This window comes from Carettochelys insculpta, chromosome 19 (assembly GCF_033958435.1).
Source record: "Carettochelys insculpta isolate YL-2023 chromosome 19, ASM3395843v1, whole genome shotgun sequence".
NCBI classification, from domain to species: Eukaryota; Metazoa; Chordata; order Testudines; family Carettochelyidae; genus Carettochelys; species Carettochelys insculpta.
Genome location: NC_134155.1, coordinates 13,799,895 through 14,376,610, shown reverse-complemented (window position 1 = coordinate 14,376,610; position 576,716 = coordinate 13,799,895). Strand labels below are relative to the sequence as shown.

The window sequence follows — 576,716 nt, the reverse complement described above, 5'->3', positions numbered from 1 at the left end:
GTTCCCGCTCTCTCTCACACACACACACACACATGCAAATACCCCTATTGGGTGATCACACCCATAACACTGTAGGCTTCAGGCCAGCCCACATGTACTTCATAGCATGTTACATATATTTCAACAGAAGAGAAGTTGCCTGAGAACAGACTAACCAGCAGCACTGAGCTCTGTTGCCACTTAACACCCAAGGAACATCACTCTTGCCTTTTTCTGATATTTCTATTAAGAAGTTGGATGCCGTCACGTGGGAACATATTTTAGATTTTCCTCTCTGAGGGGTTATTGGCCAATGTTCAGTTTGCTCCAGAACATGTGTTTATCACTCAGCTAGGAGCCTTGCCATGCAGCATGTGGCCTGCCAAAATGCTTTGTGAACAAAGAAGAGGTGTTGTTCTGAGTTTGTGGTGAATGGGGTCAAAGCCAGACAATCATGTCAAAGTCTAAGCCTGCTGCCAGATGGAGGAGAGTTGCAGCTGTCACAGGGAAAATGGATAAGAGGTTCAGAAAGATAAATTCACAAAGATGACAACTGTTGGTCAGGGAAAACATCTCAATACATGGCAGCATTTTACTGCTCAATTGTTGGCCTGCAGTTTGATTAATATTGATCTAATGCACCGACTTTTAACATTTGAATTCCTCTTGGTGTCAAAGTCAAACAAGCCCCAGGCCTTAGCAATAGGGCTTTTGGAGCATTGACTGATCAGCATCACTAATTACAAGTAAAAAGTATCTTGCCAGTTACCAAAGAAGCCTGGAGCTAAAGAGTCACTCAGCTCATATACTCTCTCTCTTTAGCTCCTTAGATACTTCCCCTGCTTCTAGAAAGTGGTGAAGCGCCTAGAGCCAGTGTGTGTGTATAGTGCAGTTGTGATAGATTTTAATTAAGAAACACCTCCAACAAGACAAAACAATCTCTGACAATGTCTTCCAGAGCTTGGGTCCTGCCAAGTTGTGCATAGGCTTGGATCAGCTATAATCCACTAATAGGGTGCTGATATTCCTCTCTTTTACACCATGTTACACCAGTGTGCCTCCACGGAGCACAGTGCACTTATTCTTGCATCACAAAAAAAAAACAAAAAAAAAAAACAAAAAAACAAGCAGTCCTGTAGCACCCTAAAGACTAACCCTTTCATCTATTAGGTTATGAGCTTTCATAGTAAGACCCACTTCATCAGTACATCTGTACACACATTGGCAGTTTGGCCACAATGTGTTGACAGAAGTCTTGTTGGAAGATATCTTCTGATAAAAGCTTCTGTCAACAAATCCCTGTAATCTAGATAAAGGAAACCCTCGAAATGCACAATTTCAAGCTGCACCTAACTTGCATTAATGTGAGTTAAGCACAACTCAAAATCCTTCTCCCGACTCCCAGTCCCAGCTCTGCCCCCTGTAGCCCTGCTCACCATCCACACAGGGCTCCTGCTCACCTCCCACCAGGGAGGCAGCTCCTCCTGTCTGCACCAAGCCCTGGGGGACTGGCAGCTGCAGCTGCTCCCCACCCAGAGCCCTGAGGAAGCGGCAGCCGTGGGCATTCCTGGCCCTGGTTCAAACCCTCCACGTAAGGCTCCGGTTCCACAGCCCTAGCCCACCCTTAGCTTAACCCCTCTGCCCCCCTCCTATGGCTGCAGCTCAACACCAGGCTTAACCATCCCCAATTGTCCCCCCCACCAAACCCAGGACTTACCTTTCAAAAGGAGCTCCAGGTGCTCCTGCTGCTTCCCCAGCTGCAGAATGTGCGTTCTGCCAGGGGAAGAAAGCCACCCATTACTTATGCAAAATTCGACTTAGATGAGGATGCATGGGAATGGAACCCTCACATAAATCAAGGGTCTACTGTATAGCCTGTGGCACTGGAATCACGGAGGCTGATTGCACAGCTTTTTTAATGGACATAAATGGGGGCTTCTCTCAGTCCCCTTGCAGGTTGTGTTTCTGTAGCCCACACACCTACCTGTCTCATATTGTGGCATCTAGACCACTTACACGGAGAAAAAATGAGTCTCCTCTACAGCCTTAGAGGAGACACAGCTGGCTTTTAGCTCCACTGTAGAGGCTCAGACTGTAGACACTCAGAGACTAAGCTCTAGAGGTCCCAGGTTGGAGTCCACCTGTGGGCAGTTACTTTAAATCCAGACAAAGGATGGTGTCTGCCCATGAATGCCCTTTTTGTCTGGACCATTGTTTCTATAACATCAGGTACATCTAGCTCAGTCTTCTGTAAGTCTGCTTCAGTCTCCCTAGCACTGTTGTCCCTTTCACTATGGAGAAGTAGCAGGAAGTCCCTACCTCTCTGAAGAGAAAGGATGGGTTTGTGGTTAGGGTATTGCACTGGGACCCAAGAAATCAAGTTTGTCTTGTAGCTTTGCCCCAGATATCCTATGTGATTTTGACCAGCTCATCTTACTCGCTCTGTGCTTCCATTTCCCATCTGTAGACAGGGATACAATATTTCCTGTCTCCCACTCGGTCTTGTCTCTTTTGGGCAGGGATCAGCTCTTACATCTGAGCCTCACATAGCACAGTGGGACTCTGATATTGGTCAGGGCCCCTGGGTGTGATCATAAAACAAATATAATTCATCTGTAGAGGCATTTGTGATTGATTTGCAGGATAATCTAATTGTTGTACCTGTGTCCAGCTACAGTCTTCTCCTGACTCCTCAGCCTAGTGTTGTCTCTGTAATAGCTTCAGGGTGGTATTTCAGTTTGCCTTTGAACAGAAAAGCAATCACATGAATTAGATACAATTCCAATACAATATTTAATGTGTACCCATTTCTCCTTTGGGTTTCCTCTGATGTACAAGACCCTTTCCTCTTCTAGAATATAAAATGCACCCTTCTAACATGTTCCTCATCTGGCCAGGTCCAGATAGGTTTCTTATATTGACTGTCTCCTGGCACAAATCCATAGTTTGGAGCTCTCTTCTTGCAATAAATTTTCCATGTAGTGGATGTTCATCATAACAATTTCATAGGCTCTCTTCAGCTGTTCTCACAATGAGCTGGCTATACTGGCATGGGTATTATCCTCTTTGTTCTATACCAACTTAGAAAAAGCTGTGGATAGACTTGGAGACCACCCAGAGAGCAGCAAAAATGAGAATGACCAGCTTTCATGCACAGAGCAGTGATAACCATGCAGTATTTGGATTAAAGACTCCTTTCAACTTGATTTAAGTTCCTCAGACAAAGTCTGTAATTTGCTAATGTGAATTTCTCAAGCAGGTTTCCTTGTGGATTGTTGAATGTGGAACTGGAGCATTGTAACCAGCCATATTCACAAAGTCATTTTGAACAGTTAATTCTTACATCCTCTATCTTGGTCAAGGCGGACAATTTCAGGAAACCCAAATGGCAGGACAATGTCTCTGAATCAGCTGCTGTTTTGCCCAATTCATTGTTTGCTGGATATATGTCTGTAAAAACTGTTGGTGATTTGTTATCACTCTTTTGTGCCTTGGAACAAAAACAAAAAAATTCCTTCCCATTACTAATGTTTAAATCGAGGTCAGCTGGAAACAAGTGGCAATTGTGCGTGTGAGTGGGAAGAGGTTGTTTAATATTAGGTCATCTCAATGTAAAAACATGAAAGGGCCTGCAACTGAGATGCTGTGCAACTTTGGGCACATCACTTCCCATGTTTCAGTTTCTTTTCCACCCTATGTTTACAGCCCTGAGTGGATAGAAACATCTGCCCACAGCCACAGAGCTGTACCAGCCTCAGGCTTGCTGACAGTGGGGCGGTTGACCTCAGACAGGAGATACCATTGCTGTGGGGGTGGGACTGAGGTGGTACAGCTGCACCGCTAGTGCAGGTGGCTGGCTGCCAGGCACACTCCTCTGCATTGGCTGCAGTGGCTCTTTGGAGCAGAGCCCTGAAGAACTGCGGATCCCAATGCCTATGTACAGATATCTGCATCTGCGGGTAGACATTTGTATCTATGCAGGACTCTACCTATATTTGTCCTATCCAATTAGATTGTAAATACTCTGCTCTTTATCTGCAGTGTTGTGTTTGCATAGTGCCTCCTACAGTGGGATTGGGGCTTTTTGATAAAAGTCCTGATGGTGATATCCATTACAGGTAATGGCAGAGGGATGGGCTACATTGGTATTAGATGCTGTCACCACCTTCTGCTCAGAAGAAGCCATAAGCGCCACTCATCCATCTATCTCCGGAGTCAGCAATCTCCACAAGGCGGAGTGTCAAAATTTGACCTTTTGACCTCTATGTATGGTCCAAGTGCTGATGATGCTAATAGTCCTACTTACAACAGCTTCATTAATAAAAAAATGAAGATGCAGAGCTTTACTGTTTAGGTGGCAGTTGGTTGCATTAGCTGGTCTTTTGTTAATCCACAGGCAGCCTGGCTTTGAGCAAGCTTCTGGCTGCATGGGGGAGGAGGGGCAGGGCTGAGCTCCCGCCTCGCATGCCAGCTGAAAATTGACTTGAGTGCCACTCTTGGCACTTGTGCCGGGAGTTGCTGACCCCTGCCCTAGCTCAAACTCTAGGCTGTGTCTACATCCAGTGACACATCCAGTGACACAGATGATGGTCATATTTCAGTAAACTCACTACAGTGCTAGGAGGAAGTCTCCCACAACTGTAGTTAATCCACCTCCCTGAGTGGTGGGAACTAGGCTGATGGAAGAATTTTTTCCTGACCTAGCACTGCCTACACTAGCAGTTAGGGCAGTATAACTATCATGCTCAGTGGGTATGTTTCACATGCTTGAACAACACAGCTCATTCAATTTATTGTTTCAGTTCAGACCAGCCCTGGGAGGCCTTAAAAAACATCTGAAAGTCAGTGTCATAAAAGTGCTTCCACCTTTTAAAAGATATTTTCCCTATTACCATATTTTATTAATAATAATAGTAACAGCAACATGTAGCTCTTAGTGCATTTCATCCACCTCATCGAGCTACACAAATATCAGGATTTTTTTTTTTTTTTTTTTTTTTTTTTTTACAGATTGGGAAACCAAGGCACAGAAAGGGAAGAAGCTTGTCCAAGCTTACCCAGCAGGCCAGTAGCAGAAATCCAAATAGTACTCGGATGTCCTGAGTCCTAGCCAGGTACCTCTATGTACTATATAGCCCTGCCTTGAGCTATTATATGTTTCTAATGGTAATAAAGCCTTCTACAGATTTTGTCTCTCCAGTAAGAACTGATTCATAAAGAATTCTTCAGGACTGATAGCTAAAGATCCTTCAGAATGGATCTATGGGTTATAATTCTATACTCTCTTTCTACAGATCTGTTTCTTGTGGTTTTGGCTCACATATTTAAGAGGTTAATTTTGAGGTTGGTGCAAAGCAGAAGGATTAGAAACCAAGGAAGCTCAAAGTGTTCAATAGGCAGTTAAGAAAACCTCCTCTAAATAAAGATTATTTTCAGAGCTGCACTCATTGCAAGTTACAACTGAATGCACTAGTTAAATGAAGAAAGGCCTTTTTGCAGTACTCTGCCAAGAACAGCAGCTCCTTAACCTCTCTGAAATGAGAAGATCTGTGATTTGGAAGGATGTGAGTAGCCTCATTGACTTCCTCGGTAGTCAGTCTTTTGCAGAATTAAGCCCTTAATCTGTTGATCAGATATCTAAGGTACAATCTATATCTAAGCTAAGGGCTTTCTATCACACCCCCTGGTACACTAAGGGCTCTCCGACTATGCTATTTTTATTTTTATTACTTTATTTAAGCAGTCACCTTTAGCTGTGAAACAGCTCTTTAAGAGGTGCAACTCTGGGGTGCATTGCAAAAATTGGTCACCTGCCAGTTTAGCGGCTATGTGATTTTGTCACTTAGCTCATAATTTCATATCTTTCCATTCCTAGCGTCTGAGATAATCTGACAGGGATAGGACAAGACAGATGCCTTCATACAACTAGAATCAGGTGGTCTTTTTGCTACAGTAACTAACCTGCCTTCTGGAGAACTGGTTTCTCCATCATTTCAGCTTGACCCTTTTTGCAAAGTTATTGTTGGATATCAGAGTAATGGAGGGTTCCTTCTATTTTTAATTATTGAAAGTAATGAGCTGCAATGCAAGTGAAGATGGTGTAGTCAAAAGCAAACGGCATAAAGTCAGACCTTTGCAGTATATACAGTTTATGATAAATAGGCAAATACTTAAATACAATGCAGGCAGCATGCAGAACCCCACAGGAGGTGTGGTGTGGTGTGGTGTGGTGCAGAGATACAGAAGACCCCCACAGCCAGCCAGTTTGAGCAGCATGCAGGACCTCAGTAGCCAGGGAGCCTGCCTGAGGGTCCCTCTGGGCTGCTGTCTGGGACCCCCTGAAGGTAAACACTCTTGGCCACAGCCTGCATCTGGCACCCCTTCCCTGCCCACACTCCAACTCCCTGCCCCAGGCCATAGGCCAAACCCTCTGTACCCATACCTCTCCCAGTCCCTATCTTCTCTCCCAGAGCCCAGTCCCCTATTCCACATCACACCTGCCTCCTTCACCCAAACTTCCTCCCAGACCCCACACCCCCTCCTGCACCCCAATCACCCTCTCTGCACTCAACCTCCATCTCAAACCTGTACGTCCTCCACTAGTATCATAGAAGCATACAGCCCTTGACCACTTACCAAATTCTTGGAGTGCCCCCACATCAAAAAGTATAACCCACCCTTTGCCTTGAAACACTGAGGCTATGTCTACACTAGCACATAAAGTCAATTTTAAGGCACTTGGCTCAGTTTTACAATGTGACTGTCTTCACTAAAAATACCATTAGGTTGATTTTAAGGGGTGTGAAGGTCGACTTTCTTGCCCAAGCCCCCTGAAGCAGTGTAATGCCAAGCTCAATTTTAAAAGGTCAAATTAATGCTAGTATGGAAGCAGCATTACTTTAAATTGATTTTATTGGCCTCCAAAGGTATCCCACAGGCATCCCACAATACCTCACAGGTGTCTGTTCTGGCCGCTTTCATCTCTGCTGCTCTCCAGGGCTACGTCTACACTAGCCAAAAACTTCGAAATGGCCATTTGCATGGCCATTTCGAAGTTTACTAATGAAGCGCTCAAATATATATTCAGCACCTTATTAGCATGCGGGCGGCCGTGGCACTTCGAAATTGATGCGGCTCGCCGCTGTATGGCTCATCCAGACGGGGATCCTTTTCAAAAGGACCCTGGCTACTTCGAAGTCCCATTCTTCCTGTCTGCTCATAGGAATAAGGGGACTTCGGAGTAGCCAGGGTCCTTTAGAAAATGAGCTCGTCTGGATGAGCCACGCGGCAGCAAGCCGCATCAATTTCGAAGTGCCATGGCCACCCGTATGCTAATAAGGCGCTGAATATGTATTTCAGCGCTTCATTAGTAAACTTCGAAATGGCCATTTGCATGGCCATTTCGAAGTTTTTGGCTAGTGTAGACACGGCCCAGGTGTGCAGGAAGTAGGTAACAGAAAGCCCAGAAATTTTAATTCATTTTCTTTCTCACCAGTGCGAATAGCACATCTCAGGAGCCATCACATCTAGCCAGCATGAATTCTCAGGGTTCTAGTTCAGATCTGAGTTCTCAGGGTTGCAAAAGAGCCCCAGCATGGAGCCCTCAGGAGATGTAGGATCTCATTTCTTCATAGGGTGATGAATCTGTACTGAACAAACTGCAAACCAGCAAAAGAAATGTAGACATTTATGGGAAAATTTTCCAGGGCCTGATGGAGAAAGCATACACCAGGGACACTCAGCAATGCTGTGTCAAAGTCAAGGAGCTCAAGCAGAATTATCGGAAGGCGAGAGAAGTCAACGGACTATCTGGGACAACTCCCAAAACATGCCACTATTACGAGCAGCCTGACGCCATTCTTGTGAGGCACCCAGCCATGTTCCCCAAGGATAGCATAAATTCCTTAGGAGACTGTCCTCAGATCTCTGGTGAGAGCCAAGAAGGTAAGGAGTCAAAGGCCGATGAAGAGGAGAACACTACCAGTCAGCAGATGCCTGAGGAAACTGATCCTGCCAGCCCAGAGCTCTTCATCACCCTGCAGCCAGTCCCCTCATTGACACCTGATGCTCAAGGGTAATGCTGGAGAGGGCTCTTCTGGTGAGTATATTTTTCAAACTGCTACAAGTGGGTTGTGGCTGGCTTGGGGCATAGGTTTACTGCTGCTGAGCATATTTTTTTAAACTGCTACAAGTGGGTTGCAGGTGGGGTGAGGTGGATTTATGAACCAGATTCATGTGGCTGTCTGCTCATTCATAAAGCCTCCTTGATTTCCCTTCCTTCTGCATGTACATTGCTGAATGCCTTTGTGTCCAGGCATCTGCCTCTGCCACCCAGGCTGGTATGATATTTTCCCCCTTTGATTTGCAAATGCTAGGGAGAACACAGTGCATTGCAACTACGGCGGGGATGTTGGCTGTGCAAAGGTCCAAATGGGTCAAAAGGCACCTGCATCTGGGTTTTAAAAGGCCAAAGGCACATTCCTCCACCATTCTGCACTTGCTCAGCCTGTAGTTGAAGCATTCCTTACTGCGGTCCAGGGTACCTGTGTATGGCTTCATGGGCCAAGGGAGAAGAGGGTAAGCAGGGCTGCCCAGTATCACTGTGGGCATCTCCACATTGCCATTCTTGATTTTTGTCAACAAAAACCCTACAGTCTAGACACAGCCTAAGAGAAGCATAAAAGATGCAAACATTACCCTTCCCTTTCAAACAATTAACATTTAATAGTGCAAAGTTACAGGCTGTCTCTGCCTTTTGTGTCTTATGATTCTAGGCAGAGGGGCTGTGTTTTTGTGTGTCTCTCAAATAATTTTTACTGGTGATTAATGCTTGTAAGATTACTCCTGAGAGGCTCCTGGTTATCCCCTGGTTATAAGGCCATACAACTCTTGATTGCAATAAAGAACAAACACAAAAGTAGAAGACAAAAAGAAAATGAATCAGATTAATAAATTACAGTTGTTAGTGAGTGCTAACGTATCAGAAATGGCAATCCTCTGGAGGATAGCTGAGCGACTCTTATTCAGGTCAATGACTCCTTTTGTGGTTCCCTTCTCCAAAAAGAGCATTTTTCAATTATTTATGTATTGTAATCTCTACATCAGCATATCTTGTTTATCACTATTTGTTAGCAGAACATGTACCAAGAATCTTGTACCAAAGCCATTAGCAATGGAAAAAACATGGGAGATAATTGCATAAATTTTTTATATGATAAATATCAGTGTAACCACTGAATGTAGACAGAGAATTCATGATGATGTGGTAGAAAGGCTTTACTGGTATGAGTTGGTCAGGTCTGTTTAAAAGTACTGTGAGGTCCGTTTAAAAATTTTTTGAATGAAACTTTTTTTTTCACTATCAGAAAATAGGGTTTAATCAAATAGTAAAGTTTCTGTGGGAAAAGACTTGGGTGGAATTCTCCACTGGGAAAATCTAAACAAAATATTTTCTTTAAGGCCGGTGCTCATCATAGCATTCCCCCGAGCCAACATTATGCATCACTGGAGTTGCAGTGCTGGCTCCCTTATGCTCCACCCATCCCCAATCACCGATCAGACAATGCCACCCATAGTTTCTCCTTGTGGCTGAACAACCACAGTGCATCATGGGAAACTCATGATGGCTCAGTCACATGGAAAAACTGCAGTGCATCATGGCAGGTACAGTCCTGCTGAGGCACTCGAACAATTTATTGATTTGAAAAGATGATCTGCTTAAAACCAAATGTTTTAAACAGGCAGACTAGACCAGCTGTTCAAAAGAGCTCAGAGCCAGAATTAAAGCGCTCAGAACCCAACTGGGGCCAGACTTTCAAAATGGCTCAGCTCCCTCCTAGGCACCTCCATCCAGCCCCATTGTAACACTTACAGGCAGGTTTTGAAAGGAACTCAACACCCAGGCTATGAAAATCTGTCCCTGTTCTGGAATTCCTCTTTCTTCTGAAGGTTTCTATAATCCAATCAGGGAGCAGAACAACATCATAGGACAAAGGGGACCATTCATGCACCCCATGTAGCAAATCCTAAGACTGAAATTTGACCAGGCATAGTGCACAAGGGCTGAATGTCTTAGGCTGTGTCTACACTAGGCAAAGTCAGTCAAGTGCAGATATGCAATTCTAGCAAGTGCAATTACATAGCTAGAATCAACGTATCTGCACTCAGCTTACTTGGCCGTCCCTACTGAAGAATGTCGACGGGAAGAGTTTCGCCCATCAACCTCCCTTACTTCTCCTGTCTCATGAGGACTACGGGGTCGACTGCAACCCCTGAGAGGTCAATTTCACGTGTCCCTACCAGATGCACAAAATCGAACTCCAGAAGATTGAACCTGCGAAAGTCAATCTTCTGGGCTAGTGTAGAAATAGCCTTAAATCCCACTTCAACTCGAGTGAGGTATCTGCTTGGTTCTGGACTTTGACACTGGGGCTAATTTCACCCTGAGTGAACAGCCACAACACCTCAAAGCTTATGTGCTTAAAGAAAACATTCTGATAACTTTGATTACATGCTCATCAGTGGAAAATTCCAAATCAGAGATAAATGTAGTGAATAAATTACTTGCTACATATAGTTTCTTCTTCTCATTAGCCAGCAAGCAGAAAGGACACGGACTGAATAGACCATGTAGAATAACTTTCCCCTCCCTACTCCCTCCTGGAGACTGTTCATTTGGTTTAGGTCAAATGTAGAGCAAACCTGCCCTACAGCTGCTGCCTGTGCGGTACCAGTACTATGCAACTACATAGAATTTCAGTCTCCTACCAGTCTGTACAACCTCATTCACCAGCACAAAATCCATTTTAAATACCTTGAAAATCAATGGATAAAATTGTAGCTTGCCTGCACCTCTCAGAGAACAGGTCTGCACCTCTGAACCTCTAATCAATGGTTTGAAGGCAACCTTGCCTCATTCCTAGAGCCCTGGTCTTGAAATTGACAGGGTAGTAAGCAACCACTCAATTAAATAAATATTTCAGAAGGAAAAAGAATGTAGTTTCCCAAGCACTGACTGGCCACATGTATTATTTATATTAAACCAAAACATAAGTTGAAAGAGTACTGAATGCTTGGAGGATTCACTATTTCCCAGGCTTCCAGAATTAAACCGAAATGCAATAAGCTCTACACCGACAGATGGGCTACAAAGGTAGAATACAAAATCCCACTGGCTTTACCAAGAGGTAGAAAATATCACCAGGCATCCCAGTGCATAGCACAGTATGTGCCTACAGTGACAGACAGTCCCAACCTCAGCACTTCAGCATGCAATGAATAACAGAACAAAGGTGGAAGAAAGTATAGTATCATTACCCCATTTAACACCTGAGAAACTGAGACACAGCGTGATTAGAAGCTGGACTTTTCCATTGCCCTGCCCATTATACAGTGATTAATGGCTGTACAGAATGGTAGTATTTTACACTGCAATAAATAACTACCCAAGGTGAAGGGTAATAGAGGACTTGGCTGAATGTGTCTTGCAGGGAGCCTGTTGCAGAGATAGGAACTGAACTGAGATCCCTTGAGCTCCATCTTAGTGCATCAACCACAAAATCATGCTTCCTCTAATTGCATGTGTCTATTTAGGAATGATCCAGACAAACTTATGGGCTTTGCCATTCACTTTTGTCCAAACAAACATGTTAAAGGAGCATGTTTCAGCCTGAGGGGGTGACACACTGGCATTCTTTGCCCAGGACACTCCACAGAACTAAGATGGTGCTGTGCTTCTGGGAAAGAACTACAGGTTGGCCGCATATATAGCTTAGGTTGACATAGGTACATCATTCAGGCATTACCAACATAGGTCTGCCAGCCTAACCCGCAGCATAGAGCCAGGTATGTTGCCAGACAAATAGAAAAATGCCTCCTTTGGCAAAGTTACTGTTGTTTTCAGGGGAAAAAAACAAAACAAAACACCTTCCATCAGCATCAGCTGCATCTTGTCCATGAGTTTTGTGGCCTACCTTCAGTGACATAGGGTATGTATACACTATGGTGCTAACACATTACCACAGCTGGATGGTAGGGTGGTAAGAAGGATTTCCTGGGAGAGAGAGGGTGTCTAGAACATAGGCAATAACACCACCATATTATGCATTTATGACAGATCAGGAAAGTGTTTAAGTTAAGGATAAAAGTGATAAAAAGTACAGTTTAAAAAGCCAGCTGTGCTAACAAAACTTCTGCCAGTACTGGCATTTCCTTCCCTTTTCCCAGGGACACATTTACTGTTCAAAGTTCAACAGCAACCGCTCCTGACCCCTAGCCTCTCCCAAAGCCCCTCTGCCTCCAGGGGCTTTGGCTGCTGCCTACATAGCAGCTAGCACAGCCAGGTCACATGTTTCCTTACCAGGATTTTCTTCCACCAGCCACCTGTCTGCAGCGCCACTCAGCTGCCCTCACTCACTGAGCTGTTCAATTGCTTTTTTATCTCAGAAGCTGGAAGCAGCTGATAGCCAACAGGTGGGTACTACAGCAGGTAGAAAAACTGGATTTCCTTCCATGGGGAAATGCTGAGATTTGAACATTAGTTTTCACTTTGAGCCAGAATAATTTTTTCTTAGGTTCCCACAAAAAAGAGCGGCGGAGGAAGGGGTGGTGACTGAAGCATTTTGTTCTGATTCTGACTTTTTAAAGTCCTGTGGCACCTTATAGACTAACGGATATTTTGGAGCATAAGCTTTTGTGGGCAAAGATGAAAGCTTATGCTCACGAAAGCTTATGCTCCAAAATATGTTAGTCTATAAGGTGCCACAGGACTTCTTGTTGTTTTTGAGGATACAGACTAACTCAGTGACCCCTGAAACTTGACTTTTTAAAGCGGACTATTATATATTTTCATAACAGAACATAAATTTCAAAGCAAAAAGTCACTTCCAAACAAAACAACTCAACATCACAATGCTCCATTCCAGTAACGTCAAAACGCTGCATGGTGAGGGTTCAACATTTTTTCCGCAATAAAATTGTCAAATTCAACATGCTCCAGGCAGAAAGCTTGAATTTCTACAAACCAGGATTTTCAAACTGAAAAACATTCCACTGGAAAATTTCTACTCACGTTAGCAGCAGCTAACCCCAACTCTCTCAAAGAGACAGCCCCACATGTATCACATGGTAATCTATCCCTGCTGTCACTTCACTGACTTCCAGCAATTACTTTTGTCCTGAGCTCCTAGAGTGTTTCTGTCTCATACGGTCTGACAGTAACACTGTGGTTACTTTGCTGTAAAACTTATTTAGGCAATAGTGATGTTGTGTCAATTTGTTAGGTGCGTGTTTGTATAAGATAAACTTGTTAATGGGATTTTGGTGATGCATAGCCACTCACTAGTCCTCTACGCAGGCATTCACCTCACTCTGAGCATGAAAGAACACCGGCTCATGTCCCACGCTGGTCCTCTCTGCACTGACTTGAGCAGAAGTGAATTGACATGGGAAGTTTATGGAGGCCTGGGAAAGGAAGTCCTGACACAGCAGTATGCAATCACATGCAGTTCTGTCACTCCAAAGCCTCACACTATAAAACCTTCACTGCTCAGCTCCATGAGGCAAAATGACAAATGACTCCAGTCTAAAGCTTGCAGTCAGGTTCTAAATCTTCCCCCGCTCCCTCCCCATCCAATCCCCTCCTTCTGTCTGAATTGGTTTTAGGTGCTCTGTGAGATAAACTGAACTTTGCATTCTTCCAATCAAGGGAATAGGTGGATCTACTTTTAAAAGGAAAAGGGAAAATAGCAACATAATTCAAAGCCAAAGTGCTCTACAAAGAATCAATACCAGAAGGGTGCTAAAGCATAGAATAATAGAATTCTAGGGCTGGAAGGGACCTCAAGAGGTCATCTAGTCCAGCCCCCTGCCTAAAGCAGGATCAACCCTATTTGCAAACTTGCAAGATATTTATTGACGGAGCACCATGGAAAAAAAACCGCAACCCCCTGAGTTTTTAAAGTCCTTTTTGGAAGGACTTTTAAGGTTCAAATAAAAAGCAACCATGATATGTACAATTAAACTTCAAGGTGCCAGCTGATAGACTTTAGTGGGACTAGAAACAGTTCTGCTTTTTCTTTTCTTTGGTCAGCAAGTGCTTTGGTGTAGATTGGATATTTTGCCCATTCGAGTAACTTCCTGTAAGCAGGCACCTCACATCTTTCCTTGTGCACTGAACAGCAGCAAGTGCCTTGTTGAGACTCGGTGCTGATATCCAGAGCTAGGATCAAACTCCCCCTAAGGATGGGGAGGTATCAATGTCCCAACCATTCCTCTTTTGAGTGGCTGCTGTTCTCTCCTGTGTAGAGGAGCAACACAGCACCTATGGGCTTGGAGAGCTTATATGCTGCAAACATCTTCTTGGTGTCTACCCATGCTAACAACCCCAAAACTTTTGGGGATGTGAGACTTCTCTGACAATTGTCTGTGCCCCTCACATAATATCTGTCTAGCTAAGATACTCCTCTAGGGCAGCACCATAGTATCTGAGCACCTCACTGTCTTTAATGGATTTGTACTCAGAATCCTAGCCCCTGTCAGCAAGGTTCCCTCTAATTTTTCCATGCATGAGCAGAATAAATTTTATGTGCACCAAGGTATGTGTGGAAGTGCACCACCAGTAGAAACACATGCTGCTGGCTGTATGCACTCTGCTAATCTGCTGGGCAACATTTGATTCTCTCCCGGGCAGCTGCCCAAACGCACAGCTTATAGGGAACACTTTTACACCACATTGTTATAGAAGAGAAAAGAAAAGGCACAGAGAAATTAAGTGTTTTATCCAAGATCACACATAGTCCAACTAACATCCTAAGCAGTAGACCATCTTTCCTCTCCTATTGAAGAAGAGGGCTGAACTGGGCCCCCTGCAGTGAGAGGACGGGAGAGAGGGAGTGAAAAAAGGCAATTAAGTGGCTAGTGTTGCCAAGCCCTACCCTGTCTGTTGTTCTCAAAGCCTCAGCTCCTAGAGTCACAGGATCGTGTGAGAATTTCAGCTTTCATTTCAAAAAGGAAAGTGTCTAGCCTTCAGGGCTGCAAAGAAAAGTAGAAACACTAAAGGCTCAGATCTCAGACACAGATAAAAAGGACACATCTTTGAAAATGTCCTGGTTTCTCAGGCAAGGTCATGATGACTTTCAAATACTTGAACTAGGTGCAAAGGATCCTTTCAAGGGTTCTGTTAGCAGATGGCCACGTGCTCGGCCCTTCCCAACCTGGATTACCATTTGTTTCTCAGCAAAGGAAACACTCAGCCTTACCTAAAAACAGTAAGAGTTAATTTGCCACAATGTATCCGACTGTAGTAACTGATTACGTTTTTCCCTGAAGGAAACTTCAGTTAATTTGGTTAGTGACTCATATGCCAGACTGCCAATTACAACACAGATGATTACACACATAAATTCACATCAGAGTGGGTCAACAAGCGGGGGGGGAGGGGGGCAGAACAGACTCCTCTTTTCCTTCCTTGTGGGAGGGTGTGTTCCAATGCTGCAGGGTGCTGGGTGCTCAGAACTCCCATGAAGGTCTATGAGAGGAGAGGTCTTTTCTATGTAAGACCTAGCACCTTGCAGCAGGACTTGGCCCCAGTATCTCCAAAACAGCAGTTCTCTCCAGCTTGCCATGCAGGATTTTTGTTGCATAAGCATGCTGTGCACTCAGTAAGCGATTGCTTGTGGGAATCATTAGAAGAATCCATAGGCAAAGAGTGCAGTGAGGAGATTAAATGAGTGGTGCTTGGCAGTGGATCAGTAGATCATTTAAAGATAACCTGTGCATACAAATATTGTGAAAAAAACAATTAGATTCACTTATTACAAATCTAGTCCTCTTCCTGAAGCACTTTGCCTTTCATAAGGCCAGATGGGAGGGAGGAACAGAACAAGGAAGTCAGAGGCCACCACTAAAATGAAATCAAAGCCCAAACTAGATTGTAGATAATCCTATGCGCCTGGTCAATTGATCAGTGCACTCCATACTATGGCACTTTGAAGAAAGGCAAGATTTTGCCCTTCAGAGCAAAGGGAAACGCTGGCATTTGCTGAAGAACATGGGCAGATGGAGGTGTTAGTCCAGCCCAGTTTAGCTAGGTATACACATTAATCTCTATATATAAATCTACACACATCTCATTTATTTAGGGTCAGTAGGATACTTATTGAAAAACTTGTGTAGTTCCTTGGGGGGGGACAATTGCCTTTCAAATATTATTTATATTTTACAGAACATATGTATTATTATACCAGTATTACAAGGGAATAAAAAGAGGCATGTAGAGATTGAGTGACTCACTCCTGGATCCACATAAATCGGTGGCAAACAAAACTCAAGAACCAATGTCCCAGGCCCAGCTCTTTTGACTAGACAATACTCCTGACTCTATATTAAATAACCATTACAAAATATGTTCATGGCAATTTGGAACCAAGTAAACTGATCCTTTCTTATAAGGCAGCAATGGCCTGTTAAATAAATATCAAGTGATTACTGAAATCCTATTTTGTAGGATGGATCATCAGGTTATTGCTTGTTAAATACACAGGAAAGCTCAAATCCCAATGGAAGTTGAACACATTCAGAAGTCCCTGATTTCAATGGGGATTGAAGCTTTCAGGATTTGGGCTCAAGTGATTATTGCAGCCATACATATCCTGGGATAGGATTACCACCACCAAAACAGAGGCATGTTTATTAATGGAATAACTAGGGGCCAGATATTGCCACCACTACTCAGGCTGAGTGGTACTCTACCCTCCACCAGTGGGACTAAGGTACTCTTCTTAACATAGGTGCTGGAACAAGAGGTATGGGGGTGTTGCAGCACCTCCTGGCTTTAAGTGGTTTCTCTCTTCTAGAGGATTTACAGTTTGGTTCAATGTCTCTCAGCATCCCCACCACACAAACTGTTTTAGCATTCCTGCATCATAATGTAATGGTGTCAGAACTGGAATTATGCTCTTAGTTATCGTGTTAAAAACGGGCATTCCTGTTCCTGCTAAATTAAATGGGAGCCAGGGGAAACTGAATTTGCTCCTGGTTTTATTATAACTGCCCAATAGAGGAATGGTCCAAATACATTGGAGTGGGCACACACCTTCTCTTCCCCTTCCCCCTGCCTACCCCTCTCCAAGAAAACTGTGTCAATCTGCCAATGCTCAGGTTCGACTTGGACTTGTGATTTGTCCCTTGTCTCGCCACAAGCAGTGCATCAAGAGGATCCGTGCATGCCATGAACTGAATTCTCATTCACACATCAACTCTTTTTTCACTATAGTGCTGTAAATTACTCTTCCGTTCACTTTGAGACACCTTACCCTGCCAGACTGGTATAAAGGGGCCTTACCATAAAAGACATCCAGGCCTGACTTTTTTTTTTTTTTTTTGAGTCCATCAGAATGTTTGTTTCACAAAGACCCATCCACACTACAGCTTGGAGTGTGTATCCAGCTCGTGGAGATACAAAGATGCTAACTCTGCTCCGGCTGGTGCACTAAAAATAACAGTTAACCAATGGTCCTGAGCCACTGCATATTCTATTTTTTGCATGCTACCAGGTATCTGTCTACCCACTCCACCACCCAACACCCTGCAGGCCTGCTTCTAGTTGCAGTGTGTATGTGCCCTAATAGTACATGATGCTTTGCAAAAGCTAATATGCCAGTCAGAATTCTAGCCCCAAAGAGCACAATCTTGAATCCTGCCAGTTTGCATATACCATACAACTGCTGCCTTTGTACGACAAACATTTAAAAAGCTGCTTTGCCACCCTTAACTAAATAAAGCCCTTCAGTTGTAGCTCAGATAAAGAAAACAGCAGTTCCAGACATAAGCACTAGGTGGCGAGCCTCTAACAAAGAAACAGCTTTGGCAAACCACTCCTAAACCCAAGCTTTCAGCAGTCACCTGACATAATTTCACACTGTGGAAAAATGTTCTCGATTTAAACACCTAGTGCTTCACATTAAAAGCTAAGGCCCTCCCCGCAGGCCAGCATGGAATTCCAGCTAAGGCATAGAGTACACGTTGTGCTCCAGGCATTATGTAAATGGAATGATTCTTTTGGTTCTTATCTACAGAGCTTTAACACGATGTTTGTTTCCTGTTACTGTTTCGTTAATATTCTGTTACTCTGTTTTTTTGTGCTTAGTCTGCTTTGGTCTTTGCAACTGGAGGAGACTGAAGGTTAAGAGATACCAAAAATAAGATACAGACTCCATCTATGTTTGACCCAGAGGGAGAGAGTGTAACTTGAAAACATCCAAAGTGGATTTCTTATAAATCCAGATCCAAACAACAAGTGGATGCACACATATACTGCAGTTAGAATGCTAGAAATAATTAAGCATCTGACTCCTTAAATGTTCCCACACAGGGAGAATGCTGACGTGCAAGTCAGCTCTTTTCTTTACATCCAGCCAGACACCTCTAATACACAGTGCATCTGCTACAGAAATGGAACAGCCAGAGCCTGGAACAGAGTGATCCCATCTCCAGTCTGATTCAGGGGACCTGCCTAGAAAGGGGATCAGAAAATTTTGCCAAAGGAAAAATGGCTAAGAGTAAAGAGGAGAACTGCTGTTGCAGCTGGGTGGCACCTTTGCCCCAAACTCAAAACACAACAAAGTAATACAGGGTGAAACCTAATGGTTTCAGTTCACATGGCTCCCGTGGAGTCTTTATGTGGTTTTGGTTCACATTCTTCACAGCTGCTTAGCTTCAGGTCTTCTTAAAAAATCCCCAAATTCAAAAAGCTGTCTCCTCGTTTGCATTCAAAGCCGCAACTCAAGAGAGGCTCATTGGAACTTAGCCTGAGCCCACTCAGTGCTCTGTCCAAGCATGTGCCACTCTCACATTAGCTGAAATGTGTTTTCGGTAGAATATCACTCAGCATAACCTGTCACAGAGATGGAGCTGTGTTAGTCTGTATCTTCACAAAACAAAACCAGGAAAAAGCAGTCATGTAGCACTTTAAAGACTAACAAATGTATTAGGTGCTGAGCTTTTGTTGGACATACCAGCCTCTTCAGATCTGGCAATTCTGATGAGAATTTCTCATCTTTAAAGTGCTACATGGCTGCTTTTCCAATGTGTCCTGTGTTTCAGGGTTGTATTAAACACAAAGGCAAAGGTCACTTCCACAGTTGATTTCACTCTGACCATTCAGCCCAGCTCAGACAGAACTCAGTCCACTTTCAAACTTCCTAAAGTTCAACAACCTTTCTTTTAATGAATTGTGCTCTTTTGTCCCAGTGCCTGCTGACAGCAGAAAGGCTGGCAGAGGAGCTTTGGTTTTGGTATTTCCTACATTGCTCATATTAGAAATTATTGCAAATCTCACGAGCAAACGTCTCCTCATGAGGTTCCCTGGCTAGTTTCTAGTTGGAAAAGACTCAAACAAATTTGGATACACTGCAATCAAGCAGAAGCTTTTGGAAGAATCTACAGTCCTTGGCAGTTTTATCATCACTAGCCAATGGGAATGCCTTTGGTGTCTCTAGTATCAGAAAGGGCCGGAATACAGTTAACAAAAACCTTGACTTCCACTGCAGGAAAACAGAGATCTCAGAAACTCCCTTTAGTCCATTGTATGCTTTCTATAAAACTACTACCCACAAATTTATTAAGCAAAGCAAGAGTCATTCAAAACTTCAATAAATTAAAAGGAAAAAAAATCCCATTATCTTTACTCTGCTTCCCATAAGAGAAAAGCATAACAGATTACTTACATAATGTGATGATGATTTGCTCCCTCAAGGGGTTTCTCTCCATCTCTCCAAGCTTTTAAGATTACCACATTCCCCTTTGCCTGCCCCCCCGCCACATTTTACACCTCTCCTGACTCCCAGCTAGAGCTTTTCCATGTGCAATCATAGTGATTCACAGAGGGTTACATAGTTTCTGTTTGTATGATTAGCACCCACTGATCTCTACCTGCTCAGGGACCAAAACCAGAAGAAAAACACCTAACACATGAATTTGATCACACTGGATTAAAACCCAGCTCTGGGTATGCTCAAAACGCAGTCCTGCAACTACTCAAGTCTCAGCCTTTGGGTTGTTGAAAGATTCAAGAACCACAGCAAACCAAAGATTTTATTAATAAAGCTTCTCCCTGCAACTGCAAAGCCCCACATCACTATAAATCTTCCTTGCCGTAATAGATGAAGGTTGAATGAATCTTCCTTTGGAGCTGTCACTGCTTCTCATAAATAACCAAAGGAAGTGACTGTGGAATCAAGTGAACTGCTGAAGAAGGAGTCCTTCAGTAGCTTGCCTCCATTGAATTCCCAGCCCACGAGGAGTGAAGACCTAGACTAGGGATCAAAACTAAAGGCCCAATTCACTCTTGTGTTATGGTTTCTTTATATCATTCTGGGGAAACAACAGGGCCTTTGAACCATTGGCTATTCCTACCCTGTGCCAAGAGCTTCCATGCATGGCGCAGAAATAACATAACAGCTCTCAGAACAAAACCCTTCGCAGTTCCTGACATAGAACCTTTGTCTACACTAGAGAGTTTTGTTGATAAAATTTGTTGAGTGTCCACGCTAAAAATGCACCAACAGAACTGTCAACTTACTGTCAACAGAATGTGGCACTTTTGTCAACAGCCTTCTGCCTCTTCCCCTTGAGGCAGAATACCTTTCTTGACAGAACCTGTCGACAAAATAAGGTGTGGGCACTCCAGGGGCCCTCTGTTAATGGACAGGGCTTACAGGTCACCAGACAGTCCTGTCTGCTGTGCTTCTGGTTAGCCATTCTGTCAAGAGAGTAGCTGGGTAGTCTGGTGTTCTGTGTGTGGCCATGATCAGTCGACAGAAGTTTTGTCAGAAGATCTCTTCTGGCGGTAACTTCTGTAAAACAGATTGCTGTAATATAGACATAGCTATACGCTGTGTCTAGATTGCAGGCTCCTGTCAGGAGCCCAGAGTCTCCTGACAGAAGTCTGCTGCTCCGAGAGCCTTCTGCCAATAATTCTGGTCATCCTCATTCCACGAGGAAGAGGGGGTGTTTCTGCATAGAGGGTTTTCCTGACTTTTGGCCCCATGGAGATGGGCCAAATGTCAGGAAAGTCTCTTCTGACAGAACTGTTGGCAGGAGATACACAAATGCTTTGTGCAATTTGCATATCTTTTGCCTACAGATCTCTTCAATCTGGACATAGCCATAGAGAATGGCTGTGGGGAAGCTGGCTGTGACATATATGTCTTATTACACCTCTGGTGTGGCTGATAATGAAATTCAAACTCTACCAGAACTAACTACTCTCACAGACTGACACACATTTCATAGGCAATGATGCAATTGCCCCAGGGCCTTGAAGTAGCTTCAGGAGCTGCATGATGTTACAAGACTATGCGATGATATAAAGAAGCTATTGGATCTTCTTTGCCGTACAGCTTTCCTGCTTTAGTTTGAAAGTGGTGCCACTTTGAAATGAAGCGTCAAAGAACAAAGCTTTTCCTCCAAGCAACACAGTGCTTCAGCTCAGAGGTCTCTGCTCACACTTCCCCACTGTTTGGAGCAAGAGCTTTGGTTCTGATTAAGGTCTCGTGATCAACCAGCCAACTGTCTTTCCATCCCTGAAACCACTTTGTGGTGGTCCTCTTTTCTCTCAAGTACCCATACGCTCTCACACAGCTTCACTCTTTGCTAACAATTCCATAGCCCCAATTTATCAAACTCACTTGCAGCTTTTGAGAGTCTACATCAGTAGCGGGCAACCTGCAGCCCACTACTGTGGCCCCTGGCCCCCCAGCTACCCTCCTCTCCGACACACTTCCTGAACACCCAGGCACTACAGCCCCACACGTCCAACATCTCCCCCTTCCTCCCAGCACTTTAGGAGAAGCTGCAAATTGCTTGATTTGCACTATATCCCCTGGTCCTTCCCCTCCCTCCCAGAGCTAGAATGCAGCAGAGCAGCTGTTCGTACCATTCCAGGTCTGGGAGGGAGGGGGAGGAATGGGGAAGGAGCGTGAATCAGGTGATTTGCACTCTCTGAAAGCCCTGGGAGGGCAGGGGAGGAGCAGATAAGTGTGGGAAGGGGTGCTGGAACAATTTGTATAATGGGGGATGCTGAGAGCTATTTAACCAAACTGTAAACCCTGTGTATAATGGACACTACCTCAAATCAGGGGTGCTGCAGCACCACCTGCCCCCTAGTTCCAACACCTATGAGCGCAGGGCTCCCATGCCCCAGTGAGTGAGAGGTGTGGGAGGGATGGGGGTACACAGGGATGCTGTGGGGCCACAGGTGGAATGCCAGTGGGCTGCAGGCTGCTGTGAGTCACTGAGGTGAAGGAGGGCCACTCATGCGACCCACCCACTATTTAAGAATGCCCATCCCTGGTGTAGACAATCAGAAGAGGATAAAAACTGGGCCTGTTGCTTCCATTGGAAAGGCCAGAGTGAGCTTAGAGAGGAGGAATTTTCACTTTCACTCTGTCCACCGTGGCCCAGTTTTGCACTGAGCAGTGAGAACCCAGCTCTGTGTGAAGAGGCAAACTAGCACTGCAAGGGGTCTGTACTCGCTTAGGCTGAGTGCATTACCCCACCCAATACCAACAGGAGGGTTGTGGCTGCAGAGGCCACAGTTCTGTATAGCTCTGAAATTATGAACACAGGCGATTTCCACAGCAGTGTGTACCAGGCGCAATGTGTTCAGAAAACGAATCACAGCTACAAGTCATAGAATCATATACAAATAATCTCCCCTCCTGCATGCACAGCATGGAAAGTTTCCCAGTATGCTCCACCTCCAAATCATAATATGGGGCAAGCAAGTTGGGGGTTAGCCATGAAACCAAGCAAATACAGCACTGAGATGGGATGTTCATAGGAAAAAGTACAAGCAGGAAAAGGGGAGCACTCGGTAATCTAGAATTGCATCCTCTTACGCCAGAGGTGAGTATAACCCAAAAGACATAAGAGCATACACCTATACAGCATAGGCACAGCTGTATAAAGTACATAATAGCCTTGGATGCATACATAGCAGGCATACCAACATAGCTACCCACAATTCCTTCTCCTAATCTCATAACCTGGCGTTTTTCTGTTGTACCCTTGGCATAAAGAACCCCTCCAGCCCTCAAAGGGAGCATGGCACAGACATGTAAAGGCATATAAACATGCTAAAATATATTGATTAGGTCCATACATGTGTATTACATAGTTATATAGACAGTATGGTACATAAAACAGACCTGGACACACATATATGCATCTTAGAGTACATAGAACAGGCACATGCCGCTCATACATCTAAACATAGACAGGGCCTCTCTTTGGGAGAAGAATTATTAATTTAATTTTTCAGCTTCTAATTTCAGCAGTTTTTGAGCTTTTGGTAACTCTCCAAAAATGGGGGATTTGAAGCCTCTCTCTTTTGTATGTATTGTAATCTACTATGTATTTAAGAGATTTTGTCTGACTGTGTTTCCATTTGTTCATATGTGATTCCTTTTTTACCCAAGAACTCCTCCTAAATGGTAAGAGCTAAGACTGTCCCCGCCACCCTGGGCTGGCCCCAAGGAGCAGGGCTGGGCGGTGAAGTCCCCACCACTGGGGGCCCACTCTGGGGAGCAATGCTGCCAACCACCCTCAACCCCTTCCTGTTATGGGGGCCACTGGGTTTTTGTAGCATCTTTATTGGGAGTCGGTGGGGGGTCAGAAAGAAAAATGTTGAGAAGCCCTGGTACAGAGAAGTCTGTAAATACAATTCTGGTGCTTATCCAATAAACACTGATTTAAAATGAAAAATAGGGGGTATTATCAGTGTTTATTCATGAGAATATAAAATCAGAGGCCCTATATACAGAATAGCCTCAGGCCCCATACACATAAAGAGATAAGAAAAAGCACAGAGATGGAATTAAAAAGCAATGCAGGAGGGAAGCCTCATCAACTCTAGCACACAGCGGCTGAACTCAGTGCAGCTTGGGAAGGAAGAACTGACTCAGTCACACAGAAATTCTGCATCATGCTGCACTTCTGAGAAAAGGCTGTGAACCACTGTGCAGTGTGACCCCTCTCCTCAACAGAAGCAAAGCAAACACATCTCTCTTGGTCGTTCCCAAGTACCAGCTTCAATCAGACACCATGATGGCATCAGCCTTGCTGTTGCAATTATTTAACCTCTGTCTTTCAGATCAGCAATGAACCAGCAAGGGTGACTAATACACACTCTGGAAAGTTATCAGAATGCTGGATGGGGTGCCGGCAAGGAGCTATTCTTTTGTGAGTTGATTCATTTTGTACTTGGAAAAGAATATATAAAACCAAACACCATTTTGTCCAGACTTGGCTACAGGGAAAGCTCCTTGTCTCATGGAAATGTCAATCCTTTTGTTACAAATCTTCAGGTACAGCAAGTCATCTGCTTGTTCTCACTCCATGTGTTACTTTGAGTCCACACACAGACAGGGGAAAAGGTGGATCCTAAACATCTGCCATAAACATGCCAAATCCTCAAGACGTACACTGAGTCTTTAAAGTGCTACTGGACTGGGCTTTTTTGTTTTGATAGAATATAGACTAACACGGCTATCTCTCTGTTACTACTGAAAGGCTACCATTATAATGGACTCTCTGAGTCAACCCCCCAGACCTTATCAGCATAATTAATGACAGGGAGGCAGAATCCTTGTTAGATCCATAACAGAAAACAACACCCAGAGCAACCTGTGGACAGTTACACATTGTTGAAGAGGTAAATGCTCTGTAAGCTGATATCTTTAGACTTCAGCTGGAGTTAGCAGGCTATTTCAGGCACAGGTGGGTGATGTTCTATGGCCAGCAATGTGCAGATCAGATTAGGTAGTCACGATGATCCTTGCTGACTTTAAAGTCATGAATCTATAGGAACAAATCAGATCATGTGTGAGACAGGTAAATTGTATATAATCTCATAGGCATTCTTAATTCTACAGAGAAATCAGTAACTGCCATTTGGCCATTTCATCCCTGCTTTTAACTAGAGAGGACCTTAAATCACAAATGGGAATTGTAATCAAATCTGAAAAGACTTGCCCAAAGTTCTTCAGTTTTGGATTCAGTGTTCCAGATCAGCTTATTGGAGAGAAAGGAGACAAGCTGCAAAGCATGGATCCAGGCCCCATATATTCCCAGCATTCAGTAGAGAAGTATGGATTCTGGATCCAGTGCTCTGGTTTGGGTCCATATCTGCCTTTAATATAACCCCTAGACTGTGTGAGTCACAGGGCAAAAGGAGAAAACCCCCATGCAGCTCTTATGATAGGCTCTAGGCACTGGCTGTGTAAATCTTTACCTAAGAGAAATTCTGGGCTCTTCAAATTATAAGGCAGTGGGTTAATTCATCAGAAAAAGGTTAGTCTGGGTCAACAAGAGCTTGTCCTTGACAGCCAGACTTAACAAGAAAGGAGAATAACCCAGAAGCATATGAAGAAACTCCTTCCCTTGTGGAGAATCTGAAGATAGAGCTGTCCTCACCTCTCCCACAGTCCCATAAAACCATACACAGCTCTGTGAGCACCTGTGCAATTTAAGCCTTTGCTCACCAGGAACAAGCTGCCACCTAAGTGCCCTGTAATGAAGACTTTATAACTCTCATTTACCTAGCGAATCAGGACCACTTCTTTGCTCCAAACCCAGACACAGATGGAGGTGGGAAATCAGACTAGACAAGGTCAGCCTTACATTTACAGGGTTCCAAGCAAACCTATGGACCCAGGCTGTTACAGGAATGGGTGTGGGAGAAAAAGCAGTGAATTGCCACTGCTGTGGTTGTGCTGCCTACTAGGTCTGTCTTGTGAGCCATGCTTACAGCATGCCAGGTCAATATGGCTCACAGACCTGGGAAATAAACTTTCTAAGTAAGACAGGTCACTGAGGAGATGAGATAGAGTATCTCCCACACTGCCTCTAACAAGGTTAATGTGAGCCTGCCAGAAAATTAGGTTAGATGGCTGCACCTGGCAGGTGGGCCAGATTTAATTAAAGAAGAGTCCCAGCTGGGAGAGGACCTAGGTAGTTAATTTAAAGGCAAGAAATCTGGAGCAGAAAGGGGCTATAGACTGAGTAGATGAGTCTGTATCACCATAAAATAGAATTAAGAAAGAGGAGCTGCAGTAGCAAGAAGAGAAAGAGAGTAGGGAGACTACATTCTCTAGATCCGGGGTTCTCAAACTGTGGGGTGGGTCTAGAAGAAAGGCTGGTGTTGACTTTCAGCCCCAGCAAATCTGGACCCCAAGTCCAAACCCCACCATCTAGGGCTCAAAACCAAGTCCCACTGCTCAGGACTCAGGTTACATGCTCCCCATCCAGGGCAGAAGCCCTTGGGCTTCAGTTTTAGGCCCCCTCCCCAATCTCACCACAGACGTCAGGGCTCAGGCAGGCTCAGTCTTTTGTTCCTCTCCTGGGGTCAAGTACTACTTTTTTCTGGTCAGAAGGCAGGTTACAGTGCAATGAAGTTTGAGAACAACTGCTCTACATTTTTTAATGTATCCAATCACCCACCACCCCCATGTCTAACGTTGACATAAGTGTAGCAAAGATCTGTGGACTCTGGCCAAGTGAATTTTAGGGTCTTCAGGCAGAAAAAAATGCTATGAAAGTTTTCTACCTACTATATTAAAGACATGGTTAAAAATTCACTTAGGCACCTGGATGATTTAGGTACCTTTTTGAAGCTTTCCCCCTATGAATATTTCCCTCATGAGTTACCACTGAAGAGAGTGAGCCAGGTTTTGTCCCTAGAGCAATTCTTCTACAGTCAACTCAGCAGCAGTGAATGTGACCTATTACTAACCATACACTCCTTGCTAGTGCCTTTCACCTGACAAGCACAAAGCCATTTCTGGACTTTAACCTACAGAAGCCTCGCTGCACCACTGTAAGGCAAGGAAATATCACCACCCCTTCCCAACCCCTTTTAAAGATAAAGTATAGGGCACTTAAGGCCCAAAAGAGGGAAGTGAATTCTGCACAGTGTGACAGGGCAGAGTTGAGAATAGAAGCCAAGAATCCTGGATCTGAGTGTTTTTCTCTAATAACTTGATAGGTGTAGACACTGACTTTGAGAGGTCACAAATACTCCTCCAGGGAACATCTTCTTACCTCCTTTGAAGACACAGTTGCAAGATGAGGGTGTCTCTAACTCACAGACAATGATATGGGCAGCACTATTTGCATGTTTGCACCACAACAATACTCCAGGAAATGTGCTATGTCTTGCAGATGTAATCAATTGTTTATCATTATTTGTCCTGCAGTAGAACCTCAAGGCCCCTGCAAGAATGAACCTGGCTGTGTTGAACCCTGACTATGCACATAGAAACAGATAGTCCCTGCCCCCAGACAATTTACAATGTAATAGTAACAAGCCAGATATAGGAAGGGTTACCCAGTGGTATTTTGCTAAACTGATGCATTTTCATAGCTTGAATGGAAGAGATCTGTGTCTTGAGAGCCCAAAGGGCCTGCATTTTGCTCCTCCTCCTGCATTTGTGTGGTCTACATGCCAGCACTGTTGTTGGGTTTTGGACCGAGAGGAGGAAACTTTTGTTCATCTCACCAGAGAGCTCGTCAAAGAGACACAGGCACTGAAAACACAACAGCTGTGCCAACCTCCCTGGGTTTGACTGCTTTTGAAATGGCAAGTTACAATTACAAACCATGTCCAACTTTCTTCTTTCATATGTATGGGAATCTCATATGGGACCAATAGCTCTCCTGAGAGCCAGGAATGGCATGGGCTGCTTCCCTGCCCCATCCCATGCAGCCCTGCCAATGCACCTTAGCAAGGATCTGCAGCACACCTATCATAACATTAACTGCCATGCAGGTCTGCTCAGGTGTCTTATTTCTCCACTGTTTCAGCCATGGGCCAAGCATGAGCATCATGTGGTGGTATGGGGTATCTTGAGCATTAGTAGACAAAGCCTGAGCATGCTTATTCATTGCTGACCCCATGCTTCCAACTTACTGTTGACTAGAATTTCCTAAAGTGAAGCAGAGACCGTTCAGAGGCACAGGATGATGTTAGTACTCTGTTTTCATTTGTGTAGATAGAAACTGCCAATTATGCCAAATTCTCTGGACCAATGGCAACTAAGAGAAAGTTACTGTTCTCACAATTCTTTTCACATGCATAAAGCGACCAGGACTGGAAACCAGCATGCAGCTCTTGAGCTGGTGTAATTTTGCAAATTGCAATATAACTATTCCAGTTTACACCCATTGATGACCTGTCCCCAAAAGCCAAAGGCAATAGGCTAAAATCTGCTCTTCCGTGCCATCCTCCCCAGCTGCACCTTTAATGCTTTTTATATTTTCCAGAAAAGGTTACTTGAGGGAGTTTCCACACAGACTGCTAGGCTCATCTTAAATCTGATTTACACCAGTGTAACTCCATTAATTTTAGTGGAGTAACTCCTGATCTACACAACTGAGAGAGAAGAATTAGACACTTCATGTTAATCTTTTATTTGTTTTCTCTTCAAACCTCCAGACTTGTACAGCTAAGAAGAGTCAGAGCGGGCAGTTGGCATTAATTCCCTTCATGTTGCCATCTTTTGCTGCAGTTGTGGAAGGAAAGCACAGCTCTGGCTATTTCAGTCCATAGAACCATCCCTCAGCCCCAGCTGGTGACCGTATGATCAGTCCCTTTTAGGAGCCAGAGGGATGTTTGACTTCTGCATGTAAAACTGTACTCACCTAAATCTACCTGCACATTGCAGTTCCTAGGTGCATCACACAGTTTCCTTTAGATCTCCAGCACAGCCCCTGCCTGAGCATAAACAATGTGTGAAAAAGAACAAGCCAAACTGATTCGAATTCTCGCTATGAATAGCTCCTTGTCTGAACATAAGGCCCCACTTCCCCTGGAGTTGCTAGTCCTTTACAGAGAGGAGATGCCCCATTCTGATTTTGTGTTCTGAATGGGGTGGAGATGGAGTGTGCTTTGCTGCTGACTCTCGGTGCGGGATTCATGCTGAGCTGGCAGTGAGAGGAGAGCACTTTGGTTTCTTAGTACTACAACTTTGCTCCATGCCCTGCTCTTTCCTTGTAATGGAAAGTGATTAGTTCTGTGAATCAGCTGGTGGAGGTTACCGCATTTCAGTGCCCAAACTGACTGCTCCAATGGCATTTGATCAAAAGCCCAGGGGTGGGCCCACTTAGTATAGAGTAGACCAAAGTGCAGCCACCTTCCCTCTTCGGGAAGAACCCCTTCAGGCCCCCCAGCCTGTGCTCGTCCACCCTGATCCGAGAATACCGTGCATAATAGTTCCCATCCTGCAATGGAACCCATCTTTTATGTGTGCCATAGTCATTAGCTCATAACTGTATTTTGGGCACAACTGCCTTAGCGCTACATGTGCTGCCTTTAGTCGTGGTGAGTGGTACCACTCTGTATATTGATATTCAGAGGGAGTTAATATGGCACCATCTGGCTCTTAGATGGCAATTATGATGAGGTCTGACTAGATCACAGTGGTCTCTTCTGGTCTGATGAGCTATGAATCTATGACACTAACTCCCCCCACCCCCGTCCTACAGAGTTTTCGTATGATCAGGGGGTTATCTCACTTGCAAATGCCTAACCCTTCCCACATGCTGCTGCTTCTGATCTCAAGTGCAAACAAGATTGGACCTATCATAGAGATGCCTGTGGCATTTTACTTGCCAACACCCTCCCACTCAGCCAGTGTCTGCATCCCTCCCTGCTGTTTGACCCCAATTGCTAAGCCCATTTCAGGACCCTGTTGAGAATTTCACTGCAGTTTTCCTGCACTCACTAACAGGATATCCTTGTCCTTTATGTGGATAGCCTTCTCAAAGTCCAAGTAAATTAAATCTGCTGTTCTCCTCCTGTCAGCTCTCATTGTCACATCCTTGAGGGAATTAATTGGATTAGTTAAGCACGATGCTCGCTGCATAAATCCACAATGACTAGCCGTGACCAATCTGTGCCTGTCCAAACATTCTTAACCAGGAACTCTTGAATTGCTTCCTTCACATTGGTATCCCTGAGTCTTTCAGAGGTGCCCCGTTAAGCGAGGGTATCAGGTCATAGCTTTTTTCTCTGATCCCTGGCACTTCAGTTGCCAAGGCTGAGTTGCACTGGTTCTTTTCTTTCCTTTGCCAGGTGTACCAGGATTCTGGGATGCATGCTTCCAGCTGCCTTGGGATTGTCTCTTGTTCTATATGATCCTTTGTTCCAGTACCTTTTAGGTCCAATGCAAACATACAAGAAAAGTCCCTTCCACTTTGGTTTTTTTTTCGCTTTCTGAGCCAAAAAGAAGCTATCAGTTTTCCCAGTAGTAGCCGCCTTTTGTCTCCAAATGTTACCCACATCTTGATACTCCAAATGGTCCTGCAGTCTTCCTCAGAAGCCTCTTGCTCAAATCCTGTTGCTATTATGGGATGGATTACAAGCATCTCCAAATATTCACAACGTCAGCCCCTGTGAAGGAGATACCTGTTATTAAGATAAATGGTCCTCTCCCAACCTAGTGCTTTTCTGCACAGCGCATAGCATGGACAAAGTCCTTTATTTGTCATTGTGTCTTTTGCAGACTTCTGTAGTGGAGATGCCTCGGGTTCAGTTTGGATTAGTATCCACAAGTCTGTATGGCTACCTAAATGCTGCTACAGAGTTATTTCAAAATAACTTTGCTAGCATCTACATTATGCACATGCTTTTTCTAAATAAATTCTAAATACCAGGTGTATTATTTCAAAATTGGTAACCCTCAATTTGGGAGGAATAATGCCTATTTCCAAATTGCTATTTCAAAATAGCTGCTATTAAGAAATGGAATAACACTACTTTGAAATAAGCCATAATGGACTCCAATTGCACTATTTTGAAATAGTGCTAGATAGCTGGAATTGCTATTTTGAAATAGCTCGGTGCTATTTTAAAATGTATGTTGTGTGTGGTTGTGTTATTTCAAAATAAGATATTTCAAAACAGCTGTTTTGAAATATATTGTTTCAAAATAGGGCTGCAGTGCAGACATAGGCATACCCTGTATGTTGGAAATGGCCCTGAACTTTGTGGGGGGTTCAGAATCTGAATATAGGTAGAGCTCCACAGGGTATGAGCATATGATTCCTTTATTAGTAGCACTGATCTGGGGATTTACAGCTTTTGCCTTTCACTCTCTGTCCAATATGACTTTCTTCCCACTCCTAGTACATTTCTATCCAAGTCGGAGGCCACTTTCCTGAGTTCCTGCTTACCTGCCTTTGGAAGGTCCCTATGTCTCGCTCTTTGGCTCTTTTTCATCATACGCAGTTTGTGGTCAGAAACTTCTCCCAAAACAATGCTTCAGGGCAAATAAAGACCATAGGTCAGCTAAGCACTTCAGTACATACTTTGCTTTGGCTGGATCCCCTTGGCTGTGTAGGCCAAGTCCAGTGTTTGTAAATGACAATTTGCTTGGTATGTCAGCCAAGATTCAGACACACATATGCTTCCAGTGGTGGACAGAAATTCTGAAGAAAATCAATCAGTCTTTTCACCAGTGCTCAGAGTGTTTCCTATGCATCTGGCGCTCCTTCTGGACTCCACAATAACTTTCAAATTGGGACAAAAAGCAGTCAAGTAGCACTTTAAAGACTAGCAAAATAGTTTATTAGGTGAGCTTTCGTGGGACAGACCCACTGGCTTCTCATGTCCTCTTGAGCCCTTCCTCAAGGTGTCCAGGGAGCCACCATGTAGAGCCCTCTCAATTCCCCAGTTCTCTTTGAGCAGAGTAGTCAGGCCCCGTCCAGACACAGGACTTCCCGCTTAGTCCTTTCTCTTTCCGCTCTCTATAAATCCCCTTTAAAGAACCATAAAATGAAATGAGTGATCAGCTTCAATCAAACTTCCTAATTACCTCACATAAGCGCCCTGAAGATCATGCTGCAAACCCAATGGTTTAACTGAGGTACTGTGAGGTAAAATAAGCACACACCATTTTACTGTCAGATCTTAGGAAATTCAAAATTATGCCTTTCTGAAAGATTCCTCTTGCAATGGCAGATATGGTAATTGTTCAGTGCTGGGGTCTCTCGTTAGGAGAAAGTCCTGTAAAAAAGGTTAGTATTTCAGCTCCTTTGACTTAATTTTTTTTTCTTTCCTAACGCTGCAAGTGTACGTGCAGATCTGTCTACCATTGAATGTGTAATATTAAGATCACCTCGATCAATGGGTCCTTTAGCCTCATATAGATTGCGCCGATCACAAAACACATTCCCTCCTTTTCATATCCTGGCTTTCCTTCTCCATATTTGGCCACATCTTTTCATGATAGAGGCTGTTCAGAATCTCAAGGGGCCAGAAAAAGGACTGCCTTCTGAGTGTGTACGTAGCACTGCAAGACTCCTGACATATGTTTCAATCAACCATCAAATGGAGGAGAAGCCAAGAACAGTCTGCAGCATCCTTCGACTCTGCAAAACATGATGAAGAAAAGAGAGGAAAGTGTAACATCTGCAATGGCAGATTTCAAAAGGAGATAAGCTGGAACTTAATGGCCGTGTCTACACTGGCACAAATCTTTGAAATAGCCATGCTAATGGCCATTTCGAAGATTACTAATGAGGCACTGAACTGAATATTCAGCACCTCATTAACATTAGCACGCTTCCGGCTGTGGAGCTTCGAAAGCACTACTTTCAAACGCCCGTGGCTTGGTGCAGCTACATGGGGGTCCTTCTGGAAAGGACCCTGCACATTTTGAAATCCCCTTATTCCCCTCAACTGAAGGGAATAAGGGGATTTCGAAATGTGCAGGGTCCTTTCCAAAAGGACCCCCGGGTAGCCGCGCCGAGCCTCGGGCCTTCAAAAGCGGTGCTTTTGAAGCACTGTGGCCGGAAGCGTGCTAATGCTAATGAGGTGCTGAATATTCAATTCAGCACCTCATTAGTAATCTTCAAAGATTTGTGCCAGTGTAGACACAGCCAAGGTGTTTTATCCTTGCCTAGTGCCAAAACCACAAACCACTTTCAAATAAATTGCACTTCTCTGACCATTCCATGGCCCTTCGTCCTGGTCCACTGTGGAGACACTTCTAGCCACCCACCAAGTCCTGATAGAGAAGAACCATTCTGCTTACTACAGGTCTCACTGAGCTCCACTAATGGCATAGCTAGAATTGCATATCTAGAATCAGCTTCATTCCATAGTGTAGCCCAGGCCTTAGGTTGCTCTTTGCAGAGGCAGAGCTGTTCTGCTGACCCATCTTTGAAAGCCAGACCAGACAAATCCTTCTAGCACCATTCAAGAATGTGAAAAGGATGAGCATCTCTGAGCCAAAAGGGAGGGACAGGAGGCCCTGAAGGGAAGAAACCCTAAGAACATCCTACTCAGGAGGAAGCTTTGGGGTGCTAAGGCTGAGGTCTGCGAAGGTATTAAAGTTCCTCATTTCTACTTAAAATTTCATTTAAATTGAAATAAAGAGCCTCAATCCCTTTGAAGATCTGGCCTAACTTTGAGTACAGGTGAGCTTTGCACTAAGAATAAAGGTGAACTTCAAGAAAAGGTGAGAATGGCCAATCGCAGCCCATTGTTATGCTGCTATGTTAGGAGCAGGATGACACATCCCTGTTTGCAGATTCACAGTATGGCATGTTAACCCATCCCCACCTTTTCAACATAATAGTAAGGAAAGGACTTTGTCCTTGACCAGAAAAATGCAGTTTCATTCTATTTGTCCTTATCAAATTAAAAAAAAAAAGTCTGTGAGGATTTTATGCCACATGCCCATGTTTATTACCATATAAAATTCACTGTTTGCTTAAACCCCACCCAGGCACTTGTACACACCTGCATAAGTCTATAATTTTCCCCTATGAATCATCCATACTATCGGATCACGCCCAAGTTAAAAGAACTTAAGGAAATGGCAAGCTCATTATACTAGTTTTCATCTTCCAATTTTCAACTAAAAGGCTTTTTATTGCCTTGCTGAATCACGAGTATTTAAAAAAAAGACAGGCCAAAGAACATGTTATATTAATTAATTAAACACATCGAACAAAAGGGAGTACAAAGAGAATAAGAGCTAGTAAATTGCTCATTAAGGGACTGTTAGGACCTGTTCTGAAGTGTTTACACCCACCTGACCTGTATTATCAATCCCAAGCACTCAGAAATCAAAGGGTGAGCCTAAAAATGATGAGATTTAAAACAGATATTTTGAATTCCATTTATTTGCTTTCTAGTTTTTGAGCCTTGAAGAAAACAGTCAGGTCACATTTTGAAGCATTTCTCTGCAGTCATGAAGGCAGCAACTTACTATTTTCTTTTTAAGGAAAGCTGGGCTCCCCGTGTATTCACATCACTCACAGAAAACCAAGAAATATCATGAGTTGGCAACACTACTCACTGTACTGCATGCTATCCCTTATGATTATGGCTTTGTATTCCAGTTGACAGCTGCAGCAAATACAGAAGCAAGAAACATGCCCCACTTTCCAGATTCACATGATTAGCTGAGACGGAGTTTTAAAAAGTCCATTTCTAGCTCTCATGGTTGTAGTACAAAGCTTGAAAATATGACTAAAAACTGAGGCATCCAACTGCCATGGGAAGGTAGGCACCTAAATAGTAACTGGAGTATAGATGCCTAAATATCTTTGGATCTGGGCTTGAAAAGAAAACAGAATACAAATGAAAACACAGTAGTTTATATTTTTGAATGATGATTTTTAAGCCAATCTCATGATTCGTGATTTCTGAACGCTTAGAGCTGGCGACAGAACGTAAGCAATACATAGGTGTTGTGTCCATCCACCTTGAACTCATGGGAATAAGGGGACTTCGAAGTAGGTGGCGTCCTTTCGAAAAGGAGCCCCGTCTGGACGCGCCGCGCGGCGGCAAGGCGCGTCAATTTTGAAGCACCTCTGCCGCCCGCATGCTAATGAAGCGCTGAATATGCATTTGAGCGCTTCATTAGTAAACTTCGAAATGGCCATTTGCATGGCCATTTCGAAGTTTGGGGCACGTGTAGACACGGCCATTATGACACTAATATACCTGTGTACCTTCGGCTCATTTAGGCTGTAAGACCCATCCTTCCCAGGCCATTTTCAGAAACCCCAATCTAGCTCAAGCAAGAATGTCTGGACAGTTATTTTGAGCTCCACAGAACTAGCCAACGTCTGCAGATCTGGGCTTTGAGGTTTGTAGGTCTGGGGTTTTCCTCTAAATCTAAATGTGTCCTTAGAGTCTCCACAGGTCCTCCAGTGTTTTCTTAGACTTGTTTCTGCTTCTTCATTGAGGTAGCTGGTTCCCAGTTCCTCCAGAGCTTGATGCAGGAACTTCTGGATGAAATATTGTTATGCTGGAAGTTAAACTAGATGGTCATAGTTGTCTTTTCAGGCCTGGAAATCTGTTGTTCTCTGACAGTATGTGTGACAGTTTTGAACACTTTTGTCTAGGACTTTGCCTCACAGGCAGTGTAAGCTAAAGGACAGAGCTTTGGTCGGTAAATTAGGAGACCTAGGTTCTATTTGTGACAGTACCCTGAGACCTTATATAAGTTACTTCTCTTCAGTTTCCCTTTTTGCCCCATGTCAGCAGTGAGCAATGGGTGTAGTTCAGCTTCAGTAGGACAACCAGCCAGTAACCAAGCACAGCAATATGAAGAACTGTAGGAGCTCTGCTTCCATTACAATATCAACTACAGATGGTTTGGGTTGGTTGTTTTCAACCTGAGCATTGTTTTAAAAAGGGGAGGTCTAAATAATTCTATCAAGTGGGGATAACTGTCAAGGTATATCAATGTCTGACAGTTTCTGTTAATTTAGCTGTCACTAGATACTCTGTGTGTGTGAAAGAGAGAGAGAGACACTGCCCCAAATCTTTTCCCTTAATCCGCGGGTTTATCCAAAAGATGAGATGTACAACAAGTTTTGGTACCAATGTGTTTGAGCCACTAATAGACCCAGCATATTCCTGCCCTGCCCCTCTGCTTATTACATATGACAAGCTAATTGCCAAAGGAAAGAGAAACTGTCTTTGAGCTTCCACTCCTTTAGGAGCTCAGTCTCTGCTCATTCTTTCTGGAACTCTCAGCAAAGAATGAGGCTCTTTCTCCTAGACCCTTTTGAGAGGTTTCCTGTAAGTAATTAAAGGTTCCAGATGCATTGCATTAGCACCTTTCATGTCATTTGAGTCCAGCTGCAGCACAAAAACAGAGCATTTGCAGAAACTCCCAGGCCAGCCAGCATTCCAGGAGCAAAGTTTGTTAACGTTTCATGACATGACTTTCTAAAAGCTAAGCAACTAATTGGTCCCTGCTCTTTTTGCAGGGCAGCTTGCAAGAAGGACTCAAAATACTGGTCACAGCTACATCTGGATATATGCAGTATTTCAAGGGATGTTTTCAGAAGGTATTGTGAATATATTGCATCCAGGGTGTCTAAGGTTTAGTCATTGCTGTGCTGCTCCATATGGCCACACACAAATTCACAGTGGCTACGTCTACACTAGGCCAAATCTTCGAAATGGCCATGCAAAAATTACTGATGAGGTGCTGAAATGCATAGATCTTCAGTTTTGACTTATCTTAGGCACTTTTATGGCCCGAGGTAGATCAAAGTACTGTAGTATCTGAGTGGCCATGTCTACACGAGCCCCAGACTTCGAAATGGCCATGCAAATGGCCATTTTGAAGTTTACTAATGAAGCGCTGAAATACATATTCAGCACTTCATTAGCATGCGGGCAGCCGCAGCACTTCAAAATTGACGCGCCTCGCCACCGCGCAGCTCGTCCCGATGGGGCTCCTTTTCGAAAGGACCCCGCCTACTTTGAAGTCCCCTTATTCCCATCTGCTCATAGGAATAAGGAGATTTCGAAGTAGGCGGGGTCCTTTCGAAAAGGAGCCCCGTTGGGATGAGCCGCGCGGCGGCGAGGCGCGTCAATTTCGAAGTGCCATGGCCGCCCGCAGGCTAATGAAGCGCTGAATATGTATTTCAGCGCTTCATTAGTAAACTTCAAAATGGCCATTTGCATGGCCATTTCGAAGTCTGGGGCTCGTGTAGACACGGCCAATACCTCACAATCTTTAATGTACCTGCTGAGGCTATGTCTACATAGCAGCCTTATTCTGAAATCAGCTATTCTGGAATAACTGTTTTGAAATAAAGCTGCTACACACAAAATGCATTTTGAGATAGCATTTGGCTATTTTGGAATACACTGTCTGCACACATAGGTTGTGTCTTCACTTGCATTCCTCTTTTGAAAGAGGTATGCAAATGAGAGAAATTGAAAATGCAAATGAGGTGCAGATTTGCATACCTGGTGTCTCATTTGCATATTCTAATTTTGAAAGAGCTTCTTTCCAAAGAAGAAAACCAGTGTAGACACTGCTCTTTTGAAAGTAAACCCCATCTTTGAAAGAATCCTTCTTCCCTGGAAAAATCATGGATGGGATCCTCAAGGAATCTGTTTTGAAGCACGTGGAAGAGGGGACAGTAATCAGGAGTAGTCAGCACGGGTTCACCAAGGGTAAGTCATGCATGACCAATCTGATTAGCTTCTGTGATTAAGTAAGTGGCTCTATGGATATGGGGAAGTCAATGGGTGTGACACACCTTGATTTTAGAAAGCTTTAGATGCAGGCAAGAATATTGTGAGAGACTGTAAGTTAAGGAAGTATGGATTGGATGAATGAGCTGTAAGGAAGATAGAAAGCTGACTGGATGATCACATCTAACAGGTAGTGATCAACGGCTCGATGTCTGGTTGGTGGTTGGTTTCAAGTGGAGTGCTCCAAGGATCGCTTCTGGGGCTTCTATTATTCAACATCTTTATTAATGACCTGGATGAGGGAATGGATTGCACCCTCAGCAAATTTGCAGATAACACTAAGCTAGGGGGGCAAGTAGATATGTTGTAGGTAAGGAAAGGGTCTGGAGTGACCTAAATAAATTGGAGGATTGGGCCAAAAGAACAAGGACAAGTGTAGAGTCCTGCACTTAGAACAGAAGAATCTCAAGCATTGTTACAAGCTGGGGACCAACTGGCTAAGTAACAGTGTAGCAGAAAATGACCCAGGAATTACAGTGGATGAGAGGCCGGATATGAGTCAAGAGCGTGCCCTTGTAGCCAAGAAGTCTAATGGCATATTGGGGTGCATAAAGAGAAGCATTTCCAGCCGATCTAGAGAAATTATTATTCCCCTCTATTCAGCCCTAGTAAGGCCACACCTAGAGAACTGTGTCCAGTTCTGGGCCCCCCAGGCTACGTCTACACGTGAAGGCTACATCGAAGTAGCCTATTTCGATGTTGCGACATCGAAATAGGCTATTTCGATGAATAACGTCTACACGTCCTCCAGGGCTGGCAACGTCGATGTTCAACTTCGACGTTGCTCAGCCCAACATCGAAATAGGCACAGCGAGGGAACGTCTACACGCCAAAGTAGCACACATCGAAATAAGGGAGCCAGGCACAGCTGCAGACAGGGTCACGGGGCGGACTCAACAGCAAGTCGCTCCCTTAAAGGGCCCCTCCCAGACACACTTTCATTAAACAGTGCAAGATCCACAGAGCCAACAACTAGTTGCAGACCCTGTATATGCAGCACGGACCCTCAGCTGCAGCAGCAGCAGCCAGAAGCCCTGGGCTAAGGGCTGCTGCCCACGGTGACCACAGAGCCCCGCAAGGGCTGGAGAGAGAGTATCTCTCAACCCCCCAGCTGATGGCCGCCATGGAGGACCCCGCTATTTCGATGTTGCAGGACGCGGATCGTCTACACGTCCCTACTTCGATGTTGAACGTCGAAGTAGGGCGCTATTCCCATCCCCTCATGGGGTTAGCGACTTCGACGTCTCACCGCCTAACGTCGATTTCAACTTCGAAATAGCGCCCAACACGTGTAGACGTGACGGGCGCTATTTCGAAGTTACTGCCGCTACTTCGAAGTAGCGTGCACGTGTAGACGCAGCCCCAGTGTAGAAAGGATGTGGATGCATTGGAGAGGGTCCACCAGAAAGCAACAAAAATGATTAGGCAGCTGGAGCACACCACCCACGAGGAGAGGTGGAGGGATATGGGCTTATTTAGTTTGCAGAAGACGAGTGAGCAGCAATTTGACAGCAGCTTTCAACTTCCTAAAGAGGGGCTCTAAAGAGAATGCAGAGAGGCTGTTCTCAGTATTGACGGATGGCAGAACAAAGACCAATGGTCTCAAGTTACAGAGTGGGAGGTGTAGGTCAGATATCAGGAAAAACTATTTCACTAGGAGGATGGTGAAGCACTGGAATTACTTACTGAAATTGGTGGTACAATCTCCATCCCTCGAAGTTTTTAAGTCCTGGCTTGACAAAGTTCTGGCTGGGAGATTTAGTTGGGGTTGATCCTGCTTTAGGCAGGGGGCTGGACTCAATGACCTTCTGAGGTCCCTTCCATCCCTAGGATTCTATGAAATAGAAGTCTGAACCTAAAGTCTGGACTTGCATCTTGTCGGGTAGTCTTCAGTTCATCTATCATTAGACTTACTTGACTTAAACCCTTGTACTCTGGGTGGAGCATAGGTCATCTACAAGTCTCCTATGTTTCATTCTGTCTCGGGACAAAACTTCTAGCTGATCCCAGGAGTACCCCGGTCATTGTCTTTCAGTCTCAGTAGATCTTTTATGCATTGTCCAAAGTCTTCCTCTTTTGTGTTTTCTTTGCAGTACCATTTGAGAGCTTGACAGACTATAATGGTTTTCTGAGACTGTGGCCTAGCCATCCCCACTTTCTTCTCTTGATTTGATGTCACGAGAGCTTAAAGCTAGCTGAGTGAAAGGAAACCGGACTTGTGCCCATTGTTGCTGCTCCAAACTAGGGCAGCATAAATGTGCAGATAAATATAGCATGTGCAGATAAAGACAGGCTTTGCTGGCACACCATGTCCCCTGCCCAGCACACTGTGTACCCTGGAGCTAAAGGCACTAGCTGGCACAGCAGTCTGCAGAACACTAGTTCTTGTGTTGAACATACCGCTTTCTGTCAGTGCAGCCAAGAAAGACAGGGAAGGCTTAGTCATGAGTCCGGACTGAAGATGGGGAAAGCAAGAAACTCTAGGCTGAGAACAAGTGCAATGCCACTGTCTTTTCATTTTCATTCTTGACTCTTTCCCTTTGTCAGGAAGTGTCTTACACTTTTTCAATACATGCTAAGGCCTTTCCTCCAATTCCTGTATGGCCTCACAACATCTGCCCCTCCTAATCCCCCCACTGGTAGCTACTGCCCCAAAGAACACTATCCAGTCTCCTGCAGGACATTAGTCAGCCACAGGGGGGCACTCTTAGGTGACAAGATGAGGAACTCTGTCCTTTCCTGGGTGCTTGTGGCCTGTAGACTGGCACAAATCACAGTTCCTTTATGCTGCCTTCCATCCCTGCAACTTCTCTATCTCTCGCCACAGTTTAGGCAAGGCTGGCAGACTGCCTCAGGAAGCTGAATTTTTCTTCTCTGTCTTGCAGGCAGTTGTGGCTTTCAGCTGCTGCAGAAGACCATGAGCCAGCAACTTTCTCTTTCCGGCTCTGTTAATCTATCAGCCCAGTTGATCTTTCAGAGGAATGGCAGGGCTGAATTCATTAGTGATGGTAAAGCACATTGAGGTCCTGAGATGAAAGGTGCTTCAGAAATGCAGAGTAGACCTATTAAATAGGGAGGAGTAATCCAGATTAGACATAATGAATAATAGTCATTAATGCTCTGATCTTCCGTAATAGCACTCTCAATCCAAATATCTAGGCCCTGATGCAAAGCCCACTTGAATTTATTAGGTATCATTTCCAGGCAATGGGCTCTGACTCTTTCTCCTAAATGGCTTTACAAATATTAATGAGCTAAGTCTTGCAGGATTCCAGCTAGGATACAGATCAGGATCATTAATCCCATTTACAAATAAGGAAACTGAAACAGAGGGAAAATGACTTGCTCAGAAATGCTCTGTACCAGACAGAGGAAGAAAACTCTGATCTCGTGATCCCACCCCATTCTTGAACTTTAATCACTTCTGGAAGATTCTGTCTTTATGGGTATGTCTATACTTATGGGGGGGTCAACATGCTGCAATCAATCTTCCAGAGATCAATTTTGCCACGTCAGTGAAGACACAGCAAAATCAATCTCTCTGGGCTCAGCTGTCAACCCTGGTACTCCACGTTGCCATGAGGAGTAAGGGATATGGTTGTGAGGGACAAAGTCAGTCCTGATACATTGATTCTAGCTACGCTAATGTCATGGCTAAAATTGTGTATCTGGGATCGACTGTGATCCGTCATGTAGACAGGCCTAAACTGCCAAACTTTGGGGGGAGGGTTTGGTACTGAATTGATACTGAAATGCCAAGCTTTTGCAAGTCAGCCACCACTAGTTTCAGTAAATTTGCTTGGATCCTGAGTTTAGAGACAGTCTCGGTAATTGTGAATTATCTTGTTCAGTCAAAGGAATAGTTAATTGTTGTGGAACAATTTCAAAGCATTTGAAGTCTCAGCTTATCTTTAACTGCTTTGTTCTGCTGTGGAAACCATGCTGGAGAAGCTCACAAGAATGTTAGTCTCGTAGTTGCATTGTGCTTGCTCTGTTGAATCAGCTTTTTTTCTCTTGTCCTGTATGCAGACCATAAGCTCTTTGGAGCAGAGAGCACAGTACAGTCTGTACCGCGGGGCTCTGATCCATAGCTGGAATCCCTAGGTACTACTGTAATTAAAATAATAAATAGTAAGATGGACAGGGCATCTTGTGAGATTTCCTGAGTTATCAAGCATGCAAAGATAGCCTTCCTCAAGTCATTCTGGTACTCCGCCCCCCACACCTCTCTCAACCAGGAAGTACAAGAGTGCAGAAACATTATAGCCATAACTTTCAGAGGGGCTCAGCAAACACAGTCAAAGGGAGATTTGCAAAGCAGCTACATTCCCATTTTGGCACCAGAATAAGTAGGCACACTTGAACCTGGGACTTCTGGATCTATGCAGCACTTCATTAGACTAAATCTCCCCCACGGCAGTAAAGGGGTATGGGCACTTCAAAATGCCTGCAGCTGACCTATGGCTACACGCAAGCTGGCACTTTCACATTTCAGAGTTGCCATGGGGGAGATTTAGCCTAATGAAGTGCTGCGTATGCACCACAGAACTTCATTATTAATCTCTCAACAACCTAATTACCATGCCCCCTTTGAAGTTGGGGGCTAGTCTATACGTCTTCTCTACAGCCTAAGCTGAGTGGCAGCTGGCTTTTAGCTCAGACTGTAGAGGATCCTACACTAAAATCCAGAAGTCCCAGGTTTGAGTGTGCCTGACGGTGGTTACACATTCACTGTGTGCAGCACATCTGAAAATATAGCCTACTTATTCTGGTGCCAAAATGGGAATGTAGCTGCTTTGCAAATTTCCCTTTGATTGTGTTTGCTGAGCCCCTTTGAAGTTGGGGGCTAGTCTAGATGCAGCCTAAGTGGTCTAGATGCCACTAGCCAGGACAGTGAACCAAACCCCTAGGTGTGTGGGTTACAAAGGCACCTCATAAAACCTGGCTTCCACTAAGTCTTCTGCACATTTGAAATCCTGGTCCTCATTTTGGTGCCTAAATTGGAGCTATGCTCTTGGGGATGACCTGGTTCCAGCTGTGGGTACCGCCCAATCAAAAATTGGACCCTGAACTCTTTTGAAACTCTGGTCCGCCAAGTGCAATTCTACACAGACAAGAGATTTTGTAAAAGTGACATGTGGAGGATACCAAGTCAGTTGTGCCTTGGTTCCAGAGCAAATCTCCACAGCTTAGTGGAGATGAGTTTTTTGTTTTGTTTTCCCTAAATGCCAGCCCTGCAAACTCTACTACTGGTCTGTTCCACTGCCTAGCATATTGCTGGAGACTGCTGTCAGGTCCCCTACAGGGGATACCCCAAGTGATGGAGTCCCCAGGCTCCTATACTCCTCTCCCTTCGTTCTCTGATGTAGGGGACATATTGAATATTAAGGGCCAGTATCCAATGCTCTCCAGCAGACAAATGGTCCCCTGAGAGATGTAGCCAACTGGGGCTCTTTATAGCATTTCCAGGCTCGTGTAGCCTGTGCCTGTGGTAGGGCAGAGTCAACCAGGGAGCTGTAATTGGCTTGCTGACAACAACCCAACTCTGCTTTGTTCAGCAGCTGAGCACAGCAGAGCATCAGGCCCTCAAAGTCAAGCTAGAGCCCTTCCATCTCACATCCCAATACCAGTCATGAGGTTGTAGAGGTCAGTCTGGGACCTCAGTGATATTTGTGTAGCTCCTCGGCCATCAGTGTATTTACATTGGTGTCATTTAGCAAACAATTCTGGACGGAGCTGATAAACCAGGAGGAAGAGAATCCAGCTCTGAGCTGTGCCAACTCTGTAGAGCTACTAGGAATAGGAAATGCCAAAAAAAATTGCTGTGGGGGCAGGGAAGGGAGAGTTTAAACTTGAAACATTTTTAGATTCTGAGCATTTTTCAATTGTTGTGAGCATTTGCTAAATAAAATTAAGGGACTTTCTAAATGAAAAGTAACTTTGGATGAAAAATCAAAATGTTCCATTTTGAAAATGCCAACACAAACCATTTCAATTTTTTCCCCCATCAGCTAAAATTTCAGTAAAACTGACAAGAATTTGCAAACATTTTGGTGCTGGGCTGAATACTGTTGCCCAGTTCTACCTGCAGTGCATAGAAAAACAACTCCCTAGGCTATCACATCACCACATTTTTCCAACCCTACCACCACGAGCCTTGTGCTCCTTTAGGTTCAGGACGATTTAGTTTTGTTCCTGTTAGTGAGATGTGACCGAGTGGTGTGTGGACACTACGTGCCTCCATTCCCAGCTCTGACACTGACTCCCTTTGTAGCCTTAGGCAAATTACTTTAAGCCTGTTTTACAGCAGCGGAAGAAGACCAGAGTTTATGATCCTTACCCACGTATCTCACTAGCTTGGTTTGAGGATTAATTAGATTGAGTCTGTAAAGGGCTTTGAAGATGAAAAGTCTGACACAATTGATAATTGCTGTTATGCAAACTGGTTCTGCCACCCCTAGTACTTAATCAGTACAGGAAGGTGGCGGAAGTTATTGGCTGGGAAATGTTTCTAATGATGAATCTTGATTTGAAGAGGGAGAGGCTGGATCCCAAAACCTACCTGATCCAACCGCCCTCAAACTCTGGGAAAATGTGGCTCCACATCCAGCCTTTGTAGGCAATCCCTGCTCTAATTGTCAAAGGTTTGCTCATCCTGTTGGGGACGGAGAATGTGGGTGGGCGCAAGCCCACGTCAAAGGTTGGATCGTGCCAATTCAGGGTTCCACTTTTTCTCTCTCCTGAAAAAGGTTTATTTCTATCTCTCTCTATAGTCCTCCCACTCAACTTTTAATAGCAGTCTGTGCCTTTCAAAAGCCTCCATTAATCCATGATACCTTCCCTTCTCCCTGCATGGGGTTCCTTCTTATTACACACTAGTTTGCTCCAGCTTCTGCTTCAAAGAGCCCCAGTTCAAAGGGCCCTAGAAGTGTTGAACGGGTCAGCAGTTTAAGGCCAATTTTAGACAGCAGCAACAGTGCTCCAGTTTTATTCCTCGGGAGATAGACCCTCACTGGTTTGTAGTGTTTCCTTTGGCTTTGAAACAGGCCAGAGAACTGGATGTGTCTTAGGGGCAAAGATCAAGCACCAAGAAATCCTGTGGTGGAGGAGCCCTGAAAATGCATCATTATGAGTCATTTACTTGTTCTTAATGGGAACTGAAGAGTGACAAAGGAAGGGAGGAGAAGCAGAAAGGGGCGGGGGGCATATCACAGGGGACAATTTCATCTAAAATAATTCTAGCCAAGTAGTTATGTCTAAGACGAGCAAAGTAGGGGTGGAATGACTTTCAGTACAGATGAGCAAAGCCAGATCAGGCAAAATACTATCCCAAATCTCAAATTCAACCTGAAGTAAATGTTCTGAAAATGACAAAAACTTGGGGAAGATCATTCATTTCTACACAGCTCTGACCTTCTAGATTCTAGCTGAGCTCAGGAATCCAAAGCCTGTGCAAAAGGCTCTTCTGACCCAAGAGGAAGCAGGAAAAAGCAGAAATCCGTGTGTTTGCATTGGATTTTTAAACTGTTTTCCATGCAGAGGCTGTTCAGATAGTTAAAGGAACCAACATTTAAATACTAAGTATTTATCTAGTCTGAATCCAAATGCCAAACTTTCCTTATCAATAACTTTCTTAGCTCTTACCTCTCAAACCACAAAAGGAGATCAAAAGCGTTAGTGTCATTTCACAAATGGGAGAACTGAGACACAGACCAGAGGCCTCTTTGTCCAAGGTCAGCAGAGCTGACAGCCACCACAGGGCCCTAGGCAAGGTGGGGCAGAGCCAAAGGTGGAAGGGGAGGGGCCTAGGGCAATCAACCCTTATTGCTGCCCAGACCATGGCGCTGCTGCCCCTCCCTCTACTCAGAGCTGTGCAGAATGGTGCTGCCATGGCAGCTCAAAGAGGTGCAGAACTCAGGCCATCACCTCTGCCAAAGCATCAGTAGCGGTGGCTGGAGCTCCTGTGAAATGCTGAGCCCTGGACAACTGCCTCTTTTGTCCATCCATCCCCTCGCCCCTCAGCAGGGCTGTCCAAGGTCAAAAGGCAGGTTAATTGCAAAGCCAGACATAGAACTCAGGAGTCTTGATCCAGTGCACACGCCACTGGCAATATATTTAAGCTCCTTATTGACTATGCTGAACTGCAGTAAACCATTCTTCAGACCAGCTTAACTACACATGTTTATTAAACTGATTACGAGAGTTGCACCAATTTAACTTTACAGTCATAGCCTGAGAAGAGAGGCGGCATTTCACTCCCCCTTTTTACACCAGCTTTACATATGTGCAATGCCATCAGTTTCAGTGCAGTGACTCTCAGTGCAGAGCCATGTAAACGTGCAGAACTTGACTTGTGGTATCTACTTGTCAGATGATGGAATGATTGGGTAATAGATAGCTAGGTGTCTCAGAGAGAAAGGCATTGAGAGATTGCCAGTGGGCATGTTACATGTGGAAAGGCTCATTGTTATGGTACCTGTATGAACTGTGTTGCAAAATACAGAGTATCTCTATCTAAGCTTCTACAGAAGATATATAACAGGGTGAAATTCACCCCTAAGTAGGTAAGCACAAGGCATATGCCTGACTCAACCATTTAAGCCCTATATGGCTTAAATAGTATATAGAACTTGTGCTGCAGAGGTGTGAATTTCACTCCCTCTAAGACACTAGGGTTATGGATTTAGGGTAAATGAGCAGAAGGAGAGGATCAGGCTCCAAAAAATGTTTTGTCCCAGTTTCTTGATGCTGGGTAAACGCAGTGGCTACGTCTACACGTGCACGCTACATCGAAATAGCTTATTTCGATGTAGCAACATCGAAATAGTCTATTTCGATGAATAACGTCTACACATCCTCCAGGGCTGGCAACGTCGACGTTCAACTTCGACGTTGGGCAGCACCATATCGAAATAGGCGCTGCGAGGGAACGTCTACACGCCAAAGTAGCAGACATCGAAATAAGGGTGCCCGGAACAGCTGCAGACAGGGTCACAGGGCGGACTCAACAGCAAGCCGCTCCCTTAAAGGGCCCCTCCCAGACACAGTTGCACTAAACAACACAAGATCCACAGAGCTGACAACTGGTTGCAGACCCTGTGCATGCGGCATGGATCCCCAGCTGCAGCAGCAGCAGCCAGAAGCCCTGGGCTAAGGGCTGCTGCCCACGGTGACCATAGAGCCCCGCAGGGGCTGGAGAGAGAGCGTCTCTCAACCCCTCAGCTGATGGCCGCCATGGTGGACCCCACTATTTCGATGTTGCAGGACGCGGATCGTCTACACGTGCCCTACTTCGACGTTCAACTTCAAAGTAGGGCGCTATTCCCATCCCCTCATGGGGTTAGCGACTTCGACGTCTCGCCGCCTAACGTCGATTTCAACTTCGAAATAGCGCCCAACATGTGTAGCCATGACGGGCGCTATTTCGAAGTTGGCACCACTACTTCGAAGTAGTGTGCACGTGTAGACGCGGCCAGTGAGAGAATCCAGATCATAACTAAAAAGCTCCCTTTTTCTTTTCTTTTACCTTCTCTCATTTCATCTCCTCACCTATAGTTCCTGGGAGATTGGCATTTAATTAGATGCAGAGGTTGACTAATTCCTAAAAGCAACACTTGCTTGATCATCAGACAAGCTACTTTGTTCTCAGCCAGCAGATCCCTGCATTAGGCTTCCTGGAAGGCTGTATTAATCACTATATAACCTTATCCTTATCCGAGCCAAACTTTCAAAACTGGGGCCTTAAATTGTCTGCCAAACAAATGAGGTGTGCCTGTAAAAACCCACGTTGCACAAGCAAACATGTATAGGTGCTTCATTTGAATCAATAAAGATGAGTTAGTGGATGCAACATAAGGTGTGAGTTAGGCAAATCTGGCTCACACTATCCTTGGGCAAACCAATCAGTAAAGTCCCCCTCTCTCACCCCTCCTCTGTAGCTTTTATTCGTCCTAAGCCACCCTTGCACCTACAGTGGAACTCTCAGAAAGAAGTTGCCCTGTTCCTCTTTCCAGGGCCTAAGTGGCATGATCGCTTAATGTATCTGCCTGTTTATGTTAGTTAATGGAAAGCCACTTTGTTTATGGAAAAGATCTATTTTCATTTTATTTCTTTTTCTCAATTAAACTGACATATAAAGGATTGCTCTTTGCTCTAGGAAAAGAGGTGGTCTGCTTCTCCTAGCTTCTGCTTAAAAATCTAGTCAAGAGCAGTAGGGAAGACATTATTTAATTGGCTAGGATGACAATAAAGCCACGGTGTCCAATATGCTGTCTGTTCACCACAAACTGGAGACTGCAGTGTCATGAAGTGGCTCATTAGAGCTGCACACGTGGAGCACCCTCCACGTACACGCCCAACCACTTGGTGGGACAGGCGTGTGGTGACAGCAGTGGAAGCAGCTTCTCCTACAGCTCACTGGGGGCTGCAGGGCAGGGCAGGGTGGGGAGGCTTGTGTGGCTCGGGCTGGCTCGTACGCTGTGGTTCAGGGTGGTAGGGTGGCTTGCGCAGCACAGCTCCTGGTGGTGACTCTGGTGAGTCACCAGCAGTTTGGTGGGGAGGGGTGCCTGGCTTGGAGCAGCACCTGGCTGTGGCAGGGAGTGCCTGGGTGAGGGGGGCTGTGGCAATTGTTAAGTTTTTGGTTTTGGACATCACTGCAATAAAGCTTAGACTCCTCACAAAGCATGATAGTTAATATCTCTCTCCTCTTTGCATCATTTCTTGGAATCATAGAATTGGAAAGAACCTTGAGAGGTCATCAAGTCCAGTCCCCTGCATTCACAAGAGGACCAAGAACCACATAGACCATTCCTGACAGCTGTTTGTCTAATCTGCTCTTAAAAATCTCCAGTGACAGATTTCACAACCTCCCTAGACAATTTATTCCAGTGCTTAACCACCTTGGTAGTTAGGAGTTTTTCCTAATGTCCAGATTAAACTAACCTTGCTGCAGTTTGAGCCTATTTCTTCTTGTCCTGCCCTCAGAGGTTAAGGATGATAATTTTTCTCCCTCCTCCTCGTAACAACCTTTCAGGTATTTAAAAGCTGTTATCATGTCTCCTCCCAGTCTTCTCTTTTGCAGATTGAACAAACCCAGTTCTTTCAATCTTCCCTCATAGATCATGTTTTCTAGACCTTTAATCATTTTTGTTGCTCTTCTCAGCACCTTCCTCAATTTTTCCACAGCTTTCCTAAAATGTGGTGCCCAGAATTGGACACAGTACTCCAGCTGAGGCCTAATCAACACTGAGTAGAATGGAAGGTCCTGCAGGTGCCAGATGAGAGAGGTTCAACCTGTACTTTGCATTTGTCCGTGTTGAATTTCATCATATTTGCCTCAGACCATTTCAACAGTTTATCCAGATAATTTTGAATTAGAGCTCTACCATCCAAAGCACTTGCAACCCCTCCAAGCTAGGTACCATCTGCAAACTTTATAAACATACTCCTTGTGCCATTATCTAAACTGCTGATAAAGATATTAGAGAGAACTGGTCCCAAAACTGATCTCTGTGAAATCCTAGTTGTTATGGCCTTGCGGCATAACTGTGAACCATTGATGACTACACTCTGGAAATGATTATCCAACCAGTTACGCACCTACTTTATAGTAGCGCCATCTAGATTGTATTTGCCTAGTTGAGTAATGAGAAGGTCATGCAAGACTGTATCAAATGCTTTACTAAAATTTAGGTATACCACGTCTATCCCTTCCCTCTCATCCACAAGACTTGTTATCCTGTCTAAGATAGCTATTGGTTTGGTTTGATATGTTTTGTTCTTTACTGTTACTTATCACCTTATTATCATCTAGCAAATGGATAATTTCACTCAATCTGTGTGGACTGCCAACTGCTGCCAAGGCTTTTGCAGTTGTAGGTGTCTTTGGAGATGTTTCTGTTACTTTTGGTTTTTTTTTTCTTATGGATAGGGAGAGATGATCCAAATTTGTCTGGTCTCTACTCTTTGACCTGTCCAATTTGGGTGACCCTTCCAGGAGGTGTTGGTTCCACTGGCATAGCTCTCCAGGTCATAGAGCCACACAAGTCACCTCACCACAACAAGGAATGGACCATGGAGTGGACCATTCAAGATTCTTCATCCCATATGGAGTTCACAAATAATATCTGTGAAGACAAAACTGCAGATGTGAAGAATGGATGCGAGATGTGGTGTACAACTGCAGATGTGAAGAATGGACCCTATGTGGATGCGAGACCTGGTGTGCTAAAAAGTATTCAATTCACAAGCTACAGACATTCATAAACAGATGCCTGAGGTACAACTTTATCATCAAATGGCAAGACTTGATCACAAATGAGTAGCTTTGGAACAGAGCAGGACAAGAACCACTTGAAGTTCAATCAAGAGAAGAAAGTGGGGATGGCTGGGCCACATTCTCAGAAAAGCATCATCTAGCATAGTCCATCAAGCTCTCACATAGAACCTGCAAGGTAAATGAAAAACGGGAAGACCTCGGACACCGTGGAGAAGATCCACTGAGACTGAAGGACAACTCCTGGAGTCAGCTAGAAGTTTTCTTTCGAAAAAGAGAGTGAAGTGAATATCCTAGAATGCATTTCATCAGGCCCTGGTGACTTATAGACATCTAACTTGTCTAAGTAATCTTTAACTTGTTCTTTTTTTATTTTCACTTCAGAACCTATCTCATTTTCACTGACATTCACTATGTCAGGTGTCCAATCATCACCAACCTTCTTAGTGAGAACGAAAACAAGAAAGTCATTAAGCACCTTTGCCATTTCTACATTTTCTGTTGTTTTGCCTTCTTCTTTAAGTAATGCTCCTGCCCTCCTCTTTGCTTCCTGTTGCTTCTAAGATAGTTGTAGAATGTTTTTGTTACCTTCATGAAGCATGAAATTTGTAAATCAGTGCTTCATTTACATCTGTCTAGCTAATTTGAGCTTGTTTTGTGCCTTGGCCTTCCTAACTTTGCCCCTACAAACTTGTGCTATTTGTTTATATTCATCCTTTGTATTTTTACTTGGTTTCCACTTTTTATAGGACTCCTTTTAGATTTTTAGATCATTCATGATCTGGTTAGATCTCTTGTTATATTTCCTATCTTTTCTACGCAAGGGAATAGTATGTTTGCACCCTTAATAACCTCCGTTTGAAAAGCTGCTAGATGTCTTCAGTTGTTTTCCCTCTCAATCTTGCTTCCCATGGGACTTTATCTGCCAGCTCCCTGACTTTGCTAAAGTCTGCCTTCTTGAAATCCATTACCTTTATTTTTCTATTCTTCCTTCTACCATTTCTTAGAATCATGAACTCTGTCATTTCATTATCATTTTCACCAATACTGCCTTCCACTTTCAAATTCTCAACTAATTCCTCCCTATTTGTTAAAATCAAATTTAGAACAACCTCCCCCAGTAACTTTCACCACCTTCTGAAATGGATGTGGAGTCTTCCAATGAAAATCTAAGTGAGACAGAGATATGGATGCTTCAGAGCATGATGCTATTCCCTTAAACTTATTACTAAACCAAGAATCATGAGAATTCTGATGGAAGTGTCACCTTTTGGGTGAGAACTGAAACTGAGGTGCTGACCAGTTGCAGTCATGAATGTCTTTTTGCTTGCAGGAGGACTTGAATCCTTGAGTACAAAGATGTTAGTTTCAGGAGCTAATCATTTGTCTCTGTCAAGATCATCGAATATATATGAAGAGATTAATATGGCCATCTCACTGATATATTCTGATTCCTGGTGTTTTATATAACATCAGATTTGATCCTTTGAAATTATTAGGTTTATCCCTGTCCTAAGTGTCGTTCAGAGAACTCATGCCTGCAACACAGGATTGATTTAAGAGGAAGGCATGAGATATCAGCTAGCTTCTGGAAGGTTTCCCACTGGACACTGAAGATCTGTCCAAGGCCATTTGTTTCAGCCATGGCAAGTCTGGAACCCCTCTAGTGTGTGTGTGTGCATGCGCACATGCACACAAACACAAACCAGCTGCAGGCTCCCTACACTCAGCCATCTGTCACTGTGTGCCCATCAGAGGAAACCACTAATATTACTCAACTGAGGGCTCATTATAGCTTCCTCTTCTGCTACTGGGCTATTGTAATGATCAAAATCTTTATGTATGTTCAGCGAGGAAGACTGGACATTTCAGAGTCTTGGTAAAGGGATGCAGGCTTTCAGTTGGTAGGTCAGCATGTCAAATTCAATCATGTTTAGTGAGCAACCGTTGTTACCATCATTCCTTCTTATTCCTCAGTATTCCTTCTTGTATTCAACATAGCCAATGTCCAACTCTGACTGGCATCCCAAACTCTCTGACTTTCAGGGACACCTTTCACATTCTCCCCCATCTACCTACCTAGTTCATTATAGACCACCTCCCCTACACACACACACAACTCTCTATGTGTAATTGGGTACCATCCCTTTAAGGCCAGAGGAGATAATTACCCTGTTCCATGTGTCCCAGGAAAGTCAAGGAGACCTTGAAACATTCAGAGGGGGAGGGAGGGAGTGTGTGTGTGTGTGTGTGTTGGTCTCAGGGAACAGTCAACATCTGGGAGGGGGGGAGATATAAGAAAACCCTGATCACCGGTATGTTAAGGACTTGGAACCAGAAGCCTTGTAGAACGGGTGGGGTAAGGCTCCCCATTCTCCCAGAATAACGCAGATAGACATTTGGGGTTATTAAACCATCCTGAGAAGAAATGAGACTGATTAAGTGACTCAGCAAAGGAGGCAAAGAAAGACTCCAAGCCAATGATCAAAAAGAGGTGTAACATTGTTTTTAAGACTCTGGAGTTGTGTCTACACTTGCATGCCTCTTTCCAAGGAGGAATGCAAATGAGGGAAATCAAAAATGCAATGAAACACTGATTTACATATCATGTGCTTCATTTGCATAATCTCTTTTCGGAAGAGATTCTTTCAAAAGAAAAAAGACAGTGTAGACAGGCCTCTTTCGAAAATAAAGCCCTTCAAAAGAACCCTTCTTCCTGAAACGAAATAGGAAGGGTTCTTTTGAAGGTGGGGTTTATTTTTGAAAGAGGCCTGTCTACACTGCTTTTTTTGATTATGCAAATAAAACATGAGATTTGTAAATCAGTGCCTAATTTGCATTTTCAAATTCCCTCATTTGTGTTCCTCTTTCAAAAGAGGAATGCAAGTGTACACACAGCCTGGTAGAATGGGAATTATTTTGGGACTCAAAGGAAACTGAGACAAGGTGCCTAAAGGCCACCCCAGGCCACAAAGGGGCCCCTCAGGATGACATCTGTCTATACTATCCATGTCAACTCACCTGCTTCAGCTTGCATTAAGTTCTAGCGAGCCTCCCATGACTCTCTGGAATGTGCTTGTCATACTGAATTTTCCAAAGCCATTTCAGTTTATTGCAGCCTTCCCAGACTTTGCCCCCAGACACTTCCATGTATTTACTCAACTTTCACCTTTATAATGCAGCCTGAAACTCTACAAGGCAACTGAAGGTTGAACCTGGGCAGTAGTCTCTATCGCTTGTTTTGGACTGCAGTGGATTTTGCTTAAGTTAGTTTGGGGGTAGAGAGAGTCTCTCATGACATGTATTTACAGTGCTTAACACAAGGAGACCTGGATCGCAATTGGGCTCCCTAGGTGCTACCATAAATAGCAATCATCCAGCATCCCTAGGGTTAAATAATGTTAGCAAATATCTCAAATATCTTGGGGCTGGGGGAATGAAAAATCCTGCCACAGAAATGGACTGCCACAGAAATGGACTACAACTTCTACCTGAAGCATGTGCTGAGGATACGTTTAATGCAGTGGGTTTTGCTGACTCATACTTTTGTAAACGTCAATGTTTAGGGCTCCTTCTCATAAGCAACTTTCCTTCAAGTAAAGGGGATGTTGCATATCAAAGGCAGCTGCACCAGCCACTTTCATTTATTAATAAATCCATTGAAAAACATTTCCAGGGAAATAAATCTTTGCCTGCTGACTTCCTCCTATTCTTTACTTTATCCTCTTATTGATTTTTGTCTCAGGAAATTTAAACCTCTTGATTTGTTTTATGAGACACTTGTCGAACAAATGACAAGAAAAAAGACAGCACTAGATATTTTCCTTAGCCATTTTAAGGAGAAATAAAGAGTGTTTCTTTGAAATTAGCTGGGCTTTTGTGACACAGAAGGCAGAATATATCTGACAAGTCCTTCAGAAAGCTTTAGCTCAGTGCAGGAGAGAGCTGGCTAGCCAGCCTTTGACACAGCCACATGGTGACTGTGTCCCAGAAGCTCATTGATAAATTTGACATGTCAACGAGCTGCTTCTAAGAATATTTAACTCCAGGGACACTGGATGGTTCAGAAGACTGGTAATGAAATACAGATCCTTTCACCTCTAACCATCAGTTCAAATCTACCCATTGACTAGAACTTATTATTAAGCGATGGCTGCTCAGAGCCTCCTGGGAAGTGAATTGGTGTGTTTCTATTGGGTAAATAACCACATCATTATGCCAGGAATGCTAGGGTCAGCTCTTGATGCTTTAGTGTCTTAGGCTGTTTCTACCCAGCAGGGAAGATGCCCTTAAAGAAGCAGACTCATCAAACTTAGGAAAAGGGAGTGACACCTAGGGCATGGATACACTGGAGCAACAACTTCCTGTCCCATCCGCTGATTCTGCTGCTCCAAAGGACAGAGATAGGAGGGCATTTTTAAAGGAACAGGCTCTCTTCCACCCAAGCTGTCCCAGCTGATGAGTAGGCTGGCCAACCTGGAGTCAGTTCTAAAACTGAGCTGTCTTAGGTAACCATTATGAAGCCTTGCCGTAAATCTAGTCCTACACAGAGGTCAGGGAGTGAAAAGACCCCATATTAAAATGCCTTAGAGGTTATCCTTTCAGAGCAGCATAGCATCAAGTTGATGGGGCAGTATACTGGAAGCTTGTGAGGCCCTCTTTAGATAGTAATGTCTCTGAGTCATTTTTATTGATCTCTACAACACCTAGGACAATGGGTTGCCAGCTTGGTTGTTATCTTTAGATGCTACCCCAGTATAAAAGTTACTGAGCAGTACATATCCTTGGGATAAAGAATTTCACTCTCCCAGACTGGCAGTTGGGCCCCTTTCACCAAGACTAAACTGGAAAAAAATGTCAAATTTTGCAAATAAGGAGCACATACTGTGCATTTTCACCAGGACCTTCACGTGCTTATAGATCTTCAGTATTTGAAATTTACTTGCATTCCCCAATATTTTAAGATGTCTTTATCTCACCTTTTCTAGAAGAGTCTGATTTACAGGAACAGCTGGTTTAGTTAGCTTTAAATAACTTGTCGCAAAACTGGCTGGCATCGGCAATAACAATGACCCTTCCTTTAGTCGCTTCTTTTCCAGTAGATCCTGAATTGCATGTTAGCAATTCAGAGATTCAGCAGCAGGTTAAAATCCGATCACAGCCCTGCACACTGATAAGAACCCTGAAGAGAATAGCCAATGGATACTGACACAGCTACAGACTCTTTCTAGTACGTGTGTTAGGATTATATATTTGGGCAAACGTCAACTTGGGGGTTTCCTGTACAGCTAGCGATGGCCCCCGTCCCACTGATTTCAGCAGAACTCCTCATGTGCATGACCATCAAGCACATGCATGTGTAATGGATAGAAGTGGACCTTTGTCTGTCGCCTTCCTGCATGTTGATAGCAGTGTTTCCATAAGAAAAGCCAATCCCCATTTTCTTTTTTCATATTTAGGAAACTTTCTGCTGCTGACCAATGATGTAATTCCCACGTTCTCCATGTCTCTTACCAGTGAATTTCTTCTACTATGAGTAATTCGTATAGTACAACACTGAGCACCCTAACAATGGAGATTCTTCCTGAAGTGCAGAATTCAAAATGCCTGTCGCAAAAATCAAGCTACTAATCTGGCATCTTGACTAGTTCATTCCTGCATCCTATAACTTTTCAGGTCTGATTTAAGAGCAGGGCTCTCAGAGAGTCAAGTTGCCATGATGCCGCCTCTTGGCAAACCCCAGCTCTATGCCCGATGGAATCTGATGCCGCTGTCCGAGCTTAGTTTTTGTTTAACTTCAGGAAGAGTAGAAAAGGATGGGACGGTCAATGCCACCACATGTAGAGCCCTACCCTCCATCCTGGTTTGCACAAGTTGGGATGCTAATGGGATGTTTGCTACTCATGCTCCTGTGCATATGTTTTAGAGGGAGCACTGTCTTATACCACCCAGAAGCCCTGAAGTGAATTTGAAGCCCCTGGGAATCCAGACACCTCACCACTTGTCTTGGCTCGAGTTACAGGTACACTGCAGGCTCCCTCTCCTTCTGTTTCATATCATCTTTGATTTCCTGTTGCCCTAAGCCCCTGCACAAATGCACACAGCTGTTCTGTACCAATGACATGTACACCTCTCTGCAGGACTGATCACCCCATTGGCCATGGAGCAGGATTGGCAGAGAGAAGGTCACATGTAAGTTATTGGCCACTGCTGCTGAATAGACCATTCATATAGCCCACACTTGCTGGACTCAACCCTGAAAATAATTTCCATTGATGCGTAAGAGGTGATTTTTTCACCCAGTGAATCAGTGTGAATGTTTCACAGAGATGGAGAGGCATATTGTTACAAGGGGACCATTTTTCCTGCCCCCACTGTGATTCCTGGATTTCCTTGGAAGGCCTCTTGAGACGGACTAATGGACATCTGGGACAGTCTCACTTCTGCTAGTAGTTGTGGGTGTAAATTTAAACAGGGCAGAGAGGAATGGAGACCAGGTAATGTGCACATGCTTTGGCATTCTAACTGAGAATGGCCCAACACACATTAAAGTAGTACATCTGTTTTACCTCAGTCCTCCACAAGTGGAGCGTGAGCTGCTTATGCCCTTCAATGGCTCAGACTGTCCTCCTGACTTCATTGGAACCATTCCCTTGTTTCAGACATGTGGACTTTGGGCCCTGCCATGTCTTCTCGAAATTACTTGAAGCAGAGCATTAATATGATCTTTTTCTTGGGGTTATATGAACAGGAAGATCATTTGTTTCCACAGTAAAGTGATACTCATCTCTCCCATTAGATAAAAGAGACACAGTGATCCAGGGTGTGCATCAGACAAAGGATGTTACAAGAGGCTAAAAGATCTTTGGGTAAATATAGCCTGCAAAGATAATTTCTTATACTAATGTTTCTCACTTAGTCACTGGCTAAGGGCCTAGGAAGTTGAGGTGCATGGATATAATTTCAAATCTATTGTGGAATGATAGAAAGCTTTAGGTCAGCGTTTATATGTTCAGTGGTGACATGGAACAAGGAAAGGAACGATTACCTTCCATCCGCTGGCAAACTGAGGCAAGACGGACCAGTGGCAGAGCCTAGTAGAGAATTCAGGGATCTGGATTGCCAGTCCAGTCTTCTGACCCAGTGATTCTCAGCCTATTTATAAGGTGACCATCTGTCCTGTTTTAGTCAGGTCTGTCCCTTTTTTTAGCTCCCTGGAAAGCGTCATGATTTTTTTTAAAAAACAGGCTAATTGTCCTGTATGTTGCAAAGCAAGGACCTGAATTTTAAAGAGGCAGCTCCTTAAGCAGCAGGGGTTGTCTGTTTAAAGAGCCAGCTGGAGAGGTGGGTGGGCTCTTTAAACCGTGTTTAAACATGCTGTTGCCAGCAGCCCCAAGGACAATGGGAGTGGTGGAGGAGGGGCAAGGTTGTCAGAAACCAGAATCAGGCTGTATGGCTGCTGTGTGCTCTTTGCTCACACTGCCTGTGAAACACAGAGGAGGTCGTGTCTTGGATAGTTCCTGCCCCACCCATCCACACATACTTCTGGCAGGTAATAGGATTGGGATAGGGAGGGCAGGCCTTATGGTGGGGAATGGGGGGGCAGCCACTTGGGGGAAGAGAGGGGCAGCTGCTAGGGGCTTGCACTTAGTTTGGTAAGCTCAGACAGCGCAAATAGGCGAGTCTCTGGAGTAAAGGGCAGCTTGACCCAGGCCAGGGGTTAGGTGGGGGATCCTGGGTTTGGAGGAGTCCCATGGAGGGTGGAGGACAGGACTCAGGAGGGAGCAGAGACAGGAAGAAGGGGCCAAGAAAGGTGAATCATGGAAGAGGGCTGGTAGGGCTGGATTCACTCTTCTGGGGACCAGGGCTATTAGATTTTGTGGGACCTGCTAGGACTGGGGTGAGCACAAAAATCATGGGTTCAGATTATGGGAAGGAGGTGATCCAGGCTGGGGCCCAGGGGTTTGAAGTGTGGAAGGGAGCTCAGCCTGGACCACTGACAAATGGGGAAAAAAGCAGGCAAGTGCCCAGTACCTCCGGAAATTTAAATTGGCCTGAGAGCCCCAGACCCTTTTAAATTGCTCTGGCAGGTGGGGAGGCTAACCCCTGGTCCATTCTTTCTGCCTGTGCCTTCCCTCCAAGGTCAGAGCCACAGCCCCCACCCTCCGAGAGGAGGTGGAAAAAGGCGAGGTGATGGAAGTAGGATGTGAGTAGGGGGCTTGGCTGCTCCACTTTGCACAGGTGCTAGCAGGTTAGAAGGAAAATAATTCTTTTTTACAACATAATTCATTAGGAGGTTTGTACCTATTGGAAACTGATCAATATTTTTTTTTTTAAATTATCCTATGCAACTTTACCGATTGGTGCACGGTAAATCAAAAACTGGAAGAACTTTACCATAGATCCTGTTCATTTGACTTTTCATTTAGAATTGGATTTCAAGATAAGTGATTTCCATCAAGTTTTAGCATTTGTTTGGGAAAAGGTATTTGAACCAGTAGGCTGTAGCCCTTATCTTAATATGACCCTGGCCTGGGGCATGGGAGAACTAGCTAGGCCAGGGCTGCAAAGTGAGGGGGGAAGGGGTGGCCCACCGGCGGTAGGCAGGAAACAAGCAGGCACTGTTTGGCCAGGGCATCTCTGAGGTGGGGAGGGGCAGCAGGGGCCAGTGGTTAGATGGGGGATTACAGTGGGAGACTTCAGGAGGCAGTATCAGGCCAAAGGGTGAGGATTTCCAAGCCTTTCAGTGCTGTACCTCTCATGGGGGCTTATAAGTTACAAGCTCTGAGAATCCTGTTTACAGAGTGGAGTATTAGAATGTAAGTCTGTTGTATACAGACTGGTGGCAGGTTGGAAGGTTTGGCAATGGGCTTGGCATGGTGTGTATGGATATTGGAAGGTATACTGTATTGAATCCACTGAGGTAATGAAAGTTATCAGGTATGGAATAATAGATTGCAGTGTTTCCAAAACTTTATATAGTTGGGACCTGTTTTTTTTTCAGTACCTTTTTTGTGGCCCAAAAATATAAATGTGTATAAAAATGAAAAATGAATACATTTTCACTGTTTATTATTTGTTCACAATAATAACAGTACATAGCAATAATTTGTATATTTTCTAAGAATTGGGTTTTTTCCCAAGGATCACTACTAGGCCACAGACGACACTTTGGGACACACTGATATATTGTTTTGCTTTGAAAGCTGGCGTATAATTTGTCTGTTAAAAGCAACAAGAAATCCTGTGGCACCTTATAGGTTAGCAGATATTTTGGAGCATAAGCTTCCATGGGCAAAGACTATCTGTTAGTCTATAAGGTGGCACAGGACTTTTTGTTGTTTTTGAAGATACAGACTAACTCAATTACCCCTCTGAAATGTATCTGTTGTAAATACACTGACTCCAGTGAAATTAGATGGGCTGAGGTGACTGGCCTAGTAGGCTTCATTCTCTTTTTAAACTACTGCAAAAATATCACATGGCTTACATTGTTCCAGAACCCAGCTCCAGGGCTCCTCTCCACTCCTAGCCTCCTGTCCACCCTCCTGCCGCCTTTCCCTGACTCCTATCCTCCTGCACACACAACCAGCCCTGATTTCCAGCAGCTCACTAACTTAGCCTAGCCCTCCCTGACACACCCCCAGCCCCCTGCTCTGGCTTCCGCACCTCTCCCCCACACAACCAGCCCACAATCTGGGGGACAGCACGCTGCCCCAATAGATGGGAGCCTTTTGAAAGGACCCCTGACTTCAAAAGCTCCTTCTTCCTATTTGGTTTCAGGGTCCCCGTCTACACGGGCAGCATGCGTTTTGAAAGCGGCACTTTCGAATCGCATGTGGCCACCGTTATGCTAATGAGGCGCTGCATATTCATGTTAGTGCCTCATTAGCATCTTGCGAACTGCAAGGGGGCATGTGTAGACGCAGCCACAGGGAACAGTTCTTCTTACAAAACAGTTATTTCAAAATAGTTATTTCAAATCAGGCAGTATTCCTTCTGCAATGAGGTTTACTGATTTCAAAATAACACACCTGTTATTTCGAATTTATTTCTATGTAGTGGTTGTGTTGTGTAGACAACAGCAAATTCATTTCAAAATAACAGCTGTTATCTTGAAATAACTTAGCTATGTGGCTGTAGCCTAAATGGCCTGTAGGATGTTACATGGGCTGCAGCTACATGCTGATTTGGCCATGGGTTGAGAACCACTGCCCTAACCACTAGCTCACACTTTCACCCTTGTTTTGTTGGGTGTCCATGAATGATCTCTCTCCCACACACGTATATCCCTTTCAGATAGTTAGAGTAAATACAAAGTCAAAACTAGAAATATGGCGCTTCTTTATTTCTCGGGTGGCAAATTAACCATCAGCTCAGCTTCATTGAAGAATAATCTTGTTGTTTATATTTTCATGCTGCTTCTAATAATTTCAGACTCCAGTTACTCCCTGTCACAATCAAAGATATAGACACTGAAACAAAGCTCCCTATCATTCAAAAAAAAAGTATTTTAATTTATGTCCACACATCTCAAGCTTTTTTCAGCCTAATTGACGTCATAAAATGGATCATGAATATGTTCTTTGAAAAAGATGCCAGTTCTCTATAGCTTATACAGCGTGTATGTGTTACCACTGAGAAAATTGCCACAACTGTATGGAATGTATGTGCTAGAGAAGTTGGAGAGGTTAAGTGAGGGAAAGCATATACTAGAATGTGGTGGTGTAACCAATATCTCTTGAAAGCTGCCCAGATCATAAGGAATGCAACTAAAGGTGAAATATCACATCTCGCCCTCATTGTTCACAGCTACACGTGACTTACCTTACAGCATAAATATTCCATCTGTGCTTTGTGATTATGTTTTTCTTCATCTTAGAAATAAGTTGCATTTGTCACACATCCATAGCTGTGTGAGCAGTTGTGTAATGCCTCTTCCAAGGGGGGGAGAGGTTTACAGAATAATGTTACACATACAATGAAGCTAATTCTTCATGCAAAGACGTTTGCACATTTTCACAATTCAGAAAAGGTCTCTTTAATTTTAAGGACTACTAAGCCTTCTCACTTTGCTCCTGACCTTTATCGGTTTCCATACTATGGTCTTATAGGCAAGAAGGGTGGGGGTGGGGGAAATCCTAGTGTGTCTCCCTTACAGTGTAAGTCCAGAGGTTGAATAAAAGCTCAAGTCTAAAGCCCTTTCTGTCTACAGGCAAATTACTTGGGTCCCAGGATCCTATGGAGGTGGAGGGGCTCAGATTGATTCAATCCAGGACCCTGCGCTCAAGCCCTATTGTTTTGCAGCATAGACCTAGTCCAGCTGCACTTGTGAACTAGGAGTTTACCCAAACTATCCCACATTGACTTTTTTTGTCTTCTGGACACCCAAGTTTGGTGGACAGCCATGTTTCCCATCCTGCGCCGTCAACAAAAGGCTAAAGCAGCCACAGTCAGGGAAGCTGCTAGGAAGTTTGGGATATGATGGTGGACTCGGGCCCATGTAATGCAGTGTAGGCAGTGCACACCCAGGTTAGAATCCAGGATTTGACAAATTCCAAACCTTGGGTTACGGATGAACGAGACACTCAAGCCCTAGGTTACTGAACCCAGAGTCTGGTAATAATCTGAAATCCATCAGGCTCATGAAACATGGTTCAGATGGTGTAACATTAAGCAAGACAACAAATGCACTTTGTTCCCAGAGGTTTTGCTGTCTGTTACAGAAGTGTTGCACACATCCTGGGCTTTTGGAAACTTTACTTTTGCTTCTCTTCTTGGCTTTTTCTTATTTTAAAATAATGTCTTTCTAGAGCAAAAGTATGTTGCTTTTTGTGCAAGGAAAAGAAAACCTATGGGATCAGTTTTCAAGTATTCAGTATCTGCACTTAGGTTGACATCTTTCAAAAAGCTCATCACACAATTATGCACCGATATAAGGGGGAGGTTGTTAAAAGTGCCCGTGCCCAACACCACAGCAGTGATATTCATGGCCAGATTTTGGTGGTGGAATCTCCATCCCTAGAGGTTTTTAAGTCCCAGATTGACAAAGTCCTCGCTGGGATGATTTGTTTGGGTTGATCCTGCTTTAGGCAGGGGGCTGGAATCGATGACGTCCTGGGTCCTATAAGTCTATGATTTTCTGAAGAGCTAAGCACACAATGTGCCAAGCCCTTGAATATCTGGATTCAACAGAGGCTACTGAACTCCCTGGAAAATTCTGGCACTGCTCCCAGGGCCTTCTGTGGGTCAGTTTCTGCACTCATAAAAAGAAGGATAATAACAAACCATTTTAGAAGGCATAATTCATTAATACTTGTGAGGTGTTTTCAGACCCTTGGCTACCAGATACTATATGAATAAAATTGTATGGAGCAAATAGGTAATTTGCAGGACTTCAGTCCTCTCTCGTGAGTTTAAATGAAAATGCACAAATAAAAATAGCTCCAAATCAGGAACACGTAAATGGCACCTAACAAATTCAGCCACGACCCTCCTCCCCCATGCAGCCAGAAGCTTGCTCAAAGTCATGACTGGATTAACAAGTCCAGGTAATGCTACCTACCACCATCTAAACTGTAATGCTCTGCATCTTCATTTATTTGTTAATGAAGTTGTTGTAAGTAGGACTATTAGTGACTTTAAAAAATATCACCGGCATCCCACTTCACTTAATAGACACTTGCAGAGGTGTTTTTGGATCTTCTCTCCTTCAGGACCTCCCCCATCTAGTTGATTCATCAGTGGTTTTTTGTTAATTTTTTTCTTTTTTTTTTAAATTCTTTTTCTCAGTTATCAGTGATTCTCCAGCTCTGAAGTTGGTCTGTCCCACAAAAGCTCATCACCTAATAAATCATAGTGTTAAGGTGCTACAGGACTGCTTGTTTTGTTTTGTCCAGCAAGAATAGTTCATCTTGTTTCCACTTGATTCTTGCTGAGTCTTTTGAGCTGTGGTGAAAAGGTACAATTGTGAACTGTCATTAGCTAAGCAATTATTACAATATGGGCAGGTAGCATGCGAATGAAGAAGAAGCCTGCATGTGAATCCAAAGAGGCCAGATTCTTGTTGCCCTGCAATTTTTGCAGTTGCTAACACCTGTGCGCTGTACCATGAAATACTTAGAGTGGGGGCATTTTACACCACTTGCTTTGCATTGCAGTAATGATGACAAGCACTAAATTAAAACTTCAGATCCAGGTCTAGCTTCCTTTCCCAAATTTGCCCAAACCAATATGATGTGCTGCATCTAAACACCTGTACCAATGTGTCTGCTTGTTGTAGGAGTGAAACCAGATCTGGTAAGTAGCAGCCCTATGGACAAACATTCTGTCTGCTGCTGTGTGGCCTCTATGCACAGGACCTGCATTTAGCCACTGGAAAATTCCTTGAGGCAGTCAGACAGCTCAGTTGCAAACCCTAGAACAGAGGTGCACTGGGAATGGCCATTTAAAGGGAGAGGATTGTGGTGCATAAGGTTTCTGGGATTGTTTTGCACTTCAACCTGCTGCTGGTCAGGGCAGACTGCTGACCCTTAGAGCCCCAGCACAGCCCAGTGCAAACTCACCCACCTTTCTGACTAGAGATCCCTGCAGTGCACATTCCCAACTCTGCAACAAAGGTTTCTTTCCTTCACCAAGTCAGTCTCTGGAGTGAACAGGCATTCCCTTGATTCCAAGGCCAGTAGGGATCACTGTTACTGTATCGTCTGATCTTCCCCCCAAATACTCCTAAAGCAGATATTTTCGGAAAACATCAAGTCTTGATTTAAAACTTTCCAGTGGCACAGAATCCACCATAACTTTGATAAGTTGGTTTTAATGGATAATTACACTCACAGTTCAGAATTTACATGCTGTTTGCAGTAGATACTTATAGATTGTAATCTACTAACCACATCACCTTTTCTTTCCCAAATCTGACAGATGGAGCTCCTTGAGTCTCACCATCAGGCAAGAGTTTTCTTTAATTCTTTAATCATTCTTGTGGATCTTCTCTGAATCCCCTCCAACTTATCAAGTTCCTTCTTAAATTGTGGGCACCAGAACCAGACGCAGCACCCCAGCAGCAGTTGCACCAGTGCCACATATAGAGGTAAAATAACCTCACTGCTTCCACTCGAGTTTCCCCTGTTTATGCGTCTCTGGATTGCATTAGCCCTTTGGCCACAGTCTCACACTGGGGCTTCATGTGTAGCTGATTGTCCACACAACTCCCAAATCATTTTTCAGAGTCAGTGATTTCTAGGATGGAATGTCCCATCTTGTAAGTATATCCTATGTTGTTTGTTCCCCAATTATTTCATTTACATTTAGCAGTATTAAAATGCATATAGTTGGGTTACACCCAGTTTACCAAATGATCCACATCCCTCTAAATCAGGGACCTGCCTTCTTCATTATTTACCACTCCCCCAACTTTTGTGTAATCTGCAAACTTAATTATGATTTTATGTTTTTCTCAAGATCATTGATAGAAACATTAAATAGCTTGGGAAAAACAGTTGATCCTTGTGAACTGAAAACACACCTCTCCAGTGATGATTCCCCATTTACAATTACAGCTTCTAATATTTGCCTTGTTAATTTTATATTACCTTGTTTTTAATCAGAATGTTGTATGGTACCAAGTCAAATGCCTTACAGAAATCTATTGTGTCAACACTGCTACCTTTCTCAACCAAGCTTGTAATCTCGTAAAAGACAAGTTAGTTAACAAGATATATTTTCCATTAACCTATGCCACTTTATATGATGTTACCATTCTTTCATTCTTTATTAAATAAATACTGTACCAGCCACTCCATTATCTTGCCAGGATCCATTGACAGGCCTATAATTACCTGGATCATCTCAGTTAAACCTTCTAAAAACTGGCATAAACTGAGCTTCCTTCCATTTTTCTGGAACTTTCCATGAGCTCAAAGACCTATTAAAAATCAATATTAATTGTCTAGAAAACTTCTCAGCCAGCTCTTTAAAAATTCTTGGATGCAAGTTAGCTGGACCTGCTGATTCAAAAATATCTGACTTTAATATTTTCTTTTAGCATCCTCTAGAGATACAAGTGAAGTGGAAAGAGTGTAATCATTACTTTATGGCTAGGATTAGACTACAGCCCTTTTCTGGGATACCAGAAGTCTCTCAGAAAAGGCCTGCCACGTCCAACAAAACTTCCAGCAAAGCGGACATATTCTGTCACCATTCCTGTAAATCTCAGTTGATGAGAAAAAAGCAATGGCCTGACAGAGGAGGTTTTTCTGAAATTTGGCGCCATGTAGATGGGCCAAATTTCAGAAAAGCCCCCCCTTCCCCCAACAGAAAAGCAGGAAAAGGCACGCAAATTTTGGAGCGCTATTTGCATATCTTTTCCCAACATTTCTCCATAGTGTAACCTAAGTCTATGATGAGACTATAGCATCTGTTCTTTCCGGCAAATCAGAACAGAAATATTTCTTGAACACTTCTGCCTTCTCTGCTTTGTTGTTGATAATTCTACTCTTTCCATCGCAATGAACTGGTAAAACTGACCTAAAAGCAAACATAAACCCAAGAATCTGACACAGCCTAACTAAAACTTACTTCTCCTCTCAGTACAAAAACAGTTTACCTCCAGTGATGTCACCACCTTCTGCCTAGTCTTTCAGGACCTGAATTTTTAATATAAAAAAGCAAGCCAAAAACAACTCATCAAGGAAGAATGCCAAAGACATGAGTCCCATTTTTTCCCACTCTGCACTTCATGTTTTCCCATATGCTGTCCCCACTGTGTATGTTTCTTGCAGTGAAGCACCATAAGGAAGGCCACCATGTATAGCTATCTAAGCAAACAAAGGGAACCCAGCAGGCTCTTATGACGAGGGATAGCAGAAACCTCAAAATACCCACTTATTTCAAACTTCAATGCCATTTGGATGGCACTGAGCTTGAAATAAAGTAACTTGAAATCACTTACGCAATTTGTGTTGTGCAAATTTCATACGTGAGTGAGGTGGTTATCCTGGGTGTAACCCAAAATAGCAGCAGAAGTGTAGCCGTAGTCATAGTTGTAAGGTACCATACAGCTCTTCCTAAGCAAGCATATTTATTTTTAAAGAGTGTGACAGGGTGGACTACACCTGAGGCCCCTTGATGGAGGCATACTGGTTCTGCCACACCACACTCGAGAAAAGGGCACTAGAGAGACCCTGTGAGCTTCGAAGAGTGGGTCGGTGGGAAGCAGCTAATCAGGAGCCAGCTGGGCAATATAAGAAGAGCTGCAGGGCTGGAGCAAGAGCAGTTCTTTGCTAGAGCTGAAGGAGAGTGGATGGTGCTCTGGGCTGGCTACTGGGGCTCTGTTTGGACAAAGCCCTGGGGTAAAGGCAAAGATGGCAGAGGGCTGTGGGGAAGTGGTCAAGGATCCAGAGTAGAAGTGGGACTTAAATGAATGGACTCTGCAGATAGCTGCTATCTATAGGTACCTGGGCTGGGACCCTGAGTAGTAGGTAGGTCTGGGTCTCCTCCAACCCTTCATTAGCTACTGGGGAAAGAGTCCTGGCCTTTGAAGTACTCCAGAAAGGGAACTGAGCTGTAGTAGCCCAGATGGAGACTTGTGGCCAGAAAGGCCATGAGAAGGTAAAGACAAACAGAGATACATTACAGAGAACACTGAGAGAGTCATTGAAGGCCCACCACACAGAGAAAGAGAGTATATACAGGTGCATGCTCCTGACTGGGGCCACTCATGAAAGGTGAGTGCAACTTCATTACACAGTGAAAGCATTACAGAGAAAACATATTTAAAAAACAATAAAGGAGCCTACAGGCTACTGATTACCAGAGATCAAACACCCCGCTCCAACAGAGTTCCCAGACCTTCCAATTCTTTGCTAAGGATTGGGGCCGGGAGTCCCTTTGGACAGAAGGTCCCATCCATTTTCTATATCAAAAGAAGGCCCTTAGTCAGTTAGAACTCAGGTTATTTACCCCAAGACCTTTTTTTCATTTCTTCTTGGTCTCTGGAGAATCCAATCTGAACAAGTATGTGTGAGCATCTCCTAGCTGATGGTACCTCCCTAAACAAACCAACTTGAATTAGTTTATTTAATTACTGTCTGGATGTTCTTAGTTCCAGAGGGGCTGTGCTCACCCTTCCTCGTGGAATTGCATATAATCCCTGGCCTATAAGGGTTCAGCCATGTAATACAGTCAGATCTTACAAAGATGTTAGAGGAAATTGCAATATCTGCCAGAAGTTCAACAAAGATGATCAGCCAGGGTACTAAGCCCTTTTGAAAATCTGGCCGCTTATTTAGGTGCTTAATGGGAACAGAGCACTTGAAAATGCATCCCACATAGAAAAGTAAGAGAGAGCCCCAGAGATGAAAATGAGATGAAGTTACGAAGGGAGCAAAATAGGAAGAACATGAGAGGAGGTGGGAGAAGACCAGAGCTGTCCAGAATGTTTAATAGAATCATAGACCCACAGAGCTGGAAGGGACCTCAGATGGCAGAACAAGGAGCAATGGTCTCAAGTTGCAGTGTGGGTAAGTCTAGGTTGGATATTAGGAAAAACTATTTCACCAGGAGGTTGGTGAAGTACTGCAATGTGTTACGGAGAGAGGTGGTGGAATCTCTATCCCTAGAGGTTTTTAAGTCCCATCTTGACTGGGATGATTTATTTGGGATTGGACCTGCTTTGAGCAGGGAGTTGGACTTGATGACTTCCTGAGGTCTCTTCCAACCCTAGGATTCTATATTATGCTTCCGTGCAGATATCTTAGGCTTATCAGAGAATGGGCTCAACATTGCCACCAAATTCCAGCAGCTCAGGCACCCAGGAAATTCTGATTTAGATCTCACTCTGGGTCCAGACTTCATAACTCAGGCTCATCTGTAGAACAAACCATGAAGGGAAAATGGGTTAAGAACTCTGGCTCCTAAAACATACATGTGCTTGACTTAGTTACTCTGGGTTCTGTCCTTCAAGGTCTATGGCTTTGATTTAATGGAGTTAGGGCATGGGAAGCTAAAGAGGTTGCTCTGATTGATTGAAATTATACCCTGTTAAGTGCAGAGCTGTAGCTGCAATTTGTCATTCTGCAATCTACAATTTGTCTAAAGAAAAAAACAAATAACTTGCTGGGGTAATGAGGAAAAAATTGTTTGTGGCTAGGCCGTCCAAAAGTGGGTACAAGGCTCCGCATCTTGAAAGCCAGGTGTCAGCAGCCCTTAAATTATTTCAATTTCTTTTTCTCGCTCTGAGTCTCACTCGCTCTGCTGGTCGCTGGGGTAGGAGGGGCACGTGTTGTTGGGTGAATGAGGGAGCAAAGATAAAAATCAGCTTTCTCAACCCTCTTTGATGTGGCAGGATACACTAATTTACAGTGGAGCCAATCTAAGCAGATGTGGTCATGACCTCCTAAACTGCCCTATCTCAAGAGCAACTGCCCAGCAAATATCAATGACAGAGGTCAAGTGGCGTTCCCCCTGCACAAAAAGTGAAATCCTGGCAAGGTCATCATTAGGGACCCTCCACTGGAGATGGGTTATTACCACAGAGGAAGAAACACATACAGTACTTGATGTTTGACACATGGGAGCAGCTGCTCCTTGCAGTTGAGCTCAGTCATTTCATTAAATTTGATGGGGTTTGTTCTCCATTGCAAAGAACAGAGTTAGGGGGCCAAAGATTCCTGTTGAACATTGATGCTTGCTCTGCATCCAGGAGAAAAACAAAACAAAAAATATTGATCATACAGCAGAACAGCACCCTCCCAATGGAGCTAAACCTGTGAAGGGTTGAGTCATCCTCCAAATCTAATCCCTGTGATTTTGGAATGAGTTCTAAATTTAGCGAACCAAATTTCTTTCTTTCTGTGTTAGGACTCAGGAGACTGGGTTTCTATTCTTAGCTCTGCCTTTGGCCCACCAGATACCACTGGGCAAGTAACTTCATCTTTCTGTGCCTTAAGTTCCCCACCTGGCTCACAAGGATGATGATGATGATCTTCAGTTGATACTATTAGTGTTAGCTAGTCTTAGATATTTCTAAGGTGCCCTTTCCCATTGTCTTTGAACTCCGTGACACTTTCTCATGTAGTGTCCAGCTATAAGGACTCATCCTGGACAGAGCTGAGCCCCTTGTCCTCACATTGGGAATGTCAACACAGCAGCTGGGAACAATAGCCCAGGAAATAGACGGACAACAGCAGGGCTAGCATGGTAAATACAGCTGTGTAGATGGGGAGCCTGAACTGCAATACTTACACTACTATTTTTAGCACACTAGGCCAGGTCCATCTATCCTAACCCTTTGACCTGAGAAGAAGATGTAGGCATTCAGCACCCACCTTTGTTTGAGTATCTTATAAGACATTCACGGCACTTGAAGACTATATGGCCGATTTCTGAAGCCCTTACTCCTTGACAGGCAGTTAATGTCCCTCATATTTATGTGGCTCCTGTTACTCTAAGTACCTCACCACATTTAATGTACAGTAAACTCTTGGTTAACTGGAATTTGAGTAACCAGCATACTCAAATAACCAGCATAGCTCACAGCTGAGTAGCTCTGGTCAGGGAACACCAGGTGGGAGCATGGAGAGATTTGAAGAGCCTGCTGGCTGCACTTACATGCAGCACAGAGGGGTACAAGGCAGCACCGAGCCCAGCACTAACACCGTTTCCCTGCACTCCTGCACGGTGCCCACCGAGCAGAGGAGAAGCAGTATCTGGGCTGGGGTTTGTGTGCAGAGCACGAGAGCAACGCCCTGCCCCAAGGGGGGCCAGCCCACTCAGCACTGCCCCACGTCCCTCCGTGCTGCGTGTGAATGCAGCTGGCAGGCTCCTCTGCTCTCCCACCCAGCATGAGCTACTCTCTAGTATCCAGAATATTTGATTATCTGGGTCCCATGGATGCCGAATATCAAAGGGTTTACTGTAGTTAGCCTCACCACACACCCTAAGAGGTAGGGGAGACCTATGGCACAGAGAGGCGATGCTATTGGTTCGCAGCCATGTAGGAGGTTTGAGGCTAAGCAAGCATATGAACCCAGGATCTAGGCTAGAGCGCTGGTGACTGGTCCATCCTTGCTCTCACTCCCCTGAGTAGAACTACAGCAATAATCACTAGGTGAGGGTCTGTTTATTTTCACAACAGCAAAGCAATTCAGCAGTTTGTCTTAGCATTCTGAGAGAGTCCAGGAGAGTAAAACAGCTACCAACAGAGGTGCAGTTGTTCCATTTTTGATTACCCATTGGGCCTATTATAAAATTGTAGCCAATTAAAAAAAATAACCTCCAGAAACAAGTAGGTGTTCTCAGCAGGCATCAGTGCTCCATAGCAAGCTTCAACAACCAATGCCTTTTCTATATAAATGCATTGGGAGTCTTTAGGTACAATAACAGTGTATCTGCACCCTGGTGTCCTCAGTCTTCATTGGATCAGAAGCAGTAGGGAATGTGACCATTCATCTCCCAGAATAGGTAACAATAACACAGTGGAATTGGTCATTTTCCTATAGAGCCATATCCTGGCCCCATCCTGTGGAGAAACTGAAGGCCAGAGATGAGAGAAAGCTGTGAGGCTGTTCTAACAATTTGCGCCAAAGCATTCTTATCAGGGTGAGAAGCGTGTGGGGACTATAGAAACAGTAAGAATTTTGGTGTCCCAACCCTTCAAACCCAGGATATCCATGGAGAAGGGAACTTCTTAATTCACAGAGGTAGGAACTATCCTGTATAGATCTCTGTTCCCCTGCATGTTTCTTGTTGACTGAGTCCAAGGGTGACTACAAATCCTGATCCTCCCCCATGGAATCATCTAGGAGATGTTGGGGTTTGCAGGAAGGGAACAAGAAGGCTGATGAAGATCATCAGTGAATGTGCCAGAAAATAGGATTAAAGGAGCCAGTTTGATTCTTCTAGTTTCATGGAGGCAAATTTCCCATGTAAAGCCCCAGTTCTGACTTCGATGGCATTGCCCAGATTTACACCAGCTGAAGGTCTGTACAATTGGGATAAGAACACTGACCCTCTTTTCTAAAGGTCTGTGGGGCCAGCAGATGAAAAGTACTATCTATTAGGTTGCTATAGGGAGCATAGTTAGACCTATTTGGATTACAGATACAGAAATAAGGAAAGATGTTGGCAGGCTGATGCAGGGACTGAAAAGAAAACATTCTGATATGCTGTCATGCAGAAAGAGCCCTGCCTAGAAAGGTCCAGTGAGGGCATTTCTCAGTGCCCACTCTTTGTCTGAACTTCTCCAGATGCCTCAGTCCCAATCCAGTATGGAAGAGGCTCAACAGACTGTGTTAAAATCACATCCACTTACAGGTGGATGTCACTCTGCCACAAAGAGAAAGGAAACCACTTCACTTTCTGTTTCTTTGTCAATTCTCCTCCATAATTGTTCTTGTCAATTTACATTATTCATGAACAGCTGAACTAACTTTAAAATATCTCCTTGGTGGAATATAATGTAAACAATTTTCTGTGTGGGCAGGATAGAACAAAATAATAATTATAATACAAGATAATAGCACTTATAACCAATATTATTTCATATAAAAATCTTAGTGGCAAGAATAAATCTTCCAGCTACAAAACATCAAGAAATAAAAATATTTCTCTTGTATCAGATTCTATCAATGTTGCTGGTGGTTTGCTTATACAAGTAAACTTTGTGTCGCCACTGGCAAAGAGGAAGAAAGCAGAAAATGTAAGACCTGTGAAGTAGAGCCTTAAAGCAAATTGGCTTATGTCTTTGGGCCTTCTGCCTTACACACAACTAACCCCTATGTGAGAGTTTTAACCGCTAGCTTTTGTCCTGATCAACTGCCCAGTTATTTAGGGTTGGCAGCTTATTGTAGTTTCACAAAATTGTATCAATTCATGCTGATATTACATCGCCTTCAGTATCATGGGTTGAAAATTGTCTATGGAAGCAGTTTTGACTTGGATAACTCACACTGATTTTGTATTATAGTATAAAGAACTGTTTACACACACACCCCTCTGTGGATGGAATCAGAACTGCTCAACTGGGTGTCATAGGTTCTATGCTGCCAAGAGTTGAAAGAATCTCCTTTACCACAGATAGGTGATGGTTCATTCAGAGCAAAAAGATCTGAGTTTAGTTCTTGAACTACTCATGCCTTTCCCAGTGGCCTGGCTGTGCAGCATACTGACAGCCATGAAGTTGTAGGTGGTTATGGATTTTTCAGAATGTCATGGATTGATGGAGCAGTCCCTTTCGTAACATCATGCTAGTATGTAATTCCCACAGTGTGAAGATCCCTTAAACAGATTTTGTACTGAAAACTATGGTGATCTATAAACAGCGGTGTGAATCTCCAGAATACATGTGACTTCATAGCTGTAAGTGAATCCAAACAACAGCATGCTCAGAAGCCAGCTGGTAGGAAGATAGGGAAAAATCAGTGCTGCAGACAAGCTTACAGCCTCATTCAGCTTACTGTCCCAGACTCCTTTATAGACCACAAGCCATCCAAATTGATGACAAACACATGAATCAAGCAAAAGAGATCATGCAAGTGAGTGGATATGCTGTCATAAAACGATTACTCACTGAACCCAACTGAAGGATATCCTTGCCACCCTAGAAGGGGTTACACATGCCAAACACAGTTGGCCTGTTGGGTTAACCCAGCTGGGGATAGGTGGCATGCAGGTCAGGGAGACAATCTAAAAGTGGTAGAACCATGTTTTCTACTCCCGGGCAGGGGGGAAGGTAGCAATACCTGTCAACTAAGGATGAACTAGAAAGGGACAAAAACGAGTATATGGCATGACTCACCCAGTATCCAGGACTCATGGAGCAATAAGCACAGAGCTATTGGACAGAACCTGAAAAGATGATGGGAGAGGGGACAAAAAAATGGAAAAGGAATAGTCTTAAGTAAATATTAATCGCCTCTTTGCCCCTCCTATCACTACTGCATTGCAGCTGCCAAGCCACTTCCTCCAGCGCATTTCTTCTTATGACACCGCATCACATTAGTTCCTCTTCTGGTGTCAAGCTAGGTTCTGTGTGTGCCCTCAATGTTGAGAGGGTGAAAGGATAGTTAATATGCAGTCCATGGAAAACATTCTGTGAATGCACAATCACTGGGACAAGCTCTGTTTCCAGGTGCCTTGAGTAACAATGTAGTAGTTATATGATCCATTTTAGCCATAGCTCTCAAGGCAGTTTATAAGGGAGTGTAACTATCAGTATCCCTGTTTTACAGATGGGAAAACAGGAGCACAGAGATGGGAAGTGATTTGTCTGTGGTCACACTGTGCACCTTTGTCAGACTCTCAGGTGAGTTTCTGTCCGTGAGATCAGGCATGCACAAAGTGGGGGGGGGGTGAAATTTCATAAGGGGGCACAGCACAATCAGATGCTGGATCTCAGGCTAATCCAGTTCATTACAAATATTGAAATATGTTACTGTGTTACATATGCGTATTCACATTTATATGCTGATTAGTACAACTTTTACATTCTACATACTTATTTTCTTACACATGCCAAAAGATTATTTTATATGAATATAACTAAAATTTCCATTGTTTTGGATTGCGTTAGATAGGTGGGAGGGCTGCTAATTACAAAAACAAAAAGTGGAGCGTGACATAAAAAGTTTGCTCTCCCGTGCACTAGACCACACTGATTCATAGGCTATGTATATACTACATGATAAAGTCAATTTTAAGGCAGTTAGCTTGATTTTACAGTGTCTTTGCTGTGAATGCCATTAGGTTGATTTTAGGGAGCATGAAAGGCAACATTATTAGAATGACCATGCGAATCAGTGTAGCATCAAAGTTGAATTTAAAAGGTCAGATTAATGCTAGTGAGGAAAAAGCATTTGTTTAAATTGACTTTATTGACCTCCAGAGATGTCCTGCATGTATCCCACAATGCCCCACGGTTGTCTGCTCCAGCTGCTTCCATCTCCACTGCTCACCAGGTGCACAGGAAGTGGGTAACAGGAAGCCCACAAATTTGAATTCAGCACCAGGAAGCTCGGGAAATTTAGGTGGGCATGTTGAAGCCTGAATTCATTTCTTTCTAGCCATCCCATTGCATTGGTAGCCATTGCATCAATAGCCATTGCATTGCACTGCATCACATCTATATCCATAGCATCTATAGCCATCTTCTAACCATCTTGCCATCGTGAGTAGTCAGGCTTCTGATCTGAGATCTCAGGGTTGCAAGAGAGCTTCAGCATGGTCCCATAACAAGATCATGGATCTCCTAGGTGTTTGCTGAGAGGAATCAGTGGCAGGCAGACTGAGTCTGCAAGCAAAATGCGGACATTTATGAAAAGATGTTGCATGGGATGATCACCAAAGATTACTCCCAGAATGCTCAGCAATGCAGGGTGAAAGTGAAAGTGAAAGAACTCCAGCAGAGCTATCATAAAGTCCAGGAAGCCAACAGGTGATCTGGGTCATTTCCCAAGACATGCTGGTATTACAAACAGCTGGACACGATTCTTGGAAGGGACCCAACCATGGTACCCAATCTTAGTTGGGACTCTTCAGGAGGCACTGCTGCAGAGTGCGGGGGTAGCTGCACCTTAGCTCTCTCCCCACAAATAAAAGTACTCTTTCTGTGAAAGCCATGGCATGATTCACATGGTTCACATGTGGTGATGTGTACAAATCCTTGCAGGGAGTGGGGATGGTATCACAACAGTCAAATACAGCAGAATCATGTGGCTACTTGATCATTCATAAAGCTATTTTTCAAAGCCTCCCTAACTGCCGCTGCCTCTGCATGTGCACTGGTGAATGCCTTTGTGGGTGGCTGTGCATAAGCCCTGATTATGGCATCTGTTTCTGCACTCCAGACTGTCATGAAATTCTCCCACCTGGATTCAGAAATTTTCTGCAAACTGCAGCATGCTGCAACCATGGTGGGGACATTAGTTTTGGAAAGGTTCAAACTGGTCAAAAGACACATGAACCTGGCTTTTAAATGCCCAAAGGCACATTCCACTGTCATTCTGCACTTGCTCAGGCTGTAGTTGAAGTACTACTTGCCGTGGTCCAAAGTGTCTGTGTCTGACTTCATAAGGCAAGTGAGCAGGAGGTAAGCAGTGTCACCCAGTATTACTATAGGCATCTCCACATTGCCAGTCTTGATTTTCCAGTCTGGGAAAAGAGTCCCATCCAGGAGTTTTCTGTACAAACCAGAATTTCTGAAGATGCATGCATCATGAACCTTTCCTGACCCTCCCACGTTGATGTTGGTGAAAACAACCTTTGTAGTCCACCACAGCCTGCAACACCATTGACAAGTATCCTTTGCAGTTTATATACTCAGAGGCCAGGTGGTCTGGGGCCATGATGGGGAAGTGCGTGCCATCTATTGCCCCACCTCAGTTAGGAAACCCCATGGCAGCAAAGCCATCTACTATGTGCTGGACATTTCCCAGGGTCATGGTCTTCTACATGAGATAGCAACAGATTGCACTGGCTATCTGCATCACTGCAGCCCCCATTGTAGATCTGCCCAACCCTAATTCGTTTCCCACTGACCGGTAACTGTCTGGTTTTGTGAACTTTCATAGAGTGATTGCCACTCACTTGGGAACCTTTAAAGCAGGTCTTGTTCTTGTATTGCTGCACTTCAGAGTAGAGGACAGCAAATCACAAAGTTCCATGAAAGTGTACTTGTGCATGCAAAAGTTCTGCACTCACTGCTGTTTGTCCCAGACCTGCAAAATTATGTGGTCCCACCAGTGTGTGCTGGTTTCACAAGTCCAAAAACGCAGCTCTACTGTAAACATTGCATCCAGGGCAGCCAGCATTTCCAAGTTCCTGGTCTGCAGTTCTTTGTTTCATCTCCACCCTCTTCCTCCGCAACCATCATCTCAGCTCACTGCTTTTGTCAAAACAAATACTCTGCAACATTCCAGGAAGTGGCCATAATGCACTGTGCAATGGCTTGAAACATATGAGGATTCATGCTAGCACTGTGCCGGAGAAAATGGCATGGTCTGCCATTTGTTTGTTTATTTTTTCACAGTTTGTTGGTGCGCTGAATTCTGGGATAGTGCTTTGCATTCTGGGATAATGACCTCAGACACCACAAGCAACTACAACACATTTTTTGCCCACAACCCAATGGTGCAAAAGCCCCAGAATGCAATGGGGCAATGCATTGCTCAAGCAGTCAAACTTGAATAAGGCAATAGAAACATGGTACGGCAACATGGAGAAATCATAAGTCAGCTTTCCTAAACAATTGTGGACAATTAACTTAGAGTTTATAAAATTGAAATGAAAAAGTCAATTGTATTAAAATTGACTTTTATTTCATAGTGTAGACATAGCCCTACTGATTAGTGTGGGTGTAACTGAGAGCAGAGAGGCGTTTACAATCACCAACTTTAATCTGTCAACCAGTGTTGGCAGGAAAAATGAACACCAAAGGTCTTGCAGATATTACTTGCCTGTTCAGCTGATACTCCCAAGCTATGTCTGCACTAGAGGGTTTTGTCTGGATGCTGTTCAAGGTTGGGATGGCATGGTCCCCCAGGGATGGGCCTTCCCCACCCCGACCGCACCCCTGGCACCCCAGGACCCACTTTCTGAGGAGCTTCCTTTGGTGGGACACACACACACACACACACACACACACACATGCATGGACTGCAGCCCAATGTGCCTTACTTCCATGAGGAGGGCCTCAATGATGGAATTCCCCACACCAAACTGGTTACCCACTGAGCGGTAGCTGTTGGGGGAGATGCGCTTCCAGAAGGGGACTGCAACCCTGTTCTCCACTGAGATGGTGGGACACAGCTGGGTTTCCTATCTCTGGAGGGCAGGAGTGAGCCAGGCACAGAACTCCAGGAACATGGCCTTCCACATGTGGAAGTACTGCAGTCAGTGCTGGTCATTCCACTGACCCATGACCAGCTGGTCCCACCAGTCTAAACTGGTGCAGTGCTTCCACATCTGCCAGTGCATGTAGGTGTCAGGGGTCATGGGTGTGACCATCTGGCAGCCATGGCGAGTTCCTTGGAACTGGTGTCAGGCTCCTCCTCCATGAGGAGGTGAAGCTGATTCTGAAGCACCTCTGCTTGGGGCCAGCGCAAGGCTGGGAGCTGCTCTGGCAGCATAGCTCACTGGAAAGAGCTGTGTCTCCCAGGAAGTGTCGAAGCCCTGCTTTAGCAGCTGTGCTGTCCCTCATGGAGGTAGGCACATTGTCTTGGTGGGGGTCTCCAAGGGCATGTCTTGCCAGGGCTCTTGGAAGGGATTGCTGGCCATGTGACCCTGTCTGAGGGTGTTCTGGGTGGCCATTTTGTCGAGAGATGGCTCTAATCTAGACATAGCTCCGTCACATGTTGGGTGTTACAATGTAAGTCATTTCTTGCTTTCCTCCATTTCCTCTTAAAGTTCTCTAGCAAGTAGTGGGACACAGAGATTTTCTGCTGGAGGTCAACAGTTCAAATCTAATCCTGGTTTGTGATTAATAAAACTTGTTCTTGTTTAATAGCTATTAAGAGGGCTGTGTGAAATGAGGCGATCAGTTTTGGTTCACTTCAGGGTTTTATGTCACCATAACCATCTCTGTTACTAGTTGGCAGCTTTGGTAGAAAGATCAAGGACTGACTGGGCATAGGGCTAAGCTAACCTTTCTGCTCAAGAGAAGATCATTGTGTGTCAGGCTTGAAGGATATTAACAGGGTGCTGTGTGGGAAGCTTGCACTGTTGAAATTCATGCTGTGCCTGTTTGGCAGATAAATAGAGAATTTCAGTCTCCAAGGCTGTCAAGTCAGCACTAAATTCACATTAAGAAAATATCTTTGAGATTTGCTTACAAGACTTCAAGATTCTCTAGGAAGGAATCTGCACTTGTACAGCATCCAGTGTGACTGCGTAGATCCTGTCTGGGAGCTACAATACAAATAAGGAGAATTGCACAATGGATTGTTGGGTTTGCTATGCCAGGTGCAATAAAGACACAATAGCAGGCCACTGCTTGCAAATGATGCTTTGTGTGTGGACTCAGCACTAACCAGTACATGCCACCTTTCCTCTAGAGCAGGGATGGCCAACACATGGCCCACAGGCCAGAATCTGGCCCATAAAACCTTTTTATCTGAACCATGAAGCCTTTTCCTGTGGCAGCAGTGTCATTTTGCCCAAGCTGGCCAAAGTGAGTGTGGGGTGTGGGGTGCAGTCAGGCTGGGGGAGGGGTGAGCAACCTGCGGCTCCAGAGCTGCATGTGTCTCTTTAAAGGAGCGACTTGCAGCTCTCTGCCCCACCACAGATGAAATAATTGAACTAAACTTAATTGGTTTAATGGCTGACATGGTGGCAGGAGGGATCCAGCTGTTAAACCAATTACATTTAGTTCCATTATTTCAGTGTGGCAGGGCAGGGAGCCACCCTTGCTGCCGGGGTAGGGGAAGTGAGCAGGACAGCTGAGGTGGGGGGAGACTGAGTCTGCCCCTGCTGGAGCCGCATAGTCATGCTAAGGAGAGTGGGGGAGGTGGCAGGTACAGAGAAGCAGCAGCAATGTGCAGAGCTCATTGTCTGAGGCAGGTTAATCCTGGGGATGGGGAGGCAGGTTTGGAGTAAAGATGGTTTAAGCCTAGAGATGTGCAGGGAGAAGGTTTGGGGCTCAGAGGGGAAGCCTGGGGAAGGTGGGGGTTGGGTTTTGGGCTATTTTGTGCTCAGCCCCCAGAACAAGTAAAAATTGTCATGTGGCCCCCAGTGCAAAAAGGTTGGCTACTCCTGCTCTAGAAGATTTTACCGGAAACACAGGTGGCAGTCAAAAGGCAGCCATGGATTGCATTTACACCTGACAGCCAGCAATTCCAGAGTCTTGTTCCCTGCTTTGCCACTGGTATATATAGTAACCTCAGGCAAATCGCTAATGGTGAGAGTTTCAAAAGCACCTAGCAGACTAGAAACACAAGTCCCATTGAAAGTCAATACACTCATAAGTCACTTACTGGCTTCTGAAAATAATACCTTTCATCTCTCTGTGTGTTTCAGTTCCCTATTGCAAAACCAACCCTAAAACTTACCTACATCAGAATGGAGTTGTGAGGTTCAATTAGATGATGCTTGTAAAGCATGGAAGTAGTGTTGACTGCTTGCCATCCTTATTGTGCATCTTTTCTTGCGATGAAGCCCCATGGAGCCAGTCTGACTGGTGCAGAATTTATGTCCTGATCCCAGATGCTGTGGAATACAAGGGAGGTCTTGCTAGAGTTTTAATAGCTTTATGGAGTGTGAATTTATCATGGCTCCAGGTGGCCTTGGTTTCATTGCCCCCTTCCTATCATTATTAATGACATCAAAACAGTAATCTATCATCTGAAGTGGCAAAATGCCTAATATTCGATTAGAAAGACCCAAGCCCCAAGCAAACTTAGATCAAGACCATATGAAGGGGGGGACATTGGTCCTGACTGTGAACCCCAAAGAAGCTCAAAGTGATGGAAAGTATAAGAAAAGAAAAAGAGAATCAATCTTCCAGTTAAAACCTCCAGAGATGAGAATTTTGTTGGTGTTAGTCTTAATCAAAGATAAAAAATCAGACAACTCAAGGAAATAGAACACCTGTATTGAGAAGAGGTGGGTGAGGAAGGAGTCCTCAGGACAGGGGTCATTGGGGGAAGGGCATATTAGGGGAAGAAAGGAAACAGTGGCTGGAAATAAAACTATGAGGTTCTCACAGGATATAAAATCTCTTTCTAAGTGCTAGGAATGTTGTAAGGGGAAGATTAGGTTCAGCTTGTTGTCTTGGTCTAAACTGCAGCCTTTTTCCAAAATCCAGATGCCTACATGAGTCTCCTAGAGCTGAAAATAAGGATTTTTTAAGATTGCCCTGGCATATCATTCCTACTGCCCAGCAATCAGCAGAGGTAGCCCAGGTTAGTTCTGCATGATTCATGCTAAGAGTGACCTTGATGTTCTTGAACAAGAGAGAGCACTAGCAGCTACTTGTGAATTTTAAAGCATGATAGAAGCTCTATGGGAGACCCACCCAATGGTCGCTATAGAACCAATGAAAGGTGTCTTCAGAGTGACTAAGCTAGACTAGGCCATCCAACCTGGAGCCACTATCAACCACACTACAAAGACTCAAGTAGTAAAGGTCTAACTTAGGTATCTAAAGTGCAAAGGCTTCAAACTCTGCTGCTGATTGGTGTGGGGAAATGGGATGGGTGCATGTGATTCACACAATGGGAAGATCTCAATACAACAGTTTTGTACTAAACACTTTGGAAAATATGAGGTAGCTTACCTAAATATATGTTATCTCAGCAGAATTCTTCACATGCAAGTTGTGCCAGTCTAGTGGGCTGATCTGTGGAAGGTCATATGAGGTCATTGTTAAATGAAAGGTGTGAAAGGACAAGTCAATTTAATTCAGCTTGTACTCTCGGTGTGTTCAGATGAAGTCCTAAATTTCTAGTTGTGTTCTGCAAAGTTGTCCATATCACCCCCACACTCTCACAGGACCAGATAACAGCCCATGCTGATTTGCCCAAGGCCACAGCAGGTGTCAGTGTCAGAGCCAGGATTAGAATTTCAGGGGTTCTTGGTTGCCAGTCCACTGTTCAAATCATTAGGCCACACTTTTCATTACGAAATAATTGCCTGGTTTTCTCTTTGAAATGAAAGCTGTTTACAATTATATCAGAGAGAGCAAGAGAAGATATAAGACAGGATGATCCTGTTTTAAAGGCATTCACATTTTCATATGTCCAATTTCAGTTTTAAACCATCATGTGTGCTGTCATTAAGGTACCCCATCTATTCTCACAGTTAGGAACACCGTTGTGATCCTTTCAGTGCTTCGATATGAGGCATTCCCCAATAATAATAATAATATGATACTCACCAGCTAGGGGATATTGGGCATAGCTCTTTAGAGCTTGTGAGTGATGTTCCTTTACCAGCAAGAAGGACTGTATCAAGGTGAACCCAGGACTCCTTTTAACCAGCAGAAGACATATTGCTAGCTAGTTTTAAACCATACGTAAATGAAAGAAATACTCACGTAATCCAAACGGTTACTGTTAGAACGAAAACTGTCTTGCAAAATCATCAGCACAGTTTATCAGCTGAGGAACAAAGGGTAACATTTTCAAAAGCAACAAAGTCTTATTTTAAAATAATTACTTAGACACTTGGCAGCATAAGACTCCTTGTCTACATTGCATATCAGGGTTGACTACCGGGGAAGCCCTGAGGGAGAGAGATGGTATGTGAGTTGCAAAGCAACACAAAGTGTTGTGATCCTTCATGGACACTGCTGGCATGAATGTAAAAGTATCTCATTCTTGCTAAGGTATTACATTAAAGCAAATGACTTACTTGACTTAAACCCGTACACTCCAAGTGAAGCAAGGGTCATCTACAAGTCTCCGCCACTTCACTCTGTCTCAAGACAGAACAGAATGCAAGCCACTAAATTAGAGAGAAAGACTTCAGCTTGAGGTCTGCAAGACTTGTGGACTGATACTGAATTTTTTTTTCTGAGCAGAGTTATTTTGAAACTCAAGATGAACCTGCATCATTATAAGGGCAAGCACAATGCCAGAAATAGGCTTTTCTGGGTATTTGATTTTGACAGTATAGATAAGAAAGTGGCTTCAGCGGTGTCGGAGTCATATGGAGTGGATAGCAGACTGATACAGTTTTTGAAGAGGTAGCGGTGAGAACATGCAGAGTTGGGAAGTTGGTTTAGAGCAATTAGAGATATGAGAAAAGGAGATGAGATATCACCATGTGTCATCATCAAGCACCTAGAGAGAGCAATGGACAAGATCAAGGAAGAGGTAGAAGGGATATCTGTGCACAGGATGAGAATCAGCAACTTGAGGTTCACAGATGATATAGTTATTGAAGAAGATGAAGAGAAGCTAGCTAGAACAGTGCAGGTGCTAAATAAGGAAGGGAAGTGCTACGGACTGATTATGAACATTGATAAAATAAAACCAATGGTATCTGAAGATAAGGAAATAGAAAAGAAGATCAGTGTAGACAGGATTGAACTAGAGAATGCAGAGAAGTTCACATATCTGGGGAGCAACATAACATATGATCTGGACTGTAAGAAGGAAATAGTGACTAGAATAGTGAAAGCAAGAGCAAGTTTGAAGGTGATGGATAAGACCTGGAAAAGCAAAGCGATTAGCTTAGGAACGAAGCTGAACATCTTAAAAACACGTGTATTCAGAAGTTTGTTGTATGGACATGAGACCTGGGTGATAACAAAAGATTCAAAGAGAAGGATATTGGCATTCAAGAGGAGTTGTTATAGAAAGATCCTGAGAATAAGATGGATACAGGTGGTCACCAATGAGGAATTATATAGAAAGATACAGCCAAAAGAGAACCTACTGCAGAAGATACTGCCAAAAGAGAAGTTACAGCTATTTGGGCATAACTGCAGAATGAATGACAAATCAAAAATCAAGATCCTGGTATTTGGCATAATGGACAGTTAAAATAAGAGAGGCAGACCCCACAGAAAATGGATAGATGATACAGTAGATTGGTGCGGAGCTAGTCTACAGAAACTAAGCCATTCCGCACTGGACAGGGAAAGATGAAAGGAAATAGTGAGGGAGGAACAGACACCTACAGGCGCTGAGACCATGGTTGTTGAGATGATGATGATGATGATGATGATGGGTATTTGGTCAACTTCTTGTCTCCCATTGATCCTAACTAGGAAGTATCAGTCAGAACAGCTAAGGCCTCACAGCTCACACAGATCATGTAAGGGATTATTCATTTTTAAAGTTAGGTAGCTACTTAAATATTTTGCTGAATTGGGCCTAAATTATTAATAGAATGACTCACTATGTCCAGAGAGGTTTGACAGGATTACATTGTATACGTAGCCTTTAAAACAAATCAAACCAAAGTATAACTCCACTGAAGTTGGCCATGTCACATCACGGACGAGTCAGGCCATTAGGGCTGATCATTTTCCCCCAGAAGTCCGTGGGAGTCTGTTGACTCCTGTGAAAAATGGATCAAACCCTTAATGTTTAAAGTAAAATGCACTCTGCATTATAGTCAGCTTTTGTGTTTAAGTGGTAAAGTGTATTGGTCATGATTAGAGTATTACGAAAATTATTCAAATTACAGATCTTAGGTAGGCTCAGGATCTGTCTTTTAGCTGGAGCATCACAACAAGACCTATCATTAGCATGAGTGGCTGAAGCTGCTGTGACATTTCAGGCTGTATTTTTCCATTGAAAACTGTGCTAATATATTAGTCCTAATATTTTAGAGTTAAAGTCAGCGAAAATCAGGAAATGAAGAACGTAAACTTCCAAGAGCAGCATTAACTCAGCTGCCTTTCACTTCCTGTAAGTTTTATGGTGTATATATATAATAAAAATAAATATGAATATCTTAAGCTATATATTTAACTGAAAAATCAATACCAAAAACTGTGTATTCTCAGTGCTTCTGAATTACTGCTGCTCTTGTAACTCAGAAGGTTAGTTCCCCTCTGGAAATTGACTGCAAAGATAGCATTATATAGTTATATTTCTTTGTCTTTTAATGATTTCATATCCAATTTGCTCACTTGATACAAATATTTATTTTTCTGAGCACCAGCCCTGTGAACTCAACCAGTGATTTGAAAGTCAGCCAGTATTCTCTTCCTCTTTGCCCTCTTCCCAGGATTGAAAAAAGGATTTTCAGTTTCAAATAGGATCTTACTGACACTTGTGTAGCCTTATTGCCTTTTCTGGGGTGGCACATTTGTAAGTTGATTGGAACATGTTAACAACCCTTTTGATGCAGTACGAGATGGGACAGAATCCAGATCACCTTCTCTGAGCTGCACTGGCTGTGTAAAAGCAGCCAAAAACTTACATTTATCTCTGAACTCAGCACATTTTAATGACAAATAAGCTCAAGAGGCAGACCCTCTGTATAGGAATTTCTACATAACACCCTGTTCAGACAAGACTTTCACCTTAATGTTAGCATTTTCTGGCTATTGTTTCAAGACCACTGACTTTGTGATTTTTACAAACAGTGAATACACCTATTTACAGTGGGAAACAGGGGCAAACTGTGTACATCGGGGACAGGGTAAGGGGGAATCTCAACCTGAGGGATAATAGGAGGGCATCAGTCCAGGGCAGGGGGGTGGATAGCTGTAAGCCCTGCTGGCCCTGTGATCCCCTCCCCCCAGGTTCAGAGTCTCCAGCAGGGGTGGGATGCACAGGGATGGAGGGCCATGGGAGGATTCAGCAGGGGGAGGCAGCGAGGGGGTGGCAGGGAGATGCCGGTGGGGCAGCAGGAGGGACCTGCTGGGATAGGTGCTCCCTCAGGACAGCCATCATGTCTCTGAAGTTGCCCACGATCTCCACCCATGCTGCCTGCTGCCAGGCCGTGTTCACCTCCTCCTCCCTCAGCTGGCTGCTGGCCATTGCTGGAAGTCAGTGTTCTGGGGGTAGTTGAGAGGGCATGCTGAATACAGCTCGTGGCTTTGGGCTAGCACACTCTCGGCTTCCTGCCATGGGGTTTCTGGGTCTGTGCGGCTTTAAGAGTGGCCGGATGCAGAGATCATAGAGCCCCGCAGCTGCCAGCCAGGGCATCTCTGCACCACAGCTGGCCAGCACCATGGAGGACTCCTCTTGCAGAAGAGCAGTCTGTGGAGCATCTACACGCATTCTCTTTTGAAAGACTCTTGCAAAAGGGGGCTCTCTTTCTAATATGGAACCAGAGGAGCGCTTTCTAAAGCAGCTCCACATTCTTTCAGTTTCCTTTTGAAAGAGTACGGTTTGTGCGTGGATGCTCTGCGTGCTCTTTCAAAAGACAGACAGGTTTTCCAAATGTACTTGCTAGTGTTGACGTGGCTTTTGTGCTTCGGTTTACTTGTCTGTTAAATGAGATAATTCCTTACCTTTCTAACAGGGCTATTTTGAGGCTAAATTAATCAATATCTGTAAAGCACTTTGGGATTCTCAGATGGAAAGCATAATAGAAGTGCAATATGTTATTGCTAAGTACTGATATTATCTTTTGTACCACCTTAAAAATAAAGGAAAGCAAAAGCTATTTTACAGAACCATAAATACATGGACCCCGATTCAGCAAAGTTCTTAAGCAAGCAATTAATGTTAAGTGTATCAATAGTCCTATCCTACTGACTTCAGGAGGACTGCTAAGCATATGCATAATGCTTTGGTGAATCACGGCCTTTAGCCTCTAGTAACATACTGAATAGTAACAGAGAGATAGCCATGTTAGCCTGTATTCTAACAAAACAAACCAGCAGTCACACTTTAAAGACTAACAAAATAATTTATTAGATAGTGAACTTTCGTGATCTGAAGAAGTGGGTGTGTCCCAAGAAAGCTCATCACCTAACAAATTATTTTGTTGGTCTTTAAAGTGCAACATGACTGCTGGTTTGTTAGTAACATACATGTGCATTTACACAGTATCTTCAGCTGCTTTAAGCCTTTCAGTGCTCAGCCCAACTTGTGCTTAGTGACAGGCCCGGAAAATTGTCCATTTAGAAAGTGCAGCAACAGAAACTCCACGCATACATTGAGAATGTGAATACGCAGACTTTTCTGAATCACTGAAGTCTTCTGATGTATGCAGTAGTCCATTTTCAGTCATTCGAAACTTTGAAGTTATCCAGTCAGGACTTTGTTTTCCCCTATGGACATACCCCTCAGTCAGGACTGTGGGTTGGCCAAATATCAGGTGTCAAAATTCTGCACTATTTAAATTGAGTTATCTATGGGAAAAACATGGTATGCTTTCTAAAAAGACCAAAGGCATAATTATTCCACTCTTCCTATTCTCGGAAATTGCTGAGGGAATTTTATTCCATTTTTATGCGCATACACAGACACAAATATGTGTTTTGATCTAGACCTGAGGTGAACAAAGGTTCAAGAGCCACATGCAGCTCTTAGAGTGCAGCTTCTAGGACCTCCCCCTGGCAACCTCCCACATTCTCTACCTACCAAACTGCAGGTGCTGGAGAGCTTAAGGCCTCTGCCCTGCCATGAGGGGATAGGGATAAGGGAAACTGATGCCTGATGAGGGGAGGAGGGCATAATTTAAAGTTTCACTCCAACAATAGCTAGTCATGTCCCCACTCTCAGACACACATCACTTCTTACCCTAATGAGTCCCTCCCTTCAGCTCCCAGGTGTTAGCTCCCTGTGGAGAGGCAGCAGAAAACTGCTGGGAGCTGCAGAGACAGGCCATGACTTTAGCGCCACAGAGAGAGCAGTGGTAAAAGCAGAAGTTCTCTGCTGCCTCTCCCTTTGGCTGCAGTTCCTAGCTTGCCAGATCCAGCAGCTACTGTACAGTAAAAGGGCCTGGGGGACACCCTGTGTCAGATCAGAGCCAGCAAACCTGGCCAAAATGGGGAGATGTGTGATCCCCCCACCAGGTGTCGCCTCTAAGGGTGGGGGAGGGGGGATTTTGGGGCTTCACCCAGACAAGGTGTGCCTGCTGGGGCTCAAAGCTTCAGGAGGGGCAGGGCTGAAGCTCTGAGCCCAGACAGGCATCCCCTGTGAGGCCAAACTGAAACCCCTCTCCGCATGGGTCTGAAGCCCCAACCACAGACAGGTGCCTCCCGTGGATCTGAAGCCCTGAGCTTTCCCTGTCAGCAGGGTTGAAGCCTTGATCCCCAGCAGGCACATTCTAACACTTGAACTTCTGAAGACTGAAGGGAGAATGAGAACGTTTGAGCCCCACCCCAAACATGGACAACTTCACTGGAAAATGTTTTTGGTTTTTTTTCCAGAAATAGGTAGTTGCAGATACAATGTAAAGTGCTTTGCTGTTTTAATTGCACTAGGTGCTACCATGTACCTACTGTAGTCCAGATTAGAACAGTGATTCTTAACTGTTTCCATACCAAGACTCTTTTTACCATACTGGGACACGCATGTCAGTCCAGCTCCGTCGCACAGGTAAGGTGGCATAACCTTCTGATAAATTTGAGGTTGCCAAGCTAAAAAATGCCTCATCTAACAAAAATAGGTGTTCCTATGTCAGGAGCAGCAAGACGAATTGGTCATGGAACAGATGATCATTTGAAATTCTTGGAGAAGGATTTGTCAGAAAGCCTCAGGCCAAGAACTTGATCTTAGGTGATCAGGTCACAGATTAAACATGACTTTCCCTTAGCCTTCATGCAAAGCTAAAACAAACTCCCAGCCTTCGTTCAAATGTCCACTGAAATTAATCATAACCTTTTATGAGGGGCCATAATGTCGACCCTAATTCAGGAAGGAATCACTTTGCAGGATGTGACTTAAGCATGTGCCTAATTTTAAGCACAAGCTTAAGCACCTTTGAAGTTAAGCGTGTGATCAATTATATTGCTGAACTGGGGCCAGGCAGGCTGATCCTGCAAGGTGCTGAGCATTCCAGCCCTGAACCATCATGTGTATCTTTATGCATGTGAGCAGTCCAGTTGAAATGCATAGAACTGATGACATGCCTAATGTCAAAGATATGCTTAATTGCATTGCTGAATGCTTAGCACCATATACGACTGAGCCTTTATTTAATTGCATAATTTGAGGAGTTTGTGCGAGATTGGAAGTATTGCTTATAATGTACTAGGAAGTTCTTTCTACAGATCACCAGAACTTTTTAAAAACACAAGTGATGCCAGGTGCAATCACCCCATCCCAAATTTTACAGTGGTTTGGTTTGTGGTGGAAAGGACTGTAGTAGATTGATAACATGCAGAATATCTATAGGGTGCTATTCATCCATATGCGGAAGGCCCGTGTAACGCTTAAATCCCCTTTAAGCCTTATTCACTTAACAGCAACAAAAACCCAGCTCTGTATTTTTGCCTTCTGAAAACCAGCTCTGGAGTTTTGTCTCCTGGAATCTCTGCTTTATAAACATAAACACAGTGGAATGTTGCATTCAACAGAGGCAATGTCCCCCATCTATAGTACCAGCAACTGAACACCATCAGACAAGAAGTATGTTTCACATAGACCTTTAAAAAGGGACTGTACGTATCACTACAAAGCAGGCTTTTTTTCTCAATCATGGCTTGGGATTCCTGTGCCAAGACTGACATATTTTCCTCCCTTAAGAAATTAGCATAGTTTCTGCAAGCTTTTTATTGACTGCCAATGCCTTGCTACCAATAATTTACCACTATTGAGAAACGTCTGTGCTTTTACTGTGCTCAGCTACATTGGCTCCCACATGCCTGGATTTGTTCATTTCCGAATTACATGCTTTGGGCTCAATCCTACAAGCTGCTGAGCATTGTCCTCAATCTAGTAAAACATTTACACATCTGAGCGTTCCCCTTGATTTCAAAGTTAAGCAAGAGCTTAAATACTTTGCTGTATCAGGGCCAGAAAGATCAGCAACTTGAAAAGAAAACGGAGCCTTTTGTGAAATTTATAATACAAAAAAAAAAATGAGGGTGGTTTACATTTCATTTTATCTGTAGGGCCTTTGTGAGATATTATTACTGTTATAATGGTTTACTATTTGTATTGTAGCAGTGCCTAAGATCCTCGGACATGGACCAGCCTGCCGATAGTGCTAGGTGTTGTGTAAGCATAGAACAGTCTGTCTTGCAAAAAAGCTTACAGTCTCAGTCAATGTTCCCTCTAACTTTTTCCATCCATGGGTGGAATAAATATTGTTATGTTCACCAAGGGATGTGCAGATGTGCACCACCAATGGAAGCATAGGGCTGCCCAAGGTAGGCATCTGTGGGTGTTCTCTAATCAGTTGGGTGGGATATGAATCTCTCCTGGCTGGATGCCCAAACACTCAGCTTGCAGGGAACACTGGCCTGAGTATAAGCCAAGATATGACAAATACAGAGAGAAGGAGGAGCACAAGGAAACAATGATACTTAAATGGGACTTAAAGTAGTGCATGAGCCTTGTTCTGGGCCTCTGCATGCAGGTGAATTGTACCCACAGCAGAAGTGTGTGATGTAAAGCTCATATTGAGCCTTAGTGCTTAGACTGAAGCTCCCAGTAATGTGGTGTGATACTGGTAGACCAGTGCCAGCTCATACCAAGGCCCCTAAGCCACTGGCAAATGCATAGCTGGAAACCAGTCTGACTCAACTGTGTGCTAGCATGGTTAAGACAGATATTAAGTTTATAAGAATATGTGAGTTGCTGCATATATGACATATGATCTAAACTGTAAGAAGGAAATAGCGACTAGAATAGCAAAAGCAAGAGTGAGTTTGAAGGCAATGGATAAGCTCTGGAAAAGCAAAGCTTGGGAACGAAGCTGAGTGATTTGAAAACGTGTGTATTCAGCAGCATGTTGTACAGATGCGAGACATGGGTGACAAAGAAAAATTTAAAGAGAAGGATATTGGCGTTCAAGAGAAGTTGTTAGAGAAAAATCCTGAGAACAGGATGGATGTAGAAGGTCACCAACAAAGAATTATATAGGAAGATACAGCCGAAAGCCGAAACTACTGCAGAAAGTTATACAATGAAAGTTACAGCTAATTGGGCATATTTGCAGAATGAGCAATGAATTAAGTCAAGATCCTGGTATTTGGCATAATGGACAGTTTGAATAGGAGAGGCAGACCCCACAGAGAACAGGTAGATGATACAGTAGATTGGCACAGAGCTAGTATGCAGAAACTAAGCCACTCCGCTCTGAAAAGGGAAAGATGGAAGGAAATAGTGAGAGAGGCATTAGACACCAACAGGCGCTGAGCCCATAGTTGTTGTTGATGATGATGATGGTGGTGATGATGATGAGCTGCTGCATGTGTTAATTTGAATGATAAGCTCTTCATCCTATTTTATAAGGTAATACTTAAGAGTTTGGTTTGTAACTATAAAACTGTTTGGTATGAAACTGGAAATCTCTACAGTCAGGAGAGCAGCATTACCAAGAGTGAAATTCTGGTTTATCACAAGAGGTATCATCTCCTGTCCAGAAGGCCCAGAGATGTAGACAAACCATTGTGGAACATCAGCAGGTAATAGACTTTGTTGATTGCTATACCCACACTCGTGAAAAGGGGATGTATACAAACCCTTGTCCCATCACAATTTGAATTCAGGAAGAGGTGGTAAAAATCCCTGACTTGAAGAATCTGTATCACTGTGCCGACTGGAATTTGTAGAGGAAATGTCTTCTAAACATAAGCAAGGGATCCTCAAGCTGCTTAGATTGGGTTAGCCATAAAGAATATATGGAGCTAGCATGTTAGAACAGCTTCGATAACTTTTTGAAACTTAAGACTGTAACTCATTTGTTTGTATATATTATCAGCTTTAAGTTTCTTTTTCATAGTTAATAAATCTTTCGTTAAATAGTAACAGAGAGGAAGCTGTGTTAGTCTGTACTCCAACGAAACAGAGCAGCAGAAATGTAGCACTTTAAAGACTAACAAGATGATTTATTTGGTGATGAGCTTTCGTGGGACAGACCCATTTCGTCAGATCCCACGAAAGCTCATCACTGAATAACTCATTTTGTAAATCTTTAGTTAGTTTATTATAGTATTGGCTACAAATGTCATCCTTGGTGAGAGATCTAGCTACTCTCTACCTGACATAAAAACAAAAAGGCAGTCCAGGAGCACTTTAAAGACTAACAAAATAATTTATTAAGTGGTGAGCTTTCGTGGGACAGACCCACTTCTTCAGACCATAGACTGTTCTGGTCTGGCTATGGTCTGAAGAATTGGGTCTGTCCCACACGAGCTCACCACCTAATAAATTATTTTGTTAGTCTTTAAAGTGCTCCTGGACTGCCTTTTTGTTTCGATAGAATATAGATTAACATGGCAATCTCTCTGTTACTATTACCTGACATAAGTGACTGATTCTTTGGGACTGGGAGTAACCTCTGTATTGTTTGGATTTTTACTGTAAAGGATCACAACAAAACGGCAAGCTTGCCTAAGTGGCAAGGTAGACAAGAGTACACAAGGGGACTGTCTTTGGCTCCTTTTTAAGGCTGTAGTAGTGCTTCAGAACTTCACACTTGATACTAGGTTGATGAACTCTAACTCTAGAACACACAAACAATTTATGCCTTGTTTTTTAATATTCTGCCCTGAGGTCAGCACACACAGTCTTGACCCACTCTAGACACCTGGGAAATAAAAGAAATACCTTGAGAAAGTGCTATTCTGGTAATATGCCTGATCTAGCTCAGACTAGTTTTGAAGGTCTTAGGAGGGACTTCATGTAACACATGAGCCGTGTCTACACGTGCACGCTACTTCGAAGTAGCGGCACTAACTTCAAAATAGCGCCCGTCACGGCTACACGCGCTGGGCGCTATTTCGAAGTTAACTTCGACGTTAGGTGGCGAGACATCGAAGTCGCTAACCCCATGAGGGGATAGGAATAGCGCCCTACTTCAACGTTCAACGTCGAAGTAGGGACCGTGTAGTCGTTGCACGTCCCGCAACTTCGAAATAGCAGGGTCCGCCATGGCGGCCATCAGCTGAGGGGTTGAGAGATGATCTCTCTCCAGCCCCTGCGGGGCTCTATGGTCACCGTGGGCAGCAGCCCTTAGCCCAGGGCTTCTGGCTGCTGCTGCGGCAGCTGGGGATCCATGCTGCAGGCACAGGGTCTGCAACCAGTTGTAGGCTCTGTGTATCTTGTGTTGTTTAGTGCAGCTGTGTCTGGGAGGGGCCCTTTAAGGGAGCGGCTTGCTGTTGAGTCCGCCCTGTGACCCTGTCTGCAGCTGTGCCTGGCACCCTTATTTCGATGTGTGCTACTTTGGCGTGTAGACGTTCCCTCGCAGCACCTATTTCGATGTGGTGCTGCGCAACTTCGAAGTTGAACATCAACGTTGCCAGCCCTGGAGGACGTGTAGACGTTGCTACATCGAAATAAGCTATTTCGATGTTGGCTTCACATGTAGACGTAGCCATGGGCTCCTTGGCAAAGGATAGCCTGTTCATTGCAGACAACACTCATACCACACTTGACAAACTCACTACACCAAACACGTCTTATATATTACTCTTTGTGGATAAATACCCTCTAAGCTACCTACAGAAAGCCCATAACTTGTCAATATTGATAATCACTGAAAGATATACATACAGGAAATATTTAAGGGACAATGTATTTGTACTGAAAGTATGCTTTATGCATTTGGAGATTAGTCACGTGGGATAATAGAAAGTCCTGCTAGTCTATATGCTATCAAAACAAAAAAGCAGTTAAGTAGCTCTTTAAAGACTAACAAAGTAATTTATTAGGTGAGCTTTCGTGGGACAGACCCACTTCTTCAGACCATAGCCAGACCAGAACAGACTCAATATTTAAGGTACAGAGAACCAAAAATAGTAAACAAGGTGGACAAATCGGAAAAAAAAATGATCAAGGTAAGCAAAACAGAGAGTAGAGGAGCAGAAGGAGGGGTGGGGGAGTCAAGAATTAGATTAAGCCAAGTATGCAAATGAGCCCCTATAATGACCCAGAAGATTCCCATCCCGGTTCAAACCGCATGTTAATGTGTCGAATTCTAATATAAAAGAGAGTTCAGCAGCCTCTCTTTCAAGAGTGTTGTGAAAATTCCTCTTCAGTAAGACACAAACTCTTAAATCATTAACAGAATGGCCCACTCCGTTAAAATGCTGGCTAACTGGTTTGTGAATCAGGAGTGTTTTATGTCTGTTTTGTGCCCATTAACTCTTTGTCTAAGAGAGTTTGTAGTCTGTCCAATACACAAAGCATCTGGGCATTGTAGGCACATGATGACATATATGATGTTAGTTGAGTAACACAAGAATGTGCCCGTGATTCTGTGTAAAACCTGGTTAGGTCCAGTGATGGTATCTCCAGAATAGATATGTGGACAAAGCTGGCAGCGGGCTTTGTTGCAAGGAAAAATTCCAGGACTGGTGTTCCTGCGGCACAGACAGTGTTTGTGGGTGAGAATCTTCATAAGGTTGGGAGGTTGACTACTTGACTGCTTTTTTGTTTTGATGGGATAATATAACTCAGGGATGGTCCATTCAAGCAAGAGAGACTCATCACCCCTTTCTCGTCAGCTAGCATGGCAGTGTAAGCTTCTGTATTTTACCCTGGCCACACCCCAGAACAGTCAATGGAAAACCATAAAGGAGAATTGTGACAGAGAGGTAGCCGAGTTAGTCTGTATTCTATCAAAACAAAAAAGCAGTCCAGTAGCACTTCATAGGCTAACAAAATAATTTATTAAGTGATGAGCTTTCGTGGGACAGACCCAGTTCATCACAAAAGATCATCACCTAATGAATTATGTTGTTAGTCTTTAAAGTGCTGCTGGACTGCTCTTTTGTTTTCATAAAGGAGAATTGCAGAGAATTGAAACCACTTGGAGGTGAAAAGGACAGGCTGGAAATCACCCTAGCTATGAATAAGGACAAAAGGGTGTTTTGGTATAACAAAGTACCTGGAAAAGCACTTTGTGTCCTTTCATTGAAGAAATTCACCAAATTTTGGGATCCTAGTTCTTGTGAAACCAGACACCACTGCAACAGGCTGTATAAGGTACCTATTGATAAGGGTAGACCTAGGTCCACATTTATTATTTTGGTTTGTATTGTAACCATCTGTTTCTACCACTGTCATTTCTTGTTAAATCTTTATTTTCACTTAAATAAACCTACTTTTGCTGTATTAGAATTGCTTACAAGTGCTGTGAGGCTTACAGGAGTGGTGGTTTAAGTTAAAACTGGGGTACACAGCTCCTTTGAGAGCACAGGAGCTGGAATTTCTGTGAGTAGCCAATATCATGGGCTAGATATCACAGTAGTACAATTTAATGGGGCTTTAGGATTGGGGTGGACCTCTTGTTCATCTGCAAGGCAAAGATTGGGTTGGCATAGCCCTGGTGGGAGTGCTTGAGAGTGCAGCTGAAAGCTGGTGATTCTAGAAAGCTGATATCCAGCCAGTCACAAGCAAGACTACCTTATGCGGAAAGCAGAGGGCAATAAGTTGGCTCATGGTCATAGGTGCCCCCAAGAACTGTCACACCTTGTTCTCAGAGCAGCCCTCAATTTCCAGAGTAAAGCAGCTCAGCCGAGCCCCGACTAGACACACAAACTTTGGAATACAGATGTCAGATATCCTGAACCTCCCAAATGTTTTGAGGTTCACCCATCTCTAAGTATTGCACAATACCCCAATCTGACTGGGAAGGCAAAAACTAGATCAGAAAGAAATAATTACTTTTTTTATTAGCTTATAATATGGCCCCACCTTTCCACATTGCCAGCTAGCTCAGTCATTCATAAATGATGACTGTGAATTATATAATTATCAACCTATAATTAGAGACAATATATACATATTAATCCCCTGGAGGAGATCAGGGCTTGGCACATACATGCCAGCACCCTTAGGACTCTTGGGAATTTGTGCCCATTGTAACTGGAAGATTATTTCCCATATGCCGGAGATGTTTTATGAAAAATGAACCAACAATAAAAAATTCCCTGTGCTTTTTTTAAAAAAAAAAGCTATATAAAGAATGTAACTGAACAAATCCAGGCACGTAAGAGCCAATTCACTGTTTCACAGTAAAAGCAAAAGAAGTTTCTCAATACAGGTATGTTATTGGTATCATAGCATTGGCAGTCAATGAGGAGTTTACCAAAACGATGCTGACTTCTGAAAGCCAGACTTAGCATAAGACCCCCAAGCCAAAACTGAGAGAAAAATTCAGCATTATAGCTATGTATATAATCCGTTTTTAAAGGTTTAAGGGAATACTATTTGTCTGTTTTATTTTATGGGGTTTCAATGCCAGAATCAGAGTGGGCTGAACTGCTTCATCCTTCCACCCCAGAATCTTTTTCTGTTACTGGATTAGTTTCTCAGGTGGATAAATCATCACACTCATGAGAAATGGACTGAGTCTTCTCCAGACATGCACCGTGGGAATATGGCTAATCAAAATTTGTGTCCAGCTCACAGAGTTCAGTAAAGGAGAAACTGACTCCATCTGTGTCCTCTTTCTCAGAAGTGCTGACGTCATCGTGTGGCGATATGCCAGATGGGAACGTATGAGGTGGGGACAAAGTAAAAATCCTAGTTACGCTTGTCCTCTGGCCTCCTTGCCTCTCCATCATTTTACAATGTTGCAGGGTGTTCAGACGATTTGATTCCACCAATCTCAACTTGTTGCAGCAAAGACAGATAAATGCTGAACTATTGACAATCAATATTTGTTTCCCTCAGTGTGACAGATAACACTGCGCTCAGCTAACCTTGATTAAATTAAAACTTACTTAAAACCTCTGGTATATTTGAAAAGAAAGCAAAAATAAGGCTATAAACCCTGATTCCACATCCGAGAAAAAATGCACCAAATGTTTATTGAAACTGAAACATATGTATTAACATATGGCCAAATTTCACTTACTGTATGTTTTAATGCAGAGCTGATGAGGAAGGCATCTGTGCTGAGAGCATCTGAATGAAAGCTCAGATAATGAGCAGAGCTAGAAAAATACATGCTGAAGGATTGGGCTGTATGAAAGTGCTTGTGTCTGACTTGTGTCAGAGCCAGAACAATGCATATGAGTTTCTTTGAAGGTACAGTATTTTATTTTGTTCTCTGCCTTGGGAACCAATCAAGCTTTCATCTGCAATTTTTGGATGTACCAGCGTCTGAAAGTCATGCCCAAGTTCTAAATCCCTGATAAAAGGTTTCACCTTGGAAACGCTGACGCAACATTTATTCAGTGTTAAGCAAGTACAGCTACTTAATTAAGAATTGCCTTAATTAAGGTTATCAGAGACAGCCCTGAGACACAAAGTTCAGGTGTGGATTCACTTCCTGAAAGTGTGGATTGAAATCTGTCTCTGAACTTCTCTGAAGTTTGAAGCTAGGTGCTTATCTCAATATTTCGATCTTTGCCCATCCCTACAATACACGGTGTGATGTGATGTATCAAGAAATTAGACACACAAAAAGATTTTGCAACAGAGGAGACCTCAGACACAAGAATATCTGGTATTTGTTTATGCGTGATGTTATTTGGCTCCTTATTGGAGATAAAGTCAGGAGTGGGGCAGGGAAGAATATTAACTATTTCTATCAACAGAGGATTCAGGTCAACCACTATGTGACAGAATTTCCAGATCTGAAGAAGTGAGTCTGTCCCATGAAAGTGCATCACTTAACAAATTATTTTGTTAGTCTTTAAAGTGCTACATGACTGCTGTATTATTTTGTGATGATACAGAGTACCACAGCTACCTCTCTGTGACTATCTGACAAATGGTAATTATTCAACTCCCTTAAGGGAAGAAGTCTTTCTTTCTGATCTGACCCCAATGGCACAATGGTATCACCTAAAACCATCTTACCTGTCTCTCGGGAGACATTTTCCAGGCCACCATTTCAGAGCAGTGATTTATGATTAACCTAGAAAGAAGAGTCTCACTTACTGACTCATCAACATGACTTCCTGAAGTATTTATGTTTCTCAGTCTTCTTCATAGTGGGTCCCACATTTTGATACAGGGATGTTCAGGGATCTCTTGTTCTTCCATTCACAATAGCATCGATCTCCTCCTCCCTTTTACAATCATGTAATAACCTCATGGAAAATACAGTGAGTGCTTATGGGGAAAAGTAATGTTAGGAAAAGGTTTAATGTATTTTAGTTTCTTTTCATGCAATTTAGCTGCTAGAAATAAAGAAAAGGGTCCTGCATCATATAACCCACCAGCTCTCCATGGACCACCAGCAAATGTGCTGCGAAGTACCAGTAAACTATGCCCCACAGTTTAAGAACATTTGCTTTCATGGTGTCCTATCTGAGTGCTGAGTTAGGCTAAAGGTCTTTTTTATCAGTTCTGACAAAATCTGAGTTCAGCATAATATGATTTCATCACTAAGAAACCAGAAGATGTAGTCAGATGACGTCTCAATACTAGAAGGAGACCTGAGGCAGCCTCTAGGAGTCAGAGTCATTTCCAAAATGAAAAAGCATCCTCAGAATTCATTGCAACAAACACAAACAGCATAATAAACATCACACTACAATCAAAACCAATAGCTATATTAAGATTCTAGGAGAACAGTCATGCTCCATGAAGAACAGCCTAGTTCATAGTTTAGTGGAATGACTGAAAGCATGAAGGATCACCATAATGTAAAACCTATGGCCAAGTCTACAGTACCACTTAGTTGGGTATAACTTACCATAATCTAGGGTGTGAATAAGCTCCCCCACCTGAGTGATGTGAGTTACACCAACCTAAGTGCAGAGGTGGACAGTACTATATCAGCAGGAGATCTCTTCCATCAGCAAAGAGCATCATCACCAGATACACTATACCTGCACTGATGCAGCTGTGTTGATATAGCGCTTATAGTGAAGACTAACAAGAAAACTTCCCTATGATACAACTCGACCTTTCTGCCATCTCTCCTTTATATGGCATAAAAGCTGGTGGGTGAAGACTTATCACAAAATGATCATTCTACATCTGACATCACAGTCCTCATTCTCAAAAACCTTCACAAAATGAGACTGAGAGCTTAAATTCATAACAGTTAAACACTAAATATCAAGGACTAAATATCAAGGAAAGCACAGTTGGAACTGCAACTGGCAAGGGATGTGAAAAGTAACAAGAAGGGTTTCTACAGGCATGTGAACAATAAACAGGTTATCAGAGAAGGTGTGGGGCCATTACTGGATGAGGGAAGTAACCTAGTGACAGATGATGCAGGAAAAGCTGAAGTACTCAATGCCTTTTTTGCCTCAGTCTTCACGGACAAAGTCAACTTCCCCATGAGGGTCCTAGATGATGCAGTATGGGAAGGTGGAGGGCAGCCATCTGTGGGGAAGGAACAAGTTCTGAGCTATCTAGAAAAACTAGATGTGCAACAAGTCCATGGGTCTGGATTTAATACACCCCAGGGTACTGAGGGAATTGGCAGAGGTCATTGCTGAACCTTTGGCCATTATCCTTGAAGACTCTTGGAGATCGGGAGAGATACTGGATGACTGGAAGAAGGCAAACATAGTGCCCATCTTTAAAAAAGGAAAGAAGGACAATCCAGGGAACTATAGACCCGTCAGCCTTACCTCAATCCCTGGGAAAATAATGGAGGGAATCCTCAAGGAATCCATTTTGAAGCACTTGGAAGAGGGGAAAGTGATCAAAAGCAGCCAACATGGATTCACCAGGGGCAAGTCCTGCCTGACCAATCTGATTAGCTTCTATGACGAGGTAACAAGCTCTGTGGACATGGGGAAGTCAGTGGATGTGATATACCTTGACTTCAGCAAGGCTTTTGATACAGTCTCCCACAACATTCTTGTCCATAAGTTAAGGAAATATAGATTGGATCCTTGAACTATAAGATGGATAGAAAGCTGGCTTGATGGTCAGGCCCAACAAGTAGTGGTCAATGGCTCAATATCTGGATGGCGGTCTGTTTCAAGCGGAGTGCCACAAGGCTCGGTTCTGGGGCTGGTGTTATTCAGCATCTTTATTAATGACCTAGATGAGGGACTGGGTTGCACCCTCAGCAAGTTTGCGGATGACACAAAACTAGGGAGGGAGGTAGATACGTTGGAGGGTAGAGAGAGAGAATCCAGAGTGGCCTGGATAAATTGGAGGACTGGGCCAAAAGAAATCTGATGCGGTTCAATAAGGAGAAGTGTAGAGTCCTGCACCTGGGGCGGAAGAATCCCAAACATTGTTACAGGCTGGGGACCGACTGGCTCAGCAGCAGTACGATGGAAAGAGACCTAGGAGTTACGGTGGATGAAAGGCTGGATATGAGTAAACAGTGTGCCCTTGTAGCCAAGAAAGCTAACAGCATACTGGGGTGCATTAGGAGAAGCATTTCGAGCAGATCTAGAGAAGCAGTTATACCTCTTTATTCGGCACTGGTGAGGCCACATCTGGAATATTGTGTCCAGTTTTGGGCCCCCCAATATAAAAAGGATGTAGATTTGCTAGAGCAGGTTCAGCGAAGAGCAACAAAAATGATTAAGGGGCTGGAGCACAAGACCTATGAGGACAGGCTGAGGGATTTGGGTTTGTTTGGTTTACAGAAGAGAAGACTTAGAGGTGATTTAATAGCAGCCTTCAGCTTCCTGAAGGGGAGCTCTAAAAAGAAGGGTGAGAAACTGTTCTCAGTGGTGTCAGATGGCAGAACAAGGAGTAGTGGTCAGAAGTTGAAGAGGGAGAGGTGTAGGTTAGATATTAGGAAAAACTACTTCACCAGGCAGGTGGTGAAGCATTGGAATGCGTTGCCTAGAGAGGTGGTGGATTCTCCATCCCTTGAGGTTTTTAAGTCCCGGCTGGACAGGGTCCTGGCTGGGATGACTTAGCAGGGGTTGATCCTTCTTGAAGCAGGGGGCTGCACTAGATGACCTCCTGAGGTCCCTTCCAGCCCTATGATTCTGTGATTCTGTGATAAAGACACAGAATTTATGGCTCAATACACTCTGAGTATATCTACTCTACAAACTTAAATCAACCTATGATATGTCAACTTACAGCTACCACAGTCATTAATCGTGGTTCATTTCTACACTGCCTACCCCCACCCCCACCATCACTGGTGCATGTCCTCATCAGAAGTGTTTCCACAAACTTAAGAGGGACAGTTTGGGAGGCTGAGAGCCTGGATTGTCAGCTCTTCCCAGCTCCCTGCTGGGAGCCCAGCTGTTCCCCCTCCAATATAACCCCCACCAACTCTCAACTCCCTGTTCCCAGATAGGAGCCTGGGTGCCCCCTCTCAGGCTCTTGGCTCTTTGCTGGGAGCCCAGCAGCTACTCAAGCTCCGGTTGGTGGGAGCTCCAAACCTGGAGCACAGGTGGCTGCCAGGCTCCAAGTAGGGAGCCAGGAGCCAGAACCCCTGGCTGCAGCCCAGGCTGGAGTATGGAGTGGGGAGCATGTGCCGCAGCCCAGCTGGGAGTTGGGAACTGGAGGTGGCTGTGGGATAGCAGGGCTGTCAGTGAGGAGCCCATCTGTCAGTCTAGCTAAGAGCTGGGAGCATGGGAGTAGCCAGGCTTCAACTGGAGCCCATGACCCACCAGCCCAGCACACAGTAACCCACAGCATCTGCACAGATGTGGAGTCCCCTTAACTACACCTATGCCTCTGGTGGAGGGGACGTTATTATATCATTGTAGTACGGTACTTACATCAGCAGGAGCAAGGCTGTAATGTGGACACTGACATAGTTAGGTTAATGTAAGCTGCCTTATGCATCCGAAGTCTTTGTCTACACTACAGTCCTTGTAGCAGCAGAGCTTACTGAAGCAGCTGAGCCACGGTAGTGTCTCCTATGAAACCAGAGGAGCCAACAGACTTGCCAGGTCCGTGGGTAAGGATGGAGAAGGACCTGGCTTCACATTCCTGGAAGGGGTGTGGCCTTGGGAAGAAGAGGAGCAGCCAGCCCTGAGTGCTGCCTGGAGCATGCCACACTATGTCTCCCCTCCCCACACCCCTCAGCGGCCCTCAGAGCTGCCCGGAGCACACTGCGTGGTGCCCCAGCAGCAATTTAAAGAGCCTGGGGGACTCTTGAGTCGCTGGGCCCTGTGGAGCCACTCTATGCCATTGATTGAGAGAGAGCTCTTCTGCCAGCATAATTAAACCACTCCCAATGAGCAACAGTAGCTATGTCGGTAGGAGAGTGTCTCCCACCATCATAGCTCTGTCCACACTGGTGCACTGGTCAGTGAAATTTAGTCAGTCAAGCATACGTATTTTTGGAACCCCGACCCACAGGAGTTTCAGCAACAAATGTGCTAGTTTAGACACATACTAGCTCCGTAGTTTACACCAGCTCTTTATGGGTTCGTCTACACTTGTTTTTAGTGACAAGGATATGTTGACACAGCCTGCCACTAAAAGTCAGCTTGTTTCAATGCTGTTCATCGGCACTTTTGTTTGTTACCCATGGTGGGCTTGGCTGTAGAGTGAAGATGCTCAATGAGTCTTTGTCAGAGCAGGGAGCAGAAGTCAGTTATCCTGATTCCTCATCCTGTGTTTTAACCAGGAAAAACCAAAATGTTCTTCCTCTCCAAAATTTAAAATAATGAGAGAGAACAATAAAATTAATAAAAACTGAGGTTGTCATACTTAAACTAAATAATTCTTTCTCAGAATTCTTATAATTCCTAGCAAAAAATGTCTACAGGGTTTCAGGCATCTCCAAAAATCCAATAGCCTTATGTAAGATTATTTTCTACTTGAAGACTGGTTTGTTTCTGGGGTATTCTTTGAAAAGCATTCAACAAAGAGAACAGGAGACCCTTTAAGAAGTTGACTTGAAAAGAAAAATCCCATTCTGCCTGACATCTACATAAATTCAGGGACTGTCCCTGGCAAACCAAACATCTGATAACGCTGTTTTATCCTGTTTGGCAAAGGAGGGAGTGAAGGAAAGTGATAGACGTGAGGGGCAGATGGAGTTTGCCTAATGTGTCTGTTCTTTTTTATGCTGCCTTTTCAATATAAGAATGTAGCAAAATAGCAGCTGCTCATAATTTCATGAATCAAGAAGTATGTAAATTTCTGCTGCAAGATTTGTTGCATAATTAGACAAAAAATCTTGCTTGCATCTACAACTTTCTTCGTTTCATATGCAAATTTGGGTGTGAAGCTAACTTCTCTTCTTGTTCCAATATGAATCAGGAGTCATACAATTGAGTTCAGCAAACCCACTGCTGGGGAAGGGGTAAGGGAGGCAGATACCCCCAAGTCCAGCATTTCAAAGGGGCCACGGCTACGTTGGCAGAGGCAATGGCTGGAGCTCCAGACCCCTTTGAAATGCTGCAGCAGCACAGCTCTGGGGATGAAGGGCAGCGCTGTGGTCTGAAATGAGAGGGGAGTCTAGGCCCCACCCCTTCTGCCCATGCCCCCACCTTCTGCCCATGGGCCCCCCCTATTCAGGGGTGCAGCACCAGGGCCCACTTCCATCTTGTCCCAGGGCCTGCAGTGGCTTGCAGCTCTTCTGGAGTTCAGTGACATTACACATGCTCTGTAAGTCTGAAAATCCAAAAAGTAGGTTTTACCCCCAAAAACTAATTAATAATAATGATAAATTTGTTAGACTTTAAGGTGCTACAGGACTGCTTGTGCTTTTGTGAAGCTACAGACTAACATGCCCACCCCTGTGAGTCTGTGTAAATGAGCACAGAAACATACCCTAAAAACGTGCCTAATCTGCACTTGCTGCCATATAGCCAGCAGCAGTATAGAGGGAGCCTCGAACAATGTAGGGCTGCCATAGTCCCTTCTATGCCATATCCATCCCCACAGCCTGACCAAGGACTATGGTTAGTTGGAAAGACGATGGAAAAATGCCCTTGTGTCTTGTCTGTAGCTGCTGAAATAACTCCTTGGAACTGTTGGCAAAGTGTTCCTCTCTGATCCATGCTTAATATCTGTGTTGTATATTCAGCACTCATTCCACATGTGGAACTCCAGCTGAACACAATGGAAGAACTCTGCACTGAGTTTGTGTGCAATATGTAACAGAGAACTGTACCGCGAATTGGAGAAAAGAATTTGGCAGCACTGAAGGAAGAACTTGTAATGCAAAACATTGGGAAATGGTTTAACACAATGAGCACAATTAATCCCTGGTGTTGCTCCACTGATGTCAGTGGGCCAAAGCTTCAGCTAGTGTAAAAGGGCATCATTCCACAAATGTCAATGGAGAGCAACCATTTACACCTATTAAGGAACTGGCCTAAAAATTTCATTTTACACAGTTGTGTAACCCCACCAATTTCAAAAGAGTTTGTCTTGGGTTATGCTAGTGTGAACAAAAGAAGAATTGAGATGACAGTCTTCACAAACGAAACTGGTCTCATAATCACAATCATCACTGTCTTGAAGTTGAAGTTTAAATAGAAAAGCCGCAGTAGAAACTGAAAATTGAGAAGCAGAAGAGCAGAGTTTTATAATCAATGTTTTATTGGGTTCCTACAAAAAGGAAAAGTATTTCACATATTTCATAAACATTTTACGTGTAAAATTAATCTGAATATTTTTCTTGTTAAACTCTTGTGTGATCTGCTAGCTATAGTATGTTAAACTCAGTTGAGGACAGCTATGAACAAAGTTTATTTAAACAAGTCTGGCTTCTGTTAGCATCACTAAGTTTAACTCTCAAGATTGCTAGACTTTATCAAAACCGACATATTTCACTATTACCTTTCTTTTCACTCAATCTCTCAAATATTTCATGGACCTACAGGAATTCAGCTCATAGGCAGATCTAAAATATGTTGCCTTGTCTGATTTGGAAATATGACTCCAGTTTCAAGTTTTCAGTCCTCATTCAGACAAAATTTCTATGAACTTCAAAATCCTTAAAGACTGTACCAGCAGCAGTGATCAGTGGAGTGCTGGGCTTTTTCCAAACAGGCTGAGACATAACTTCTGTCTTTTTGAGGCTCACTGAGGCTCCTATAAATCACATATGTTTAAATGATAAGAACAATGTTTAAAATGAAATCTTACTGAAATTATAAGGCAGGAAAATGTTATTCTATCAATCACCTGTAAGCAAAGCTTTCATTTTTGAGTGCACACAAAGCCTGCTAATCAAGCATAAGCAACAAAACAATAAGCTATTAAAAATGAATTAAAGGATAAAATAAGTGTCTAAACTGCAACATGTTCTCCTCACTGAAAAAACCTTGAAAAAGATAAACAAAGGAATTGTATCAGGCCTGCGTGACGGCTAGAGTCTGAAAAATACAAAGTTATTGCCTTCATTTGTGTCCACAAATTGCATTTATAAATACTTCACAGTCAAATTATATTCGTTGCCTATGGTTTATCTACCCTTAAACATCTTTCTTTTCCTTGATATTTTATGGCTTATGACTGAACTGCTGAAGCGGGGCTCAAATGCCAATTTGGCAAAGCATTTAAACTTCATTGTAGGCATGTCTGACTTTCACCATGTGCTTAAACCTTTTAAGATTTAAGTGATCCTGATTACAAAGCTTCTGCAGGCACCTGAGAATAGAGGAAAATTTAAATAAGAATGCTCCACCATGTTTCCTCATCTTTGTCCTATGCCCCAGAATACATCATGGAATATTTATGGATATTCAAGAGTGAGGCTTTCTACACTGGGGTATTGCCAATGGGCCGTTACACCAGCTCTTCCAGCATAAAGTGCAGAGTGCCCATGAATTCTCTTCAATGTGTCTAGTTCCTTCCTTTATATATTCATCTGGAATTGCTGTCTCATCTGCATCAAAACTCAAAAGCTACAAATAATGTAATCTGAACTGGAGTTGTGTTTTGGAAGGAAGGCCCAGGTCTCAAAGATAAATTTGACAGATTATTTACAGATAAATCATTGCAGATATCCTAAATTTCATGTATTACAGCAGGATCAATTATTATGTTATTCTTGTGCTGAGCATCATCAGGTCATGCTAAAGTTATCAGGTCACAAAAGTAATGGTTATAGCATTTTGTAGCATCATGATTGTATCTCCTGTCCTAGTTTGTATATTACACCTTGCAACATCATGACACCCAGGCAAAGGCAGTGTATGACATTCCTTTCTCTTCAGTGTCTTCCTGTCTCCGACTGGCTAATATTTTATTTTGGCCTGGGCTACACTAGGAGCTTAGGTAAAAGTTAGCTGACTTAGGTTCACATTCTAAGCAGTCAGTCCATACTGCTGGGTCCATTCCGCCAGCTTTAAGGGCTGCTAAGGCCAATTTTGATATGTCTGCTTTTGATGAGGAGTAATGCCAAATTCGACTTTACATGGTCAACTGTAGGATAGTACAAACAGGGCATTGTAAAATTCGATATTCTTGGCTTCCTGGAGGTGTCCCACAATGCCCCAATGTAACCACTTTACCCACCACTTTCAGCTCTGCTGCTCTCCAGGGCTACGTCTACACGTGAAGCCAACATCGAAATAGGCTATTTCGATGAATAACGTCTACACATCCTCCAGGGCTGGCAACGTCGATGTTCAACTTCGACGTTGCGCGGCACCACATCAAAATAGGCGCTGCGAGGGTACGTCTACACGCCAAAGTAGCACACATCGAAATAAGGGTGCCAGGCACAGCTGCAGACAGGGTCACAGGGCGGACTCAACAGCAAGCCACTCCCTTAAAGGGCCCCTCCCAGACACAGTTGCACTAAACAACACAAGATACACAGAGCCGACAACTGGTTGCAGACCCTGTGCATGCAGCATGGATCCCCAGCTGCTGCAGCAGCAGCCAGAAACCCTGGGCTAAGGGCTGCTGCCCACGGTGACCATAGAGCCCCGCAGGGGCTGGAGAGAGAGCATCTCTCAACCCCGCAGCTGATGGCCACCATGGAGGACCCGGCAATTTCGACGTTGCGGGACGCGGATCGTCTACACGGTCCCTACTTCGACGTTTAACGTCGAAGTAGGGCGCTATTCTGATCCCCTCATGAGGTTAGCGACTTCGACATCTCACCGCCAAACATCGAAGTTAAGTTCGAAATAGCGCCCGACGCGTGTAGCCGCAACGGGCGCTATGTCAAAGTTAGTGCCGCTACTTCGAAGTAGCGTGCACGTGTAGACACAGCTCAGGTGTGCAGAAAATGGCCTGGGATAGTTTTAATTAAATTTCCTTTTTGGCCAGATTGGCAAGTGGAGCAGGCAGCACACCTCAGCAGCACATCCAACTATGAATTCTCAGGGTCGCAGACAAGTTCCAGCATGGAGCATGCAGAAGATCCAAGACCTTATTGCTGTGGTGGGGAGCAGGGGTGAAGCTGTGCTTGCAAAACTATGAAGCAGCAAAAGAAATGCAGACATCTATCCTAAGGTCTCACAGGGCATATTGGAAAAAGGATATACCAAGGATGCCCAGCAGCGGTGCGTGGAAATAAAGGAGCTCAGGTGTGCATACCAGAAGACAAAGAAGCAAATGAATGCTCTGGGTCATCAACGCAAACATCCCACTTCTATGAGTAGCTGCATAGTATTCTAAGGGGACCCAACCACTGTCACCAAAGAGTCCAGGGATACCTCCCAAGAGATTCCTCAGCAGCCTCTGGCATCAGCAGGAATACATGTTGGATGAGGAAGAGGAGGAGGATGACAATGGTCAGCAGACAAACAGAGCAGCTGATCTAACTGACAGCCAGGAACATTTTTTTCCACTTTGGATTGCATCCCCTCGTCCCAGGACATTTTGCAGCCAGACCCTGATGGCAGGGAGGGTACCTCTGGTAAATTCTCATTTTTAAGCATCTACAAGAGGGTTACGGCAATTGGGTGTGATCTGTTGTGGGCGTTGTACCTACACAACCCGTCCCCACCAAAACAACTTGTTAACATGTCTGGGGATGGACGAGCACATCTCCATAAAGCTCTCGGGCAGATATTCTAATTCTTCTCAGAAGCTTTCTAGGGAGGCCTGCCTTATTCCAACCTCCACAATATGACATCTTTCCATGCCAAGCCAGCAGTAAGTAGTCTGGTGTCATTGCCCCACAGAGCAGCATACCAGCCAGCCTTCTGGCCACATTCACTCAGCACCCATTCCTTATCAATGTATGCTATTCTAAGCAGGCTAATATCTCACATTGCATCGTAGAAGGAGCAGGGGAAGGAGCATTAAACTATGCTAACACAAGCTGCTCCACCGTTCCTAGACAAGCCCTCTCCTTTCCCTTCCCCAGGCTCTTGGGGGAATGGAAATTTTCACTTTTCCAGCCAAGAGGAGGGAAGCAAGTGGCAACTGCAAAAGCCACACACACAGCCCCGAGAAAGGAAGCACAAATCACACTCTCATGCCTTGCCCTACCCCTTCTTGGGCTGCTGGAGGAAGGGAAACTCTCAGTGTCCCAGCTAGGTGGTGGTGGAGAATCATGTGGCAACCATAAAAGCCACACTGATGGTATGGCAAGCTTCATTTGTCCCCTCCTTCACTTCCCTGTACTTTTGGGGAAAAGGGAAACTCTCACCGTCCCAGCAAAGCAGGGAGGGGAAGCATGCAGTGACCATGACTGCCACAGCCCTGAAAGACACCATGCCCCACCCACCCCCACCACTTGCAGTGTGCACAGCTGCAGAAACTGCTTTTGGAATCACAGGCTTGAAAGCATGCCCCAATCTGGGCCTTACCAGACTGGAGTCAAACCAGGTCAAGCAGATCCCTTATGTTCTGTTTGTGGTACCAGCTGCGGGGAGGATGCTTAAAAGCAAAAAATTGTCCTTTTACATAACACATCCCTATTATTTGCCTCAGAGGTTCTTTCGGGAAATTACTTTGTGTGTTGTAAAACTTCTCATCTCCAGTAAATGTATCTCTCTAATGTCTGGCATTTGTTTATGTTTTGTTGCGGTGTGCAATACAGTGGGCTCTTTGACCACCACTACCCACCCTGCTCCAGCTGTGAGAGTGGCACAGATCTGCAGGTGAAAATGAATGTGAGAAGATGTGTTCCTACAGCACATGCAAGCAACCGAGAACCATGCTGGAGGAGAGCAGAGCAGAACAGGAAGACAGGATGGCAGATGGGGAGGAGAAGAAAGCGCTCAGAGATCATGAAGTCCAGACCCAGCAGGATGTGCTGAAGCGGATGGTGCAGCAAACAGATCTCCTGAAGTGCCTAGTGCAGGATCACAGAGCACCACTGGAGCCCTTGGCGGACCACATACTCTCGCCACCTCAAGCACTCCAGAATGTGGAGGTGGGCAAATTCAAGGGCAGCCTTCCATTCCACTCTGAGGGATGCTTCTCAGAGCAGAAGGCTGACATTCCCCCACCCATCATGGAAAAATGCCTCTTGCCATTGCTTGCTCTTACTTGTATTCTATAGCAAGGTGCTCTGGTGCCAAGCTAGGGATATGCATTCCATCTACCACCTGCTGCAGTTAGGGAACCCCCATCATGGCAAAACCATCCACTATGTCCTGCATATTTCCCAGAGTCACTGTCCATCATAGCAGAAGGGTATTGATTATCTTGACTACTGGCCCCGTCTATAGATTTGCCCATTCTGAATTGATTGCCCACTGACCAGTAGCTGTCTGGCATTGCAAGCTTCCATAGAGCTATTGCCACTTTCTTATGAACTGTCAGACCAGATCCCCTTTTGCTATTGCTGCACTTCAGAGAGGGGGAAAGCAATTCCCAAAGTTCCATGAAAGTGGCCTTACACATGTGGAAGTTTTATAGCCACTGCTGATTGTCCCGTACCTGCCGAACAATGTGGACCCACCATTCTGAGCTTGATTCATGGCGCCAGAACTGGTGCTCCACTGTGTGAAAAGCACTGAGTGTGCCCAGCATCTCCCTGTTCCCCTTCTCCAGTGTTTCACATTTGTGTATGTCCATCTCCTCCTCAGAGTCTTCATTGCTCTGAAGGTCACGTGCTGCAGCACAATGTCTGAGGTGTTCACAATATTCACTACCACACTTTGAAGCTGGACGGGTTCCATGCTAGCTTTGCAGTGGCGTCTGTACAGATACCCCATTAAAAAAGGATGCACAAACACTTTGTCTTTGCTTTCCAAAGGGAGGGCGAAGAGATAAGTGCAGTGTGGGAGGGGGATGACACATTCCCAGAAACACCCGCGACTCATTTTTGTCCCGTCAGACACTGGGAGTTTAACTCACAATGTAATTGAGCAGCAGAAACTGTGGGATAGGTACCCACTGTGCATTGTTTACAAAGTTGAAGCTGCCTTCCCTAGTGGGGATGCACTCCATTGACTTCACGTGCCAATGTGGACATGCAGCTTTGACTATACAAAATCGAGTGCTAAAAATTTGACCTTAACAAATTGGACCTAATTTCCTAATGTAGCCAAACCATTAATCTCTACCTGCTGGCTTCTCCTCTTGCACTAATTTTACACCAGTGGAACTCCGTGAATGTCAGTGAAGTTACCATTGTTTTATACCTGTATCAAAGGAGAAGCAGGGTATCTAATTTATGTATTGTTTTACTCCTTCTTGTGTATATCAACTTAGCCCCATGACAACTCACCAGCTTCAGTGCAGTCAATCACCTTTATTTTGTACCAATGTGAGAAGAGAATAAGAACATCGATCTGTCTTTTGTCATCTAAGCATTGAAGGTTCTTTGTAACAAAGACACAGAAGTGAAAATCTTTCCCCTTTGGCTTCTGCTTTTAACAGTGAGCAGAATGATGTAAGTGTCCTTTAACAGGCGAGGGATGGCATGTGATCCAGAGCAGTGGGGAGTCACTGAAAGCTGGAGCTGGGGAAAGGAGGAGGGTTCTCGGGGCAGTGACACCAGAAGGAACACCTGGGGAAAGTGAATGGAGATGGAAGGAAAGAGGTAGGTAATGGCAGAGAAGGGAGGTTAATAGAGCCAAGGAAAGTGTATGAGAAGAACCATGACAGGGAGACAAGGCAAAGAAAGACAAAGGAAGAACATGAAAGGAAAAAGCAGTGGAAACAAGGAGAGGGAGAAAGAGAAAGCTATGGGCCAAGAAAGACATCCTGCTGGAAGTAGTAGGGACTCCTAGTTATAATCTCTCTGTCTGAGGAGGAATGAAGGATTGACCCTAAAGAGCAATTTGTTTTTCTTCCCAAGATAATGGGGATATTTATAATCACTCACTTTTCTGGCCCTGGCCAAAAGTGAATGCAATTAGAAGTTATGAGCGGGAGGAAAAAGTGTTTTAAACTTCTTGCTTACACACCTCTGATTTCCCTTCTCTCCTATAGATGTTCTATTTTGGTTCTTATTTGGCCCACATAGTCACTAATACAGTTTATCTTCACAAAACCTCCAAGAAGGTAGGAAGCATTTTGCCTTTGGGTAACTAAGGCATGAGGGAGATTAAACAATTTGTCCTGCATCACACAGATGTTCTGTGGCTCAGGCAGGAGGTGAACCTAGCTCTCCTGAGAAAAAACCACCAGTTCTGTCCCCTATCCAGCAGGTTATCTTCCCTATGCCAGTAGAGCCTGCTCAAGAAGTGAGAATGTAAACATCACCTGTGCTTTGAATTGGAAGCATCAGTTTGAGCCTCATTGTCCCAAGGGTTCCATGTAATGGTGGGACCCAAAGGTTCTGTGGCCATTACAATTGACAGTTGGAGGGAGCAGAGAGGAGGAGAGGTCTGAAGGGAAGGCCAGGGGCATCAATGAAAGGAGTCTGTGAGTGCGGTGGAAATGAAAGAGGCAGGAACAGGCAAAGAGGGGTATAAACAAGGAAAATGCATGATCAACCTCCAGACCCCTGAGAGAGGAGAACATCAGTATTCAGATTTAAAAATAAATTAAAAAAAACATCTTTAGGGACATACAGGATGGAAAGATTGTGCCACACTGGCCCGAGGGAAAAGTATGGTTGGAAAAAGTTCCATGCTAGAGTATTATCGTTCAGTGTAAAATAGTGCCTCTTAAATGGGAGAGGGATTGAATCTCAGTAAGCTGAGGAATGATGCTGACCAGCTACAAAGGCTCCATCAAACACAGCACACTCCCAATTAACTGAATAGGATGGGGTGGGGAGAAAAGGGTTTTACTGGGCTAATTTGGAGTTCACATACATGAGGGGACAAGTACCATTCAGCCACTGGGTGGCATCCCACTTGGCCAGGGGTTCCTGCTCATAGCTGTTCTGGCTGAGGAGGGGTCTCTGTTCTATTGTCCAAACCTGTGTCTTGTCTGAATCCCTTCCTTGTCTCCAAGTAGAAGATTCATAGGAGATAAGTGTGGTACCCAGATGCACTGAAACCTCATACTAGGGTGAATGAAGTCTCTGCTCTACAGCCTTGCCTGAGAGCCAGCTAGCCTTTAGTTTATGTGGTAGAGCACTGAGCTTTAGACCCTGTGATTGCAGGGTCTATCCCTTGTGCTCGTAACCTGGGTTTGTTGGCCTTACAGAAGGAAGAGATTTGGATTATGCAGAGGTTTGGACAGTGGAATGTTAGGTAAATGGAAGTATGCTGTGATGCTTGCCAGGAGAATGGGAGCTGTAATACCTCTCCACAGTTTAACAGGAAAAGATAAAGTGGGAGGAATTTTTTGTAAAGTAAAATTAGACACAACATGACTCTGATGTGCATTCCTTAGAGAACAATGCCAAAGAGACGGAGTGGATAACTCTACAGGTCTTTCTCATTTCTATTTTCTCTGATTCTCTATGATTACGGTAATAATTGTGTATCATCCAGAACATGCCCATGAATCTGTATAAAATGTGCTGTTCAGTGAAACAGTTATTTGACAGAAATGCCTGAAACTCATAGTTCCTTTGAGAGATTGAGTGCATATTATAATGCACATTAATGTACTCTATTCGGGTCTTTAATAGGCTATATTGTAAATGACAGAGAATGCAACTAGAAGAAATCATATATACTTCCCCCTTTAAGATAAGCTACCGTACAAAAATGCTGTGGGTTATGTGGGTGAGTTACTAATGCTAACACTTGTTATATAAGGACTGGAGTAAACTTACGCAAATAAAAACAGCCAACACAGCTACCCACCCAAGTATGCTTTGCTTGTAAATGGCTGGATTTCTTCTGCTTCTGTAGAATTGTTTTCTCCCTTCTCTTCTGCAAACCAATTTGGACATTTGTGATGAAGACACAAGCTCATCAGGTGTACTGTCTTGTCTATGGTAACAGAGAGGTACCAGTGTTAGTCTGTACTCCAACAAACCAAAGCAGTAGAAATGTAGTACTTTAAAGACTAACAAAATGATTTATTCAGTGTTGAGCTTTCATGGGACACACCTGATGAAGTGGGTCTGTCCCATGAAAGCTCATCTCCGAATAAAATCATTTTGTTAGTCTCTAAAATGCTACATTTCTGCTGCTTTGGTTTGTCTTGTCTATGATCTATGATAAGATGGCACAAAGTTAGCTTCATTGGTCAAATCCTGTGGTGACATACTCAGTGTAATACCACTGACTTCAGAGGAATAACACAGCATATAAATCAGTGCAGAATTTAGTCCTTTGATTTCAGGTTAGGTACAGCTAGGGAAAAATGCTCTGTGGATGCTGAAAGACATATATGGAGGCTTGATCTTTGAATCTTTACTCTCGCAAAATCTGCCTAATGTGATAGAGTGAATGTTTACCCAGTGTATATTGTAACAAAAGCTGGAGGAACAAAATTATTTCCCTCGCTACTCTTATTTAACAGAAAAAAGAATTAAATGCAATTTTGAAATAAAAAATTCCACAGTACTTGGGAATGCAAGTTGGAATTCAGCAGCTGGAGAGAAGAATAAGGGGCCTGGAAAAACTGCAGTGAGAGCAACAGCTAAACTGAGAAGAGAATGGAAGACATAGGGAAACAGAGGTCTAGGAAAAGTGTGTTGGAAGACCTATGACAAGTAGAAAAAGGTAAGGAATGGAAAACAAACAAAAAGCAAACTAACACACAAAAATACCCCACAGACACAGGGGCTGAGAAAGAGATTAATAAATCAACCTAAGAGAAGTAACAGTTCAAGATGCAGTGGCAATTACATAGCAAATGTATGAAGTAAAAATGTATTAATGGTGTGTTACTAACAGGGATAAGATAAATATTAATGGGATTTTTCAGATGCCAGAACTAGTGTACATTTCTAAGTAAAAAAATTAAGTAGAAACCTGTATAATAAATTGGTAAAATACCACATGGACTTAATATAAGTTAAATGTTATTAGTGATCCTTGGTAATATTAAAACTGAACTTCAAATATACATGGGAATGTTGTACTTGACTTGGTCAGTATTATATGTACTATGCTAAGGACAGTCAGTACTTACACAAGGAACAGCTAACCTGGTAAAATATTTTTTATTTGGTTCCTGTTCAAAGGGCCATTTAAGATACAATGCATTATGATGTATTACTACAAGGAAATTTTACTCTGATACTGTATGGAGCCATTCTTTGGAGATTCAAGTATTTTTTCAGTATATAAAGGAATTTTCAAAATCTCTTTTTTAAATAAACCTGTATTCCTATATTTCAGCAAAGTGCTGAGCATCCTCTGCCACTGAGGGCCTAACAGTGCTCAGTACCCCATGGAGCTTGAATGCATATTAAATGCATGCCTACGCTGCAATTAAAAACTTTTGGCTGGCCCATGCCAGCTGACGTGAGTTCACCGGTTAAGTAGTCTGTTAAAAAGTGTAGATGTTCAGGCCTGTGGTGGAGTGAGGGTGTTAGGACCCTGTGAGGTGGGAGGGTTTGAGACAGGAAGCTCCCACTCAAGCCTGACTGTTTACTCAGTTTACCCTTAGTACAAGTCCCTTATGTGAGACTGGGGTTGCCTAACTGCAATATAGTGTGGAAATACCCTAAGAGGGCAGAACTTTCCTGGGTTTTGCTGTTCCATAGAATGACAAATAAGGGGGCTTGATCCTGCAACCTGTTCACAAGAGTAACCCCACTAAAGTGGACAACGTTATGTGGAGGGTAATGAGTATTCTTTTGGTTAAGGAATGTAAGATCACGTCTGTAACAAGTTTAGATTTAATAACACATGATTTCAAATAGCCAACTAAGCTGAAGTTTTATTTATGTAAGACAATAAATCAATGCTTAATGCAGCCCTATACAAAAAGGAAAACCCTATATTACTAATCTGAGACTGGAGGAACGTGGGCAGCTCACTGCACTTCTAACTCCCTAAATCTCCTCCCATATACATTGGTTTAGGATGAAGGAAATCCCTTTAAAATCTTTCTTTCCTAGGGTCGGCCTCACCCATGCTTTGATGTTATTTTAAAAAAATCTCATTGTACCTAATTAATAAGCTACTGACATCTGTAGCTAGTTTATCACTACGGAGACCATCTATGGCCATAATTAGAAGTCAGTAAGTTAGACATTAATCAATACTTGCTCAATGATTTGCTACTACATTGATTATAGAACGCATCTGTTATAACAAATGTACCGTGTCCACTTGATCAATTATTAGTATCTTATCAATTACAGTGACCATTTATGAAAACAAGCTTTCTTTGTTAGTTAGTAGTAGTCCTTTCTGGGCATGTGGACTAGGTCAGGAAGAGCAGGGTAAGAAGGAGAGTGGATAATTAAATACAGACCAATTACCAAAATATAGCTTCCTTTAAAACAAAGCACTATTTAGACATTCTTTGGCTAATACCACAAGAATTCTGTGATTTTTTGGCCAAGGAATCAGGAGCATTTAGTATACAAAAATAATAATAAAAATTAATATTTACTAACAGGCTAAAGATTAGTTTTGGTTATTATAGGCCTGATCCCATGAGATAAAGAGTGCTCCCAGGTCAGGCCCATTCTCTTCTATTAGAGCTGAAGTTCTCAGCACTTCACAGGGTCAAGCTCCAGAGTTATCCCTACTCAAATGATATTACTAGATGCACTGATACCTAGTCACAAAGCTTTCATTTCTAACTGACAGTAATGTGACAAAGTATGACTCTTGCACAAAGATTACAATAAGATTAAACATAGAATAAAATGTTATTTATATCAGGATTCATTTGTTTTACACATGACAATCATTCATAATTCTGGGTAGATATAAATCTCTGCTTAACACTTTAGTATAATAAATATTTCCAAATATAACACGGTAATTTAATTTTTATCAAACATTTCTAAAATGTTGCTCATTTTAAAACCTTGACTTTTAACCAGGTGTGTCTCCAAGTTTCTTTTTCTGAAGTGGAGTATTACTACATACAGTAACGATACTAACACTAAGCTAATCCGTCATCCTTGTTTTTCATATCCCTGCACCTTTTATCTAGTCAGTCCAGGATCAAAACTGGGAATTCCTACTCATCATTGCAGTATAGTTTGACATTTCTCTTTACAGTTGCATGGAATGGGGAACTGACTGGCAGAGACAGAGGCAAAAGGGTGAGGATGAGTGTACCAACCTCTTTCAGCTGAAAATAAGCAAGATAACTTGTGGGGTTTGATGGTGAAGTAAGAGTCTGATAAGGCTCACTAGCGAGGAAGGATTTTTTTCTTCTTCCTCTCCCCCAGTATTCAACTCCCATTTTGGCTCTGTCAGACAGATACAGTGCTCCTTGGACTGCACAGCCTGACCAGTATATCTCACCTTGGCTGTTGTCAGTCAGAGAGGAACCCAAAGTCCATCTGATAAATCAATGGGAATTTTGCATATTCAATCGTTCTCCTAATATAATCACAAAGAGACTATCATACGGAATAGTCTACTTGGGCAACATCACAAACAGTGTCCTAGGGAATGGACTGGCCACTGACATACTTAGTTACTTAGAAGCAAAAGAGGCACTGGAGGTAACTGTGTCTGCAGGAGGAGAGAGTGCAGAAAGGGCCAGCTAGAGCAGGAACACCTGATTTAGCAATTTAAATTTTGGAGGAGACAAAAGCGAACAGTGCACTTCCCAAGTGCTACCACAAGTCACCTACGCTTCTCAAAAAAAGCTTAACTTTTTGCAAATGCATAATCTGATTACCTAACAGAGCTGCTCTGAGTTCTGCAGTCTGGGACATGTTAGGGTATACACTAGTGGAGCTACATACTCAATTCACCAGGTCAAGGCCTGACACTTTCATAACCAAATATTACTCCTATTGCTAGTACAACTCGCAATTTTAGTGTCTATATGTATGAAGTTGTTGATCATCACACATTCATAGCAAGTTAGTGCTCTGTATACATGTATATTTAGCACTGAATTTACTTTTTCCCTCCTGCATGTTGAAACGCTTAGGACAAATAAATTACAATGTAAACACTGAGTGTGTATATTACAAAAGTAGTATACTTTGATTTTTTTAATTATGTGTCTGATTCTGTATGCATTGAAGTCAATAGGAGTTCTGCCATTTTGGAATAGATTCAAGTTCTCTGAGGTGTATATTTGACACTAAAGAAATAAAGAGATAATTCTTATTTGTAGAAAGGAGGAATGTCTCTAAAATAAATTGTTTTGTGAACAGACAGACTTGGTAAAATGGGCTGTGGTTTAAAACAATGACAGGGAAAAAGTTTCCTTGCATACAAGTGTTTAGTGCAAAAAAGTTGTTTTATGGCTCTTCCTCCATGGACATTTCTGTCCACAATTAAGGATGGGAGCAGTAATTCTGATCTTACATCATGGGTCTGTCCCACAAAAGCTCACCAAATAAATTATTTTGTTAGTCTTTAAAGTGCTACTTTACTGCTTTTTTGTTCTGATCTTACAGACATTCATGTGAGTAGTCCCACTGAAGTGAGCTGTCAATAACACAACTCATGTGAGTAAAGACCGTCTGTGCAAGCCCCTGATTCTGCAAAGATTCTTGAGAATGTGAATATAAATGCTTGTTCTCCTTTAGGTAAATCTCCCTTAAAGGCCCACTTTTACCAAGCCAGTTACAGTGAATCAAATTAGATTGTGTATGTTATATACTGCTCTTCCTCTTCCCCTAACCCCTGTCTATGTATCTGGCTTTAGATTGTGTACTCCTTGAAACGGGGAGCATCTTCGTTGCCTATTTCAGAAGCATCTGCTACAAAGTGATAACTGCCATGAATAATTACATACATTGTTAATACATACGTATTTTTACATTTAAAAAAAAACGTTATTATGGGGTCTGATCCAAAGCTTATTGATGTCCTAGGACTCTTTCAATGTACTTCAGTGGGACTACTTACAAGGTAAGCTACTGATATAGCAAACTGTTTTCAGGATAGTAATAGAGAGGTAGACGTGTTAGTCCATACTCCAGCAAAACAAAGCAGCAGAGATGTAGCAATTTAAAGACTAACAAAAGGATTTATTTGGTGATGGGCTTTCGTGGCACAGACCCGGGTCTGTCCCATGAAAGCTCATCACCAAATAAATCCTTTTGTTAGTCTTTAAAGTGCTACATTTCTGCTGGTTTCTTTTCAGGATGGGGCCCAAACTCCTGAAACTGGGTTTCAAATACTACTTGATTATTAATATTGAAATAATTTAAAAAAAACTGAATTATGTGTCATGCTATTTGTTTAGCTTTTGCATTTCTCTGGATTTGGATAATAAAAAATATATTAGTTTTATTTTCAGGCTTTCATCCATACAAATGGTACAATATTTGGTTTGAAAGGGAATAAACATATACAAGCTGATTCTATTGCAACTGAAAACTGCAAGAAGGAAATGTACAGAGCTAATGTTTTACAAACTAAATTTTGGATCAAATTTGACCTAATGCATATATTTATTGTTAATTATTATTATTGCTTTTCACACATTTGTTTACAAACACAAAACAGCACTTTGAAAACAATAAAAAAGTAAGCAAGCAAATCCAAGATGGAAATTATATGTATAAAAGAGTTAATGTTTTCTATATTTCAGTTGGTGTATCCTTGCAAAATAAGAAATTTAATTTTGTTTATGTTCTGGATGTTTGAGGAGTTACTCTAAATTGCATGCTTGCATAATACACAACTTCGTTGTATTGAAATGCCTTGCATGTTCTGGATCTTGTGGACATTTTATAGATTATATCCTTATGTGACATACTTTTTGCATTCTCGACGGTTGTTTTTAACTGGCTCCCTACACTGTAGCTTAGTTTAATACGCATTTTCCCGTCTACTCCTTTGGTTTGTCCTGGATGTTTGGGGGTGCTTTTCCGCTAGCACGCCTCCACTGCTGCAAATACTGCCTGTGCTCCAGAACCTTGGATTTTGGGGGGCTGCTCTTCCACTCTGTCACCAGTCTAGAGTCCGTGTCCGCGGTGCTCCGGAGCCTCCGGCGGTTCGGGATGCTCTGGGTGTTTCAAGTAGACAGTCTCCTTGCCGAATATAAATCCTTCTGGCTCTCAGGAGGCTCCCGGCATTTGCTCCGGCTGGTCGCGGGTCTTCCGCGCCCGATCGCCCTGCCCTGTTCGCTCTCTTCCCCGTGCGGCGGCGGCGGCTGCAGTTGGACGGGGTGGCTGCCTGGCTGGAGGCGAGCGCGTCGGCTGCCGCGCCTGTGCCCCGGCGGGAGGGAAGCAGCTAACTGTATCTCTGCAATGGCAGCGAGTCCGTGTTCCGGGCCGGGCTCGGGCTCCAGGCCGGGATTTGGGCGCTCCCTGCCCGCCTCCCTCCCTCCCTCCCCGCCTCCTCCCCCCCCCCCGCCCGGCTGGCTCCCTCCCTCCCCCTCCCGGCTCCTGAACTCCAGCCCCTCTCTCTCTATCAGCCGCTCACTCTGTCTCAATATGTCTCAAGATGGCGGCCAATGTGGGATCGATGTTTCAATATTGGAAGCGCTTTGATTTACAGCAGCTGCAGGTCAGGCTTCTCCGCTCGCCCCGCCGGCCGGGCCGCGCCGCCGGGCCTCCCCGCCTCTCCCCGGCCCGGCCCCCCGGCCCGCGCCGCCCAGGGGGAGCCCCCCGCGCCGCCCGGCCCCGCTCTCCCCATTGATAACTGGCTTTATCAGAAATTGATCCTCTTTGTTCAATTCATCGATCAGCCCAAGATGGCGCCGGAGCCGCCGCCGCCGGAGCCGCCGCTCGCCCTGTCCCGGGCCGGCCCCCCGGTGGGGCCGTGCGGGGCCGAGGGGGGCCGAGCGCGGGGAGCCCCGGTCCCCTTTATTTCTGGGAGCCGGGGAAAGTTTATTGAGTGCTGGGACTTTGTGTGGGGCGCCGGCGGCCGGCCGGGCGCAGGCTGCAGCCTCTGAGCGGCTGGGGCTGGGGGCGCTGTGGTGCCAGCGCACGGCGCTTTTAAAGCAGCCCGAGCCACTCGCGCTCCCCGCTGCCGCCGCCGCCGCAGCTCAGGCAGCCTCGTTCCCCCGGCCGGCTTCCCCCTCCGCCGGGGACAGGGGTCCCCGCAGGGCGGGGGCGGCCTGACACGGCCCCTCCTGGCCGCTCGTCCTCGCCCTTCCCAGGGCGCGCCCGGCAGGGAGAGTGCGGCGGGCCGTCCCCAGGGTCTCCCAGCCCCCTGCCCGCCGTGGGTTTGTTTACATCTCCGCATCCCTGGCTGGACCTGCCTCCCCCTCCCGCCCCGGGTGGGTTTGAATGTGCCGGCGGGTTCGGGCCGCGGGGATGGGCTCTGCGGGCCGGCCGGGCTTGGCACGGGGGGTGGGCTCCGGCGTGCGCTCCTGCCGGGGGTCCGGGTCGAGCTGGCAGCGGGGTGCCTGAAGGTGGGGAGCTCTGAGGTCTCGCCACCCCCGGCGGCGGGGGGGCGCGCTCAGGGGCTGGGACTTGGTCCGGCTGCTGCGGAGGGGGAAAGGAGGCGGCTGTGAGGGTCAGACCCGGTTGGGCTCGGGCTGGCACGGGGGTGTCTGCGTTGGGGCGGGGGGAGTGCGCCGGCCGGCTCCTGCTGGCGGGCACGGGGAGCGCTGAGCGCGGGCTGGTCCCGAGAACCCGACGGGCCGATTGGTGCCGGGGGGCTCGGCGGGCGCTTGCCGCGGGGCGCATGAGGCGGCGTGTGCGGTGCGTTAGTTTCCCCCGGGCTGGGGTGGAGGGGGGAGCGGAGAGTCTGGTGGAAGTTACTTCCTGGCGGCTTCGGGCGGGTGAACTTCTGGGCACTGGGAAGTGCGTCCGGCAGGCGGCCTCGGTGTGTGTGCGCGGGGCGGGGGTGGGGGGTGGTGGTGAGCTGATCTCCGTTGGGGGCTGGGGCTGCCGGGCATTTCCTCCTGCCGCGGATGTGCCTAAACACGGTGCTTGAACACCGTCGGCCTGGGACCTGCCCGGTGCGCTGGGTGCTGCTGTGCTAACGTGGCTGCTCGTAGCGCTTAGGGACCCTTCCCTTGCAAAGGGGAAGGAAAAAGCCCTGACTGTGCGGCTCTCCCTTGTCTCTTGTCATGCGCCGGGATGGGAGTCAGACCCGCTAGTCAACGGAATCGTTTCTGTAAACGAAGAGGGGGAGGGAGCGATTAATCGGTCATTTCCTGCCCGATTAACAGCACTGCAGCATTTAGTTTCGGCGTAGTTGATTGGTGCAGGAAAATTGGGGCCTGCCTCTTTAAATTCGTTGAAAATAAATGGGCTGGAAAGCTTTTGCTGCCCACCCGTCGTCCCCACTGAGGAATTTGTGTTCTGTAAATGCCCATGTGGGATCTTGGAGCCCAGGCAGGTTGAAGGGAGCCGGAATTATGTTACATTGATGTTTGGCATAGGTGCAGTCCAGTTGAAGGTGAGAGGATGCTCTCAGGATGAGTTTATGTTGGGGGAAGAAATTAAAACTGTAAGGCTATGGGACTAAAACAAGCTCCCTTGGGGATTTGTGCAGGCATAATGATCTGCCTTTTGGAGTTGACCTGAGTGGTAATTAGTTAATCTATGAACAGCACTAGATACTTATGACAGTTTTCATTTTTCAGAGTATTAATTATACTGAAAGTCCGGTGCCCTCTGACTTCCAGGTGGATTAAGAGGTGGCAAGAAAGTACCTTCCTGTTTTAATGCTTTTTGTGTAAAAGATTTTTGGATTAAGGTAGATTTGGCTGAATTTCCCTAATTTGAGAGGATATTTAAGTGACCTAGAATATCTATAGAAATACAGCAAATGAGAGCCAGATGCAGTATTGTATCAAATGAAGTGCTTTAGGTTAATCTGTACTTAAACAAGGTCTGACAATTTATATGAGCAAAAGCAAGCATTTACCATTAAATATTGTATGCAATTGTGCTTTCTTTAAGTTGGAAAATCAGCACTTCTAATGTACTTTTTCTTAGTGTTGTACTTAATATAGTAGAAAGGCATCTAAAATGCATTTCCTAAATAAAATAAAACTTCAATAAATGTTTGTTAGACATATTGCTCTAAAGTAGTTATCATGTAAATTAAATTATAGAATGTAATGAATACAGCCAAGTGGCATTTTGAGAGCTTGGTCTATTCTGGTTTTAGTAAAAATAACTCACTTTTATTATAATTCTTGTGCATACTGTAAAACCTGTTATGGAGCATTAAAATGTAAACTTTAATCTTGTTTATGGTAGAGTGAATGTGACAATCTGAATTTTGCAGTGCTAGATTTCTCTTTGAAGCATCTGTCAATCATGAATTGAAGTTTATATTTAAACTCCAAAGCCTTACTCGCTTGATAACTTATATGGTATTAGTTAATTCATAGGTAAATCTGTATGGTTTGTGCAACTTCTGGCCACAGAATTTGGAGGATCAAAGAGTTGGAGTGTATATTCAGACAAGCCATTCATACACAGTACTGTTGTTTCTTTATTTCAGATAACTATTTCTCCCCTTCTCTCCACTCTGCTTGATGGGGAAGGAATCAATTACTCCATCATGGAGATAAAGCAATACTTCTTTGTGACTCTCATGTTGTGGAGCACTTGTAGTCTTAAAGTATTTTCTGTATAAGGAGTTTTTCTGACATTTGTTGTGTGGGGTGTTCATTCAACTATGGAACTGCAGAAACTAAATGTTCCATGCCAGCCCTTTCATTATCTCGCTCATGTGGGATATTCTGTGCATCTCCTAATAACACATTCTCACCTCTGCTCTGTCAAGTGCAACTTTCCCCACTTTGACTGTAGTCTGAAACTAGCTGCAATGCTACACCAGTCTTAAGCTATAGCTTCACCTTCCTTCTCTCTGGGAAACCTATGAGGAGGTAAAGTGAAAATCTTTTGCTGGAAATAAAGGACAAAAACAGGAAAATACACTAACTACTGGTAACTGACCCTTCTAAATTGTTAGGGAAGCCATGTTAACTGTTATTAAACCTCTACCTGCACTATAATGTAAAGCAGTGGGTGTTTAAATACTGAAGTTAAGATTGTATTGGTACTAATTAAAAGATGCAGCCAGGAACACTATTTGCACTGTCTTTTGTATTATTCAATTCTCCTTTTACTAAATTGTCTTTGTTTCTTGGCGGAGATACTTCAGCTCTTGGTGGCAGGCCGAAAGCATCCAAGACAGCTGGGATTAAATAATAAAGGTTTTACTTACAATTTGAATATGTTGGAAACAGAAACTGTAAGGTGTGACAGGTGTCATGCATGAGCCCTCAATCCACTTGTTGTTGAAATTTGTTTAAAATGGTTCAGCCAGGCACCAAGTTCAACCCTTTATCCTAGAACAGGCCAGTCATGCTTCCTGAATTGGGTGTTGAAAATGGTTTGGCAGCACCTCTCAACCACTTGCCAAACTGTGTGTAACCATGAGTGAGGGAGGAACCATATTTGACAGCTGCTGCCAAATGGTTTGGCATGACCTATACACCACTTGACAAACTGGATTTAACCATGATTGAGGGAAGAACCAGAACTGAAAGCTGCTGCCAAATAAGTTGTCATGTGCTATGCAGACAGATCCTTGGCAGTGCTTGGCTATCATTGTGATGAGCATGGATTAAATACCCAAAAGGATGCTTGATGGAATGCTGTGCTGTTGCTCTGAAGAGTTGCAGCTATATCTTTTGATATGAAAATAGTCGTGATTTTTTTTAGTCATTTTCACTTAGAGCAGGATGAAGGTTATAATGGAAGAATGTAGCCCTCCTTGAAATCTTGTGTTCTTGGTTTCTTAATAATCTTGACAGATTATTGAGCAATTTGTTCATGGGACAATGTTTTATGCTGTTCTGGCTATTACAGAGAATTTTACTTAAGATGCATGGCTAATAGACTTGAATAGATGTAACTAAGGCTATAATTTGTCCTGTAGTAATGATGCATGAGGGTGAGAGTGAACCTGGTTTAACTGTTATATCTTAGGTTGCATTTGCAGGACCAACAGAAAACCTGTGGTTATTTGTAGACTGAATAAAATTGATGTAGAACGTTCAGATAAATATAGGAACTCAATATGATTTAGGTATCCCTTTTCAAAACAGATGTACTTTATTTAAAAAATGCATGCACGAGCGTGCATAACTGCATTTAATAAAATTGCCTGGCTTGTATTAACAAACCAGGTAATTTAAACTTGGAGCTAAATCTTGTCCATATAATTTTGTCGTGTCTTAAGGTTTTGCAGCGTATGGGTAGGTTTAAAGAGAGCATTATCTGTTTGGTGTCATTGTTTAAAGTTAAGCCAATTCACAAAAAAAAAACAACCCAAACCCTGATTTCTACATAGGAATAGAGTCAAGATACTGTAGCATTTCTAGCTTCTGATAGAAAGGAGATGCAATTCTTGGCATGCTGTAGCTGAACCTGATTTGTGTTTTGGTACAGACTGGTTACTTACAGGAAGCTGTCCACTGTGTCTTTGTTAAATCATAAGTTGATCCAGAGATAATTTTCTTTTCCCAAGTCACAGTGGAATTTACAGTTCAGGTTCTGAGAGTGAGTGAGGGAACTGCTCCTTGCTATTTTATCAGTGACAGAAATTAGCCATGTGTCAAAAGAAGATGCTCTGAGATTCAGCACTGGATTACATTCACTTCTGCATTACCATGGAGGTACTTGACTCAGTAAGCATTGTAGTTCTGTCTCAGGGGTAGAGGCAGAGTTTGGGAATGTGATTTAGAGGATCTTTTCTGTTTCTGCTCACAAAATACTGCTTTGTTGAATCTTCCTGCTGGAGTTCACATTGGGGTGTGTGGAGAGAAAAGACATGTCCATACCAGTTGCTGTTGGCCACAGGATCCAAACAGTACAGCCCACAAGCTCTCTCTCTTTGGCAAATACCTCCCCTTTCTTTGTCACGGAAAAAGGCACAACACGCGGTTCAGCCCTGTAGCCTGTCTAATGAACAAATACCGAGCAATTTTGTAGCACCTTAAAGACTAACAAGTTTATTTATTAGGTAATGAGCTTTTGTGGGTAAGACCCATTTCGTCAGAGGACGTGGCTGTAATGGAATAATTATGGAGCTGTAATAGGTGATCTATAGTAAGAGTTATAACTGAACTTCCATTGTAATACTTTTTTTAGGTGGGATATTCCCCTCTCCCTGTGTTCTGAATCCAGAAGCAAAAGAATATCTTCTACAAAATTAATTAGAATTGATTAATGGTTGAGGTAAATTTTTTTTCCGCCAGATTTGAGGTCAGCTCGCCAAGGAGTTCTAAAATCTTGCCACATGCGCAAAATGTTTACTAGAGTACAGAACCAGACAAAGATTTCGTAAGTAGATGTGTGTGTTCTCCTTTGATTATTATAGGCATTTGCTTGGCAAGGGTGGCGCTACTGGCCTTTATATATTACTCTATCAAATAAGTAACAATTTTTCCTACAGTGGGGGTAAAGTACAGATGTAAACTGTGGTAGACAAAGGTAATTAGCTGTTATGTAATGTAAAAGTAGACAGGTTAAGTAATAAACGTATTTTAGGGAAAGGAATGTTGAAAGGGAAAGATTGGGTTTAAAAACAAACAATGTGTAGAAGCCATAAAGGTCCTTTTTTGGTTCTCTGTGCCTTAAATATTGAGTCTGTTCTGGTATGGCTATGATCTGAAGAAGTGGGTCTGTCTCACGAAAGCTCATCACCTTATCAATTATTTTGTTAGTTTTTAAAGTGCTACTGGACTGTTTTTATTAAGAAGAAACTGGATTGCAGTTGCCTTATGGCAAGTGGAAGTGGGATTCTGGGAAGAGTTGGAAACTTTTTCCTTTTGGCTTGCTATTTTTCCCCACATGTACAGTCTGGCTAGATTTCCAGTTTCTTCAGCATGGTGTCTTGTATATCTGCAGATAACTTCCTCGGCATCGATAGTGGAAACTACACCAGGGAAAAGGAACCTCAAGTAGTGGGTGGTCTACAAGAATGGCCCTCCTTCACCTCAGTGGGCTGCAGCAGCCTGCATCCCACTGGGTTTCCACCTGAGACTCCGCAACATCTGTGTGTGCCCACTCCCCCATGAGCCTCTTGTGCCCTAGGACACTGGAGTCCTGCACTTACTTGCTACTTCCTCCTAGAACTTTCGGAGGAGTTGTGAATGGGCAGATTTGCACTTTGTTCTCACTCCTCTCCCCACCTCCCTTCCCAGCATTCCTTCTCTGGGAGCGACAGAAGGAGAGAAGCAGGGACAAAGCATGAATCAGGTAATGTGTGGCTCCTCTGAAAGTGCTGGGAGGGAGGGGAAAGGCATGGGAAGTGCAGGTGTCTGGTGCTCTGCTGCATGAGAGATGCAAGCCACAGGGGGAGCCCCAGTGCACCACATGCAGCCTGTAGGCCACAGGTTGCCCACCACGGAGCTACACCCTACCTAGGAAGACTTGCTAGGAGGACAGGCTTCTATTTTTACTATTTTGGGTATTTTCAGTCAAATCTAAATGTGAAATTTACTTTCCTAAACGTGTTCTGTATCTATTCTGTTTTGTGTGGTCTCCCCCACCCCATGACTTTATTTGGTCCTCTTCAGGAAAAGTTTTCTCTTATGTTTGTCCAGGGGACTGATTCTGATCTGAGCCTTTTGGGCATGAGTGAAACAGAAATAATAAATGAAAACAATAATGATAAATTATAGTCAAAATACATTTCTGTATAAGTGGAAAACTTGCATGAAATATCTCCCCATCCTTCTGAACGGTAAGTGTGGAGGTACTTCATCTGTTAACACTCCTAATAGAGTTCCAGGATGTTTGTGTCCAACATGCAATATTGTTGTAAACTTAGTGTAAATTTGCAAAATCTGCTGATAAATTTGATTCAGATGTTTGTCTTACAGCGTTCCAGGTTCAAGTTGCTAATATATTCCATTTGGCAAAGGAAGGGAGCCTCAGGGAGTTTACCTTTTACTGTGGAAATGGAGGCTGTTGCGTGCAGCTCAGTAATCTTTTTTTCTGCCAGTTGGAGGGGGACGCTGGAAAGTGCCAGGATGCCTTCAACTCTTATCCGAGTACCTTACGTTCAGAACTGCAGTTAGTTCAAAGTTTGGACCCCAAATGCGGATAACTGCATAGGGAACTTTCTTTCACTAGATCACCAGACTGCTTTGTGTTTGGAGATAGATTTGTAAATATTTATTACATGTTAGCTGTGCCTCAATTAAATAACATAACAATGCAAATAATGCAACATCAAAGTAGATTTTATAATTTTCAGTCCTTCAGCCTGGATTTGACATGTAATTAATTGCTGCACAGATAAACAAAATTAGTTACCAGTTGAGGAGCCATTGGAGGGGAAGAATTCTTCTTCATGTCTGCACAAGGTGACTTTTAGATGTGCTTTTGTAATAAAACATCCAGTTAACTATCTGGGAAATAATACAGAGGATGAATGTGCGATTTTTTTGTTAGTACAAATCGAATCTCTCTAGTCCAGCATTCTCTCATCTGGCAACATCCATAATCTACTATGATTTTAGTTCACTGGGCAACCACTTATGGGTGTGGCCCAGTTTCCCGTGGTGGTCCCATAAAGTTTGTTTTCGGCCACCAGTCCTGGGTCTCAGTGTTCCGTGCTGTTGTTTAGCTGTAATTTTCCCAAAGCAGTAGAAGTGTTTGGCAATGCTGCTAGGCGATATTAACCTTCTATGGTCCGGCAGATTCTCTTTGTCTTGTGATTTAGCAGAATATATTTTTCCTGTATATTTTAAAGTAAAAAAGGAAGGTGGTATGAGAAATCTGACCTAATTAAATGCCACTAGTCTTTAGAGAACAACAAGAAGTCCTGTGGCACCTCATACAGTAACAGGTATTTTGGAGCATAAGCTTTCGTGGGCAAAGACCCGCTTCATCAGATGTTGCATCTGATGAAGCGGGTCTTTGCCCACGAAAGCTTATGCTCCAAAATACCTGTTACTGTATGAGGTGCCACAGGATTTGTTGTTTTCGAAGATACAGACTAACACGGCTACCTCTCTGATACTTGTCACTAGTGTTTAGGTTTCCCAAGTTATTGAGGCATCAGAGTTGCAATTCAGACATGTAACTATTGAGGATCTTTAACCTAAAAATAGCCAGAGTTCAAAACTAGACCATCTGTAATAATGTATGTTTAATATGGTATTGTTATAATTGAGGTTTGTTTGTCACATATAGGGGAGGTTGAAATGGAATTTGCCCTGCACTGTGCCAAATTCTAGCTACCTCTTTACTTTTTTTACGTGCTTTTTTAATTAGCTTTTATTTGCATATTTCCCACCTTTTATTAGCTTACTGCTAAAATCATATGGGATCATGAAAAAGAAGTAGCAGTTTGCCACTTCCTAGTCATATCAGTAGACTAAGTCTTGAGTTACTATTTGTCCTAGTGAAATCTTGATGTTTATACCAAATAATTGTAAGAAAAATGTTGCTGGCAATCAATTATAAAATTTTGATCTCAACACAGAAGATGACGCATCATATATGTGTTGAGAAACCTATAAAGTGTGCGACTGTGTTACTTGTCTTATGAAAACAGGATGCCCAGTGTAAAAATTTGTATTTAGGTTTTTTCCACATGAATTGTTGATAGCACACAAAAAAACATAAGAACATATAAGAACATAAGAATGGCCATACTGGGTCAGACCAAAGGTCCATCCAGCCCAGCATCCCATCTGCCGACGGTGGCCAATGCCAGGTGCCCCAGAGAAGGAGAACAGAAGACAATGATCAAGTGATTTATCTCCTGCCATCCATCTCCTGCCCTTGTTCTGAAGGCTAGGGCACCATACTTTATCCCTGGCTAATAGCCATTTATGGGCCTAACCTGCAAAAATTTATCAAGCTCTTTTTTAAACCCTAATAGAGTCCTGGCCTTCACAGCCTCCTCGGGCAAGGAGTTCCACAGGTTGACTGTGCGCTGTGTGAAGAAAAATTTCCTTTTATTAGTTTTGAACCTACTACCCATCAATTTCATTTGGTGTCCCCTAGTTCTTGTATTATGGGAAAAGGTAAATAATTTTTCTATATTCACTTTCTCCACACCATTCATGATTTTATATACCTCTATCATATCGCCCCTCAATCGCCTCTTTTCCAAACTGAAAAGTCCCAGTCTCTCTAGCCTCTCCCCATATGGGACCCGTTCCAAGCCCCTAATCATCTTAGTCGCCCTTTTCTGAACCTTTTCTAATGCCAATATATCTTTTTTGAGGTGAGGAGACCACATCTGCACGCAGTACTCGAGATGTGGGCGTACCATAGTTTTATATAGGGGAAGTATGATATCTTTTGTCTTATTATCGATCCCTTTTTTAATAATTCCTAACATCCTATTTGCCTTACTAACTGCCGCTGTACACTGCGTGGATGTCTTCAGAGAACTATCCACTATAACTCCAAGATCCCTTTCCTGATCTGTCGTAGCTAAATTTGACCCCATCATGTAGTACGTGTAATTTGGGTTATTTTTTCCAACATGCATTACCTTACACTTACCCACATCAAATTTCATTTGCCATTTTGCTGCCCAATCACTCAGTTTGCTGAGATCTTTTTGTAGTTCTTCACAATCTGTTTTGGTTTTGACTGTCCTGAACAACTTGGTGTCATCTGCAAACTTTGCCACCTCACTGCTTACCTCATTTTCTAGATCATTGATGAACAAGTTGAACAGGATCGGTCCCAGGACTGACCCCTGGGGAACATCACTAGTTACCCTCCTCCATTGTGAAAATTTACCGTTTATTCCCACCCTTTGTTTTCTGTCTTTTAACCAATTCCCGATCCATGAAAGGATCTTTCCTCCTATCCCATGACCACCTAATTTACATAAAAGCCTTTGGTGTGGGACTGTGTCAAAGGCTTTCTGGAAATCTAGGTATATTATGTCCACTGGGTGCCCCTTGTCCGAATGTTTATTAACCCCTTCAAAGAATTCTAATAGATTAGACAGACACGACTTCCCTCTGCAGAAACCATGCTGACTTTTGCCCAACAATTTGTGCTCTTCTACGTGCCTTGCAATTTTATTCTTTACTAGTGTTTCTACTAATTTGCCTGGTACTGATGTTAAACTTATCGGTCTATAATTGCCAGGGTCTCCTCTACAGCCTTTTTTAAATATTGGCGTTATATTGGCCGTCTTCCAGTCATTTGGTACCAAAGTGGATTTAAAGGATAGGTTACAAACCACTGTTGTTAACTCTGCAGTTTCACATTTGAGTTCTTTCAGAACCCTTGGGTGAATACCGTCTGGTCCTGGAGACTTGTTACTATTCAGCTTATCAATTAACTCCAAAACCTCCTCTAATGTCGCTTCAATCTGAGTGAGTTCCTCAGATTTGTCACCTAAAAAGGCTGGCTCAGATTTAGGAACCTCTGTAACATCCTCAGCCGTGAAGACTGAAGCAAAGAAATCATTTAATCGCTCCACAATGGCACTGTCTTCCTTGATCACTCCTTTTATATCTTTATCGTCCAAGGGCCCCACTGCTTTTTTAGCGGGCTTCCTGCTTCTAATGTATTTAAAAAAACATTTTACTATCGTTTTTTGAATTTTTGGCTAGCTGTTCCTCATATGACACAAGTTTGCAGTGATCTAAAGTAGAGGTGTGCAAAGTGAGGGTGGGCCTCTTTGGGTGACATGAAATGTTGTAAGGGGATGCAGCATGATCAGCTGCTGGGGGTCAGACTCATGCATCTCATTAAAAATGTTGAAAATGTTCCTGTTTTATCGGTATGTGTATTCATGTTCACATACCGATAAACTTCTTCATTCTACCTGCCTGTTCTCGTACACATGCCGAAATTTCCATCAGTTTGGATTACATTAGATAGGTTGGGGGCGGGGGGGGCTCTACTAATTGCAGAGACAAAAAGTGGGGCCTGACTTAGTTTGCTCACTCCTGATCTAAACAATGAACTTAGTATGCAATGGTTTGTGGTTGCATCATTTGAAAGTGTAGCCTATCTTCCTGTGTAGGTAATGTGACTCAAACAGCTCTATGTTCCAAAAACAGACAAAACATCTACCGGTTTAGCTATCTATAGTTTGTAGGGTTTCTATTGAAGCCAGCTGTTGGTTGGAATGACTGTAGACTGCAACATTCAGGCAGGTCTGATACTTCATCTGTCAGAAGGTAGAGGTGGGCTCACAAGGTCATACGTGGAATGTGTTAGGTTAATGGCTGGAGATTGAAGTTCTTTGTTCACAGAACAAGTTAGATACGGTAGGGTGAAGCTGTTTCACAGCACCTTCATCTGTATTACAAGTGAACACTAAAAAAGGAATATCCATACTCTCTGGCAGGACTACTAAGAGGTTCAGAAGGTGATTTTTTTAGATACTCTAGCTGTTCTGTCAGAAATTGGGGTTGACTCGTCACTCATTTAATTTAGTTCAGTTCTTCTCAAACAGGGATCTGCAGACTCCTGTAAGTCCATGAGGGTATTCCAGGAGTCCGTGAAGCATGTCTGAGGCTGCTGGCTCCACTGATCAACTCCCTCCCTGTACCTCTTGCATGATGCAGAACAACTGTTGAGTGGCATGCAGGAGGTGCTGAGGGGGAGTGGGGAAGAACAGGGCTCTGGGGAGGGGGTGGATAGAGGTGGGGAAGAAGAGGAACAGAGATGGAGTGGGAGCAGGATCTGGGGTTGAGCACCCCTGAGGAAAATTAAAAGTTGGCTTGAGTGCCCATGAAAAACTTCAAATTCAAAATAGGGGGTCACTGGGTTGTTGAAGTTTTTGAGAACTGCTGATCTAGTCCATTGATTGAATAGTTATCAGGTAAATCAATGGACTCACAAATAGGAGGGTGACATGAAGATGTCCTACTCCTTGTTGAATGACCACCAAGAAGATATCAGGTGGTAATGTTTAAACAGTAGGTTGATGTAAGGTGCTATATCCTGTTATCAATTTCCAGAACAGTAATACTTCACGCTTATTGGATATATGACTTTATTCCTGTAGTTTCAGTGGATTTTACAAAAATGAGTGAGTATCCCCATATTACAGAGCAAAGACCCTAATCCAAAAAAGTACTCAGGCATGTGCATAACTTTAAGCACTTGAGAATTTTGAGCACTTTATTGGATTTGTGAAAGAAAAAGTTCCCCCCCCCCCCAAATTCAAGGTGTAGATGTGTCTAGAGTTCACATTTCTGAACTCTGTTAATTCGGTAGCTGTCCCATTACGTTATGTTTAGACTGGACCACATATTACTTTATTTCCTGTTTCTGCTAAACTTAAACTCCTCTCTTTAATTTATCATGAGACTATAAACATCACCAGAGCAGCTCATTAAATTTAAAAATTGAAGTTTGTGTGTGTACAGCTAACTTATTTTTTCATTGTTTAAGTTGACATGCATAAATGTCAAAATAACTTTGGAATCAAGTTACAGTAAAATCTCGTTCATCTGATCTAATGGGGCCAGATCGGATAATGAAAAGAATGGGCAAAGAGCTTTCTATCCACTTTCTATCTCTGGCTGTCAGCCTTGGGTGGTGGGGCTCTGTTGCTTAGTTCAGTTAGTTTGGAGACCTGCATAATGGAGGCTTACATTAAAATGGTTTTACTGTTTTTATATCTGAAAATAAAACATATATACATTTAATGTATATTTGTCATCTGAAAGAGGCTCTTGTTTTAGCTGTTAATTTTATCTGCAAAATATTTAACCATTTTTGTGTTAACATTGAAATAAAAGTTGGGTTTCGCTATTAATCTGTGGCATTGGGATAACGTAAAACATTCTTAAAAACAAGTTGTCAGTTGTTAATTTTTTGCCTAGCTTGCTTAGAGTTGAGTCTGCTGTAATATGGATTCACTTACAAGCTTAGAAATATAATCTCTGGTTTCGTGTCAGCACAAGAATTACACAGTATGCCTTAAAAACAGACAAGTTCTGAATATATTCAGAGAATATATCGGTGTATTAGAAATGTCCTTTAGACCCTGTGTATGCTTGTACTGGAGCTACACTTACGGAAACCTGAGGGATAACGCTGCAAGGTATTATCAAAACAAACAAGCAGTCAAGTAGCACTTTAAAGACTAACAAAATAATTTATTAGGTGAGCTTTCGTGGGACAGACCCACTTCTTCAGACCATAAGCTCGGCTAATAAATTATTTTGATAGTCTTTGAAGTGCTACTTGACTGCTTTTTTGTTTTGATAGTATTGTGTGTTCTCCCTCAATTTCTCAGAACCTAATAGCATAAGGTATTGTTTCCCAATCTATTTTTGATTGGTATATGAACCATGTAAAACATGTGGTGTTGACGCCTATGTATAAAACATTATTTAATTTCTCTCTATGCATGCCAAGGAAAAAGCCTTGCTGTAAGGGTTTGACATAAAACCCCGTCACTTGGTCCTCTGACACATTCTGTCTCCTATGCTTTGAAATTCACTTGTTTCTATTGACCTTTCTAAATCTCTCCCACTTCCCCCGCCCAATGCAGTAAAGCGTCTTGGAACTTTTATTTTTAATTAAAGTATACCGAATGCAACATGAAGGATTAAGCTTCTTAGGAGACTATGCTAAAATCAAATACCAGTTCAGAGATGTTCTGGCATGTCCTCAGAACAGTTGTCCTTCAATATATTATGTCTTACAGCATGTTAAGTAAAACTTTATTAATGTCTCTAGCTGGGATTTTCTGCCCAGTTTGAAATCTAAAATTGAAACTGTGAAAAGCTACATCAAATGGGATTTTAAAAATACCTAGTGGTCAAAAGTGCTGTAGAAATTTTGGAAGTCCATGACAAATACTGAAAAGTAATCCCAAAGCTGTAGAACAATGTTCCCTCTAATGTTTTTCCATGCATGTATGGAATACATTTTTATTGGCACTGAAGCATGTGCAAATGTACACTACCAATAGAGAGACAAAATCTAGCTCTGAATGTTCTGCTAATCAGCTGGATGGCATTTGAATTTCTCCTGGATGGCCGTTCAAGTGCGAAGCTTACCGAGAACACTGCTCTAGAGCTATTTACAGTATTTTTAAGTAAAATTTAATGTTGAGAGTGAGTCTTCAAAATTAATCTTTGTACTGTTCTTAAAGACCAGCAAATCCACTTTGTCATTCAATGTCACTTTTGCCCACTATTGGATAGTGTGCTCTGTGTCATTTGGTTATAGCCTTTGCAATCCAAAAGTTGCTGCCTTTCAGTGGTGATGTGTATGACATCTGTGAAGCTCTTGAGGATTTTTCACACTAAAAGGTGTGGGTACAGGTATTTAAAATGTTATGGTCTTTTTTTTTTTCCTGGAAGTAGCTATTACTTCAGAGGTATTGAAATGCAAAAATAGTTACATTAGTCTCCTTTTTGATTTTACATGTGAACTGTGATTATTGCATGGATACATTAAACTGAAGGTGGTAAGAACCTCTCTTGGAATAAAGTTGCTTTCATTGTCTCTCTCTTTCTTGAAGTATTTCATTTGCTCCTATTTTAGTCATAGGAAAATGTAACCTGATATCTGAGTGCTCTTACACCCAATTTGCTTATTATGAGGCTAAATACAAATGGCAACAGGTTTCAATTCTGCAGCTTGTTTTTAGAATTTTAATGCTTAACAGTAATCCATTTGTAAGGTGTTTGGTTTTTTTTTTTTGCACTGGCAACTAACTTTATTTGTGAATATATTGGTTGAATGGTGGTTTAAGTTTTGACACTACCTAGTTTGTTCACCTGTCAGTCACACTGATTTGGAGATCCAATAAAGACCTTCTGATCTTTTGTTTTGAATTAGGTCATCCTTTACTACCCTGAAGATTTGTTGTGGAAGAGATGTAGAAAATACATTTTCTCTTTTCCTGAAATCAGTCCTGAGACATTCTTAAAATCTTATCCCCAATGGGATGGTATTTTAGTATACCATAATGTTTTAGTTGGATTTTTAAGATGCAAGAGAGAGATTAATTTATAACGACTTTCATCCTGAAGGATCCTGCAGCACTTTTCTTGTGTGTGCAGGAATTGCTTCACCTAATCAGTCATTAAAATATAAAGGCAGGTCTATACTACAGTGGAAGGTCAACTTATTGTATGCAATTCCAGCTACAGCGATGTACCTTATTTCAGGCTTCTACACTGTGTGTCTCCACTTAAGTAGGTTGACAGAAGCGTTCACTCCCATTGAGTTCCCTTACTCCTAACCAAAGGCAGGAGTACTGATTCTGAGAGGGCGCCCTGTAAGTTTAATTTAGTGCATCCTTACCAGATGTGCTAAATCAAATGCTGGCAGATCAACTGTGACAGGATCGAAGGTCTCTGAAGTGAAAACTTACCCTAAGTGAGCTCTACTGTAAAATGTGGACGCTGTTGTACAGAAGATTATGTTGCTACCCAGCAGATCAGCAGAGGAAGGATCTTTTTTCATTTGAAATTATAAGTGGAATTTTCAAGAGGGAGTTTCACAAACTGGTATTTTTCCTAAGACTCAGGGGATTTACCTGTATACTTACAAAAGGTGTTGTGAGCTTTCAAACATAGTTTTTGTTATGTCATATTTGAAGTTTTCAAAGGAGATTCTTGACGATAGACAATTAAGGAAGTATTTCTTAACTGACCTTGTTGCTAATTTGAAATTATTTTGCACCTTGGTTATCGCTGCTTCTAACAGGTGGAAATTAGAAATAGCTATCTGTTAGTCATGAAAATAAAGACAGAAAATAGTAATTTTAGGTGGATTTTTAACTTGGTCTTTGAATTCCTGGTTGATATCTGACCATGGCGGTCACATCTGATTGATCTGTCAGGGAAGATCTATTGTGCTTTCAGGAAGAAGAGATCAAAGTGGGAACATGTCTGAACAGTACAGGTCACCATAGCAGGTTCTTGTGTTTCAGGCAACCTCCTCTTTTTGCATTGCCCTTAGGTATGTAACACAATATCACCTTGGCAGGCAGCCAAGCCTAGGGGAAAGATTTTGTGATCAAGGTTGTCCTTGTGGAAAACACATTTACAGAGTGCTTCCCCTGCAATTACACAAACACAATCCTTCACCTTTTGGATTGGGCAGGATTGCTAGTTTGTCATCATAACAGTACTGCTTTCAGTCGGATGATTTCAGATTATCTGGATGTGTCTGGATCGCAGGTTTCTGTTGGGAGACCTCCTGACAGAAGTCTGCCATGTCAGGAGCCTTATGCTGACATCCCAGCATTCCTCATTCTGCGAGAAGTAGGGGATGTATTGGCAGAAGGGGGTTTTCCCAACATTTGTTCCCATGTGGACAGGCCAAATGTCAAAGCGTCTCCTGACAGAACTGGCGGCAGGAGATAGACAAGTGTGTTCGCACAATTTGTGTATTTTTTTACCCTTGATTCTCGGCAGTCTAGACTGGAGTTTGCACCAGAGTTACACCAGGGAAATCTGCTCTTTCTAATTAGCATGACAGTTAAAAACCTGTGGAAGCTGGTACCTTTTGTCACCATTGGAGTTTTTACCTGTGCTATCATTGCTGCAGCTCTGCCCTCTTTAGCGCTGGGAAGGAGAGGCTTCTCCCCTCCCAAAATGTCCTAGACGTGTTTGTAGGTGATTTGGGGAAAGCGGTTTTTTGAGTCCTCACAGAATGATTGACTTGGGAGTGTCTCTGTGCAATTTAGGTAACTTCCTGATGGGAAAAGGTCTTGAAAGCCCATTAATTTTTCCCTGTAGCACTATAAAATAAACTTTTGTTTCTCAGCTGCATCATTCTGAACCTGTAGGTGGGTTGAAGTGGAAAGCACTGCTGGATAGAAACACAGGTGGGATTTTGGGTGAAGAAAAACAAGTGAGAAGGTGTGTTGTGGGAAAGCTCTTTCCAGAGGTTTTGTTCTTTGTTACACTGCACATATCTCTTTCAAACTGCTTTGCCAGTTGTTGAGCCAGTACTCTGTGCTATATGATGTTAGTAATTAGATCATTCAAATTCTAGTTAAACATAATGAGAGTCCTCTGTAAATTTGAGTAAAGCTGACAGGCTTTATAGGTTGAACATAACAAAAATACCAAATATTGCACTTCAGCATTAATACAAAATTATATAACCTCCCCTCCAATCTCAGTCCTGAATAAATAGATGTTTATACTCCACATTTAGGGTTTCATTCAATACAAAATTTATGGCATTTACTTTTTTCCTGACTTAAAAATCCAAAGCTTTCTAATCGATAACGTACTGCATTTACAATTCAAACAGTAAGTGTTGTGCTTATTCTGCATGTGAAACTGATGCAATAGAGCAATTTAGTTTCATTGTAAATCCATGAAGGTATAAAGGTAACAAAATATATTTTTTTCATTTACCCACAGGGTTGTGTGGATAAAGTCTAGGATAATAACTTTAATTTCTCAAATAACCTGAGGTAGTGCATTTTAAATATAGGAGGGGCAGTGTTGTGAATTGGCTAGGGTGCTGGTCTGGGACCTGAACTGTGGCTCTGACTGATCTGCTGTGTTACCTTGACCAAGACGTTTCACCTTCCTACATCTCGCTTTCCACTCTGTATCTTGATAGCTTTCAGTTAAAACTTTGTATACTCTCAGGGCGGGAATCTCTTTCATTAAAGCTATGTTTATGCTAGAGACTTTACAGTGGCAAAACTGCATCAGTACAGCTGTGCTGCTGTAAGTTTTCCTGTGTAGCTGATCTAAATTGATAGGAGTGTGCTCTTTTGTCTGCATAATCAAACTATTCCCAACAAGGGGAGGTAGCTGTATTGGTGGGAGAGCATCTGCTGCCCACGTAGAGCTGCCAGCTGTGGTACTTCCATTCATGTAATTTTATGGTGCGTGCGTGCACTTCCTATGCCTCCCAACACTGCCCCCTCCCCCCACCCCGGAGTAACGTGGACAAAAGTGCTAATGTAGACATGGTCTGTGTATTTGTACGCCCCCTAGCAGAATAGCATCCCTTCTTTCCCCGATTATCCAACTTCTAGCAACAGACTTAATCTGTTATGGTGTTTTTTTGGATTCCAAATTGCAGTTCTTGCCCCCTTTTAATGGGCCTCATCCATATCACTCTGATCACTCTTCATTAGCAGGAGTAAAAGGGAAAGTATCTTTGTGTTCCTTTAATATCAACATACACAGCTGGTACTGAAGAAGGGCGAAGGCATCATGGAAGAATTCATGAATTCAGAGATTAAACAGTACATCATATCTTATTTATTGTGGGTCATCCCAGGCATTTGATCATTGTTACTTCCTTATTTCATTCTAAACTGCACTTCCACTGTTTTTCCTTGCTTCCTTCTCCTCTTGAGGTTATGTTGCAGCACACTTGATTGTTTTTTTGCTTGTGATCCAGAGCTGCTTCTCTTGTGGAGAATGTAGGTAGCAGTGGATAGTCTTTTTTTTTCCTCTAAATTGGTTTTATTATCGTCTCTGAAGACCAATGGCATATTGACATACACATATGACAAAACAAAACAAAAAAGGAGTCCAGTAGCACTTTAAAGACTAACAAAATAGTTTATTAGGTGATGAACTTTTGTGGGATAGACCCACTTCGTCAGATCATAGCCATACTAGAACAGACTCGATATTTAAGGCACAGGGAACCAAGAATAGTAATCAAGGTTGACAAATCAGAAAAATATTAGCAAGGTGAGCAAATCAGGGAGCAAAGGGGTGGGGGTGGGGGGTGGTTAAGAATTAGATAAAGCCAAGTTCGCAAAAGAGCGCCTATAATGACCTAGAAAATTCCCATCCTGGTTCAAACCACATGTTAATCTGTTACATATTACAAGATTTGCAGTATTTTGGTCTCTGTTGTTCTTGATACAGTACAAGCCCATATTACAATTTCTATTCTGAAGGATTTATAATTGACGTTTTCTGGATGTTATGGGATCCTAAATTGCTGGATTAGAGTCAGTATTTAATATCTTTAATATTAAATGCGTTGTGCACAGTGTTTTCAGATTGGTTAAAGAATTTTGATTTGTAGAAAAAATCAACTGTCAAATTTTTATATTGAAGTTCAGTCAGATTCAGATAGTGAAGGGCATTATGCAGTTAATCAAATTGACTCTCAGAGGTAATGAAATGTAAGCAGACTTGGTAATAATACATTATTAACTCTCTCCCCCTCAACCCCCTTGTGTTTCTCCTAGTTTTAACTAAGTTTCCCTTCCTTAGTACTGAAGGCACTTCCTTAGCATGCATTGCAGAGGTGTGGTGTTCCTTGTTATGGTGTCTCTCTTCTCTCAGGCAAGTTAATTGTCACTTCTGTTTTGCTTCTAGCTTTCCTGTCCTGGCAGGGATCTCCAGACTGTTTCCAAGCTTGTATTTCTCACTTGACAGCACATGATGTGACTGCTGGGCAATCTGCCGTATCCCTTTTTTGTCAAACATCAGAGTTACTGTCTGACACTGACTCTAAAGAACAGTTAAATGATGAGAGGAACTGTAGAAACCTGTTTGGAGTGTGTATGTGTTTTCTGGTGCATTTATCTGTTCAAAATAGAGCTATGTTTCCTACTTTGTTATGCTTCCAAATGATGTGCATTTTTGAGTTGAGAATAGTATTTTTTTCTTCGTATAGTTAAACAAATTAGGAACTGAACATTTTTCAACTAAAGTATTTGTAAAACCTCTTATAATAAAAATAAAACAAGTAAGCAAACTGTTTGGGAACCAGAGTGCCATTAAACCAGAAATGTTTATAAACCTAGTGTGGCACATGTGCTTATGCATGCACACAGGTTTTTTTTGTTTAAACACCTACTGTCATGTGGTTCAGACCGGGCAAATAGAGGGCAAGAGCATTAATTTTTCAGAGGCAGAGAATATATGAACAAACAAGTCAGATAATTGAGATGGGGGAAGAGGGCAGTGAGGAGAGAAGAATACAATAAATTGAGAGTTGTGGGGGAGGTGTAAGAAATCAGGAAATAGAACATGGAAGCTTAGATGAATACATGTTCATGTTCTTCTGGGTTTTAAGTTGTTTACTTGGCAGATGTCCCATAGCTCAAAGGTCTTTGCCTGTGTGTGAGAGAGAACCTGAAGGAGGGGTTGGAAGAAAGCTTTTGCTATATGTGGAGGAGTTGGTATTTTTTTGTACTTCGTCATGTTTGTTGGCATGTAATGCGGATACCATGCAAATGTGTTGCAGAGTTACATACTGCACTGGCAAGCAAATTTCCCTTGGACTTCCACTTCTGATTTCATGAAGTAGATAAATCCTCTAGGACAGTGGTAGGAAACCCCTGGCCCACGGTCCACATCCAGCTTGTGGCAGCTTGCCTGGATCCAGCTCCCAGGCTCAGAACTCCCCTGTGGGTGAAGTGTGCAGTCTTGAGCCTCATGGGCTGGTGTCAGACAAAGGAGGCTGGATCCTGCCTATGCGCTCTGCCTGGTGGGAACAGGAAGCTGCTCCACGCTCTGCTACTGCCACTGTCTCCCTTTATTCCAGCTGTGGGAATGGCAGTGCAGCACTCCTTGGAGAGGCTTCCCCCCACATTGCTCTGATTGGCTGCAATTCCAGCCAATCAGAGCAATGGGGATGGTAATGCCTGGGATGGGATGGGATGGGGAAAAAGCATCTTGAGGGAGTGTTTTCTCCAGGGTGGTGTTCCCTCCAGCCTGGGGAGGAAGTGGTGGCTGCTTGTGGAGATAAGCACTTCCCCCATTGCCCTGACCAAGCATCCCAAGCTCGCTTCTGCACGCACTATCTTACAGAGAGCCCACATCTGCTCCTTGGCAGCCCCTCCCTGCACACTGACCCCCATTTTAGGTCCCAGCCAGGCCTCTGAAAGAGTCAATCTGGTCTGGAAGAAGCCCTGCTGCCTCCATCTTCCCACTTGTGGAGTTGGAGAGTGAGGTAACTCGGTCATGGGCCACATCAGTGAGGGTTATGGGTTTTTTTGTTTTTTTTTTTTGTTTGTTTTACTTTATTTTTGGTTCTCACTTTTCTGTGGTCCCTGACTGAATTTTTTTATTTTTCTGGGAGTCAGTGGCCCCCAACCCAAAAAATATTCTCCATCCCTGTTCTAGAGTATCTTGCATGAGGGATGAATGTGGCATGATCATAGAATGCTAGGCTAGAAGGGGTCTTAGGCAGTTAAATACAATATTTTGTTATTGCTGCCAAAACTTTATAAACTTCTGCCATTCTTCCTTTGATTGTGCTTAGGTTGTGATGGAGAAAGTTGAGAATAACCCTGCAGTAAAAATACTGTTTGAAAACAAACTTAGAAATCCTCAAGGGGCTAAAATCTTCTAAAATTTCAAAGACTTGCATTTGGATCTATAGACTTCTGCCTTAAGGCTTCTTGTAGCCCTTTATGTAAAGGTTCTTGCACCTTGGCTCTCAGTAATAACTCAATATTTGTGAACTGACTTTTGCTAAAGTCCAGTGTAGCGTTGATCGAGTATATGATCTGGTAGTCCTTTTTCATCTCTTGCTTCTGTGAACCTAAACCAGGATTGAGAAATAAGTACTTGGCGTGGCATTTTGAGGCTGATGACTGCACTTTGAGATGTTCTAAAGTCACTCTGGCTTCAACTTCAGTCTCCTGCTTTTGAAACAATTGGGCTATGTCTACATTTGCCCCCTTCTTCGAAGGGGGTGTGGTAATCGGGGTGATGGACATGCAGCACTTCATTAGGCAAATTCTCCCCCACGGCAACTTCCAAGTGTCAAACTTAGAAGTGCTGGCATACGAAGTAGCGCGGGCACTTTTGCCGTGGGAGAGAGTTTGCCTAATGAAGTGCTGCATATTTACTGCAGCACTTCATTAGCAATCTCCATCACCCTGATTACCATGCCCCCTTTGAAGAAGGGGGCAAGTGTAGACATAGCCTTGCTGCAATAGCTTATAAATATACTTCCTTTCAGGCTTTATTGCTGATAACCAGCCTTCTTGGTAATCCCATAAAATGCAAAGTTCTGAAAATGGGATTCTAAAGAGGGTTATTTAGTACATGCGTTAGTATTAAAGTATGAAAATACATTTTGTTAGTGAGGTAGTTATGCTTTTTGTTAGGTCCTGTATCTGAGAGTCTCTAAAAACACTAAGTCTTATAAACAGTGCTTATTAAATAAGAGAATTTCATTATACTCATTTTATAGAAGAAAATATGAGGTACCAGGAAGGTTTTGGTTACACAGGCAGTGGGTGGCAGAGTTGGGAGCAGAACACAGGCTCACTGACTGACTGGTTCTGAACCCTTCTGATGGTGATTTTTCTTTTATTAACCAGCACAGTTTACAAGTGGAAGACTCTGCTTCTCTGAATTTTATGTTAACATTTTAGGAACAGGTTTATGAACTAATAAATCAGCAACATCTGAATATGGCTTTGACTTTCTGATGTCCCATATGTGTTCCAAAACTTTGGGACCAGTCCTGCACACCTATATTGATTGATTGATTACTGCTGTAATCTTGAAAGGAAACCCTGTTATGCAAGGACAGTAGGATTAAGTTCTTGACGTGGTCTTGATAGTATGCATTTAGATTTCATTAGGCTGTAGGTGGAAGAGCTACTGAGCAGCTGGTGTCTGCTCAAGTCAGTGAAGCTGCTGTAGATAGTGCAGCCCCTCAAGCCTGTGGAACCTGATATGCTGTGGCAAGCTTGACCTCTTCAAGGAAGCTGAATGAGTTGCTCATCATTGAGCAAAAGACAGCAAGTTTTAGTAGAGAGTTGGGAACTTTAAATTTTAAAAAATCATAAGAAAAATAAATATGCTGTTAGATATCCTGTATTTATAAATAATGCAAAATTGAGGAAATATTTGAGATGCTTGTACTAGTATCTGATTTGTAAAACAGGAGCATAAGTGGTTTGGGGGTGTCTGTGTCAGGGTGTGTGCTTCTGTTATTCTCTTATAATCATAAACCAAGGAAAAGGTGAGGAATTGTGTATTTTTTGCTCCCTATTTTAAAATGTACACAAAAGTAATAGAGCTCTGGGACCTGTAGCATCAGAACACTTTGATCAGTTTGCATCTCAGCACCTCTTTCCCCGAAGCAAGGTATTGTACAATGGTAGATAAGGATATGATATTCATCACAGATTCCATGACTGCCAGACCTCCATGATTTCCAGCTTCACTGTTAGCCTTCCGCAGTACTAGGGCTGTGGATTCTGTGACTTCATTTGTTGCCTGCATCTTGCCCAAGAATTTTAATAATATTTTGTGCCAAAATCTTGACAATACAAATTAGAGATGTTAAAGATGTAGTACAGGTTGAATCACTGTACTGGCAACATCTGTAATCTAGCCTGATTACACCCACTTAACATGGGTGCAGCCAAGTTTCCTGTGGTCCCGTAAAGTTTTACAGCCATCAGTCCTGGCTCTCAGTCTTGTGTGCTGTTGTTTAGCTGTAACTTACCCCTAAATGTCTAAGAGCCAAGTAAGCAGTGGAAGTGTTGGTAATGCTAGTAAACAATATTAACCTTCTGTGGTCCCCTGAGTTTTCTTTTATGGTACTGGTCAAGTCCCAAGGATGCTGAACTAGAGAGGTTCAACCTGTAGTTTTGATCTGCATGCTATTTAGTACTGTGAGCAAGCTGTCTTATAGGAGAAGCAAGATTAGCCCCAGTTCAAAACGTGGATAGGAGACTTGGAAAAATTATATATACTTCAGAAAGTGGTAGTTATGGCTCAGAAATGGCACAATACCTTCTGCTTATTGGTCTGCATTAGAGAGTCTGGATGCATTTAAACACTTGTGAACTTTCAATTTAGATGACTTGATAGCTTTAAGTTGGTTGACATCCTGTGAAGGTGCAGTCATTTAATCTGATCGTTCATAACCATGTTCAAATAGATAATTCTGATAAAATCCTTTAGCTGTGTAACAGGGATATTGAGATTTTAAGTTAAAGAAATATAATACAAATGTAAAGTCAAATAGATGGGGTTTTCAGCAATGCTTACTCATAAATTTGTTCCTTAATTTCATCCCATTGCTTCTCGTTACCTTACTTGCATCATCCTTTTTATTTATTATGCAGTGTTCAGAGGATAAGACATTTAGAGTGACTTAAATTCTTACCTTTTTATGTGTCATCCACTATCTGCTACTGTCACCACTTCTGGGGAATCATGGAGTGCCAAGTTGGGAGCCTGTCAGCCCCATGGCAGCTGAATTTTCTATGAAGATTAGAAATGCCAGTCTATAGAGCTTTCCACTTGATACAAGGCCATAAAACTCAGCTTTTACTGTATTAAGATACGAAGATAAGTGTTTGAAGATCACTCGCACTATATATGGTGTAATTGATTTTATGGTGTCTACACTTTTAACGTTGGTTAAACCCAAAACGAATGTGGTCGCTGCATCTCAAACCTTAAAGCTATGAGTGATTATATCTAAAACAAATAATACTCTGTCCCAGAGTAAAGGATCTAGTAGCTTCATTAATGGGATCTGGCTCAGTTCTGGGTAGTTTGCGTTCAGCATGTCATGGTCTGTTGATTTGTTGCTGGCAGAAACTTCTAGGTTGAGAATTTTGTTGTTGCATGTGGGCATATGACATCAGTTGCCTGTTAACAGTTCTGGGGGTGAATAGAACTATGATTGCTTAACTTCAGTACTCTGTACAGTATTGCTATAGGAGTACAAGATGTAGGAGTTCACAGTAGCTGATTATGACACAGTTCATTGCATGGCCAACAGTAAAAATTGCTCTCTGTTCTGAAGTGGTTAGCTGTCTCTCTCCTAATCCCATCATGCGCAGTGAGTTGTCTCTCACTCTTGATTCATGATACCTTTGCTTCTTTCTAAGACTCATGTCATCAACATTTTAGTTCTGTGCAAAGAAGTGTTCAGTTCCTAAATAGGTTACTTTTGAGAAATGAGTTATGGCAAAATATATTTTTACAGTATTCTTCATAAGAGCTGTGTCTACACGAGCCCCTTCCTTTCGGAAGGGACATGTTAATGAGCGAGTTTGAAAGATGCTAATGAGGCACTGCCATGAATCTGCAGTGTCTCATTAGCATAATGGCGGCCGCAGCAATTCGAAAGTGTGGCTTTCGAATTGCGTGCCGCCCGTGGAGACGGGGACCTTTCGAAAGGAACCCCCCCGCAGTCTTTGAAAGCCCCTTCTTCCTAACACGAGATAGGAAGAAGGGGCTTTCAAAGGCTGGGGGGGATCCTTTCGAAAGGTCCCCGTCTCCACGGGTGGCGTGTGATTTGAAAGCCACACTTTCGAATCGCCGTGGCCGCCGTTATGCTAATGAGGCGCTGCAGATTCATGGCAGTGCCTCATTAGCATCTTTCAAACTCGCTCATTAACATGTCCCTTCTGAAAGGAAGGGGCTTCTGTAGGCACAGCTTAGGATCTTAGTGCTTCACAGTACAATCAATGTAAATACAGGACTATTTAAAAGTGCTAGTAAATGTGGGATCGTTAATCAGTCTTTTCAATCTACTTTTAAATGTTGGGACAGAGCGAACAATTTAATTAGTACATGGAGCATAAGTAAAATATGCTCTAGTACTCTGTCTTGAGGATGTAGCTATTGTACATCTACAAGAGTAGCTGTGGAGATCTACCATTTTTGTCATGGAAACATTGGAGATCTGGCAAGTGAAGCATGACGAGTGTAGTCAGTACAGTATTTACAGTGAAACCTCAGAGTTACGAACCAACCACACGCCTCATTTGGAACTGGAAGCATGCAACCCAGTAGCATAGATGAGAGAAAATAAAAATGCAATACTGTGTTAAATGTAAACTGCTAAGGAAAGAGAGAATGTTTTCGTTTAGTATAGTATAGTTTCAAAGCTGTATTAAGTCAGTTTTCAAAGTTGCACACTTTTGAAAGAGGTACAGTGTTTTGTTCAGAATTAAGAACATTTCAGAGTTTTGAGCAACCTCCATTCCTGAGGTGTTTGTAACTGAGGCTCTACTGTAGTTGACACATATGTAATAAACAGGAAGTAGGGTTGGTGACTTCAGTAAGCAGCATTGTCTTTTGTATTCCGTTCTGAATCACTGTCCTATGCTAGTGTTAGGTGGTAATGTGCTGTGGGTAATGCCCGTTTCAGATGAGACATGAAATATATGCATCCATTTAAACAGCTTAATTTACATTTCTCAATAGATCTTATCATTTCTCTTAGTCACTCGGCTTTTTTGTGTAAGCAGTTGATTCTTAACAAATACCTTTCTAAACAATTCACTACTGCTTTAGTAAATGTCCCTTATTTCGGGATCTAAACATTTGCTAAATTTTTATTAAACATTTTTCCAGATGTTAAAAACATTTCACAAGAATGTCCTTTAAACAAAATTCACAGCTGGGAGAAACTGCTTTTTGGAAATGGAATAGATGTGGGTATGCTGTTTACATAATATTATGTGCTAGGTGCTATAATGACGTGAGTCAGTAGGAATCAGTGCATGAAAGTGTGCTTCTAGTTTTTATAAAACAACTGAAAATGAAGAGTTTTAAAATCCTGCATGTGCCATACACATTACTGTTGCTTGTCTCTTCTGCATTAAGAACAGTAATGATGTCATGTATTTTAATCTTTTTGCCTGTTTTGAGACATTCATGTTGGCCAATATCACCATTTGAGCTAGATACATGTGGCCTTTTAAGGACTTTTTTGTGGATCCCAATACTATAATTGCAAAGTAAAACAGACAACCCCCGCCCCCCGATTATTTTCAATAAACGATGAACATCTGATAGACGAAAAACAATAACTCATGTCTAAATAGCAAACAATATGTGATCTTGAAACATTGGATAACTCTCTCTACCATCATCCAGGAAGAGAGGTGGCTTGGGAGTGAAAGTTAGGGAAGAGAGTGGTACAAACATAAATGGAAAATGTGAGGAAATAGAATATGTAAAAAGTTTGTGAACATCCTCCAGTAAATATGTACAGTAGGGTCTCAACATTTGTGAGGCATCTGGGTTCAGGACCCTCGCGAATGTTGATTTTCATGAATGGGGGTGGGGGGGGCACTCAGAGCCCTGGGAAGTAGCAGCGTGGGCACTCCCTATCCAGGGCCCTGGGGAAGTGAGGTCACTCATGAATAATTGAATTCACGAATGTGACACTCACAAATGGCGAGACCCTACTGTATTGCATAACAAATAATTGTGTGCACTGTTCTTAAAAGAAGGGTTACAAAAACCATGGCTTGACGTTATTTATTAAGGAATGTCTCATAGTCTCATGCATTGTGGCTCTTGAATTATTGAGTTTTTTACCAAATATGAAAAAAATGGCTCTTGGTATTTTGGTTGGAACCCCTGAACTAGATCCTTTCTCTCTGATATAAGCATTGTTTTTGTGTGAACCAGTGTAATTATTTTACTCATAATATAGGGTGTGGCCTGAAAACTGCAGGGAATTCAATGGGGAGACTAAGGTGCTCATATCAATGAGTTATGGGTGACACTCTAGCTCTTAAGTAACCTTTTTCACCTCAAGTCATGCTCTGATCAGCCTTTCATGTACCTTTGCCTTGCGCTTTTACTCTGTGGTGTTTACATTTAATGGCAAGGTAGAACTGATATTTGGCTCTTCCAGTAGACTCTTGTATTTGTTGAGAAACATGGAAGAGAGGATTGAATCTTGTGGGGCTTTGCAGATGAGAGGCTTAGTGATTTATGTAACTATTGCCCATGGTGACTCTTTAAGTTCAGCATTAAAAGAATCTGAACCGTTGGGTGTATTTTTTTGCCCACTTCTGTAGTTTCTTGGGAGTGGTATGGAGACATCTGTTGATAAAGGGATTTCCTATGTTGCAAAGAGGTTCAGCAATAAAAGTAGGGAAGTACTTTCTATCTAGAAGGGCAAATTGTTCAACAAAGCAACAAATACTGTCTCAGTATTGTTCCATGGCCTGAAGTCTGGTTAGAGGGAATCCATGACAGTGTCTGCCAAATCAGTGTCTGATTTTTCTGGACCAGTAATCGAATCATAAATCTAGGCTGCCTCACCTCTACTGGTAGCTTACAGCACCTTGGGAGGAATTGACCTCATATGTCATAGAGGTTTACTCGTGTCTGGGGTGGTCTTGTAGCCTATCAATAGAAACAAACCTAGAAGAGGGTCAGGAATGTAATAATATTCCAAGAATTTGGTGTTTACACACAAGTTGTCACAAAAGGTCTGAGAGCAATCAAAGCTACCAGGAGTGACTGATACTGCCCCTTCTGGATAGTGTTGATTGATTCTTTCCTGCCACCCAGAACACCTGTTCACACACAGTTGCGGTGAAGCTGCTTCAGTGAATGACTGTAACACCTAAGCTATACGTTCTATATATAATGTCCTACAAATAGTTGGACAGTAGAGAACTGTTTCCTTTAGAAAAAGGAGGTTGGGTACGTAAGACTTTTTCAGTGGTGGTCAAGCTATTAAATGTAATATGATGCATGTCATAGATGGATCTCTATTATCAACTGAGGGCGGTTTGCAGTGTGGTGGTGGCCAAAGTGGTGTATAAAGAAACTTACTGTGCCCATTTATAGTGCTCCTGAAGGTGGTGTTCTCCCCCATCCTATTAATTGGTTATTGCTTGTGGCACTGACAACGTGTGAAAATGTGTATTGCAAATATTACCACTGAAGTAATTTTAAATATATGCTGGGAATCATACAGTCCTATTTATACAGTTGAACAAGATTGGGTTTTAAAATACTGAAGTTTCGTGTATACCATTTTGTCTTGAGTAACATATGATAGAACTTTATTTTTTCACAAGATACTGAAGTTGTTCCGCAACATGTGCTGTGCATTAATGTTTTGGTGTTTGGATGAAGGATAAAAAGTTGTTGAACTGCGAAAGTGGACAGAGTTTAAAATTACAGACACATTACTTTCCTTTGCAGCCATAATATGTTTGTTTTGGCAGCCTATATCTTCACTGAAACACACAACTGTTCATTTTTAGTAATTATTCACTGTTTTCAGTCATACTCAGTTGAAGTATTAGTATATTATTCAGGGTCTTGGAAAAAGTTACTCTCTCCATACCTGAATGCATGGGAAATATTTTAAGCTAGCTAGTTACATAATTGACAAGTATTAACAATGTACTGGCATATATTGATAGTAATTGTATATTTAAAAATGACAGAATGATCTCTTTCGCATTTTATACACAAGAAATTTATGCAGATTTTATGGGAGTGCTCAGATAGCTTAACGGCTGTGCTGTTGCATATTTTTGAGTATACTCTGGGTAGTTGCTATAGATCCTTCACCTGGGCTTGTGCTAAGCTTTTCCCACATAGTGGAGTTTTTAATCCTCAATTTGCCCACAAGGGCTTTTTATCAAGTGGAATGAACCACCTTATAAAGTGAAACTGTGGTCCCCTCTACTCAGATTCACCTAATTCATGGATCAAGTATATAAGAAATCTGATGATTTTTAGACCAACGCATGTATTCAAACCATTATCGCATTAATGTCCAGAGCTGATTTACCTTGATCAGCAGAGTAGTGTTACACACTTGGTGGTGTTTTTTAATATTAAATTTAACACACCATGCATTGCTATACATCCTGAACAAATGCTCTTCAGTTTTCAAGCTGTAGGGCAGGCTCATCAATATGGCTTTATATTTAACAGATACCCGGCAATTTCCCAGAACTTATTTTTGGATTTTTTTGCAGCATTTAAAGCAAACAAAAAAACCCCAAACACCTGTTACCTCAGTGAAGCACCTTTCTGGCAGATCCGCTCTTTCCAAGTTATGAATTGTTTAATTCTGAAAGAAACGTAAATATATTTATTGAATAATAATCTAAATCCTGTGTGGGTGAATAATAGAGGAAAATGCACTGAGCCTGGATTTCAGAGCAATTATGTATGTCCTAAAATTTTACTTTCCCTTTTTAAATACCGTCTAATAAGATTGTTTTACAGTTATGCAGTTTTGTCTTTAATTTGCTTCTTTACTGTACTTATCCAGTGCTCTTCTGTTTTCCAGTAATGCTTGTTGTTAAAACGTGGAGGCCTTTTCTTTTCCAGGAGAAAGGAAAAATGTCACCCATGGCTTCCTCCCACCTTTTAATCAAGGAGAGTAATGGTTCCTCAGCTGGAAACCATAAATGGTGATAGGGTCACTTTAGATTTTTATATTTGTCTATGAAAGTCTCCATTCTTCTCTTCTTTTGAACCCTCCATTCATCTAAAACAACTTCTTTTTAGAACACTGCAGCCCTATTTATTCATACATAGATAATTTATTCTCTTTCCTCGCAGATCTCCACTGTTTCCCCAGAATTCTCTTTATCAGTAGAAAGTAACTTTCTTCATTACTAAATTCCCCATATCTCCATCTGCTTCTGTGATGCTTTATTGACTCCTCTTCATTCTTATTCTTGTTCATTCCATGCTTCCACCTTTTTGTCAAATTGACTGCATGGCAATAAAAGTGGAGCAGATGTTTGGGCTTGCCAAAGGAGGATGGCTCTTCTTTATGGCTCGCGTGGGTGGGGAGAAGAGGTTGAGGCAGAAACCACAGCAAAAAAGGTGGACAGTGGTTTGCGTTGCAGCTCTGACTATCTTGCCCACCTCCTCCTGAATGCGAGCTCTGAAGAGCATAAAGGTGTAAGCCCTGGGCAGGAGAAGCATCTTTGTTTCACATGCCAAGCAAACCAACTCTTTTTGGCTTATGTCCAGTTCAGGTACACTATAGGAAAGTTGTCCAGAGACCAGCTAAATGAACCACTGAAATACTTAAAAGAAGGTGCTGGATAAAGGGCCCAAATGAGGGGAGTAGGGTATGGCAGGGAGCCAACTTCTCTCTCCTTGCAGCCCCTGGTGCTTCTAGTCCACCTTAACCCACCTGGGGGTTGTGGATGGTCAGGGCCAAGCCCATGGGTTGGCTAGGGACCTGGATAGAAATAATCTACCATTAGATTTTATAGAAGCCGTTCCTTTATAAGCCTAGGTGCGTTAAGGTCTGTGTTGTAATACTACAAGATTGTGGCTGATGTAATCTACTTCTGCTGAATAAAATATCATCTTCTAGTCAATGGACAGTGATTTCAAAGTTGCAGCTAGATGCCTCTGCTGTGACTCGCTTGCTAGTTTCAGATAGCTGAAAATGGAACACATTTCTTCCATAACTTAAGTGGGGGTGGGCAGTAATTTTTGATGGGGGATGTGAAGGCTGATCCCCACTCTGGCACTGAGTGCAGAAGGTGGGGGGCCTTCAAGGGACATTAAAGATATCTGGCCTTTATAGGATTGTGCTTAAAAGTTCCCAAGGTCAGAGATTTCCTGACTCTGGGAGGTAGCTGCTTCCACCCAAGTGAGAGAACCCCCCTTTAAAATCCAGAAAGACACACTTAGGATCCCCTCCTGTAGGGTAACCTTAAGCTTTTAACCCTTCCTTAGGAAAGAGCTTGGAAGCAAAGAGGAAGAAACTAAGCTGCGATGTGGTAGCTGACTTTTCAGTCTTAGGCATGCATATGCACAGACCCTTCTCTAGTTTAGGACAAAGGAATCAAATCATTGCCTTTAAACAAAGGTGATTTATTAACAAAACAAAAATTACGTGATTAAAGCATACTTGGTTGCTAGGAGTTAGAGCAACTAAAAAAAAGGTAGGTTAAAGCACAGAGAACTATGTCCTTGGGACTCAGTTTAGACTTTACTGTGTATAGGGGGTTACATCAGCCAGCTGGAGAAATCCTCCCAAAATAAACAGCAATCTGATTGCTTCTGACTAAATATTTCCTTTCTACTTACATATCTGTATGCCCAGATTTTCTTGTGGTCTGGATATTTACTGAATTCCTTAAACCATGCTGGGGCTTAAACATCTGTGTCTCTCCACTGTGGCCAGACAGAAGAGAAGCTCCTCAGCAGGTAACTGCTTCAGTTCAAAAGATTCCTTCCTCTCATCCCATTGGCTCACCTGGCTGCCTGCCAACAGAAAACCCACTCTCTCTGGGTTTGACCCTTTACAGGCATTCCTTAGTGATAGGGGGCCATTCCAAGATTTTAGGAAGTGGTCAAAGACTGCACTTCTCCATGATGGGGGTCTGGGATGGAGGTTGGGTGCAGAAGGGAGCTTGGGATAGAGGATGTGGGGTCTGAGAGGGAGTTTGATTGAAGGAGGGGGTTGTGACCTGAGGTAGGACAGTAGGGTGTAGGGTCTGGGAGGGGATAGAGGTTCAGGAGAGGATTCTGGCCTGGAGGTGAGGTGTAAGCACAGGTGCTGGGTCTGGGAGGGAGTTGGGTTGTGGTGCCCCAAGCAGGCTCTGGCTGGGAGGCGTTTATCTAAGCAGCTCCTGGCTAATAGCACTCTCAGGCAGACTTCCCTTCATTCCAGCAGCTCCAGCCCATTGGCTCTTCCGTATGGCTCTCTGTGCTGGGAGTGAGGGGCTGGGGAGAGTGCTTCCTCCTCCCTAAGCAAAATCTGTCTGCTCCCGTTGGCCGGTTTCACTCAGTGCGTCCACCACAGCAAAATCTCACCTCCTATTGTCTAGAAACCAGCCAATGGGAACTGAGAAATTGTGCTTCACTGCCCTCACTCCCAGCAAAATCTCTCCTTTCTCATTGGCTGGTTTTGCTAGGGTTGGGGTCAGCACCCAAAGCTCTGCACCTTCAGCAGACACAGGGTCAGCCCCAGCCAGATTAAAAGGCTTGGTGGGCCCTATCCAGTCTGTGGATTGTATCTTGCCTGCCCCTGACTTAAGTAGATTTATTTTAGTTTTGGTGACGAAGTAGCTTGCAATGAAAACTCCAGTGATAGAGCCAGAAAAATGATAGGCTCCAGGGTTGTTGAAGCTCTAAATAAAGCTGAATTAACACAAATTTTTACAGTGAGTACAAAGTCAAGAAATTAGTTACTGGATTTCTTTTTCAGAGATTTTTTTTTGAGCACCTGTCGCTCCCTTGAAGTCAGTGGAAGCTAGGGGTACTCAGAAACCCTGAAAGTCAGGTTATTTGTTTTTGGAGTTATGCAGGGAAATAACCAGAAGTCCTGTGGCACCTTATAGACTAACATATTTTGGAGCATAAGCTTATGCCGGCAAAGACTGAGGTCCAAAGTCCAGGACCAACTCGGCTGCCTCTCTGACGCAGGGAAATAAGGATTATTTTGATGAGAGGTTGTTTAGAGGAGACGTCTGCTTTTGATGCCATACAGCACCTTTACCTGTATACCTCCTTTGTATGTGCACTTGTGTTCTAGTGATAGGATAAAATTAGATCATTTGAAATTGTTAGGAAATGAATACTTGAATGGATTGTTTCCTGTTTTCTTTTTAAACTTGAGGTGGCTGAGTGTGGTTAGAATTTCCAGGTTTAAAAGAATTAAATGTGATTTAGTTGGTCAAAGGGAATACTGATGTAGAGTTACAGAGCTAAATGTGGATGCCTATCTAACCAAGGAGTTTGTTTTCAGCTACCACAGTTTTGATTATCTTTGTAAACAAAATCTTGTATGCAGTAGGAGAGCTCAAATTGGAAGGGTATATATGTGTATGCTACATTCCTATTTTTCATTGTGGCTGATTCAAGAAAAGGTGCTAGAGAGCAGAATATGCCTTTGTTTTCCTCTTTTGAGGCCTAGATATGATGTATTATACATGCCAGTCCCTTGATCTTCCCTCTCCTCTTCCTGGGGGAGGAGAGGTGAGGGGAGATCCAATTCCTACATTTTCCTTTTAAAAAAGCCCACCAAAGTGGATGGGGTGAGTGGTGGGAGATTGAGCCGGAGCTGTGCACAGGTGGTGAGTCAGGCTGTGGGGGTTTGAACTGGGCCTTGCACAGACGGGTTTGAACCGGGGCCAAGGGGAGAATGAGCCAGGGCTGGGGGAGAAGGATTTTGAATTGTGCTTAATGCTTTAATGTGAGTTAAGTGCAACTTGAAATCACGCATTTCAAGGGTTTACTGTAGTTAAAACTATAGATTTTTTTTCTACTCTGCTTCAGTAACATTTCTTATTTTCTATCTTTTTTTTTTCCCTTAAATTCTTTAAAATAAACGTGAAATCAAATTAAGACCTCAAGTTAAACTTTTTTCTCTGTACAAAAAATGCATTGCAGGTATCCTGACTTGGATGTGATTGTGCAAACTTTGGAAGATTTTGAAAAAATATTCTGTGTTAGAATTAAATAATGTAGAGTTAAAAATAAAGCTGATTGCACTGACCATATGGAATGTAAAGAAAGTGCCCATTCTTTAATGATTTGCTTTTTCAGCTTCATTTCATAAATGAGTAGTGTACTGGTGAGAAGTCTGCTAACAGGGTGTATATATTTTTTTCTCCTAAATGAGCAGTACATTGGCTGCCCTTAAGTCATTGCCTGAGCAACGCTATCTAATCTGAGTGGCATGCTCTCATTCTTTGCACAAACATTTTAGGAAGAACATGTAAACTGATTTGACTGATTCTTTTGGATTAAATGAACACTAGTGAATTATCTGTAGAAAGAAGGGAATAGGGCAAGTCATGGGTATTCCTAATTATTTTAAGGAATGGATGGAAGATTAAAGAATATACTAAAACTGCGAAGAAGTTTGTGGGTATTCAGTAGCGGGGTGGCAGTACTGCAGACGTGATAAATTTAGAATAATTTTGTACTTAAGTGATGTTTCTGGGTTGTTGATGTTAGGGAGTTTGAAATAACCAGTGTAAGAATGGCAACAAGTGCCATACTGCTCTGGTGTATGAGGAAGGTGATTTTGAGGGGGGACCTTGAAATATTTTGTATACCAAATTCACATTCTGCAAATTTTAAGAGTTGTTAGTGAAGACATCACTAAAAGCTGGTGCTTGGGGTGGAAATCTGGCAGAATGAGAGTTTGAGGAAACTTGGCTTGTTAAGTAAAAACTAATGTGCTTGTTTTTGTTTCCTTGGTAGCAAAACCACCATGTCTATAAAATGTGCTTTAACTTCAATGGCAATGGTGTGTATGTAATCAAAATTCACCATTTGTTTCTTAAGTCGTGTGGAAGAGAGTGGTGATACTGAAAGCATTTTAGTGAATGTACGGTTTTTACTTCTTGGGCCATGGGATAGCTAGGTATGTTGCTAGCATAGCAGTTGGAAAAGAAACATGCAAGTTTAACAACTTTACAAATCTGGCTTCCTGAAAGAACTTATTTATTGAAACTGAAAGGATGCAGGTGCGATCATTCTTTGAAGTTTTCTATTCACTGTTGCAAAAATACCACATCTTTAGACTGTGGTTGTATTTTGTAATAAGAGAAGCTCATCTTTGGTACTGCAGTGTGCTTGGCTCATGAGCGTGGCTTTTAACTGCCTGAGTGCGTGTGTGTGTCATTTTAGCTCTGGAATAAGAAGCAGAAGAATTTGACTCCCTTCCCCCCCCCCCCCGCCAAAAATTTTTTTTTCTGATCCAAAATTACCTATAATAGCTGATTTCTTGGCTTGCTGTTTTCAAGTTGTAGGTTTCTTTAATCACTTAAGGCAGGTTTTTGCTTGAAACTCTGAATCTTAATACATGTTGGGCACTTACTGTAGTACCTCTATGTCAACAAGAGAGAGCACTGTGGCCATAGTCAGTTTATCTCCACAAGAGATGGTATCTTTTTTGGGCCATAGGTGTGACTTTGAGATTATCTTCTTATGAGTATTCAGGTACAATTTTTGTGTAGTTTTAATTGTAGAAAACAGCTTTTCTTTTTGCAGTTTCTTTCTAGTTGTGTATGACTTAAGCTATGTCTTTTTAATGTACGTATTATTCGATGAAAATAAAAGGTTTGGTCTTACAAAAATACTCTGTTTTGTACAAGGGCCTTTGTAGCTCTCAATTATTTCATCGACAGTGGAGAGTGCACATCATCTTTGAGGAAGTTCTTATCCCTTGCAGTCCAGTACAAAATTCAGATACTCATAACAAAACCATTCCAATGGTATTTATACAAAGTGCATAGTATCATTCATACAAAGATAAGCGTAGATGGGGCAGCTGGATTGGAACATCAGATTACAGAAATACATTTTGTTACTATGGGCTACTGAATACACAACAAAATGGCTCCTGTTTCTTGTGGTCTGTCCAGAGCTTGATAAATGTGTTAGTGATATGATTCATTAGGAATATTGGCTATGTTAAGACTTTGGACATTGTATGGGGGGAAAGGAAGCATCAAAGTTTTTAAAATTGTGATTCCGTTTTCTCAATTTAAGATGCCTGAACAAGAAGTAATAGGATATTTGGTAAAGAAGTCGTGCTGGCATGGCTGGTTATCTTTTTTTTAATAGTAGTTTTCTTAATTTAGTTGCCACAACATTATTTAAATGGATGGTTTGGCTGCCCGAGAAGATTCGTTAACCTCATACGCCTGTTCCATGATGACATGACTGGCTTTGTTCTTTTAAATGGCGAGTCCTCAAATCCATTTGAGATATCCAATGATATGAAGTAAGGGGGTGTGCTGGCCCCAGTGTCATTCAACCTCTTTTTCATGTGTCCTCAGCCACGCAGTTAGGGACATGGACCATGGAGTCTACATAAAATACAGACTTGATGGGTCACTTCTCGACCTTCGTTGTCTGAATGTTAAAACCAAGATGCTTGAGGGCCTCATCCTTGAAGCCCTTTTTGCTGACTGCACATACGGCACACAAGGAGTTTGATCTCCAGCTCATCATCAACAAGCTTGCTGATGTCACTCGCCTCTTTGGTTAGACCATCAGCCTAGGAAAGACTGAGGTACTGTTTCAAGTTGCTCGAGGATCTGCTGCTCTCCCCGCTTCAATCTTTATTGAAGGAACAGAGTTAAAAACAGTAGAGGAGTTCAAATACCCTGGCAGTGTTATAGCCAACGATGGCTCCCTTGACAAAGAAATCAATGCCAGAATCTGCCAGGCCAGCTGGGCACTAAGACATCTGAGAGTGCGAGTGTTGAATCAGCATAATATCCGACAGTCCACTAACCAGAAAGCATACAAGGCTATAGTCCTGACCAGTCTCCTGTATGGCTGTGAAACCTGGACCTTGTACAGAAAACGTATAAAACTGCTGGAGCGCTTCCACACATGCAGCTTGAGGTCGATACTGCACATTCTATGGCAGGACAGAGTTACGAAACTGGAAGTCCTGGACAGAGCGGGAACCACGGGCATCGAAGCCATGATTCTGAAAGCCCAGCTTCGCTGGACAGGGCACATCATACGAATGGAGGAGTCGAGAATCCCTAAGCAGCTCCTCTAAGGTCAACTCTCCCAGGGTGAAAGGAATCAAGTAGGTCTCGCAAGAGGTATAAAGACTGCGTGAAGGCCAACATTGCTCATGCTGATTTAAAACCAGATCAGCTAGAGCAGCATGCAAAAGACTGAACAGGCTGGTGTGCTCTCATATGACATGCATATGAGAACTTTGGAGAGCAGCAACACGTATGCGTCATTGATGCTCATAAGAGGAAGAAAGCAAAAGCAGCAGCCACACCAACAGAGCCAGAACAGTTCCCTTGCCCCCACTGTGAACGCCCATGCCATTCAAAGCTTGGACTCCTCAGCCACATGTGAGTCCACAATTGATGAGTCTGTGCAAACTCAAGATGTCATTGTCGGACATGATGGATTACCTACTACTATTTAAATGGTCAATTTTTGGGGTAAATATTGCCTTTTTCAGCAATTATATTGCTACGTTAGTTAATGAAACTCCAGATGCTGATGATGATAGACTACATCTTGTTCATTTGGATTCTGTCAGAGGTGAGCGGTTCCATAATTCTTAATAATATTCCAGAGTTGTTGTCTGGCAAGATTATCCTAAGGCAGTTCAAGAACAATACACTGAAACAAACAAAATGAAAACCCACCAAATTATGAATTCTCACCAGAAAACTGTAAATTTAAGTGTGTAAAATTTGTGACCTTCATGCACTTAATTGACTTCCTAATTTACAGGACAAAGTTTTTATTAAAAGAATGCCGTTCCCTTCAGTTATAGGGAACTGACTTTGGCTAGCTCCTTTTCCTAAAACATTTCATGCTTTTTACTCACATAGATTTTACCCATTAAATAGGGCGTTGGTGATTAATCCTGGTTTTCATGTGACCATTTGTTCCATTCTCTTCTTGCTGCTGCGAAATTTAGTCTCTCTGAAAAGAGAAATCTTCAAGGATCCTCTACTAGGTACTCTCCTGGGACTTGATAAAGAGATCCTTGAACATCATTCATTTAGTAGTGACTTTTTGATGTCTAATAAAATTGATGTGTGTGTTTAAATATTTACTCCATCTGTTGTGAAACATTTTGAAATATGTATTCCTTTTGAAATTACTACTTGTGCATCTGCACAGCAAATGAACAATTAATTACTAAAAACTAATGGTTTCTATCCATTAAAAGAGCTGCAAACAAGGAAGTTTGCCTGGGGGAGAAAGTGAACCCCCACTTAACCAAGTGAGAATTGTTGCATGTGTGTTGTTTTTTTTTTCTTGGGCTGTTTGAATTTGAATTTGAATTTCAGTTACTGACTGAGTTCAGTTACTGTGGCACTTAGTTTGTGTGGGTGAGTGAGTGAGCCCTTCCCCTTGTGACTCACCCGGGGTATGAGGGACCAAAAGTCAGAGGCTAAGCAACCAGCAGGAGTGTGACCAGATGGGAGCAGCAAATGGAGGGCTGCTAACAGAGGAGTTTGCCTGGGAGTTCTCCTTGGGGGATCCCCATATTATTTGGTCTCTTATAGTTCTGTGTCTCTTCTGCCCTTCAAGGTGGCATTAACATCATCTGAGGAAATTCTCTGAAGAAGGGGAAAAATGAATAGTGACAAGTTTACTGACAAGTCATCTGTTGTCACCTGCACGGCATGTGTTGTTTGTCTTCATCCTGGTAGGTGGAAGGGATTTCATAGGTACCAAGTGTAAGCTGGCCGCCATTTTGGAAGAAAGATGAGAGAACTTGAGGTGCAAATATCAACCCTCTGGTCCATCAGAGAAGGTGAAGACTTCCTCAAAAGGAGGTAACATTTAGTCCTGCAGGCACAGCAGGCTGAGCAACCAGTGAGGGCAGTACAAAACAAGGAAGAAAACTGGAAGCATGTAACCTCCAGGAGAAGGGAGCCAATTCAGGTATCTCCAATTCTGGTGGAGATAAGCAACTGGTTTGAGGCTCTCAGCACAGGCGATACGGTGGTGAATGCTGTGGCAGAGAACTCTCAGAGAAGGGATCAGAAAAAGACCCTAGTGATTGGAAGGCATAGGATGTGTAGCCATAGGGATGGGAGTTCTACAACTACCACCTCCAAGAGAAGACAATGGGTGGTGGTGGTTGGAGACTCCCTCCTAAGAGGAATGGAGTCATCCATCTGCTGTCCAGACCTAGTCCAGGAAGTTTGCTGCTTACCAGGAGCTAGAATCCAGTATGTGAGAGAGAGACTTCCAAAAATCATCAGACTTTTGGATTATTATCCCTTTGTACTTCTCCATGTAGGAACTAATGACACAGCAAAGAAAGACTTTGAGCAGATCACTGCGGATTACGTAACTCTGGGAAGGAAGATCAAGGAATATGGAGTGCAAGTGCTATTCTCGTCCATCCTCCCTGTTGAAGGAAGGAGTCCAATTAGCGATCGTTGAATCGCGGAAGTGAATGTGTGGTTGCACAGGTGGCGTCTGAGAGGGAGATTTGGTTTTTTCAACCATGGGATTCTGTTTTGGGAACAAGGATTGCTAGGAAGAGAGAGGATCTACCTAACAAAGAGAGGAAAGAGCATATTTTGTGGGCAGGCTTGCAAACCTACCTAGGAGGGTCTCAGTGTAGGTTCGTTGGGGGATGGTGACACAAGCCATGAGGTAGAGTGGTGAAGGAGGAAGGAAGAACAAAGGAGGACCCTTGTTCAAAAGGAGGAAGTCAGCCAATTTTCGAAGGTGGTGTTTGTGTGCAAATGCAAGAAGCCTAGGAAATGGACAAGAAGAATTAGAGGCCTTCCCACTGTCAAAGAAGTATGAGGTGATTGGAATAACGGAAACTTGCTGGGATGATTCACATAACTGGAGCACTGTCATGGAAGAGTATAAACTGTTGGGGAGGGACAGGCGGGGAGAGGAGTTGTGATGTGAGCGAGCAGTATGATTGCTCAGAGCTCCATTATATGGAGGGCGAAAAGCCAGTTGAGACTTTTTGGGTTAAGCTTAGAGGTGGAAACAACAGAGGTGATGTTGTGGTTTGTCTGCAGTAGACCACCAGAGCAGGTAGATGAGGTGGAGGAGGAGCTCTTCAGAAAACTAAGAGAAGCTTCCAAACCCCAGGCCCTGAGTCTTACGGGAGACTTTAATCCTTGAGACATATGTTGTGAGACCAATGCAGCAGCACATAGACAATCCAGAAGGTTTTTGGAGAATGTTGGGGATAGATTTCTGGTACTAGCGCAGCAGGAACTGACCAGGGGCCATGCACAGCTTGACCTGCTGCTCACAAACAGGGAAGAACTAGTAGGAGAAACAAAAGTGGGTGGCAGCTTGAGCTGCAGTGGTGATGAGATGGTAGATGTCAGAATTCTGACAAAAAAAAGACCCTTGATTTCAGAAGAGCAGACTTTCTCTCCATGAGAGAACTGATGGGCAGGGTCCCCTGGAGAGCTAATATGAAGGGGAAGGAGTTCAGGAGAAGTGGCAGTATTTTAAAGAAGTCTCATTGAAGGCACAGGAGGAAACCCATCCTGATGTGCAATAGGGAACACAAATATGGGAGACAACCAGCTTGGCTTGCCATGGAAATCCTTGGTGAACTTAAACTCAAAAAGGATGGGCATAAGAAGTGGAAACTTGGTCAGATGACTGAGGAGGATAAATATATTGCTGGGGAGTAATCAGGAAAGTGAAAGCACAATGGGAACTGCAGCTAGTAAGGAATGTGAAGAACAAGAGGGGGGGTTTCTACAGACATGTTAATAATAAGAGGTTTTCCAGGCAGGGTGTAGGGCTATTACTGGATGAGGGAGGTAACCTGGTGACAGTCAAGAGAGGTTCAACCTGTGCTCTTTTTTGGGTATGAAGTGACTTACGTTTATACAGTTTTTTTAAAATAACTGTAGTTACTCAGATGTCTGATTTAAAAAAAAAAAAAATAAAGGCCCCAGTGTTTAATCTTTGATTTGGTGAAAGAATGTTCTAGATACCTGTATCTGCATGTAGAAATAACCAGTGTTGCAAAAGACAATAGAAGAGATGAAAGGAGGTAGTTTAGAGTCCTCAGAAAAGGAAGTGGAAAGTTAGAGTTGCAGCAAATGAGATTGCAGGCCTGTTTAGCAAACCATAATTAAAAAATGCCAGAATGATCCTAATAATACATGATTCAGCTGACAAGCACTAATTGCTCTGTATCAGGCCAAAATAAGATGAATGTTGTCAAGAAAACTACAAGTCAGACAAGCTGATTCTCTTTTAGTTTGACACCATGTTCCCATGTACAAACCAGTTTTTGTTTTAAAATACTGGAGTCTTTCCAGCATCAAAAGAGAATCCTTGCCTTCCTATTTTCATTGCTAGCAGGCCTGAGCTGTTTGAGATGAGTCACTTTCATTACTACTTCTTCCTTTCTAGCACAAGATTGTGTAAACAGAAGAATGTGAACGAGTTTCCCAGTTTTCTTTTTGCCCTTTCCTAAAAGAAATCCTGTGTATAGTTCAAATGTAACCCATTTTACACAAGTATATGAGTGACAGAGCGTTAAAGAACTGATTTTTTTCCCTTAGGTACAGACTACATTTGGATTTAATTAGTTGAATGCATTGGATAGGGAGTCAGTGTTGTTTAAGGTCCCCCTCCCCCCACACCCGAAGATGAGGTACAGTGATAATTGATCAAAACTGTAACCTTTTTCTGACATAGGCAGTATAGGTAGATATATGGGTATTAGCTAGTATTTGCTTTTTGATTTTTAATATGTTCTTTAAGGCTTCACTTACACAGATTTCACCTTTGCTATGAAAAGCACTGATCTTCTGTAGCAATTGCTATCTTGCAGGATTTAGTGGAAAGTGCAGGGTATATTATCTTATGCCATGCACACCTCTCAGCTCGCTGTGTTTTTGCACCTTTGACAGCTGCTTCTCCTTATCCCCACTGAAAACCTCTTTCCTGCTGCTTGAGCTTAAACCTCATCTGATCTCACCAGATTAGTATACAAACAGTAGGATATATGTTTTCTCTTCATCTCATTCCCCCAGTCAGGACAGCAGTTGTGGAATGCTTTCTGCCAAAAAATGTAGGAGGAGTATGGCTAAAATATTGTAAAAGAATGGGAGCAGATAAGACACATCCTGCTTTCCCCTGAGCCTCATAAAGTGGCAGCTGCAATGCATTTAGGTAAGTTTTCTTCGCTTTTTAAAATATTAACTTCAATATTACATATGAAAAGGGAAAATACTGTTTTTCTTGTATGAGTGGAGATGATTCTGTAATTAAACAAAAACATTGGATACATCATGTAAGCACATTTTCTCTTTTGATCTGGTATTGAGTAGTCCTCCCTGAAGTTCAATAAGACTAATTCCGTTGCTAATTATTTTTGTGAGGATGTGGAAAACCTGAACTGTTCATGCATAAAATTTGATTTTTAAATTCTAACAACTCTTGATCAGAACTTATGATACCATTGAGCTAAATTTTCAAACATGACTACTAATTAAAAGACTCTTAAACATAAAAAGAACCAAAAAGTACCACAGTGGCAAACAATAAAGTTTGACACTGAGTGTTAGAAAGTGTTGTTTTGAAAGTGGAATTTAAAATCCTAGTGAGGAACATAGAAAGGAGCATAAACATTGGCAAATGAAGTATAAAATGAATTTGAAGAGCAGCTAGGTCAAAGGGTGTTTTAAAAAAAAAAAATAACAAGTTTTTTTTTTTTTTTTAAAAGAAAATATGCTGGAAGCAGGAAGCTTGCTAAACAACCAGCATGGCCATTGGATGATTGAGATGCTACAGGAGCAGTTAAGGCTGATAAGGCTAGTGAAGAGAAGCTTAATTAATTATTTGCATCAATCTTCATGTCTGAGGATGCGAGGAAGATTCCCAAACCCAAGTCATTCTTTAGGTGACATATCTGAGGCATTATCCCAGCTTGAGGTGTCATGAGATGATGTTTTGCAACAAACTGAGAAATCAAACATTAATACCATAACTGATGGTATTCGGCCAAGAATTTTGAAGGAACACGTGAAATTGTGGCGGGGGTGGGGAAGGGGTGTGCTTCCCCCCCAATTTATCTGATTCATCAGCTTTTTTCCCCTATCTTTTTTTTTTTAAAAAAAAATCTTTTTCTCTTATCAGTTATTCTCCAGATCTGAAGAAATGGGCCTGTCCCACAAAAACTCATCGCTTAATAAATATTGTTAGTGTTCAAGCTGCTACAGTACTACTTTGTTTTTCCTGGATTGGTTACTGATTAAAAGATATGAAACTAAGACTTAGATGTAAATGGTCAGTTTTCAGAATGGAAAGAGGTAAACAACGGTTTTTCCCAAAGGTCTGTCCTGGGACCAGTTCTTATCGTATTCATAAATAATCAGGCGAAAGGGATAAACAGTGAGGTGGCAAAGTATGTGGATGATACAAGATGGGTAAGTCCCAGTAAGACTGCAAAAAGCTACAAAAGGATCTCTCAGTACTGGGCAACAAATTGGAAGATACAAGTTAATATTGATAAACGCAAAGTAATTCACATTGAAAAACCATAGTCCCAACAATACATATAAAACAATGGGGTGTAAGTTAACTGTTACCACTCAAGAAAGAGATCTTGGTGTCATTGTGACTAGTTCTCTGAAAACATTGACTCTGGCTATGTCTAAATTAGAGCGATTTGTCAACAGAAGTTTTTGTCGGAAGGTACGTTTCAACAAAACTGTCAACAGGTCATGTCCAGACTGCAGAGTGAATGGCTCTTTGATCTGCTCTGTCTGGACAGAACGGCCACCTGGAACCACAGCAGACAGGGTTGCAGGTCAGCATTTCCTTCTGGGAGCCCCTGTGAGATTTGCCCTTATAGGGACCCCCACCCAGACACCCATTCATGCTGAGGCATACCTATCTCTACGAGGGAAGACACAGCTGCTAGAACAGGACTTCGATGCTTCCTGGGAGAGACAGCTCTTTCCAGCAAGCCATGGCATCAGAGTAGCTCCCATGCATGCAATGGCTCCACACAGAGGTGCTTTAGTACCTGCTGCACCTCCTGACGGTCGTCGTCATTGTCGTCATCTTCCTCACAGAGGGCAACCCTGACACTACCTTTGAGGACCTCACTGTTGCTACTAGATGGTCACACCTGTGTGTGTGCACACCCACACATCCGGTAAGTGCACAGGAAGATCTGGAGGCACTGCACCATTTCTGACTGGTGGGACCAGCTGATCATGGGGTAGTGGGACAACCAGAAGTGGCTCCAGAACTTCCATATGCAGAAGGACACTTTCCTGGAGTTCTGAGCCTGTCTTGCCCTGAACCTCTGGAGACAGGACACTTGGCTGCAGCACCCCATTCTCATGGAGAAGCGGGGTCACAGTCGCCATGTGGAAGCTCATCACCCTGACAGCTACTGCTTGGTGGGAAACCAGTCTGGTGTGGGGAAGCCCATTGTCGGGAGCTGTCCTCGTGGAGGTAAGGCACTCTTGGGCTGCAGTTCTTACCTGGGGTGGGGGGGGGCAGGGTGCCCCTAAAAGGGGACTTTTCAGGAAGTTGGGTTGGCGAGTGTGAGGGGTGGGGGAAGCTCTTTCCCACGGGGACCATGCCATCCCACCCTTGTGCAGCCTTGCTGCTGGGGACAGGGCAGCCTCCCAGGGTGGAGTCGCGAGTTCAGGAGGAAAGGAGGTGGGAGGGGGCCAGGTCCCCTCCAGGGCTCAGGATCTCTCTGTCCCTGATGTGTGTGTTCGGTCTCTTCCCTCTCCAGGTCTTGATGGCCGTTAACACAATCCTGCTGTGAAGGGCCATCTGTATGGAAGATGTGGACACAGTTGTGGCTGGATTCACCACCCTAGGGTTCCTAAACTGCATTGGTGCTATTGATGGCATCCAGATCTCCATCTGTGCTCTGGAGCATACCACGGCCAATTATATCAGCTGTAAGGGATACTTCTCCATGGTGCTGCAGTCACCATGACGGTTGATAGACATTTACGTGGGGTTTTCAGGCTGGGCCTATGAAGCCTGTGTGTTCTGCATCTCCGGCTTGTGTCACAGGATGGAGGCAGGCACATTCGTCCCCTGCTATGAGGTGGCAGTCGGGGATATTCTGATGCCACTGTGAATTGTGGGGGATGTGGCCTACCCTCTCATGCCATAGCTCATGAAGCCTTAAACCTGAACATGTGGATCCCAGTTGGGAACTCTTCAATGCCTGCCTCAATTGGGTCAGGATGCATGTAGAGAATGTTCTTGTGTGCCTCAAGGCACACTTGCAACGCCTGCTCACACATCTGGATATGGGGGAACACAATGTCCCCCAAGTAGTGGGTGCCTGTTGTGCCCTGCATAAAGTGGAGGCGAAGGGGGAGGTCTCCCTCATGAGGTGGCGGAAAGCCTCCAGCTGAGTGTATGAGCAGCCTGGCACAGCTCTGATCTGCCAGGCCCACAAGGATGGGGCTCTGAGGCTTCTCTCATGGCCCCCAAGGTCCCCCCAGCAGGGGCTTCAGTCCCACGGCCCTACCCCTTTCCCACCATGACCTCTCCCTTTACCTTCTCAGCCCCCTCCTTACTCCTGTCCAATAAAGAGGGATATGGGTGTGGTGAAAACTGTTTTACTTAAGCAAAGAAAAACATGTTTCAAAGAGTGATTGTAATTGCAAACTATTTACAATAAAGCAAACTGCAAAATTTTTGAACTATGTACAGTGGGATGGGGGGCATTAGAACTTGGATGGGGGACTTGGATTGAGGTTAGGCATGGCCTCAAATCTTGGAGGGGGTGGGGTGCCATGAACCCAAGGGGGAGGGGGACCTCAAGCAGCCTCAGCCTCAGGATCCCCTCTTACTGTGGGTTCAGGGCCCCCATCAGGGCTGGATTGGAGCCAGGAGCAGGGATAGGTACGGAGGTGGTGGGGCTGCAGAAGGGTCTGGGTGGGCAGGAAGAGCTGGAGCAGTGGGGGGCTGGCATGGCCATCAGTCACTGAAGCAGGTCCAGGATGCCCTGCAGGATGGCTGGTGGGGGCAGGATGGCAGGAGTTTGGCGGCAGCCACCATGTCCCACCAGACACTTGTGGCAGCGTCAAAGTGGGACATGAGCTGGTCCTAGGCCTGTGACAGACGCTTCCTGTCATCCCACACCTGCAGCTCCATGATCTGTCACCTTCCAGAGGGCAGCACTGTGGTCCCTCTGCAAGGCCTCCCGGAGGTGGCGATGGTCCCGCCAGCTGCGGACTCACCCTGGTGCTGAGGTGGATCTGGCCCAGCCCTCGGACAGCGTAGGTCCAGCTGTAAGGAAGATGAGGAGGAACAGTGAGTCATTCATGCAGTGCAGCACCGGGGACCTGGGGCTTGTCTGGTCTCCTGTGAGGCTGGTAGCAGGCTGGTGCCTGTGCCTGGGGACTTCCTGCTGGGTTCGTGTGACACACACTACCTTGCACATGGTTCCACAGGCTGGGATCAGAGTGTGAGGTCCTGCCCCAGTTGGTCATGTGACCCTTGCAGCCTGCCCCATCTGCATCCACCTTCCAACTCTCAGGCATGTGATATGTGGAGTACGTGCCAGCGGGACCCTCGCCCACCACCCACAAAGCCTGTCTACCAGCCTGGCTGGCAGGGACCAACTCCAGCAGAATGAAGAGGCTGCTGCTCTCCCTCTACACCTTGTTTGGCTCTGGCTTCGGCGAGGGGTTGGAACTCAGAGGCCACCTCCTGCTGGTGGTATTTTGGCTACGGTGGTAGGGAAGCTTTGTGTAACAGGGGCACAATGGGCAGCGTACCGGGCCTGGACGTAGCCCTGGTGAAGCTTGTTCACTTTTGCCCAGACCTGCTTCATGGATTGGAGGGGTGGCCCTATTCTGCCAGGGTGGTGGCCATTTAGGTGTAGACAGGGGCATTGCAGCACTTCGCCTTGGGGTCGTCTTCTCCTTGCAAACATCCAAGAGGGCCCTGGGGTGGCTCCTGGGACCCCTCTGGCTGGTCACTCGAAGGCCAAAAGGAGTTGCAGGGTGGCTCCTTCTTGGTCATCTGTGAGGCTCTCTGCTGTGATGCCTCTGTGAGGGTGAGGGAGACTGCAGCCTGTAGCTCTGCTGTTCCCACAATTTCTGCTTCCTGCCACAGGATTTCCCAGGCTCCCTGGGCTTTAAGAGGGATTGGTTGCAGGAGCCATATAATGATGACTGCTGTGGACCGGGCATCCCCCGGGCACCTGTGTGGCACTTGGGCAGCACCCTAGAGGCCCTTTCTGTCGACAGAAGGCCCTTTGGAACATCCAGACCCTCCTTTTTTCAACAGATCTCTGTCAACAAAGAAATTCTTCCTCCTGAGGAGTGGGGTACAACTGGCGACAAAAGTGTTGCATTATGTTGACTTACTGTCATGAGAACGCACTGGATAATCTGGATGCTCCCTGGGTTTTGTCCACAAAATGGCTGTTTTGTCAACAAAGCCCTCTAGTCTAGACATAGCCTTGATGTGCACTGACAGTCAAAAAAAAGTAAAAATGTTGGGAATCAGTAAGAAAGGGATAGGTAAGACCGAAGGTGTCATATTGTCCGTGTATAAATCTGTGATACACCCATTTCTTGAACACCGCGTGCAGATGCGATTGTCCCATTTCAAAAAAAATAAAAATAAAAAAAAAAAAAGGTGAAAGGGTGGGGGAATTGGAGAAGGTTCAGAAAATAAACAAAAATGGAACAGTGTCTGTATGAAAAAAGATTAATAAGACTAGGACTTTTCAGCTTGGAAAAGAAGGGATTGAGGCCTATAAAATCATGAGTGGTATACACAAAGTTAGATAAGGAATCACTATTTACTCCTTATAACAGAAGAGCAAGGGGTCACAAAATATTAATAGGCAGCAGGTGTAACAGAAATAAAAGGAAGTGCACACAATGCACAATCAACCTGTGGAACTCTGCCAGAGTATGTTGTGAGAGCCATGAGTATAATTTGCATAGGGTAAAGAACTGTGTAAATTCATGGAGAATAAGTCCGTCAATGGTTATTAGGCCAGTATGGTGTCCCTAGCTTCTGTTTGCCAGAAGCTAAGAGTGAATGACAGGGAATGGATTGTTGTTTTATTCATTCCCTCGGACACTCGGCACCAGCCACTGTCGGAAGAGAGGATACTAGGGTATAAGAATCCTTGGTCTGACTCAGTATGGTGGTTATATGATTTTATTTTATTTTTTTAGCTGCTCTGTTTGTTGTCTTAGTTAATGTGCTTCAGGTTTGTTCAATAGTAAGAGAGGTGGCTGTGTCACTCTGTGTACTAACAAAACAAAACAGCAGTAATGTAGCACTTTAGCAAAATGATTTATTTGGTGATGAGCTTTCATGGGACAAGTGTCAGAGAGGTAGCTGTGTTAGTCTGTATCTTCAAAAACAACAAGACCACCTGTGGCACCTTATAGAATAATAGATATTTTGGAGCGTAAGCTTTCATGGGTAAATACCCGCTTTGTCAGATGCGTGAGTGGCGGGGGGAGGGGTGGGGACTCAGTAAAGGGGAAGGCCAGAGCTGACAAGCTCTATTGAGTCAGGGTGGAAATGGCCCATTGTCAGATGCTAATGTGGAGGTGTGAACGTCAAGAGCAAAGAAACTGCATTTGTAGTGGACCAACCACTCCCAGTCTCTGTTCAATCCTTGGTTGATGGAGTCAAATTTGCACATTAATTGCAGCTCAAATTCCTTTCCATTTTATTTTTAAAATTTTTTTGTTTGTAAGACTACTACTCTTTAAATCTATTACTGAGTGTACAGGGAGATTGATGTGTTCTACAGGTTTTTGTATGTTACTGTTCCTGATGTCTGATTTATGACCATTTACTCTTTTACGTAGAGACTGTCCAGTTCGGCCAACGTAAATTGCAGAGGGGCATTGCTGGCACATGGTGGCATATGTTATATTAGTGGATGTGCAGGTGAAAGAGCTCCTGATGGTATGGTTGATGTTAGGTCCTGTGATGGTGTCGTTGGTGTAGATAAGTGAGCAGAGTTGGCAGCGAGGTTTGTTGCAGGGATTGGTTCCAGGTTTAGAGTTACTGTGCTGGGGTCTATAGCTGCTGGTGAGAATTTGTTTAAGGTTGGCAGGCTGTCTGTAGGTGAGGACTGGCCTACCTTCCAAGGTCTGTGAGAGTGAAAGATCGTTGCCCAGGATGGGTTGCAGATTGCTGATGATGCACTGGAGAGGCTTTAGCTGGGGGCTGTATGTGATGGCTAGTGGTGTTCTCCTGTTCTCATTGTGAGGCCTGTCATGTAGCAGGTGACTTCTGGGTACACATTTGGCTCTGTCAGTCTGTTTCTTCACTTCTTTAGGTGGGTATTGTAGTTTCAGGAAAGCTTGGTAAGGGTCTTATAGATGTTTGTCTCTGTCTCAGGGATTGGTGCAAATGGGGTTGTACCTTAGTGCCTGGCTGTATACAATGGATTGTGAAGTGCGCCCTGGATGGAAGCTGAAGGTGTGTAGATAAGCATAGCGGTCTGTGAGTTTTCAGTATAGGATGGTATTTGTGACCATCAGTTATTTTCACGGGAGTGTTCAGGTGGATCTCTTGTGTGGACTAAGATTTCTGAGCTGCAATTCATTTACAAATTTGACTTGATCAACGGAAGATTGAACAGAGACTGGGAGTGGTTGGCCCGTTACAAAAGCAGTTTCTCTGCTCTTGTTCGCACCTCCACATTAGCATCTGACAGTGGGCCACATTCCCCCCGCCCACTGTCTTACTGACTTGTTTTCTCCTCTCTTGATGTTTACTACTCCACATCAGTTGCCTATAATGGGCCATTTCCACCCTGACTGAATAGACCTTGTCAGTTCAGGCCCTCCTGTATCTTGAGACTCCCTCTTTAAATCCTCCTCTGACCCCCCCCCCCTCGCCACTCAAGCATCTGACAAAGCAGGTCTTTGCACACGAAAGCTTATGCTCCAAAATATCTGTTATTCTATGAGGTGCCACAGGACTTCTTGTTGTTTTTGAAGATACAGACTAACACAGCTACCTCTCTGATGCTTGTCCCAGGAAAGCTCGTCACCGAATACATCATTTTGTTAAACTGCTATGTTACTGCTGTTTGGGTATGCTTCAGGTATAACAGACCTGATTTTCAGAAAGTGCTGATCATTTCCCTTCTAAACCTTGATACTCTCCCTTTTATGTCTCAAGCTGGACATCCAAATATGGAGAGTACCCACTCTTGGTAGTAATTTTTTAAACTGAGCAATTGAAAATGGAGCTAGAACACACACTGGTCATCAGCCAGTTTCTTTTTTCTCTAATAGGAAAATAAGGTTGGTGGTGGGGCCAGGAAGGGTAAATGGGAGCATGGAAAGATGGCAAATGCAATTTTTCATTAGGAATGATGAGGTATACATTTATAAACACTTATTAAATATGGTAAAAAGTGGCAACTTGAGCAAATGATTTGATACTGGATATCCAAGGCTTTCATTTCCTTCATGTACAACAGACTATAACTTACTCAGCTGTGCTGTTTTAGAACACAGCTTCTATAGTTGTTGCTAATGATTTGATCTTTGGTCTCAGACAAGAAAAGCTGTGATATTTTTATGCCAAAATAATATCGAATGTGTACAAATGTCATAGTAATCACTGACAGTAAACAAACCAAATTGATTGTTTAATGTGAACTGATAAGGTCCAGTTCTCAGTTTGTGTGTGTGTAACCCAACCCACAAATTCCATCTATTCAGGAATGATAGCCTGAGCCATTATTTGTTGCTCTCATATTCTACATCCAAAAAGAGAGTGGGACTTATTACAAGCAAGAAAAGAGAAGACCCATTTGTCAGCCAGAGTTAAAGTTCCTTTGAAGGCAGCAGAGACTGAAGAGGATTTTCATTTATAACTGCTTCAAAATTTTCTTCATGAAATAATGAGAACCCTAGGGCCTGCCTTTAGATCTTGGAATATGTTATTTCTATAGAAGGGGCTTACAACAATAACAAAAAAAAAAAAAAAAGATATTTGAGTCACTTTTTTACTGAAACATAGCAGTTCTTTATTAAGTGTATTTAAATACTCATAATTAACATAAAATAGCAAATCTTTAAGTTTTTACACTTTTTGATAACTGTTTCCTGTGTCTGCTTTTGTGTTCTCTTCTAGATGATGGAGAAATTCATATTTTTGTATAGAATCTTCCCTTTTTATTTTAAGTGTATTCTTATTTCAGTAAAAATGATGTAAAAAAAGCCCAACAACTGGTGTTTTCTATAAATAGTTGAGCTGAAATAATGTAATAAAAACTTCTTAAGTGCAACCGAACAAAAACAAAATTTGTTATCTTTGTCAAGGATTCTAGAGTATTCTGTAGTCGTGACACGAGAATAGATCACTTACAGATAGTTCCCATGAAAGGAATATTTTGTGGGAGTTTAACTCATTGGGTTTTGTAGCAGGAAGGAAGTGTAAATGGTCTCAACCAGTCTAGACTTGCTGTAGGGGTGAAATTAATACTTCAAAGTGGAATCTGTCACTTTGTTGTGTAGGTGAAGTAGGTTGAAGGTGATTATTGCTCTATCGACAAACAGTCGTAAGTTGGGGACATGGTGGGAGAATCCTCTGAAGCTGGAGGGCTCTAGATAAGATGGCAGCCATGAAACAGGGTGCTACTGAGATGAAAATTTTGTGCAGGAAAGAGCAGATAGCAGTTTAGTTTGTCCTTTGTGCACAGAAGACACAGGCATGGTGTACTATATGCAACATCACAGATGTTAGGGCTGTGCTTTTTCAGTAAAGTGGCTTTTGCTTCGGCACAGCATGCAAACAAGTGATAAGAAATGGTACCATCTATGGTTAAAACTCTATCGTAGGATTTTACAGGGCAAAACACTAAACTAGCAGTGGACAATCTGCGGCCTGTGCACTCTGGCTGTCTCCTTCCCCAATGTGCCTCTTGCGCACTGGGGCCCCACACTTCCTGTTTCTCCCTCTCCTTCCAAGCACTTCAGACCACTGTGAATCCACTGAATGCTTCTTGGCTAGAGGGGGAAGAGTGAGGACAGATCATGAATCAGCAGCTTTATGGTGCTCCAAAAGTGGTGGGAGGGAAAGGGAGGAATGAGGAATGTGGGGCTCCAGTGCCCGAGAGGCATTGGGGGAGGTGAGTAGACAAGGGGTTCAGGAGTTGTTGGTGGAACGTGAGCGCGCCAGGGGCTGCGGGTTACCCACCACTGAAATAAAACTGCCCACTGAGATGAAGGGCCAGTCATGTGGCCCACTCACTGATCTTGGTTGCCCATTGCTTATCTATACATTGTGTTACAACCTTATGGTATTGGGTTGTCCACCATTTTCAGTAACTATCATCTGGCTGGGGACCATGTCTTTGTATGTTGTGTACAGCGTGAGGCACTGTTTCTACCTGGGGCTTCTGGTTGGATGCTAGTGTAATATTTATATTACATTTTTTTTTTAGTGGCTGTGATTCAGGCAATATAGGAGACATGTTTAGTTGAAATCTCTTTGACACACATTTTGTACTGTGGTCCAATAAGTGATTCAGTGATCCAATAATGATTTATTCCTAAAATATACAAATCTTCACTTTTCTGTAGAGGAGGTCATTCAATTACATTGAAAAACTCAAATGTTTAGATTTGTTTCTTTCACCAGTAAATCTTGGGAAGATTTATTGCAGTTGGTTGTAAGAGGCAATAAAACAGTTTGCTCCCTATACATGTGGTGAAAGAGTTGATAGACTTGTATTTCAAAGACCTAAATGCTGTCCTGGAATAATTGAGAACCCTGGCTAGATCTTGCTTGAATGAAGTTTCCAGTGGCAGCCACGGTCAAGAACTCAGCTCTTGAAATAGTTGTCTGTGAAAATGCTTGATGTTTTTATATGCCATATCGGTATTGCTGTGTGTTCTTGTTTTTGTAGCCAGAGCAGCCCTGGATTGACTCATATTTAACCCCTAACTCTAAAGCTTACATGTATCTAGAAACAAAGGAATTTGTTTTACAGATGAATGTGAGGCTTCTGATTTATAGTTTTCTGAATTCATTTCAGTGTGACATAAGTGCCAAGGACATGTTAGTATCACTCAGAGAGGCCTTCAGATTTAGGCTTTGGATTACAAACTTTTCCACAAAAAACCTTTGAGTTAGAGTGAACTTCTCTCTTCCGTCCAACACGTGTTCTAGACTAACTTGCTCCTTTTTCAGAACTCGTGGGTGCAGATCTAGCATGGGCGGGGGGTGCATGATTCCACTTACAAATGATTTTTTAATCTTGTTGAATTTTCAGGCCAGCCCCCTTATTGTGTAGCTGTTGACAGGATGCTGTCTGCTTTTGGCTCATTTACCCAGCCTCCCTCCCTGGTTTGGTGCCCTTTCAAGGGGAATGTAACTTTTTTTTTTCCTTAGGTGCTTTTGACAGGATTCATTTGGTGGTAGATCGTACCAAAACCATAATCAATTTCAAGGATAATTTTCTGGGAGATGCCATCCCCACCTCAAAAGAAGCAGGCATTGTTGGCAAAAATTGGATTTTTCCATCTCCTTCTCATTTGAATTCTTCTGCTTGCTGGTTGCATGATTACTCCCCCTCTTTTCCCATTCCTTTTTTATTTTCCTGTTTAGACTTTTCAATGGGAACATCTGCAATCAATTGATAGCTTTCCTGATTGAGTGATTAAAGTTTGGAGTGGATGTCTGTCTATCCTGTGAGGTATATAATCTGCTGCTTCATAGATCAGTGTCTATAAACACTGTGCATAGTTGGACTGCTGTGATTTAAGGGCTTAATATTTTTCAGAGATCTGCTAGTGAAAGATACATCATTTTGACTCTGGCTTTCCTGTTCAGAAAAACTGTCTCCTTCCATTTCTTTCCGTCATATTCATTCTTATGTATCTCTTTTCTTGCTTCGTGAGTTGGGCACAGTAGTTTCTAGTCTTCTTTGAACTAAACCTAGCTTCCAGCAACTATATTTAATCACTGAGGTCTAAAGTTTGATGTTTTCATGTCCTCTTCAAGGGTCTAGCCTGTTAACCATATGTTCAGGCTTCAGACTTCGCAGAAAATGAGCCAAGACTATTGGGAAGCAATGAGGAGCGAGGGCTAAGGGTTTTGGAATCTTCAAAGCCTACGTGAAACTTGTATTTTACAGCTCATTAAATAGAAAAAAAAAAATCACATCCTATTCAAAAACAAGTATTTTGCAAATTACGCAAATTTCTTTTGTTGGCCAGGAGGACTCATCCAAGTTTTTCTTTCTTCAAGACAACCAAACCACACAACTTCACAGGTACCTCTGACACAAACCTTTACATACATGCTAACAGATGACCTCCCGAGGTCCCTTCCAGTTCTAGGAGATGTGTGTATCTCCAATTTGTGTTCACTTTTAAAAATCACAGAATTGCAGTAATTGGGGGCAGGAGAGAGAGGAGGTCATAAAGAAACGGCCTGATAAAACTTGTTTATCTATAAATAAATTTTTAAAACAAGTTACATGGAAACTTAAGAAGCAGATTGATAACTAAGTTCATTTCATAGACTTTTTCCCCCCCCCCCCACCTATGTCTTAGTTTAGTATATGAAAGTTTGATGATGATGCTATATAGGGGAAATATTTTAAGCCTTTGTATTTCTGGCACTTTGCTTGTTGAGCTGTAATTTTTGCTATACTTTCCATAAAGAAGAAATATCTGAGTTACTGACCACCTCCTATAAGGTGATGTTTGAGCATTGTCCATGTAAACCCAGGGTTGTGAGTTCAGTCCTTGAGGAGGTCATTTAGGGATCTGGAGCAAATAGATTAAAAAAAAATCTCATTGCACCTGCTGATAGAGGATCATGACGTACAGTACACAGATGTATCAATAAAGCTTTGTCAGTATTTTTCCATTTTACAGATGATGAAACAAGCCACAGAGCAGCCATGCTGAGAATTGTCAAATGACCACTGATTGCACTGTACTCTATTTGAAATGCCATTGGATCTTAATTCTTGGAAGAGCTGATATTCCCTTCCCCCCCCCCCCCCCCAAAAAAAATAAAACAAAGCAAAACAAAACACAAGACCCTTCACAGTCTGAAGACCAACACGAGCTGAGCGTGTCTAGAACCTCTGTATACCTGGCCTACAGTGTTTGTGTGGCCAACTGCAAATTGAGGCTAAAATCTGAGATATTGAAAACTAGTGGCCATTTCAGAAAATGTGGCTGTAAGTAACTTATTTTCGGTTCCAAATTTGAGAATGTAACTCGAAGAATCCTGACTCTGTTGTGTCTCTGCTAGTTACTCTACTGCCAATTACTTGATCATTGTCCAGTTTAGAAAAGTGGTAGAATATTGGTTATTCTTGCTGAGGGAAGAGGCTTTCAGTGCATTTGTTTCTGTGTGAGGACTGTTTTGACATTTTTTCTTCCTGGCATAAAACAAGCTCTGTATTCTTACTAGAGCTAGTGGTGTAACCTATGTAAGACGAAAATCCAAACGGTGTTTGGTGGGTTTTTTTTTTATTTTATTTTTGGAGGACATATATGTCTGCTGTTGTTTTTATGTGTTAGCTGTGTTACTTCTGCAAAGTGAAATTCAATATTGATGAAGAGTAACATTTGGAAGAATCCATGTCATATAAGGCGGTGGTAGGGGGAATGTTCAGTATTTAGCTTTTTCCAAAATGCAATGCACAGGACTTTCCAGATTAGAATGGATGTTATGATTGAAAACAATGTCAGCACTATGTAAATGAGCAAGGGAAGTGAAAGTGCATTTCATACAGATAATTTCTATGTAGATAATTTGCCATAAAAATTTATATTGCAGTCCTTAAAACCTTCAGAGATTTATTCTGTCTAAGGAAAGGTGATTTATGTGGCATTAAAATACTTTTTATGTTCCAGTCCTTTAGATTTAATGTTTATTGCCTATAAAAATGAAATCTTCCTTTGGATATTTAAAAGTTTTGGTATTGTGTGAAATATATTCAGATTAGAATCTGAAATGCTTTGAAGATGCACTAAATAAGTGGAGGATTTCCTCAGATTCATTAGCTTAGATGTTCAAGACTTATTCTACATAATATACTCAACACTAAATATTACTTTGCTTGTCACAGAGGCAGGGTGGGTGGGAGTATGTATTGGTGAAACTGTGTGTGGAATTTTCAGTTCATTTTGGCTGAGCATTATGAGGATTCCTGATTTATGGTTTCTTAAACTGATCTTGGCTCATTATGTGTAGGCACAGTACAAATATACTTGGTCCATGCTGAAAGAATTTTCAGCCTAAAGGTCAGATTTTACTCCAATGCAAACTTCAGCATAGGCTTTCCTCCTCCTTACGTGTTTCTCATGTGCTTTCTTAACCTTCTCATGTTGTGGCCAACAGGGACAGGCTAAGTAGGCATTCCATGCCTATCATACTCCCCTTGAGCTGGGAGGTAAGATATGGGCTGAGCCATGGCTCTGACTCTTCGTTACTGTTCAGAGCATTTTTAAACTGGTTTGGAGTGGATGGGAAGCTAATACAGGTTGTACCTGCCTGGTCTAGTGCACTCAGGTCCTGAGTGGTCCCAAATGAAGGAATTTTCCAGATGAGGGGAAGTCAGGCGTCCTGCCTCCCATGGGCAGTAAGAGGGCTTCCTGCTGGCTGACCTCACTCCCTGCCCCCAGACTGCCAGGAAGGCTCAGCTCCTGGAGCTTCTCACTTGCTGGCTGATGGAGGGAAGAGGACCTCCACATTTGGCCGGCTAGTGGGGCTCCCTGCTACCAGGATATCTGACTAGGCTCTCTGAGGTGTCCACCAGGTTGCAAGCAGGAGGCTCTCAGCTGGGCTTCCGTTGCTGCTGCAGGTGCTACAGGCTGAGGCTCTCCTTATACAGAGGAAGCTGTACAGACACAATGAGGCCTAAAAATCTTGACAACTAACGAAGTGTGGGAGCAGAGAGAAATCAAAGATGTAAACGCTTTTATATGAATTTTGTAAATTGAACGTCTGGTGCCATTATAAAGTAAACATCCTAGGATGTATAGCACTGAGTCTTTCCTACAATATTTTCTCTACTTAAAATATGCTGCAATACAAATTTTACACAATGGCACAGTAAGACAGCAAATTATAGAAATTGGAGGAAACTTTGGCAAATACTGTTGCAGTTTTCATGCCAAATCTGCAGAATTCTGGATATGCTTTAAATCTTGTACTTTACATTAAAGATGCATTCATGTTTAATCAAGTCTTCACTAATTAGAAATACAGTTGAAAATACTGCTGCTCTGAGATGCATAAACAGAGGAAAATCTGTTATCTGGCACCCCGGGGAAATAGGGTTGCCTGAGATGCTGGCTCTAAGTCATGGAAATAAAATCTCTGCAAAATAAATGTTTTTTTTTATTCAAAATGGACTGTGTGCTCTTGTGTGTATTTGGCACCCATTACATAAGAAACCAGCAAAATTACATTTTTCCCTCCTGGAGAAATGCAATTTTATTAAACCCTTGTCATAGGGTACCTGACAGTCTCTCTTTGGCATTGCACAGGTGGGCAGCTGTGGCATTTTTGTTGGCTTTCCCTGAAGCTTCTTGTCAATGAAAGATGTATGACAGCAGTCCAAGGATATAGTTGCAATGAAACTACGTGAAGAAGCTGGCAAAATTGTATGTAAATAGCAGATGTATAGGGCGTTGCTTGGGACCTTGTTGGGGCTTCGGGAGTCAGGGCAGAGGTGGTGGGGAGGCATGCTGAGGACATGTGTTAGGGTGTCAGTGCAGTCTTTGGCCAGGCAGTATTGGTGGAGGAGTGAGTGCAGAGGCTGGCAAGGGAGGGGGCGCTCAGAGCAGGGTCTGAAGACTGCTGGACGAAAGGCAGGGTATCAGTGACTCAGGCCAGGGGATTGTGTGTGTGTGGTGGGGGCCGGGGGGGAGAACACAAATCAAGGCTGGGGATGGGGGCTGGATGAGTTAGGGCAATGGGTGGTGGGTCCAGGAAGTATGACAGGGAATGGGAGGTGTGGGACTGGAGGTTGAGGGGAGCTCAGGGTTGGGGACGGAAGACTTGGGGCAGGCGGGGAGTGCAGGGCAGAGGGCTGGGAGGTCTTGGGAGGCTTACTGGGGCTGCCCAGCACTGGTGACTCCTTGGGAGTAGGGAGATAGATCTCGGCCTGCTTCCTCACTGGACTCTGGCCAAAGTTTGTTGGTGGGGATTGGGGGTGGGTGGGTCATGGTTCCCAGAATCAGCCTGTCCTCTGGACAGATTGCAGCCCCAGCCTGAACTCAGGTGATGCAGGGGGGAAAGAGACAGCAGAGTTCCTAGCCTTAATGTCTGCAGGGGGAAAGAGGGGTGGGGGGATGAGGTTACTTATCCTGCCTTGCAGCTTGCAGGGTGGTGAACCCCATCCGCGAATGGCCACTGTTTCCCTGCTGTGGCTGTCCCCCAGTGGTCACACTATAGTATAGCTGTTCCTTGCACACTCTACCCCAAATGGTGAGTCTGAAATATGTCATCCCTCCTCTTTGTGCCCCTCCCTTTTGATGTTCTGGAAGACCATCAGACTCCAGGCACTTCCCATTTTCCTGGCACAACCAAACCCTGACTTTGTTTTACGTTAGGTTTAGAGGAAGCTGCATTACAAATTTAGTGGTCATAGCTCTTACGATGTAGGAATTCTTGAACAAATGGACTCAGATGCAGACTTCGACTCCCTCAGAGATCTGATGGGTAAGGGAATTGCTAATACTTTAAAGAAGTCTTATTGAAGGCATAGGAACAAACCACCCCACTGCGCAGTAAGGAAAGCAAATATGGCAGGCAACCAGCTTGGCTTCTCAGGGAAATCCTTGGTGAGCTTAAACTCAAAAAGATGTGTGTAAGAAGTGGAAACTGGGGCAGATGGCTAAAGAGGAGTATTAATGTGGTGTTGGAGAATGCAGGGGAGTGATCAAGAAGGCAAAAGCACAGTTAGAATTGCAGCTAGCAAGGAATGTGAGGACAACAAGAAGGGTTCCTACAGTTATGTTAACAATAAGAGTTATTACGAAACGTGTAGGACCGTTACTGGTTGAGGGAGGTAACCTGGTGACAGATGTGGGAAAAGCTGAAGTACACAATGATTTTTTGCCTCTGCCTTCACGGACAAGATCAGCTTCCAGACTACTACACTGAGCAGTGTGGTATGGGAAGGAGGTGGGCAGCCCTTGGTGGGAAAAGAACAGGTTAAGAGCTATTTAGAAACGCTAGACATGCACAGATTTATGGGTCTAGTTTTAATACATCGAAGGGTATTGAGGGAATTGGCAAATATCATTGGCAAATGGCCATGGGCCATTATCTTTGAAAGCTTATAGAGATTAGGAGAGATCCCAAATGATTGGAAGAAGGCAAATATCGTGCCTGTGTGTTTAAAAAAGAAAGGCGGACAATCCAGGTAACTATAGACCAGTGAGCTTTACCTCAGTCCCCAGAAAAGTCATGGAGGGGATCTTCAAGGCATCCATTTTGAAGCACTTGGAAGAGGGAAGAGCGATTGAGTTGTCAGCTTGGTTTCACCAAGGGCAAATCATGCCTGAACAATCTAATTAGCTTCTGTGAGGAGGTAATTGGCTCTGTGGACGTGGGGAAGTGAATGGATGCAATATACCCTGACTTCAGCAAACCTTTTGGTAGTGTCCCACAACATTCTTGTTCATAAGTTAAGGAAGCATGGATTGAATAAATGTATTGGAAGGTGGCTAGAAAGCCGGCTAGATGGTTGAGCCCAACAGGTAGAGATCAATGGCTCAATCTATGGTTGGTGGTTGATTTCAAGTGGATTGCCCTAAGGATCCTTTCTAGGGCCAGTGCTGTTCAACATCTTTATTAATGACTAGAATACAGAGATGGATTGCACCCTCAGCAAATTAGCGGATGACGCTAAGCTAGGGGGAGAGGTAGGTATGTTGGAGAGTAGGGAAAGGGTCCAGAGTGACCTAGATAAACTGGAAGATTGGGCCAAAAGAACAAGCACAAGTGCAGAGTCCTGCACTTGGGACAGAAAAATTCCAAACATTGTAACAGGCTGGGGACCAAATGGGTAAGAAGCCGTGCCGCACAAAAGGACCTGGGGATTACAGTGGATGAGAAGCTGGGTATGAGTCAACAGCGTGCCCTTGTAGCCAAGAATACTTACGAAATATTGGGGTGCACTGGAGGAGCATTTCAAGCAGATCTAGAGAAGTTGTTGTTCCACTCTATTTAGCATAAGTGAGGCCACATCTGGAGTGTTGTATTCAGTTCTGTCCCTTCCTTCCCTCCGTCCCCTTGCCCAGTATAGAAAGGATGTGGTTGCATTGGAATGGATCCAGGGGAGGGAAAAGAAAATGATTAGGGGGCTGGAGCACATGACCTACGAGGAGAGGCTGAGGGATTTGGGCTTATTTAGTTTGCAGATGAGAAGTGAGGGGTGACTTGATAAGTTTTCAACTTCTTGAAGTGGGGCTCTAAAGAGGATAGATAGAGGCTGTTCTCAGCGTGGCAGAACAAGGAACAGTGGCCTCAAGTTACAGAGGGGGAGGTGTAGTTTGGATATTAGGAAAAACTGTTTCACCAGGAGGTTAGTGAAGCACTGGAATGTGTTCCCTTGAGGGGTGGTGGAATTGCCATCCTTGGGGGTTTTTAAGTCCCAGCTTGACAAAGTCCTAGCTGGGATGATTTAGTTAGGGTTGATCTTGCTTTAGGCAGGGGGCTGGACTTGATACCTCCTGAGGTTCTTTCTAGCCCTGGGTTTCTATGATTTTATTAGATGCACAGACACCATAATCATATATATATATATATATATATATATATATATATATATATATATATATATGTAATATAAAAAATGGCTGGATGGATGCGGTAAGGCCAGAAGATTATCTAGAGAACCTGGGCTTTGGCTTTTCTTCATAATAAAGAACGGTCTTGAGAGTGCTTTGGAGGAGGTTCTTCAGTCAAAGCAGGGAAATCGAAAAAGGACACCAATCTTGTTTTGTAGTCTCTTTTTTTAAATTTTTCATACCTCTCAAGTTTCATCTCCCTTTATCGCCATTTTCTTCCTTAATCAGACATAACCATACAAAAGTATCACAGAACGCTATCACTGAAAAATTGCTTGCTTTCTCATTTTCCCACATAATTATAAAATAAATCAAATAGTAATATAAATATTGTAATTACATTTCACTTTAAAGCAGATAGAGCAATGTAAATACAAGTCACTGTATGAAATTTTGGTTTTGTGCTGACTTCGCTAGCCTGTTGTAAAACTCAGGCCATGTCTACAATGGCAGATGCAAAGCACTGTTAGTTACAGTGCTGCTCACAGAACTCAGCAGTGAAACAGCTGTTGTATGTTACTGCTGCGCTGGACACTCAAAATGGGGTGACCATACTTGTGGCACTTGTAGTGGTATTCAGAGTAGTGCAATCTGGGCATCTATCCCCCAGAGCACCTCTTCCTTTCTGCTGCTGAGGTTTGTGGAAAGGCCAATGGGTGGGGGAGTCTGGGGCATTCTGAGTCCTGTCCCAATGGCCCATAGTGCATTGCTTCACATCCCAGCATTCACTGTGCTGCTGTCCACATTTGATGTCCGCTTTCAGTGTCTCTTGTGCTGTGCGCTCTGCCTCCTCACTCTGTGGGTATGGATTAAGAGCTGTTGAAGAAAATGCTGATAGGTCTCACACATTGCATATGGTAACAGGGTTAATACTTAATGTACAAAGTTATAAGTCAGACAGCTGTGATCACTAGATTTCTTGTGGTATTCACTGCAGTGCTAATCACAGTGGAATGCCACTTTTGGGCTTGGGAAACAAGCACTGATTGATGGGGTCACATCATTTTGCAAGTCTGGGATGAGGGGCATTGGCTGCAGAACTTAAGAAAGTGGCTTTCCTCTTTCAAGGGAATATGTGGTGATTTCTTCCTCATTGTGTGATGCAAGGACATGAGCATGAGAACTGCCCTACTGGTAGAGAAGCTTGTGGTGATCGCACTGTAGAAGCTGACTACTTCAGATGGTTTCCAGTCCGTTGCAAATCAGTTAGGAGTGGGAAAGTCGATGATTGGACTTGTGGTGATGGAAGTGTTCATCCTGCTCTGAAAAAAAAATGACTCTGGAAAGTGTGTATGAAATTGTGGATGGCATTGCACAGATGGGCTTCACTAACTACAGAGAGGCAATAGATAGCACACAGATTCCAGTTCTGGCACCAGGTCACCTTGCCTTTAAGTACATTAATCAGAAGGGGTGTTTCTTCAAGTGCCTGCTTATATCTGTTCACTTTAGGTGTGTGTGTGCTGTGTGCATGAATGTCAGAAAGTTTTACCTTTGGTGCTACCAGTCGAGTCAGTTGCGGAACCCCCCTGGAGTGGTGCGGAGGCCTTATATGACCCTGCCAACCCAACTGTTCCTGAGTTCGTTCTTGCTGGCTTCATTGATGATGGGGAAGGAAGGTGGGTTTTGAATAAACATGAGCGACACATCTTTAAGAATAATGCCAAGTAACAGTTTTTTCTTCAAGTGCCTTGAGGCAGCAATTTGATGCTGAAAGTCAGTAATATTTGATTTACATGAGAGTGCAATTGCTGCGGGGAGGGAGTGGGTTACTGTGATTTGGTCTGTATGATGCACTTAGTGCTAAAGTGACTGTTGTGCTGCTGGGGTATGCTTGCTTGCTTGCTATTATGTGAGGGAATAAAGATTGCTCTGTAATACAAGAATTTTGCTTACTAAAAACAAATGTAGAAAGCACATGCAGCATGACACCTCTGCACTTTGTGGAAGGGGGAAAAGGAAGAGGTGAGACCACGAGACATACAAATCTGTAAACTTTCAGGTTTCACACTCCTGCTATCTGATGTGTGTGCTGTGTGGCATGTGCCAGCTTGGAACAGGGTGGTGGCCAAATGGGACTGGTGGTGATGAGGAGGTGCATGGAAAATAGTTTAGGAATGCTGGCTACAAGTGAGTGAGGGGCAGTTGTGCAGCTGTTCCATCTGAAATGCTAACAGTACCTGGAGTGTGTCTGGTTGGTGCTCCACGATGTATAAGAGCTTCTGTGTGTTCTTCCATTCCCTCCACTCACTGCCCTACTCTCCTTCAGTTTTTTTATTTTCGGCAGCAGCCTGAATCATGTCTTGCAAAAAATCCCCTTGACTTACATGAGACTGAGTCCTTGCCCTGCACAGCCTCTCAGCTGGTGATAGCAAGGCAGGCTGGCTTCCAAAGTTAAATCTGTGAAGACAAACCTTTAACATGTTACAGGTGGACCATTGTTAACAACAGATGGAGCACTGTTCACCTACCTAACACTGGCTTCCCACCTTGGAGTGAATGTACATAAGACACAAAATTCCCAAAAGGGTCAGTAAACCACTGGGGCAGGAGAATGCTTAGGGGTGCAGGGGTGTACTATACTCTGAGCACAAGATCATGGTGAATGCATTACAGGAGGGCCCTGTCATTAGTAATGGTCACTCATTATCTACAGGCTGTGTTCATTCTGAAAGACACTTCCTTGCTTAGGATGATCACAGAAGCAAGGGAGGGTCTTTTAATTCATAGTGGGTTCTATCCAGCCCCATACATGGCTCATCTTTTTGCAGCGATGCCCCCACCCGCATAGCACAGTGGTGAGAGAATGTTACCCTTAATGGGACAGTGAATGCAGCAGACCTTGCAAGAGACCTGTGGAAGTGGATTGGCAGTTTGTTTCCCATGCCCTGTGGTATGCCTTCTGAAGCTCCCCCACTTTCATCCTACACTGCAGCGTGTCCCATTCATGGCCCCTGTCAGTATCTGCCTGTAGGTTTCAAAATTCCTGTGGCTGGAGTGAAGCTGAGGCTGGACAGCCTCCTTTCCCTAAACTCTGAGGTCCAGTACTGTGGGATAGCTCCATATGGGGGTCTCTTGGTGTTTGGAGCGCATGTGGTCACCTGGAAAAATGTGTTTGAGAGCATACCATGCATTGCCAAGCAACTAGTTAGGACACTTAAAATTACAAAGGAATGTAAAGGGTTGGTCATATGAGAGTAGGGCAGTAGAGTTCAGACAGATGATGGGAGAGATGAGATCAAGCATTGTGGAATAGATAACAGAGGCCAGTCACAATGCAGCAAACCATTGAAGTGTCCACACTGGCACCTCAGCACTTTAGGTGGTTTGTACCTGGAGCACAACAACTTTGGAGTTTATGCTCACTAAGTCCCTTTCCAGTATGGATATCTTGAGAATGACAGTGCTGGCAGCTGATTCATTGTGCTGTAACTTGCCACTGTAGACTTGGCCAAAGCCAAAAGCTAGATGGGTTGATGAATCACCGGAAGGATCTTTATATTCCCTGGGGTATGTGTGCTCATGGCTGAGAACCACTGACCTGAGTCACTCAGCCAAAACTCATAAAAGTTTGTCTCCAAAGAGATTAGAATCCAAGTTCCATGTTTGGAAATCACTGTGTGGCACAGTGCCTATCAAGAAATGAAAAACAAAAAGGATCCTTAATAGAGAGGCAGCTGGCACTGCTACCATCTCACCACCAAAGCCAAAATCTTTGTATTGTCAATATAAGTGACTGGCTGCATCTAATAGAATCTTTTTTGCACTGCTTGTGATGGGTAAAGGAGGTGAAGTAGAACTGAACTAATAAACAGTCTGCATAGATTGAGGCAGCTGCATTGTTTAGTGAAATGTTGTATGCATACTGTTTTTTGCAGAATTGTTTTTATTGCGCTAAGTGCAAGATTCTAAAATGGTGTCTTTGATAGCCAAAATTTGGGACTTTTCAGTGGTAGGGTATGTTTACTGCAGGCTTGACAGTGCCACTGGAATGAAATCTGTTTGGATTACAGATCTCCTTTTGGTGGAACTGTATGAGCTGCACTACCATTCAGTGCAGTGATACTTGATGAGCTGTTGAATTAAGGTATTTAAATAGCTGAGTTGAAAGTTGTTTAGCCATATTTTTATGATGTTCCTGTGCTGGAGCTGAACTGCATTATTTACAATTGTTACATCTGGTTTTGTGCTGTACAGTGCTAGTGTGTATAGGGTGAGAGAAATTCTGAAGGCTGTTCTTATTTTAATGGTAAAATAGTTGCACAATGGTTAATGTAGTAATTTGCCAAGTTGCCCTGATTTTGAGAGAACTTCAGGCATTGCCTTAAGAATTCCTTGTGTAATCAGTATTATTGCTAATGTACGTTTAACAAGTGTTCAAGGAATTTGCATGCTAAATTGTCAATATGTATTAAGATTACTACACGGAATTTGCAAACTCTGTCTCTGTTAGCTTTCAAAGCTCCATAATTTTCACTGCATATTATTCTTAATACACTCTGTATGTTGTTAAGTGTCACCATAGGCTTCATGTCACAGAAAATGAGCTCAACAAAATATCCATGTTATGTTTCTGGGAAGACTTAATTATAAACTGTGTTGTGCATCCCAATAAATGTTTTTTCAGTATTAGGCCAATATAAACTGGTGCTTAGTGGAAACTCTACTAATGAAGACAAAATATCAGTGAGTGCAGATACCTCTCATAAAAGGTTTCAAAATCTGTCAATTTGTTTAACATTCAGAGCAGCCACTATTGGTAGTGTAATGATAGGTATATGCTGTTATTGTCGTAAAGAAATATGCCATAGTTTGTATAAAGGAATGTTTTGTTTAGCATGTTCATTCTTAAAGGTTTGGATATAAACAGTAATAGGTCTAAGGGAGGGTTTTTTGTTTTTGTTTTTTGTTTTAAAGAGAGACTTCAAATGGGACAAAACCTGAATAAGGAAAATGATTGCTTGTTTTTATCATACTTATTCCTCTAATTTAACATACAAGCAATCTTACAACAATAAATGGAAACTGGACTGATATCAACAATCACCTCCCTTTGCCAAGACTGGAAAAATGTTTAAGCCTTGAAGCATGGCCCATAAGTCGTTCTGTTCTGTCTCTGTCATTCCAAAGGAGGTAGCAAATTTTAGAGTCAAGGACCCTCTCTGAAAACACTTTGCCAGAAAACCCCTCCAGCTTAAGCTATTTGTGTAAATAGCAATTATGATTTGCTAGTAATTTTCTTCTGCTTTTACTGTTATTGTAGATATTTGTTTGTAAATATAAGGTCCCTCTCTAATTTCCTCTGCAGAATCCTGCAGGGAACTGATCAGACTTTTGATATATCATGAATCCAGCCATATGAATTCTCTTCAGAAAGAAAAGAGAGGCAAAGAGATCGCTAACTAGTATTTAAACATGTATTTGAGTAACATGTAGAAATAGCAATGGAAATTTTCACAGTCATTAGAGAGGGTAAGTAACTTGATCAAATTTTCAAGTAAGACATACTTGCAGGTTTTCCCTAATGTCCAGGTCAGTTTTTAATGTTTTTAAAGTAATAATAAGAAAATTCTAACTTCTTCATCAAGTGTCCCCGTGGGTGCTCCACAATAGGTGTTGGGCTCGCCCGGCGCCACAGATCGGAATTCTTCCAGCAGTTTCTCCTGGATCGCGCATGCGCTGGCGCGCGCCTCTCCCTTGCACATCCCCGGCCACGTGCGCGATCCGATCCCCGCCAGTTCCTTCTCAACCGCCATCGGCTGCAGATGGAATCCGCTCAGGCTATGGCCAGAGTCAGATTAGACAGTGTTTCTACGTGTAAATTGTTTTCTTTTTTTTAAAAAAAAAAAAAAAAAAAAAAAAAAAGAGGACAAAGAGAATATTTAAAAAAAAAAAAAGAAGGAGACTGAGGAGCGGAGGAGAAGAGTGGACGTGAAGGCCAATAGGCCGCCCGCTGCCCTGCAGGACGGCGTCCGCGATTCGGGTAACAGGCATGGATAAGGTGCTAAGTACCCTATTAACAGTAAAGACTCACCGAGATGGCTTCTTCAGGCTTTAAAAAGTGAGAGTCCTGCCGTGAAGCTATGCCGGCCTCCGATGGGCATAGTGAATGCATCCGATGCCTGGGGGAATCACACGTTACCCAGAAGTGTTCCCACTGTGCTAAGCTCACAGCCAGGGCAAGGAAGGACAGAGAAATGGGTCTTAAAATGCTCTTGTTTGATAAGGCCCTCCAGCCAGACGTGCCGGAGAGGCAATCAGAAGGGCCCTCTGGGTTCCACAAAAGGAAGGCAGCTTCTCTGACCCCCTCGGTGCAAATACGGAGGAAGCTCTCCCCAGCTTGATCCCTGCCGGCGGTCTCAGCGAGCGGGACGGGCGGAGCACACAGCCCCCAGCTGCATACTCAGGCAAGTGGCACCGCAGCAGCGCACGTGACAGAGGCTGAGCCTCCGATTACAAAACAGCCAGCACGCGCAGCGCCTAGAGCGGCGGCCAGGCCAGCACAGGAACTGGCGGCACCGACCCCCGCGGCACCAACGGTGCAGGGCCAGTAGGCACGGAGCCCGCAGGCACCAGAGGACGTTATCTGCGCGGCACCGCAGCTCAGCAGACAGAGTGCGGCGCCAACAGTGGGGCCGAGATCCCCGGTGCAGAAGGGGGCGGTGCCAGCCCCGCAGGGGAGGGGAAAGGCAAGAGCAAAAACCCGGCACCGCAGCCCTTCTTCAGACAGGGCTGCGCTGCTGCGAACAACAAGCTCTCCCCCTGTGCTATACACGCCTCCCAGAAGGCCTGGGTCTCCACCGGCCTATCCAGAACCTCCTTCTCCGTTCCTCCAACCAATGTCACCATGGCTGGGGCCACCTTCACCCCTTCTGGGATTGGATCTGCTGGAGTACTATCACAAACCAGTGTCACCGCTATCTCTGTCATCGTGGAGGTCTCGCTCTCCCAGACATCGGGGGTACACACCCCGAGAGTGGTCCAGGTCTCTGTCTCCGGACCCGTGCCCATGCTGCCATGGTCGTTTCTATCATGCTGGACACAGACACCCCAGGCCTACGCCCAGGGGCAGGTCCCCCCCGGCCAGCCAATACCCCTGTGGACACTCCCGGGCGGGGATGGAAACTCAGTTATCTCAAGGGGAGTTAATTTTAGAACCCCGAGACTTTCCTTCGCAATCCTCCAGCGAGCAGGTATACCATCGGCCACAGGAACCTGAGAGTTCAAGGGAGGTTTACCCTAGTGGTTCCTCCTCATCCTCCCCAGAGGAGGCCATGGCCCCCGGGGATGTCGCTCCCCCGGATGACCTTAAACAGTTTCAGGAGCTGTTTAAAAGGGTGGCTTTCAAGCAAGGCATTCAAACGGCAGAAGTGCAGGAGAAACATCACAAACTCCTGAAAAATTTGAGACCCCCAGCTTCATCCAAAATTGCTGTCCCGCTGGACGAAGCCATTATGGAAGCAGCCACTATCATATGGCAGACTCTGGCCTCTGTTCCGCCTATGAACAAAAGAGCGGATAAGAAGTACTTCGTCCCGGCAAAGGGCATGGAGTTCCTCTTCAGTCACCCACAACCGAACTCACTGGTGGTCAAATCGTCCCAGCAGAGGTCAAAGACTTCTCAGTACAAATCGGGGGGATTGGACAAAGATGCCAAGAAGGTAGAGCTGTTTGGCAGGAAGGTATATTCCTCTTCCACCCTGCTATTGAGAATGGCAAATTATGTGGCACACCCAGCGAACCATAACTTCGATAATTACTCCAGGCTTACTTCTCTCATGGATTTACTTCCGGAAGATAAGAAGCTGGTGTTAAAGGCAATTGTGCAAGAGGGCTACGCAGCTTCGAGGATGGGAGTCCAGATCGCCCTGGATGTGGCAGATACGGCGGCACGATCAACAGCTACAGCAGTGGTCATGCGTAGAGAATCCTGGCTCCAGACATCGGGCATCCCGAGGGATCTACAGGCGAAGATCGTGGATCTTCCCTTTGACACGCAAAAGTTGTTTGCAGGCTCAACCGACTTGGTCCCCCACTCCAGTAAGGCCTCGAGAGCTACACTTAGAACCCTGGGTATTTATACCCCTCCATATAGGAAGAAAAAATATTACCCTTAGCAAAGATGCTACCCGTACCAACCACAGCGTGCGCAGTATCAACGGGGCTACGACCAAGGGCGACATCAACAGCAGCAACAGTACAGAACTCCCAGGCGACGTTCCCAACAAAGCCGTACACCCTCGGGACAGGCCCAAAGGCAACAAGTTTGACGGGCATGTCGAGGGCTGCACTATCACTACCATCGCGCAATGCCACTCTCATCTCATGTTCCATCATCGCCTCAGACCGTTTCACTCCCAATGGCAAAAGATCACCACAGACAAATGGGTGCTGGAGATCATAGCCATGGGTTACGTGATTCCCTTCCAGTCGCTCCCACTGACGAAGCCCTCCTCCAGGCCCCACCTCCGGGACGCTGCCCACGAGGCGAGGCTCAAACAGGAGGTGGACCACCTTATGTTCATAGGGGCGGTGGAAAGAGTGCCGGAACAATTCGAGGGGAAAGGGTTTTATTCACGCTACTTCCTCACAGAGAAGAAAACAGGAGGCTGGAGGCCCATCTTAGATCTTCGGGGTCTCAACCGCTACTTGTGCAAGCAACGGTTTCGGATGATTACAGTCGCTTCCATACTCACGGCACTGGACGATGGAGATTGGTTTGCAGCCCTCGACTTACAAGATGCTTACTTTCATATAACGATCCACCCGGCACCCAGGCGCTTCCTCCGCTTCATGGTCGGCAAGGAACACTTCCAGTACAGGGTTCTTCCGTTCGGCCTCTCGTTGGCCCCCAAAGTCTTTACCAAAACCTTGGCAGTGGTGTCAGCCTACCTGCACAGGCAGGGGGTATTCATATTTCCATACCTGGACGACTGCCTACTGAAAGGAGCCTCGAAGGCAGAGGTCCTACGCATGATACGTGTCACAGCAGACACGTTTTCTTCGCTGGGCCTAGTCATCAACCTCGCGAAGTCAAAGACCGACCCCACACAGGACATAGAGTTCATAGGGGCACGCATAAACTCTATCACAGCAAGGGTGTACCTACCCGACGCCCGCTTTCACGCCATCAGTTCGCTGGTGCAAGTCATTACATACAGCCCCACGGTGCCGGTCTTAATGTGCTTACAGCTGCTGGGCCATATGGCGGCAGCAGCATTTGTGGTACAGAATGCCAGATTGCACATGCGAAGCCTGCAGCATTGGCTGGCGAGCGTCTACAAACCGGCATCCCACACTGTTCACAGGGTAGTGTCGTCCACGACAGAGGTGCGCAGATCCCTGGTGTGGTGGGTAGACCCCAAGAACTTGCTAGCAGGGGTGCCCTTTCACCAACCACAAATTTCTATTTTTCTTACTACCGACGCCTCCCACATAGGATGGGGAGTGCACATCGGCGACAAGGTGACGCAAGGGCTATGGTCCCCTTCGGAACAGTCACTGCACATAAACATACTGGAGCTCAAATCAGTGTTCAACGCCTGCAAGCATGTCTGAGACCACATATGTGGCAAAGTAGTCGGGATCAATACAGACAATACCTCCACTATGTTTTACATAAATCGGCAAGGAGGAGCCCGATCCCGTGCCCTATGTGTGGAAGCAGTCCGACTGTGGAACTAGTGCATTGCCGCCAACATTACGTTGAAAGCTTCGTACTTGCCGGGCACCTCACAACGTGAAAGCTGATCAGCTGAGCAGGCGCTTCGCACTCACGCACGAATGGCAGATCCGCGCCGATCTGCTACGACCGATCTTTCATACGTGGGGGTTTCCCCAGATCGATCTGTTTGCCACACAGCACAACAAGAAGTGTCCCCAGTACTGCTCCAGGGCAGGAGTGGGGTGGGGGTCCCTGGGGGATGCATTCATGATTCCATGGAAGGGCCCCCTACTTTACGCGTTCCCCCCCACAGTGCTTATCCACAAGGTCTTGCAGAAAGCCAGAAGGGAGAGAGCTCGCATGATACTAGTAGTCCCAACGTGGGATCGGCAGCAATGGTCTCCCTTGCTTCTGTGCATGTCGGACCGCCCACCGCTCCCCCTACCGGTGGCGCCGGACCTACTCACGCAGGCCCAGGGGTCCATAGTGCACCCGAACCCTCAGAGCCTGCACCTACAAGCATGGCTAATCCATGGCTCAGCTCCTTAGAAAGTACATGCATGGAGGGAGTACAACAAGTCCTGGAAAGTAGCCGAAGGACCTCCACCCGGAAGACTTATAAGCAGAAATGGACTCGATTCACAGCCTGGTGTTCCGCCAAGCTGTTAGCTCCCCTTGACGTTCCTATACCAGTAATACTTGAATACTTACTGGACCTCAAGAGGGGCGGACTTTCCTTATCCTCGCTAAAAGTCCACCTCGCCGCTATATCAGCCTTTCGGCATACAGAGGAGAGGCCCACGGTATTTGCCCATCCTATCGTTACCAGGTTCTTGAAGGGGTTGGTAAACCTGTACCCCCCTCAGAAACCGCTTCCGCCGTCGTGGAACCTGGACCTGGTGCTCAGCACGCTCACGGGTCCACCTTTTGAACCATTAGCCACGGTTCCCCTATGTCTCTTTACGATGAAAACAACCTTCCTCCTTGCAATTACGTCAGCTCGCAGGGTGAGTGAGCTTGCAGCAGTTATGGCAACGCCGCCCTGCACAGTATTCTCAAAGGAGGTGGTAACCTTACGGCTGCACCCAGCCTTTGTCTCAAAAGTTTCTTCAGAATTCCATCTTAACAAACCAATAGTTTTACCCTCGTTTTACCCGAAGCCTCACAGCTCCAGCAAGGAGGCATGCCTGCATCTCCTGGATGTGAGGAGGGCGTTGGCCTTCTACACAGACAGAACTAAGTCCTTCCGGAAAATGGACAGGCTTCTAGTCTCTCTCGCTCCCAGGTCAAAAGGAGAAGGTCTCTCTCTTCACAGAGAATCTCAAAGCACATTGTGTCCTGTATAAAAATATGCTATGAGCATCGAAAGACTCCTTTGCTGGCCCCGCCCAGGGCTCACTCCACCAGGGCGGTGGCGGCGTCAACAGCCTTCTTTAAGGGCATTGCATTGAAGGACATCTGTAGAGCGGCGACCTGGTCATCCTATGACACCTTTGCCAAGCATTATGCCCTACATCGGGTATTCCAAGAGGATACCCGCCTCTCGACAGCAGTCCTTTCGGGGGCAAGCTGCACATAAACCGGTTACCCACCTCCTTACTTGGGTTACTGCTGGGTAGTCACCTATTGTGGAGCACCCACGGGGACACTCGATGAAGAAAGAGAAGTTACTCACCGTAGTAACGATGGTTCTTCGAGATGTGTCCCCGTGGGTGCTCCACTACCCGCCCGTCCTCCCCGCTTCGGATCTCTGTCTAGTGTCTTTCAGGAGCATGCGAGGTGGTTGGTCAAGGAACTGGCGGGGACCGGATCGCACACATGGCCGGGGACATGCAAGGGAGCGGCGCGCGCCAGCGCATGCGCGATCCAGGAGAAACTGCTGGAAGAATTCCGATCTGCAGCGCCAGGTGAGCCCAACACCTATTGTGGAGCACCCAGGGGGACACATCTCGAGGAACCATCGTTACTACGGTGAGTAACTTCTCTGTCCAGCTCCATCCTCCCAAACTATATGTGCTGTGATGCGGGTATAATCTGCTATGAATTTTTTCCATACCTAAACACAGCAGGGGGAATGAAAGACAATGTGATGTGTCAACTCAAATTCAGAATTCAGTAGGTTCCCACCTCTCCCTCGCACCACCCACCGGTTACTTTATTGGAATGTAATTAGGGAGAAAAAATCCTGTGGATTGCTTTTTAAGATACTTATGTAGTAGTTGAGTATACGATATTTTTAGGAAAAGTTGTAATAGGTGGAGTTTTATTACTCGTAATTTGCCCTTTGGATGCCAGAGGACAATGGTAATGATTGTGATGACAACTTTTAAAGACAGGTTAGTAGTTCTTCATGCATAGTCCCATGATAACTGTGTTACCCAGATGAAGTTACCATGCCAAGGTAATTGTGAAATTTGGGTGTTCTGCTTGGGAGTTTCAATAAGATATGGCTTTGCAGTAATGATTTCTTACATACATAAATGTCTGCAAATGAGTTTTGAATTTATAGAAATACATATGGATATTTGTAGAAGCTCTGAGCACTGGAAACTGAGACTGAAACAAGACGCTGTGCCTGTTTGTATTAACTTAATCTGTCGCAACATGCACAATGAGTTATAAATCCTAGTCTGTGTTGTTTTATGGGATTGGCTCAGAGGGTGGTCATACCTCATTTATTAGTAAAGATGAGGCTGGAGAAGAGGAGTAACTCAATACTGTAGCTAAGTTTAAGATTACATTTTACTTTCATTTGAGGCCCTTTGAATTATTTAATGTAACCTACTGAAGCTTAGAATCCACATTTCCAGTTATTAACAGCAAATACAATGCTATCAGGATTTAGTGACAAAATATTATAAAATATCTGTAAACCTTTCTCACCTGAGAGCAATACTGCTCTGCCACCTGCCTGAGATTAAGTTCTGACTACTGACAGCATAACACATCCACTCAGATAAATTGATTGAGTGCTCCAAAGACAAAATCTTATTAAATGCTTATTCAGTGAAATTACGTTCAGATGAGTTGATTTGGATGTTCTATATGCACTGATCAAAAACTTGTAATCAATACAAGTTAAGAGGCATTGGTTTTCTTTACATTTTTGTTTCTGTGATCACTGCACGATGCTAGCAGAATGTGTGATCCTGCTGCTAGCAGTGATTGGTGATGCACTACCCGTTTGACAGTGCTGCTTACCGAAAGATGCCACCTAGTACTATCAGGAATGGGTGGGGGGGAAGCTTTCCGTGTAGAATTGAATATGAAATTTTATTCTCTACTGACACAACCCCGTAGAGGAGCAATTTAATTATTAGAGTAGATGCTGTTGTGATCCTAATTGAGGCTATGATTTAGTAAAAATCATGGACAAGAAACAAAAATTCACAGCCTGTGATCCATCTATGACTTATACTATATACCCCTGACTAAATCTCGGTTGTTGGGGCAGGCGCTGCACTGGGGCAGAAGGGTAGGTGCCCAGTACACTAATTGCCAGGGGCCACTGAGCAGTGGCTGCTCACTGGCCACTGCTTCTGGGACTGCTGCTCAAGCATTTGCTTGGGCAATCACTGGGACCAGCTGCCTGTGGTCGCCTGAGCAGTGGCTAGTGTGGCTGGCCCTGTGGCCACTCCAGCAGTGCTGGTGTGGATGGCTTCTGGGCTGCTAACCAATGTTCCCTTGAATCTTTTCCATCTATGTGCATTTTTTATCCATGTGTGCAATAAACTTGTGTGCCAAGGCATGTGTGAATGCGCATCACCAGTAGAAACAAAAATATAGCTGTGGGCACTCTATTGATCAGCTGATCGGTTAAACCTGAGACTGTAATTATAACAAAGGGACTTTAACAGCAGATTACAAAGGGAAACCTGTGAACTGCAATTTATGCTCAAATTTGATACATTGACACTTGGCCTTAATAGAGAGAGCAATTACCTGACGCGTTACAGAGACATTTTTCCCATCTTTGATATTTGTAGTGATCTCGGGCAGGACGCTTAGTCAGTAATTCTCTCACCTCCTCCCTGTCCTTCACCCCCCCTTTCTGTCTTATGTATGTGATTTGTCAGTTTCTATTTCACTTTTTTGTATCTGTGTTACAAATCCGTCATGCCATTTCCAGAACAGCACTATCTCCATATCTGAAGAAATGGGTCTGCTTCACGAAAGCTCATCACCTAATAATTTTATTTTGTCTGTCTTTAAAGTGCTACATGACTGCTTTTGTGTTTTGTTAAGATAGACTAACATGGCTACCTCTCTGTTACTATTCAGCATCCCTCAATGTAATTGTGTGGTCTGAAAAGAAAGTCCCTTCACATACTCTTCTGTACAGGCCAACGTTCCTGAAGATGTGTACATCATAAACCTTGCCAGACCACACCACATTTACGTCTGAGAAACACCCACAATGATTCCCAAGTGCCGGAAGCTGTGTTGTAAAGCACCTTTTTTGATTGATGTTCTCTGTGGCAAGGGTGGAGAAGCACTGCAGTTGGCCCACCACAGTTTGGAAAGCCTATTTCTGCAAAGCCAGCTACTCCGTGAGTGTCAGTCCTATGAAGCACAGTGTGATTTATTGCCTTGCACACTTGCAGAAGTGCTGCGCCAACAGTAGACTTCCCCACTCCAAACTGATTTGCAGCTGAACTGTAGCAACCTGGAGTCACCAGCTTCCACAAACAATTGCTACATGCTTCTCTACTGAGAGCAGCTCTCATTCGGATGTCCTTGTGCTGCCATTCAGGGGCCAGCTCAGCACACAGCTGCAAGAAGGTTGCTTTAAGCATCCTTAAGTTCTGTAGCTACTGGTATTCATCCCACACCTGTACGATAATACAATCCCACTTCTTAGAACTGATTTCCCTAGCTCAAAAGCAACAGCCTACACTGCACAGATGCTCTGTCACAGCCAAATTCAATGACTGGTTGCTGCTGTCCATGTCTCACACATCAGAGTCTTACGTGGACATTAAGTTCAATAGTAACTGCTGCAATGTGTTGTCCTCAGCCCCCGAAGACAGCATGGGAGAGAGAAGTGTGGAATCCATGATTTCTCACAGCAGATGCTGGAGAGCATAGCAAGCACTGGTAGTGTCAGAGGGCACAAAAGTAAGCCCGAAACCCAGGGAGGACTGCAAAGCAAAGATGTGGCTGATGTGATGTTTTCCAAGTTTAAGATGTCATGTGCTAAGTTCCACTTTCCCACAGTGCTTAGCGACTGAAGGTGATGCCAGGCTGTGGTGGGTAGGCACCCCACAATACTTTGCTCTTCTTTTGACAGGGGACTCTTTTTTAAATACAACAGTGTCCATGATCTGTCAGAAGGTGGAAGAGTAGTTATGATTTGATTACTTTCTTTTTGGTTGCCTTTGCATGTCAGCAATATACTGCAATGTTTTGATGACAAAATTAGTCATACCCTAGGAAGGAAAAGTGAAGATGGAGGGGTGTAATACCTTTTCACAACTTCTTTTCAGAAACACAGGTGGTTATAACCAGTTTCCTATTACCTTCCAGTCTCCCCCAGTGTCAATGTAAAGGGCTATTGAGAATTGTATGTCTCCTTCCCTTATCTTTCTTTTAAATCCCCAAATTAAATTGTTCTTCACACACCCACCCCATCCACCCATTATCTGTTTGCAGCCTCAATCAAATGTAGTATCTATGTGCATTCTCACCATTGAGTCTCCTCTCACTCTTCCCTTTCTCCCCCTTTTCCCTTCACTGCTAGGGGGAGGGGCAGTATGTGTGAGAGAAGGAGATTGGAGATTCTTAGTAATGGACTGTCTTCTCTACTTGAGGTTCTGAGCTTTTTTCGCTTTTTTCTGGAAACCTTAAGCGTGGATGGGGATTCCTCACGCTTCATTCTGAATATACAGTCAGTGTCTCCTTTTTTAAAACTGCTCTCCCAAAGAGCCGTGCAGAAGCCCTCTGAGCCTAGAAGTCTGGTGCTTGCACATAGTGCTTCTGGGCATAAAACCAAAAAGATTGGTTGCAGCTCTTTATTACAAAAAGGTGTTTTGTTTGTGTGCATGTATGTATGATCTTTTCAGTGTTTTAGAGGATCAAAGGGGGCTGCAAGTGACCTGCAAGCTGTATGAGAACCCTGGGAAGATATTGTTTCCTCTGTTTTTAACATGTTAATATTTTTTAAAAAATTTTTATTTAAAGCCTTGTTTGATGGGATTCTCAACTGGAAGTTCTTGTTACATTTAACGCCAAAGAAGTTAATGAATTTGATGAATGTTTCAGCAAACGTCAGATTAACCTTGTGTAGTTTGTGTGATCTATTTGTGATACAACATAAAAGAAATTATTTGTTGATCTTTCAGGCTTACATTTAAATGTATAATGATTTATTTTCCTTGTGTTCTCCCATCTTAAAAATAAATGTAATGTTGCTGAATGGTTATCATGGACAGCTCTATAGGTGCTGGACATTTAGTTAACCACAGAACAAGTGTGGAATCTTCCCTTGCTTGTCTCTGCAATCTGCTGTAACTCGGTGTGATCAGTGATGGGGTGGAATTGGTTAAGCTACATGCCTCTGCTTGATTTCACTTCTCAAATAAGAAATTTTCCTAAGAGTCCAACTCATTTTGCATAGACTGTTGAACACTGAGAAGTTTTGGATACCCCAGCTTAAAATTTGTAGTCAGATATGAATTGGTGAACTTGGAGGCGATGGATTGTGAATCCTCTGGTCCTCCTTTGGTCCCCTGTACATGTTTTTGGTTTGGGTCCTGCTGATTTTTAACCTTGACTGATTTAGGCTTCAAACTTGTAGGATTTGTTAGACATCACAGGAATATTTGATCTGAGAGACTGGCATCCTGTAATTTTAGTGGAATGTCCACTACTTTTCTGTCTTTGTAACCTTAAATCTTCTCTTCTTGGAGCCTAGAACCTATTGTTATGGGTGGTGAGCAATACATTTCTTATACTAAAGCTTGTGATCCCAAAACCTAGCAATGTGGTATCAGTCTCTTACAAGAGTAATTGAATGTATGATATTTTTGCAGTAATGCTAGTCTCTCCTGAGATTCACCAATATATGTCACAAGTGTGGGAAAATCTGTAACTTTTGTATTGTTGCACCCAGTCCACAACTAGTTTTTCTAATAAACGGACTTCACAGCCCTAGTCAATGTTCCCTCTAATCATTTCCATCCATGTGCGGATTTGTTTCCATCTGTATGTAGAATAAACATTTTTGGCCATGTCTACACTAGCCCCAAACTTCGAAATGGCCACGCAAATGGCCATTTCGAAGTTTACTAATGAAGCGCTGAAATGCATATTCAGCGCCTCATTAGCATGCAGGTGGCCGCCGCGCTTCAAAATTGATGCGGCTCGCCGCCACGTGGCTCATCCCGACGGGGCTCATTTTCGAAAAGACCCCACCTACTTCAAAGTCCCCTTATGCCCATGAGCAGATGGGAATAAGGGGACTTCGAAGTAGGCGGGGTCCTTTCGAAAAGGAGCCCCGTTGGGGCGAGCCGCGTCAATTTCGAAGCGCGGTGGCCGCCTGCATGCTAATGAAGCGCTGAATATGCATTTCAGTGCTTCATTAGTAAACTTTGAAATGGCCATTTCGAAGTTTGGGGCTAGTGTAGACACGGCCTTTATGTGCACAGAGGCATGTGCACCACCAGTAGAAATACAATCCTAGCTATGGGAACTCTGCTGATCATCTGGGTGGCATTTGAATTTTTCCCAGTTGTGTGATGGGCACTGAGGCAGGCGCTGACATGCACCACAAGAGAAACACAGACCCAGCGGTGGGCATGCTCCTACTCAGCGGGGCAGCGCTGGCATCTCCTCTGAGCAGCTGCACAAGAGCACAGCATACAGGGAACGCTGCTGTGCAGTGCCCGGTGCAGTGGGGCCCTGATCTCAGGGGCTGTACAAGCACACAACTTACAGGGAACACTGGCTCTGCTATATAACTGATTTATAGCCAAGAAATGAAGAATATATTAAGATGGTTTCAATTTCGGGTTTGCTGATTTTGACAACGTCCAAGATTTCATTAATTTCTGTTTCTTCTACACCTTTAGCTAGAGGACTTGATACTTTGCTTGTTTGTGTGTCTAAACTATCCATAGCTCTTTCTGTTGTTACTCATAGACTTGGAACAGGTTCTAAGCTATGTCTGGGCTGTGTTATTTTATACTTCCTAGCTACTGTGTCAAAGGGTCATTTCAGCAGCTCAAGCGTATTGATACATAGGCTCATCTCAGCCTTTTTTTTTTTTTTTTTTTTTTTTTTTTCTGTACGTGGAAGGCATAGTATTGATATGCTGGTTTCTTACCACCAAGTGATTCCTCTGTACAGAGGAGATTCTCAAGAGGCTTTGGATTGGCTGTCTTAAAATCTCTTTATACCAATAGAAAGGCCCAGAGTAAAGAGGCCATGAGGGAGTGCCTGACCTGCTATCTAACTACTCTTACAGTGCAAAATAAGATCTGTGTCTAAAGCAGTTCCTCATTTTCTTCCTTGTCTCTAAAAATGGAAACAAACTGTTTTGACAAATCTGCTACTTCTCTATTCTTTCTTTCTAATTCATTACCTATACTGCTAAGTAGAGAGCATTTGCTTGATTTTTTTAATCTACTGCAGTTCTCTTCAGTGTCATCAGTTTTTCTTGCTTTTAACTTCTGCTTATTTATAAAATATAGATTTCCAAATCGTTGCCCTTACCAGATTTTGTTTTTTAAAAGCCTTCTGTTTCAACATTATTGCTCTTTATAGTAATGTCTGACTGCATTAGTTTTTGTTGGTCTTTTGTTTTGCATAATATTAACTGGGCAAATTTCAAATGTGGCTTATTCAACTGTTAAGTATTTCCCCACTTCTCTGCAATAGATTTCATATATATTATAGAATTCCAAACCAAAATCTGTTGGGCAAATTGCTCTGAATCTTTCCTGAAAGGCAGAAGAATTGAGGGTTTTTTAAAGTGCTACGTGTGTGTTTGGGTCACTGTCTCCAGCATGGTTTCCAGTTTCAGATGTATAATAGTTTTTGGGATTAAATCAATTTTGGCATATATGTAACAGTCAGAAGCTTAAGAGACCACTTCATGCAGAAGTGAAAATTAAGAAAAAAAATATTGAAATCCTTCTGAGTTGCATACTGCGAAAGAAGAACCCTAGGCTCAGGTTTTACCCCTTCCCCCAGGTTTGACTTAGAGAATCATGTAAAATATATACACTTGAACACTATCTGTGCTTTATACTTGTTTAATTTGGGTCTACAAGTAGAGAAGTGGCAGGACTTACATATGAGAGACCCAGTAAGTTTAATCCAGATTTCTTCTACAAAATGATGAGTGAAAGAGAGAGTCTCAAAAGCTAAAGTCCTGGCCTTCCATTTTTCATCTAGTTGTGTCAGTCTCATTTTTTAAAGTAATATTTGTTTATATCTAAATAATCCTTCAGTTTCTTAGGATTGTCAGTTTCTTTCTTTGAGTATAGCAGAGGTTTTTTTAGATGCGCACAAGATTTTTTCGTGGAGTTATGTGAAGATGATGGCCCAGAACCTCTCTGCATTATGCCTTGCTCTAGCATGTAGTTTTTCCTCACTTTTTGTGAATGTGAGATTGTCAAAATGAAAGAAAAAATCAATTGAAAGTGTTTTTTTTTTAAAGGGACAAATATTCTCCATAAATACATGGATATATAGTGCCTGTTGGCTTAAGTAGAAATGATGCATATATGAGTGCAGAAATTATTGCAGATATAACATTCAAATATGGCAAAAGAAAACAGACTGCAGAATTATTTGAATGTTGACTTATGTGCTGATAAATAACCTTTGTAATATAGCCTGGTTTAATTTTAAGCTTGATACTGAACACAGATGATATACCATGGGGGATAGTTTGTTGAAATCCTTGGGCAAAGCTTGGCAGTAGTATGAAATCTGTTTTGATAGTTCTGTTTACTATAAATTGAAAGAAGTTATTCTGGCTTTTGTAATGGATGACTATATACTAAGCTAGGGGTCAGCAACCTCTGGCACAGGTGGCAAGATTGGCATGTGAGCCAGTTTTCATTGGCACTCAAGGCGGAAGCTCAGCCCTTCCCCTCCTTCTCCCTGCAGCTGGGAGCTTGCCTGTGGATTAGCAAAAGACCGGCGAATGCTACCAACCACAACCTAAACAGCAAAGCTCCTCATCTTTATTTATTAATGAAACTGTTGTAAGTAGGACTGTTAGTGACTGTAAAAAGTATTACCAGCACTCAAACTCTACATAGAGGTCAAATTTTGGCTCTCTGCCTCAGAAAAGTGGTTGACCCCCAGACTAAGCATTAACGTGAGTTAGAATCCCACTGCCTCCAGCACTGGCTCAACCCCCATGGCCCATGCAGGCCCAGTTCAGGTCCCCCATGTGCATGGCTCTGGCTCACCCCAACCACCCTGGGTGCAGCTCTGGCTCACCCTCCCAAATGCCTGGCCCTGGCTCCAGCTCATCACCCCATGTGATCCCTGTTCACCCCCACCCCCTCTGCACCCGGCTCCAACTCAACCCCATAAAGGGCAACGTGTCCCTGGCTCACCAGCCCTCCCCCGCCACCAGCAGCCCTAACCTACCCCAGGCTTAATTCCCCTGTCCCCGTCCCATGTCCCCAACCCCAGGACTTACTTTTCAAAAGGAGCTCCAGGTATTCCTGCTGCTTCGTCAGCTGCAGAATGTGTTCTGCTGGGGAAAAATGCTGCCCCCCCCCCCCCCCCGAACTTTCATGAAATTTGAGTTACCTGAAGGTGCGTGGGAATGCAACCCTCACGTAACTCGAGGGACTACTTTATTGTGTGTTTCTGGTGAAAAATAATTAGCAAAGGTATAACTACGGTTATTGGTAAGGTAAGGGAGACGAGTTCCAATATGAAATAGAAGTAGAGGAAATAATCATTTGGTCTTTAGAGTGGAAGAAAGCCTCTTATTGATTTTTATTATATGTGTGTGTATATAAAAATATATGAGAGAGAACACCACAATGTTCCCAGTGAGCAATTGGTGATCTTCAAAAAAAACTTTGAAGCAAAGCCATAATATTCCGATGTGCAGGAGGAACTTGTACTTCAGTTATTGAGACGTAGCTTTTCACTCAGAATAACTAAACAGAGTGCTTCCAAAGTCAGCAAAAGAAACAGGTGATGTAAGCCATTTAAAATTGGAACTGGCTTGTACTTGAAGCAGAAATATTATGTTAGTTTGATTTGGGGATTAGTATGGAGGTGGATGGTGCATTAGCTGTGCTGTTGACATGTTAATATGTTACCTTACTCTTATATGAACTTAAATGTTTTCAGAAAATCTGTTTAATTTTCCCACATGCAGTCATTTTTGGTTTCAGGGCAGAATTCTAATGCTGCAGCACTTAATGTTTACCAACATTTAGCAGAGGTGATTTGGAGAGGCTGGTTTCTTTTTCTGTACTCCTTATGAACTAGCCTTTGGATGCACCCTTAAATCAAGGTGGTTTAAATCACTGGTTTAAATTGCTCTCTCTGTCTCACATGCAAAGTATTGAGAGTGCACTGAGGGTTTGTCTATACGAAGTGGAGATCAAACCAGTCAGGGTCAATCTTCCAGAGTTTGATTTTTGCATGTCTGTTGAAGATAAGGCAGAATCAATCACTTAAGGCTTCACGGTCAACCCCTGTGCTTCACACTGTCACGTGGCGTAAGGAAGGTCAATGCAAGCATATAGAGGCTAGGTCTTCGTTGGGGAAATAAGTAGATTCTTATACATCAGTTCTAGCTACGTAAATGTCGTAGTTAAAATTGCATATCTGAAATCGACTTATTTCCCTAGTATGGGCATCTGCAAACCAAGCTCTGGAGCTGCATGTCGCTCTTTAAGGACTTCTTTGTGTCTCTATAAATGTAAAGTGTAAAACAAAGCAAAAACCCGATTTATTTTAGATAAATCGTGAATGTCTAAAACCCAACAATGAACAGCTTGTATCTAAATAGCAAAAGATATGTGATCTTGAAACATTGGCTAACTCCCCCTAGCATCCTGCAGTCGGATAGAAGGTTTGGGAGTGAAGGTCAGGGAAACAGTGATACAAACACACACAAGGTGTGAGGAAATAGAATATGTCAAAAGTTTGTGAACGTCCTGCAGTAAACGTGTATCACATTACAAACCATTGTGTGTGCGTTTTTCTTAAAATAGGGGCTACAGAAATATGCTTTGTTATTTAAGGACCATTGCATATTCACATGCATTGTGGCTCTTAAATTATTGAGTTTTTCACTGAATTGGAACAGTGTGGCTCTTTTTGCTATTTCTATTGCTGAACCCTCCCCTTACTCTGAATTTTGTAATAAGCCCCATTGAACTCACTGGTGGGTCTGTTTTTTGAGAAAACAAGTGCGGAATGAGGTTCGCTTGGAAAAAGCTGAGATATGCTGAGGTAGAATAGAGAATACACTTATGGCATCATGGTTTTGGTCTTAGGCCATGCTGTTCCAAAATAAGGAGCATAAATTATGTAATAAAAAATGACTCCCAGTGACAACTGACAACTCTTGATTTTTCTTAATGCAGCTTTTTGTATTGTATGCTTTAGTGATAGATTCCAAAACTAGTTAATTAAGGGCTTCTCCACACTTAGGGGAAGATAGCTGCAGTTGATCTTCTGGAGTTTGATTTTTAGTGCATCTGATAGGGATGCACTAAACTGAATGTTCAAGGATCCCCATCAACCCCGGTACTCCTCGCAGTTGTTGCCAGGAGTAAGGAAAGTCGATAGAGTTTCTGTTGTCGACATTCCACTGTGGGGATGGTAGAGGAAGTCAACTTAAGGTACATAGACTCCAGCTAAGTGATTCTTATAGCTGGCGTTGCGTATCTTAGGTCGACTTACTCCCTTTATGTAGACCTGACCTTATTAAACAAGCCAGAAGGATTAACTAAGTTAAACATTTTTTTTCCCCTACCAACATTCAACACAGCAAACAACTTGGAAATTTACTTGTCAAATCGTACTTCTATTAAAAGGCAGAGAGAGAGAGTGATATCCACATCATCATCTCCCGCTAAACAGCAAGAGAGAGAGAGCCATGTTAGTCTGTATCCTAGCAGTAAGAGAGAGAGCCATGTTAGTCTCTAGTCTAGCAAAAAAAAAAAAAAAAAAAAAAGGCAGCAGTCATGTGGCTCTTTAAAGCTTAACAAAATAATTCATGTAGCACTTTAAAGACTAACAAATTATTTTGTTAGTCTTTAAAGTGCTACGTGACTGCCTTTTTTTTTTTTTTTGTTAGAATACAGGCTAACATGGCTATTTCTCTGTTACTATTTAACATGCAAGGCACTACATTCAGCCATTTGGATTGGAGATCCATAAACTACATGAAAAATCACCTAATAAATTATTTTTTGTTAGTTTTTAAAGTGCTACATGATTGCTTTCCCACTAAACAGTTTTTCTTATGATGTTTCACTCTCGCCACTGAGCCCTGCGTCATCATCTTGCACTGCTTACACTTGACACATTTTCCTTTTTTACCAAGGGAATGGAATTCTTTGAAATATCCTCAGGGTCTCTCTTACATTCAGAAGCCATGACAGTTTACTGGGTACAAGTGTGGGGGAATATAGGAAGCTATTTGCGTATGCTCAGTAATGTCTTCCCCCTTTTTTTCTAGTCCACTCCACTGCTCCCTTCTGTGATGCCTCCATCCTTTTCCTATGTATTATCTCTCAGGCTATGTGTACACCGTGGGTGCTATTTTGGGATACAAAGGTATCCAAAAATTGCAATGCTGTGGCTTTTTGCAATGCCTGAACAGTGCTGCTGTGTGGGCTTCACTCTTCTGGTTCCAGTACCCCCTTATCGTACAAGGGACAATGGAAAGTTCAAAATAGCTCCTTATTTCAAATTTCGTTTGTTTTGGATGGCACCAATTTTGGAATAAGGTATGTTGAAATAATTTATGCAATTTGCATGGTGCAAGTTGTGTAAAGTATTTTGAAACAAACACTCAGTATAAACTTAGCCTCAGTCTTGACAATGTCTTAATTGCCATGCTTAGCCGAGGTGCACCCCCACATAAACACAGAAAAACAAGGCCATCCTGACTTATTTATGTTTGTCTTTGCACATGTTACTTTTTAGTCTGCTGAGAAACAGAAATTGAACGCCTGCAACTTTCAAGAAGCAAGAGCTAGTATTTAGGCTGGACAGACTAGAGCAATTAATTCATTTTCTGAGACTGTTTGCATAGCATGTTTGTGATGGAGTTTAATTGTAAGTGTTATTTTTAACCATGATTTAAAAAAAAATCAAATTTTGTTGTTGTTTTTATAATTTGATTTTATCCACCCTGGTATAAAGTCTTACACTTTTATCTGGGGTAAGTGACCTAGCCTTCAACTAAGAGCAATTCTTTTCTTTTTCTTGACAGAGAGAGCTTGATGCCACAGCAACAGTATTAGCTAACCGACAAGATGAAAGTGAGCAGTCTAGAAAAAAGCTTATTGAGCAAAGTCGTGAGTTCAAGAAAAACACTCCAGAGGTAAGTAAGGTGAAAAGCTACTTAAGTCATTTGACTCTTTTGACATAGTTCTTTTTTGCCAGGGACTTTTGAGTTCATTTTTTATATATTTGACAGCTGTATGTTGCTGAATTCAGCATCTTAATTGTGACTGATGTATGAAGGCTCTTTGTTTATTCTGCTTGAATGATCCATAATTGTTCAGCTATGAATTGATTTCTTGGCAATCTAAATTTGAACACGAGACCTAGCACAAATGGCTTGTTGACTTTTCACAATTATCCAAAAACTCAGAGACATTGCAAAAATCTTTTCTTCTATGGTAATCCAAAAAGCTTCATTGCTTTTAATGTATGTAGAACTTGGCCTTTCATCTCCTTAAGTATAGCTCAAGGGTTAAATTTCAGCTGTGCTCTGAATTGGCCTCTCTGTTTCTGCTGGAGTCAAATGAAGTTTTACCATTGACTTCGGTGGATACAGAGCTAGGCCAATGAATGCTCAGCATAGCACCAGAAGAAAAAACTTGCATCGGTTGTCATAAGGGAAAAAGCTGTGAAGGGAGACACGCGAGTCCTGGAAGGTAGAGGAGCAGGTGTGAGGCAGCAGGGATAAACCATCTTTTGGACGGCTAAATTCTCAAATAAGGAAAGTTCCTGGATTTTTATGGAGGACTTATTAGTGCATTCTGGGAAGGTTGTGTTTTTCTTACCTTCTATGAAGAATAAAACTTCAGATTCCCCAGAATGCAATATGACTTTCTGTGTTTGTCAGTTTGTTGGCTTATTTAGAGAGCTGTTCCTGGCAAATTTCTTCAAATGAAAGCTCACTGAAAAAAGTGCTTTAAAATACATGGTGTGAGGTCTCTCAGTAAGCTTTTATAGATTGTGTGGCTGCACATGCTCAGACGAAAGCTCTGCATTCTTAGAGGCACTGTTTTCACTTCTTAGTAGATAAGCAAGACATAAGGTAAGTGAATGTTTTTTACGATATTATGATATAGTAGTGGAATTGAAGGTATAAAAACACAATACTACAGCCTTTTGTTCACTAATTTAGTATAGGACAGGGGTCTGCAACCAGTGGCTCCGGAGCCACGTGTGTCTGTTTAAGGACTTCTTTGCAGCTTCCAACGCTGTAATTGCAAAGTGTTTTTAAAAAACAAAACAACAAAAAAAACCAAACTTCTGATTAATTTTGATAAACAAAAAAGCCCAAAAATTAACAACTCATATCCAAATAGCAAATGATAAGTGATCTTGAAATGTTGGATAACTCCCTTTAGTGTCCTTCAGAGAGAGAAAGAGAGAAGGTTTGGAAGTGAAAGTCAGGAAGACAGTGGTGCAAACACACATGTAGAGTGAGGAAGTACAGTATGTGAAAAGTTTGTGAATGTCCTGCAGTAAGCATGTATTGCGTTACAAATCACTGTGTGTGCACTGTTTTTAAAATAGGGATTACAGATATATGGGTTAACATTATTTATTAAGGACCATCTCATATTCACATGCATTGCGGCTCTTGAATTATTTTACTGATTTGTTTTACTGAATTTGAACAATACAGCCCAATTTTGGAGCTTTGGTGAGGGTCTGAATGCCCTTTGCCCAGAATCAGCAATATTCTTTACCCTCCTTGATGATATTTTATGCCTGTTGTATCAGTGGGTACTATATAATGTACAACCAGGGTAGTCTGTCCTGTTCCTCTTGTATCCTACCTCCACCCTCCCTGTTCCTCTTCAGGGACCCTTCTCATGAGCACCTCATACTGCTAGAGATGCTCCACCATCTTCAAATAAGTACCGTGAAACCAGTTCCCACTCTGTATCAAGGGAAGTGATTTTAGTCCAACTGCTTCCATGTTCATAAAAAACTGGAGGGTGGACATCTGTCCTAGATCTCTGAACACTCAGCAAATTTGCACACAATCACAGGTCAGTTTGTTTCTCCCTCTGTATCTGTTGGCTTGAGGAGGGTGGTGGTTGACTGGGAATGGGAGAGCTACAGCTGGCCTCCAGAGGGAGAAGGTTATGGGCATTTGGATTGAGGGACCCTGTGGCTGGGCTCTGAGGGTAAGGACATGCACAGGTATCTGGACCAAGGGTGGGCACAGCTTGGCTGCAAAGAAGTTGTTGGTATCTGGGCCCCCAACTGGTCTGTGAGGGGGTGAGTGAAGGGGACAGAGAAAATGGAATGGGTGGTCTGGGAGTTCCTTTAAATCTCTACTCCCTGGGGAATTTTTGTACATGCTGATATAGTGTGACATAAATACCAAAATAATTGAAACTGGTGTGATTATAAAGTGTTATTTTTACAAATAACATTTGCAGAATTTTGTAGCACTTTAAAATACTGCACACAGAATTTTTATTTTTTGGGTGTAGAATTCTTAATTTTTTTGTCTCAGAATGCCTCCAGGAGTAAAGGTTGTGTACCTTGTAAATTATCAGTTCTGATAAAAAGGTAATATATTGGGAATTTCCCTTTTTATGTGATCTCTTCATTATTTTCATAGCTTCCAGAACAAATGTGGAATACAATATTAGAAACTGTTTCTGACTGGTATTATCAGGAGCATATCTTCAGAGAAGCAGTGTGTATTCTGGCGATGTTTGGAATTACAACTAGAGGCTTCAAATAAAGGTTTAGAAATTAAATGTATTTCAAAAAGTGAGATGTCCCCTCTCAGAACTTGTGGAAGGACTAGATATTTTCACTCTATTGTGTCTGCTTTTCATAGATGCAGCTAGGGAGTTTGCAACATCTACTTAGTATTTCATTGTGAGCAACAGCTAAGGAAGCATAGGGTTCAGTGGTTGGGTTATCTAACCATAGATGTGACATATTTACATGTTTGTATGAAATACATGAATTGTCATGCTATCTCAGTAAGTAAGTTTGATTCTAATCCATGTATTGAATAGTGGTCAGTATTTAGGAAAATGTGCAGTGGCTGGGAATGGAGTGTGAAACACTGCAATTACCAGCTAAAGAACAGCCATGCAATAGCAAAAGTTTCAAATGCAAGTCAACCTTTCTTAGAAGCTTATGGGTTAAGAAGAAAGTGTAGAGGTTTTTCTCTTGTGGAAAATATTTTTCCAGTATAATGTAACTAGGAATGCTCTCAAAGTTATGAGGCATTGAGTTGCACAATCACGGAATGTCCTTCATTCAGTATTTATTATTTGTGCTATTGTAGTACATAGAAGCCTCAGTCAAGGATGTGAATATCCTCTTGCTAGGTGCTTTACGAATAAATAACAAAAGACAGTCCATGTTCTAAAGAGTTTATGATTTAGGTATTAATAGAGAAGATGGTTCAGAAGCTATTCTAGTACTCATTATTTTGTCTAGCTTGATCATATACTCTCTTAACCATACCCTTTCTAAATAGTCCCAGTCCTGCTGATTAGTAATCCCTGGCATGAAGCCAGGGGATTTCCTGATGTTGATCATTTAGGCTTGGCTAGTTCCTGTCTGAATTCCTAGTTGGATAATTATATTCTACTTACTTATATTTAACTTGGGAAAACTTATCCAGTGCTCTAGATGCCTCCCAATAAGTTTAAAAATATAGACTAATAGAAGAAATTTCAAAGTGCACTTAGCTATAACTAGCTGAGCCAAGACTCTTTATGTAAGTAAATGTTAGATGCCCAAGAAAAGAGGGTCAGTAAAATTAACACCATTCAACCTATTAGTCTTCATCTCCTCACTTAACCACCTGCCTTTATTAATTCTGTAGAGAAGAGAATATGGTTTGCTTTATTCCCAGAAAACTAGCAAATTCAGACTTTGTTGGTCCAATGCAAGGTGGCATTGCAGAGTAGGGACTTGCATGTTTCCACTGCAGTTTCTGTTGGATGCAATGTTCACCTACTTTAAGCTAGTTTATAGTACTGCTATATATCATTAATAGCTTTTGTTTTGCATTGTAGAGATGGCTGTACTTCAATATTGGGACTGGCTAATCTTATAACTATAGTCCTGTAAACCATTTTAGAATCTTTTGGATGAAAGATTTTTTTTTCTGATTTTTTTATTAGTTGATAGCTGATCCTCTGCATCAGAGGCCTGGCAGTTGGTACAGACATTAATGTAAGATGTAGTAGCTGTTTTTGCATCAGAGCTGGCTGAGATTTCCGACTTGAAAAAGAGACAATTTTTTTTTCCCCCCAGGGAGGATGTTGATCAGAGTTTTATGCAGCTGGACCACAGTCTGGCATTCTATTTATGTATTTTGAGAGGTGTCAGAAATAATTTAATAATTGAAAATCAGAAAAAAATGCAATATCAGTTCAAATTACCATTGTACATGTGTCAAAAACTTCTTAAAATTTATCAAGGTTTTTATTTTGTTTGACAGTGAAAATGAGTTAGTGATTTGGATATGTATATCTGTGAACCAAGAGGCTGCATGAGTTGGTCCGCAACAGAAATTTAATATATAAATCTAGGACTAGGTGTTTTTGTCTTGGCTTGTATTTGAGATTAATGGGTTTTGGTTGCATCTAATCTGTTGTGCTGAGATTATTTATTATTAGCTAATCTGAGTTTCCAATATTTATCAGACAAGGGAAGAAAAGTTCTAAAATTATGGGAAGGTGTGGAGTGGACCAGTTGGTTTCAAGAAATAGTCAGATAGGAGTTTTGTGGTGTGACTTTGTGAGACTTGGCATAAAGGAATTTGCTGTCTAAAGAAGTTCATCCTCTGATTTAGTGCTTTCTGCCTGCTTGTTGCTTTGCTCATTGGTCTCTTCTGAAGATCGGCTGAACCATTGATTATTCATTGTTGCCCCTTCCTGTTACCAGAGTGTATATGTGGTCCATCAATAAGATTTAGGTTAAGATTACCTTTTAATATTCCTGTAAATTGACATCTGTGTTTTATAAAGGTGAGTAAAGATCCAGTCAGCAGGGATATGGAAGTACAGGTGAGGCTTTGAGCACAACTATTACAGTGGCATTCTCGGACTAAAGTAGCTTCAAAATGATTTGGGAAATAGTATAGTAGAAGTTGCCAGGATATCAAATAATGACCATATGAATGGAACATGGCCACCTGCTGACCTCAAATGCTCTTCTAAATAAATGGGAATTCTTTTGTGTGGTAACGTAGCTGCCCTTGGAGAAAATATTCTAGCATTCAGTTAGGATTTTAGGCCTATATAATATATGGTGATGGTTGTTTTTTGTTTTCTGAAGTCTTAAAAGTTCTCTTTCTCAATCTCAAATCTTTTTGTTTTTATGGAAGCTGCTTAATTTGAAAAGCTCTGCACAATCCTGGTTGGTTGGCTACTATCCACGCAAGAAAAATGTGAAATTTCAGTGTAGCATTTGTAAATTGAGCCACAAATGCTGCCTAAATTCTCCTTTGGACCTGTGCATTTATTGTTTTAAACTTTTTCTGATTATGTGCAAAACTCTTGGGACCTAAGGAATGTACTTGTTCTTTTAGGGATATAAGCAACATCTTCATTAATATCTGTAGAAGGGTTTGCATTTTCAACGTATGTCAAATGGAATGGTGAGAAGGTTTTATTGACTTACGGTGGTATACAGTGGAATGTGCTAATAAGCAAGCATGTAAAGGTGAAAGTGAGCATTGAAGGTGTTCATAGATTATTCTTCATCACTGAACAATGAACTTAAATTTAAAAATAAAACTTTTTTCCTTTGAGGATTTCAGAGTCATACTTTTCCTTGGCCCTTCTTTTGATGAACGTTTGCATCATGGATGGGGTGAACAGTTGGGATGGAGATAGGAAAGATTTAAAAGGGGAATACATTTTCACAATTGAATCTTGAAAGTGAATAAAACTCTGATTTTGAAAGCTAGTCAGCACCTTCCTGAAGACCTCTAATAATACCAAGGTTGAGTAAAGATGTAGCTTGTGTGGAGATAAAAGGAATGATGTGATTGACATGTTTGACAAAACGTCTGTCTAAGAGGAAAATTAAATTCCTAAAATCATATTGAGGCCCCTCAAATATTGGCTAGGCTTGCAAAACCCGGCTGCCTCCTTTCTATTCCTGCGCATGCACGCACACACTCAACACAGAAAGCAGGAGGCCAAGTCTTCCCTCCAGTGTGAGTAATTGGAAAATAGATGATTATGCTTCTAATTGTGAGAATTTTTTTTTTCTTTGAGGACAGAGATGTTGTAAATCTTCATTTCATCCAGTGGACCACCTTAAGGTCATACAGATGCACTAGTTTAAAATGTAATTAAAAGAACATGTTTTCATTAAACTTACCAAGTCTGTACTGAACAACTCTTTGCTTCTTCTGAGAACAGATATGTGGCAGTCACATCTACTAAACCAGGAGTAGCTCTGATTGTCATATTAAAGAAAAATATGAACAAACATGAATGATATGCTAAGCATCACAATTTTGCAATTTTCCTTTGTCTCTATTTAAAGTAAAGCAAGTGAATACAGTTTAGAAATTTTTTCTTCATATTTATAATTTTTGGATGAAATGTGAAGGGCTGAATGTTGTGAAAGAAATTTGTATCAGAGCTGTGTGTAAGTATCTTTTCCCACAGATCATCTTTTGTATATATCTTACTTGTAACAAACTAGGCCCTTACTAACCATTTTTAAGTATATTTGATGACACATGAGAAGTAGAGGAGTTCAGAGTAATTTTTATTTTAGAATTCTTTTTGCATTAACACATCTGCAATCTTGATTAATATATGGAAAAATGAAATTGTGTTTCCATTCCGCCGTGTCTCCAATGTGGCAATAAATCAGCTGTTTTTTTCCTTTTAAGATGTCTGGTCTTGTAATTTATGTTTGCATAACCCATTACTAAATTCTTAGTAGTAGATGTTTTAGTTGCCAGGCACAATTCCAGGGATTTCATGGAACTTACTTTATCACTGAGCTTTTGTTACTGTCTGTAATTAAGTGTAAAAACATTATATATTTTCTCCTCAATTATGAAAATTAGCCAATCACCCTATATTAGATTTAAGAAAATGGTAGGCGTACTCTTCATGATCATGGTGTAGTCATACGACTGCAGTTAAAGTTGGGTTTTTATTGCTTTGTTGCATATTCCCTTTTTCAAAAAAATATGCATGCCCTTATCCAGGCAGGGTGCAATGAGAAGTTTAAAGTAATAATCAGAGTCTGGACCCTACTAATATGTGCATGGACTATTTTGAACAAACTCGCACATATAGACTAAAGCAATTGAAAGCAAACCAAAATGCTATGAGAAATTTTTTATGCAGTCCAAAAAATACTTGCAGATAGAATTATTAAATGTATTCAGTAATTAACTAAGTCAAAATACAATTACTGTGTCTTCCATCTTCCTCCTAAACTGAAGGCTCCCATTTGAGGCTCATTTCTACAGCTTGCATGAGTGCAAGCTTTGTCCATACTTAAAACCACAAAATTATGGGGTCAGAAGTTTTGAGGCACTAACACAGTCATATTCCCACTTTTACTACTGAAGACACAGTTCTGTGTTTATACATGTGGAGCAAACATTTACTGACCTTTCAGAGAAGCTATTTTAGCATGTTGTAACACCTTCCGAATCTTCTGGAATAAATCTAGGGTCATGTTTTAGATGTGTGTAATTGCAAGTGTCTTAACTGCTTAAGCAAAGAAATATCCAAGGGTATGTGTAAATCATGTATTCCTGTTTGTATGAACAGTCATGTGGTCATATAAATACCTGACTTAAAGTCCCAGTCCACCTGATTTCAATGTGACTATTAGTATACTTCAAGTTAAGCATGTGCTTAAATGCCATGTTGGATCCACACTTAAGTGACTCACATTAGGTATTTGCATACAGAAATCAAACACTTTTCAGTGTATGCACTTTAATGTTCGGGCCTAACTTGGAGAATTTGGCTCAATATGTCTTGCGATTGATTTTTAGTACACTGTTTATAACACTAAATAGGAGATTTGAGGTGGGTAAGAGCTGTGTTTATAATAAACACATTAGAAAATTAAACTTGTTGAATGATGTTTTCCCTTGGTACTCTGACTTTGATATGTAGTAAACAAAAATTGTGCAAGATACTGCACAATATCATCTAATTGCTTTAATTATTTGTAAATGAAAAAAATCCTAGGTATTAAATTGGCTAGTGCAAATGCACAGTAATTACATTTCACACAGATTTTTACTGTTTGTTTTCTAAATAGTCTGAATAGGTTTCCTACTGGGTAAATAATTGTCTTTAAAAAGTTATAAAGCTTTATTTGGTTAATTTTAAATCAGTTATCAGGAAAAATGGCTTTGTTCCCACTTATAAATACTCATTTAAATAACTTAAATACATACTACTTTCTGAAAAGACTGGAAGCATGCAGTCTCTTGAGTAAATGTATATTAAGGTGGTAGTTTTATATAACCGTCCACAGGAGCTTGTTCTAACTTAACTACCTATTTACTTAGTAAACTGAAATGACTTCTATTGAAGTTGCTGTCGGGTGAATTATCTTTTTATTTTTTAATGCATGTAGCCAGTGATCTAGAATATCCAAAGTTTGTCACTCTTTACTGTCAGATAAATGTATTGTAAAATAATTATCTGGAAGCCTAGAGTTGCTTCAGTAATCTGAAAAAGAATGAAATGCGTATTTTTTCAAAAGAAATTGTAAAAATGAGAGAGACAGGTAATCAAAAACATGGGAGTTTAATATTATCATCTGTTGTTTTTTACCCACGTTGGTGTATATAGGAAAAATAGGCATGGTGCACAATTCAAGAGCAATGGTGTTGAATAAAGATAGACTGAAAACCATCACTTGAATATACTTGCGTTTTTGTTTTTATGGTGTATTTAAAAGTATGTATTCTAATATTCAGTATTTCAGAAGCTGTGTGGAATCTGTTAGTTGAGAACTATTTGGACAAAAGAGTTTCTGTGGCTTAATCATACAATAATATTAATTTGTAAATCTTTTTTACAGACAAACCTCTTAAAATCCTTGTGATGGGGATAAGTAATTTTAACATTTCGGGGATCTGAAACTCCCAGTTGGTGGGCCATCTATGTCCGAAGCAGTTCCACAGTACAGCCCACAGGGGCGGGGCAGGGAGATACTCTTCCCCCAAGCCCAGCCTCTTGCCTGCCTGCCCATGCTCCACTCTTTTGCCTGCCCCTACTGGACCCCTTCCATCAAATCCCTTCTTGTGAGGGATGTGGCTTTGGGAATTATCAGGGCGCCTAGTGCTGGGCGGCAGCACGAGTTGGCCTGCCCCTGCACTCATCCGGGTGGTGGGAGCCGCAAGGAAGTAGAGTGACTGGGCTGGGTTGGGAGACGGTGGGGAAGCAGGCTGCTGTGTCACTCTGCTTCCCTGTGGTGGCTGGTGTGCCTGATCCCTGTGGTGCTGGGGGTGGGGCAGAAATGCAGAGCAGCCCCAAGGGAAACTGACCAATCCGTGTGCAAGCAGGGATAGAGGCCGAGCCAGCAACACCCTATTTACTTGCTGGGAGTGGGGGTGAGGGGAGTTAAAGGGATGTGAGTAACTTAAAGTGCTAACTGATAAGCAGGAGCTTATTGTTCTGTAGCGTAACCAGATACTTATTACATCCCTGTTTGAGACTCCTGATCTAAGTGTTACAGTATCTAAAGCCCTGATCCTACAATGAATTTTTGTCTTGTTTGGCACAGGGATACTCATTGCTGGGCATATTAATGGATGTGACCTAACAGAAAAATAAACATTAAGTTAATGCATCTGGGTTATGTATATTTTCTGGATAGAAAAAAGAAGAACAAAAAAGATAAAATAGCTTTTGATTTTATGGTGAATGAATGTTGGTAAATGATGTTCAGCTTTTTAAGAGGGAAGTAGTTTTTTTTAAAAAGCCAAACTCTTAAGCACAATGTAGGTTTTAAATGTGCTTTTATCAAAGGATGGTAATATGCAAAAACATTCAACAGCTCCTATATGATTTAGACTCCTGACTCCCATTTTCAAAAGTGATTTGAGCACTTAGATGCATGTGTACTGCAGAAGTATGGGTAGGTACAGCTGTGTGAATTTTAATCTTGCTAGCACAAGTAGTAATAGTAATGATGACGTGGAGGTAAAGGCTTGTACTCCAGTTAGTCATCAGGAGCTTGGCTTCTTACGTGGGTTGTTGGCTAGCACTGAGACCCATGTTGGCACTACTGTTGTTACCTGTGCATGTCTACCTATACTACAGTCATGCCTACACATGCCTCAAGACCTTCCGTAAATCCCTAAACTAATTTTGAAAGTGGGACTTAGCATGAGCTGCATAAGCCTCATCAGTGGCTTCATCTTCATGTGTGAGCTTTACAGAATTTTTTGGCTAACTTGTGCTTAGGCTTCAGATGGCTTAAAGCACGTATTTGCTGCTTTTTAAAGAAAAGGTTCAGACTTGGCTAACTTGAATTTCAATAGCAGTGCAGATATATCAGTTTTACTTCAAAAACAACAAGAGGTCCTGTGGCACCTTATAGACAGACAGATATTTTGGAGCATAAACTTTCATGCGCATCTGATGAAGCGGGTCTTTGCCCATAAAAGCCTATGCTCCAAAATATCTGTTTGCCTATAAGGTGCCACAGGACTTCTTGTTGTTTTTGAAGATACTAACTTGGCTTACCCCTCTGATACAGTTTTACTTTTTGATTCTGGTTAGCAGCTTGAGTTAAAAGCCTAAAGAGGAGCTCGGGGTTCAACTCACACACATTAAAAGTAGATTTGATATATCTTTACTGCAAACCTAGGTTCAGAACATTTTTATTCTTGCAATGAAGGGATGAGAGATGACAACAAAATGATGTTTTTCTTTAAATAGAGAAAAGATGAAAGTCAGTGGGAGTATTATGTGGAGCTTACTAGTGAGTAGGCAGAGTTTCTGATGGCTAGAAGGCAATTGAAAGAAGCTGGTTGCGCCTAACCGATTTTACACTTCCTGTAAAACATAGGAGAGAGAACTGAAGTGTACTTATCTTTGTTTTGTGCTAAGACTGTACAGTACAGGGAAGCACAGGAGGTAAATACTAGAGGTATTCTTAAACTCAGCTGTCGACAGACAAAACGATTTCCAGTTAAAAAGAAGGGGTTAAGAACCAAAGGAGTTGAACTCCTATTCTGTTTTGACGAGATGTTCTCCTTCTTCTACCATTCTTCTGTCATAAGATCAGTCTCCTCTGTGGGGATATTTCATACTACAGAACAGCTGGTATACTACATTAGCAAGCTCCATTACCAGATAAACCCAGACAGATGACCTAATCTGGAAAAGGGGGTGGGGTGAAGGAGACCTTATAATGGCAGTGAACTCAGCAACTGTATCAGTCATCTGAAAATTGAAACTCAACCTATTTAAACAGACTTGACAATCTTAGGTGTGCAGTAGCACAGTACAGCCCTTCAGCAAATCCCTTTCTGAATCTAATATACGCTTAAAACACACCACCCTATTGTAAACAATGCATAACTGCCTAAAGCAGACTGAATTCATCCACTAGCTGAAACAGAGTGCAATAGAAGTAAGGGCACCTAGCTAGGAAAGAGAAGTCACTTTGGAACAATAAATTATGTAACTACAGTAAACCCTATTATAGCTGGCAGTCCCAGGCCTGGGAAGTTGCCAGATGTTTAAATATCCTGGATAATAAGGAGGAGCATCTAGCAGTGCATATAACTTAAGAAAAACAAAATTAGATATTAAGAAACAAAGAAATGCAGAATACTTTGTTTAGCAACAACAGTAGTATTGTACACTGTAAACTTACACTATTTGCTGCACTTATCTGTATTTACTTTCACTGTGCTGTACAGATGGAAAATGTGACTAAAATTTACTTATGGTTAAAGTGCTGGTTATTTGAGAGTTCTGGATACCAGAATGCCAGACATGAAAGAGTTTCCTGTAATTGAAATGACTTTTTAAAATTAACTCTTGATAAAGTAGTGAAGTTGTTAAAAGAAGAAGCTTCCATAGCAGCAAATGCTAAAATCCATTCAGCTCACTTGCTTAAAAGATTGCCTGCTAAATAAATATATTTTACGTGTGTTCAACCAAAACAGATGCCTTTTAATTTAATGAAAGTAACACTTACGTAAGATGCAGAGGTTTCCTTCACACCCCATTTTATGGTTTACTTATACACTTTTTCAGGGATTTTTAGGTAGTGAAGAAATGAGGGCGATGCTTCTGCTTGTCTTTGAAATAGATGCTGCTTTGATAAAGCTTCTGATCTCAGTTCTCAGAGTTGTGGCAGCAGATTCAAACACTCAGATTGTAAAATTGGGAGACTGATATGTAGTCGTAACAGCTTCAGTCACTTTGCTGTCTGTCAGATCCAATGCTCAGGATGTTCCCAGGAGTTAAAAAGATTCAAAATTAAAGTAGCCTACTAAATTTACCTGCTATGGAGAATCCACAAAAGATTTTCCACTTCTAATTCTCAAATTTGTTTCAGATTGAATAGTAACAGAGAGGAAGCCATGCTAGTCTATACACTATCAAAACAAAAAGCAGTCAAGAAGCACTTTAAAGACTACCAAAATAGTTTATTAGGTGAGCTTTCGTGGGACAGACCCACTTCTTCAGACCTGAAGTGGGTCTGTCCCACGAAAGCTCACCTAATAAACTATTTTCCTAGACTTTAAAGTGCTATTTGACTGCTTTTTGTTTTGTTTCAGATTATTAGTTTTTTCACGTTGGGCTCCCTGATCTCTTAAGCTCAAGCTGTTACAAAGATTTGGAAACCTCTCTCTTATCACATCACTAGGTAGTTGGAACTGAGAGCCTCATACCCTGCCATAAAAACCCATTATTAGCTGAGTTGGGCTAGCTGGGCTTGGGGTACAAGGCTGTTTAATTGTGGTGTAGATGTTGGGGCTCAGCCCAGGTTTGAGTCAGCTGGCTGGCTAGTTGTTGAAGTCTAGTTGCAGTACAGACTTAGCCATAGACGCACCATTCTCAGTTTCAAGGTGGGAGTTAGAGTGCCTTGAACTGCTGTCAGGGCTCACCTCAGAAGGATATTTGAGTTCTGTAAGTAGCTGTACACTCCCCTAATTGAGGAATGAAAACCAGCTCATCCTGACCTTACAGATTTGGGGAATAGGAGAAGTAATAGAAGGATTCTGTGACTCCCATGAAAATTGTAAAGAATGTAAATGGAAAGAATATGAGAAACTGTTAACTGAAAACAAATGTGCTGCCTTCAGAAGAGAGAGTCTTGAATACACTTACTTTGTTTTAATATGATGGTTTCACTCACTGTGAAGTTAGGTTGTTCCATTGTATGCACTACTGAGGGAGAGAAATTGTAACACATTTGAGAAATGTCTATGATTATCTGAAAAGTATGTTCATGTTACAATTGTAAGTCTCAGTGGCCGTGTCTACACGTGCCCCAAACTTTGAAAGGGTTACGCAAATGGCCATTTCGAAGTTTACTAATGAAGTGCTGAAATGCATATTCAGCGCTTCATTAGCATGCGGGCGGCCGCGGCACTTCGAAATTGGCGCGCCTCGCCACCGCGCGTCTCGTCCAGACGGGGCTCCTTTTCGAAAGGATGCCGCCTACTTCGAAGTCCCCTTATTCCCATCAGCTCATGGGAAGTGCTGGAGCTGAGCCTCCTGCTTGGCCTTGTTGAGTGACATAGGTACCATGAAAATAGACTGGTATGGCACCACTGTCTATGTCAGCTCTGCTGTAGGCAACAATAAACCATCGATGAGAGTCAGATATATATAAGATATGCTTGTGCCCTGTCTTGGAAAGCAGAAGGAAAAGTGGAAGTTCTTGGAAGTGCAAAAGGGGCCCAAGGACAAGAAGAGAAAAAGGCATTTTTTTTCCTGTTCCTCCAATGACGTGCATCACTTTTGGAAACTTATTAGCAATTGTGACACTGCCTCTCGTATGCCTACCTCCTTAGCTTCAGAACAGCAGTATTGATGGTAAGCTTGGGTGCCACACATCTTTTCTTCTACGGTTCAGACTGCATTGGTCATTGTTTTACAAAATTTGGTGTGAAATTACATGAGATTGCTGGGCATTAGACACCATGGAAGAGGTTACCCAGTTTCACTGACTTCTCTTCCCTCACCCTTTGGGAAAAGTCTTCATGGGATGGATGAAAAAGCTTTGGAGGCCAGAATCTGGCCTCCTCGTCCTAAAGGATATTTGCTTCCGTGTGGCCTTAAAACCTAACCACTTGAAGCACCTTTGGGTTTTTTTCTGTGTGAGTAAATGACACAGTATTTATGTATTCCCCTTCTGTGCCCACTGTATGGAGTGTCTTCACAAAATACCTTTTATCATTACAGTACATCTTGGACACAAAGGGATATTTGTTTATACTAATTTATCGGTAATCTTGAAAATAGGGCCATCAAACAGTTTAAAAAAAATCACAGCTAATGAGGCTGTTAAACAATAGAATAATATTTATGTAACTTCGGATGTTTTCTACATTTTCAAATATATTGATTTCAGTTACAACACAATGTAAAGTATACAATGCTCGCTTTATTTTTGTCTGCATATATTTGAACTTTAGGAAAACAATTGGGATTTCAGTTCATCTAATACAAGTTACTGTAGTTCAGTCTCTTTATTTTGAAAGTTGAATTTACGTATGTAGAATTTTATGTACAAAAAGCAACAGGTCCTTGCTGCCACTTACCCTCCTGTGTCTGCTTTTCCTTCTGCCTGCCTCTTCCCTGAATGATACTGACTGCTTGTCTGTGTACCCTGTGACATATACTGGTCATCATCTGAGACTGTGATAGCATGACATATATGGTAGAATGCAGTCAAGCAGAACAGGAAATGGACAATTCTTCAAAGAATCAAATCACAAATTTAACACTTTATTTTGTGATCGGCGTCGTGCATGGAAGCATGTCTTCTGGAGTGGTGGCCCAAGAATGAAGGGGCTTATGAATGCATAGCATAATTGGCAAATAGATACCTTGCAAAGCCTGCTCAAGTAGTGCCATGGGAATTCCTGTTCTCACTTTCACTTGTCCTTGTTAAATAAGGAGAAAGCAGCATTATCTCCAATAAATTGTACGCAAACTTGTTTGTCACAGTGATTGTCTGAGCAATAAGTAGGACTGAATGGATGACCTGTGGACTCAGAACTTTTACACTATTTTGAGTTCATACACTGCTGGCCCTGGGAGGGGCTGCTAGCTGTGTGAGGTTTGGGGATATTATCTGACCCCCAGTTGTCCAGCACCCCATTTTATCTAACACTGCCTGGGGTGGAGAGACGCAAAACGGAATGTTGGATAACCAGGGGTCGAACAATTGGGATTTTACTGTACTTATTCTCTCAAACATGCTGAAAGGGTTCCATTTTCCCTTGACCATAAACCAAATTTCCATTGGTGTGCATTACATTAGATAGGTTGGGGCGGGGAGGCCCTGCTAATTGCAGGGATGAAAAGTGGAGCCCGACGTAAAAAGTTTGCTCTCTGCCCACATGGAACAATTACACTCCTCCACTTATTATTAGAGCCAGAAACTTCATCTCTGCATCTTGGAGTTCAGATCTAAAATATGAACGCCCCAAAGGATCCATCCATATTATCATCACATAGTGTAGGTGCTTCAAAATGCAACCACTGTTTTTTTTAATCATATGAACAAACCGGGAAGCCACTTTGAAGTCCAGTCCATGGAATAAAAAAAACAAACAAACCTGTCACTTTGATTTGTTCACCATCACATTCAGGAGCTAGCAGTATACATAACGTGAGGAAAATATGCAAGAACAACATGTGCATGGATGCATTCACAGCACGTTTTGTAGCTTAATTTCTCAGTGATATCCTCACTCTGGCTTAGGGCAGGTCAGTCACAGATGGACCTGTTTACATTGAGTCAGAAGGTCAAGTGTGGTGCAACAGATGGTGCAACAGGGCTCACAAGGAAAATATTGATTGGACATTCTCCTGCTGGACTGCAATAGTCACTCTACCTTCCCTCTTATTTGCTTGATGGACAGCATCATATGGAATATCAGAGGACAGATCTAAACTGCTACTGATAATACTAATGTACCCAGGTCTTCAGCTAACCTGTAAAGTATCAGGTTGTCTTCGACAATCAGGGAGAATTCTTCCTCTGAGTCCAGAGACATTTTTATCTGTCTCTGTGCCGGTTAGTTTACTAACAACACAAAGATGATTTGACTTGCTGCTTCTAGGTTTTTGTTCTTTCAGTTTTGTGAAAATGGCAGATAAAGCTCTCTGTCAATGTAAGTCCTGGTTTAAGATGAATGCTGAACGTGACAGCATCTACAGTTTTTAGTACCCACCAGATTCCTAATCCGTAATGGTTTTTATATGTTTTAGAGATGTTATCTTTATTATTTTCCCTTTCATGGGCATGACAATTTAAGGAAGAAAATGGCTAACAAGTCCTAACCAGGACTTTTGTCTTAGTTTCCTGCGCAGTTGAAACTTTGGCATCAGTAGAATGAGCCATCCATAAGTGTTTGCTTTCCTTCTTCAGAGGATCTTACAAATAGGAATGAAAATCTAAATAATACAAAATGGTTCCATAGATATTGTTGCCACGTACCTGCTTTTGAGAAGTAAAACATTTGTATAGAACCTAACATAGGTTAATTTTGTCAATGTGCTGATTATCTTGCTACAAAGAATTCAAATGGGCAATTTGTTCTTCTGATAATCCAGTCTTGAGGATAGATTGTCTAATTTATCTATCGTCCATATATGCTATTTATAAACCCTAATGTTTCATGCTTTGATATTTTTTCAGCCTAGTCTTTCATGTTATGCTAGTTGTCGAAATTTTAGTAACTGAATTAGAACCCAGAAAATTCAAAAGCTGTATTTTTGGTTATTTAGGATAATAGACATAGCATAACTAATTAAAAATATTGCCTCTGAAATGATCTGGGTTGTCATTCATTACCTTAAAATTTGGGACTGAGTTGATTTGAAGGATCCATAAGTAAAACTTAAGCATTTACTCTTACATTGGCAGATCTGAAATGTGAAAGGTTAGCTTCAAAATTTGAGTGAATCATGACAGCATCTAAATATTTAATAAAATATATTTTGGACTCTGTTGTTTCTGCTTTTCTTCATTTGAGGCCTTCCAGGGCTTTTACTCAATATTTATGCAATGACAACTCTCATTGAGTTGAATGTGCTAGTTACCTGTGAGAAGAATGACTAAGAAGATCTTGACATAAATTCATCAGCTAAGCTTAACATTTTTCAGTCATAATAAGAGGAAGATACTTAATTCTGTTAAGGAGTTTTATTTCTGGGAATTGTTGTTGTGATTTTTGTTAGATGGAAAGGTTGATATTTTTTTTCTTCCAGAGGGAGGAGTGGGGCGGGGGGGTGGAGGGGGGGAGGTACTTGGCTCATAGTATCATGACACCTTTTCAGAAACGGGGCTTGTAGGATTGTCTCTCTTGTTGGAGATTTTCCAAAGCAGGATGACTAAGGAAGAAGTAACTCCCAAAGCTAACAGGATGGAGTACTTTGATACAGGAAAATTCACAGAAAGGAACACAGCCACTACTTAACTTGAATTCTCAGCTGCAGAGATTATTAGTATTTACTACAAAACATACCTATAATCTCATTTCTCATCCCAGAAGACTTGGTGTTTAATAGAGATATATGTGACTATTTGTTTTAACTAGTCCTATACCATCAAAGCTATGGATTAAATAGGTATGTTTAAACAGATGTGTTTATACTTATTTGTTAAGGGTAGGGAGGTGAATGGGGGAATCAAATAAAAGTTTAAGTATGACTATACTCAGTTTATTAACTGAGGAGTTAACTGTGAAGTGACTTAAAACTTGACACTGTGCCTTTTGAAAAACTTAATGGTAAAAGCAGCGTAACTTTCTAGTATTACGATTGCCTATTATACTGCACATATGCTTTTAAATCTAAGGTATACTTAGAGGGATACTTCATTAATACTGCATTTTTTTATGGATGGAGTGTTTTACATGTATTAGAATTTTCACAATCAGACAAACTGAATATGCAATATATGTAAGAATGCTATCTAAGAAGAAATAACTTTAACTACTTATAATTAAATCCTGTAGGGCCAATTGAAGCAAAATATGTGCCTGTACATTACTAGTAAGTCTTCATATTTGTCAGATTTTATATTTGATATAGATATATTCTTTTCACAGTTGTATGCGACATAGTTATAGCTGTGTTGATCCCAGGATATTAGAAAGAGAAGCTGGGTGCGGTAATATAAAAAGAAGCTTTCTCACCACTAGAACTTGTTCCGATAAAAGATTACCTCATCCATCTGGTTTCCTTGTTTATGTCACTGTTGTTTATGAATGTGCAGATGCTGCAGTCTGCACCAGAAAAGGTATTGTGAGAGTAAGTAGGTGATAGAATTCAGCACACATAAAATAGGTATTTTGCTTCATACACATGTCCAGAGATTAGCAAGCATTTTACAGTTGACGTCTAATTTGAATGATATATTTTACTGCCTGCAGTGAATTTTTTGCACTTTCATAAAGCATGTGTGAGATTTGAAAAGTATTTTAAAATAAATGCTTATAATTAATTCTATAATGTGGGGAGGGACAAGGCACTTAAATTCTCAGCATAGATTATTTTGAAGCCTAGTGGCTTAATCCTGGCATGTTAAGCAAGCTATGCAGGTTGCAGTATTTTACCTATTCTTTTTGGAGTTGGCTCTGATGAACTGTATTAGAAATATGTGACATTTTCATTCCCTCCTTCTGCTTGAACTACTATGATAAGCATTAGTAGGAATAATCTGCCACTCATTAGGTTTCTCAGATTGTACTGTAAATGCTACATATTGAATCACAGATTTGTTTTTCCTCTAAATCAAAATATTACTAACCAAATAAAGATCTGCAAAACTAGAGTGGCTTTGGTTTTGGCTTAGCTTCAATGCCTACCTTACATGAAAGCTTTCAGGAAGGTAGGGAAAGAAGAACCAGTTAAATGGTCTGGGTTTTGGTCCATCCCTGGCAAATGATTTTAACTCAAATATACGTTTGATGATACCGCCAAAAACGTGTAGATGTTAAGAATAATGGTGAAAAGTTTCATGTAATTTTTCTATTTTTCTCTCCCCTTTATACTTACCAGGAAAAAAATTTTGTGTTAAAGCTGCACTCTTGTTCCTTGTGAGTTCCTTAGCTCCTTGTATAAACCTTTTATCATCAGTGGACACAGTACAGTTCCTCTACATTGGTCCATTTGTGGACACCTTGTTCTTTGAAGAGAGTGATCTTTTTGAATCTGGATCAGAGAAGTATAAGTTTGCATGCTCTAGGCAGATTTTTCTCACAGGAATACGTTAACTCTCTTTTTTTGAAGCTGTGTTTTTAGTCTATCCCTTATCTTGGAACTGCTACTGGAAGAACCCAGCACAGAATGTTCAAAAATTCCTTACTGGTAAATTCTTCCTTCTCACCTGAAAAAAGGTTTATAGTTATCAGGGAATTGAAGCTTAGCAGCATGATTCATTAACAGAAAGAAATGAGGCAGACAGGATAATTAATACCCACTGTGCTTCACAGGAATTCACATCCAGGACAAATCTGAGGTACGGGATGGTTTCATGACAGGATAATCAGCCACAAAATCTTTCATTCTATTTTTATTTTTTATTAGATATATGCCTAGAATCATTTAAAATAGGATCTCTTGACTGTAGGCGCGCTGACTGCCATCTTGAAAATAGATTTGCAGCTGCTTAAATGAACATCTTCAGAGGGCCTGTCTCAATTTTTATCAAATCTTGTATTTATTAGATGATAAGTTGCCAGATTTTCTTTTAGGTTTAGCGTGTTTTCTCTCCTTTTCTAGATGCTATAATATGAGCATTATTTTGCTACAGTACTAGTCTTAGTTGTTTTAGCATCTCTTTTGGACAATAATTTAATTGATATGTGCTCTTCACTAAGGTTTACATTTCTTTTGGCTGCCTGTATACACAGCGGAAGAGGTGACTGAGATTTTGTCTACACTGGTGGATGATGGAAAGCTGTCAGTTACAGTGCTGCTCAAAGAGCACAGTAGTGTAACTGCTTTTGTGTCCATGCTGTCAGCAGCCAGCACAGTGGTGTGATCACACATTTGGCACTTTCAGTGGCATTCGGCATGTGACACTGGGAAGTTATCCCACAGAGCACCTCTTCCTGCAGCTGAGGCTTGTGGGAGGTGGGGGGAGGGTCAGAAGGCATTCTGGGTCCTATCCCAATGACCCCTGGTGCGTTGCTTTGTATCCCAGCGTTCCCTATGCTTCCATCTGCATTAGCTATCTTTCAACCATTTTTGTATTGCACAGTCTGCCTCCTTAGTCTGCAAGAATGGATCCCATTGACGAAAATGGCTGGTCTCACTAATATGTCACGAATGGGAGTCAGGTTATTCCTTATACTACAATGTGACATTGAGGAGTTGGGACCAGATCTTGCCATGCACAGCAACTGTGACACAAGATGTCTAGTAGCATTTATGATGTTGCTGACATGTGTTCTCTCATCTTTTTCCATTCAAGTGAAGAATAAATGTTATGTGCACTGAAGCATATGTGGATGTGCACCACCAGTGGAAACCCAGGTTTCTGGCTGTGGGTGCTTTTTTAAACTGATGGGAGGCATTTGAACCTCTCCTGGGTGGCTACACAAGTGCTCAGCTTACAGGAAACACTGGTGCTGATGACAGAGGGATGCCACTTGTGAGCTTGGGAAAAGAGCACTGCATGGTGGGAACACAACATCGTGCAAGTCTGGGGTGACGAACAGTGGCTGCAGCACTTTTGAAAGACAAAAGCCACTGTCATGGGACTGTGTGGTGGGCTCATCCCCACCTTGTGACACAAGCTTGAGAATGAGAGTTGCCCTGCTGGTGGGGAAGCATGTGGCAATTGCACTGTGGAAACTGATTACTCCCAACAGCTGCCAATCAGTTGCCAGTCAGTATAGAGTGGCAAAGTAGACCATTGGACTTGAATTGATGGACGTGTGTAGGGCCATTGACCATATCCTGCTCTGAAATACCATGAGTCTGGGCCACGTGCATGACATTTTGGATGGCTTTGCACAGCTGGGCTTCCCTAACTGTGGAGGGGTGATAGCACACATGCTCCAATTCTGACACCAGACCATCTAGCCTCTGAGTACATTAATCAGAAGATGTATTTTTCCATGGTTCTCCAGGCACTTGTGGCATTCCCACCAAGCATCTTTCAGAACACTGACCTTTTCATGAAGTTGCAAGTGGGGACTTTCTTCCTAGAGTGGAAGATCACCATGGGGGAAGTTGAAATGCCCATTGTGATCCTGCGAGACCGCCCACCTATCCCTTAATGCCCTGTCTCAGAAAGCCATGCATTAGGAGCCTTCACAGCAATAAGGAGTGGGTCCACAACCAAACGAACAGATGCAGGATGATTGTGGCGTGTGCCTTTGGCCATTTTTAAAGCCTGCCAGCAATGTTTGTTTGGAGACCTGGACCTGACTGATAATAGCATCCCTATAGTTATAGCTGTCCATTGTACCCTCCATAACTTTTGCAAAAGTTTCACTCAGGGATGGACCGCTTAGACACAGTGCCGTGGAGGCTGAGTTCAGTCTGCCTGAGTTAGACCAGGGCTATTAGAGGAGCACGGTGGGGAGCCATATTCCTTGATGTAGCAATTGGTTGCCCTGCATGGAAGTACTTTTTCCTGAATCAATTTTTTGGGCGGGTTCTAATATGAATCTTTTATATTTTCTCCAACCCGCCTTATATCGGATTTCATTTTAACACATTTAAATATATCGTTGGCTGGAAGGCAAATATCTTCCAAGGATGCAATAACATTTTGCAGCTATCTTTGGGGAACATTTAGGAGTGATTATATGGTGGTTTTTCCCCACAGAGGCCAACAGTGTGACCTCCACAAAACTACTGGTTGCAGTCCATAACCATATCATGAGGAGCACCAAATCAATAATGTGCATACACAGAATTAACATAACCAGAATAGAGATGAAATTCCAGAACATTTCATTGGTCATGCAAAATTAAATTAACAGTTTTCTGTAAAAGGCTGTAGTTCAAAATTCTGTTTTAAGATAGGCTATATCATATAAGTAATTATAATATTAAAGGGAATGTTCCTTCTAAATGTTTTACATGTAGTAATCAGCTAGTAACTATCTTGTTCTGCATGTGCCTTATGGCCATTTCATAACAAGTTGTGCAGTAGTAACATTACAGTAGAGCTTTGCTGGAGACTCCTGTGATCAGTTTATCTCTGCAACAGTGCTAAATGTCCTCACTCTGTTGAGAGCTATAATTAACTCGCAAGACACTAGTCAGCCAGATGTGGCAAAGTGCCAAGAAATCAACCCCAATTACTATATTCACATTGTCAGTAATGCCCACTTCACAGTTTTTGATAATTTGAAATGGCAAGACCAATTTCCCATAATAAAATTGCCATTTTTGTACTAGTGTTTTATTGTGTGATATTTATTCTATTATTTTGACTACATAAAATTACTATGGTAAAGAAAATTAGTTGAGAACTTTCTAAAATGATTTGTAATTTCAGTGATTCAATGGAAATACAGTAGACCTAAGGTTACACTGTCTGTTTCCCTATAATTTAGAATTGACTAAAAAGGAATCTATTACTACTTCCCACCCCTTTTCAAATCATAAATGACAATAATTAGGATTGGAGCAAAACCCAGTAAATGTCTGCCAAGTACATAGATATAATGAGTCACTTGAATAAAATAGTTGGACAGTGTCACAAACCTGTTTGTTCTCTCTCTCTCTCTCTCTCTCTCTCTCTCTCTTTAAAAGGCTTGTACTGTCATTAGCTCATTTGTGAGTCTAGTGTCCATCCTAATGTTGATACTAGGCCTTCGATTCAAGTGTATTCACCTATTTCTATGATTTCTTCTGAACATACTGCTCTCAGAGACTACAGATATCTGATTCTGATGCATATACAGGATAGGTCAGTGATCTAGTTGTCTTTCTGCTTTTCCCCTCTTTTCAGGTTTTCTAGAGTGTGCTGCATTACAACCTTTAATATTTTTCTCAATCCAGGGAAAAGAGCAAAGCTTGTTAATCTTTTCTGAAAGATATTTTGTTTGGGTAATGAGTTTGATGGGGGTAATTATTTGTGTTGTCAAAGCTAGCTCTGGAGATCCTACCAAGCTCAGCCGATCTGGGTTAGCTATTGCACTACACTATTCAGGAAGCTTACCCAATATTAAATTAGATTTTTTTTTCACTTCTGTATTGAATTCCTGATTGTCACTTACAGAGCTCACACAAATCAGACTATTAGTATTCCATTGTCTCTCTTTTAATAATTAGCTTAAAAGGTTAATCACAGGGTTAGAAGTATTCCTGTTTAGCACTTTGCCTCCCTTGGTAGATATTGGTCTTTAACAACTCAGTTTATAAGGTGGGTGTATGTGGGGGAGGGAGGGGAGGGGAGGAGGACACTGTTATGACCTGTGTCCTTAGATTGCTTGATATATTCCATTATAAAATTTCTTGTGACCATCTTTAATACAAACAATTGAAGCAGAAGATGACAGATGCTCTGAATTGTATTTCTGAGTTTTTAAAACAGTTTAATGTGCCTTTTGGCCAGGAGGCTTTGCCTCTGTTCATATTTTCTAGAAAATATTCCTTCAAGTTCCTGATAGTGGCAGTATTTTTTGAGCTATTGGATAACAGTAGTCTAGGGAATAATATTTTGGTTTAACTTGCATAGCAAAAATGAGGCTCTGGTTTGGCTCTACCCTTGAGGGCATGTCTCTGGTTAGAATTATATCAGAGCTGCTCTTGGCACCTTGCGATCAACAGTGTCAACAGATATTTTTCCAAACTGGCCTTCAGTGCAGTTAGTGGTGAAGGAGCCATTTGTGTGTTTTATTTTAAGTTAAAGTCTAGAATGTCTGTGATTGAATCAAGGTAGTGGAATGTCCCTTCTCCCAAGCCATGCGGTAATCTGTCACCAGCACAAAATGCCTTGCCCTTAGTGAAGTAGCAGCACTTCATACTAACTGGGTGGGTGTGATGGCAATGGTTTGGAATGTCAGTACAGTAACTTCTTATATTTTTCTCACCTGTTTTCACTCTCACTTTTCAGAGGATTAGTCTTTCACTATTTAATTAATGGGAAGAATGTCTGCATTAATATTTCATTGCTTATAAATGCCATGTTGTAATATCATGTAACTTGTGAACACTTTTAGGAAGCTATATGCTGTTTCTATGGAATTAAATTAATTTTATAATAGTTTCCTGGTAATCTAGCTATAGTTCTTTAGTTGAGAACTAACAAAAGCAGAGTTTTATCCCCCTTCTTAATAGTTACAACACTCCTTCCATTTTCCCTTATATTTTTATTATAGAGTACTTAAAACAATCATTTTAAAAGCAAGTGGTAGCATCCAAGTAGTAACCTACACTGATACCTGTTCTGGCTTGATCATGGGATGGATTACGAGCCTTATCCCCTTCTCACTGGATCACAGATAGATCACTGTGTCTATTAACATTTTCAGAGCTTTGATTTTACTGGCTGTACACAGTGCTAGTCTTTGAGTCAATGCAGTGATATTTTTCCCTTTGTCAATATGGAAATGGGCCTCATGTAAGAAATTTCTGTTTTGCCTATAGCTGTCCTTTTAACCATCTAAATATTCTTAGGTTTAAAAAAAATCCTTAAAATAGTAGTAGTTGGAAATAAAAACTAAAATCCACATTTGACTGAGCTAATTAAAAGCAGATGGACTGTTGCATGGATAGTGGAGAAATTTATATGCAAGTGCCACCTGTTTTGGTCTTAAGTTGCAGATGGCTGTCACTGCAAAGATAGCTTCATGAGATGAATAATTGGTATTGGTATTTGTTCCTAAATTTTTTTGGGTAATACCTTCCTTTTTAATTTTGAAATATACTATGAAAGAAACTTGTGACATTACAAAGCTTAGAAAAAGTAGATTTTCCAGTGGTCATTAAAAATTGCTATACATGGGGGAAAAAAAAGCTGAAAAATATTTATATAAGTCTGAAGACGTCAGTAGACAAATGTATTGATTTCTCAATTTTAATCTTTTGTAGCTGCAAATCATCTTGTCTGGAAATAACGGTTTAAGTACAGTAGTGTAAATGTGTATGTGATGGCAAAAATGCACTCAAATACAAAAAGGTCATCAAACAGGTTTCTTTTTACTGACAAATCAGCCTTAATTTATTTTTAAATGTACTAAAAATATTTGCAGTAGTAGAATAAGGGAAGGAACAGACTTGCACTCAAGGTAAGTCGAAACGGAACTTGGGCTTATTGTGTTTTAAAATTATGTAAAATTGATATTTTATTTAATGATCCCATCTTACATTTGGAGAGAATTTTCATCTCTAAACCCTTCAGTATATGCGTATAAGGATAACACCTTTTGAGATTTTATAATACCGCCTTTATTTTAGAATTGGAATGATTTAGAAAAATGATACACCTGACAGTTGTCTTAAGCTCTTCTTTTGAGTAGTGTCCCTCTGGGTGGTGATGATGTGTACTTGAGCAGTATGGGAAATGATAGCTAATCTCTGAGCACCAGCACATGTGCACTAGCAGCCCCTCATGATCACTGGTGCACATGGCGAGGGACCCCTTATTTCCTTCTCTGCCAGCCTCTGCTGTAAACAGAGCTTTGTCCTCTCTCTGCAAAAGAAGAGTTGTGTAGTTCTTCTAGTAGCCTATCCAAGTTGACTTTCCTGTAGCGTTAGACAGTTTTACACTCTCTCCGCCCCCTGCCCCTCTTCTACTTGGGGTCTCTACTGTGCCCAGGATGTTTTCCACAACGCTTGCAGACGTAGTTGCTCACCTGTGCTAACATGGGGGTCATCATCGTCCCCTCTACGGAAAAAATCTGCACATGAATGGAAAAACTTAGAGGGAACGTGGCTCATGAGCTTTCTGAAGTACCTAACTGGAGAAATAAAATTTTGAAATAGCTTATTTCTTTTCCTCCAAAGAGTTGGTAGATGGCATTCATTTTTTTTGGAGGAATCCCCAAACTGAGACTTTGGCATGATCTCAAGGGACTTAGTTTGAGCTCTGTGAGCAGAAATAGGTTGTCAGTGTCTCTCAACTTTAAGATGTTTTTTCCTTTGTGCTGTATATCAGAAATCTGTTGGTCAAAAGACCGCAAATTTGGATTATGAACGGAACCCTGTAACCCCTGAGGCACACTAAATTTCAAGGCAACGTGATTACCCATGTAGATTTTTACAGTTTGTAGAGTTGAGCTTTAAATAGAAAGCTGGCCTTGACTATGCAGAATAGTTGCTCTTCTATAATTTCATGTTTCGTATGCTTCCTGGAACATACTTGAAATCACTACGTACCTTTTTTTACATGATGTCATTTCTTTTTCTTGATGGGTAAAAAAACTGCTGCTTCCAATCTGCTATTGACAGTTGTATTAAATGCAAAAATGATGTTAATGTCATGCTATGGTGAGGCTTTTAAAGGCAATCAGAGAATTGAAAGGTGTCTTTAGTAACCTCAGCACTGCCATATCTGCACCTGACTTTGTATGTGTTTCTGATATATGTAATTTCTCTGTTACTTGCTCTAGTTAATAATGAAATTTGTTTGCATTGTTTCCTTATTCAAGAAGTTGTGTCAAATGCATCTATTTTTCTACCATAAATTACACTTGAATGGAGTGATGTTTAGTTGTTCAAATGGTCATTTCACATTTTCCAGAACATGGATTTCTATGCTACCATTGTGTAGCAAATCTTCCAAATCTCTCTCAGTTTGAAATTGAGAGCCCTTGAAAATCAACAAATTGGCTGCTGGAATGATTCTTGAAGATTGGCAATGGAATTTGGTGATAGCTTGACTAGCTTGGTTCTGTTGAGAATCCTTAGGTTATCCAGTTACACAAATGATCATCCTTGCACATAATTGAAATCTGTGCATGTTTTAATCAGTGAGGAAAGTAAACTTCTGTATTTCTTTACCATTTTTTTCATACTGTCCAAAGAACCCATTACTTCTTGTATCAGAGGGGTAGCCATGTTGGATGCATCTGACAAAGTGGGCCTTTGCCCTTAAAAGCTTATGCTCCAATAAATACGTTAGTCTAAGGTGCCGCAGGACATCTCATTGTTATTACTCCTGGTCAACTTCATAGAAGCTTACAGTTTTAAGTTCAAATAATATTCGAAATAGTTGAGATCAGATTTCCCCACAAATTGCTTACAGATGAAGAAACCAAAATGAAAACAAACCAACCCTCCAAGAAAATCCACAGGTAACTTTTAAAGAGGGGAATGTATTTTAAAAATCTTACAGTGAGAACAAGCATTAGAAATTTCATTTCAAACATAATTTTTGTGAAGTTCTTTGCAAAGGAACATTTGGCAGGAATTATTCTCATTTTACAGGTGAGGTATAATCTTCACTTTACATGTGGAGACCCTGAGGCACAGAAGTTACGTGACTTGCTCATCATAAAGTGAGTAGCTGGCAGTCAAAAACAAAAGCCCTAGCTCCAGACTTCCAGGCCTCTTCATAAACTGCTCAAGTGCCCATGGAAAAAGGGGCCTTAAATTGGAAGAAGTGCTTCTTCCAGTGTAATTAAAACAAAGTTGTTAGGCATTGTGTAAGCAGCACTTATAGAGTTGGGTATTTATCCAATCCAAAAATAATTGGTGAATATTGTCAATGTCAAAAATAGTCAAATCTTTAAAGCATTAATTAGAACACTAACAAGCAGCAAGACTTTATGGCTGAACCCTAGATACTTAAATGTAATTATGAAAAACAAATTACTTACTGTATGATTTCAACTTAGAAAAATGGGAGACACTCTGAAATGAAGTTGACTAAATGGAAGAAAGACACCATGATGTAATCAAAAAGCTAGTATGCCAACTACATCACTGTATTTTTGCTAGAATATTTGACACAATTTGTATATTCAAATGAGTGATATTTGTTTGAGGGAAGTTGGCCATCTTCCCATTTCTAGTACTGCATTTGCATTGGTTAAAACTGTATTTTTAAATAACCATGCATTTACTGGTTAATTAAACAGAAATCCTGATGGTTCATGAAGTATTATTTGATGCCTTCAGCAAAGGATGCAGCCATTGCGTGGCTCGATAAGCAATTACCAGTAGAGGCATTCTAACTTTGTTACGGCATGCAGATTTCTTTTTCTTGCTATAGGCTGTGTCTACACTAGCCCAAAACTTCGAAATGGCCATGAAAATGGCCATTTCGAAGTTTACTAATGAAGTGCTGAAATACATATTCAGCACCTCATTAGCATGCGGGCGGCCGCAGCACTTGGAAATTGATGCAGCTTGCTGCCGTGTGGCTCGTCCAGACCGGGCTTCTTTTTGAAAGGACCCCGCCTACTTTGAAGTCCCCTTATTCCTATGGGCAGATAGGAATAAGGAGACTTTGAAGTAGCTGGGGTCCTTTAGAAAAAGAGCCCTGTCTGGATGAGCCACATCAATTTCAAAGTGCTGTGGCTGCCCGCATGCTAATAAGGCGCTGAATATGTATTTCAGCGCTTCATTAGTAAACTTCAGAATGGCCATTTGCATGGCCATTTCGAAGTTTTGGGCTAGTGTAGACACAGCCCTAATACTGCAAAAGAGAAATACCATTCTACAGCTACAAACATCATTGTGGTTGAGGCACTGACTTGGTAGGGCATTGACTTGGTGCTGACGAGCATATCTTTGGGAAGGTAACTGTCACCTGTCTTTAGCTTCTGTGAGTATGGGAAAGCAACAAAAAAGGGATTCAGAGGAATTAAATTGCTGGCCCCAGGAGGTCCCGGGCCACTCCCACCCCATACAGCCTTCTGCTCCTCCCCTGCCACTTCCTGCCCCTCTACTGTCATCCCTGCTGCTTCCAGCTCTGTTTCTTGCCCCACTGTTGCCAGCTCTGACCCTGGATGGACTGTCGGATGCTGGCCCCTCCAGTGCCAGATCAGGTCCTGCTGCTGACTGCTTTGGTCCGGGTGCTGAATTCTGGGGCTCTCTGGTACAGGGATGTCTAGGGTCCTACCAGACCATGGAGGTTGCTGGACCAGAGTCCCTTTTTAGGGAAGTACAACCTGTACCTGGAATTGGCTTTGAGTGGAAGAGATAGGGAAAAACAAGGAGCAAGATAGGACTGGAGTGCTGAGGTGTGTTGATGAGTGGAACCGTAGCATTTCCAAATTTCTGTCTCCACCCAAAAATATACCTAATAACATCAATTTGGAAGCACTAAAAAGCAGGCAACAAGTTGGAGGCTACTTCCTGTACCAGTTGAAGAAAGCTCAGCTGCCATTTGGTCTACCTCAGAGCAAGTGAATGGGCTGTCTTTTTGTGATGGGGACACATAGGCTGTTTCTGCACAGGCCACTTTCTTTGAAAGTGGCATGGCAATACGTGGCCCAAAATATGCTAATAAGGTGCAGATGCAAATTCCCCACACCTCATTAGCATAGCGTCAAGTGATTTGGAGTCCGGAAGACTGTTCTTCCAGACTCCAAAACGCCGTGTAGAAGTGCGGCCCCCATGGGGGTCTTCTGGAAGGAAGTCCTTCTTCTGGAGGCCCCTTTTTCCCAAAAATTTTCAGGAGGAAGGGGCCTCTGGAAACTCCCCCAGGTGCGCGCTTCTACGCGGCGTTTTGGAGTCCAGAAGAACAGTCTTCTGGACTCCAAATCACGTGATGTTATGCTAATGAGGCAAAGAGAATTTGCGTCCATACCTCATTAGCATATTTTGGGCTGCGTATTACCATGCCACTTTCAAAGAAAGTGGCCTGTGTAGAAATGGCCATAGGGAGGAGTCAATAATGTGGGAAACTACAAAGAAGGATGAGGAGAGAGTAGGTACAAAAAGGGTGTGTGTAAAAAGGAGGGTAGCAGCCAGTAAAAAGGAGATTAAGATAGATGGGGTAACTTAAAGAAGCGTTGAGTAAATGTGTGCCCAGAAGAGAAGAGCTAACAAGGGTGAGGGGAGGGGAAAGCGGGCAGTTTGGTAATGGCACAAATTAGGTGAAAATCTTAAGTGTAGTGTTTTCCTTGACAGTGAGCATGTCACATTGCTTTGTATATGCTAATATTTTAACCCAGCTTTAGTAAAACTTGGTTAGCTAACCTCTTAAAAAACACACTGTGGCTGCATCTACACTTGCATTCCTCTTTCGAAAGAGGCATGCAAATGAGGTGCAGCTTTATGTATCTGGCACCTCATTTGCATATTCTTCCTTCAAAAGAACCCTTCTCTTTTTTTAATGGGTAAAAGGGTTCTTTTGAAGGTGGGGTTTACTTTTGAAAGAGTCACATCTACACTGCTTTTCTTTGGAAAGAAGCTCTTGCAAAAGAATATGCAAACGAGGCACCAGATATGCAAATCTGCACCTCATTTGCATTTTTTATTTTTCTTGTTTGCGTGCCTGTTTCGAAAGAGGAATGCAAGTGTAGAGGCAGACTATTTGTCATAATGTAGACATGACCCTGAACTCCTTACTACTGTTAAAACCAGTGTGAGCTGAGACTAATAAAGAGATTACAGTGTGTAAGACGTTTTGGAGGGTGTACTACATATGACATTGGAAAAGTGTTGTGTAAAACAGATTAGCAGCCTGAGAGTCCACACACTCACTACTTATGCTCACTTAATTGTCCATTACTTCTTCAGAATAGCTCCCCTGCCTGTAAAATTACCAGCATGGGGTCCTTAAGAACACCATTATGGATGGAAGGAAGAGCACAATTGTAATCAAAACAGTGATTACCATCAATTCATTTAAATGCAAAAAGAGAAGTGAATGTGTTCCAAAGGGAATATAGAAAATTTATAAGTAATTCTTGGTTTTTGAGGTTAGGTTTCTGATGCCCAGAGGGGTAAAAATAATCTCTTACCTTTTCCTTCTTAGTGAATATTTTTATATTCATTTCTCTTTCTGCATTTAAATGAATGTGATAGTAATCATTGTTTTGATTACAGTTTTGCTTCCTTCTACCCATGATGGTGCTGCTAAGGGCCCCATGCTGGTACTTTAAAAGGCTGGGGAGTTATTCTTAAGGAGAAGCAATAGATACTTATGTGAGCTTCGATGGAGTATTTATAGACTCTTGGTTGCTTGTTGGATTTATAAAATGCTTCGTTCACTTTCATGTGTGGGGAATCTCCCCAGATAGTATAATTTATTCACGAGGAGACAGTTGTAAACCTCTAATTTGGGCAACTTTCTTATTGACTTCAACAGGAGCTTTGTGTGAGTTAGGTATGCAAGGTAGTGTCCCTATAAAGCAAGAAAGCTTACAAACGAAAATATCTGACATTTTTTTATTTGTCAGTTTTGACCAAGAAAAGATTGGCAGTTTATCTCACAGGTACTCTTTTCTACTCTCAAATCTCTGAATTTGTGCGTAACTCTTAAGCCCTAAAATTCATAAATATTACATAACCATCAGCATAAGGAGACATTTTTATATGTATTAGAGGAACAGTCACAATGATCATTGTTTCTGTTCTTCAGTCCTAGTTTTTCTTTTAGGATGCATCTGAGCTAGAAGCAGGGGATTAAAAGAACAACCCTATTTGGCAACAGTTTAAGCAAACATCAATAGTGGATGCTCTTCTGTTCTTTAGTAACATAAGTATTAGCAGAATACTATCTGGAGGTAGTTGGCTGACACAGGAAACCTTGATATAATGTGAGGTTTTCTTATTGGCTTAATACGCTGTCACTAAAAGGTTAAATTATTTTCAAGCAACTTTAAGGCCATTTTTAAATGTGTTCAAAATGCTTAGTCCTAATTTCATTGTATTTTTCTATGATCGCTTTAATTTTTAAAATAATGTAACTTTCATTGTTTTAAAAACATCTGAAAATTAGTGCTATTTGGGGTGGTTGTCAGTATAAAGGCTAATGCTATTTATTAGGGTCCTGGTTTTATTTAATAGACAGATGAATGGAACAGTTAATAAAAGAAATATTGCTCTATTCCCTGACATTTATGTCCTTGGTTTCCAATAAAGAATTGGAATTATGAATAGTTGATGGTTTAAATTGATGTTTTATGTTGAACGCTAGCTATAATTTGCCCTCTGAGGATTGTAATACTGAGAAACAGATGGTTTTTCACAGAAACAAATTGCTGTGTGTATACAGTATATAGAACTGGCTTTCAGATCCTTTCACCTTCAGTGCTGAGCAGGCAGGCAGTCAGACCAAAGAGAGGTGCAGCCAGCACACAAGAATGCTTTTTGCAAAAGGGCTTCCTGGCTCTTTAGAATACAAAGTAAACACTGTAGGAAACGTGACCTATTTTTTCAGGTGCAACATAGATATGAAAGCTGCAACTAAAATGGTTCTATTGAAACAGTATGAACTAAAAAATAGAACCAGAGAAGCCTTTTAGCTATTGTGTGAACCTAAAATGGGTGCAAAACCATTCGCGGTATCTTTCTTCCATGAGACTGTGCAACTTAAAATCTTACAGAAGAAAATTGGCAGCGGTGGGAAGATGTACCAAGTTAGGTTAAAGAGAACAGCTCTGAAATAATGCCAGCCATTGTGGTAACACAGTCTTGTATTTCTAACTGAATATGTAATGCTACGCTACTAGTTTGTGGTCTCTAGGTATTTACTGAAGTTTCCAGAGCCATAACGAGGGTGAGGTGAGTGAGGTGCTCGCCTCGGGCGTGCAGCTGAGGGAGTGCAATTAAGATGGCAGCGGCACCATTTTTAAAACCCAGCTGGGCAGCTCTGTCCATTTGCGACTCGGATGCTGACACCTCTGCCTGACTCCTCCTCTGTCTGGCTCTGTGCCCTGCCTGGCCACCCTGAAATGGAACTCAATTTAATTAAACCAATTAAATTGAGTTCCATTAGTTCAGAACACCAAGGTAGGGACTGCCTGTGCTGCAGGTGGGGGCGGTGGGGAGCCACTTGGAGGAGGTGGCTGTGGTCTGGCAAAGAGGCAGCAGCGGCAATGCACCAGAGCTCGGCTGCTTGTGGGACCTGGGGGTCGGGGGGAGAGCGATTTGGGGCTGAGTGAGTGGGGTGTAAGCTGTGGGGCAGGAGGGGGACAGTTTTGGGCTCAGTGAGTGGGGTTTGAGCTGGGGTGTGTTGGAAGAAGCAGTTTGGATCTGCGAGGGGGTTTAAGCCTTGGGCGGGGAAGGGTGGATTAGGGCTGTGAGAAATTTAAGCTTTGGGTTTGGGGCTGTTTTGTTTTTGGCCTCTGGAATATGTAAAAAATTGCTGTGTGGCCCCCGATGAGAAAAGGTTGGCCACCCCAATCTAGGGCCCGGGAAACCTAAGCGGAGAGCTTCATAAACTTAACTTTGTCCACGTATTTCCCAAGCAAAGTGTTTAAAGTAAAATAATCCAACTTTTCATTTAGCTGTGGATATAGTGTGCATGGAAAAATAAGAAATATTTCCAATGTTGTTAGCCCAATCAGGAGGGGGAAGTGTGTGTGGTTTTTTCTCCTATTGTAAAATAAATTGAAAACTCTTTCTGTTCCCCTCTTCCCATTCACTCGTTGGTTGGTCTTCTTGCCTTTGGAAAGACTGCTCTATAAAGCAGTTTGATCAAAACAAAAGGAACATATTTCCTCTTTCCATAAAAAGCAGGGTTATATTATAAAGATATATTTCTGGTGTTCTAAGGTCGGTTAACTAATTTATATTATAACTTATGAGAGACACACAGTTTTATCTTCAAAATATGTATGACACTTAACACTCAGCGATAGGTATCAAGTATCAGAGGGGTAGCCGTGTTAGTGTGGATCTGTAGCAGCAACGAAGGGTCCTGTGGCACCTTTATAGACTAACAGAAAAGTTTAGAGCATGAGCTTTCGTGAGTTAACTCACTTCTTCAGATGCATCTGAAGAAGTGAGTTAACTCACGAAAGCTCATGCTCTAAACTTTTCTGTTAGTCTATAAGGTGCCACAGGACCCTTCGTTGCTGCTAGTGATAGGTATGTAGGTCAAAAGACAGGAGCCTTTTTTTCTTTTTTATTTCTCACAATGCCTACTTTTCTGGGAGGCATTTTTAAATATATGACTCCTAGTGTAAAAAATAGTTTTTAAAATAATTATTTATCATGTAATTGTAGAATCATGGAAGATTAGGGGTGGAAGTCGGGATGAAAAGGACCCCAAGTCACATTGGAGCAATTCCCAGGGATCGGAGCAGCTACTGTCCTGTAGTCCAAACCCCTGCTCAAAAACGGGAGCAATCTCAACTAAATTGTTGCAGCCAGGGTTTTGTCAAACCTGGTTTTAAAAAAAACCTCCAAGGATGGAGATTCCACCAGCTCTCTAGGTAACCCATTCCAGTGCTTCACCGCCCTGCTAGTGAAAAAGTTTGTCCTCGTACCAAACCTAGACCTCCCACACTGTAACTTGAGATCATGGCTCCTTGTTCTGTCATCTGCTACCACTGAGAACAGCTTGGTTCCCTCCGTGGAAGCCCCTTTCAGGGAGCTGAAAACTGCTATCAACCCCTCTCCCCTCACTCTTCTCTTCTGTGGACTAAATAAACTAAAATCCCTCAGCCTCTTCTCATAAGCCATGTGCTCCAGTTCCCTCCTAATTTTTGTCACCCTTGGCTGGGCTCTTTCCAGTGCATCCACAATCCTTTCTGTAATATAGACCCCAAAACTGGATGTAATACTCCGTATGTGGCCTCACCAGTGCAGAACAGAGGGGAATAATCACTTCCCTTGGTCTCTTGGTAGTGCTCCTATTAAGGCAGCTCAGTATGCCATTAGCCTCCTTTGCTACAAGGGCACACTTCTGGCTTAATCCACTCTCCCATCCACTCTAATCCCCACGTTCTTTTCTGCAGAACTGCTGCTTAGCCAGTCCCTCCCCAGCCTGTAGCAGTGCTTGGGATTCACCCGTCCTAAGTGCACGTTATTCCAGCATTTCTGTACCTCATCACAAGAGGAATACAGGAATACCTTGACATAGCCTATTTTGAAGTCTACTCAGAATAAATTATGCAATTTGCGTAGTGCAAATTGTGTAGCTTCGTTTGAGTTTAGAGCACTGTGTGTAGATATAGTGATCGCGATGCTTCTACTTCGTATTAATAATCATCAAATAGTATATTTCCCTTTTTGAGTAAATTTCCCGCACCATCTTATTTTACCAGGATCATTTTAGGTTTTATATTTCATCCTAGAAACAGCAAAAAATGCAGCAAGATAAATTGTTTGAAATAAATGGATGTTTTATTTCATATAAATAACTTGCAGTAGATTATGTCCATAAAGACACTATATCACCTCACTTAACAAAACCTTCCTCTGAAATGCTTTGTATGTGCTAGCCTGAAAGGGCATTTCTCACAGAGTCACTTAGCACTGGCAATTTTTGTATTTTCTGTCAACTTTTTATTGAAATCTAGTTTTATATTTTCTACATTGTTTGGTACTTGCATGTGTACTAATAAACACGTTTTATAAAAGTAATGAAGTATTACTGTGATGCCTCATAGCAGCATCTGCTATCAAATCTTTCCTGGCAGATAGGGAAAACACCAATGTTTGTGTAGATTAGAATGGGTGCACTTCAGCAGAGTCTGGATTAGTAAGGTTCTGGCATAGCTGTAAGCAACTAGTTATGCAAGAATGTAACGGGAAAACTCAAAATTCAGTGTCAACAGTTGCATAGGGAAAACGTCAAACTACATCAGGTATTGAGAAGTTTTTTTTTAACAAAAGCAACTTGATTTACTAAATGTTTCTTACCATAATTCTTCTGGTTGCTCTGCTTAATGGCTCTTATTCAAAGCAGTGAGGAAATGCATCAGGAATCCTGGCTCTCACTATTTTTCCCTTTTGGCTTCATATCAGGAAATGGCACATTATGACAAATTGTCTGGCTCTCTCTTATTGCTAATGCAGATAAAGAAACTAACAATGCAGGAACTTAGACACTGTGACTAAGTTTAGCCAATGACAAGGAAAGCAAAGGTCAAAAAAAGCTGAGTATTGTAAAGACATTTTAACATGTATCAACCATGTTGTTTAATATAGGCTGTCTAGGGCCAATTTGCAGCAGATTGTAACAGTGTAAAAAAAAAAAATGAAACTAAACTTAATTTACATTTAACCTGCAGCACGATAGCAGACTTGCAGCATGTAATTTCTGATAATGTTGTGGTGAGAAGAATGCATCACTGTGCGAAAAAATATTTTATTAAAATTAGCACTTATGCAAATAGTTGACAGTTCATGGTTGATGAAAATTGTGAGAATTTGTGATATTGCTAGACTTTCAAGAGCTGTGAATTGGGTTTAATTACTCAATAGTGTAGTGTTAACAATGAGAACTATTTTACTATGTAGGCAAAATGTCTAATAGCAATTGCTTGTATTGATGGTGTCAGCTTGTAGCCAGACTTCTCTTTCCTTTGAGGAGATTTGAAAGCAATATTCCCTAATTTAGTTTGATCTAAATTTATTATCTTGTGAAATGTAACATACAAGTACTGCAAAGTTTCAGAGAGGTAGTCAGGTTAGTCTGTCAGCAAAAAGTTGCAAGGACTCTTGGCACTGTTTCCAGCAAACTTTACTAACCCATGAAAAGCCCTTAGATTTAGATTCAGTGGACTATATGGGGGTCAGCAGAGGCCATTGTCAGCAGAACACATTGCTGTTATAGTACACCAAGGGGGAGCCAGTGGTCCACAGCTTGTATGGCCTTTGTGGATCGGAAGACTAACATTTAAAAAAAGAAAAAAAATTGTACATGACCTATAATGATAACCTAGCAACCCTGGAATTTGTGCAAGCAAAACTATTCTTATTGAGCCCTGTTTTTTGTCTGATACCTGTTTTCTTTAGAGCAAAAATATTAATTCTTGGTTTTATATGTGAATCAGTTGGCTTTAGCTAATGCTTTTTCACTGTTACTTAAACAGCAAGAAATGGGATTTTTTTTTTAGTTGTCTGGATGGAAGTGATTGGCAGTTAGATATGGAGTCTCTTACATCTGGGTCAGTGGTTCAGGTCTAATTCAGATCTTTTTACTCATTTCGTAGTGCAACCATTTTGACAGCTGGTTTTTGGTCTTTAGTGAGTTCAGTCTAGTTCCTGAAAAATATCCTCATGAAATCAGCTTCTACCTCTACTGCTACTCATGGTCAGGTTTGTTAACCATTTTTCCTAAGTAAAAACCAGAACTGGTAATGAGATTGAACAACTCCCTCACACATGGAGGGGTTTGAGGTACAGCTCCCTACAGGCGGGGTTGGAGGCACTCAGTTAAAAGAATTTTAATTGTCTCTTCCTGTGCTAGAGCTGCTTTTGGGGATGGTGGGGGGAGGATGCAAACACTCCAGGGCTGTCATTAGTGAATCTCACCCAAATACAGAATAAACTGAACAAAAAAAAAAAACAGTCTTGTAGCATTTTAAAGACTAATAATATTGTTTATTAGGTGATGAACTTTCATGAGACAGACCCACTTCAGGATCCTTCAGCAAGCTCATCACCTAATAAATAGCATTGTTAGTCTTTAATTTGCTGAAGAGAAGCGGAAATGAGGACAACCCAAGACAACATGGCGCTGGACTGTTGAAGTAGAAATGAAGAGCATGAATCACACTTCAGGCAGTATTGAGAGGCTGGCCAGTGACAGACAGAAGTGGAGGACCTTTGTTGCTGCCCTATACGCCAGTAGGCATGAAGGACGACGACGACGACGATGATGACGACTTTACTACAGGACTGCTTTTTTGTTTTTTGAAAATAGACTAACACAGCTACCTCTCTGAGAATAACTAAAGCAGCCTGCTCTTCATTTGTACGTGATGAGTTATAAGGCTAGTCTCTGAAGTGTGGCTCTCCAGATTATGGGGCTATGAATTGTAGAGCAGTCTGATAGGTTTTCTGACTGTCCCTGTAGACATGGCTAGCGCTAACTGAAAGGTACGTAGTGTTCTGCAGTTCACAGCCTCAGAGTTTGAAGTCTGGTGCCTTGTAGACAAATCTGTAGATACTAGGTAGCCATACCAATCAAAAGAAGAAATAGTCACATTTCCAAAACTACTTGTCTGTCATTACTTTGTTATGCACCTACTTATAGTATCTTTATTAATTTTAAATAAATGGAATAATAGCCATACAGCAGTATATGGCAGATCATCTTGAACGATTGTGTGTGCACAACTCGTGTTAGCGAAGATTAAAGTGAATCTAAAAAAGACACCACTTCATAGTAGGATTTGATTTTTACTCTGTGAAAATGCTTGCTAAATTTTTGGGCTGTCTAAAACGTTGTTTTGGATGCTTTTGCGTCCCAGCAATATTTGTCAATACAAGAGATGAGGGAAGTGTTTTCAAACATCTCACCTATCTTGCCAAATCATTCACTTAGACTAAGCAGAAGGACCCTTAACACTTTTTACATATGGGATGAACATGTGGGGGAAATTAAATACTTCCTCTTTGGTCTTCAGTGCAATGGAGATCTTTGTATAGACTGTATTTCAGATCTGGTGACACTAACAGTGCAATATGCCTCACTAACTTTGCAGAGACGGCTAATAACACAATCTCAGCCTCTCGCAAGAACTGCTGCTCGCTGTTCAGAGCTACTCACTGTTTGCTCATCTGTTTTAGAAACCTTGGCACAAGACCATAAAAACTATCATACTGTGTAAATCTTCATAAGCTATTTATGTTACTAGACATCTTTTGCTCACATTATTTGATTCACAATCCTTTGCTTCTTTAGTTCTTTCACATATTAATGAGTTTGATCACTGCTCCATGTAAATGAAGGGATAATGTGAAGCTGTCTAACTTAAACTGGGTCTCAAACATACACTAAATTAATGTATTCAAATTTCTCTTTAAAGCTAAGAATATTTATAATAAAACTTGTCAAGGCTTCAGTTAACAGTTTATACTGGAAGTATTTTTGGTTGTGAAGTATAAAAACAGTTCCAGAAATGACTTTATGGACTGATACGTTAGAGTTGTTTATGCAAAAATCTTGTTGGGATTTCAAAAAACAAATGAAAAGATTGTTACATTTCCACTAAAATTATATAGGACACAACAAGTTGTGCTGAAAAATAGGTTAAGGTCATATGAAAGCATAAGTAAGATAAAAATTGAAATTATTTTTAAAATCATAATGAAACAAAGAATCCAGTCATTAAAATTTTGGTTATGTCATTTTTCTTTCAGAAGGTGAGATTAGATACACTTTAAAATGAAGTGAGAATAAAGCGATTCTGTATTCTGTGAAAATAACTGATAGATACTATGTAAAAATATCATGAACACTGATACAGACAATATCACTTTTTTTGTTCATGTTTTTTCATCATCCTCCGGCTTCCTCTGCTTCGATTGTCTGCTTAGTCCACTTGTCACCTTCTATCTAATAGCTGCACTGTAAGCTTTCTGGGGCAAAGGTCAGTACAATATGGCTTCATCTGTGTTTGAGATTCTTGTGTTCTTTGAGTACTGTCCAAGTGGGCGCTTTGTGGTAGGTGTTGGGCTCGCTCAGCATCATAGCATGGAGAGTTTTTGTAGCAGTATTGAGTGGAGCTGTGCATGTGCAATCCTAGCACATGCTGTTCATGCCATTAGGGATAGCGTGGGCAGCTCTGCTCTCTCCTCAGTTGCTTCATCGGTGCTCTTGCCTGCAGACGGAGCAAGGCTCCTCTCTCCTCAGAACTGTAAATGGGAAATAGGTTATAGTTAGTTGTTGGTTATTGTACATGGCTTTATTGGTATAACATATTTGAGTTTAAAAAAAAAAAAAAAAAAAAAAGAATGAGAAGGGACTTTTCAGTTTCATTTTGCTTGTATCTAGTTTGCTGATGTGACTGGTCTAAAAAAATAGAAAAGATAGAGAAAAAAAAATGGAAGAACAGTGAAGTACAACAGACCAACTAAAGAAAGCATACAATATGTCACTAGTTGGCTTCAAGAAATGTTTAAAATGCTGGGACCCTGTGCTCACTCTGGATGTGTCTGCTGTCTCAGAGAGGCACATTACCCTCATGAACCATATTACTCCAGATACTGATTACATCCATTGCTCTGCTGCTACAACAGTCCCACTAGGAACACTCACAAGCACCTTCCGCTGTATGACAACACCAGTCATCTCCTGTTTAATCAACTTCTTTGCACAGTGTGGAAGAGAGGGAACTGTATGATGCATAGCCGCTGGACAGTACTGAGTCACAATTGCCCCTGAACTCACCAACAGCAAAATCTGCTGCCTCCCATGGAGAAGCCCTCTTGCCCATTCACCAGACTTCTCCTGATGACCTGAAGCAATTCCAGGGTATGTTTAGGAGAGTGGCAAACAGCGAAGAAATTTCTTTAACGGAAATATTGGAGAAACCAAGCTTTTAAAGAATTTACAACCTCCTACAACTGCAGAAGTAACCATATTCCTGGATGAGGCTATATAGGTGGCAGCAGATGAGGTTTGTGAAAACCCTGCCACAGCCACACCCACCAACAGATGGGCTGAGAGAAAATACTTTGTTCCAGTGAAGAGCGTGGACTTTTTATCTGAAACCTCACAAACTAATTCTATAATAAAAGACACTGCCAATCACTGAGTGAAGTCTTCAATACACAAAAACACCTTTGCTGACAAGGAGCATAAGCACCTAGCTATTTGGTAGGAAGGTTTATTCATCTACCACCATTCAACTATGTGTAGCCAACTACTCAGTGCTGTTAGTCAATCATGATTTTGTTAACTATGCTAAGCTTTCTCAATTAGTACCTCATCGGCCTGAGGACGAACAACCTGTTCTGAAATCTATAGTTCAGGAAGAACAACAAGAAGTCCTTTGGTACCTTACAGACTGACAGATGTTTTGGAGCATAAGCTTTCATGGGCAAACCCTGCTTCATCAGATGCATGAGTGCGGGTGGGGGGGAGCTCGGTGGGTGTTTAAAGAGTGGGGTCCCAGTAAAAGGGAGGGCAAGAGCTGACAAGGTCTATTCAGTCAGGGTGGAAAAGGCCCATTATCAGTAGTACCTATGAAAAGAGGAAAAAACAAGTCAGATAAGACGGGGGGTGGGGGGGTGGGGGAAAGAGATGTGGCCCATTATCAGTCTAATGTGGAGATGTTAACACCTACGGTAGAGAAGCTCCTTTCACAAGGTTCAGAGCACTCCCAGTCTCTGTTTAATCCTTGGTTAATGGAGTCAAATTTGCAAATAAATTGTAGCTCAGAGATTTCTCTCTCCATTTGATTTTTGAAATTTCTTTGTTTTAGGACTGCTACTTTTAAATCTGTTACTGAGTGTCCAGGAAGATTGAAGTGCTCTCCCACAGGTTTCTGTACATTACCGTTCCTGAGGTCTGATTTATGTCCATTTATTCTTTTACGTAGAGCCTGTCCAGTTTGGCCAATGTAAATTGCAGTGGGGCATTGCTGGCACGTGATGGCATATATTGTATTAGTAGATGTGCAGGGAAAGGAGCCCCGATGGTATGGTTGATGTTAGGTCCTGTGATGATATCACTGGTGTAGATATATGAGCAGAGTTGCCAGCGAGGTTTGTTGCAGGGATTGGTTCCAGGCTTAGAGTTGCTGTTTTGTGATCTATAGTGGCTGGTGAGAATTTGTTTAAGGTTGGCAGGCTGTCTGTAGGTGAGGACAGGCCTGCTTCCCAAGGTCTGAGAGAGTGAAAAATCATTGTTCAGGATCTCAGTTCAGGAAGACCACACTGCAGATGGCATTAGATTTGACTGATACAGCATCCAGAGCCAAGGCCACAGCAATTACAGTGGATTGCACCCTCAGCAAATTGGTGGATGATGCCAAGCTGGGGGGGGGGCGGGGAGAGATTCATTGGAGGGTAGGGATAGGGTCCAGAGTGACCCAGATAAATTAGAGGATTGGGTCAAAAGAAATCTGATGAGGTTCAACAAAGACAAGCACTTGACAGAAGAATTCCAAGCAATTGTTACAGGTTAAGTAGCAGTGCAACAGAAAAGGACCCGGGGATTACAGTGGATGAGACGCTGGATATGAGTCAACACTGTGCACTTGTAGCCAAGAAGGCTAATGGCATATGGGGATGCATTAGGAGAACCATTTCCGGAAGATCTAAAGAAGTTATTCCCCTCTATTCAGCACTGGTAAGGCTACATCTGGAGTATTGCGTCCAATTCTGGGTCCCCCAGTATAGAAAGGATGTGGATGCACTGGAGCAGGTTCATCAGAGGGCAAAAAAAATGATTAGGGATCTGGAGCACATGACCTATGAGGAGAGGCTGAGGGATTTGGATTTATTTAATTTGCAGAAGAGAAGAGCAAGGGACGATTTGATAGCAGCCTTTAATTTCCTGAAGAGTGGCTTTAAGGAAGATGAGGCTGTTCTCAGTAGTGATGATTGGCAGAACAAGGCACAATGGTATGAAGTTACAGAGGGGGAGATGTAGTTTGGGTAATAAAAAGTGTTTCACCAGGAGAGTGGTGAAGCACTGGAATGCGTTACCTAGAGAGGTGGTGGAATCCCCATCCCTAGAGGTTTTTAAGTCCTAGCTTGACAAAGTCTGGACTGAGATGATTTAGTTAAGATTGATCCTGTTTAGGCTGAACTAGATGACCTCCTAAGGTCCCTTCCAGCCCTAGGAGTCTGAGTCTATCATTTTCGGCTTCCTTCTTTTAAGTTGTCCAGAGTGCTTCCTGGTGTTAAGTAGGAGTGACATACCCTTCTGCTTTACTAGGATAACAATCCCAATTTCAAACTGAATCATGGGAGCCACAGCATCTGTTGTCACGCAGCCCTGATAGTGCAAAATAATCTGTTTGTTGTGTGAATGAGTGAAATAGGGGGCTTCCTATTGTGTTCATAATGTGCTAATTTATAAGCTACCTGTGCATTGTAACTAAGCATGGTGTTTCATCTTTGTGCTAAGTGTAAATATATTAAAAGAAATCTGTATCACCTGTGGCAGCTTAAGTATCCATACTTAGCACTTCTGAACTTTGCTTATTTTAGAAATTATATATAAATTCTAGTTCTCTGTAGACTTAATGCAGCAGATTTTTCTTTGATTTATGTTTGCTGTACTCAGAAAACAGCTTTTCAGCATGTGGTGCTTCAGAATTACAGCATTTGAGAGAGATGCTTCTGTTTTGCCATAGCGTGCAAATTGTGCAAAGAGGACATTGTGACAGTTTATGATGTGTTCCTCTGGAGCAGGAACACTTGTTGAAGTGATTGCTTGAAAGATTAAACTTTCTTGAAATGTGGCTTTGAATATACTGAGAGGGCCTTTGTAAACTCCAACTATATTGTGTGGTGTTCAAGTTGTAAGTGAAGCCAGGGTTGCAGTGTCTGGAAGGCCACAAAAAGAACTATCTGAATAACTTGTCTGATTTTGTTCTAATTCAAAAACCTAATCCTCTTTTTGTGTAGATGGCAGCACATCAGGCTGTAAAACAAAAATTAGATTGGTTTCTTTTATACAGGCCAGGAGGAGTTAAAAGGTGATGGCAAAAGGTGCGACAGACATTATGTACTCATTTGGAAGACTATTGAAATACGAGTTATGCACTTCCCTGCTGACCAGAAGTCATGTCTGTGCCCGTTACACACATCTGAGGGTAGGAAGTACAGAATGCCATATCCATTTGGATTTGCATGAGGAATTTAGGTATATGGAGCGTAATTGCCAGAACTGGAATTCGGCAGAATGAAAGGCATGCAGAAGGTTATGCTGCTACTTTTGTTGTATCCTGGTAACTGGTGCTCTAAGTAGTAAATTGTCATCTTCTTTAGTATGGTTGGATAGGCAAGTAATATCATTACCAGTGCCACAGTATCTTTGACTGTAAGAGATTTCTGAGCTCGAGTTTTAGGAGATAGTCCAGCTCCAAATAATATGGTAGTTACTATTACCATTCTGAGCAGTTGGTTATTGACATGAGAGAAAGAGTGATACCTATTAAACTCCAAGAACGATTTCCCATGTTTGTATGGTCTTTTTGTCACAGTGTCTTATCCATGTACTGCTCTGGGTTAAAGCTGCTTAGTTTGGTAGATCTTCTGAGGATCTCCGACAAAGGTAGCATGGTTACAAGGTGCATTTTATGTAGGACTTGAGAAATTAGTTGGCTAAACTAAGGAATCCTCCCTTTCTTCCTCCCTTTATCACTCTCAGCTCTGCCCTCCTGTTCTCCCCAAACCCAAACTTCCCCCACCTTAAAACAGTTTTAGAGTAGAATCTGCTCTGATGTATTTCAGGAAAATAATTTTATGTATTGTTTTTTGATTAAATGGGCTACGAGAAAAACTTTAGAAGAGAGCTTGTTTTTCTTTAAAAATACTGGTGGGTGTATAAATGTACTAATTTTCAGGGTTCCTCCTTCTACAGTCCTGAATTCTAAGACTTTAAAAATTCTGATATACTTATTTTGGAACCACAAAACAAAAAAGCAGTCCAGTAGCACTGTTAACAAAAAAAGAAAAAAAAAAAAAGGAAACTACAGGCATGCTTTTCTGCTTTTTTTGTGGTGATACAGAATAATACGGCTACCGCTGTGATTTATTTTGGAATGTGACACCTGTTGAAAACTTACAGCTTTTCTCCTTTTCCCACGTTCCTAACCTCTTAGGTAGCTTGACTTGTCAGTTTTTTTAGTTTACCTATTGGCTTTGGCCTGATATTCAGAAGTGCTGAGCATTCATAATCCCAGTTGAAATTAATGGAAGCTGCACATGCTCTGCAATTTGAAAATCAGGCCCTCAATACATTTGGAGTAATAGTTAACAAGTGCTATCCATTGTAAAATAATTGTTGAAAATATGGTCTGCAAACTATTTATGCAAATGTTAGTTGGTTTTCTGTGTGTGCGTGCGCGCACATAATATGTTCTAGAATGACAAATATTTTGTTTTAAAATTCTTATGACGATCGTGTCTGAGTGGCTTCATGCCTGTGAAAGTGAGTTAGTTCTACACTGTCTAAATAACATGGTTTTCCACCTTCTTAGGTGAGAGAGTAGTTTTGGCCTGCTGTGCATGAGAGAGCTTACCTTCTTGTTCTGGACTAGCAGTTTTCCTCTATCTCCAGTTCCACCCCTTGAAAATACCTACTCATGTGAATGCATTTGTCTCAGGACTGGGAACAGCACGTCTGCATGTATGTAAGGTTACATCCACATTACCCCAGAAGATTGGTCGGCTTAGGGTCAATATTCTGAGGCTTGATTTCATGCATCTAGTATGGACACGTGAAATTGACTTCTGAGGGGGTCACTCCTGAGACTCAAGGAGTAAGGGAAGTCAATGGGAGAAACTCTTCTGTTCATCTTCCCCAATATAGATGGCTGAGTTGGCTGAGCATAGCTACCTCGATTTTAGTATGCAATTACCATAGCTCGAATTGCATTATATGTGGTTGACTTACTTTTGCCTGGTGTAGACATTGGTATTTAGGATTGTCCATCTCCCATCTTATCCTCCCTTGTTAAAACTATGAGACTATGGCACCAGAAGTAGTTCCTTTTAATTTACCCCAAAATGTCTTCTAAGAGCCTAGTAAACAGTAGAAGTGTTGGTAATGCTGCTAGACGATATTGTCCTCACCAAGTTTAGCAAATTTCTCTGGTGCAGCCCCCTTCAGGTTCTGAGGGTGTCTGACTAGAAAGGTTGAACCTGTATATATTTGTATGTGATGGATGCTTGGTTAAGAACTGTTTCTAGGAAGGGGGTGGCGGGGTGGGGGAAGGTAGGTTTTGCCAACCTCAGGACAAAAATTGACGTTCTTTAGAAGCCAAATGATGTGGAAGAGAAGGCATTGATAATTTATAGATTACATTAAAAATTCAAATGCATATTGAAATAATTTTAAAAATGAAATGCTTTTGGTGTTTAAGTGCATTAGGTATATTAAGTTTAAAAAAAAAAAAGTGGACCTCTCAAGAGTATTAAATACTTTAGGAGTGACTTCAACTGATGTGCCTATTCAACTTTGAATGTACACATGAATCTATAGTTTTGTAAGAGTTGTATTGGAAATCTTTCAAACATGCTAGATTTTTACCTCTGATCAGGCTTTAAGTATTATGTTATGATCCTTTGTGCTATTACGGTTTCTGAATTCATTGGTGGAACCTGAAAATGGGAAGGTGCCTGAAAAAATGAAATATTTTTGGGAGATGGGTGAAAAATATTAAGCCATCACATAAACATTTTCACGTATGAAAAAATATAAGTTTGTTGGTAAAAATGCAAAAGTTTTTAATATGTTAGATTTAAGGGTAAGTGTTGATAACTGTTGTCCACCCAAAAGCCAGACTGACTCTTGACTTCGTTATGCTTCTCAGTTTACTATCCTACTCCTGTTGAAGTCAATGGAATCAGGATTTCAACATTTTTCACTGTTCTCATTAGCTTAGTTCATGTAAACCAAGAAGGAATTATTACAGTAGAAATGGAAGAAAAATAACTAGGTAAACACAGAAATCCCTCACATGTACCCCAGAAAGTTAGGGGAGACTAACATACCTTTGCTCTTTTGGATTGCTCCTATGTTGTCATCTCATTGCTGTCAAGTAGGCATTTCTAAGGTGCATCTAAAATAGCTAAGAGAAGGAGAAAGCTGTTCATTAGTCTTGATCTGAAATAGTCTTCATAAACTACCCTGTTAATCCTAGCTTCTCACTGTGATTGTCTCCATCTGTATGAAAAAAGCTAGTCCTCTGTAGTACATATAGACAGATTTATAATGCAATATTAGATTACATGAAAACATGAGCAGTAATTGAGGAAGTTCATTCCTCGTAAGTACTTATTATTACAACATAGAGTATCTGTATTTTAACCAGACATAAAAAGGTACTTAAATGCGTGTGTGAGACAAACAGGGGAGTATCCATTTTTTTAAATGAATGTGGGTAACACATCTCTGTTCGTGATGTGTTACTTGCTGTGGAGTTAGATCAAAAAGGAGTTGTTAAAAGATTCTTTGGTACACTCTAAAAGGACTAAAAGAGACACTCTCTTTGCCAATGTAACTGTGATGTGTTTCCCTTATGCATTACTTTCCCCACATTTTGGACTATTCAAAAATATGCTGGCTATACTGGCTGTAATATTTTCTCTTTTCAGATAGTAGCTGCTACATGTTTATGCTTTTCTTGTTTGATAATGTCATTGAAACATATTTCCACTCTTATAAATGTTACATCTTCAAGAACAGCACCGAAAGTAATGTTGTTTCTGATATTCTAAAACGTTGATCTCTATCTTAAACAACATTGTCTACTGTGATGAATAGCTGCACAGCTGAGTTATTTCAGTCACTCTTGTGTGAGGAGGACTGTTCAAATTGTGGAATAGCTACTGTAGACGTGCAATAGTCTGTTCAGGTACATTCTTTTATCATGATGGTGCCAGGTAGAAAACTTTTGTAGATAACCCATACTGATATTTTTAGGGAGGGGTGAAACTTTGTGAGGATGGAGTCAAATAGCGTGGGTTTTCCAAACATCACAGAGGCCTGAAGTCTGGTCCACTCTTGAATAGTGTACAAGTATAACTGTCTCAGTTAGCAGTGTGCTGGTTTTTTATTATCATTATACTGATACAAGCCCTAGTTTGATGTATTTATACTGACATAAAGGTGCCTTTTGGGAATAGTTATGCTGACATCAGACACCTGTATTCCAATATAACTGCCTATGCTTGGGAGGTTGTGCCACTTTAACTATATCAGCATCCTTAGCATGGTACAATTTGCCATGGTAGGCAGGGATTTGGTGAGGTGGATTCTAACAAGTTTCTTGTATGGTGATCTTACAGGTGTTTTCCAAGCATGTGTATGTAATAAGAAAAAATGAAAAAGCTTTTATTGTGTCAAGATAGAATGTACTCAACACTTTTTATATTTCAAGTGCACAGGTCACATGAGTTAACTAGCTACTTACTACATGGTATCTTAAAAGGAAATCTTTACTACTTCTATAAATTACCTAAATATATAAGATATAAATACAAGAAGGCCTCACCATTTGTGGGCATTACTTTCCAGAGAAACCAGTTAAAAGCGAAAACTGCGAATACTGGAAAATTGGGGTGCAAGGAAGAATGTGTGTGTTCACAACACAAAAAAACACATTGTCGGCAAAGAATGTTTTCTTGCCTGCTGTTTAACAGTCAAAAAGAAAGTTTAACTTAAAAGCATAGACATCCAAACTGTAACACAATGATAATACTATTAACTTCAGCCTTCATTCCCCAAAATAGTTCTTTGAACTCGCTGTTTGGGAACCTTATTGTTCCCCTGGGAGTGGAGGGTTGACAGGTGGGTTTCATAGAATCATAGAATACTAGAACTGGAAGGGACCTTGAGAGGCCATCGAGTCCAGCCCCCTACCCCAATGGCAGGACCAAGTACTGTCAAAACCATCCCTGGTAGACATTTCTCTAACCTGTTCTTAAATATGTCCAGCGATGGAGATTCTACAACCTCTCTTGGCAATTTATTTCACTGTTTGACCACCCTGACAGTTAAGAACTTTTTCCTAATGTCCAATCTAAACCTCCCTTGCTGCAGTTTAAGTCCATTGGCTCTTGTTCTATCCTCAGAGGCCAAAAAGAACAAGTTTTCTCCCTCCTTCTTATGACACCCTTTTAGATACCTGAAAACCGTTATCATGTTGCCTCTCAATCTTCCCTTTTCCAAACTAAACAAGCCCAGTTCTTTCAGTCTTTCTTCATAGGTCACACGTTCTCTAGACCCTTAATCATTCTTGTTGCTCTTTTCTGGATCCTCTCTTATTTCTCCACATCTTTCTTGAACTGCAGTGCCCAGAACTGGACACAATACTCCAGCGGAGGCCTAACCAGCTGTTTGATCTTGTTCTTTAAGACCTTTAAAATTTCTGATATGGCAGCATTGCAGCAACACTGTCCCTTATGTTTTACTACTTTTTTTTAAAACACCTCACAGTAGACTTGTTAATACCCTTAATCTGGCTACTGAGGGTGTAGTGTGACCACTTGCCAGCTTATCCAGTAATTTGGCTTTCTGGCTTAATGTCATCAACTTTTTTCCCTTCTTAGCTTGTTGACCACTGTCTGCATCACCACTTTTTTATTTTTGGTGCCATAATATGTCTACATTACCAGATAAATTTTAATTTTATTAAATATTAAATTTCATTTTGTAATGCTGGGTTTTATAAATTGGATTTTGAGTATCCTCACTTCCCCACAAAGTTCACACAAAGTCAAGTTAGTGCTGCTGCACTGAATGGCCAAACATCAACTGTTGCAGTAGTGCATTGTGGGAACCTATCCCACAGTTCCCTCAGCCCTGCATTCTGCACCATCACGCCATGCGCAGCTGTACCCCTGCCACCGGCAGCGCTAACACTGCTGCACCAGTTGGGGGAGCCAGGAAACTGACCAGTGTTGCTGTGCCTGGGTCGTGGGTGCTGGGGGTAAGGCACAGCAAGGAGCCAGGTGCTGCAGAGTCAGTTAGTTTCCCAGTTCCCTACCATTCACAGAAGCTGGGAAACTGGCCAGCACTGCTGCACTGTTCAGTTTCCTGGCCCCCGTGAGCCAGGAACCAGATGCAGCAACATTAGTCAGCCTCTGAAGGCTAATGAGTTAGATTAATACACATGGCGCTTCCACACCAGCCTTCATTCAAACTTTTAAGTTCAAACTTGACACTACACCCAAAATAGACGCTACTCCCTAAAATCAAGCTAATGGTATTTACCGTGAAGACAGTCAGTTGGTACATTTGTGTAACTGCCTTAAATTCAAATTTATCTGGCAGTGTAAACATAGCCTAAAGTTGGTTGTTCCTTTATTGGCCATAATGTGGTTGTGAGGGAGCTCTGAGAAAGTGTGAGCATGCTGAATCGTGCTGTGGACAGGGCAGGGCATTGTGGTGCAGTGCACCACAGTACAGCAGGGAGCAACAAACTGCAGTGCTGCAAACCATGAGTAAGTGAAACCGCCAATGGGGAGGCCTTGTTGTAACATGGGTAGTGTTAAGAATTGATTTGTGTATGTAGAAGTTATAAGATCCCAGTTCTTCATTGCTTTGTCCCCTGTAGTTATTGACATCTGGGCAAAGTGGATGTCAAGTGCCAGAGTCAGAATTCTCCATTACATTATATTAGTGGTAGTGTTTTATACTACCTCGTATATGCAGGAATTTACACCCCTGCAATTTAAGTGTAAGGTGGGGAGAAACAGGCCTTATTTTACTTCACAGATTCTTAATACTTAACATTTCTTGCATTTTCCCAAACCAACTTTTAGGTGAACTGTAGATAATTTGGAGGCGGGTGAATAAGCTGGACAAATGCCTGATTAGTTTCTGGCGTTCTTATTTTCATAATGGAGTTCAGGTGAGTCTACAGTGTTTGGAATGATAGGGTATCTGTTTGTTTGATTCCTTGAAAGATGGCTGGCAATGTTGTTCCAGATAATATTCTAAACTAGTTGGCTACGGACTAATAAGTAAAAATGCTTTTTGGTCATGTACTTGTCAGCATTCTTCTGACCAAGAAATCTGAAATTTGATGTTACCTAGAACCCCAAATAAGTCCTGAATTGTGCATCATTGTCAAGTTAATACGAAGTAGCATTCCCATGAGTGTTGCAAAAATTATCCTTCCATGGATGTAATTCAAACGTTGATACAGTTTCCTACCTTTTCATGTACAAGTGCTTTACAAAAGTGAACTTAGCCTCTATCTAGAGCCTTGTGTGGGTTACCCAAGATCCATCTGAGATTTTTAGTAGCAGATAATGCTTTCCAGACCAACGAGCAAACTACTGAAGTACATCTTTGTTAGCCAGTTTTAAATATTAAAAAAGGCAATCAACTAAGATCTGGTCAGGGAAGATGAAAGTCCAAACTCTTTATTGTGGTGGTGGTGGTGGTTTTGTTTTTCTTTATGGAACAAAATAGTTCACCTTTCTTCTCTTACAACTTCACTGTTAAAAATACCAGTAAATAGAGCACCCTGAACAGTCAGTGGGAGTATAAATCATAAAGGGGGTTTATCTGCTCTTGATTGTTATGATGAAATACACAATGGAATGCTAGTGTTCAGCCTTGATTATTTGCAGAAGAGAGTACTTAATATCTTTATAATGGATTTTTGTTGCCCAATGGCAGTCATCAGGATTTGTCTGCCATTAGTTAGCTCAGAAAAATTAACCAAGCAGTCCCTCAAGATAGAAGTTCTTAAGAAATTTTAATGCGTAACTTTGGGTCCTAGACATATGGTAACAAATGTAGGGATTCTGCTAGATAACTTTAAAAAAATTGCTTTGATAACCAGTTCAGGTCAGTTATGCTTTATCAGCAGACAGCATAAGTAATATCTGCTCTTAAGTCAGAGAGAGGTAGCTGTGTTAGTCCGTATCTTCACAAAACAAAAAATCAGTCCTGTAGCACTTTAAAGACTAACAAAATATAAAGTTATTAGGTGATGAGTTTTTGTGGGACAAACCTACTTCTTTAGCTCTGTTAACTTTCTTCTTTTGACTTTTGCCTTCTCATCACTTTTTAGAGGAAGAAATTTGGGAGTGTACTGGTATGTCTACTCCTTAGGGAAAGTGTCCTCGCTAACGTATATGCGGGGTTACTGTAAACATCCACTCTACTAAATCTGAGGCACTACACTCTCTCATATACTCTGGGCATTTTAGCACAACACTGGCTGTAACTCGCCGTTTGCTTCCATCCCACCAGAATTTACATATGTTTCTCCACAACCCTGTATGAGGCACAACTTATATGCTCGGTTATGTGGACTTATTGTAAGTGTGGGCCCCCCATGGGGTACATGAAGTAATAAGGCACATGGGCTTGTAATCAGTGCACTGGGCTCAAGGGTCACATTGACTTAATGTAAAGGTGTGTACCCAACCTCGCTCCAATCCAAAAGTCTGCCCCTGGATACCCTGTCAACTCCATTACTGCTAAACCTGTGCTTTAAACTTGTTTGCAACATGCACTTAGTAAACTTGTTAATTTGTTCTTAACTCAACTTTCTCTCTCAATTTTTGCCTTCTCATCGCATTACAGGAAGAAATTTAGGAAAGCACAAATCAAATTTTACATCTCCAATTTATTGTACATCTTTGGCTTTTATATTGGTATTTTATTACTTTGTTAGACTGGAAATTGGGGACAAAGTTAATGAGATATTTAATCAGCCTAGTCACTAAAAACTGTCATATACTGAAGCTGATGCATTATGATAAAATCTGTTTACATGCTACTGTTTTGCTATAAAACTATAAGGCCATAAGGTCACTAAGACAATTATGTGTGTTTGGTATCATCAGTAGGTTGTGTGATAAGTCCCTTGTTGGCCCCATAGGGGTTCTGTGCTTCTTGGCAGATTTTATTGGGTACCTTAGAGACTCTCAGTGGCCCTTCCACTGCCTTGGGTCTTTCCAGAAGCAAGAGTCTCCATTTACTGAGCCATTCTCATCAGTCAAGTCACAAGAGGGGAAGCAAGACCCTTCAGAAGGTTTGAATGTCCCTGTCCTTCCTCTAGAGCAGCTCTCCAGGGTCAGGGTAGGAGGATCCCAGGCCTGTAGTGTGACAGTATCTCCCTGTCCCAAATATGGGGTGCTGGTGGTGCTGCGGCTGCCAAGGGTTGCTGCCCCAAGGGACCTCCCTGGCTACCTCATGCCTTGGGGTGCTAGGAATGGGGCTGCAGCCATGCTGGTGAGCTCCTGGCTCCCTTGAGGCAAAGGGAGCCAGGCAGCAGCTGCACCAGTGTGCTCCCAGCTTTCCCAAGCAATGGGAAGGTGGGGGGCTGCCCCCTGCACCCCAACCTACCTATATGGCAAGGCCCTTGCTGACTCCTTCAGTGTGGATGTGCTCTCTGCTTGGCAGCTGCTTCTGCACTCAGTTAGGGGGCCAGAATATAGGGCAATCAGCCCCTTTGTTAAATAAATCATGACGCTTTTCTGTGCCCAAAATATGGGGCTGTCCCAGCAGACATGGGACAGATGGTCACTTTGAAGGCCTGCTCACTACTGTAGGTGCTGGCCCAGGGACCTAGATGGGAGGCAGCTGATGGGGCTTTTCCCCTGCCCCAAACACAGCAGCTTTTCCCTGGCCCACTTTTCCCACCAATTCCCTCTTAGCACCTTCCCTCTGTACCTGGCTGAGCCACTTCTCTTCCAAAACCTTAGTCCTCTAGCCTCTTTTCCTGGTCCGTTCCTCATCTCCTTCCTTCTCTTTCCCCTCCCCGCCTCGACAGACTTTTATAGTGAACCAGGAAGCCTTAACTGGCAGCAGGTGTCTGATTAGCCTTTTTTTGCTGCAGACTGATTCTTAATGAGCCCAAACTGCATGCCTTGGCAGCTGGGCTGCACTCTGTGAACCTGGGGGGTTGGGGGGAGGCACTGACCTAGCTCCCACTAGGTCTGTGATCTGCCACAGTTGGTTGTGAAGCTTGTTCTATGGTAAGTGTAGGGAAACTTTATTAGGTCAGTGGCTGCTGAGCCATGGAAAAAAATCAGTCAGGGCCTATACAAAAGTGAGAAACAACATCCCCCCACCTTCAAAAAAAAAAATCAATCCTCACTGATGTGGCTTCCAGATGAGATCTCACTCCCCTCATGCTCTAGCCCCATGGTGGAGGAGCGGGAAGGAGGCTGAGGTTGAGAATTTTCCCAGGCCAGATTAACTCCTCTAGGTTCCCGTGGTTTGCACATTTTATTCCCCCCCTCCTCCCCAGGCTCTGAAGTGGGCCAAGAAATGAGGTGTTCACAGTGTAGGAATTTTGTACAAGTTTTCCTTGTGAAAAAGCTTACTGTTAAACTTTTTCTAAATATATTCTTTCTTCTCCATTCTCCTCTGGATATAATACACCTTTGCAGGCAAAGTTTTAGATTTACTTTCAAACTTAGTGTTTCAGGATAACTTTTCCATACTTTGTATGTGGACTTGAAGAGCTCCCTTTTAAGAGTTATGCAGTCTTGAACCTAGCGGTATCTGAGATTCCTTATGTTTGTTTGAAGCATGTCACTCGATGATGTCAGTTTTTTCTCAATTTTGTGTTTGCTCAGATCCCCACAGTAGTTCATATGCAGCTAGATATTCTTCTCTGCATTGTATATCAAAATGCGAATATATGGGAGTGTAACAGTAGGTTTAAAAAAAGCATGAAAAGCAATAGATAACTATTGTCTTTGTTGCAAACAATTACAATACAAAATTTTGTATGGCTTCACCTGAGACCACAGGCATTGTAGAATTTCTTGATAAGTCCATGTGCTGAATGCTGGTCCCCAAACGGTCACAGCTGAGGGCGGGTAGTATGTTGTTCCATTTCAGTTGACTGCTTGTTCCAGTTTCTTGTATTGCTTTGTGTGATGACTTTTTTTTTTTAACAAGCAGAAGGGGCCCTATTACTGTCTTTAATGGTCACAGCATGTTGGAAATGGGATACATATTTTAAAATGCATCTTTTCCACAACCACAGTTTTTGGTTAAATCACAATATAGGTGATTTTTCTCTGACAAACAGAAGGCATTTAAGTAGCTTCATTTCCAGTTAAATATGCCTTTATATAAGTCAAGTAGGCATAATTTTTACAGTAATGGATCTTAAAGAATAGGAGAATACATTTTAGATGTGTGGTTGGCAGCTTTATTTCTGTTTTAGCTGTACTGTGGATCAAGGATGTTTTCATGAAGATAGGAATAAGGTAAGCAGTCTGAAGCTTAGGTTAAAATGATTGTAGATAACTTGATCTGTACTTGCTATATATGGTCATACAAGAAAGTCTGCACAAATCCTCAAGACATTTATGGACTTCTCTGAGTCATCTGTCAGAGCCAACAGCTTCAGCCAAGTGATGGAGATTTGTTAAACTGCATTAAGTTCCTGAGTAGCTGCAACACAGAGGAGCAGCTGCTTATTGTGGGTGTTCACAAGGAAAAGGGGGAAAGGGGAGATACAGTGCATTATGAAGGCCTTATGCTTAGTATCAGTTTCGAAGAAGATGCATGATAATAAAATTCACCAAAAAACACAAGTAATTTACCATTGTCAAAACAATGAGTTTCTAAGTGCTCAATCTCCTATAGAAACTGACAATTTTTGTAACAGTAAAACTACTTCTGTATGTGCAAACTGTCCCCTCTCCCTTACAAGTTAGTAAAAGAACAGCCAGTACTCATTTATTCATAAGCAAGTATGTCTCCTTTTAATGTTATTGGGTACGTTGTGATTCACTGCTGTGTTTTCATGCTTTCAATTATAGGAAAAAAGAAGGTGAGCATAAACAGTAAAATGTTGCATGTCCCCCCCCCCCCTTCCCCTCTTTAATCCAGTTGGTTTCTTTGCTGTCTGTCTGTCTGTCTCTTGTACAAGATACAGGAACAGTTCACAGTTGAGCTTTATAAATTTGGGAATTAGTCCCAGCTGAGATTACATGTTACAGCTGTGAGAAGATACTCTGAGAAGAAACAAATAATCCTCCTTGAATAACACTAGTGTACTGAGTTTGCTATGATTTCTCCTTTACATCTGTTGTACCAGTTTTCCACCAAAGCATATGCACCGTGGCCTGAACCTGCTTCCATTGACTTTGTATGATGACTTTTTTCTTAGTAAGCAGAGGGGGCCCCATTACTGTCTTTAATGGTCACAGCATGTTGGAAATGGGACACATTTTAAAATGCATCTTTTCTACAACCACAGTTTTTTGGTTAAATCACAATATAGCTGATTTTTCTCTGACAAACAGAAGGCATTTAAGTAGCTTCATTTCCAGTTAAGAAGCCGGTGGAAGCAGGGACACACTTCACATTTTTGTGGCAACAATTCTAGGTATATCATAGAAGAATTACATTACAAGCTACCACAATTGCTAAAACAACCTCAGGTGTATATTGTATTTGATGTAAGTCAACAGGAAGCAATGGATACACTAAGGTAACATTGAAGTGCTACTTCTTTGGCTCTGTGTAATGTATTGGATGTCTGAATCTGTTGGTTTGTCTCCTTGAAAATGCTGTCCATACTAGGTTGGTGCATTTATATGGTAATGGAGCTTAAGCATGTTGGAAACTTTAATATGTTGCAATGAAGAGATTTGCTTCACTAAACATATTACAATGAGACACTTCGTAGTAAAATCTGGGTGCCTATGTTAACACTAAAAATGGTGCTTTACTATTGAAGTTCCTATCATTCACCTCAAACCTTGCCAGAGTTCCTTTGACTCTGTTTCTATGTTTTCCTGGTTCCATTAATAATCAACTTCAAAAATTGTGCCTTGGGGGCCATAGACTTTAAACTTCTAAATTTTAAATTAAAAGTGCCTATGCATTAGGGGCCTCCTGTGTAGAACTTAAGATGTCAGGTGAGCACTTTGGAAGATTTGATAAAAGCAGGCACCTTTTTAAGGTTCTGCTGTCTTTGGGACAAGTCCAGCCGATAGGAGAAGTCCACCGTATAAAGCTGTCTCTTCATTGAAATTAGTGAAGCTGTAACGGATCCCCTGAAAAACGTAAGGCACAGTTACTACACACATGCGATACAGTAAGGTCTCTGAGTACACGAACTCAGAGTGCGCGACCCTGCTCTTATGCGTCTGACCCTGACCCCTCCCACCCCTGCCCCATTTAAATCACCTGCAAGTGGCTCTGGTTCAAGCTGTCCCCACTGCCCTGTGGGGCTCTGGCGCAACCCCCTTGCTGGCTCACAAGTGCCGCCCCCTCCCCCCCCCCGGCCGGCTCACAAGCTGCCTGTCCATCCCGCGTGGCTCAGGTGCGATGCTCCTGCTGGCTCATAAGCTACCCGCTCCACGTGTCTCTGGCCTGACCCCCATGCTAGCTCACAAGCCACCCCCCATCGCCCCGTGCAGCTCTGGTGCGTTTCTCCCCCCCACCACCTGCCAGCTCCTCACAAGCTGCCTACCCCACGCTGCTCTGGCGTGACCCCCCTGCTGACTCACAAGCTGCTAGCCTGCCTGCCCTCCCCCTGCCCCACATGGCTCTGGTGCAACTGCCCCGCACTGCTCACAAGCTGCCCGTCCAACCACCCCCCACCCTACGCTACTCCGGTGCGCACCCCCTTCCCCCCTCCAGTTCACCACCCAGGCACAGCTCTGGTTCCAGCTCAACTCCCCACCCCCTGTAGCCCCGCTCACCACCCGCTCTCAACTCCACCCTTCACCCCCCTGCAGCCCTAACCCACCCCAGGCTTCGCTCACCTCCCCCCACCACCTCCCATAGCCCCAACCCACCGCCAGGCTTAACCTTCCCCAACTGCCCCCCCTGCCCTGCCCCAGGACTTACCTTTCTGCTGCTTGCCCAGCTGCAGAGCATGTGTTCTGCTGGGGAAAAAGCCAGACCCCAACTTGCGTGAAATCCAGGCTTATGCAAGGGTGCGTGGAACCGAACCATCGCGTACTCTGAGGGTTACTGTACGTACTTACCTGACAATCCATTTAATTTGTTCTATGAAGTATAATTTAATGACAATTTGTATTATAGCCATACCACACGTTACACATTTTTGTTAAGTTGGAGTTTTTCTCATAGAGGAACCACTCCCCTTAAGCAAATTCCTATAACGAAGGGTGGGAGGAATTGGGTGGAGGCGGGGAGGGTGAGGAGAATGGCTTTGAAGTATCTCTAGATGATGATGATACTTGTAAATTTTTCTCCTTCCTCTGAAGCATCAAGGACGGCCACACCTAGAGATGGAACGTAGGACAGCGAGGTCCTGGACTTTAAGGTGCCCTGAAGCATATTCTGTCTGGTTCTTCCTCCTGCCCAAAGTTTAACTGATCACCATAGACAGGAATGTAAGGAATTTTTCCTAGATGACTTTGACATTTTTTTTCACCTTCCTGTGTAGTGTGTGCATGCAGGTCGCTTTCCAGGCTTATCTGGATATATCTCATTTAATCATTACCCTGCCATTGCAGAGGCTTCGGTTGTGAGTACACCTCAGTCTCTCCTATTTTCTGCATATGGCACAGAATAGTCTAGTCTTCTATGTGCTGCAATATTTAGATCTAATTTTGGTTCTTGGGTTCTTTGTGTGGGTGCTGTTGGTGGCTTGTGCTGTGTAGGGGATCAGACGAGATCAAGTGGTGGCCTCTTTTTAGCCTTAGAATCACAGTCACACAGTTTAAGATTTTTAAAAATATCTTAAGGATTAATAGGAATATATTATCTGGACATGTAAAGTGTTTGGATGCCTGATTCACAACGCTGGCATCATAACCTGTTTGCCCAGTTACATGTTCTTGCAGTACCACATTCTGTTATGAATATTTTATGCAGAAATTCTTTAACTAATGTGTTTAATACAGCTTGTTTTGTCAATTCAATCAATAAAAGCACCTGTTCTGTTAACAGATATATGTAAAACATCCCAGTGCAATAACTTGCACTTGTAAAACAGGTAAAGAGATAAGGGTTGAATTTGCACGGATGATAACCTAATATACATATGAAGTTATGTACGATTTCTGCTATATCTACCTTCTCTTCTTCGAGTGTCCCCGTGAGTGGTCCACGTTAGGTGTCGGGCTTGCCCCGGCGCCGCAGGTCGGATCTTCCAAGCAGTTTCTGCCGGACCACGCATGCGCCGGTGTGCGCCGCTCCCTTGCGCGCTCCCGGCCACGTGCGCGATCCAGTCCCCGCCAGTTCCTCTTTAACCGCCATCGGCTGCAGACGGAATCCGCTCAGGCTACGGCCAGAGTTAGCGTATTTAACGTTTTTAATTGTTTTAAAGTTTCTTCAGTCTTAGATTAAGTTAGTCGGCTGTTATTTTCAAAAAAAAAAAAAAAAAAAAAAAAGAAAGGAAAGGAATTCAAAGCTTCCAATCCTAGTAACAAGTGGAGCACCAGAGTCCAGGAGCCAAGGGCCATTAGCCCTCCTGCCGTGGCAGGTTTTATCTGAGAGGGGAACAAGCACAGAGAAGGTGCTAAGTACCCTATTAACAACTCAAAGGCTCACCACAATGTCCTCTTCAGGATTCAAGTGTGAGTAGTGCCGCGAGGCGATGCCAGCGTCTGATGGGCACAGTCAGTGCATAAGGTGCTTGGGGGAATCCCATGTCACTCAGAAATGTTCCTTCTGCGCCAAGTTAACAGCCAGAGCAAGGAAGGACAGGGAAGTGCGGCTGAAAATGCTGCTGTTCGACAAGGCCCTCCAGCCAGACGTGCCGGAGCGGCCACAGCAGGAGGGACCCTCCGGGGCCCATAAAAGGAAAGCCACGTCCCTAACCCCATCAGCGCAAAAATGGAGGAAAATCTCCCCAACCTGATCCCTGCTGGCAGCAACAGCGAGCGGGACGGGTGGAGCGCACAGCCCCCAGCTCCAGCTGCAGCTACAGCTGATCGGCAGTGGTGTGGAGACGCACGTGGCGGAGGTTCAGCTTCCGATGATCAAACAGCCGACCCACACCGCGGGCAGGGCAGTGGCCAAGCAAGCGCCGGAACCGGTGGCACTGCAAACAGCGGCACCGACCCCCGGGGAACCGCCGGCGCAGAGCGCACAGGCACGCAGCCTGCAGGCACCGGGGGAGACTGCCCGTGCAGCACCGCTGAGGAGCGTGCCAAGCGCGGTGCAGACTACGGGGCCGAGATCCCCGACGCGTCAGGGGGCGGAGCCACCACCACAGGGGAGGGGAAAGGCAGCACAGAAAACACGGCACCGCAGTCCCTCTCCATACAGGGCTGCAGAGCTGCTTTCTCTGAGCCCTCCGCTCGTGCTGCGGACTCCAACAAGAAGGCAGGGGTCACCCCTAGCCTATCCGGAGCCCCCATCTCCATTTCTACAGCCAGCCTCCCCATGGCTTGGACCACCTTCACCCTTCACCCTTCTTGGGCTTCGAGCCACTTGAGTACTATCAGAAATCGGTCTCTCCAGCGTCCCAGGTCTCCAGAAGATCTCGCTCCCCCAGACGTAGGGGGTATGCACCAAGGGAGTGGTCCAGGTCACCATCCCAGGAGCAGTGCCCGTGTTGCCATGGGGCATAGACACCATAGGCATACTACCAGGGACAGATCCCCACAGACGGTTCCGTGTCCCCGAGGGCAATCGCGAACGGGGACAGAGACTCAGATATCTCAGGGGGAGTTGTCCTACCATTATAATAAAAACTGTTCCCTTTGAGGCATCTCAAGACCCTGTACTATTGACTAGTCTTACACTTTGTCTCAATGCAGCTTTGTATTTACAACCCATTACAGCTTCTGTTAGTTATTAAGGTTTCTGAAAGATTGTTGGTTCTTAGATATGTGCAACTCTGACCTTGGATATGTATTAACCTCCCTCATGGACTCGCTTCCAGAGGACAAGAAGCCGGTGCTCAAGGCTATCGTGCAAGAAGGCTACGCGGCCTCGAGGACGGGAGTTCAGATCGCCCTGGATGTTGCGGACACAGCAGCACGTTCCACAGCTACGGCAGTGGTCATGAGCAGGGAGTCCTGGCTCCAGACATCGGGTATCCCGAGGGATATGCAGGCGAAGATCGTTGATCTCCCCTTTGACACGCAGAAGCTGTTTGCAGTATCAACCACAGCGTCCCCAGTACCACAGGGGCTACAAGCAAGGGCGACATCAACAGCACCAACAGTACAGAACTCCCAGGCGACGTTCTCGTCAGAGCCGTGCGTCCTCGGGGCAGGGCCAAAGGCCACAAGTTTGACACACAGATCCAGGGCTGCACTATCGCTACCATCGCGCAATGTCATCCGAAGCTACTGTTCCACCATCGCCTCCGACCATTCTACGACCAGTGGCAAAAGATAACCACAGACAAATGCGTACTGGAGATCATGGCCACGGGTTACGCGATTCCCTTCCAGTCGCTCCCACTGCCACAACCTCCACCCAGACCCCACCTAAAGGACGCCTCCCACGAAGCGAGACTCAAGCAGGAGGTAGGCCATCTTATGCTTATAGGGGCAGTGGAAAGAGTGCGGGAGCAACTCCGAGTGAAAGGGTTCTACTCAAGATACTTCCTCACAGAGAAAAAGACAGGAGGCTGGAGGCCCAGCCTAGATCTTTGAGGCCTCAACTGGTACTTGCGCAAGCAACGCTTTCGGATGATCTCCGTCGCCTCTATACTTACGGCACTGGACGATGGAGATTGGTTCGCAGCCCTCGACTTACAAGACACATATTTCCACATAACTATTCACCCGGCTCACAGGCGTTTTCTCCGGGTTATGGTACGCAAAGAACATTTTCAGTACAAGGTTCTGCCGTTCGGCCTCTCCTCGGCCCCCAGAGTGTTCACCAAGACCTTGGCAGTGGTGTCAGCCTACCTGCACAGACAGGGGGTGTTTATATTCCCATATCTGGGGGGGAAAAAAAAAAAAAAAAAAGTGCCTACTGAAAGGGGCCTCGAAGGAGGAGGTACTTCGCATGATACGCGTCACAGCAGACACGTTCTCTTCGCTGGGCCTGGTCATCAATCTGGCAAAATCAAAGATAGACCCCGCACAGGACATAGAGTTCATTGGGGCACGTATAAATTCCATTGCAGCAAGGGTTTATCTACCAGATGCCCGTTTTCGCACCATTGGTTCCCTTGTGCAAGTCATCACCTTCAGCCCTACGGTGCCAGTTCTGATGTGCTTACAGCTGCTGGGCCACATGGCAGTAGCAACGTTTGTGGTACAGAATGCCCGATTGCATAGGCGCAGCATGCAGTACTGGCTGGCGAGCGTCTACAAACCGGCAGCATACACCGTCCACAGGGTGGTGTCGCCCATGACAGAGGTGCGCAGATCCCTGCAATGGTGGGTGAACCCCAAGAACATGCTAACAGGGGTGCCCTTTCACCAACCACAAATATCTGTTTTTCTCACTATCAACGCCTCCCACATAGGGTGGGGTGCACACATGGGCGAAAATGTGACGCAAAGCCTGTGGTCCTCCACGGAACAGTCACTGCACATAAATATGCTGGAGCTCAGATCAGTGTTCAACGCCTGCAAACACTTTCGAGACCATATACAAGGCAAGTAGTCGGGATCAGTACAGACAATACCTCCACCATGTTTTATATAAATCGGCAAGGAGGAGCTCGGTCCCGTGCCTTATGTGCGGAAGCAGTCCGATTGTGGAACTGGTGCATCGCCAACAATATAACCTTGAAAGCCTCGTATTTACCAGGCGCTCACAATGTGAAGGCAGACCAGCTGAGCAGGCGCTTCACACTCACACACGAGTGGCAGATCCCTTCCGATCTGCTACAACCGATTTTTCATGCATGGGGTTTTCCCCGGATAGACCTGTTTGCCACTCAATACAACAAGAAGTGCCCACAATACTGCTCCAGGGCAGGACTGGGACGGGGGTCCCTGGGGGACGCATTCGCGATCTCGTGGAGGGGCCCCCTGCTCTACGCCTTTACTCCCACAGTGCTGATCCACAAAGTCTTGCAGAAAGCCAGGAGAGAGAGAGCCCGAATGATCCTAGTAGTCCCAATGTGGGATCGACAGCAATGGTTCCCCTTACTCCTGCGCATGTCGGACCATCCACCGATGCCCCTCCCGGTGGCGCCGGATCTGCTTATGCAGCCCAGGGGTCCATAGTGCATCCACACCCCCGGGGCCTGCGACTGCAAGCATGGTTAATCCATGGCTCAGCTCCCTAGAGAGCACGCGCACAGAGAGTGCAACAAGTCCTAGAAAGTAGCAGGAGGACTTCCACCAGGAAGCCCTATAAGCAAAAATGGACTCGATTCACTGCATGGTGTTCTACCAAGCAATTAGCCCCCCTTGCTGCGCATATACCTGTAATACTAGAGTATTTACTGGACCTCAAGAGAGGCGGACTCTCCCTATCCTCGTTGAAGGGTCCACCTTGCCGCTATATCGGCTTTCAGACATGAAGAGGAAGGGCACACAGTGTTTGCCCATCCCATGGTTACCAGGTTCCTCAAAGGGCCGGTAAACCTACACCCCTCTCGGAAACCGCTTCCACCTTCATGGAGCTTGGACCTGGTGCTTAATGCGCTAACGGGACCACCGTTTGAACCCTTAGCCACGGTTTCCCTCCGTTTCCTTACGATAAAGACGACCTTCCTTCTTGCAATCACGTCAGCTTGCAGGGTGAGCGAGCTTGCGGCAGTCATGGCAATGCCACCCTGCACAGTAATTTCCAAGGAGGCGGTAACCTTACGGCTGCATCTAGCCTTTGTTCCCAAAGTTTCTTCAGAGTTTCATATTAACGAACCTATAGTTTTACCCTCGTTATCCAAAGCCTCATAACTCCAACAAAGAGGCGTGCCTACACCTCCTGGACTTGAGGAGGGCGCTGGCTTTCTATATACACGGGACTAAGTCCTTCCAGAAAACGGATAGACTCCTAGTCTCTCTCGCTCCCAAATGAAAAGGAGAAGGTCTCTCTTCGCAGAGAATCTCGAAGCACATCGTATCCTGCATAAAAATGTGCTACAAACTCAAAAAGACTCCTTTACTGGCCACGCCCAGGGCTCACTCCACTAGGGCGGTGGCGGCATCAACAGCCGTTTTCAAGGGCGTTGCGCTAAAAGACATTTGCAGAGCGGCGACCTGGTCATCCTATGACACCTTCGCCAAGCACTACGCCCTTCACAGGGTATTCCAAGAGGATACCCAGCTCTCGACAGCAGTCCTCTCGGGGACAAGCTGCACATGATCCGATTACCCACCTCCTATTTTGGGTTACTGCTGCGTAGTCACCTAACGTGGAGCACCCATGGGGACACTCGAAGAAGAAGGAGAAGTTACTCACCGTAGTAACGGTGGTTCTTCGAGATGTGTCCCCGTGGGTGCTCCACTACCCGCCCATCCTCCCCGCTTTCGGATCCCTGTTTAGTGTTTTGCAGGAGCATCCGAGGTGGTTGGTCAAGGAACTGGAGGGGACCGGATCGCGCACGTGGCTGGGAGCGCGCAAGGGAGCGGCGCGCACCGGCGCATGCGCGGTCCGGCAGAAACTGCTTGGAAGATCCGACCTGTGGCACCGGGGCAAGCCCGACACCTAACGTGGAGCACCCACGGGGACACATCTCGAAGAACCACCGTTACTACGGTGAGTAATTTCTCTTTCCTTTAGTAATGTCTAACACCATTTCCTACATTCACTCTCAACTGCAAACTAACATGTATATCTCTTTTTAATATCTTATAGTTGAAAAGACCTTTGCAATTTTTAGTTGTCTTTTTGTAGATGCATGTATTGCTTGTGAAGAAGAGGTATGCATATCATAGGAGCTTGAGGTTCTCCATCTATACGCAGAATGAATACAGCATTTAGTTAGTAATACTGTCTGACACGGACCACTTCAGATCTAAATTGTGACTGATACTATCTGAGGAAGAAATAATTAGTGAGGACCGGTGTTCCTGGTAAGCCGTGTGCTTGTGTGGCCACTCAGCTGATTAGCAGAGCACCCACAGTTAGATTATTTGTTTCTGTTGGTGGCGCACATGTGCACGTGCCTCAGTGCACATAAAATTATTCTGCCCATGGATGGAAAAAAGTGCATGTATGGATGGAAAGGGTTAGAGGGAACATTACTGAGGGCTCATGAATGTTTCAGCCAATGAAGGGATAATTAGACAGCCTGTTGGGTGCTGGAGGCCCAGAATATAGGTCATCCTATATTCTAAAACCTAATTTGCACGTGGATGGGAGTTGATTCACATATGTATTTATTCACAGTCATTGACTATGACTTTGAAAATTCTATCCGGAATCTGATCCACTTATGGCAAAAGCCAAACAAAAGAATCTGCAACTTCCTCAGCTGTCCTTGTGCCAGTGGGTCAGGTGGGTGGCAGCCCACTGGTCCAGCAGCCTGCAGTATTGGTGGCAGTGGCAGGCCCGTGGCAGTGGAAAGGGAGGAGGCTGGTGTCCCCATTTCTCACCAGAGCCCTGATCTCCCCTAGACAGGACCAGTCATGGCCAACGGTGCTGGACCAGGGAGTTCCAACCTGTATTAAATTAGAACATTAACTTTACAGAAAATGTTCATCCATACCAAATTGACACTCTAACTTAATGATCTTTTAAGGTAATTTTTTTTAAATAGTTTCCTTTGGCCAGCTGTGTGAGTCTTTCATAAGCGAAATGATTGCTTCCCTTGTGGCCAGAGCTGCAGCTTACTGAAGTAAATGGAAAGCCTTCCACTGACTTCAGTGGGTTTTTGAACAGGTCTCAGCATGTCTTCCTTCCACTTGAGCCTCTAAGGAAGTCCAAATCCTGTGTCTTCCTTTCCTGCATTACACATTTTATAGGTTTCTGATTTTAGTGTAGCAGAAAGGTGAATCAGGGTACATTCTGTTTCAAACACGGTACACCACTGCTAGCAGGCAGAATACAGAAAATGCAAGGCAAAATTATTTTGCTGAACTTTGTCTAGGGCAATGTCTACACTTGCCCCGTACTTTGAAGGGGGCATGGTAATCAGGCTGATGGGAGATTACACATGAAGTGCTGCAATGAATACGCAGCACTTCATTAGGCTAATTCTCCCCCGTGGCAACTTCGAAGTGTCACACTCCAAAGTGCCAGCATGCTGTGTAGCTATGGGCACTTCAAAGTTCCCATGCTACTTTGAAGTGCCTTTACTCCCTAAAATTTTGGTTTTTTGGCTACATGCATGTTGGCACTTTGAAGTTTGACACTTCAAAGTCTCTGCAGGGGAGAATTAGCCTAATGAAGTGGTGCATATTCATTGCAGCACTTCATTAGTAATCTCCCATCACTGTGATTACCATGCCCACTTCAGACTACGGGGCAAGTGTAGACATAGCCTAATAGACTTATTTTTTTCCTTTTTAAGTGAAAGTCTGTCTTTAATCCAGAATAGAGATGGCCTGTTAAATATAGAGGCATTTTCTGTAAAATTATGGTCTCAGGATCCAAATAGGCCAATTGTTTGTTCTTTTTTTTTAAATGCCTGGTGATAATTACATTGTAAAACTTGGAAAAACTGCACTGAGCCATGAGTTTTTATTTTAGACAGGTTCTAATTCTGAATAATGAGTGAAGTGTTTTGGACTACTCCTGTAAGTAGGGGGACCAAAGTTTCAAAATGGAAATTTTGAGAACTGTAGCAGGTAGAGAAGGAAATAATTCAGGAGGGCATGATTTTGTTTGGGTGTCACGGAGACACTTGCAGTAGGGCTTTGGCAACCAAGTGGGGAGATCTCAAGGGGATAAAGGAAGCAGAGGTAGCTACATTTGATAGTTTGAGATCTGTTCTTTGACTTCACGTATTTGCACCACATCTGGCTTCAGATTAGCTCCTTTGTGCATCTTCAAATAGTCAGAATATACAGGTGTTTATAAAAATTGGAAAATAAAATGGTGAGTTTAAAAATCCCAAAGGTGTAATAGGACACGATCTGAAAGCCAGGATGTTGCTGGCTTACTGGGAAACATAGTTGTCCTACCATTATAATAAAAACTGTTCCCTTTGAGGCATCTCAAGACCCTGTACTATTGACTAGTCTTACACTTTGTCTCAATGCAGCTTTGTATTTACAACCCATTACAGCTTCTGTTAGTTATTAAGGTTTCTGAAAGATTGTTGGTTCTTAGATATGTGCAACTCTGACCTTGGATATGTATTATTCCCATTGCAGGGTTTCTACCCATGGAGCCATATATTTTAATTTGTTATAATTTAAATTAACTTTATGAGGAAAATAATATATTCATTTTTAACATTAAAGAAAATAAAATTATCAAGCTTAAATTGCCTTAGAATTTTAGCCCCTTGTAAAGATTTTGTCATTTGATATTTTGTGTAATTGTTTCACCTGTGTTTGAATTTTTGTTGGCAACAGCAGTTCGAAGATTTGTAATTTTCTGCTCATGTCATTTTTGTCCAATGTTAACTTTGTTTTGTAAGTGACCTTAAGGATTTTAATGTTTCTAAAATGTGTAGCTTTCTAAATTGATTTCTAAAGTGCTATAAAAATGGCTTGACATAAATGAATACCACTGTGCTTTTGTTGCAATGTTCATGCTGTCACCACCTTTGATTTTAATCAATAAGAGTTTGCACATTGTTGCATTGCTACAGAATAAAAAGTATTTTAAATTGGAAGAAATTATAAGATAATCCAAAGTCTGACTCATGAGTAGTTTAATTGATATCAGTTGGCCTGGTCACAAGTAGCCATGGAGTGGTGGTGGTTGGAAGAAATAATGAAGGTGGCTTGAGCAGGAAATCTTTGCAAATACCTCCTCATGTTTTTTTGCTAGGAGGGGTGCCCATGGGGTCTTCGAGAAATTCTGCAGACTCTGGGCCACACACAGTGTCCTCATGAATTACTTGAGTACTACCGTGCAGTCTCTGATAGAAGTAGGTGTGGTACCAGTAAGGGCAGGTCTACACTACAAAATAAATTTGACCTAAGGTACACAACTTAAGCAATGAAAATTGTGTAGCTGGAGTTGATGTATTTCTGGTGTGGCCCCACTATGGGAGGTCGACAGGAGAAACTCCTTTACTCTTCAGGCAAGGACAGAGGTCTGCAACCTGTGGTTCTGGATCCACATGTGGCTCTTTAACGACTCTTAGTGGCTCTTGAAATGATAATAGAAAAGTAAATACTCAGGAGGGTTTTTTCCCCCAACAAATGGTGAAAGTCTAAAAGCCCAAAAATGAACAACTCGTATCTAAATAACAAATGATACATGATTTTGAAATGTTGGATAACTCCCTCTAGCATTTGCCAGAGCGAGAGAAGGTTTGGGAGTGAAAGTCAGGAAGATGGAGGTGTAAGTGCACATGTAAAGTGTGAGAAAATAGAATATGTAAAAAGCTTGTGAAAGTCCTGCAATAAACATGTATTGCATTACAAATCATTGTGTGCGCGCTGTTCTTAAAAAATGGGGGTCACAAAAAGTATGGATTGACATTACTTATTAAGGACCATGTCATATTCACATGCACTGAGGCTCTTGAATTATTGAGGTTTTTTTACTGAATTGGGAAAAAATGGCTGCTCTTGCTATTTTGGTTGCCGACCCCTGCTCAAGGAGGTCTGTGGTCAGCAGGGGTGCCTTGTGAGTTTGATTTAGCGTATCCCTCCCAGACACAACAAATCAATCTGCAGATAATCGATTTGGGGCAATGGTGAGGTTCCACTTAGTGAAGACGTACTGAAAGACAGCTTGAATCTTCCTTCTAGAGACTTAAATCTTTTCTGCCACCTTCTACTAGGGTTACTCGCATAAGTAAAACTTCATGGAATTAGGACCATATTTTTCTAAGAAATCTTTTTTTGTTTACTATCAGAACATGCAGTGAGAATTCTGCCCACTGCAAAGAAGGTTGTATGTGGCGGGTGGTAAAACATTCTGATTCTTGTTTTGGATGTAGTTCATACTTTTAAATTGGAATCCATGTAAATCTGCCTTTCCACAAATGGAATATTCTTTCATTTCACTGCTTGGTGGGCCCATATGCTGAAAAAAATAGGTCAAGAACCATAATCTAATTTTTCTGCTAATAAATAATTAAAGCTAATGGAATTTTCACAAGCTACGTGAACTGAAATCTTCCTGAAAGAAGTGTGGTGTACATTCTACTACTGTAAATCGAGATTATTTATTTATCAGTCCGATAGGTAGAAACATACCTGTAAAATGTGATTTTTAAAGTGAGTGTTGGGGGATTTGTACAGAGGAGGAGCTGGAACATTAATATGTTTTCATCTGTTAAAATGACCAAAAGTATCATACCTAGTAATTTGATAACAATATGCATCATTCACTAACGATTAGATACCAAGTAGAGCTTTTAGCAGCCTTAAGCAACAAGAAGCTTGACATCTCATTAAAGCATATGATAAATAAAGACGTAATTATTTGATCATGTGATTTTAAACTTTCCTTATTTTAGGCAATAAATACCTTGTCTCAATTCCTCTGCAACATCAGCTTGTGTGTGCAACTTGGGTTTCACTTTGGAGGATGAAACTGATTCCCGTGAAATCACACACAAAAATAGACTTATACATGTTTCCATTGATATTTTTTCATTGTTTACCTGTGAGGGGCAAGCTAAAGTGGCTTTGTATTCATTTAACAGGAGACTCATCTGTCAGCACAACTAGGAACAAATAATAGAACAACATATAGGCAGAGATTGAAGTGTTTATGGTTTATGCATAAAAGTTTAGATGACTACTATTTACTTGTTAATTTTGACTCTAACTGGAGGGAGGGGAGGACATGGGTATATAGGCAAGCCAGATATTTGTATGGTGTCCAATGAAAGTTTAAAAGCAGCAGCATTCAGAATTTAACTTGTCAATTTCCACGTTGTCTGTAAGCTTTGAGATACAGTTTGGGGCCTTAAAACATGTAAGTAGCACACCTCCGAGGTTGATCATGGTTTTCCTTATCAGTTTCTTTGTGTTTGGTTGATGGGGCTTTCTTTAATTATATGTAAATTGAAATACCTTTTCAATCATATATTGAGATAATAAATGTGTGGACCAAAGTGTATGTAATTGTCTCATGGAGGTTATAAATGGGAAGTATTTTCCCATTCTAAAGAAATAAACAGTATGCTGTGTAAAAATAATTTTTGGCTAGACAAAAGATTTGTTATTAGCTGTTACTTTTTAAGTGGCAATGTGGATTGAGCTGACAAACATCTTCCCCCTCCCAAAAGGTATTAGTTTTGCTTTTAAGGGCTTATCAGAAAGCATCAAGAGCCATAATTTTCAACCTTACCAATTTTCAGTGTCATGCCAGTTGTCTGTTCCTTATTACGTGTAGCCGAACAAGGAAGGAAATACAAAAGGATAAGATGGCAGAAAAGCCTTAGCATCTTCTGGTGATGAGCCAGCACCAAAATACAATGTGACAGCTGAACTAATGTCCATGATGCTGATGCAACTGGGCTGCTTCTCATCATGATTTCTCCTCCAGATACTTCTGACACTCACCAGCCAACGTGCATCTAGAACAGACAATCCACAGGATGGATCATAGAAAATGTGGCACCCTTGGTAGCTGAAGGAATACTTGCCCTGCCCTACTGGTTATATCCTCCCTTCTTCACCTTCAGTGGGTACCAGTACTTTTCTGGGTGATAAAGCTGTGCAGGTCACGACATTGTTATAAGGCCACTTTATCAAACTGAGATCACAGGGGTTTTGTTGTGGCATTTTGGAGATAAGGCTTTTGAAGGTAAATGAGGTCAAGTAGTCTGAGAGAGCAAAAGGTGCTGTGAAAATTAAAAGTGCAGTGTTCCAGCCCAGCCCTGCATTGATCTACCTGTATACACCAGTGAGGTACATAAAATGGGAGTACTGATACATAATAAATGATAACATGTCTATATCGGACACATCTAGCATCTAGTTTTATATCTGATTTACTGTTGGTTCATTATCTGAAGGGGTATTTTTAATGCCCTGGAAAAGGAGTTTGAAAAATTATTGGGATTTGGATTTCATTGTTTCTCCGTTATCAAAATGTAAAACTGGTTGTTTCTTATTATTTTAAGAGATCATATTGACCTTCAGTGTTGTACAGATTTGATCTTGATAGCACAAGAATGTACTAATTCATATTCTTGAATTCCTATGTTTCTCTGTGATAGCGCAGCTTTTACAGAAAAAGGCATTGTCCTGATAAATCATCCAGAGAGAGTGCACATTTAGAGAGCAAGGAAAAATATGGTTCTAATTTGATTGTATAGAAGCACTAGAGTAGTTTGACACGTGTGTTGGTAAATTATCATTTGTTCTAATGCTCAGCTGAATGTACTCTTTCTAGTTGCAATGTTGGATCACAGTGATTTGCTACAGAGCTGTGTCTGAGGCTTGGATTTGGTTGTGTTTCCGATTTTGATCACAGTCCAGACAGTAAAGGCCATTATATTTCAAAAGGATAATAAATCATATGGTGTCCTTAATAACAAATGTTACAGATTCCCCTGGGTCTGAATGGAGCATCCTTATTTTTGTCTAATTTAGAGAAAAGAAGGTAAAATTATATTTGACATTAGTATGATATTTGGAACCATAGTCGGATAAGTAATTTCTTAAACTGCCAAAAGTAAATCTAGCGGGAGTGATTTAGGTGTTGGCTTGGGGACATACATAATTCTGACTACCTTTATGGTTATATTTTTACTTTTGTGAGATCTCTGAAGCTTTAATGCTAGTTAGCCTAGTAAGTGCTTGTAAAAATTACTAGACCAAACTAAAACAATGTGCAGAAATTGCTCGTGAGTGAAGATCTTAGAATCATAGAATACTAGGACTGGAAGGGACCTCGAGAGGCCATCGAGTCCAGCCCCCTGCCCCAATGGCAGGACCAAGTACTGTCTAAACCATCCCTGATAGACATCTATCTAACCTGTTCTTAAATATCCCCAGCGATGGAGATTCCACAACCTCCCTTGGCAATTTATTCTACTGTTTGACCACCCTGACAGTTAAGAACTTTTTCCTAATGTCCAACCTACACCTCCCTTGCTGCAGTTTGTCCATTGGCTCTTGTTCTATCCTCAGAGGCCAAAAAGAACAAGTTTTCTCCCTCCTTCTTATGACACCCTTTTAGATACCTGAAAACGGCTATCATGTTGCCCCTCAATCTCCTCTTTTCCAACTAAACAAGCCCAATTCATTCAGCCTTTCTTCATAGGTCACACTCTACAGACCTTTAATCATTCTTGTCATTCTTTTCTGGACCCTCTCTAGTTTCTCCATGTTTCTTGAACTGTGGTGCCCAGAACTGGACACAATACTCCAGCTGAGGCCTAACCAGCGCAGAATAGAGCAGAAGAATGACTTCCCGTGTCTTGTTCACAACACTCTTGTTAATGCATCCCGGAATCATGTTTGCTTTTTTTGCAACAGCATCACACTGTTGACTCATATTTAGCTTGTGGTCCACTATAACCGCTATATCCCTTTCTACTGTAGTCATTCCTAGACACACTCTCCATTCTGTATGTGTGAAACTGATTGTTCCTTCCCAAATGGAACACTTTGCATTTGTCCTTATTAAACTTCATCCTGTTTACCTCAGACCATTTTTCCAATTTATCCAGATCATTTTGAATTATGACCCTATCCTCCAAAGCAGTTGCAACCCCTCCTAGCTTGGTATCATCAGCAAACAAGATGCATAATCATTTATTCTGGTTACACTTATATTCTGCTTCAGTATTTTAAAAATACTCATAATAAGATTTTTGGGGTCTTTCTTAGTGTGTAAGATGAAAGGTGTTGCATACTGTACCTTATTACCCTTACCTGCTCTTCCAAGGTGTCAAAGCCTCCTGTGTGTTTGCCTGTAGTAAATGATCAACCACCACTTGGGCAAGCTCAGAGACTGCCTATAATTGATCCCCAATTTAATACACTCTCTAGTAGAAGATTCACTGAATCCTTTTGAAATTCAGAACCCACAAGGGCATGTTGTAAATACTTAGGGTGCATCTACTCAGGAAATTTTGTAAGCATGAGTTTAGTAATGCGGAAAGCTATAGAATAAATATGGTACAAATATTTTTGGAAAGATATCATGTAATCCTGCTTGTTAGTACTTTGATTACTTGGAGGATGCGTTTGGAAGTCTGAAGTTAGGATGTGGGAGGTTAGTGAATGGAGAGAGATGATTCAAGTTGTAAATATATTTGCAGTTTCGAAGCCTACGGTCAATCTGTTATTTAGCTGGAATGTTAAACAATTACTGAAAATATTTCACAGTTCATTTTTAAAATGATCCAAGGGCCAAATTCAAAATTGGTGTAATAAGCACAGTTTTACATACAATAGGATGGGGGCTAATTTAATTACAGCTTATCAGGAAAGAAATCTTGGAGTCATCATGGATAGTTCTCTGAAAACATCCATGCAGTGTGCAGCTGCAGTCAAAAAAAGTAAACAGAATGTTAGGAATCATTTAAAATGGATATAGAATAAGACAGAGAATATCTTATTGCCCATATATACAACCATGGTACGCCCACATCTTGAATACAGTGCACAAATGTGGTCTGCTCATCTCAAAAAGATATATTGACAATAGAAAAGGTTCAGAAAAGGGTAAGTGAAATAATTAGGTGTTTGGAAAGGGTCCCATATGAAGAGAGACTAGGACTTTTCATCTTAGAAAAGAGGAGACTAAGGGCGGAATCTGATAGAGGTATATAAAATTTGAGTGGTGTGGAAAAAGCGAACACACAAAATTATTTACTTGTTTCCATAACACAAAAACTAGTGGACACCAAATGAAATTAATGGGCAGCAGGTTTAAAACAAATAAAAGGAAGTTCTTCACACAGCTGTGGAACTCCTTGCCAGAGGAGGCTGTGAAGACTAGGACTATAACAGGGTTTAAAAAAGAGCTAGATAAATTCATGGAGGCTAGGTCCATTAATGGCTGTTAGCCAGGATGGGTAAGGAATGGCGTCTCTAGCTGCTGTTTCTCAGAATCTGGAGATGGATGACAGCAGAGAGGTTGCTGTTCAGTTCAGTTCACTCCCTCTGGGGCACCTGGCATTGGCCACTATCGGCAGACAGGATACTGGGCTGGATGGACCTTTGGTCTGACACAGTGATGGCTGTTCTTATGTGCTTAATTTTACTGATGCTGTTTGAACTGCACAAGGGTTTCATTTGGATCATGTACTATACTTTGAGATGCAGCTTTTTTTCTTCTTAAAATAGAAGCTTTGTTAGCCTGAGCTATTCATCACTGTTTTGATACTTTAAATTCTGACCTATTTTAAATGTCTGATGTTTTTATGTTGTAATGTAATAAATCATTCAGACTTTTACTGTTAACTAGTAAGAACCACATAATGCATTGCAAGGAACAGTACCAGATTTTGTAAAAATACAAACCCAGGATATTTTATGATGTTAATCTGGTGCCCAGGAATGAGAGAGACTTGGGATCAAATTTACTGACCTTTTCTTTCCCTTTAAGCCTGGCCATTGGCCTTTCTCTTCCTTAGGATGCTAGCCGCAACCTCCTCCCCGATTTTCTTCTTTCCCTCCCCTCTGGCCCCACAAAAATATCCTCCTTTCTATTAGAGGTTAATATGGAGCAGCAGTGTCTCTGTAGAGTCCCAAAATAGCTAACACAGTCAAATCGGAGGTGCTCCAAATCCCATCTCTGCACAGTGTTTTCTGTGCCACAGTGTAAAATTCAGTAGAAAGCTTTTTTCTGAGGCCCACCGAATGAATTGTCCTGAAGGCATATACGCAGTGTTTCTGAAGTGTTTGATAGTCAGGTGTAGGGTAGTTTTGAAAGGACTTGCTTAGTTGCAGATTGGCTGAGACAAGTCTGGCAAACAGCAACTTTTGGTTATGCTGTCTGTGGTCATGGCCCTGATTTTGTCACTTTAACAACAATATGTTGTTGTTATAAACTAGAGATGCTGGATAACCAAGCTTTTACTGTACATTACTTTATATTTATTAACATCAAATTTAATCTGCCTTTTTTATTGTCTAGTCTCATCCAGTTTCCTTGGTTACTTTTGTAACTCTTCCTGGTCAGCTTTGGACAGAACTATCAGTGTTCTAATCAATGTTGTTTTTGTTAGGTGCCAAAGAGTTTTATATGGGTTTTGTAGTACTCTTATTATATGGATGTAACCTGTAAGAGGATAGCCATATGGTACAGTGCAAAGCCGTGCAATGAAATTGAAAGGCTGTAACTTAAAACATTGGTCTTCAACTAATCGTATATCTTTGGCACCTTTTCCTAGATTCTGGTCACTAATCCAGCCCAGTTGGGCCTTCTGATGTGCGAACCCTCTGAAACAGCTTCAGATAAATGAATTTTTAAATGACTTCAAACAACTGCCATTTAAAAAACATTACAGAACTAAAAACAATCTGCCAAAGGATTATTTCCCTTTCCTCAAAGAAATTACACGTGATGTAAGACTCAAAATGGGCAAGATTCAGTTCTGGACCAGTGACAGATTTCAGATGCTCTATGTTGCAGAGCAGGGGTTAAAAGAAAAATCTTTTTACCACTGGAAAGGCACAATTCCTGACTTTCTGACAGTACCCAGTTTAAACCTTGAAATTGTGACATTTAAATTTATTTTTAAAAGGTAATTTTAGAAGTTTGTGTGCATTTTGATATTCATTATAACTAGGTGACTGGTTTTAAAGATGAAATGATATAAAATGAGTTTGTTTCTAGAAAGGTTGAAAAACATTTTTTGCATTAAAATGTATGACATAAATGTACAGAATAGAATACTTGTTTCGAATGACTTGTGGAGCTCGTGGCTTTGCCATTTTGCAGTCTGTGAGTGATGTCAATTAAAACCTGAATACAGCAACACGTTGTTGTTGTATAGTCACTGTATTATAGGTTTACAACTATACAGATACTGCATATGGTTCCATAGTTGAGTTTTGCGTTTGGAATAGGGATTCAGCCACTTTATTACGCATGAGGAATCTACAAAATAGCCTCCCCACAACTATAGCATTTATTGTTGGTATAGAATGAATTTTCTGAGAACGTATAAGTTAATCTGTTAATTAGCATTAAAACTAGTTTGAAAGAAGGTCTTTTAAGAAATTGAGTTTTAGAGCCTTGTACTGTGTTTTTTTCCTGTAATGATCTTGATGATAATGTAATATATTCCTCAGAATTAACATGTAATAAATGTAGGCTACTTCTGAAGCATTTTAACATTTTTAGGGGCTAATGGTCGTATGTTGTTGTCACACTTTATAACTGAAAAACTCTTCTTTAATGGGCTAATGGATAATGAATTCTCTGTAGAAGTACCATAGATAATTCCCACTTTCAAAATGTCTATTTCCCCTTGTTCTTAATGACACTGGAACCCTAGCAGCCCTATACAAAAAGTGCCATCTTTCAAAATTGCTACAGTCTCCCGTGTTCAGTAGTGGTGTATCCAAACTGCCCTTAGTTAAGGTTGTAGTTCCTGAGGGCTTTTCTTCCTTTTGAGTGTAACTCCCTTTAAGGCAAATCATGCATGTCCAAAGGATACTTTTGACTTAAATCTAGGGCTGTATTTGGAATGCTTTCAGGTGGACACATTTTACTTTGGATCATGGTATTAACATCACTGTTCCAACAGACTTATAAGACTGAAAAACTGCATTTGCAGTGGAGAATTTTGTTGACAAAACTCATGGAGTGTCTACACGTAAAATACATTCTGTAGAGAAACTCTCAACAGAATTCAGTGGGGTTTTTTTTCAGGAGAGTTCATTCACTCCCGTATGAGGCAGAATGCCTCTGTTGACAAAAATATAGAGTAGACACTTGGCAGGGGTGGTGGGAAGTCTGTTGACAGAGAAATCCTCTATGGTGCCAGACAGCTGGAGCGAAGTGACACCCTGTGCACCACAATCAGAGCTCTGTGCTCTGTTCCTCCAGCCAGTCTTAAAGGTAGGAGCCCTGCAAACCCTACACCAGGCAGTAGCCAGCATGCAAGTAGTCCAGCCAGCACGTGTGGCCACCCAAGGATGTCTCTGGCCCCTCCAGGGAGCATGGAGAAGAGCCACAGGGCACGCCCCTGGCCAGGAGGACGGGGGGGTCCTGTCCTGGACTGACTCAGAGATCCGGGACCTGCTTAGCCTCTGGGCAGAAGAGGTGGTGCTCCTTTATGCAGCAGCCAAAACAAGAAATACCCCAGGCTACAGCCAGGTCACCGCTGCCCTGGCAGCCTGAGGACACCCTCCTGAGCTATGGAGCTGCTCTAGGCAAAGATCAAAGAACTCCAACAGAGCTCTGTCTGGGCCTGGGACACTGTTCTGCATAGACACCATCACTGGCATCTGGCAGAACCAGCTGCCACAGCTTACTTGTCCCTGCTGCCCCCGATGCTGCCCTATCTCCCTCCCTCCCCCCGGCTGCCCCTCCTTGCAAAGACTTTCCCCCACTGGAGCTTGCCGGATGGATCATTTCCTCAGCTGCCCTCCCCACTCCTTCTGCCGATCCCTTACCCCAGCCCCCTCCTGCTGAGCCTGACCCCGTCATGGCCCCTCCCTGCTCATGCCTCCTTGTGCCCCTGGCCACAACCCTGTCCCCATAGGGACCCTGAACCTGTGGTGGGAGGTGTGCCTGTGGCCAGGGCTGCTTCGGGTCCCGCTCCCCCACAGGGTCAAAGCCCACCACCCCCTGCCTGGACTGAAGCCTGCCCCCCCATCTCAGGCCCCCACTTCTGAGTTCAGGTGCCCACCCCACCATGTCTCCACATGTATATGGTTTGCTAACCATTCACCCCATACGCCGTTAATATCCCAGTTGAGCTTTCACACATTTTGCTTTGTTCATAGCAGAGGGGAGGGGTCATGGTGGGGATGGGGTGGGACTGTGGGCCTGAGGCTCCCACTGATGGTACCCTGGTGGGGGTTATTGTGGACCCTGGGAGAATCTTCATAGGTGCAGCTGGCAGGCATTTCCCCCCCCCACCTGGTGGGAGCAAGACCCTCCCTCTTCTCCTCCAAAAAGTTGTGGACAGTGCACAACTTGGGGGACATTGTCCTCCCCTGCTTCCAGGCATGCCAGGAGACAGCAAAAATGCACCTTCCCATGGCTGAAGGCATGCTCCACCTCCATATGTGCCCAGTTGAGGTGGGCGTTAACACATTGCTGGGTGGCGTCCAGGTGTCCAGTGAAGCACTTCATCAGCCAGGACATGTAGGGATAGGTGGCATCTCCCACCAGGTACACAGGCAAGTCCACATCCCTGATAGCCAGCTGCCGGCGGGGGATGAAGATGCCGTCCTCTGGAACAGGCTGGAGCTGTGGAACACCTTTGCATGATGTGCCTGGCCTGCCCACCTGATGTACATATCTATGAAGTGTCCGCAGCAGTTCACCAGGGCCTGCATCATGGTGAAGTGGTACCCCTTCCTATTGATGAACCATGCCATACTGTAGCCCAGGGCATGGATGGGGATGTAGGTCTCGCTGATGGGCCCAAAACAGTTGGGGAACCCCAGGGCGTCGAATCTGGCCATGACTGCATCAATGTCAGCCAGCTGAGCCTCAGCAGCAGGCCCTGGGGGGTTCCCCATTCTCCTTCCCCGGAGGTTTTCAGGACCTCTTGCCATGGGAGGCCGCCCCCCTGAACAGCAGGACTGTGTGTGGGTGGAACGTCATGGTCCCCTTGGGGACGGAGCATCCCCTCCTCTCTATTCCCTCCTTGGTCCCCATTGGGCAGTACCCTCGCCCCTTCATGCAGGTCCTGCAGCCTGGGAGTGCCTTACCTGCATGAGGACAGCACCAACTGTATGCTTCGCCATACCAAACTGGTTCCCCACAGAGTGGTAGCTGTCAGGGGTGGCTAGCTTCTAGTGGGAGGTGGTGACCTTCCCCAATGGGATGGTGGGCTGCAGGTGGGATTCCGCCCTCTGGAAGGGAAGGGTGAACAAGGTGCAGAGCTCCAGGAAGGTGTCCTTCCACATGTGGAAATTCTGGAGCCACTGCTGGTTGCCCCACTGCCCCGTCGCCAGTGTGAACTGGTGGTATATTACCTGATGACCTGAGGATGCAGGCACTGACTATGCCCTGTGGCAGCGAGGAGGGCATCGCCCTCATGGGAGGTGTCAGGCTCACCCCTGAGGAGGAGGAGGACAAGGATGACAGCCAGGATGAGATGCAGCAGAAGGTACAGCAGCAGGGTGTGTGGGCAGCACAAGCCCGTGGGCTGCTCTAGCAGCATGGCTCACTGGAATGGTCAGATTATCTTCCTGGGAGCCCTGCACTGGTTTGCTGTCCCTTCAGGAGGTATGCAAACCTGGCATGGGAAGGGAACCTGTGTTAGGGGGTCAGGGTTAAGGGCATGCCAGGATGGGGCTCCAGAAGGAGCTTGGCATCCGTGTGAGCCTGTCTTCTGGGTCACCGAGACCCATCCTGTTGGCAGGGTGGTCAACTGTGTGTGGATACTCTGTCAACAGAGAGTGCAAATGGAAGAAGCCTCTAGTAAGCGTAGACACACTGTGTCGACAGGAGTTCTGTTGGAAGATTTCACCTGACAGTGACTCCTGTCAATAAATCACTAGTATAAATGCAGCTGAAGTGTTCACTGCCTGCTCCACATTACCGCAGCTTTTAACCAGTTATCATTTGTAACAATTGTAAGTGTTCACCAAACTGTAAACTATTAAAGTGGAAACATAACGCTGATCAGATTGAACTCCATCTATACCTTTGATTAAACATCATTAAATAGTTGTCTTAAAATGCAGTTGAATGAAAGAAACTTGACAGTGTGCTGCTCCATTCTAAACATTTAATAATCACTTTTATTCCAGTCAGAATTATTCTTAGTTTAATTCCGTTATTTTTTAAATGGCTGTTTCCTGAAAGCATCCCTTTGCTTTTGTCTTGCAGGATCTGCGCAAACAGGTAGCTCCATTATTGAAGAGTTTCCAGGGCGAGGTAAGAAACTATGCTTTCATCTGAGCTTCTCATTTCTTTTTGCCTAAGTTTACTTCAATTTAATGTGCTATAGTCATTCATTGGGGGTGTGTGGACTAGACTGTGGCAGCAGCATGGAGTAGTTTGCAGGAGCAGGGTTTGCACGTGTTTATGTACATGGAAAAAAATGTTTTTTGCTTTATACAAATGCACTTATTCATTTGTTTTAGGAGCCTTTTGAAATAATCCAAAAATATCAAAAATACCCTAAGTGTGCATGACGATGGAAGAGACCCTACCACCAGTGTACCAGCCAACTTAAAAATAGAAATCGTTCCCCCATCCAACAGTGCTCACCATTACAGTCCTTCACCCCATTTGCAAGTGCCTGTGAGCGTTACAGTGGGCCTTAAGTTCATGCTGTTGTGGACTAGGTCCAGAGCCAGTTTCAAAGCCTGCGAGTGGTAGTTGCTCTCACAGAGAGCGCTGACAGCAGCTCCCTTTCATTTATAACGGTGGGGTTCCAGTTCACATGTTCCTGCTCATCTCAGACATTGTATAGATTCAGTCTCTAGGGTAGGTCCTCAGGCTTTTATGAGTGTCTAGTGCATGAGCTAAACAGCTTGTTGGACCCTATTAGTGGTATTTAAAGGAAAAACAATTATAAAAAGTTCTGCCAGTGTTGCTGTGCCTTCTGTTTTCTGTAGAATAGTCACAATTTCAGAAAGTCACCTAGTGATTCTTTTGATGGAAGAGGCCCTTTCCTATGGGAAAGGAGGTTGCAACGTGCTGCAGAGTTGTATGTTTTTGTTGGTGGCTGATAGTAAAGCACTCATTGCAGTTATGTTTTTCAGCAACAGTAGTTAGGCCTGAGAAGTTTTTACATTGGTTTTAATAACCTTTGGATCAGCTTGTAACACTTTCAGAAATAAGGCTGTATCTGCTCAGCCCTCCACTTTAGACTGGCTATGCTTCAGTAAAGACACTACTGCGAGCCTCTCCCATCAACATTGTTAACTCTGCCTCTCATTGAGTTGGGTTATGTTAATGGAAGAAGTCCTGTTGACACAGTGCTGTCTACACTGGATGTTAAATCAGAATAACTGCTTTGCATGAGGTGTGGATTTTTCATACCCTTGAGTGACATGGTTATATGCTCGTATGTTTTGTTATGTAAATCTGGCCATTGTACTCTTCAAACAGGACTCAGAAAGGTAATACAAACTAGATGGCTTTTTGTTTATGCATGCAATGTCCACCTGGGATGGATACAGCACCGCAGTCTAGTCCATGCTGAAATTCATACCTGTGTAGTCTGAACTGCGGAGCCACGCTGACTGTTCCTTTTTCTTCCTTCTGGTTTCCCTTGTTTGCATTGTCTTTAGTGTGGTAGCAATACTAAGACTGATTGTCTAGAGCAACACACCAGTATTTTTAATACCTGTGTCAACTAGACCTGCGAGACTTCAAGTTCTCTGTGTTGAGTGGTTATAGGTAAATTAGTTCCCATAGTTTTGTATGTGTAGGTGGGATTATTTTTTTCCAATGTGCATTACTTTACATTTATCAATATTAAAATTCATTTGCCATTTTGTTGCCAATCATTTAGTTTTGTTAGATCTTTGTGAAGCTCTTCACAGTCTTTCTCCTTAAGTATCTTGAACAGTTTAGTATCAGCAGTGAATTTTGCCACCTCCAGCTACACTAGTGAGTTTTGCCAACCCAGACCCCAGTTTTGTTGACAAAACTGATGGAATGTCCACACACAAAATGCACTTTGTCAACAGTATGTTGACAAAAGTCAGCACTTCAGCTGACAACCTTCTGCCTCTCCCAGATGAGGAAGAGCTCCTTTTGTTGACAGGTTCTGTTGACAAAAAAGCATGTGGACACCTGGGGGGGCCTTCTCTTTACAGACAGGGTGTCTAGGACAATGGGCAGCCCTGTCTGCTGTGCTTCTGGTTTTCTGCTTTGTTGAGAGAGTGACGGGGTAGTCCAGTCACTCTGTCAACAGAGTGGTGTGCCCTTCCAATCGGATTTCATGTGGCCACACTCTGACAGAAGTTTTAGAAACCTCTTCTAACAGTGACTTGTGTGGACAGATTACTGTAGTGTAAACGAAGCCCCACTTTTTGCCCCTTTCTCTAGGCCGTTTATAAGTATATTGAACAGGAGTGGTCCCAGTAAAGTCCGTTGGGGGACATCACTAGTTACTTCTCTCCATTCTGAAAACTGCCCGTTTATTTCTCAATCGTGAAGTCTGAAGCAAAAAATTGATTAGTTCCTCCACAGTGACCTTATTGTCATTGCATACTTCCTTAGCATCTCGATCATCCAATGACCATACTGATTGTTTAGCAGGCTTCCTGATTCTGATGTAAACTTAGCAGACTTATTAAGATCTAGGGATGGTCTAGGTGTCAATAAAGGGGGCCAGAGTGTCACATGCCACAGGCCTGGGTTATACTTGCTAAATGTGTAATCAGCCCTAAGCTGATTGTTTTACTGCTGCAGTTCCTGTCAGAGGATTGAAAAATGTGGGAGTGTATTTTCAGAGATCTTCATAGGGAATTGAGTGCACACATTATTTTTAATGAAGATTATGTTTTGGATTCTTGTGCATTTTGCTGAATGTATAACTCAAGCTAGCAATAATTTCTTGGCTTGGAAATACTATGCTTTTTCAAAGAATTTAATTTCCTGAACACAATTATTAAATCTTATTAGATAAAGTTCTTTACGTAATAGCAACTGGTGAAAAAGAATGACTTCTATGTGTCAGTTTGACTATCTAAGACTTTCACTTTGGTTTTCATATTGTAATGTGTTGACTAAAGTCTACCGTTGTGTACCTCTTTTCTGTAATGAATGAAATGGTGCATGCTGAAGTATGTGTCATAATCCCTGATCTTGCTGTGTGTGAAGAAGATTCTCCCATTATGTCCTATTTTAGAGAAATTTGCACCAATACTGTATAAATATATCAGTGTTACATTGAAAAAAACCTGCTGTAGACTTATTGCATTGATGATGTAAGTCCACAGTTCTTATTGTCTTAACTTGTTCAGGTAAATTACCAGAATAAGACATGCTATCATAAGCCTCATTTTACATAAGTGCAGCATGTTTGCATTAGGGCTGACACTGTTGTAATTATCTATGTGGTCACATTGATGTGAATTACTCTAAAATGGGGCCTTCGGATCTCCTTTTATCTCCAGAATTGCTACGCTGATCTTGTTAACTATATAGATGAACATAGCATGGATGATTCTCAGTCATGTATTTTCTTAGAAACACATTGCATCAGCCTTAATATGAAATTTTCAGTAAATAAAAAAAAAATTAACTTGATGTCTGTCAAGCCGTAATTCACTGTCTATGGTTTGTTTGTAATTGTTAGTCTTAAGCAATTTATTACAAGCTTATGTGCTGAATGCTCCACAGAGCACAAAAAAAAAGCCATTCCAGACATAAGCTTTCCTCCATTTCATGTCCTGTGAAGTTGCTGCATCTCATCCTGCTGCTCCTAGAAATATTGTAGTAGGCCTCATACTGTAATTTAACCATCACTGGAACTACATTCTAGGGGGTCAGGTAAGTATCATTTTCTCCTTTAGATATGGAGCTGGTTTGCAGGGTTTTAAACATTCTTATGCTGTTGGAACTACCCATTGACTGTCTTTTGGTATGTAAAAGAGTAGCGTTAAATGTTTAGCAAACTTTTACCATATTCATATGCCAAATCTTCGCAAATTCACAGCTACAAAAATGCATCATGGCCTGTGAAAATTTGGTTTTCCCTCCCCTCCCTCCCCCCAGTGAAGTCTGGTGTTTTCAGTGCTTTTAGCTTATATTATACAGATCCCATGGTGAAAAATTGGTGTTTTTCAAGTTTGAGATCCATACCCAAATGAATGTTGCGGGCAGGTTGTGAGGTTATTTTAGGGGTTTGTGATATTGCCATCCTTCTGCACGGTCTTCCGAGTAGAGAGGCCAGAGAGTGGCAGCTGTTGATCAGGCATCCAGCTCTGAAGGCAGTGCTCTCCCAGCAGCAGCACAGAAGTGGGGATGACCATACCATATCATGCCACCCTTATTTCAGCACTACTGCATTCAGAACTGGGTGGCTGGAGAGTGTTAGCTGCTGACTGAGGGCTCAGCTCTTCAGGCAGCAGCAGGAGTGGCAATACCATACCATGTCATCCTTACTTCTGCGCTACTGCAGGCAGCTGCTCTGTCTTCAGAGCTGGGAACTTGGCTAGCAGCCACTGCTTTCCAACTACTCATTTCTGAAGGCAGTGTTTCAGGGAGCAGCAGTGCAAAAGTAAGGGTTGCAGTAGTGTAGTCCCACACAATAACTTTGCAGAACCTTTCCTTCACCCATGACTTCTTTTTGAGCCAGGCTCCTATAATTACAACACTGTGAAATTTCAAATAGCTGAAATCATGATCCTTAAAATGTTCACAATCCTATGTCTGTGAAATTGACCAAAATGCACTGTAAATTAGGTAGGGCCCTTCATATAAAGAGAAACAAGCATGTACAGGTCTGCTGTAGCATGGCTTTCTGCTCCAGATGGGCTCCATGGTGTCTCTGTCATTATGAGCATAACTTCTCTGTTGGGAGGTATCCTGGAGTAAGGAAGCATGTGTCATCAGATGATTCAAAGGAGGAGATGGTAAACTTAAAATTACTTAGGTTTGTAGAGTCCTCCATGTGTGTGGTTTATGAGGTGTTCTGCACATATACTCATTACCTAATTTCTTTAAACATATTCATTGGTTTTTTTCATTATTAGATATTTTTGCTTTTACTTTGATCTCACAAATGATTTTCTTTGTATTTCACTGCATAATATTGATGGATATTTATAAATAAAAAAGCAGCCAGAATGTTTTTTATCTATACATGTTTATCTCAATCAGGGGAAATTGCAGATGGAAACTGTTTCAGTTACCAAATATCCAATTTCTATTAATTGCTGGAAAGAGCTGTTTTCAGCTACAGATCTTGGAACTTTAAATAGAAGTGCAGATTTTTCATGGTAACATTTAATGTGAAAGCATTCTGAAACAGATTTTAGGATACTGCAAGCTTTAAAATGCACTTAAAACAGATGGAGTAAGAAAACCTCCTAAAGCAGGGCTCATGTGGGAGATAGCTAGATAAACAAAAAAATGAAATTCCAAAGGTTCTGAAATGCACAGTATACTGGTGATTTTTATCGCATGTTTATTCTTTGAGTGCTTGTTCATGTTGATTCCAGTCAGGTGTGCACACATGCATGCACAAATGTTGCAATTTTTTTCCCTGGCAGCTCGAGTTGCGGAACCCACTGGAGTGGTGCTCCTATGGCAGCTTTTATAGACCACTGGCTCCCCGACATCCACTCCCGCCTTGGCACCTTCAAACTGTGTGTGTGTGTTCTCCCCTCTACCCACTCCGAAAGCCTTTCCAGTCCTTAGCATCCTTAGTGCATTATTGTTTATTAAAGGGAACTACTTAGTAGATAAAAACAAAACAAGCAGTCATGTAGCACCGTAAAGACGAACAATATTGTTTATTAGGTAATGAGCTTTCATAGGAAAGACTCACTTCTGCTCCAGAATCTGAGGAAGTGGGTCTTTCCCATGAAAGCTCATTACCTAATTAATATTGTTAGTCTTTAAAGTGCTACAGGGCTGCTTGCTTTGTTTTGCAAAGATACAGACTAACATGGCTACCCACTGGGACTACTTAGCAGGTAGTAGTAGTAGTAGCAGGTAGTTTAGTTGCAAAATTCAGTAGTTATGAGTGCATGTGCTCGCCCACACCTGTCTCCCTTCCCACGTACAGGGGAATGCCAAAAGCCCAAAGCTTTAAGTATTGCACTGTTGGCAAGAGATGTATGCCAAACAGCGGTCCTCTCGATGCATGCCTATGGTGTTTAGGAGAGGAATACCAGTCCAAGTAGTGTAAGAGCTGCAGGAGGTTCAAGCCCACTACCCATAGAGCAGTGGTTCCCAACCTTTTTGGGATCACACACCCCCTTTGATTTTTGAGAAACCCTCATGCCTACCCACCTCTTCTTTACCATCATCCAACCCCCTTTTAACAAGGCCCTCCAACCAGTCTATGGGCCAAAGCCACTGCTCTTCCAAATTTGCTTTAGGACCCAAACAGGGTTTTGAGGGTGCTCTCAAGGATGGCATAACAATCCAAGCTGTGGGTCCTCACTGAGGCTTCCTGAATCAGCTTCTACAGTGCATGGTCCTGTATCGTTTGAACTGATGAGCCCTCTGCATGGTGGATGTGGGACACATTCTTCAGTTCTCCTCCTCCCAATCCCCTTCCATGTTCTATTTAGGGATCCTTCTCACTAGGAGTTCCTTGTACAGGAGGTGCAATCGTGCCTTACTTTATGAACAGAGAAGTAGCTATCTTAGTCTGTACTCCAACAAAACAAAGAAGCAGAAATACAGCACTTTAAAGACTAACAAAATGATTTGGTGATGAGCTTTCGTGGGACAGACCCACTTCTTGAAGAATATTTGACCTGCTAGTCCTCAACCACTACTTGAGGGAGCTCAGATTCCACATGGTATACCTGGCCACCATCATTTCTTCATTGGATCCAGGTGACTGGTGTGGTGCCCTTGACATGAGATGCATATTTTCTTTTTGCCATTCTCCTGGTGCACAGACCGTTCCTCAGATTCATAGTGAACCACAAATATTACTACTTTACAGTTCTTCCCTTTGGACTCTCGACAGCCCCATGCATGTTCACCAATATATGTATGAGTGGTAGCAGCCTTCCTGCACAAAAGATGAGCACCAGTCTAGCTGTACCTGGATGAGTAGCTGCTGAGGGACCACTCTAAGGACCATGTACAAGCCAACATATAGTTGACTCTGGACAGAGTCCAGTCACTGGGCCTTCTCAATGTGAGCAAATCTACATTGATACACAAAAAAAAGAGTTCGGGGGTGGGGGGCGTGATTCTTGACTCAGTTCAGGTGAAAGCCATTCTCCCAGCTTGCAGTATTGACGGGGCTTAGGCAAGCCCCCCAATTTGGGAAACCATGCTCTAAAGTGCTTGGGTGAGAGTCATCAGCAGGATCACTGTTCCATTTGTAGAGCTTTTAACCCGAGGATTTAAAAGACAGGTCACAGCACCTGAGAGTCCTCCTTATGGAAGCAGCTCTCCAGCCAGAGTGATGGCCATTCATGGGACCAAGTACAGCATCCTTGATGCAGAGTACACCGACCCTGAGTGCAACGGCAGCACAGGTAAAAGACAGAGGTCCGGCACCAGGGTGATGGACTGGCACCACACTCTTCTAGGAGACATTGATCTCAATCTCCAGTGCCGCATAAGCAGAAGAAGCATGACAGAGGCCTGTCCCCTCCACTGCCTAGGAGTGACAAGCCTGAGATACCGACATTTGAGCCGTGGCATGGGCTTGCTTTGGAAAGCCAAGAGTTGATGCTGGCTCGAAGGTCCAGCCATCATTCATCAGAGATGTCATCAATGCCAGAGGCGTTCCAGGAGGTGCAGAATCTCCTGCAGATTACGGCATCCTTTTTGATGCCAAGGACTTTGAAGCCACATGTGAAGCTGGCCTCCATCAGAAGGTAAGCCAGCTGTGCTGGAGCCCCATTTGGATGCCATCAGCCCTGACGATGACTGCAGTGCCAGTACCAGCCCAGTTGGTGCTGAGGCAGGTGTCTGAGAGTCAGGAACCTCCCTGGTCCTTGGCATCTGAGGTGTCAGGATCAGAGCTGAACTCTTATTTCTTGGGATCAGACAGGAGCAGGAGTGGCCGTTCCTCATCCTGGTGGAACTGACACTCGGTATGGACACAGTCAACAGAACTGGCAAGCTCTGCCTCAGTGGCTCTTTTGGACTCTGTATGACTGTGTCACATTGCTTGTCCTTATTCTACCAGGTTTCTGTGATGCCTTCCTCTAATACAAGGCACTCTACTTCACCCATCTTATTATTTAGGCTTGTAGCGTTTGTGTAAAAGCACTTTAAAAACTTGTCACTATTTATTCATCTGTCCGTCCTTTCCTGATGCATTAGATTCTTCTTCAGGTGATTGTTTCCTTTGTAATCCAGCCTATACTTTATCCTCTTCCATCCTCTCATGACTAAAACATACAACATCTCTATCAATAAACTCTCCTCTAAGAGAAGTCTCTGTCTGATCCACGTGCTCCTGTGCACCAATCGGCTTTCCCCCATCTCTTAGTTTATCAACTGCTCTATGACTTTTTTAATGGGAAGTGCCAGCAGTCTGGTTCCACTTTGGTTTAAGTGGAGTCCATTCTTCTTGTATAGGCTCCCCCTATCCCAACAGTTTCTCCAGTTCCTAATAAATCTAAACCCCTGTTCCATTGTCCCATCCATTCATTGAAACTCTGAATTTCTGCCCACCTATGTGTCCCTGAGAGTGGAACTGGAAGCATTTCTGAGAATACCATCACAGAAGTCTCTTTCCTTCCAACCTAAATTTGGCCTCCAGGATGTCTCTCCTGCCCTTACCTATGTCATTGGTACCTACATATACCATAATCACCATCTCCTTCCCAGCAGTACACATAAGTCTAACCAGATGCTCAAGAGATCTGCAGCCTTCACACCAGGCAGGAAGTCACTATGGTTTTCCTGATCATCGCAGATGCAGCTATCTATGTTTCTAATGATCAAATTTCCCATTACTAACACCTGCCTTTTCTTACTGACTGGCATTCCCTCACCTGGACGCTGCAGTCGGCAGGACCATACTTCAGTTATTCCGGGGTGCTGATCCCACCTCCTAACGTCAGCTTGCATTCACGTTGGAAAGCACATGACCAGTGACTGTAAGAAGACAAGACAGTTACCTGTTTCCATAACTGATGTTCTTCTTTGAGTGTCCCCGTGGGTGCTCCACAATAGGTGTCGGGCTCGCCCGGCGCCGCAGATCGGATCTTCCAAGCAGTTTCTGCCGGACCGTGCATGTGCCAGTGCGCGCCGCTCCCTTGTGCGCTCCTGGCCACATGCGCGATCTGGTCCCCGCCAGTTCCTCTTAACTGCCGTCAGCTGCAGACGGAATCCGACGAGGCTACGGCCAAGTTAGCGTATTCAAGGGTTTTAACTGTTTTTTCTTTAAACTTTTCAAGTTCTTAGGCTACTGTTAAGTTAGCCAGTTGTTATTTTCAAAAAAAAAAAAAAGGAAACAACAAGCGGGACGGCGTTCAGTCCAGTCCTAGTAACAAGCGGAACACCGGAGGCCAGGAGCCTAGGGCCATTAGCCCTCCTGCCGTGGCAGGCCATCGGAGAGGGGGAAAAACAGCACGGAGAAGGTGCTAAGTACCCATTAACAACTGAAAGACTCACCAACAATGTCCTCTTCAGGATTTAAGAAATGTGAGTCCTGCCGAGAGGCAATGCCAGCGTCTGATGGGCACAGTCTCTGCATAAGGTGCCTGGGGGAGTCCCATGTCATGCAGAAATGCTCCTTCTGTGCAAAATTAACAGCCAGAGCAAGGAAGGACAGGGAGATGTGGCTTAAAATGCTGCTCTTCGACAAGGCCCTCCAGCCAGACGTGCCGGAGCGGCCGCAGCAGGAGGGACCCTCCGAGGCCCATAAAAGGAAAGCTGCCTCCCTCACCCCATCAGCGCAAAAACGGAGAAAAGCCTCCCCAGCCCGATCCCTGCCGGCAGCAACAGCGAGCAGGACGGGAGGAGCGCGCAGCCCCCAGCCGCCGCAACAGCTGATCGGCGGCGGCACGGAGAGCCACGTGGAGGCGGCTCAGCCTCCGATAATCACACAGCCGCCCCGCACCGCAGGCAGGGCGGCGGCTAAACAAGTGCCGGTACTGGCGGCACCGCAAGCAGCGGCACCAACCCCTGGGGAACCGGCAGTGCAGAGCGCGCAGGCACGCAGCCTGCAGGCACCTGAGGACACCGCCCGTGCAGCACCGCCCATAAGCGTGCCGAGCACGGCGCGGACAGGGCCGAGATCCCCTACATGTCAGGGGGCGGAGTTACCTCCTCAAGGGAGGGGGAAGGCTGCACATAAAACGAGGCACTGCAGCCCCTCTCCAGACAGGGCTGCAGAGTTGCTTTCTCTCAGCCCTCCGCTTATGCTGCAGACTCCAACCAGAAGGCAGGGGTCCCCCCTAGCCTACCCGGAGCCCCCGTCTCCATTTTTACAACCAGCCTCGCCCTGGCTGGGACCACCTTCACCCTTCCTGGGGTTTGAGCCGCTGGAATACTATCAGAAATCGCTCTCTCCAGTGTCCCAGATCTCTCGACGATCTCGCTCCCCCAAACGCAGAGGGTATGCACCAAGGGAGTGGTCTAGGTCACCTTCCCAAGAACGGTGTCTATACTGCCATGGTCGCCCCTATCACGCGGGGCATAGACACCACCAGCAATCTACCAGGGAAAGATCCCCACAGACGGTCCCGTATCCCCGAGGGCAATCGCGAACGGGGACAGAGACTCAATTATCTCAGGGGGAACTGGTTATGGAACCCCGAGATTTTCCCTTGCAAGCTGCCAGCGAGAGTATGTACCATCAGTAACAGGAACTGGAAGGGTCCATAGAGGCGTACCCTAGTGGTTCCTCGCTCTCCTCCCCGGACGAGGCTATGGCCCCGGGGGACGTCCATGCTCCGGACGATCTCAAACAGTTTCAAGAGCTGTTTAAGAGGGTGGCCTTCATGCAAGGCATCCAGACAGCAGAGGTGCAAGAGAAACACGATAAGCTCCTCAAAAATCTGAGACCTCCGGCCTCCTCCAAAATAGCAATACTGCTTGATGAAGCAATCTTGGAGTCCGCCACTATGATATGGCAGACCCCTGCGACTATTCCGCCTGTCCACAAGAGAGTGGATAAGAAATACTTCGTGCCGGCGAAGGGCATGGAGTTCCTGTTCAGCCAACCACAACCAAATTCCTTGGTGGTGGAGTCGTCGTAACAAAGATCAGACATCTCAATTCAAGACAGGGGAACAGACAAAGATGCCAAGAAGCTAGAGCTGTTCGGCAGAAAGGTCTACTCCTCCTCCACTCTACTGTTGCGAATGGCAAATTACGCAGCGCATTTAGCGAACCATAATTTCGACAACTACACTAGGTTAACCTCCCTCATGGACTCGCTTCCAGAGGACAAGAAACCGGTGATCAAGGCCATCGTGCAAGAAGGCTACGCGGCCTCGAGGACGGGAGTTCAGATCGCCCTGGATGTTGCGGACACAGCAGCACGTTCCACAGCTACGGCAGTGGTGATGCAAAGGGAGTACTGGCTCCAGACTTCGGGTATACCGAGAGATCTGCAGGCAAAGATCTTCCCTTCGACTCGCAGAAGCTGTTTGCTGAATCAACTGACTCGGTCCTTCATTCCAGTAAAGATTCAAGAGCCACACTTAGGACCCTGGGGATTTACACCCCTCCATACAGAAAGAAAAAGTACTACCCTCAACAAAGACGGTACCAGCAACAGCGTCCCCAGTACCCACAGGGGTTACGAGCAAGGGCGACATCAACAGCACCAGCAGTACAGAACTCCCAGGCGACGTTCCCAACAGAGCCGTGCGTCCTCGGGGCAGGGCCAAAGGCCACAAGTTTGACACACAGATCCAGGGCTGCACCATCACTACCATCACACAAGGTCATCCAAAGCGGCTATTCCACCATCACCTCCGACCATTCTACGACCAGTGGCAAAGGATCACCACAGACAAATGGGTGTTGGAGATCATAGCCACGGGGTACGCCATCCCCTTCCAGTCGCTCCCACCGCCACGACCTCCACCCAGGCCCCACCTCCAGGAGGCCTCCCACGTAGCGAGGCTCAAGCAGGAGGTAGACCATCTTATGCTCATAGGGGCAGTGGAAAGAGTGCCGGAGCAACTGCAAGGAAAAGGGTTCTATTCGAGGTACTTCCTCACGGAGAAAAAGACAGGAGGCTGGAGGCCCATCTTAGATCTTCGAGGCCTCAACCGGTACCTGTGCAAGCAACGCTTTCGGATGATCACAATCGCCTCCATCCTTACGGCACTGGACAATGGAGATTGGTTCGCAGCCCTCGATTTACAAGACGTGTATTTTCACATAACTATCCATCCGGCTCACCGGCGATTACTCCGGTTCGTGGTAGGCAAAGAACATTTTCAGTACAAGGTCCTACCGTTTGCCCTTTCCTCGGCCCCCAGAGTCTTCACCAAGACCTTGGCAGTGGTGTCAGCCTACCTGCACAGACAGGGGTATTTATATTCCCGTATCTGGACGACTGCCTACTCAAAGGGGCCTCGAAGGAGGAGGTACTACGCATGATACGCGTCACAGCAGGCACGTTCTCTTCGCTCGGCCTGGTTATCAATCTGGCAAAATCAAAGATAGACCCCACACAGGACATAGAGTTCATAGGGGCACGCATAAATTCTATTACAGCGAGAGTGTATCTACCAGAGACTCGCTTTCAGGCCATCGGCTCCCTCGTGCAGGTCATCACCTTCAGCCCTACGGTGCCGGTCCTGATGTGCTTACAGCTGCTGGGCCACATGGCAGCGGCGACGTTCGTAGTACAGAACTCCAGGTTACACATGCGCAGCATGCAGCACTGGCTGGCGAGCGTATACAAACCGGCAGCACACACCGTTCACAGGGTGGTGTCGCCCACAGCAGAGGTGCGCAAATCCCTGCAATGGTGGGTAAACCCCGGGAACTTGCTAACAGGGGTACCCTTCCACCAACCACAAATATCGGTTTTTCTTACTACAGATGCCTCCCTCATAGGGTGGGAAGCACACATGGGTGAAGAGGTGACTCAAGGGCCGTGGTCCTCCACGGAACAGTCACTGCACATAAATATACTGGAGCTCAGAGCAGTGTTCAACGCCTGCAGACACTTTCGAGACCATATACAAGGCAAAGTTGTCGAGATCAGTACAGACAATACCTCCACCATGTTTTATATAAATCGGCAAGGAGGAGCTAGGTCCCGTGCCTTATGTGCGGAAGCAGTCTGGTTATGGAGCTGGTGCATCGCCAACAATATAATCTTGAAAGCCTCGTACTTACCAGGCGCTCACAATGTGAAGGCAGACCAGCTGAGCAGGCGTTTTGCACTCACGCATGAGTGGCAGATCCGTCCCGATCTGCTACGACCAATTTTCCACGCATGGGGTTTTCCCCAGATAGACCTGTTTGCCACTCAACACAACAAGAAGTGCCCACGATTCTGCTCCAGGGCAGGACTGGGACGGGGGTCCCTGGGGGACGCGTTCGCGATCTCGTGGAGGGTCCCCCTGCTTTACGCTTTTCCTCCCACAGTGCTGATCCACAAAGTCTTGCAGAAAGCCAGGAGGGAAGGAGCCCGAATGATCCTGATAGTCCCAACGTGGGATCGACAGCAATGGTTCCCCCTACTCCTGCGCGTGTCGGACTGTCCACCGATGCCCCTTCCGGTGGCGCCGGATCTGCTCACGCAAGCCCAGGGGTCCATAGTGCATCCGCACCCCCAAGGCCTGCGACTACAAGCGTGGTTAATCCATGGCTCAGCTCCCTAGAGAGCACATGTACGGAGGAAGTGCAGCAAGTCCTAGAAAGTAGCATGAGGACTTCCACCAGGAAGATCTACAAGCAGAAATGGACTTGCTTCACGGCATGGTGTTCTACCAAATGGCTAGCCCCCCTTTCGGTGCCTGTACCTGTGATATTAGAGTATTTACTGGACCTCAAGAGAGGAGGACTCTCACTATTCTCATTAAAGGTCCACCTTGCCGCCATTTCTGCGTTCAAACACGAAGAGGAAGGGCACACGGTGTTCGCCCATCCCATGGTTACCAGGTTCCTCAAAGGGTTGGTAAACCTATACCCCCCTCGGAAACCGCTTCCACCTTCGTGGAACTTGGACCTGGTGCTTAACGTGCTAACGGGACCACCGTTTGAGCCCTTGGCCACGGTTTCCCTCCGCCTCCTTACAATAAAGACGACCTTTCTTCTCGCAATCACGTCAGCTCGCAGGGTGAGCGAGCTTGCAGCAGTTATGGCAACGCCACCCTGCACTGTTTTTCCAAGAAGGCGGTAACCATACGGCTGCATCCAGCCTTTGTTCCCAGAGTTTCTTCTGAGTTTCACATTAACGAACCTATTGTTTTACCCTCGTTTTATCCAAAGTCTCATAACTCTAACAAAGAGGCGCGCCTACACCTCCTGGATGTGAGGAGGGCGCTAGCCTTCTATATAGACAGGACCAAGTCCTTCCGGAAAACGGATAGACTCCTAGTCTCTCTCGCTCCCAAATCGAAAGGAGAAGGTCTCTCTTCGCAGAGAATCTCGAAGCACATAGTATCCTGCATAAAAATGTGCTACGAACTCAAAAAGACTCCTTTACTGGCCACTCCCAGGGCTCATTCCACGAGGGCGGTGGCGGCATCAACAGCCTTTTTCAAGGGCGTTGCGCTAAAATACATTTGCAGAGCGGCGACCTGGTCATCCTATGACACCTTTGCCAAACATTACGCCCTTCACAGGGTATTCCAAGAGGATACCTCTCTCTCGACAGCGGTCCTCTCGGGGACAAGCTGCACATAATCCGATTACCCACCTCCTATCTTGGGTTACTGCTGGGTAGTCACCTATTGTGGAGCACCCACGGGGACACTCGAAGAAGAAAGAGAGGTTACTCACCGTAGTAACGGTGGTTCTTCGAGATGTGTCCCCGTGGGTGCTCCACTACCCGCCCATCCTCCCCGCTTTGGATCTCTGTTTAGTGTTTTGCAGGGGCATCCGAGGCGGTTGGTCAAGGAACTGGAGGGGACCGGATCGCGCACATGGCCAGGAGCGCGCAAGGGAGCGGCGCGCACCGGCGCATGCGTGGTCCGGCAGAAACTGCTTGGAAGATCCGATCTGCGGCGCTGGGCGAGCCCAACACCTATTGTGGAGCACCCACGGGGACACATCTCGAAGAACCACCGTTACTACGGTGAGTAACCTGTCTTTCTGGTGAGATGTGTTGCTCATGTCCATTTCAAAATCCACCTGCCTTTCTCCACTGTTGGAGTAGCCAGCAAGAAGGAACTGTGCCTGGAGCGTGTTGGGCGACGTACAAATTGGCCACCATATTGGCTAACTCTAGGGGGTGCTTCACTGACCCGATGGCTACTGGCTAGGGGAAAGAGACTTCAGGCAACTGAGCAGGGACATGCGTGCACATCTACATTAGAATGGACATGAGCAACACAGCTTGAAGAACACCAGTTATGGAAACAGGTAACTACTGTCTTTTTCCATTTATCTGGAGGACTGCTATCTCTCTCTCCTTCAGAAAAACCTGTCATACAGTCTCCACAGAACATTTCTTACTCACAAGCGGGGCATCAGATTGGATGTCATTAACTCCAGTTTTCCTAAGATGGGGTTTTCCCTGCACATTCTCAATGGCCGTGTCTACAGTAGCCCCAAACTTCGAAATGGCCACGCAAATGGCCATTCAGAAGTTTATTAATGAAGCGCTGAAATGCATATTCAGCGGTTCATTAGCATGCGGGCAGCTGCAGCACTTCGAAATTGACGCGCCTCGCCGCCGCAGGGCTTGTCCCGACGGGGCTCCTTTTCGAAAGGACCCCGCCTACTTCAAAGTCCCCTTATTCCCATGGGAATAAGGGGACTTTGAAGTAGGCGGGGTCCTTTCGAAAAGGAGCCCCGTCGGGACGAGCTGCGCAGCGGCGAGGTGCGTCAATTTCGAAGTGCTGCAGCCGCCCGCATGCTAATGAAGCGCTGAATATGCATTTCAGCGCTTCGTTAGTAAACTTCGAAATTGCCATTTGCGTGGCCATTTCGAAGTTTGGGGCTAGTGTAGACGTAGCCAATGTGTGCAGAACCGTACCACTCTACATTTTGTCCTGGATGTCAGATTGTATCTGCACCTGTTATGATTTGGCTAAAATCCCAGCACCTGTGGTCAGGGCACAGGCTTCCTCAACTGTGTTTTTAGCCAAGGTCCCAATTCAAGAACCGTGTAGGGTGGTGACCTGTTCCTCAGTGCATATGTTCACTGCTCATTATGCCATCAACCCACAGGCTAGCGATTTATGCAGCTGTTGGCAGAGCTGTTCTACAGTCAGTGATTACTAATTCTGACTCCACTTCTGGGGTATAGTGGCTTGGGAGTCATGAGTGGAATCAACATGAACAACCACTTGAAGAAAAGACAGTTTATCTGCTTTCTTGTGTTTGGTGTTCTCTGAGAGGGGTTCATGCCCATTCCAATACCCACCCTCCTTCCCCTCTGTCAGAGCAGCCTACAAGTGGGACGTGAATGGGAGGGTTGGAGTGGTAGTGGTATATAAATGCTGGCCTAGTGGCACCATTCCAAGAGGCTCCTCATCTGGCCTTGTCAGAAGCTTGTAGGGGAGAAATTTCCAACACTCAAGCATGCCATGCGTGCATGCCTCTTTGGAACAAACATGAACACCACATCTTGAAGAAAACCAGTTACGGGACAGCAGATAACTATCTTTTTCTGTAAGTCGAGCATAGGTGACATTGAGTCCCAATATTCCAGTGACAGTAATATCAAAATATTGTAAAATGGATGAAAAGCAGTATATCACACTAAAATGCAAAAATATTCCTAGTTTTACTCATCTTGATGTTAATTCTCAATTAAAATCTCCTTTGAAGTATGTTATTTATTATGATATTCATTCCGTAAGTAAGATTGCATTTAGATTTTGCTTATAAGCCCTCCTTTTAAAATCCACAAGAAGCTTTGTATTTCAAAACTGGTAAGCTAGTTATGTGTCGTGCTCGCGCGCGTGTGTGTTTTGGAATTTTTAGGGAAGACACTTACACTTGGAAAATTGATGTAAATGAAAAGATGAGAGGGAGGGGCGAAGAATTAGAGGCCCATTTGGATTTTTGGAAAGAGTAGCATTTCACGCATTGTATAAAGAACATAATCTTGCAGGTGTTTTTAGCTGGCCTCAGCTGAACTCGACTGTCAACCTTAACTTTTTTTAATCAGTTTTTTGTTTGCTTACAATCAATAAGTCGATAGTGCTTCCTGTTAACTCTTCAGTCACTGGATTCTGGGCCATATAAAGACTAGAATAACTAAATAATGACCTGAGTATTTTATTGTCTGATTATGTTTTTTCAAAGGTAGAAAGGAGACACCCTTATTTATCATCTGAATAAACATTGTCTGAGCATAATAGTAGATTGAAGCAGGCTATCACGTTTAGATAAGCAGATGAACACTTGCACGAGATCCTAACTAAAAAGCGTTATGTTCTTAGGCTGTGCATTCTTTTAATTGAAATACGTTTGCTTTGTAGAAATTTAATGTCTAAATCCATATTTGTGATGTCATCAAGTAGATATTAAGGCTGGGAAAGGATTTCCCGGGGTTATTAGCATTCGTTGCATGTGGCATAGCAGGACTGTCCAACAGGAAAACAGTAATCCCTAATTCGGAGCATCCTTTAAGGCAAAAACTCTGAAAGAGTAGGCTGTGATCTTCTGTGACTGCCATTTCTAATTTTCTTCTTTCAAGGCTAGGAGTTTTAGGTGTATTACCGTTCTGATGAGTCTTGCTCAGTACTTAGCTGAATTACTCTTTGAGCCATTGATTTGGCCAGTAGAATAATTTAGTAATTGTCTCTATGCAGACACAGGAGTTGAAAATATGATTAGACTGATGTACTGATACTACTAAGCATGCCAGTGAAAGGGTGCTTTAATGAGTTCGTAAGCAGAATGGCCTAAAAAAACTTCACTCAGTTCTTCTTGTCCCCTGCATTTTATAGGAATGCTAATATATTTTCTTTTTCTTTTTTTTTTTTTTTTTTTTTTAAAGATTTCCTTTTCTTAAATTTACAAACCTGATTAATATGATTTCTTTCCTGTAAGTTCACTCCATGATGGCTCAATTAGAATAGCAGTAGAACCATGGTTCAATGTTCAGGCCAACTTCATAATTGAAAACACATTTTCTTCTCAAAAACTGCAGCTGGTTTGGTTCTGCTCATGCAGAAAAGGATATAACCTTGCATAACATAGGAAATGAACGGTTGAGAGAGAAGCCAAATTCAATTTCAGTCAGATATTTTGAGGATAAGTCCATGATCTATGGAAGCAGGGGAATGAAAAGTGTGTGTATGTGGAAAGCAGTGTATTCAGCAGTCTATTAATCATGGCTAGCCTGGGTGCTGTTGTGTGCTGTTGCATTAGCACTGATGCTAGTACAGAGGCTGGAGAGCAGCCAACCACTCCAGAAGTTAACCTCTTAAAGACCCTGAGCTGCTTTCTGTTGAATAAATGTAATTTTGTGGTCAGAAATAAATGCTTGTGATGTAGCAGAAGCTTTGAAAACAACAGTGAGGCAAAGCTATTACAAATTACTCTGTTGTGGAAGTCAAGAGCATACATCAAAATTCAGAGCTTTCATCTCATTGATTTAGGCCCAAAGCTTTGCAGCTTTTCAATAAAAGTCCTATTAAACAATTGTTCATACAGACTATGAGGAGTAAATCTAATATTTCCACAAGATAATTGTTATTTTTAACATTCTCTCAGCAGCTGTCAATGACATTTTTCTTTCTTTAACATGAACACAGCAAAGGGGTTCATACACTTCATTGTAATCTTGGATTATGACTGCAGTGCAAAGGAAAACACACTGAGCAACTTGTAACAACAGTGGTACTGTTTGCTTTTGTTTCTTTTGGTTTATACAAATGTGTAAATGATCAATTTCAGCTATCTTTGTTGCAAAGTACACAGTCTTCTCTTGGGAACGTGTTTTAAATATTTGCGAAATCTGAAAAAGGGGTTTGCTCTGTCCTAGATGAGAATATGGGACACACATTGAAATCAATAAGAGTTGTATACATGGAGCAGGTGGAGAATATACCTTTGAATATAATTTTTCTCTTTCAAAATTATTAGCTTTACAAACTAGATCAACTCTGTTACAGGCCAAGTTATGTACAACCCTAGCACACAACGGATAGGTGTGGCTGCTTCCAACACAGTGCCTTTGCGAGTGCCCACTGGTGGTGGTCAGGCTTCATGCTGCCTCCAGTCTGGGACAGTACCTTAAGGCATATTTTTCGTTTTACCTATTTTATAAATATTTTCTTACCGTGTGTGTTTCCCTTTTTAATTGTACTTGTTTTATGCTTGCTTGAACGGAGCCATTGATCAACGGATCTCATCTTCTGTGAGCAACTAAATGAGTCCTTTATCAGCAGAGCCGATTACAGATGTTGCATACAAAAATGCCAGCTGCAGGCATATGTTCTTCTCAGATCCTGCGTTTTTCCTGTGGTGCCTGGATATGTGACCCTCTAAACAATGAAGAGCCTCTACGGCAGTTTACTGCCAGGACAATCAGTCCTGAACTAGAGTTTCCAGATCATTGCGAAATATGCTGAATGACTTCATACTGGCTTTTAAGATGTCATGATAGTGCTTATACTGACCACCGATACAGTGCTTTCCATGTGCAAGCGGACACAGAAAATCATTTTTTGGATCCATGTATTATCCATCCTCATAACATGACCAATCCAGTGAAACTGTTTTTTCATAAACATTGCTTCCATGTCCATGACATCACACAGTTTAAGAACCTCCATGTTAGGCATTCCGTCCCACCAGTTCACATGGGCAGTCTTCCCCAGACAGTGCATATGGAACTGATCAAATTTCAAAGCATGGTGGTGATATATTGTCTATGACTCTGAGTAATACATCTGGATATTCAGGACAACTGCCTGATAAATTGCTACCTTGGTATGGAGTTGAATACCATGGTTATTCCATAGGCTTTGGACAGTTTTCCAAATTTTCCATTTTGGCTTTGGCTAATCAAGCAGATATGCATGATACGCATTTATCCTAGGGACAGTACACTTCCGAGGGAGCAGAACTTGTCAACAGCCTTAAGGACTATACCAGTAGCAGTGATCTTTCCAAACAGGCTGAGGCATAACTTCTGTCTTCTTGAGGCTCACTGTGGCTGTGTCTACACTATCAAGTTTTTTTTTTTTTTTGTGGGGGGGGCGGGGAGAGCCTGGCCTTTCTGGGGGGCGGGAAACCCTTGGAGTGTCTACATGCAAAATACGTTCTTTTGATCTGAAATTGAAAGAATGCAGCCCTTTTTCTGGGGCCTCTTGCTCATCCAGATGAGGAAGAAAGCCTTTTTTTTAAAGATTCTTTTAAAAAAAGAAAAAAAGCATGTATGTAGACACTCCACTGGCCCTTCTTACAAAAGACCAGTCCCCCTCATGGCATCAGACGTTTCGATCCCTGGCCTGTTCTTTCTAAAGAGAAGGGGCTGGTTGGACTCTATTGAAAGAGATGCTAGTACAGAGGCTGGAGAGCTGCTTTTTTTGTGTGTGGACGTGATCTTTTGAAAGAAGTTTATTCAGAAGATCTCTTCCGCAAGAACTTTTCTCGAAGGATCGCTGTAGTGTAGATTCAGCCTGTGGGTCCATAGTGGTGAGCAGAAGCAATAAAGCTATCAAAAAGCTGTGCATCCTTCACTGAATGAGCCAACAATGCAAGTCATCACAAACAGAAAGTTGTGAAGAGTTGTATTAACTTCATTGTGAGCCTGAAGTCTCCACAGATTGAAAATAGACATCTGTTGGGAACTGAATAGGTATGCCAAACATTCAGTCCTTTAAAAGCAACTAATAGCATCATTGAAAAGTAGATGGTGAACAGGAGAGGAGCAAGGACACCCCCTATTTGATGTTTCAAAAGGTGCTGGTGTCTCTCTATTGATAAGGACGTGATCAAGCATGTTATCATGAAAAGACCAAACAATGTTGATAGATTTTTCAGGCAGCCAATTCACCTGAGTATTTTCCAGAGCCCATTTCTGTTGACTGTTCGAATGCCTTGGTCAAGTCAATGAGAATCACATAGGGATCCTGATGTTGCTCTCTACATTTCTCTTTTATTTCTCTGGCTATAAATACATCAGCAGTGCCTTCACCAGCATGAAATCCACACTGGCTTTCAGGAATAATGCCATTTTTGAACATATGTAGCAAAAGCCAGATGTAAAGTATGTGGGCCAGGATCTTACCAGCTGTAGAGAGCAGAGATGCCCCAATGTTCATCACAACATATGCGGTCACCTTTTCACTTGTACATGTATACAGTGAAGGCATCTTTGAAGTCTTGGGGGACTAGTTGCTTCTCCAAAATGGCACTGAATAAATGGGTGAGACAGTATGTCAGCTGGTCACTAGCAGCTTTATAAATTTCTGATGGAATTGGATCACTGCCAGGTGCCTTATCAGTTTTCATCTGGTTAACAGCTTTTTGTACCTCATCAAGAGTGAGTGGTATGGCCTGCTGTAAATCATAAGCACGCTGACGAATCTCTTCAAGAGCACATTTGTCAAAAAGTTGAGGCCTGGTTCAATACTTCATGAAAACGGTCAGCCCAGCGTCAAAGGTTTTATCGCTTTCTGTAATCAAAGTGAGGCCATCAGCAGAGCCCACTGGTGTACGGTCAGCATTGCGTGACCCATAGACTGCCTTCAACCTATCACAGAATGCTTTAAAATCATGTCTATCGGCCACATCTTGGAGTTTAAGTGCTTGATATTTCCACCAGTCCTCTTTCAGTTGTTGTAATTTGACTTGTGCCTCCTGCTTAGCTCGAAATATATGCTGATTTCCTGGAGTCTTTCGTTATCATTGATCAAAGCCAGGTGTGTCACATGCATCTTATCAAGAAGAGTTTGAGCATCTCTGTCCTTGTATCAAACCAGTCCTTATGCCTGCATTTTTGGAAACGAAGAGTCTTGACAGCAGTTCTGTAGGTTGTTTCTTTGATGCTAATCCAATAATCTTCAATAGCGGGTAACCATTCTGTACCTTCATTGCTGATGACTAAGGAAGCATCAAGATGGTTGAAACAGCACTTGTGTCTCGGGTATTTCTACTTTACCTACATCCAGCTTTTTTCAGCATACAGCAGAATGATGATGTTTTGGTGGACAAAGGTTCAAGGAGACAACACTGCGTACCATGTAGTGGTCAGACCAGGAGCCAATGCCACACGTTGCGTGAGTCAACTTGACGTCAAAAATAGCTTTATTTTGTGATGAAGTAGTCAGTCATGCCCGTGCTGAGACCGAGGGTGCATCCATGTTGCTTTGTATTTGTTTGCCTTTGGAAGAACATGTTTGCAATAACAAGTTCATGCTGCACATAAGTTTGAAGCACAAGAGTACCATTTAAGTTTTCACTTCCAATACCATGATGTCCATGCACCTTTGGTCATGTGGTTTAGTCCTGATGAACCCTAGCATTAAAATCACTGAGTATACATAGCTTGGATTTGAAAGGTACTGAAGAGATCATGGAAATATGCTAGCATAGAAAACCTTCTTTTCATCATCTGTGGTCGTCAAAGTGGGTGCATATGCACTAACAAGCACAAGGCGTTATCCCTGCCTCCATCTAAGCTTTGTTGTCATAAGAGCTGTGTCTACACGTGCACGTTACTTCGAAGTAGCGGCACTAACTTCGAAATAGCGCCCGTCGCGGCTACACGTGGCGGGCGCTATTTCGAAGTTAACTTCGACGTTAGGCGACGAGACGTCGAAGTCCCTAACCTCATGAGGGGATCGGAATAGCGCCCTACTTCGACGTTCAACGTCGAAGTAGGGACCGTGTAGACGATCCGCGTCCCGCAACATCGAAGTTGCGGGGTCCTCCATGGCGGCCATCAGCTGGGGGGTTGAGAGATGCTCTCTCTCCAGCCCCTGCGGGGCTCTATGGTCACCGTGGGCAGCAGCCCTTAGCCCAGGGCTTCTGGCTGCTGCTGCGGCAGCTGAGGATCCATGCTGCAGGCACAGGGTCTGCAACCCGTTGTCGGCTCTGTGTATCTTGTGGTGTTTAGTGCAACTGTGTCTGGGAGGGGCCCTTTAAGGGAGCGGCTTGCTGTTGAGTCCGCCCTGTGACCCTGTCTGCAGCTGTGCCTGGCACCCTTATTTCGATGTGTGCTACTTTGGCGTGTAGACGTTCCCTCGCAGCGCCTATTTCGATGTGGTGCCGCGCAACATCGAAGTTGAACATCGACGTTGCCAGCCCTGGAGGACGTGTAGACGTTATTCATCGAAATAGCCTATTTCGATGTTGCTACATCGAAATAAGCTATTTCGATGTAGGCTTCACGTGTAGACGTAGCCAAGGTGAGGACTGACAGCATGTGGCTTGGATTCAAGCTTGGGGACTAGTGATGTCCTGATGGCAAAGCCAACTCCTGCTTGCCTTGGATGACCCTCAGGGTCGCCAACACAGTAATATGAATAGCCTGCTCCAACCTCTGAACTGGTTTGTACCAGAAATGTGTTTCACTTAAAGCTGCAACATCAGCTTTATAATGTGCAAGTTCTCTAGCAGTGATTGCTGTCCCACATTCATGGTGATCATTGTGATCAAGAAATGTGCATACGTTCAGGATGCAAAGCGTAGTTTATTTAGTCATTGATTTCTCCCTTGTGACCGCAAAAATTGGGTATCCAGTCAGTCGCGGTTAACTGATAGAAATTGGAGCAAGGTGTGTTTAGGGATTGTTTTCTCTCCCTCTCTTCTTTTGAAAAAAGCAGTGCTGTATCTCAATTAGGCTGCTTTGACACCTAGACAAGGATACAGGAGCTGCTGCTGTTCCAGTTCAGCAGTCAGAAGAACATCACTCCTGGGCCATCTACATGCAGGTTTGTGACTAAAGCTTCCAGTGGTATCCTCCACCTGCATCCAACATCACTTGCTCATCACCGTACATGGAGACACATTTTTTTAAAGAAATTAAACAACCCAAAATTTACTTAACCCAGAGCCAAGGTTTTAGGAAGAAGGAGCTTTTGAAGTCAAGGAGGGCCTTTCAGAAGGCTCCCAGCTGCATGGGTGGCATGCGTTCTGAAAGCTGCACTTTCAAATCACACTTGGCTGCCAGTGTGCTAATGAGGCGCTGCATATTCATGTCAGTGCCTCATTAGCATCTTCCAAAGTGCCTCATTAACGTGCCCCTTCCGAAAGGGAGGGGTAGTGTGGACGCAGCCTTAGTTTTGTTAGATCTTTTTTTGAAGCTCTTTGCAGTCTGCTTTGTTCTTAACTATCTTGAGCTGTTTAGTATCATCAGCAAATTTTGCAACCGTACTGCTTTCCCCTTTTTCCAGATCATTATAAATAGGTTGATCCCTCTCAATATGAATGTGTACACTTTGAGAGAGGTTTTCCAATCAGTTATACACCCACATTATAGTAGCTCTCTCCAGGCTGTATTACCCTAGTTTATGAGAGGATTGTGTGGGGCAGTATCAAAAGTCTTTCCGAAGTCAAGATATATTACATCTATCGCTTGGCTCCCATTCACCGTGCTTGTTACCCTGTGAAAAATGCTCCTTGGTTGCTTTGACACATTTGTTCACAAATCCGTGCTGTTACCACTATTTTGTCTGTGTGTTTATATTGATTTCTTGATTGTTTACTCCATTATATTTCCATGTACTGAGTTTAAGCTTACTGGTCTGTAATTCCCCAAGTTGTCCTTATGCCCCGTTTTGTAGATCGGCATGGTGGTTGCCCTCTTCTCATCTTCTGGAGTCTCTCTCATCTTCCACGATTTTTTGGAGATAATTGCTACTGTTTGATCTGCTCCTGTCTTTAATCTGCTCCTAATGTCCTTATGCCAAATAGCTTTTTATTAAACTGTAATGTGTGGGTAAATGTAACTAGTATTCATGTCCCAGGGACTGCATTATTCAGAATGTGGCATTCCTGTGAATTACATTAGAGCAACTGTCTTCAGGCACTTCCATTCTTTCCAAAATAAGCTCCCATTTTTGTTGCAAAAAATTATAGCTCAGCTAAAAAAAACCTCATGCTGTAAGCAGATACTCAAGTTTTTTCTTAACAGCATCATTAAATCCTTTTAAATGTTTATTTTTTATTTGCATAAATTTTAGTTTTTGCTTTGTGTTCTGTCACCTGCAAGTTTCTAATTTAAAACAAAAACATTTCTCAGCATGTTGGTTCACGTTGTAGTTATCGCTACTAACGTTAAAAAACAGAAAGCTTTTACTCTTCTAAAACATGATACTGTACCCGTACAGTAACTGGTGTCTAGCATGCATTGTATATTGACATGTCACCTTTGCTAATGGCTTAAACAAAAAACAGGCCTGGATCTTGTTGCTCCAAAAAATGTATTGTATCATTTGCTTAGTGTTGTTAATACCTACTAGTACCATTGTTTGATTTCCAGACAGCTCCTCCAAGAACTATGTCATGATTTAACAAAGTGGTGATGATCCTCTACTTTTCTTATTGGTATTTCAAACCCCAAAGAAAATGAATTCAATCTACAGTAAAAAGAGCTAGTTTTGTGATGCAGAATGACAAGAAGAAAGAAATTGTCTGTGTATTTGTGAAGGCATGTCTGCACCCCCTTAACTAAGTCCATTGTACCCCAGATTATCCTGTATATAGAGGCTTCTGGTATGGGAAGAATGGGGACCAATAAAGGGATTTGCTTTTGCTTAGCTGTTTGCAACATTAAACACTTGACAATTTATAATTGTCAGAAATCTGTTAAATTTCAATCTCAAATAGTAAATTTATTTCTGTAATTAGTCTTTGAAAAGTTAATTGGATATACTAGTCACTTACTTTAAACTGGTAAATTAGTTGCAGATTGGGTACAGTATAATAAAAGGACATTTATTCTTTAGAGAGCTTTAGAGGGTTTATGTGGATATATCAGAAATGTGCATCTAGTAGAGAAATATAAAGGAATTGGGGCTATAAAATCCCATTAAATCACCACACAGGCTATGTATATCTGACATATTTTATGTACTGCTAATATTACTATAATTATTAAAGCACTGAGGTGTGCATTGAAGTGCAAGGCACAAAGACAATACAATCCCTTCCCTGATGAGCTATATTTGGAATATTGAATTGTTAATAAATGTGTTGTGATCTAAGAGTGTTCTCTGTTGAATGTCTCACTCCTCCATTGCTGTTATTGCCTTATTCCTCTTTCTCATTCTGCATCTAGACTTTTTACCTGTGGATCATGTCATCAAAACCACAGTTTTTGTTAAATGTCAGTGAAAGATATATTGGCAGCTTGAAATCTCAGCTTCCCCATGAAGAGCTTTATCTCTGTGCTGTCCCTTGAAAATCTAAAATGCAGCAGTGCAGTGTTCCATCTATGACTGTACTGTATGAAAAAGTATTTAGTTCAGTACAGACTGTTCTCCTGTTCAGTCTGCTCTTTCAGATCAGAACACTGAATCTAGGGGATTTGTGGAGCAGTACAGTCTCAGACTTTCAATTAGTATTGAACTTGCTCAAAGCATAAAGAGTTAGAAATTGCAAATTAAAGGGATGGGATTTACCTATATCCGTTTGAACGTTCCTAGACATGGGTCTGCAGTAACGCAGGTGGTGATGGGTAGTTCTGAAGTAAGTTTGTATTTAATCATCTTAAACTTGGACGGTGCTCACTAAACTTGTGGCCGGATTCTGATTGTTTTTACTTGTGGGTGAATCAGAGGTAAATTGAGTGATTTCACTGGCATTATCCAGATGTAACAGAGATCAGAATCCACCCCAGTGTATTTAAATTAGGTTGTCTAAGCTAGTATGGTGGTATGCCAGTAATTCAGATGTCATACTGGCGACTGAGGATTTGGAACAGATTAAGGAGTCTCACTGGACTAGTAGACAGATAATTATGGAAATGATTTCTTCTGTCTGTGGGCTGAACTTTGAGCTCTATTCAACAACTCATGAAAGAGCCTGACCTTGGAAAATAAGGTGGATAGGAGGAGGATTGCTCACACACTCGTTTCTTATTTCTGTTATCTCCATATAGCTCCAGTGGTATTTTAAAGATGAGCAGTATGCTAAGGAGGGAGGATTGCTAGCACACTAGTAGTGTCTTATTTCTGTTATCTCAGTATAGCTGGTGGTATTATCAGAGACAAATAGCATGCCAAAACTTAAAAGTGAACATATGCTTATGGGGGTGGGGAGTAGAGGGGTCACTGCTGTTTCTTTTTAGTCAGAAAAGATTTAATATGCTTGTTTTAGATAAGCTAAGGTTCACAGCTGAGTTAATCTCAAAAGTTGGCTGATGTAATTATCATTTGACGTGTAGCTTTGATGACATTGTTAATGATACTCCAGCTCCAGTTCTAGTCGGTTGTTGCCTCAGGAAGCAATGATAACACTGATTTTAAAAGTTTTGTGCAAATTGTACATGTGTATTTGTTTCCACATTATTTCAGGGTTTTATTTTTCCTAAGTCTCTGGTCTTTCTTCATACTCTCTCTGGTGTGTAACTACTGTGTGTTTTATAAAATCATAGGATTGGTAGGGACCTCCAGAGGGTATCTAATCCAATCCCCTATACTCATGGCAAGACTAAGTATTATTTGGTTTACACTCCCTCCCTCTGTATATTGAGAAGCAGCATTCCTGTTTATTTTTAAATCCAGGTTAAAACAAGTTTCGAGTTTGTGTTTTGGTTATAAAATGTGCTAACAGTAAACAGAATCTGTGGGGGGCTAAGTCAACCTAAATTACACAATTCCAGCTATGAAGTTTAGGTCAATTTATTGTGTTCCTTACACTACACTGGATTGATGAGAGAAACACCTGAGTCAATGTGCTTTATGCTTCTTTTTCTGATGGAGTACTACAGTCGACAGGAGAGTGATCTGTGGTCTTTTAAGCAGGTCTTTACTAGACCAGCTAAATCAGTCCCCCATGGATTGATCATTGCAGCATCAGTCTCTCAGTAGTGTGGACAATCTCTTAATGAGACAGACTGATAATTTGTCAAACTGCTCAAACGGTCCTAAGATGAAATAATGTAAATGGAAATTCTGATGCCTTTAGTCTAACTATTTGTGACATTAACTCTGGAAGTAGAATTTGAAAGAGGAAGTCAGGAACATTACTGTCAATTACAAAACTGCTTCTCATAAATCATCTTTGATCCACTTGGTGTTTTCATTTGAACTCTGTAATTTCATACTTTAATATTAATCAGTTTATAACCAGGTATTGGTATCTCAATGATGCATTTTATATTGTTTAAAGAGAATAGATGTGTGTCATTTTTCAGAAAAGAAGATCTTTTGATTTGAAAATAAATCCATTCAGGTGGTTCATAGAAAGGTTATCTGAATCAACTGGAATTCTGTTCTTTGTCAGAAAGGGTAAATGATTCACACACCCTCCCCAGAATAATATCAGTACAAGTTCTCTAATGTTAACGGGGTTCACTAGCTATAATTTAGATCTTTACTATTAGAGAAAGTGCAAGTGGAGACAAAATTGTATATAGGAACAGTGAGACCTGCACACAGTATATATGTCCTTACGCAGCTTTCATTTATATATCCAGGATATACCATTGCATCTGAAACTCAAAAAAGCTAGCTGGTGGCTTCTCTCTTTATTCTCTCCACTTCAGAAAAACGTATTTAATTCTTTCAAGCATTGATATACGCTATTTTATGGTTTTCAGGCTTTGGCAGTTTGCTTCAGATTCCAGTTTCCAAATATCCCTTGTGTGAGGACGTTTTGCATTACTGATATGCTCATACTCACATGAACACCAGCCCATCTATGGTTTGAATTAATAAACAACTCATTCGCAACCATCTATTCCTTGCTTTCCAGTGTGTGTCTTGTCCTGTGAGAGTCCACTCTTTTTTTTTTTTTCTTCCCCATAACCTTTTTTGGTAAACTGTAAAAGCCAAGCATAGTCAAACTTTTTTCAGAATGTATATCTGTTCCCCAAATCTGCAGTCATTTTGCCCTCTGTTATTTGCTTTCTGTCTCACCAATACCCTTGCTTTTTCTAACCTGAAAGGAATTGCACAACATAGACTATGTTCAGATATATGTTACATCTGTGTTAGAGGTAACTCCATTAAAGTTGGTTGAGTTTCCCCATATTTTCCTGTGTACAAGTGAGATCAGAATATGGCTCATTGTTCTACATGCAGTGTTGTATTCTGTTTTTACAACATTTCTCTTTATAACCTAATGTTGCGTTACTGCTGCCAAGCATTGTACAGATGTTTTTATTGTCTTTATTTTCTTCCTGGACCCTTTCCCCCAAGTCTATTCCATTGTATGTAACATTGTGCTGTTCAGTAGTTTTTACAATTCCCTTACTCCTACCTTTGTGGCCTTAACTTCTTTATAATGATCCCTGCAAGTCAGTTATATGTTGGTAAAATTAATCTATACAGGTCATTTGGAATTTGTATACTCTGTTTGTGTTAATTTCATGTTTGATTCCTTCCGTTACTTTAATCGTCTGTAGCACTAATCTGTTTTGAAATCCTTCTTTATGAAATCATTTAATATAAAGTAAACATATGTGGCACCAAGTGTGACCTGCAGCACCCTGCTCCTTATCTTTCTCCTCCATGAGCTGTTTCCTTTCAGTGGCACTCTGAGTTTCCTGTTCTAAAGTCAGCTTAGAATCCATTTTGGTAGGTTCCTCATAAGATACTTTCTAATTCGGCAAGTCAAACTTGTATTTAGTAGTTCAGATACTTTCCTAAAGCATGGATACAGTAAACTCCATCCATTATTTCAGCCTTGTCTACCAAATCATTAATGTTCTTGAAGAATTCAAGGACACTATTTAGGCAGGACTTTCCTTTTTGTAGTTCATGTTGACGTATACATCTTTCAAATGTTTCATAATGTTATCCCTTATCAGTTCTTTCTCTGTGGTTGAAATGAAGCTTAAATATTCAGATCCTTTCAAGTTTTCATTAAAAACATGAGAACTATAATAGCCATCCTTTGAGTATTAACTGAGACGTCAGTGTAATATTAGAAAACTTTTCCAAAGGCTTCCCTGTTTCATAGAATTGGAGGGTTGGAAGAGACCTAAGGAGGTCATCAAGTCCAATCCCCTGCTAAATGCAGGACCAATGCCAACTAAATTATCTCAGCCAGGGCTTTGTAAATCCAAGACTAAAGATGTAAAATCCCATTTAATTGAAGAGTTTAACTAGTTAAAGCAGTGGGCGGCTGGGGAGGTTGCATCAGCCACTGGGGCTGCTCTCACCTGACTGGGGCAATCCCGCCCACAGCACACGGGGGAGGACATAGGCTGCTATAGCCCTTCTGGCATTGCCATGGGGAGAGGGGTTGCTCTGGCTTGCCCAGATCAGCCTGGTTCCCCATAGGACTATGTGTGGGGGCGCTCTAGCCAGTCTATCTGGGTTGGAGGGTCCTGCCCCAGCAGTCCTGTTGGGCTGGAGCAACCACGTGCGTGTGGTGGACTGGGGACTGCTCCAGCCCCTGCTAGTCAACTGTAATTGGTAAGCCTCTTCCATTTAACATTCTTAGCTGGGGCTTAAAAAACTCTGGCATAGAAATTTCCCTAATTGTCTCCTCTTGCACTGGGGGAGGGGGAGGAAGTGCTTGCCAACCTTTAATAAGCATAAATATCTTGTTCTCTAATCTAATAAACTAGGATCTAGAAAAAATTCATTGTTTTCACCCACAGAAAGCAGAGAGGGATAGCTCAGTGGTCTGAGCGCTGGCCTGCTAAACCCAGGGTTGCAAGTTCAATTCTTGAGGGGACCATTTAGGAATCAGGGGCAAATAGATTAAAAAAAAATCTATCAGGGTGGGTGGTTGGTCCTGCTGTGAGTGCAGGGGACTGTACTCCATGACCTCTCAAGGTCCCTTCTGAGTCTATGGCTACGTCTACACTAGCCCCAAACTTCGACAGGGCCACGCAAATGGCCATTTTGAAGTTTACTAATGAAGCACTGAAATGCATATTCAGTACTTCATTAGCATGCGGGTGGCTGCAGCGCTTCAAAATTGATGCGGCTCACTGCCGCATTGCTCGTCCCAATGGGACTCCTTTTCAAAAGGACCCCACCTACTTTGAAGTCCCCTTATTCCCATCTGCTCATAGGAATAAGGGGACTTCAAAGTAGGCGGGGTCCTTTCGAAAAGGAGCCCTGTTGGGATGAGCCGCATCAATTTCGCCAGGGGAGTGAAGCAGACAGGGAGCTGCAGACAGGGGAGTTTAAGAGGGAGTTTGACAGAGGGAGTGTGACAGAGAGGACTATAATGGTTAGGAAGACCCACAACACCCGTGCCAGCACTACTGCTGTCTCCTCCACTTATGCCTGTAGCCAGACAGACTGCCTGACCATGGATGTTTCTACCCAGATCCTGGTGTGGTTCTGCAAGGACTGTGGCTTGCCATTCCCACTTACTGATACCCAGGCTGAGGGGAATATTCAGTGTGGAAGGTGCCTGCTGGTGGAATCTCTCAGGCGGCAGGTGGGGGAGCTACAGGAAGAGGTGGCCAGGTTGAGGAGTATCTGAGTCCATGAGCAGTTCCTGGATAGTATTCAGGTGGAGACTGCAGAGGTAACTGTCCCAGTGCACAGGTCAGCTGATAAACCACTGGAGGAGGTGGACCAGGGTGGACACTGGCAGCTGGTTACTTCTCGCAGCCCGCAGTGTTCCACCCCTGCTCAGAACCCTCCCACCGTGGTACTGGAAAACCGTTATGCTGTACTTGATACAGGAGACCAAGAATTACCCCGTACAGAAGAGGAGAAGTCTCGTACCCCCAAGGCTGGGAAGTCTACTGCCACCCCTGCAAGAAGGAAAGGTAGAGTAGTGGTGGTTGGAGACTCTCTTCTGAGTGGGACAGAGGTGCCCATCTGTCGCCCTGACATTTCATCTCGGGAGGTGTGCTGCCTGCCAGGGGCCCGTATCCGAGACGTTACACAGGCATTGTCGAGGATTATCCGGCCCTCTGACTACTATCCCATGCTTCTCATCCATATAGGCACTAATGATACTGCGAGGTGTGATGCTGAGCTGGTCAAGAGTGACTTCAGGGCTCTGGGGGCACAGGTCAGGGAGTTTGGGGCGCAGGTAGTGTTCTCTTCAATCCTGTCTGTCAGAGGTAGGGGCGCAGGCAGAGACAGGTGTATCCTGGAGGTGAATGCTTGGTTGAGTAGATGGTGTCGCCAGGAAGGCTTTGGTTTCTTTGACCACGGGATCCTTTTCCGGGAAGGACTGCTAGGCAGAGATGGCATTCACCTTTCGAGGAGGGGGAAGACCATATTCGGCCACAGGCTGGCTAACCTAGTGAGGAGGGCTTTAAACTAGGTTTGACGGGGGCAGGGGAGCAAAGCCTGCAGGTAAGTGGAGAGCACAGATACCTGGGAGATGAACTTGAAATGGGAGGGAGTATGGTATACACTGGGAGAGTAAAAAGAGCGCCAGGGCAAAACTGGGAGGCAAGACCAAATCAATGTCTGAGATGCCTATATACAAATGCAAGAAGTATGGGAAATAAACAAGAAGAATTGGAAGTACTAATAAATGAATGCAACTATGATATCGTTGGCATCACAGAAACTTGGTGGGATAATACTCATGATTGGAATGTTGGTATTGAAGGGTACAGCCTGCTTAGGAAGGACAGGCAGGGAAAGAAGGGAGGAGGTGTTGCCTTGTATATTAAAAATGTACACACCTGGACAGAGGTGGAGATGGACGTAGGAGATGGATGGGTTGAAAGTCTCTGGGTTAGACTCAGAGGAGTTAAAAACAAGGATGAGGTCCTACTAGGCGTCTACTACAGGCCCCCTAGCCAGGTGGAGGAGGTGGATGAGGCTTTCTTTAAATAGCTAACAAAATCATCCAGGGCCCAGAATTTGGTGGTGATGGGGGACTTCAACTATCCAGGTATATGTTGGGAAACCAATACAGCAGGGGACAGACTGTCCAATAAATTCTTGAATTGCATTGCAGACAACTTTTTATTCCAAAAGGTTGAAAAAGCTACCGGGGGGGAGCTGTTCTAGATTTAATTTTAACAAATAGGAAGGAAATTATTGAGAATTTGAAAGTAGAAGGATGTTTGGGTAAAAGCGATCATGAAATCATAGAGTTCACAATTCTAAGGAAGGGTAGAAGGGAAAACAGTACAGTAGAGATAATGGATTTCAGGAAGGCAGATTTTGGCAAACTCAGACAGCTGGTAGGTAAGGTCCCATGGGAAGCTAAACTGAGGGGAAAAACGGCTGAGGAGAGTTGGCAGTTTTTCAAAGGGACATTATTAAAGGCCCAAAAGCAAGCTATCCTGCTGCGTAGGAAAGATAGAAAACATGGCAAAAGACTGCCTTGGCTTAACCAGGAGATCTTGCATGATCTCAAACTGAAAAAGGAATCATATAAGAAATGGAAACTAGGACAAATTACAAAGGATGAATATAGGCAAACAACACGAGCATGCAGGAGCAAGATTAGAAAGGCTAAGGCACAAAATGAGCTCAAGCTAGCTACAAGCGTAAAGGGAAACAAGAAGGCTTTTTACAAATACATTGGCAACAAGAGGAAGACCAAGGAGAGGGTAGGGCCATTGGTCAGTGAGGAGGGAGAAACAGTAACAGGGAATTTGGAAATGGCTGAGATGTTTAATGATTTCTTTGTTTTGGTCTTCACTGAGAAATCTGAAGGAATGCCTGACATAGAGAACGCTAGTGAAAAAGGGGTAGGTTTAGAAGTTGAAATACGAAAAGAACAAATTAAAATTTACTTAGAAAAATTAGATGCCTGCAAATCACCAGGGCCTGATTAAATGCATCCTAGAATCCTCAAGGAGCTGATAGAAGAGGTATCTGAGCCTTTAGCAAGCATTTTTGGAAAATCATGGGAGATGGGAGAGATTCCAGAAGGCTGGAAAAGGGCAAATATAAAAAGGGGAACAAGAATAACCCAGGAAACTACAGTCCAGTCAGCTTAACTTCTGTGTCAGGAAAGATAATGGAGCAGGTCATTAAAGAAATCATCTGCAAGCAATTGGAAGGTGGTAAGGTGATAGGGAACAGCCAGCATGGCTTTGTTAAAAACAGATCATGTCAAACCAATCTAATAGCTTTCTTTGACAGAATAACGAGCCTTGTGGATAAGGGAGAAGCGGTGGATGTGATATACCTAGACTTCAGTAAAGCATTTGACACGGTCTCACATAATATACTTATCAATAAACTACTCAAATACAACTTAGATGGGGCTACTATAAGGTGGGTGAACAACTGGCTGGATAACCGTACCCAGAGAGTAGTTATTAATGGCTTTCAATCCGGCTGGAAAAGTATAACTAGTGGGGTTCCGCAGGGGTCTGTTTTAGGACCGGTTCTGTTCAATATCTTCATTAACGGTTTAGATATTGACATAGAAAGTATACTTATTAAGTTTGCAGATGATACCAAGCTGGGAGGGGTTGCAACTTCTTTGGAGGATAGGGTCATAATTCAAAAGGATCTGGATAAACTGGAGAAATGGGCTGAGGTAAACAGGATGAAGTTTAATAAGGACAAATGCAAAGTGCTCCACTTAGGAAGGAACAATCAGTGTCACACATACAGAATGGGAAAGGACTGCCTAGGAATGAGTACAGCAGAAAGGGATCTAGGGGTTATAGTGGACCACAAGTTAACTATGAGTCAACAGTGTGATGCTGTTGCAAAAAAAGCAAACATGATTCTAGGATGCATTAACAGGTGTGTTGTGAACAAGACACAAGAAGTCATTCTCCTGCTCTACTCTGCGCTGGTTAGGCCTCAGCTGGAGTATTGTGTCCAGTTCTGGGCACCGCAGTTCAGGAAGGATGTGGAGAAATTGGAGAGGGTCCAGAGGAGAGCAACGAGAATGATCAAAGGTCTAGAGAACATGACCTATGAAGAACGGCTGAGAGAATTGGGCTTGTTTAGTTTGGAAAAGAGAAGGTTGAGGGGGGACATGATAGCAGTTTTCAGGTATCTAAAAGGGTGTCATAAAGCAGAGGGAGGGAACTTGTTCTTCCTTGCCTCTGAGGATAGAACAAGAGGCAATGGACTTAAATTGCAGCAGGGGAGGTTCAGGTTGGACATTAGGAAAAAGTTCCTAACTGTCAGGGTGATCAAACACCGGAACGAATTGCCAAGGGAGGTGGTAGAATCTCCATCACTGGAGATATTTAAGAAGAGGTTAGATGGTGTAGAAAGTGCTTGGTCCTGCCGTGGGGGCAGGGGGCTGGACTCGATGGCCTCTTGAGGTCCCTTCCAGTCCTACTCTTCTATGATTCTATGAAGCGCTGAATATGCATTTCAGCGCTGCATTAGTAAACTTCAAAATGGCCATTTACATGGCCATTTCGAAGTTTGGGGCTAGTGTAGACATGGTCTATGAGATACACATATATCATAATTTTCTCAGAGTTGTTGACCCTCCATTTATTTGGCGAATTAAATCACTGAGAAAAATTATAGTAAACAGTATTGAGTAAATTTTGCATACGTACATGGATGCACAACTACTCCACACATATGTCTGTGAATAAAATTTGCCTTTGTGATGTAATTGAAGCTTGCAAAAATAAAGATATGCCTGTAATCTTTACAGGAAAGCGCTTTTGTATGTGGGAGATCCTTGACTGCTTAGTCTTTGCTACAGCAGTGTTCCAGGAAAAAATGTTTCATGACCTCCGGGAGACCTGATAGAAGTACAAAGATATGACGTGGGTGAAAAAAGTTGCATATGACCGTCAGAGAGGCATGTGGTCTTCATCTGATGGTGTAGGATAGGGAGGCTTTAGTTAATGGCAAACACATTATTCATGGAGAACCTCTGTCCCAAATAAGAATTAATCTGTATACTGTATGGTTAGACTTAAAGTATGGATGTTCACTGTTGTGCTAGAATAGATGTTCTAGTATATTCAATACAAACTTACGGAAAACATCTTTTTATATAGCTGATTCCATTTCATATTTGCCAGTGGGTGCATCTACGCTTGCATTCCTCTTTTGAAAGAGATATGCAAATAAGGTAAATTGAAATGCAAATGAGATGCACATTTATGTATTCGGCACCTCATTTGCACATTCTTGTTTCGAAATAGCTTCTTTTGAAAGAAGAAAACCACTGTAGAAGCTGCTCTTTCGAAAGTAAACCCCATCTTCAAAAGAATCCTTCTTCCCATTAAAAAAAGGGAAGAAGGATTCTTTTGAAGATGGGGTTTACTTTCGAAAGAGCAACATCTACAGTGGTTTTCTTCTTTCGAAAGAAGCTATTTTGAAACAAGAATATGCAAATGAGCTGCCAAATATACAAATTTGTGCCTCTTTTGCATTTTTGATGTGCCTTATTTGCATACTTATTTTCAAAGAGGAATGCAAGTGTAAACACAGCCAACGTGTACATAAGAGAACTGATTCCCATTTTACATTTGAACTAAATTGATGATGTTGATATATGTATTCATTTATCCGTATAGTGCCATTGTTGTGTTTGTGCGTCATTGTTTTGCTTGAACAAGTCCTAATGTTTTCTTTTCCCTCTCTCTTTTTAGATTGATGCATTAGGTAAAAGAAGCAAAGAAGCAGAGGCAGCCTTCTTGAATGTGTATAAGAGATTAATTGATGTTCCAGGTAGGCAAATTATTATATTACTCTGAAAAGCAGATGATCTCTGTAGTTCCAGAGGCATTGGGAATTTCTTCTTCTTTTGCCTCTGCTGAATTATATTTGAGTAGTGGTTTTATTCTCAAATTAATGCAGAATTTTCTAAGTGGAGAGCTCTTACTTAGGCACATTGCCGGCACCTCTTTGAACAGTTCATTGAGTTCACCTATTAAGTATTGTAAGAATAATTTTATATTTAATTGTTACAGTACCATATGATTCTGAAGCTTGTGAATGTTAATGGTTTATTAACTAGATACAGTATTTTCAGAAAGATTATCTGAAACATTATCATAATGATGCAAACAGAATAAATCAATGTTGTTACATTTAAAGTGCAGTGAAAAAAATAACTCTCAGCACCACCAAGCACACAAATACCTTTCAGGTTGTTTCCAGGGTTCTGGCTCTACCATTGCCGCTAAGTAGTTGTAAATAGGAAAAACATTTTGGATATATCCAGACTAAGCTCTCTCAAGCTTAAAGTTTGTTAAAATGAAGTCTCTTCATTATTAAGTAAAGGATATTCGTATATATCACTATATAGGAAGTTGCTTTTTTCTACATGCAGTTTGGGAGTGAGTATATTTGTAGACGTTCAGTTGGTGTATTAGATTTGCTTGTGCACTTCTGCTTAGGAGCTGGACCTGCTGCTGCCCGCTTCCAGGGCTCAGTACAGTCTACAATGTCATGATAAGCAGAAAGCCTGCTTCAGCACACCTTCCCCATACCCTACCCAGTGCCACTGACTGGGGGCCACCAGAGAAAATCTATGGGATTTGTAATAGCTTAATTAAATCTCCAGAAATCCTGCCTCCTGGACAGTGGCATTGGAACAAATGTTACATTGAGGGTGCAGAAAGCCATTGACGAAACCTATAAACTGTCTGCATGATGCAAGCCACTTTGCTAGTATGTTTCTTGTAGTCCTGATACGGATAATGCCATCATTTTGTGTGAGTCTTTATGTGGTATTGGCGGTGAGGGAGGGAGATTATATCTACATGGTCTTCTAAGCTTATGGAAGGCCTTTCTCATTCTCAGTAGTATCAGGAATTTGGTGTTTTGCTTGTGTTTAGCCCTATATATAATTTGACCTACCGTTTTCAGTCTGTCTCAACTATTTACTCATATTTTTAGTTTCAAAATGTAGCTGTGTTTTTCTTCTCCCATGAGTGCTAAGCTGTGCCACTCCAATAATGCTGTGATCCTGCAGAGATGCATCATGGAATGAGGCTCAGAATGCTGCAGAGTAGCTAATTACTGTGACATGGCGAGCGTGCTTTTCTGTCAGATATTTAGTATCCTTTAGAATTAGGATTCTACCATATTCACAGCCATGAAAAACGTCTCAGAAACCATGAAATCTGGCCTCTTCCCATGAAATCTGGTATTTTGTGTGCATATACTCTACAGTGTACAGATTTCAGAGGATGCCATTGTTTCTCAAATTGGCAGTCCTGACTTCAAAAAGAAATTGCAAGTGGGGGTATGGTGTTGCCACCGTTACTCTGGTGGCACCTTCAAAGGCTGGAGAATGGTGGCTAGTGGCCAGGCAGAGTTTGAAGGCAGCACCACAGAAGTAAGGCTGACAGTACTGTACCATGCCATCCTTACTTCTGCACTGCTGTTGGTAGTGGCTACCACCCAGCAGCAGCAGTGCAGAAGTAAGGGTGGCAGTACGACAGACCCTCACAATAACCTTTTGACCCCACCCCCTCAACTCCTTTTTTGGGTCAGGATCCTTACACTAGTGACATTTCAGATTTAAAGAGCTGAAATCACAAAATTTACCCTTTTAAAAGTCCTACAACCAGGAAACTGACCAAAATGGACTGTGAATTTGGTAGGGATATATTTATATACCATATAAAATTGAAACTCGTGTCTAATTCTCAGTAGATATTTTTATAGATCTTGAAGAAAGCATATATATACCTCTGTTCAGTAATAACATACTCACTTTACATAATTAAAAAGACTATTATTTTAATTTTACTCATAAAATATAGCCACATTGAAACATGAGCTACAATCTTTTATGGATTCGGCTTAGTTTGAGGACTTTGTGTTAGAGCCTTATATGGAAAATTTTCTCTTGGACTCATTTGTAAAGAATTTGGGAAAAAAGTGTCACCTTTTTTCTGCAAAATTACCCTTATAGATAGAATGGTGTGCTCATACAAAGGGGAGCTATACCTTTTACCACGTATTTTTACATTGCTAGAAAAGTATCTTGTCAACCTGTGTGTGCTGCAAAAGGTACCATTCTTTAAGGTAAATCCAAACATATATATCTTAAATATGTTTTTATAAATTCATGCCACTTTAATTGTTCAAAAAAATCCATTTGTTTCGCTGGGGACCAAAACCCTTTAAAATATTTTTTTTCTAATTTAGCTTCCCTATTCTCAATTGTAGAACAGATTTAATGTAAATTTATTCCTATCAGGTGAATTGTCAGAACTGTACCAATGGTGAAACCTACTTTGCAAAAACAGGTTTTTTTCATTCATTCATTTTTTTCTTGCTGTCAGAAAACATAAGATATTAGAGAAGTTTTATTGTCTTACTGGTGTCAATGCATTATGCTGACATCTGCATTTGCAAAACTGGAGACTAAAACACATTTGAGTAGTATTTAATATTGAACTATTGTTGCACTTGTATGCCTGCTCTGTGGTCGGAACTCCAACATGCTGATGACATGGTCCCTGTACCAAAGAGCTTATAGTCTTAAAAAGACAAGTGACATAAGAAGGATGGAGGGAGGGGAAAATAGAATACATTCAAATATCTTATGCACGTTTATGTGGAATATTACAGCTGCAAATGGCTAATTGGCCAGCTCTCCTCAACCGTCATCTAGCCATTCTGAGTTAGTTGATCTATTTTACATGTGCCACCAGTAGGCATAGGCCTTGGGAAGAAATTAGAAGGGCCTTCTGTACAAAGAATTACATATGGTATTTTGGTAATACATGATTGATTCAGTCATGCAAAAGCTATGAGTCATAATGATTTCTTCTGCAAGTCACACTGTTCAAGTACTTGCAATAGATGCTATAAAATTAATACTGTAACCAATAGTAAATACTAATAAAAGGGAATTATTCACATGCAAAAAAGAAAATCTTTTTCTTAAAAAACTCTTAATACTGTGATTTCCATTTGCTTATATTAGTGTTTATATGTTAACAGCTCTGTCAAGGGTATTGAAGATAAAAGTACACTAACTTACTTTGATAGCATGCCAGCACTGCCATATAGTATGTTAAGAATTTCAGCTATGTTGTAGTCTGGAGAGTTTATAATTGGCTAGAGAGAAATTCCTTCATTTAGGTCACCATTTCAAATACTTTATTTGTTTATATAATGGTCACTCCAGATTGTGTTCAATCTGAAAGAGTCTTGCATGATGGAGAAAAGAGTACAACATAAAGATTAATTTTAAAATGTTCTTGTTTAAGTCTTATCAGGTTAGAGGCAAAGTAAAAGAAAGGAATTGAAGGTCTTAGAAGACAGTTTGTCTTATGAAGTGGGGGCTTCAGGCTATTACCTTCTTTTAGTGCTTTTCAGAAAAGGACACAGAAGAGTGATCCGTCACTTTGCCAGAGGTGATAAATATTGGGAAGTAGGATTTGGGAAGGAAAAAAACACAAGCAAAACAAAGTACAGTGTATATTATCAAACCTTATTATTAAGAAGAGATACAAGATTCATGATAACTCAGCTAAACAGGAGTTGTATACACCAGTTTACCTTAGCCTAATCCTTTTTGCTTATCAAACAATGTCAGCTGTATGAACATTTGAAAAAGAGGTGAGGGAGGCTGGGGTCCCAAGTGAGCAAGTTAGAAAGATTCTGAAATGGAACACTAAAATATACTGGAAGAAGTTAATGCATTCTAAGTACTTCTAATTGGGCTGACTTCAAATCAGATGGCAAAACTCCACATAAAGAGCAGGTGCAGCATGTAGTTATATTGAGACCAGGTCTACACTAGGGGAGAGAGTCTAACTAAGTTATGCAGCGCCAGCTATGAGAATGGTGTAGCTGGAGTCAACATAACTTAGGCTGAATTTCACCACTGTCCCCATAGTGGAAGGTTGATGGGAGAGACTCTCTTGTTGAATTCCTTTACTCCTGTGAGGAGAGCTGAAGTCAGTGGGGGCTCCCTAGAAGCATTTGGTTTAGCAGGTTCATACTAGACCCCCTAACTCAAACCCCGGAAGATTGACCTCCATCATGTCAACCAAGCCATAGGTACAGACAAGCCCTAAGGCTGCAAAGGGTTGTATGTAGCAGGCCAAGTCTGATCTCCATTGGAAAACCTATGAGAAACTTTATATTTGCCTATAGTGTGCCTGTTCCAATCAGTGATTAATTTCCATAAGAAATAACATGCATCAAAATGATCATCCCTTTCCAAAATATGGGAAATCAGATTAGCGTAAGAAAATGAAATGGCTTAGGTTTTTGGTGTCACTAATGATAATCTGACAGTAGCAATAAATATGCATATTCATTACAAGTCCCCTCTTCTCAGTCCTATCCCTAAAGCATGTCCTTTAAGAACACTATTGCATACTTCTCAGGAGCTGACACGTTGAAAATGGCTGGATGGCTGTGTCTTCGAGGAAGAGAGAGAATATTCCTGGGAGCAGTGTGAAGGTTCATGAGGGAGTGACAGTTGCAGCACCCTTTGAAAGATGCCACTCTCCCCCACCCCCCTTCCCCTGCTGTAGGCAATGCTATGACTCCTCTGTATCCTTGATATTCAGAGTGCAAGATGTAGGGTTCTTGATTCCATCTGTAAAAGAGCAGGTAGGGCACCCCTTTTCCCTGCATTGTGAGACTGAGGCAGAGTAAGGCTCGAGCTTTTAATCTAAGTACATTCTGAATGCTGTTTGACTGACGAACTTCCTTAGAGTTCCTCAGATAATGTTGGATTATTAGAAATTGGACAGGAGCCTTGTGAACTGTGATTGTTCCTCCTGCAAATTATTAGGTTCTTTTCAGAAGTTGTGTTGTATTCTCATAGACTACGTCTACACTAGAAAATTTTGTAGGCAAAACTGGTGATTTGTAGACACAATTTGCAAAGCATCTACACGCAAAATGTTGACAAAAAAGCTGTGTAGATGCTGTGAGGGGCTCTTTTGTAGACGGAGTGGATCAAAAGATTGATCCACTTTTATGTGTAGACGGTGTCTATTGAGAGAAGTTTTGTTGGAATATCTCTTCCAACAGTAACTTCTGTAGGCAGTTGATTCTCATAGCCATAAAATTTGTGAAGCATTATTCCATTTATAATTATGGTGATCTAACGTCTATGTTTTAAGATTCTGGGAAGGTTTATTATTTTAGTTTCTTTGAAATTAAGACACTGTTGTCATGAAAAAGCAAGGTATGCATCCAGCTAACTGAACCTCCTGAACCTCTGTGTTGAATCTAAATAGGCATTAAGGCAAAAACTGAAATATTGCTTCTCAGCCCAAGGCAGGCATGAAACATCTTTGCTCTAGCAGCACGAGCTCTGGCTAATCAGAATTTGGTATACAAGTTAGGTTTTAAACAATAGCCAGAGTATCTAGAACCTACTGATGATAAAAGGATACACAAAGTTATGGTTCAGCTGGACACATCCCATCTAACATCTCTTTACCTTCAGGCTGTGGAGAATACTGCCACAGAGCACTGCTCTATGATGTTCAGTGTGAAGCAGCCTCTAACTAACTAACATGTTAATTTCTGTATCTGTAACTCCATCTCCAAGTAGCAGAAACATGCTTGTTCTGTTGCCTTTAAAGCAGTGATACATAGGTTGATAGGGCCCAGCAAATCTCTGCATATCCACTTTATATCTGCAGATACCTGCATATGTGCCTGTGGATGTGGTTATGTGTAGCTAATTTTTGTCGCTGCAGATACAAATTTTGTATCTATGCAGGACTCTACAGATTGAGGCTTAGGAGCCACAGGTAGCTCCTTAATGTGTCCCCTACAGCTCGTTGCAGCACATGATATTAAAACAGCAGCAATTTTTACTCTGTTAACCAGTTGTAGAATACTTCAGCATTCATTTTGCTGTGAGAATAAACCAGTAGATTAAACTCTGAAGTCATTCATCTGTGGTTCTTTCAGGCAAAGTTGATTGCTAATTTGGCTTTTGAACCACTGAGGTGTGAGTATCACTGCTTTAAAGCCTTCTGAGGCCTGCAGAATTTAAGCTTGTAGTATTTTTGATATGAAGACTAATATTCCCTTCACCATTTATGGCCACCTTAAATTCGTTGGTGTAGGGTTTTTGTAATGCAATGTTGTGTTGTTTTCATTTAAATGGGTGGTGTGTTTTAGGGAGCCAGGAGGGAATGATCCACTTTCTGACGCATTGGAGCGGGTCCAGTAAAGGGCAACAAACTATGAGGAGAGGCCAAGGGATTTGGGCTTATTTAGTTTGCAGAAGAGAAGAGTGAGGAGCTATTTAATACCAGCCTTCAACTTTCTCAAGGGAGGCTCTAAAGAGGATGGACAGAGGCTGTTCTCAGTACTGACTCATGGCAAAACAAGGACCAATGGTCTGAAGTTACAGAGGAAGAGGTGTAGGTTGGATATTAGGAATAACTATTTCACCAGGAGAGTAGTGAAGCACTGGAATGCTTTACTTAGAGAGGTGATGGAATCTCCATCCCTAGAGGTTTTTAAGTCCCAGCTTGACTGATTCCTGGCTTTGATGATTTAGTTAGGGTTGATCCTGGTTTAGGCCAGGAGCTGAACTAGATGACTTCCTAAGGTCCCTTCCAGCCCTAAGATACTATAAGTCTATGATTTGTAAAAGTGGAGAAATAATGGCTAAATCAGCCCAATAGAAAAAACAGACAATATGTATAATTCTGACTTTTATAGCACAACCTTTTATGTTATATATAAAATAGGACGGGGGCTGGGAGGAGTGTAGTGGTGATGGACTTTTTCAAAATGGATTTGGGACTACAACTCTTCTGTCCCTTAGAGTAGTGGAGTCATAGGGGAAAAAGGAAGATGGCTGCAGTGTATTGCATGAAATGTTTGGCTCGATCTCTTTAGGCTATTTCAGTACACCTCTGAATTTTGGGGGGGAATAATTACTGAATTACATAAGATGTGAGATATTTGCATGAATGTTCAAAAGTCACGATGTAATTATTATTTTTCTAAAACACATTTTCAGATTACTTTCAGATGTGTGATCTCGGAAGAAGTAATTTGTGTTTACTCTGTCAAGACCTTATACACCTCATTGTCATACTAATCCAGAGACAATATTCCTAAGGATACCCCCACCACAGATGTTACTTGCAAAGATGAGGCATGAGGGTGTATTAAAGATCCATTTAAAAACTCGTTCTGCTCTATGGTGATGACAGTGTGGTACAGCAGAAGTTTTGCATTGTCCTTGCTGGTGTGTTTTTGTTTGTTTTTTGTTTAATTGTAATTGCACATCTTTAAAATACAGGTGAAGGAGTTTTCTTTCATTTGTCGCTGTGCGGGAGTGTCTTCAGGACAGTGGCTAAGAGGGGGTCACTTAAGACATAAAAATCAACAAGCAGTCCTGTGGCACCTTCGAGACTGAGCAGTTTAATGAGTTATTGAGGTTTCATGGGCAAAACCCACTGCATCAGATGAGTTTGGAGTGGAAATTACAGAATCCAGGATATATATAGCGGGGGGGAAGGAAGTTAGTAGGGCCTGTTAATCAAGCAGATTAAGCTGAATGTGTCTCATTCATAGCACGTGATGTAGAAGTGCAAATTATCAAAGATGGGAAAATTCCTCTTGTCATGCATTAACCAGTTAAGATTTTTATTCAAGCCTAAGTTAATGGTGTTAAATTTGTAAACAAATTCCAGTTCAGGTGTCTCCCTCTGTAATTGGGTGATAAAGTTCTTCTGTAGAAGAATGGCTCCTTTTAAATCCATTATTGAAAGTCCAGGTAAATTAAAATGTTCCCCTACAGGCTTATGTGTGTTTCTATTTCTGATTCGTGTCCATTTATTCTTTGATGCAGAGACTGTCCCATTTGGCCAGTTATTATGGCAGGGAGGCATTGCTGGCACTTGTTGGCATAGTTTAGGCAACACAAATAGTCTCTTTGAAAGAATTGCGGTGCATTGAATTCGTTATTTTTAGATCCAAACCTTAGGAAACACATTACCAGTGAGATAAAATACTAATTCCCTGTAATTCTGGCACTGTTTCATATCTGGCAGTCTTACTGTTCATGTTATAGGCGTGTAAGGAGAAGAAAGTGGGGTTGTGAGAGACCAGGCTTTTGTTTTGAAAAGTCACCTTAAAAGTTCTTTATCTAAATTACCAGATGAACAAGTTGTTATAGGACTATTCAGGTTTTCATTACTAACCCCAATAAAATGGGAAACCTGATTTTTCTTCTGTCAGTTATGTGGTTTTGTATACTTTTTCCTATATGTCACTGAAAATGTGCACCAGTGAACTCTGAAATAAGAGGATTATGATTATTTTTAAAGGTTTATAGTTTGTAACTGTCCTAGCGACATACAGATAATCCCCTAATTTCTCCTGGCACATTACAACACAGATGAATTATTTCTAAAAATAGCAAATATAGTAAGTGTGAATACTTACTTTAACACTACGGCTGTGGCACGAAATTTAAACCTAAATGTGTGGACATACCTGAAATGTATAGTGACGTGGTTTAGCACATTACTGCTGCAGGAATGTCTATGTCCACAGTTACGCTAATGTAAAAGCTTTGTTTTGGAGATTTAAAATTCACAGAGAACATTGTCCTGATCCATTTGAACATACTCCATTCCATACATTCCAATTCCCTGTCATTGGCAAAACAGGAATCAGTCCCTGTGATTGAGCCTAGGGAGCACTTTGTAACTCCTGCCTTCTGTGGTTAGGAATTCCCATTTTCCATAATACCAATTAGCAACTACAAAAAAATGGAAACATAGGAAACAATGGGGCTGTATATTAGAAATGCTTAGACCACTGTTAATGTTTGCTGAACTGTCAGTAGCCATCACTTGTCACATTTCAGGTTCAGTTTCAAGGCACAGTATAACAGTTTCTGTAAAGAAACCTTAAACCATGCATATATCTTCAGATTTTTAACAACATCAGGGATAGTTAAGACTTAGTCAGTGCTGTGTGAATTGCAAATTTAAACAGTGACAATTTTTCCACCTTGATAGGATTTACCTTTCCAGTCTGGATTTGTGTTAGTCTCTGTCTCATGCATTGTGCATTAGTTTGTAGATAGCAGAATTCATTTAAATGGGGGAGATTTACATGATAAGAGGTACAATTGATTTTTACTTCTGAAGTCTGCATAATATAGGAATATTTCATTGTTCACTATTTTGCACTTTTTCTTTTCCTGAGAAGTACTCAGAAATGTTTTAAAGATTAATTTTTCAAAATTGATCCTATCTTCTTCTGCAGAGGTGCTTTTTCTTCTCCTTTTTTAATAAATAGGGTGGTCCAAGCATACTCTGAATCCAGACAGCTTTTCATCAGTTGCTCATCAGCATGCTAATTGCTGTATGACTAATTATGCCTTGAATTCCAGTTGATTTTCTTAATGAGACAGCTGGGTTAATTATGTAATCGTATGATTACATTAGCCTAGAGTGCCCTGGCAAAAAGTAACTCATGCAGCAGTGTGATGTCATTGCATGAACAGTACTCACAAGGGGGTGCATTCATCTTCTGCCTAATGACAGGGGAGGGCAATGTTACCCACAGTGCTCTTTATGTAAACAGTTATATTGAATTATTAAGATCTGTGTATTTTTCCAGCTTGTACAGTGCATGGAGAATAGTTTTTGAAGAAAATTCAGTTTGGAAATTCATCTGTTCATTTTACCTGGTGTTATAGGCTGAATCTGTTTACTCTAGTACCCTCAGGACCTGGCTGGTTCTGAACTAGAGAATTTGCCAGATGCCGGGATGTCAACCACAACCAGGGGCTCTGGTCCCAGCCCCACCCTGGGGCAGTAAGGAGCATGGATGGGGTAAAAGAAGAGTGCAGGAAACTTGGCCACTTTATTGGCCAACCTTTTATTATCTGGCTAATAAAACTCATGCTGGACCATGGATATTCTTGGACCAGAGTGCTGTACTAGAGACGTCCAGCCTGCACTATGCAAAGGTTACGCTTGGCCTAACTGTTAGAACAGTTGCTGAAATATTACCTCACAGAAGTAACAGTGCATTGTTTTATTGAGATCCACCTTTCTTTCACTTTAAAATCCCGCTCTTAGCATCCCACAATAGAACCTGGCTTACCCATATACTTATAAATACCACAACAATTTGTGTCCTTTCACCTGTGAGAAGTGGCTTAACAGCATTCCTTGTTATGATGATTATATTAATTTGGCTCTGTTTAAAAAAAAAATACACTACTATGCAGTAACTGGTATGTGGTAAGATCTGCCAGGAAGATGATACTGTATTTGTCCATAGTTAACACAGTTGCTTTTTGCCTATTTTAGTTAAATTAGAGGCATATACAGTCGCCTGCTTCCTGACCAGAGCTTCATTTGTAGTGGGTTTACTGTGATGCTGCGCACCTCTGCATTCACATGGTGTATGCAGTGTGTGTGGCCAGTGAGACCTGCTCTGAGTGAGCTCCTTGTGAAGCAGTATGGAGAGGGCGACGTGGAAATGTCAGGGAGGGATGAGCTCTGTGGCTGCTAACCCATGCTTAGTGCTTGAGTGGCTTAAAAGAACAATTTAGCTTATTTATTATTTCTGTTATGGAAATATGTCTAACGCACAGTCAAGGACTGTGTTCCCTGTAAGCTGAGCAATTGGGCAGCTGTCCAAGAGCGATTTGAGGTGCTTCCCAGCTGCTTAGCAGGGCGCCCACAGCTGCCTACAGCCAACAGCAGGTGTTTCTATTGGTGGTACACATCTGCACATGCCTTGGTACTCATAACAAAATTTATTCCACCCATGGATGGAAAAATTTAGAGGGAACATTGGTCAAAGACTAGGGCTGTGTTGTACTAGGCATTATACAAATATAAATAAAAATGAGATTCTCTCGGTGTGAGAATTAAACAGATGGTTTGGGCAAATGTACAGGTATAGAGAGCTGGAGGATGAGATAATAAAATGGAAGGCCTAGCATAAAAGCAGATATCTTAACTCAGCTCTCACCTAATTCATACTAAGTGGTTTATGAGTTGTAGGCATTTTGTATAATAATGATGTAAGGATTTCCTCTTTTTCTCCCCTGCCTTCTAGTCAGCCTTGTGCCCAGGTGGGCCATCAGATTCTTGAGATGGGTCTTGTTCTCTAGCTAGCAACACCATCATTTCCAGTACTCTTCCAGATACTAATGCCACTTAGCAAGGTTTTGCTGTATCGGGGTTTACAGGAAAAGTACTCCCATGTTTGGAAGCTTGTCTTTGCTGCTTTCTGTGCACACACGTCATCAAATTTAAGTTCCTTCAAATGTCAGTGACCTGTTAAACTACATGGAACACACTCAACATAAAAGACCACTTATACGTGCAAATTTCGGCTCTGTATTGTTTTTTCCACCAACCCGCCCCCCCAATCTAGAAGGAAGGTAGCACATCAAGAACTTCAGATTGTGGTGCATGTGTTCAACACTGTAATACTTGTGTGAAGTTTAAATAGTGTTGGGAGATAATTAAGAAGACCAGAAAGCTGTGATTTCTAAAACTTAAAATGCACTTTGGGGTTTCACATACATAAATTAATTGTTTGACTCACTACCTGAAACAAAGTCAAAGTCATTGTTGTCATGGAGTAATTAGTTAGGTTTAATACAAGTAATATAAATTAAGTCTAAGAGGTACTTTGGCGATGCCTTTTATGAATTCCAAACAATATTCAAAGGCTTCAGGCTTTTAGTTGGTCAACTAAGCTATGGCAAAATTTGAAATTCAGTGCGTGGAAGACTGTATTTTTTTTTTGTTTTTGTTTTGGTCATTCTGTAGCTGTTTGCTAATTTAGCCTTAACCTTTAATAGAGCTAAATTAAATATACATGTCCTGATGAATAATTATGAGGTTGCATACATTTTTATTTGCCGTATAATGTTTTATGGGGATTGAAAATTTGACCAAAGTTTAGCCATTATTCATTTTATAATGCACATGTTATTTTTATGTCTTTGAATTCCTTCCTAATTTGAGTCTGGAAAAGCCTGGTATATGTGAAGCAAAAAATTGCTTGTGGGTATTCTCGCTTTTTGAAATGAATGTACTAAAAATGTTTTTAAACACCATGGGGATGGAGGACAGTGTACTGGTTCCTTTGAGTACAGTTTGTATTGGGTATGGTATTTTAAAGCCTGCTGACACAAACATTTGTAGTATTTATAGAAATGTCAAGGACAAAATTTTATGCCCTCATTTGATAGATTTTAAAGTTTGTTTTATAGCCCTAAGTGAAATAGGCTGGGAGCATCCAGTCTGTCTTTATGAACAATAGTTCAAAATTCTGGATAGATTGTGCTCGAGAAACACTGAGCAGAAAAACATGTAACAAAATGGGTATTCTAGGTAATAGTTGTTTTGGCTGCATGGGAAAGGCTTACTTTGTGAAAGCCTGCAACCTTAATTGGACTGTGTATAAATATTGTAGGGACTTCCCAGTACAGCTATAACTTCAGCTTTATGTATAATTCCTTACCCAGACCCCTGCACCTGCCACACTAACATCTTAAATTTGATTTATTATAAATACTTTAATAGAGATGAAAATAATAATGAAAAGTATTTGGCCTAAGAACATAAATGAAAAAGCTATGTATCATAAACTATGTATGTCTGTAGTGACAAGCAGCCTAGATTTTATATTATAGAAACTGTAATGTCATAAGCTGTTGAAGAGCTAAATAACAAAATGCAGCATACTGCTACTTCTGATGTCTCTGAGCTCAACATAACCCAGCACTATTCTTTTATAAACTGTGAAACAATGCTGGCATAGTGGAAGACACACATGCTCATGCTTAATGTGTTAACAGAGGTACAATAGACTACTTATGTTTCCAGAGACTGAGGGTGGTCTGAAAAATTAATGACTACGGTGTTTGAAAATTAAGCAAGCTTCCTAATATATACTGTTGTTGATCCACTGAGTTTGGTGTTTAGCATTCCTCAACAGGAGACTAAATCTTTGCAGTCATTTCACAAGTGTTGCTGGCGCCCATAACAGAAATGTATTCAATAATTTTATAAATGCATTGGACTCCAGCATTTTCCTACCCTGACTGGAAAACTGACACAGCTCAGAATAAATTCTCTGTCCATACATGGCAGGTGTATTGTAATGGTGTTTTTAGCAGAACAGAAAATGGTAGAATTGACTGTAGAACATATAAAGGGTTTCAAATTTTTACTTAGTTGTATAAGAAAAATAGCGAATAAGTACTTTAAAATCTCCAATTAGCAGAATTAATTTTGATTAGCGTTTGTTTGCTAGTAAATGTCAGAATGATAGAAAAGGAGCCCAGGGTTTGTAATCATATTCACACAGGAGAGTCTAATATCAAATGACATATCTTTCACAGATCCCCACAGCTGTACTTGTTTGTATCTTATAGCTGAAGGCCTTGTGGTAAGGTACAAGCTTATTCTAAAGTATGGATTTTTGAAAGGGGAGTTATTGAAAGGACTCTATTAAGTACTAACTAATATAATTTGAGTTGCTTTTAATCAACTAATTTACAAGAAATGTTGTTCTTTTATGTCTTTTTTCATGAAAATAGATAGGATCTTGATACAAACTAAAGTGGTATGAAAGTATTTTAAAGATGCTGTCAAAATACTTGCTATCACTTCAAACAGATAATCATCACTTAGGAAATAATGGATAGCCTAAACATAAAGAATTGTATATAATTCCCCAGAAATACCCAGGGAAATAGAGGAAAGCAGATCAGTTGTAGGACTTATTATATCAACAGTGCATATGACCATTAGATTGTCACTTTAACTGAAGAAGAATTAGCAGTGTTGCTGTTGTCTTTTCATGTTTAGATCCAGTTCCAGCTTTGGATCTAGGACAGCAGCTTCAGCTGAAAGTCCAGCGCATGCATGATATTGAAACAGAGAACCAGAAACTTAGGGAAACTCTAGAGGAATATAACAAGGAATTTGCTGAAGTGAAAAATCAAGGTAGGTGGAAAAAGATATGCTTTCTCTGATTGTAATTGTAGCAGTTTGAAGAATGTTAGAATTAGCCCTAATTATATTTAATGAAACTAGAGTGCAGAGATATTGTCGTGTAATAAAGGAAGACTATTTCATGCTTTTAGATACTTTGAAATTTGCATATTTGTTTGTCTGCATATTACTTTATTGCACTTTGGACCAATAGGATTTCCTTTAGAACTTTTCCTATGGTACCATGTAATAGCTGGGCATTCTTCTTTGAAGTATTTTGTTGTTACTTTCAGCACTAGCTATTAGTGATCTAGCTAGCATACTGATATTAAACAACACTCATTGAATACCGAGATAGTATTAAGATTGATCTAAAACCTAACAAGTATTTTATTAATTTAATGTACTATTTGTTAATAACCCTTATTTTTGTTTTTTTAAAAAAGTATATCTTCTTTGCTCAGTTTTTCCTCAGATGATTTGAAGTTACCACAGTATTATAGGATTCTTTATAGTTACCATAGGGAATGCACAGGTAATAGTGGAAATATTTAAGTAATGGCTTGTTGTTTAAGGCAGTCAACGAGTTTTTTACCACCATCCATGAAAAGACCACTAGCTAAAGTGAAAAAACCCTGTTGTCTCTGAAAATACCCAACTTTCTTGCCGTTCAGAAAAATATGCTTCCTGCACCAGGAAACAAAATATACTCACGCTAAAAGCTATTTCCCTTTACATACAACTTGTGGTTTCCTTGTAATTATCCAGTACTGAGTTATAGTAGCAGCAAATTGTTCAGTCACGTGGGAAAGTAGACTTTGTTTATCAGGTAAGACTTCAGTTCCAAATATTACCCAGGGAGAGGCCTCATTAGCAGTTTAGCCAGGCCTAGTATGTTGCATCTAAATAGCACCAAGAGGAGTATGGTACAGCTCCCTTCCCGCCCCCCCCTTTTTTTTTTTTTCCTAAATATAACGGGAGTGGCTTGTTGAGATTTCAAGTCCCTCAACATGCAGGTCTTCAGATCAGACTGCAACAGATGTACAGCCCAGTATGCAATGTTGCCCAGAGTAGCTGTTGCGCTACTTTGATAAAAAGTGAAGACATCACCACAGATTACCTTGTGGAATTTTATTGTTTGTTCACTTTGACCACCTTTATGTAGGAGTTTGGGGTCTGATCTTGGAAAGCGTAAGGACCTTCAACTGCTTTTGTTTTGTTTTTGGAGGAGTAGTGCTGAAATACTTTAGTCAGAATCAAGGCCCCTTAAGCAAAGAGTTATGCATACGTGAAGAGGGGCATATCATGAGTAGCTTGTGATCTTGAAATCAATGAGAACAGAGGGCAGTCAGCACCTTACAGGTTTTGGCCTTTTAGTGCTACTGTACACTTCTTGCAAATTTGCATTTCTAATGAGTGGCTTTTTATGTAATATGCATTTATTCCATTCATGAACCAAATACTTGTTGATCGGCATTTCTTTATGGAAGTGTAGTTCTACACTGTAGTTTAAATAGAAATGGTCTGAATATGTTAGGAATGGCTTGTGAGGCTTATTAGTGTTTGGGGGTGTTTTGATCAAATGATGTTAAAAACATAGGAATACTCTGCCTGATGTTTCTGTCTGTTGGTGGGTTTGAGATACCTGGAGCATGGGATTACATCCCTAACCATCTTGGCCATAATAGCCACGGATGGACAGTCCCTGAAGCCTTTTATTTTGCCTTCACAACATCCCAGGGCAATGCGTTCTGCAGGTTATCTGTAGATTATTTGAAGGAATTCTACCTTTTTTTTTCGTTTTTGGCTTTTGTTTTAAACCTGCTGCCTATATAATTTCTTATGTTAGTGTTATGTTATGTTATGTGAAACGGTAAAGAACACTTCCTTGTTTGCTTTTTCTGTACAATTCCTGGTTTCATAGTACTCTCTCCTATCCACCATAGTCATCTTTATCTTTTTAAAAAAAAAAAAAAAAGTCTCATGCTTTGTTTTAATCTGGCCTTGTATGGAGGCTGTTGCCCTTCTCTGTATCTTTTCTGAGTCTAATATATCTGGTTTTGAGATGAGATGACCAGAATTGCGCCCAGTAGTCATAGTCTTGCATAGTGGCATTGTGGTATTTTGTATCTTCTTCTCTGTCACTTTCCTAAAGGTTTCTAGCATTCTGTAAACTTTTTTGACTGTTGTTGCACAGAGTGGATGTTTTAAGAGAACTTTCCACAATGGTTTCGATCAGATTTGTGCTTAATTAATTTACACCCTCCTCCACTGTTGCTGCCGGGTGGGCATAGCCCAGGGCATTGTACTTGGCTGCTGGGTCCAGCAGGACAGCCTCCTTTGCCCAGAGCACCAGAAGTTCCTTCAGTTCCAGCTCAGGGAGTGTCTGCTGAGGCATGTCTGCAGACAGCGTGGAGCCTGGGCTGCTTCCATGCTGCCTACTTCCTGGTCTGGGGCTTCCTGGACTCCCTGTACCTTTAAGGGTGTCTGGAGGACCAGAACATAGATTCTTCTTCGAGTGTCCCCATGGGTGCTCCACATTAGGTGTCGGGCTCGCCCGGCGCCGCAGATCGGATCTTCCAAGCAGTTTCTGCCGGACCGCGCATGCGCCGGTGCGCGCCGCTCCCCCGCGCGCTCCCGGCCATGTGCGCGATCCGGTCCCCGCCAGTTCCTCTTAACCGCCGTCGGCTGCAGACGGAATCCAACTAGGCTAAGGCCAAGTAGTGTATTCAACGACTTTATCTGTTTTTTCTTAAAGTTTTTTTCAGGCACTTAGGCTACTATGAGCTAGCCGGTTGTTATTTTGTTAAAAAAAAAACAACAACGAACAAGCTAGGAGAGGGACAGCTCAGCCAGTCCCAGTAACAAGCGCCGGAGGCCAGGAGCTAGGGCTATCAGCCCTCCTGCTAAGGCAGGCCATCGGACGGGGAAAACGGCACAAAGAAGGTGCTAAGTACCCACTTAAAAACTCAAAGACTCATCAACAATGTCCTCTTCAGGCTTTAAAAAAAAAAAAAAAAAAAAAAAAATGCTGCTTCTTGATAAGGCCCTCCAGCCAGAAGCGCCGGAGTGGCCGCAGCAGGAGGGACCCTCCGGGGCCCTTAAAAGGAAAGCTGCCTCCCTCACTCCATCAGCGCAGAAACGGAGGAAAGTATCTCCAGCCCGATCCCTGCTGGCAGCAACAGCGAGCGGGACGGGAGGAGCAAGCAGCCCCCAGCCGCAGCAACAGCTGATCGGCGGCTGCACGGAGAGCCACGTGGAAGCGGCTCAGCCTCCGATACTCAGCCAGCCACCCCGCACCGCAGGCAGGGTGGCGGCTAAGCAAACGCCGGTACCGGCGGCACCGCAGGCAGCGACACCGACCCCCGGGGAACCGGCGGTGCAGAGCGCGCAGGCACGTAGCCTGCTGGCACCGGAGGACACCGCACATGCGGCATCGCCCTCAAGCGTGCCTAACACGGTGCGGACGGGGCCGGAATCCCCTGTATGCTCCCCAGCCCGATCCCTGCCGGCAGCAACGGCGAGCGGGACGGGAGGAGCGAGCAGCCCCCAGCCGCAGCAACAGCTGATCGGCGGCGGCACGGAGAGCCACGTGCAAGCGGCTCAGCCTCCGATAATCAGCCAGCCACCCCGCACCGCAGGCAGGGTGGCGGCTAAACAAGCGCCGGTACCGGCGGCACCGCGGGCAGCGGCACTGACCCCCGGGGAACCGGCGGTGCAGAGCGCGCAGGCACGTAGCCTGCCGGCACTGGAGGACACCGCACATGCGGCACCGCCCTTGAGCGTGCCGAGCTCGGTGCGGACGCCGGAATGCCCTGTATGCTCCCCAGCCCGATCCCTGCCGGCAGCAACAGCGAGCGGGACGGGAGGAGCGAGCAGCCCCCAGCCGCAGCAACAGCTGATCGGCGGCGGCACGGAGAGCCACGTGCAAGCGGCTCACCCTTCGATAATCAGCCAGCCACCCTGCACCGCAGGCAGGGCGGCGGCTAAACAAGCGCCGGTACCACCGACCCCCGGAAAACCGGCGGTGCAGAGCGCGCAGGCACGCAGCCTGCCGGCACCGAAGGACACCGCACGTGCGGCACCGACTTCGAGTGTGCCGAGCTTGGTGCGGACGGGGCCGGGATCCCCTGTATGTCAGGGGCGGAGTTACCTCCTCAAGGGAGGGGGAAGACTACACACAAGAGGAGGCATTGCAGCCCCTCTCCGCACAGGGCTGTGGAGTTGCTTTCTCACAGCCCTCCGCTATGTTGCAGACTCCAACTAGAAGGCAGGGGTCCCCCGCCGCCCCCTTGGCCTACCCGGAGCCCCCTTCTCCATTTCTGCAACCAGCCTCACCTTGGCTGGGACCACCTCCACCCTTCCTGGGATTTGAACCGCTGGACTATTAGGCAAAGTCGCTCTCTCCGGGGTCTCGACGGTCTCCCTCCCCCAGACGCACAGGGTATGCACCAAGGGAGTGGTCTAGGTCACCTTCCCAAGACCAGTGCTTATACTGCCATGGTTGCCCCTACCACGCAGGGCATAGACACCATCGGCAATCTACTAGGGAAAGATCCCTACGAACGATCTCGTACCCCCGAGGGCAATTGCAACCGGGGACAGAGACTTAAGCATCTCAGGGGGGACTGGTTATGGAACCCCGAGATTTTCCTCGCACACCTCTAGTGAGAGGGTGTACCATCATCAGCAGGAACCGGAAGGGTCCAGAGAGACGTACCCCAGCGGTTCCTCGCTTTCCTCCCCGGATGAGGCTACGGCCCCGGGGGGCGTCCATCCTCCGGACGATCTCAAACAGTTCCAAGAGCTGTTTTACGAGGGTGGCCTTCACGCAAGGCTTCCAGACAGCAAAGGTGCAAGAGCAACACCATAAGCTCCTCAAAAATCTGAGACCTCGGGCCTCCTCCAAAATAGCAATACCGCTGATGACGCAATCTTGGAGTCTGCCACTATGATATGGCAGACTCCTGCGACTATTCCGCCTGTCCACAAAAGAGCGGAAAAAAAAAAAAATACTTCGTGCCCACGAAGGGCATGGAGTTCCTGTTCAGCCATCCACAACCAAATTCTTTGGTGGTGGAGTCGTCGCAACGTGGGGGAATAGACAAACATGCCAAAAAGCTAGAGCTGTTGGGCAGAAAGGTCTACTCCTCCTCCACGCTACTGTTGCCAATGGCAAATTACGCAGCGCATCTAGCGAACCATAATTTCGACAACCACATTAGGTTGACCTCCCTCATGGACTCGCTTCCAGAGGGCACGAAACCAGTGCTCAAGGCCATCATCCGACCATTTTATAACCAGTGGCAAAGGATCACCACAGACAAATGGGTGCTGGAGATCATAGCCACGGGATACGCCATCCCCTCCCAGTTGCTCCCACCGCCATGACCTCCACCCGGGGCCCCACCTCCAGGAGACCTCCCATGTAGCGAGGCTCAAGCAGGAGGTAGACCATCTCATGCTCATAGGGGCAGTGGAAAGAGTGCCGGAGCAACTGCAAGGGAGAGGGTTCTACTCATGGTACTTCCTCACGGGGAGGCCCATCTTAGATTTTCGAGGCCTCACCGGTACCTGCGCAAGCAACGTTTTCGGATGATCACAAACGCCTCCATCCTTACGGCACTAGACGATGGAGATTGGTTCGCAACCCTCGACTTACAAGGTCCTACCGTTTGGGCTCTCCTCAGCCCCCAGAGTCTTCACCAAGACCTTGGCAGTGGTGTCAGCCTACCTGCACAGACAGGGGGTATTTATATTCCAGTATCTGAATGACTGCCTACTCAAAGGGGCCTCGAAGGAGGAGGTACTACGCATAATATGTGTCACAGCAGGCACGTTCTCTTCGCTCGGCCTGCTTATCAATCTGACAAAATCAAAGACAGACCCCACACAGGACATAGAGTTCGTAGGGGCACGCATAAATTCTATTACAGCGAGGGCGTATCTACCAGAGACTCGCTTTCGGGCCATCGGCTCCCTCGCGCAAGGCTTCACCTTCAGCCCTATGGTGCCGGTTCTGACGTGCTTACAGCCGCTGGGCCACATGGCAGCAGCGACGTTTCGTAGAACAGAACGCCAGGTTACACATGCGCAGCATGCAGCATTGGCTGGCGAGCGTATACAAACCGGCAGCACACACTGTTCACAGGATGGCGTCGCCCACAACGGAGGTGCGCAAATCCCTGCAATGGTGGGTAAACCCCGAGAACCTGCTAACAAGGGTACCCTTCCACCAACCACACGTATTGGTTTTTCTTACTACAGATGCCCCCCTCATAGGGTGGGGAGCACACATGGGCGAAGAGGTGACGCAAGGGCTGTGGTCCTCTATGGAGCAGTCACTGCACACAAATATACTGGAGCTCAAAGCAGTGTTCAACGCCTGCAGACACTTTCGAGACCAACTGAAAGGCAAGGTAGTCGGGATCAGTACAGACGATACCTCCACCATGTTTTATATAAATCGGCAAGGAGGAGCTCGGTCTCGTGCCTTATGTGTAGAAGCAGTCCGGTTGTGGAACTGCTGCATCACCAACAATGTAACCTTGAAAGCCTCGTACTTACCAGGCGTTCGCAATGTGAAGGCAGACCAGCTGAGCAGGCGTTTCGCACTCACGCACGAGTGGCAGATCCGTCCCGATCTGCTGCAACCGATTTTTCCACGCATGGGGTTTTTCCCCAGATAGACCCTGTTTGCTACTCAGCACAACAAGAAGTGCCCACGATTCTGCTCCAGGGCAGGACTGGGACGGGGGTCCCTGAGGGACGCCTTCGCGATCTCATGGAGGGGCCCCCTGCTTTACGCTTTCCCTCCCACAGTGCTCATCCACAAAGTGTTGCAGAAAGCCAGGAGGGAAGGAACCTGAATGATCCCGATAGTCCCAACGTGGGATCGACAGCAATGGTTCCCCCTATTCCTGCGCATGTCGGACCGGCCACCGATGTCCCCTCCGGTGGCGCGGGATCTGCTCACGCAAGCCCAGGGGTCCATAGTGCATCCGCACCCCCAAAGCCTGCGACTACAAACGTGGTTAATCCATGGCTCAGCTCCCTAGAGAGCACATGTACGGAGGAAGTGCAGCAAGTCCTAGAAAGTAGCAGGAGGACTTCCACCAGGAAGACCTTCAAGCAGAAATGGACTCGCTTTACGGCATGGTGTTCTACCAAACAGCTAGCCCCCTTTTCGGTGCCTATGGCTGTGATATTAGAGTATTTACTGGACCTCAAGAGAGGAGGACTCTCGCTATCCTCGTTTCAGGTCCACCTGGCCGCCATTTTGGTGTTCAGACACGAAGAGGAAGGGCACATGGTGTTCGCCCATCCCATGGTTACCAGGTTCTTCAAAGGGCTGGTAAGTCTATACCCCCCTCAGAAACCGCTTCCACCTCTGTGGAACTCGGACCTGGTGCTTAATGCGAAAAGGGGACCACCGTTTGAGCCTTTGGCCACGGTTTCCCTCCGCCTCCTTATGATGAAGACGACCTTTCTTCTCGCAATCACGTCAGCTCGCAGGGTGAGCGAGCTTGAGGCAGTTATGGCAACGCCGCCCTGCGCTGTTTTTCCAAGGAGGCGGTAACCATACGGCTGCATCCAGCCTTTGTTCCTAAAGTTTCTTTCTGAGTTTCATACTAACGAACCTATTGTTTACCCTTGTTTATCCAAAGCCTCATAACTCTAACAAAGAGGCGCGCCTACACCTCCTGGACGTGAGCAGGCGCTAGCTTTCTATATGGACAGGACCAAGTCCTTCCGGAGAACGGATAGGCTCCTAGTCTCTATCGCTCCCAAATCAAAAGGAGAATGTCTCTCTTCGCAGAGAATCTCTAAGCACATCGTATCTTGCATAAAAATGTGCTACAAACTCAAAAAGACTCCTTTACTGGCCACGTCCAGGGCTCATTCCACTAGGGCGGTGGCAGCATCAATAGCCTTTTTTCAAGGGCGTTGCGCTAAAAGACATTTGCAGAGTGGCGACCTGGTCATCCTGTGACACCTTCGCCAAACATTACGCCCTTCACAGGGTATTCCAAGAGGATACCCGTCTCTCGGCAGCAGTCCTCTCGGGGACAAGCTGCACATAATCCGATTACCCACCTCCTATCTTGGGTTACTGCTGGGTAGTCACCTAATGTGGAGCACCCACGGGGACACTCGAAGAAGAAAGAAAGGTTACTCACCGTAGTAACGGTGGTTCTTCGAGATGTGTCCCCGTGGGTGCTCCACTACCCGCCCATCCTCCCCGCTCCGGATCTCTGTTTAGTGTTTTGCAGGAGCATCCGAGGCGGTTGGTCAAGGAACTGGCGGGGACCGGATCGCGCACATGGCCGGGAGCGCGCGGGGGAGCGGCGCGCACCGGCGCATGCGCGGTCCGGCAGAAACTGCTTGGAAGATCCGATCTGCGGCGCCGGGCGAGCCCGACACCTAATGTGGAGCACCCACGGGGACACATCTCGAAGAACCACCGTTACTACGGTGAGTAACCTTTCTGCCTTGATTGAGGGGGGGAGAGCACCTTCTGGCTCCCTCTGGCCAGTGCCATGGAGGGCCTCTCTGTTGTAAAAGTCCCCACAGAGCATCTATATTGTTGTAGTTTTGTCCACAGAAATCAGTTGACAGAAGCATTATTCCTTAATTCAGAGGAGGATAATGCTGCCGGGGAAAGTGCTCAGTTTTGTCAAGATACTGTTGACAAAACCCAAGTCGCGTGTAGACACTCGCTGAGTTTGGACGACAAAACGCTCTAGGGTAGATGCAGCCTAAGTGCCTCTTTTACTCTGTTGGCTAGCAGCAGCACTTCAGGATCTTCCTTTGGAGGGTGGGATTTAGTGTTTAGTTTTTATTTAGCTTGAGACTCTGTTTTGAGGTTTTCTGTCTCCATTTGGTTGGCAGGCATCTCTCCTGTAGCCATCCCTTAATTTCAGTTTTACTAGCTTTCTAATTTTATGTGCTTCCCCTTTTTGAACTTAAATACTACTGTGATGGGTTTCTTCTGGTGTTTTTCCTCTCACAAAGGTGTTACATTTCATTACATTATGATGCTGTCACCAAGCAGGTTGTCTATATTTACCTCTTGGACTGGATCCTGTAACCCATTTATAACTAAATCAGGACTTGCCTCTCCCTTTGACAGTTCCGGGAGCAGCATATGTAGTGTCAATTCAATGGTAATTGAAGTCCTCAGTTATTATTGCTGCTTCTGCTTTTGCACTCTCTCTAATCTCCCTGAGCATTTCACAGTTGCAGTCATCATTCTGGTGGTTTGGGTGTAGAATATTCTCCTGCTGTAGTCTTACTGTTTTAAGTGTGGCATTTCTGTCTAGAGATTTAATGGTACAGTGTGATTTGTTTGTCTTTTACTTTTTTATTTTTCTGTGTTTTTTCACATATAGTGCCACTCCCCTACCTGCACAAGCTACTCTGTCATTACTGTGTATTTTATATTATGTTGTTACTGTGTCCAGTGATGCTACCAAGTTTCCACAATGCCTATTATGCCATCCTCAATTTATACCAGGCACTCTTGCTCACCCTTCTTAGAATTTAGGCATCTAGTATTTTTATATAATCACTTGCACATTTTGTCAGTATTACTTTATTTATGTTTAGGTGTTGCATTTAAATGGCACTGTTATGTGTTTGACAGATTCCTCAGTAGCTCTTACCTGTATTTTACCAACTTCTTTTACATCCTGTTCCCTAAGATACAGTGTTTCCCCATTAATAAAATCATCTCTCCTGGATGCCTCTGCCTGAATTTTTTGTTTCTGTCCCCTTTCCTCCCAGCTTTTAATTTTATAAATCCTCTGCAACTTTTTAGTTTTACTTCATCTTGGTCTACACTAAGAGATTAAAGTGAATTTAGGTGACTTAGGTTGAATACGTAATGAATCAGTCCTCACTACATGGGGCCATTTTGTCAGTTTTAAGGGCTCTAAAGGTTGACTTTTATACTCCTACTTTTCATGAGGCGTAACGCCAAATTCAGCCATGCATGGTTGATCTTACAGTAGTGAAGATGAAACATGGTGAAATTCGACATTCTTGGCCTCCTGATGTGTCCCACAGTGACCACTCTGGGCATCACTTTCAGTTCTGCTTCTCTGGAGGTATGCAGGAAGCAGGCTGGGAAGTCTTGAATTAATTTCCTATTTGGCCAGCATGGTGAGCAGATCAGGCAGCACACCTGGTCATGAATTCCCAGGGGGACAAATGAGCTCCACCGTGGAGCATGCAGGAGACCCAGGACATCACTGCTGTTGGGGGAAGATGAATCAGTGCTGGTGAAACTATGAAGCAGCAAAAGAAATACAGACACACATGCAAAGATCTCACAGGGCATGGAGGAAAAAGGGTACATCAGGGACACCCAGCAGTGCTGTGTGAAAAAGGAGCCCAAGGAGGTGTACCAGAAGACAAAGGAACTAAACAGATGTTCTGGGTTATCTCCACAAACATCCCACTTCTATGAGCAGCTGCATGAGATTCTAAAGAGTGACCCAGCCACTGTCCCCAAAAAGTCCGTTGATACCTCTGAGAAGATTCCTCAGGAAGCCTCTGGCAAAAGCAAGGAGGATATGGTGGATGAGGAAGAGGTGAAGAAGGACAATGGTCTGTAGGCAAATGGAGCAGCTGATCTCAGAGACAGCCAGGAGCTGTTTGTAATACTGGATCTCATTTCCTCATCCCAGGACATTTCACAGCCTGACCCTGATGGCAGGGAGGGCACTTCTGGTGAGTTCTTGTTTTTAATAATGCTATAAATGGTGTGATCTGTTGCAGCTACTGTACCTACACAAGTTGTTCCTTGGGCCCCGGACTAATGTGTCTGGGGATAGTGCTTATCCTCCATGCACATCTCCATAATGCTCTCAGACAAGTACTCTTTAATTTTTCTTACAAGGTTTTTGGGAGGCCTGCCTTATTCTGACCCCCTTCATAAGACACATTTCCTCACCAAGCCACCAGCAAGTAATCTAGAATTATGGCACCACAGAGCAGTTTTGTGTAACAACCAGCCCTGTGCTCACAGTGGGTTAGCATTCATTCCTTCTCAATTTTTATTCTAAGCAGACTGATGTCTCTTATTGCAACCTAGAAGAAGCAGGGGAAGGAGCATTATTAAGCTCCCATATGATGGCACAAGATGCTTCTCCAGGCTGCTAGGAGGCAGGGAATTTTCACTGTCCCAGCAGAGCAGCGATGGCATCTGGTAGCCCAGAATGCTGAAGGAGGAAAGCGTTGGGTGGGATGGTGGTTTTAGACTGTGTGGTCCCCAGGCTGCTGGGGAAGGGAAAACTTTCACTGTCCCAGCCAGGAATGAGGGAAGAGAGGGGTTTGAACCGCGCGGTGATGGAGAGAGCAAGGCACACAGCCAAAGAAGCTGTTCCACCATGCTGCCTCCCCACGTCCCCCCTAGCTTCTGCAGAAAGGAAAACTTTCTCTGTCTCAGTCAAGACGTGGGATGGGTGGCCACACAGTGATGGAGAGAACAAGGCAAGTGTGGGGACCAACCCTGCCACAGCCCCTAGCTTCCCTCACACCCCATCCACTTGCAGCGTACACAGCTACAGAAACTGCTTTTCAATCACAGGCTTGAAAGCATGCCCCCAATCTGTACCTTACCATGACTAGAAGTGAATTGTGTCAAGCAGGTCCCTTAAGATCTCTGTGTGGTACTTGCTGTACAGAGGACCCTTAAAAGCCCAACTTTGTCCTTGCAGGGAATACATACCCACTGTGTTTCACAGAGGTTCTTTCATTGGATTCCCTTGTGTGTTAAACTTATGCACAGTAAATGTATCTCCTTAATGTGTGGCCTTCACTTATGGTTTGTTGCAGTGTGCTCAACAGTGGTCTCTGTCATCAGTGCTTGCCTCTCCCCACCCCTTCCCCAGCAGTGAGATGGGCGCTGATCCACAGGAGAAAACCAAGATGGGAAGATATGTTCATAGAGCACATGGAAATCACCTGCAAGGAGACAACAATTACAAGCATGGAGGAAAGCCACACTGCAGGAAAATAGAGCTGATCGGGAAGAAAAGAGAGCAGATCACAAAGCGAGGAGAGAACACAGAGTCTGCAAAATGGAGACTCAGAGGGAGATGTTGCAACTGATGAGGCCGCAAACAGCTCCTGCAGTCCAAGGAGCACAGAGCCCCACTGTAGCCCATGAACCTGCACATGCCCTTCTTACTGGGTTCCTTAAACTCCCCTCCTCAGCGTCCCAGAATGCTGGATAGAAAGTCAAGGGCATCCTTGCGTTTTGTAACCAGGGACACTTCTGAGACCAGAAGACTGACGTTCTCCCACTTGTGATGGCAAAATGCTTTGGCTAACCCACCCCGCAACCCCCTGCCACGAACTCCTTTAGTAGCTTCAAAAACCCTATGCTTGTGCTATGGGGGGAGGAGGTGGTTTCCAGGGAAGCTCACATCATTCAGAGGGGAATGCCTTAAGAGCAACAGACATGACTTTCATGTTGCTGTCTGGTAATTCATAAAGCTATTTTTCAAAGCATCCCTGATTAACAGTGCCCCTTGCTGTGCTCTCCTTAGTGTGCTGGTGTCCGGCTGCTCAGGATTACTGGCCAGGTGGTCTGCCTCTGGCTGACTACAAAAGCTGCTTTCTCTCTTAGCATTTACACCTCCTCATCAGCTGTTGGGAGTGAGTGATATCTACTCTGACTCAATTGGTTTTGTTAACACTGGTCCTCCACTTCATAAGGTAACTCCTTTCTTTTCTTGTGCTAGCATATTTTGTACCTGCCTCTGTAATTTCCATCTATGCCGAAATCTGTTAGCCTGTTAAGGTGCCACAGGCCTCCTCATTATTGGGGTGAGAGAGGTCCTCAGCACTGAGCAGCTCAGTAGCGCCAACTGCAGTGCCTGCATGGATCACCTCAAAGCCTTTGGCACTGGTGCCATAAATACATACAGCTGCAAGGTCAACAGCACCATCCAGTGGGAGCAGTGCTGCGGTATTGCATCAGTTCCTATGGCATGCAGATCTGGGATCATCTTTAACCACTGAATTGCCATTCCTCTGTACCAGTGCCACTCCAACCTGGTTGGTAAGGAGTTGACTATCAAATCATCAGCTTCACCTCTCTCAAGCAATGAGGATGAGGAAATGATGGAGTTATCTACAGACTGAACCATTCCTCACCCAAACCTAGGACGTCCCACCAAGCAGAGTGCCTATCAACTGCAGGAGTAAGTTCATGGCCTGGGTGCTCATGGGCCCCACCACTCATTCCATATTTTCCAAATGGGTTGCACTGGGAACTCTGGGCTTCATACAGGACTTAGTGTCATAGAACTCGCCCATCTAGAACTACATCTTTTCTATCCTCACCACCGTTTCTACCTCCACCTTTGGACACACGTGAGGAAAGGGCAGAGGAAACCGAGGAATTCTCAGACCAAGAATCCCTACCATCAGCTAAAGTCTCACCTTCCTCACCCAATGAGACAATAAGTCCCCCAGTAGAGGGGACAATCTGATTAAATAATACAATATTCAATCCAACGCGATATGTCCTGTTCACCCAACTATTCCCTAGCATTGGAAGTTGTGAATATAAAAGGCAAACACACCATGCCAGAACAACCCCTTATGACAAGGACTGGAAAAGGCTTGACCTCTTTGGCAGCACAGCTTATTTGTTTGCCACACTGCAGTTTTTGCATAGCTGACTATGAAGATCTTTTATCTAAATACACGCATTTGGTATTTTCGTAGTTGTCAAACTTTATTGGCTACTTCTCAGAGGACAAAAAAGAACAGTTCAAAGACAATATTGCCGAAGGCCACCTCATCACCAAGATGGTGCTACAGGCTTTGCTTGACTGAATGGACATCGCCATAAGATCCTTTGCAGTGTCAGTGGTATCTTGGCTGTACCTTCCCAAGATCCACAGTAAGTGCAGTGGAGGACATACCTTCAAAGTGTTGAAGCTGTTTTCGGGAAAGACTGTTAAGTCTCTCCATTCCATTAAGGACTCAAGGGCCACCCTGAAATCACTGTACATGGTGTATACCTGAAAATAAAAAATAGGAAGTCAGGTATTGCATGCAGAGATTCCACGAATCCTGCTATACACAACTGTACAAATAATGTGACCAGCATTCCAAACAAAAACAATCCATGCATTGGCAAACACAAAACCAATCCTTCACATTCTAGCAGTTCACCTTAGGACAATTATGAAGGCATGGTAGTGGATTCTTCCCACCATTTGAAGACTATCTGCAACCATTCTTCCATGTCTGCAAGACCATCACTTCAGACACCATTCTCTTTATTCCATTACCACCTCTCCACCTCTGCACTTTTCAGAGACTCATCTAGCAAGCATCTGTTGCAACAAAACAAACAAAAAATGCCATTTTATGCAACTAGAAGCAGTAGAACCACTACCACCACAACACAAAAGGAAAGGGTTCTATTTGTATTATTTTCTATCAAAGGAAAACAAAAGTGGGTTCCATAGTGATCTTAAGAAAGCCAAATGAATTTGTTAGAACTTAACATTTTTAATTATTGACATTAACTACTATAACTCTAGAGTTAGTGAAAGGACCCCATGGCTTTCAGCCCTTGACCCCCAGGGCCCATATGTTCACAGTTCTCTCCATCCCACACACAGGAAATGTCTGACTTCACCCTGGGGGAAGAAGCACTTCCAGTACAAGCTGTTACACTTTATTCTCTCAACAGTCAGTCCCTAGGGTGTTTCCAAAAGTATTAACAATGGTGGTGGCATAATATTTCCATATCTGACCACCTCATAACAGCATCAACCCCCCCGCCCCGAAGCCTAAAGTACCATGCAGAGCATGATAACCCTCTTTACAAACTTAGGTCTGCAGGTAAACAGAAGTCCACATTAACTCCCGACCAGAAACTGGCATTGACTTATTTGCAACAGCATTGAACCTAGATGCCTGCAGTATTACTCCAGAATGGTGTTGGGACACTTTTCAAATGGGATGCACCACTAAGGGATGCATTCTCATTGACCTCACTCTTAAATTGTGTCATACATGAGACCAAGTCAAAAAATATAACACCATCTCCTATCTGGGCCCAACAAAAATGGTTTCCATATAGTTTATGAATTTCAACATACCCACTTCAAACCCTCCCCTCAGCATCGCACCTTCTGATTTAGGGTAAAGGTCACATCATCATCCCAACCTCTTAGTTCTCTGCCTCATAGCTTGGTTACTTCATGGCTGGGAGAGGTAGAGGTATCACTTCTTTCCCATGATAAGGTAGAGTGGGCTCTATTATTCTTCCACCTGATGATTACATGCTTTCTTAAGCCTTGAGAAACACCTACCGCACAGTGACAGCCTCCTTGCACCTCAGCGTAGCCTTACTCACACTCATGGGTAAACCGTTTGAACTTCAGCAACCTGCTTTCTGCTACATATATTCATGAAGGGGTTTTTCCTTATTGCCACTATGTCTGCCACATGTATGGGAGGACTAGGGGTGATAATGGCACAAGCCCCATTCACAATTGTCTTTACAGGCAAGGTAGCCTTAAGACCACATCTCAGATTCTTGCTCAAAGCCACCTCTCCGTTTCATCTTCATCAATTTATCTGCTTAATTGTGTTTTTTCCAAAACGAAATGCAGCCAAAAGGGAAATGGCACTTCACATTCTAGATGTTTGCAGAACTCTTGCTTTCTATCTTGACAGAACAAAAACCACTTAGAAAATCTCCAAGACTGTTAGTTTGTCCCTTTGATCATTCTGTTATTGAAACAGTCTCAAAGCAGAGACTATTTAGACGGATATCAGGATGCATTTGTCTGTTAGGAAAACTTTCATCTATCAGTCCCACTGGACATCCTAACACATTTTGTTACCACACTTTCAACATGAGTAGCTTTTTTCAAGAACATATCCATCATTCACATTTGCAAGGTGGCAGCTTGGTAACATTCACAAAATACTGTGCCATTGAACAACAGCTATGTTATTCATCCTTGATACGGCAAATCTGAAACTCCTTCCATCCACAGAGAAGCACTACTCAACAGTCTCCTAAAGTGGCACGACAGGGACACTCCTCAATGAAGGAGAGAAGTCCCCTTATGCAGTACCCGAGCTTCTTTGTGATGTTTGTCCCTGTGTGTCCATTACCCTCCTGCCTTGGCTCTACTTCAGAGTCTGAGTCTGAGTCTGATTTTCTGAGGTAGAGAAGGAACCTAGTGAAGGTGTGTTGCACCCTGCTATGTAACTGCTTGGAACAGTGTGAGCCAGCAGTGGCTTGTGTACAGCCCAGTTGGGCACTGCTACCACAAATCTGTGATTACAGGTGTAGGGTGTCAAGATACCTAGGCCATGTCTACACTTAGAAAAAACTTTGAAATGGTGATGCTAGTGGCCAAATCAAAGAATACTAATAAGGCGTTGATATGAATATTCAGTGCCTCATTAGCATGCTGCTGGCCACAGCACTTCAAAAAATACTGCATTTCACTCGCGCGTGGCTCATCCACATGGGTCCTTTTTGAAGAGACCCTGCAAATATTGAGATCCCCTTATTCTTATCAGCTGAAGTGCCGCAGCCAGGGGCATGCTAATGAGGTGCTAAATATTCATTTCAGTGCCTCATTAGTATTCTTTGCTTTGACCATTAGTATGGCCATTTTGAAGTTTTTTCTAAGTGTGGATGTAGCCCTAAAGCTGAGCACCAGAGAGATAATCATCTCAAGGAACTTGCTTATTACACAAGGGCTATGTCTACACGTGCACGCTACATCGAAATAGCTTATTTCAATGTAGCGACATCAAAATAAGCTATTTCGATGAATAACGTCTACACGTCCTCCAGGGCTGGCAACGTCGACGTTCAACTTTGACGTTGGGCAGCACCACATCGAAATAGGCGCTGCGAGGGAATGTCTACACACCAAAGTAGCACACATCGAAATAAGGGTGCCAGGCACAGCTGCAGACAGGGTCACAGGGCGGACTCAACAGCAAGCCGCTCCCTTAAAGGGCCCCTCCCAGACACAGTTGCACTAAACAACACAAGATGCACAGAGCCGACAATTGGTTGCAGACCCTGTGCATGCAGCACGGATCCCCAGCTGCAGCAGCAGCAGCCAGAAGCCCTGGGCTAAGGGCTGCTGCACACGGTGACCATAGAGCCCTGCAGGGGCTTGGAGAGAGAGCGTCTCTCAACCCCTCAGCTGATGGCCGCTATGGTGGACCCCGCTATTTCGATGTTGCGGGACGCGGATCGGCTACACGTGCCCTACTTCGACGTTCAACTTCGAAGTAGGGCGCTATTCCCATCCCCTCATGGGGTTAGCGACTTTGACGTCTCGCCACCTAAAGTCGATTTCAACTTCGAAATAGCGCCCAACACGTGTAGCCGTGACGGGCGCTATTTCGAAGTTGGCGCCGCTACTTCAAAGTAGCATGCACGTGTAGACACGGCCAAGGTGTGTAACCTTCCCATCTGATGATCAAATCTCCATCACTGTTATTTCTCTCTTTCTACTAATTGTTTCCCTGCCGTTGAGGGGTATTCTCAGTGCAAGAGGATAACATTACATAACATGGAAGGGGGTCCCAACTACAGGATTATTTCCTTCTGCTCTAGCCTGATGCACTTCTTACCTGAGTTTTTTTATGCTTATTAACAGTGGAGAGGAAGTGGAACCATGCTTTGTGCGCCAGAAAATCTTGTCTGTGTTCCTCTGTCTCACTTAGCTCCTCCCCTTCAGCCACTCCAGAGTCTGTACTGTATGTATGGGGGCAAAGAGCTCCAGGCTCTGCATGCACGTACACATCACCTGCCCATAAGTCAGATAATTGAGCATGTGCATTCAGTGCGATAAACTAGGTAAGCCCAGCTCTGCCACTGGGCTTTTGCTTGCGTTATTTTTGCTCTTGCGGGGTTTTTTCATTTGTGTGTTTGGTTCAGTTTGGAAACATTTTTTGGGTGGAAGGGAAGGAGACTTATTGGTCTCAGATGAGCATATGTTTCTTGGGTGAAATCAACTCATTCTCCCTTGCAAAATTCCCAATTGCTGCTTCTGTTTGCTGGCTCCTCTGATAGGAGATGGCTTTTCAAACTCCTTTTCTCCCTAAGTTAGCCCTGTCCCCTTGTCAGGGGATTCTACAGGGGTTAGGGTTCAGAGTCTCATTAGTAAGTTTTCAGGAAGCTACTTGGCCCAGCACACACACTGTAAAAACAACACACACAATCGCCAATCTACCACACATGTAGAAAGTATGCATCAAACTTGCCCAGTGATCACATAACCTTTCCTCCTTTACCTGGAGAACTGTCTTGCAAAATTTTCTTGTTCCTGTAAGTGCCATTCCCTGGAAGTGGTATATCTGTAATTGCTCATTCAGCTTTACCCACCACAGATTATAAAGAAGGTTCTTAATTCCTGGAGTGGGGTAATTCCATTGACTTCTGTGAGTACTCGTGGTCAAAGGTGTGAAAAAGGTTTGGATACTGTTACTTCTTCATATCTATGCAGCTTCGACTGAGTCTCAGGAATTTAGTACTTTTTCATTGCGATGTCTCAAGGTCAGATGTATCATTGGAGCAAGCAGGAACACTTTGCATGTTCCTTAGTGGAATTGCAGTTACTCATTCCAGTCAGGGTTTTTTTTCTGGCAGAATGCATCGGAACAGCGTTATGCCTCCTTTTTTCCTGTTACTTTAGCACTGTGGGGCACCGCCAGCTGCGGGGCCCTTCCAGCACCAGCTTGCACACTGCAGGCTGCCTTGAGGACTGCAGGGTCCCTCTGCACTCTGGCTGGGGTTCCCGCAGCTGGGGCTGCCAGTGAGGCTCCGCCCCTAGCTGACTCCCATCTGTGGAGTCCCCCATCCCACGCTGGGGGTGAGTATGAGTAAGGGCACTTTTTTGGGGGGGGGCAGGGGGGAAAGAAGGCACTGCATTCCAGGTCCAGTTCACTTGCCTTACATTTTAACAATGAAAATATTTAGGACAAAATTCTCTCTAGTCCAAATGGCAAATACCAGCTCTGCACATCCAAGAAAATACCAGTGTTCAGATCTAATTTGCAGGTGTGAAGTTAGAACTTTCCCTTGGGTTTTCAAGTATATGATTGATATAGTAAAAAGGGGGCATGATGCCATAATATGATTTGAAGAGCTTCCACTGATTTTTTTTATGTTTTAAATAATACCTAAAGAAAGTATCCTGTTTAGTCAAAACCAGGTAGTTGGTTTTCCACACTTGTTACAATTTCAATTCTTCTCAATTAGTTCGACAAAGTAGCTCAGACTTTTTCCTCTGTAGTCCCTAGACCAAAATTTTGATTTTCCTTATTCTTGTTGCATAATAACAAAATCATACTCACCTGCAAGTGATTATGCCTGATTTGACACGGTATAAGATGGATCAATTTCAATTTATAGGCTTTAATTTTTCTATCAAACTTCCGTTTTGGTTTTTTTTTTTTTTTTTTTTTGGTACTTGACATTATTTTCTCCTCCCACCAATATTGTCAATAATATCACTCTTTGTATGGCTACATCTCTCTTTCAGTGTCAAAATGTTGCCCGTGTATGAGTCTTCTTTAAATAAGAGTCTTTTCCAGACCCAATTAGTGTTAGTCCCTATCTTGCTTTCCTATTTTAAGTCATAAGCCATAAAGAATTCTGCCTTTAGGGCCGTGTCTACACTAGCCCAAAATTTTGAAATGGCCATGCAAATGGCCATTTCGAAGTTTACTAATGAAGCGCCTCATTAGAATGCTGGCAGCCGTGGCACTTCGAAATTGACGCAGCGCACCACCGCATGGCTCATCCAGATGGAGGTCCTTTTGAAAGGACCATGGCAACTTTGAAATCCTAGCAGCAGATAGGAATAAGGGGGTTTCGAAGTTGCTGGGGTCCTCTCGAAAAGGAGCCCCATCTGGATGAGCTGTGCCAATTTCTAAGTGCCATGGCTGCCGGCATTCTAATGAGGTGCTGAATATGTATTTCAGTGCTTCATTAGTAAACTTTGAAATGGCCATTTCGAAGTTTTGGGCTAGTGTAGATGTAGCCTAGGTGTGGATGGAGCAAGAGGCTCCAAGACAGGTATTCTTACAGAAATATGAAAGGCTCTAGTATGTCTGTTAAGTCTGATCTGTATGTTAATATATCAGTTAAAGCCAGCCTGCCATATTTTTCAGCAGTTTTGAAGCTGATGTGTTTTCTGTTAATGAAGGATTCAGTCTGTTCAAGAGCCATATTAACACTGCTTGTCTTTAAATAAGCACAGTAATGTGAATGAACTACTTGTGTGAATTCTTAACTTAAACCCACAGTGGGACTTCATTTACTTCCACTCAGCAGTGAGTTAATTTGAGACTAATTAATAAGGTGATAACGATATTTTACAACTGATTTTTCAGTCAAGTCATAGAAAGCCTAGCTCTGTTTCTCAGCAACATCCATTGATCCTTCTCAACCTAAATGTTTAAAGTTCAATTTAACGTTTAAGGAGTAAAAGGTCTCCAAAGGGACTCATAGCCATTGATTTTGTGTCAGAGTTGAAGAGTTAAAGTTTAAAACACACTGAGCCTAGAGGGTAAAGAAAATCTTGTATTCTTATAGCCACATGGAGCTGTGTAAATTCATTCTTTGCCTATTGTTTTTCTGTAGAGGTTACAATAAAAGCGCTTAAAGAGAAAATCAGAGAATATGAACAGACGCTGAAGAACCAAGCAGAGACTATAGCTCTTGAAAAAGAACAAAAATTACAAAATGACTTTGCAGAGAAGGAGAGGTGAGTGTGTTTGTGTGTGTAGGTGTTGTGCAGAGGGAAGGAAATAATACGTTTTCTGCTTTATCTTTCCAACCAGGGTCCTTACTTCAGTTCATTGAGACAGCTCGTATATTGAATCAGTCTAGTGATTTATGTGTTTGACACAGAATCATTTGATACTCAGCTTTACACAGAAAGACAACTGTGCAAGTGTAAAAGTGAAAATAGAGTAGATTGTTACTTCACTGTACTGCTGTATTTGGCATGTTATTTCAGAAGATTGCAAACCTACTTTTATTCTCCATTAGTTGGATTGTCCTTTGTGGTGGTGATCTTCCTTGATTAGCGGACTGTGTAATTCAGTCAGTCTTGTGTATCACTGTATCTTTTTACGTCCGTTCAAATACTGAGCATTTTAAGAGGAAATATTGTACCAACAATATGGATACCTGCTTGCATTGTAAAAAGTATCTGAGGTGAAGGTCTGCGGCTCTTACTCAGAGCTTAATTCTGAAAAAAGGTTGAATGTTCCTTTATATCAAAATAATATGCAGCTAATTCTTAACTGATTTTTAAAGCAAATTTGGAACTAATTTTTGAGAAGCTAGCAAAATGGAATGCTAAAACCTTTTCCATAATTTAGATCAGCTGTCCAGGCACATAGACTGAACATTATAGAAAGGAGTGTTAAAAGTTTGGTTTTCAGTGATGAACCCTCAACTCAGGTACTCCTACGTTAGTCCAACAGTGCCCGGATCTGTGAATTTCAATACATATATACGTATATAATTACTCTTTAGTAACAAGACATGTTGTTTTTACTCTATCAGATACAGCTATATATCTAGATGTATAAAAAATTAAAGGAATGGCAGTTCTGTGGTAGGTAAAGTACAGAAAAGGGTGTGTGTTACAGACGTACTTTTGACTACAAAAGCACAACCTAAAGTATATATAATTTAATGGAGATGGGGGAGAGACCTAAGTTTTTTGCCATACATCCTTTTTTACAAGTTTGAGAGAAAAGAATGTATTATCTAGTTTAAAAATACTGTACCAGATATATATAAACATACAAAGTAGTATTCATGATCTCTGACTATTAGAAAATTTGGGTTGATTCTGAATAGGATTTTTCAACAGATTCCCCAGGGAGACATTTAGGATGCTAGGTGCATTATGCACCATCATCGCAATTTAAAATCTTCCGCATAGCTAAAAGCCTCTAGAGGGATATCATAAAAACCCTATGCTTAGTATAGGCTTTTAAAAGTTTAGCCTTTAGCAAAAGTCTGGTGACTCTTTGGCTAAGTGACGTGAAAGCATTCGCTGTAACTGACACAAACAAGGGAACATTACTTATGTACATAAGAAATGTAAGCTTATTGGAATGTCTGATTATATGATACAGGAAATAGCAATGTAATATTTGTTTTGAAATATGCATACATTTTAGAGGGTGGTTAATACTGTTGTTGTATCTAGAAGCCACTGCAAGTATGATGATGAAGCAGCTGTCAGATCTATTGAAGATATCATTTATAGCAACATATCCCTTAATTTTGACAGAAAAATGGGAATGTATCATTCTTTTTGTGCTAACTTTGTACAACAGCGTGTGTGTGGTGACAATTTTCTTAATGTGTGACATTTCCAAAACAAATTATGCTACAGAAAACCTTCCAGTAAAGATATAATTTATATAGCAGTCAACTTTTGTATTACATACACAGCTTACTTTCTGAAGTTGTTACCCTGTTAACATTTTAATAAGTGGGACTCCAAAATATGTACAGCATTCCAGTTAGAGATGGGTTATGGTTCCCATTATAATAATACATGGTACTGTCCATTAATTGCCTGTTTACAGTCAAGCTGTTTAATCACAGTATCTGTCAAACTTGCAAAGTACAGTTAAGTTGCTAAACAAGGTCACACACTCCATTTTCATCTCTCCTTTACAGAAAGTTGCAAGAAACACAGATGTCAACAGCCTCGAAGCTGGAGGAAGCCGAACACAAAGTTCAAGCTTTGCAAACAGGTTTGGCATTACTGTTATGATCAATACTAATGGTCAGGCAGGCAGTAGGATAAATACTGAGCTTGAACCAGATCTTGCAAATCTGTGTTAAGATTCAAGGAAAGATCCATCCCGCAATACGCAAAAATTGCCATGCAAATCAGATCTTTTGTTGGGCTTCTTAGCCCAGAGGGCTCAGGCATTGGTGGCATTGTAGTCTCTTCCCCTGTTCTCTGCCTGTAGCACACAGCAGTTTAGCCTTCTGAAGACTGAAATACCGATGTCTAACCCAAATTATGGGTCTTAATATAGATGTAACTGTGAAAGTTAATAGCCGATGGCAGATCAGTTTAAATGATCTAATGATTTCTTCTGCTCTTAATTTCTGTGACTCTATAAATTAACTACACACTTGTGCCATGTAATGGGGAAAGCCTATGTAGTATAGTGCATACATCACTGGAATGTTCCTGCAACTAAAGTGAGAGATGCTGTTTGCATACCTAATCTGTGCTGTATAAAATGGTCAGAATTCAGAGTTAACCTTATTTCTGCTGCCGATCAAGCACCCTGCTATTAACTTTGCTGTTTATCTTTGTGCAGATGTTTGCCAATCCATATGAGTGGGATCCATTGAATTTCTTTTTCCCTATGAATCCAAGACATTTAAATTGGACTTCATGGACTGATTGAAATAAATATTTTAGTTGAAGGAGCAAAGTGACAAATCTATATGTGAAATGAATAATGTCTAGCTACATTAAGTAGAATGAACTGATTAAATGAACTGATTAAAAAAGCAGAAATGAACTGATTAAAAAAGCAGAAAAACAAACTTTTAAAAGCTTTTGATTATCTAAGTCACTATTTGTTTGATCAAGTAGAATCCTTAATGCAAGATGATTTTTGGACAGGAAACAGTTTATAGCAGGATAAAAACTTCAGTAGCTTTCTTACGTTGTACAATTTACTGGTCTGTTACAATACCAGTAACATTTCAATGCATTATTCCTTCTAGCTTTAGAAAAAACTCGGACAGAATTATTTGACCTGAAAACAAAATATGATGAAGAAACTACTGCAAAGTAAGATTTCACAATTTTCTTCTTCAGGCTCTGCCTTTGGCGTTCCACCTTCCTAGTTTTGCATGTTATATAACTGGGGAGAAAGATGAGATGGAGGTGGCTTTGGAGTACATATATGTAGGAAAACATTGGCGTAATTGAATGTCCTGTGTTGAGACTGATTTATACTAATGTTTGTGTTTCTTTTAAACTTCCTATCGCCCTAAAGGATGCCGATCCTGTCTCGCACTAATCTGTTCCCAACTTCCATTTCTAATCCTGCATTTACTATGTTATGTACAGCCTATTCTATACTTAGAGGTAGGAGAATCTGAGGTAGGATTTTTTAGTTATCCCCCTCCTCCTTTCCTTGTCAGCAAATGAAGACAAATTCTGAATTTCATTGAAGTGAAGTTCCTTGGTTCTGCATGCCTCCTAATTAAGATGCATTAATTGGCACAATATCAAAAGTGGTCACCGCTTTAAGCAATCAGCTTTTACCTATAATCAACGTACATCTTCAGTACTGTAGAGTGTTGCTGCATTTAGCAGGACATGACTATGGAATTAGAGAATGATTGTTTTGTATTTTTAAATGGTGACTACAATAATTAGTGCTTTCAGTTATACCCTTATTTTTATGCTGCTGTCTTCACTGTTGGGCCCAACAGTTTGTGTGTATGAGAATGTGGCATGTGTGCTTTCACAAAGAGTCCAAGTCCAAAAGCTTTTGGAAAGACCAATTCAGTGCAGGAAATAGGAGAAGAGAGCAGATTCTTGCTCATTTTTTATACTTGCTTTGTATGCATATATCTTTTTTTTTCAAAGAGGGGAAAAAAAAGGGTTGGAAGTGGGAAGGAACTCTCATAACCCACAGTTCTGTTGAATCCAAGAGTTTTCCTTTTGGAAATTCAAAGTCAGGAAGGAACAATTTAGTCTTTATTAATAAGAGGACTGGAGTGGTCATGTTTTTGCCCATAAGATTTTGGAGGGTAAAGATCTGTCTGTAGTAGTGTTCTGTGGGAGAGGCCTGTTGGCATCTTTTCTTCAGTTGCGTCCAAGTCTACGTCATTAGTTCTTTAGAGACTAATCTTGCAAGTTTTGAGGATTCTTAATCCCCATTGAGATCCTTGTGAACTACACTGCTTGAAACTCCTGACTGGGCCTTAATTGATAAGATTCAGTGTTTACTATTGAAGCCATTTTTAATCCTCTTTTTACATGGATTCTAATTTTTTGCTAAGTCACATTTTTTTAACTCTCAGTTGCTTGAAGCACTTTATTCAGAACTTAGATGTACTATATATTCTTACTGATTACATTTTTTTCTAGCTTACACATACTGATAACTGTGTTTCTAATGGAGCTAGAAATTAACATAGATTCTTCTTTGACTGATTGTTCATGTCCATTCAGTGTGTGTATGTATGTATGTTTGCCATGTGGAGTGGTGCCAAAAGACTGTCCCTTACCACTACCTGTAGTGGAGCCAGCTCAGGTGACCTCTAGAGTAGTGTGTGCCTGTTGCACTATAAAAGGTGCCACCGGCCCCCTTCACCCTTAGTTCCTTTTTGTCACTATTGATGGTGCTTGGAACCTGCGCATCTCAGCATTCGCTGTTGTGCATTTCCTTAGCTGGACTTTGTTTTTCTCTATAAATAGTTCTGTTAGTTAGCTTACTGTTCCTAAGTACCCAGTTAATGTAGTGCCCATAAGGACTTAACCTCAGGCTGGGGCACACCCTTTTCCCCAGGCTTTAAGTTGTGTCACAGTTGTAATTTACCCATGCCAGTAAGTGACCCCCTACTGTAAATGTTTCTGGTGCTTAGGAGATGCTCACAGAAGCAGTAAGAGATGCATCTGCAAGTCCTTCACACCTCGTACCACAAAGGAGAGGGACACTGGGCTTAAGGCTTTCCTGTTGGAGCCCATCTCGGCACCAGTACATAAGCATTTGTACTCTGCACCGACTACCAGCATCCTGGCTCTGCCAGCACCACAACACCTCTCACTGGCTCTGCTTAACTCTAGGCAAGGCAAGGCAACTAAGGAGGACAAACTCAGGACACCCATGCCTGTGAATTCTCTTGCTGTGGTTCAGCAGATGGCTCCAAACCCCTTAGGAATGCAAGTCTTCTGTTCACTCCCTGACCCAGTCTGAGTGGTACCAAGTATCTGCAGATGCCATTGATGCCAGAGGCCTTGTAGGCAGCTCTGGACATTGTTGATCCCGGTGCCGTCTTCACTGGTGGTCACGAGATTGTGCTACATAGGGAAGCCCACTGTTGGATTGCCTTGGTCCCCAACACGGACACCACTCCTCCTTCAGTGGGACTTAGAAGGCATTGCCTCCATGAGGCAACAGCTGCAGAGCCTGAAACCTAGCCTGCTTCACAGTAGGGCACAAGACCATTGAGGGCTCTCTGGGATCTTGGTGCAGATCCTCTGAGACATGCGCCTCCCGGAGCAGATGATATGCTTGGGATTGGCATTCCCTATGGCCTGAGCATCATAGCAGAAACAGGTCCCCCATACAGCACTGTTCACTGCATCGGTGCCACTCCCAAGCTCACAACTCTCTGAAGCACATCTCTGAAGAGCACAGAGGGTTGGCAGTCTTGCTCTGCATCACAGCTCCGTGTTTTGGCTGATTAATACCAGTCTTGCAGCTGCTCCCAAGCCAGATACAATGGGGCCAGTCACTGTCACCTGCACCATACATATCAGAGTGGTAGACCTTGCCAAAGGATCATTCTCAGAACTCCTCTGTGTCCCGGTCATCCAGATCGCTGACCAGCATGTGGCACTACACTGATGCAAGGCCTTGCTCCTAGTCCACCAGCACCTCTCACTCTGTCAGTCTAGCCTTGGACAAACCTTCCGTACCTCCAGTGAAAGTGCCTCATCTGATACCTCCAGTATCATAGTCAGAACCTCCGTTGGCGCAGTGGCCACAGACCTGGCCTCCGCAGTGGAACTCATGGGTAGCTGGTATACCGAGGGCACTGTTCAGCTGCACCCACCTCAGTCAAACACCCTCTCACACCAGAGGCTTCCAACATCCCCACCTCGCAGGAGGTGAATGGAGTTGAGGCAGAGGCTCCAGCCTCCCCAGATTTAGACCTCCACCTCCCTACGCCCATTGGGAGACCCTCTCTGGTGGTGCTAACTAATGATGCACAGGACCACCAGGACTTTCTCAAGTGAGTGGCCACCAACTTGTACCTCCAGGTGGAGGAGCTCTAGAAGCCAGAGGAAACCCTCTTCAAAGTGTTGGGCCAGTGCCCCCAGCCAGAGTGGTTTTACCCCTGCATGATGGATTAGCCAAGATTGCTGCAGTCTTGTGGCAAAAGTCCTCCTTCAATCCCCCAATTTCCAAAAGGGCAGAACAAATGTACTTTATCTTGGTGAAGAGACATGAATATCTGTGCTCCCACCCAGCCCCCAGCTCCCTGGTGATGGCAGCTGTTAACCACCAGAAGAGGAAAGGTCAGCCCAGTGCTACCTCAAAAAGCAAAGACACAAAGACTGGATTGTTTGGGGGAGAACTTTATTCATCTTACAGCTGCAGGTGGTGAATCAGCAGGTCCTCATAGCCCGTGTTGAGGTTAATATGTGGCAGGGTGATCTGCAGGTTTGTGTCCTCTCAATGAGAAGACTTGAAGAAAGAGCATCAGGCCCTGGCAGAGGAGGGGGCAGTGGCAGCTAGAGTGGCTCTCCAAGCTGCTGCAGGCGCAGCAGCTCACCCCATGGCTTAGGCCATTTCCATTCATAGGGTATTGGGGCTGCTCTCCGGGGGGTCTCCTGATACACAGCAGTCTTTGCAGTATCTCCTCTTTGACAACAGAGCAAACAGACACTAAGCACCATGGGCTGCAGAATTTCCGTACAACCCTCCACACCCTCGGCCTCTACATCCTGGGACCAGCACTACAAAATTCAGGCCTCAAACCCAATCTGACCAGTCGTCCCAAGCTCAGCAGGACTCAGGCAGAGCAAGTACACAGAATTAAAGAAGAGGCAATCCACATCACGCTCTTCCACATGGCCCAGTGGCTTCTGCCTGAAAGTGGCCTCCAAATGCTGCTTTTGGGGTATGGTTGAGGACAACGCACCTCTCAGTCCAGTGGAGCCGCCCTCTATCAACTTCTCCCACCATCTGCGCCCCTTCCTCCCGGCTTGGTGTTCTAAGACTACAGAAATCTGTGTCCTCCGCACAATGCAACATGGTATGGTCCAGGTCTCCTCTGCATTCCGTTCTGTCCCTCCTTCCCTGTCCGTCTTCAGGGACCTTTCTTTTTGAGACACACCTTCTTCAGGAAGTTGAAGGTTTCATCAGACTGAGGGCAATGTTAGCTGGCTATGATTATCTCAACTACTCTAAGCTGCAGGAGCTTGTCCCAGCTCAGCCATAGCACCAGCACCAAGCCCTTACCAGCAACATCAAAGAAGGGCAAGCTATTGCCAGCACCGCTGTGCAATCCTCAATGAACATTGCAGATATAGTGGCTCAAGTCATGGCATCAGCAGTGGTGGTGATGTGTTGTACATCCTATCTCCTGCCCTCAGGTGTTCTAAAGGAGCTACAGCAAAAGGTTGAGGACCTCCCTTTCAATCGCCAACTCCTTTTTGCTGAGAGGACCAGTGAAGTCCTCCGTTCCACGAAGGACTTCCATTCCACTCTGCACATGCTCAGCATGTACACTCCCTCAGTTAGACGGGCCTGCTACTCATCATACTAACAACCTCGGGAGTAGTTCCACCAACCCTACCAATGGTACCACTTTGAGCACCGCCAGAAGCACAAGCCTCAGCAGTGATGGTCGGGCAGGCAACGTCAAATCAGCAGTCCTCAGCGCTTCACCTTCAGCTGCCTAAACAACAATTTTGAGGGTGTGGTTGAGAGTCTGATCCACCGTTCTCAACCATGTGCTATACATCACAGCCCTTTCAGACAAATGGGTTCTAGAGCTGGTGGCACAAGGACATTCCATCCCCTACCTGCTCCCCTACACCATCCCTCTTCAGGGGCCCCTCTCACAAGAGTATACTCGACCAGGAGGTCCAGCCTCTCATCCATTTGGGGGCTGTTGAACTAGCCCCCACAAAGTTTTGGGACAAGGGGTTCTACTCTACTTATTTCCTCACTCAGAAGAAAAGTGGGGAATGGAGACCAATCTTAGACCTCAGGAGGCTCAACAAATATATCTTCTACAAACATTTCAGAATGGTGACTCTCACTACCATTATTCCAGGCCTGGACAAGAACCATTGGCTATCAGTTCTCAACCTACAGGATGCATATATTCATATCGTCATCCATCTTGCTCACAGACACTTCCTCCACTTCACGGTTGGAAACTATCAAGTCTTCCCATTCAGTCTCTCCAAGGGTGTTTTCCAAAACTCTCGAGGTGGTGGCTGCCCACCTTTGATGACAAGGAATCGTTATCTTCCCATATCTGGATTACTGCTTCTTGAAGGGCCTGTCATTCCCTGAAGCCCAACAAATGGTACACATCACCTTTCAGCTCCTGCTCAGTCTGGGTTTCCATATCAACTACGAGACGTCTATGCTTCAACCCACTCAGTCCCTGGAGTTCATAGGAGTGCACATAAACACCGTCACCATCATGGCTGCTCTGCCCATGCAGCGGTTTCGCACCATGTGCAATCTCATTCAGTCACCCACCACTATGGTGCACATCTGCTTCACGTTACTGGGACATACGGCCGCTACCACCAAAGTGGTCAGGCTGGCTAGGTTCCATGTGCGTTTCCATCAGTTGTGGCTGGCCTCTTGCTATGCCCCAGCCATGGACCCGCTCTACAAGATGGTGGCCATCCCACCACTCATTCTTGCCTTTCTTCAGTGGTCAACACGCCGGCAAGAACATTGCCTGGGTATGCCCTTTCACCAACCACCACTGGCCACCTCACTAACCACGGATGCCTCCCTGCTGGTGGGGGTACATTTAGGTCCTCACACGGTTCAGGGCAAGTGGTCGTTCATGGAACAAATGCTCCACATCAACCTTCTTGAGTTATGGGTGGTCTGTTACACCTGCAAACATTTCCAGCAGTTCCTCACTGCATGTTGGTCAGTATTCCTGACAACACCTCCTGCATTTATTACATCGGTCACCAAGGGAAGGTCCACTCACCATCTCTAAACTCAGAAGCCATAGAACTGTGGACATGGTGCATCCAGCATTGGGTCATTCCACCCCCACCCCCCATGGCTACAGATCTCCCTGTAGTCCTAAACGTGATGGCCAATATCCTCAGTTGATCGTTCACCAATCAGCACCAATGGGAAATTAATACAGCTGCCCTCAACTGTTTCATCTCTGGAGTCAGCCACACATAGTCCTGTTCGCAACTAGGGACAACAGGAAATGCCATTAATACTGTTCCAGGGTGGGACTCGGGGAAACCCTGCCTCGGGGACACCTTTGCCATCATGTGGAATGTGCCACCTCTTTACGTGTTCCCTCTCATTAAGCTGTTACTCAAGGTCAGGCAGGGCCGGGCCTGCCTCATCCTGGTGGCCTAGACAAACCTGGTACCCTTACCTCTTTTGGATGTCAAGAGTGGCTCCTTATCCATTTCCTCCTCGCTGGAACCTTCTGTTGTAGGAATTCGGCGGTACTCTTCACCCCGATCCTCTCAAGCTACATCTCCACACATAACTTCATGGTTCCAAAATGCCGAAACCACCTGCTCTGAAGGGGTGAAAATTCTTGTCAATAGTAGGTGGAAGTCTACACATCGTCTGGCTCTGCAGATGGTTCTCTCATTGTATGGATGCCCATCGTTCAACCTTCCTCACACTACACCCTGGCCTTTTATAGATTATTTATTGTACCTGTGCGAGTCAGACTCCAGCCTTAGTACCGTCTCAATGCATGCTGCAGATTTGTCGGCATTTCACCAAGTAGAGGATAGATTTTCATTCCTCGCCCATCCCATTTCCGAACACTTTCTGACAGGCCTTTAAAACTCCTTCCCATCTGTTCGTCCCCTGGTCCCTGTTTAGGACCTCAACTGTATACTCCTGTGCCTTATGAAATCACCTTTTGAACCCCTTGCAATGTGCCCCTGGCTTCACTTGTCCGTGAAAGTCTCATTTCTGGTGGCCAACGCATTGGCTAGGCGAGTCAGGGAGCTTGCTGCCCTGATGGCTGAGCCCCCCTACATGAGTTACTCATCCCAAGTTTTTCTCCAAGGTTCCCTCACCAGTCCACATTAACAAACCTATTCACTTACCAACATTTTTCTCAAAGCCTCACTCTGACCTTGTGCATGTGGTGTGGCACACGTTGGACATCTGCTGGGTGCTGACCTTCTACATTGACCATACAAAGCCATGGCACAAATCTCCCAGGCTTTTCTTGTCTTTCGCAGAGTGGTCTAAAGGCCTACCTGTCTTGTCCCTACGACTCTCCAGGTGGATTCTGCCTGCATCCATGCTTGTTATGCACTCCATCATAGGGAACTGCCAGGTGCTGTCACCGCCCACTGACCCTGGCTGTTTCTTCTGCTACTGTCTTTTGTCAGTAATGTACCCTTCAGTCATTTGCAAGGCAGCCATGTGGTCTTCCAGTAATACATTTGCTTTGCACTATGCTCTCTTGTCTACCATTGCTGCTTCTATTCAAATGAGCCAAGCTGTGTTGTCTACTGTAGTAGTGACTGAGCTCCAAACCCACCTCCACTTTGCAACTAGTGCTTGCTAGTAACCCAGAGTGGAGCACCCATGGGGACACCACTTGGAGAAGAAGAGGAAGTTACACACCTTGTGCACTAATGATGGTTCTTTGATGTGTGTGTCCGCGTGGATGCTCCACTTCCATCCCTCCTTCCCCTGATTTGGAGCATCCTGCTCTATTTGTCAGGTAGAGAAGGAGCAGAGGAGCCTGCATTGCACACGTGCCAGATAGTATGAGGAGGCGCTATTGTGCATATGCGGCACAGGGAGACTACAGCTTTGGAAGAATGTCTGAGTGCTGGCGTGAGGGCATACTGACACCCTTAGTGGAGCACCCACAGGTACACACATCTTGAAGAACCATCGTTCCTGCACAAGATGAGTAACTTCCTCATCACGGATAATTGTTTGAAATGTCAAAAGTATCTGAGTATAATTAAATCAAAACACAACAGGATAAGTTAAGGTCTAAGATATCTTAGCATAACATGCTTGAATTTTTCCACAGCAACTGTTCAGAATCGTTATGAAGCTGAAATTTAATGTGTGAAGTTTGCTTGTTTATCTTTGGTTGGTTTTCTGCATTTTCTAGTACAGTGTCTTACATGCAAAGCTAAGTGCAACTCAAACCATGTTCTTGATGGTGTGTGAGCAGTGCATCTTAAAATGAGACCCACTGCTAAAATGAAATCTTTTAGTAGTATTAACCCCTTTTGTCACATGTTGCATAAAGATTTCCCCTCTTGCTAATGAGCAGGAAATCTCTTGATATACTTCTTCTGAGACTTGCCATCTGAGCACCTTTCTGCTGACCACTTTTATCAGACAAATATCTCCTTTCTATGGCACTGAAGGGGTTAAAGATAAAAAGAAGTTTATGATGTGCAGTCATTGCACTGTGTCAGCTGGAATATCAGAAGCTGAATTTAACAAGATGGCTGCAGCAAAGTTTTCCATGTGTAGGCTTGAAGTAAAATGTAATTAGCCTTTATGCGCAGAACAAGGATCCATTGATGAATACAGCTGGTCTTTGTTTTGTTCTGTCATTGAGTGTGGGAGGTAAAAGTGTTCTTCTTCATGTTTATTAATGCAAGATTCCTTAGACAAATGGCAAACACAGTTTAATATTTGTTGGAACACAGAGGGGCTTGCCAAAACAGTTGTGTAAGAGGATTTCAAGGTTTTCTGATTATAATCATGTCTGGGTTAAATAAATGAATGATTGCTCTGCCTTTTTCAATTAAAGAGGCACATCCTCTCTTGAAGCCTGATACTGATTTTGTTTGCAGTCTCACACATTTCTATTGGCAAACCTGGATTTAACCAACACTAATGAATTAGAGCTAGAGATTCTATCATAGCTAGAACAGGAAAAGCAAACTTGGATCTTTAGTTCCTGTCAGATTAAAGTAAAGCTTTTTTCTTAGTGAAAACAGATTCTTCTCTCACAGAAACACTTTATGTATTTCCTTGTGTTTTCTTGAAAACATATTCTGCTTGTATCCTCTTTCGACATCTGTTTTAGTGCTGCACACTCCCAACAAGTGTTTCAGATTCCTAACCAAGTTGTTAATGCTCTGTCATCCAAAGTGCTGAAAATCAGTTTTGAGCGAACTCCAGAGCCACTCTTAGCTCTGACACCCCTTCCCTCACAATTTAAGTGAATTTTAACTGGGAAAGGACCTTCAGTTGTAAGCCACACAGTAGGTTTGTTACATTACTGTTAATATGTGGGTTGGGGTGCCTTTGATAAAAGAAAATACTAGATATGCCACACCCTAAACAGCATTGTAAGGATTTTAGATAACTGTAACCGATCCTATAATAGGAAGCTTCCATCTAAAATAAACAAATTAGGGGAAGAAACTCAGGTTGTAAGCTGTATAGTTGCACTGCTTGTCCATGTGACATTTCTTAGGACCTTTAAATTTTGTAATAATCCGTAAAAGTGATTACTGAAAATTCAGTGCAGAAGAAAACAAATACTTCTAGTGATAGTGATGTATAACAACAATCCTCTCCCCCATCTCTTAAGAAAGTGGAAAAGTCTTCCTTATGTAGGTTTGAATGGTTGTCTTATAGTCACACCTGAGGATGCCCCAGGTGGGTGTACCGGTATTAAAACAATACTAGCACAATTTTACAAATTACCTCACCTTGTTGATTCAGATGACTTGTTTTCGTCTTGAATTACTTTTTAATGCCCAAAGCACAGTTGATGAAAGGGCACTCTTATCTAGGCAACTCTGATTTAAGATTTCTCAATTATAGCTTTCTAGTGGTTAAGGGCATGAATCTGCAAACTTAACCCAGGTAAATTTGACTTACTAGAAAAAACATTGATTTCAGTAATAATGCTTCAGTAACATTTTGAAGTCCCTTTTTGGTAGACACTATGCAAATGTTTCTGCCCTAGCAAGTTTAGTGTGAGTTAATGACAAGATGCAACACATGGATGAAGACAGTAAATAAGTAGAGGCAAGGGAAGGTACAGGAGAAGGCAGACAAAGGCTTTGTATGTTTTCATGTTCATTACCTGTGCGTACCGTAGCTCACCCATTGCTTAGCAGTCATCATTAACTATTAGTGTAATGCAGGCAATGTGGCAGATAAGACTTAATAATAAATCTGAAGGAGGGTAAAGTTGTAGTGGCTTTACATAGAAGTAAAGATTGCAGGGTATGGCCCTTAGACAGAAAGCAGCAATATTTTTGCACTTTCCTACTTTGGGAGTTATTCTTCCCCAGTGTGATGTTAAAGTATTGGGGATTCAAATATTTTCTATAAAAAGAGAAAAATTCTCTCGTTTACACTGGTGTCAATCCAGATTAGCTCAGTTGATTCTGGCAGAGGGCTTCTTAATTGACAATAAGAACAGAATTTGGCCCTAAATATTTAGTTTTACACACTTTAAAAATATATTTTTCTCCTTGAATTGCCATGGTTATATTGATATTTTGCTTTTCAAATGTTTGTTGTTTTCCAGTTTGCTAGTGCTAGGGGCCAGACTGAAATTAAAAAAAAAAAAACTTTCACCACCATTATATGATTATTTTGATGTTCTTAAATATTGCTTCTCCTCATTGGACATAAAATTCTGTGATTTAGTATGGCACTGTTGTATATTACAGGAAAAAGTTGCTCTTTGTTGTGTCTTTAATGTCTTAAAGTTTTCCACATCCTATTCTCCTGATGAGTTGTAACCTTGTAATGCCTGTCTCAGTAGTATTACCCTCATTAAAATGATTTCCCTAAAAGCAGGAGATAAATAACTTCATAAGAGGTATATGCTCTAATCCAGGGATGGGAAATAAAAAAGCAGCGGCCCACCAGAGTTAGTCCCTAGCACGCCATCATCGCTTATATTTACATGCACCTCTGCAGGTACTGGGTCAGTGAATCGCTGTTCATGGCCAATGGGAGCGGCAGAAAGAGATGCGGACCTGAACACCACTTCCTGGTGCTCCATTTGGCAGTGAACAATGATCCGTGGCCAATGAGAGCTGTGATCACCCAGTACCTGTGGGGATGGGGAGCAGACAGGGCCCACGAGTAAATATAGAGGACTAACCCTGGTTGACTGGATCTGGCCTGTGGGCTGGTAATTGCCCACCACTCCCTCAAGTAGGAGTAGAGGTGTTATTTTACTTTTGTGTTTGGCTCTGGTGCAAACTGCTGCTGAGAATACTTTGTCTGGTTCTGATGTCCACAGTTCAAGATGTTGATAAGTTGGGGGGAATGGGTCAGAGAAGAACCAGGAAAATTATTAAAGGGTTAGAAAACATGCCCTATAATAATAATAACTTAATCTGTTTAGTTTTACAAAGAGAAGTTTAAGGGGGGATTTGAATAATCCATAAAAGTGTTTCCCAAATGGTGTTCTTTGGAACCCTGGGGCTCCACGAATTGAAAATAGGCATTCTGTGAGAGAGTTACATTACAATAGAAGACTCCTGTAGCTCCTTGCCCTGCTGCTACCGAAACAGTAGAACTAAACTTAATTGGTTTAATGGCTGGCAGGGCGGTGGGAGGGATCTGGCCGTAAAACTAACAGAATTTAGTTCCGTTATTTCAGTGGTGGTGGCAGGACAGGAGGGTGGATTTGGGGGCTGAGGCGGGTAAAATCTGGAGATGGGGGTTGGGTTTGGGGGGTAAAGAGGGTGGAGCCTGGGAATGGGGATCTGCAAAATTCTTCTGAGTTTAAAAGGGTTCTGTGACCAAATCAGTTGGGAAACCCTGGTCTGTGAAGACTTTACATAGGGAAAAATATTTAAAAATGGGTTCTTCAGGCTAGCCATGAGTGATATATCTTGATCCAATGGCTGGAAGTTGAAGATAAACAAATTCAAACAGGAATAAATAGAATTTGAACCATGAGAGTAATTAACCATTGGAAAAATTAACCAATGGTCATGGATTTTCCATCACTGATAATTTTCAAGTCAAGCTGGGATTGTATTTACTGAAAAACCTGCTCTGAGACTTTTTTTTGTTTTTTGTTTGTGGGGAGGGGTGTGTTACACAAGTCAGACTAGATGATCTGGCCATGAATAATGTATGGAAGAAGCTAGGCAAGTGTCATCTGAACAACCTCGCCTTGTGGATCTGTTCCCACTGCAGAGAGGGTCATGCTCCCAAGTAGAAGAGAAGCAGCATACTTTAATACATTTTGACTGTTAACTGGTTCCAGTTTCTCCTGGAGGGATCACTTGATTTCCCCCACCGGATTCACTTGATTTCCTAAAGACTCAACCCCACAGACATCCTGCAGAAGGCGTCATGGGGAAGAAGAGGGAAGCATGTTGCAGAGACAGCATTCCCCTCTCTTCTTCAACTGGTGTTGCTATGGCTGTTACACTGTCAGTGCAGCAGTACCCCCTGCACAAGGGATCAGAGATCTTCCTTACCAGTGCCTGTTGGACTGCGATGCACAATTCTCCCCTAAGGCTGTGAGCAGTATAGATAGATAGATAGATATAGTGTTTTGCTGTCTGACCACCCCTCTCCTTAGTTACTTCTCTGACACCTTTGGTTTAGGACAACATCTGAATGCAGAGCCCTCTTTGCCTGTTCCTTCAGTAGTAATACCTTGTCTGTTAGTTGGTGTGCAGTTAGTTCTTTTTGTTCTCTCTGTCAACAAAACCAAACCAGAAGTTCTTGCTCTTTTTTGTTTTAGCTTTAGCTTTACAGTTATAGCTTAGATTTTTCATTTCCCCACTTCCTGCCCTCCCTGACCAGGCAGCATTGTCCCTCACCCTTATGTCCAGATGCTCTAGATTTAAGAGGTGCATCTTAGGTCTGCTTTCCTGGTAATAGATGGCCACTTGCACCTTATTATTTGTCTGAGAGAGGATCACATACCACAAAAATGTTCTCACTGCTGCAAGTTGACAGCTATGGCAAGAAAAATTTCTCCGCTCGGATAAATCAGTATATTGAGCCAAACTCTTCCCCTAGGAGTCCCTCAAACTCTGCAAGCTTCTCTGCCATTGCTCACTCCCCACATCCCTCCAAAAGAAAGTCATCCCTTTCTTGCTCTGATGGGAAGAAATTAGGGATGTTAACAGTTAATGGGTATGGGCTGGAGCAGCCCATCATGGGCAGGGGTCTGCTTCAACTCATAAGGGCCCACTGTGGACAAAGGCACTCCAGTGTGGGTGGAGCAGCTCCAATCCAGTGCAGCCCAAAGAACCACCCTTCCTGTCCCCCATTTAATCTAAGCGGTTAATATTAACGCTTAACTGGTTGATCAACCGGGATTTTACATCCTGAGAGCAAATGGGCTTTCTCCTCACACTCTGAGGCCCAGTCTGCCAGAATGCCATCCGTTGCATGGTCAGTCACCTCAAATCATCTAATGGGACATAGGCCATGATGCTGTCTGAGTATCTCTGGCACAAAACAGTGGTCTCAAGACCCTAACTGGGCAGACCTACAGCCCTTGGTGCCATCTTTCAGCTCTGGAGTCTGAGATAGACTCTATAGAGTCAAGCAGGAATAATGAAATCTTAACAACATAGACAGCTGAGCTTGATTTTTTTCATGCTGTCATTTTCGCCACACATTGAAGAATGAGTCCTAGTTTATTTGAGTCTAAAGTATAGCAGATAGTACACCTCTATAAGGAACTTCTCCTCTTGAAAAGAAAGCGGACAGCACCTGCTTTGGTCCTTGGGGCATAACTCATGCTCCACTTGAATAATAGGAAAAAATAATCTGAATAAATCCATGGATCATCATAAACAGTTCATATATTTTCTATAGGAACCTGTCTTGTGTGATGTGAAGGCTGGCATATTTCAATCATAAAGTACTCTTTACTTTTTGACACATGGTCCAAGCTGCACAAAATGCTGGTATTAAACTATAGTATTCAAATATCATATTCAAAGTATTACACTATAGCCCTATCTATATAGGGTCTGATACTGAGAGTTGCTGAATATATTCTCTGTGCCTTTTGATTCCAGGGTTGTGATTAGAGACAGAGAAAGTAAATTCTACAGCTGTCTTGATTTACAGATGAAAACTTCAACCTGATCTAGGAATTTAAAATTTGTGACCTCATTTATTTCCCAATCTCTCTCAGAAAAAACTAGTTTTTAAGAGTCACTATAAACTTTTTTTAGACAACCCTCTCCCCACCAATCTTACAGCTTTACAGAATTCCAATGCTGCTTTAGTTTTAACCCATTCTTCAGGTGTTTGCAATTCAGTCATGGTAGCAAGGGAGGTGCCTGTGTGGAAACATATCTCTGGAGCCTGAGTATCTTTGGGCATGCACCTGTCTGGATGCAGTAAAGAATGGCAATGTTCTGACTGGAGTGAGAAGGGAGATGGTGGTGTTTCCTGCAAACTTTCAGCAGGTTGTGGAGTGACATCTCCCAGCTGCTTCAGAGTCATCCAAGGATCACAGTTTGTGTCACTTGGAGTCATTTGCAGTAGTTTAACCTACCATTATTAATTATTCCAGGAGAAGTTCCAGAATGGAGAAGACTAGGAGAAAAACACATACCAGAAATTGGCATATAAATAAATCTTTAGGCCAGGTAGTAGCCTGCTTCAGAAACTAATGGTCACAGGGCACGTCACTTGGAGAGAGCCAAGAAGTATTTTTGTTGTTTGTATACCTGCTCATGTTACTTATTTAAATAAATAGACAGTTGCATCATAATTTGTTCCACAGAAAAAATTGTAATGAAATTCAGCCACAAGTTCCTGAAAATTTCTAAAAATGTAAATATTTATTGAACTATATTTTTAAGAAGTCAGTCTTTGAATAAGGAATAGTAGTCACATGGAACCAGCAATCATTTTCAGTTATGTCTTGGTGTTTGGGAGGGATGAGTCCATGGGTTTGAGCAGGAAGTGGGAGAATGAAGTATTTTGAATGCAAATATGAAGTCTAAGAAGAAGATATGTGCACGTGTTAACATCATTAACATTTCTTGCAGTGCCTCTTATAATGTAGTGCATTTAGAAGCCTGCATGTCTCAAATCTTTTATGTTTATCTAGTGTGACTATCCAAAGAGAGCTGTACAAATATAAATTAATTGCTTAGCTGCTGTGACAGTTATCTCCATTTTATAGATTGGGAGACTGAGGCACATAGCTGTTGACTGGGTTAACAGGAGGAAATTACAGCTGGGATCATACCTATGTCTCTGCAGATCTCTGCCTCTTTCACTTACATAGCACTCCTCAAAGCCTAACGTTCACTTGTAAGCTTAAAGGTGGTGTTAATAACAAATATGAATAATCAAATTATCAAAATACAATTTGGGTTGACAGTAGTCTTTTAAAATAGCTCTTTGCTCAGTAGCTTGTAATATGTGACCAGCCAGAATTTTCAAATTTTGAGCAACAAAGGCTTGTGTTACAAAATGCTGACTATGCCAGCTTCTTTCCCTCCTCTTCGAACTGCAAACTCTGTACTACTCTATACTACTTTTGAAATTATTCTTGTTTTGTTTTAGATGTTGGTGTTGGAATTCAATATGCTGAACACCAAGTGATGAATAAGAATGTATTTGTTTTTTTCAAATCTATTTTAGTTATTTTTTATGCAGTGAAACTGACTCTAATATTTTAAACAACTGATCTAACTGTGTAACTACAGAGTAGCTGATTTACTAGATCTAAATTCAGTCTTTATTGGAGATATTTTCATGAAAATGGGAATGTTTTATACAGTGTGTTATCCCACATGGATGTGATTAATATAAAGCAGGGGTGTCCAATACATTCACCATTCAACATGTGTGGCAGATATGGCTCTCGGAGCCTTTAAAAATGGCTCCTCCTGAGAGCCACACTGCTTGATGTGAGCAGAACATGAGGGCAGCTCTGGTGGGTCATTGACATTGAATTAGAAGCAGGGACTGGAGGTGCCTGCCTCTGGAAGAGAGGGAGAGCATTTATTTAGAGGACGACTGGAGGAGCCTGGCTTTGTGGAGAGGGAGAGGGCATTTATTTAAAAGGAGGGAAATGTGGTGAATATGGAAAGATGACAACCACAAGTATGGCCATTTTTGAATTCCTATTGGACACTGCTGATGTAAAGGAAACTAGGGCTGTGTTGAAGTGAAACTGATGTACTTTGCTTTGTCTTTCACCATGTATGTATGGGAATCTCTGTGTTACAAAAACAAATGAAATGTTGTGCCAAACGGCTGGCTCTGCAGCCAGAACGCACAGAAAGCTTGTTAAAAGATTTCACAAAACAGCCTTAAAATAAGAAGTTTCCTTTCCATGAGAAAGATAATTGAACTCATTGATTTGTTTCATGGTTTGTTTGTCCTTTCTTTCCCTTCCTGAGGTGCAGTTTGTTGAGGAATGTCTGCAATTGCCAGAAAGACGGTGGGGTGTCTAATATTTCACCAGCAGCTCTCCTTTCAGCCAGAGCAGAGTATTGTGGCAAGCCTGCGCTATGAATTTTTAATGTAGAACTTTATAACATGGCCCTTGCAGCACGGCTGCACTACTCTCTTGAGCTTTCAGATTTAATGCTCTGATGAACAGAGCATAGACTTAGGGCATTCTACATCAGTCAGAATTAACCCCTAAATTACCAAATGTAGATCAGTTAATTTCCCTGTAGATTAACATATAGCATTGCAGAAAGATTTCAGATAGCCTGTTGGAAAAGATATCGGAAGAATTTGATTCCTAAAATGCTGATCTGTACCTCATACCTTTGCCTTTTTTTTCTCTCTCTCTCTAATTATGGGGGTCTTTTAATGTGTTATACTCTTTCTGTGTTCTCCATAGTTGCAAGGAAAAAAGCTGCATTGGCACTAATATTTTAACAGAAACATTCAGGAACATAAAACATCATTGTTGTCCTATATTGGACTAGACTGCTGTCTAGTCCAATGGCTTCCAACCTTTTCAGATTTTCAGAAGTTTGATTACTTCTTTAGACAATCAGAATAAAAATGTGGCCCGGCACACTGTTACTGAAAAATTACCAGCTGTCATTTTTGCCATATAATTAACAAATAAATCAATTGTAATATAAATATAGAAATGTATACAAGTGTAATGTACATGCATTTCAGTGCATAGTGTATAGAGAAGTATAAACAAGTTGTTGTATACGTTTTTAATTTGTACTGAGTTTGCTAGCACTTATTGTTAAACTATGCAAACATCTAGATGAGTTGATGTACCTTCTGGAAGTCCGTTGCATGCCCCTAGGGTATCTCTAATAGTGGTCTGTACCAGATGCTTCAGAAGAAGGCAAAATAAACCCTATAATGAAAAATTGTGAGATAATTTATCAAGAAGAATGTTTCTTCCAGATCGTGCTCAGCACTGGTTTATACTTTGAGCCCTGAGACTATATAGCCTTAGTATTTGTTATCATAACTTATCATAACTAATGTAAAGGTGGATGTTAATGTTATACCAGGTTTTTAGTAGCTAACTGAAGTCCATGAAATCCCACAAGTGGTTTCTGGCACTGCATTCTCTCAACAGGAGGGAGCAGAAGCACATGGAGCTGCATTTCACCACCCACCTTCCTCCCCCCTCATTCCCTAACTGAAGAGGGAAGCTGATGCAAGGACCTTGCAGAGGGAATGGGCACTATAGGGCTCAAATGAGAGCGCGGGTTCTCAGCGGGCTGGAGGGTTCAAGCCTGTCAGCCTACCTCAGACCACAAATGGTCTGTAAACCACAGTTTGAGAACCAGTGACCTATTAATAGATCCATTAATAGCCTCTTGTGATGGAACTTGACAGATATTTGAAGGTCAAAATTCAGTGTGTGTGTTTGTGTGATGTAACTTGCATGACAATTTGGAGACTTAGCCCCAGTGGAAAAAGTGTTGCATTTGTAGACTTAATGTTGACAGAAAAGGAGCCAGGTGTTTGGAAGACGTGATAGGTGTGGTATAAGCCAGTGAGCTTTGGGTGGGACATAAAACACATGGAGGTATTAATGGCATTCAGAAGAAAGGTTTTGTTAGTATACACACCACAGCATTACTCTCTGCACAGTGTGTGCCTTGTTCCGCCTCCACAAAAGGCATAGGGATTACATAAGCGTAGTTGTAGTGAGGCAGTGTCTGTGTAGACACAAGGGGTTACCGACATCAGCTGTTTGCAATCATTTTTGTTAAAGTCACAGCTTTGGGCTGTGACATTAACAAATAAGTTATTCACAAGTCCTGGCTCCCAGTTCCCAACCAGGCTGCTGCTCAGACTCCCTGCTTAGAGCTGGACTGGCCCCTGGGCTCTTAGCAACTTGCCAAGCTGCTGCTTCCACCCAGATCCCACCTCTCTGCTCACAGGTGGTTCCTGCCTGGCTCCCTGTTCTGAGTTGGGTTGCCACTGGGGTTCTGGCTCCCCACTCCCTGCTAGGAACCTGATTCCATTTAGGCCCCCTCCCTCCCCCCACCGCCACCACTGGGAGCCTGGAATAGGATTCTGCAGGGCTGAGAGACTGGGAGGTGCAGCCCAGACTCCTGATTAGGGGAGGTGACCAAAGACAGAAGGGAGGACAGGGTGGACATGAATCTCCACACTAATTACTGAGGTAGCTGTAAGATGGTCTAACATTCAATTTGTTTGTAGTGTAGACATGCTCTCAGAAAAAGCTTTATACATTAGTGATGTTCAGCAGCCCTCAATGAGTGCACCAGGCATACAAGTTTTTTAACTGCTACCATAGATGTACCATTACCTTTTTAAATAACACATGAGGATCTTCGCTTATTCCAGATGTTGGCCTTTAAGCAGTATATCTTACTAAAGATAGCCCCAAGACTGGTTTCTCTTTTTCTCAAAATCTCCTCTGATATTTCAATGGAAATTTTGCAAGAGCAAAGACTTCTGATTTGGCAGCAGAAGTAGAGAAATCCCTGCATTTTATTTCAGTGGTTCTAGTTGTGTTACATCTGACATCTATAAAACTACTAGCATAATTTGGTATGAAGTTTACAATCTTGTCCTTAGAGGAACAAGTTTTGTGTTTAATGTGCTCCCCTTGAAATTCAAAGATCGGTATTCTAGCTCTACCATTTTTAAAACGTTGCTCTATGATGTTGATCAAGTCACTTAATCACTTTGTGACTTGTGTAAAGTGAGTATAATCCTTCCTTTCATCATGGGATATTGTTGTAGGAGTAGAATATTATTATTTTGCTGACGTGGAGATTGTAGTTATTTGTAGATTCTAAGAAGAGAAGGCACACTGAAGTCTGACTTCTTTATACACAGGCCATAGAACTTCCCTAAAATAATTCTTAGAAAAGCAACCAATCTTGATGTAAAAATTGTCAGTTATTACCTTAGGTACGTTTGCATATGTATGTTCTCTTTCCTTAAATCCATGATATGTCCTTGTCTTGAATAACGTGTGCCGATATGGTTGCCCCTTTTCAAGGGCGATATGGAATCAGAAAAGGCTCAGAAGAGGGCAACAGAAATGCTTAGGGACATGGAACAGCCTCAATATGAGGAGAGACTAATAAGAGTGGGACTTCTCATCTTGGAAAAGAGACAAGTAGGGTGGGATATAATTGAGGTCTGTAAAATCATGATTAGTATGGAGAAAGTAAATAACTAGGGCTGTGTCTACACTACCACCTTCCTTCAATGGTGATTAGGGTGTTGAGAGTTTACTAATGAAGTGCTGCCGTGCATAGGCAGCACTTCATTAAGCAAATTCCGCTCCCCCCCCCCCCCGCCCCGCAGCGACTCCAATGTTTTAAACTTCAAAGTACTGGCACGCATCTAGCCGCGGTGCACCCACTGGCACTTCAAAGTGCCGTGGCAACTTCAAAGTCCCCTTACTCATCAAAACTCCCAACACCGTAATTACCATCCTTCCTTTGAAGGAAGGTGGTAGTGTAGACAAGCCCTAGGACTAACTAGAAATCACCAAGTGAAAGTAATAAATATCAGGTTTAAAACAAGCAACATGAAGTAATATTTCATACAATGTGCAGTCAAATTTTGGTACTCCTTGCCAAAGGATGTTGGAAAACCAAGACTATAACAGGGTTCAAAACAAGAACTGGAATATTGGGCTAGATGGACCTTTCTTCCAACCCTCTGTTTTCTGTCCTTATGTGAAGTGATTCCAATTTGTAAATACTTTTCCTGTTCAGAATTTACACCTTACTTCCACTCTCTTTGTCTACCTTCAGCTTTCAGCCGTTGGATCATATTATGTCTTTCTCTGCTTTTTGACGAGCCCATTATTGGATGTTTGTTTGCCATGTGCGTACTAACAGACTGTAATTGTCACCCCTTAGCCTTCTCTTTGTTAACTAAATAGAGTAAGCTCTCTGAGTCTATCACAATTTGGCAGGTTTTCTAATTTTTAAATCATTTTCTTGGTTCTTCGCTAAATTCTCATATTATCTGTATTATTTTTGAATTCTGGACACAATATTCCAGCAGCTGTTGTACCAGACTTTGAAAGCCAGATACTGTTGTAAAGAGTGAGAGCCCCATGAAACAAAATTGAGCATTCTGTCAGGAATTGGGTGATCCAGATTCTAGTCTCATTTTAGCTGTGTGATCTGCTGTCACCTTGAAGAGACTGAGGTACAGAGTAAGTACAGTGCCCATCTTCAAAAAATAGCTGCCAGTCTTTGTATGTCACTTGGAGATATATGCATGAAAATTGTGGCTATATATCAATGTTGCCACTATTATTGAATACACTTATCTTAATACTGTAAGGCTAAAATCTGTGACCCTTGATATTGGTCTGACATTTCAATAAGCTCCACATTCACGGTCGTCTTAATAGTTCATATATGCAGGATTGCTCTTTTCATATGTACGCTAAAAGCTGTGTGGGTCTTTTTATTAATTATTTACTGATTTAATTCTCAAATGGTTGACTAGAAACTCCCCATCCTCCACCCCAATAAAGACACAAAAACACTTAAGAAACCTCACCTAAGGTATAATTGGTACAAATAAAGTTGAAAGTGAAGAAAAAATAAATGTTAGCATAAATCATATTTGTGGACATCTTTGGAGCCCTTCTTTTTACATTCTTGGACGTGCATACGGTTATCTGGAATTCATTTTTCCAGATGGGGATACAAATTTTGTACCTACAGTGCTGCAAATTTGCAGGTATCTGCAGTGGTGAATACAGCTATCTCTGTCTCATTTTTTTAGATAGGGATATTGATACCAATTTTGTGTTGTCCCATGGCCCTGGACATGTTCAGTGTTCTTTAACAAAATTATGTGTATGCACACAGTACTTATAAAAGTACAGTTGTTACTTACAGCAACAGCAAATATTATATGATTTTGTTAGGCTAACTATATGAACTTGTAATTTTCCAATATTCTCTTTTTGCACAGGTTATAGCGTATTTCAAGATTTTTTTTAAATCAAAATTTTGAAGTACAGCACAGGGGAAACATTTAACACAGGACTGAAAGAAAAAATAAACAGAAAGCCCAATTTGTCATCTAGGATATCTTTCTCTTGTTCCCTAACAGTTGTTTGATATAACATTTAAGATCTAGCCATAAATGTATTTGAAGTTCCCCATTTCCACACCACTGTCCTTTCAGCGCCTCATCAAATTGACACATTTTCATAGTCTTCCTGTTGCCAACCACACACGTAACATTACACACCGCTTTGCTCAAGATCATATGTCTTTCAGCATATTTTACACAAGAGCTGCCCTTTCTTGAGAGGGAGATTGTTTTCTGCACCTTATACTGTTCTTAAAATGTGTTCTCCTTGCTTACTAGTCTTTTTCATTGCTTAACCTAGAGTATCCACTAATCATTAGCAATTAGAATGGCCTGTAGTTACCCATTTTTTAAAATTACACCAAATGTCATATATCGTCATTTGAATTTCCCATAATGTTTGAGGGCTCTCCAAAGTAACAAAGTAAATTTATTATCTGTCTCACCTTTTTTATCTCTTCATTTTGAATAATAATATAAATACTACTTTGTTTTTTAAATGTTAGACACACAAAGGAACTGAACAGGAATAGGCCGTTTGTGAGCATTCCAGGATTCAAGATACACACTGAAGCTACATCTACACCGGCCCCCTCCTTTTGGAAGGGGCATGTAAATGAGGCAGTTTGGAAGATGCTAATGGAGTGTGGACATGAATATGCAGCACCTGATTAGCATAATGATAGCCATGCGCAGTTCAATAGTGTCACATTTGGAATGCACACCACCCATATAGCCAGGGGCCTTTTGAAAGGACCCTCCAGATGACGGGGCTTTTGAAATCCTGGAGGTCCTTTTGAAAGGCCCCCATCTAAAAGGGCAGAGTATGTTCCGAAAGCGGTACTTTCGAATTGCACATGACCATCATTATGCTAATGAGACACTGCATTTTCATGTCAGGGCCTTATTTTAGCATCTGCCAACGTTGATCATTAGCATGCCCCTTTTGAAACGCAGGGGCTAGAGTAGCCAGGGGCCCTGAGTACATCTAAACCCCATAAAATTCAGAATTTCATACCAGAGAATATCTCAGTAAAGTCTAAGCACAACAATGGTAAGGACTCCACTTTCTCATTTCTGCCTATAGTAACCCGATCCATCAGTCAGCCCTGACTTCTACTGCCAAGGCTCATTAGATTTCTCCACAGATACATCCACTGCTACAGAAATTCAGATTCTGCTGACTCCCAAATTTGTTTCCACAACAACTTTGCTTATCAACCCAAACCTGACTCCTCTAGTGCCTTTTGTTTAAAGTTTCTTCCACCTTGAGCCATTAGTCATCCACTTATGCAACTAACCATAGTATCTCCCTCCTTTCTGTATGACCCTCCCTAATAGCCACTTTGGGATGTAGAGCAGATTACTGTCTCAGTTCTCCAAGGTGCTAGCTCTCAGACTGAGCATTTAGAGACAGCACTTTCCTTGTTCATTCCCCCGCATCATCCCAATTACAGGAAATTGAAGAGCAAGAAAAGAGAGCTGAGGAGGCGCTGGTGCCTGAAACAAACATGTTGTCATACTCTCGGAGGGAGAAAATATTGCTCTGCACCCCCTTTACTGCAGTTACTGTACTTAATGTAGGAAATATCACATCTTTCATATCAGAGTGGAATTTATGCATAAATACTCACTTTTAAATGGAGAGCATTGGGTATAGCCTTACTGTGAATTTAGATTTGGCTTTTGGGTTAAGTAGATGAAATCCTTGAGATGTCCATGATTGTTTTACAGCTGCAAGTGAAAGCAACAAGATCCCTGAAAAGAACTATACGCAGTTAAAGGGGCCAGCAAGTCTGGCCTCATCTCCTCTGTTTGTATAATACTTCAAAAGCAAAGAAGGGATGGCTAAATTACTGATTTACTTTTACCCATAAAAGGAGCTTATCATGGGAAAAATTCAAAGAGGAAAGCCAGGATATACCGTACTTGTAACCTTGTTTCATTGAATTATTCCTTTTATGTCAGTCACACAATTAAAAATCGTAACTCACACTAAACAATAATAGAATAGCATTTATTTAAATATTTTGGGTGTTTCCTACATTGTCAGATCTATTGATTTCAGTTACAGCACACTACAAAGTATACAGTGCTTACTTTGTTTTGTTCTAATATTTACATTCTAAAAATGAGTATTTTTTCAGTTCACGTAGTACAAGTACTATAACACTGGCACTGCACCACCCAGAGGAAATGCAGACTTCAGCTCCAAGGTGTACCATGGCTCCACCTCACTCTTGCGCAGTGTCCTCAATGGCACCAAAACAGTGCCATACCAACACGACATCAGAACCGCCCGCAACGCAGCACTCTGCTCAGCCCAGGGAAAGGGACACTGGCTCGGTGGACAAAATATCTTCAGTGTCGTACCCAATTCAGTCGAACCCTCGGCACTGCCTGCCTTGCTACACCTGTGTCAGTGCTCAGGTTCATCACAAGAATTGAATGCCTGACCCCTGGAAGAGGCAGCACTTACTCCCCTAGCATCTTCTCCTAACATTCGAGTCCAGTGCACTCTGCATGGCAGGACATTCCACTTACTGTGGTTGTATCCTCCTCTGCCTCCTCCATGGTTTGCTTACCATTATTCTCACCACCACTAGGCATCAGAGCGGTCCTGACAGTAGGCATGGTCTCCCTGCTTTTACACCCAGTCGGCACCATCCAAGATGTTGGGGCACTGTCCTCCATCACCACACCCATCCACCTCAGCACCATATCAGCCACCACAGCATTCTGGTACCGAGGACTTCCCCTCAGAAAGGGGACAGGATTCCCCACTCCACCCCCTTCATCCTCATCTGACTACACGGTGCTCTCAGTGTCACCCACTCCCACAGATGATGCAAAGGCCTTTCAGGACGTCTTTTGCAGGCCCAAGACAGAAACCTCCAAGAGGTGCTCGTTAAACAGTACTGACTCCTGCACACACTGCAACCTCCTCCTTAATGCAGGGAGGCTCTCCCCAGGGACGAAGCCATAATGAACCCTGCCAATGTCATCTAGCAAACACTGGCCTCTATCTTGCCCACAAACAAAAGGGTGGACAAAAGGTACTTTTGTTGCATCCGAGGATGTAGAGTTTCTATTTACACATCCGCACCCTCATTCTCTGGTGGTACATGCAGTTTGCAATAAAACCAAGTCTTTCTGCTCTACCCCCCAGGACAAAGCCAGAAAAAAGTGGGACATAATGGGGCATAAGGTATATTCATCTGGTACACTCCTTCTATGCACCTATATAGCTATGCTGACCAACTATGACTATCAAAACTACTCCAAACTTCAAGAGGTGGTTCCAGCACTGCCGGAATACCAACTGCAGGCCCTCATCAGCGTCATCCAGGAGGGGCACACCATTGCCAGTACATCAGTGCAGTCCATGATGGACATAATGGACATGGCAGCTTGCGTCATGGCATCCACTGTGGTCATGCATCACATGTCCTGCCTCCAGCCCTCAGGGGTCCCTAAAGAGTTTCAACAAAAGGTGGAGGACCTCCCTTTTGATAGACAACACTTATTTACTGAGAAACTGATGATGTCCTCCATTCCATGAAGGACTCTAGAAACCATTCTGCATGCTCTTGGCATGTATACCCCTCTGGTCAAGCGGGCCTGGTTCTCTTTTTGTCAACATCCATGAGAACACTTCCCACAACCACAGCCCCACTTTGAGCAGCACCAAAGACACAGACCTCAATGATGATGCTGTGGAGGGCAGTAACACCAGCAGTCTTCGACATGGCACCCACAGCCACCAAAGCAGCAATTTTGAAGGTGTGGTTTAGAGTCTGGGAGATCATTTAGTTCAGACCAATGCATCTGCAAACCAACGTTTCTGCCATCACCTCCACCCATTTTGACATCGATGGCATGCCATCACCATGCACCCTGCAAATTTGTGCATATGTGCTTTATATTCACAGGTATCTACATCTGCAGATGTCAACATGTATATGCGTGGCTCATTTTTTGCAGATATGGATGTGATTGCAGATACACATTTTGTGTACACATATGCAGAGAATCTCATAAAATGGATGGTGCGTGGCCTGGACACACAAGATTGCACATTTGGATGATTTACCTGGTCATAATTGAGAGTCCTTTTTTATGGCCTTAAGATTTATTGGCTACTAAAGTCAGAACACACATTACAAGCGTTAGAAGCACAAGAAAAGAGAAAAAATCCTTTCAACAAATCTGTATCTTATCATTTCTCTTCTCCCCCTGCAAGAGTTTTAATATTTAGAAAATGCATTTATTGAAAAAAAATTTTAACCATTACCTTATTTGATTAAATAAAACCTTTTGCAAAGTTATCACTGCAGACAGAGAAAAGTTTACAACTGGATCTCAGTTCAGTGGAATGCTGTACCTGTCTGTATGAAATGATACAATAAAGCAATCAAAAAGTTCCACTACTTAACAGTATGCAAAGTTAAGTATCTGCATAAGATCATAATGTTAATTTTGTAACAACTGCTGTTAATTGACTGTGTGAAAGTTTTTAAAACTATTGTTGTTCTTTACATGTTCTCTGTGTTACAATAAGGAATTTCCAATTAATTTAGCTTATTTTGGAGAACTGATATGACTCAATAAAAAAAAATAGAATTGAGCACCATGTTTCCCCAATCTAGTATTCTTATTGATGTTTTTATAATTTTGAAGGAAGAGATAATTTGCTCAGATTACAGAAGCAGTGAATGTTCTTTATTTTTATGCTATGTTTGTTTTTCAAGTAAAAAAACTTCACATCATTTCAGCTACTCTATATCTCTGTTTAGACATTTTGCTGGAATTTCCTTGGACAGTTTCACATTTGTCCATCACTTGCACCACATGAACACATTCATTTTTTAACTTAATCATGATAAAGTTATCACCTCAGTACAAAATAATAAGGGCTGGATATAGAGACGCTAGTAAATAAGCTACAATTTAAATAGGACTCGTGTTCTGCAAAAATTTTTCAAACATCTTACAAAGATCACATCTGTGGGAAAATCCTGGCTCCGTTAAAGTCCATAGGAGTTTTGTAGTATGTCATTGCAAATTAAAGGCCTAGCACTCAATCCAGCAAGGTACTTGCACACCTTGACCCTAAGCCGGCAAAATGTTTGTTGGGTGAAGCCTACATAACCAAGCAAAAGATAATTTTTGTAAATGTTTCAAGTGATAAAAATTCTATTATTATAATAAGTTATAGTAAATGAACTGGTATCTGATAGCAGCTGACAATAAATATGTTTTGAAATCAATTTTATAGAAATTCAGTTACTACTTGTTTGCATAGATTTTTCTTATGGAACCTGGGGTTGAAAAACAGTTCAAAATTGGGAACTGGTAGATGTGAAACCTAGCACTGTTTTAAATCCACTTTTGAACTGGAAAAAATTTCAAGTAGAGTGTTGCTTTTAATTTTTGCAAAGTTAAATGTTTAACAGTGCAAAGTCCTAGGTACTGATGAATTTTTAAACCTTGCCTTCAACACTTGTAAAGTGTCTTATGTGTAAACATTGATTAATTACTAAATTTGATTACTCCTTGTTTATGTTGTATTGAAATTAATTTTTAAATAATATTTTCAGTAATCCCTTCATTGCTAACATTTGTTCAATAAGTTTTATTGGCAGTTCTGTTTCACTGTAATTTTAATCAAAATACATATTTAAAAACAAAACAAAGCAGTCAGGAAATGGAATATCCTGAAATGAATTGGTTTATGTCACCACTATCTAAGAATGTAATGAAGCTAAAATTATCTTTGATAATTACTTGGGTAAACCACCATAGTCAACTATACAGTATGGCATCCGTGTAACCAGATGTGTCATCCTCTTAGACGATCCTATATTTGCAGGATAGATGAGCTCAAAATGATAAGTCTGAAGCAAGATTCACTTCACTGAAGGGATTTGCTTACAGTATTTAACTACCTAAAGTGTATAATATTTAAAAGATAGTGGTATCTAGAAACCCAGTACTGCAATTTAAAAAAGATATTTTAATTGTTTTCCACAATGAGAGCAGTTTCTCCACTCTCTGACTCATGGGAAGAATATGCTTTCTAGCTCGCACTCTGGCTAGTCATTACACTTTGCTCTGCAGGAAACTCTTCGGTGACTGTACCGCTACGACAGTGCTCCACAGCTGGTGTGCCACAAAGCGGTGCTTAGTGTGCCTCAAAGCCACATGCCAGGAGTTCCAGCTGCTAGTCAGCTGGATTGATTTGTCTTCTGTTCTCCTTCTCTGGGGCACCTGGCATTGGCCACTGTCGGCAGACGGGATACTGGGCTGGATGGACCTTTGGTCTGACCCAGTATGGCCGTTCTTATGTTCTTACTCTGCACACCCACCCCACTGCTTGGTGGGTTAAGTAGGTGGCGGTGGAAGCTCTGGTGTGTTGGCGGCTGCTCAGGTGAATTTCTGGCATTGAATTAGAGCGGGGGAAAGGCTGGGGATTAGATTATAGTGGGGAGCTGGGGGTGCCTGACTCTGGGGAAGAGGAGAGAGACTGGTTTAAAGCCTCTGGAGGAAGGGAGGGGGATTGCATTAGGGTGAGGAGATGGGGTTGCCTGGCTTTGGAGGAGGGATGGGGGATTGGATTAGAGTTGAGGGTTTGGGGTGCCTGGCTCTGGGGGGTGGGGGAAGGGATTGAGTTATATATATTGCACGTGCTGTGAAATCGTAACGAATGCTGAAGTGTGCCACGAGGTGATAAATGTTGCCGAGCACTGTGCTAGGATGATCATGCAAAGCATATGTATCCTGTTTAATGGGGTGTGTTGGAGGAAATGGCACAGGTTACCATGAATAAAATGGAGCCACCTTGTTGTAAAGAGATAAGAAGTGTGTTTCAAAAAAGGTGAGATGATGGCTACATCTACACTAGAGAGTTTTATAGACAAAACTGGGGTTTTTTCTACAAAACTTGCAGAGCATCTACACACAGTGTGGCTTGTCGACAGAAACTGTCCGGGGGGCCCTTTTGTCAACAGAGCGGATTGAAAGATTAATCCGCTTTTATCTGTAGACACAGTCTCTGTCAACAGAAGTTTTGTCAGAACATCTCTTCCAACAGTAACTTCTGTAAACAGATGCTTCTAGCGTAGATGTAGCCGATAAGTGTACTGACAAGGGAAAGAGTTAATTGAGGAGATATTGAAGTACTTATATCAGACAAGAAGAATGCAATCAGAGAATAAAAAATTGGTCAATTGCTGATACTTGTATGCTTAGGAAGCCAGGATAACACCAGCAAATATAACCATAGAATTGACCCATAATAATCCGACTGAATAAAATTACATTGGCTATAATGTTTAATACTGGTGCCATCTTAATACAGTTACCAAGATTAATGATTTCCCACATCTTACCAGCACACTCGAATGGTTTTGTATAATTGCAATTTACATTGTCATGTGTTGTAGGATGGTTAGATAAACAGGAAGACCACCGAGACAATGGAAAACAAAACAAAAACAATCGAACATGTTTATCACTGGAACAATTAAATGGCTCCAATGGCAGACACCAAATGAATTATGCAATATGTAACTCAATTTTCTGGGCCCCAGATGTTTCATTTTTCATGTATGAAGATGACTGAGCTTTGAATGACAGATGCAGGCAGTCCTTGATTGCTGTGTAGGTCACGTGCTTGTGTATGACTTATATATTAGTTGCTTTTTATGGGCTGTTGCTGTGTCCAACATGGAAAATTGACATCAGATTGGGCTACTCAAGGCCAGACCATGAGTAATTCCATAATTTTGGTATGCTTTCTGTTTAAATGAGGGATAAGGAAAGGTTTCTGGTATTTAAATTCTACTATGGCAGTATGGAATCAGTGAAAGAAGAAAGGAGTTGTAAGAAACAATCACAACTTATAGTTGGAAACACTAGATATATTGACTGAGATCTGTTTTAATGATTAATGCTATATAGCGTTAATGCGATAGTTAAGTAAATTGGGGTGAATTGTGGTGCATTGATGAGCACTCATTTAATGCTTCAGTTCTTCTTTGAATATTTGTCTACACAGATCCCACTGTGTAGATGTGTGAGAGAGAACCTGGAATCTCTTAACTAGCTGTTTCTGGTGGGGCTCTGCAAGTACCCTGTATATTCTTGTGTCCCTTACAGTGAGGCTATTAAAGGCATATCAGCCACAGCTGCCACTCCATTCCTTTCCATAGGATTGCTTCTGGGCAGCAGTAAGCCTGGGATTTCTGAGACACATTTTTAATTTGCTGCCAAAATGACCTGGTTTGTTTCCCTCACGACCTTCCACAAGTTCCTTAATTCAAAGAGTTCTAATGAAGGTATTCCAGGACTAAAGTTAAGTGATATCGCTAGCTGCAGCGTGAGCATGTTAGTTCTGGTATTCTCATCTGACATGTCAATTGATCTTTCTCTTTTAAACCTGTTAGACATCATCTGACAAAGCCATGGCCTGGTGCTGCTCCCAACCTCTGCATTTGGGAGTGTATAATCTTGCTGACTATTTTGGGAACAGACCCTCCTTGGCAGCTCTGGAAAGCAAATTGGAAACTTTTCCCTTTGTAGTCTGTTCAGAATCATGTTTATCACTTGCTCTCTTCTGTGTAGCTTTCAGTTAGCGTAGTTGGTGTCCATTTAGCCACTGTATCAGTACAGAGGTTGCACTTCCCTCATCTGGCAACCCCGAGACATGACTGGTCCCTAGCAAAGGAATTTGCGGAACGAAGGGACATCCACTGTCTTGGACCCCATTATCTGCAGCCCCAGCAGCCCCCTTACCTGCCCCTAGCCCTACTGGGATGATGCCACTGGCCCCAACTCTGCACAGCCATGGATGCTGGTCCAAAGAAGCTGGCCCTGGCCACAGAGCTGGGCTGCCAGTTCTAAGGGCACAAGCCCCTCAGCCACCCCTGCACAGGGCTGCTGGCCGCCCTGTTACTGGATACAGTAATTAATAAAATGGTAATCCCAGCCTTTTTTTTTTTGGTCAATTTTAAATTAAATTGAGCTAGAGTGCAGTGAAAACGTCAGAACAGAACAAGATCAGTGTTCCCTGTAAGCTGAATACTGGGGCAACCACCCTGGAGAAATTCGTATGCCACCTATCTGATCAGAAGAGCTCCCACCAAGCCCACAGTCATCAGCTTGGGTCTACTAGTGGTGCACATTTGCACATGCCTTGATGCACATAACAGTTATTCTGCACATGGCTGGGGAAAAAATAGAGGTAACATTGCTCTAAATTCAGGACAGTGAAAGGCAAGTGAGGCAGTTGTTTATCTGAGAATCACAGAAGAATTGGATGGTCCTTATAAAATGGACAGCGATGAGATATAGTAATCTTGGTGTTTATATTGCTGGTTTTCTTCTTCAGTGTTCACAGCCTATTAAAATCAATAGGGCAGTTCACACCTCTCTTGGAGTTATTGTTTGATGCCATCTGCAGATTCAGGATTGTAATCAATTCATAGTTTTCATAGTTATTTAAATTTAATCATATTCTTTTAAGTGTTGTATCAGGTTTCAAGTTAAAACCATAAGATCAGATTCTGCACCCCTTGGATGGCAGAATAGGCATGTTCTTGTTGAATAGTGACATTGAAATAAATGGAACTGCTGAGTTTACTCAAAGTGGGCAAACTTCATAGAAACTAGCCCACAAAAATAGTGCACTGGTGTGACCTATGTGGTTCTGATTCCGAAAGCTGTTTTCTAAACCAAAATGGTATCCTCGACTGTCATCAAGGCTGTGTGTTACACAGTGTGGTGTAAGTAATAAATGAAAGCTTGTTTTTATAAGTGCATAGAAAGGTGAGGGATCTTGCATTTTTTTTTAATAAATACTGTTGCTGAATAAGCAATGTACACAGCTATTAGAGACTTTGAGAAATAAGTGATTTTAGACTGTCAGAGTGCCAGTTATTGATGTGGTAGTTGAGCTTTTACCATGAAAAGAAGTAATCCTTTTGAAGATTCTTCTGAATGCTGTTGACACTTGCTCTTGGAAAAATGTACAGTAATTTAATTCATTGCTGTACTTAAAGATAATATTTATAGTAACAGCACAACCTCACAGGGTCTTCAGATGAGTATACTATAGATCAGTGTTTTCCAAACTCAGAACATTCGTGCACCCCTTTCAGGACTTCAGCCTTATTGGTGTACCCCCTCTCCCGGTGCCATCCCAGCGCTTTTCTCAGGATTTTTAGCAATTTACTTTTTGCCGCATACTCCTTGAAATCCTTTCAAGTACCACCAGTGGTACATGTCCCACACTTTCGGAAACACTGCTATAGATGTTTAGTTTGACATGCTTGGGAGTCAGAATTTTATTACATGCATACAGAAGTATTATGACATAGAAATGCAAGATTGGAGGAACAGCTGTGTGAAAAGGAGACAGTATTATACCCCCAACTGAGCCACATGGTATGTCACTGACTATAAGGACAAACTTGCCCTTAGGGACAGGTGGACACTTCCCACTGTAGTCAGTGAGATTTAAGGGCAGAGCTTGAATAACTATTTTTAGAGTCGTGCAAGCTTACCTCTTGTACATGACTATCCCGTCAATGCTATGGTAAGTCTCTTCAATTCTGTCCCACATAGAATATTGCTTTAAAGTACAGGGATTTATACTTCTTCTTAATTAGAGACAGGGATTGTCCTAACAAGTTCAAGCACTTCGGCTGCTTCTACATTCACCCGCTCCTGTTGGAGGTGGCATGGTAATGAGGCAATTAGAAGCAGGCTAATGGTGCACTAATGTGCATGTTCAGTGCTTCATAAGCATAATGGCAGCCACATGAATTTCAAAGTGCAGACTTCAAATTGCAGATTGACAGTGCAGATGGGGGCAGCTTCAAAATTAGCACCTCACTTCAACATTCCCTTACTCCGATCTAGTTTTGTGGGAGTAAGGGAATGTTGAAGTGGGGCGTTTATTTTGACACTGCCCCCATCTACACTGTCATTCTGCAATTTGAAGACTGCATTTTGAAATTTGTGCAACTGCTATTATGCTAATGAGGCACTGAATATGCATGTTAGTGCCTCATTAGCCTGCTTTGAATTGCCTCGTTACCATGCAACCTCAGACAGGAGGTAGCATGTGTAGAAGTAGCCTTTGCCTTTGCCTGCCAGGTACTGCATTCAGCTCCAGCTTATGTCTCTGCTTTCCCTTCCTTTTACTTCCGGTCTAGTGCTCTTTTCTTGTCCAAAGCCTCTCTCCTACCTCCCTGTTTTGTATCCCATTCTCACAATGTTCCTTATGAGTGGGATATTCTCACTGTTCTCAAATACCAGGCAACTTTTCCCTTCTTTTTAAAATTCCTCCTCAAAAAACATTTCTTCTTTGGGTAGTAACAGAGACGAAGCTGTGCTAGTCTATACACTATCAAAACCAAAAAGCAGTCAAGTAGCACTTTAAAGACTAGCAAAATAGTTTATTAGGTGAGCTTTCGTGGGACAGACCCACTTCTTCAGACCATAGCCAGACCAGAACAGACTCAATATTTAAGGCACAGAGAACCAAAAACAGTAAGCAAGGAGCACAAATCAGAAAAAGATAATCAAGGTGAGCAAATCGGTGAGTGGAGGGGTGGGGGGGAAGATCAAGAATTAGATTGAGCCAAGTATGCAGACGAGCCCCTATAGTGACTCAGAAAGTTCCCATCACAATTTAAACCATGTGTTAATGTGCCGAATTTGAATATAAAAGCCAGCTCGGCTGTTTCACTTTCCAGAACGGTGCGATAATTCTTCTTCAGTAACACACATACCTTTAGGTCATTAACAGAATGCCCCATTCTATTAAAATGTTGACTAACTGGTTTGTGGATCTGGAGTGTTTTGATGTCTGTGTTGTGCGCATTGACCCTTTGTCTAAGGGAGTTAGAAGTCTGTCCAATATACAAAGCATCTGGGCATTGTTGGCACATGATGGCATAGATGATGTTAGTAGAGGAGCATGAGAAAGAAAGGCATGTGTGTTACTGAAGAAGAATTATCGCACCGTTCTGGGAAGAGAAACAGCCGAGCTGGCTTTTATATTCAAATTCGGCACATTAACACATGGTTTAAATCATGATGGGAACTTTCTGAGTCACTATAGGGGCTCGTCTGCATACTTGGGCTCAATCTAATTCTTGACCTTCCCCCCTACCCCTCCACTCTCCGATTTGCTCACCTTGATTATCTTTTTCTGATTTGTGCTCCTTGCTTACTGTTTTTGGTTCTCTGTGCCTTAAATATTGAGTCTGTTCTGGTCTGGCTATGGTCTGAAGAAGTGGGTCTCTCCCACAAAAGCTCACCTAATAAACTATTTTGCTAGTCTTTAAAGTGCTACTTGACTCCTTTTTGTTTCTTCTTTGGGGTGTCTCAGAAATTACTAGTGCAGGACTTTTACAGCCCTTCCAACTCACTGGGATTTCATTCTCTATATGTCTGAACCATTATGTCTGTATTAGATTGTAATCTTGTAGGCAGGGACTGTCCTCTTCAACTTACGTTTGGAGCCAGAAATCTTATTGGCTTGGGAGGAGTGACAATAACACATCTTTTTATTACACAGAAGTTTTCCTTTAAGAGCTGGAAAGACTTTTTTTTTTCCTCAAGTGAGATTAAAAAACAGTTCATTCAGTGCTTTAACTTGACCTTTTCCATCAGACATGTCACTGGAGATGTCTGCTTTGGTCATTGAAATGTCCTGGTACTTATCTTGTTAAGAGACACTGTTTTCCATATGCAAATCCTTTTCTAAAAATAGTTTTGTTTTAATGTGTGGTTTAGCAGTGGAAACAGACATTTAGGCCTGATGCTTAAAAAAACAAAACAAAAAGAGATTTCTATTTCAAAACTGGCATAAAGGATAAAAGTATCATAGGTTCATATATTCACTCTGTCTGTCACTGGTACCTAAACAGTTGGAAATGTCTTTGTCCCAAGGGAAAAATATATAGTCTGATAAATAATGTATATTATTAATTCAGAACATCTTGTACATGTCTTCTTCCCAGTAAAATAATTCATCAGCTCAATACAAAGCAGAAAAGACTGCACTGCAAAACACATGTTGGTCTGTTTTCCATATTGTTCAAAGGAAACCTCATCAGGCAATTCTTGTAGCTCCTGTAAATATTAGAAGTTTTGTAGAAATAAGGGATAAAGCTTAAAACAATTGCCTTTTATTTTTATGTATAAAAAAGTGTATGTATATGTAAGCGTTATATAACAAAGAAATGACAAGCAGTCTATCCTTTTTCATTTTTTTTGTTTCATGATTCAGAGGCCAAAAATACAAATTTTGAGCAATCTATTCTAAGTTCTGTAAAATTGTGTTTTGCATAACGTTTGCAAGCCAAGTATTTTTAGATAAAATGTACAGTGATAGTGACCCTGCAGAAGCAAACGGATGCATAATTCTTTTTCCAGATCTCTTCAAAATTCTTTGGGCTTTTGATTGTATCAGCTCTGGCAATGAAATAGACCTTAGCCTTTGAGCTCTTCGTTATTATCATTTATACAGCATCCACATTTCAGTAGATGCTGCATATAATAGAAAGAACACACAGGTCCTTCCCCAAAGAGTATGGGATCAAGATTTTCTGAGTTTCTTCGAACTTATTAAATAGTATGTAAACATCGGAAAGAAACTGGCAGGCATAGTGGATGAGAGGGAAATAATTATCTGTATGCACAGCTGAGATCCAAAATGGAGCCAATAAGTAAAAAAATTTGGTCTTTCAGACTTGTCCTTTTACGATATTCTTTATTGTGGCATTTTTCTAAGTTAATCTTAAAAATTGCCCAATAGACTGAAAACTCAACCTAGGGGCTCTCTTCATTGTCTAGTAACAGTGCTTGTGTTCCTTTGTTTTCCCAGAGCTGATGAAATTGAGATAATCATGACGGACCTCGAAAGAGCAAATCAGGTAGGATGTTAAAACAAATTTTAATCATAATTTTTTTAAAGCTTTCATGAATTTTGATTTTTATCTTGGGAAATGTTCCCTTCTCTGGTGGTCTTCTGGCAGTCCTTGTGTTTTATCCGTATTTGGTAGTCCAAGCTTACTACTTCTATGTGGCTGTGCAGGCTGCAAATAAAGTAAAAGAAACTGTGTAAAGGCTCTATTTCTGCAATAGGATAATAGATGCTATTTACAAGCAAACATACTTTTACTCATTTTGTTTTATGAATGCCTCAGCTGCTTGACACAGGGTGTGCCCATAGATAGTGCCCAGCATAATCAAAGTTGTACCTCTTGTTTTTTCCAGTGTTGTTTTAGCTATGTTGGTCCCAGGATATTAGAAAGGCAGGGTGAGGGAGGTAATAGCTGTTGTTATTTTCTCACCGACAGTAGTTGGTCCAATTAAAGATATTACCTCATCTATCATATCTCTCCGTTGTTCTTGTTGACTACGTGAGGGAATTTAGTCAGTTCACTCACAGCAGTGAATCTGTAATACAACGGGCAAATCAGCTCTCTTTAAAAATAATGGTGAGCCACTGATCACCTCAAACCTGATCAGGTGGATGAAAGCAAACAGATAAGAGCTCCAGTTCAAATTTTCAAAAAGTGACTAGTGATTTTGTGTGCCTCAGTGTTGGGGTGGTCCATGGAAAATATTAAAATAGGAAATTTTGTTAGAAGATGTTAAGCATTTGCCCTTTGCAAGTCCAGTTCCTTTAAGCTAGAAAGGTAGCCATATTAGTCTTGTCTTCAAAAACCAACAAGAAGTCCTGTGGCACCTTGTAGACTAACAGATATTTTGGAGCATAAACTTTTGTGGGCAAAGACCCGTTTCTGATGAACCCATGGAAGCTTATAGTCCAAAATATCTGTTTGTCTATAAGGTGCCACAGGACTTCTTGTTGTTCCTTTAAGATGTCTCCCTCAGTTGAGGTAGACTCCAAGGCCAGACTGGGCCCTGGAGTGGAGCTGGGCTGGAATCAGAGTGGAGTTGTAGCTAGGAATGGAACTGCTTACAGGGCTAGAAAGTTCTCCCTCCCTTTCCCAATTAGGGAGTCATCCAGACCCTACTTCACACTCTGTGCACCATGTTTCTCCACACTCTGTTGGGGATCATGCCTTACAATTTGGGTGACCATGGCTGTATACAAAGAATGTATTTATATTTGGTTCAAACTGGAATGTCATTCAGAAGAGATACTCAAAGAACAGCAAACCCTTGTTATTTAAAACATCATTAACTGAACTTTTCTGCTTAAAATAGTAAATATATTTTCTTTTTCAAATACAAATATTTTATATCTGAAAAATAATTTCCTTCTCTTAGCTGCCAAATCCTGAGTTCAGAATCCTGAAGCTTCCTTGCTTTATTTGACAACATGCCTACAACTTTTACAGCCAAGTGGGAAATGTTGTTACCTTTGCTGTTGCAAATAATGATGTATTTCACTTTGTAGAAGAAACGCAAATCCCTGATCTCAAGTCTTGGAAAGAAACTGGCTCTTCATTTAACTTCTAGGCTATTCAGAGACTACATTCTTATTTGCTAAGGACCATCTCCCCTCCCTCTCAGAAAGTGCTAAGAAAACTGAGCAGGTTAAAACTAGAATGTCTGGAAAAGAAGATAGCATCCCCTTCAGATCTCCAGAAGCTGAAGCTGTGCAGTTGCTCTGTGATTCTTTCACTTCATCCAACTTCTCACTCCTGATATACTTCAGCCCTTTAATCCGATGATTTCTGATCATGCAGTGGGCATTCTCGGGGGTAGGAGAGCGTGCTGTCGGTTGTTTTCACACTGCCTTCATCAGTTCCCAGAAGGGATTATCTCCCCAGGCAGGATTGTAGACCCTTATAACTGCATTACACTGAAGTTAGTGCTTTTTGATTGGAATATTTGGGAAAATAAAAGTCACTGGTCAGTTAAGAGCAGATGTCACACATTAAGGGTAGGGGAGAGTGTTATACTTCAAGAAGAGAACATCGACCATAAATTAGGGTTTATCTTCAGTGCATTGTTAGCTCCAGACATAATGTATTTTTCCCAGCTCCTGTGCACGTACAAATCTTGGAGCAAATGGTGAGTTGAAGCTTGTGTGCAGCTGACAATGGTGTGTGTGTCCAGCAGCTTGAGTTTAACAACTCCTCAGATGCTAATCCTCTCACTCCGTGCTGCTAACCGACTCGTTATGTAATTTAAATATATTATAGAACAGCCATTCTCACTGCACTTAAGCCAGGCTAACTGGAGTGGGGAATCTCAAGTGTGCTAATTTAAGATGCCTGTTGCAGTGAAGACAAGCCTTTCGAGAGGTCTGCTGACTGGAATAGGAGTAGCCCAGGGTACTGAATTGGACAGAGTATGAAGTGGTATTAGGGTTGCTCAATAAACAGTAAAGAGTGCCACAGACCTGAAACGGAGGAACAATGCTGAAGAAGCAGAAAGATAGTGATAATGGAGAATGAAGCAAAGTATTAGAGTAGTGAGAGAGATAAACTAGTTTAAAAAAAAATGAGCTGCTATATATAGAAGGTTCCATCGGGGAGAACAACTTCATAATTAGTTAACATTTAACTTTAACACTCGGTTTAGGGTTTGAAGGATTCTACTCATGCATCTAATGAAGTGGGTCTTTGCCCATGAAAGCTTATGCTCCAAAATATCTGTTAGTCTATAAGGTGCACAGGACTTGTTGGTTTTTACGGGTTCTACTGATACTTGATGTAATTGCCTTAGTTGGAAAATGCTACGTTTTCTGTTGCAGGCTAACAGAAGAACTGTCTGAAACAGCAGATGAGCTTGTATCTCATTTTTTTGCTTCTCTGTTAATCTTGAGAACTCTAAAACTGAACACTTGAATTGGTGTCAATAAAGGAACAAAATGGAAGTGTATCTAAATACAGCAGAGCTTTGCAACTTTTCAGTATTCTAATCCACAAACCACGTATTTCTCAGAAAAAAAAAATGGAAGATTCACCTGACAGTTCTGTAAGGATTTAATTAATAGGGCTGTCATGAGTAATATTTTATTGAAGTTTCATTTTATGCAATGACTGCATATTTGTCAATATGCTGTGAATTGTCATAAGAATTAAAATAAACTGCCCTTACTTGCCAAGTAAATGCATTTGACATAGTTTGGGACTCAATATATGAGTTTCTGTTGTCTAATTCACAATTTTTTTTTCTGTGAGGTTTGTGAGATTCTACTGTATTTTTCTATATGTATAATGTGCATGCACCAGGTTGGATCTGTTGGATCTGCTTGGTGCATCAGCAAGTCAATGGATCTTCTGCCCCTCATCTGTTTTTCCCCCCAGCTGACAAATACTGGATGATGATAAATTCTTGCAAATGAATTGTCCTTCTGCTGCTATTTTCTCCAGTATCCTTGGGGTTGACTGATAACAGACCTTGGAAATCGAGGCTTCTTTGAAAACAATAATTCACTGTGGTGTAAGAACAGAAATTCTCTGTAATGTTTAATAAAAAGAAAATATTCGCTTGAGATTCTGGTATTGACTCCAAGCAACTGCAGATGGCACGTAAATTTATCTGCCTGTAGTTTCATATTGCTGAAGTTTGCAGATCTATATGACCAAATACTGGGTATCCAAATTTAAAAAAAAAATACACAACACATAACTGATACCATTTTTTCCTTAATAAAGGTGTTTGAAAGTATGTTCCCCAACTATAAAGGAATGCCTACATTAAGGAACTGCCAGTTGATTGGCATTGACTTTATTATAATAGGTTAATCCTTTGAGGAATCAAACATGATTTAAAAAAACAAACTCAGATTGAGATATGTCATGTTTACAGCATTTCCTGTGAAGCGAGAGAGAGGAAAATATAAGAGACTTTTCTCCCTGCAGAAAGCATTGAGAATGCACTAGAAAAATATAATTTAGGTATTTTTTCAGACAGTATGTTATGTATGCCATGTTGTATCTTTGGAAGGTCAGCATGTTTTCATCGTCTCCCTGTTCCTTTTCATGAGGCTGATAGAGTTCCTGAATTTGTCCTTCACGCAATCGTGTGTTTTGTAGGGTAGAGATAATTGCAGAATATAGACAGTTCTGTCATAATGGAACAAGAAAAGAGGAAATGATTTTTTTAACGTGCTGGGTGAAATACGCAGCAATTTGTTAAAGGATCCAGACTAGATTAATGCTATGTGTTTAATGAATTGAGTTGTTTGATTTTAAGATCAGTACAGGATGAATTAATAATTAAAAAATAATTGAAACAAAAGAATATTAAAATGTAAAAACCCCTGCATCTGCTCTAGCAAGTATAACCAACAGCAATAATTTTCTTTTATTCCTGAAAAGCATAAAGAAAATTAAATGATTTTGGCAGACACAGTTCTCACATTTTTTTAAATTGAGTATAATCTCCTCTACTTCTAACATATCATGCTGGAAATTTGTTTGGATTTATAGATCAGACTAAGTACAATTGCTATGAAATGTGGGTGTGTCAGACCATCATATGGAGTGATTTTTCCTTGCTAACTAAACAACACTGGCAACAGCATATATACAAGCAAGGGTAGAGGCCAACAATTAGTTTTGTTCCAGAACTGGTGGCAGCACCAACAGTGATGAAAACATGTTCCTGTTTTTATTCACCCTGAAGATAGTCTTCTCAGGTCAGCATAACTCCATCTGCATTGAGACTGATGTAGCTCATATTAGAATATTTGGTTCTTCTTTGAGTTATTGTTTTTGTGCATTCCAATGTTGGTGTGCGCACATACGTGCATGCTCAGGTACCGCAAAATATATCCCCTAGCCGGTAACTTGCACATTGGAGTGGTGCGATATAATGCCTAGTATAGGCACCGACCAATCTGCTCTGTCCCCCCTGCCCCTCTTAGTTGCTTCTTGCCTCAGTGTCGGTTTCTGGAACTCCCTTTCTCTCATGTGAGCAATCTTCTTAGTTAGCTGTAGCGTTTAGCTCTTACCTGTAAATAGCTTTAATTAGGTGTTAATAGTTTTAAATAGCTAATAGTTTACCGTTCTATTGGAGGTCATTCTCACCTCTTTGAGGCCTCAGTGCCAGGGCATGCTGAGTGGCCAGGCTTCAAGGTCTGCATTGACTGTAGGAAGCGAATGCCAAAAAGTGACCCTCATTCAGCCTGCTTGAAGTGTCTGGGCGGGAGTCACCAGCAGGACCGCTGCCTGATCTGTAAAACCTTCAGTCCCAGGATCTTGAAGGACCTGGCTCAGCACCTCAAAGTCTTGCTGGTGAAGGCAGCTTTTCGGCCTGAGAAATCCCTACCCGCCAGGCCAAGGGCATCTTCCTTGGTGCAGAGTGAACCAGCATCGAGCTCTGTCACTGTCTTGACAAAAGAGAAGGGAGCCCAGCACCATGGTGCAGGACTGGTACCACAATCTCCTTGGAGATGTAAGTCTCAGACCCTGGTGTCTCTCAAAAAGAAAAGGCACAACAGGGGCCGTTCTGCTTTAGCTGTCAAGTGAAAGGAGAACTCCCAGGCGGTGTCAGAAAAGATGCACCATGGGCAGACCACAGATGCTCAGGTGTCAACGCCAGCCCAAAGGTCCAGCCACCGCTTCCTGCAGCTTCAGTTGACACCAGAGATGTTCCTGGCAGTGCAGAGCCTCCTGCAAATCACAGCACCTTTTTCACCACCGAGGAGGCAGATGTCCCCAAGGCAGGTGTTAAGCTGTTCACCATTGTGGGGTAAACCCTTCATGATGGCATGCCTACCTACACCTCTAGCTCTACTGGTGACCACAATGCCAGCGCTGTCCCAGGTGGGGCTTACACAGCCATCCTTGGGACTGGCACCTCCTTGGTCTTTGGCATCAGAGGCCTCTGAGTCAGAGTCCTACTCCTACTTCTCCAGCTCGGGCAGAAGGAGTGCTTTCTGTTTGTCCAGATGGACAATGCTCCGCTCTGGGACAGTGGCTACTAAAGTGGCAGCCATCTCCACAGAAGCTGTTCTGGACTCAGTGGGCTTTCCATGAGAGCCAAGAGTAGTTCATTCACCCTCCATCCCAGGCTGTGTCGCTGGTGTCAGGGTAGTTCATTGGAACAGCTGCCTTCTACAGAACTGTCCTCGTCAGCACCGTCAGTGACCTTGCCACTGACCCCCTTGGTGGTGTTATCGTCATCAGCTGCAGTGCCTTTGACGCCTTTTCCTCCGGTGCTGTCCACCATGGTGCAGACCATTCTGGTACCTGTGAGGCCTAGTGGGTTCCTACTGATGTCTTCCATGATGTCTCCTCCTCTTGTGGTGCGGAGCTTGGCACTGCCCTTTGTGGGCTTGGCATCGCTCAGGCAGGTGTCAGAGCTATTCCCCTCAGTTCACAGGGCAGAGGCACCAGACCTTGCGGGAGCCATGGATGTGGGCTGCCCATTGCAGGTGGGTGCATCCTCTTCATCTTCTCCAGGCAAAATGGTAGTGGGGTCTTCTATCTCTTCTGTCTTACAGGCTGGTAAGGCCCTCCAGCAGCTGATTCGCAGGATGGCCCAAGGTTTGAGTGTACAAGCAGAGGTGAAGGACAAAGCCGATCTGATGACTGATATTTTGTCCTCACTGAGTCACACCAAAGTGGCACTGCCTCTCGTCAAGATCATAGCCCAGATGGCCAAGATCATTTGGCAGACCCAGGCATTGGCCTACCCCATGGTGAGATAAAATGAGAGGAGATATTTTGTCCCTTCTACAGGTGTGAACACCTTTTTACCCATCCCTTCACCCAACTCCCTGGTTGTAGACATGGACAACCACAGGGAGAGACGGGAGTTTCAGGAACCCTGACCCAAAAATAGATGAAACGTTTGTATGGTAGTAAAGTTTATTTAACCGAGGGAATACAGGTGCTCATAGCTAATCAACAAGTCCTCATGAGTAGATACTCATACAGTACAGTTTCCTCACTCTCCAAGTTCGTCGACCTGGTTTCCCCAGATGTCAAACCCAAATTTATGACATTGGTGGAGGAGAAGAAGCTGATTTCGTATGTGGCTTTGCAGGCCACCCTGGATGTTGCTGATGTGGTGACAAGGGTCATGGTGTCCGATGTGGCCATGAGAAAGGGTGCATAGGTTCAGGTCTCTGGTCTTCCCTTTGAAGTTCAGCAGATGATTCAGGACTTGTCCTTTGAGGGATTGACCCTTTTCATGGAGAAAACTGATAAGAGGCTACATAGCCTTAAAGACTCCAGGTCCAATCTGAGGTTGTTGGGCCTCCATACTCCTGTGACATAATGCAGGCATTTGACTCCCTGCCCTCCCCCAAGGCAATTCCCTCAGCAGCTTAGGGATCAGAATAGGCAAAGAGGTTGGAGCAGCAGAAGGCACTTCCACCAGCCCAGCCAGGGCCAAGGGACCTAAGTCCGACCTTTGGTGGTGTGGTCGAGAGCGCCACACCACTCCCCATTATGGATCCAGCATGCCCTATGTTTTTTGTTTTGCCTATTCCCGTTCTAACGTGTCTGGTGCTGTGTAACATGGGACTGGTGGGCCCTTTGCACAATAGAAAGGGGATATGCTATCCAGTTCAGTTCTTATCCCCACCACCTTCAGCCCACCTTCCTTGTCCCTTTTCAGGGACCCCTCTCACAAGAGTCTGCTCAGGCAGGAGATTCAGTCGCTCATTGATCGGGGGGCAATGGAGGCGGCTCCCCCACAATTCAGGGGACAGGGGTTTTACTCCCATTATTCCCTAATCCTGAATTAGGGGAAATGAGGTCCATCATAGACTTGGGAGGCCTAAACAAGTTTGTAAAAAAGATGAGGTTTTGTATGGTCTCTCTGGGGCTCATTATCCCACTGCTGGATCTGGAGGACTGGTTTACTGCTTTCGACTTACAGGATGCATACTTTCACGTTGTGAGCTATCCTCTCCGCAGGGTGGGCCTCAGGTTTGTGGTGAACAGGGGATGCTGTCAGTTCACAGTCCTTCCATTTGGCCTGTTGACAGCTCCTAGGGTTTTCACCAAGTGCATGGCAGTAATGGTAGCCTTGCTCTGCAGGCAAAATATCCAGTCGTTCCCATACCTGACAACTGGTTAGTCAAAGGGAGCTCCCAAGCCCAGGTTCATCAGCACATAAGGTTTATTCACCAAACCTTTGACAGTCTGTCTCCTGGTAAATGCGGCAAAGTCAACGCTCATCCCCATGCAAAGAATAGAGTTTGTGGGCGCTCTCCTGGACTTAGTGCTCACCAGGGCCTCCCTGTCAGAAAGCAGGTTTCAAGCTATGGCCAGCATCTTAAACAACATGATCAAGTCCCCCACCATGAGGGCCAGGTGCTGTATGAAGCTCCTGGGACACGTGACAGCTTGTACGTTCATGGTGCAACACTCCAGTCTTCGACTATGTCCCCTCCAGTTGTGGTTCTCTTCGGTGTACCGCCCTGTGATGGACAATATAGACAAAATAATGACATTGCCGCAGCAGGTGTGGCAGACCCTGCATTGCTGGCTCTGTGTTCAGACCATGACTGCAGGGGTACTTTTCAGGACTCCACAACCTTCACTGATAAGAATGCATCAGATTTAGGCTGGGGAGTGCCGGACTTAGGCCCTCTGGATAGTGTCAGACCTTGAGCTTCACATCAATGTGAGACAGCTCAGGGTGATCAGGTTGGTGTGCAAGGTGTTTCAGGACAGCCTAGTGGGGCATTCAGTGTCAGTGAGTAGAGACAACACAACAGTAGTGTGTTAATTATATCAACAGATGACAAATTTCAACTATCTAACTACTATCTATCAATGTTGTGACAAAAAGGAGGGAGAAAAAAATCTCCTTAGCCTCTCATGATAGGACAAGAAGAAATTGGCTTAAATTGCAAAATGGGAGTTTTAGGTTGGACGTTAGGACAACTTCTTAACTATTGGTGTGGTTAAGCACAGGAATAAATTGCCTAGGGAGGTTGTGGGATCTCCATCATGGGAAGGTTTTAAGAGCAGGAAGTATCAGTCAGGGATAGTCTAGATGGTGCTTGGCCCTGCCATGAGTGAGGGGACTGGACTTGATGACCTATTGAGGTTCCTTCTAGGTTTATGATTCTATGAAACTCAAGTTCTGCATTGTCGCTCTGTCTTCCATTATTCCCTCTTGGGATCCTGAAGACTGGTATACTGCTCTCAATCTCATGGACACCTATTTCCACATTGCAATCTGCAAGAGGCACAGGGTTTTCTTTATTTTACTGTAGGTAGAAGCCAGGACCAGTTTGCTGTCTTCCCATTAAAGCTTAGCTATGGCCCCACAGGTGATTACCAAATCTGTCTCAATGGTGGTGGCTTACTTCTGGCATCAGAGAAAGCAGACCTACTCATATCTGGGTGACTGTCTCCTCAAAAGAAGCTCCAGAGATGGAGTCTATGATGGTTGGAGCTGCTGCTACTAACATGTCGACAGTTCAGCCTGCTCATCAACACAAGTCATGGAACTCCAGATGGTTTGCACAGCATGCAAGGGATTTGTCCCTTACCTTGCCAGCCGTCGGGTCAGAATCCTGTCAAAAGACACCACCGCAATAAATTACATCGATACTGCAGAGCATGGTCACCATCCCTCTTCTAGGAGGTGGTTCATCTTTGTGACTACCGTATTCTTCATGACATTTTTCTGGGTGCTGTTCACCGGCCAGGAGTCAGAAACATCATGGTTGATCATTTGAGCAGAGAGTTCTCTCACCACGAGTGAGCCCTCATCCTGTAGGTGACTTCCATTGTCTTATGGGTGGGTTACTTCCCAGGTAGAACTGTTTATTAGCAGACAGAACAGGAAGTAATACAACTTCTGCTGTAGGAGAGGCCTAGACAAAGGGTCCATCTCAGATGCCTTCCTTCTGCTGTGACGTACCAGTTCCTCTACACCTTTTCTCCAATTCATCTTATCAGCAGGGGCTTGCTGAAGATCAAGATAAGATGAAAGGGCTCCTGGTATCCACACTGAGACTCTTCAAACGGATAACCTCTTGCATCTGGGCATGCTACAACCTGGCAGGGTCTTCAGCTGGATTTTTCAGCCTTAAAGTTCTTTTGCCACAGTTTGCTGTATAGTAATTTATTGTTAATATTGAAGGAGCATGGAGAAGTTTACTGAGCACTTTTCAAATGCTGAGGCATATACAGTGGTTACCCTGAAGAGTGTATAGGGTTTGTTTGGCTTTTTAAAACTCTATATTTTCCAGTCTGAGTTGTCTTAAATTTGTTGGTTTTTTTCACAGCTATTTGAAATCCTGTTCAATATTATTCATAAGATTACAGCAGATGTGCTAAATTGGCCAGGGAAATTATGCAGGAAGGAAGGGCAGTTGACAACTTACAGTATATACAGATGTAACATCTATTAGAAATATCCTTTGTGGTTTGTTTGCATGCGAAATGAATAGATTCTCTAAACAATGCTTCTATGAATGGAAGCCATCAGCAAAATTGCTTAAGGGTGCAAAAACCATTACTTATACAACACTAGATGTAGCAACTCAGTGTAGTAACTTGTTCTGTTTTGCAGTAATTATTTAGCAATTATTACATAAATATTTTCTCACATCTGTTGTAAATGAGAGAAGATAACTTCTCTTGTTAAGACTTGCTAGTCCAGTTTTCCTTCCTAACTTTATCCACCTATGGAAACCACTTTAGTTTCCTTTTAATGAGGCATGATATTACTGGAAAAAGACCACTTCAGGCATGTTTTCATGTATCTTGTGTGCTGTGTGCTGAGGAAGTATCTCCTGCAGATCTGACAACAGCAATTCCAGGCCCCAGGACAGAACAGTCAATGGGCCCCCATGCACTGAAAAGCCAAGCCTGCACAGATAGTTTGCCTGACATTTGAGTAGTGCTGTGTCTGTGCTGGCTGGCACCCAGTGGCCTGCCAGGGATTCCACATGCCCACCTAGCTGTGTTCACTGTTGTTGGTACTGCTGCACATGCGCCCAGGACTACTCATAAGGGCTTGGAGCTCTTGGGCATAACTACTATTGCAGTGGCAGCAGATGTGGGCTCGGGGGGCAGGACTATTGAAATCATCCAGGACCCTGGGCAATAGCTTCCTCTCCCCAACCCCTACCCCCATCTCCAGGCCTGGTGTCATGTACTAGTTTTTAGAGCAAACTTACTATATCTTGTGTGATTCCTCATTTGTTCTCAACAATTGTTGTGAAATGTATGCAAAATCCTCAAAATGTTGCAAGAAAGTAATAACGTAATATTTAATTGCTAATAGTATGCTGAATAAGATTTAAATTAAGACACAGTTGCTGGTAAATGTCTGAAAGTCAGTCAGAGAATGGATATAGGCTTTGTTTTTGTTAAGCTTTGTGGCTCTTGCAGGGGGGATTTATTGACAAGGGGAGAGAGTATGGTGCACAGAAATGGGAAGATTGTTCCAGGTGTAAAGGGATGTATGGAAGAAAGCATGGAGTTGTCAGAGAAGAAAATAGAGAGAGCACATAACTGGCATGTTAAAGGGAACAGGTTGGATCATAGAGATAAGATTTGCAGCAGAGATATGGGCAGCACTGCACAGAGCCTTTAAAGTGATCTCTGAGGTAGCTGTGTTAGACAACAAGGAGTCCAGCGGAATCTTAACAGTTTTACTGTGGTGCAAGTTTTGTGAGTTGCAGCTCACTTCTTCAGGTGCATGAAATAAAAGGGGAAAAAGAAAGGGTGGGATGGGAGTGTTATATCAGAGCTAATTCAACCAGGATGGGTGTGGATAAGAAGGTGAGAATACCTAAAGTGGAAAATTACTTCTTGTGATAAGAGCTAATTCCTATTCAAAGCCATTCTGATGGTGTCAGATTTGTATATGAATTCCAATTCAGTGTCATGCTACTGCCTGTTTTTTTAATTTAAAAAAAAACAAAAAACAAACTCCTGTATCCCTGCTATCTGTTTCTTTTTCTTTCATTTCATGTATTTGACAAAATCAGATGCAACTCACAAAAGCTTATGCCGTAATAAAATTTAGTTTTTAATGTGCCACTGGACTCCTTTTAATTCTAGAGTCATTGTTAGTACAGGTTGAATCTCTCTGGGATCTGACTGGTGCCGAATGAGAAAATTTGCTGAATGACAGGAGGTCAATATTGTCCAGCAGCGTTACCAACAGTTCCACTGCTTGCTGTGTTCTTAAGACATTTAGGGGTAAATTATAGATAAGTAACAGCACAGAATATTTGAGAGCCAGGACTGGTGGCTGTAAACAAACTTTATGGGACCACAGCAAACTTGGCTACACCCGTAAGTGGTCATCTGGTTAACTAAAATCATGCTGGATTACTGATGTTGTTGGATGCTAGAGTGCCGGACTAGAGAGGTTCAACTTGTATCTTACTCTCCATCTGGAGACTGAACCTGCTCAGAGATTCAGAAACTGGAGCAATGTGGTCTGAACAGAGGGCATAGAAGATGATTGTAGTTGCTTTGTCCTGGATGAGAAGTGACATTCTAATAGGCGGTGACCAGATGAAGCAGGTAATAATCAGGATGGATAAGTGTCATTTATTTTTCTAAGAAGCCAAAAGTGGAGTGTTCCATAAAAACGTTGGTTTTCTTAATTGGAACTTTCAGACAGTAATAGAAAGCACTTTTTTCCACATGCTCTCAGAAGTCCACCTGTGATCCACTAATACTCATGCAGTCTCCTCTGTAGACTTTCTTTCCCCTGAAACCTACATTTTTTTTTTCCATCTTTTTAATTATTTATTGTTGTAGTAGTGTCGGGAAGCCCCAAGGATGGACATTGTACAGACCAAAAAGACAGTCCTTACCTCAAAAAAAACTTATCAGATATTTCTGCAATCGTTGGTAGCTGCTGTCTGCTCTCTTGAAAATTGTTGTTTTAGCAAGAGTTTAAATACGACATAAATAAAACAGCTGAAAGGACAAAATATTGCAATTCACTTTTTGGCAAATAATTTCTGAAATACAAATACAGATGTATTTGTATATTTTAGGGAGAATATCCAGAATGCTTTTAATTCAGTGTTTACCTGTGAGAATTACTCCCATGAGGAATTCTGAAATAAAATCTGCTTGCGTTAGAAGAATAGAAAGAAATTGAATAAAAAGACTGCATTTCCACTTCTATTTATACAGTCTGGGAAATTCAGTGGGCCACAGCATTAGTATCAGCAGGGGATTCCTTGCTCCTAGCGTTAAATTACTGTCATAATCACTCAATTATTTCTTCCTTGTACTGTTTAAAATAAAAATCCATCACATTCTATGTATTTTCCCTAACATTTATTAGGTTCAGTGTTTAGGAAAATCAATTATAGTCAGTCAGGCATGAATTGATGAATGTTCTTGTAATAATTGTCAGTTGTTAAACTGAATGTACTTTTTCTTTTCACCCCTTTTCATTTCCTTCAGAGGGCAGAGGTGGCTCAGAGAGAGGCAGAAACCTTAAGGGATCAGCTCTTGTCAGCTAACAAATCTCTACAACTTGCTACACAGATCCAGAAGGCACCTGATGTGGTGAGAAAATATTTACCTATTCTTATAGGCTTCTGACATTCCTGCAGTCCAGTTCTTTCAATTTATGCTCATAGTTAGAAAAAATATCTGTTTGGAATAATGTTGTAACTAAAACAGAATTGTGTTCCTGGTTTGAATACATTTTTGACTGGACAAAGTATTCATCGAGCTTGGAGGAAAAGATGGGGGATGGGAAGGGAAATCCTGTCTACTCTTTAAATCAGTGGTTCCCAAACTTTTCGGCCCCTCTTCCGATTTTTGAGAAGCCCTTATGCGCCCCCCGCCCACCTCTCCTTTACCATCATCCAACCCCCTTTTTTAATAAAAAAAATCAATTTGTAATTTAAAGTAAACACACAAACATGATATAAAATGTTATTTAAAATTAAAAATAAGCACAAATAGCTTTTCCTAGCCCCTTGCAGGTGCCTGGTGCAACCCCAGTTGGCCAGCTGTCTGAGTCCCATGCCAGCCACCAGAGCTGCCCGCGCCAGCCGCCCTCCCGCCTGCCTCCCAGAGCTGCCCACCTACCTCAGACCTGCATTGCCAGAGCCATCCACCCAAGCCCTGCACCACTGGGGCCAGCTGCCCGCCCCAGCCGCTCAGGCTGCCTGCCCAAGACCCATGCTGCCTTGGCCAGCCACCCACCCACCAGCCCAAGCTACACGTTGCAGGGACCAGCTGCCCACCCAAGCTGCCTGAGCCCTGTGATGCCGGGGCCAGTCATCCAAGCCCCATGAGTCCTTCAAGCCGGCCAGCTGCCTTAGCCCCACGAGCCATCTGTCTGAGCCCCTCCCTTTCCACAATGCCCGGCACCACCAGACCCCGCTCTTACCCCATCCTCCTTATCTGAGACAGGCACCCCCAGAACCCATCTAACCCCATCCTCCTTCTCCTCCTCCTCCCACCCAACCCATGTTCACTCACCTTTGCGCATGGGTCTTTGCCAGCTGCCTGCTTTTTATAGTGTCTGCACTGGGTCACCCATGTAAAATGGCAGGGGCTGAGAGCCAGAGGCAAAGGGCAGGTGGAATGATGGGAGGGGTCTGGGTTGCATCATGTCCCCCCCCCCCCCCCCCGCCCGGCTCCAGAATTTCTTCGTGCCCCCCAGTTTGGGAAATCATGCTTTAGATGTTAGTAGGATCTGGGCAGCACTCAACTACTGCTCAGGGAGACCAGGTAGACAACAGCAGTTATCAAAGACTCTTTCAAGTTAATAGAATCTTTAACCACTGAAAAAATAATTAAGCAATGCTATACGACGTGGCTTGAATTAACAGGGCATTAACAGTTGCATTAGGTGCATAGTGAGGCATGAGACTTCAGCCGACCCAACCATGCAGCCTACCATTGCACTCATGGTCCAGAGTATCACATATAGGGTCATACTGTTCTTACATATGGCTCTAAGAGAGTTTTAAAATTACATTTTAGCTTGTGTTGTGTCTTTCACCAAATATTTCCTACTATGAAAAATTAGTTTATAAGCAAATAAGGAAAAAAATAATAGTGATATAAAACGCATTCTCTTTCTTATTTTTGTTGACTTTGTTTTTTTTGTCTTCCAAGTATTTTGAAATGAAATACATGTCCATATTTTGTTTTTGGAGACGGTTTACACTATTCCTTTGCCCGTTCCACCTTCCAGGCACAGACTTTCTATCTTAATAACCACCTACTTTGACAGGAATGTTTCTTCTGAATTTAGCCTATAAAGGTGACTACTAAGTGTTATACATTTAAAAAAAAAAAGAGAGAGGGAGAGAGTCGGGAGGAAAGGAAAATTGGCTCTGGTTGCAACTAATTAATCAAAAATCATTCCTTATGTGCTACTTTTTATTATGAAGCAAATACGTTCTCCCCTCAGCATCATACAGAAGAATACAAGTTGTCTTAAAAGGTATATTGGTACAGTTGTCAAAAAGCCTGAAAAAACATTTGAGAGCCCAGTGATCTTCTCACTGAAGTTAACCAGAGCAGAATTCAAGGCCTAATATTATAAATCAAAAGTCAGAATATCAGCCTTGACTTTGAATTACCTGTCAGTTCCCAGTTTATATTCCAACATTCTTATTATTTTAGCATTGGGTTTTTCCTTATATTTGGTAGTACTTTTGCACCTCATTCATATTTAATATGACAACTACTGCAGGATGAAAATGGTCATTATCTATCTTATTTCAAACTGCGTTCTGGTCTCAATAGAAATATGCAGTAGACAGTAATGCATCTTGTGATGTTTCATGCCACCAAGTTTAAGATTTTTTTCAAAATAAAAAGTATAATGCACTGTAATCGGAGAGCATTTTAACTACTGTTGCAACTTGCGGCTTTGTGTGTAAGATACATTACATAGACATTGGGGCTCAAGCTAAGTTTTGGGAGGTTATGGAAAAGTCACTTAACTTATTTCTGCTCTGGAAGGTGCATTGGTATCCAGTATCTAGCAGTGTAATTTACTGTAATGAGAGGGACTGTCACGAATTATAATCCCTGTTGTTACACGTATTTTTTTATGTTCAAAGCACGGTGCAGATGTTAACTCCTGGATATTCCCAATATCAATGTTATGTAGATGACATTGTTCTCTGTTATCCCTATTTTATGCATTAACTGCCTGAGACATAGGGAGCTGAATTTCCTACGTCTACAGAACAAAAAAGCAGTCCAGTAGCACTTTAAAGACTAACAAAATAATTTATTAGGTGATGGAGTGGGTCTGTCCCACAAAAGCTCATCACCTAATAAATTATTTTGTTAGTCTTTAAAGTGCTACTGGACTGCTTTTTTGTTTTGATAGAACACAGACTAACACGGCTATCTCTCTGTCACTATATCTACAGAGTAAGTCAGTGGCAGAGCCAGAATTAGAATTTAGGAGTTTGACTTCCAGTGCCACACTTAGTCCTGACCAATGATCCTCCAGTTGGAGCATGTTGCCTTAATTGATATGTTATTTCTTTCACATTAGGAGCAGGCCATAGAGGTGCTGACGCGATCTAGCCTGGAGGTGGAACTGGCTGCAAAAGAACGTGAAATTGCCCAGCTTGTAGAAGATGTCCAGAGACTTCAGGGCAGCCTCACCAAACTTCGTGAGAACTCCACCAGCCAGATATCACAGCTGGAGCAGCAGCTGACTGCCAAAAACAGCACACTTAAAGTAAGGATTCAGCATCGTTTGCTCAGTCCTTATTCTGACTACGACATGTGGGTGAACATGTAGTAGTGTAGATTCCATCTTCTATTGTACAGGAAATCCTCTTTCATATCTGATGTTCTGTCATCCAGAACTCTCAAATCACCAGCATTTTAACCATATGAAATTTGAGTTGCGTTTTCCATAAGTACAGTACAGTGAAAGTAAATACAAATAAATACAGCAAATACACTAAAAGTTTACAGTGTGCAATACTACTATTGCTGATAAAGTATTCTGCACACATTTTTGCTCATATTTTAATGCCTAACCCTTTTTTTCTTTGGTGTTATGCATTGCTAGGCATACCCCTCTGTTATCCAGAATATTTGAATATCTGGCAATCTCCCAGTCCTGGGGCTGCCAGATATGAACAAATTTACTGTAGTTGTGAGTGGCACAATGTCATCTTTGAATAATTGCGCATGTGGATTCAATTCTAGGGGTGTGCATGCCCAAGCACAGCCACTGGAAATTGTTCTCTTAGTGGTACCTTTTGGAGCCGCTTGAGCATCTCCTGCTACCACATGTTTATAATATTGGTACAAACCACCTAGCCAGCCCCACGCCCCCTCAGTTTCTTCTTACTGCTCTGACAGTCATGGGAAATGGTTATCCTTGCTGTGGAAACTTTCTCAAGGGTCTTTTATTCTTTCTATTAGTTGTAGTCAGTTTTTTTGGTAATTTTAATGAAGTTCTGTAACTTTTTGTGTCTGTGTGTGTGTGTGAGAAAACAACCATTAAAATCTTTGCTATTTTAGACAATTGCGTTACAGTCAAAATTTAAGGTCAACAAAACACTACTTTGACATGGTTCTCTGTACATCAGAGTTTATTTGTCAGCACAAAGGAATAGAAAGGTAAATTTCATAACACTGATGTCACAAATAGGGCCATAGTGGCACAAACATGGTAAATAGAATCCTAGGGCTGGAAGGGACCTCAGGAGGTCATCTAGTTCAGCCGCATGCCTAAAACAGGATGAACCCCAACTAAATCATCTCAGCCAGGACTTATTCAAACCAGGACTTAAAAAACATCTAGGGATGGAGATTCCACCACCTCTGTAGGTAACTCATTCCAGTGCATCACCACTTTTCTGGTGAAATAGTTTTTTCTAGTATCCAACCTATACTTCCCCCTCTGTAACTTCGGACTACTGCTCCTTTTTCTGCCATCAGTCATTACTGAGAACAGCCTCTCTCCATCCTCTTTAGAGCTCCCCTTCAGGAAGCTGAAGGCTGTTATCAAACCGCCCCTCAGTCTTCTGTTCTGCAAACTAAATGAATCCAGATCCCTCAACCTCTCATAGATCATGTGCTACAGCTCCATAATCATTTTGTTACCCTCCACTGGACCTGCTCCAGTTCATCCACATTCTATCTATACTGGGAGGCCCAGAACTAAACACAGTACTCCAGATGTGGGCTCAGCAGTGCCGAATAGAGGGGAATAATAATTTATGTATATCTTCTGGAAATGCTCCTCCTCATGCACCCCAATATGCCATTAGCCTTCTTGGCTACAAGGGCACACTGTTGACTCCTATCCAGCCTCCCATCCTCTGTAGTCCCCAGATCCTTTTCTGCTGCACTGCTAATTAACCAGTCAGTCCACAGCCTGTAACAGTGCTTGGGATTCTTCCGTCCCAAGTCAGGACTCTGCACTTGTCCTTGAGGAACCTCATCAGATTACTTTTGTCCCAATCCAAATTGTTGATGTCTGTGAGATGCTGGAATTCTCATGCCTTCTTAATGCACCACTGTTTTTTCAAAGTCTGTTTTACGTTGGACTTTTGCCTTGGCCTTGGCGTGCAATTTGCTCTTCATTGTGCAGATGATGTCAATTTGCCAGGCCCTAATGGCTTTCCTTTTCACTTCACTCAGCTGTTCAGTTTGCACATTGTTTTCATCAGACCAGTCCTGATGCTTCCTGGACTGGTAGCCAGTGGTTTCTCCACAAGCTCCAATGATGGCATTCTTCAGCTGACACTAGTGTTCTTCCACATCTTCAGGATGTGCAGTCAGCAGCTTCCTTTGGAGTGCTATCTGGAAGTCACTTCGTTTGATGGAGTCCTTCAAGCCTTGTACATTGATCTTTCATCGTGTCAATTTCCTCTGAGTTCTCCATTTGGTGACAATCCTAATTGCTATCAGGATCGAATAAGGTGGTGGTGAGTCCACCAGTCATCAGCACTAGTGATTGCACGTGTGAGAAGGACATCACTCTGATCCTGAGCACGGACAATGACATAGTCTATGAGGTGCCAGTGCTTCTATCGAGGATGTTGCCGCGAGGTCTTACATTTGTTTTTTCTGGTGGAAGAGCGTGTTCATGGTTAGAAGAACGTGCTCTGTGAATTTTGTAAGGAGGAGCATTCCACTGGAGTTGCAGTTGCCTATTCCTTCTTTCCCAATAGTAGTCTGCCAGCCTTCTGTCTCTCTTCCAACCCTGGCACTGAAATCTCCCAAGAGAATAATCTTGTCTTCTTTGGGAATGTCTTTCAAGACTGTGTCCAATTGAGTGTGGAACTTCTCCTTCACATCATCTTTGGTTTCTGGAGTTGGTGCATAAACAATGATGACAGTTGCCTGTTGGTTTTTGGCAAGCTTCAGATGAAGAGTCATGAGACACTCATTGATCCCGACCAGGACCTCAGATAGGATCTCTGTCAATTCATTCTTGATGGCAAATCCTAATCCATGAATTTGTTTTTCTTCCTTTGGGATTCCTTTCCAGAAAATGGTGTACCCCTCTGCCTTTTTGTTTTAGCTGTCCTTTATCTGGCCTGTGTCTTTCTGGCACGGCAGCTGTATCGACGTTGAATCATTGCAGCTTGCATGCAATGATTGCTATGCATCTTTGGCTCACTCACTGTCTGGGTTGTCCATTAGAGTCTGAATATTCCACGTTCCAAAGTTTGCCATTTGATGTCAACTGCGTAGAGGTGATCCCACTGGAAGCAGTTATCCAGTCCCAGAGGTTAAGATGGACTATGTTTAGGGCACCTTTTCTAGCCACCTTCCCATGTAGGGTGAGCAGAGGGAATCCTAAGTAGGGATGTTCAGTTGTGGATGCAGCTTTTGGACTGCTCTACCATCTCAGTCCTTGAAACGGAATGACTGATGCACGCATCCACTGCCTAAGTGCTAGTCCATGACTGAAAGCTTCCAGATTTCACAGTCCTGCTCCCATCACCAGTCGCCATAGGGCTTAAGTTTAGGAGAGTAGTACGCAGAGGAAGACACCCATGCATCACTTATTTTAATGTGGGGAGACTGTTGCACTGCAGACACCACATAATCCTTGATGGATAGAAGGCCCAATTCCAATGGCATGGGATTCACAATAATTGGAATTCTCCTGTCTGCTACAGCCTTCATCAGCCTTCATAGCTGTTCTAGCATTACCCTTGCTATGTTCCGCCTGTTCTGCTGTTGACTTTTAGGGTCGTTCTTTGTCTGGACCTTCCCTCTTGACCTTGTCATCATGGGTGACCCTTCTTGGGTATAGGAGGCCCTGAGAGAGATGCCATAGGGAGTCTCTTACACCCGGAAGAGTCACCCATGATGGCGAGGTCCATCAGGGGGAGAGTCCAGACAAAGATTGTGTGGTGGCTGCAGTGGGTCCACTCAGCATGACAAGGTGACAATCCGGAAAGTGGGTCCAGCCATGGAGGAGCGAGCAGTCTGGGCAGTGGGATCCCATGGCTGCAATGGGGCTGGGCAGCAGGCTCTACGGAAAAATGGTTAATTGGGTTAAGAGATAACATTTAACTAGTTTAACATTCTTAGTTAGCACTTGTGGCTTCTTCTTGGCATTGAAGACAAACCAGTAAGGATGTAGCAGATTAAATACATTCTGTAGTTCTGGCATATTTTGGAGCTTTCCTCTGAAGCAGCCAACAATAATTTATTGCCATATTCTAAAAGTAGCAAGATGGACATTAGGCCTAGTTTATGCTATTTTTACGCTCTGAAGAAATCTCATTGAAGTAATCAGAAGTATCTATTTATTCAGATAAATTATCTAATCTTTTGAGGCATTTATACTTAGCTAGTGTTTGTAAAATTGTTTGCTGTTTCAGTTGTTGCTTGATTAGATTGGTCATTTCTACCCTTTTCCCTCTGTTATGTTTCTCTTGATTGCTTTACTCGTTAAGATGTTTGTGCCTTTTCTTGTTATACTAATTTTTCGTTTATTTGGTAAAAACTTGACGTTCATTGAGATTTTTGAATTCTGTATAGATTTTACTGTCAGAAATTTTAAGTACATAAAACGTTGACAGTCTATGGTTATTTCATGTTACGTTATACTTCATTGCTGTAAATATATTGGCTTTGCTTACGTTGTGCTTCAGATATGCACTGCTACTCTCAAGTTGCAGGAGGAGGAGTGTATTTATTTTTACTTCAGACACTTTATTATCATTTTGGATCAGTTAGCTGAACAAAAAATTGTCAGTCAGATAAAGCAGCACCACACTCAACTTGTCTGTGGCAGTTGTAAGCCCAAGAAATTCTCTTACTATTCTCCTGCATATCTAGGTTGTGTCTATATGAAGCAAGGAAATTACTTACATTGTAAACTCTTTTGTGGCAGGGTCTGTCTTTTTAGTTTTTTGCACAGTGTCTACCAGTGGCAGCTGCAAACAGTATTATCAACCATTATCATAACACTACAGCTTAGGGTTCCTGGAGCATTTATCCTACAGTGCCAAGCACTGATGCTGGGCACTGGCTTTTGGGTAATGTTCAAATGCCTTGCACTATATTCTGGGTTGTAGAAGGAGGGTCAGCAGTAGGGATGTCAAACAATCAACCAGTAAACCAATATGCTACCCAGTTAACTGACACTTGCTGGCAAACTGGAGCAGCTCCAGCCACAGAGGGGGCAGAGGGACCCCATGGCTGTGGTGGGGCTGGGCAGCAGGCTGTAACTTAAAATGTTTATCGGTTAAACACTATTGTTTAACCAGTTAACCAGTTAAACATCCCTACTCAGCACTTGTGGCCTCTTTTCCACAATGAAGACAAACCATTAAGACTGCAGATTAGCCAGACCTAAGCAAAAGATCTGCTTAGCAAGTCTTGGTGATGCAGTCTTATTGGTTCCCCTTGAGTGTTTAATCATCTGGTTATTGCAATAAATAATGTTTGTAAATCACTTGCTACAGTTGTTTGTTTGGCCACAAGGCAATGAACAAGTATTATAAGTCTAATGCATTGTGGGCCATAGATTCTTGAATGTAAATAAGATGGTACAATAGTAATACAGCATATGACAAAATACCACTCTTGGTTTTTTATTTTAATAGGGTTGTCACATTTTCAACATTTGTGCCACAAATCTGTTTGTTTGTAACTATTGCATTACACAAATTGTTACATGTCAATTGTGCAAAGCTTGGTGCTCTGTAAACAAGAACACATCTACAGCAATTTGGTTCAATTGAATTAGTTATAGTAACAGAGAGTAAGCCATGCTAGTCTGTACACTATCAAAACAAAAAGCAGTCAAGTAGCACTTTAAAGACTAGCAAAATAGTTTATTAGGTGAGCTTTTGTGGGACAGACCCACTTCTTCAGACCATAGCCAGACCAGAACAGTTTGTGTCTTAAATATTGAGTCTGTTCTGGTCTGGCTATGGTCTGAAGAAGTGGGTCTGTCCCACAAAAGCTCACCTAATAAACTATTTTGCTAGTCTTTAAAGTGCTACTTGACTGCTTTTTGAATTAGTTATAGTTAGTTTTCTATTATATGTAAACTAGGTATCAGTAGTGGTTCCTGAGCCATGCCCCATTCCGCTGTATCAGTCATTTGTATACTATTATAAAAGTTCACCTCCCCTCCCCTACACCCCCAAAAATAGAAATAATTTCTCTCTTTCTCTTTTTTTGAAAGCAACTGGAAGAAAAACTGAAAGGACAGGCTGACTATGAAGAGGTTAAGAAAGAATTAAAGTAAGTGTTAAATGCTTACATAATTTCTTCACAGACTGTAGATTAACAATGCTTGTTGAATAAAGCTACAAATCTGTATTCTTGGAATACTAAGGAATAACTCAAAACCACAAAATGCAAGGAAATAGTGTTTTGGCTCAGATTGCATCCAGAGACCAGTGTAAACTGTGCTCTTTAGTTGCAACTGGAATATTATGGAGTTGCAAATGGTTGGGCAGGTATTCATGAAACATTCTGTCTCTGTGGAAGAAGTTTGAGAGCCATTTAACAGGTGAGTTAAATGTGAGTGTTCATCTATAACTCTCTGTGCTTTTGTGAGTCCATGTCTCCCACTTACCATTTTATTGGGTTGTATGTTTTACAGTAACTTTTTTAATACCACAAACAGCATCTCTGTGACTCAGCTTTTATTTTAATGCCTCATAAGTTCTTTTAAGATTACAATTTTTAAGGTTCTATTTGCCAGTCTAGGAGCAATTTTTAGTACAAAAACAGTTTTCTAGGTTATAAATGCACAACCTCCAGCTCAACCTTTCCTTTTGTTAGTTTGGGGTTATGGGTTTTTTCCTTGCATTTTTTGTAGTTTAAAAACAGCATTACATTGACGATATACCAGGAAAGGAGAGCAGTGTGTCCATGCTCACAGGCCTTTGGAGAATCTGGGGAGTAGGTTTAATTTTGCGCATCAGTGCATGCTAGTTCCATTATGTTTAAACCATTACAGATCTGACGCCCTGACAGATATACACATCAGTATAGAGTTGGTATTTTTAACACAAAACAAGTTACTAGTTAGTTTTTTACATTGGGTATACCAAGCAGATGATATCATGAACTTCACTGTCTTATGGATTTTTTGAAGAACTTCGCTACTGGCTAAATTGACTTGTGATTAACACAGATGCAGTTTCACAGATTTCAGCACGTTTGTGTCCTCATGTAATTGGTGGCATAATAGGGAATGTAGCTCTCCAACCACTTCAGTTACTTCCATTTGTGGTAGTATAATGCCCTGGAATCTGTGTCCAGTCTTAAATAAAATCTGGCTTAGTTTGGCATGAGGGCAGCTCAGAAAAGAGACTAGATATGGTATTTTATTATTTAGTTTGCAGAAGAGAAGAGTGAGGGGTGATTTGATAGCAAAAGTTCCTGAAGGGAGGTTCTAAAGAGGATGGAGAGAGGCTGTTCTCAGCAGCGGCAGATGTCAGAACAAGGCGCAGTGGTCTCAAGTTACAGAGCAGCACCTGTAGGATCAATATTAGGAAAACCTGTTTCACCAGGGGGGTGGTGAAACACTGGAATGCATTATTTAGGGAGGTGGTGGAATCTCTATCCCTAGAGGATTTTAAGTCCCAGCTTGATAAAGTTCTGTCTGAGATGATTTTGTTAGGGTTGATCCAGCTTTGGGCAGGAGTTAGACTTGATGACCTCCTGAGGTCCCTTCCAGCTCTAGGATTCTGTGATTCTACCACTTTCAATTTGGATTGTTAGTTATGGGTATAAGTCAAAACTACCTAGATCTATAAGCATTCATGTGGCTGGCATTCCACCTTTCCACTCAGGTGCCCTAGTAGACCATTTTTACCTATTCCTCAGTAACCAAGTTTCTAGTCTTTGGGATATTGCTCTGGAGAAAGAGAAGGATGGCTTGACAGTAAAACTGTAAGAAGTGATTGTCTGTGGAGCTATTGATGACTTATGAGCCAGTGGCTGGTACTGGTGGCTCAGGCCTTTATAGGGGAATTGACAGCCTTTAAAAGGATCCCTGTAACAGCTGTCCTGTTCTAGGTGAGAAAGAGGTAAGGCGCTGTCAAGTTTTCTCACCTTCTTGCTACCAGAGAACTGGTGCTGGAGTTATGTGAATCCTGCTGACCCTATATTACATGGCCTGTGACTTAAAGATAGACTATGGCTCTGATACAGAATATCTCATTTTTCAATATAATCCAAAAAGGAGAAATGCATGACTAGGTTAATATGTTGCCATGTGTGTGACCAAAATGTATTTGTCAGCAGGTAGCTAACTACTTTTGTTTGTGTGTGTGAGACAGTGGACCTAGAAATTCTCATTTTAACTATAAAACAAGGTCAGCATTAAAAGCAGTAGTGTAAGTATCCTAAAACCACATACACCAAACTGTTCATGTGTTGTGGTGACTGCAGCTGACACGCATGCTTCACTTGTTTTGGAGAATGACACTCGCATTATTTCATCTCTAAGAAAGGAGAGAGAGAACTGTGTATTGTCCCTCCTGCTGCACGAGTTGGTAGTAGTGAAGACTTCTAGTTTCACAGCACCTAGTAAATCAGTTTCTCTGCAGAAGACAAAAAGATTATCTTCAGCTTCTGGCCTACGCCCTAGGAATTAAGAAGCCTACTTAACTGCCTAAACTGGCAGTAGTTTACAGATCTGAACCAAGGTAAGGGCTTCGTGTCTGATCCATAAAGCTCTAAGGAACAGATCTGAGATTCCTTGAAAGTGCATCAGGAAGCTACCTCCTTTGGTTCCTTGGTTCCAAAGTTCCACCTTCCAAGATGCCATCTCCTTAGAGAGAGATCTTCAGTGGTTCAGCTATAGTGGATTTGTTTGCTTATCCTGATAGGTTATGTCTACACTAGATGCATCTGTTGACAGAAGTTACTGTCGAGCAATAGCTGCTCCATAACTTGTTCTGTCGACAGAGAACTACCAGACTGCATTGCCCTCTGGTGACAGAAAGCGGAATGACAGCTCTGCAAACAGGGACACCCAGCAACCAGAAGCCCTCTCTGTCAACATAAGTGTCTGTACTGTACTTCTGTCATGCGTCAGTTTTTTGAGGGATAACTCTGTCAAGGCAAAAGCAAAATTCTGTCGAGGCTCTGTCGACAGAAGGCTTTATGCATGTAAACACCCCCTGAGTTCTGTCGACAGAACTCTCCAATGTAGACACAGCCATAAGGTGTACCAAGTGGCTGCTAAGCCTTTTTTTTTTTTCCCCTGCTCTGAGACGCTGCCAATATCACTTCCTTGAAGGAAAGGAAGAACAAAAATCACTGTGGATTTCAAGGGTAGAAAAGGTGCTGGGCTGTTGTTAATATAAACAACTCAGGTTCTGTTCAAACTGATGCCAGTAATCGTCAGCTTCCCCCAATTCTTGAGATCCCTTAGACATAGGTCAGCTTTTTCCCCAGGAGGAACAAAATTGGCCTTACTATCAGATGTGGGATATGGGTCCAGAATGGTAGCTCTCAGATCTAGGGACCTACATTTACTGAATCATCCCTGTCTGTGCCTTTCCACAGTTCCCATCTTGAGTAATGTGACTATGCTATCTTCTCCACGGTCCTGCCCAGATCACACAAGGAGAATAACAAACTTCTCACAGCTCTGCTCCTCTCAGGGCTTCAGAAGAGAGTTGTCCAGGTCTTCTCCTTCTGTACCTTGAGATTTGTTTCCTCATCAAGATTGGTTATCAGTTATTTTAAGAGGACTGGGATGAGTTCACAGGTCTCCTGGACATAGTTGCCCCATAGATCTAGAGAGAGAAACATCCTTTACTTCTCTGCAAAATCAGTGTTACCAACATTTCCACTGCTTACTGGGCTCTTAGAAGACATTTAGGGGTAAATTGTTGCTAAATAACAGCATAGAACGCTGAGAGCCAAGGCTGGTGGCTGTAAGCAAACTTATCCATGCTAACTAAAATCATGCCAGATTATGGATGTTGATGGATGAGAGAGTGTCCTACTAGAGAGGTTCTACCTGTACTGTGCAAATTTCATGGGAGAAGACCAGTGTTTCTCAAAATGGTGGTCCTGATGCTTAAGAAAGTTGCAGGTGATCACAAGGTTATTTTAGCGAGTGAAGTATTGCCCCCCTAACATCCGTGCTGCCTTGAGATGTGGGTGGCTGTAGAACAGCAGTTTTTGGCTGGGTGCCCAGCTGTGAAAGTGGTGCCTCAGCAGCAGCAGTGTAGAAGAAAGAAAGATAATACCATGCCATCCGTTTTTCAGTGCTGGTGGGTTCCTGGCCAGCCACTGGTGCTCTTAGTAGCACAGCGACACTGCCAGCAGCAGCAGTGCAGAAGTAAAGGTAGCAATACCAAAACCTCCATCTTACTCCCTCTCAACCCTCCTTCAACTCTTTTTGGGTCAGGATCCTTACAATTACGCCACCATGAAATTTCAGTTTTAAATAGCTGAAATTGACATTTACAATGTTTAAAATTGTGTGACTGTGAAATTGACCAATATGGGCCATGTGTTTGGCAGTGGCTCTAATCATTACTTTTGTGCTTGGATTTGTTATTGACTTACTGTGTGACCATGTAGAAATCACTAAAAACTATATTTTCAAAAGCATTCACTGACTTTGGGCACCTTGGTCTCTGGGTCCCCAACTTTTGACACTTAGACTGATTTTCAGAGATGCTGAACACAGACAGCTCCAGTGGAAGTAAATGAAAGTCAGACTCTGTATTAAGCCTTAACCGCTGTGAGATTTAGATTCTCCATCTGTAAAATGACAATGCTTATTCTGAACTACTTCACAGAGCTCTTTTGAAGATTTAATATTTCTAACATGCTTTGCACATAAAAAGTGCCACACACATTTTAAATATTGGATGAGAGTTTTTTTCAGGGGCAGGGGGTGGTGGTTGTTAGATTTTTTGGTTTTTTGTTTGTTTTTTTTTGTTGGGGTTTTGTTTGTTTGTTTTTGAGGAGACTTGCCAAAAATGAATGCCCTGTGTGTGAAGAAGAAGGAGCAGCTATTTATTGTTATTGTCCCAGTAGCCACAAATGACCATCTGCCGTGGACCACTTTAAAAATAAAAATCTTTAAAAAGCCAACACACAAACACAGTATGTTTATAGTCCAATGTATTGTTAATCAAACCAAAAGGCTTTGGATAGACAAAGAGACTTGTAACTGGATTAAACTATCAAATTCTTTTCTGAATGTATTTATAAATGTTTGGCTCTTTCATGTGTCTTGAGAAATACTGAGCAGTCCATCTTCCCCATGCTGTAGTAGGAAGGTTATTAAAATGAAGGACTGCCTTTTTGGCTGTAGTGCATCGGTCATATTAAAAAAAAAAATACGTTATTTTTCTATGCAAGCTGTTGTATTTTATATACAAAATATTGTAAGGGTGATGGTGATATCCCATTTTGTTACTTTGTTATAACTTTCTCATTCCCTTCAAGCTTCACAGATAACATTTTAAGCTGTCAGAAACAATATAAATTTATATCCCTATTAACCTTTAAATTTATGCTCTAAACTGGCCTGGTGGGATTATATATAGAATGATTTAGATGACGCTTGAGAAAATTTTTGTATCCAATAACTGGTTGGAATAGTTGTTCTGTATTCATTATTGGATTATATTACTGCAAGGAAAGTTAAAGTTATCACTTATAATGCTCCTGGAGAGTAGGAAATTATGTTAACACTCATTAGTGGAACTGTTATGAAAGGAAGAAATAGAAAATAATTCATTTTTGCACCCTTTACAGTATTCTGAAGTCCATGGAATTTGCACCCTCTGAATCCTCTGGTGCACAGGTACTGAATTTCCTTTTTTTTCTTAATTCTTTCTCTGATTCAGCTAGCAAATATTATTTTTGTGTTACCTAGAACAAGCATAAAAAATTTCCTGCAGGTCTGTAAACCTCAGGCTCTTTGGTGTTCATAAAATATTGTGTTACACAAGTTGATAATTGGCTTCTCAAGCCTCTTTTATAAAAGCTGAATTGAACATTTTTGCTTATTAATTGCATTTCCTTCAAGTGGTCAAAGACAAAAAGTGAGATTTGATGTGATGTTTGTTTTAAAGACGCTAGCAGTGGAACGCCATTAAATTGAAGCCTGGATATTTGTGAACTAATAATAGGCTGAAAACCTTGTTCAGCAATTTTTAAATGTTGAATAGCCTTGAGTACACCATTGACAAAAGAAAACAAGCAACCCTTTGAACACTGAGAAACGAGTAAAATCTTCTAATATTCTATGATGTTAATGTCACCTAAGATCAAAGGTTATGCATTGAATTCCTTCTTCTGAAATCCAAACTGAATATGAATATACCATGTGAAAAAAGGATTACTTTTTAATATCTTTTTGATGATCCAGGGTTAGATATTTAGTGGAAGGTAAATGGTCAAGTTATGCCGTTTGATTTAATTTATGATCATATGGTCTATTTGCACTGACACATACAGCATTTCAAGAAACTATAAAATGCCAAAGTAGTAGATTGTTCCAAGAAGAAATGCAGTCTTAACTAATGCTTAGCCAAAATAAAATAGTTTTTAGCTGTTCATTGGAAACTTTACCAACACAATTTGTTTTAAAAAGTAGGCAGGGTTAACAAAATGATTAATAGAACACTTTTTTAAAAAATTGATGAGTGATTTACATTGAAAATGGAACAGAATCCAGTAGCATATGTAGAAATTTAAACATTCACATAAATTATATTAATGATGAATTCTAGAGCCTCAGTCATAACAAGGGCAAGTGCTTTCTTCCAAATTATTCCACAGTAGCTCAGTGACCCTCTTAAATTATTTAATACCTTCTTGGCTACCCTGAAAACAAGCCTCATGTTTTGACTGTCTTTAGGATGCATCCAAACCACTGGAGGTGTTGCTGCTGGAGAAAAATCGCTCGTTGCAGTCTGAGAATGCCACACTGCGTATCACTAATAGTGACCTGAGCGGTAGGTTGATGTGATTTTTTTTACTGTGATACTTTACTATCTTGGGAGGGAAGACAAGGGGAAGTGAATATGAGATGAGAGTCCAAGCTAGTGTGTTACAGAAAGTTTAATGGACAAGAAGGATCTTCAATAATGTTTTGATTTTGACTTTTTATATGTTGGATATTAGAATAAGACGTGGAAACCTTAGAGATGCTCTGAAGTTTAGAAAAGACAGGCATTGTAGAATGCAGCAAATGGTACAATTCAAGGCTGTTTGTAGTTTCCATAACATTCAGTAGTGGTGAGAAGTTCTCTGCCCCCTCTTCACTAGCCCACCAACACACACAAATGTGAATCCTAGTGTTTACATGTAAAATACCATAATTTTCCTATCTAATGTACTTAGATATTTTCATTAGCTGATCAGTTAAAAAAAATTATGAAAACTGCTGTGTCTTTTAGTTTTCCCAATATGAGCAATTTATACTTTCTGTGCAATTTTTTTAAATAATGAAGTAATGGAATTTAATGCTTCTGTGTTTAGCTGCTGGTAAAGAGTTAAAAGTTGCCATTGGCACTGGGTTCCTACATTCTGAAATGTGTGTAACTTTTACTGACTAATCTTGTTGCATCCACTTAAATGTGATTTCTTTAATTAAATGGATTTGTTCCAAAATGTAAATGTTTGCTGTGTTAGGTTCAGTCAAATCTATTGAATAATGTCTTAAATAAGAGCCATTAAATATTGCTGTTTGTAACTGACTTTATTTTAATTGTATAACTGCACTTTGTGTAATTGTTTTAGTTGTAGAGTTTGTAAGGGGGATTCTCCAGGCTGCAACATACAAGAAAGGTGCAAACATGAAATGCATGTTGTTTGTTTTGGGGGCCTTGTTTGGCATATCATAAATTTAAATTAATTTAAAAAAAACCCACCATCTCATTGGCCCTTGTAAAAACTGCACTTTTTCCCATTTGTGGGGCAAACTCTGCATTTTATCTTGGTTTTTCCCTTTTAATCCCCCATAATGCATTATGTTTGACCTTCCTTGTAGGGTCAGCCAGGAGAAAAGGGAAAGACCAGCCTGAGAGTCAGCGTCCTGCAACCTTGCCGGCCTCCCCTTCTTCTCAGTTGCTCCGCAACACAGGGGAGCAGGCTTCCAATACTAATGGTACACACCAGTTCTCACCAACGGGTTTAAGTCAAGACTTTTTCAGCTCATCTCTGGCAAGCCCCAGCTTACCCCTGGCCTCCACGGGAAAATTTGCACTAAATTCTCTCCTCCAACGACAACTAATGCAGTCCTTCTACTCCAAGGCAATGCAGGAAGCAGGAAGCACAAGCATGATTTTTTCAACAGGTCCTTACAGCACAAATTCCATATCTTCCCAAAGTCCATTACAACAAAGTGCAGATGTTAATGGCATGGCCCCATCTCCCAGCCAATCAGAAAGCGCTGGGAGCATCTCTGAAGGTGAGGAGATAGACACAGCAGAAATTGCACGTCAGGTGAAAGAGCAATTGATCAAGCACAATATTGGACAGCGGATATTTGGACATTATGTCTTGGGACTGTCACAAGGGTCTGTGAGCGAGATACTAGCCCGGCCAAAGCCATGGAATAAACTGACTGTGAGAGGCAAGGAGCCATTTCATAAGATGAAGCAGTTCCTCTCGGATGAGCAGAACATCTTGGCACTGCGCAGCATCCAGGGGAGACAAAGAGGTAAGTTCGGTTTACTGATTTAAACTTTTGTCTTGTGGGCTATGAATATGCAAATCAGTAAAACATTTTCTCCTGTGAGGCCATTATTCAACAAACTTTTTTTCATCTTACTCTTTTACAGAGTATGCTGCAGGAATGCTTTTCAAAATAATTTTTCTAAATTTTCTGACTACATTGATTTTTAGAAGTTATACAGTATAATAATGCTTGGTACTGAGAAGCAAAGATTTTCCTTATACCTTGGACTTGATTGATTTTTATTGGAAAGAATGAAGTGCTGGTATTATTAAAGCTTGTCTTAACTGACCATAACTCTTAGTGAAAAGTAGCACTCAAGATCATCAGCCACCACATGTGCACAGAAACTTATAGTGGGAATGTGTTGTGCCCTTAATAACAGTGGGAGCAATTTTTCCTATGTGCTTTGAAAAAATTATATGGCTGATGCATAACGTTCTTAGTTTAAGCAAAAAAAAATATTAAAAGCGGCTTTTCTTATTTATGTGGAAGGTTTTAAGAAGCAGCATTCACTTTCACTTCAGTGTGATTCACTTTAAATAAACACTAAAGCTTGCATTTAAGAAAAATAAAAAGAAAGCTGTTTAAAAAAACTAGAAATAGTTGAAATAAAAAGCAGCGTTTTTCTTGGATAGTTTAAATGAAAATGAGCATCATTACATATGTAATTTGTTCTTCCTTTTTTGATTATAGTTGGGGAGCATATCTTCCATCTGTAGACTTTTATGTCTGTTTAACCTCTCTTTTCTATATAGAGATGTAATTTTTATTAACAAATCGCTCAGCCTCACTTCTTCCAAAGTAGCTTGCTCCTCTAATGCTCAAAAACTCAGAGGGTTTAAGGAAGCTTGGACCCTTGTAGTTAGTGACAGGCAGCTATCTTTTCATGTCACACAGCCTATGATATCAACCCAACCATCCCCTGATTGTTTTGTTCTTACCAAACTTGTTTTTCAACAGAGAATCCAGGCCAGAACCTGAACAGACTATTTCAGGAAGTACCGAAACGAAGAAATGGGTCTGAAGGTACGTCACAGGCAGGTGTTTTTCTTCGCAGTTAACATCTAGAAAATGGAGTGTGCTTTAGCTGTGTGTTTGCTTAAAACTATGCAGTTTGATTCTGGCCTGGAATCTGATGGAAAAACAGACAGTAAGTATAAAACAAGCCATGGGTTTGAAAAAGACTTCACTTTTTCTAATTCTACCACTACTATACTAACTTGACCTGTTCTAGATCAGGTATCTAGATATTAGTATCTAGATACTTCCTCCCTACCACACCCAAACGTGTCAATATATAAAAAGAGATCAGTGTTAGAAGAGGCATTACAAATAATGAGAACGACAGAAATTCTGTTTGGCTGTCATCTTTGTGGCTTCTAAGTGAAAAAATTACCCAATATGAAGTAATTCCTTCACAAATAGCTAAAAAGTATAACATTTCTACTATGGGTGCTATCCTTCTAGGATTCCAAGTATATGATGATAAATACAATAGATGTTGCAGATAAAATAATAAGAACTTATGCAAGCTGATAGGCAAAAAAGCCTGGACAGAAGATGTCACTGAAGAGCACATCAGTAAACTGCTCATAGAAGTAGGAGTTGCTATTTAAATATAAAGTTTTTGCCCTGTTTCAGACTAATGGCAGAATTTTGCTTTTCTCCTATTGTTTTAACATCCCAGAGAGATAAAAATAAGCTAGAATAAATATTGCTTTCTTGCACCAGTGTTCTCCATTTTAGATTAAAGTCTGGAATAAATTGTACAGTGTACTCAGATATTGGATAGTGAAACAAGCTAATATTTTTTGTGAGTGGTTTGTGCCATCACATAGCTTCCCCAAAGAAGAGAACAGACTAAAGATTTTTTTTTTTTTTAAATTCTTGCTGGATAGTACAATTTGTGTAGTGCTTGACATCGCGTACGTGGCCTGCTGATTCTTCTTCAGTTTATATTTTAAAGTTATATTATAGCTACTGCTGAATGGTATATTTTTAAGCAGAGCAGATTTCTTGAAAAGGAGTTTCCTGTATTAGTGGACGTCAGTGAATTTTAAAATCCTCCCAGTGAGTGCTAATAAGCACCTCTGCAAAGTGTTAGTACAATAAATTGCATGTGTTGCACTCAGTGTTAGCTAAAAAGCTGGCTTAATATTATTAGTTTCCCTTTTCTCCTCAGGTAACATCACCACAAGAATCCGAACCACAGACACTGGCTCTGATGAAGCCATCAAATCCATTCTTGAGCAAGCCAAAAGGGAGCTGCAAGTACAGAAAACAGGTACAGGTTCACTTTGTCTCTTGTTCCTTTTACTTCACCAATTAAACAATTATCATGAACTGACTTGTTGGTTAATTAAGGTCTTAAAATCTGGAACATATTTTTGCAGAGCTGATTCTTTGGCACGAGAAGTGGTTCATGTATATAATATATATTGAGTTTACTTTATAAATTTAGTGTTAGATGGAACCTTTAGAAAAAGTCATCAGTTTCTCTCCCGTTCCTGCCTTGGTCCTGAGGGAAAGTAAATTGATACCTTTTTTGTTGCACAACATACATCCTCCCTTGCAATCACCCACATCTCACCGGCATGCTGGAGTGGGAGATGGATGCTACAACCATTTCTATCAGCTTGCTCACAGGAGGAGGAATACTGGCTTCACAGCCTCTGCTCTCTTCCCCACATCTGTGCAAACATCATAAGACCCACCATCATTCATAATTTAATCCATCCTGCTTTCCTGCATGCCTGTGTTGGGGTTAGACGTGAGCTAGTCCTTATCGAGTGTGTTCTCACTCCACTATATTTTTCATGAACTGGGGTTAGAACATAACCTTTACCTGGATCTGACTTTTACCAGGCTTTGTGTGGTAGTGTAAATAGTTCATAGTTAAAAATGGGTTTCAAATAGTGTTTCTTTTTCAAATACATCTGTCTAGGTTATCTTCCCACAGTGTGATTTTTTTTTCATGCATTTGACCATTATCAAAACTTTTAACTAATCTTTGATCCTGTGTGTCCACTTAAAGAACTGGCACTGCCCTAGAAAGTGCTTTGTTTTAAATTTCATTTTTAGAAATAAATGTTGGTTAAAACTGGATATTCAGCTTCCAAAAGTAAGGGCTGAAATTGGAAGAATGTGTATGTTATATAGGATATTCTATTTAATCTGTGGTTTGTTTTCACAGCTGAGCCGGCTCAGCCACCTTCTGCATCTAGCAGTGGCAATTCTGATGAGGCCATTCGATCCATTCTGCAACAAGCCCGGCGTGAAATGGAAGCGCAGCAGTCTGCCCTTGAACCTGCCTTGAAAACAACACCTTTGTCTCAAGCTGACATCTCCATCTTGTCCCAAAAAGTAGTATCTACACCTGCAATGTCTTCGGTTTCCAGTTATTCTCCACTAGCTTTGTCGCTGAAGAAACATTCTTCTGTTGTGGAGTCTAATATATCATCATTGCAGAACCTCTCTGGGTTAAAAAAGGAGCACCAGGACACACCAGTGTTAGAGCTTCATGGAGTAGCTGATTCTGCACAGGGTGTGCTAAGGCATGTTAAAAATGAATTGGGACGTGGTGGTGTTTGGAAGGACCATTGGTGGAACACCGTTCAGCATGACAGAAGAAATACCACTCTTCCTGAAGATACAAAGGTGGAGGAAGCCAGCTGTGGTAAAGAAAAGATCAGCAATCAGACAAGGTCAGATCGTAGCCAGATCCAAGGCCCATCCTCTTCAGAATACTGGAAGGAGTGGCCAAATGCTGAATCTCCATACTCCCAGACCTCTGAATTGAGCATGACAGGGGCAAGCCGCAGTGAGACACCACAAAATAGCCCCCTTCCGTCCTCTCCTATTGTACCTATATCAAAGCCATCCAAACCCTCCGTTCCTCCATTGACACCTGAGCAGTATGAGATTTATATGTACCAAGAAGTGGATACAATAGAGCTAACTCGACAGGTCAAAGAAAAGCTAGCAAAGAATGGCATCTGCCAAAGGATCTTTGGGGAAAAGGTAAAGAACCGATTATTTTTCGTTGCTACATGCTTGAATTGGTAATGTGCTGTGTTTTTCTGTTGTTCTGGAGTGAGTTTATTTAGAAAATTTTCCACACACAGGGATAGGTCTCCGCCACGTAAAGGTACAACATTTCTTTTCCATTCAGTACTTATGGACTGTATGCATAAGTGAAAGGTACGAGTCCTGTTTCTTATGAAATCTTCTATACAAAAATAAAATAAAAACTTTGGGACCTTACAGTAGGAACACAAAGCTAATTTCTTCTTTTCACAGTTCAGGGCAGCTGCATGTGCATTTCCCCTCTGTGCTCCACCAAGAGCACCCAGTTAGCAGTTTCTGGCTCCCAATCATCACCTCTTGGATAGAGACCAAGTCTGCACAATTCAGTTATTAAACTGTAATATTCTCTGGAAGGCAGGCTTTCTGAACAGGCTAGCGTCTGTACTTCTCTGTCTCTAAAAGCAGTGGTGGCCAGTTGTAAACCAAGGATCACCACTCTTGTGGTTGTTGCCCTTCTGTATTCACCATAGATCATCCCCCACTTCGGAATAAATGCCCTCCTCCTGCCCCAAATAAATGCCCTCCCCCAGAGACCAGAACCCCCACCCGCCGCGCAGACTGAATGACACACAAGAGCTGCACAAGCCACACTGGGGCCAGAGGTGCAGGAGGAGCCACCACGCAGTTGTTTCACCGTGTGGTGGGGTGCATGTGCGAAGCAGGCAGAGGGCACTCCACATGTGCTGCTCTGAGGAGCAGGATTTCACCACACCACAGTGTGCAGTTCACCACAAGTGGCAAGTGTATTGAACAACGTGGCTCTAAAGGTTATGAACAGTATAGTTGCCTGCAGGTACATGTTACTGCACAGCTCTTTATGATCAAGCACATTTGTTCTTGAAAGACGTAAGCCGCACCAAAAAAAATACTAGAATGTTAAAATTTCCTTTGTGCTAGCCAGTGATCCTTGTGAGCTGACAGCATGGGCAGCCACTCAGGAGAGATTCAAATGCTGCCCAGCTGATTAGCAGAGCGTACACAGCCAACAGTATGTTTCTATGGTGCTGCACATCTGCACATGCCTTGGTGCACATAACCAGATTTACACTGCACATAGATGGAAATAATTAGAGAGTTCACTGGTGCGAATCTGAAGTCACCCATCAGTCTTATGAGCCCTTGGTAGGGATCCTTCTAACTCTTCCAGAAAAATTCCCCCTGCACCCCCAACAGAAGATTTAAACTCAGACTATTTGGCCAAAAGTCCTTAATTTATCTCCCTCCCTCCCCCCCGCCCCCCCCCCTGGCCAGGGGAGTTTGCTCCACAGTTTGAGGACCACTGCTGAAGTACATATTCAAATATAAATGTCTCAATATACATTACAATATAAAATGAATGCAGGTGCGGATCATGACAGATATGGCAACCCCATGCAATGGTTGGGGTCCATTTCTTTTAAATGAATGATTTACATATGACTCTGTTCTTCTCCATGAGGCTAGGGTACCACAGCACTTCCAGGAATTAAAAACAGAATGCGATAAACTAATGGGGTGCATTGTAAGTCCTTCCCCTCCCCCATCCCTACCGAGGTTAGATAAAGCCTCCTGGGGAAGCCTGTATATAATAGCTCAAACTAGATTCCCCAGAGATCGTAGAGATATATATCTACCTGGCCGGGGGGGAGGGAGAGCACAGAGGAGCATGGGGAAGTGGCAGGCATAGGTCATCCTCCTTAAGGGTAGGGAGGGAGTGGCTCCCAACCCCAGTCTGCCCCCAGCTCTGCTCAGTCTGTCCCAGCCTCTAACCCCACCCTCAGCCTTGGCTAACGGCTGTGGTTCTGTTCTTGGCCTCAGGTGCTCTCCTCCTCATTGCTTCCCCAGGGGTCAGAGGTCTGGCTTATGGAGTGGGTAGGGGGTGACCCTGAAAGGTTTGGATAAGACAGTGCTAAAGTGAACTCTTGTAATAGTTGAGTAACAATCTTGTCACAGATCACTAAATCGAACAATGTTTGGTAAATGAAAGCTAAGGGGCTGTAGAAACATGAAATTTCTTGTTTAATATTTAAAAATAATAAAAGGAGGTTTGGAATTCTTAATATAGTCATTGCTCATCCCGTAAGTGTCTAGCCTCTGGATTTGCATTAGTATCTTCTTTTTTGTGTTAGGTGAGCCCTTGGAGATGCACACATTTTGTATGATGTGGCATTCTGAAGCTACAGCTAATTCCCAAGTTCTGACTGTCTCAGGTCTCACAGCTAAGTAGGGTCAGGTTGGGTCATTACTTCGAAGGAAGACAAACAATGAAGGTGTAAAGCTACAGGAAATGGAATTGGTGATTCAGCAGGAGGCATTATTGCCTATGATTTTTTGGTAGTGAATCGATGTCCAAGCAGAGTACTAGATACGTTATGCTACTACAGGTACCATGTTTCAAATAAGGCGTAAACCTAAGAGCTTGAGCACAAGGGGTAATTGGATATTCCATGGCATCTTTTGTAAAACAATGTATATTAAAATTCAAGTGTCCTGCAGAATTTCAGGTCAGCTAGTTACATTCTGCCTGTCTACATTCCTCCTTACGTTTTAATAGGTTACAGTATGATATTCACTTCCTCTTTTAAACTACAATTGGTATTCATTGTTAAAGATGAGCTAATGTGTACAAAACCAATCTGTTAAAGATTCTAATTGATAACACAATTGATGGGTAAATTTGAAAGTTTCAAGCCCGGTGTGTTTTTTTTCTTTTATTTAAACAAAATACATGAAAATCTTTCCTGTTTTTATTTACCTGCAAGGACCCGGTCTCTCTGATACTCCATTTAGAACTGATGAGGTTACATCATGCAGCTTTCTGTGCCGTGGAAGGTGTTTGTTTTCTTTCAAGTGCACATACTCCTGAACTCAATATTTACACACACACAAAGATTTCAGTGTGATTATAAAATATGTATGTGTAGTTTAAGGCTAGCCATGTGGTTTCTGGTAAATGATTAATATACATGACATGCAATATGCTTGTAGTAAATATATTGCAGAAAGTACCCATCCCTAAATAAAATTTCCTAATATGCCGTTAATGGTTGATTCACTTCAGGTGTTGGGCCTATCCCAAGGGAGTGTCAGTGACATGCTCTCAAGGCCAAAGCCATGGAGTAAATTGACGCAAAAAGGCCGAGAACCTTTTATTCGTATGCAGTTGTGGCTGAATGGTGAACTGGGACAGTGTGTCCTCCCTGCACAGGGGCAGCAACAAGGACAAGGTAATTAAAATTCCATTGTGGTGTTTGCATCAAAGGACAGGAATTATTTTTACATTGCAGTACGCGAGAGCTTTTTCTCATGTTTGCTCTGCCATTTGTAGCAGTCAGATTGCTGGCCTTGGCTTCATAGCCTGTTGTTAAGGGACTCAGATTTTACACAGGAGAGTTAGTTAATTTAATTCTTAACTTAATTTGTAAGTGGGTGGCCAGTTAAGACAGTGGTGATTATGCATAAATACAATGTGTAAATCACGCAATTTTGGATAAAGGGTCTAGAAAAAGATAAATTCAGTCATTTTAATGGAACTTATTTGTTGGGGAGGCTATTTCCAAAGTTCTCTGGAGACTTTTGATACACTTAACCAGACAAAAGAATTGAGTTTTAAGGAGGAAACTGTGAGTGTAATTCTATTTTTAACATTTTTATTGTTCTTTTTAGAAGTACCAAATATTTCATGGCTGTTTTTAGTAATGCCAGGGCAACATTTGCCCTCACGTGGTTGTAACTAAGATTAGTATTTGACAGTTTGTTTAGAGTTGGAGTTACTGGTTGATGTGGGAGATTGGAAGTTTTCTTTATTGTTCCCTGATTTTATTCTTCTCTCTCACTTAGTGCTCCACTCTGTGGCATCACTACAGGATTCCCTACAACAGGGATGTGCAAGTTCAGGTAATCAGCTGCCTTCAAATGATTTGCTGCAAAGCAGTTCACCTACAGTTTATTCTATTTATGTTGCCCTGATGCTGAAAAGATTCTTGTGGTGGTGTTGTTATAGTAAGCCAGGTGCACCTTCAGAGAATTTTCTGTTAACTGTTAATTCCTCATTCCCTCTGTGTTGCTATGGCAGATCTTGAAAATGAAACCATTTAACAGAATGCATTAGTCTGGAGGACTATGCTCTGAGATCATTCAGTCTATTTTTTCTTACCATAGTTTATCAATTTGACGTATGAAGTGGCTGAAAAACAGAAGTGTTTTTCATTTGTAATGTGATCTAGGTACCCCATTTGCCTTATTTTCGCCCTCCATTGTGGTTCTAAACCAGCTTTTCCAAGTAAAAGTTAAGGAAGATTGTTAAATATGCAGCTTTCTCTCTCACCCCTGCATTTTGCTTTTTTTCATGCACTTCTGTTTTTTTCTAGTGAATTGTTTAAAGTTTTTTATAAGGCTGACCACTACCATAGGGAGCCTAAGTTTAGAACAGCTGCATTCCTGCTGTTGGATGCCAAACTCTACCCACGCACACTATTTAACCAGTGATATCGTTAACTGATGTTAGCCATTTATACTGTATTCCAGGAGAGGGAAATATTTGTGTTCTGTGTTTGCAAGATTATCAGATGCTATAGATGCTATAAATGAAAGAATTATAGCAGTTGAGAATGGAAAGGAATGACTCCATCTCCTTGCAATTGAACATGGTATCGTTTTCTAATAATTGTGCAGTGTAGGTTTAAATGCCCTAAATAATAGGGCTGCCACCATTTCTCTTTCAATGGGAGGTTTATAGTGAGTCACATTGTATTTGGCTGTGAAATAAAAGTTACTTCTCATATTGAGAAATTCTCTGAATTTTCTTTAGAAATTAGATTGAAAATGGAATGAATATTGTATAGGCAAAATGTCAGCATTAAAACCAGACATGAAAATAAAATCTTCATGAATAAAATTAGAAACTTTCTTTGCAATCACAGACCTATTGTTACTTATGTACAAGCATTTAAAGAACATGTAAATTTCCTGAGGCATTTTTACACTGCTGCTCATGAAAGCATGCAATAGCTATTTTTCTGTAGCATTCATCCAACACAAATCATTATTCCAACTTAAATATCTATATACAGTCGAAGATTTACCTGGTGTTTCTCAGGTTCTTAACTAGATTTTTTTTGTTTTGTTTTACTTTTTGGAAAATAAAATTAAAGTGCATGTGCTTCATTTAAATCATTGCTCTAAGGTGGAGCTGGGAATAAGGGGATTCAGTATTCAGGCTGCCCCTGGAAGAAAAGACTCCCTCAGCCCTCTCTCACCATGGTAGCTAGGGGCCAGGTGAGAAGCACCTCTCCATGGCCAGTGCAGCTGCTGCAGGCACAGCACAGGGAGAGGTGCATGTCGCTGGCTGAGGCAGGTTTAGGTTTGTCTGCTCCCTGCACTCCACAGACAAGAGTGAGGTATGCAGCAATCTGTGCACTTTCCCCACACTCCCAGATGTAGGGGAACAACCAGCAATGTCCCCTCATGAATCAGGAGGTGGAGGGTGTGGTGGGAGGCTTTCAAATGGGGAGAAAGGCGAAAAGGCTGTATTTTTATTATTAATCATTTTTCTGGTCCCTAATCATGATTAGGAAAGAGTTTAAAAGACTGGCCTTTAATATTGGAATCAAACCTATTTATGGGTTCCCAGGAGGATGGCTAGAAGCTAACATTAATTTCCCTCAGGAAGTTTAGATGTGTTAGTATGAGATTCTGTTCCACTGCTACACATCCCCGCCTAGTCTGTCAGTTACTGCCCATTAGCTAATATTTTAATGTGCTAAGCTTTTATTAATTGAATGGAGAACATTATTGATTGCCACCCTTTAGTCTTGCCTTAGAGGTGACCTGCAAATGAGAAAAAGCATTGTTCTCTTTTTTTATAATTGTTAAAAATAGATACATCAATAAAATTGTTTATTTTTAGAACTAGAAGGTCACTTTGTGTGTTCCCTTGAATACGTGATAGAACTAATAGTCTTATGACATCTCAGACAGCAAGCGGATGAAGCATGGTCAGTTGAGAGGGAAAGGGTAGTTCGATAATACTATAGTTTCTTGCCATCCGTATTTTAATTCAAATGCCAGACAAACAGTTGGTAGAAGAGCTGTGTTTGTGAAAGATTCAATGTCCCATCCTCTACTTAAGGGCTGTAAATGCTTTCCAGTTTGACTCTCCTTCAAGAATTTTCCTAGCAAACCAAATGAAAACAAGATGCATCTAAAATAAAAATCAAATAAAACATAACTTGCTTTAAACAGTCGGGACTTCTCTGATATACAAATATATATATATTTATGAACTTCTATCGAAAACTAAAAAGGTTCCAGGCCCATTCCCCCCCAATGCACCCGCCCCCAGGTTACATTTAACTGTTTCTAATAGGGACTGATACCAAATTATAGTCTGATATTCTTCAGTATTTTGTGTCTGGTGAGCTTTAATTATCACTGTAGAAATCGGGAGATCTTTGTGCAAGATATACAGAGTTTTACATACAATAGGTACTTTCTCTTCCAGTGGTCAAAAAGAAAATCAGTATGTTATTTCTAACATTCTAGTCACATATCTTTCTACCATTTGCCTTTTGGTAAATGTCTTTTTAATGAGGTAGGTCAACAATATGGCCCAAATCACATGGGGAAAAATTCAGAATTAATGTCACCCAACTGTATCAGCATTGATGGACAGAATTGATGGACTATGCTGGAAAAACGTTTCTTTGTATATGGTTCCGTGAATTTTATTTTTTTACAGAGAGGGTTGTTAACCCTAAGCCAGCCTCTTTTACCTCAAGGAGAGGTGATCCAAATTTGTCCTTCCACCTGTCCAGGTTGGGTGCCCTTTCCAGAAGCTGTAGCTCCTGCTGACATAGCTCTTAGGGTCATTTAGACACACAAGCCACTTCACCATGACAAGGAATGCAAGCATGTTTCATTTTCTATTTTTTTAATGAATTGGCTCCTTAGTTAGTCACATTTTTGATGGTCAGAGCTCGATTAAAATTAGAAGATTGCCATATATATTAGGACATGTATAAGGGTGAATCTTTTGAACATTTGTAGGTAGCTCCTGGATTGGTTTTCTTTGAATGTTGGAGGGTATTTTCTTCACTGTCTGTAAAATATTACCATCCCCCCCACCAAAAAAAAAGACACACCATGGTATTATGTACCAGTTTTGCTGATTGCCCAAGAGCGCTGAATTTTTAATTCACTTCTTCTGTACTTATCCTTCGTGAAGGTCATAGTATCCATGTACTACATTAGAGACATTACATGTCTTTTTGGTATGTTTTTCTGTTAGGGTGTTCTTATGACCTAATGTGGAAATCCTCATTTGCCAATACAGGTGTGGGTGATCTCAGGGGATTTTGAATATGCCTTTTGTTTGTCTTCCTTTCTAGGTATCATCCATCATTCCTAATTTCATGCTGCTTAGTAGTAGTAATGCTCATGGGAATTGAGGAAAGCATTATACCTGCATAAAATGGGGAGCTAATTAAAGCTTGTTTTTGAATCAAAATCTTGCTTGAGATAATTGGTATCGCCTAGTGATTTAAAAGCAAAAGATCTGCTGTAGTCAGAGCTCCTAAAATAATACCTAAACCTTTCCTTTAAAAATTAAAAACATTTGTGGCAAGGTGTAATTACTCTTCATCATCCCTTGGGAAAGAACTATGGAAAAATCCAAAGACAAGTACAGTATAAAATTTACTCCAGATGTGATAGAAATATTTGTATTACAGACTGACAATAACAAAGCCAGGTATCTGATCTGCCTATCTCTGTTTATACCATGTTCATCACTGCATCATCTTTCAATAGCACAAGCTAATAATTAGTTAATTATCGATTGACCCAATCTCCACATTCCGTAGAAACAGAGTTGTTAAATATTGTTTTTGGTGGTCTTTTAATTACTGTTGTTGAAAAATTAAGGAAAAGATACAAGTGTTACTCTTTAGTTCTATGTGCAGTGAGATTGATGGTCATTCAGATCTCTTGAGGAATATTTTGATCATGCAGATATGGAAAAAGCTCCTGATTTTTGATTTGATAGTTCCAAAAGAGACAACTGTAATGGGAAGTGTTTCAGTAGGTAGACGAGACCAATCTGCTGCAAACTTTGATAGAACTATTTGATAATGTCCATGGACATCCATTCCTCTGTTCCATAAACCATAACAGATATGGATTTTTTTATCTGTGAAACAGGCTAATAACTACTTGTAACAAGAGATACTGGGTTCTGTGAATGTGTGCATACAATCTTGGTTGATGTGACACTTTGGCCAGTAAGGTAGAATCTGTAATTATGAGCATCAACACTATAAGGGAAAATTAATTGTAGATGTAATGGAGTAACTAGGTGACAACAGTCTTTCCCTGTTTAAGTGAAGTAAGGGGATCTTATACCCTGGAGCTGGTCTTAATTTAAATAGTGAATATGGATCTATATCTTCATTTTAAAAGAGCTGCACACAATCTATTGCAACCTATGTTTTCTTTTTTGGTCAAGTGTGGATTCCGTAAATCAGCTGTCCTGTGGCTGAAGGAACTGAGCTTATTTGGTCAGCAGAAGAGAAGAGGAATTGATAGCAGCCCTCAAGTACCTCAAGGAGGGTTCCAAAGAGGATGGAGAGAGGCTGTTCTCAGAGGTGGCAGATGACAGAAAAAGGAGCTATGGTCTTAAGCTGCAGTGGATTGGACATTAGGAAATACACTTTCATTGGGACTGAAATAGGTTGCCCAGCAAGGTGGTGGAATCTCTATCCTTAGAGTGGTTTTTAGAGGCCAGGCCTGACAAAGCCCTGGCTGGAATGATTTAGTTGAGGTTCATAGTGCTTTGAGCTCCAGGGACATGACCTCCAGAGCTCTCTTCTAACTCTAATCTTGCATGGATCTATGATCTGACCACAAGACTAGGAGCCAGGAACTCAGGCATTTTAGTACTTTTCTCTGTCACAGATTTCTTAGTAACTATGCTCAAGTCATGTAGCCTCTCAGCCTCAGTTTCTTCATTTGTAATAAAGTTAATACCTACTTTACAGTTTGCTGCTTATAATTAGTGAATATGATATAAAACTTGAAGATGAAAAAATTAATTAGTTGTACTATTATCATTGCTGCATTTGTAAGATAGTTATGGAAAAGTATCTATTAACACAAAAGGTCAATGCACTGAGATTTTTTTCTTTATCAGCATAGGGCTATTTAAGGGAATACAATTATTGATGAAATTGTCACTTCTGAAATAGTTAATTATAATTCTTTAGCTCAAATGCATTTTAAGATCAGATGAACCATGTGACTTCCTTGGTGCATGTTCCTCCCAAGCATGGCTCAGAGGGAGGATGTGGTCTGTTAAATATGATATTCTTTAAACACTCATTTGTCTCCATCTCTTTAAATTATTTATCATTCATCTCTGTTTTTTCCCCATTCACCCTCTCCCTTTTTTGGGAAGGGATCTTCCTCCTATAAGAGAACCCCAGATCCTTTAACCTCCCTCTTTCCAAACAGTCTGTGCACCATTCACCCAGCTGCTAACTCCAGAAGGAGTTGGGTATGAAGGAATGATCTCATGTTTTGAAGACCAGAATGTAAGAGTAACTGACCTTAGATCAGCAAGTAGCCTTGGCATAAAGGATGTTTAGTATTTGTGTTGTGGTGCTGGCAGGCCTGAGACCTTGAGGGGGAGAGAGGGGAGGTAGGGCTCTGGATGTTTCGGCAGCTGAAAATAAGGGTCAGGCACCTTCTTCTGTGTTCAGAGGGAGTCTGGAGGGCTTGGCAGCTGCAGAAGAGATCAGGAAAGGTACTTATCACTAGGGATCAGGCATTTGCCTCATAGCGAGGGGAGGGTTTGTCAGCTGGTGAGGAGTCATTTTGTTTGTGGTTGCTTGGAGGGAAGTGAGGCACATGTCTCTTCATGGGAATCAACAGAGGATTGGCTTCTGAAACTGGTCACAGAAGGATACTTACCCAGGTGAAAGGATATTCTATTTCATCCCTTTGGCTAAAGTCATGGATACAGCCAAAGTACAACTTTAGCTTGCTTGACAATTTTGTAAAATGATGCTGAAGTGGGTAGAAATTACCTTGCATTGGCTGCATAAAACAGATAATGGACTGTTTCCTTCCTGAGTTATTGGATATAAAGTGCATGCTCCAAATGTGCAAATCATTGTTTCCAATCCGTAATGAGGGTACCTCTTTAAGGCAGATATGTACCCCAGGAACTAGTTTTAATGCGAAGTAAACAAACTGTGCTTGAAAGTGACAGATTATACCTCTGACAAGTAATTAAATCATATTTAGATTATAAGGAGCTGTGTGTTGGTTGATAAATAGGTAAAATCATTTTCAAGAAGAGAAAACAGAAAATTACTGGAAAATTAAGTATCCTTCAAGTTACCATGTGGCTGTCCCTTTTGATTCAGGGGAGAGGGAGAGAAGAAAAGATGTCTCAAATCTATTTTGATACATATTGGAGATTTTTTTTTAAAATGTCTAAACTAGCATCCAGAAGATTGTTTCTGTGATTACTTTAATTCTGATGGAAACCATTTCCCTTCTAGGTTAACATTCCCCTACAGCCCAAATACTGAAATCTAATGCTACAGTGTGTGAGCCATAAAGTTAAATAGATGAGAAATCAAATATAAAGAAAAATGAGACTGATCGGTGTATTTCCATTGTGAGACCTGAGTGGCAATGCAAAAATTAAACAAAGAATATAAATAAAGTGAATTTGATATTTAAAATTCTTATATTTTAATTATCAAAGACTGTACTAATAATGCATTTAAGAGTATTTGTTTCTTTAAAAAATAGCATTTTTGGAAGCTCAGAGTCCATCTTTAGGGAGTGTACTCTATGTCCTGAATAACATAAACACAGTTTGATAGCGTTTTAAGGGCGTGATCCTGAGATGCCGTACACCAGCAGAGTTCCTTTTGACATCAGTACTCTGCACATCAGACACAAAGACAATGACAAATATACTTCTTTTAAAAATATTTTGCAGTTTTTTCATTCCACTTCACCTGCCCCATCCCATATTATAAGCCATAATCTGGCTGCCTCTTTCTCCTATAAAACTTCATCAGACCCACCTCTCAGATACTTCAACATAGCACCCTTCTTTACACCTTGCTTTCGAAGGAAGTACTGGAATGTCTACAGGTGTGGAAGCTGCCCCTTTCCCATTCTCCATATTTTCATACAGACAAACAAGTAGTTCAGCGTCAGCATAAATTCATTTTGTTTTTATATTGGTTCTCTTTTTTTCTCTTTTGGGACTTGTATCCTAAAAATAGAGCAACTTTGAACTGGTAGATGTTTCATTTGTCCTTACCAGAGGACCTAAATTATCCTATCATTTGGCACTTAAATAAAGCAGTTAAATTGTCTTTTTACAAACTTTAAAATTACAATCTATTGAAATAGCAACATTTTATTTTGTTTAATTGTATTACGTAAGCACGATCAGCACCTGGAAACCTACAGGTCCATGAAAGAGGGAGGATGAGCAGGGATGAACAAAACTGTGGTTTTAATTTCCTGTTCTAAGAGAGTTTCTTTTGAAGACTTTTGGATATGTTTTGTTTTAAAGGTAACTTGGAAATGCACTAAAACTGCCTAATATAAATGGGGAAAAATCTAGTAAAAGGAGAGGAATGGTTTCTCTGATTTTCAGAGTGAAAATCTGCACAGAATGCCTGAAGCTGGGTTAGCAGTGGGACTCCCCAGGGGCAACAGAAAGATGTTATAATCAATTACCACATCATAACACTGATGTATGATAATTACTGAGTGTTCCTCCTGAGATAGTGCAGCATTTGGCTGGGATGCAGCTCTTTCATGGTCCACTGCCTGATTAATATGCAAATAATAGGCTGATTGCATGATGAATGCAGAAAATGAGTTCGCTGATAACGTGAGCACCGAAGCGGGAAGATGATAAATTACTTTTACTGACTGTCCTACATTAAGTACCCTTTCTCAACAATTTTATCACAAATTAAGTAAAGCAGTAAGGAGAGATTATGAGGATGTGTAAAATAATGTACCTTAATAGCTTTTATAATATTGTTGCGTCTAATGTAAATGGCATTTTTTTCAGTACTTCTGCCAATACTCCTCGTGATCGGTTTTCCATGTAGTACAACAACACACAGGGACAGTCCTTTCAGCCATTTTCTATTAAGATGAAGAGCTGTACCGACATACATGACTGGTGATGGGTTAGCCTTTCTTATGAGGCAAGGAATCCAGAAATTAGCTCCTGAAGTATCTTGCCCCTAGCAAATTAACATCCACGTTGTTTAGTGAGGGGGGAATATTCTTCAATGCAGAACTGTATGTACACTGTACATATGCATGCTGTTTGCACCTGCTTTAAATTGTCTGTCCTGGGGCAAATAAGAGGTTAACACACTAAATGCATTCAGAGAAGTACCTGCATACTCTGTCTCCAAGCTTGAGGTGGAAAGAGGAGCAAACAGATATGATGGTGATAACATGTTGCACTCTGAGCTGTGGTCATCAGATGGAGCATCAGCATACTTACTACCATCAAAATAACTAAGACTGCATTGGGACTGCTCCCTTAACTTGAAATAAAATATGCAATATGCGCTATGCTATTTCAAGTTAATTTTTAAATATGCTCTTTTGGCATGTGGCACCGTCTTCACGGCACCTAATATCGAAATACTGCACTATTTTGAGGCATCCCTTACTCGTCCTGCGATGAGGTGTGGATGCCAAAATAGCACACCTGGTACTTTGAAAAATATTTTGAAATACTGGGCACATTTCATACATACCGAGTAGGTATTTTGAGATACCTCAGTACTTTGAAATATCTCTGCAGTGTAAACATAGCCGAACTTAGGACCTCCTAGAATCATTTAATCATGGAAAAACTTGTCCTATAATGATTAATCTTCTATTACAATAAGGCAATTTAATCACAGGTTTCATTTTTGGCATCTTGGTAAGATGGTTTTGTGATAGATATTTATTTAATCTTCAGAAGCTCATTAATAAACCTGTTCCTACACACAAGCTGCTTTAGTAATAAGGTTACTGAAGATAATTTTTAACAGGTCTTCAAAAGTCCATAGTGATTTAAGAATAAGTAGGGAGCTATGGTAACATTAAAAAATCAGGTTTTTAAAGAGGGTTTTTAAAATCTTGCCAGGCTGCAAGTGTTAATTATATAAATTAAAATTTGTTTTCATTTTAGAAGATTATTTCTAAGTATTCAATTGTGGTTCTCAAAACTATGTTTGTGTACATGCTAATACAAACCCTCAGGTTTTTTCCATTTTGCTAAACGTTCATTAATGTAAAGAATAATCATAAAAATGAGTGGACAAAAATCTGTGAGATCATCTGTTCTATCCCTCGTCTGGTTCAGGAGTGTTTCTTAAGCCATATCTTTTAGAGTTTTGTCCAGTATTTTTTTTAATACCATCTAATGGTGTTTCCATTACACAGACTAATAGTACTGCCGAGAAGCTTTTCTTAATAGCCTAAATTTCACTTAATTTTGTCCCATTTTGTCTCTAGTTACACACTTTGTACAAGTTTTAAATATTATTATTCCCCACATCAGTGGTTCTCAGCCAGGAATACGTGTACTCCTTGGGGTGCACAGAGCTCTTCCAGAGGATGCATCAATTCCATGTTTCTCAATCTTCCTTAGCAATAAAAAAGAATCTGACTTATTTTGTGTTCTTTTTTGTTTTTGTTGTTGTTGTTTATCATTTTTGCACAATCATACATACGATGGCAAGTTTATTGCCTGTAGGCCCCTGGTGTCCAATACATTTGCCACTCATCGCACGTTGTGACCAGGACACTGCAATTCTGTGGCAATTCTGGCTTTGGAGCCGCATGTGGCTCATGGAGCCTTTAAATGGGCTCAAGGGGAGTGATGTCTGCCCACTCTGCACATGCACCCCACCACTTGGTGGCAGAAGCGCATGGTGGCCCCCTGCAGTGGCTCCAGCAGTGGCTTTGGTGGTGTTGGTGAGTCACCAACATTGATTTAGAATGGTGGGACTGGGGGTGCCTAGCTCCTGGGGAGAGGGAGGGCATTTATTTAGAAGGAGAGTGAACTGTGGTAAATATGGAAGGATTTCAACCACAAGTATGGCAGTCTTTGAATTGCTGTTGGACATTGCTGCTATAGACACTTTCTTCCAACCAACCAGTTATGATAAAGTTATTTACACCAATGTGTTGCAGAGGTAGAAATAGAAATTGTGTGTCTGAAAATTGTAGGTGCTGTGGGTACTTATTTTTTTAACGGGGCACTTTATAAATAAAGCTTAAGAAACAGGTGCCAGTAATCAGTATTGGCCCCAAAAAAGCACTGGTGAAAACCAAGGAAATGACATATTAATCTGTACTAACTCCCATGAAGACTTTTGAAAGACCACTCTATGGTCAGGACCATCAGTGATCATTTCGGTTGCTCTTTTCTATATTCCTTCTATTTTTGCTACATATTTCTGGTTTCACGTGTTCACAACTAAAAACATACACATATGTAAGTGTAGAAAAAGCATAAAATTGTGGAAAATGCAGAAATAGTTGTAGCAAGATTGTACGGTTCCTTGCTGATACTCAGAAGTAATTTTGTTCAAGTGGTCGCAACTTGAGACGTATTCACAGGGGCTTTGTTTTTCATTTTTTGTCCCAGAAGATGGTGAAGTAGCAGTCACATGAACCTTGGTTTTTTTTGTTTTCATTAAGTAATCATTTAATACAGGGGGTGAGCAAATGTTTTACATCAGGACCTACTTTTTGTCCCTGCAATTAGCAGGCCCCCCACCTCCCAACCTGTTTAACGTAATCCAAACCAATGGAAATTTTGTTTGTTCATATAAAAAAAAACCCACTTTTGGCATGTGTAGGAAAATGATTATGTAGAATGTAAAAACCTTATCGTATATAAATATGAATACACATACCTAAGTTGCATTTCAACATTTTTAATCAGATGGATGAGCATGAGACTTAGCAGCCAATCATGCTGCACCCCCTCCCCGTTTTGAAATTTCATGCCCTCCCCAAGAGCCCCATCCCACCGCTTTGCTCACCCTGATTTAATAAAGAATTAAAGGAATTGATTTTTTCCCCTTATAAAATACATACATGTGGCTAAAGGTTTTTTTTCTTCCTCCCCCCCACTCCATGTCACCCACAGAATTCAGCTTTGATACAAGGCAAAGCCTGGCAAGTTTCAGACCTAGAAGAGTTTTTATCAATTATTTGCAGTAACTACTATCACCCAATAACAGCCATCCAGGGCAATCTGTATTCCTAACTGTAGCTGGCAGTCACTACCATGCATATATACACATGCTTCATTGTGTGTGTGTATCACACACATGTAAACTCTGGAGAGGCTCATATTTTCATAAGCAGTATTAATGCACAAATTGTGAATAGGCAAGGTTCACATATTGAAAACAAATTCATTAAAACATGACCTGTGAGAAAATATTCATTGTTCATAGATCTGTGCTATTAATTAGCCATAAGAGGGCTTTATTGTAGTATTGTGCCACAGATGCTTAGCTGATTTATTACTTATATAGGTCAAATTTGTGTTTCATTTCACCACTAGGCACAAAAAGCTCATTACTGTCTCTCTTGGAAGAGCCTGTGAAGACATAAATTCCTGTGCAGAAGTTAAATCACAGTGCAGAAATATAGAGACCAAATTCTGCATAAAATTTCCAGGTGCCAGAAAACAGTGTATAACTCAGGAGTACTGCAATTGACTTCATTTGGAAATGGGCAAGGCCTTAAAGATACATCAGTGAAGTAGGCTCAGCATACCCTGGTTTTTAGTCTTTAAAAATGAGAGATTATGCAAAATAATAATTAGAGTAGAAAAACTAGGAGCTAATCTAATCTCAGTGTGAGAGCTACTTTGATCTTGGTTAACCTGTCCAAACCTGTTCTTTGCTCATCAACTAACCTAGGGATAAAAACAGGCTCTCAGCTATCAGGTGCTCTTCTGGGAAGTGATGAGAGAGTCCTTTGTTGATATATATCTGCCTTCCCCTTCTATAATAATTTGCCATACAAAAAAACAACCAAAGCATAGAACACTGAAAAGTGTCCTTCCACTACTCGGTGCCCTGTGTTTTTGTTCTGATACTAATTTTTTTAAAAACATTGAATATAACTAGTTTGGTATGACCCTGAAGCCTGAGCTATGACCATTATGAAAAGTGGTGCGTCAAACCAACTGGCAGTTAAATAATGTTTGGGTTCTGGTAGGAATGTCAGAGTACCCTGTCATTTTGTTTCAGCAACTTGTCCTTCCAAATGCACACTTCGCCTTATGGCATGCCAGCAGTAAAAATGTCACTTACAATAATTACTTTTTGGTGAAAATGCTTGCTGACTTCCTACCTTCAAGCTGTTTTTTACACAGTAGGGAGATAATAAGAAATGACTTTATCCTGACTGCTCAAATGAACACTAAATGGAATTTAGGTTCTTATTATTACAATACTGCATATTGAAATTTAAACAGTGGATTGGATAAAGTGCAGAGATTTGTCTCTGAAAATTATAGTGGATCTGCATTTTCAATCCACTTCTGTCTGAAACTTAAGACAGCTGTTGTCTGCCTGCTGCCTTCAGAATATAATATTTTTCTTAATCCCTTTAGAGGCCCCTGACTACCTTCTGTGTTTTTCAGATGGTCTTTCCTCAACATCTCCATGTTTCATACCTTATTCCCTGTTAGTCTTTTGTCAGTAACACACGTTCAGCCACTTATTGTTGAGCCAGTATTGGACTGAGTGCTTCTTTCTGGAGGAGTCAGATGTGCCACACACACACCAAAAAAAACTTTACACAGCAGTTCTTTATTCTGCTCTATAAACTCAGTTGGTTTTGGTCTTTTTCTCTCCTGTTTTAGGCTTTGGATTACATTGTCTTGGCAAAAGCAGACAAGGGAAGGAAACTACTTGTAGCCATGCCTTTTGAAATTAGAGCATAGCTTGCTTCAAAATGTTTGGTGCTTCCTGAGATCCATAGTTCTCAAAGGAAACAAACATTATTGATTATGGAGGCATGCTACAGACATCTAAACAAGAAATGTCATCTTCCAGAATTCCATGAGTCTGGGATTGGCAATGTTTCATCCATCACTTAGGCTAGGCCTACACTAGCTCCCTACTTCAAAGGGAGCATGGTAAGTAGGGTGTTGGGAGATTATTAATGAAGTGCCATGCTGCATATACAGCATTTCATTAAGCTAATTCTCCCCTGTGGCAACTTCAAAGTGTTAAACTTCAAAGTGCCGGCTCACGTGTAGCCGCGGCTAACCCGCCAGTATTTCAGAGTGCCTGGGCAACGTCCAAGTCCCTTCACTCTTCAAAATTTTGAGGAGTGAAGGGACTTCCAAGTTGCCCAGGGACTTTAAAGTACCGGCAGATTAGCGATGGCTACACAAATGCCAGCACTTCCAAGTTTAATGCTTTGAAGTTGCCGCGGTGGAGAATTAGTTTAATGAAGTGCTGCATATGCAGCGCAGCACTTCAGTAGTAACCTCCCGACACCCTACTTACCATGCTCCCTTTGAAGTAGGGATCTAGTGTAGACAGTGCTTTAGAGTTTTAACACTGTGCTATCATCCAGTTACCTCTTCTGGAGGGGCATATCCAGGCCTCATGTCTCAATCCTGTTGAAGTTAACAGTATTCTGAAGAGTCTGTAACTAGTTAAGTCAAGCACTTCCTGCAAGCCTACGAACATGTTTCTGTGGTGATCTAAACTAGTTTAGTTCCTCTCCAGCCTCTCCTGCGTGCTATTCTTCTGTACATGTGGGCATTGTTGGTGCATAGACGACAGGATAGTTCTTTGAGTGGTCCCTATGGATGATCTGAGTGGAGCACCCACAGGGAAACATCTCAGAGAACCATTGTTACTGCATAGGGTAAGTTTCTCTTGAGGATGTGCTGGTATAAAAGCTACTTGCCATTGAAAGATTCAAACTAACATACATCATAAATCTGATAGATTGACCCTTCCATCCTTCTGCACTTGTCAGATATAATCTGCTGCATAGTCCAGATGAAGAAAAAGGAAAATCCTTCTTTGAGCATATACAACAGATCCCACATTTTATGTAGATTTCAATCATGCCCACAATTTTCAGCCAGAGCGGGGAAGAATTCAGCAAACTTTGAAAAGCACCAGCTTGCTATTTGTTGAGTAGCTCTCTATAGTTTGTGTGGCCCATCCAAGTCAAGTAGTACAGGGCAGGACAAACCTCTTAACCAAAACCAGTCCTTTCCCTGAGTTTAAGTGGAGACAGGGTGGTGGCTGGAAGAGAGACCCAGCTCTTCTTCAGGTTCCAGCCCAGGGGTCCTGTGAAAGCAGCGGCCCACAAATGTCTCGAGTAATAGCCATGTGGCAGCTTCAGTTCCTTGGCCTGCTCCCGACAACTCCTCCAGCACCTTCTTTACCCTCAGCTTCTTTCTGGTACCTGCTTGTGCTTGCTTATCCCAGATCCTCCCTACCAACTTCTCTCCTCAGTTCCTTGTGCATGTTTGAATAACAGAAGCACAGCCAAGGTTAACCAGTCTCAACTGGTTCTTAATAGGCCCCAGGTGGTCTGATTAGTCTGACTCACTTGACTCTGGAAACCTCCTAATGGTTTTCCAGATGCTTTAATTGGTTTATTTTTCCTGATTGATTCTGACCAGTTCCTGCTGGTTCTAGATTTGCCTGTACCATAAACCCCCAAGTTACACAAGGGTTGCGCTGTTGTGCACCCTCATGTAACTCAAATTTTGTGCAGGTCATGGGGGATGCCTCCTGCATCCTGGCTCCTCTGGGCTTCCAGGAGCTGGGAAACTTACCTGTGCTGGTCACTTTCCAGGCTCCCAGAGTGGCAGGGATCTGGGAACCAGTGCAGCGTCTCCCCAGCTTCCCCCATGTGGGAGAAGCCAGGTGAGCAGACAGCTGCAGTGGCACGGCTTCTTCCAACTGGGGGAGCCAGGGACTGGAGCAGGAAGCTGGGGATGGGATTTCGACTTGCACTTAACTTGCGTTAACACAAGTTGAAATTGCGCATACCGGGGTTTACTGTATTAGTTTACCTTGGGAACAGGAACCTCTTTAATCTGAGGCTAATATAGTTCCTAAATATAGTATGGTAAAAGCTAATATATTTCTATAGCCCTCTGGCCTGATTCTATCACAAAATAGCAGAAATGTTCTTTCAAATGCAGCACCTGACCTAGGAGTTTGATCCATAGAGTAATACATAAAGGTATGACATTTCAATAGCCGTGCTCCCCAACCTGGGAAGACATAGAATCATAGAATAATAGAACAGTAGAGCTGGAAGAGACCTAAAAAAGCCATCGATTCCAGCCCCCTGCTCTAAGCAGGACCAAACCCATCAGATCAGCCCCACCAGGGCTTTGTCGAGGCGAGACTTAAACACTTCCAGGGATGGAGACTCCACTACTTCCCTGGGTAGACCATTCCAATGCTTCACGACCCTCCTAGTGAAAAAGTTTTTCCTAATGTTCAACCTGGACCTTTCCAACCGCAACTTGAGACCATTGTTCCATGATCTGCCATCCGTGACCACTGTGAACAGCCTCTCTCCAGCCTCCCTTCAGTAAGTTGAAGGCTGTTATCAAGTCCCCCCTCAGTCTTCTCTTCTGCAGACTAAACAGTCCCAATTCCCTCAACCTTTCTTCATAAGTCATATGCTCCAGCCCCCTAAATATTTTGGTTGCCATCTGCTGGACCCTCTCCAGTGTATTCACATCCTTCCTATAATTGGGGGCCCAGAACTGGACACAGCATCCCTATTTCAGTCTTAGCAGGAATTAATATGTTCTCTAATTCATTTAGACCATTTTTTCATATGTAGTTCCTTAAAAAAATTCAAATGGATGTGCAAAATTCTTTGGAAATCTTACGGTCTGTGGATTCTCAGGTTGAAAACTACTGATTTAGACAATTTTGAGTGTAAATTGATTGGTCTCTAATATTATCTTCATGAGTTTCATGCAGTCTAGAAGTTTTGCAAAATGACTTATTTCTGCATGGATTAGAACAAGTGCCCTTGTCCCTTTTGAAGAAGCCTAGCCTTTTGGGGAGAAAAAAGCTTATTGTTGGTAGATTTTTATATGGAAATCAAAGACACTCCATGACAAGACTTTAAAACGTGAGCCTAATGCCACCTTATCCTTATTGTATACTGCTGTAGTAATCTCTGAGACTATCCATGAGGTTTTCCAACAAGGGGAGGGCCAGATAAATCCTGGTAGTGCCCTTTAAATGATTGTTCTACCAACTTGTAAGTATCACATTCAAATTCCAAAAGATAATGACTCCCACACTGTAGGACATGCACTAAATAAGCTTTTCAGAAATGTTGTCACCTTCAGATGGGAGAATATGATAGAGTTCTGTACAGAAAAATGGCAGACTGAAATTGCAGTGAAGTGTATCCATATGAAGCAGAGAAAGAGATGATTGCCTGAAGTGAAGCAAACAATATAAAATGAAGGAAGGGGAAGACTAGCAAGAGTCAGATTCTTTTTGTCAAACACAGTAGACTTGTATTTACTTGTAGATTAAATATTTCTGCTGATGTATCTGTACTTCCATACAATAATCACACTCCAAAGTGCTCAGGCCATCAGTGTCTTAGGCTTCAGATTATAGAATTTGGCTAATCAAACTGTCACTGGTCTGGAAATTCCAAAACATAGGTATTTTTCTGCAGCATGTTTTGTGTTGTAATTCACATTTAAGAAAGAAAACTAAGATAGCACATGGGCAATGTTAACTTATTTTACATTCATTTCTGTAGTTTTATATATTGTTCTGATCTCTCACTCTTGGAAACCCATACGCAAGGAGGATACTGGGACACTACCCAAGTTTGGGCTACAAACCGTGCTCCAGCTGCATCAGATGCTACCCAGATTAACTGTGCAGATCTTCATAATTTGATCATTTGTGTCTCTTTGCTGTTTTCATCAGCTGTGAGATGGTTAACAGAGTTAACAACTCAGCTGTCACCTCTAGGCTTCAGTGATGGTGGCCTGACCACACTTCGCCAAAGACACTGATTATCTGCATGTTCAGTTAGCAATACTTCACTGAGTATATTCAAAACAAAAAAGCAGTCATGTAGCACTTTTAAAAACTAACAAAATAATTTATTAGGTGATGAGCTTTTGTGGGACAGACTCACTTCTTCAGATCATAGCCTTACCAGAACAGACTGAATAAATAAAGCGCACAGGTCCAAAAACTATCAAAGTTGACAAATCAGAAAACTTCTTATCAAGGTTGGCAAATCAGAAGAGCAGAGAGATGGAGGGTTGGAGGTGGGGGGTGTGGTTTAGGGGAGGGAAGTTAAGAGTGAGATCAAACATCAAAGTATGTGAAAGAGTCCTTATAATGGGTCAGGAAATTGCTGTCCCTGTTCAAACCACATGTTAATGTGTCAAATTTGAATATGAATGTTAGTTCTGAGCATTCTGGCTGTAGACAGTTGTTAAAATCTCTTTGCAGTAGAACACAAACTCTCTGGTCTTTAACAGAATGGCCCCTTCCGTTAAAGTGTTGGCTGACTGGTTTGTGTATTTGGAGATTCTTGGTGTCTGCTCTGTGTCCATTCATTCTTTGTCGAAGTGTGTTTGCAGTTTGTCCTCTGTACATGGTGTGTGGGCATTGTTGGCACATGATGGCATATATGATGTTAGTTGAGGAACAAGAGAATGTGCCCTTGATTCTGTAAATAACATGGTTAGGTACAGTGATGGTATTTCCAGAATAGATATGTGGACAAAGTTGAGAACAGAACTTGGGTCTGGCTATGGTCTGAAGAAGTGGGTCTGTCCCACGAAAGCTCACCTAATAAACTATTTTGCTAGTCTTTAAAGTGCTACTTGACTGCTTTTTGGTTTGATAGTGTTTTGACTAGCACGGCTTACTCTCTGTTACTGTCCAGGAAATGTATCTCTTGTGTGGAGTGGTCAAGACATAAGTTGATGGTGGGGTGCAGATTGTTAAAGTCTCTGTGGAATTCTTCTAGAGTCTTTTACCATCGGTCCAAATGATAAAGATGTCACCGATGTATCGTAGGTAACGGACGGGTAATAGGGGATGAGAGCTGAGGAATTGTTGTTCCAAGTCAGCCATAAATATATTAGCATATTGTGGGACCATGCGGGTGCCCATAGCAGTGCCACTGATCTGGCATGGCTGTCTCCTGTCACTGATTATATTCAGTTCACGTTTGAAAGCAGCCGTATAAGGAGTAGACAGTTTTGGGTGGAGTGGATGAGTGGAGTTATTTAGAAGCTTATGTTCTACAGTACAAGAAGGCATTCTTCTTGGAAACATACTGCTCAGATGATACAATCCTGCCCAGTCAGATGCTGGCTTTGAAGTACGTGATTTCTTATCTCTAATGTTACATTAGCAGTAGTTACAACTTTTTAAAATATTATAAAAATGCTTCCAAAGCAGAGAAGTAAGAGGAATCCCAATAAACCACACAGCAGCCCTCTTGAATTTCAACCACCTGCCATGTCTGAAGTCAAGGCAGAAGTGTTTGCATACATTCTAACTGAAATATCTGCCCTCAAAATAGCAGTCTCAATGGAAGAGAAGTCGTGGAAGCACTTTCTAACAAACACATTTTTAAATGACCTCTTTAGTATAATAAAGGTTTGTTTGTTTTTTCCCCTGGGTTGATTAAAGTTATATTAACTGGGAAGTCATTGCCTCTTGAGTAGTATAACTCCAACTCATAACAGTAAAATCTGATATCCCCTTACCAGTAGCTTGGTCCCTTTTTCTAAGCATGCGTATGTCAATATATGTGTATGAACAGTTACACACACATGTGCTTGTTATGAAAATTAGTCAGTTTGATCATGTAATATTTCTTGCTCAGATCTGGGCTTTGAGAAGCAGAAAATATGTCAGATACATAATTTCACTATATTATTTTTAAATCATGTTTTTTGGGATCCTTAATCTGCAATTTTTCAGGTATTCCTGAATTTTCTCTCTCTCCTATCAGGGAGTCAAGAGATAGGGGTACTGACTATTTATATCTTAAAACACATGAAATGGCTGCAGATTAGGAGGTCAACAATGTAGTAATTGTTAAATTAGATTTCTTTTTCATTTATTAGCAACTTCTACTTTAACGGATTTTGTTGTGAAAACAAAACCATTTTCTAAAGACTAACAAAGAACATCTGCTTGGTTATTTCAGTTGCTTGAAAAGTGATTTTTTTATTTCTCAAATGTCTGATTTTGAGAATGCTTTTAAATTAAGGGAAATGCATAAGAATAAATGTAGAGTATTTTGTATGTTTATCTATGGTGTGTGTGTGTATCATACCTAGTTTGAAATTGTGGTACACTGAGTGCTTATTAAATAGTTCTGTTGTTTTCCTTTCGTGTTGCATTCCAGACTCAGATTCAGATAGTCTTACGTTTTTGAGTACATGAAAAGATTGGATGATCTTAAGAAAAAAAAATCACAGGAAGCTGCTGCTATGTGAAAATAAACAAAATAATTTACCTAACCCACGCTGTCAGCAACATACTACATTTCAGCAATAGGAAAGATATATGTTGTTTTACCTTTTGTCTGGAAAAAAAATGATACCAGTGAATGCTTTTGTTTAGTCTTCTGTGAGATTTTGGTTTTGGTTTTTAATGTAATGTAGGAGTGGTTTGCAGTGCATATATAAAGAATTGCCTAGGAAATTTGCAGCTGCTCTATTTATTTGGTAAGATTTGTTTACAAAATTAGAAGGAACTTGAACTAGTTCTGTGCAGTTTATTAGCCAGGCAGCCATAATTTTGACCTTGATGTGGGTTAAAGGACACAGACCTGAGAAGCAATCTGTTTATCATGTAGGGAATACATGCCATCCCTGACAGTGTACAGTGAACAAGATGGATGATCTGCCAAATTGGTCCCTCGCATGGGTGAATCGGGGCAAATTTACAGTACAATTCCTTTGCTGCTCCTGATACAAAAATAACATTTGCTGGGTTTTATGTTCTGTTGTATGACCATTTGGGCGTGAGCAGAAAATAAAAATAAAATTTGTGGGATTCTTTTTGCTTTAAATACTTATATAGAACTTGCTGTCCTTTTATGTCTGTCTCTTTTTTGCATCTTTCATTACTAAAAAAATTTGAATTTCTCTGATTGAGAGAGCAGGGGTTTTTTTAACGTATCTGGGCAACGTTCCTAAATACAGTATGGTATTGTTAAGGCTTTTGTTGCCTTAAATACCTACATTTTATTGTGATGGCATTCAAATACCATGTTTTCTTATGCAGTATATAGCGCTCTAATAATTGACACATCAGAATATTTTGTAAGAAAATGACACAGAAAACAATACCTTGAAATCTTCTGAAAGTTATAGCCAGATGAGTTTCTTGCAACCATTCACAGTATTGAACCTTAATTTTAGTTTTATTTTTCCGTTGCATTTATTTATCTTTCCTGCTGAGAAAGCAGAGATTGATCAAATGGTAAAATTACAAAGTAGCATAGCTTTAAAATGAAACCTTTCAGTACCATATCCCTTAAAAGAAGCAGTTTAGGGCTTTGCTATTTTTTCATACCTGGTCATTTGTTAAAGTATGTAGAACATAAACAAGAAGGAAGTTAGTTTTAATGCTTTGGTTGCGAGATAATTATGCTCAAGTCAGTTTTTCTCCTTTTTTTATTACAGAAAGCACTCCAAAGACCTCTGCCAGTTGCAGTCCTGCTCCTGAGTCTCCTATGAGTTCCAGTGAATCAGTGAAGAGTTTGACTGAATTGGTACAGCAACCTTGTCCTGCTATAGAGACAAATAAGGATGGCAAATCACAAGAATCAAGTGAGCCACCTGTTTCTGAATCCCAGTCGACAACACCTTTGCCTCTGTCTGGTCATTCAGCACTTAGCATTCAAGAACTGGTTGCTGTGTCTCCTGAACTGGACACATACGGCATTACAAAGAGGGTTAAAGAGGTGTTGACAGACAACAACCTTGGTAAGTTTTTGTTCTAATGTCTTTAATGAAATAAAGCAAAGTATTAATGCTTTTTTTTAAAGTAATGTGTGGCTAGAGAGAAATCTATAGGGACTGTTACCAAACTGTTTAGGTCTAAAGCCATCTGTTTTGAAATTGTTCTAATCCAAAGCACAACATCCTCTAGATTTTAAATACCTACTTCCAAACAGAAAATCATTGCTCTGCCAATCTTACATATACACCCAGTCTACCAATCTGAATACCATCCCCGTCCACACACCTCTAGGCCTTTCAGATACCAAAATTTCTGTGCTATTCAGTTCTCCACTTGAGAAGTTGTACTTCGCCTCCAGCTTCTGGTTTTCCATTTCATGTAGAGATGGTTGCTGGGGGTCCTAGTGCTTTGTAAACAGGTGCAGGAAAGGGTTGAAAGAGGAGGAGCATCACAGGCAGATGAGAGTTAAGGAGGGATGTCATGGATATGGTAGAGGTGGAGAGGGAGAATGCAGACACTATGGAAGTGAATGGGGTTACTTAATTGTTACCTCACATTGGGCCAACAAAAGTTAATGCTTCAGAGCATTTTTCAGGTGCAGCATGAAGTTAGCAGATGGATCCATGCTGATGTAGTTGATAATATAGAGTGCTGTCATAGGAAATGTGATTAGTTGGCTAAGGTACATGAAAGGGAGCCAAAGAGATCTGGGTTCTACACCCAGTTCGTCCGCTGGCTTGATCTGTAACCCTTATATGTAAGTTACTCCTCCTGTGTCTCTGTTTAACACGTCCTTTCCTCACAAGATATTGGGGGGTTAGTGCATTTAAGTCTGCAGAGCACTTTGAAGTTCTCAAAAGGAAGGCTGTAGAGAAGGGCAGTGTTGTTGCACCGTTCAATTGTACACCAATGTTAAACTTCTGATTATGGCACTTAATGTAGCCACTATTCATCCTGAGGCAAGAATGTTTAAGTGTATGGAGACTGCTTATTTCAAACAGTGTGCCTGGGTATCTAGATAATGAAGCCTCTCTTGGAGTTGAAGCTTATAGAAGGTTGTTGTCTCTTGACTTTAAATATTGATTGATCAAGTGGCTTTTGGTCATCCGTTCCCTGTATTCATCCCTTTTTCATCCCATGGGCCACCTTTCCCTAGGAGCAACTGTTCAGACTTTCATTTATTATAACCACTTAGAACATTATTATACCCAGCTTCTGCTAAGTCATCTGTGCACGAGCAAAAATATGACCCTTTTGTGCCCTCTTAAAGACCCACTGCCCTTTTTTAGTCTCTCATTCATTTAAAAAAAATTTGAGGTAATACCTCCGCAAACAGTCATACATTAAAGCAAGTCCCATTAAACTTGAGGGAACTATTCACGTGCTTATGTTTGTATGGTCAGAGCCAGAGTGCTTACTCTGTGGAGCTAGTCACAGTACTAAACTCTGTGGCTGGTTGTAGGATCAGGCCTTTCGTTTTTTGTGCAGAATGCTGTTGGGTACTGTTCCTTCTCTGGTGTTCCAGAAATTGTTTGAAAAGTATTTTTGTTTACATTTATTTTGATGCCATTTTTACTTAGTCTTTTTTTTCCCCATGATTTTTGTTTTCCTACAGTGTGGCTGACAAGCCTAAAAAGCAGCAGAAGAGCCAGGAAATGTGCCCCAAACTCTGCATTAGGTGTGGAACAAGTTTAAATAACTCCTTTTGCCCTCAATATGTTGAAGCGCCAGATTTACTTAGTGCTGAGGCTTCTGTTTAGGCCACAGGGCTATATGAACGTGTCTCATCCAGTTTCTAGTGGCTCAGTAGTTCAAAAATCAGTAGCCACCAAAGAGGGCAATGGAGTGAAACTAATTTGGGTGACATGCTTCAGTAAATTGGGTCATCTTTGGAAGGTCTTCCCCCATGGGCTTTCTCATATTCAGACTAGTAACAATTCTAGCAACCAGAGCTAGCACTCCCAGCAATGAGATCTTGGTAGCACTATTATTTTCTAACTTGGGCAGCATATCACGTTGTCACAGAATGCGGGGGGCGGGGGGGAGGAATTGTAACAAACTACCAAAAAGATCTAAATTTTTGGGGGTTGCAGAAAGTGCCAAAATACTGTATAGAATTTTCTATAACAAAAAAAAAAAAAATACAAGTAGGAGACTAGATACAAAAGTTAACTCTTGTGGCTACCTAACAACAATAAAGATGAACTAGTCAAGAATAAAGATGGGGGAAATTAAAAGGTATGGGTTTGGCACATTCTCTGGAATCTATATTTTTTTTTAAAAAATCATTGATTGTTATTTGAGTGTAGCATACAATACACATACTACCAGTTGGCAGTGATTTATAATTTGTTTCCCATTAGCCTGACCGTCTTTCAAGCCATTTATTTGACCCTATACAATTGTACTTAGAGCAGTAGAATAAACATAGCACTGCCCTTTGAAACATTTCACTTTTGCCATGAATATAATATTAATGTGATATTTGCATTATCCCCTAACTTTTCGTGCTTAGCACTATGCATATTTAAAAACTTCTGAGAATATTCAGGGAATGTTGTTTAGTTACAAAGACAATTTAAAATATTCTAAGAGGCACCACTATAAATAAGTTACAGTGCTATTATGCCTGCAAATTTCAGCTGATGGGCAGTTTTGAAGATGGAGAAAGAGAAGGGTTCCTTTTGAAAGATCCCCATCTGTACCAGAGTACAGTGACTAGTCTGGATTGCAGAGGAGCCAAAAGTGGCATGTGGTCTGATTTTTTTCAGAATTTCAAGAAAAGCAAGGCTTAGCTGTATATTAGCAGATGCAATATGAAAAATGAATGTATTTTAAAACTTCTTTGTTTACATACTTGCCAAAATATGAGTTTAGGGACAATTTTAGGTAATATGCATATAAAGTAACATGCACATGGAGGTGATGTCCATCTTACTTCATGCTGGGTTCACCCTCCCCAGCGCTATACACACATGACCAAAAACTCCTCTGGCTGCCTCTCTTTACATCTCCCTCAAGTTTGTTTAACCCTTGGCCATCTTCCCCTTCATTTGGATGCCCGAAGACCCTTGCTATACACACATTCTCCCTCTGTCTCCTCCCAATTAAATCAGCAAACTTGAAAAAGGAGCCAGTGAGGACTTTTCAAACTGGGGGACATGCAGGGAGGCTTGAGGGATCTGAATATGTGCCAATGGCCCACTTATGCCAGAGTGAGATGGAATTATGGACAGAAAATTGATGATGATAATGATGATCTGACTCAGAGGCTGAAGCATGTGCCTTTACTGCTTGGGGTTGAAGAATAAGTAGGCCTCTATGCATTGCAAAGGTCATATAGGCCTGAGACTACCACTGGCTAACGTATACCTAGAGCAAAGGAAAATACTCTCTTGGGGGGCAGAAACAGCATCCTGAGGCCAAGTCTTAGCAGGTAAAAAGCTTTTTCAGATTATCTTGACAATATACAGTAGATAAAGTACTAGCAGAAATTAGATGACTGCAGGTTTCTCTTTTGTAGCACAAGTTATTACATATCCAGGATAGTTGTGGTCAAGAAAAGTGTTAAGTGAAGTTTGATAGAAAACTAACTCTATAGCCTGGTTTCAAGTGCTGTGGTTTTGTTCTGTAGTTACTGCAAAGTTAAATCTTAAATGTATGAATGGAACAATAACTATATACAGTGTTTTTTTTTTCTGCTGGTACTTGCAGCTGCTGAGTACCAGCACCTGAGCAGTCCCTGCCATGGGACTGCTGGGTGTTGTTGGGGTCGCTGAGTACCGGCTCCTCCTTTTTCACAAAAAAGGCAGTAACTATCTATACATACAACATGTATTTTAGAAAATACAGAGAAATTGCTACCCTACTGAAGCATAGCATTTGAAGCATGGCTTAAATAAGAAGTCTTAAGACTATTTTTGTTGCTTGTATGTAGTAGTTATATTGTTTCTACGTTTTGTAAACTGCAGTTTTCAGCCCTGCAGTTGCTGAAGAACATTTACAATAGTAGTAAAAAACAATGTAACAGGAACAGCATGTTCATGTCTGTGAAGACACTGGTGTGAATGTTGCTGAACTGGAAAGGGATACACGTGTTTGTTTCACTGATTAAATTGTCTGTATTATCTTAATTGAAAGAAGCCATTACAGCGCCTTCCCTCTTAAAACTTAAAAGCTGTAGTACTCTTGCTGGAGTTGACTTAGTTAAAAGCTTGATTTACTTTTTATAATGCTATTACATTTTACTTTTGTATATTATGTCCATTATAAGGCCCTGATCCCAAAAGGAGTTGAGCTCCCCTGCTTACCAGAATCAGACCTAAGTAATTTCCAACTTTAATAATGGAAGAGTTATTATTCTTTCTTTTATTTCTTTTGGAGTTTTCGGAAAAGTTTAAAGTAAGAGTAAGTGTGATTATATATACCAGAGCTCTGCCGTTCTTCAGAGAACTTGGTCCCCTTCCACCTTCTGGTCTTTCTTTTGCATTGTTATCCTCTCTTTTTTTTTCCTCTTAGCTGAGTGAATACATTTCAGTTTTGATTTCTTATTAGGTCAGCGTTTGTTTGGGGAGACAATCCTAGGGCTAACGCAAGGCTCAGTCTCAGACCTTCTGGCTCGCCCAAAGCCCTGGCACAAATTGAGTTTGAAGGGACGAGAGCCCTTTGTCCGCATGCAGCTGTGGCTAAATGATCCCAACAATGTGGAGAAATTGATGGATATGAAGCGAATGGAGAAAAAAGGTAATTTGCAGCAGATTGCTGATGCATATTTTTTTTATTTCAAATGAGACTCTCTTTAAATTATCCATGAATATTACGTAGGTCATTTTGATCAAGCATTATTGAAAGCTATGGGGAAAGCTATGAATATTACGTAGGTCATTTTGATCAAGCACTATTGAAAGCTATGGGGAGGGATTCACAGCATCTTTCTCTATACCTGACTTGTTACTAGCTTTGTTTTCCTATACATCTCTGGTGGGTGGGGGGAACACTCTGAATGCCCAGTGTCAGGAAGCCATTGCTAGATTCCACTATAGAATTAATTATTGCTGCCCTAATGAATTTGTGATAATGCGAAACGTAAGAATGGGAGCTGGCTTAGGATGTGCATTACTAGGACGACAACCAGTCACAGACGTTGGGATGGAGGGAGTAAGCAGTGATTCCTGAGGGAACTTTTTGCTGGCGTAACACTGGTGATCAGAAGGAGGAATGATAAATACAGGGGTTTTAAATGATTCTGTGAGATGCATTTCATTAAATTAGTGTCCTTTGTGATTCTGGTTTTGTTCAAGTGGACTCCCCTCATCTGTTTAGATCAGAAGCATTTATCTATATAGGCCTCAACATTTGTTATCTGAAATTTTATTGTGGAACGTGTCCTGTGAATTTCAGATCCTTCTCTTTATTTTGAATCCATTGCTGAGAAATAGAAATTACAAAAATTGCCACCTTTTTGTCCGATCACGTGATTCTACAAAACAGCTGCTACAGATGCTGCTTTTAACAGCAGTTAGCAGAGTGTGAATTGTGTACATTCCAGCTGGTTATCCTGGATGATAATGGTACACTTACTCATTAGAAATTTTTTTGTTGACTGATTTCACACTTACACTAATATGTAATGAAAAAAATCTTATGGTTCTATTGAAAATTGCAGTTAAGGAGGCATACAGGAGAGTTGGTAGTCTCCTGTTGTAAGTGAATAAGAAAAACAAATCTATGTTGTAGTAACTTGTGGTAGTACAGCACGATGAAATGTCTTATCAGAAATTGCATGAGATCATCCACTGGCAGCAGAATCCTCTGAGGTTTCCCAGTTAGCACTAAAGGGAGCTGAGATGGCTTCTGCTGCATTAGAAAGAGAGAAAAATTACATGGACCAGATAGCTGGATTTTTATTGATCCTAACAGCTTATCCTATGCAATGTTGAATAAAACCAAATTACAATAATTAAAAAGTAACACTGACAGCCTTCTTTGGAAACTCGTTTCTAAACCGGATTCTTATCAAAGTCCCACAAAATACATGTGCTGTAGGAAGGGAAACTGTGCCTGAATAAAGATAAGGCTGTGAATTGTTTGAGGGCTTCAGCTGAGCTCCTGAACTGTCAGTGCTATGCTGGTAGCAGAGCACTGGGAATGAATTCAGCCCTCTGTTCACTCCGGAGTTCTCTCTTGCAGCTAAGTATGCTCTTGTTCTACTGTTTAAATTACTCTGGAGTCACATCAACGTAACTTTCCATTCAGGTAGTATCATTGAAAGAATATTGCAGTGGTTTCTGTTTCCAGTGAAACACTGACATTAGTTATTGCTCTCTGACATGTTTTATCAGAGGAATAAATTGATAATTAAGCTGAGATGATCCTCCCCTACTCTCACCCATCAGCTTGAAGCTTATGCTATGAAAGTCCTATATAAACAGTCCAGCAGATTTCTAGTGCAAGTTAAATTAACATTTAGGAGGGGTCCACCAAGATCAGACTTTTTCCCCCCTACTTTGAATAATTAGCCTCCACGGCATATAGCACCTACTGTGCATCGTGCTGCAAACATTGCACTCCCCTAAGAAAAGTGCTGAAGCCTCCTAACAGGGGAAAGGCTAATTCCCTGTAGTCCCATATCATTTCATTTTTAATAAGCTTGACCCAGTACTGTACAGAATGAGAATTATATATTAAAAGGGCCTTCTTTTATCCTAGCCAGCGGGCTACAGTGCTATTGGGTGGAGTGGGTGAGCAGAGTGCATGTTAAGAGACTTACCGAGGAGCTTGGCCAGGCTGGATCTACACAACAACAGCAACAAAAAAAGTGGTAAAATCCTAGACTAGAGCTAGGCCCCACACCGTGCATACGGGTGACTGCAAACCTTCCCAGTGACTGGATTTGGGAAGTGAGTTTGGTCATTTCTGAAGTTATGGTTAATGAAAAAGTGCAGAATATGTATAAAACCAAATACCTCCAAAATTCAGTGATGTTTGTAACTTGTCTTTTGATTTGAATCTCTACTTATTTAAAAATGCTGAAATCTCCCCAAGATCTTTTGTATATTTACCCCATATACTTAGAGTTAAGATTGTTTAAAATAATATTCACCAATCATTTTTAAAGCATGTGGAGTGCACCCTGCAAAGCACATGGTAATCTGGTTCAGCATACTGATAGAGGCCATATTTGTGATCTTGAACCAGAGGAGTGATGGTCTAATAACTTGTTCTGGATAGAAGAATATCACCTGGTGGGTGTTTATAGGGTTTTTGTTTTGTTTTTTCATTGTTGTTGTTTTTGTGCAGTGGGGCTCCCAGTAATTCATCTTTAAGTTTCTTTATTCCAGTCTTCTGAGAGAGAGAGAGACTTTACCAGTTGTTGCTTCACAGTGACAGCACTGAATGACAAAAACAGTTAGGGCAGGTCTTCCTGGGCGTGGAACATCTCCTAGGAAAGTACACTGTTTCAGGAAATGTTGGTGTGAGCTGTTGTCCCAGAATGAAGAATCACAGGGAAGGGACCTCAGGAGATCATTTAGTCCAGCCCCCTGTCTAAAGCAGGATCAATCCCAACTAAATCATCCCAGCCAGGATTATGTTAAACCATGACTTAAAAACCTCTAGGGATGGAGATTCCAGCACTTCTCTCAGTAATGCATTCCAGTGCTTCCCCACCCTCCTGGTGAAGTAGTTTTTCCTAATACCCAGCCTACACCTCCCCCTCTGTAACTTCAGACCATTGCTCCTTGTTCTTCCATCTGTCACCATTGAGAACAGACTGAAAATGGTGTTATTGGAGGTGCCATCTTTGGGTTGTGAGATGAGAGAGTCTGGCCACTGAACAATGAGCTCTTTGCATTGGAGGAGGGGGCAAAGCCAAGTCACCTGAGCAAATTCTGGCAGCTTCAGTTGGACACAGCACAAAATTTTTCCATTTTTATTTTGTGTGTTTTCCTCCTTCATGTCCTTTCCTAAACTGTTGTGTAGTGTTGCAGTGCTCTAATGAGCAGATACCATTTTTTCACCCTTGTTTTAGCTGTTACCGTGCTGTGTAAAGGGAGCCCTGTGGCTAGTTTGTATATCATTACAGCTGTGTCTACACTTAGAGAAAACTTCGATGTGGCCATGCTAATGGCCATTTCAAAGAATACTAATGAGCATATTCAGCGCCTCATTAGCATGCCACCGGCCATGGCAATTCAAAATTGTGCGTTTCGCTCCCGCGCGGCTCGTCCAGATGGGGGTCCTTTTTGAAAGGACCCGCCAACTTCAAAATCCCCTTATTCCTATCTGCTGATATACACATACACATATATATATATTTTATATATATTTTTTCTTTTTAAACAGGGACAGTAAAGAACTTACTATGACTAAGAAAAACAACATCTATTACAGTTAAGGAAAAGAGAATATAATTTGTTATCTATCTATTGTGTTGGGACTGCTGATAGGAATCAGGGGATTTTGAAGTTGGCAGGGTCCTTTCGAAAAGGACTCCTGTCTGAATGAGCTGCCCAGGAGTGAAACGTGGCAATTTCGGCATGCCGCTGCCAGCGGCATGCTAATGAGGCTCTGGTTATGCATTTCAGCACCGTGCTAGTATTCTTTGAAATGGCCATTAGCATGGCCATCTCAAAGTTTTCTCTAAGTGTAGAGGTAGCCTAGAAGTTGGTAAAGCAGTTTGGAGACTTTTGAGACTAAAGGCTTTTGATAAAAGTAAGATCATACCATTCTTCTTCTAGAGATGTCCCTGTGGGTGCACCACACAAGGTGTGTAGGTGCATCCCTGTGCCCTCTCTCAGAGAGTTTCACAGCAGTGCCCATAAGGGCTGCACACATGCAGTGCCTGCATCACATGCCATTATCCAGTAAAGTATCTCATGCATGGCTTCGACCCCTTGGTTCCTCCTCACACATCCCTGGCCTGAGACAGAGCTCTGCAGTCCCGACATAGTAGATAGATAACTCAAATTATATTCTCTTTTCCTTAACTGTAATAGATGTTGTTTTTCTTAGTTACAGTAAGTACTGTTCCCATTTATATATATACACACATATATACAAACACACATACACTTTTTCCAGTCACCAGCCTCACTGTGTCCAGCTTTCCAGGCTCTTAAGTGCTGCTGCTCCTTCGGGGGGCAATACTGATCTTAGATGGATGCTCCCAAAGTGTCTGCTTGGGTGACACACACGTATGCCAAAAGTGCCCTATTGCACCAAACTCAAAGTTAGAGCACAGAGAGACAGGGATTGAGGCTATAGCTTATACTGATGGAAGAAATAGTCAGACCAGTCTCGGAGCCTGGTGTGAAAACAACTCCAACTCTTTTGTCGCTGCAGTCTCCAGAACCTAAAGGGTCGTCTGAAAAGAGACCCTTCTCAGCACCTTACAGAGAACAGACTGCAAAAAATGGTCACCCACCAGCTGTTTTCAACAGTACCAAGAGCACTGCACCTCAGCACAACCAATACTCCAAGCACCTACAGTACCAGCTACAGGTCTGCCACCAGCAGCACCCACCATCCAGGCACCCAAGCTAATGGCGCTAATTTGTCTGCCTCCACCTCTGCACCATCTGCACTGCCATTGAAATCAGTGCTAGTCTCCTTGCAGCACCACTCCTGAAATCAAGCATCATGGCACCTACTCCAGCCATGCTGGTTCAGCCTATGGTGCCATTGCCACAAAAGGCACCAATTGCTTCAGCACCTTTACCACCAGTGCCTCAACTATTCCTGGTACAGTGAGCTGGCAGTCTTTTCTGCACTACAATCTCCTCTCTTTGGCATCCGCATTTCCCCAAGAACCTCAACGCCACACCATATATCTCCAGCGCCATCGTAATTTTCTGGTGATGAGGCTGATAGGGCTGAAGGTGCATTTTCCTTGAACCACCACCCCTCCCCTGCTAGAGCTCACTGACCACCAACAAGAATCAGGTCTCAATTATCCTATGACCATGACACACCACCTTGATACAGATACCCATGGATGGAACTCTCCATGCCTTACCAAGGACATTGGCCTTATTGGAGCCCTTGGCAGGGCATGGAGGGTTTACAGAAGATATTCCAGCAGACAGCTGAGCCCACACAGGGAGCAATCCCTTGACCCCAGAAGCACACACACAGCAGGAGAAAATCCCTCAGGAACCAATAGCGCAGGACATGGAGGAGCCAGCCCCTGAAATATCTCCACCCACCAAATCCTCCTTTTGCCCTGACAAGGCTATAATGCAACTTCCACCAGTGGATAATTTCTTGCATTTTCAAGATCTTTTCAAAAGTGCGGCTGCAGAACTGAAGATAGCCCTGGGAAGAAGTGTCTGAAACTCAGCATGAGTTTACAGACATTCTTCAGACCACTCACTCTTCTAAAATGGCTCTCCCCATCAACACCACCATCTTGGACCCAGCAAAAATGGTGCAGAAAACACCATTCTCCAGTCAACCTACATACAGAAGGGATCATCAAAAACTCCTACATCCCAGACAAAGGACCTGAATTCTTATTTACACATCCAGCTCTGAATTCGCGGGTAGCCTACTAATGGAGCAACAGCACTTCAGGTCCACTTCCATGGACAGAGACAGCAAAAGGCTTAGATCTTTTTGGACAGAAGGTCTACATGTCCTCCACTCTCCAAGTCAGGGTCTCTAATTATTCCACCTTACTGGCTAAGTATGACCATGGGAACCACACCATGTTCCAAAACTTGGTAAACAACATTACGGACCAGGCCAGCCCACCACCCAAACGGCTCTGAAGGCTTAATGCTGCCAACACAGGAGCTAGATCTACTGCAGTGGTAGTCATCATGCATAGGGCCTCATTCAAATCCAACACATTTCCCTGAGAAATACTGACCAACATGTAGGATCTCCTGTGTGACAGAGAAAAGCTATTTGCCAGCGAAACCAGGTCCTCTAAACAATGTAGGACTCATGAGCCATGCTTTGCTCTGTAGCCTTTCTTACGCCAGCCACCAGGAGAAGGCAGTATAGCTACCAATTACAGCAACACCCTAGGCACCCTTCCTAAACCCAACAGAATCAGTGTGAATGGCAACCACAGCAGCAAAGGACAAAGCACCAACTCCAACTGTCCGCATCGATGGTCCAGCCTCCAACAAACACACATGAAATTTTGGTTGAGGACGTCAAACACCTCCACCAGTTCTAACACAGGATACTACCGTCTAATTCTTTGGAGATCCCTACTCCTTCCAGTTAATCCCTCTTTTCTCTAGAGTCATACACAAAATCAGGACAGGCAAGTTATATTCCGCACACATCCCAACACCCTGTCTAATGAGCCTCTACACCTACCAACTTTCTTCACCAAACCACATGCTAGTTCCTTTGAGACCTCAGTGCACACAATGGATGGTAGATATGTGCTAGCCTTTTTATCAATATGCGCAAAGCCTTCAGGAAGAACCCAAGACATTTTATATTCATAGTGGGCCAATCCAAGGGCATGCCTCTGTCCAAGCAGAGGCTCCCTAAATGGATTTCAGGTTGCATTTGACAATGCTATCAACTGAAAGACTCTCAACCCTCCACCCACAATGGGAGTATGTTCCCCCAGACTATCTCCACTTCTACAGCCTAGCTCAACAATGTTCCCCTGCCAGAGATGCCATCTAGGCATCACAACATGCCTTTGCTAACTATTATGCTATCACCTAAGGCCCTAAAACTGATGCCCAAAGCAGTATTATCCATTGCCTTTTGACATATTCTGAAGCCCCACCATCCTGAAGGATACTGCTGTATAGCTCCCTTGGAATGGAGCACCCACAGGGACATCACTCAAAGCAGGAGGGAAGGTTATTCACCTTGTGCAGTAGCTGGAGTACTTCAAAATAAGTGTCCCTGTGGATGCTGCACTACCGGTCCTCTTCCCTTCTGCTTCAGAGCTAAACCAGGCTCTGACACAGAAAGAACCAAAGGGATATGGGCCACATACACGTTACTGCAATGGACAACTGCATGCAAGGTCCATAGGGGTACCACTGTGAAACTCTGAGCGAATGTGCTGCAGACATGCACTTTCACCTGGAGTGGCTCTCACAGGGGCACTCATCTCAAAGAACACCAGTCACTGTACGAGGTGAATAACCTTCCCTTTTCTACATATTAACCACCAGCATTTCAAGCTGTAGCATTCAGTGGCATTGCAGGGGCAGCCAAAGTAGGGTCCACCATGTGCTGTTTGAAATAACTAATTTACCACTAACTACTTTCCATTTCCCCATTGATTGAAACAGCCAGTAGTTTGATGAATTGGAGTAAACTTCTAAATTAATCTTCTTATAAAAGCAGTGAGAGTGAGGTAATATCTTTTATTGCCCCAACCTTCTGTTGGTAAGGGGGTGAGCTTGTGTGTCACTCTCAGGTCCTAAAGAAGAGCTCTGTGTGGCTTGAAAGCTTGGCTCTCACCAACAAAAGTTGGTCCAATAAAGATACTACCTCACTCACCTCCTCTCTAATATCCTAGAGCTGATAAGGCTGCAGCTACACTGCATATAACTTTATAGTCATTTTAAATGGACGCAGCAGTATTTATCAGAGAGGTACCTGAGTTAGTCTGTATCTTCAAAAATAACAAGGAGTCCTGTGGCACCTTATAGACTAACAGGTATTTTGGGGCATAAGCTTTTGTGGGCAAAGACCCGCTTCATCATGTGACAAAGAGGGTCTTTGCCCACAAGGGAGTATTTACGACACGGCATAGTGGTGGCTTAGGAGGTTCTTTTGCCCAGTGATGTAATGGAGTAGGCAGTCCAATGGGCAAGACATCATATTCAGGAAAAATAAAATGCAGGGAGTTCAAGTACCCTGGACTATGTCAAAAATCATTTTGATAATCCTGTGATGGTGTGTAACAATCCCACTAAATCCACCTGCAGTGTAGAGAGTGAAATGACAAAAAACAGCTGGACACTAAAGATCTAGGCAGTCCTGCAGTGGAAGAGAGAGAGATTATGTTAAAGCAGCTCCCTAGTACTGTAAGAAGGATGAGCTCTGTATCCAAAAAATGGAAGATGTAGCTCAAGGTGGCCTGTTCATGTGGAAGTCTTTTGTGGATACTATTCCTGAAGATAACGCCTACGATTAAAGAAATCCACTTCATGAGAGACTTTGTTGCTGGCTCAGGTGACCTACTCTACCAGCTTCCAGATCTCTGAGTCTGTGCTCCAAAAGATTGTAGAGATAGTGCCTCCTTGTTTGATGTCAGGTCGGTATAAAAGCAACCTAAAAACCTGGCATGTTGAGTCCTAGAGTTGTTTATTTTTACACCCCCCTCCCCCACAGTTTTTATCAGGCTATTACAGCCTTGTATTAAGTTCATCTGTAGGTGCTTTTTTCTCACTGCAAGGTAAAATCCTCCTCAGCAACACTCTTGCATGACTCCAATTGGTGTGGCATTACCCCGTCTCCCTCCACCCAGTGTAGGTCAGTCAAGGTAGTCATGACATTAGCCAAATCTCTTTCCTTACTAAACAGTACGGGATGGTTCACACCCCTCTGGAGATGAGGGAGCTGATGAAGTTGCTTAGACTCATTGACCTGACTGAGACCTGCACACAACAGCAGCACTCATCAAAGCATACTGTAAAATAATCTTGCATAAAGGAAGGGGCTGTAGGTTGTTTGTCTTGTTTATAACTCGTCTCCAGTATATTCATCTAAAAACAGGATCTGTGGGGAAAAAGCTCTGAACTTTTCCTTAGGGTCAGTATTGTCAGGATTCCACAGGCTCCAAACGCCATCTAGTGTCAGAAAGTTGTTGTGATTTCAGCTTTTATCAGCTACTGTAGTTTAAATTTAATGTCATAGGAAGCTTTAAATACTAAGACACAAAGAACATTTCAGATGCATCACAGCAGAATTGTCCTAATGGCATGTATATAGGAAAAAGCTATACTCCCAAAATACTTATGTTGAATAACATTAGACCTATGTACCACACTTAACATCTTATGTCCATTAAATATTTGTCTTACATACTCACCAATGGGGTGGAGAACTTTGAAAGGTTTATGGCTAAAATGTTTAAGGTCAGCTTGTCCTCTGTCCCCTGCCACCTCTACCTTCTCTTGTGGTCTCCTTTGGGTCCCTGAAAGAATTAATTTCCTGCTCTGTCCATCCCAGCATGCACCCTCCCATTGTCCCCTCACAATTTAGGGTCTTTGCATTTACTCTCCAGTACTTATATCTGGTGACTTTACATTTGCATTCGTTCTCTATTTCTCTTTCAGCCTACATGAAACGACGGCACAGCTCTGTTAGTGACAGTCAACCTTGTGAACCCTCTTCTGTTGGAATAGACTATAGCCAGGGAGCCAGTCCACAGCCACAGCATCAGCTAAAAAAACCACGAGTAGTGTTGGCACCAGAAGAGAAGGAAGCTCTGAAACGAGCATATCAGCAAAAGCCATACCCATCACCAAAAACCATTGAGGAACTTGCTACGCAGCTCAACTTGAAAACCAGCACAGTGATCAACTGGTTCCACAATTACAGGTACACTACATGCCCCCCACAGCACAGTATAGACTCTAGAAAAGGCTGTTTGCTTTTGTCTACCTAAGCTAATGCTGGGCAGTGGTACAAAATGAACTGACTCAGTAGCAAGGAATTCATAGTAATTATGATGGTGTAAACAGAATATACTAGTTTTAAAATAATTCTTTGGGAATAAAAATACCCACACATTAACTTACATTATTCTTGTCTATGTGAAATCCTGCATTTTGATTTGATATGTCAGAATGGGACTTTAAACTAAAATGATCATCCAGTGTCATTTGGGATATTTCTCTTTCCTACTGTAATCTACCTGCTAAGGTTTGTATTACTGTTCTTGTATTATTGGATGGACTCTGAAATGTTCTGTTTGTCATAGGTCCTATACTGCTGAAAATTAAAGTAGATTTTCCTTTAGCTCAAGGTATGCAGGCCTGTGGTTTGCAACCTGGAGAATATGTTTTGTCTCCATGAAGTTTCAGATGACCATCCTATGCAGCCTAGTGACAACCATGATGTTTGAGCTGTCTGGAGATTTATTACACTATTTCAATAAGTCGTTGATGCCAAGAGTCATCCTGAAATGAAATGAGATTAGAGTTGCAGCTTAATCCCTTGTTCCCATTAAAAAGAACCACAAGTTGAGCATATTGAGCAGTTTCTGCCTACTGGAGACTCAGTGCTTGACCAGCATATGAGAATTATGAGCTGGATAAAAGCACTCAGTTTGTCGGTGAGGAACTGATCAGGAATCCTCATTAACTTAACATGCTTTTCTCTCAGTATACCATAGTTCTAAACTGAGAAGTCAGAGAGAAAACACAAGCCTCATTCTGTTGCTTTCTCAACCAAGAGTCCCTGATTATCGTAGAACAGTTTAAAAAACCTTAACAAACCATTCGTATTTTAAAAGGTTTCTCCCACTAAGCTTCTCTCTGCAACTTCCAAAGCCACAGTGGGCACAAAAAAAAGACTTCTTTAGTGACAGAGCTAAGAAATAGAACATACGGTAATAGGCAAAGGAAAATAACAAATACAACATCAGTAGATGGTAACATTTATACTCTGTCACACTGATTTAAATGTTATCACATTTGATTTATGTGCATTGCAAATACAGCATCTTAGTTTAAAGTTCTCCAAATACAGACATCTATTTCATTCCTCACTTATAGCAATTATGCACAAGTTGGAGTAATGCCTATGTAAATATGTTCCCTTCAGTCTGACAGCAAAATGTGCTGTTCTCACTTACACAGATGAATGAGAGTACACTAGTGACATGTGTTGTCTTCCTCATTATCATGAGATCTTCTGGTAGGCACTTTGTAAGAAAGCATGACAAGTCATGAGTGATTAGCACATTGCAGTTCTACACACTGTAAAATAGGTACAAGTGAGACAGGAACATACCCTACTGGTCTGAACATAGGACATGGAGTAGGGTGTTTGGGTTCTATTTCCAGCGCTACTGCTTTGCTTTGTGATGATGAGCAAGTTATTTATGACCTGCTGTAAATCAGTGGGATTATTTTGAGTGCTTAGCACCACTGAAAATCTAGCTATGGCCTCCGATTCAATGCCTCAGTTCAGGATAGGCAGATACAGTTCACCAGGGTTAGCATCTGGCAGGTTGCCAGGCCCTTTATTTACCTGAGCATCCATAGGTACAGATGCTGGCAGGGCCACTGCTTCCTGCAGATTCTAATGGCCAGGAATGGCCAACTGCAACCAACAGGAGCTGCGAGCAGCCATATATGCAGATGCTCACATAAGCAAAGTATCTGGCAGCCCTGGCAAACCGCATCCCACTTACTGCTCATCTCAGCCTCAGTTTCACTATCTGAAAAATAAATATATGAATGTAAGGCTTTTGTGAACTTGAAGTTATGCCTGTGAAGCTTTTTAGAGCCTCCACAGAAAGGCGTTCTTCAAATGTTGGGTGTCATTTTTATTTATTAACATAAGGTACAAGAAGTGAAGTCATGGAACTGAACAGGGTTCCCTTTCAGACTAGAGGAATCTTAAAAAAATGAATGTGGTGCTTTTCATATGCTGAAGAAGCCAATATCCCATTTTCAGATTTAGCTAACATTGTGGATTTTATATCTCCCATACTTCTTAATTGGTACAACTACTGTCTGAACCTGTGGGAGTTTAGTGTGCAGTGCCTCCTGAATTTGCTGTCCATTTCATAATGTCTCACTGCCATGAATTCAGTGACTCGGGAATCTTGTTACTGAAGTACGTATTATTTAGGTGTATAGCTTATGCCACTCATTCCACAAACTGTCACTGCCTTAAAATGTGCCCTCACATCCATCCTTGTGTAAAGAATATATGTGGGCACGTGTCACAGCAAGAGCCACGGTGAAAATACCTGAGGGAGAGAGACTTTCACTTTAAAATATAAATATTCAGAAAAGATATCATTGTACCCACGAGCAAGTCTAAACCTTTGTTTGTTCCCAGAGCTCAGAACTGAACACATGCATAAGAATAGCATACATCTGAATGTATTTATTTGGTCCTGCCATTGGGGCAGAGGGCTGAACTTGATGGCCTTTCGAGGTCCCTTCCAGTTCTAGTATTTTATGATTTGCACTACAGAGGATCCCAGAGGCCCCTTTTGAAATTGACCCCTTCCCCCGTTGTGTTAGAACCTGTAGAAAATACATATAGAGACGATTCCTGCCTCAAATGACTTGCATTCTAAAAAATAGGACAGAGAAAGGATGGAAGAAAGGAAGTAGTATTAACCCAGTTTTACACTTGGGAAACTGAGACGTGGAGGTGAAGTGACTTGTGCACATTCACCTCGAGAGCCTGTGGTAGAGATAAAAATTAAATGCCATTTCTTGAAATTCCAATCCAATTGTGCAAAGACATGTACAGTGAACTCCACCACAATCCCTTTGATGTCCCCATATTTTAATAACGCTGAAGAGTGCCTTCAGGGTGCGGTTGATGTACGGTCTTCATCTTCCACTAATAGGCACTCTCTGTCCAAACTTTCCTAATTGCCGCCACCAGTTTCTATTTATTGTACAGACTTTGTCTCCTAACTAATGTAGTGCTTGATTGACTTCCAGACCTAGTGTGTTGGGGATCAATTCCAAGGATTTGCACAGACATCAAACAAGCCCATATTAAATAGAGCTGTAGCCAAATGTTCAATGAGCATGCTGTGATTCACTTTCCTAAGTGGAACTGTGGTATTTTAAATGACGTATTTCTTAGGTGGGCAGACAGGAAGTTATCCATTTCTTTCTCCTGACTCAGTGAGCACCCCAGGAGCAGTGTGCTTTGGATCACTGCCTGTAAAGGGAGATTTATAAGATGTAAATAAGGTTTGGCAATAAACACAGAATGCATGAAGTAATTGTAACAGCAAATTAATATTAGTACCGCTGGTCCCCAGTCTGATGAATGTTATTCTAATAGGGGAAATTACAGACCCATAATCCCTGAAAAAGCATTGTCAGCAATTACTGCTGAAGTACTCTACTGTCTTTGAAATAAGTCAATAATGTCATTAGCTTCAAGCACAAAGTAGACATTCCAACAGTGGTTGGTTGCTACTCTGGTTCTTTCCAGCGCACATTAGTTCCTGCAAGAAGTTTAAGGCTCAGTTGAAAACTTGTCACAAACATGACTATGAAATGGACTTTTCATCTGTGACTAGGCAGCCCTTCTTCATTAAAACAAAGATGTCTCAAAACTGTTCTTGTGGCTACGTCTACACTATGAGATACCGATTTTTAAGACATTTAGCCTGATTTTTACGAAGTGCCTATCTTCACTGTAAGCGCCATTAGCTCAATTTACAGAGCACTAAAATCAATACAGTCTCAATATCATAATGTGGTAGTAACCTGACGGGTGTAGCGTTCAGTTCGAATCTCAAATTCCAAACGAACGGTATTGAGGAAGTGCCATGTCTTTAAATTAAATTCATCAGCCTCCAGAGATGTGCTGTTTGTGCCCCACAGTTCTCTGCTCTGGCCTCTTCCATCTCCACTGCTCTCAGGTGCAGCCGTTTCTCAGGCTCCTTCTCTGTAATTAACCCTTGGTTCCCCATTACCCATAGACACAGGAAGTGTCATTGAAAGTTGATTGGGTGAACAATTCAGCATGTGTGTACTTAAATGTACATTTCTAGATTATGGATAGGGTACAAGTGTACAAATTAGTGCTCTGAGGATCTTCTTTGCCAGGAGGTCTAAATATACAGCCAAGACTTTCCTCTGGGCTCTCTGGGCATCGGGGCGGGTGGTGGGTCCTGCCACAAGGTGTCATGGTCTCTCAGCAGCTTTAAGAAGGGCCAGAGGCAGACACCATAGAGCATTGATTACTGTGGACAGGGTGTCCCTTGGGGCACTTGGAAGCCTTTTCAGTCGAGAAAAACTTTGTCACTAGAGTGACTGTCCTTTGAGACCAGATTTGTACATGGGCCTGATCCAAAGGCCATATAAGGCAACGTAGTAGCTCTGCAATTACCACAGTTCTCCAGTTAAAGCTTGCAGTGACTAATGGAGCTGTAACTGATTTGATGATCCATTATATTTTCCATTTTTTGCCCGTGTCTACTATTTACACATACTGTTCCAGATTATGGAGTGGGTGCAAGGATGAAAATTCTTGTTCTGAGAATCTCCTTAGCCCAGGAGGTCTAAACCCAGATCCAAGCCTAAGCCTGCCTGTAAAATAGGGGAGGTGGTGGGTTGTGCCTCAAAGTGTCAGCAAGCAACCAAAGCAGCCACAACTGATTCAATGATCCATTGCATTTTCAGCTTGAAACACCCATGTCAACTTACACACCTGGAGGCCTTTTCAGTCAACTGAAGAAAAAAACGTTATCACTAGTGTGGCTGTTCTTTGAGACCAAAGGAGCCATAACTGATTCAATGATTCGTTGCATTTTCAGCGTCGCCCCCGTGTGTACTTAAACATACATTTCAGGTGCAAATTCTTGTTCTAAGGCTCTTCTTTGCCAGGAGGTGTGAATCCAGATGCAGGTGGTGGGTCCTGCCCCAGAGTGTTGGCCAGTATCCTGGGCCCAGATGTAGCCCTGCTGGACCTCCTTCACCTTTGCCTGAATGTTCTCCATGCCGCAGCAGGGGATGGCCTTGTTTTGCCAGGGTGGTTAACATCCTGCATAGGCTTGGACATTACGGCACTTCACCTTGGGGTCTTGGTGTAGATCCTCCTCACCACACAGGTCCAGGATGGTCTGTACCTTTGGCCCAGTTCAGGAGGGACCCACATCTTGGTGTACAAGGCTGACTCCTGGGACCCCTCCGGATGATTCCTTGAGGGCTCGGGGAGTCTCAGGCTCTTTGCTGGTGTGCCATGTAGAGTGCTGGCTGGAAAGGAATGGGTGCAGCGGTGTTTGCACAGCAGGATGTCGCTCTGCTGTTGGCGCATGCTCAGAAATTTGTCACTAGAGTGGCTGGCCTTTGAGACACAATTATTAATCTGAGGATCTGCTGTGCCAGGAGGTCAAAATCCAGAACCTTTTGCATCCCATTTTGAAAACCTGTCAGTTGGGAAACCCAGAATCTTTTTTCTGACCTTTCCTAGGTACTTTACTGTACCTCCTGTCCTCTCAATTATAAAAAGCACATCTCTTATACATGCAAGCCAGATTCCACCTGGAGGAAGGGACGTTTGGGTAACACCGCAGGGGAATGAGGGAAATGAAATGTGTGAAGATGTCATCAGATGCGCAGAGCCATTTCCAGTGCATTTTTTTCCTATGTTGCACCAGCGAAAATACCCACAAAGCTATGGGGCTCAGGGAACTGTGGGATAGGCTCCCACAATACACTGCTGCAACAGTCGATTTTGGCGACTTGTGTGTGGCAGGAATAAGTCAATTTTGTGGGGAGCATGTGGGAAGGTGAGGATGCTCAAAACTGAATTTATAAAACCCAGTGTTAATAAACTGATTTTAATAAAGTTGATTTTAGCTCATAATGTAGATGCAGCCTGACTCTATGCTACTCCTGTGCTGAGGTTCCTTCTTGCTGTGTAGGAATACAGGTTATGTTTTGCAGTATAATGTAGGCTAAGTAAAACCTGATGCCTGTGAGATCCAGGACACTGGGAAACTCCATTTTGATAAAATGGCACATGCAGTACATTTCTGGGTTATTTTTACACATTGCATGAAGCACAAAGTTGAGTTTTATCCATTAGTGGAGTGCATTAATTCCTTAAAAGCACACTGCCTGTCATGTGGCTGCTAATGTCCTATAATGGAATTTGTAAATAAAAAATAAGACAGAAGTCAGACTGGGCTCATTAACAACCAGTCAGAAAGCTGCACTGCTCTAAATTTAATTCAGAATTCTGACTTTTGATCTTGGTTTCCTTATTCTGGTTTTTGTTTAATTTTAGGCAAGATGTGGCTAATTATTAGGCATAGAAATCAGAATGTTATTGGTGTTTATGAAATATTTCCCCTGTAATTATACTTCTAAAATATGTCTTCTGATGGTACCATCAAAGCAGAGAGGAGTCTTTAGGTTTTCCAGGCACCCTTTGAAGCTTCATGCTCTCAGAAGTGAGCTTCCAGTGAAAATGGGGTATCTTTAGGGCGTTGTATATTGATCCACTTTAAAATTCACGTGCAACTCTGCAAAAATTATAAATGTTAGTACGTGCGTAAGTTGGATTGAAGTTCTCATAAGGCAACAAGTGGTGTTTTTGACTAAACTAGAAAGCCTGTTTATCATGTAATACTCTGTCTTTCTGAACAAGTCTGTTATCTGCATGAAAGTTAAATTTAACCAGTTTGCACAGAGCATGAGATAATTGTGAACTGTGTAGTCAGAAGGAAACAGATTTGCAATAATTAGGCTATGTCTAGACTGCAGGCTTCTGTCGAAGTTTTGTCCACAGAGCATGCATGCAGACTGCAGATCTCTCAGAAGAGATCTGTGGGTCAGGAGCATTCTGTTGACATCCCTATACACCATGTTCCGCAAGGACGAAGGGATGCCTTGACGGAGGGGCGTTTCCAACATTTGGTCCCATGTAGAGGGGCAGATGTCGGAAAAGCCTTTTCCAGCAGAACTGTCAGCAAAAGATATGCAAATTGCAGTGCACAATTTGCTTATCTGTTGCCAACAGTTCCCCGCAGTTTAGACACACAGCCTTAGATATAAAAACAAAAAGCAGTCAAGTAGCACTTTAAAAACTAGCAAAATAGTTTATTAGGTGAGCTTTTGTGGGAGAGACCCACTTCTTCAGACCATAGCCAGACCAGAACAGACTCAATATTTAAGACACAGAGAACCAAAAACAGTAAGCAAGGAGCACAAATGAGGAAAAGATAATCAAGGTGAGCAAATCAGAGAGTGGAGGGGTGGGGGGTAAGATCAAGAATTAGATTGAGTCAAGTATGCAGACGAGCCCCTATAGTGACTCAGAAAGTTCCCATCACGATTTAAACCATGTGTTAATGTTCCGAATTTGAATATAAATGTCAGTTCGTCCACTTCTCTTTCTAAAACGGAGCGATAATTTCTCTTCAGTAACACACATACCTTTTATCGCTCCGTTTTAGAAAGAGAAGTGGACGAACTGACATTTATATTCAAATTCGGAACATTAACACATGGTTTAAATCGTGATGGGAACTTTCTGAGTCACTATAGGGGCTCGTCTGCATACTTGACTCAATCTAATTCTTGATCTTACCCCCCACCCCTCCACTCTCTGATTTGCTCACCTTGATTATCTTTTTCTCATTTGTCCTCCTTGCTTACTGTTTTTGGTTCTCTGTGTCTTAAATATTGAGTTTGTTCTGGTCTGGCTATGGTCTGAAGAAGTGGGTCTGTCCCACGAAAGCTCACCTAATAAACTATTTTGCTAGTCTTTAAAGTGCTACTTGACTGCTTTTTGTTTTGATAGTGTATAGACTAGCACGGCTTCCTCTCTGTTACTCTTTAGCCTTAGATATACAGTGTTTGTTGTAGGCCTGTTCGTTCCAAGATATGAAGTGACAAAATAATTGAGAGTATATCTTTTATTGAACCAACTTCTTTTTTAAAACTCTTGAATTTTGGTATATTATATTACTCAAAGTAAAAATGGTGTCCAAATCAAAACCCAGATTCAGACACTCCCTTTCTTTTCCTGCCGCCTTTTGGGAGAGTTTCTGTATGTATATGGACTTTGTAGGTTGGGCCTAATAAAAGGAGCTGTTTCCAAGTTGGCATATGATATAACATAGTAAAGTGTTAAAGAAGAGTCTTAGTGCATTTCTCATTCTTTCAGATGTTTCTTCAGCTCGTCCTTTGAATGTGAATATGTAAACACTTCTTAACATTCAGATTTGGCACTTCTGTCTGCAAGCCAAGGAAAAAGTTTGTCATGAATGTGGTTTCATTTTCTTTGTCAGTTCTTCAAGAAAGCGTACATTATAAATTTCTGTGATCTACAATTATGAATGGCCAGCACCAGACTAACCATTCTATCATTGCATCTTCTAGATCTCGCATCCGTCGAGAGCTGTTCATTGAAGAAATCCAAGCAGGAAGCCAGAGCCAGGCTGGGTCAAGTGACTCTCCTTCAGCCAGAAGCAGCAGAGCAGTTCACAGCTCTGAGGGAGACAGTTGTGATGGTGTGGACACAGAAGGCCCACCTGAAGGAAAGCAAAGTGGTTTGGAGGCAGATGAGTACAGCAATGCAACCACAAAGTCTCAGGGAGGGCAAGCAGAGTCAGCTTTTGAAGCAGGGGAAGAGGTACCGCAAGATGCCAGATCATCGGAGAAAACAGAGTCATTCCATTTGGGAATGGAGAGTCTGGAGGATACTGACGATGAGGGTAGGCTCAAAACACCACGTCAGAATTCTCCACCAGGGTCTCAAAGTTCAGGGGAAACTCTGGAGACAATGCCAAACTCTGCTACAGAAGAGGATGCCTCTACCTCAGCTGCCTCCACCTCAGTCCTTACAGGGGAGAGCTCCTTCAAGTCAAAAGGAAGTTCAGAGAAAATACTGAGTGTGCCAAGTACAAGTTCCACATTGGCTGCAGGCTCACAGAAAGCCAACTCTATTCAGAGTTTATTCAACTTTTCCGAGGCAGCGAGCTCCAAGAATACACGGGACAACACCTTGAGGAAAAAGAAAGCAGCAAACTTGAACAACATAATACACCGTTTAGAGAAGGCCGCTAGTCGAGAAGAGCCCGTTGAATGGGAGTTTTGAGATTAAACTCACCCAGCTCTAGAGAGTTGGGAAAGTTAAACTGGACCTCTACTGGTTTTATTATGTTGCGCACTTACCGCCCTGCAGGCCACAGGGCAAAATCGCCATAGGCCAAGGTGCATATAGAAAACAAAAGGAGCGTTAAGCCCAATTTATGTTTGTGTTTTCAAGGAAGAAAACTGAAATGTGTGGTCAAGCTTTTTTGTACCCTGAAGTGTTTTTATTAATGCCCTAAGTGATTTCCACAATTTCTGGAATAACTCATACAGCTTTGCCTTGTGCCCTCCTCTTTGGTCTGGGCTTTAAAAAAAATATAAAAAAAAAATCAAACCCACATATTTAAAGGGGGCTTTTTATCTGCCATCTAATGGCTACCGAGCGATAATACACTATCTTCTTAAACCAGGAAAAAAGGGGGGATTTTTCAAAAAGAAAAAAAAAAATTTTGTAGCTGTTCAGTTGCCACTAAGAGATTGCACAGTCAACCGACTCTAAACACACTAGTTTGGATTCCTAAATATTTTCAAGAAAGGAAAAGAATCGTGTTGTTTGAAACTTTGAATTAAAAATAAAACACATTTACTCCACATATTTTTTAACAAAACAAAAAAAAAAAGTCACATCAGGAAAAGATTTTAATTTGTGGTAGCTGACTTAGTGTTTTCTTGTAAGTGAAATAGAATATTGACACGTAGTGCACATTGTTTCATAGCTTTAACTGATTCTGGTCTTTTGCAGACCAGAATTTGTTTAATACACTCCATTTTAGGCCAAATCAGGACAAAAAAAATCTGAATCTAGGTATTTTATAATCTGCTTTTTAACCTCTAACCACAGAGCACGCTGATCAGACCTCATATCCAGGAGGTTTAGGAGACAACTTAGAATAGCATGTACTTGATCATTTCATTTGAATCGCGGTATATCTAGTACCTTTTTGTTTAAGAGAGAAAAGGAAAAAGTTGGCCAGTAGTATTTCAGCCTGCAGCTCTGGGGACATATTGTACAATCTGAACCATTCAAGTAAGGTGAAATCCGTTAGTTTCACTGACGTGTAACTGATATCACACACTGCTAAAAAGGAATTGGGGCCTTCCTCAGATGAAGAGAATTCTTTCTGCCCACAGGTAGCCATTTACTGACTCTTCCCACCACAAGCACTGATTTAAATGTTTTAGTTGTGGGAAGTTTATTTTTGTGTAGAAAGAATATATTGCATGGGCTGTGACCAAGATGTAAATAGCCCAAACTCCAAACCAAAACATTCATGCTCTTGAATCCCAGTCCAGCTATTCTGCCCTTCAGAAATTTAGCCTCTTCAGATTATTTTATGCATGGCATAGACTGATCAAAGTACAAAGCAAATTCTGACTTGTCTCTAACTCCTCCTGTTGTCTATATGTATATGCGTGAGCATAGAGGTGTGTGGAAGGATGTGTGTGCGTGAGCGTGTGTGCAATTTTATACGTCTGTGTATTTTCTTACGTACTTGTGCACGCATAGAGTGCATTACTGCCACCTTTTTTCAATAAGCTGTTTTATCAGTTATGGCTTCTACAAGTTTGCTAATTTAGACTCCTTTATTGCCATATCTTTAAAACTAACAATAGATGATTTCGGTATAAATATATATATTATTTTTTGCTTATTTATAGGTGCTGTATTTTATTATCTGATTGTTAGGAAGGGATGAAAGGGGGCAAATATTCTTTAGAGGGATAGACTGCCGGCAGTATTGGGTATAATTTACAAGATGTAGTTGTCATACTGTATATTATTGATTGAAGACTTTTTGACCGTATTGTGTATCATTGAAACCTTTGTCTTAGGTCAGCATCTTTTGATGACACTTTAATGGTGCATTCATTACTTCTTAAGTTTAATTAATATTACTTTTCTGATTTGGGGGGTGGGGGTGGGTAGAAGAGTTCCGATTTTAAAGGTATGCTCCTAATATTACACCTCAGTGTGCTTGTATTAATTAACTAGTAGGACTTCAACTGTACGATGTAACCCCACATTTCTTGCATGATGTTTTAGAAATTATGTATTTCATTTAAAACTCAACATGCAACAGCAGCACTTAGTTCAAATTTTCCCAAATTAAGAAACAGTACACTAAAAAGAAAGCCTTTTCATGAAAAAGAAAAGAAGGCTCTAGGAGGCTGAAAGGCAGAGATTTATTTAACTGTTTTGCTATAACAATCATTGCAAATTACCTTCTTGAGTAACCAGAGACTTAGTTTGTGGTGCACAACTCTAATTTCAAAATAATGACAGCAACTGGCCTTTACAAAGGTGAGCTGAAGAGAAAATTTTGAACCTATGATCACACCATCTAGAGTCAGTGTAACTTTTACTGATGTGAACATAAAGTTTAGCTGAGAACTTCCAGCAAATGACATGATAAATCAAAATATTACTGTTAGAAATCTTCTGTTCACCAGTGTCTTCTTACAAGCAAATGTTTTGATTTAGTTTATAAAACATGACTTCATTTATGACCGTCTCCATTCAGACGTGTACCTGAGTGTTAGTAACAACAAAATATAAACATTTTCACTTCAGCCAAGAGACAGAACTTTTAATTAGACAGATCTAGATATTTTCTCTCATTCTAACTTAATCAGTTTTCTTTGTTTACTTTAGAACAATATGTTTGCCATGTGTACCTACCCTCTCTTTCTTCCATGTTGAGATCTGGGTGCTTGATGCAGTCAAGTGGTTAAATTTTGCTAGCCTGTAGGGTTTTTTTTAATCTATTTATTAATTAAGATTCCCAGACCTGTTGTTGTCTGTTTTTGTTGCATTCAATAATGCTTACTAAGAGCTGTTGTTGAAATCAGAATTTTATTTACAGGATGACCTCAAATGCAGCATTTAGGGTTTATCTCTCTTCTTGATGAGCAATACTTAAGTGCCTTCAAAAGTATCCTTTTTGTAATTTTTCAGGTTTCTGCTAATTACATTAGAGGAGCCAAACACTCCAAAGTGTCTGCTTAGTTTTGTTTATGTCAGCTTTTTTAAAGCCTGTTTGTAGCTCTCCTGTAGAGGAGGTTTCCTTTTTAACAGTAACAGTTAATTGTAAATTCCATTATACTTTTTACAATGCATAGACTTTTGTTGAACAAAGACAGCATTCATAATTTCATGTTACCCATCCTGCCAAGCATTGTCATTAGTATTTATTATAAAATTAGTCAAAATGCTCTTGGTATTCCCTGTATTTTTGGCACTTTACTAATGCTTTGGTTCCTCTTATTATTTCATGCATAATGTCATAGGTAGAATGTAGTTAGAACGCCAGTGAAATGAACCCAGGCTGCAGTTAGGGATCTCATTGCAGTTCTTTGACAGATACCTTATTCTGCTGTTTGTAGAGTTTTTTCCTTATTACTTTCCAAATTCCAAAGACCTCTCTGGTTAAAAAAGGGGTTAAATTGTATCTATGGTAAATGATTTTAGCTATATTTCTTCATTCTAATGAAGCGTGTTGTTTGAAATTAATGTTATTAGGGAAATTAGTATTACACTTTTATTCATTACTTGAGAAAGAGCTGTTGGAGAAATAATATAAAAAAGAGTTGAAACTGTGATTCTCAATGCTTTTCAGTCGTTGATTCATTCAGAGTAACAAAGGTGAAAGGTTGTATGTCAGGTACCACATGTTCAACCTGTGGGACTGTTCTCTATGCGCAGTTGATTTATAGAATTAAGAAGACTGACAATAAAGCAGTCACTGAAGGCATGCTGTTCAGTACCTTTCCTGATAGATAAAAGCACATGTATGTCTCTAGCATTATAGATTTTCTGCAGTTTCCAGTTTTATGTTCTTTAAAAAACAAAAACCCTTGTTTCTGTTTACAGTTCAGACTTTGTCTAAAGCAATGGAGGGGTAGGCCACAAGTTGTTTTAACACACAGATTTTTTTATACTGCAGGTACAATTCTGTCATTTTTTATCTCTAGATTGGTAGGGCAAAAAGGGAATGATAATACTGAGATTTAACTACATGGGCAGTCTCTTTTATTATTGTGTTAATGGAAAGTGGATGAAGCATACCTTTTCATTATAATGGTTCCATTTTTACAAATACAATTTTCTTTATCAATGGAATCACAAAAATTTCTTACTGATAAAAGACGAAAAAGGGTGTTTTAAACTAACTATTGAATGCTGTAGAATTTGATCATTTTAATTTACTTGCAGTCATGTAAAATTTATGAACAGACTTTGTGGCTAGAGCCACTCCTTAAGAAGCCTTGCATTGATGCATTCTATCCATATAATTTGTCAATGAGCTCTTCAATAATAAGCTTTTTTTATTAGACTATGCTATCAGTAATATCTCGATATGAGGTTTTTGTTTTAATTTTTACATAACCTTCATGTGGGTATGCTACAGAGAGGGGGTTGATGAACACTACAGAATTCTATGCAATATTCTCTAGTCCTCGTTATTTAAAAATATTACCTTTTGCAATCCTTTAAAAGTGGAAAAGCGATCTGGAAGAAAAGCATGTCATTCCAGTGTTAGCTCAAAGTGAAATGATAATGCTAATTAATTTAATTAAAGTTAAGGGAAAATCTGACTGAATAATGTGATAAAGATGATAAACTGCTGCAGTCCAGGTTCTGTCAGAATTTCCATCTTAAAATCCCTAATTTCAATGGTTTTAGAACTCTGCTGTAAAATGAGGGGGGAAAAAAAAAGAGCTGTTGGCAGATACTTGGTAGTTTAGAAATGGAAAAACATTTTGACCATATTTAAATTATAAAAATACCAAAAAAAGTAATTGGTTTCAGATGCATTTTGCACTTAAATCCAAAACCGCTTCCTTAGTTAAATGAAAATGTCAGTTAATATGGGCTAATGCCTTTAGCAGGGTTGCTAAGAAATCAACAGTGTTATTTAGCAAAGTGCTCACGTACAAGAAATAAATACACATTCTTAAAGATTTTTGACATGCAGAGGGCCATTTGTTCCTTCACTTGTCTATCGTAACTTTCCTTTTTAGCAAGTGAGTTCTTTAAATCATCTCTCTCACTTTCATTACAACCCATGTATATCTCCAAGTGTACGGGCTCTTAAAATCACTTCATATATTTGAGTTCCGTGGGTTCTAATTTTCAGCATTTCATGGAGGTCGTAATAAATTTAAGAAGAGAGGAAGAGAAGATGTCACTTAATTTAAGATCTGATCTAATGTCCATTTGAAGTCAGTGGAAGTCTTTCCTTTCACCCTGTAACAAAATGAACTGCTTATAGCTGATCTTCTGTAGTTTAACTTATAATGCATAATAGATATAAAATACAGCAATAAGTTTATTCTTACTCTTATGCTAGGCCTTCCATTTTCCATGGCACTTTCTGTTCTCCCAGTAGGTTTCTCCATGCCATATGTACAATCAAATAGTTTAAAATAAAAGGGCCTGTTATATTTCTTTATAAATACAAGGCTCTCAGAAAGCACCCAACAGCTCAAAATATAATTCCAAATTATTTTAAATAATGAAAATAGATATTACCTGGGAGAGGGAGGTTCCATTCTTGACTCTGTCATTCGGGTGATTTTGGCCAAGTGGCTGCCTCTCTCTGCATCGGTTTTCCTTTCAGTAAAATTGGGGATTGATACTGAAATCTTTTGTAAAGTGCTTGGAGACCTATGGATGAATAGCACTATATGAGAGTTTCGTACATAATATTCATCAAAATCATTTTATTTTCCTCCCTATTCATTTTCATCTATTTTACATATTTGACATGGTATACACTATGTATTAAATGCACGTAACAATAAATTTTAAGAAAAATAAGATTGTTGCCATACATATCTAGATACTTACTTTTATGGCCTTTTTCACCCAGGATCTGAACTACTAAAATTTGTGTGTTATGTGATATGCCATATCCTATTAATGTACCAGAATTAAAAGACTCAGATATTGGCCTGTGCAGTACTTAAAACCCCAGCTAAGCCCTGAAAATGTATCTTGAGTGGTGCTTTAGTTTTGTGATGGCCCTCAGCATAGGGGTGAATTTCACCATAATAGAGCTGTCCTTTTAGCATATGTAAAACTAATTATTTTTGTTTTACTAATTGGCATGTTGGGCTTTTTACTAATTGGCACCTTTATTAGCATCCTCTGAAAAGGCCAGGAACTGATGGGCCAGGAACACAAAACTCCCTTCTCACCCCTTCCATGTCATACCCACGGCATGCTCGCAGGGTGACGCATGCATTGCTGTACCTGACATGTAGATTAAAAAAAAAATGGACTTGAGTCACCTGGGTTGTCAGATGATCACTATTCATGGCATGGTCAGGCAGAAAAGTGTTCAGAAGGAAGAATGTTGACTTAAAACTATACTGGGATTATTTAATCTTTTATAGTTTGACAAATGTGTGCCAGAGGGCAAGTTTTACCACCATCCAGCATGCAACTCCCGTTGACTTCTGTGGAAAATGTACCTTGTTCAGGGGCACAATCCCGAGTGCTCTTGTTGAGTATTTTTATTAGTAAATCTGGTGACTTTGCTGTATCACTTGTTTCTCCAGTAAACTGAAACAGTCAAGTGAGCCCAGACCATATCAAAGTTAAATGGCAAACAATCATATTAGGAAACTACCATAAATACGCACTGCCTCCCTGCTTCCTCCAGTTTGTCCATTGGAGGATATCTATGGCTTTTCTTTTTACTTTCAGAGATATTTGTGCTAACAAGTGAAGTACATATCCAAAGGTCCATGGAAAGTGGAGAATTCCAGGCATTTCCCGAAGTAGTGGTAACAGGAGTTCTTTGCATAGTTACTGTGTAATTTTGTGGTAATGTTTGTAACAGCACAATCTTTCTATTGGTAACAATAAAAATAACTTGTTAACTTGTGTTATCACCTACCTGTGCACATCAATGTGCATTTTTAACGTCTTTAAATGTGTATACTTACACTATTCCTGTTAGGAACAGTTTCTAAATATGTAGCTTGTTTACAGTTTAGGCCTTAATGACTTAGTAAGGAATTGCTACAATCTATTAGGTAAATTATATGCTGTGGGGCATAGGTGGATGGCAGGTTTAAAAATGATATTTACATACTAATGTGTATATGAATGTATAGAGTACTATTTGCTAGGCAAAATCCATATTGCAAGGAAGTGCCTGCAGGCTTCTGAGGGATCAGATTGTTTGCGCATGCAGGTTTAATTAACATGAAGAGAAAAAAGTTCACATTCAGAATACATACAAATAATTTCAAGGGTCTGGGTGAGATGCACAGAAGCTGGATAATTTAGAGCTGTATAGATAGGATTTGCTCTGGTACAGCGATCAAGAACCTCACACGGACAATGTGAGCTGCCATGGTATGCTCACATAGGCTGTGTCTGCACTACAAAAATAACTTCAAAGTTGCTTACTTCGAAGTACAACTTCAAAGGAAGCACCTTTTAAGCTGAGCGTTTACACACACCCTACTTGGAAGTTAAACTTCGAAGTAGGGCACTACTCCATTCCCAGGAATGGAGTAAGGACTTTGAAGATTGACTCTCCACTTTGAAGTTAACTTCTAAGTAAGGGGAAATGCGTGTAGGCTCTGCTGGCTATTTTGAAGTTAACTTTGAATTAATTCCTAGTATAGATGCACCCATATCGTATGGTCAGTTAAAAGGAGTAGTATTCCCTCATTTTAAAAAATTGGTTTGCAAACTGTGTCTATTAGAGGGGTTTTTTTTTTATAAGGATTTATTTTTTAATTTACTGAAAAAGTGACAAATGAAAACCAGCCATTTATCTCTGGTGTCCCCCTGCATGTTGAAAATGTTACTGCTGAGGTTTATAAATGAAATTGTATATTGAGAGTTCCTCTCAGCAGACTTTGTTTACCTTGAAGGAGAAATGTATTTTTTAAAAAACTAAGCATTTAACTGGCTTTTATAAACCCAGTCCTACTCATGTAGAATTTTAAAAAACACACGTGTTGGTACTGTCACTCTGCATTTTTCTGGCTTTTGTTAATTTCCATTAGACCTTTATTACTATTTTAAGATATTTGTATGTAAATTAATTAGCTTTAAAACAAAGTGTTTCCAAAGCACCTAGGTACCTCTCAATGCTCGTATAGTGGATACAGTATGTGTGTTCTAGATAAACTAGTAACGGAGGGCAGGTGAAAAATAAGCAACATATTGATATTGTGCTGTTGGGTGTGTTTCCTGTCTCCCAGCTTTTCCCTCTGTCAGAGGCTTCCATTCCTTTTTAATCCTCCTCAGGAATGAAGAAGTTCATAGATTTCATATTTGTTTGTTTTCAGGTAGGGGGAGTTTTTAGATAATTTTGAATTTTTTTTGTCTAGGCAATATTATCACATGCTTTCCTAGATGTTTAGCCTATATTTCTTTCATAAAATATACTTTTATCAAACTTTCTGTAGTCAGAAAGGTAAGGTGCCTTATCGTCTCGTCTCTTCATTGAGAATAATCTAAAGCACAGTAATCTAGGCTTCAGCATACACAAGCCTACTTTTTATTTCATGGTTACATTCCCTTTGATAAAGAGCACTTAATACTACTGTGCATTTAAAACTTTGTGCAATACAAATTCTAGTTTTATGTTTAGGAGGTAACACTGTATACCCAATGTAGGCAAATGTAAGCTTTAGTCTAGGAGGATTCAGGTGACTGAAGAGAATATTCACACTGGTTATATTCACATGATGGAATTTTGTAAAAAATATAGTCCACCATTGAGCAGCAATCTCTCTTACACAAATAACAGCCTTTCAGTGAGCACTTAAAAAACTTGATTGGTCAAGCACCTATGTGATCTCCAGCTGTGGCTAGCTAACTTTCACCATATACTTACATGACTTTAAACTAAGCACTTACATCTTCATTTCAATTTCCTGAGCCATGTCATCTTCAAATGGTGATACACAGTGAAGTCATTCCAGTTTAACTGGGACTTGTGAAGAATAAGGTTTTTTTTCTCTACATCACACTCCTACCTCCTCAAACCATACTAGAACTCGTTATTTCTAAAATTCATTCTTTACACAGTATTTCATCATTAGAACAAAACAAAGTTCTAGCCTTCCCTATTTATGAGATTATTTTAAAATGCCTTTCAGAGATTTTATATAAACACAGCAGAAGCATACATATCTCTTCTTCCTGCTTCAGCAGACGTAGATGGTCTAGCACACCAAACTCATTCTGTTTAAAAAAAAAAAAAAATGACCTGCTCTGGGAATTGGATGGGTTGGTATATACTTGTCTGATTAATACCATATCATTATGTTGTTTTCTGGCATAATCCACTTTAAAGGGACTATGTATTTGTATTTAAATATTAAAAACCATTTAGTATTGAGATTAAAAAGACTCAGTTATGGGGGAAGAAACTCCAGTGTAGTTAGAGACAAAAACCCTAAGCCTCCTAGAGCCTCTGTTTAAGATTTCATGAAGATGCAATATCCCTTTGTCATTGCAATCTGCTCAAGAGTGTTACTTCAAAATGAGAGAGACTGTTTTTCTATGATGTTCATCTTTGGCATATGTGTTAATTTCTGAATTCGTAACTAATTTTCTTACATGTGAAGTTGGTCAAAACAATCTTGTGCAGCAACAACTTTTCCTGGTAAGAAATATGAAAATGCTAGTTGTAAACTTAGAACTGTGCTGGAGGAGTTGTTTTGTTTGCTTGCAACGTAGAAACATATTAAGACAAGCATTCTGCGGGTAGGTAACAGGTAGAGAGAGAGAGCTGCTTAAACAACAACCGAAATGTTGCTTTTAGAAATATCCTTGTTTGTATGAGGTAGGGATGTGTCTGCTTGGGGGACAATGTAAAGGGCCTTCAGTAAGCACTGAACCAGCGTGGACCCTGCAAAAAAAAAAAAAAAAAGAGCCTTACAGAAGACAAAAATGAAAGGAGCTGAGATTGTTGCAGGGTGCATCACTTCTGTGGATTTGGAAGCAAACTTGCACTTTGCATTTTTCAAGGACATCCCACTAAGAACATCAGATTAATTTTTCAGAAATAGCATTTTTCCCAATACCACAGCTTTCTCCTTCTGGCATTAGATGGGTGGGGAGGGCTCTACATAAAACTATTAAGTAATTTCTGCAAAAGGTTTTCATTTATCAAAATAGTCTATGCATTTCTGTGTTGAAAGCTGTTTTCTGCTGTTCCTTTTAAGAAAACTGGCTGGCTGTCCCGCTCTCTGTAAATGATCCAAGAATGTCAAGTGTGTGAATTTGGATGTTAAATCCAAAGTAAATCGAGACTAACTAGTCGGGGATTGGGGTGCTTTTTTTTTTTTTAAACTGTTTCCCTCATGTCCCTTTTCACTTTTATTAAGAAATTAACTCTTTGCATTTGTGCAATAACTACTTGCCATGATAATGGGCAGATCTTTGAAATGAATGCCCTGACTACTAACACAGCACAAGAGGAACTCAAACAGAAAGTGGTGTACTTTTTCCTGAGAACTTTTTTGTTTTTAAATAATAAGCTCGTTTTACCCCTGTGTATTGTGGTGTCTTACATTTTTAGCAGTATTTTATATTTTTTTCTGTAACGCACTAAGTCTTAGACATTTTTAGAGCTTGTTTGTTATGTTCACAATCACAGATTTTAAAAAAGAAATCCTCACAAAGAACCAATTGACCAAAAAAGTGTCATTTTTTGTACAAGTAGCTTTGAGAAGCCCACGTTGTGTTGCTGTGACTCATTTTTGTAACATTTTATTTCTTGGTATTTGTTTAAACATAAAAGTAAAAGTTTATATGGCTGGCAGTAGTGGAGGTGTGCTCCCTCCGTCAGCAGAATGGCATTGTTTCTTCTGTCTTTGTTTGGTTAGCCATATAATGTTTGTTCTCAGCACTGTACAACGGTCCCTATATGATATGGAGAAGCAATATCACTGTATGAAACTCACATGATGTATTATTATTATTATTCACTAGCACCCTAGGTGTGATAATTGAAGTAAATATCTTTTATACAAACACAATAAAGTGTGGGCTGTCTTTATTAAGGTGAGGGTCAGAGCAGCAAACATTTACATTGGTGGTTTTGATCATTTTGTTAATTAGTGGAGAGGTGGGGGGGGGGTTAGTAATTGACTTTTCTAGCTCTGTATTCTGATTTTGTGAAAGAGTCTGTTTTCAGTATCTTAACCGTTTTAAGTGGCCAGACTTCAGAACTCAGTTCATCTCCCATTACACTCAGGCTGTGTCTACATTACCACCTTCCATCCAAGGAAGGATGGTAATTAGGGTGTTGGGAGTTTACTAATGAAGTGCTGCCGTGCATAGGCAGCACTTCATTAAGCAAATCCCTCCCCCCCAGCAGCAACTCCAAAGTTTTAAACTTGGAAGTACCAGCACGCATCTAGCCACGGTGCACCCGCCGGTACTTTGAAGTGCCGGGGCATCTTCGAAGTCCCCTTACTTCAAAGTACCGGCGAGTGCACCGTGGCTAGACACATGCCAGCACTTTGGAGTTGCCGCGGGGGGAGTTTGATTAATAAAGTGGTGCCTAAGCACGGCAGCACTTCATTAGTAAACTCCCAACAGCCTCATTATCATCCTTCCTTCAAAGGAAGGTGGTAATGTACACACAGCCTAAGTGTAATGTTCTCATTTCAGGGGGGGTAGGATTAGATACTTGGGCACCAAAGAAGGGTTGCGTTCTGAATTTGAAGAGCAGTATGAGGAACGAAATAGAACTTGAGAGCTTTTGTAAAATTATTTTTAATTGTTCAATTTCCTAGTTAGCTGTGATCAGAAGTGTTTGGCATTCAAAAATGTAGATGTGGCAGAACTTTGGCCAATATTCAGCTTGTATTGTGACTACATTTAAATGGATAGTCGGAAAGAAAATAATTTGCTAGTGCGGTACCTTAAAATGCTAGGAGGCTTTTATTTTTCTTTCATGAATTATATTGAGTACTTCCTGCAAGTTTAGAACTGAAAATTTGGTATTAAGTTGCAGTTATTTAGATTCAAAAATGAAATTCTTTTGTAAAAAGAACAGAAATATGTAGCTTGAGACGTCTTCAGATTCAGTTGGAACGTGTGTTTGTTTTGTACCCTTTTACCAGTCCCGCTGTGATCTATCCTTTAAACCCTGACTTTGACGTCACAGAAATTATTGCAGGCCGGGCCGAACCATACGCTGTCTCCTCCTCAGGATATAGATCTGTACTTTAACATTTTGCCTGACCTGCAATGAGAATCTCTTTTTCAGGGACTCTTTATGATTTGATAAAGTTCACAGTGCACGGCAGGAGGGATTTTAAAGGCCTAAGTTTCTGCCTAAGTCGCTTCCCATTAAGCCCCATGCTGAGTTACTAAGGTCCGTGCAGGGGCTCAGAGCTTTAGTGGGGAGGGAGATCTCTCCCCATGTTCGAAGCTTCCCTGGCCAGCAACGAGGAGCGTTGAGCTGCCTGTGGCCAATGGAGGAGAGAGTGCTCCTCATCGTTGCTGGCAGGGAGCTGCCCAGGTAAGCCTGAGCCTCAACCCCCTCACCCACCTTGAGTCACCCCCAAGTTCTGAGCACCTTTGTGCAACCTAAAGCCCTCATCCCTGTCTCCATTCCAAAACACGCACCCAGAGCCTGTGCCCTCTCCTGCACACAAGCCCTAAGTCCTGAGCTTTCCAAGCCTAGAGCCACCTCCTGTCCTCCAAACTTGTCCTGTCCACCCCCACCGAGAGCCCTTACACCATAACCTTCTGACTAACTCTGAGCCCTTCGACCCCAGCACCACCCTAGAGCCTGCAACCCAAGCCAGAGCTCTCACACTCCAGTGCCCCAGGCCTGGGACCTCTCCCGCACTCAGAACCCCTTGGCCCTGTTCTCACCATGTGAATTTTGTTACACCCACCAATATGAACGTGATGTGGAGCACGTCACTGCCACACTAGTTCATTAGAAAATTTATTCTGCTCTGGTGGTAGAAAAGAAATTAGAGGGATCAATGACTAAGAGCGTAGGTTTTGCATTGTGCTGTCCCACGCTGTTTGCAATATCAGATGGCATGAACTTGTATCGGTATTAACCAGCTTTTTCCTTCTCTTCAAGCTGTTCCAGAAATTCATCCTATTGGTTTGTAGTCCATTCAGTTACGTTGGCAAAATAACTATGTTCAAAATGAAAAGCTTGTTTATTCTGTACGTTTGGCATCTCTAGCTTTGCTTATATTTAGTATGTGAGGAGAGGACATTTATTTAAATACATATGTTCAATACATTTTATTTAGCTTTCGTTCCTCTGTAACTACTTCTCTTTACCTGTAAAATGTCTGACAGTTTACTCAGACGTAAAAATTATAATTTTAAAATAGAGATGTTAATATTATGTAATGACAGCAAACCATTGATGTCTGTGAGTATAATAGGGTTGTCTTGTGTAATGTGACCACAATCATTTTAACATTGAGGTACCTATGCTTTGAAAACAATCTCACTCAGCTAGTTAATTATCTGTATATATTTATAACTGTTCGTGCTCTCAGGTATCCTGGGTTATGTTAACACCAGATATACTGAAAACATACACTGAGGAACTGGGATTTCTTTTTCAGCATTGCACAGGAGCATTTGTCTGCTGTAAAACCAGATTACGCTCTTTAGCTCCAAGTGAAATCCTCCAAGTAACACTCACTTCCCTGTTTGCGAGAGGCAGGGCTGCAGGGCGACTAAACAGTCCATTTCTAGCACTCCAAATTCCACAATTACAGCAGTTGTCGTTCATTACATAGCGTCTCTGATAATAGCTTCCCCTTGCAATTGGAAATGAAAACAAACAGTAACTGTGGAATCTGTAGGTAAATGTTGACTTTTTAATCACAACCACTGTGTCTTGCAAATGTGATCCCTTCTGAAATGTTTATGAAATGTGCCCTCTGCCATACTCATAGTCAGTACTTCGATGGCCGTGTGTACCAATGTGAGGTTTTGTTTTTAAATCTTTTCAGCTCAACATGCACTAGGCAAATTTTTCAGCTTATATAAATAAGCACAGTTCTATTTAAGACGATGAAATTGTGCTGATTGTGTAAATCTGGCTCCCGGTCTTGTTGGCTCATTTCCATTACATAAGCTTTAGAGTGCTGTGCACAGAGTATGTATAGTGTAAGTTATCGTCATAGTTAACTTTGGTAGTTTACTTGATTAGGTGGCTCCAATTTTGTGACGCTACCTTGGAGATATTTCTAAGTGCATTGACAAGAAACTGTCTGGAAGAAAGATTGCATAAAGGGTATTAATTTATTATAAAGTGTGTTATTTAGCCAAGATAGAAAGTTATTTCTTTCCTAGAAACCTGCTAACCAAGAGGATATGACAATCTATACTGGCCAGGCAGGTAGATGTTACTGAATATCAGATCAGATCACCAGCCATTATTCTTTTTTTTTTCTGCTGACCTCAGTTTACATTGTTTTTACTAACAGTGCAAGTGACCTTGTAACTTTCATTCTAGTATAGTTTAAAAAAAAAAAAGTTCATTGCACATTGGACAGAAAGGCCAGAAGCTGTTTCAAATGTTCCTTGAGCTTTTCCAGCAAAAGGCAATGAGGCATTTAGTAAGGATGAGAAGGATGTCAAAATCATCATATTCTACCTTTCTGACCTAGTATTGGTGTGAGAGGCAGAAGGGAAAGAGCATTTGTGCATTCTCTGCATTGATAATTGTCCTGAATAGAGCATTCTTCAACTCTGAGACAATAGGGCTAGCCGTAACTCAAAATAACTTACAAAATTTGTGTAACGTAAATTGCATAATTTATTTCACATTAATTTATTTCGAACTTGGTACCATCCACAAGGCACTGAGATTGAAAATAAGTAGCTATTTTGAAGTTTCCACTACTCCTTGTATGACAAGGGGCACTGGAACCAAAGTACTGCACTCAAAATAGCTATTTTGAGCAGAGTGTTTAGCCACAGAGTTGCTATATTGGGAAACATTTGTATCCTGAAATATCAAATATAGTGTAGCCATAGCCTAGGCCTTGAAGTAACTGCTCGTTCTCTGACTTTTAAGTTCTAGAGACAATCCTCCTTAAAATAGTCATGGACCTCTGTCTTTTCTGACCTAGACAATTAAGAAAATCCACGCTATGCTAGTGACTCTTGGAAATAAAAGGAAATAGAGACAGGAAGCTCTTAATGTTTTCTCATCCTCAGCTGCTCTTTTTTTTTTTTTTTTTTTTGCTCCTTTTTCAACTCCTGAAAAAGGCAAGAGACTCTAGGAATGGTTTTATGGCAGATATAAATCTAATGAACAAACACAACTTGATTGTTACCCATGTCCAAGGTAACTAACCTGATTTCCAACCTAACTCTTGGGCATCGATGTCACATGAGGAGATGATCTGAAACTGGCCATGCCTCCTTCAGAGACTATTAAAGAGGAGGAGTTCAGATGTTTAAAAAATAATCAGCCCTTTTGATAAGGGGCCAAATATAATCATTCTGCATTCCATAATGTTAGTAAGATGAAAGCTGGTGGCTTCCATACAATACTCAACCACCTCACAAGCCTTCGTTAACAGATACAGGTGTGCTGCACTGATGCCTATTCAAGATGTCAGACAAACTGAACCTTATCTTGAGCAGTGAAAAGTTCAAGGTCAAGTATCTCTACACTCCTGATCAGACCATTTTGGCATGATTTAAAATTTTCTGGGAGTGATGTTTCTGCTATAGCATCTTCTAGGAGAGGGGAGACAAGTTGTTTTGGACAGGCTCTTAAAGTTTCCTAGTGGAATGTTTTAAACTTCAAAGAGGCACATATTAACTGGTGCTTTGATAGGCACAAAAGACTGAGCTCACTGGACCTAACAAGTTGGAAAAGGAGACTACAGTCAACCCAGTCACGTCACTAAGGATGGTGACCCAAATGCTTAACTTTCTGCACCAGATGGTTACCCCTCAAGTATGGGTGCATCCATGAGCTCTGGATCTCCTAGAAGAGGAGCAGGACACTGGGGAATGAGGGTATCATCACTGCCTTCTTTCCATTTGCTGGATGCTGAGTGAAAACTTCCCAGAGCCTCTCTGAAGTTCTCCACCTCAAGCTCTGATTTGACATGCCAGTTCAGAAGCTGTACCATCCACAAATGAATGGAGCTATGATGCTTAATCCTTGTGGACCCAGCAGTGAATTTGAGACCATTAGAAAGTTGTTACCCCCATCTCGAGGCTTTACCTACCTCAGCCCCCAAATTCACCCCATCCTCAAGCTTTACCCCCTGATCCTGCAAACCCACCCCCCGCCCCTCATCCCAAACCTGTCCCCCTCATCCCCAGGTTTAACCTGCCTCAGATGACACTGCTCCTCCATGGCCACTGCCTCCCCACTATCCCCTGCTTCTCCCCACTGCTGCTCCTCCTCCTCAGCGTGGCCACCCCTCCCCACAGCTCTTCTGCAGGCTTAGGCTTCCCCCACATGCAGCACAGGCAGCTCCCTGTCCTGCTGGCTTTCTCGTCCAGTGCTCCCTGCCCTGCAGGCTGACTTCTCCAGGACTCCCTACCCTGCCACTGCTTTCTTCTCCAGGGCTGACTGCTGAGCAGCTCTGGAGGCTGCCGCCACTTAAACAAAAAATCAAAAAAAGAAAAAAAAACTAAATTCAAATGGTTTAATGGTCAGCAATTGAATTTAGTTTTGTTTTTGTTTGTTTTGTTTAAGCAGCGGCAGCCTCCGGAGTCACAAGAGGAGCTGCTCACAGTCTCAAGTGGCTCCTTAAAGAGCCGCATGCAGGTCTGGAGCTGCAGGTTGCTGATCTTTGATCTATTACAGTCAATCATTTTGTAACATCTTTGTTTTCTTCCTTTGGATGGCTGTGTGGTCAGCAAAACTCTTTTTAGACTCTTGGACCTAATGATGCTTTCAACTATAATGCTGTCCATGAGACAGTAGTTTGGATGACTCAGTAAAGCTCACTCAGCACAAGCATTCTCCACTTCAGTCCTCCCCAGTGAGAAGTTGTCTTTATTCATGGTAGTTTGCCAGGTCATCCCTGCTGGGCATTAAGTGTTCCTTTTCAATAACCCCTGTCATAAATGATCCAGTCCTTATAAGAGACTTACTCGAAATCCCATTGATGCCAATAGGAACTGGATCAGTCCGTAAGTGGAATAATGCAGAAATGGTTCTAAGGAATCAAAGGGATGGAGGCTTTCATTCATCCTCATTAGACACTTCTCCTTTTCTAAATCAGGAAAATTCTTTGTGCCTTCGGTTTCTGGAAGGCTTTTTTGCACATGGCCACTTGCCACTTAGTTATTTTCCCAAGATTTGAGTCCAATTTTCAGTTTTGTGCGTTTCATGAAGGCTTTTCCTTCAGCCTTTTGCATTTTTACTAAGCTCCTAACAGTAATGGCTTCTGACCTTTTATCTTTGGGTAAGGTGTTGGATTGTTTAAATGGGTTTTTCCATCAGTACCGTCTGACCAGTTCTCCAACTAGGGTATCTCCACCACCACTTGAAACATGCTCACCCAGCCTCAGCATTCCCAAGGTACCTCTTTGCAAGTCAGGGGACTGCATGTTAGGGAAATGAATTGACATTTGACACACATCCCAGTTTTCATCTGACAGAAGTGTCTCATTTAAATTGCTTCATGATCTCCAGGGACTCCTGTAAACATCACCCCAAAGGCAATTATACAACAAAAGAATTCATTTACCAGATGGGAGCTCCAGTTTAGCTCTCATTCCTCTGATAGTGGTGGTTTTGCTAAAATCCAGGTGACACAATTCAGATGTAATAGAACTAAAGGCATGCATGTTTATAGCTCAGTTAGGATCAATAGTGGCATTGTCTCTCAACCACAACTGAGATCACCTTAAACTGGCTATCCTGCAAGAAGTTAGGGCTCAGTTCTAATGTCACGCATGGGCATGCCTAACTCAGCGTGAGAATATTGCTGTGCTCGTGTCAGTTTACCTCTAAATCCCTGTTTCAGGATATGCAATGCTGAGCACCCATATGCCTGTGATGAGCTGTCTTTTCTCTAAAGCAAAAGAATGTTCTTTGCCAGGCTCACGTTCCTGCAAGTCTTCTCAAGTCACAAAGGATGTAAAAGACAGTTTTGTCTTCACTGCAGTGGTTCAAAATTCCACCATGGTACAAATGTCAGTCCCCAGCCCCGGCATACTAGTTAAAACCACTCATAACAGAAAGGCAAATTAAATTACTACCTCCCTGCTGCTGTAGAATTCTAACACAGTACTGTTAGAATTAGAAAAGATAAGCAAACAGGATTGTCTTGGCACTGGTACACACTAGCTTATCTCATGAATGCGGTTGGTATTGTGAATAGTTTAGGGAGGCGGTCCTTGTTGCTCTTCGGTTTTCATGTCATTTATTCAGGAGAATAGCTTAAATCAAATGAGAAAAGACGCATGTGGCAAGATTGTTCTGTTGCAGTTATGCAAAATGTATGTCTCTGAGAACTTTAATGTGAGTTCTAGCTCTTCTAGTAAAATCTTGTGATGATGCCTTCAAAACTGTGTTGTTGAAACTTCTAGCTTTAAAAAGAGGCTCAAATATTGCCTTTAGAGATAGGTAAGACAAGCAAAATTCTCAGTAGGGTTTCCTACACACAAAAACTCAGGACCTTTGAAATCTGCCAATTCATTTCAGCCAGTCTCTTGTTAGGTTTTATTTCAAAGGCATTGTGAAAATTTGTATAGCTTTTTTTAAAAATGCAAGTATGGCACAATCAAGAGGTCAGAAGAAAATTCAAGGCTTTGAGCCAGATTCTTTCCTCAATATGACCCCTAATATCTCTTGTAATGGTTCAAATTGGTGGTAAGGCTGGTGGATATGGAACACAACAATACAGACTTTCATCCTCATCTGATCAGTTTAGAGCAGGGGTGGGCAACTTGTGGCTCCAAGCACTGCTGCTGCTAAATCTTCTTGAGAGGGGCTAAGCCTGGGGATGCAGGGAATGGGTTTGCAGGATGGGGGGATAAAGCTTGGGGTTGGGGGGCAGATTTGGGGCACTGAGGTGGGTAAAGCCTGGAGACGGGGGGCGACAACTTTCAAACTGAAATCATTTTGTACTCTGTTCTTTAAATGGGGTGACAAAATGTACAGTTTGTCATTACTTATTAAGGACGGTTTCGTATTCGTGTGAATTGCAGCTCTTGAAGAATTGATTTTGTAACTGAATTTGAAAACATGGTTCTTCTCACTATTTCGGTTGCAGACCCCTGGTCGAGCATCTGAGATGCCTTCATCTCAAGCTAGCTTCTCCTAGACAGCAACAGCACCAGATCTCTCTAGCTGTTGCTTATTTAGAAACTTGCAGGAAAGTACAAGACTTTCAGTGATATTCCATTTCTAACTGCATGATAGTTCCTCCTTGTCAGACGGAGTTGACAGTTGAAAAGACCATCTTTGCTCTAGGCAGTGCTCGCGTACAGAATGGCAGGTTTCAGGAGGGGCTGATACTTTGTTCATGTTGCTGGTTGAATACATAAGATTGTGCAGTTTTTTGTTCATCGCCACTCTTGACAAAGTGTGAGAAGTGCTGAAAGACTGAGTTGTACCTGACAAGTATGGTAGGGGCCACCAAGTTGGAGAATAAACTGTACTGTTGAGAATTGTAGCTGTCCAATGACTTTAGCTTAAACACGGAATGAAAGATCGTTTCACTGGCTCAAAGTATTTGAGTCTGAAGGGTTACAGTGAGTTCTGTTAAATTTGGCAACAAACTAAAGATAAAACATTGATATTCTTTTGTTCTAGGTCAATGCTTAGGGGGAGGCATTCTAACCCCAGATGCAAGTCATTCCAGGTATTGTGTAGTCACAGAGAGGTTAGTTTGTATCATCACAAACCAAACCAGCAGTCACGTAGCGCTTTAAAGACTAACAAAATAAATTATTAGGTGATGAGCTTTCGTGGGGCAGACCCACTTCTTCAGGTCTGGAAATAGTGCTGAAAGTGAACTGGCATGACGAATATATATCAGAGAGATAGAAACAAAACAAAAAATGTAATGAAAACTGACAAATCATCGGGGGGGTAAAGAGTAGGGAGGAAATTACTTACTGCAAGTGTCTGTTAAGTGACTTGCCTGAGATCACTACAAATATCAACGATGGAGAAGCTGTCTTTGTAACGTGTAAGGGAATTGCTCTCTCTCTCTCAAGGCCAAGGTGCAAAGTGTTGAATTTGAGAATAAATTCCAGTTCAGATATCTCCCTTTGTAATCTGATGTTAAAATCTCTTTGTGTAGGACACAAATTCTCAGGTCTTTAATGCTATGGCCTACTCTGTTGAAATGCTCACTGACTGGTTTACATGTGTTCAGATTGTGAAGTTAAAGATGCCAAACTAGGATGGTTGTGTCCATTTTTTATTTTCAGTGATGATATTCAAAGCCCAAAAAGAGACATGTTGAGAGGAAGGGTGTAGCTTGGTCTAATTTTGGTGGTCTTTCACAATATATCCTCAGGCTATGTCTGTTCTGTTTGCACGTACTGCACTCTGTGGATGAAGGGAGAATCAGCAGAATTATGACAAGTCCAGTACCAAAAAGTGAAACCTGAACAATCGAGAGAACCTATTTTTTTACTCCATTTAAAATTCGGATGACTGACAACTGGGGTGGATACTTTTCATGTTAAACAAACAAGTAGTTTAACTCAAATACAGTGAAGGATATTTACAAAGAAAATTCAAATAAGGGTTGAGAGTTCTGTCATTCCAGTCCTTTTGGTTTGCCTAAAAACATGGAAGTCAAAAATTCAGTATTTTTTCATGGTTCTAAGGTTTAGAAAAAAGCAAAAAGGGGAAAAAAATTTTTTTGGGGATTTTTTGTATCTTAAAAAAATACTACTACTCCCCAAAATAAGAGCCAAAATTATTTCCTTTTTAAGTAAACTTTGAGGCATGTACTTTTATGTGCTGGCAGGGGTCCACTGAGCCACAGGGAAATGGACAAAGAATATTTTGTTGCCTTGCCATCAGAGCAGGAAGTGGAGATTAGGAGCTCTGACTTCTGTTTCCAGCTGTGCTGCTGAGTCATTGTGTTATATTTGGTATTCTTGTGCCTCAGTTTCCCCAGCCATCATATGGCAATAATGATACAGACCCACTTTGGTAAAACACTTTGGGTGCATCTACACTTGCATTCCTCTTTCAAAAGAGGTATGCAAATGAGGAAAATCAAAATGTAAATGAGGTATGACTTTGCATATTTGGCACCTCATTTGCATATTCTAATTTCTAAAGAGCTTCTTTTGAAAGAAGAAAGCCAGTGTAAACACTGCTCTTTCAAAAGTAAACCCCATCTTTGAAAGAATCCTTCTTCCCTTTATTTAATGGGAAGAAGGATTCTTTTGACAATGGGGTTTACTTTCGAAAGAGCAGCGTCTAACACAGGCTTTCTTCTTTCAAAAGATGCTCTTTCAAAATTGGAATATTCAAATGAGGTGCCAGATATGCAAATTATACCTGTTTGCATTTTCGATTTACCTTATTTGCATACCTCTTTCGAAAGAGGAATGAAAGTGTAGACACACCCTGCGAGATCCCCAGATAAAATATGCAGTATAAAAGCAAAATAATGTTGCTGTCTCATCTCTGTTATTCTGATGCATTTATACTGCTGCTGAATGTGGCCAAGGAAAGTTATTCCTCAATTGTACTGAACTAATTTGGTTTTTGAGTATGAATTAATAGTTGGCAAATCCAAGATGCAAACTATCACTGAAATGTTTAGCTGCTTATCTGGCCCACCCACCTCCAAGCCCTGTCCAGCTCTCTCCCTTCATCCACATCAGGGCAGACTTAGCAAAAACTTGTCCCTTTCTGACACTTTCCCCAGGAGGCCCCAAGTACACAGCACCCAGTGAAACCTCAGACAAACTCCAGCTCTGTGTTCCACCTCCCGCCACCACTATCTCTAGTGAGCGCTGGTACTCCCAGGCTTTATAAGAGCTGCATTTGCCAGGCACGGGATTAAGATTAAAGGAACCGTTTCCCTTGCCCTGGATTTGCCATCCTGGGTGTGCCATTTAGACAAGATGCAGAGCACTTGCCACCTGCACTCATATCAATCAGACCAGAATTGCTTGCGTTAAGGGCCACTGATAGCTGTGGGTACACGACTGGGTCCAGTGCATGTTAAATGGTGCTGAGCATGCTGCAGAATCAGGCCCCGTTTTCTTTGTTGGGGGGAGGGAGGTGAAGTGGGAGAAAGAGGCTTTATTTCCTTGCATGGTGACAAGTAGCCGAGAGGTAGCCGAGTTAGTCTGTATGTTCAAAACCCACAAGAAGTCCTGTGGCACCTTATAAACTAACAGATATTTTGGAGCATAAGATTTCGTGGGCAAAGACCTGTTTTGTCAGATGCATCTGATGAAGTGGGTCTTTGCCCACGAAAGCTTATGCTCCAAAATATCTGTTAGTCTATACGGTGCCAGGGGACTTCTTGTTGGTTTTGTTATTTCCAAATCTTTTGTGTCTGACAATATTATAGTGATGATATACAAATTGAACCTCTCTAATCCAGAACTCCCTCATCTGGCAATATCCGTAATTCAGCGTGATTTTAGTTAGCCAGGCAACCACTTATGGGTGTGGCCGAATTTCCCGTGGTCCCATAAAGTTTATTTACAGCTGCCAGCCCTGGTTCTCAGTGTTCTGTGCTGCTATTTAGCTGTATTTACCCCTAAATGTCTTCTAATAGCCCAGTCAGCAGTGGACATGTTGGTAATGTGCCAGACAATATTAACCTCCTGTGGTCCAGCAAATTCTGTCATTGAGCCCTGGCCAGGTTCTAAGGGTGCCTGATGAGAGAGGTTCCACCTGTATAAAATAGTTCAAGGGCTCTCCCCATTTTGAAGACAGAGTAGCCCTTTCACATTTCTTAAGAAACAGCATGCTCTAGTGGTGTTGTACGTCTATTACAGCTGTACAGATCGTGCTCTTTGCTGACCATTGATAGCTCTACCCATAAAAGTTCTCAGGCCCAAAACTGAAGTGTTGTGTAATGGATTTTGAACATATGTGCAGCAAAAAGAAATAACTGATTTGTGCCTGCCATATAGATCTGTTTTTCCCTTTAACCATGTCCTGACCTTACACAGCTAGCTACTGTATAAACGGTGTTTGAGATGGTCAGTAATAACCATTTACAATCTGTTCCTGCTTGTAATACCCTAGCGTGAAGTAAGGAAAGCTCAGGGATTTGTGGGAATAATGTGGCACCAGCAGGTTTGAACTTTCATAAGTTGCAGATTCTACCAAGCCCAGAATCTCACGTCAAGACATTCAACCTGTCAAATTTCACCGGGTTTGCATGTGATTTGGGCTTTTGCTGTAAGTGCTTTGCATGGCTCCAAATGACACTTTGATAACTTGAAAGAGGTTCTTCGGGACTAAGCAGTGGTGGGAAGCTGACAGCCCCTTGGGGTTCTTTGTGTGGCCCTCGAGACATTTTGGTTACCATTGCCCATGCACTGGGGGTGCCAGATTCCATGGTTTTCGTACACACAGTATTTTTTTCCTACTGATATTTCAAAAGTGACTTATGCTTAAAGCTGGGGTATGTGAAGTGAGGGCTATGCCGATTGCACACAACATCCAGAGAGCTGTGCACTCCTGCCTCCAATTAAAGCATTGCTCTGGTTCAGTCAGCACATCCCACAGGCTCTAGGAACACAAGGACAGGCAGCAACACTGCCCTATCCTGAGAGACTGTCCTGATTATGACGAGCTTGTGGCCCATTGAGATGTGGAGGGCCACTTGTGGCCCACTTACTAGCCTAGGTTGCCCCTCGCTGACCAAGTCTGCTTTGGCTTTCCAAGTACAGTTTCTTCACATGGAACCTAAGCCTGGCTTACAACCCAGCTCCCGATAAATGAGCATTTTGCCTCCCCGCTGGTTGGAATTCAGGCAAGAGAAGGTTACTTATCCTGTGCATAACGGAAGTTCTTTGAGATGTGTCCCCCTTTGAGGGCTCCATTTCAGGTGTCGGTGCATCCCACTGCTGTGGGTCAGAGATTTTTGGTAGCAGTGTCCACCTGGGTCGTGCATATACAGTAATTATCTTGCAGCACCGTTGGCTCCTCATCTAATGCGTACAAGACCCAACCCCGTCAGTTCCTTCTCAGCTATCCTTGAACAGAGATGGAGCTCCATAGTGCTGTCGTCAACCACCTGGGGAAAATACTTAGGAATAGTTTGAATGAATTAGGGATATTTAAGTTTTACTTTGCTAAAAGATAGTTTCTCTCTTTTGTTCCTTTAAATAAAAAAATTCATTACTAAGTGCATAATCAGCATGGAACTCTTAACAGCTGTTAATTAAACTTTCACCTACTTGAAAATTCATATCCTGTGGACTTGATCCTATAATCTTCACTGAAATATCAGGATTCAAATCTAGATACTCCTAGTATATTAGTTTTCGCTAAGTTTAAACAGGTGGAAATCTGGTCTTTCTTCATACCAAGAGAGTCCATAATTGGTAGATACACGATAATATTGGAAGAGAAATTCATATGTAATATAGCAGGCTTTAATTGTTTCACAGTAAATTGAAAGACAGTGGTTTGATGATCTACTCTGTGTGTGGGTGGGTGGGTGTATAGAGATGTGTACAGCTCTGCATTAGTGATGAACAGGGCCTTTCATTCTAAATTCCTAGTTTTGATCTTCCAGAGATTGTTTCTTGCATAGATGAATGCTAGTCATGTTTTAAGGTGTGATTTTACTCAGCAAAGCTATTCCAAAATCAGCACATTCTATTCTATTGACTCTTTGGATGTGTCTCACTTACTGGTTTTCTGTACCTGTCCAATCTGCTTGGTCAACTGACTTTAGGGTTAGAAATACGATTTTACTGTTGCTTATTCTGGTCAACCTTGCAAAGCCAGACCAGATCAGAAAGGGGAGTGTCTTATGCCTCATCGGAATTGGTTGGCAAGTTCCAGTCATTGGCACCTGTGGAAACCCACTGTCAATGTTGTTGTTTCCCAGGCAGGACGTGGAGCAGCCATTTAGTATGCAGCTCTTTCAACTGGTTAAGAAGGAGCCTCACCTTTCAGACCCTCAGCTACCGTTCTTAGCAAGGCTGCTTGATTTGAAAACAAACTCACTTGCGAACTGAGTGGGCGGGATCTGGAGGCACTGAGAGCTCAGACCCAGACAGGACCACTCTGCCATTCTCACAGCCTGGCTTTCAGAACTGCATGTGAGCAATTTTATTGATTTTGCTCAGGCATCTCACCAAAAATTTTCACCTTAGACATGCAATAGGGATGAGTCTGAACTAGAATGCCAGATCCAAACTCTGCAGAACTGTGTGGAGGTTCTGAGCTGGGTCTATGTATTTCAGTGCAGGATTCTCTCTGCTTAGCCTAAATTAAGCCCTTAATATATTTCACCAGTGGAATAAGCTACTTGAGCAACACTGACAGAAATGCTCACCTGAAAGCAGAAAGTACTGCTGCTGAGTTCTGCTGTACTGAGTGCCAGAGCCCTAGATACAACACACAAACCCTGGCTCTTGCAAGTGAGATGTCCTGCATCTCCTAGGCTGTGACCTTTGTAGCCCTTGCCATTCATAACTGAACTCAGATGGCCACATCATCCCAGTTCATTGTGCCCAGCAGGTGATTATAGCTGGGCTTGTCAAATGCTTTGGGCACCTTTAAAGGAGTCTGTCAGCAGCCCTTTTATCAGTTATTTACCACATGCCTCAAGGAGCTGTCTGGTAAGTTCCTTCCTTGTAAGGCTGTAGAATCCACGGGGACTGACAGGACAAGACAACAGGAATGCAAGAACAGGGTTATTACATCATTTAGTGCTCTGGGTCAGATGATGTAAAACCTTCCTCCTTCCCCACAGCATGTTCTGTTAGGCTTTTTTCTTTAATAAAAAAGATGGAGGCTGGTGCTAACCCTTCAGAAGGTGCGGCACTTGTACCGTTCGGAAATAATCAGGACAGAGAGTCAATCAGGCAATACCTGGGAGTAGATGATCTGAAATCAGATCAATGAAATACAGGGATGGTCAAAGGAACAGATGATTCCACAAGTACCAGTTGGTCAAAAACTGTGTCAGGTGCAACAGTGTAAAGTGTGGCCCCTGGATGGAAACTGGCACCTCAGGAGGCTCCTGACACCCTGTTAGGCACCTGAATTTGCATGTTTCTTCTGGAGCGGGAGGTGCTGCCTGCATTGGCCCCAGGGGAAGCTGGGTGGGATGAAAAAGGGAGTTGGGTCTAGTCCCTCTGTGCTGACCAGGGCTTTGTTTTCCAGCACGCTGTGCTGAGCTGCAGATCCAGTTCACTGAAGCGGTTTCCACTGTTGCCGACCAGAAAGAGCTCATCACCAACCTGGAGTGTGACCTTAGCACTATCCAGTCCATGTCTGCCATCCATCGGCCTGATGCAGAGGTAACTCCCGAGGGTTGGAACTCCCTTCCCATAGCTGAGCCGCTCACCACAGAGCTTTGTTGTGTTCAGTTCCTTTTCCTCTCCCCCACTTCTCTGCCTTCCAGCCCTTCCCCTTTTCTGGTCCCAAGTGCAGTAATTTGCTGCTCGATCCGTGATCCTTAAAAGCCTCAGTGCTGCTCCAAGCCAGGCTCTCAGTTCGTCGTTCTCTCTGTGGCATTAGCCAAGCAATGAAAATACTTTTTACTCTAGTTCCCCTCGGCCCCTTTAGTTTCTCCGCATGCTTACATCCAACTGGAGTGCTCCCATTCTTCACAAGCCTTGAAGGCCTCCACCAGCACCCCACAGGGGTTGGCAGACCCGCTGAGCCTCTGAGGTGGATTTCAGCAGTGAGAGGGATGTCTGCCAGGAAGACAGAAAGGGGGAACTTAACCAAATTTATTCTACCATCACGGAAAGGTTCAGGTTTGAGATCTGGACGGAGGTGACCTTTTCTTTGTCCAGCCCTCCCTTATTGGACTAGCCACATTACAGTCCTTTTTGCTGTCCTGATTTCCATTCTCATCCCTCCAAATTCCCTTTCTTCCTGAGCTCTCATGAATGCTTCTGGCTTCTCTCATTGGAGCCTGCCTGCACTCTGCTTCCTCGCATACGTATAGTCAGGCCTTGCTTGGGTTGAAACGTAAAGCTGCAGGCTGGACTGAAGCACTAGGTACGGCCCCAGATGTCAATGCAGTGGAAGTGTATCTGGAGCAGGAAGTCAGGACTTTGTCTGTCTTAATTTGCACAGTTCAGCCCGTGACCGTTGCAATTTGTAGCCCTTCCATACAGTATATGGGAAGGCACAATCTTAAAACCACCACCAACAGTGTTCTCTGCCAACTGAGCACTTGGGCAGATGCCCAGAAGTGATTCAGGTGCTGTGCTGCTCATTAACAGAGTGGCCACAGCCAGCGGCATGTGTTTCTATTGGTGGTGTGCATCAGTGCACGCCTTGGTGCACATAACAAAATGTGTTCTGTCCATGGATGGAAAACGTTAGAACGCCGACCACCAAAGAATCTGGTATGGACTGTAGCTAGGACAGGAGAATGCATTGGATCAGGTATTGCTCTGATCAGCCACGGGGTTTCTTCTCCTTGAGACCTGTGCTACTCACTTGTCCTACAAGGTCCTATTCACATCTGATTTCTCCACCCAGGGTGCTGCAATTCACAGTCTAGAGAAGATTCCTGAACCCATTAAGGAAGCTACAGCCCACTTCTATGGTAAGAGCTTGGACTGAGTCCAGTTTGTGCTTTTCTGTTAGGATGCTGGGTATTCCAGGGGGTTCCACAGAGGCGCTGGGGCTGCGGAAGCGCACAGCTTTACATACTGTCTGTGGAGTTCCTGTGCCAGACGCTGAATGTGCAGAGTATTTAACTGGGTCATGTTTGTAAGAAGTATGTTACCCGTGGAGTGGAAGCAGCTGTGTTACAGGAGGCCCAGTTCAAGGGTGTACTTGAGATACTCTACTGTGGACAGCTGCTGGGGATTCTCTATTACCTTAGTAGCTGGGACCTGTGCTTTAGGAACTGAAGAATCAGAGTTCTTTCCTGGGGCTCACGGTGGCCATGGTGTGCAATGTAACCACAAACTCCTAAGTAGACACAGGTGCTTTGTTAAACTCTCCTTGGCCTGGTTTTCAGGGGCCTTGAGCATCTCCATCTCCTGTTAACCTCAGGGAGATCATCCCTCAAAAGCAACCTTTGTTTGAGGCTGTTCCTCCACCCTCCTGCTACAGAAGAGAATCGGCTGCAGTGGTTTGTGTCAGGGCCCTGACTGCCCCTTCCCAAATCACATCTGCATACAGATGATCTTTCCCACCCTGACACAAATCTTTTGTAGCAATTTTGCCTTATGGATGAACAAATACTGACAGCCTTGGGAGGGAATTTCACCACACGGCTGGGCTAGCAAGAATACGTGTTGGTTCTCGCTCTGCAGTGTCACTGACTGTTGCTTCCACTGATATTTTCTCCCCAAAAGTACATCCTTAGACAATAAACTCCCTCCTGCAGCCATTCCTCTGTTCCTTTCACGTGCACGTAGAATTCAGGCTGAAATGAAAACACCCTGTGCTTCAACTTTTGATCATTCTGCAGTGAATCCCCTCCGGAGCCAGAGAGCTAAATGCTTACTTTGCCTTTGCTGTTCGCTGTAAGGGCTGGAGGAGAAAATGAATCAAATAAAATGACTGTTGGGTCTGCTGGAAAATAACCCATTTCCTTTCCTGTCTGTTTAGAAAGGGTTTTCAGCAGAATGATAAACAAGATCATGGCAACAGTTCCACCAAGCAAAAACAACCTGAAGCCACCCATCCTGTGCCTATGAATAGCTCCACTGTGTAGACTAGCTGACTCACTGCCTTCTGGGATGTATTTATCTTCTGCTGTCCCATGTAAACCCCTGAGATGCCTGACCTCATTCACAGGGCCAGTGGTGGGGATGTCCATTCTCACAGTCTCACTGGTTACAGCCATACGTGTCCCAGGCAGCTTTGCAGTGCCCAGGCATAGGAAATGCCCGGTTGTTCTAGGCCAGCAAGCAACCAATGAGTGGTTGAAGAGGGATGAAAAGGAGGTGCTTTGTTAGGCTACGGTGAAAAGAATAAAGTGAAATGAAGCCATTTCACAGGCTTTGGACGAGGACAGACAAGGGGTTGTAGTGTCCTTTGCCAGCGTCTCCACTCCTGCGTAACTGCCAGGGGCGGGGGTTAATGCAGCCCAGAAAGTAGATAGATTCGCTGCATCAGGAGTGTGACCAGGGCAGCCGGGATTGCTGGGAATCAGCGCACTGTGAACCGGCATTGCTCGAGAGCGACAGTCTCCCCTCTCCTAACAGGGCCCATGGAGTTGTTTTATGGAAACTGTCCATGTGTAGAGCGTGTGTAGAGATTAGTCTGCCCTGTATGGTGGGATAAACCACCTTGTGGGGAGGGGCTACGTTTGAAATAATTATTACATCTGCACAGCCAAGAGTAATTCCTTTTCCTAGACGATTTTGAATGTTCAAAAGTTTAATTCCACTTTGCAATGGAAAAAAAAAAGCATTCAGAGTTCTCTGTGACATGGAATTTCTGTTCTCCATCCAGCTCGGCTGTGAGTCCAGGCTCCAGGGCACTCTGCTTGGGGGCTGCCCTGGAGCGGGACCTCCTGGGAGCCCAAGCTTCCAAGGACTGGGCAGTCTGAGAGCTAGAGCTGCTGAGGACTTGGGCAGAGAGCTGGGTAGGAAAATGGGTAGGTTTCATTGGAACCTTGGTGGTTTCCAGAGGAGCTTTTAGAAATTGAACAATCTCTGTGACACATTTCAACGAGTTGGCAAATTCTGAGTGGAAAAAGTCTGTTTTTCCATCCGGCTCCATTAATTAGCCATGTGTGAAGTTCTTTAACCCGTCATGTGGCAGATGCCAGAGAAGTGCCATGTGCTATTTATATTCCTTGAATGTCTGCTGACTGAGGCTGGCCTCTCATGGTTAACTCTGCTTTCTAGGTTATCCTCCATCACCTCCCAGCACTCCACTTCCTGAGGGGCAGATGGATTCTCTGCTGTCCATCATCTCCAGTCAGAGAGAGCGCTTCCGTACAAGGAACCAGGAATTAGAAGCGGTACGTTAAGCATCTTACAAAGAGCCAAATTAAGGTGCTGGACTACAGGGATCTGGATTCTATCACTGTCTCTGCCATTGTACTGCTGGATGACCTTGGGCAAGCCACAACAAGGTTTCCCTCCTTTATAACAAGGACAATGATACTGTTCTCCTTTGGAAAACATTTGGAGATCTGTTGATCACGAGCGTTACCAAAGAGCTAGGGATTATTAGCATAAAAAGACACCCCCAGCTGTGCATTTCTGGCTAGTTATTGCACATCTCAGCAATGAAGTCCCTAAGGACTGTGAACCCCAAGCTGGCGTAGTTTTCTCTCCCTCTTTTATTGATAACTTATTTAGATCTGTGGTTGAGGGTCCCTCCCTGTAGGTAATCCCTTTCCTTATTGCAGCTCTGTTGCGTCTCTGCTGGCAGAGCCCGTCAGTTTTACACAGTGGCTGGGAGGGGATTTCATTTCTGCTCCAGGGCCAGTTCAATCAGGATTTCCCTACCCAAGAATGCACGGACCCTGGGGTCTGTTCTGTGTGTTGCAGGAGAGCCGCGTGATGCAGCGCACGATGCAGGCTCTCCAGAGTGAGCTGGACAACCTGAGAGCTGACAATATCAAGCTATATGAAAAGATCAAGTTCCTCCAGAGCTTCTCTGGCCGGGTGAGTGCAGGGTCTGTCTCCATCTCAGCTGTTGTCTAATGGAAACTAATGCTTCCGCCTCTGCCAGACCCACTGAGCCGTCTCCCTGCTGCATCAGGGTCGTTGTCTGCATGGTAAGTCACATGCTACATCTCCCGGCAGTGTAAGGGGAAATGCCCAGTTTTCAACATCTGGAGCTGTCTGCTGAGGCCAGACTTGCACTTCCTGCCTCAGCGTGGCCAGTGCAATATCATGTGCTGTTCACACGCTTATTCTCCACGTGCAGTTGCTCCTGGTACCTGGCACCACGAAGTTCAAGTGTATAACTCCTGAAACTATTCAGTCTAAGACGTGACTCAGCCTGTAGCAAAAAGTGACTCTTTCTTGCAACCCAGGGCACATTTAGGGTAGTCCTGAGGAATTTAACAAAGAGATTTATGTGTCATCCGCTGCCTTTCACAGAACACTGTTCATTCAACTCGCTCTTGGGAACTGTGGAAAGGAGACCTCAGAGATTGCAGTTCGTGACAGAAGCGCATTAGTCACCAGTTTTCTGCACCTTCCGCTGTGCAATGTCAGAATAGCAACTGATTTCCATTCCTCATGTGCAGTTGCAAGTGACGACAAAGAGAATCACCTCTTGCCTGTTATGCTCAACTAGAAATTCTTGTCATGTCTCTTAGTGATGAACCCTTTCTGGCCAGCAGGGAGAGCTCCTGTCCTTACAACTTGCTAGCCACTGACCTTCCCTTGTGCAGCACGTGCCAGGTGTGGGTCTTTCCATACTGAAAACTGGAGAAGCGAAAACACATAACAATAGAGAGACTGTGCCTCTCGGTAACACACAAACACGAAACAATGGTGCAAAGGTGCCCGCAGCCACACAAAACTCGGACAAATGTCAGTTCTCATCGGTGACCCGGAATAGTGTTCTTTCTTGTTGTTACACGTCTGTTACATTAAGGGCTTTCCCCTTTTAGCACGTGGTGGGATTTTTAATACACAGGAATCTCCCTCCATGCCAATGGCTAAAGAGATTGTATTACAACTATGAGCAAAATTGCTTAAAACTGACATTTGAACACTTTTTAATTTCCAGCTGAAATATGCAGTCATGTCCAAACCTTTTGTAAAGGCTCTCAGGTGAGAAGAGATGCACTGTAGGAAAGCTGTCCTAAAAATCCGCTTCTTGTCATGACCTCCTGCGTGGTGTTGCTCTCGGTTGTGCTAGAAGTGCTATGTTTCACCCCAGAGGTAGCTGCATTTCAGTAGCAGGTTAACTGAATCCATTTTATGACTCAATATCTTAAATTTCTTTGGGATCCATTTGGAATGAAGACTGTATACATATGAAAGATCTAATCCTGGGCAAGAGCTGGATTTGGTTGACCCTGCTGCTGTTATGCTGTTCCTTTTTAACAGGAAAAGTAAACATAACTCTGCAATGAATCCTGTACAGCAAACAACCCCAAAAGTTGACAACATAAAGAACCTAATGAGACTTGTGGCTGGTTAAAAATAATGGTCAAAGACCATAAAATAGTATGCATATAATGAATGCATGGTCCCTGAAGTGGGACCTAACCTAAGCCAAGGATTCTGATGATACCGTGGCCTGTGTATCATATTCTAGAGGCTGGGGGCACGTTCAATGTGGAATTTACCCTGCTGACAAGGAACCATGAGATCACTGCTGGATGACTGGGCAGAACAACAGGGAACATGTAGTAATGAGTAGAAAGGCAACTTAAAGGTCAACATTATCACTTTAAAGTTGTGGTGACAACAAAGCTGCTGTAGAGAGTTGGTAGAAGGAGCAGCTGATTAACTGCAGCATTGTAAATAAGATGCACTCTCATAATTGAAGCGTGAGGCCAGCAGATATGGAATCATAAGACACCAATGCATAAATAGAACAAGCTGACAAAGCACCAAACTCCAGCACCATACGGGGTTCTGCGTTTTCAGGTCCTGTATTTTAAGCCTCCCTAAATCCCCCAGTGGCAAAGAAACCAGTGGGAGCATCCAAGTGGAACAGCAGCAAATGGGATCCAAGCGTGAAAAGACAGCACCAGATCAGTAAATCTCTGCATATCAGTATATGTAAATGTTTCTCCATTTAAACATACCCTAAGAGCCAATGCAGTGTAGTTCCTGTGTCCACAGTTTGCACTGTTTGGATGAGCTAAAATACATTGGAGGAGGTCACTCTTATGCCTGGCTATGCTACATGTTGTCGCCATGTTGACGTGGGGAGGAATCGGGATCATATTATAATAAATTGAAGCACAGTTTGCAGGCTAGTAGCTTCAACTAGGGCTTTCGAGGCATGCTGGTTGGTTTAATCCAGAGGTAGCTGTCCGGTTATCAGATGGGGAGTGTGAGACTTGAGATCAGAAGGCAACAGAAGAATCACCACAGTGGGTCACGCCAAAGGGCACAGCATTGCACTACCTCATGTGCAGCTGAGGAAGGATTGTCTGGAGTGATAGGAGCGGGGCTTGGAATTGGGAGATACAGATTCTAGTCTTGACTTGGCCGAGTTCTGACCTTGATTCCCCATGGCCTGGTCATGCATTCCACTCACTCTGCATGCGGATCAGTGATTGTCACTGCTGTTCTTATAACTACCAGCAAATGCACAATCCAACATGCATTGGCTAAGTGATCCATCCCACTGTCCACTTCAGTGTGTCACCAGTGGGGTGGTGAAGCCCTGATACAAGTTACCTAGGGAGGTGGTGGAATCTCCATCCTTGGAGGTTAAGTCCCAGCTTGACATAGCCCTGGCTGGGATGATTTAGTTGGGGTTGGTCCTGCTTTGAGCAGGGGGCTGGACTCGATGACCTACTGAGGTCTCTTCCAACCCTAATTTTCTGTGATTCTGTCCAATTTCAGTGCTTCAGCCAAGAGGAATGAGCCATACATTTATGGGGCAGGAAGCTGAGTCCACTTAAAACATTCGCTCACGCTCAGATTTCTAAAGTCCCCAATCTAAATGTGTATCTGCATATGTGGCAGGGACAGCGGCTTGGCTGGAGGCCTTAATTAAAGTGCATCTTTTAATTACAAAAATGAAACGGGGTGAGCCAAGGTCATTGCTTGGCTAGTTCTTCTGCTTCTCCATTGCTTGGGAATGAATGCAGAGCCCACGGCTCATCCCAGAAATCGAGCCCTCATGGGGGCGAATGGTGCAGCAGGCACTGGCTGCTCCAGGAATGGAGATTGTAGAGAGTAACTCTTGGGCCTCCCAGCCCAGCCCAGCTGTCAACAGAGGAGAATGAAGCTAACTTCCTGTTTCACACCTGCAGGGGGGCAGCAGTGATGACACAGAGCTCCGCTATTCCACCCAGTACGAAGAGCGCCTGGATCCCTTCTCCTCTTTCAGCAGGAAGGTATGGGAAGCCAGAGGGGTTCACTTCTCCCCAAGACCCCATCTGGCAGGGTGCTGAGTGGCCCACCCTCCCCATGAAGGTGAAGTGAGCATCTCACTGGATTGGGTCCGAAATCATTTGCACACCAGGTATTTTGCCAGTCTTAGTTAGGTGGGAGGGGCGTTCTCTCTCTCTCTCTCTCTCTCTCCAAACTCCACCTCTCCTTCCCTGCCCCACAAGGATCTAGGGCCAGAGACATTTGCAGTAAGCACATGACACTGCTGTGAGGGTTCCCAGGCCAGGCTCAGCCCAATGAAGCTGGGTGGGCGTTGTGCTGTGTGCAGCTTGGGCCGATCGGAGGCAACACAAGTGTAACCTACAAGCGAGCAGGGGAAGGCTCGGCCCCCGTTGACTGCAACTGGAGCTGGGCCTTCTCACTCCAGAGCTGAATTTTACACTGGCCAAAATCCCCAAATTCTGCAAAGACTCTGAATGGCAGATCAGTGTAAACTGCAGGAGTTAACCGCTTGCACCTGAGGCGTAACACCCATCACCCCTGAGTATGGCCCTGATGTCAGTCTTGCACTTAGCTCACTGCCCAATGCCTGCAAAAACCACTCCAGCTGGGTGGGGCACTCTGTGCAGTGGGCTGCTCAGGAGAAGGCTGGGGAAGCTGCATTTCACACCCAGAGCACTGCCGACAATAGGAACAGTCGCTAAAGATGGGGTACGGAAGAAATTGCCCTGTGCTCCCCAGTCTCTCTGCACAACCAGTACCTGCCAGTGCAAGAAGGGTCACTGTTCCATCCTGCTGGTTTTGGTCTTTAAAAGGCCTTTCCAGACTCCTCCCACCCAGCATCCCACCAGCAGTATTTATCCCCACTTTGCAGATGGGGAAGCTCAAGCAAAGAGGCTGTGCCTTGGGTCAGACCATGGAAGGAGCTAGGATTATAATGCAGGAGCTCCTGCTTCCAGATGGGCACTCGGAATATCTCCCTGCTCCACGGGCCACATAGCATGATAGCAACAGAACGAATGTTGATTGGCAAAACTGAGAAAGCACAGTGACAAGGTGACCTGTGACCCCCCTGGATCCTCTGTGAAGGGGCAGGTAGCAGTTGATGTCTGGACATCACACCACTAGAGTAAGAACCAGTTACTCGTGGCCCACCACTTACATCTCTCCCTTCCGTTAGAGGCAGAATGTGCGGCTTCACTTGCTGGTATTCAGAAAACCTTCCCTGTATTACTCCAAACCTGAAATGAGACCTTCTCACCCCCGGTGAAATTTCTTGTGCAATTTATTTTCAGGAACGCCAGAGGAAATATCTGAGCCTCAGTCCTTGGGATAAAGCCACCCTCAGCATGGTAAGTGACGGCAGGTTACCAACAATACATAATTCTGTCTCCGTTCGTTGTTCTTCTCATGCCAAAGAGTTCGTTGATCTCTTTGCTTCCCCAAGAAGGAAGATTCTTGTGCGAAGTGCCAGACACCATGTGCTCATTTCTACAGGGCTGCATGCTTTTGGATCCTTTCACAGGATTTTCCTTCTTCAGTGTGCTGGTGGCCATTTAAGCCAGCATTGCTCCTGTCTGATCTTGTGACAGAGCTACAAATCATGCTATGCTTGTGGCACCCTCATTTCAGACACAAGGGCACTAGGATGACATCCTAATCACAGAACTAGAACTTCTCCCCAGCTAGTTTCTTACATGGGGAGCTCAGCTGGGAAGAGAACTTTTTTTTTTTGGGTGGAGGGGTTAAGCACACACACATTTTCAGCCTTAGCAAAGGGACCTCTGAAAAGTAGCAGCCAAGTTCATTTTCTTCTGGATATAAATGTTTTCTCACACAGCAAGGTATGTTCCAGCTCCTGGTTTCTGATCTGAGCCCTTGAGCACTAGGTCCGGCTCAGTGGGGAGCACTTTACAAAGCTCTTGTTGACAGCACTTGGGCTTCAAGCATTAGTAACAACAGACAATCGCTGCTTCTACTCTTAACCCTCCTACTGAGTCTTTACAAATGGTCCCACTTCAGAAGAAGTGATAAGGGCAAACATTTCCCCTTTCGCTGTCCCTTCCTCGGGGTGTTTGCAGAATTATGGAGACAGACAGACAGCTGGGGACCAGAATGGCTGAGGGGACAAGGCTCAGACCTGGCCCGTGACCACATGACTCGCAGGACATGGTGAGCTGAAGAGGGTGGGCAGGGAGTTCAGGTTGCATTGACTTTCCTTTAAGAGACTGTTCTTTCAGAACCGTTTGGCTCTTTCCCTTGCCATCAGCTAGAGGCGACTTGTAGAAGGCGGCACATAGTGCACAATAGGTGATGTGCTGCCGATGGAGTGTACAGGGAAGAGGTCCTTTTTCTGCTGCTACATGATGGATTATGGAGGCCTCACTGGTTGTTTTAAAGGGGGAGGTTTTTACCTGGCTGCAGGTAGGTGAGTTCAGCTCCACCAGGTCCTTGGTGTTGATCTCCGCAAGCCACATCAAGGTAAAAATGACTTTGGTCTGTTCTCCACTGTCTGCGTTAGCTGGGTAGCTGTACAAACACCCTCTTCTGGAAGCAAAGATATATCCTTTGCTTAAGAACACACTCTGCTGCAGGCTCACCATAAAACATAAGAACGGCCATACTGGGTCAGACCAAAGGTTCGTCTAGCCCAGTAACCTGTGTGCTGACAGTGGCCAGTGCGCAGGAGTAAACCAAGGAGCAACCTCTCTCCTGTCATCCATCTCCAGCCTCTGGCAGAGGCTAGGGACACCATTCCTTACCCATCCTGGCTAATAGCCATTAATGGACCTAACCTTCACGAATTTATCTAGCTCTTTTTTAACCCGGTTGTAGTCCTGGCCTTCACAGCCTCCTCTGGCAAGGAGTTCCACAGGTTGACTGTGTGCTGGGTGAAGAACTTCCTTTTATTTGTTTTAAACCTGCTGCCCATTAATCTCATTTGGTGTCCCCTAGCTCTCGTATTATGGGAACAAATAAATAATTTTTCCTTGTTCGCTTTTTCTGCACCACTCATAATTTTATATATCTCTCTCAGATCCCCCCTTAGTCTCCTCTTTTCGAAGAGGGAAAGTCCTAGTTTCTTTAATCTCTCTTCATAGGAGACCCTCCCAACCCCCTAATCATTTCAGTTGCCCTTTTCTGAACCAACAGGTTGGGGGGCAAAGGAGAGAGTTGCCCCCAGGCCCAGCATTTCAAAGGGGCTCAGAGCTCTAGATGCTCCTGCTACTGAAGTAGTAGCAGCAATGGCCAGAGCTCTGGGCCCTTTGAAATACTGTGGAGCGTTCCAAGGGAGTAGTGGGGGGGTGAGAGGGGGCAGGGTTATCATAGAATGCTAGGACTGGAAGGGACCTTGAGAGGCCATTGAGTCCAGCCCCCTGCCCTAATGGCAGGACCAAGGACTGTCTGAAACATCCCTGGTAGACATCTATCTAACTTGTTCTTAAATATCTCCAGTGATGGAGATTCCACAACCTCCCTTGGCAATTTATTCCACTGTTTGACCACCCTGACCGTTGAGAACTTTTTTCTAATGTCCAACCTAAACCTCCCTTGGTGCAGTTTAAATCCATTTTCTCTTGTTCTATCCTCAGAGGCCAAGAAGAACAAGTTTTCTCCCTCCTCCTTATGACACCCTTTTAGATACCTGAAAACCGCTACCATGTCTCCCCTCAATCTTCTCTTTTCCAAACTAAACAAGCCCAATTCTTTCAGCCTTTCTTCATAGGTCACATTCTCTAGACCTTTAATCATTCTTGTCACTCTTTCCTGGACCCCCTCTAATTTCTCCACATCTTTCTTGAACTGCGGTGCCCAGAATGGACACAATACTCCAGCTGAGGCCTAACCAGCGCAGAGTAGAGCAGAAGAACGACTTCTCGTGTCTTGCTCACAACACACCTGTTAATGCATCCCAGAATCATGTTTGCTTTTTTTGCAACAGCATCACACTGTTGACTACCCCAAGCCCTGCCCCTTCTGCCCGTGGCCCCAACAGGAAGTAGGCTCCACTCCCATCTTGCCCCTGGGCCCATGGTGGCTGTCGGTGCTGCCGCTCTGTTGTTATACCCATGTAACACTCCTGACTGTTAACTTCCTGTGACATAGGAGGAAACTGAGCAGAGGACCTGGCTTTCAAAAGCATCCATGTACAAAGGCACATGCAGAGGCATTTCTCGCTGCAGAGTCAAGTCACTAGAGGGAAGTTTTATGCCTTACAGTCCAGATTAGGGCTGATCCTTGTGCAGGTTGACTGTAACCTACAATCGCTCACTGGATCAGTGCAGGGACAGCTGTTTTGGGGCAAGGACTGTATGGTTCCATTGAATTCTGAGCACGTCAGAGGAGCAGGGTTTGCTGAACGTACATTTCCGCAGCACTTCGGAGATGCAAAGGCAACAGCTGCCATTGGCAATAACTAGTGCAAAACCTTCTTCCTCACATTGGTGTCATGGCTCTGTCGCCTCTGCCTTGCTTTGAGGTTTCAAGTTGTCGCTAGCACTGTGCGAGGTGCAAAGCAATGACAGAGATGTCTGTAAGACAGCACGTAGGATTTACGCAGCGATTACTGGGAGCGACATCCCAAGCCAAGCAGTGACCCGAGCAAACTGTCGTACTGGAGCAGCACCCGCCAGCCCCAGTCTGAACAGGAGCAATGCTGGGCCCCTACCTCCCATAAGAGGGCTGTATCCTGTGGGCCTGGGAGCTCAGAATGGGACTGAAGCGGCTACACTGTCCCTGCAACAAAAAGGGAGCACGGGCTAGTTTATGATGCTGAGATTTACAAATTTTAGGGGATTTGGACACAAAAGTCCCATGAAAACTATCGGGAGCTGAATGTACTTTTCCTCAGCACGTCACAGAGGCATGAGCCTCAGTCCCTGGAGAGGTTCCAAATCTCCCCCGACTTTTACCTGGGATTCCTGAAGTTTCTGGTACTTTTTCCCATCGCTGGTCCTTTGTAGTGCCAACAAACTGCAGCTGCATGTTTACAACACAACACGCACAAGTGGTTGTTAAATTGGCATCTGCACTTACCACGTGAGCAGAACAGGGGAGCCCTTTAACTGTAAGCAAGCAGCAGGTAGCGTTGCTGGAACTAGCCAGGGGTTGTCCGTTTCACTCATTAAGATCTTGTTTGCACAAACAGCATGTGCCAAGCTGGGGTGTAAATTGAACTCGCATTAGCCTGCTGCCTGCGAAGGCATGGTCTACACTAGACCTTACAGTCGAATACAGATACACAATTCTAGCTACAGCAATTGCGTAGCTAGAATTGACATATCCACAGTCGACTGTAAGGTCTGCCCTCACTGAGGGAGGGCATTGGGAGCGTTTCTCCAATCGACCTCCCTTGCCCCTTGCCAGAGCAGGAGTACAGGGGGGTCTACTGCCAACCCCAGAGAGATGGATTTCATGCGTCTTTACCAGATGCACGAAATCAAACTCTGGGAGATCCATGCTTCAACACACGAAGTGTAGACGTAACCTAACAACATGGGCCCTGCTGCTGTGCTCTAAAAACTCCCAAATGCGCTTTGAGCTGCCCCACTTTGGAACATGAGCTGTCTGTACAGACAAACCCTAAACCAGCATATTGCCTTGGAGCCCAGATCCAATCACCTTATTCCACATGAGCATCTCAAAGGTGCCCTGGGACCTGCCAGCATCAGCCTGCATGAACCGTTCTGAAAAATGGGAGCATCAGGCAGAGTGCCAGCCGAGCAGAAAGATGGCGTCAGAGTGGCCCTGTACAAGGGCAAAGGATCTGGCATGGAGGGTAGCAGCTACAGACTGATCTCGTTCAGCCCTTGGAAATGCCTTTGCTCCCATTGTGCTTGACAGGATGCAGCTGCTCCTTAAGACATGATCATCCACAGCTGTCGAGTTTCACTGGCAGACGATCACAGTAGATCCTTATCCTCCAGCTTCTGGCTCAGCTGCACTGAGAATCAGGCCCCCCCCCAATCTTCTTATAGCGTATGTTGACATCAAGGCAACTTTGATTGGTTGATGGGTCACCTCTTTGGCTCACATTGAAATGTGGTGTTGTTCGAGGTGTTCTGTTAAATCTTCACACTGGTACTAGAGTAACTATGCACGTTTAGGGTGGACTTTAGGAAAAACTTCCAAAGTGTCAGGGTGGCTAAACCCTGGAATAAATTGCAAGGGAGGCTGTGGAGTCTCCATCACTGGAGATAGTTAAGAGCAGGTTAGACATCTGTCAGGGATGGTTTAGATGGTGCTTGGTCCTGCCGTGAGGGCAAGGGATGGGCCTGGGATGACCTTTCGAGATCCCTTCCAGTTCTAGTGTTCCATGGTTCTGTGGTTGGTTCATGGCTTTGGCTACATATCTCAAGTGTGTGCAAGGGATGTATTCTCAACCCAACACTAGTCTGTCAAGCTATCGACTGGATATTAGGACTTGTTGCTCCATACATGAGGATCAAGGTTGATCACTATGTTTACAATGCTGCCTTGCTTGTAGAGAAGTCAGAGAATATCAGCCCTGCCCTCCAAGCTCTGCAAGACACTGACTGCATGATGGGATCAAATGTGTCATGGCCAAAGACAAATCCAGAATTTCAGAGCTAGGCCACCAAAGCCATGGGTGCAGGTGGGATTGAGCTCTATGGAGAGTATTGCTGAGCTCACCTAACTGGGATATAAACAGAGTTCCAACTCTTATAGCACACTGGGTGTCCTCCAATAAGTAGGTCTCACCACCTGCTGCCTGGGATCCATATCTCACTTATGGATGCAAAACCATGTTTGCAATTAGACGAAGTTCAGGAGCTATCATACCTATGTGCTACCTGTATTGCTCTACCACTCAGACACCCAGTCCCTCTGACAGCTGACTTTCAGTGGCCAGAGAAATTCCATCTGCTGTTGGCACCAAATCTTGCATACAAGTTGGCTTGACTTTGTGTGAAGTGTGACAGTCTCTCAGACATCTGACCTTCCATCAGTTGTTCATTACATTCAGCAGTAACTCAGCATGCTTTCTGGCCACTTTACCAGTAAGGACAAAGACACACCGGCACTCCACATGCCCAAATGCTCCATAAATGTGCAAAGGAGGGCACACCCAACCCGACCTGAAGCCCTGCATTGGACTCTTCCAGAGATTCATGGATTTGCTGGGTTGAGCCAAATCAGGCATCAGGTAGTGAATCCAGGTGTGATGCCATCAACCATGTTGACTCTGGTTGGCACAATGATCGTCGGTAGACTGTGCATGTTTGATGTGATATCTGCATTCCACTACCTGGCCTCCTTCCCCTGTGCTTTGTGTTGTGACTGGATTCACACAAGAGAGGGAAATGGCAAGGCAGTTGGTTTCCTTTGTACTCTAAGCACTGAGCCCAAGTAGAGCAAGAGACCAATGGATGCAACTTGCAAGAATTCTGTGATCTCAGGTGCAGAGACAGAGGCAGATCCCACAGTCCTGTAGTGATGGGGACCAACAGCTCCGAGAACTCCAGGCACAACAAGGCAAATAACTTCGTTATCTAGAGGAAAAGCTTGAAAAATGCTATTGGACACCAGGAAACACATTAATGACAGTGAGAAGCAAAATGAGTGATTGGAAAAGGGAAACCCAACATCACGCAGAACTATATTAAGAATTTCTTTAGAAGCATGAAATAGATACACAGCTCAGGCTGTATGTTGAAAACGAAAATACTAATATAAGGGCAGTGTCGCTATTGGAGACAGCCCTGATCCCACTTCTGCCTTAAATGGAATGCCATTTGGCAGGAATTCAGATTGGGATCCAGCATCCTCCCAGGTCAGTGTGAGTCCCTCACAAATCTTGACACTAAATCTGTTTCCAAAGAGGACATCTTAGTACCTGAATGCTGTTTGACATTTATGTGGGGAACCATCTCCAGAGCTGCTTTCTTGGACAAATTTGCCATGGACTTCAGGGGCAGTTTGTCTGAAAATAATCTCAGGATTTCCCACTCCTGGAGTCAGCTAAAATGTCCAAGGGCCAGCCTGTGGTCATGTTGAAGTGAGGAAAACTGCCATCCCTGCACACTGTAGTAAATCCCTAAGGCTCTGGCTTTACTGATGTCTTGTAGAATATCTCCACTTCTACTTTCCAAATGATTCAGGGTGATCCTGAACCAGGCTGTACAGTGCTGTCCTTCTAGTCCGTCTAACTCAGTTGAAGAGCCCAAAAATTCAGTTTAGTTTATTTTTTATCTAGCATCGTTCGCGCACACTGCCTCCCAGCGCTTTACAATGCGAGATTAAATACCGAGCTGACCCATGGCATAACTGTGTGTGCAGAGTCCAAGGCACACTGTTGCAGGAATGACCAGAAGGTAAAGAACAACAAGAAGTCCTGTGGCACCTTATAGACTAATAGATATTTTGGAGCATAAGCTTTTGTGGGCAAAGACCCGCTTTGTCAGATGCATGAAGGAAGGTCTCTTTTCGAAGGGGGTAAGACTGGAGATAAGGATGCTTGTAAAGTAGTGAAAGGGAGCAGACGGGAATGTGATCCAGGCCTTGCCTGAGGCTAAATCCAAAAAGGGGTGGGATGGGAAGTTAAGGGTGAGGCATGAGAAGAACGAGGAACAGAGAACAATGGAGAAAGGATGATGAGCTTCCAAAAGGCAGATAGCAGAATTCTCTCCAGCATGATCCCTCGTAGCTCAGCTCTGCTTTTCACCAGCACTCACGCTGGGCAGAGCAGCTTTGGTTACAGAGGTTTCCTACTAAATATCAAGTTGAAGCACATTTCAGAAAGAAAAGCTGTGGCCCTGCAAGGCGGAGGTAGGCCTGCACTCTCAGCAGGTGCTGTGTCCTCCTGCCAGAAGCTGGAGTCGAGAAAAATGAATCCTTGGGGTGGCCTAGCCTTATCATGCAGATTAGCCTGGTCTACGCTAGGGGCTGTACAACAGAATTCTATCTGGCTAGGGAGCACAAGTGGAGACAGTGCCACTGGACTAATGTTTCTACTTACTACTAGTGTCTCTTTTGTACTCAGCCAGCAACCCACCCACAGCCAATCCCATGGCTGGGGCTGCTGAGGTGCCGTTCTCAGAACTGGCACAAAAAAGGCACTGCTTACTAACCTCGGCTCTGAGCTCAAGGCCATCCCAGGAGAGCTGGAGAGGTCACTGGTCACAGTACCCTAGGGTACAGGACCCAATTGCAGTTGGAATCCAGGGGATATGTCCAAGTGGTCAGAGTGAACTTTGAGAAACATCAGCCAGATTGATTATTTATATTTCTGGTATTAATAGCCCAGGTCTCTGGGAGCCTTTTACCCCAGAATTGCCTATCGCCTGTCCTACCTCTGCCTTCTGACCCCACACGGCATGTTGTTGAGTTGTACAGCAATATGGCTGCCAATTGCTTTTTCAGCTAGTAACACCAGCCATCTGGTGGCCTGTTAGCTGTTCAAGCTGCCTTGCAAAACTAAATCAGCTGGCAGACAATGCTCCCTTGCCCATCCTCCTCCTTCCCTCATTGAGAAGCTGCACAAACCCTCTGTGGGTACTGAGAGGATCTGTGTGTCTGGAATAGTAAGATCTGTGTGCCTGGCACAGTGGGAGGAGGAGGGAGCTGGCAGAGTGGGTTGTTGGCTGCATTGCTACTAAATGCAAGGTGCCTATTTGTGTGTTTGTGGCTGACTCACCTGACAGCACAGCCTCCGTTGATTTGGTTTCCGCGATCGCACCACTCGAAGTGCCTGGACGTTCTGCCAGTGGGCAGTTATCTCAATCAGAGCAGGTCTCTTAGATGTGGCTTGTAGGATCTGGAGCTTGGCAAGGGAATGGCCTCCTGGTCAATGGATATGTGCTCGTGGCTCCTCTGAACATCAGCTGGAGTTAGTGAGAAAAAGCTAGGGCTGCTCTAAACCCAAGGGGGCTTGTTTTGCTTATAAGAAGCACAAGGGATCTTTGTCGAGGGGTAAGGCAAGAACACCACGTGTATTGGGAATACAGCAACGTTATATTACAGGCACATAATGTACATAGTTTACTCACACAAACACACCGTCTTGTGGTTTCTTATCGTTATCAAAAGTTGTTCACTCTAATCCATTGGCCAGATGGATTAGATGTGAGCGTGGAGCCAGGTTCTGTTGATCTGGATCAATGCTCTGATGCTGACGAGACGAGGAACCCAACTCTGTAGTGCTGCACACATCTTTTATAGGTTTTAGTCCATAGTTCTGATTCTGTCCCAGGCACTGAGTCACCCGTCAATGGCAGATGGGTTTGATCCTTCCCACTGCCGCAGGTTTCTGTGAGACTCGTCACCTGCAGATGGGACTTCATCTTCCTCCCTGGGTGGGAGGGACCTTGGGAGGTCATCGAGCCCAGTCCCCTGCCCTCTTGGCACTGTCCCTTTTTTAATCTGTTTGCCCCAGATCCCTAAAAGGCCCCCTCAAGGACTGAGCTCACAACCCTGGGTTCAGCAGGCCAACACTCGAACCACTGAGCTACTCCTCCTTCACTGCTGTAGAGTTCAGTTCTCATTGTTCTTTGTCCATTAAGTGTGTGTTGTCCACACAGGCAGGCCCCAAAGGGTAACTTCCTGAGCACCCACATTCACACTTCCAGATGGATCTCACACACACCCATCCTCACACAGAGACAGCACAAGGTTTACAGGCTAATACACCAGATCATAGCCCTCAAAATGGAGTCTTACGCACAGTGTGGAGTCAGGTACAAAGTGTCTCTGATTGCTAAATAACCATTGTAAAGAAGAATACAAAGGTTCAAAGTGGTACAAAGCTCCTGTGAAAAGATACAGGAAAATACAAAGATACGTGGTAATGCAACGTTTCCATTAAAATACACATGTCTATTTAGGGCTGCTATGGACTGTCTGAGGTGGAGCCTCCTTGGGGAGGAGGAGGGCAGAGAACTGGTGACCTCAGTGCCATGTGACCAGCCCATGGGCAATATCTTGCTGTCCCTGTCAACCTAACTCTCCAAGCCTGGTTCTACTGTCTTAGAAGTCAAGAGCAAAACACCTGCTGCCCTCCCCGCAAAAATACATTGTCTGAGTTCAAGTTTAAATCTCGCTTTCCACAAGGTTTGACGTCAGTGTGACTTCGATGTTAGCAGCCTTAGGCGCTGGGCTGAGGGCTGTACTGCACCGCAAGTCCAGTCTGAAAGGGGTTAAGCCTGTGATGGTTGGCAGCAATAGCCATGAAAACAAAAATACGCCATATTAAGAGCCATATTGTCATTGCACTGTTCCCACATTGTCCAAACAAATGGCAATATGAATATAGGTAAAGGGGAATGCCAGCGTGCCATGAACTCATGCAGCTCATTTACAAAAACTGACTTAAGGGAGTTATTCCTCCAGAATGTTTAACTCTATAATTTTGCTGGTTTCAGGCATGATCTTCATGGCCTTGAGTAGCTGAAAGGATCTCAGTAAAGAATTGTGGGGTTTGGTTCCTTAATTCCAGCCTGTGAAGTCCCCTGGTAGGCATTTGGAGACTAAAATGAGAATTGACTTTTGAGAGGACTCTTTCTGTGCTATGAAAGCCACGCTGCATTCCCACCCCACGCTTGTAAAACCCCCACCCTGGAGATCAGGGGCTAGGTTTTTCCTTCCATGCCAAATATCCCACAGGAGTGGGCGCTGGAGTTTCCCATCTTCGTCACCAGCTCAGATGTGACCCAGGTCATAAGTGACTGAAGATCATTAACACCTGGCAGCTGCTTGATGGTGCTCTCCAAGAAACCAGTTCAATGGCAACACAGTAAGAACAGGTGCCCATGTCACAGTTTGCCTTGACATCTTTGTTGGCCAGGATTCAAGGGCCACTGTGGATGAATGTCCCTCTCATCTGTAACAGTGATCCCCTGGGTCAAAACTGAAGCCTTTTAGCACGGCTGTGGAGATGCCCAGGCTGGAAACACACTGAGGCTGCCAGCCTCCAGGCATGGCTGTCCAGCACAGATTTCATGGCACGTATGTAACGTGCCTTTCTTTTTCAGTCACTTCCCTTGAAAAGGCTCAGGCAGGGGCTGCACAGGGCCCATTTCACAACCTGTGATGGGAAAAGGTGAACGTTAGTTACGAAAGGAAAAGAACTGCATCCCAGCAGGCCACCTCCTGCTTTGTAGGAGAGGGAGCTTGTCTAAAATACTGCCCACCAGTGCACAGCAGAGGGAGAGCCCCAGATGAAAGGTGCCTCCCATGTGCCCAGCCAGCTCAGGGACTAGATGTGAGCAGTTCCTCTACGGGAATCGGAAAACAAGGGAAGTAAACTGGGGAAATGCAAACTCAGTCCTTCGGTAAAGGCAGGAGGGGCCTCTTGGCACCCTGAACGCTGTGTGCTCTCCCTCTCTGGGCACAGCCCATGTCAACCCAGGGACCAAGAGGAGTGCAAAGCCCCAGCCTCCATACCTGCTGCCTGGATCCCCCTACTGCTCTCTCCCACGGCACTGGGTATTTAGCCTGGGAATTGGTGTGGTCATCGTTCACAGAGCCCTGCTCTTGCTTCCAAACCCCGTGTGTGATACAGCTGCACATGGACTGAGCACAGTAAGTGCCTTCCACAGCCTCAACCCAGTCACTGCTTCCCTGGCTGTTGGGTCTGAGGCTCTGCAGAGGGGCTGCGCTAAGCTGCATTATCAGCCCAGATTACTGGCCCTAAAAGTGAATTCTTTGTGGCAGCTGTAAGCGTAAGCCGGGTCTTTAACACAAGACTTTGCAGGGGAGGGGTTCACAGGTGCACCTTAGCAAGAGGCTTTGGGAGGGAGGGATTTTAGATGTACGTCTCTTCTCTGCCTCGGCTTGAGGAGAGGCATTTGGGCAGACGCTGCCTGACAAAAGGGCAGAAGGGCTCTTGGCAGGGCTTGTGCAGTGTGTATTGGACAAAGTTCTTGCCTGCTCAGTAGCTCAGCCTTTTCTTTCAAAGGGATTTTCACAGCAGTAGCTGGGGATGCCCCCCTGGATGAGAGAGGACTGGGCGGAAAGCTTGGCGTATAACCACATTGCGGAGTTTTTTGCATCTGGCTTTGAAGTACACGGTAGTGATTTCTGTCAGAGGCAAGGAGCCTATCCAAACGGTCTGATCTAATCTGGCACTTGCTATATAAAGGGCACATAGAAGCCAAGCACAATTATTTTGCCAGTAATTATTTTCTGCTCATAAGCTGCTGCTAACTAACTAGCAACCTAGAATATCCACCTCCCTGAACCCAGCAGGAGGACAAGTGAAAGGGCTGGAAAGACCATGTAAATGCAAACACTCTATCTAGGTGAGCTATGAAACCTGCTTAGAGACATGTCTGGGTTGCTGGATCCAGACACAAACTGCTCTGGTGTGTTTGGATCTGAGCTTTGTGGTTGCAGAAGTCAGTGTGTGAAAGCCCCCTGAAATCCTCACCTCCGTCAGCCCTCCAGTTGCATGTGGGGCTTGAACTCACTTGGCTCTGTGCACTCGGCTGAATCCAGCAAAACACTTAGGCACATGCTTAACTTTCACCCTCTCAGGAGTGTCATTGGGTGCTTCTCTACAGCCCTAGAATCATAGGATCATAGAACACTGAGACCGGAAGGGTCCTCGAGAGGCCATCGAGTCCAGTCCCCTGCCCCGACAGCAGGACTGACCACTATCTACACCATCCCTGATAGACCTCTATCTAATCTGTTCTTAAATATCTCCAGCGAGGGAGATTCCACAACCTCCCTTGGCAACTTATTGCAGTACTTGACCACCCTGACAGTTAGGAACTTTTTCCTAATGTCCAACCTAAACTTCCCTTGCTGCAGCTTAAGTCCATTGCCTCTTGTTCTCTCCTCAGAGGCCAAGAAGAACAAGTTTTCTCCCTCCTCATGACACCCTTTAAGATATCTGAAAACTGCTGTCATGTCCCCCCTCAATCTTCTCTTTTCCAAGCTAAACAAGCCCAATTCTTTCAGCCTTTCTTCATAAGTCATGTTCTCCAGACCTTGTATCATTCTAGTTGCTCTTCTCTGGACCTTCTCTAATTTCTCCACATCTTTTTTGAATTGGGGTGCCCAGAACTGGACACAATATTCCAGCTGAGGCCTAACCAGCGCAGAGTAGAGCGGAAGAATGATTTCTCGTGTCTTGTTCACAACACACCTGCTAATGCATCCCAGAATCATGTTTGTTTGTTTTGCAACAGCATCGCACTGTTGACTCATATTTAACTTGTGATCTACTAGAACCCCTAGATCCCTTTCTGCTGTACTCCTTCCTAGACAGTCTTTTCCCATTCTGTATGTGTGAAACAGATTATTCCTTCCTAAGTGCAACACCTTACATTTATCTTTATTAAACTTCATCCTGTTTACTTCAGACCATTTCTCCAATTTATCGAGATCATTCTGAATTATGACCCTATCCTCCACGGTAGTTGCAACCCCTCCCAGCTTGGTATCATCTGCAAACTTAATAAGCGTACTTTCTATGCCAATATCCAAATCATTAAAGAAGATATTGAACAAAACTGGTCCCAAAACAGACCCCTGCGGAACCCCACTTGTTATGCTTTTCCAGCAGGATTGAGCACCATGAACAACTACTCTCTGGGTACGATTAGCCAGCCAGTTATGCACCCACCTTATTGCAGCCCCATTTAAGTTGGGCTTGCCTAGTTTGTCGATAAGAATATTATGCGAGACCGTATCAAATGCTTTACTAAAGTCTAGGTATACCACATCCACTGCTTCTCCCTTATCTACGAGTCTCGTTATCGTGTCAAAAAAAGCTATCAGGTTGGTTTGACATGATTTGTTTTTTTACAAAACCATGCTGGCTGTTCCCTATCACTTTACTACCTTCCAAGTGCTTGCAGATGACTTCCTTAACTACCTGCTCCATTACCTTTCCTGGCACAGAAGTTAAGCTGACTGGCCTGTAATTTCCTGGGTTGTTCTTGTTCCCCTTTTTGTAGATGGGCACTATATTTGCCCTCTTCCAGTCTTCTGGAATCTCTCCTGTCTCCCATGACTTTCCAAAAATGAGAGCTAACGGCTCAGCTACCTCTTCTATCAGCTCCTTGAGGATTCTAGGATGCATTTCATCAGGCCCTGGTGACTTGCAGACATCTAATTTTTCCAAATGGTTTTTAACTTGTTCTTTTTTTATTTCAAAAACTAACTCTACCCCTTTTCCACCAGCATTCACTATGTCAGGCATTCCTTCAGACTTCTCTGTGAAGACCGAAACAAAGAAGTCATTAAGCATCTCTGCCATTTTCAAGTTCCCCACTACTGTTTCTCCCTCCTCACTGAGCAATGGCCCTACCCTGTCCTTGGTCTTCCTCTTGTTTCTAATATATTTGTAAAAGGCCTTCTTGTTACCCTTTATGCCTGTAGCTAGTTGGAGTTCATTTTGTGCCTTAGCCTTTCTAATTTTACTCCTGCATTCCTGTGTTATTTGCCTATGTTCATTCTTTGTAATTTGTCCTAGTTTCCATTTTTTATAGGATTCCTTTTTTAGTTTGAGATCATGCAGGATCTCCTTGTTAAGCCAAGGCGGTCTTTGCCCATATTTACTATCTTTCCTACATAGGGGAATAGCTTGTTTTTAGGCCCTTAATAATGTCTCTTTGAAAAACTGCCCTCTCCCCTCAGTTGTTTTTCCCCTCAGTTTTTCCTCCCATGGGATCTTACCTACCAGCTCTCTGAGTTTACCAAAATCTGCCTTCCTGAAATCCATCATCTCTATTTTGCTGTTTTCCCTCCTACCAGTCCTTAGAATTGTGAATTCTATGATTTCATGATCACTTTCACCCAAGCAGCCTCCCACATTCAAATTCTCGACCAAGTCCTCCTTATTTGTTAAAATCAAATCCAGAACAGTTTCTCCCCTGGTGGCTTTTTCAACTTTTTGGAATAAAAAATTGTCTCCAATGCAGTCTAAGAACTTATTGGATAGTCTGTGCCCCGCTGTATTAGTGTCCCAGCATATATCTGGATAGTTAAAGTCCCCCATCACCACCTGGGCTGATCATGGGCTCTGGATGATTTTGTTAGTTGTTTAAAAAAAGCATCATCCACCTGCAGCAGCAAGTCCAGAGCACTGGCCAGACGACTCAGGCTTGAGAGGCAAAAAATTGCAGTGCTGATGTTGGGACTCGGACTGGAGTCAGGGCTCTGGCCCTTTCCAGATTTCAGAGTCTGAACCCAAACATTTGCCCTGAGATCTTTAGTCCCACACCCTGAGTCAGGTCAGCTGGGCTCTGTGACTGAGTGTCCATGGGTCTTTTATTGCTGCCAAGGCCTGAGCCAGCTTGGGCCAGGTTGCTCCGGATTTGGAAGGACCAACCCCACAATCATATCTTGAGGCCTCTGTTGTCTGTCTGAGCAGGTGTGTGACATGCTGCCTGGGGTATAAACCACAGAATGAGCCATTGTTTATGGTACGTGGAGCACCCAGGGGGGCTGCTTGGAGTAACAGCGAGAGGGGAAATGAAGTGGGCCAGAGTGAGAGAGCTCTGCAAAACAGGAAGAGGTAATCAGAAGAACGATCTGCCCCATCCAGGTACAAAGAGCAGGTTACCTGTGAAACAAGCAAGAAAGGCTTTAAAATGAACAACTTTAAACAAATATCGGGCATTCTGGCTAGCTCAGGGAGTGGGGACTGGAATGCAGAGCATTCCTTCCCTCCAGCACCTGTAGGCAGGCAGCCCAGACTGGTAGCAAGTGGCAGTTATCAGCATATATCAGCCAGCAGGAGATCTGCTGGGAATGTCCAGTCCCTCTGGGTAGGAATCTACACCTCAGAACTACGGCCATGTTTGGCACCAGCTGGCAGGCCCCACAGCGGGGCCAGGAAATGACCCTTTCCTCGCTATGTTAGTGCCGCGGACCAGGCCCACACCCTGTTTGACGTGTTGTTTGTCTGCTGAGATCTGGTCACTCATCTTGAAGAATCAAACACCTTGAGGGCAGGAACTTTAAAGGCATCCAAAGGAGAGGAGAGGGATCCTGTGGAGGATGGCTCAGGTGTAGTTCGGGTGCCAGGTCTACCACAGACCCCCTGTGTCCTTGGGCAAGGGACTTGTGCTGCTGGAGCCTCAGTTCCCCATCTGTAAAATGGGAAGCAAAATAATTATATAGTTGGGTTAAGACTGTGGCCCATTCATGGGAAGTTTGCCATGCTGCTGCCTGCGTATGCCTAGTCCATGGACCTCAGCCACCCAGGCCTGAACAGAGTAACTGAGGGGCCAATCTGCAGCCCAGCGTTCCCCAAACTAGTCCACAGAGGAAAAGGAGGAGGCCCTATCTGCCGTGAAGACTCAGTCTTTGCTGAGTATGGTGTAAATGCTTAGAGCTGTCTGTCAACATGTCAAGGACTGAGTTGTTTGCCCACTTCGCTCTGTTCTAATCAGCTGGCAAGTGAGAGAAGATCGCAAACCAAAATCCTTCCAGCGCAGAGGTTACAAATGTGTGTGACACTTAACTCTGAATGGGACGCAGCAGGGGACTCCTCATGGCAGGGCCTGTGCCTCGGGGATTGGGAATACAGCATGAACTCAAAAGGACACGGGGTGGGCGGGAAGCATTAGGGTACAAACATATCTGTGCCGATACGCTAAAAATGGAGCCTGAAGTCTGTGAATGGGCACCAGTGAAAACATTCTAACCATCTTGGGCGTATACGTTTGTGCTGGGGTAGGTCTGGAGACCTGCAGAGTTTTCCCATCCCAGGCTGTAACAGCCCCATGTTGGATTGAACCTAATCCATGGGGGTGCTGGGAGCCCAAACCTGCATGGTGCTGAAGGACTCCTGCTGAATCACTAGCTTCCCTCAGTTCTGGTGGACCTCAGCTGAGAGCACTCAGTGCCACAGGGCAGGCCCATGCCCTGTTAGATGTGTTCGTTGGCCACTGAGGTCTGTTCACTCGCCTTGAAGGAGCAAACACGTTACAGGCAGGAGCTTCAAAAGCAGAGGAAGGGACCCTGTGAAGGATGGCTCAGACCTAGTTCACGTGCCAGCTGTGCCCCTGACCCTGCATGACCCTGGCCATGGGAGTCACACGCTCTTAGTGCCTCTGTTCCCTATCTGTAAAATGGGAACCCAAATCTTTCTCTGCCCCCTGCCCTTGCCTGTCTTGGCCATTTAGACTGGAAGCTCTTGTAAGGCAGGGATTGTCTCCTACTGTGTGTATGCTGTACCTAGCACTTTGCGTCCTGAGCTCAGGTGGAGCCCCTCTAGTGGTTAATAATAAAAATATAGCCAGAGTAATTTTACTTGAATGGGACTGACTGGTTCACCTTCTGATCTTGCTCTAGGGGCGGCTGATCCTGTCCAACAAGACAGCTCGCACCATTGCCTTTTTCTACACGCTGTTGCTGCATTGCTTGGTCTTCCTGGTAAGTGTTGCATGGGAAAGTGGAACTAACGGGTGCTTATGACTGTGGGAGAATGCCCCTTAAAGAGCTTAGCTTTTCATTTTAGTCAGGAGACGTGCTTGCCTCTCCCATGCGTGTAACAGCTCATGCACCAGTGCACCAAAAGGCATGTGCGAGCCAGGGGCGCATAACACAATGTGTCCAAGAAGATGGAGAAATGGAGACACCAAAGTGGAAAGTGCTCATGTGGAGTCACGATGAGTGGGTGGCAGACCTGGGACTAGAACCCAGGTGTCTCTTAATGTCTTTTCCTGATCTGGCTGCGAGGGCACATTGCAATAAAAGCCTGTAGCTGTCAGTGGACTCAGGCTAAAAATTGCACTGTAGATATTCAGGCCTGGGCTCTGAACCTCTGTGAGGCGGAAGGTCTCGGAGCCAGAGCCCCAGTCTGAACTCCAGCTATGAGTCCTGCAAGCCTGAACCAATGGACTCTGCGACTGAGTTCTTCAGAGTTTTTATTGCAGAGGCCGCAAAGCACACTGAGGTGCTTCAAAACTGGGCATTTTGCTGAGGGTTGGTCTCCTACATCCACTTTCAGATAGTTGCACAGCATTTAGTCCTATTTAAATGCATGTATGCTGTGCAGTTCCTGCAACTTGACAGCATTAGGGCAATCAGTCCACTAACTGGGACACTGAAGGCTTCTATTAATCTAGTCATTCAACATGAAGTTCAGAGTGCAAGAAATTTTAAAAATGAGCCATGTCCCTGTGACCCAGCGTACTGGTCTACATTTAGCTCGCTGTGATTTAGCTCACTTCCTGCTTTCTCTCCACCTGCCTTAGTCTCTTCAGAAACAAATGGAGCTGGTGCCTAGGCTGTGCCTTTCCCAGCAATTTAGTCCATCTTTCCCTTGCCCTCTGCAGGATACAGTTCTACAACTGATTCGTAAATTCTCCTAACTTCAATATTTTTAAATTCTCGTTCTAGTCCCTTTAGTTTCTAAACATTTACTAGCATAACAACCTCCCTCCCTGTGCCACTTTTAAAGTCTTTCGTAACTTGAAAAGTTTTTATTAGGTCACTGCAGTGTCTCCTTTTCCAGAGATACTAACCTCAAATCCCATTGTGGGGAAAGTCCTATGGACCATAATCGTGTTAAAACTGACGCAGGTTTAATATCCCATAGCAGGACCATACGGATGACTAGACGATTATTTAACTTCTCTAGACATTTTAGATCATGCTGTGGGGTTTGATAAGGGGTGATGGCCTGTCTATGGAATTCTGTGTGTGATGAAAATTCTGTAGAAAAGTTACTGGTCTCTAGAAATATTCCATAAAGGTGACCCTGTCTAGTTGCTGTGTTGGTCTTAGTGCCTTTGAAAGCCACCCACGCTGTATTCCCCACTACCAACAAACACTACAGCAGGAGCATTGCATGCCTTGTGCTTTGGACCAAGCAATGATCAGCTGCTTCATAAGTGGTGATCAGCCAACAGACAGTACCTTAGACGTAGCCATTTGGAGTGCTGGCCCTCTCTGCCTAACTAGAAGGAAGGGATAACGATGTGCTTGCTACAGTCTTCTGGGTCTAGGACTTCATTTGTCTTTTTTTGTTGCAGCTTTACCCTGATCCAGTCGTTTTTTTTTTCCCCCACAATAATCCTCCTCCCAATGTGTTCTGGCTGATCTGTGTTTCCAAAGTGGGGAAGCTGCTAACTGTAAATTGATCTTTCCCAGTCAATGAGGCCCCATTGCTGTGAACAGAGCCAAGCGGGAAGCTCTATGGACTTTAATGGGGTTCCTGGAAGAAGATGTGTGGTTCCAGTATGATCTAGTGGAGCTGGTTGCCTGCCCACTAAGGCCAGATAGATAAAGAAGGGCCCAATCTGGAAGTTCCCGGGTGCTCAGTGTTGTGTTCACAGCTGGGTTTCCACCCCTTCCAGCCTTGTGAATTTCAGTTACCCTAATTTGGAGGCCTGCTGAATCATATTTCTGGAATTAGACTGTTTCCAGGGGTGCGATAATGCTGCTGTGCATTTCGCGGGAGGCATTAAGAGATGACGCCCAGACCTCCAGCCTGTATTTTCAGTAGCACTGCGCTTTTCAGTCTGTCCTGATTTAAAATTTTATGTACAGAATTTCCCTTCCTTGTTATCGTGCAGAATTTCTCGGGCTTTATCTGTCATGGCAGGAAAAACTCATCAATGATTAAATGGGACAAGATCGAAGACAAACAAATAGTGCAAATATTTCTATCCAGAGGCTCTGGAACTATTTTGGGAGTTGGGGGCTCAGTTGCACCTGTTAGACCTGTTGAGATCAGGTTGCAAACTCTCCTGGACCCGTCACCATTGCTGCAAAAGGTGTCCAGCCCACGAGAGTTGGCAACCCTCAGTGCCCCACGCTGGAGCCACAGCTTGCGACAGCTGCAGAGAGCCCTGGGCCAGCAGGCAGCAGTATCCTGGGGCCAGCAAAGTGTGTGGGGCTGGCAGGATCCAACAGGGGCTGCCTGGAGCAGTCAGCAGTGCCTAAGAATAGGGAAGCTGGGTGCAAAACCCTGGGGTGTTGCAGCACCAGGCATGCACAGCCTTACTTCGCATGCCTATGTTTCTATCCAGGTCTTGTCAGAATAAAACCAGCCTGCTGGCATCTTGGGGCCAAGAGCACCACCAATAAACTATTACACCACATTTAAAGTTTTTAAAATTTAAACACTATTGGGCATACGAATTGCAAGGCTGGGATAATCTCATTCTGTCTCAGTGTTAAAAAGCCAGGGCTTCCAAGTCCTTTGACACTAATGGTCTTTGGATCAGGCACTTACAGACACTTACCAACAGGCTGGATGATTCTGGCTGATCCACTTCCACCATTTGAGAAACATCTTCCCCCTTAACGGGAAGAGATGGAGGGAGATGAAGGACTCTGGCTTCCTTCCCACAAATCGTTTGTTCCCTCACCTTTTTGTGAATTCCAATGAACCCTAATGGGGAGGCCTGCTGAGTGGTATTTGCAGAATTAGAGACCTGCCCCAGTGACAGGATAATACCGTCTTACACGTCACAAAGGTATTAGCATATCAGCTCCGGCAGCGGAGGCGGAAGGCTTCTGCTGGCCTTTGCAGCCACATTGTGCTTGTCAGTGATGTCAACAGACTAACGAGACATTCAACAGAGGCCACCTCGCTACAGCTCTGCTCTTCATTCATGGAAGCAAAAGGCATGTGGGTCTAGGTTTGGCCTCTCTACCAACAAGCTAAACATGTCAGCAGATAGCACTGAGACTGAGGGATCGCTGACTTTCAGAGGTACCGAGTAAATTAAGGTCCTGTTGATTTCATTTGGATTTGTGGGCCCCAAGCACATCTGAACATCAGGTCTCTGGAGAGGCCGGAGACTTGCGCTTTCCTTCTTCTGAAGGGTGTCAGGAAATGGCAGCAATATCAGAAAGGAACAGAGCCTTCCTGGTTGGCACAAGGCAGCATTGCTGTGGCTTGAGAAATGCTTTTGAAAAGCACAGCATAGCTTTGGTGGCTCTGTGAACAATCGAGTGAAAACCACTTTTCATTCCTGGTTTTCAGCATGCTTTACAACACCGGCAAGGGCCCATATTCCAGTTTTATTGATTAGAGTAAACGGGGCTCCATGAGGTTAAATTACTAGCCCATGGTCTCAAAGCAAGTTCTGGCAGAGCCAGAATTAGAATCCAGGACCTCCAAATCCCAATCCAGTTTCTGACCTGCTGAACCAGGCTGTCTTTGTTGTTCATTTCACACGGCATCTATAGATCGGTACAGCTCCATCATCTCTTCTCCTAATCCCCCAGTTCTTCTCCACTCACATATTGTTGGCCTTTCCATTCCTGTGCCCTTATTTCCTTCCCTTTAAGTTGCTCTGTTTGCAGAGACCCTATGTACTTTACAGGTTGCAAATCACAGAACGCCAAATGAATCCAAGTCCTAAAACTCAAGGGAAAGAAATTGAAGTTCGTGGTTCCGTTCTGTTTTCCAAAAATTAACAACACTAATGTGTAACAATGAGGCATGCTTAATATCTCATCGTAGTGGCAAGTGTTCTTACCACACAGCTCTTCCTTAATATGTTTTTAATCATGTATTGAAAAATTTCATATTCTTGACCACGTTGAAATCAATCCACTTGAACATACTTTGCTTACGGCTAAGAAAACCAAGAGATGCACGCGTATCTAAAGCACGTACTTGATATTCTGCCCAGCCTGCCTCTGCATGTGTTCGACTGGTGGAGACAAGTTATTTCTTTAAGGCTGTAGTGACCCTTTTTCCAGTAGAACTGGAAGAATCAGACCCTGGGGTCATGTAAAGCAGCGTAGCATCGCAGACGGGCTTTCAAGTCGGGTTGGTGGGTTATGCTGTGAGGAGTAGAGAAGGTGGTCACAGGTGTATTAATGTGCTGGGTGGAATGTAAACACATGGTGGGCCTCCCACTGCAGTGGAAAAACCACTAACAGCGTTTCTTGTTTTCCAGGTACTCTACAAAACAGCTTGGAGTGAGAGCGTGGGGAGGGACTGCACTGCTTACTGTGCTAAGAAGTATGTATGAACATAGGATGAGTCACTCCAGTGCAGATTTCCAAACAGCCACTGTCTTGAGAAAAGGAACCACTGTGATTTCACCAGAGCCGATCTGGGCTTGCAGTTGCATTTTACACACAAGGCCTCATTAAAGTGCAGTTCTGTTCTGAACAGCACCTTATTTCATCAGTCTCATCTACTGCCATTAGTACCAGGAGTAAAAGCTGACTGCATTAGCCAGAGCAAGCTTAATTTTCTTCCTTCTTGTGCATCAACAATTTGTTCATTACGTTCTAATCACGACACATTTGTCAGCAATAGCTAATGAGCTTTTAGAGATGTAACTGAAGCTTTCATTTCCTGGTGAACATGCACAAAAGTTCGGCATGCTGGAGCAGTTAGACCTGCAAACCTTTAAGAGAATAAACATAGAAGCCCAGTGGCCCATCCTCACACAGACTATACAGAGCAGAATGTGTTAAGTCTGTTTTGAAATTAGCTGCAGCATGACAAATATACAAGAGAGCAATAAGTCTGGAGAGGAATGTTTTCAGTAACCGCAGGCCTGATCCTGTAACATGCGTGAGCACAAGTAACCCTCTCGCGTAAGTAAGGATGGGATAAAGCCGAAGGTAGATTTTTAGATAGAATTTTTCTTTCATTGAAAAATGTAGATTGATTAAATGCCACATTGAGAAATTGTCAAATCACCACGTTTTCAGTTAAAAATCCCCCCAAAATAAAAATGTGCCATTTTGAAACTACTTTGTTTCAAAATTAATTTCCATTTTTAGAGAATTTTTTAAAAATTAAAACAAAATATTTTCTTTTGAGTCAATTTTTATTTTTATTGTAACCTCAAGTAAGATTTTTCCCCCCCCACTATTCAGTTTGCCAGAAAAAGTCACCAATTTTTTTGCTAGTTCTTTTCTCAGAATTGTTAGCAGAACAAAAAAAAATTTTTTTTGCACTGCTCCCATGTGTGTAAAGATTTGAGGTTCAAGGGGAGGAAAGGGATAGCTTGGTGGTTTGAGCATTGGCCTGCTAAACCGAGGGCTGTGAGTTCAGCCCTCAAGGGAGCCATTTAGAGATCTGGGGCAAATAGATTTAAAAAAAAGGCAGGGGGGAGGGTGCATGGTCCTGCCAAGAGGGCAGGGGACTGGATTCTATGACCTTCCAGTTCCATGAGATGTGTATCTCCATGTATTTATTAGGTCCCATGATTTGTTTTCAGCTGCTCTGACTCACAGGGATTTCCTGGTCATGTAAAAGAGTCTGTGGTGCTGATTATGACAGCTGGTGTCTGGCTTCATACTGATTTCAGTGTGTGTGGTGTCTTGCTGTGGTTTTTGTGCTGATTCATTATTTATCTTGTTCCTTTCAGATATGCTGATCATTTGCACAAGTTCCATGAGAATGGAGACAATGGTGACATGTGGCAGTGAGGGCTGAATTTGAGGCCCTTCATCATCCCAACGGGAATGCTAATTCCATCAGTAGCATTTGGCCACACTTGTTTTCACATTTTGTGCCCCTGCTGTGACCACTGCACACAAAGCTAGGCACAGCCGCTTTACCTGAACCTTCTAAGAATTATCTTTGTGCTTTGTAAGATTGAGAGGCAGTGATCTCTTCCCCATTTCAACACGGGTAGGCTAGACACAGCAATAATGAAGTGTCGTTCTGCAAACTATAAGGAAGCAGTTCCATCTGGAATCATAGGACTTTTGTATATTCCCTTGGGTGCTGGTGTCCGAAGCTTTAGGAATCTCTAGAGTAAATAGTTGGGAAGAGTTCATCCTCTTTTCATTTAGATTTGCTTTACCAAACTGTAGGAGGAAGGGGACTTTTTCTGTTGAAAGTTAACATCTTTGTAGCTTTTGAGAGCTGGGGAACAGCTTGGTACCCTACTTCTATGTGACCCTTACCTCATTAATCTCTTTCAAGTTCAGCACATGAGCCTGGCTAAGCCTCCCATGAAATAGGGAAAAGTGAAATTTAAACCGTTTCATATTTTTTAAAAAAGTTCATGCTCCATAAATCTTGAGTGAGTGATCCAAGAGTATAGATTTTATTAGACTTTGAAATGGCTGGTTGTAAGATCCTGCAATAGATTGTTTGTTTTCCTTTTGAGAGGTCAGTCATCCAGAGACAGGAAGTTACTGTTGAGGTGTTGCTGTCCTGCTATGTTTCTTATTGAATTAAGATCTTGCTCATCTCTGTATTTAATCTAATGGGCATTTCTTGAGGCCTTTGAGCATGCTGTCGAGTAAAAGCAGACAGGCTTTTTTATTGGTGTTATTGAACTGGAGACTGACTTACACTTGAAACAGGCTCTGTTGAGGATTTAATTGGCATGAGGGAAGTGTTGCTAATAAGCGTGGAGCTCAATGGAAGGACAGTGGGCACTCTTGGATAATAGAAATGCTTCTGCTGTGCATTAGCTGCTTTGCTGCAAAGGATATATTAGCATAATGCAAGCTGTCTGATGAACAAACCTGCTTGCATTGTAGCATGGCTGGCAAGCATCTGACCCTTCTCAGCTGCTCTTCAGCTTGAATGAGTTAATTGTTGACAGTGGGTTATCTCAGGGGAAATGTGACTGCTCTGCTAATAAGTCATTGATTTAGTTGGGGACAAAAAAAAATCTATGAAAAGCTGATTTATATAGAATGTGTACATTTCTACATTCCGTATTATTGCAATGGTCCTTGCAAGCACTCAGTAGGTTGCCAGATCAGGACTTTTCTTTATAGTTAATAGCTTGGTCCATTCTTGCTCATTTAAAATCCCCATTCTAGTCCAAAACAACATTGCCTCATGGTTAATATTGCACAGCAGAGACCTGTCTAACCACACGTGTGTTGATAAATTTGGGTCTATAAATAGAATAAGCAGGCAACGATAAGGCGTTCCATATGCCATGAGCAACAAAGAGCTACGCATCAGCCTATAGAAAACAGTAAACTATTAATTGCAATGAAGATAATATCCAAGGACTAATTGGCACCTGCCTACAGAGAGCAGCTCAAGAAGAGAGAACTCTGCAGTGGATGTGATTACACTGCTATAAATCCCTCATCCAGCCACACTGGGATGTGCACCAGTAAGCTACTAGTGTGAATCCTGTTTTATGTGGCAATGATTATACTGGAGGCTTAGACCCCTTGCAACTACACTGAGAGCTACAGCCTCATAAAACTGGACAGGGCCTGAGTCCTGGTGTGCTTGTTAAAATGAATGGGACTCTAAGTAAACATGCAGTTATTTCTTATGAAGCAGGAGGGCTGTCCCAGCTGCAGCACTTGCTTTGCTGTCAGCCTATTTCCTCTCTTTGAATAACTCACTAGAGTGTTTCTCACAGATTGCCATCAAAACACAGTCCATTTTCCACAGATTCGTATCCAGCTCAGGTCTGTGCTGCTGCTTCAAAGCAAAGTTTATCAGCATTTTTAAGAGGCAGTTTTATCTGAGAGGACTCTGGTTTTCTAGAGATTATGCATCATATCTGCGTGTTGTGTAGAGCACTTTCCAACTGTCCTGGATTTCAGAGGCAGCACATGGGGCTCAGCACTTGCCTGATTGGACCTGCAAATTAGACGAGAGCTTCTAAGGATCAGAGCAAGTTAGGGGTGCTTTTCACGTCCAAAAGGTGATAATCTTTATAGACAGAATAAATAGGTGTTTTGATGTGCTCTCTAAAAAGAGCAGTCTTGGTAGAAGTGGGATATTTGCTGTGTTTAGCTATTTTCCTTTAGGTTTCATAGAGAAAGTCAAACTTACTTTACTCAGAAGCTATACTGAGTGCTTTAGAATTGCAAAACATGCTTAGAACTTGGCACATTTAATCTTCCATGAATGGTTTAAAATAGGTATTATTGAGCTATGCAAGATATGGTCAAATAAACTTAGAAATGCACCAAGACTGATTTACCTTTTGTGGTTCTGTTTTTTCACAACCAAGAAGCATCCCTGTTCATTTTGCCGCTCTGGGAGGCCAATGTTTCCAGCTGGTTTTAGAAATCTAGTCCAACAGCTAAAGTAACTCTTTGAGGTCATATGAAGTCAGAAGGAGCAGCACCTCCAGCCCTAAGGCAGCCTTGGTCCCTGCTGTGTGAAGACTAGGGCCAGCTACCGTTGAGATGAAATATTCTTTGCTAGGTATAGACAGGAAGGTGAAAATACAGTACTATGGAATGGGGCTGGGTCATTTTAATATCATCAGTGCCCCTCTGCCTCTTGCATGGCTGGAGCCTGAAGACAGTTCTGGTTCCTCCAGTTGAGCAGATGGCCAGGCTGCACTCAAACCAGCAGCCTCTGGGTTGGTTTAATTCCCTTCCCTTTGCTCACGGGGCTTCCCGGGAGGAATGAGAAACTACTTTTTGTATTTTAAAACAGATTTGAGGAGTCAAAGGTTATTATTTTTTAATCTATAAAAATCCCCCCAACTAGTTGTGTGTGTTTTTGCTCAATTTTGGTGGTGATTTTGTTCTCCCTTTCTAATTTTCCTTTCATCCCTGACCAGACACAGATTTTACACTTCAGCCATTTACAGGCATGTCTCCTCATTTATTTCTGTCAAGCGGATACGGGCAGCCTCCGGCTCTCTGGAGACTAGAGGAATTCTCACATCTTGCGAGGCTGTAGACAGTGTTATCTGGTTGGTTCGCTGGTTAAGGATGGATTAAATGGGAACAAGGAGGGAGAGAAACACTGGCTGTGCACAGACCCAGTGCACAGGTGGGCAGGCATCTTACAAAGGAATAGCATGTTTTTACTTGTCACATTCCAAGTGCTAGACGGTCAGGCCAGTTTTGGATGGAGTTGTTTGCGCCCAGTTCTCCTCCTCCTCCTGCGCCAGGCAGCTGTTTTGGTTACCTCCCCCTACGAACGCACCCTCGCAGAGTGGAAAAGGGAAACGTGTCGCGAGGCATCACGCAATCAGAGTTCGACTCGTAACCATCAGCTTTCAAAGATAGATTTTCTCCCAGCAGTGGGTTGATTTAGTCTGTGCCGCAGAGGTACGGGTATGTCTATAGTACACTGCTTTTAGTGACAAGGCCGACAAAATGCTTCCACCACCAATGAGCGGGTATTGCTTTGTCAGTGGGAGAGAATTCCTGCAATATTCACATGTGCATTTGCCATGGCAAAACCCTGTTCATGGAAGGAAGGGTGCTGAAGGGGCAGGTTGGGAGTTGAGGATTTTATTCTTCTGTTTAGGTTGCCTGTGTTTCCTGCTGGAGTAATACAAGGTGAGTGCCTCAGTTTCCCTAGGCACTAGTAGGCATCCTTCAGTCTGCATAGACTATGGATCGCGCCCTTTAAAGTTTCAATTGAGGACTTCATTTACAGCGTCTATTGTGACTATGAAGACCCACACGAGAGTGACAGTCCTTGCTGCATCTCTTGCAGATGTAGTGGGTGTCTGGCAAGTCCTTATTGTGCTTTCTGTGCTCTCGCTTCTCCTCTGCTAGCTGTCTGATCTTCATCTCGCCCTTCTGAAGGCCCTTGTGTAACCCCTGCCTCCATCTGCTGCGGTCATCTGCTAGTTCTTCCCAGTTGTCCAGCTCGATGTCTACCTCTCTGAGGTCTCTCTTGCAGACATCTTTGTAGTGCAGCTGGGGGCGTCCGGGAGGTCTTTTTCCAGAGGCTAGCTCACCATACAGGATGTCTTTTGGAATCCTTCCATCATTCATCCTGTGGACGTGGCCAAGCCAGCGGAGTCGACGCTGCCTGAGGAGGGTGTGCATGGTTGGGATTCCAGCTTGCTCGAGGACGGCGGTGTTGGTCACTCTGTCCTTCCATGATATTCCGAGGATGTTCCTGAGGCAGCGCAAGTGGAAGACGTTCAGCCTCTTTTCCTGGCAGGCATACAGGGTCCAAGTCTCGCTGCCATAAAGGAGGGTGCTGAGGATGCAGGCTCTGTAGACTTGCATTTTGGTGTGAGTGTACAGCTTGTTGTTATTCCACACTCTCTTGCTAAGTCTGGACAGAGTTGTGGCCGCTTTTCCGATCCTCCTATTTAGCTCAGTGTCCAACGACAAGGTGTCAGTGATGGTGGACCCGAGGTAAACGAACTCGTGGACGACCTCTAACGTATAGTTGTCAATGCTGATTGATGGGGATTCAGCAACATCCTGACCGAGTACGTTTGTCTTCTTTAGGCTGATGGTAAGCCCAAAGTCCTTGCACGCTTTGGAGAACTGATCCAGTAGTTTTTGAAGCTGGTCGTCTGTGTGAGACACTACAGCAGCATTGTCTACGAACAGCATGTCTCTGATGAGGACTTCTCGCACCTTTAGACTTAGCTTTCAGCCTTGCAAGGTTAAACAGTTTCCCATCAGATCTTGTGTGCCGCAAGATGCCCTCTGTTGAAGATCCAAAGGCATGCTTCAGGAGGAGTGCGAAGAAGGTCCCGAAGAATGTCAGAGCAAGCACGCACCCTTGTTTGACACCACTCCTGATTCTGAAAGCATCCGATAATGCGCCGTCATATTGGATGGTTCCTCTCATGTCTTCGTGGAACAACTGGATCATCTTGAGTAACTGTGGAGGACAGCCTATCTTGTGGAGCAGTTTGAACAGACCATCCCTGCTGACCAAGTCAAAGGCCTTGGTCAGGTCGATGAAGGCTATGTAGAGTGCCTTTCTCTGCTCCCTGCACCTCTCCTGCAGCTGCCTTAGAGAGAAGACCATGTCAACGGTAGACCTTTCTGCGCAAAATCCACACTGCGATTCGGGGTACACCCTCTCAGCAATCTTCTGGAGTCTGCCAAGGATGACGCGAGCGAACAGTTTACCAGTGACACTTAGGAGGGAGATTCCACGGTAGTTGTTGCAGTCGCTTCTGTCTCCTTTGTTCTTATACAATGTTACAATGTTAGCGTCGCGCATATCCTGTGGAACCTCACCCTGTTTCCAGCACAGGCACAGTAGCTCATGTAGGGGTTCCAGGAGTGTGTCCGCGGCACACTTGATTACCTCTGGTGGTATACCATCCTGACCAGGGGCCTTTCCTGCTGCAATGCTGTCGATGGCTCTCTTCAGTTGATCCACAGTCGGTTCTTGATCCAGTTTGTCCATTACTGGTAGGAGCTCGACGGCATCGAGGGCTGCGTCAACCACAACATTCTCGTGTGAGTACAGCTCAGAGTAGTGCTCAACCCAGCGCTCCATCTGTTTGGCTTTGTCAGCAATGACTTCACCAGATTTGGATTTCAGAGGTGCCATCTTGTTCTGGGTGGGTCCTAATGCCTTCTTCTTACCCTCGTACATTCCTCTCAGATTACCAAAGTCGGCACAGGTCTGGATGCTGCTGCATAGCTGGAGCCAGTGGTTGTTGGCACAGTGCCTGGCTGTCTGCTGTATTGTTCTTCTGGCCTCTCTAAGTGCTTCCTGGGTACTCTGGCTTGGTGAGCGTTTGTACTCCAGGAGTGCAGCGTGCTTCTTTTCAATGACTGGTATCATCTCGTCGGAGTTAGCTTCGAACCAGTCGTTCGTGTTTCTAGCTCTTCTTCCAAACACCGACAAGGCCATGTTGTAAACTGTATCCCTCAGATGTTGCCATTTGGATGTCGCATTGGCACCCCCAGGGCCGCTGCACAGATTTTCCTGGAGGGTCTTTCTGAACTTTTCAGCTTTCTCCGAGTTTGCCGTCTTTCTGGCGTCAATGCGGGGCCTTCCAGCAGGTTTAGAGCAGTACAGCTTCTTGGGTCTCAGCTTGAGCTTGGAGCAAACTAGCGAGTGATCTGTATCACAGTCAGCACTATGATAGCTGCGTGTCAGAAGGACGTTTTTGAGGTTATTACGCCTAGTGATGACCACATCTAGTTGATGCCAGTGCTTCGAGCGTGGGTGTCTCCACGACACTCTGTGCTGTGGCTTCGTTTGGAAGAAGGTGTTTGTGATGCACAGATTGTGGTACGAGCACAGTTCAAGGAGACGCTGTCCATTGTCATTCATTTTTCCCACACCGAAGTGTCCTAAGCAGGAAGGCCATGAGGCCCAATCAGCTCCAACTCTTGCATTGAAGTCACCCAAGATGTACAGTTGTTCACGAGCAGGTATTTGCGCTACAGCAGCACTAAGCACGTCATAGAACTTGTCTTTTACTTCTGGTGTGGCATACAGGCTTGGAGCATAAGCGCTGATCAGGTGGACAGGACCAGTGCAAGTTTGAAGCGTGATCTGAAGAAGTCTTTCTGATCCGCCCGTGACTAAATCAACCATTTGTAGAAGGTTGCTCCCAGCGAACAAGGGGTGAGCAAGAAGGGAGCTCCCAGCAAACAAGGCATGAGCAGCGAACAGGGGGCAGCAGCTAACAGGGAAGGGAGTTTGCCTCTGGGCAAAGTGTCCTAGAGGAGCTTGGGTGAGTGTGGGATTTGCGGGGCTGTGTGGTGAGCTGGTGGGTGAATGTCTGTCTGTCTAAAGCTTGATCAGCTGCCTAGGTACCTGAGCTTGTGCTGTGTGCTGAGTCCCTAGGCACTGCATCTATGCATAGTTCATGATGGGAGCTTCAGTGTGAGGACTTCTTGCATGTACACAATGGGCTTGCATGCCATTTGTAAGCTAGGCACCCAGGTGACACCTTTCTTCCCTGGAAACAGGACAAAGGAGGCAGGAAGGGCCTGGTTGGTTGGAATTGGAACTGAGCAGTTGTGTGGGAGCAGTCCCAGCTGACTTGGAGATGAAGAAGGACCAGGGTCCTGGCTTGGGTACCTCCTCTGGGCCCCTCGCCCCAAGATGGATTTACTGACTGATTCTGGTTTCTGTGCTAAGTCTGTTCTCCACTGTGTCCCCGTTGACTAATAAATCTTGTTTTACCTGCTGAATGAGAATCACATCTGACTGCAGTTGGGGTGCAGGGCCTGGAGACCCCCACACTCTGTGATGGCAGATAAGCACCTGTGAACAACAAAAGTTTAGTCAAGCAAGTGCAAACAGAGCCTACAGGACAATTCTCACACCAGCTACGGGGCCTAAAATAAAGGGAAGGAAATTATGTGGTTAGGGAAAGCTAGAGCCTGCAGGCTCCATGGCTGCTTCCTTCATATGCTCCCTGCGTTTACCTGGCCTTGTAAACCAAGCAGCTGACTTAGGAGCTGTAGGGGTACGTCTTCGCTTATGAGAAGATCGACACACCAGCCATTTGATGTAGTCCACCTGGTGGGGATGCACTAAATTGAAGTGTCATGGCACTGCCATTGACTCCCCCATACTCCTGGCAGTTATGAGGAGCAAGGGAAGTTCGCGGGAGAGTGTGCACAGTGGCACAAAACTATTTTAGATATGTCGACTTCAGCTATGCAAATCTCGTAGCTGGATTTGCAAATCTAAAATCGAATTTACCTCTTGCTGTAGACCTCACCTAAACCAGCTCCAGCACAGAAGCAGTCCGCAGTTGCTACTGAGGCCAGGCCTACACTAGGGAGGATGTCGAAGTAAGATACGTATAGGGTAGCTGGATTCGACGTACGTTAGGTTGAGTTACCGCAGCATCTTCCCTGCAGCAGGGCGACGGGAGAAACTCTTTCCTTAACTCTCCTTAGGCTTCTCATTCCAGTGGAGTACCTGAGTCAACAAGTGTGTGCTCAGTGGTCAATTTGGTGTGTCTTTACTCAAACCGCTAAATTGACCCCGGGGATCAATCCCCACAACACCAATCTTGCTTCCTTCTCAGGTAAGTATAGACAAGGCCTGAGATAAGCATTGCTTTTCTTTTGATTTTCCAGAGGCAGCAATAATTCTGTTACACTCATGTAAACTCTGTGTTCTTGTTGGCATTAACAGAATCCAGCCCAAGATATGTATGCTTTATTTTTCTTCTTCTTCTGGAAACAATTTTGCGTCCCTGCTGGATACATTTACATAAATCTCCAGCCATTTGTAAGAAAAGCAACAAGCCATTCTAATAAGCTGGGGAGAGGCATCTGTTGGCCAGCCACTGGCAGCTTCTCTGCCATCAGCCTTAAAGGTTACACGTTATGTTGCAGTGACCTTCCGCATCTACTCATCTTTCCCCTGCTCCAGTGATAGTCCGAGGCCAAAGTCACAGGGGCCGAAGGTAGGAAGAACCTACATGTGTTTGTAGCCTCTTTGGAAGTCACTGTCTACACAAGTCTCCCTGTCCACAGGTTCACCAGGTTCTTGGTCACTCTCTTCCAGGCATACAGCAGAAAAGTAGTAATTGCAGTAGCTAGTTCTAACAGGGGGAACTGAAAAAGCTCTTCATCCATTTGGTAATTTCCTGTAACTTCAGCTCCAGTTGCTTAAACACGCAACATGGCTCCAGGGCTCCTGGCCTTCCTTGGGGCCATTTCAATAGACCAGAGTGAAGAACTGCAGGCTGGGTGCTCGAAGTGGTGTCTCTCCTTTCTGAGAGGCAAGAGTAGCGTGAATTCAGCAGGACTCTGGCATGTGCATGCAGGCAGAACCTCAGAGACTCTGGCAAGGTTTTGGTGACTGTCAGATGCCTCTGGGTTTCAAAGCTTCTCAATGGCTTCTCATCTGAAGATGTGCAGGGAGAACTCCCCTGAAATGACAGTCAGAGAATTATATGCTGCCCAGGTGGTCATGGCTCAAGGGCCACTCTCCAATGCAAAAGAGAATTATTCAAACTGGACAGACCAGAGCTCATTCACTTGCTTAGCAAGACAGATGACATTGCATAGTAGCAAAGAGACCAAAAAGTATATGGTTATCTCCAAGTTATATTTCACGTGGCAAGAGCGGCCAGGCATGGAGAGCTTGGCTCTGCCTCCAGAGATCCCCTATATATGTCTACCACTTCCACCCACCTCCCCGCCACCTCCACTTGGTCTCTATCATTGGGCTGAGGAAAGCTCAAATGATTACTCCAGCCAGCCTGTGGCATTCTGAATGGACCTATGGACATTCTACTTATCTATGCAAGAGGAGGATGTCAAATTAAGGTACGTATAGGGTAGCTGGATTCGACCTACCTTATATTGAGTGGAGGCATAGTGTTAGAATGGACATTTTAGCATCTCCAAGGGTGTGGCTGCCTCAGCAAAGTAGCACTCCATGATGGCAGGGGATGTCTATACCTGTGACAAATTATTACGATTTATTATTTGTATTATTGTAGCACTTTCGAGCCTGCATTATGGGGCAGGACCCATGGTGTTCACTAACAGGGAGAGAGAGACTCTGCCTCAAAGACAAACACTTGTAATCAAACCAACATGCAGATTGGGAAATCCCAGCTCGAGATACTTATTCTGTCTATTTCTGGTTCTTACACGGCACGCTTCTTCCCTCAGGAACAAAGCGTGCAATGCACGGCGGGGAGGGGGCAGGGTGAGGGAAAAGGCAGGATTCGGACTCAATACCAGGCAGTAATCCCTAGCCCTTGTCTAGCCCCTTTGATCCATAGACCTCAAAGCATTTTACAAAGGCAGTCCGGATGGTTCTCCGCATTTAACTGATGGGGAAGCCAAGCCACAAAACGATGAGGCCAAGGTCACACAGCAGGCCCTGGGCAAAGCCAGGAGTAAAACCCAGGTCTAATGAATTGCAGTTCAGTGCCCATCCATTGGGCAACACCACTCAGCAAAATAGTGAACCTGGTTATCCCTGGTACAGCAAAGTGGGTAAGTAAGCTGACGATGTGGGAAACGTGAGACTCCACACCCTTCCTTCCCGTCCGCAAGAGTCCGTGCTCAGCGCTGCCGTCACTGTTCTTGCCCTGCATCAGATTTTCTGAGAACAAATAAGTGACCCAGAGTTTCAGTTCTCCTTTATAGTCACACTGAAACAATTTGAGTCCGACTCAGATCGCATTAGGCTTGTTCCCTCTGCTTGCATGAAAGAGGCGCAGCTCTGTAATTGGAATGACGTAAGGCACCGGTCTGCAGTGGCATTATCCATAAGCAGAAGTGCGAGCTTACAACGGCGTCACTCAGTAGCACAGACTTTTAGGAGCAGCTCAAGTACTGGGCTGAGTCTAACTCTGCCATAACACAACAGTCGGGACCAGAGCCCTGACCTCATCATCTTCTCAGCAAGCCTCAGGGACAGTCAGCCTTGCCAAGTCAAACTCGACCACCCCCTCCATCCTCCCTGCTGGAGACAGGCACCCAGCGCAGACTCCTCTGGGCACTAAACACTCTGCCTCCAGCTTTTGCCCCCAGCAGTTTCATTATCCTCAGCCAATTACAGGAAAGAGCCAGAAGCAGAAGGGCTTGAAAGTTGGCACCCAGCCTGCACCAGACCCTAGTGCGAGATCATTTCCCCAATTGTACATAAAGTGGTTGTGCCTGCGTGCGCTTGTCACAACTGCCAGGGGTGAGTGTCCACTTATTAGCCCCACCCAGCAGAGGATCCTAGAGCATTTCACTAGCAATGGGTGAAACCTCACAACCCCTTTGTGAACTATTAGTCCCATTTTACAGACAGAAATGGAGGCACGGAATCATGACTGACGACCCCAAGTCGCACACTGAATCACCCTCATGAAAAACAGATGCAGTGTATGTGTTTCTCTGGGGGTCCTCTTCAAACATTTTATTGTAGGCTATAAAAATTGGCTGCCTAAAATCCTTCCAGCTGTGGAGCCTCATCTCTTTACAATCCACTTCCCTTCATGCTCAGTCTTGCTTCCACTCTCTGAAATCGTGTCCTGTTACTCAAGCAGTAACTCAGATTTCAGCTGCTCACTTATTGGAAAGTGGCAAATTAAAAGAAATGGGTTTTTGCTGCTGTTTTGTTTTTCTGACGGGCAAGCGCATCATTTCCCAAGCACCATGAAGTGGAGAACTGTAGGTTAAACATATCAATTTTTTTACCTCACACCACCCAAAAATGAGGTTTTGGGAGTTTCTTTTCTCCAGATCACACAGTCTAATTCTCTCCCAGGGGAGGGCGGCTCCCTACACTAATGAACCCCGTTGTCCAGTCCTGGATTGTACAGTGCCACTTTCTGCAACACCTGAATGATCTCTGGAGGTTTCTCACCAAAGCAGTGACTCACCCAAAGGCTGCTAAGCGTGTATGATGTGACCAGGTCACAGCACTAGTGGGAAACAGCACCTGCTGGAAACAGTGTGCCCCCAGGTCCAATAAGTTTGCTCTGATGATCACATGATGCTTTTAACATGTGTTGCATTAACTGATTTTGGTGTCAATTAGGGTCCAATTCTGCAAGCCCTCCCTTGGCTGCTCTTCCACGTGAGCCCTGCTGCAGGGGGCCTAGCAGGCCTGTGCTTTTGGTGGCTTGTACCAGACTGGCAGGCAGAGCTGCTTCAGACCAGCTGAATGTTTCCCTGTGTGCATCAGTTAAACACCGCCTCTCTCTCTCCTTACCTGCCGCTTGACTCTGACTTATCTTGCCCCACAAACTGCAACTTAAACCTTCCCCAGGAGGGCAGCCCACTTGTGGCACACTGGCTTGGTGTGCTTCATTGCCTTGCTCCCATGGCTAGGCCCAGCACCCAGAGCAGCTTGTTCCAGCAGAAAAGGCCCTGGGGCTCACAGTGGGGGAGAGGCTGGATACGAGTCAACGGTGCGCCTTTGCAGCCAAAAAGGCTAACAGCATATGGGAGTGTATGGGGAGGAGCATTTCCAGCAGAGCTCGAGAAGTTTTCTCTGTTTAACACTGGGGAGGCCACCGCTGGAGTATTGTGTCCAGTTCCGGGTGTCCCAGTACAGAAAGGATGCGGCTGCACTGGAGCGGATCTAGCGGAGGGCAACGAAAATGATTAGGGGGCTGGGGCACGTGACCTGTGAGGAGAGGCTGAGGGATCTGGCCTTATTTAGTTTGCAGAAGAGATGAGAGAGTCAATTTGACATCCGCCTTCAACTTCCTGAAGGCGGGTTCTAAAGAGGATGTGGAGAGGCAGTTCTCTTTAGTGACAGATGGCAGAACAAGGAGCAATGGTTACAGTGGGGGAGGTGTAGGTTGGCTAATAGGTAAAACTATTTCACCGGGGGAGTGGTGAAGCACTGAAATGCATTACCGAGAGAGGTGGTGGAGTCTCCATCCCTAGAGGTTTTGAAGTCATGGCTTGACAAAGTCCTGGCTGGGATGAGTTAGTTGGGTTTGGCCCTGCTTTGGCAGGGGGTTGGACTCAATGGCCTCCTGAGGACTCTTTCAGCCCTAGGAGTCTATGCTTTTGCACACCTCAAGGAGCTCTACTTTTAGTGGTGGATACCTGCAGCTTTTTCATGCTCGGTTTAATCCCTGCTGATCATATGTGCACCTTCCAGCCATCCCACGCTGGGCGCACCTCACCTGGGCCCACTTTCCTTGGAGCCCGCTCCTTCCTCTGAGCCCATAATGCTTTTGTGTCTGACAACCTAGGCTGTGAACTAGGTGAGCATCTGTCCATTTAAATCCAACCCCTGGCATTCCCTTAGTGACAGGGTTTTATTTTTAAATGTGCTTTTGTTGCATCAAGGTTTGGGCTTTTTTATTTTTCGGAAACCCATTAAATATTAAACTAAAAGCTATGTGCCTTGCCTAGCAGCTGCTTTTTAAAATGTTGTCTACTCCAAAACCTCAGAGCTCCTGTAGTTTGGAAAGCTTCTTGCACCTCTTTGACATCCCCAAGCCCTGGGGAGGTAGTAAAATGCAGCTAGAAACAGAAAGGTCTGTGTGCAAATGTCTCGAAAATGAAGCTGTGCCTCTAACAACCAAAGCTGTGAGATTTCTGAATGCCATAAACATCAGTGACATCTGAGGGCAGTGGGGAACTCTACAAGGTTACCTGCAAAAAAGCCTGACGGCATCTTGAGTCTGGCAGAGTGCACTGACTATTGTTCCCATGAAATATCAGGCCACTGCTGCAGTCTCCACTGTGGGGGGTAACTCTCCTCTGCCCAGCCCAGCCCCCAAAGTGGTTAATGCAGACCCAGGAGGGGCTGGGCCAGCCAAGAGATTATGATGCTTCCCAAGCAGCTTCTGCCAGCAGGGACCCAATTAAGATCTCCAGGAAACTTTAAAGGTGTGATTCCTCAGCTAAGTCCCTGGGGGAACTTGACAGCAATGATGTCAGCTGCCCTGTCTCTATTGGTGCATTTCCACCACAATTTCAGCAGCAGGCAGAATGTGTGGCAGGGGGGTGGGGGAGATTTAAGTAGCCACAAACAGAGCTGAAAAGACTTGAAGCCTGAGCTGGATTTCAGATTCACTGGCCTGTCAAACTTGCAGCCCCTGGGTGAGGCTAGCATTCCCCCACCCCCAACACACACATACTTTAAGCACTGCCTCCCAGGGCAGAGGCAGTGTGCGTTTAGAGCTGATAAAGGCAATCTGCAGAACACAGCTAATTGCATAAAGTTCCCTGTGAAATCTGGGAACAATGCTACGTATTCCTGAGCCCCACCTCCAGCTGTTTCTATACAGCATGTGCTTGTACTAGTGGGTATCATTTGCCACCCCATGCGCTAATGGGGTGGATCTGCCTCACTAACGCTTTGGTATCAAAACAAAAAAGCAGTCCAGTAGCACTTTAAAGACTAACAAAATAATTAGGTGATGAGCTTTCGAGGGATGGACCCACTTCCACAGATCATAGCCAGACCAGTACAGACTCGATAGTTAATGCTTTGGGGTGTGGGTGTGAGGAAGAGAGCTGCAGCTTTCTCTGCTACCACTGATCTCTCAATGGTGCTGTGGTGGGAGGCGGGAGGGAAGCAGCTCCAGTTGAATTCTTGGAGCGTTGCAACCAGAAGACACTGTTAAAACTCCCCAAGATGCCACTTTGAGAGTGCCCCAGAGCAGTGGTTTCCAAGCTTCTCGGCATCACGCCCCCTTTTGATTTTTGGCAAACCCTCGTGCCCCTCCACCTCCTCTTTACCATCATCCAGTCCCCCCTTTTAAAAAAAAACTCGATTCATCGTTTACAATAAACACAAAAACTTGACACACAAATGTTATTTGAAATTACAAAGAAGCACAAATAGTTTTTCTTGGCCCCTCTCAGGTGCCTGGTGCAGCCCCAGCTGGCCAGCTGCTGGAGCCCTATGCCAGCTACTCGCCCACCTGAGCCCTGTGCTGCCAGAGCCGCCCGTCCAAACTGACCAAGCCCACGCTGCCGGGGCCAGCCATCCGCCCACCAGCTTGAGCTGCTCAAGCCCTGCAATGCTGGGGCCAGCTGCCCAAGCCCCACAAGCCAGCCGCCCGAGCCCCCCCTGCCCAAGTTCCTCCCCTCCCCTCAAGCCAGGCACCCCCCACCCGCAGCTAATCCCATCCTCCTTCTCCCCTCCCCAACCCACACTCACTCCCCTTTGCAGGATGCAGATAGCTCCATGTGGGTCTTCGCTGACTGCCTGCTTTTTATAGCGGCTGCGCCAGTCGCCCACCACCCACGTAAAACGGCAGGGGCTGAGAGCCAGCCGCAAAGGCCAGATCTTTCTTTGGGTGGGAGGAATGACTGGGGTGGGCTGGGTTGCCTCACGCCTCCCCCTGGAATTTCTTCACACCTCCCTCCCCCAGGGGAGCACACCCCCTCAGTTTGGCAAACCAGGCTGTAAAGGCTTCTAGCTGGAACATCCCTTGGTCAGATTTTCCCTTGTCTGGAAACCAGCAAGGTTCCTTTCCCCAGCCATTAGGTTGCTGCATACAGCTCTTCCCTAGGATGCCAGCTAGAGATAAATATGCCCAACCTGTGGGCTGACACTATTAGGAAGTGGTTTCCATAGCAACAGCCACCTGAAAGGCCTCAGATCTTAGGTGATACATCTACCGCTGTAATATAATAGACATGATTGGTTGCACAAATCCCTGTGTGTAGCGGATGCAGCTGGGTGGGAGTAAAGGAACTCACGGCTTTGTTATCTGCAGCATTTTCAAGCAAGTGCCACACTCCATTGTGTCCTGGGTTCTGCAGCTATGCCCTAGGTGGCCCTCATTGACTGTACGGCCATGAAATCCTCTACACAAGGCCAAGCCCCAGAGCCATGTCCCTTCTGAGTTGCAGAAGGCGTTGTGTTCTGCAGCAGCGTCCCCCTGAATAGAGATCTGTGACATTCTCTTATTCCAGCCCAGCTTGCCTTGTAAAGCTCTAGAGCCATGTGTTGGCTGTTCCCCCAGCTGTCACAGCTGTATTGTTTGTTCTAAATGTTCCTCACCCTCCGGGAAGGACATTAAGGCAGGCCTGCAATGCAGCAGTAGGGGTTTTCTGAGCATCAGGTAGCAAGCTGCCTGGCAGCAAGTGAGGAGAGATGGTAAGATCAGGATGACCGCAAAGGAGAGGGTGAGGGATTTGGGCGTATTTAGTTTGCTGAAGAGAAGAGTGAGGGATAATTTGATAGCAGCCTTCAACTTCCCGAAGGGGGGCTCTAAAGGAGATGAAGGCAGGCTGGTCTCAGTAGTGAGGGGCAGCAGAACGAGGAGCAATGGTCTCACGATGCAGTGAGGGAGGTGTAGGTTGGATATTAGGGAAAACATTTCACCAGGAGGGTGGTGAAGCACTGGAATGTGTTGCCTAGACTGGTGGTGAAAGCTCCATCCCTAGAGGTTTTTAAGTCCCAGCTTGACAAGGTCCTGGCTGGATGACTTAGTAGGGGGTTGATCCTGCTTGAAGCAGGGGGCTGGACTTGATGATCTCCTGAGGTCCCTTCCAGCCCTAGGATTCTATGATTCTGTTATTCAGTTTCCTCCTTCTGCACTGTGAGCCCTGCAATAAGAGGGAGTTGTGAGCCCCAGGTCTGGCCAGCTGGCTACCTGCAAAGGTGGGTGGGGTGGAGGGAATCTGGGGAGCAGTATTTGTTTGGCTCTTAATCTATGCCTGGAAATTCTATGGGCTTGATGGGCACATAAGAAAGGCAACACCAGGTGCTCTGGTTCTTACTGATTGATTCTGGTAGGAGGCATTGCATTTGTCACCCACACTGAGTGACTGCTTGGGCTCTGTGGTACTGGGGGCAGCGGCGTGGTGAACAGAGTATCGTTTTGGCAGTTAGTGCTGCCGTAATTTCTTGTGCATCCATCTTTGCTATGTTGCAGTGACGTCTAAGGCGGGACAAAGTAAAACACTTACAGTATTTGCCCCCCCAGGACAATAACCTACCTGGAATTTTTTTGTGGAAATTGTGCCATTTCAGCCCAGCTCAAACCACACAGGATCCAGAAAAACAAGCAACTCCAGAGCTGTTCATCTTCTTGAGTGTCAGTTTCGTGATCTCAGCACATTCCTGAGTTCAGTGTCCACCCTTCCCCTTGAGCTACTCTATCAATGGGAAGGAGCTGATTGAGAATCTGAAAGCAAAACTGGAGACAGGCCTAACTTACAGCTTTCTTCTTCCCCAGTGCTATGGGCAACGAATGGCTAGGCAAGCTTGGTCATCATCAGCGGGTGCTCTGTCTGATGGGTCTTGTAATGACGGGTGGGGAGTTGCATGTCTTAACTCTGATAAGGGCAGATTCCAAAGGCTTCCCTCTCAGAGCAACCCCGGGGACTGCATTAGTGCCTCACCAGACAGGTTCAGCTAGATCAAGAGAGCACTCTAACCCTTGTCCAGACTCAGCTCCCAAATGGAGGGGGGAAAAAGCCAGGTCCTCAAGGGTGGGCAATAAATGGCACAGGGACATCACGCCAAGAATTTGGTATGTGGTCACAGGCTGCACTTTTCTCCTGTGTTAATGGAGAGGGCGTGGGACCTGGGGTGGGGTTTGGATGCAGGATGGGGTGCCAGGTGCAGGCTCTGGCTGGAAGGCAGTGACCATAGGTGGCTCCTGGCTGGTGGCAGGGAGGCAGACTGCCCCACACAGCTCACTATGTCACTCTAAGCAGCTGGCTGCTGGAGTAAGCCCATCTCTATGTGGTGACCCTTGGCAGGAGGGGGACAGTTGGTCTCTGCTTGCTGCCTGTGCCTGCAAGCACTGTCCCTGCAGCATCCATTGGCTGCTGTCCCCCAGGCACTCAGTTCAGCTCCTGCCTTATCCGCAGATTTCTGACTTTGGAGAAGTCACTTTCCTTCTGTGTGCTGTTACCTAATGGCTTTCAGTTCCCTCATCTGTAAAATGGGACAGCATTTCCCTAGCTCAAGTTTAAGTTGAGGTTAAAAACCACATTAATGACCCTGAGATGCTACACTAATGAGAGACAGCTAAATGCACGGGCAGGTAATGTTCTGACATAGCCTTTATAACAGGCACCTCATTACCTCATGAGTGATCTTTACCACTTTATCCTAGCAAACAAGTCGGTGTCCAGTTCATTGGTGGAAATGCTGCTACAGATCCCAGAGTTGTGGTCATTCATGGTCAAATTACACAGCTTCCCCTCTCCCGTTACATTTAAGCCCATTTCTACTCATGCTCCTGCAGGTTTCCCTAAGCCATGAGAGAGACCTTCGAGATCCCTCTGGTTCCCAGGGAGGCCCAGGACACATGTGAACATGCATTAGTGTTATGGCTGGTAGAGGAATAGGGAGAGCTGAGTTCATGGATTCCTACAGCTGGAAGAGACATCAGGACGTCATCAAGTCCAGCCGTCATAATGACAACCTTCTACTTCATTAACTCCATGCTAGCAGGAGAATAGAATGGGCCAAATCAGCCCAGTCTCTGACACTTGTCTTAATTTCCGTAAATTCACAAGGACAACATTAATGTGGTGGCGACGCAGTTAAATGGGTTGCAACTAAAAATCAATAAAGCACTCGTGTTAAATCGATTTGCCCCTGTAGAGGGTACGCTCACTGCTGGCCTGTCTGCTCGTTGCTGTCCATGTGGGTAGCAGGCTCTCCTTTTGTAGCCTCTGCCAACAGCTGCTCCTGCCTTGCATGGTCTACCCTCCATGTGACAGCCTCCAGGCAGGTTGTCCCTGAGTCCCTCCCCTTCTGGAGTACCAGAATGTCCGACAGAAAATTTAGCATCCTTAAGAAAGGTCTTCAGCCCCCACCTCTAGACTTCCCATTGTTTCAGGACCTTTCTCAGTGGTTGTCAGGGGAAACCAGGCCCACCCACTGTACTGGACTGCAGTTCAGAGGTCTTATAAACGGCAGGTCTGCTCTGTCCATTTCCTGGCTGTATCTCCCTGGGTGATCTCCTCTCATAGCTTGTCAGCAGGCCTCTGCTGCAGCCCAAGTTCACTCTTCTTTCTGGGGCAGAACTCACACGGCTCTCCCCTGTTGTTCCTCACTAAATCTTAAGCCAACTTCTGCCCTCCTCAGACTTGGACTTGCAATCTTCCACTGAACACATCCTCCTCCGTGGAAGTCCAGATCCTGCCCTTCAGTCCGGGCTCAATTCCACAGAAGATTGCTCCACCCCGGGTGGCTGTTCCATGTCTTACCTGGCAGCTATTTCTAGTTAGGAGAAGAGCCCGGAGCCATTTCTCCCCGTGGGTTCCTCCTTGACCATCCCAGTCACTATAGCCCAGTGCTTTATGTGTAATGGAAAAAATGCTGAGGCTCAAGCAATTTTTTTACATTCATCCCTGATGCAGCAAGCCCAGAACTGCCAGGAGTATGAATTTTTAAGCTTAGAGGCACCAGGGCTCAGCCGCAGTAAAAGTTAAGCACTGCTGTAGCCCAAGAGAGGGGCTGAAGCATTTTTCCTTCTGTCATGGCAGCCTCCTTGTAATCTGTGCTTTCTTACTTTTCAGTCACTGCCCAGCCCCTTCCCCAGCTGGGTTTCATCTATAATTAAGTCTAAACTATCCTTCACGAGCAGCCAGCTGTGCTGATTGGCCTCTCAGGCCCATATTAACCATTTCAGAGCCTGGCTGCGGTACACACTCTTCAAATCAAACCCCCCCGCCAGCCAAACACAGACAGACAAGACAGAGACAAGAGAAGAGGGGGAAGGTTAGAACCATGCTGATTATTGCTGGGTTTGGTTATAGATTGGTTAAGTTGAGCACCTTGTGTAGGACAGCAGCATCCTTATCCATGAGCAGTGCAGCCCAGGTGGAGGTTGGTTAAGTTTGATTCCAAAGTTTCCTTCTCTCTCTCTCACTCTCTGTCTGAGGCAGCATGAAACAAGCTGGCAGGGAGGGATTGTGGTGGAAATTTAGGTATTCTACCCTGGGCTCCAGTGGGTCTAACAATTCTGCTTGGTGATTCTGCTTGGCAGACCCTGTGAACCTGCTTCAGGCCCCAGGCTGGGAATCACTGGCCTAAGGGATGGCATGACCTGAGCATCACCTAGCTAAATGCCTTGAGACCCACTACAACAAAGCACAGGGAGGTTTTAATTCATCTCTCTCCCCCCAAAGCCTCTCAGATTTTGTAACTCTCTCGCATCCATACTCTGCCACTGGCTCTCATGGCATCTGTGGAAGATTCTGGGAGTCCTTCAACTCTAAGCTTTGTAAAATAGCTGGGCCTTGACTTGCTATGTACAGTGGAGGCAGCAGACCTTACCTGTGAGCCCTCTGCCTCTGTCAGCAGCAGCCCTCGTTTCCCAAGTGGGTCAGCTCTCAGCCAGACTCTAGTCAAGGGGGAAAAAAAGGCTTTCCCATAATTCCAAGGAAATTGTCCATAGTCCACAAGTCATTGTGGGGTGTCTACTGCTAAAGGCAGATAGTGCTGCCAGCAAGGTTCCATTGCCACACTCTTCTCCCCACCCCCGTTCGCTTCAGTTCCTAATGTTCTCTTTCTATGCAAGGTGTCAGGCTGCTTAAGCGGCTGGTGCATCCCTATGGGTACGTCTACACTGCACATTCATCCCAGGACTTGACTCAGGTTTGGGCCCAAGCCTGCCTTCTATCTATACACGAATCTGTCTGACATGAGTCAGCAAGGACCCAGTTCTAGGACTCTTTTGGGGAGCGTGGGTCAAAGCCTGTGTCTTGTGACTTGGGTCCAAACCCCTGTCACAGCCCTAGGTCAGAAGACCTGCGTAGACACATTAGTATGGCTGTGACATCCAGTCCCACAACTGTAAACCAACATTTCCAATCCAAAGTGGATACTAAAGCAAGGCCTTGGAAATGTCAAGGTCACATGCCTTGATCTTAAGGCTTAAGTTTACAATGCAGTGGAGGCCTATCATCTCATGGCTTAGAAAGAGTTAATGGAACCCTGTTAGCTGAATGGCAGTACACAGCTGCTCTATGTGGGAGAGTTAGTTTAAGGAGAGCTAGCATGCAAAGTATTTCCTTTGTTTTGTCACAAAGGGATTCCCCTCCAACCCCCTTCCCCCCACCCCCCGAACTTTTGGGATAGCTGAGAAACAGAAAGCAGTGTTTGTTTCTTAATATCTAAGCTTTGGTTTCCTTTAGAGTTATGCATTGTTGGCATATGCATTGCTGAATATCCAGCAACCTCCAAGTCCCAGGGCTGTGAAAGAGTTTACTGTATCAAGTGACTATGTCAATAGGCCACACAATAGCTCTGCTCGCTCTTAGGTCCGCAGTGCAGAATTGGTTTCTGAAGCTACCTCTCACTTGTTGAACCTCAGAAAGTCGGAATCTGAACATTGTTGTGTCTGGTCATGTAATGGACACTGAATTGTGTGGTGAGGAGCAATATAAGTACCTAGACAGGCCCCACCCCTGCTCACTTCCTGGATCAGGGCCTTCCCAGGGTTTCTGGCCTTTCAATCCCACCCCAGATGGGGGACATACAGTAGGGAGGGGCTGATGGAAATAGTTGTTCCCAGTTGAGTAAAGTCATCCTATTGGTTTTACATTTGATCTACCACCTAGCCTGGACCGGCTGTCTAATCACTGTCCCTGGTCCATACCCTTCTCCTCCTTTGATCCAGAGGTGATTTTGTCCTCTCTAAATGGCCAGGCATTTTGCTTCTAGGAAAGGAACTTGCAAAGCGAAATTGCTGTAGGCTGCAGGGAGAGACTTGAGGGACATTCAGGTGCTATAGCACCAGGCTGCCATGTCCAATCCCTGCCCACCTACTGAGCCTCTGCACACCAGCCCTTGAAGCTTAACAGCCTTTTGTCGTACAACTGAATCAACGCAGAGGTTGAAGCACCCCACCGAGAGATCCTGAAAAGGGCAAGCATTGATGTTTCTCTAATTAAAAGGCTGCTCACAAATAACAGTTGCAGCCTCTCCCAGCAGCACTAATGGATGGGGAAGGGCGGTGGCAAGATGCACATGTAATAAGAGAGAATTCAAAACAATCCCAGCAGGGAAACATTAGCTGAGTAACTCGCTGCTGATCGATGCCTGTGTTTTTCTGAATGATTCCCCAGCTAAATTTTTTTTCCCCCATTTGCACTCCTCCAACAGGGAGGCCTGTAATAAAACAGGACAACTTCTCCATTCACAGCTAACAAAATAAAAAAGCAGTTGAGTAGCACTTTAAAGACTAACAAAATAATTTATTAGGTGAGCTTTCATGGGACAGACCCACTTCTTCAGACCATAGCCATGCCAGAACAGACTCAATATTTAAGGCATAGAGAACCAAAAACAGTAATCAAAGTTGACAAATCAGAAATCTGATTCTGAGTTGGGTCTGTCCCACGAAAGCTCACCTAATAAATTATTTTGTTAGTCTTTAAAGTGCTACTTGACTGCTTTGTTGTTTTGATATTACATAGACTAGCACTGCTTCCTCTCTGTTACTATTCACAGCTAAGGGTGTTTCCCTGGGTCTGAGCTGGACTTAGCATCACCATGTTGAAGGAAGGAAGAAAGCATCACCAAAAATCCATGCACATCTGAAGGTGGTTGAAAGCGGAGCAGTTCTAGGTTTCTTGGGGGGTTGCGAAGCTCTGGTGATGTAGCATGGAAACGTAGCTCATCAGCCCTGCATTGGGAAAGGAGAAAAATTGAGCTTAGATTCTTGCACCTGCTATTTCCCTCTGGCTTCAACAGAGAACTGTAGGTGCTTGGCACTTCTAGTACTGCAGCAGAAGTGTCTCCAGGTGGACACCCAAAATTGGTAGCTACCTGGGGGAAGAACAGGGCCTCAGCTTTAGAAATGTTTAACCTCAGTCTCTGTAAATCCACACATAGGTGGCGGGGGGCGGGGGGGGGGGGGGGTGTTTATACCTGGGACTGTGCTCTGTAAATCTCTGAGATCTGCAGCTGGAGCATGCAGTAGAAGGGCAAAGTATGAATAAATAAATTGCATTGTTAGATTTTGCAATCCATGGATCACTTAGGCCAGAATTTTCAGCGTGTGAGAATGGACCTGTTTTTCCAAAGAGCTTTGCACATTGGGTGCTTATCTCTTTATGAACCTTTTGTCCCAGTTTGTGGATGCCAAGTATCTGTAAATGAACCTTTAGGGGCTATCCAATGAGGCCAAAGATTCTAGGGATTTGAGTCCAGAAAAGAAACAGAATTTAGAGTGGAGTGGAGAAACAAATATTAATGCTTGATGCTGTGCAGGTAAAGGCAAGCTGAGTTGCTTGGTCTGTAATACCTGCACCACAGAACACAAATGTCCCAAATCTGGGACCTGTCATTCCATCAGGGGAGCAGGGGAAAAAGCAGGCTGTAATTTGTGGAAAGGCAATTGCTCCAGGCAATGTAGCCCTGGATTCCCTATTCTGGATGGTATGGGAGCATGGGGTGTTGGATAAGCCATTTGAGCAAAGACCTAAGATGGGGGTCTCCTTCTGATAATATTGTGGTGTGTATGAATGTTCTTTAATAGTAGATCTGTTCAAAAATGCTTGTATGTGGGTGTGAGAGAGGGAGAGAACTCCTCTGCACAGTCCCAGCTAATATGGCCTGCACTCTCTCTTCATAGCAAACTTTTCTTGCTCTCTGCTGGCCTCTGAGAATTTCCTGGGACCATCTGTTCTGTTTTCTATGTTGTGCTAAAATATTTATTTCCACCCCTCTGAATAGCACACCTGCACTGTACATCAGTCTAAACCAGTCCCTCACCATCACGTCACAGCCTGCTCTTTTATTTAGATGCTCTAACAGCAGGGTCGTCCCTCCCAAGGAAGGCTGTCCCCTTCACATGTGGTGCTTCAGGGTCTGCTGCAGCACTGCAGTCAGCAAGAATAGCCGTTGTCATGAGCTATGTTTTAGGCAAGCCTTCACTGTGTTGTTAATCATTATGCTCTGTGTATAAGGCATAGGAGCGAGTACTGAAAGGATGATTTTTAGCATAACCTCTCACTGTAAGCTCTGGCTAGCATGTTCAAAGCTGGCTGTCTTGGTTCGTACATCCATGGTTAGGCACCTGAAACAGAAAGCAGCCTCTCTCTTAAAAGGGGCTTAGCAAACCCCTTACTGCAGTGGGTGTCACATGCTCAGCGCTTTTTCATAGTCAGGCTGCTTTTATTTAGGTGCCTACATATGGATGTAGGAGTTGAGGCAGCACGTTGGCCAGTGCCTTTAGCTGAACCACTGAGGGCTGTGAATCCATTTGCTATCCTACAGGAAACACAACCAAACTCGACAGGAGGCCTCCAAGCAAATCAAGGGTGGTGCAGAATGTGGTGTGCATAGCCTTGCAAGGGGAGCTCTTCCTTAACAATTAGTACCGGACTAATGCCAGAGCTTGGTTGTGAGCAGGGGAGGTTGTGCTGCTGGAGATGTTGCCGAGCATGACAAGTCCGAACGTGTGGCTTGACTTCGTTGATGGTAATTACAGCTGCCCACCTAAAATTCCTCAACTGTTCCCAGTGGGATGTGGCACCCTTCTCTGCCAGCCCTTCACTGCTGTGATAAGCAATTGTAATGTTGACAGGCAGAAGCAAACCTGGGACCTCTGGAGCTTAGTGCATGAGCCTCTCCCACATGAGCTAAAAGCAGCTGCTGCTCAGCAGATGCTGTAGAGGGGAATCAGTCTTTCCCTCTATAAGGAGTCTAAATGCCACTCCATGGGATGGTGAACCCACTCCAGCAGGCGTGTGGGCTGCACACTACCAAGCAGCTGCTAAGTTTCAGGGGTGGGTGAGGTGTCCTATATTGTGCCATTGGGACACTTTTGAGGGTGAAAGGTCAAATCCTTATTTCTGGCCCCTCATTGGAGGGAACTCTAGTGCTCAGACCCACGGCCTGTTTCTCAGTGTCAAACGGCACACAGTAAGGGCGGGAGGAGGGTTGTGTGGCGGCATCCCAGAGAACAGCCACGGAGCTTGGCAGCTATGGTAGCTGCTGAGTCAAAGGAGACGTAGGATGAGGTCAGCAGTGGGCATGAGGTGACAGTGAAGGCTTGCAGAGTTGGGTGGGAGCAGGGTGTAATAAGGCCTGTGTGATTATGCTTTGCTCCGTGCCCCCATGGACCAGTGTTTACAGAGCTGAGGGCTGGCGTACCCCCATCATCTCTAGGGAGGTTGAGGGGGGCCCTTTCGCACTTACTTAGAATATGAAAAGGTAAATTCTGGGGTAACCCAAAAACCTGCCAGTATCCGTGAGCTGCTGATGTGTGCTGGTCTGCAGCCAGCTCGATACGCTAGCTCAGAGAGGTGAGAACTCCCCTGGTCATCTCTGACTGGTTTTAAGGCTGGAACTTTAACCTTGTCCACTGACATGGCATCACAACGTATGACACCGCTGCCATTAGGAACACAAACATCCAGGCTCTGGGCTGCTGGGCAAAGCTAGTGGAGCATCATCTTCCATCTTGCCCTTCCTTGTCTCCTTCATGCCCTGTTAATATCACCTCGCTTTGGTGGGAGTAAGGATCTTTGTTCCCAACAACCTCTGCCCCTGGCTGATTCTTGGTTCATAGCATCTCGAAGATACAGCCTCTCTTAGTTCCATTCTAACAGTTGCCTCCCACTCAGTAGCTCTCTGTCAGTCAACAGTGCCAGACTCCACTGCTCACTTAGATTTGCAGACACCATTGTATTGTCTCCTACACTGTCCCACATGCTTGGGAGGAGAGCCGCATGAACATCGTTAAAGCTACCTCCTCACCCATCTGTGAACGTCTAAACAAACCTTGACAATGGGCAGGCTGCTGGTATACAGTCACAACTAAGACACATACTGACCAATAGTTTCCCTTGGTTTCCCTTTTACTTCCCCCACTCCCCTCCCTGCCTGTTTGTGTTCAAATGGCAAACTCTTTGGAACACGGAATATCCTTTTGTTGTATGGTTGTACAGTGAAGAGGGAAGTGGGGTCTTGGTCCATAATTAGGGCTCCTAGGCATTACCATAGAACAGATCAGTGGATTAGTCATGGAAGAAGGGGACCTGGCAGGATGTGCAAGCAGACTGTCTGTGGCCTATGGTTTCTAAATCAGGACGGTCAGCCATTGCTGGACTCGTATATAGGAGGGTTACACAGTATTATAGAACCGTAGAATCCTAGGGCTGGAAGGAACCTCAGGAGGTCATCTAGTCCAGCCCCCTGCTCAAAGCAGGATCAACCCCTACTAAATCATCCCAGCCATGATTATGTCAAGCTGGGATTTAAAAACCTCTGGGGATGGAGATTCCACCACATCTCTCAGTAATGCACTCCAGTGCTTCACTACCCTCCTGGTGAAATAGTTTTTCCTAATATGAAGACGTCCTACTCATAATCGAGTGACTACCAAGAAAAAGTAGTGAGGTGATAGTTATCCTTCGCTGCCCTTGGTAGGGCGTGTGTATGGAGGGTAATGTCTGTTTGGGGTCGGGAGGTCCCCAGCTATTGTCTCCAAACACCCAGGAGAACAAAACAAAAAGACTAATCTTCACACAGGGTCATAAAAGTTTGGGACCTACTTTGGTGGCTGCACCAAGCTGACTGTGGGAGGTGCCTACAATGTGTTCCCTTTCCTGCCCTTGAAGGTACTGTGTGCTGAGTCTTTTGCACCATCAAGTGCTACAGGCCCCCAAAGGTCTTTTTGCATTGAGTGAAACCAGCCCTTTCGTTCCCCAGGCTATCGCACCCTGCTCTGGTTCCAGTCTCACAAAACATCTCCTCCAAGCAGCAGCAGTGTGTTTACAGGAACAGAAGAGCTGGTGTTTCCACATTGTGGCTCATTTACTTTGAACTGTCTTAATGAGAACAGATTTTGGCGGGGAGGGAGGTAAATATTTCTCCACTTCCTGTCTGAGCTGGAAAAGCCTGTGAGGCCCATCTCCAGGGAAACACCGTAAATAACACAGAGAAAAAGTCATTCCATATGCTGCAGCAGCTTTCAGCTCCTTCTTGCCATCAGATGTCAAACGCAATAGCGTTACCAGCCAGCCTCTCCCAAACGGATGGTGCTGAGGCCTTTATGTAGGGTTGCCTGGGGACATGACTGCAGAGTGTCCTAGTGGTCTGCTTGCCGACTGGAATGCTAGCTAGTGTCCCCCCCACCCCGACGATGATGGACCTTGTACAAGGCCCACGGAAAGCATCAAAACACAGGGCCTAAAAAGCAGGCAGCAATGCACATGGAGGTAGCCAAACCTAAGAGTGTGCAGTGACTTCAGTCCCTGAAGCTCTGCCCCAAGGCTGCCCAGAACAGGTGCTGCAGTCTTTGGTCACCTTGAATTCCTCTGACTTGCTGCTCAGAAGCAGAGCTTTGTTTGTTATTACAGACACTCACTGACCAAAGTCCACCTTCATGCCAGGTGCTGGGGGTGGATTAAATGGAGAGAGCAGATTTAAATCTCGGTCCTGCAGCTGATTTGCTTTTCTTGGCTCGATTTATTAGAGACCCAGGGTGCTAGCAGCCCAGACAGGTACATCGATAGCACTCTGCAAATGTGGATCTTAGCATACTGGATAAGCTATAGTGGGGTGGGGGGGTGAGGGGGCGTTGTCTTCCAAGATTTGGACAAAACAGCTTTCCTGACAAGCAGCTGAGACAAACACCTGCATTCAAGACTCGCCATCCCATATGGAGTTCACAAATAATATCTGTGAAGACAAAACTGCAGATCTTCCACACAAATGTGAAGAGTGTGCTCTTGTATGGATGCGAGACCTGGTGTACTAAAACGTCTTCAAATCACATGCTATAGACATTCATAAACAGATGCCTGAGGTACATTCTTCACATCAAATGGTGAGACTTTGTCACAAATGAGGAGCTTTGGGACAGAGTGGAACAAAAACCAATTGACATTGAAATCAAGAGAAGAGGGGATGGCTGGTCCACCCTCTCAGAAAACCACCATCCAGTGTAGTCCATCAAACTCTCACATGGAACCCTCAAGGAAAACACAGAAGAGGAAGACCTCGGACAACATGGAGAAGATCTAGTGAGACTGAAGGCCAACAACTGGGGTACTTCTGGAGCCAGCTAGAAGTTTTGGCCTGAGAGAGAGTGAAGTGGAGGAGACTTGTAGATGAGCTGTGCTCCACGCTGGGTACAAGGGTTAAGCAGAAGTAGTAGTTTAGAGGTGCCAAAGTTGTTAGACATTCTCACCACCCCAGGACATGGGGCATCCTGCCTGTTGCTGAAGTTTTGTATTGCAAAAAATTTAAATGTATCAAAATTTTTTTAATGACAATGGAAACGTTTTTTAGAATTTCATTTTTGTGAAAATTTTCCTTACCACTTTGGGACTAAACTTTTTTAGACATCTCCATTTGCCATGAGATGGAAAATCCATTTTCCTGCCAATTCAATGTTGCATTTGTTTCATTAACCAGATCTGTGACATAAGAGCATTCTGGGTCCAGGATTACTGTATCATTCAGCTTTGTAGAGTCTTGGTAAGTGTGAGAGCACAAAGTAATGCTAGCAGACACAATTGATGGACTCAGCTAAAAAGACTTCCAGCAGAGCCGAGGCGCACTCAGCCTGGAAGAACGGTGTTTTCCATCTGCTGACAAAGTGTAGCAGAAAAGAGTAATGGAAGTAGGGGGTCGTCTTGCACCAGGGTGTGTGTGTGTGTGTGTGTGTGTGTGTGTGTGTGTGTGTGTGTGTGTGTGTGTGTGTGTCCCAGTGAAAGGGTCTGTGGCAGTGTGTATGACAGGTCTGAAATGGCTTTACACTAAACCTATAGGAGCAGGCCAAGCTGTCCATCTTTCACCAATATGGAGCCAAAGGGTGGGCAGTTAGTGGTGTGGGGTTTTGGTTGTTGGTTGTTTTTTGGTCTCTGGTTCTGGGCCATTGGGGTTCTCTGTCTGATCTATGACTGCATTTGACAGACCCATCCTAGCCACCTGCATGTGAGAGGGCTGGGACACCCACTTGCAGGGCTCAAGATGACATTGAAAACAGTCATGGAGAAGTAAGATGTCTGACTCCCTGTACGAAGCCCCTCTCCTTCACCCACCCCTCCCGCGGGTTGGCCAAACTATGCACCTAAAGCCCCCTTACCAAAACCATCTCACTGTCAGCTGCCTAGCTGTTGCCTCAAAAACATGTACCTGTACCAGCACATCAAGCAATTCTGTTGCTGGGTTTTGTGTATTCATTCAGTTCCCTTTCCCTGGCCTCATGCTCTGCAGGCCTTTCCTGGGCCCAGCTCTCTGGTTACCCAGGAGAGTGAATCCAGACATGTTGCACTCCCATCATGGGGTGACCATAGTCTAGTCAGGGCTCATGTAACTGACCCTCTGTGGCTCCACCCGGTCCTGTGCACCTCACTGCTGGTTAGAGCTCAGGCTTCAGCGCTCCCAGTGCCAACCTTCATGCCGGAGAGTTCTCTGGTATCTTCCTGCCTACTCTGGGCTCATCTTCCCGAAATGCTTTGTGCGGTTTCCTTCAGCTACAGCAGGGGCCTGCAACCTGTGGCTCTGGCACTGCATGCGGCTCTTTAATGACTTCTTTTGGTTCTCTGTGCCTTAAATATTGAGTCTGTTCTGGTCTGGCTATGGTCTGAAAAAGTGGGTCTGTCCCACGAAAGCTCATCACCTAATGAATTATTCTGTTAGTCTTTAAAGTGCTACTGGACTGCTTTTTTTGCCCTTGATTATGGGTGCTGGATCTCTGAAAATTCCTGACTTCTCTTGGAATTGCATTCCTGTTATAACCAAGGGCCAAAGTCTGGTAACCCTGAAGCTGAGTAGCTCACTGCTTTTATATATGGCACTAGAAGACGTGTCTGGCTTTGCTCGGCCCTTTAATTGAAGTAATTTTTTGAAAATAAATGAAGAATGTGCATTCTGTTTTCAACTACTGTATAGTATTTTTCAAAAAATGAAGACAAGTGAAGGCTGGAGTGAGGGCTCAGGGGTGAAGAGGGGCAGGGGTGAATTGCTTACAACAGAGAGTTGGTGGGGCCTCAAGGTGGGGGTGTGCCCAAGGCAGGGGGTAGGGGGGGTGCAGAAGCTAGGGCAGTGGGCTGGGAGGTAGGGGGGTCCTGGGGCTCCTCATGGAGGTGAAGGTGATGCTGCTACATCATCAGCTCCTTCCAGGGGCCTGGGGCTGCGCTCCCCATCCAGTGACGAATCCTGGGAGGGAGGGATCTGGAGCTGTGTGCTTGTTGGGTGGGGGCTGTGGCCTACAGCTGCCCCCCACAACCTGCAGCCTCCAGCCTGATGCTGCATCTCTAGCCTGCACCTTCTTCAGTGGGGCTTTGCTTGGGGTAGTGGCCGCCTCATCTTGCGGCCCATTGTGGGGGTCAGCGCTGTGTGAACTGACCCCAGCCACCACCTGACCCCACACCCGCCCTGCACTGGATGGCGGTTGGTTTCAAGCAGAGTGCCGCAAGTGTCAGTTCTGGTGCCGGTGCTGTTCAACATCTTTATTAATGACCTCGATGAGGGACTGGATTGCACCCTCAGCAAGTTTGTGGCCAACACAAAGCTAGGGGTGAGGCGGATACATTGGAGGGTAGAGCTAGGATCCAGAGTGACCTGGATAAATTGGAGGACTGGGCCAAAAGAAATCTGATGTGGTTCAACAAGGAGAAGTGTAGAGTCCTGCAGCTGGGGGGTGGAAGAATCCCAAGCATTGTTACAGGCTGGGGACCGACTGGCTAAGCAGTAGTACAGTGGAAAGGGACCTAGGGGTTATGATGGATGAAAGGCTGGATATAAGTAAACAGTGTGCCCTTGTAGCCAAGAAGGCTAACGGCATATTAGGGTGCATTAGGAGGAGCATTTTGAGCAGATCTAGATAAGTGGTTGTTCCCCTCTATTTGGCACTGGTGGGGCCACAGCTGGAATGTTGTGTCCGGTTTTGGGCCCCCAGTATACAAAGGATGTGGATGTGCTGGAGCAGGTACAGCAGAGAGCAACAAAAATGATGAGGAGGCTGGAGCACATGACCTATGAGGAGAGGCTGAGGAATGTGGGCTTAGTTAGGGTCCAGCCTCCTGCTGGAAGGAGGCTCTCCTGAGGTCCCTTTTCCCTTTCAGCCCTAGGATTCTATCATATGAGGGAGTGGCACCTGGGGGCTTACTCCCAGCATCCAGCAGCCCTATGCATCCTGTTCAGTGGGTTACTCCAGGGGCTGGCCAGGCTCTAGAGGCTGCACCCCCACCTCCAGTGCCTACAGGCTGTCGGAGGGGGTGGTGGGAGCTTAGCCTCCTGCAGACCGCACCCACGTGGTCTGTAGGCTGTTGAAGTGGGGGTAAGGCTCTGGGGGCTGCTCCCAGCCTCCCCAGTGGCCCCTATTTGGCCTGCAGGCTGTGTGGGGAAGGCTGTTGGAGCTGCCTCTACCCTCCAGCTGGCTCCCCTGCCCCTGCAACCTGCAGGGTGTTTGGGGAGGGGCAAGGTCCTGGGAGCTGCAGGTCTAATGTGTTTGTATTATCCAGTGAAGGGTCACTCACCCTAAGGAGGAGAACAATAAAATAATTTTGTAATTAAAAACAACAAAACAAAACTGCATTAGAACAAATACCATTTATTTTTACTCCACTTGAATTCAGCCTGGATTAGTTACAATTTTCCCAAGACAGTTATTAAGGAAATTGCAGAGACATTAAAAAAATCTGCAAATGATTATCCTCCCCATTCATTGCAAAAGCTTTAATAATGAAAGCTGGTCTGTTTGTTCCAGAAGCCCTAGATAAGGAACAGTAGGAAATCAGACCCTCCCCAGACATTATGTAATATTTTGTGTTGGGTAAAAACCTCCTAAAGAGATACTCCTAAACCTGGAAAATTCTGCAGCAGGTCTGTCCCTTCGTGTGGATACATAGCTCTTGAGGCCAGAAAAAACAATTGTGCACCGTCCGCTCGTCCATTGTTTCTTAAGAACACTGGTGTTTTGTGAACAACTCCCAGGTGTGCCGCCAGCGTTTGGAAAAATACACTGATGGTATCTATTTTCTGTTATTAAAACCAGATAAAATGTAACTTCTTCATTGCCATGATACCTGATTAAATGACTTCATTTGGTTTTTGCTGTATATGTTGTTTGTTTTTTTGAGGGGGTCTAACAACAATATTTTAAAGAAAATTTTCATAGGTGTCCCGTGTGAAAAAAAAAAATAGTATTGTTTGGTGTTCTGTGGTCTCAAAAAGTTTAAGCACTGCTATAGTCTAACAACCTGCATCATGCAGGGCAGGACTTTCACCCAGCAATCCTTTCATCATGCACAATAATGGGTGGATGAAGTTTTAAGACACGTATCAGAGGGGTAAAGACATGTTAGTCTGTAGCCGCAAAAGCAAGAAGTCCTGTGGCACCCTATAGACTAACAGGTATTTTGGAGGGTGAAAGCTTATGCTGCATAAAATCTTTATCTATTTTGCAGTATAATTTTGTTAGTCTCTAGCTATGACTACTAGTTTGTTTTTTCCAAAAAATCTGTTAGTCTATAAGGTGCTACAGGACTTCTTGTTGTCTTAAGACACGTATTCTTAGTAGCATATGAATGGCAAGCCCTAACACAGGCAGAGCAGAGCACTCATCTGAACATTTGGTACAATTTGGATGACTGTCACTATTGGAGACCTTAAGTCTTTGGTGGATAGTTATTCACAATCGCTAACCAGTAGAAAGAACAGGATGCTGGAATACAAGGTGTGTTGTTACTACCCTGTGGACTCTTTACTTACCTATCTGAAAGTGTTATTCACTCCTTCTCACAACACAAGAACTAGAAGTCACCAAATGAAATATACAGGCGGTTGGTTTAAAACAAAGAAAAGAAAGTATTTCTTCTCACAATGCACAGTCAGCCTGTGGAACACATTGCCAGGGGATGTTGTGAAAGCCAAGACTGAAAGAGGGTTCGAGAAACAACTTGATAAGATCTTGGAGGATCTGTCACTCGGTGGCAGTTAACCAAGATGGGAAAGTATGGTGTTTCTAGCCTCTGCTGGCCAGAAGCTGGGACTGGGTGATAAGGGCTGGATCACTTGATGGTTACCTGTTCTGTTCATTTGCTCTGAAGCACTTGACGTTGACCCCTGTCAGAAGATAAGATCTTGGGCTACTGTTAGCTGGGCCCCTTGGTCTGACCTAGTGTAACCATTCTCAAGTCTCAATCACTGGTCGTGCAACAACCACTGATTCTATGAAAACTTACTTCCTTGTGCTTTCCTGTCTCTATCTGTGAACACCTGCTGTCCTGTATTTAGATTACCAACTCTTTGAGGCAGGGACCATTTTATTTACTCCATGTTCGTATATCCTCCCAACAGATCACTATCTTGTCACACTTGAGGGGCTTCCGTGTCTCAGTGGCCCTTAGAGCTATGTCGACAGGAGCCTAGTGCTCCTGGTAGGGCCACCCATGCTGGATAGGTCGAAGAGTAAAGACCAGGTTAAGTGTGATCCACTGGTCCTCCAGGTTGGGGGTTCAGCTCAGGGCTAACAGCCCAGACCTAGAAAAAGACTGTTACGGAAACAGCAATAAAGAATTCTCCTACAACTTTGTGTGGTGGCCTTCCTAAGTCTTTGAAAGTGGCCAAAGATAGATAGAAGTGGAAGACCGTCGTTGCTGCCCTACATGTTAAATTTTAATACGTGCCACAGAATGGATACGCAGCCTCCTCAAGGCTGCACGCCCTCATCATCTCTGCCCCGCAACTACCTTGTGAGTGGATATAGCTATTTTTACAACAACATAAACAAGGACACAGGAGGATTCCGGAGGTAGGAGTGAAGGGAGCCCAGCAGGAAAGCATACTGTGGTAGGAATGAAGGGCACAGGGGACAGGGCTAGGGAGTGCAGTGAGTAGTAATGAAGGGGGTGCAGTGCATGGATGGGGCACAGAAAGGTGGTACAAAAGGGTGCAGGGGATAGAAGTACAGGAGCATTCATGGGGTACAAGGCAGGGATGGGCCTACAGCACTGGGCACAGGTGGTGCAAGGATTAGAGTGAAGGAGGAGCAGTGCGGGAGATGGGGTACAGGGAGTGCAGAGGGTAGGAGTAAAGGGAGGTACAGCGTAGGGGATGGGGCACCGGAGGGGGGTGCAGGCAATTGCGGCCAATCAGAGTGGCAGGGTAAAAACCTCCAGGCTGTACTACTTGGTGCTGCCATTCTGCCAGCCAAGGGAGGGGAAGAGGGCAGTGGCAGTGGTGTTGGCGGATGAGCCACTTCTTCTCCCACCCCTTGGGCCGGATCTGTCTGTGGCTTGCCAGACTCCGGCCCGTGAGGCTCAGGGCTCCATACCTCTACCCTACAGCAGGCTAGATGCTGCGTGGGTGGCGGGGAGGGCCCTGAGCCTGAGAGGACAGATCCAGGCAAGCTGCAGGCTGGATCAGGACCACAGGTGGTAGATTCCCCAACCCTACTCTGCAGGAAGCCCTGGCATTGTCACTCCTACGGGGTTATCTCACGTCCTCCTCTGTCAGGCAGCACAGGACAGCGGCCACCCTCGGTGAGTCTGCTGCCTCTGGCGCTGATCGTTCACATCTCTTCACAGGGCAGCTTTCAACCTCCAGTGGCCTGCACGTTGCTGGAGCTGAGCCCTGGCCCCTGAATACTTATGGTGCTTGAGCCCATATAACTTACCACCTGTGCCTGTATATACCGGGAACCTCTTCAAGTCAGGGGGTGCTGGACCAGCCCCTACACCCTTAGTTCCAGCACCTGTGCTCGCAACCGCACTTTGCTGACTCAGTGAGGTGCGGTGACTCGACTCCCATAAGAACGTGGGGCTTCCAGCTGCCCAGCATCCCCTAGGTCATGCTACTTCCGTGATAAGTGGCGGTGGGCAGGCGGTCTCCTGGTGTAAGGCCTGGCCTGCCAGGGGAGGGGTTTGGATCAGAGCTTCTAGGGGCAAATGAATGTTCTTATTTTTGTACTACGGCCATCAAACGCACCTGCCCCCAGCTGGGGCTGTGGAGGAGAGGGGCAGTTTAGCACTGCCTCATCTGGGCTTTGGTCCTGTGGCCTTCCCTTAGGCGCTGGAGGTGGGACACTCAGCTTTCCTCAGGGTGGACCCCCGATGCACAAGTCCAAGAAGAGCAGGCTGGTGACGGGCCCATAAAGGAAAGGGCGGGTGAAGCAAAGTGCTTCGGGTGACACCAGGAGCACAGCTACAGCCCGCACGCAGGCCTCCTGTGGCCTAGCTTCTGGGTGTATTGTTTCCATGGTTACAGATTGGCTTGCCGCCAAGCGAAGAACACAGCCTCGAGTCAGTGCCTGGTTCCAGCAGAATCTGAGTCCTGTGCTGAAGCTGTCCTCGCACGCAGAACCTGGCACAGCCTTCCTCCTCTACCCCCCAGGCCTGCAACTGAGCCTGCCACCTGCAGTTACAGCTGTTCTCCTTCCGGATGGCATCCCACGGTTTACATGCAGGGCCCGTAAATTGTATTTGTTCATCGCTCCCAGGTTTGTCTGGTTTTTTTGGAGGGGGTGGGGTTTGGGGGAGTGTCCTCATCAGCTGTAACTACTATTGATCTCTGGGTAGATTCATTCATGTAGATTAGCAACAGCAAAGGTCTAAACACTGCCCCTGCAGGGCCCCTCGTAATACTTCCCCCCTGATGTGACTGAATCCACTGTGGTTTAATTTTTAATTGTCTCTATCTAAGCCGGAGCAGTACTCGTATGCAGTCCACGCAGGTACTAGCAACGGCAGGAGTGTGTGACAACTCGAATTTTTTTGCTGTATTCAATTTTTTTCCTTCTTTTAAATTCATATACTTTTAATCAAGTTTAAATGTTAAAAATGGGAAAAGAACATGAGTCTCTTCCGCTTCATAGTGAAGTTTGCTGGCTTTCAAGAGGCAAACTTATGTCAAGAGTTGAGGAACTGAGGGAGGAACTGAAGCAATTTATGCATTGTGAGACCCAGCATGCAAATCTAGTGCAAGATAAATACTGGCTGGGAAAACTGGCCTGCTTAGCTGATGTATTTGAGCACCTAAATGAACTGAATTGGAAGCTGCAAGGAGGCAATGAGAACATACTGATGTACATAGGCAAGTTAAATGGGATCCAAGCAAAACTTAAACTTTGGGGAGGAGATCATGGAAGTCATGGTTCATTCCAGATGTTCAAGCGAACTTCTAGCTCAGACCAAGATGAAAGGCTACTCCCACTTGCAGAGCAACATTTGAATTTGCTTGAGGACACGTGTGGGCATTATTTCACATCACCCAGAATGGAGCAGTTGGATTGGATTCGAAATCCTTTTGGGTCATCTTCAGAAAAATCAATGAGTTCATCTTTGAAGGAAAAGGTAGAATTTTTGGGTGTCAGGAATTTTGATTACAAGTGAGAAATTAATATCCATTGATTTTCAAATCAAATGATAATTGTTCGACTGCCATTTTCAGCCCTCTACCTTTGTGAATATTGTTTCGCTTCATTTTCACTTATAAAAAATGAGATGAGATCATGTTTAAAAAGTGTGGCTCAAGAGCACTGTGTAGGTTTTTCCAGCATTGAACCGAATATTAAACAGTTGTGTTCATTAATACAAGCTCACAATTCACATTAAATTCTAGTAAAAAATGTGAAGTCAAATATTGTTTTCATTAATATTGTAATATATGTATGTTTCATTTTGAAATGAGTTATTTCTTGCAATATTTTATGCTGTTTTTTAAATTTTGGCGTGCCATGAAAAGTTTGGGATCTTAAATCTGTGTGCTGCGAGATGCAAATGTTTGGGAAGCACTGCATTAGAGAACTTTTAATGCCCCTACTCTTGCAGATATTGCCAATATAAGGTATATGGTGAAAAAACTGTGTTAAAATTATAAGATTTAGTTTATAAATGGCTTGCCTGGTCCTGCTTGCAATCTGTGGGGTTCTTCAGGGAATTGTGTGTGATCCAGGTCTGTCTGCAGAGAGCAGCTTGGAGCAAAGTGAGTTGAGTGGTGCCTATCCATTTTAAGGAGCAGCCTGTTTTGTCTCTTTCTTGTTTTGGGTTCTTGTGCGTTAGGTTCTAAATTCTACTAGATAAAAATAATGTGTCATTCCAGCCTTCCAACGAGAGTGTTTTATGATATAAATTAACTGGCATGTATACTGTGAACATTAAGCAGCCAACTTCTGCAATCACATTCTGCGTCCCTAAATTCTCCCTTGCTGTTTCTATTTAGTACAGCAGTTTTCACTTCCCATCCTAAACTGTTGTTCAAGGAATGTGGAAGCATGAGGAATGTATACTTTCACTTACATGGAAGGGGAATAGTTTCAGGGTGTTTCTTTGTAAATAAATAGTTGCTTTGTTTGCAAGACCTACTGGGTAGCTGATGAAGCAGTGGTGTTTTGCCTATTGTAAACAAGTTGTTGTTGTGCAGTCACAACTTATGTTGAAATTATTGTGTGGATATAGGGCAGTCATCATCTCTGTGTAAGAAGTGAATCACACAGGGCTCCCCCCAGAGGAGCACTGTGGAAAAGCAGCAGGGAGGGGGTGCTGATTGAACCAGCTGGGAGCTTCTGACCCTGTAGCCATAAGTCTAGTTTGACTAGTCCTTCCCAGACCAATGCTGGGGTCTGAAGTTATTCTGTGAGACTCCACCCTGGCGGATACTGAGATTTTTGTGGCTAGGCCTAGAACTGAAATCACTTGCAGGTGAAGCCACAGAGAGCTGAAATCACAGGGTTTTGCCTAGAGCTAAACCCACAAAACAGTGGCCTAGTGGCCACCAGGGGCGGCTGGCAGAGCACAGTGGGCAAGAGGCCAGCAAAGGCTGGCTGGTGGAACGCAGCAAGCAGCGGCCAGCAAGGGGCAGCTGTTGGAGCACAGCAGGCATGCAGAGAGCAAGGGGTGGCCGGCAGAGTGCAGCTGGCATGTGGTTGGCAAGTGATCCTGCCCCAGTGTGGCAGGAATCGCCGTGCTGATGTACCTGTTAACTCTGGGTTGGTATAGACTGGATTGCACTGTGAGTGGAGAGTTGAGGTAGAGGTACACTCTATAAGGGGTGTGTGCGGACAATGGGCTCTAAGCAAGGAACTTGGCTCAGCAGACTCTGGAGACAATGCCTTGGTTAATGGGGTTTTCCTTTCTTTTATTTGGGAATTATGCTTGTGTTGCTGTGTAAATTTATTTTAGGCCACTGTTATTAAACCAGCTGTTTCTATCTCAGACTCTGTGCTTGAAATAGGGGAAGAACTGCCTTTACAGGTACCCAGCAGGTAGGGTGAAGTTGTCTCAGTTATTGTTATTGGGTGGGAGCTCTAGCTGGGTTGGTTGTATTATTGGCAGAAGCCCCTAGAAACTGAGCCAGGCCCTTCTGGTGGTCACCTGCCATTAATAGAAGAGTTACAGCTGCATAGTAATATTGGGTTTCAAGATACAGATAGCTGCAGTGCTGCTTGAGTTGGGGTCATGTGATCCCAGAATTCTCCACACAAGGTGATTGTGGGGCTCAGCTTGTGTCAGGCTTTCAGGCGGTCTCAGCTGTTAAGGCTTTGCAAAAGTGCAAGAGTACATGCATCAGATTCTACTCTCCAACATCTGCCACAATGAAGTGACCAAACGCACTTAACTGAATGGAACAGAGATGTGCCATTAACCTGGTGTGTAAGGAAAAGCTTATGCTAGCCCTCTCCTGCCACCCCAGCTACGGCTCCCCTTCACGAGCTTAAATCTCCTAACCTTCAGGAGACTGCATGGCTCTGTCACCACTTCCATTCCTAACCCTTTTCTTTCATTCTCCTCTCCCCATGTGACTTCTTCCCTGCCCATGTCTATGTTTAGAGCTGCCTTGCACTTCCCCTGTACCTAGCAGTCACCTGCATCCATCTTTGTCACATGGTTCTCTGCCCCTTTCACAGCTGCATCCTTTTGCATTAGTTGTTTGATCCAGTTGTTATGGGTTTGTTTGTCCATGCTCCTTAATCAGTCTCTTGGGGCAGGGGCCCTGTCTTTAAAGAATGGATCACTTGAGTTAACAAACTTTGCCTCCTCACCCTGTGAGGTTGGTAAGTATCATGATTCCCCGTTTAGAGATGGAGGATACAGACACAGAGATGAAGTTGCCTGCCCAAGGTTACTCAGGGAGTCAGGGCAGAACTAGGACCACCCAGAACATCTGTGTCCTCTCTGCAAGTCAATCCATTCCCCTGACCTATTTGCAGAGGACCATGTGAATAATGTATCTCTTAGCTTTTATGATTGGGTGTCAAATGGGAAGATGATCTGAGAATTAGAGTTGAACCTTGCACCGTTTTTTTTTCTTTGTGATGCACGAACAAGGTTTGAATGAAGTTTTAGTGGTGAAATATGTAAAAGAGGCCATCACTAAGGGCAGGCCTAAGCTACAGGGGAAGGTTGAATTAAGGTGCTCAGCTCCAGCTACGTTAATTATGTAGCCGGAGTCAACCTACTTTAAATCATGCTTCCGTGTAGTGAAGATGTACCCTAACTGTTTGAAGTTCAGAGAGATGAAGCCTCAGAGATGTTTTCTTAAGCATGATTATAATGCTGAGAACACAAGCATTTTGGGGACAGCAAATGAGCTTACAGTGAACAGCACACTAACTTTTCTCTAGAGCTGAAAAAGAAAATTGTTTACTGAAAGAACTTGCCCCAGGTTAGCACAATACTAGCTGCTAACTTCCATGGATCAGAAGAATCATGATTCTGGCCAACTAGTCATCTAAATAGGGGACAGACACTTAAAGGCAGAAGCTGCCCAAGGAATAAGTTGGATGTTTTCTCTGACTAGGTTTATTTTTGTAAGGAAACGCTGACAAAATGGATGTTCTTTAGCCATGCTGGATGGTTCACTTCATTGGATTTCATTAGCTGAGACCAGTGCTTTTCATTGCAGAAAAGGAGGAGCTGGTACTGAGCTGGCTCCCTGCTGCAGAGCTGCCAGGTTCCCCCACCCTCTGGCCACAGTTCTGGGGGCTCTGGCTCCCAGTCCTATGGCAGCATCCCAGCACCCATGCTAGTGGGGAGCTGGCAGGGGTTCCAGCAGCCCTGCGGCTGGGAGTTGGATGGGGCACTGAGCCCCGCCAGCAGCTCCAGCCGCAAGAACCCTGGTGAGGAGATGCTGGTATGTATGCTGGTACGTACCACCCCCAGAAAAGCCCTGACTGAGACTAAAGAGGGGGGGACAAGCTCAGGATTAGACCCTTAAACATGCATCCCACAAAACACGTGAAATTAATGTCATGCCATCCATTCTGAAGAATCCCAAATGCTGCACATCCAGCAGCCCTGAATTGCAGCCACCTCTGTATTGAAAGGCTGTGGGGAGGCAGGGAGATTTTGTTTCAAACACCCATGCAAACCCTTAGCCTCTGGTGCCTGAGGAGGGGAAAGAGATGCTATTGACTGTATGTTCCAGTTTTACAAGTCAGAAGTGCAGCAACTTCAGGCCAGAATTCCCCAACACAATGCTTGATTTCCCCAACACAGCAGATCTTTGTTTTTAAGGCTCCTCTGGTCAACAGCCAACATATTACTCCATCTATCAACTGGGGAAGGACAAAGCTCTGTCCTGAGTCTGCTGGGATTTAAACCTCTGTTTCCAAGGGGGCTTAAGTATCACCAGTGGAATGTTTGCATCACTGAGTGCTGGGGAAATCCCCTGCAGAGGGGCCCACAGCTGGAGGTGGGACACCAGATGGTGTGGCTCAGAGCTTGAGGGTGATGCAGAGAATCCTCTTTTGAGCAGCTGGACTGGTGGATCTTGCTCACATGGTCAGGGTGAAACTAATGGCCAGATTTGTGGGTTAGGAAGGAGGTGTCCTGCTCCATCAGATGTGTGGGGCGGCGGGGACGAGAGGGAGTGGTACACGTTCCCCTGAGGAATGGGCCTTAGATCTTCTGCTGGGGTCAGTGGACACATCTTGTCTAATTAATTCCCTGCCATTGCAGGGGATGAAGCCTTGGTGGTTGCCGTCTCTCCCTGTGGCACACAACAGTTTCGCGTCTGAGAACTGAAATGTTTGGGTCTAATTCAGGGGTCTGCAACCTGCAGCTCCGGCGACGCATGCAGCCCTTTATGGACTTCTTTGTGATTCCCAAAGGTATAACTGCAAAGTGGGGGGAAAAAAAACCCTCCTGATTATTTTCGATATTTTGGTGAACATCCAAAAGCCAAACAATGAACAACTCATATCTAAATAGCAAACGATATGTGAGCTCAAAATGTTGGATAACTCCTCACTTTATGTGCCGTGCATTGTGACATATGTGTACACACTGTTCTTAAAACAGGGTTATAAGAAGTATGGTTTCACGTTATTTATTAAGGACTGTCTCATATTCACATGCACGGCATCCCTTGCATGATTTTTTTTCACAAATTCGAAAAAAAAAGGCCTTTCTTGCTCTTTTTCTTGTTGATCCCTGGTCTAGTTCAAGACTCGTTTACAGGGTAAAGTAGATGGCATTTAATGGTCTGGGCCATACACAAGGTCAGATGAGATGATCTACTGGC

General features: G+C 43.1%; 1 protein-coding gene and 1 long non-coding RNA gene across 5 annotated transcripts in view; both read left to right on the top strand.

Moving 5' to 3' along the window:
- Positions 1-7,874, top strand: part of LOC142022962 (uncharacterized) — a 15,866-nt gene extending 7,992 nt beyond the window's left edge. Inside the window, exons 2-3 of the long non-coding RNA XR_012648087.1 lie at positions 4,990-5,093; positions 7,686-7,874. This is a non-coding gene — a long non-coding RNA (uncharacterized LOC142022962). The remainder of the gene's footprint in view (positions 1-4,989; positions 5,094-7,685) is intronic.
- Positions 7,875-117,896: 110,022 nt separating this feature from the next.
- Positions 117,897-538,152, top strand: CUX1 (cut like homeobox 1). 4 transcript variants are annotated; one of them, XM_075013968.1, is made up of 26 exons: positions 117,941-118,038; positions 176,074-176,190; positions 203,484-203,594; positions 283,001-283,048; positions 319,476-319,554; positions 333,648-333,785; positions 354,439-354,562; positions 356,506-356,582; positions 357,580-357,646; positions 393,199-393,247; positions 406,661-406,765; positions 409,737-409,925; positions 415,866-415,924; positions 421,427-421,475; positions 422,535-422,631; positions 423,669-424,340; positions 425,319-425,384; positions 426,541-426,642; positions 427,552-428,378; positions 431,485-431,650; positions 432,264-432,320; positions 453,202-453,504; positions 455,097-455,159; positions 458,036-458,224; positions 467,752-468,016; positions 476,521-488,257. In XM_075013968.1, the coding sequence occupies exons 2-26, from the start codon at positions 176,161-176,163 to the stop codon at positions 477,236-477,238; spliced, it is 4,650 nt and encodes a 1,549-aa protein (XP_074870069.1). In that variant the 5' UTR covers positions 117,941-118,038; positions 176,074-176,160; the 3' UTR covers positions 477,239-488,257. The 4 variants fall into 4 exon arrangements, with proteins under 4 accessions (XP_074870068.1, XP_074870071.1, XP_074870072.1 ...); XM_075013967.1 differs by lacking the exon at positions 176,074-176,190 and having other exon boundaries at positions 117,897-118,038; XM_075013970.1 differs by lacking the exons at positions 176,074-176,190; positions 455,097-455,159 and having other exon boundaries at positions 117,897-118,038.
- Positions 538,153-576,716: the final 38,564 nt, after the last annotated feature.

Excerpts from the sequence above, each read along its gene's own strand:
- CUX1 (XM_075013967.1), top strand. The coding sequence starts at position 117,976 with ATGGCGGCCAATGTGGGATCGATGTTTCAATATTGGAAGCGCTTTGAT. Across the intron at positions 409,926-415,865 it reads CCAAAAACAGCACACTTAAA|CAACTGGAAGAAAAACTGAA; the intron begins GTAAGGATTCAG and ends TTTTTTTGAAAG. Across the intron at positions 455,160-458,035 it reads TGCCCCAAACTCTGCATTAG|GTCAGCGTTTGTTTGGGGAG; the intron begins GTGTGGAACAAG and ends ATTTCTTATTAG.